Raw genomic sequence first — 505,514 nt, 5'->3', positions numbered from 1 at the left:
GGGAAGAGGAGGCAGAAGGCAGCAAGGAGGAGGAGGAGGAGGAGGAGGAGGAGGAGGGGTTTCTCTTGACAGTGCTTTTATTTGATTTTATTGATCAGACTTAGGCTGTCTGATACTCCTATTACACTCTTACCCTGGGGCTGATATCGGCATTAAAGAGAGATTAAAGCGCATTTAAAACATCCCACGAATGAAGCAGAAATGTACAATTTCTTGAACTTTCTTGGGGTGAGGGGTTATAAATTAGAAATATCCAAATCTGAACTGTGAAAACATAATCCAGGAATACGGTAGGTTTTGTAGTATTCATCAGAATAAACATTAGTTCTTCAATTCAAACATTATACCAAACCAAGATTAAAGAAGTTTAACTCTGGCTTGGTCTGATATCTGAATTGGCAGTTCACAATCAGCAAGCCAGAACTAACTATGGTTTGTACTAAAAGCATGGTTTTGTGTTATGTCTGAATTGATAAAATGTGGTTATGACATGTGGAAAGACATGAGCAGACAGAAAATTAAAGCAAATTAAATTATGGCTTGCCTGGCAGTTTATGGAAACCTAAACCACAGTGAGATCTAAGCATTTTTTGATGCCATTTCTGATTTAAGTCACTTTGTTACTGGTTGATTCTGTAATCTTTTAAGGCTTCAGGGTAAGACTACATGGTTGAAAAGGTAAGAGATGTCTTCCAGCTGTCCTAGAATCATACTTTTTTTTATCAAGTCATAAAAACAGAACAGAAAAAAGAACGGGCAGTCTGATCAGGCTAAGAGAGTTCCAAGAACACACACCCATGTTAACAGAGCAGTATAAGGAATGATATATAGATTTGACTGTGTTCTTTCACAAAACTATGAGCACCCCTTAAGAGCACCCCTTAAGTGTCCACACCTACGAGCATCCCTTAAGCAACCAACATCTTCTATTCATGCATTCATCTTCATGCTGTTTTGTAAAGGAAAGCAAAGGAGTAGACTGTTCATCTTGACCTTTTAGGGAGGGAAATAGTAGAACATGTGAGTCCAGTTATTAAATTGGGCTACAGAAAATTGATATACAAGGGGCAGAGACTTGCCAGAACTGTGGCAGTGTTTGGTTTTCTAAACATGTGATACATTACAGGGTCACTGCTCCACTGAATACCTTAAACTGCTGCCCTTAAAAAAACAGAACCCTAACACACAGTTGAATTATGCCAAGAATAATCAAATCTAGCTGTGGCCTGAGGGACTGTGACCTTAATTTAAAATCAATCAAAAAGCCTTCTGTCGATGGCAGCTGGTTGCCCTGTTCACATGTCTAACAGTGGTGTTCTCACAAGCCTGCCATGGTCAATTTCATTAAAAAGTTGGACTAGAAAACTTGTATGTCAATTTACTGTATCTCTCTGGGGTAAAGCAAGGTATGGTCTCAAGCTTTAGCTGTGTGGCAGAGGGACATATTACTGCTACAATGAGTACTGCTACTACTAAACCACTGGTACATACTAATTTATCAGCGCTTGGAAGCAGCATGTTGCAAATAATATTTCCTGTAATGCTGTTGTTTTTAAAGTAATGGCAGCCTTTGGTATCTTCGTGTTATTGTATTGTATTGTACAAGGATTCAAGAATACGATGTGTAGCTCAATGTGTGTGTTATTGTATTGCATTTTTGAAGTGTATTTATATTCCACGTTTTCCTCAAAGCTGGGACTCAAGGTGACTTGCAAAATACATTATCAGTAACATATCTTGATTTATTTCTATAGCGTGTAACATTTATTTGGTGTTTGTAAAAATAAAGGCAGCCTGGAGGATTTGAAGCTGTTTTTCTATGTTACCTTATATCTTCTATAATCTGTCCTTAGGTATTTATTATTTTACCTATGAATTTTAAATACTGAATTACAGTAATTGTAGATTTTACAAAGATTAAACAAACTGAACTATCTTACCACTAGTTCCACTCAATGTGATAAGAAAACATTATGCAACTCTAATAACCATATCCTTTTGTTGGGTATACAAATGTAAAGTTAGCCACATGTCTCTGAAAATAGCCCACTTCAGAAATAGTCAGTAATCCCATCTGTTCCTGACAGGGATTTCAGAGTTCTGTTTAAAAAGATCCCCATACCTAATTCTGTACATGCATATCTCTTACATTTGATGCATGTGGTTTGGATATAGACTAAGCCATACTTAAACTAGACCCAATAGGATCAGTGGTACTTGTTAATCATTACTAATTTAATTCCTGGTAATTTTTGTGGCTCTACTACAGTCTCTCCCAATTGGCAACCTACCCATGTTTGAACTACAGTTGCCACCATTCCACTCCATGATCAGTGGCCATGTGGTGTGGGACTGATGGTGCTCTCCAAAATGGGCTCTGGATCCTGTTGAAATGCTGTTTGAAGAGTCACTAGAATCTCTAGGCTTTCTGAGCTGATAAGATTTGGTCCTAAACAAGATCACATTTAGATATACCATTCCTGATGTGCCTATGAACTCCTCTTTCATCCTTTTTAGAGTGTTTTAATAATAGCATCAGGATCAAGGAAAGAGCATTTATAACCACAGTTCTCACAGGGTCCTGGTCTTCATAATTTCTCCATAGAGAGGAGAGGTGTTTTCAATATCAGCCCTGTTTTAATGGACACTCTGCTAAAATACATGTATCTGAGGAAGTAGACTTTAGTCTAAGAAAGCTCATGCTGCCAACTTCCTAATTTCCTTCCTTCCTTCCCTCCTTCCTTCCTTCTCAAAGATGCTACAAGATCTCTCTAAGTCTACCAGCTAGAATAAAGAAGAAGACCTATTAAAAGATCAGGGGATATATGTCCTTTCTTTCACTCATGAGATTGCACTTGGTTTATTGGATCATCTGCACAGAGTCCCGAAGCAACCGTATAGATCCATAATCTATGGTCTAGATACTTATGTATATCTCATGTATCACATAACTATGTCTTCCAAAATATCCCTCAAAATCCGCCTTGTAAACAGCCTCCCCTCCATAACATGGCCATTTTCATTAGCAGGAATATGCCAAGCTATTTTCCTGCAGCTGGACATGCTGTGGCAGTGATCCACAGGAACATCCAGGAAATAGCTGTAGCAAAATAGCTGGATGTGTGCCCACTAATCTTCCCTGCTCTCTGAGAGCATAGAAATGGTTATGGGGGGTGGGAATAGCTGTGCTGCTTATAGGATGGGTTGGGGAGATTTTCATTTTTGTATGGTTCAGATATAGGAAAGTATATAGGGAAAGTTCAGATACAGGGAAGATAATGGCTGGCATTTGGTTGGTTAATTATGATGGTATAAATCTGACTGAATAAATAAAGTCAAGGAAAAAATTGCAAAGGCAGGTTTACACCTGAACATTAAGAAACCAAAAATAAAGACCTTGGATGATTTATACAGTGTGCCCTTACTTTACTCAGGGCATCCATTCCGGACTCCCCTGCGTAAAGCAAATACCACCTATGCTTGAGACCCATTTAAATAAATGAGGCTCATGCATGTGGAGGCGCAGCAGGAAGCGTGCACCATGGGCGCGCACCCCATCCGTCCCTATGGGATGCGCCACCCCTTTTCCCTGCGCGGCTTTCAGCGTATGCTGAAAGCCGCGTATGACATGGGCGCACTGTATAGACACGTATGACACTGGCGCATTGTATAGGCAAAGTAGATGATGAAAACGCTGAAATTAGTTTAAGATTTTCCATACCATTGCCCAGTCATTAATCGGAATGGAGAGAGAAATCAAGAAAATAGAAGAATAAGGGGCTAAAAAGACCAGCATAAAACACCGGCATCGGGGTGGAGTGGGTGCATGGTGACCACACGCCACACATCCTGACTTTGCCCTGATGCTGGAGTCACTCTGCCTGCCAACCACATGGGTGGTGGTTTCACACTGTTTCTTTGGCATTTAGATGACGGCACTAAAGAAACCTGGAAAAGCTGCCACTGTGGCAGCAAGCACAGCTTTTTGCTGCTCTAAAAAGGAGTGGCATTTTGCTTGTCTTTTTAGAGATGGAAAAGCAGCAGATTGGGCCTGCAGCATGCGGTTACTGTGGGCCTAATCTGTTGCTAAAAGGGGCAGTGTCAAGAGTAAGAGTTGTATAGATACTGTAGACTGCTAAAAAGACAAATTAGAACAAATTATGCCTGAACTGTTGCTGGAATCCAAGATAACCATGGCAAAACAGACTGGCACAATACGCCAGCTTGAGGGCAGCTTGAGGGTGTGGGGTGTGGATGACACATACCCCGATGCTGCCCCAAAGCCGTCATCACGCTGCCCACCAGACCAGACAGCAGGCAGTGTTGCGGCACTTCAGTGCCGTGGTGTTTATACACTGCATGCAGTAGAAGCACCAAAAAGCCAGCACTGCAGTGGAAAAACTGCCCTTTTTTCACCCTAAAAAGGACCAGCATTTTGCCACTTCTTTTTGGGTCAGAAATACACTGGATTGGAGCTGTGGCCTGTGGCAAACTCAGCAATCAAAGGTCCGGCATCAAGCTACCCCATTAGGGCCATCTGTTCCGGCCCTAAACTGAGAGCCAGCATGGTGTAATGGGCTTTTTTACTTTTTAAAAAATTATTCTTAAAAAAAAGAAAAAAAATTAACAACAATAACAAAGTTCAGTCATATCCATGCAATATTATAATCATAATAACATCTGCTATCTAACCCTATACATATTCTTTTGTAATATTTTTATGTACATATTTAAACAACCATTTTGCAACTTTATTTTACTTAGGTATTGCTTTTGTTGTTACTTCTTATTTATTTCCCACAGATTATTGGATTATGACTCTGGAGATCAGGGTTTGATTCCCTGCTCAAGCATAAAAACTCACTGGGTGACCTTGGCAAGTTACACACTCTCAACATCAGAAGATGCCAGTGACAAAGCTCCTCTGAAGAAACTTGCCAAGGAAACCCTACGTTAGGTTCTCCTTAGTGTCACTATAAGTAAAAAAAAAATGACTTGAAGGCATACAATAGCAACAAGAACAAACTAAGAATGTTGTACTTTGGCCAGTCCATGGAAGACATGACTTCCTAGAAAAGGCAATAATCCTTGGTAAGGTAGGCGGGATACAGACCGCCCCTTTGGAATGGCCTGCAGCCGCTCCACTGAAGCACAGCGGCAGCCCAAAGGCCCCAATACGGTGCTTTTCGGGACCAGGGAGGAGCGGTCATGCTGCTCCTCCCTGGTCCTGAAAAGGGGTGTCCTTGGGGCTTCATGCCCCAGGACACCCCAGGAGCTGCCCGAGAGCCGCAGCCAGGAGGGAAAGGGGCTGCTCGGCCCCTTTCCCCTGACTTTGTTCCTGCAGCCGTTTGGTGGCTGCGTTTCGGAGCTCCTTCCGGTGCTGCAAATAGGGCGCCCTAAGAGCCCTGTAGCGGTGTGATGGCGTCATGCATGTGCTGGTCCATTTGGAAGTGACGCACACATGAAACCATCGTCACGTGTTTCGTATGGACGGCGCCATGCCAAGATGGCGTCATCCATACGTACTAGGGCTGGGGAGCGTGTGGTTGCTGCGTGCTCCCCAACCCTAGTTTCGGCCCCAACAGGGAACTTTTGCACCATCTATACTGGGCCGTAAAGGGCAGCAGGAAAAGAGGAAGACCACATTTCAGATGGAGTGACTCAATGGAAGCCATGGCCCTGAGTCTGCAAGTAGGGCTATTGATGGCAGGGTGATTTGGTGGTCTCTCATTCACAGGATTGCCATAAATGGAAGGTAGCTTGATGGCAGTTAACAAACAACAAAAGCTGATTTATGGCATCATTATTCAGCCAGACTTTTTCTTCTCTGCATCTGAACACTAAAGCATCTAATACAGTGGGCCCTTGGTATCTGCTGGGGTTTGGTTCCAGGACCTGCCCACTCCCATGGATACCAGAATCCATAAATGCCCAAATCTCATTCTATACAGCGCTATAGTAAAATGGTGTTCCTTATATAAAATGGCAAAATCAAGATGTGCTTTTTGGAATGTTTGCGTGTGTGAATATTTTTGAACTGTGAATGGTTGAATGTGTGGATACAGAAATATTACACTGTATGGGAGTTCACAAGGTGTTGAGGGGTTTGTGGCTTTTATTTATTTATTTATTTATTTATTTATTTTATAGTTTTGGTAAGGAAATAAAACATTTGGTGATGTTTGACAATTTGCAGTGAACAGGCTGGGAATTTCTTCAGGTTATGTTTTACATGCTGAGAACAACTGCAAAGCTATGAATATATTTTAAGCAACTATTCATGCAGATGTTCATGTGAATTAATAATATGCAGAGATGATAGTTAACACTTCAGAGCCTGATGATTTTCTCATGACCTTTTGTGTAAAGCAAGCTGTTTATATAAATCGTTCACACGTGATGTAACACTTCTGTTACATGTTTAGATCCTTAAATAAAGGACTATCTAGAATGTTATTAATATATAGTCACAGAGAATAAGACAGGGAAAGGAAGCTAAGGAAGCAGTCTTGGGGGAAGAAAAACATCAGAAATCTGGACAGCTCATACCAATATGCAGTCCGGAAGACAGACTAGCAGCTGATGGCTGTCAAATAGCCAGTAGAGAAGCCAGCTGTAGATTCAGTTATAATGAGTAGGTTCATCAGCTTAGATGCTTTATCTAATATTCATAGCACACACACACACACATTTTAGGAGGCTGTTGTGGGCAGTATTCAAGCAGCAGGCTACACAGAATGGAATCTTTCTTTGCCAGCAAAGAATATGGTCACTGGACCGGGATTTGGATTCCAATTTATGTGTCTTCTGACCTGCCTGCAGCAATAGCAGCCAAACCTGCATGGATGAGAGAATGTGTGCTCAGGTGTTCTTTGTGAACAGAGATGCTATAGCAGATTTGTGGTGTATTAAAGTGTTTACTGAAGTGAACAATAAAAAATAAAAAGCAATTCATTTACCTCTTGGGAGTGCAGCTTTATTTGTCAATGCAGTAACTCATGGAACCAAACCATTTAGCAGTGTGTGTGTGTGTGTGTGTGTTTTTAAAAGGCTAGAGAGTTGTGGGCTATTGTGGAAGAAAGAAATGTATGAACTATTCTACTATTCACATAGTACATGACTGCCATGTGGCTTAATATTATAATGTATATTGTGAAAAAGTGTTAAGTATCACAAACAAGGTCCCATTGCACACAAAACAATTAGACTACCACCACCAACAAAAAGCATTCTGGTCTTCTCATTCGAAGCTTTTTTAAAATTGCTTTATCTGTTTGCAATTGGCGTTTCTGCCTCTAACACCAATGTATAGGTTGACCAGGGCACTTGTATGTTTATAGCAAAACAGAATTCTCTGGGACACAGCATTCCTCTTCCCTATCTGATAAATTGTATTTACCAAAATGAAAGGTTTTTGTTGTTGCTGTTCACTTAAAGTCATTTCCAGCTTATGGAGACACTGAGGCAAAACTACATGGGATTTTCTGAGGCTGTGTTTGAGAGATTCACCAAGTGTCACACACTAGGTTTCCATGGGCAAACAAGAAATTGAACCCAAATCTCCAGAGTCATAGGAACAGACAAATGTGTCAGTTTTGCCTTCTCCCACATTCTTCTTCCAATTTGTTTTTCAAATTCTTCCATTTTGTTTTGTAAATGTTGGTAAATTCATATCACAAATGAGCTAAATGAAATTGTTCACCAGATAAGGCTATTCCTAGCACAGAGAAGACTATATTGTACCACTTCAGCTACCTTAGGCTACTAAAGATAAGGAAATGGGTGTGGCAGAAAAAGAAGCGGAGGGTACACAGAGATGCAAAGCAGGCTTGCAAGAGCTATAAAAATCCAAGCCAGAAGAGAATTTTTCAATTTTGCTTTTCCTCATATTCAAATTTTCTTAAATCCGAACTTTCATAAAATCTGAACACCGTAGAAGGTTTGTATCAAAGCATGAACTGAACAGAATTCTAACCTATTATAATTAAAAGTGCAAGAACTGTGAATTAGAAGCTTCCTAGTCTGCCCAATTATTAAGCTATGCAGAAAAGACCCCTTTGAGTATACTCCACATTTGCATAGGCCCAATGGTCAGACAGTCAAGAGGACTTTCTCCTGTATTAACTCCCAAACTATGGCATGGACTCCATTCAGAACAATGAAGTTGCCCCCCTTTCTTGCAAATCACAAATGCAGTTAAACAGACCCAGACGCTACCCATTCAACACACACACACACACTCAGCAATGTGAGTATATTGGACACAAATATATCTTGAGTGTAGTATTTTAGAATATATGTCTATAGAATATAGAATAAATCTCTAGAATATATATTCTTCACATTTACATTTAAGATAAATAATATCAAACATGCCAAAAATTGAAATCCAGTAAATTCCTCTGAGATTGGGTAATCCATATTCATGGTGTCTTGGCTGTGTAATCTTCTATAAAGAGCTTTCTTCTTGATCCAAATGTCTTACTGTTCAGCATTTTGGGTCTTTTCCTGAGCTTTCGGATAAATGTGATAGGAAGGTAACATGTATTAATAAAGGCACAGCTTTGTCACTGTATCTTCAGAAGAATTTTTTCAGCGATCACTTTTTGACTTGCAAAATCAAACAGCTACAAAAGAGATACAACTCATAATTCAATTTAAGTCAATGATGTAAACCAAAAGAGTTTAATGGAAATTCAGAAAGAAAGGACATAGAATATCACTGAACTCTGTGGATTGTATCCAGCTATGTTTGTCATAGCTAGAACTGTTTTGCTCAGGGAAGGTTTCACTGCATAGTATTAAGGAATCCAACCTCCTTCCACCACATCACTGAATTCCCCCTTCCTTCTTTATAGCATTTTCAAAGAGGTGAAGGATATATTGTGGGGAGGAGGGGCAGTGAAACCCTTTTTCATTAGCTAGTTGTGTGTCCCTAAATCTGGATCCAATTGAACAAGTATAATCCAGATTGTTAAATCCAGTGAGAGTTCTGCCATTGACATGTGGATGTGGATTGTGCCTATGTTAACTTCCAATATAAATTGCCTATTTAGTAGAGAGCAAACCTATTGAAGCAAGTGTGACTTACTTCTGATGAAAAATACACATTTTTTTGTTTTTTATTTATATACCGCTATTCCAAAGATCATAGCGGTGAACAGCAAGTAAGTTAATTAGCAAGTAAGCTAAGCACATGAGGAGACTCAGATCTGAAATTGCTGCTACTTTACATTTAGGACAGTTATTTCTTGGCAGTCATTTTCTTCTCTCATGCTACTGTTATACTTGGTTCTTTACAGAAAATGCTGGAATAAATGATTCAAATGTTCAAATTTTCCATGTAAATTAATGTGAGTTTCATTTCATGGTCTAGATTTGTATTAATCCATCAGTTTACTATTTTTCCATTCCTATGTGTAAAAAAATCCTTCTAAAGTAATGCTTGAAACCTTAGAGTGGGCTGGCACTAGTCCACATTTCTGACAGCTCCCACAATCAGTGCTGTCTGCAAATGAGTAATATTCTTTGCGCCTGGCAGCTAATGTCATGGTAATGGCACATGACATTATATTATGATGCAAATACAGAGTGATCCAAATAGCCTATAATATATCAAGCTCATAATGTATGTAAAAATCATCCCAGTAGTACATGATATAAATATATTTGCTATGACCAAAATGATATACAATTTAAATGTCATATTCATTCCTGAAAAATTGAGGCTCGGATTTTGTGTGAGGCCCTGATCATCCGTAGGCATTTTGTATATCAATGAATTTATTACTACATTGTGTTGTAATATATAGCCCTTCCCCCCAAAAAATGATGACCTTTTTTTAAAAAATAACATTATTTTTTTAAAAATACAGCAATATCAATATTTTATTGCACTGGCATTATAATGGCAACCCACCTGCAACTTATTCTGAAATACTATTCAATCCTGCATGATTACTTAGGCAAATCAATTTGTGGATTCCAATCTTTGTAATTATGAATGCCATCTACCAACATGATGAATTGTATCTAATGAAAGGAAACTTGGGCAACAGACAAACAAGAAAAAGGCTGAAAGCCAAATATTTATTTATAGTGTGTTCCACTTATATTGTACATGTTTACTACCGACATCTGTTTAGATAAGAAGACACAGTAGGAAGCGCAGGGGTACCACTAACAATAAAAACAAAGGCGTTTGGAAAATGATGTGATCGTGATGGGTGGTATAGTGATGTTAGTGTCACATCATTTATTGTGTCAGATGGAATGTTCCCTAGATAATCATAAAACCTATCAACTTCATCCATAGTGTAATCATTATTGCTGCAGTTTCCCCAGATACAAAAAGGCTAGTGAATCTTGGAGGGAAATGTATGTGTGTGGGGGCGAGGTGGGGTGGTGGTGGAGAATTAACCATGGAGACACCGTGTAAAATTTTTGTGATTATGAACATACTTTAAATTATGTAACACTGTCTTTTCAGGTCGGAGAAATGTTTGCATATCAGGCTGTTTGCTTAGCACTATGCAAACATTTCTCCAAGGAGACATAATGGTATGTTTTTCATTTCTCACTAAGCTGTGCAACATCAGCTTAACACAGTAAAGCACATTTGCTCATTAGTACTGTTATTGTGAAAGGAAACAATTGGAGTCACATAGTTCTAGCCACCTGTTGCTGATTGGACTGCAGCAGTTTGATACAGCTTCTGTGTAAGCGAAGAAGGCTCACTATGCAAACCAACAAGCAGTGGGACCAGACTTCCAAAGGAATGATTTCCCCCATAGCAGCACCATATACACACTTGCTTATCCTTGATTTTACCAGTTACTCAATAGATGCCTTATACTAGAACAACTTCCATTTTATATACTTTCCATTTCTTATCTATTGTTCTTGTTAACTGCCCTTGAGTCGGCCCCCACTCATGGCAACCCTATTGATAAGACATCCCCAAGACTCCCTATCCTGCACGCCTCTGCTTAGGGCCTGTAGACTCAGGCACATGATCATATGACTACCTCTCTTTCAGCTACCCTCTACCTTTTCCAGCATTATTGTCTTTTCTAATGAGTCGTGCCTTCTCACAATGTTGCCAAAGTACAACAGCCTCAGTTTTGTCATCTTGGTTTCCAGAGAATGTTCTGGCTTGATCTATTCAAGGACCCATATATTTGTCCTTTTGACTGTCCATGATATCCTCAGCACTCTTCCCAGTACCATATCTCAAATGAGTTGATTTTATTCTTATCCACTTTCTTCACTATCCAGCTCTCACATCCAGACATGATGATGGGGAAGACAATGGACTGACTGTTCTAACTTTAGTGCTAAATTGTATATCTTTGCTCTTTAGGATATTGTCTAGTTCTTTCATAGCTGTCCCTCCCATTCCTTGTCTTCTTATTTCTCAACTGCAATCTCTGTTCTGAGCAATGTTTGATCCAAGGTATTAGAAATCTTTTAACTATTTCAATTTCCTCATTACCTCCGTAGTCATTATTTTTGTTTTCTTTATGTTCAGGCTTTGCACTTTTTTCTTTATCTTTCCTTAGTAATTGTATATGTACAATGTTCAAGGAGACTGAATAGTTAAGGTGGTGAGTGTTAGCACCTTAGATTTCTTAGTGCTCTTAAATTATGGGTGGGCAAAACATAACCCATGGGTTGCAAGAAATCCCCTTCCCTCTGTATGGCCCTCAACACTCCCAAATTATCCCAACTCCTCTCCTCAAATCCACTAGGAAAAGATTTATCATCCCCCATGAAGGTGGGGGGTGATGAATCTCTGGGGGTATGATTTCTTATTTAAATTTGTCACCTCTGATGGTCCTATTTTTAAGACAGAAAAAATATTTTAAGGAAGTGTTTATTCAGTCATGTCCTGTTTTTAAAAATGCCTTTTCTAATCTAATGCAGGAATAGGGAGATTCTGGGGTTCAATTTGCTACTTGGGCTCTGTGTGTGTGTGGTCTGGAGGTTGGAGCAGAATGCAACTGGGCAAAGCTAAGGGAAGGAATGCCATTCAGATGCTCAGAGATTGCCCTTCTATGATAATGATCTTAGCTTTATTCCTCTCCCCTTTGGGTGCTGCACATGAGCTCCAGAATCATATGGTGCAGTATTTTTTACTCTTTACTGCAAATTCTATCCTGGGCTTTATTGCCCACTACTTTTACTAATCATTTTCATTTTTAAGGTGGTATTTTTATTTCATTGTACACAATCCTGAATTTTTGTTTTCGGACAGTCTAATAGCACAAGAAGTCCATCACGGTAATAGCAGCCATCTAGGTGTCTTTCTTTACAAAAGATGGCCTTCTGTGTGAAGTTTTCCTATATTTAAAAGACTGCTCAGTCCTAGTTAAGTTTTTTTTTTAAAGAATTGTAAGAAAGTAGATCAGGGGCTTAGTTTTCAAAGAATTGACTGTGAAATCATTTCCTGTCGATGGTTGCCCATTAACAATTAGCACTGAAAAAGTAGATGGATGGAGGAGTAGGCACACAGGTTTGGGGTATATTTTTTTGTAATTATGTTAATTTGTTCTAAATATATATGCATACATATTAGCACATTCACATTCCATGCAACTCTTTGCCTTCTTTTATCCTTTTCTGGAGTGATACATACCATGTTTTTTTTTTTTTTACATTGGCCATCATTCCCATTCCCAGCAACACCTCCTAGCAAGAGTATCTGTTCATGATCAGACTTGAAGTAACCTCTCTGAGCCTTTAAACCCTCTCTTCACATAATAGGCATCCTTACCCCATAGGACACAACAGACTGTAATGTCCACCAGATTGGGAATGTTAAAATAGCAGTTCTGCATACTTGGGAATAAACCTAGCTGAATACTATGAAATTTATGTCTGAGGAAACATGGAGAGGATTGTACTGCACATAGAGATAAAGTGGATATACATTCCCCAAGCCTTCCAAAGTAAGCTGTGACAGCTTTTGGGGAAGTAAATTAAATATTGTGGGTTGTGGTTTAGAGAATTTAGCTTTTGTCCAGTTGTTATTAATTAGAACTTTTTGGAAATGTGAAGAAGCCATTTCTTGTTATGTTTTTTTTCCTTGACCTCTTTGCTTCCACTGTGCCTCTAGGAAATCTAAGAGACATTTGGAGGATATTTTTAGACTGGTTCTCACCCTATATAGCTGAAAGGTATAGGGTAGCCTTGTCCATTTTTAGCTGCTTTCAGTCTTTGGATGTGGAGGCCTTTCAAAATGGACATGATACGCCTCATGCAGCACATGCTCTCTTTGTTCATCATTTACACCAGTCAGAAGCATCATCGTTAAAAGGGCATCATCACTACCAACAACAAATACTAGGAACTCAGATCCTTTGGAGACAAAATACTTAAATAGCCAAAGGAAACAGCACAGTTTTTGTTTGCTTTGCTGGTATGTTTAATCTGTTGTAAGTGGAGCATAAAGTAAGTGGAGCATATAGCCTTAAAATGAACAGTTCTCTATTGAGAAATAAATATATGAAGAAACACAACAAACAGTAAAGTACATTAGCTTTGTGTTGCCTTCTGAGAACTCACCAACAAGAAACATATACACAAAATAAATAACTATTAGCTTTAAACACAAAGTGTGCAAAATCTATGACCCTGGAGCGATTGTCATGTACCCTTTATGGATGCTGATTTAAAATCAAGTGATCGATTGAGTTGGATATTTTCTAACACAAAGGGGGTAACTCAATTAAATTAATTTTTTCAACTAAAGTAACTCACTTAAGTTGGCATTTCAGTATTAACATAATTCTGGTAGTAATTTATTAATGAGGGCCAGTGCTAAAGGGCTAAATCTTACACTTTAGACCTAAGTGCTTAAGGGAGTTCTGTAGGATGCCCAAAATGGCAGCAGTGAGGGTGGAAATATGTGTTCTTTTTTTACATAGGGAATGATCCATGTGTGAAGAGCCAGAGTGGTGCATGTTTGAGTTTTGGACTATGACTCTGGAGGCCAGAGTTTGAATCCACATCCAGAAACCCACTGGGTGACCTTGCACAAATCCCACTTTCTCAGTCTCAGAGGAAGACAAAGGCAAACTCCTGAACAAATGTTGCCAAGAAAAACCTGTGATAGGTCACCTTAGTGACTTGGTAAGTCAGAAATGACTTGAGGACACACAACAATAAAAACCATGTATTGTATAATAATGATTATTTGGCTCTCAGAATCAAATAAAAAGTAAAAGGAGAGTCCCTTATACTAATTCAGGCCTTTGGTGTATATCTATTCCAATATTACCTCTGCCAGCTTTCTCAAATGTGTTGGACTGCAAAACCCATTATCCCGAATCAGTTTTGGGCACCAGATGTGGAATATGCTGGATTGGAGAAGGTTGGCCTACCACACCAATTGGCATTGACTTTCCAGGCTGACAAGCAAAAAGGTTTCCCAGCCTTATCCTGGAGATGTCAGGGACTGAACTGGGAGCTTTCCTGGGCAAAGCCTATGTTTGGCCATGGAGCCACAGGCTCTCCCCATTGTGAAAAATGAAATTACCATGACATAATAAGGTGCTATAGCATGAGCATTAGGCAGTAATGACTTATTTTCAAGTGCATAAATCACTGTTAGATACTCATGAATATATTTAGTCACGATAAGCCCCTTGGTGTATACAAATGTTTGCCTTGCTAATTTGGTGAAATGACTCGACTGTCCTTAATTTGCTCAGTGAAATATGGCTGCATGTTCTTTTACATTTAAAGAGACAGGATAGATTTGAGTTTGTCCTTTCCTCCATAATAAGAAAGAATGCAGTATTACTCAGCAAACAGTATGCTTTATTGAGACTCACCTCCATATCCACACCTATCTTTATTCTGTCTTCTCCTTCACTTTCTTCTTCAATGTCATACCTCCAACATTTCACAGATGAAAACCAGGATACATGTGGCCAAGCAATATCAGAGTGTAGTCAAGGTGGCAAAAGGTATTAATGAGGAAGAAAGCACAAGTTAGGAGGGGATGCAGCAATCTGCTTATGCCAGAGCCTACTGGGAAGACCATGATTACATTATTTCTTCCCACCCCAAGTTAATTGAAGGCAAACTATTTTGCACTTTCAACTCTATTTGTAGCACTTGAAGGAAGTTGAGGACAAAGGGGTTAAGTGAGGAAAGGAGGGAGAAACTGGAAGGGACATTTGAAAAGCAAAAAGTGGGCTGAAAGAAGATGAACCAAGACTGTCCATGCCATATTACGAGAATTGCAAAGTATGCATTCTTCCCTCAGCTCCGACTCAATTCCCACATAGGAGAATTGTTTTTAAAACTTAAAGCAGTTTTCCACGCTGTAAACTGGCAAATGTTATCTTGCTTCCTAGACAAAATAGTAACAGAAACATAAGGTATTACATTCATAAGTACTATAGGAATTGATCTCATTCCTTAAAATCAAACTTAAAAGATGGCATTTTTTTCCTTTTTTTCGTAAACAGGAACAAGTATTGAAAAGAAGTTTGAACATTACCATACCACCCCCCTGCTCAGCACAGGATCTGCAGTACAAACTGCAACTGCAGCATCCCTAAGACAGAGTCATCCAACTTAAATACCTCCAGTAAAGATGACCTCACCAACTCATGAGGCTGTCTGTTTCACTGTTGTGTTAATTCAGCTTCTATCTGCTTCCATGCAATTTCCACTCACTTGTTCTATTCCTCTCTTCTAGAGTAGCAGAGAACAAATTCAATCCATATTCTATAGGGTGCTCCTCCAGATATCTGAAGGCTGCCATCTTGTTTCCCCTTAATCTTTTTCAGGCTTAACATGCTGCTTGAATTTCCAGATTCCAAACCCCTCACGAGTCTGGCCTCTCCCCCCCCCCCCTTTGGACATTGCTCAGTTTGCCAATGTCCTTTTGATAATGTAGTTCAATGCAGTGCAGTCATTTCCACAATGCAATACAATGCAGCTAGGCACAGTATTCCAGATTTGGTGTGACCTGCACAGAGCAGAGTGGAATTATTAATGCTTTTCTTAAAGCAGCCTGAGATTGCATTGCCTCCTTTTAGTAGCAGCATCACATCTCTGGCTCATGTTCTTCTACTTTCCATTAACAAAGACACTTAGATCCATTCCACATGTGTTGCTTCCAAGCCAAGTCTCCCTCATTCTGTATTTATACCACTTATATATTACCTAAACAGGATTTACATTCATCCCTGCTGAATCTCTTCTTGCTGGCTTCAGCCCAGTGTTGCAGCCTGTCATGATAATTTTGAAACTTTATTTTGCCTTTATTTTGCAATGTTAACTTTTTTCCCTAATGCTGTGTCATCTGCCTGTTTGGTATAAACATCCTATTTATATTTGAGTTAGAAAATTTTGATTCAAATAAAAATATGAATATGACTGTGTCAAAGTCAGAGTTATGTAGTACCCCATGTGAGACCACTCTACAGTTTGATGCAGAATTGTTAATATGCACACTTGCTGTTACTCAACCATATGGTCCAGCTCACATATTACATCTTGTGAACAAGACTATCTTGAAAGCTCAGCTGGATGCTTTCTTGAAACCAAGATACTTTATATCAACAACTGTCCAATGATCTATTAACTAATAATTATCAAAAAAAGAAGTATGGATCACCTGGCATTAAGTAATCTTGATCAACCCATAGTAGTTCCTATTGATAAATAGTTCCTTTCTAGATAACACATAAAATTATCCCCCCCCCCCCCCGATATAAAGTTTCTTGAGTTTGTGGGGTATTGTTTGTTCGTTCTATAACCATCAAGCAGCTTTCCACATTCTTTCTCCCATCTGCAGCATTCCCTTCTCGCCCACCATAAATACCAATATTACAATGATAACATATGCATAACGAATGTGACTACTTGTGCAAGTACCCATGTTTAATCTCTCACATAGAAATGTATGTTGTTGATATGTGCCTTTAAATCATTTCCAACTTATGGTGACCCTAAGGCAAATCTATCACAGGGTTTTCTGGAGCTGAGCGTGTGTGACTTGCCCAAGGTTATCCAGTGTATGTTGTTGTTGTTGTTGTTGTTGTGTGATTTTGAGTTGTTTTTGACTTACGGCCCAGAGGCAAACTTATCATGGGGTTTTCTTGGCAAGATTTGTTTAGAGGAAATTTGCCATTGTCTTTTCCTGAGGCTGAAGGCATATGACTTCCCAAGATCACCCAGTAGGTTTCATGGCTGAGGAGGGAATTGAACCCTGGTCTCCAGAGTCATAGTCCAACAATCAAAGCAATATTCTGCACTGGCTCTCCACCCATTTTATACACATATGTTATTAAACATTTATTTTATTAGTAATGTTTTTATATATTAGTGATGTGTTTTGGCCAAGGGGTAACAGAAAGGACAAAGGTTAGCGAGAGCTGATTTGAAATATTCACCATGGACAGGACGAGGAGATAGAAAGTATGAAAACATTTATGTCTTTGTATACACAGTATTGAAAATACGATATAATGCTAATTGTTTCCAAATGTATCAAATTACGATTCTCTTCAGCCTGAACCTAGATAGAGTTAGACAGAACCAACACCATTGATTTCATTTGACATCTGTAACTAATTCTGCATAGGATGTGGCTGTTTAAGCAATATGCAGAAATAATATTTCATTTTGCTAAATTTTATGAGGGTTTCTTGGGGAGGATACTTCATTATTATATTTTCCTGATTTTTTTTGTCTTGCCTTTATACTATAACTGAACTTAGATACTGATTCTAACAGTTTCTCAACTACTTGTTTTTATTCTTGGAAATTCTGAGACTTGGAAAAAATGTAAAAATCCCACTTACAAATACATTTTAAGAACTATTCCCAAAATCAACATTAGATGGTGCCTGCAGTTTCTCTATTCTTCTCTCCCTCTCTACACCCAAATGCACTACAGTTACTTGGCTGATTGGCTAAGTGAGCATTCCTTGGCTTCGATCCAAGCAGGCCCTCCCCACACATTCCTCTCCCTTTCCCTATGGATGCAATATCTCCCACATAAGAAAGACCATAGCATTACACAAAGAAGTGTGAATGTAACAGTGGGAGGTGAGCAGGGTGCCTGCTCTCTTCCAGCACAAAGCAGCGTGGTTCTTTTATTTAATTAAGTTGCACCTGCTGTCTGATTTCCGGGGACTGGGCCTACTTGTGCTACAGGCCAATAGGCAGGCAGCAAGGTCACATTACAATAGTGCATGCCGATCAAAGAAATACAGCAAAGCTTGCGTTGCCATAGGCATTGTTCAGTGCATGTGTCTATGTGTGCGCATATGCAAAAGAATCAAACTGAAAAGAAGTCAACCTGTGTTTCGGAGCTGAAATGCGGTTCTGGTAGTAAGGTGTTTTAAACACCTCACTAAAGCTAACTGAGCAGTTTAAAGATGTAGATATATATTTCAAAATAAATGTCTCATAATCCTTACCCACTTGTCTGGGAGTGAACCCCTGGATGACTTAAATTTTTAAATTTATATCTCACTCTTTCTCCAGTGAGCTCAAAGTGGCATATGTGGATCTCCTCCTCCCCGCTTGGTCTTCATGATAACAACCTGGTGAGGTAGGTCAAGCTGAAAGATCAATTGTCCAAGATCACCCGGTGAGTTGTAAGGCTCACTGAAGACATGGATCTACGCACTCTAATCACTACACAATGCTGGGTGCCTGTGTCTCTAAGTAGACATGCATAGGATTTCCCGCTGTAGTACCTTTTACTTTCTGTGCACTGCACAATAAAGAAGTTTGGTAGGTGTCCTGCTAGACACACTGAAAGAGGGCATGAGAGGGGCTGTGAGGCCACATTGGCCAGCCTACCTTTGTGACAAACAGAGTCCTCCTCCTCCTTTGGCAGACATGTTTTCCACTGCTAATGGATCCAGCTGCCACAAAAGCTGTTCTCTAGAATTCACATAATACCAATATACTCGCAAGTGGTCATCTGTCAGTGCATGATGGGTATCACATGAAGCACTACCAAAGTATGAACATTTATATGTAATAAAACCCCAGTTACCACTGCTCATCCCTTCTCATCAAAAGTTGCCTTGGTAACATAGTACAGCCAGCCCTTAGCATCCATGGGGGTTCTGTTTTGGACCCCCCCCACACACACACAGATGCAAAAAACGGTGGGATCTCAAGCCCCCTGGTTTTCAATGGTTTCACATGCACGTGTGGCCACTCTGCTGCAGCCGTGTACATGTGCAACCATTAGGGGGTCCATGGTTGCTTAAATCTACAGATGGCCAGCCCATGGAAGTGGCTAAGGAAAAGGAACATGTATCTAGAATCCAGAAAAGGAAGTCCCTATCTAGAAAGGAAGCCCATCTAGAACATGACACCACAACTAGAATGTATGGCTCTGCATTGTAATAGGCCGTTCCTTATACAGTTTCCTTTCATGCAGAACTTTCTTGAGGTATGAGTATCACACTTCTTCAGGCTTTTCTTTGAAGAATGAAGGGCTGTGCCCCAAAAGGAGACTGCAGCAACCACACACCATGACCTCTGGAGAGAACAAAAAGAACCCGCTTCTGAGTGGGTTCTTTTTGCATCCTGGAAGGGGTACCATAGGCACGCTTGCACAACATGATGATGCCCCTTGTGTGCAGCACCATTTGGGTGCTGTGCACAACAAGCATCATCATGGTGCATGCCATGTAAATGGGCATGCACCAAGATGGTGCCCGGGTGGTGCGGTGAGGGCTCGGAGTGTCCGGCTGTTCAGCCCTCACCACGCCTATAGGCCAAAACAAAGTGCCGGTTTGTAGAGCCCCTGAGTCTACAATAGCTTCTTGCCAACAGCTGCAGGTAGTATCCATGAGGGGAGGGGGGAATCTGCCCCAGATTTTAGTCCAGATATTAAAAGAAATGTCTTAGGTACTGAAACCTTTGTTTTTGTTGTTGACTGATGTGAAGTCAATTTTGATTTACAGCAACCCTATAAATGAGACCTCCAAGACACCCTGTCATCAACAGCCCTGTTTATGTCTTGTAGACTCAGGGCCATGACTTCCTTGATTGAATCTATCCAGTGAACTCTATCCCTGAAATATATTCATCACCTTGGACAGCTCCTTTAAAGTTTGTTTTATAACCCATTTTGGACTCAATATCTCACCAAAATGGAAGCCACCTGCTTTCACTGCTCTTTGCCTCTACCACTTTTTCAAGGTTACCTACCTCATCCTCAAAGGAACTGAGTATACCTAGTGCACATGCACTTTACTCTTTTCTTTTCTTTTTTCATTTGTTTTTTGTCACAAGGTAGCAATGTTTGTGGCACAATAGAAAAATTTGATAGCCAGACACTCCAGTGATTTCTAAATGTATCTCTTTGCTTGGAGATCTGCAATAAATAATATGATCTTTCTTCAGTTTAACAGGTCTATGAACTGTGACCTCTTCAGTATATATGAGCCCTTCCAAACTACACAATTACAGCAGTATGATTCCACTTTAATTGCCATGGCCACTTCATATGGAATCCTGGTGTTTGTAGTTTTGTGAGGCACTGAAGTTCTGTGGCTGAGAATCCTAAATGCCTTCCCTAGACCGCTAATTCCAAGTTTCCATAAGATGTTGCCATAGCCATTAAAGTGGAATCATTGTGCTATGACTGTGCAATGTAAAAGAGTTGGGTGTATGGGTAAGAGTCCAATGTTGTATTACAGTGTGCCCGCATCATATGTGGGCGCACCAGAAAGACTTCTCCCGTGCCCCAGAAGAAGCAATGGGGTGTGCCAGGCGCACACCGTGGGAACAAGCCCCATTAGTTCTAATGGGGCTTCTTTATGCATTTTTCCCCTTACGTGGCGGGGTCTGGAACGGATCCTCGTGTAAGGGAAGGGCCAACTGTAGTATGTTTATACAAGGCTCAAAAAGGATTTAGATTGCCAAAACTTGGCTTCCTGATTAAGATATGAGCCCTCCTTCAGTGATCACCTCAATATATTTTTCATTAAACATACATGCATAAATGCTAAGTCACTAGTATCATGTGGCAATATGGCTAATGTGAGGGGCCCTTCTTCCTCCCCATCTTCCTCTTCTTCTTCCTCCTTCTCTAATAGTGAGCAGTAATCAGCTGGAAAAAATCCTGATTTGAGAAAGTGAAATTATAGCCAAGCTACCTTGCAAATCAAATTTTCGGTGAATGTACATGGAGAAAATTAAATATGAGCAGATCTGTTCATGACAGTTAATGATATTACAAAAATTACAATAAATATCATTTGAAATCATGTCAAATGCAATATTTCAAATGCATTAAAGCAGCAGATGAATTCTGTGCCAAGGGGAAGAGAAGAAAGAGCCCCATGGATGTGTGATGCCATGAAATTATATTTGCATAATAGGATGTGAATGTTAGTTTTCAAAACTTAATAGTAAAATCTTCACACAGTTTGTCTTGGCAATTCTGCCTTCTGAACAGAATTTACAGTCCAACCCTGTGCATGTTTACTCAACAGCAAGTGCCACTGTGACCAACAGGACTTACTCTCCCCAATAAGCATGTCTGCCATTACAGCCTGGGTCAGTTTCTTTTACTGGGAAATTGTAACAGAAGAGAAACTTGGGCAGTTTGCAAACCGCCCCTTGGGGCGGCCTGTACCCGCCCCTTTCCCTGATGGATCAGGGCCCCAGCTGCCCCAGCGGCAGCCCTGAGGCCCCAATCCGCCGCTTTTCCAGGCCGTGAGAAGCAGCAAAAGGCCACTTCCCCGTGGCCTAGAAAGGGGTGTCCTTGGGGCTTCAAGCCCCAAGGACACCCCGACAGTGGCAGGGAAAAAGAGAAAGAGGCCGCTTGGCCCCTTTCTCTTTTGTGTTGCTGGCGCAGCCGTGTAAAGGCTGCGCTAGCGACACAAATGAAGGAAGGAGCTCCCGGAGCTCCTTCCGATGCCGCGAAAAGGGTGCCAGGACGTCACGTCCGCACTGCTCCGTTTGGAGGCAGCGCAGCCGTGACGTCCTAATAGCGGCGCCCATGTAGAATGGGTGCCACCATTTTGTACATACCCTGTACATACTTGGGGTGGGGGCGTCTGAAAGAGATGCCCACGGGCAACCCAAGTACGTACGGAGTACATACTAGGGTGCCCGTTTGGAAAGGGCCTAAGTCTATTAAACAATTGCCTTTATTTCTTTTAAAAAACACTCCTGCATAACCATAGAGAGAAGCAAACAATTTCCACCCCACTAGTATACATAGTGATTAGGTAGGGATTGAAATTGGGAGTCTCAGATACTTGAGTCTGGTTTGTTTTGATTTTTGATTGAGAATGGGTCTTTCTCTGAGAGTCTGAAGTGATCTGAAGTGCATCCTACAAGATTCTATAAGATTTCTTCGTCCCTTCCATTTCTTATGTCCAGGGACACCAGCTGCCATGTGAACAATAAGCATTATCTATGGTTTCTAGTATTCCTGGAAGAAGTTGGGCATTGGGCTGTCTTCCAAAAATCTCTGGGACCAGTTTGATGCCATACAGTAGCCATAACCTTTCATGCTGTCCTTCATCTTGTCAAATTTGAGATAGGGCAGATGGAGGATCACAGTATGGCATCTGCAAAGATGTTTTATAATACCGATTGCACCACCAGGACTATAAAAGTTGGTAGACACCTTATTCATAATTTGTCCAAAAGTAGATCTATTCAGAACATGCAATGAATATGAATTCCATTATATTCATATGAATAGACAGATAGATATATAACCATGGAAGTAGACAGTATAATATTTTTTGTGGTCTGTTTTTTATTGTATACATTGATTGCCTAGTATATCTTTTATCAGTTTAGAACACTGGATTGACACAATGACTACGCCAGTCTAAACCGCTTAAACATTAACCCATTATATATTTTCTTCATTCAAACCAAATTGTTAATTTTGTATTTGGAAAATGCAGGACTGTAGTTATCTATTGTAGCTACAGTTGTGGAGAGAGTGTTCCACACTCAGAATTCTGATGCAAGCTAGTTACATACATTTCAAATGAAATCCAGAAGCAGCGTTTTGCACTGAAGCCAAGATCTCAGACCAGTATATAGACAAGAAGTAGGAGATGGAATGTAAAATGGCAATAGAGGATAATTTGTCAGTTCCAGACATGAAAGAACATGTTCATGTCTTTGGTGAAATGGAGAGTAGTTCCTGAAAGCTTTTGACACAATAAATTTGTTTATTTTTAGGGGCCACAACCTTTGTTGCTTATGTCTATTTGTGTCCTGTTGTCAATAATTCAGTAAAGGGATACAGTGCTTTCAGTGATGCATTTATACAATGCCTATGTAGCTGGATAGGTAATACAGGCGGTCCTTGAGAAAAATGTCTGGTAGGTGACTTGTCCCTTCAGTTGGTAATATAGAAAATTTCCATAATCAGGCTTTCTTAAAGCAGGTAAATGTATGAGGAGGGGCATGCACCAACCCTGTGCCTTCCACTGCCATTTTAGACTGCCTTCATGTAGAGGGTAGCATGAAGGTTCTCTATATGGTTGGCAGTGCAATGTAGCTTTTTGCTAGGTGTAGTATTCCTCTCCCTTCTTCTTTTGTTCTGTAAATATAAATTGTCATATTTGGGCATTCATTTATTCCTTCTGTGTGTAAAAACACTATGTTCCATTAAAGTCTTAGTGGAAAAAACATTGATTTAGGGTTACATTTCCTATGTAACTTAGGAAAATACCTGCTGGAACCTTTGAAAAAGTACACTTAATTTTTAGATAATTAAATAGATATTGATTATAAGAAATTTAGTGCAGTTAATACTGATGCATTCTGAAATGGCAGAGAAAGATCACTTGATCCATTTCAACATGTGGTTATATTTGAAGTTGAACACCATGTAGAAATTGCATCTGGCTGTGCAGAACACTTCTACTTAACAAACAACAACAATAGCAAAATGGCCAAAGAATAATGCAAAATCCTGTATATATGTGTATGAGTGTATACACATTAGTACATTCTGAGGTACACACAGAATTCTTTTGCATGGAAGTTGCTTTGTTTATGGAAGCAGCAGATGAATGCAAGAAAAGGAATGCATAGATTGATCTTCCCCAAGTTAGAGTGGAAACTGTTATCATAAGTGGAGGAGAGATATAAATATTCAGAATTATTTCCCCAGTTTTAATGGCAACAGGTCATCATGAAACGGGAGATCTGCTTTACTGCTTTTCTTTTAAAAACCTGCTGAGGATTGTTCAGCCAGGTGGCTGTGCTCAATAAACTTGACATTTTTATTGACTGATTAACAAAGGGACACAAATAGATGTCAGCAGCTAAGAGTTGTGGCATCTTGAAAACTAGCAAATTTATTAAGGCACAACACTTGCATGAACTAGAGTACAATTCATCAAAGGTGTGAATAGTCTCACATCTGGATCTGAAAGTGGCATTTAAAAACAAGGTTTGTATGGGTCTTTTTACCTCCTCAGTTGTTTAGATCACACCCACTGCTGGAATGAAGTTATTAATTCTACGAATTCCCAATAATTCCAGGAATTCCCTGGCCATGTGCTTTCCTTTTGGCTCCTCTTTGTTATATTACCTTGGACTATATTCTGCTGGGTTTCCAGGAGAAGATCATTAACAAAAACATCAGGGACAAGATCCAATGTCAGCAAAAATGCAAAGAAAAAAGAGGATCCTCTTTTTCCACTCCTGCTGTCACCCTCTGTGGTAACCAAAACCATTCCAAGGCTGCATCTACGCTGCAGAATTAATGCAGTATGACACCACTTTAACTGCCATGGCTCAATACTATGGAATTCTGGGATTTGTAAGATATTTAGCCTTTCCTGTCAGAACTCTTGTGCCATGACCAACTACAAATCCCAAGGATTCCATAGGGTGGAGCCATGGCAGTTGAAGTAATGTCAAACTGCATTAATTCTTCGGCAGCAGTCCAAGATGGACTTTACATGTCCTGGAGTAGATTTTGAGAGTGCATGGAGTGTGGGTATTGAAGAACAATTTAATGAATGTACCAAACTGAATCTTTGCTTAATTTTGGAAGAAAGGTAAATTACAAATAAATATAACAATATATTTGTCAAAGCTTTTTAAATATGAACTGTTTTAAAATGAAAGAACTAGCTTTTTTCAGTTTCCTTGTTGATTCTGTTGTCCTGAAGGTCATTTGTTTTCTAGCTTCCTGATTCTGATAATAAGGATCTGTGAATCAATGTTTATTTGATGGTGCACAGATTTCCTCTTAGGCCACTTCCTGAGCATTATGCTTGTGCAATGAATCCTTATTGACATTTTTTGTTCCAATAAACGCCGATTTAAAGAGAAGCCAGTGAGTGCAGATCAGTGACAAGTGTTGGCATTTCATGTTTAGCCAGAACTCTGAGGTGAGTGTCTAAATGAACAAGAACCAATTTGTTTGTTTAAAGCTGTGTGCTGTATGACAAAGATGCAGTATTAAAACTAAAACAAAGAAACAGAGAAGCAATGCAGGTTTGATTTGCTGGGAGTGGCTGCTAGCAGTATGTTCAAAGCTGGAGTCTGACCTCACCTGAGAAATGATGTGAACTGTTCAGAGTTGTTGAGATGATACTGCTTGCTGCATAATCTCTAGGCAGGGACAATCCCAATTAATCATCTGTCATCTCACTTTTTCAGTTACTTTTAATATCTCACTTCTTTCTCTTCCTCCCACTTTCCTCCTTTGTCCTCAGCTCACTTCAATTGCTGCAGATTGATTTCAAAGTGCAAAAAGTCATAATTCTGGTCTTAGACCCCATTGGAAGAATTGAGAATTGTACTCAATTAACTCAGTGGTGGGGAGAAAAGGAGAAGTGGAATTTTGCCTTTTCCCATAGATTCAGGCAAGCGCAAACTGCTGCTGCCTCTCCTAGTGTGTCTCTTTTTCCTCTTTTAATAACCTTTGCCATCTTGACTACACTTTGATGTTGTTTGGCCACACTTCCTGGTTTTCATCTGTGAAATATTGGACGGTATGTTATTGCCAACAGCAAACTGGTGAAATATTTCCTTAAGACTGTTTGAAGATGTCAGTTTGAAAGAATTACATTACATTATTAAAACTCTTTGGCATAATATGTATAGGCAGGAGCTTCCTCCAACTGACTTTTTCTTACCTAACTGAGTATAGGTAGCATTTTTGGAAGCTTCATGCCAAAGACTTTTTGATCATTTACCCAACTGTTGTTCTTTAATTTCTTGCAGAACCAGATCTGCCGTTGTTCTTGTTGTTTAACAAATCTATTATTCTTCACATTGATTATAAGCTTCAGATTTCTATAGGAAATTATTTAAGATTCTGATTTAATGAAATCACTTGCACCATGTAAAATGCATGTGAAAGAATGAAACAAAAACTTCAATAGACAATACCTGTTTGGAGCCTGATGATGCCCTTTTTAAAATGGCTTCTGTTTTGTTTTTTCTGGTGCAGATCTCCTTTCCCATATAAACTAGAAATGTGGGACTTTATCACACAAGACTGGCAAAGAAGAATTTCAACAGGATATAAAAGTGTCTTTGGATGGTACTTATCACATGACATTGTGCCCTTCCTGCTGGCACTTTGCATTGACATTGTTGGTGGAGCACACCTTTTCATTGATGAGGAAAACCCATCAGTGACTCCCAATATCTCTGCTATTCCATTAGTCTCCCTGGTGTGATAGGTCCGTTCTGGTACAGGAATGATCTGATGGCAGTCACATGGCATGAGGAGGCATGGGTCTTCACCTCTCCCCCCTCTCTCTCCTTTCTCTTGCTCTTGCCAAACAAGCTGAGAATTTTTTTTTACTCTGTGCCTTTCAGGGTTTTTTATTTTTATTTTTGCTGCGATTGCATAATTACTGCTAAATGATAAAATAAAAATAATCTTTATCATTTCCCTGTAATTGTGGAATCAAGGCAAAAAATGAAAATAAACAAATCCAAAAGTGTACATACAATGAGTAGAGTATTCATAGGAAGGAATATGGGCTTAGAAAGTGCAGAAAGGATCATGGATGGCCAAAGCTGCACACTCACATGATTACAGGGAAATGTGATACTGAATGTTTTCAAACTGGTATGTTCTCATTTGCTTTGCTAATGCAACTGTTGTGAAAAACAGACTGATGTGATACAGTCCATAACTGGAATGTCTAACCATAATTTTTAGGCCACTGCAGCTTTTAGAAATGGTACCAATCATATGGCAACCAAGAAGATCAGAATATTAAACATAATTTTTGAGAATTACAACTGTGACTATTCTCTGAGGACTCATGTTTGCATTTAAGATACAAAAACAACCAAAAAAGGTACAAAAGGTACAAAATACTACTGATTTTAAATATAAATTAGGCTGTGTAGACTGAATAGCAAAAGATGATTGATGGCGTCTACTGAGCTAATGTATATGTCCATGAGTGAGCTCTTCAGGAAAAATAGAAAAAGAAAGAAAAAGACTCCCCTCAAAACAATAACAAAAAGTCCCAGTTGTGGAGTACTCCAGCATAGCTAAAATCAAAGGTCTAGTAAGGAAATGTTGAAAGAAATGCTTCAGAATGAGTTCCATTCTGTTTTATGGGTTTTCAGGATAAACATATATAGAATCAGGATTATCAGAATAAACATACATGTTCATCAGAATAAACATCTATAGAATCTGTTCCCCTTCACAGCTCTGACTGAACAAACAAATACAATTCCTTTTGTTCTCTTGCATGTGCCTGTATGGTTTTTATTTATATAATACTTAATATGCAAATATATATGCCTGTTATGACTTGAATGAATGATTAATTTTGACAGTCGAAGTAGTCTGTGTATTGCCACTTGTACAAATAACCCAGCCTTATCTTGATGTTGAGCCAAGGAGAATATGTGTTGCCTTCCAGTCTTGCGGCCCAGTTTTAACAGCTCCTGTTTTAATTAACAAATGTAATTCCAAATTATTATCCAATGCAGGAATAAGATAGAGGAGTGTGTGCCTTATATTACATATTATTGTTATCAGTGGCTCAGCAGGATGCCAGTTGGCATTAAAGATGAACAATGAGTAAGTTACAGGAGTCTTTTCAGAAATGCTTTAGCAAAAGGGAAAGGCCCTGTATCTGATCTAGAGATGGGAGGGGGGGCAGGGGGTGGGGCAGGGTTGAGATGGAAATCCTTTCCAACCTCTTCAAAGTGCAGTGAAATGTATGAAGTAAACTGTACTGATTACAAGGCTCAAAAAGGGCTAACATGCAATTTGTGTTCTTTTTATGTAGATTAAATGCGTTCACCATGGCTCCTAGAGCTTAGGTTCTCAGTGGGGATTCATGGGGTTGAGTATCAGTCAGTCACAGTCAGCCGTTGAACCACAGGGTGGCAAAATCTGCTATTGTGCATTAGAATTTAGAAACAGTCACTTAATCTATCTTAATGGGCAAGAAACCCATGGGACAACTGCACATTAAAACCAGCAAGTTAGTTAGAACATTTAAGGAAAGCTGTTTATATATATATTTGAAAGGTTATTAGTGAATCTGAAATCCTCACAAAGAGCTCTTTACAGTGTAGCTAGCTAGCAACAGAGACATCTCTGTCCCCTCTTATCATAGGGAAACCTGCCGGCATTAAAGCAGTCAGCATACGGTTGTGTATGATGAAATAAACAAGGCAGGAACAAGAGCAAATGGAGAGAAGCTGCAGTTGATCCAGCTTTTGTTCAGGAGAAAACATATACTGCTTTTATTTTTCTGCTGTTTATCATGGGAGTAGAAATAAAGGTATGCCTGTATTTGAATGTTGGCTTTATGGATATGATGGCTGCTTGACATTAATGGTGCACCTAGGTATATTAATCCTAGGTTGGAAAGGATTGGCTCAGTCCAGCAAGCCAGTATTTAAAATCGTCTGTACTAATGAGACAACTAGCTTTTTGGTAAGACCAGTCCTAGTAGTGGAGTGCTAAAAATGGCAGATCATGCAATATAGTAGGAATATAGAGCCTCATGCAATATTTTCTGTTCTACACAAGAAAAAGTACCAGCCTTAATGCACTCAGACTTAGGCAGATAGGTAGGAAAGATAAGAAAATGTCTTATAAGACAAGAAAGTGTCAAAAAACCTCAAAACAAAGCAAGAAGCAAAAACAGCAAAGAATATTATGGAAATGTATAGGTTAACAAATTGATTAGAGCATAGATTTTCATGAACCTATGGTATGAAATAGATCAGAGTCCACTTTACCAAATGCATGCAGTGTTGCTGTCATTTGGCAGGTATCTGTAAAACAAGGAAGAGGCACTAGGGGCCACATGACAAACATACGATGGTTAATGAAGCACACAAAGAAATCCCAGAAGAAAATCAGCCTGTGACAAAGCCTTTGAATGCATAGATCACAAAAAGCAATGGAACACTCTTAAAAACATCAGAGTGCCACTACATTTGAAGTCCTGATGAGAAATCTGTACTTAAAAAGAGGCTACTGTTAGAAAAGAGTATGGAGAAAAAGCATGGTTCCCAGTTGGCAAAGGGGTCAGGCAAGGCTGCATCCTATCAGCATGTTTATTGAACTGTATGCAAAAAATACCATACGTAGAGCAGATTTAGCTGTGTGGATGACACCATACTATAGCAGAAAGCATCATATTGGAACAATTACTAAGGAAGATTTAAAAAAGTGCAAAGGCAGGCTTGATGCTGAACAAAAACAAAAATAATGACCACAGAGATTCTACATAAATTCGACTTAGACAATGAAGAAATCAAATAGTTATGCTTCTGCATTTAAAATTATGGCTGGCATCCTATATCGCAGTGATGGATTGTGATCTAGAATTACAGATTCATAACTGCTCTGTATTCAGCTATGCTCTGTACTCATGATCTTAGTATAAGTGCAACAATTGCAACTGCCTTGGTCAAACCTACATTAAAAGCCTGTAGCCAGACTGAGTGATGCAGGTCTGTTCTGCTGGCAATTGGCATGCAGAACGATGATGTTTCCAGCCCATTCCCACCACCAAATTCCAGAATGACAAGCAGAACCAAGCCACTGTAGCAACTCTTCACTGCACTGCACTGCACTGCACTGCACTGCACTGCACATTGATAGTGGAAGGGGTTTTGAAATATCACCCTATTGTGCGTCAATTGCCAACAGAACAGACTTTTATCATTTGATGCTGCCAATTGTTAAGGTGGGTTTGGGAAGTCAGATCAGGAGCTGAGATGTAGTTATGCATTACGACTATATAATTATGTCTCTGATATAATTATCTCAATGGGTTATTGGAGGGGGAGAAATGTATATGATGCAACTACATCAATGCAGTGTACTATTTGGACCACTTGCATGTTTATTTATATGCATGGTATATTTAAAGGTACAGTTTAGTTGGAGAGGAAAGAGGAAGAACAAAGAAATGGCAGGGCCACTGCATAATGATGGTGAAATGCTAACAGGACACAGAGAAGACCAAAATATGATACCTTCTTTTGACTCATGATGTCAGCCACTCCCTCCCTCCATTGACATCTTTCCATGCCACACCATACAAAATCTGTAATAATGTTTTTTGTACTAATCATAATTCCCGTATATCACTAAATGTAATGGCAATAGTTGCAGCATCAACAAAAGCAAAATTAAAATTATACCTTTAAATTACAACATCATATGCACAGCCTAAATGTATTTACATGTACATTGTTACATGTGGTTAAAGTGAAAATTTGGTAAGATGTGATGCTTTTTAAAGAAAATTAAAAAGAATTTTAAAATTAAAAAATTAAACAAATTTTAAAAATGTAATTAATTTTTTTTATTACATTCAAATTAAAAATTTTAAACAATCTGGGGCATCTCCTTTCTCTTCTTGTTGAGTCTTGCTCAACTCACACAATATCATCAGCATTTTAAAGGGAAACAGGTGAACATTACAGCTCATTTCTGTAAAAATGCAGATGTTTGGGGAACAGAGTAGTTACCCACCATTAGAGTGTAACCTGATGTGGTCCACATAACCAGCATCCCCTACTGATGCACCTGCCTAAAACAAAAGCAGTTCTCTAACTGGTGAAAATAAAATAAATCATGCCATAAAAAGACTACAACCCAGAAAAGGTAAAGTGGTAATGAAGGAATACCTAGTTAAATAAATTCAGCTCTCTATGAACTGCATCCAAAAGTACTAAAGGAATGTGCAGAGGTAATAGTGGCCAATGTCAGTAACCTTTAGGAATTCTTAGGGGCCAGGAGAGGTGCCAGCAGATTAGAGGAGGACAAATGCTGTTCCCATCTTCAGAAAGAGCTAGACAGTGTTACAGTTAAATGGATCAGCAACTGTTTGACAAACAAAACTCAGAAATTATTGTACTTACGAATGTTTGCTCTTCATCCTAGACTAGAAACATGTGACTGACTAGTGGGGTTCTTCAGGGTTTTGTCCTGGACTCAGTGTTGTTTAAACAACTTTATAAATAAGTGAGGAGCTCAACAGACTGGTGTTATATGCCTGTGTGGGGATAGCGTGAAGGCGTGGTGTATGCATGCCAGCCACCCCAACTCCACCCCAGATCAGAGGGCAAAGAACCGGTGAAAAGCAACCACCACAGCTAGGTCACCCTTTTTGCAGTGCAAAAAGGAGCCATTTTTTGTGGTTTCTTTTTGCGCCACAGAAAGGCCAGATTGACCCCACAGGTCAAGAATGGAAATGCATTCAGAGAAAGGTAACCAAGATGATCAAAGATATGGAAAACAAGCCTTATGAAGAACTGGATAATGTCCAGCATGGAGAAGAGAGAGAGAGTTGATGGAGAAAGGGAAATTGTTGATTCTTTACTTATCCTCTTGCAAAGCAGAGATTTTGTGGCCAATTTCTTATGCTCAGAATTCCTGGCATTTGAGGAAGAAATGTGATTGTCTTCCTTCCCCCACATTTGCCTGAAGCAGAACAAATGAAAAAAGTTTTGAAGCAATAATGTACAGTGTCTTTTCCAATTCACTGAAGCGCTTGTGAATATAGCCCAGAGTCTTTTGACATTAACTGCTTCCTGATATATCCCCATTTTCTTGTAGAGCAAAGGAACTGCAGATGAAATCTGCAAGCCAGGCAGACACAGTTCTTACTGATAGTTAACTTATGATGCCTGAATGACTAAGTACAAAGGCTTTAACCCATTTATGTTTCTTTCAAGCCCTTTAAGATGCTGAACTTGATGACATCTCTGCTGTTTTTTTCCTTGATTGGTTCATTCCATTTTTGTTGCTGTGTCTTACATGGGGCACTCACAGGCTATCCCTTTGGAGACACTGACTGGACTGAATCCAGTTTAGCTTCAAGAACGGCTAGATTGAGTTTGGAAAATATATATTTTATGGACTGTAGCTTTCAGTTTACCATCAGTAGTAGGAAAATTCTGGTTGTTTAACTTAAAAAAAGTTTTCTGGAGCCGAATCATGAGTCTTCATGCTATTAACTAGGTTGTACAGCTTGGGTGGTGCTTGAAAATACAGAGTTTGATTGATTCACTCTCTTAAAGAAATAGTGCCACTGGAAAACACAATACATCAATACCTATAAAGCCCTAAATGGCTTGGGCCCAGGATACCTTGAGGACCGCCTCTCCCCATACAATCCGCCCCGCACTCTCAGAACATCTGGGCAGAAGCTATTGAGGGTTCCAGGGGCCAGACTAGCCTCCACATCTAGGAGGACTTTTACCATCACGGCCCCGACCCTCTGGAATTCTCTGCCCATTGAGCTCCGCTCGGCCACCTCCCTGGCCCAGTTTAAAAAGGGGCTGAAGACCTTCCTGTTCCAACTTGCATTCCCTGACACAGGCCCCAACTAGTTTCTCCCCCCCCCCCCCCATGTGTGTCTCAGCAGAGGCAAGCTGGCCAGAATTGTTTTTTAACTGTTTTTAATGTGTTTGTATTTGCTTTATGGTATTTTGTAATTGTGGTTTGTATTTATAATGTTGTACACCGCCCTGGTTTATAGAAGGGCGGTATATAAATAAAACTTTTATTTATTATTATTATTAATACATTAAAGGAAAAGAAGGTAGGGCAGATAGTTTTGTCACTCTTACAACTCTTATACATCATCATAACTGTCTTCAAAGCCCAACTGCCATCTTTTTGTGGGTAGGGAAGAGAAAGAACTGGATGTCATACAGATTCTGGTGAAGTGTTGATCATCATTTCCAATTTTCAGTTGCATCCCATCCCCAGTTTTCCAGTGTCTGACCTTGCTTCTTGGTTTTAACTGTTTTACTTTATTATGTAGTTTAATTAATGTTTTTTGGAATGTAATGTATGTTTTACAGTTTAAAAAAAATTAAACTGCTTTAACTTGTTTAAATTGACTTTTATTGTATACCATCCTGAAATTTCTAGATATAGGATGGAATATAAATAATGAATAAATAAGATAATTATGATGCACCCTTGGTATCCACTGGGGTTTGGTTCCAGGACTCCCCATGGATACCAAAATCTGTGGATGCTCAAGTCCCATTAAATACAATGGCATAGTAAAACGGGGTCCCTTATTTAAAATGGCAAAGTCGAGGTTTGATTTTTGGTATTTATATTTTTTTGGAATATTTTCAATCTTTGGATATGGAATACCAACCATAATCGATCTAGTTCACTGTTTTCTGTTTAAAGTTGTAGCAGCTCAGAACTATGGCTTTATTTTTGACATGAAGGAAGGAGGTCTATGTTACAGAGATGAGTCAGATCTTGATTGAGTCTGCGTGTCTGCTTCATTAGATAATGAATTACCTTTAGTGATTCCAAATTTTAGGACCTAGCTTCCAGTCTTCAGTTTTCATCTACAGCTGAGGATGAAGTTGCAAATTGTTGTTCTGCTGAGTTTGGCTCCAGGAAAGAAGAAAGGGCTGTGTGCAAATCTTCATCTTAAGTATTATAGCAGTAGTTTGCAGCAATTTGCAGGCTTTAAAAGGAGTCTATGTATTTAGTTAACTTCCTTCTTCTGTCCTAGTTGTTGTACACGGGCTTGCCCTTGGCTCTGCTCTACATCCACCTTCTCCCTGTGTATTAGATGCTCATTTCCCTGTGAAGACTTGAGAATCCTTTACACTTGTATGTATTCACGGAGACAACCTGGAGCAGACTGATTTCTCACTTGAAATTGGCTCACTTGCTTCTGGATTTATGCACTCCCAGGAGTGATCATATCCCACCCAGGTTGCTTGGGTAATATTTGGACTGGTGGGCCCTGATCTTAGTGTGTTTTTATTTATTTAACTATCTAAGGCTGATAGATCCAAGGCAGCAGTTTCATTTATCTGCATTGATTGCATAGCAGGTATTCCATCTGACTGTGATTTTGCAATTATTATCCCAATTTATTTTACAAGATAAAATATTGTGTCCTGACAATTATAGACCAATTCATCTTTTAAGCATTATCAATAAGTTGTGTGCTAGTCATATTTTAAAGGAATGATCAAGTTGGATGGAGGGGAAATCATTTGAGGAGGGGAAGAACTGCACACAGGTTTTAGGTCAGATCATTCCAAAACTGATCAGGGATTAGTATTAAAACACCTAAGAAAAAATATTCTTCCACTAATGAGGGGAAAGACACTTTGCACAACTTCCATGGCGTCAAGTCTGGATTTGAGCAGATCGCATGTGGCAAAAATATGAGAACACCAACACTGACAGACCCCTGCTGGTTCTTATTGACTGTTTTTGTAAGATACATTACCTGTGTCTGAGAGGTAATTGTGAAAGCCATTTGACTGGATCAATACCAGCACATAATAGAATCAAACTGTGTTGATTCAGATATACAGAGGATTGACATATTGCCCCCCACCTTGTTCAACATTCCTTGGTTAAGACATTTCCTGAAAAATTCTCATCCTCTTAAAATGGTTGGTAGATCAGTGTGGTGCAGTCGTTTCAGTGTTGGACTAAGACTCTGGAGACCAGGATTAAAATCCCAGCTCAGCCATAGAAACCCACTGAGTGATCTCGGCCAAGTCATATACTTTCAGCCCCAGAGGAAGGCAATGACAAACCCTCCCTAAATAAATCTCACCAAGAAAACCCCATGATAGGTACACCTTAGGGTTGCCATGAGTTGGGAACAATGTGAAGGCACAGAACAACAAGAGACCTATATCTATTACATTATACAGAAGATGCAGTGCTTCTGCCTTTATTGTGTCTTGAGCTGAGGCTTTGAATATTTACTGCAACATTAAACAGTTGGTGATTAATTATGCTAAATCCAGAGTTTTAGTTTTTACTTGAAAATGTTACCAATATTATTAATAGTGCAATTGATATCTGGATGAAGATGTTACATTTTAGAAATATTTGGGAGCAATTTTTCAAGCTTAAAGATTTTTGAGAGCCCAAATGTTGTTATTTCATAGTGAATGCACAAAGGAGTATTAAATGTCTTGTGTATATGTAGGTATGTGTACCTTCAAGTCACCTGTGGACTTTATGGTAACCCAATGAATTTCACGGGTTTTCGTAGGGAAGGAATGCTCAGAGGCATTTCTTAACTTCGTTTTAAGTTAATGAAGGTTAAAGGTTAGGTAAATGAGGTCAAAGACCATCCAGATCTTTAATGTTAAGTTGCATTTGCGATACTCAGTTGCAAAATCATCTAAATATATCTTGTATTAACCAATACTTTAGAGACAAAGGGTGGACTTTTCTTCCTGCAGTTTATTTGGCTACTTTCACAGTTCCAAAATATAGGCAAGCATTTGCTCTGGTCAAATTTAATGTGCTGACATCTGCAGTACTGACAGGAAGATCTAATAACATGCCATTTTGTGAACATGTGTGCCCTTGTGACACAGAGAAAGTGGAAACTGTGGTATACATTTTGTTCTACTGTTCTCACTATTATTACCAAAGTGCTTGTTGCTCCAGTCTTACAAAGTGTACGTGGCAGATTTGAATTTAATTTAATTTCATTTAATATTATCTTTTGACTGAGTAATTCCTCATATTATAGCAAAGATATCGAGTTTCTCCAATGGCATCACTAAGGGGTGAAGAGTGTAGTGTCACCTGGTGTGCTGATGGAAAGGGGCTGCCTGTGGGACTGGCTGGTCTTCTGGTTGGATGAGAAATTGACTCTCCTCCCTTTCCCGCCCAGCCAGCAGGTCTGCCAGACCCAGAAAGGCTGTAGGGCAACAGCAGTAGCTCACTCCCACCAGCTGCCACTGGTGGGAGGGACATCTTTGGCGTCTGGCCGATCTGCTGGCTGTGGGGGAGGGAAGTGAGTCCCTCTATTCCCACCCAGTCAGCAGCTCCACCAGCCCTAGAAAAGGCTGTTTATTAGAGGAAAGGGGTTACTAAAACTGATCCTCACTGGGTGTCAAATATGTTAAGTATGCCACTCTCTGTGGCAGTAATCACAAATCAGCATAGGATGCTGGCAAACTACTTGAAGCATTAGTGTTTTATACTATCTTATACAGTTGTATTATCAATATTTTTTATCTAATGCTGCATTTTTATTTTATTTTACATGGTCATTGATCAAAATAAAGATTTATTCATTTATTCATTCATTATCACTGCTAATATCATGTACTTTCATCCCACTTTCATAAACTGGTTTTCCAGGGATTTGTAATCCTTCAGAGAGTTCAGAATTTGTTTGTACAAACATGGCAGCAGGTCCACAGATATTAGGGTGTATATTAAAGGAAGGTAGAGAGCCAGTGTTATCTAGTGGTTTGAGTGTTGGACTAGGGCACTGGGGGATCAAGATTTGAATCTCTACTCAGCCATAGAAACCCATTGGGTGACCTAGAGCAAGTCATGCTCTTTCATTTTCAGAGGAAGGAAATGACAAACCTCTGAACAAATCTTGCCAAGAATATCTTGTGATAACATCACCTTAGACTCACCATTAGTCAGAAATGAGTTGGATGCAAGCTATGGCTGGCATTCTGTCTAGGAGTTACTAGTACATAAGCTGGATTTACGATTTCATACTTTTGCAGATTCACATTTATGGTCATTAATGACTGAACATGACCCAAAGAGTTTCTAAGGTGCTGCGGATGAGGTCACTGGGAAATGACATCTGCAGTGCTCTCCCAGTTGTGGGGGGCATTGAGAGAAGCAGTTGCAGCAGGACTGCAAGGGGTCTTTCCATGCCTGTACTCAATGTGCCCTGTGAATGGGAGAGTGTAGATGTCATTTGCTAGTGTCCCCCTCCCATGTGCCTTCAAGTGGCCTATGGTGATCCCATGAATGTTCTTGGATATTCTTAGGCAAGGAATACTCAGAAGTGATTTTGCCAGTTTCTTCATCTGAAATATTGCCAACAACACCTGGTATTTGTTGACAGTCTACCATCCAAGTATTAACCAGGGCTGCCCTGCTTAGCTTCCAAGATCAAATAGGATCTGGTGCCTTTAGGGTATTTAGGCTCTCTAGGACTTGGGAAATCCAGGTCCAGGTCTCTACTGAATCATGACATTCACTGGGTGATGAGCTATGGAACTCACTAGACAACCTTGGCCAATCACTGTGGACGTTATCAGACAAGGGAAACTGGAAGTATAATCCAATGGCAATCCAAACACAATCATGGGGTTTAATATTATTGCGTGATAGACTACCACACGCAATTTTGGGCATTGGGAAGTCAGTCTGATCATGGGGTTTCACGTTATTGCGTGAGAGGTGGCCACATGCAATTTTGGGCAATGGCAAGCTATTTTTGGGCAATGGGAAATCAGTTTGAACACAATTCGAATTCACGTAAATTCGCTGAATTAGCGAATTCACGTGAATGCATTCTGGCCCCACTTTCTTTCATTCAAAATTAAGAGAAATCCCTCCCTTGTGATAAACTCCTGTGTCTCAGTCTGACCTGATGGTCTTTTTTGTGAAAGTAAATTGGAAAGGAAGAGAGCAGTGCTACCTCCAGCTCTGTGAAGGAAAGAAAGCATATAGGTGTAATTGATAAATAAACTACACAGTGAGAAACAGGTGGCTCTGCCTACTTATATATCTTATGCCTCTGAAGGTTCACACAAGAATGTGGAGATGCAATGATGGTCTTTACAAAGACACTATGGCAACCTGCATTGTGTTATCATTCACAGTTCAACACACAGTAAAGTTCAAAGAATGGAATCATAAGGCAACACTCCACCAATTTGTGTTTGGATCCCAAGTGTATTATCTGCAATTTACAACCAATTTAAATGGCATTAACTGTCTTCCCCTGATGGGAATTTGCATTTGCATCCTATCACTGAATTAAACACCAATTGATTTTTTTCTATAGAGGATATAATGCTCTTTCAAGCCTGTTCTGAATAATCAAATGCCCATTCATTAATGTGAAGGCAATTTGAGCCCAAAATTTAATGAAACAAAAATATCATTTAAGGTGAGATTTCTTGTTTCTGTCTGTTTGATTATTAGTACATCCAGATTTCACCATCTGATGTTTAAAAAATTTCTCTCTTACAATGGAATCCAATCACTCGCAAGATTTCCTGAAAGTAGTCAGGAAAAACTCTTAAGACAGCCATTTTCCTATCTTTTAAAATAAAAGGAAGACAGCAATCTGGAAAAGACATTATATTATTATCCACTTGGAGTATATTCTTGAAGAACATATTGCTCCTTAGTAACCTATGTAAGTCAATGAAATCCAAAGCAGAACAGAAGTGGAGACAATTAAAACAAAGCAAATCTGGCAAAACTAATTGCATTAGTCTCTTTTTGTATCAATTGTATTGGATTAATAATTGATTCTCGAAATAAGATTAGTTCTAGTTATTACTTCCAGTGTAAAGAATTTTAATGATTGGAACTCTAGCTAGCCATATTTCATTCAGCTGCTCTTCTCTCATTATTATTATTTTTGATGTACAGTACATTAATTATACAGTTCAGGGACAGGGAGATTTCATGGAAAAATGAAACCAGGTTTCCTTAAATATTCATAAATCACTATATCCGTTTTAAAAAATTGCCTCCTTATCTCTAATTGTCCCTTAATTGTCTGCACAAACAATTCATGTTCTTGGATTTTATTATATTTTATGATATGCAGCAGAATCTTATATGACTTTTCAGTCAGTATAAATTTGCATATACTTAACTATGTAGCATAGGAGTTAAGAAACCTTGTTAGTGAATTGGCAAGATGAGTAATGGGAGCAAGGATGCTTGATGCACGTTGGTGCCCAATGTACTTTGGGACTGACACAATGTGAAATGTTCCTGTTGTGCATTGGTCCCATTGCACATCGGTCTCCTTGCCAGCAGCAGCAGTCCTCTACTGGATATGAACATTGCAATAGCAATAGCATTTACAGTCCTCCCTCTGTTTTCACGGTCTTCAAACTCATGTTCCTTGCTTATGTGTGAGGGACGAATGGAGGGGAATGAATGAGGCATGTACCCCTGCGCACCCGTGTCTATATTCAAGCCAATGGGGCTTGAATAAAAGCAAAACTCCATTTTTGCGAGGTGGTCCAGAACAGATCCCCTACAAAAAAAAGAGGGGTGACTGTACATTTCTACACCGCTTCATAGTGAACACAGCACTCTCTAAGCAGTTTACAAACTGTAAGCCAATTGCCCCCAACAAACTGGGTATTTATTTTACCAACCTACCAAGGATGGAAGTCTAAGGAGATTATCACATTTATTTTCCCCCCTGATCTGGGCACAGACTGGAATAGGGGGGGAAAGGGTGTTATCACACATGAAATTGCAGCTGCACTGCCAGCTGACTACCATCTGTCCCTGAACTGGCCAATTTCAAAAGACAGCAAGCTTCTGTACTACCAAAATCAGTGGGATAAGCACAGCTTGAGGACGAGTGGTGGCTGAGTGGCAGCTCAGCAGCAATTTGGTATGCAATAACACCCATTTCCCCCTGTTGCAGACTGATCCCTTCCTGTGCCTGGATCAGGCAAAAATGCATGTGTGATAATCTCCTAAATCAATCTTGGCACCCTGGGATCGAACTCACAACCTTGTGGCTGGAATACTGACATTTAACCACTGCGCCAGCAGGGCTCCTACTACATTATACATCTTTGCAGTTCTAATTTCTGCACACATATGTCTACTTACAAAGATGCAACTCTCATACAGGATTCTAGCCATGATTTATACAATGTTTATGGCCTTGTAGTTTGAGTGACTGACTCCAGGAGACCAGGTTTTGCATCTCTGCTCAGCCATTGGAACCCACTGGATGACTTTGGGCAGGTCGCATCTATCAGCCTAAGGGACGCCATGGCAAACCTCCTTGGAATAAATCATGCCAAGAGAATCCTGTGCTACACCCTAGGGTCAACTTGAAGGCGAGTAACAATAGCAACATCATGTTTATCCTGCTGTCCTGTACAAAACAGTCAGAAACAGTCTAAAGAGTCCGGTATCATTTAAAACATCAAATGTCTGGCCTTGATTATTATCATGTGCATAATTTTAATAATAGTCAAACATACTTTGGATATCAGAAGAAGCACTTCTTTGTATTGCTAATAAATTCAAATTTTATCTCCTGGAATTCAAATGCTTTTTTCCCAGTGCCACATGGCCAGGAGGATGTCTTATCTTCACTTAGGACTAAATCTCCCATAGGGCAATATGTCTGTCTTTGCAGCTGAGTGCATTTTCTGTATGCAAAGGTAACTGATCTACTGTTAATACGGAGCAAAGCTTGAAACAGTTACTCTTTTTGGACTGCAAGTTCCAGAATACCTTAGACAGCATAATCACTGGCCAGAGTGAGGCAGACCAAATGGCTTGAGACATTTATTGGGAATAGAGGGTTAGAAAAAGCCCTATTCAGGCTTTATGGAGCTAGGTACTGCAAATACACGAGAAGGTAGAGAGGGTCAGTATATTTTGTCATTTTCTTCTCATACTGAGTGGCTTTGTGTTGTGTGTAGAGACAGAAGTTGAGAGGTTATTCCAGGGGTAGGCAACCTGCGGCCCGCGGGCCGGATGCGGCCCGGCGAGGCCTTGGGACCGGCCCCAGCCCGCTCCTGTCGCCGATTGCCACTGGGGCCTTTGGGGGGCAATTGTCTATAGAAGCCTCAGAAACATGCATTTATATTAACATTTTTTTAAAAATCAGTAATCTTTTTTTGCGTGTCCTCCATTTTTTTTAAAAAAAAGTGTCTTCCATTTGAAATTTTTGTCCTACATTTGTCCTGGTTTATTTATATATTTAATTTTTTAAAAAATTATTTAATTATTTATTTTTTGGCTTCGGCCCCCCCAGTTGTCTGAGGGACAGCAACCCGGCCCCCGGCTCAAAAAGATTGCCTACCCCTGGGTTATTCAGACAGTAAAAATAATTCTGGTCGAATGTGGGTCGAATCTTTGCTGTTCACATGCATTTTCAATACACCACAGTAAGTTATTTGGGGGGCTGCCAAAAATTTCACTTAACTCCGGATAATCGATCTCAAGTTTCCCCCCCTGAGTTTTCCTAAAAGATTCACATTGGCCCCATTCAGACTCACCTATTTGTGCTGGATGGAACTGGGCAGAATCGGGTCCTCCCTCTCAAATCTCTCCAGAAGCGAGTGCTCACTAGAAGTTTACCTCAATCAGGGTAATTAAACCCTGAATGCCCTTGCAGCTCTTGTGGAGAGTTCACATTTGCGGAACCGGTTTAAAATGAAGGCTCCTTTGAGGGCCATTCAGAGTACCTTTTACCCCGAATCAGAACCAGGATTAACCACGGGAAGTTCATATTCACCCCGAATCTCTCACAAGCGAATCCGAGGCTTTCACACCAGCTGAGAGGAAATGCCCCTTAGCGTGGGTCATTTGGAAGTTGAGTAAAAGCTGTATCTTTTTTTTTTTTTGGGGGGGGGGGAACAGGGCCAGAGAATATGAACTTGTCCCCGATCATGATCGGGTCAGGTTCAGGGGAGGGATTTAGGTCAGAGGGATGGCAGTGGGTGGAACATGTCTCCCCTTCATCAGGGTGAAGGAGGAGGAGGAGGAAGAGGAGGATGCTGGGAGAAAGAAGGGGGCCATGAAGAGAAGAATTGGAAGGAGGAGAAGGAAGAAGCCGGGGGAAAGAAGGGTGCCTTGTAGGGTAACATCGGAAGGAGGAGGAGTAGGAGGAGTAGGATGAAGCTGGGGGAAAGAGGGTGCCATGGAGGGCAGCATCGGGTGACGGAGGAGGAGGAGGAAGGAGCCGGAGGAAGGGTCAATTCAGGGCAGGTCAGAGGGAGGGCAGGGAATGGAGCAAGCCTCCGCTCTCGCAGGCAGCTCTCTCTCTCTCTCTCTCTCTCTCTTATTTTTCACAGACTATGTGCATGCTTTTTGCTACAGGTAGATACATATATAGATAGAATGTGTGTCTGCTTGTGCTACTTTCCCTTTCATTTCCTTGCTCCCAGCACGGCACTTTGCAAAAGGCTTTTTTTCTAAATAATTTTTTTTATATGCGAATGCTACAATGCGAATGTTACAAATGTTTCTTTTTCAATTTGGCAAATTGATACAGAATGCTTCTGCTACTGTATGTGTCTGTAAGGAATTCTGGAGTGGTTGAGGGAAAGCAAAGGATGCAGAGATACCATTTGGGGTGAGGAATTAATTATTATTATTAATATTATTATTGTATGTGTATGAGGCATTCTGGGGTGGCAAGGAGGGAGGATGCAGAAATGGCATTAGACTGCATTTTGGGGTTGAAAATGGAGGCAGGGGAAGATCCATAATCTGTAGTGACCCAAATTAACACACAACACACACACACACCTGGAGGTTTTTAAATTTGACAGAATATGCACACACTCCTGCCTGTTTCTTTTTAAAGAGGGGGGGAACACACTTTCGATTGTCCAATAGCTGAAGGAAACGTCACCTTGACAAAAGCGGAACTGAAATCTCCCACAAGCGAATCTGAGGCTTTCACACCAGTTGAGAGGTAAATGCCCTTTAGTGCGGGTCATTTGGAAGCAGAGTAAAAGCTGTATCTGGCGAATATGAACTTGTCCCTGATCATGATTGGATCAAATTCAGGGGAGGGATTTAGGTCAGAGGGAGAGCAGAGGGCCTCCCCTTCATCGGGGTGATGGAAGAGGAGGAGGAGGAGGAGGATGAAGCCGGGGGAAAGAAGGGTGCCATGAAGGGCAACATCGGGAGGAGGAGGAGAAGGATGAAGCCGGGGGAAAGAAGGGTGCCATGGAGGACAGCATCAGAAGGAGGAGGAGGAGGCGAAATGCATGAGTGAGACTATTCACATAGTTGCACTTAAAAACAACATCTGAACATGCTGTAAAAGCAATGTATTGGATCACACTGAGAGCCTGGTCAGAGAGACTTCTCTCCTAAATCTGGCTTAGGAAATGAATGACAAATAATTGTTCATATTTTGTGGATATACATCCCATCTCTCCAACAAAGACTTTTCACACAGGCACCCATAAGTCACACATGCACCCGTATGTGCTGTAACAAAGAAAACATTAAATAGTAAGTAAATACTGTATGTAAACATTAAATATTAAATTGTTGAAATTAAAATTAATAAAAGAAATATGAGAGTGACTTGATGATGGACTCCAGATAAATGCCTTATTTTTGGGGCTTATAGAGTAACAACAAAACCCTGTACATGTGTGCTGAGAAATGTCCCATTTGATTCCATGGGGTTTGATCCCAAGCAACTGGGAATAAAATGGAAGCCTCAGAGATGTAAAAGGAGGGGTATGAACAAAAGTGAGGAAGCAGAGTAAAAAAATCTCTCTGTTACCATAGCAACAGCAGCATTGCTCTGAGACAGTGGTAGATTCCCCCCCCCCCCCCACACACACACACACACATACACCCAGTTATTACAAATAAGCAGCAAGTCAGGAAAGAGATTCAGGGCCTTTCTTCCGGTTAGATCACAAAAAATGGAAATTACTAAATGAAAATATAGTAGTCTCTGTAGTGACTCACTGCCACTTACATTGCATTTATTATCAATAGATGATTTTTATAGCATTAGTTCCTTGATTATAAAATGCAAAGGCAATAAATTGGCATAGCCTACATGCACAAGCAGTAAGTACAGGATATAGTTTACAGCTCCCTATCTAGATGTTAAAATATTAATTGAATAATAATGAAGCAGCACAGTTATCTAAATCTTCCAGGGATATGGGGTTTTTTTTTAGCACTGCATTAATAATGCAGACAAATTTTTGCCATTTGTATTATAATGTATTTAATACATTGCAGAATTATACTATTTTTTTAAAATCCATGTATGAATATAATTGTATTTATACCTATCTGTCTTTCTGCTGCTTGGCTGCCTGCCTGCCTGTTTATCTGCTGGTATATCTCTCTCAACTGATTGCTTTTTTCTGAGCATTTTTCATTTACATATATATTTTGTTTTTTTCTGAGCATTTTTCATATATATATATATATATATATATATATATATATGATATTCAGCATTTAGCAGAATAGTTCTGGAGATGCTATATACAATTCATATGTCAATTTTCATTGCACTGAATGAAAATGGTTGAAATGCAGAATACTATACTTTTTTAAGGGTTGTGAGAAATTAATGCTGAATATGGTTTGAAAAACAAACTACAATTGGCTCTCCATATTTGCAGCTTTGACTTTTGTGGCTTTGATTATTTGTGGTTTTGATTAATATTTTATCTCTAGGAATCTCTAGGTCCTCCAGCACAACTCAGCCAGATGTTGACCATAGAGTTGTGCTAGAGAAACTAGAAGTTCCTAGAGAAAACACTTCTCTAGGCAGTTGTAGGTCCTCCAGCATGATTCTGTGATCAGGTTCTAGCAGATGTTGACCACAGAGTTGTATTGGAGGACCTGGAGAGCCCTAGAGAGTTGTTCTTTTGGGTAAAACGAATCATGGTTTTTTAATTTGTGGGTTTTCTACATTGATTGGGGTCCTTCACCCCTAACACCAGTGAATACCTCATTTCTTCCCAGAGAACTACATTATTTTATTTTACATAAACTAAACTTCATTTACTTCCACCTCATTCTGCCAACCTTCCCCAACCCAATGACCTTTATTAGATAAGATGGACTACAACTCCCATCATTCCCAGCCAGACAAGCCAATTGCAATGTTGGCTGGGGGTAATGGAAGCTGTAGTCTAGCAGTTTCCAAAACTGAGCCCTCCTGGTGTTTTGAATTTAATCTCAGCCAGTCTGGCTAATGAACAGGGATTTGGGGAGCTGAAGTCCAAAGCATCTGGAAGACCAAAGATTAAGAATTACCACCAGAAAACCCATTTGGACCTGGGAACAAATAATATTCTTTCCATCCTTACTCCTGGAAGTGACTCCTCCGAAACATGATGGGTAACAACATGTTTTTGCACACTTCTTCAAGCCTACTAGCTCTCCCACATGAGCCCCCTAACAACCACAAAAATACCCCCCAAATAGAGAAGTTGGACTTTCTTTACCCCCACGAACCTCTCAGTATTCAGAACAAAACAAAAACTCAGCCCCAGTCAGATCATCTGAAAATAAAACTAAGGCAAAACAGGAGAGTGGTGCAGATGCCATTTCCCAGCACCACAGACACCGTTTAGGTTGCTCCTGGGCTGAAAAGGTGATTTTGAGGTGTGTGGGGTCACATTTGGTCATTATGCTCTCACAACTATTTAACAGGATACCAACCAGAATTTAGAATCAGTGATAACACATCCACACAGCCCCAAATTAAATGAAGACACCTCATTGAGATACTAGGCCATTATGATGCTCAGTGATCAGTAAAGGATGGAGTACAAAGTTTTAGGGTGAAATAACAATAATAGTTGTGTAAAGTTTGAGTATTGGACTATGACACTGGAGATCAGAGTTCAATTCCCCACTCCCCCATGGAAACCCACTGGGTGATCCTGGGCAAATCACATGCTGTCAGACCCATGGTAGGGTTGCTTTAGGTTGCCTTAAGTCGGAAACAATTTGAAGGCACACAACAACAAAGCATTTGCTATATCTCAGAGGAAGGAACTGGCAAAACCACCCCTGAGAATTCCATGGCTAATAAAACTCTATGAAATTCATGGGGTCACCATAAGTCGACAGGCAACTTGAAGGCGCAGATACACATAAACATTAGTAGGTGAATTGCTGGCAGTCTTAATGGTTATATAATCGGAATACATTGGATGTAAATGGGGTTAACACAGAAATGACATTACCCAGTAGGACATCTTCTGGGATAGCAGTCATTGTGCATACTAATTAAAGGCATAGTGAATACCAATTAATGACTGAGCGACCAATCTGGGGGTTTCCTCCCCGTTTTCTTGTCATATCAGACCCTAACAGCTTCACAGTAGAAGTCAACATGAAAATGTCACTGGAACAGCAATTCACAGTCACAGCCCAATTTTAGGGGAAAGCTTCTTGTGGATGTCTCACTACAATAAAATGATTCATTCACTGATATCATATGAATCAAAGTGAATCACACAAATACATTCTAATTCTGGTTTGTCTAATTCAAATATTACATGGGGGGGGGGGGGAATCCTTTCAAGGCATTCTTTCAAGGGGCTGGCTAAAGTTTAAGACCAAATGGACCTTAGTGGTTAATCTGCTGGAAGCACTTTTCAAAATTATTTTAAGCCCCAGGTTTCTTGTGTCATTATTGAGCACTTATCTCCTTGCTATATCTAAAGCTCAAGAATTGAGTATTTAAGAACCAGAGCCTAAATGTTGCAGAAGGGAGGGAAGAACTTTTGTTTTCATGGTTTCTTCTTTTATTATCCAGTTTCAAGAAGATACAGTCAACCCTTTGTATTCTCCATCCACAGATTCAGCCATCAATGGCTGGAAAATATTCATATATATATATATATATATATATATATATATATATATATATATATCCAAAAAAGCAAACCTTGATTTTGTTATTTCATATAACAGTGACCATTTTATTACACCATTGTATATAATGGGACTTGAACATTCACAGATTGTGTTATCCAGGGGGGTCCTGGAACCAAACCTTAGTGGATACTGAGGGCCCATTGTATAGAGAAGACATCACATAATTTGGTCAAATGATTTAGATAATGGGAACAGGTGCATTCCTGGTCAACACAGCAGCTGAAACAATTATGTTAAAATCAGTGTTGCCAATTCACAACTCTGCAGGTGTTCTGTTGCATTTATAGAGGACCCATGAAAGCAGACTCTCCTGTTCTGTTTATGTGCATGACAAATCTGCATTCACCAAGGGTTACAAGTACACACTGCATCAGCACATCTCCACAGACATGAGTAGGATAACCACTGTCTATAACCAGAGAGTAGCTGTTTGTACAAGGGTTAGGGTACATACAGCACTTGGAAATGTTACTTTGGATTTATGAATATTTGAATTACCCCAACCTCTGGCAACGCTAGTGGGAGAATTCTTGGAGTTGTAATCCAAAAACGGTTACGCATGAATTGTGCTATGTATCAAGCTATGCTGCCCTTGTCGAATCAAATTAAATCTTATTTGCACCAAGCTAATGGTAAATGCAATTTTAACAAGTAATGTATCTACCAACAACCATAACTAAGATACCAAAGCATATTAATATAGATATTAAAACAAACATATATAAAAATATTTCTCTTACTATTAGAACAGATATGTCTCCTTCTTTGTAGGTGGTCAGATGGCCATCTGTTGGGGGTGTGCGCTTTGATTGTGTATTCCTACATGTCAGGGGGGTTGGAATGGATGGCCCTTGAGGTCTCTTCCATGATTCTATTATCCTATAACCAAAGGGCCTTGGCTTGCAATAAAATCAATGAATTCATTTAAAAATAAGATTGTACAATTTAAAACTTGGGAAGTGATTGTAGCCGGTATTTTAATAGCAATTGGATGCATTTTAATAGCAGTGACTAAACATTTTGCAGTTTTTAGTGTGTCCATAGAATCACATTAAAGGACCTGGAATGAAATTCCATTCAGAGAAAATTCACATAAAATTGGCTGAGTACCTTGACTTGAGGCATCAGTAAAAGTGTATTAATTCTTCACGTGAGTCTCTGTTCAAGCAGCACAATAACAAACTGTGGATCACACTTTCAATATTTCCATCTGATTTTGAAGTGAAATTCTCCTGTATTGATCTTTGCTTCAAGTACTGCTGATGGGAATACATTCAAAGGTGCAGTTGAAAAAGCTTTCCAGTATTTTGGATCTGTTAAGTGCTGTACATAGAAGGGAGGGGAATCAGAAAAACTGGTGAGCTTTGCCCAGATCAAGGGCTGAGTTTTGTAATTATAGATAAACAGGACTACAGTTAACAAAGAATGTCTTGAATAAACTCTAAATGAAAATCTATGTGAGAAGATAAACATATATATAGTAACTAATATGAGAACCAGTGTGGTTTGAGCATTGGACAATTACTCTGGGTGACTTCGGGCATGTCACACTGTCTCAGCCCCAGAGGAAAGCAAAGGGAAACCCTCTCTAAACAAATCTTGCCAAGAAAACCCCATGATTGGTCCACCTTCGGGTCACCATAGGTCAGAAATGACTTGAAGGCACACAACAGCAAATAGTAACTAATATAAAATGTAAGAGTAATCCATATCATTAGCTGATCAACTTTATGACTTGCTCTGTTCAAAGTGTGGCCTTCATATCTTTTGTTATTGGTGATTAATACAAGTGTATTACTTCAGTTATTCTAAAAAATTGACCACGCAGTTGAACTCATTTCATTTGTTGCTTACTTTAGTTGCTTTTAAGATGATTGGTGGTCAGCTGGTTGGCTTGTTATTATAGACTATGTTGGTTGATCTGCATTTCATGTTAAGTTTCCTCACCCATATAAATAAGTTCATTTTCCTTCCCTTTTTTCTTCATATATGTAGTATTTTAATATACTGTTATTTTGATACTGTAACCCTTTTATGCAACTTAATATATGTATCCTTTATATTCTCCCATATGACTCATTTAGACTTTCAGAGCTTTCACATGCCATTTCTTCCAGGGCAAACTTTGTCCTTTAGACAGTGAAGGAGCAAATACATTATTACTGACAAAAGTTAGAGCTCTATCTGAAAAGTAGCAGCTGTATATTATTTTTCTGAAGCAATGAGAAGGTCTTTTAAGAATGAAATAATATCAGATATGGGAGAATGTGTGTGAGAGATGGATGTGTGTGAGAGAGACAGTTTACAAAAGGTTATAGGATTTTCTAATATGTGACACCACATGAGATGTGCAGATGTGCTGCACCAAAGTTCCTGTTTATGCTTCCTTAAGGGGAGCAATCTCAGCCAAAGAATAGTTTAGTGCAATTTCTACGTTAAGGAAATGCCCAGTAAGTCTACAAGTCTAGACTCAAAGCCTCAGTAATCTAAATGAACAAATTACTGTGAAGTGAAAATTGTCAAAACACAAATCAAATTAAGACAACTGGAATAATCTCTTTATCTGGCCATGATCTGGGGATTTGACACTATGTTCTGATGTTAATTCTGTGAGATTTCTTTCTTGAAAGACCCCACATTGCTTCAAAATGTCTATACAATCTTCCCAACCAACTCTGGATGGTCAGTGATCTGAAAAACAGCCCCTACTATAATCCAGAGAGTAGTATAATTAGTGTGGGCATCCAGTGGGGCTTCAGAGTGTATGTATCTAAATTGATACCATTCACTCCAATATTTCAAAGATGAAAACCAGGACATGTGTGTCCAAATAACATCAGAGTGTTGTTAAGATAGCCACAGTTATTGAGGAGGAACACACTGGGAGAGTCTGCAGCAGTTTCCTTTTGCCAGAGTCTACTGGAAAGGACAAGATTCTGCCTCCTCCTCTCCCCTCCACTCAGTTAACTGAGTGCTAACTATTTTTGTACTTTGAATTCAGTTTACAGAGGATAAGCAGAGAAAGCAGAGGTAGGAGAGACAAATTGGAGCATTTTAAAAGCAGCTGAAAAGTTGGACATCAGAGAATTAATTGGGACAAAATTAATTGCCAAAATGTGACAGTTAGAGGATATGTGATACCACTTTGATTGACATGCCTCCATCTTTTAGAATGGCCAGGATTTACAATCTGGTAGTACTTAGAATTCCCTGCTACAGAGATCTGATGCTACAATTCCATGAGTACATGCTCTCAGCTTCAGGGGAAGGCAACGGCAAATCTTCTTTGAACAAATTTTGCCACCTTAGGATCTCCATAAGTAAAAAAATTACTTGAAGGCAACCATAACAACCACAACAAACAGAAGAGTTCTCTAGCTGAGGTGGATATATTATTGGCCTCTATTTGTCCAGTTATGATGGAAACACCCAAGGATGTGGGAAGACTCCTTGGAGAGGTGAGGCCTGCCACATATGTACTGGAACATTGCTCTTTCTGGTTTACAGAACCATTCGCAGGAGACAGAGGGAGCTGGCTGACTTGATAAAAGTAACAATAGAACACCTTTTTATAGCAAAGTGTGATTCTATCTTTCATGAAAGTCATGTCTACAGTATTGGGATAATTTCCTGCCAATCTTCAATATTCTATTCCTGGGCAAGGTGCAAATTCAGCTCCATGGCTTTCTAATGGGATTTACAGCATGCTCAACTGTGTTATCTTTTCATCTTGTGCTTTCTTATCAGAGTACAGTATGAAGCAAGGTGTACATGTTAAGTCTTGAGAAGTGATATTGCAAATCATTGCAAAAATATATATAATCAAATAACAAATACAGTTTAACATATAAGATCCTGGAAGCATTGTGTGTATTTTTTGTCTTCCAAGGTGGTTACCCCATGAATTTCATAGGGTTTTCTTAGGCAAAGAATACTCAGAAATGGTTTTTCAGAGATCCTTCCTCTGAAATATATTTCTGGTATTCTTAGATGGTCTCCCACCCAAGTACTAACCAGAACTGATGCTTAGCTTCCAAGATCAGACAGGATCTGCTGCCTTTAGTAGTAGCTTTAGGTAGTGATTTAAAGAGTCCTGCTCCCAGCCCTTGTCTTTATTCAGGATCACTGAATAGGGAAAAAAATAATGGCCTTGCATTATGTTCTAACAGTTTCCTGCTGCAGGAACTACATTAGGATTCTTGCTGTGTTTTTGATTAATGACCTACCTGTGACTTTTGCAGATCTGGACTGATTTTTTTTCCTTTGCAGGCGAAAGAGACGGTGGGGGAAGGTAGAAGCACCTGGTGCCATAATCACATGGCTTGATTTCAGTTTTATAAGTGCCTTAAAATTGAAATTAATTGCAAGGTTGTTAAAGTATTAAAATATATTTCTTAGGCAGTCACTAATATACATTTCACCTGTAAACTGTTGTTGAACATTTGGTCCGTGTCATCTTTCTTTTCTTTTTTTTTCTAATCTTTTTAAAGAATCTATTTCTTACCAAAAAAGGCAGAAAACAAAAACAAGCTAAAAATACAAATCCTTAAAAACCAACTTCAAAGATTCCCTGTCATCTTTCTTAAATGGCAAAATAAACGTTTGCATGCACACACATGTATTTTGTACTCCTTTGCTCATCTGTGTAAAATATTGACATTATCTTACTATCATTTATTCATTTCCCCCACCATAATGGGACTATGTTGCCTAACCTTATTCCTGTCCTCTGCAAAAATTCATCTTTTTCTCTTTTCATTGCAAAAATCCTCATTCAGCTTTGAATCACCCTTTTGTTCTTATTATTACAATTCACCCATCCTCTCCCTGATCTTCTGGTTCCGTATCTCAGACATTCCCCATTTCTAGAATTCTGTGGCTCACTTTATTTATCTTATGATCAAATTTCTCTTTATATTGGTCTCTTTCATTTCTGTCTGATAAGAACAAAAGGAAAGCCCTGCTGATCAGATCAAAGACCTGTCTAGTCCAGCATCCTGTTTTCCTATAGTGGGCAGCTAGATGCTTCTTGAAAGCCCATGAGTGGGGTGTAATATAGTACCCTTTCCTTCCTGTGTCCCCTTTGCAGCCATTAATCAGTGGCATACTGTTTCTGAATGAGAGTTTGTTAAAGGTCCCTCTTTTAGATTAAAACTCCCCAAATCCCCTTGTCAACAAAGGCACTGAGCCTAACCTTTTCCAGTTCTCATCTGAACATGGTGGTGCCATTTAGCCATCATGGCTCTTTATCTGTATGGATAGCAGGGCAAAAACAACTGAAACACCTAACCACTCCTAATACAACATCAAGACAAAGAAAAGCAGAAGAAAAAACCAGAAGAATCAGCTAATCTTTATTAATGAAGAAGTACTGACCTGACACTGAAACAAATGCAATGTGGGTACCAGTCTCACATGGATGGGGAGAGAATCCCATAGTTAGGATGCTCTTTTTGATACATAGTATACTTACGGTGCATACAGAATTATCTTTTTTGGATTTGGAGGGAGATTCATCTGTAAATATACAATATACCCATCAACCAAGACTAATTTTCTTTGAACTGGTCTAATTGCTCTTTTAAATCCAGGTTATGTGATAAACACTGCTGAAACTTGTAGCTGTGACAGAGCTGATCCAAAATGCCCACCAACCTACCTTGGCATCCAATTTATAAAGTGCATGGGTGTGAGCATACTTCAGCAACTGGGTTGCATTGGTGGCACTGGGGCATCAGGGCCAGCCCGGCCATTCTTTTCCCTGAAATAAGGAACAACTTCCCTTCTTTGTAAAGAAAGAAACTGGGCTGGACGTTGAACCCTATTTCAACACTAGCAATGGGATTAGGGATCCTTTGCCATACTTGAAGGTAACAGGCTACTTTGAGAATGAAAGTTGTGAGTGTGTGTGTGTCTGTGAGTATATGTGGTACACAGAGCTCTGTCCTCCAAGGAAGGAGAAAGGCCAGAGGACTCAGAGGGAACAGCCAAGGGACTGCCATTACTACCCCCAGCATTTGCTGCTTGAGGCAGTTGCTTTGTTTTGACCATGCAGAATGAAATGAGTGCAAACTAGCCAGAGGTATCAATATATTACTTACTATTTTAAATCTGAGCACTTTATATGCACAGTCTTGTTCTCTGTTCCTCCCTGTTTCTGCACCCTGGCATGTTTGAAGGGGAGGATAAATTGCCAAATACACAATGGAACACACATTATTCTAATGTGCAGCTGGACCCATTTTGTGCAGGAGAAAAATAAACTGTGCAGCAGGAAATAGGCTTTTATGTAGTTTGAAATATGGGTTTTAATCAGGAACAAGTTTATTTCTTAAAACAAATAGATGTTGGAAAGATTAAAAAAACTGAGTTTAAAACAACTGTATATCAATAGGATATTATTGGGACCAACTACTTGACTGCTCCACCTGTGACCAAGGAGGATACATGATGCTTTAGGTTCAGCTGCGTTGCTGCAGATGTTGTCAACTTCATTCACCATACCTTTGGCACCACAGGGTTCACTGAAATCTGCTTTTAATCACTGATTTTGTAATGACTTACATCATTACATACGTTTGATCAATTTTGGTTTGGTTCACAGTGCCATCATAGCAGTGCTGAAGTATTTTTCAGTCTATGCCTGAGTGAAGTGGCTTCTGGTCATGCAAAATAACACATGGTGCCAGGCAGATCAGAAAGAAGGACTTTTTACTAGCCTGTTGGCTGCTTGTGCAGTAAGAAATCAACCTTGCAGAGAATACTGGGGAAATGTTGTCAATATATTTTCACTACAGAGGCTCCTCACCAGGAAACACACATTATAGAGTTAATTGTTTGTAGTTGTTGTGTGCCTTCAAGTCATTTTTGACTTGTGGTGACCCTGAACAGGGAGAAATGTAAGGTACTGCACTTAGGCAGAAAAGATGAAATACACTCGGCCCTTCTTATACACAGATTTTTTATATATGGATTCAAGCCTCCGCAATTTGTAAATGTCCAAAAAAAGTATAAATTTTAAATATCAAACCTTGATTTTCCATTTTTATAAGGGATACCATTTTGCTATGTCATTATATTTAATGGGACTTTAGTATCCACGGATTTTGTTATCCATGGGGAATCTTGGAACCAAACCGCAGCGTATGACAAGGGTCCACTGTACAGAGATATAGGCTTGGGGAAACCTGGCTTAACCAAGACAACAAGTGAAAGGGATCTAGGAGCCCTAGTAGAACACAGGTTGAACATGAGTCAACAGTGTGATGTGGCAGCTAAAAAAGCCAATGCAACTGGAGGCTGCATCAACAGAAGTATAGTGTCTAGATTGAGGGAAGTAATAGTGCCACTTTATTCTGCTTTGGTCAGGTCTCATCTGGAATACTGTGTCCAGATCTTGGCATCATAATTGGAAAGAAAGTTCAGAAGCTGGAGTATGTCTAGAAAAGAGCAACCAAAATGGTGAAGGGTCCGGAAATCAAGACTTATGAAGAGAGATTTAGGGAGCTGAGTGTGTTTAGCCTGAAGAAGAGACAGTTAAGAGGTGGTATGATAGCCCTGTATAAGTTTTTGAAGGGTTGTCCTATTGAGGATGGAGCAAGCTTGTTTTCTGCTGCTCCAGAGAATCGGACAGATAACAATGTATGCAAGTTACAGAAAAAGAGATTCCACCTCAACTTTAGGAGGAAGTTCCTGACAGTGAGAGCAGTTTGACAGTGGAATGCAAGGGCTCGATAGACGGGCAGTGAAACACCGCCCCGTTTGATCCGGATCATTGCTGCAGCAACCAACCAGTGCAGCAATCATCCGCTCTCTCCTGGGAGCAAAAAGAAACTGCTGAAAGCAGCTTCCTGGAAGGGGTGCGATTGGCACGCTGTGATCGCGACCCTTCCAGCTAGCACCATTTGGGCGCTGCACCATGCTCACATAATCATGGCACCCCTGATAAATAAAATGATGGTGGCATGCCAGCAGACTAGGGCTTCTGGGCATGTAAATGCCCACCCTCATCTAGCCCTAGTTCGCTTGCAGGATGGCGCAAATCGCTTGTCTGTACTGACCCACACTCCCTCAGAGTATGGTGGAGTCTCCTTCTTTGGAGGTCTTTAAACAGAGGCTGAATGTCCATCTGTTGGGAGTGCTTTGATCGTAAGTTCCTGCATGGCCGGGGGTTGGACTGGACGGTCCTTGTGGTCTCTTCTATGATTCTATGATAATATGACATGAGGGTTTTCATGACAAGATTTGTTCAGAGGTTTGCCATTGCCTTCCCCTGAGGCTGAGATCATGTGACCTGCCCAGCGTTACCCAGTTGGGTAAATACATCTAGCATATCTACAGGCTAGTCTACATATTTAAAAGACTCCTCATTCTAGTTTAATAGAATGTGATCCAACCACATATGATATGCACAAGTTTGTTGTTGTTGTTTTTGCCACCCCACCCCCCAAAAAAACCCTCCCTAAACTTAGCAGGAAAAAGTCTATGCGGTTTTTACAAGAGTATCCACTACAATTTTCAGAAATTGACATTAATCCATGTGTGATTGTCTGTCTGCTTCTCATGCATTTGAATGGCTGCACATTTTTGGCAGAGGGAGAGTGAATAGATATAAATAGATGCAAATTTGCACAGGACAATGAATACAATTAACTATCAATGCCAATGTTGAAAAATATGCACCGATTCACACAGTACACCTACATGTAGACTAGCCCCAAGTGAGCAAGCATGACAATGTACATTTCTTTTGCATTTCCTTCCAAAGTTAGGAAAATAATGGCTACTGGCATATCCCTGATCCTTGGCTTAAAGAACTAAACTAGACTTTATGTTAATTATGTGGCATGCAATCACACCTTGAATTTTTTTTAAAAAAAAAATAATTCCATGCATATGGAAAGTGCAGGTTTTTTAAAGATCACAATATGTGGTGGTGGTGGGGAGGGAATTTAACGTTTCCCTTCGCAGCCATCATCCAGAGAAAAATTCCCCATTTTCTACATTGGCCTTAGGAAGAAAGTTCACCATGGCACATAAAATTATGTTTGAAAGAAAAACTGTTAGAAAACAAATTAGTAAAAGAAACAAGTATGGAACAATTATTATTATTAACCTTTATTTATAAAGCACTGTAAATTTACACAGCGCTGTACTTATAATCTTTTAATTAGGCGGTTCCCTGCCCTCAGGCTTACGACACAAAAGGAGAAGGGAATGGTGGTGGGGAAGGGGATGAGGGCCAGCAGTTCTTCTCTACCTCCGAGGCCTGGACCAAGGCAGATGGACTGGAGGGAGGGCTTGGCTTCTTAATGGATGGGTAAACTTCTTCCAGGGAGGCCTGCTGGAGTTAGCCTGCCTCTCTAGTAGGATAATACATATAAAATACATAGCAATACAGGAAATGATTCAATAAAACAGGCAACAAAACAAGGTAGTGATTAGAAAGAAAAACAAAAAGAGACATAATTTGGAAAAAATTAAGAAATAAAACCAAAAGAAAAACAGAAGAAGAAGTAAAGAAAATCCAAAAAGAAGGAAAGGGGGCATAAAAAGACAAGATAATCACACAAAAGTAAGGGGGGGGGGGAGAGAATGGAAATCCAGTTCTGTGCAAAACTATATAGAGGTTATTATGTGTTGTTAAGTTATGAATAACAGGTTGCTGTGGCTACGTTTACTTAGTAAATAGGTTATGGCAATGCTGGAAAAAGATGAACTTAGAATGTAAATGTTGTTAATTTGAAAAAAATGAAAAAAATGTTTTTTAAAAAAGAAAAACTGTTATTGTAGCAGATCACACGTATCTTTTTTGGGATAAGAAGCCATTACTGTAATATCTGTAAAAGAGTAATTTTGGCCACCACAGGGATAATATTGTAAGTAAATAAATAAATAAAAGTGAGAAGGAAAAGATGATACACAAGATGGTTCTGGAACAGCTGCCTCACCAGGGCTGGTATCACTAGGGCTGGTACCCACATGCACGTGCACACACACCTGATGCCACACAACCCCCCGTCAATGCTCAGCGTCCCCACATGCAAGAGCATTCCCTGGGCCTCAGAAAAGCCCCTTGAAAAAAATTGCTGCCTCCCAATCAGTGTCACTCCATCTGGTGCATGTCACCTGGTGCGGTGTACATCTCCTGCACCCCCCTTAGATACATCACTGTTCTGGAAGAGGTACAGCTTCTGCTATTAAAATACTTTCAAATACTTTTGCCATTTTTGCCCCATTTATATTAAAATCTTACCTAAAAGTCAGCCCCTCTGCCACAATGACAAGCTTTCCAGAGTTAACACCTTCTTTATTGTAACCAAACTATAACATAAAAGACTGAAAAAAGGAAATAGAAAAACCTCAAAAAACAAAAACAAAAACCTGTGGGAATTTTAAAAGAAAGTATAGAGAAAAAAACAGTGGGAGGGGATTTGTTTAAATTGCCTCAAAGCATACAGCTTAACCCAGATTCTTTTTCTGCTTTTATGTGGAAGTAGGGGGAAGGCATATTATGAGGAAATAGGTTGTTTTTCTTGCATTATTTCTAAGGCACCATATTTTTCACTTTGGAGAAGTCCCAGGGGACTGCAATTGAATTGTTCTTTCTGAAATGAATTGGCCAGACACAATGAAAGTGAATATTAAATTCCATTCACAGCTGTTAACTTTTCACTTTCTTTAGGGGGAAAAGATTTGCTTTTTGTTTTCTCTCTCTCTATTTCTGCCCTTTCATATTATGTATAGTCAAACATGACATAGTTTGGTATTTCCAGTGTACCAGTGTCATATGCTAGGAAATAATTAACTGAATAAATGAAATGAAGTGAGTCAGGAAAAGAAACTTTGCATCTCTCTCATATATATATATATATATATTCATACACACACACACACACACAGAGTATATTGTTTTGTGTGTTCCTACATGGCAGGGGGTTTGGCTGGATTCCCTTCTGGTTTCTTCCAACTCTATGATACTATGATTTCTAATATTCATTTGTTTATTTTGATTCATTATTTCTCTGGGTGGGTGGAAAATGATGTTGTTGCATCATTGTTACCTCAAAGTAGTGCATTACGGATAACTAAATTACTTTTAATGTGGTGCTTTCCAATTTTGCTGATAGAACACTTGCATCCTGTTGCATGGATGTACTTAAAAGCAAACTAAAGGACTTTGAATTTTTAGGGCCATTCAGCTTTGAACTCTATGTTGTGAGAAGTAGTTATCCCATCACATTGTTGAACTCGAAGTGAATACCACAGATAAAGGCATTTCTACATCTTTATATAGTTGGCCTTCCATATCCTCAGATTTGCATCCACTGATTTGCATCCACGGTTCAAAAATATTGCGCGCGTGTGTGCGCGTGCACACACACACACAAAATAAGCCAAAAAGCAAAGCTTGGTTTTTCCATTTTATTTATTGGTCTTGAGCATCAATGAATTTTGGTATCCATGTGGGGTCCTGGTATCAAACCCCATTGGATACTGAGGGACCACTGCATGACATGAAGAGTATAACTGAATATCCTCACAATTATGAGGATCCCTAATGCTATTGCAGCAGCTAAAATTCTAATCATTAATAAACAATGGAGAACCGTAAGGCTGAAATAAAAAAAATCCTGGAGGAAATTGCTTTACCTTGTTGACCTCTCCATCAAGTTAGAAGCAGAAGAATATTTCTGATTGGAACCATTCTTAGATTAGCTTTGATAGGCTAATTCACACCAGACAATTTAATGAAGGTTCTGAATTCATTTTTATTGCTTGTAAAAGCTGCAAGAACATATCACAAATCCTTCAAATATTTATAATGAAAAGATTTTAAAATCATGTAGGCTCCCCCTCATCCCTTGTTTAAATATCATATTCACTCTCTATGCTTGTATTTCTTATTTAAAATATGTTGGCTGGTTCTGAATTGCTAAAGCATAGTCAGTTGTAGATCTGTTCCCTAGTTTCTTAAAAGCTACTCTTAGTGATCATCTTAATTTCAGTTTCTAAGACTTCTCAAATGTTAGCATTTCCCCCCAATGTTTATGTGAGAAAGAATCAACTGCACATGATACTGTAAAAGGTAAATATCAAAAGGCCAACGTAATTTTCCTCCCTTAGGACTGTTTATATGTGTGTGCACTATTTCCAAACTTCTACATACTAAAATAATAATAATGAAATTATCTATTACTTTTAGCAACCGCTAGTATTTATTGTCTGTTGGAGGAAGCATCATTGGCAGCTCAGTCCTATGAACCATTACACTGTCTATGTTGATGGCCCTTAATGAGCTGTGCAACCTCTGTCTGTCACAGATGTTATGCTTTTACACAGTACTTGGACAGAGAATCTTGCAAACGTAAACTTAGGCAGAGAGAAAAGAAGTCAGAAGTAATCCAAGGTCTGCCTCTGGTTGAAACTATGACAGCCATGAGTCTTCCAAAAGTATTATGTAACTGCTTTTCTATTTCCTTGTTTACCGGTTGTTTCCACTATGAATAGTCATTGTAATCAGTTGCAGTTAATAGCAGTAAGAGAGTATTGATCAAAAAGCATGGGAAAAAATTAAGGCCTAAATTCCAGTTGTCAGTTGCAGCTAGAGTGGACTCCTTTCATTTATGGAAGTTACATTGATCTACCAAGTTTCCATTGTTTTAATTATCTGTTCTAGTTGAGTCTAAAACTACAATCCCATGCACACTTACTAGGAGTAAGAGCTGTTGAATATAGACATGTATGGGATAGTACTGCTAGACCATTTGTAAATTAGTGGCAGGCCTTTAAGAGAGCTTCTCATGTTTCCATTAGGGTTGGAAAGCATATTTGAAAATATTTGAAAAATGTACAAAACACGCGATTCTTGAATGTCAGGAAACCCTTACAAAAGAAGCAAAACAGTTGAGAGTCTTTACAGTTTGGGACTGTGTGAAAAATTAATGTGATTTTTGTGTGTGCAGAAAACATCATTTTTCAGTGCAAAGCTAGCATTTTATGTGTCATCACCTTTGTGCAGAAAACAATATTTTTATGCAGGAAATGCTATTTTTTGTGTGCAGGAAAGTTGTTTTGTGCACAGAAAGTGCTGTGTATGGGGTGTGTGTGTGTGTGTGTGGCCACTGTAAGTCCCAGATTATTAATAGTCTTCCTAAACTATGCAGTTTTCAATCAGTTACTTGCAGTGATGGAGAAAATGCTAACATTAGTTGTTTTTGCTTGTGAGAACTAAATTTACAAAGACCTATTTGGGAGGAATCTTATAATGCGTCACAATTTTTGCCCACTGAATTGTTCAGACCAAGATGCTAGTGTTTTACAAGCTGTTGCCTCCATTGACACTGGCTGTGGACCTGCGGAAGGACAACTTGTGAGCTCAGATCCTAAATAATGTGGGCTAAATAATTAGAGAAAAGGGTATAACATATCTGGCATATACATAAAGTAACCAGATGCATAGCTAGCTCAGTGACAGGCAAAGAAAGGGGCCTGGGCTGCCTGCCAATCAGGGCCACAGATACCACTTGCCCCACCCCCAGTACCTGCCATCGAAGGAGAAAGAAGGGAGAATGAGGCGCGCCATGACAGCTCTGTTGTTGCTGTTGTTGTTGCTGCTGTTGCTGCTGTTGTGTGCCTTCAAGTCATTTCCGACTTATGGAGACCCTATCACAAGGTTCTCTTTGCAAGATTTGTACAGAGGAGGTTTGCCATTGCCATCCTCTTTTTTATTTATTAATTTAAAAAAGCAAACAAGCAAACAGTAATACAGCAAATATTACAAACAGCAATCAATCCCATTGCTAAACATAACATTTCCAATCTAAAAACCTTCTACTAACATACATGCATAATAACTAACCGATCCCAATAAATAAATAAATAAATAAATAAATAAATAAAAGCCCACCCAATTACTAGGAATCAGGGCAGGCAACAACAGTAAAAGTACATTATAATAAAATACTAAATGGGCCCTTCCCAACCCCCTCCCCAATATTAAAACTAGAATTAATAACAATAATAATGACAATAAACCCTTCCTCATCCCTCCCACTCTTAATTTATAACCCCCAGTCTTTTATGTTTTTAATTCTACTACACATAAATCACATCTAAATAAATCAAAATACACCCCTTCATAAAACATCCACACACCTCCCCCACTCCTTTCTTCCCTCTTTCGTCATACGTCTTCATACTTCCATTCACCTTACTTGCCTTTTCTTTTTCGATCCCTTCCGTAACCTTCCACTACACTTTCTTACCCTTCTTATTCTTTCTATTTCCTTCTCCATCCTTTATCTTTCAACCCTAAATCTCCATGCCTTCTATTTCTTCCTTATTCTTCACATTCTCCTTCTTATCATACCCCTCCTGATCCGTTCTCTCCTTCTGTCCTCCATACCTCCTTTCAAACCTCTTTCTTTCATGACACTTTTCTTACCCTTTTTCACCTACTCATACCCTCACTACAGTTGTGTGACTTGCCCATGGTCACCCAGTAGCTTTCCATGGCCCAACAGAGATTCGAACCCTGGTCTCCAGACTGTCTTAGTGCAACATTCAAGCCACTACACCTCACATGATAGCTCTAGCAGCTGTCATACGTTAAGAGAGAATTAATGCAGTCTGACGCTACTTTAATTGTCATGGCTCCATCCAATGACATCTGGGGATTTGCAGTTTGTTGTGGCATAGAGCTCTCTGACAGCAAAAGCTAATTATCTCACCAAACTATAACTCCTAGAATCCCACAGCAATGAGCCATGGCAGTTAAAGTGATGTCAAACTACATTATTTCCACAGTGCAGATACAGTAAAGGACTTCTTTCTCTCGTAACAATGAAGGTTATTGCACTGGGGTTAAAATGTTCCCCAGTGCATTCTAACATGCATGTGCGGGGGCGTGCACGGAGCATGATGAGAACCCGATGGGGCCCAGAACACTAGTTTACTGCACACAGGAACGCTGCTGCCATTCCCACCATATTCCCTTGATCTCCTTCCTTCCATGTCAGGGTAGGAGGTATACACACATGGACGTTTTATTGTGTGGGTGGTGTTAGCAATGAAGAGTGGTTGTAAATGGTTGCTCTTTCTAAAAACAGTAGGTTCTCCCAAGGTGGAGGCTATTTCTTTTACTTGCCCCTGGGTCATCATCTCCACTTTAACCACTAATAAAAGTGGGTAAAAAAGGACACAACAGGGCCACCAGAAAATGGTGCAGCCCTAGAAGAGCCTTTCACCAGTGTTCTTTGCCGAGTTGAAGCTGCCAACCTAATGTTTTGGGAGTGCTGTCAGAATTGATAATCCAACACAGCATTTATTCCTACCTTCAGAAGCTGCAGGGATGTTCAGAAGCTGAGGGATTAAATTATGCCCAGTAAGGGATTGTTTATCAGCCTTTAAATTGTGCTTTGAGTCAGGCAGGTCATAAAAAAGTATGTGCACTTTGATAGGCCTTCCAAGACACCTGAAAAGGATATTTGCAAAGTGACCTATTGATTTTTGACCTGTAGTTGCATGGTAAATCTGCCAACCTAACTATTGCCAGTTGCTTTTGAAGGATTGCCTGCATTATAAAGGCAGATGTGTAAAGCTACAGGACTGTAGATCACATCGGATCACATTCATAAAACAAACATTTATTTTCACTCTCTGCACTACTATGCAAATACACTTTCCCTACATAATAATTCTTCTTACTCTTGTCCCTTTGAAGCTGAAGCTACAGTTCTCTAAGGTCAAGGTTTTATCAACAGCAGTATCCAATATGAAACTGTCCTAAATTTATAGGAAACCTGCATTCCATAAAATCAGACTTCTCCTGACAGGCTGCAGGGGAGGACATTGGTTATTGATTATAAGTAGTTATCCAACAGAGGAATACAGAAATCTATGCCAGTTTTTAGTAATATGTGTAGCCTCGTTTTGTTCTTTCAGATATTCCTATAGGTTTATTACACACCAAGAAAAGTTCAGAAGTGGAGAATAACCAGACAAAACATACAACTGCATCATCTCTTTGTTAAAGGACTCTGCATATTCATTTTTAAAAAAAAACATTTATAATAATTTTATATACAATTAAGAGTCTTGCATGAAAAGAAAGTTCTGCTTGGTAACAAGTTTGGAATGTTTTGATAACATTTTCAAGCTGAATTTATGGATACAGAATCCATGGATAAGGAAGGTTGACTGTATAGTCCCAGTCAAAACAATACATCTGTATGTCATTGATCATGTTTCTGGTGCCTCAGAATAGTTTTGGGTGGTTAGCCTGGTTCTGGCCAAAATCTTCTGTGCTCTGCAGATGGACTGCTGCCATGTACCTTGGCCTTTGTGTAGTCCAAGAAAATAAACCATGTCTCCACAAAACTGTCATTCTTGTGTAGTCCATCTGTTATTTTTAGTTTACATGGAAGTTTTTCATATAAAGCAATGGTCCAGATGTGATTAAACCATGCTCTAATATTGTAATTTGCTAGTGTCTTCTAGCATTTGTCAGTTTCAAGCCTGGCTGCCATTAATAATATACAAATTAGTTTTTTTTGTCTGCCAGTGGCTTGTTTTTATTTAAGAACAGAGAAAGAATCAACAAAGGGACCTGCTGATTGGCAATGTTTTCTCTCTCCTTAAGTACTTCTGTCCAGAAGGAATCTACTTTAATGGACAGTCAAGCCAGAGATGCAATAGAGAGCCATGAGCCCCACACTTTCTCCAACAAGTTGGAGATACATTAGGATACATTTTGTGAAGTTTTAAAGGTGACCAGTGTCATCTATGGATAATTTTGACGTCTACTTTCTCAGTTTGGGCTCAGATTGATTTGAAAAGGAATCTGGACCATATTGTAGCCCATTCAGAGTCTGGAATTATAAATCCAAGGTTAGATTCCTATAGTAATTTGAGCTCTGCAGCTGGGGTATGCTTTACTTCAAGTAAGCATTTCTATATAGCCGATGTCTGTCCCTTTTTATCAGAAATTAGAAACATACATGGTATTTCAAAGGAAGTAAATTGCCTCAATGGACCTTTAGGTAAAAAATAGTATTTGTAATTTCTGGAGCCAGGATGAGTTGTCATTAGAGAGGATGCTAGACAAGCATTCAGGCATTATGGGGGACCCTTGTTGGAACAAGTCCTATGCATGATGGAGGCCTAGAGTCTTCCAATGTTTGTAACTACAGTATTACTAGCTCCTGGCATAGAGAACAGTGGGTGATATTGTTATTTAAGTAGATAGAAGGAGTTTGAAACATATATTAAAACCTAGGGAGAATATGTCAGTGACAGTAAAGGGACATTATGTAGTGAAAGTAATAGCAGTGCTTTTAGCGCTTGAGATACCACCAACACAGTATTGATCTTGAGTAATGGGTGGTTACTTTACTAAGCTAGTGAGTCTCCTGATTTCTAATCACATCAGGCTTGTATGGCTTAATGGTTTTTAAAACTCTCATGTGTTTTTAGGGCGAGGCTAAACCATTAACATGTAGTGATAGTATATGAAGGCTATTCCAGAGTAGCCTGGTAGAGAATGCTTTCATTGGGGCTACACATTTCTAATCTGCCTCCTTTAGAGATTTTGTGAGTGATGGGAGCCATTTTCAGGACCACAGCTTCCTGTGTGAGTGTCGTGATTGATTGTTGATATGGCACAAGGAAATCTTGCAGGCTTCAAGCTTTTTGTAGAAATGGGTGCTGTTTCGTGATCTAAAGCTGTTGCTGCTGTTTTGTTGGTATTATGTTGCCAGTTTAAGGATTTTAATTTGCTTTGGGTGAGTGGTGAAAGACAGAGCTACAGGGTTAGGTGGCTATATTGCTTTGCTACTGAAAGAATAAAAAAAATGCTATTTATAAGAGTGCTTGCTGGAACAATTTGGACCCACCAATCAAATTGTTATTAATTTAACACAATTGAAGGATGGTCAAGCTGCATTTGGAAAAATGGATGCTCATATACCATTAAATACAATGGCACAGTAAAATGGTGTCCCTTATATAAAATGGGAAAATCAAAGTTTGCTATTTGGAATTTATACTTTTTAAAAATATTTTCAAGCTATGGATGTTCGAATCTGTGGATAAAAAAACATGGAGAAGGAGGGCCGTCTGTATCAAGAAAGTAATTAATACGACTGAAAAGCAAAAAGGCGAGCCTAAAATAAAACCTGGGAAAGAGAATTGTGACACAAGACTCTCTCAGTGAAAAATTTCTTTTTAAAGGAGGACATTGAACTAGAAGAACATAAAGTGATTTGCATGGTCTTTTGCATAGTTCTATTTTTAACATGAAATAATTGTTTTAAGAAACAGCTGGAAAAAGGAGTGATCCATCAAAATGGGATGCAAGACAAGTGAGAGCATTTTCTTCTGAGAATGGTGAATGCTAGAGTTTATCATTAAACTAAGAGCTGAGGGAGGAATTATCAGGCAGGAAAGGGAAATAAAAGTGGTTGTTTCAGGTCATTCAGCTTGAAAACTACTTCTCCTGTACGTGGAAAGATTGCAGTATGGCAATGCACTCTTTTGTACCATAACTGTGTTTGCATTTCAATTGTGTTAGTTCCTAGAGGCGGATGGGGCCAGGTGAGAAAGAGTGAACTGGTTTCACTCGAGTTTGCCCATGGCAAATTAGCTCCATTCCCCAAGTGCTTTGCCAGTATTTGTGCTTTTCTTGTTTTGCCACCCTTCATCCCTTAAGAACACATGTTTTAAGATTATGTCTGTGTTCCTTTTTAGTAAGCCATGAATTATCAAAAATTTGGAGGTAAGATATGGGCTGTATCCAGTTTTTGGATGTTGTCTATGTTGAGGGGTCCACTTAAGGGACCTTGGAATGAATATGACCAGGCTCCAGCCCAGCTAAGGGCTATTGAGCCAGCCTCACTTCTAGATGGCTAGGAACCACCCAGTGGCTTACTGGCCAAGTGGATTCCACAGCTGTCACACCACAGCAGCCCCATGGTAAGCGGGCTAAGTGGGCTTGGTGCCCTTCAGAAAATAGTTGGATTCTCCAGTTCCTAGATCCATGCCATATGTCTGGCCAATGTTATAGCATGGTATTATTTATTTAATTTGATGTATATTCTGCCTTTCTACCAATTTAGGAGCAACTTACTATTAGTTATTAGCATTAATGTTGTGGTATTTTTTGTATCTAATCATATTTTGTATGTTTGTGTCTTTCCCATCTCATTTTTGCCACCACCTCTACTGGACTTACAAAAAGAAAAAAAAAGAGCTCAATATGATTGAAGCAGAACAACAGTAAGTACTTGGATGATGCTCAAGGAAGGAAGGAAGGAAGCAACAGCTTTCTCTCATACAAAGTATTTGTGGGATTCAAATTAAATTTAATGCTAAAACTTATGATGTTTTGGCTACCACAGAAACAGAAATACTAAATACTGGTGAAAATAAAAAATTTAAAGAAAATGAATGGAAAGTTCATTTTTCCAATTTTGACAATATATGGAGAAGGCCTTTTCACCCTCCAAGTCTTCCTTAATTACTCTACTGCTCAGTTTGAAAACTGTGTTTGAGCCTGATTTTATGGTTAATGTACAATAATTTAGCTATCTTATTTTAATGTTCATTGTGATGCATTTTGATCTGATTTCAATCCTCTTTTTATGCAAGGCCTCAAGATAGTAAGTAGTATATACATTTATAAAATAAATAAATCAGATTTTCTGGAATGAAATACGAATTTGTTCATGCCACTATGGAAGCAAAGATTAATACAAGAAAAGCATTCAGTCCTCACCAGGCAAATGAGCTGGGGGAGGTGTGTTTCATTTATTTAATTTCCCCCCTAGAAAATAACACAAAAAGCTTCATCTAAGACTCACTCCAGCAGCAGTGAAAGTGATATTGTGTGGGGACAGAATATTCAGAATTTATTTCCTCATTTTGATGAGTATGATTGCATTTTAATGCTATTATCCAACAATGAAGCTAGACCCTTTTCTTTAAAACCTTACAAATGTCCAGAGATTAAGTGGAGCTCACTCAGGTTGCTCTCACATGAATAAATTGGTAAGTGGTTACTATCTTAAGCACTTTATTTTCTTTGGAAATTTTTTTTTTAAACTTAAGGAGACATAGAACCTCAGGAGCTCTTTATGTCTCCTGGCCAAATAATGTGTTTGGAAATGTCACTTTTCTTTTAATTTATTCTCCCTTTCCCCTTTGTCTGGCAAGGAGAACAATCATTCATGAAGCTATATATTGATAAGGCACTGAATGTTTCCTCATTTTTGCTTTTGTAACAATATCTTGATAAATATCCTCATTTTTGCTTTTGTAACAATATCTTGATAAATATATACAAGGCATTTCCTTTCAATGTTATTTCTTTTTTAAAAAAATCAGTTGCATTGATTAATTTGCATCACGGATATGCTTGGCAAATTTTATAGGAATTGTGGGATTTTCTTTGTAGAAAGCAGGCAAGTGTTTACCTTTGCACATACATAGAAGGGGTGGCTTGAGTTTGACTGGGCAAGTTGCCTAGGGAGCATGGGTGGGATTTCCGCATTCAGTACAAGCTCCTGCTGTCGACGTTTAAAGCCCTCCATGGGCTGGCCCCTCCTTACTTATCAGACCTTATTTCTCCTCACCTTCCCACTCGGGCCCTCCATTCTGGTAGTCAAGGTCTGCTGTCCCAGCCCAGGATTTCCTCTGCCCCATCCCAGATTCGCCCCTTTTCACTCGCTGCCCCTCACTCCTGGAACCTTCTTCCCCCGCGAATAAGAGCCATCACTTCTTTAACCAGCTTCAAAATGGAGTTGAAGACCATCTTGTTCAGAGAAGCGTTCCCAGGCATTGCATAACTGTCACTTGCTATTTGATGTTCTTTTGTTGCCTGTTTTATTGAATCATTTCCTGTATTGCTATGTATTTTATATGTATTATCCTACTAGAGAGGCAGGCTAACTCCAACAGGCCTCCCTGGAAGAAGTTTACCTATCCATTAAGAAGCCAAGCCCTCCCTCCAGTCCATCTGCCTTGGTCCAGGCCTCGGAGGTAGAGAAGAACTGCTGGCCCTCATCCCCTTCCCCACCACCATTCCCTTCTCCTTTTGTGTTGTGTCTTTTTAGATTGTAAGCCTGAGGGCAGGTAGCCACCTAATTAAAAGATTGTATGTACAGCGCTGTGTAAATTTACAGCGCTTTATAAATAAAGGTTAATAATAATAATAATTTTGAATCAGAAATGGGTGTAGAGGAAAGGGCCTCCATATCATTTGTCCAGTCACACCTGTAGCTTTATGAGCCTTTTTCATTTTTAAAGAATATGTCATTTTATTTCTAGAGAAAGATGCACACAACCGAGGCTTTGTCCTTTAGCCACTTTTCTGATAGCAAGACACACTGAAGTTAATGAGGCTTAGTTCTGAACATCATGAATAAGACTACGTTGTGAGTATCATGCCCAATTTTTCCCTATGATGCCCTTACAATCAATATGAAAAGAAGAACAAATGGGTCCTTTCTGCAATGGCCATATGTCCTGGGACAGTCTAGAGCAGCGGTTCTCAAATGACCCTTTCACAGGGGTTGCCTAAGACCATCAGAAAACACATATTTCTGATGGTTGCAACAAACATAATTTTATGGTTGGGGGTCACCACAACATGAGGAACTGTATTAAAGGGTCGCGGCATTAGAAAGGTTAAGAACCACTGGTCTAGAGCATTATGCTGCATAACTGGGCCCGGATTGGCCACAATGGTGGCCACACGCACTGGGACGCACCCAGTGTGTGGCACAGTATTGTTCACACGGGCCAGCCAGGTCAACACAACATTGACATGCTGGTCTATCCTTTGTCCTTGGAGCCACTGTCGCCACTTCTGTACATGAAGGAGCTCCTGCAGGGATGGAAATGGTGGTGGCAGCTTTGAGGGCAGGCGAACCATTTTCTCTGTGCTGCTCAGGGAACACTGTTTGCACACCATAAAACCCATGCTCACCTTTGAGTTTCAGGGAAATGCCAGAGTTTCCCCCAACTTTGCTAACTTCAAGGCAAAGTTGGGTTAATGGGGAAAGCCTGCTCTGCCAGATTTCATTCTATATTGTGCAGAGAGGTAGCACTGGGTTCCAGGTGAGGACAGGGATTTTCATCCATGAAGACAACCCCACAGTTTTCTTCTGATACTGACTAGGAATAGGTTGACTGACATTTTACCTCAAGACATATAGTGAAGACTGTATCTATCTGCCATCATCTGGGCCTTCATGAGATAATTTTCATTCTGATTCATATGAGATTTCAGGAATAATTCTACCATTCCTCAAAATGAGGTGGATGTTTCAATGGACAGTTGGAGAATGCTACCAAATGTTAGTTATATAACTTTTTCAGAGTTTGAAAAAGTTACTTTTCAAACTACAATTCCCAGACAGAAAGTCCAAAAATATTTTTTCTAAGGTCTGATCCCCCCCCCGCCCCCCCCCCCACATTTAATTCCAGTGAACAGGGATGGGTCAAGGGCTTGTGAAAATTTCCTTCTCAAATGGTAAAATAACTTCTTGGGATACTGCTTTGTCTTATGTCCAAGTGAACTCATGTTCTGAAAGGCAATGGTTGCCTGTTGCATTAAGAAAGGAAAAAAAGGAAAGGAAAAAAGACTGAAAACAGACATGTGCTTTAGTCTTCCTTTTCTCTGCCCATTAATTTCAGACTGTGGACACCATTTACTAAATAGATGAGTAATTTACATCTCTGCTAAAGGTGGTGGTGCCTGTTTCTGTGCTCTCTCCCATAGGATTCTTGATGAAGTGTCTTGTTTCTGTGATACTAAATGTGCCTCTGGCAGGTTGCCATCTCAGGGTGCCTGCACATAGGAGCCATTTTTAATGTACCATATTGATCAGACTAAGGAATTATTGCCACTGACTCCCAGGTTGTGTAGAAAAACTGTAAATTAAGCTGGAGGAACAAGAGGAGGAGGAAGAGGAAGCAAAGTCGCTGAAATTAAGACATAAAAATGCTCACATGCTTCTGCTATGTGAATTCTTCATCTTTGTTTCTTTTTGTGAACAGTAGAAATCTACATCAGGCACATCAATATGAACTTCACTACTAAAAACTCCATTAGTATCCCAGTAATCCACAGGGAGTAATAAATGTGAGTCTACTCTACCAGACTGCTACTTTTTAAAACGTCCCTAAATCTAAACAGCTATTAAGCAAAGGAAGATTGGCTTCAGGCTGCAATCTGCTTAAGTGAAAAGAATCTTCTTGGGAATAGTGACCTGGTTTTCACTGCCCAAACAAGATTCATTCCAGTGCTTTTTTAAAAACTCTTGGTACAGAACTGCAATTTGTGGCTTGTGCTGTCATCACTGTCATGGAATGGAATGACCCTGATCAGGCAGTTTGCTTTTGCCTGAGCCTACTGAGAAGGAGAAGATTCCACCACCTCCTCTCCCCCCACTGAGCTAAAGAGTGAAAACTATTTTTGCACTTTGAAATCAGTTTACAACAACAGAAGTAAATTGAGGACAAAGGGGGAAGTAGAAAGTGGAGAGAGAAACTGGAACATTTTAAAAGTAGCTGAAAAGTAGGATGACAAAGGAATAACTGGGGCTGTCCCTGTCAAATTAGGGCAATTAGTAAACTTAGTCGTGGTACAGACAGCACAAAAGCTCGGTGCTCGCACTATGCTCATGCCATGCTAGGGTTAGGGGACCGCGCAGCAACTGCATGGTCCCTAACCCTAGCACGTACTGGTGGCAGTATAATAGTGGCGGCCCGTGTACATGGGCACCGCCATTATGATGTAATGGACACATAGCATCCACACATCACACCGTGCCAGTTACATCACAAGTGCGCCATTGGTGCACTCAGATGTAACTAGCATGGCAGAAAAAGAACCCACTTTTTGCAGGTACTTTTTTCTCCACAGGGAAGCTGTGTGGTTTGGCGGCTGTGGCTTTCCTGCAGAGGAAAAAACGCCACTCCAGACCTTCAAGCAGGTATGTACCGGGCCTTAGTGTAGATTTGTTTGAGATTTGGATTACTTGTTTTCATCCCCTAAACCACAGGTAGAGAATCCACCTAGAGTTTTCTGACTCACAACATTCTTCTGCTTTTGTCTCCAATCACTGATAAAAGATAAATGGATGCAAGATTTTAAAATTACAAATATTGCCAAGAAAATCCCACAATAGGATCACTTTAGAGTCGCCATAAGTTGGAAATGACTTGAAGGCACATAACAACATGCAGTGTACATGATGGTGTTCTTTTTTTCTAGTGTAAATTCAGAAACATCCAGATTAATTCCCTAGTTACAGTTTAGCTGATACATACCTGATGCATTTTTTAAAAAAAAGAACTGTGGCTCATTTTCTAACTTTTAATGAAAAACGAAAACAAAAAGGCTTAGAATATGATAGAGGGCCATAAATATTGCTAAAAGGGGATTTTTTTAAAAAAGCTTTTTCCATAACACATCATCTGCTGTTGTAGCCAGGGCTATTATCTCATTTTCTAAATTTATGGCTCAAATAACATCCACATTTTCTTTCTTTTAGAAGTTTCCATGCAGGTTCTGAAACAACTGGCTATCAATCTAAGTTATGCAAAGCTTTCATAGTCTAAGCCATATCAAGATATGGCACAAATAACAACCAAATATGTCTCCATATCCCCCTCCCTCCCAAAAAACGAGAAGCACATTTATGTACTGATGCAATTGCATGGATGTCTTCAGTACTGCTTTGGAAAGTTACAAAGGTTATTTCCTCACTTCTGTAATTGTGAACCTTTTGGAGAGAGAGAAATTGTTGGGGCTTCAAAAGCTGATTTCAGGAACCAGCTGCTTTACATTCAGAAATGCCATCTGTGCTTTGTTTTCTGTTTAGAGAGTTATTTTTTGCCAGCTACTACTGTACATATAATGGATACAAACAAGAGGAAACTGTTCAATGCAGAACAGCTTTATAGTAAAAGCGTAGCTTATCTCTTGTAGCAATTGGAATATAAGCAATTAGTATTCTTAACATGTTATATTCGATAGCCAAAGCAATTTGCATGGTTGTCCCAAGTTACTATACAAAATATACATGTTCTTATTCTGGTAAAGTAGCAAAGAAAAATAAAAGGATTTTTTCATTTCTTTTGCATCGTTCTTGTGATGGTGGGGAACATTTGTTGAAATGCCACAGAAAGCAAAGTTGCAGTTCAGACACAACTTCATTCAACATATATAAACTTAGAAAATTCATTATTACGAAGTAAAGTGATGCTACTATGAGTTTGTTTGCTTGTTTGTTTAAAGATTAGACATATTGAAATACCTCTATCATTAGCTACCAACTCAGGAGATGTAAAAATTAGCAGTACCTATGTTGAGAAGTAGTTTTGGAAGGTCAGTCCCTAGGACCCAGTGCGATTGGCCTCGTGTTGTGCTTGAAAGTTTCTTTTCTGAGAGGCATCTGACGGGATCAGATTCATTCCCTAATTAATTATCATCCCTATTTCTCCAACAGAAAAGACATAAAAACTCATTTGTGGTCTTTCACAATCAAGCCTCTTTGTACTTGTGCACTTTTTCAGCCAATGCAATTTATTTCTGCCCCCTCACTCAGTTAAATCACTCAGACTACATCTACAGTGCAAAATTAATGCAGTTTAACAGTAATTTAACTGTCATGACGCAATGCTAATTCTGGGATTTGTGAGATATTTGGCCTTCTCTGTCAGAGACCTCGGGTGCCACAAAAAAAATCAAATCCCAGGATTCCATAGGATGGAGCCATGACAGTTAAAGCAGCATCAAACTGCATTAATTCTGCAGTGTGTCAGCAGTCTCAGTTCTCAGGAGTAGCTACCCATCAATTTCCTTCCCCTGCAGTCAATCATATCCAAACACTTCTGTTTTCTAGGATCTTCCTTCAGGTATTAGAACAAAGGCTAAGCATTTGTAATTGATAGCTGCTGTTGAAAATGCAAACATCAAACAGTGCCCTGGTTACATACCTGCCTCCCCTGTGCCACCACATAGGCATCTGGACTGTGCTCAGCGCTCGCCTTTCCTGTTTTGTTTTCTTCAGTATCGGTAAAAGCTTTTTTATTTCAGCACCTTGTGCTTTAAAACATCGATCCTCTTTGCCTGATTTTGACAATTTGGTAATTTTAAAATATTGCAGTCTGCCCTATATGGTGCCTTTCCCTTGAAGTGTGGGGTATAAATGTCTTAGGTTAATAGATAACATAAATCATAGAGGAAAACAGCAAGTCCTTTCGGTCGGAATATAATGGCATTGAAACTGGCTGTAGCTCAGACTAAGGACTGGTGAGAATTTCATTTCATAGCATACAAATTCACCAAAATTTTTACATTTCTTCACATGAAGGATGAAAAGAATGAGAGGTTTTAAAATTCTGAATGTGGAACTAGAGAAATGGACCAGTTTACTAATCCAGGCCCAGGCCTTTGCATTCTTAAGCAAGGATCCTATTGGGCATCATGCTGGCACAGCTAGTCCCCCTCCTTTATTTATTGGGTTTCTGCTTGATAATATCATACAATTTATATAATAAATCATTATTAAATATTTCCATTTTTATACCACAAACATTTCAAATCCCCTCCCTCAGCCCCCTCCAATGGATATAACAAATATTTTTGTATCCAATACTTAATGTAGAATGGAGATGGGGATTATCATACTAAATTGCTGCCAAATCCCCAGCCGCCATCAGCCCGGGTCCAAGCTGTGCTCCGCCAGCAATTTTTAGAAGTCAGAAAGCTTTCCAACTTCTAAATTGTGCTGACGGAGCATGGCTTCAACCCAGCTGGGACCACGGCTGATGGTGGCCAGTGATTCAGCGGCAATTTAGTGTGTGATCATCCCCATCCCCATCTCGCGTCCTGGCTGCAGCCCGGGAGGCTGGAGCCGATTTAAAATGCCAAGCGATAAGCTCCAAAGTTGCCAAAATTTTCAAATCAAGTATTTGGGACAAAAGTAAGTTGGTTGAAAAAATTCAGATGTGGTAGAATGTGAAATTAGAATCATAGAATCATAGAGGTGAAGGGCCTGGAAACCATGCCTTATGAGGAAAGACTTAGGGATCTGAGTATATTTAGCCTGGAAAAGAGACAGTTAAAAGGTGATATGATGGCCTAGTTTAAGTATTTGAATGGGTGTCACATTGACGATGGAGCATGTTTGTTTTCTACTGCTCCAGAGACTAGAACAGAGAACAATGGATGCAAGCTACAGAAAAAGATTCCACCTCAACATTAGGAGGAACTTCCTGACAGTAAGGGCTGTTTGACAGTGGAACACACTCCCTTGGAGTGTAGTGGAGTCTCCTTCCCTGGAAGCCTTTACACAGAGGCTGGATGGCCATCTGTGGGGGATGCTTTGATTGAGAGTTCCTGCATGGCAGAGGGTTGGACTGGATGGCCCTTGATAAGTTTGCTCTCTATTCTTTCATCGAACTAACAGCTTTCCTTAGTCATAGTTGGTCACATGTAACAATTCTGTGTCCCAACAGTGATGGAAACTGAAGGAAAAAAATTACCCATTCTCTTCAGTTCTCCAGCGCTTAGACCTATTCACCATCCATCACCACTATGTTACTATAGAATGCTAATTTCTGCCTAATACACATAAGTATTTGTTATGTCCCAAAACCATGGATGAGGTTTCACCACATGCACACACCGTCTACGTCTTTCACACATGGTGAAAGTTCACTTTCCATAGACCTGTTCTACCATCACAGCCAGTCTGAGGAGGCAATTTTGGAAAATGTATCTTGTCATACAGATATAAAACAGATGGTATAACATTTGAAAGGTGCCACCATTTAGGTTACCCTGATTGCATAAGAACCTGCCCTTCTCAAAACACACATTCGTTATAGTGGCCACTAGTGGACTGAAGACTCTTTATGCAGCACATCTTTTGTCTAGCTTGAAAAATCAATTTGACAAAAGATCCACTTTTATTACTGTCTCCCTCAGGAAGTGAACTGAAGCACTGCAACATCATGTGGTACGGCATGGAGAAAGCAGCTATTGTCCTGCACCATTTATTTTCTCATGCGATAAAGCTCTGAGATTATCTATTTGAATATATTTCAGTTATGTGCCTTCAGACCCTTTTACCTGGGAGTATTTCTAATAGTTTCTAGAAACCAGCTATAAAACAACTTTCCTGTATGTACGTTTCTCTTTAGGATTACTAATGGAGATGACATGAAGCCTCCACCTCTACCTAACTCACCACATAATACAGTAACAGTATCTTTTGCATATCTCTTGCATTTCTCTATTTAGGTATCTTTAATGGGAAAATAAGTTGGGATAAATCACAAGGCAAAAGGTTATACACTTAACAATGCTTACACGTTAGGAGGTGGATATGTTGTTTTGGAAGTCATTTCTATAGGGATCATAACAGGTTATCAAACCTGAGCTTTCTCTTACAGAAGTTGAGTATTTATGGACATTCTGCAGCATCACAGCAGATCAGTAATAGGGAGATGATATGGAAGTGACACAAAGCCAGCTATAATATCACCATAATTACAGTCTGTATGCTGTGTACATTTAATCTGTTTTTATATTTTGACAGACTACAATGTAGATAATTTTGGAAATTGCTCTTTTTCCCTGTGGTATTTGACACAAAGCAAAAGGCATCATTTTCCTTCATTAAAAAGGAAGATGTGGAGGAAAGGTTATTAGAAATGGTCTTGATGAGTTTGGCATTCCCATCTCATGGGGAATTAATGACCAGCTGGAGTTAATGTCTCTTGGCTTTGCCTCAACTCTCCCAGTCAGACTTAATCCATAAGATAGACACTGGGCTTTATTACTTAATTAGAACACAAGCAACTAAGCAAATAGAGCTAAAGGTTTGATTTGCAACAGCAAACCAGAGGAATATAGAGGATTAAAAAAGAAATAAAGTGTCTGAAGCCATTATCTCTAACTCTGAGGACACATATTGCCAAATGCCTAGTGCTTAAAGGGTGGCAAGCCAAAGACAACCCCACCTTCCAAAATCTAAACTTGGGTGGCAGAAATGGCAAATTTGGCTTCTAATGAGCAGATGGCTTATAAAAAGTAGAGATACATTACAAACACTTGAAAAATCCTGTTTATAATGTTTTCAATAACCATTTGACCACTGGTATACCTGCTCAGTCATACGACTCAGTCTGTCCCTTTGATTAATGCATGTGTATGGATATGTCTTCCTCCTCACTCATCCCACACCTTTTAAAAAAGTATATCATTGATGCCAATTATACTTTGTTATGAGAAGAAAAGTAGCTCCAGGCTTGGTCTTATAAATACTTTACATCAGCATGATGCTTTGTGGAAATGGAGCAGTTCTCAAAAGATTATAATTCTTGTTTAGGTTAATGTATTTCCAAAGTGAATTAAGTAATTACGCTTGCAGTAAAAATGTGAGTGATCAGATTGTTTCCTCATTATGTCTTCAAGGCTAAAGTTTCCCAACATCCTCAAACAGGACAAAGCCCACAAATCATTGTCTGAAGAAAAAAATACAAATATGTGGAAATTAAAGTAAGTAGTTTAAAGAATTGTATGTTCTCCAGATTGATGTGCTTTGGATTCTATCACACAGCCTAAATACGAAGAGCTTACAGCATATTCAGAAAATGCTCTGGCATGTTAGAAGGTGGCTTGTTCCACAAAGATTGGGAACCAACAAGAACAATTCACTGTGTCTCATTATTATATTGAATTTTTTGCAAGGATGGCACAGTGAAGGGATCAACATCCTACCACCTATTTGCCTACAAGACAGCATTAGGAAGGAGATGCATTCAACAGTGCAATTCAATTTAGGTCTTCTTATAATTCAGTATCTCTGGGACTTATTCCCAGTAAGTACCCTGTTTCCCTGAAAATAAGACATGACCATAAAATATGCTGTAGCAGGATTTCTAAGCATTTGCGCAACATAAGCCATATCCCAAAAATAAGATATAATGATAGGCCTGGTGCGGAACAGAAGGGGGCAGGAAGAGAGCAGAAAGATTGGGGCCAATGATTCTAAAGGAAATGGAGTCACAAGACATTCAGGATGGAATTCTGGGTTTGGAGATTTGTGATGATGTTCCAGAAGAAGACGACTTAACTATATTTGAATAAATGTAGATTGTAGTACCATACTTAATAAAAATAAGACATAAAATAAGCCATAGTGTGTCTTCTTGAGGAAAAATAAATATAAGACAGTGTCTTATTTTCAGGGAAACATGGTATGTGTATGTGTGCGTGCAGCAATAATACTGAAGGAGTGAACAAAATGTTACCTGGAGCTCCATGCATGACAATGCCCCAGCTGTGGCATGGGGCATATGACAAGCCCCCCCCCCCCCCCCAGCTGCCCTTTTCTAGTTTTTAAAAATGGTAAATTGCCTCATTTACCTCTAAAGATTCACCCACATTGCACAATCATAACACTCTGATTCCATTTTAACAGCCATGGCTACATCCAATGAAATTATTAAGTTGTAGTTTTTCAGTGCACTAGTGGTCTCCCCATGGACTACAAATCCCAAGAGGGTGTAGGATGTTGCTATGTCAGTTAAACTGGAATTATTGTGTTATAATCATGTGATGTTAAAAAACCCACCCACACTCACACCCAGAAGCAGCCACAGCCCTCTTCTCTGCACTGTTTAACAATAAAGGACATATACATTTTTCAAAATCAATAGTGGACTTTCAACACTTTCTAATATTTTTTTCATTTTTTGCAACTCTTGGAAGATTCCTCTAGGCAGAAAATTAGCCCCCAGAGCCAGCAAAGGGGCAATGTAAATGGGCGGCTGGAAGTCACCCTTTCCTGCCCCGGGTTGGGGCTGCAGCAGCCACACCGACCCACTCCCTAAAAGAAGCTGCTCTGAGCAGCTTTCTGGAGGGGCTGTCACAGGTGCACCCACACACCATGATGACGCCCGTTCTGGCCAGCGCCATTTGTGCACTGCGTGCCATGGATGTCATCATAGTGTGTGTCATGTGGCGTGTGGGGTGGCGGAACTAGGGCTCAGAGCATGTGAATGCTTTACCTTATTTCAGTCCTAGTACGCGGTCAGGCTTGCACAATCTGTGCTATCTTATACAGGACTGTAGATTTGCCTTATTGAAGAGAAAAGTCACTCAGGGTTCTAAGTAAGTGCTTCTATTTATGGTTTTGTTTCTCACTGGTATTGAAAAAGCCATCTTAGCTCAATACAACCTTCTGGCAATTAGTTTTCCAATGATCAGCTAAACAGCTACTTTTTTTTTTCTTTTTTTTTTTGCTGAGGGTGATCAATAATTTCATTGCATTTGAGTACTAAGTATTGGCTAGCTGATGATCACTTCCAATGGGGAATTCAGATTCAAACTAAAACCACATGGACTAGCCCTCATACATTTCCAGAGTGAAAAAATGATTCCTTCAGCTTTCAAGAACTCAGGTTGGGAAGAACAGTATACAGGTGAAGAGAGTTGTCTTCACCTGGTATTTACACATCCAAAAGTATTTTGTGAAATAATTCAGTGAAGAAATGCACTCTTTTTTTTTGTGTGGGAATTAATGGAGTTTTGCTCAAAATAACCCTCACTATTTGTAGACAGCTGTGTGTATTTTTGTGTAAGACTACTCTTTTCTATACAAAACTCAGCAATCTTGTTCAACAAAAATTGTACACAAAAAAGTCTTGCACACAAAAACCAGCAATCTTACATACACAAAAATATGCTACCAACTTCTTTCTCTTAGAAGTTTATCGCACTGGGGTTAAAACGTTCCCCAGTGTGTTCTAACATGCCCGCGCACAGGTGCGCACAGAACATGACAGGAATGCGATGGGGCCAAGAACCCCATTTTACCGCACACTGGAAAGCCGCCTTTGCTGCCGGGTGTTCCAATCGCATTCCTGTTGCGTTCCAGGGGACGCCATTTTTGAGAATGCTTTGAAACAGTTCTCAGAAATGGCGTCCCCTGGAACACAATGGAAACACGATTGGAACGCCCGGCGGTAAAGGTGGCGTTCCAGTGTGCGGTAAAATGGGGTTCTTGGCCCCATTGCATTCCCATCATGTTCCGTGTGCGCACTGGAGAACGTTTTAACCCCAGTGTGATAAACTTCAAAGTCTTGCTAGTGAAGGGATGCCCATTGCCATTCTTGGCCATATGTGTAGTCAGGTATCCCATCACCATGTCAAGTATGGTGATGGGATCTGCTCACTATCAGAGACATGAAGAAAAGGAGTGTGTGGGTGTCTGAACATCCGTGTTTTGCCTCCGAGCTTCTGGAAAACTCAGTGGCAATCCTGAGGGAGGCTAAATTGACTCATTTTAAGGGCTGTTTACTCCAGGAATGGGACAGATCCATCATATCCATATGCGGTCTGATTTAGGCCTATGACTGTGCCATGTGGTGCTATTAACGTGATATGACTGTGCTATGTTGTAGAAGAGTTGCATTTTCTGTACAATCATATATTGTGCAATTAATCCCTCCAAAATGTGGGATCTTCACAACTGAAGATAATCTTATTGGCGGAGAAATTCTATCTGGGTCCTATGTCAGAAAAGACTAATGGCTGCTACATATTTACTGCATCAAAAATATTTTGTGGGAAGGCCTTTCAAATATCCAAGGGAGAAATTCTCCATAACTGTAAGGAGGGCTTTTAGATCCTTAGGCCAAAGACATTTATCATAATGATAAACATACCTAAAAAAACTATACATTAAGCTACAACTACAGGCCTACATGTTTACAACAGTTATTTTCCATGTTTTATATATATTATGTTCATTTTTATGCCACTTTGAGACCAACTTTTGGGAGGAAAGATAGGGCACTGAGTGAATGAATGAATGAACATTCCAGGCTCTTTTTAATTATAAGAAAAAAATGTAATTATTTTGTGAGTGACGATTCAGCGAGTGTATATAGTACAGAAATTAACACCAAACCAAACCAAAAACTCAAGCATTCTTATTATTTACTACTGCTATTGTATCAGGATGCACCTCCTCCAATACACACAAACCCCATTATTCCTAATCGACTCAAGGTTCAAGGCAAGAATCCCTGAACAGTCTTCTGAATTTCCCAAGATATAGCCTAGGAACAAACTACTTTCTATCTTATTCTGGCTAATGACACAAGTTCTAAGAGGTGACCAGGTGCAGCAGAGATTATTGTACATTATGTTCTGCAGACATGTACACTTCATGCTTTCAGATAAGTAAACACTCATGGGGCCATTGAGAATTAAAAATGAGCCTGCTCTTTGGAGGAGGACCAACTCTCTCTCTCTCTCTCTCTCTCTCTCTCTCTCTGTGTGTGTGTGTGTGTGTGTGTGTGTATCTTTACAAGCATTTCATGTTAGGACATTCATATTAGCACCCACATCACAACATTGGCATCATCCAAGCAAAATTAAATCTGGTTCATGATTTAGATTTTCAGATGCTGACTTGAATGAATAAATTTAGTCTTAAAGGTTAACTCACTGGCCCCATTTAGAAACTGTGGATGTTATCAGACAAGGGAAATTGGAAGTATAAATCCAATGGCAATCCGAACGCAATCATGGGGTTTAATGTTATTGCGTGATAGACTAACACATGCAAATTTCGGCAATGGCATGCTAATTTCAGGCAATGGGAAGCCAGTTGAAATGCAATTCACATTCACGTAAATTCGCTGAACTCACGAATTCATGTAAATGCATTCTGGGGAGAAAGAAATTCCTCACATGTGATAAAGTCCAATGGTAGGGCTACAACAGGGTGTGTGTGTGTAGGGCTTTGGACAAGATTACAACTTACAAACTGCATATTGTAAATGTTCTGTGATCATCTATAAAAAAGCCTTTTCAAGAGCTTAATAATTCACAGGGATGCTTATATTTGCTTATAATCTATCTAAGGTCTGTAGAGATATATAAGCTGGAGTGATACGGCTTGTTAATTGTGTAATTGATTGAGGCCTGCATGAAATTCTAATAAGATAGTTTTATGCATGACTTCTTGCCCATTACTACTTCCTTAGCAGGATTTTATTTTTATTTTTTTCCAGCTCATCCTGAGACAATTTAAAAAGAAGGAAGATTAATTTCTTTCATATTTTTAACCCATTTCTGTTTAAGTATGAATATTTTAGCTTGAATTAAATGCATAATTCTGTCTTTCTGTTTCAAAAACGACAAATCTTCTATTCTCTCTGTTAATTTATTGGCACTGACTGTAAGGTTTTTGGAAAATATTTCACATATGTTGCCACCTGGTGGCTGAAATAGCTTGTTATCTCTAACAAAGTCCCCTTCCTTCCTTCCTTCCTTCCTTCCTTCCTTCCTTCCTTCCTTCCTTCTCTTCCTCTGAAGATAAAGCTGAATAGAAAGTTTTTAATGTGAATACTATTCAGATTAAAATCCATGTCCTTGCTTCATTGGATTGAACTTGGGCAAGCCGCGGTGTTCCTCAGTTTCCTGGTCTCACAAGTGGAGCTGCAGGAGTTTGTTACTGTAAAGTGCTTTTGAATCAATAAACATATGAGCGAGGTTTTAATTAGTGATGTAAAAAGTACTGCTGAATAGTATCCACTGATTTCAACATCTTGATCTAATATAGTACTACCTGTCTACCAACACATTTATTTCCAAGTTTAATTTAAATTGAAGGATTTTTAGCTTCAGGTCATGATTTACAGTCTATCCCAATCACCTAGATTTAAAGCTAAATGGATTTGTTCCCAGAAAGGAATTACACAAGTCCTCTCATTCATTATGAAATTAAAATCCTAGTACTTACTGTTCATACCAGTTGTAGTGGACATGGCACCAACTGCATATTTCAACAATCACAAATACTAAAATTTTACCCCACCCATTTATCTGAGACTTTCCTTAAATCATTTAATTAACTAGATTGCTTCTATTAACTGTACTTTCTTTATTATTATTATTATTATTATTATTAAACTTTATTTCTAAAGCGCTGTAATTATACACAGCCCTGTACAAAGTCGGTAAACTTAAAGAGTATATAAAAGCCTGCCCAAGGCGTACACTCTAAGATAATAACAATTAAAAAGAGGAATAGATAAAATTACCATATAGAAAAGAAAAAACAAATTAAAAACATAAAATATAAAAACAAATCACATCACATCAAATATTATCAGACAGCCAGATGACAATCACACATTCCCTGAGAATGCTTCCCTAAACAATATGGTTTTCAGCTCAGCCTTAAAGCTGGTTAGGGAAGTGATAAGCCATGCATGCAGAGGAAGAAGGTTCCAGGAATGAGGGGCAGCAAGAGAGAAGGGGCGGATCCAGGATGGGGCAGAGAAGATCCTGGGTTGAGAGAGGAGACTTTGGCTACCAGAGCGGAGAGTGCGAGTAGGGATGTAGGGAGAGAGAAGATTGGTTAAATAAAGAGGGGCTAGCCCATGCAGGGCTTTAAAGGTGAGTAGCAGAAGTTTGTACCTGATGCGGAAAGGAAGAGGGAACCAGTGAAGGGAGGACAACAGAGGGGAGACATGATCATAACAGCGAGCGAGTGAAATAGTGTGTGCAGCTGAATGCTGAACAGAAATTAATGGATGGAGATGAAAGAGGGGAAGCCCTGCCAGGAGGAGGTTACAGTAGTCTAGTTGTGAGACCACTAGGGCATGGACCAGTGTTTTTGCGGTAGAAGCTGAGAGATATGGACGGATTTTGGCGATATTATAGAGAAAAAATCTACAGACTTTGGCTGTAGTCTGGATCTGAGGGATAAATGACAAAGAGGAGTCAAAGATGAAACCAAGACTGCGGGCTTCCTGGACTGGCTGGATAGAGACGTTATTGACAGAAATAGAAAAGGAATAGTGAAGGGTGGGCTTAGGAGGGAAAACAAGAAGCTCGGTCTTGGACATATTGAGCTTCAGACGCCGATGGTGCATCCAGTGGGAGACAGCTGTTAAACAGGATGACACTTGCTGCTCTAGCTCTGGTGAAAGATTAGGGGTGGAAAGGTACAGCTGGGTATCATCAGCGTAAAGATGGTAGGAGAAACCAAAAGAACTGATAAGTTTGCCAAGGGAGAGTGTGTATAAAGAGAACAGAAGGGGACCCAAAACAGAGCCCTGAGGAACTCCAACAGATAAGGGGACAGAAGACGAGGTCTGACCACCCGAGACCACTGAAAATGATCTATCTGACAAGTAAGATGTGAACCAATCGAGAACAAGGCCCAAGAAACCAAGGTCAGAGAGTACATCTATTAGGAGACAGTGGTCCACGGTGTCGAAGGCCGCAGACAGATTGAGAAGGACAAGGATAGAATAAAGGCCATTCGCCTTGGCCCGCAAAAGATCGTTCGAGATCTTAGTAAGGGCCGTCTCTGTGGAGTGCCGTGGGCAAAAACCAGACTGGAAGGGATCCAGAATGGAGTTGGTTTCAAGAAACTCAAGACAGCGTGAATAGACAACTCGTTCCAACACCTTAGAGAGAAAAGGAAGAAGAGAGATTGGACGATAGCTAGCCAAGGAAGAGGGGTCGAGAGAGGGTTTTTTCAGGATAGGGGAAACTAAGGCATGTTTGAAGACTGAGGGGAAGGAACCCGAGGAGAGAGAGAGATTAAAGATATAGAGGAGGGAGGGTAACAAAGAGGGGGCTATAGAGATTAGAAGATGAGAAGGAAGTGGGTCAAGAGAGCAGGTGGTGGGTTTTGATGAGTTCAGCAGCGAAGAGAGTTCTTCCAAAGAGTCCTTCCACCTATATTAACAAAATTGTTTTGAGGAAATACTTTTGACTTATGTTTTTCACTTATGAATTTTTATTTAGCTTTTAAAAATTGCATAACAGTGTGTTTAGTGGTTAGATATATTTTTGTCTCAGTCTAGCTTTAAAAAACACAACATGCGATGGGACAAATATTTATAATGATTTTGGCAGAATTAGTAGCTTTTCCAGAGAGCATATTTCTATGCAAGACCCACTCAACACAACATAATAAAATTTATTATTATGTAGAATGCCAGTCGTACAGGTTAAATTTCCCTAATCTAAAATGTTTGGGATCAGAAGTGTTTTGGATGTCAGATTTTTTTTCAGATTTTGAAATATTTGCATAGTACATATACATAGACATATATAGCACCCATATATATATATATATATATATATATATATATTGGAGGTAGCACCCTAGTCTAAACATGAAAAAATAAAAACATAGCTTGGATATATGTTTATAAATATTTTAATAATTTTGTTCAGGAAACAAGTTTGGGTATATTGAAGCATCAGAAAGCAAAGGTGTCACTAACTCAACCACCCAAGAAAACTGTTTTGGATTTTGAGGTATTTTGTATTTTGTATTTTTGGATAAGGAATACTCAAGCTGTATTTGGTTTTATCAGCTGTTGCTTCAGTTTTAAAAGATGTAATCAATTTACTTAAGAAGGCTAAATTTAGCAGCAATGTTAGGGTTACTGCATTTGGTCACATCTTCTTTCAGGAGAATGACTGCACTTTGGTGGGCCAAAAGATATGGGGCTATTATTCAGAAAATCTCATATGAAAATCCAGTGTTTCTTAAGGCAATATAGGACCAGGATAACATGGGAAATTTGTGCTGATACATATATTCCATTCTACCCCCCCACCCCCACCCCACCCCGGCTAGGTTGTAAGGAAGCACAATTAGAGATATTACACTACATCTTTATTCATCCTGGTGCACATCTATTGAAACACTGGTCTCAGCTTCCAGTTTTCTGGTTCTGTGGAGCCTGAGACGATGTGAGGTCACCTCAACCTGGTTCTTAAACTAGAAGTCTAAACATGAAAAGGGTTTTTTGGAGGGTGGGGGAGTTATTATCTTGCAATGTGTGAAAAGCAAATTGTATGCCCAGCAGGAGTAGCCCAGGGTGCAGTTACATTTAGGGCAGGAGCATAGTTCAAGAGTTATACCCTGTTCCATAGTGAAAGGCTGTGAGTCCAAATCTGATTTAAAGATTAAGAGTCATCCAAACAATACAAACTTAAATAATAATAATCCATTCATAACTCACATCTATACACTGGAATTCACATGCTGAAATGTGAGTGAGGCCTTTTTTTGATGGGAAGGGTGGTATCTTATGATCAACTTTTACCTGATGTTTTTTCCCCCCTGCCTGGATAGGACTACTGGTGCCTTGTAATCAAAGTCAGCTTCTGGCTGTCTACACTGGGGAAACGCTTTGAATAATCATTATACCTGTTCTTTCAGGACTTCTTGATGTGGAAAATGTACAGTCTTGTTTGGATCATGAATGTATAAAATTCAACTAAACCTGGGCTGGCATTCTGTATTGCAGTTACAGAGTTGTAGCCTAGAATTATGGATCTGTAACTGCTCTGTAGTAGGTAACACTATGAAGTCATGATCCTGGCATATTTCCACAAATATAAGTCCCTTCCTCTCAGTCCAACAGCTGCATTGTGGCAGATTAAACCGTCCAAAGTTTGACAATATATACTTATATATATTCCAAAAATCAAAGCATGATTTTGCCATTTTATATAAGAGATACCATTTTACTATCCCATTGTATTTAGTATGACTTGAACATCCATGGATTTTGATCTCCATAGGCAGTGGCATCACTCAGTGACCAGTGTTTCAATAGTTAGGGTTGGTGTCACCCGGTGTAGTAACTCAGGGTGTCATCCTCACGTTGACCTCTTCCTATACCACACCATACAGAATCATTATTAGTAATGTTTTTTGTACTAATGGTATTCATAAATTGTACTTTCCATATAGCTTACCATCAGGTAGCCCTTCCTAAGGTTTAGGTGAAATATCTTTTCCTATAGTTTGAATCCATGGCTCCATGTTTTCAGCTTGTTTTCTGCTGCTCCAGAGACTAGAACATGGAACAATGGATGCAAACTCAGGAAAAGAGATTCCACCTCAACATTAGGAGGAACTTCCTGACAGTCAGGGCTAGAACATGGAACACACTCTTTTCTCGGAGTGTAGTGGAGTCTCCTTCCTTAGAGGTCTTTAAACAGAGGCTGGATGGCCATCTGTCAGGGATGTTTTGATTTAGATTTCCTGAATGGCAGGGGGTTAGACTAGATGGCCTTTGTGGTCTCTTCCAACTCTATTGATTCTTTGATTATATGATTCATGCAAGAAATAACAATATTATATTATATTATATTATATTATATTTAATCATTATAGAATAACTGAGATTAAGATAACAAAAGATAATGGCTCAAATTAGCACCAGACGAAATTAGCTAAAATGAAGTAGAGATAACTGGGGGGGTGGGGGGGTGGAGTTTGAATATAAAGAAAAAATAAGGGAGTACTAGTGATGCATGAAGTATGTAATGAAACAAAATGCATGTAAAGAATAAGAAACTTTATACATCCTGTTGTGTAATATATAAGATACATTTTGTTGTGTAATATATTGTAGAATGCCATCACAGAAATAAAAATAATTTTAAAAATGATTCTATGATTCTATGAGATGAAATGTATTCCTCATATGCTACACCATACAGAATCCTCAGTAATATTTTTTGTACTAATGTTACTCATAAATTGTAATTCCCCTATATCACTGAATGTAATGGTAATAGTTGTATCATAAATAACACAATTAAAATTATAGTTTTAATTTACAATATCATACGCACAGCCTAAATATATTTACATATACATAGTTTTATGTGCTTAAAGTGAAAATCTGATAAAATGTGATGTGTTTCATGGAGTGCAGGAACACAGAGGAAGGGGGGAGATATTCCTTTCTAGATAGTGGTGTAACCTGACTTTCCCAGGAGCTAGTACAGCACACATTGGCCACTGGGATTGCTTCTCCTGACTTTGGAGTTGTCAGACCACCCCTGAAAAATCGGTCTTCAGCCACCTCCATCTTCACCAGATCAGGGCCACAGCAACCACACACTATGGCCCCAATCTAGCCTTTCCATGGCGCAAAAAGTGGCTCATTTTTGTGCCCTGGAAAGGGCACAATAGCCACCAGTGCTGTGGCTTTATGGTGCTCCTTGGTGCTGCATCATCTAGATGCAGTACCAGAGGAGCACCGTGATGCTGTATGCCATGTGGTGCAGGGCACGGTGTCACACCAGCCTGGGGGCAGAGTCGGGGCATGTGTCATGTAGATGCCACACCTCGACTCTGCCCCCAGGCCGACCAAAGATGCTGGTCTGCACAGTCCCTCAACCAGTTAGTTTGCTAGGCCCTGATCTGTGGAGTGGTGGTTCCCAAGCCTCTTTCACCTGCGTGGCAGGTAGCTATACTCACTGGTGTTCCCATCACTGATTTTTGAGCCATTTCAACCAGGTTGCCTCATATTGTTTTTAAAATGAAAGTAAAAAAAATACTTCAGTTCTTCCCTCCACTCCTCATTATGTAAATAGCAGCCCCTGGATTTTCATATCCCTTTACTCTCATGAAGGAAGCAGACACTCTAGGATCTGTACTGCTCAATGGCATTTTTGAAACCGATGTTGTGTCATCATTATGGGGTTTTAAAAGAATGCCAAGGACACAGTTCACCCTATCTCCATTTGACACTGCTTTGTTTCATATGCTCTCTTTCTTAAACATAATTTTATTTTCATGCATTTTTAAAGCCGCATTATGGACAGGTGGCTCTGAAAGGCAGGTTTTAACACAAATTTTCCCATTTAATTTGCATTACAGAGTTTCCTTTGAAAGCCCTGTCCTTCAAAATGAAAGGGACAAAAGGAGGGAACACTTAGTGTGTGAGTGGTGGATACCTTAAAATCTCCTCCTCCTTGTCCTTCTGCTCTCTCATTCAAATTCTCACAGATGAGAAGGGGGTGTGACACACAAAGGGACAACTCCCTTCTCCATGCAGAAATTCTGCCATCCATTGGAAGGGACCCCAAGAGTCATTAATCCAATCCCCTTCTACCATGCAGGAATATACAGAATCCATAATCCTACAGTTGAAAAGCATCCTGAAGGAACATCCAGGCAAACACTGTCTCCTCCATTGGGTAAGAGATGGGCCATGCTGTAAATTCCTCCTATTATCACTGCTTTGCAGTGCAAAAACAACAACAGCATAGATCTGCTGATGATGTTGTTTTCCAAAGCTCTCGGCCAGTATCTTGCCACTTATGGATACCATGAAACTCAGAAAGAGAAATCCTTATCTGAAAGTCAGAGATCAGACCACAATTTACGAGAATCAATAGTAAGGTCACTTCATATGATGCTTCATCAATGCTCTGGCTATAGCCTGCAGGAAAATGAAACATCTCATGAAATCATCCTTGGATGCTATTGGCACAATGCTGTCATTCATCGATCTGATCTGTGTTATCTATGAGGCAGTCTCATTTTCCTTATCCTCCATAGGAAATGTTAAAGTTTGAGACTTGTTTGCAAGGCTTCAGTGATTTTAAATATATACCAAAACAAGGTATATCCTGTTTATAGAAAGTTGAGCAACAATCAGTAAATGAAACATTTACTCTATTTATATTTGTCAATAGGTACATAAATAGGAAGATAATCAATTCATGTGGGGCTGGAGAAGAGTGCTGAAGATTCCATGGACAGTCAAAAAACAAACAAATGGGTCCTAGAGCAGATCAAGGCAGAAATTTCCACGGAAGCCAAGATGACAAAACTTAGGCTGTTGTACTTTGGCCGCATCATGAGAAGGCAGGACTCGCTGGAAAAAAAAATGCTAGGAAAGGTGGAGGGAAGTAGAAAGAGAGGAAGGCTGCATGCTAGATGGAGCATCATTATAGGAGTGTAGTGCAGTAATCTTGATAAAAGGAGGTCACGTTCATGAGTTTATAGGAACTATGCAGAGTAGTGGGTGACAGGGAGTCTTAGAGGTGTCTCATCCACAGGGTTGCCATGGGTCGAGATTGACTTGAGGGTGGTTAACAGCAATAACAAAGTGCTTGTCCCACACCCTGCCTCTTTGTTTATATTTTGCCTTTCTCTCAATGAGCTCCATTTTGCTTTTGGAGGAAGATCAGAATATTCGCTATAAACTAGTGAGCTACTTTTTCTTTATAGGGAACTGAACTCCTGCTTAGTGCTACATCCTTATTCATCCATTTTTATTTTTATGATTTAGCATGGTACATATGCAAGTTCAATTGTCTGGGAGCAGCCATCAAGAAGGCCCCACCCAGCAAGTTCCCACCCAACGAGCCTGAAAAGGTGGTGGGACAAAGAAACTGGCCTATCCAGAGGATTTTAAAGCTCTAATGGTGCTCAGAAAGGGATATGTGGTGCTTCAAGTACCCAGAACCCAAGCCAAAAGTTAACAAAGTATTGTTTGCAGATAAGCACCAGCCAGTTCTACCTCTTTGCTTTTCAGTGTAGTTTTAGATTCTCCCTTCTTTGGACCCAACTAGCATCTACAGAAATAAATATTTTTACTCAACTGCAGTCTAATCTGCATTGCAGAAATAATTCAGTTTGACACTGCTTTATCTGTTGTGGCTCAGTGCTATGGAATCCTGGAATTTGTCGTGTGTTGTGGCACCACAGCTCTGATAACAAAATCTAAATATGTCACAAAACTACAAATCCCAGAATTCAATAGTATTGAACCAAGGCAGTTAAAGTGGTGTCAAACTGCATTAATGTCTACTGTGCAGATTAGATCTGAGACTATTGTAATATTTCTTTAAGTCTAGAAAACTAACCCTCCATTTTTGGATAGACGTTTTGAAAACATTTGAAAACTTAAAGGCTTTTTCTAATTCCATATAAAGCACTCTAAAATTATCTTGCCATCGCAACATAACTTGCAGGAGATAAATATAGTTTAAGTTTCAAAAAGAAATTTAAAAACCCTCTGTCTGAGATGTGTGTTTTTTATAGAATGTCACAGTCATGTCTTCAGTTAAGCTTGTTTTATATTCCGGAATAAAAATCTTCACTAAAACTAAACACTTTGCAATCTCACAAAAAGGTGTTGGAAGAAATTTCCAGTGTTACCTCTTTGCATCCTTACTTGGCCCCTAATCTACAATCAGTTCCACCCTCCCATTTAACATCACCAGGAAGCAAGACAGAGATTATGGAGCAGGCTTGCTACAATTGTGGATCGATGCTACATAGGGAATTTGCCAGGTTTTTTTGCGGGGGGGGGGGGGGGGAATAATGACAGGGCATCCTCTCTTCTACTTGCTTCACTGTATCTCCCACATTTCATTACATAGGTGCTCATATGTGTCCATCTGTACAATTATTCAACTGTTTTCGGTGGTATCTCTAACTGCCACCTGGTGAAACTGGTGTGGTTCCCCACCCCTGTCTCTTTAGACTGAGGTGGTGAAGAGTCTACAGATCTGGTCAGACCATGGGATTTATCATGGAATGAAGTTTGTGTAGAAGTATCCCCTTATAATGGTACTAGCAGAAAATTTAAATAATCAAGGATGTCTAAATCAAACATTAATATGGTTTTCTGTCCTGGCCAGAAGGTGATAAAAGGAAATCTAGACAGATGGCAAAGGACCCTCAGACCCTTAGTCTAAAGAGAGAGGGGTTGGGAACTAGGCCTGTCTCATTGATCGTCATAGTCAAGGCTTAATAAAGCATGAATACATCCCCTTGGCCATATTTATGGTATGGTTGGGTGAAATGTGGCTTTACTCCCTATGCTGCCCATTCCAAATGTCTCAATTAATTTAGAAATGGTTCTTGGCTTTTGTGCCTTCAACATCATGAGATCAGCAATTCCTGGGACTGCCATCAGCACTTAATGGAATCTCTATTTTCAGAGACATTTGCTAGAATACTATATCATCTTTTACTTAACATAACTTTATGTTTACCTAGTTAAGTAGCAGAGGCACTATGAATTCCTTTAAATGAATACCACAAATTTAGAAAGCATCCCCCACAGCTGGTCTTTCCAGAAAGATCAGATTAGATGATGTTATTAAATAATAGGATATTAAATAATACAGACTTCCACTCTATCCCAGAGGTATACTCTTAATTCTCCTTTTTCAGTGTGTGGAGTTCCAGATTTCTGTAACAACTGAGAGCATGTTAAAACTATCAGTGTATAAAAAGTTTAGAAGAAGCCCAGATTGGATACGGGCTGCCTACTGCTGAGCTACAGGGATGTCTGATAAGATCTGCCTGTTACGGTTACAACCTGCATCTATTCAGGTGGGAATTAGCAGGGTGATCATCTCCATAGCCATGTTTGTCTGGAATATCAATATGCAGAGGGACCATGTACCACCTTTGAGACTATTGGTCTACATCTTCAGATGTATGGTGTTCACTACATGCTTCTGAGGAAGAAGACCAAGTTTATGAAAGCTTATGCTACAACCTCTTTCACACAGTTGATCTCAACGGTGCTACAAGATCCCTTTGCATACTGTTTTTATTGCTATCTCATAAAATATTTTAAAGGCCCATCTAGTCCCTCATTCTGTCTCCTTCTCCTATTCCCACCCTCAGGACATTACAGCACTACTGTATGGGCAGGAAGCAAAGACTAAGGCATTGAGGCAAACTACCATCTTTGCATCATTGTTAGTATTATATTATACTGTATTATAGACTTACAATATGCTTTATTATTTTTCATTTTTGAATATGGCTGTCTGACCACATTTCAGCTGGAAAACAATGCTTTCTCTTTCCAGTCTTTCCTTGGCATATGTTTGTTCACAAACAGAAAGCTGAAAGTTTTTGTCCAGGAAAACTAAGCTGCTTGAACCAGAACATTTAGCAGTATTATGCTAGCTAAGCATTAGGATATTTTATTGCTAGCATTCGTCTTGCCCATGCTTGATATATGTTGAATCTGCTGTCCTGAAAACTGTTGCTATATTTCTTGAGAGCAGCCATCTTAGGGCTAGTCTACAAATAAGTGTACCTATGTGAACTGGTGTGCACATTTGCACATTCACATTGATGTTAAATTGTCTTACTTTGCTATGCAAATTTTCATCTATTTGTATCTAGTCACCCTTCCTCTGCTGAAAATTTGTAGCCATCCAAATGCATGCCAAGCAAACAGACAGCCACATGCACGATAATGCATATTTCTGTGGAATTAAGTAGATACGCCATTAAAAACTGCTAAGCCTTTTTGTGTTGAGTTTAAGGAGTTTTGGGGGCCTCACAAAAAGCCCAAACTTCTGCAAATCATATGTGGCTGGATAACATTCTATTTGCATAGAATGAGGAGTATTTAAAACGTATAGACTGAGATGCGAAACAGACTAGCATAAAAAATCGGGGATATACAGACAACTCACAACCCCAAGACTCCCGGAAACCGGCTTCAAGCATGGCAGCTACCCACATGTGGGCCGACTTCTGGGTGCTCCGGCTGCATGGTGTTTATATGCCACATGCTGCTGGAGTGCCTTAAAGCCGGCTTCTCATCGTAGCAGAATAGAAAAGCTGGCTTTTTGCCAGTGCAAAAAGGAACAGCTGTTTGCTGATCCTTTTTTAGCTGGCAAAAAGGTGGATTGGGGCCATGGTGTGTCCCTTCTGTTTCACTCCTTAGCTAGCTGCGGGATAACAGAAACACACTGTCATAGAAGTAGAACAAACAGGCCTGGGAGGTGGTTTAAAAATATCTGAAGATACTGGATACTGACAAAAAAATTTACTCTGGAATTAACAAAATGTTTTATGAATCTGCTAAATAAAATTGGAACAGACAGGATCAGGGACTTTTTGGATTTTTCCATTAGTGCGGATGAGCCTACTTGCTTCTAGCTAGGAGGTGGATGCAGAGGAGAAGGTGAGTCCTGGTGCTACAAAACTGGGAAGAAAAGAGGAAACTATTTAAGTAAACACAAAGGACTTTAGCATGCTAGTAAAGAAGACAGGAACATAGTGGGATGCTCCTGCCAATATAGTGCAATAACGCTAGGATCATCACGACATCATGAAACATCGCGATTATTGTGTGATTATTTCAGGAATACAGAGGCATTCTAGCACCGCTTTTTATTCATGGGAAAATCCTGTGAATAAAAAGTGGCGCTAGAATGCCTCTTTATTCATGGGATAATTGTGCAAAAATTGTGATGCTGCATGATAATGATAGCGCTATTGCACAATATTGACAGGAGCATCTTGCTATGCACCCATCTTTTTTGCTAGTGTGATAAAGTCCAAAGACACCCTCAAGAGTTATTACAAATTGGAGCAACAAATCAGTTAAGTCTTGCAAATTGGAGAAGGCTGCTGTTTTACTAGGCAAGCCAGAGATTTGGAACAGTCCTTTCTTCTTGTCTGGAGTGAAGCCCCCCAAAACCAGAGAATTTGCACCCTTGTTTCCCACCAGGAAATGGTTCATGAAAACTGGAGACACAGGGCCAGTCCCTCACATCTGGCAACTGTAAATGCAGCAGTCTCTTGTAAATTTTTGTAACTATGTTTTGATGGGAACTTTGAACAAAGTATTTAATAACATTAAAAAGATATTAAGACTGGTAAGTCTTTCCCACTAAAACAGGATATTAGCTCAATAGCTTCCAGAATCTGAGTCCAACTCTCTCTTGGGGTACCATTTGAAATTCTCTATCAGCTTGCACACTAGAATACCAGCATTATGATCCAGGTAGTTTGAAATGACTCTACTGTATTGTAATTGTTAGAGATGGAAAAATCTGAGCTCAAATGCAGCTATGAAGAACATTATTCGGCTAACTCCGAGGGGAATTAGCAGTGAAATTGGCCATTTTCTGCTGTTAGAATAATTCAGAGGGGAATCTGCCATATTCTCTACTTTGGGGAAGCCTTTCTGCTTGCTAGCTTTATATTATCCTCCTAATGATGAGAATAAAGTCCCAGATCTTTGGCTGGGACCGAGGAATCCATATATTTTACCATTTTCCTTAGTTAAGCCTCTGTTAGTTTGTTTTGGGAGGTTTATTAACAATGGAGGTGAGGGAGAAGAGACCCACTGATTCTGGTCACCCCAACTCAAAAAATTAATGGCTGAACTAGAAGAGGTATAGAAAAAGTTGAATGAAATGATCAGGTGAATGGAGAAACTATATAGCACAGGGATGTAGTGTGTTTGTTATTAATATTGTCAAATAAGAATGCTCTTCAGAAATGTTTGTAGGGAGCTCTGTCAGATGGTATCTTGTTACCACCCACATTATTAAAAACAATAGCAAATTAAAATTTGCCTTTCACCCCCCCCTTTTTTTTTTTCTTTTTTTTCTTTTTCTCTAGACTAAATAGTTCCAGAGATTCTGGACTTGCATTGGCATGGGGGCTTAGGTCTCAGTTCACCTGATCATTTCATTTTCCTTCTTCTACACCTCTTCTAGTTCAACTATAAACTTTCTGACTAGAATTATATGCTACTGTAAACAATGGCCTGATGCCCAGTACCTTTTAAACCGGATCACAAATCAGTTTGAACCGGTTCAAATGACACTGGTTCCCACTTGAATCAATTCACTGAAGTGATTGGGGGGGGGGGGGCATGTGCTAGTCCCATTTAACACACATCTTTTTGATGCTGATTTTTTTCTGTGTCTTTTTGGATAAATCGATTCTGCACAAGTGTGAACCAGATATGGGTCAGAATCGATTTAAATTTGCCCTTTGGCCAGCTGGAGCGGGTCCATTTGGAATAAATTAATTCATCAATGTGAACCACAGGTGGGTTATTTTATTTTATTTTGCAGCAAGAAAATGTGATTCAGGGCAAATGTAGTGTGAACCACACTCTGATGTTGAATCGATCCATCGGTTCAGATTGCACACCAATTTATTTGTAAGTGGGGATGAGGCCAGTGTATGATGTTTCTTATTTATTTCCAGTATAGAATTTCCTTTTTTACAGCTGCTGCAGAGTGGGTCAACATTTCTATTGATCCATCCACCATGATCCCAGACCCTTTTCCAGTCAAACACTTCTAGCCCAGGATCCATCATAAGTTAGCCTCCTCCCCAGCATTCACCTCTGTACTTAGGACAAGAGGCTACTGCTGGAACTGAACACAGAACAACAGAATGGTTCTCAATTGGCAAGGGGGTCAGGCAATTTCACCACCCTATTTGTTCAACTTTACCACCATATTTCTTCAACTTGTATGCAGAAAATATTGTACAAAGAAGAAAAGGAGGAGTGAAGAAAGGAAGAAGGAACATTAACAAACTAAGATATGTGGATGATACTATACTACTAGCGGAAAACATCATAGACTTGGAAAAATTACTAAGGAAGATAAACGAAGAAAGTTCAAAAGCAGGCTTGCTGCTGAACATAAAGACCCCCCCCCCCCTTAAGGGAAAAAATGACCATGGAGAATGTGCATAAATTCAACTTAGATAATGAAAGTCCCAATGCCATCAGGCCTGAAGAGGAGGAACCCTCCCCTCCCTCCTTCCAACTGTCATCTTCTGGCCTGGGAGGGAGTGAAAGAACAGGCCCAACGCCATTGGGCCCAGCCTCGATTAAGAAACAGAGCCCTCCCTTCAGTCCATCTGCATTGGTCCAGGCCTCAGAGGGAGAGAAGAATGCTGGACCTGATCCCCTCCCCCCCACCATTCCCTTCTCCTTTTGTGTCGTGTCTTTTTAGATTGTAACCCTGAGGGCAGGGAACCGTCTATTATCCCCTCTGTTGTAAGCCGCCTGGATTCCCAGTGATTGGGCAGCATATAAATAAATCCTATTATTATTATTATTATTATTATTATTAATGAGGAAATTGAAATGGTTAAAGATTTCCCATATCTTGAATCAAACATTGCTCAGAACAGAGATTGCAGTCAAGAAATAAGAAGAAGATTAGGAATGGAAAGGGCAGCGATGAAAGAACTAGAAAAGATCCTAACTAAAGTTAGATTTGTCCAATGCACTGTATTTCCCATCACCATATACGGATGTGAGAGCTAGTCAGTGAAAAAAGTAGATAAAAAGAAAATCAACTCATTTGAGATGTGGTGCTGAAGAGTACTGTGACTACTCTGGACAGCCAAACAGATCAGACAACTATACAGATCAGACCTGAACTTTCCCTGGAAATCATGATAGTCAAACTGAAGGTGTTGTACTGTGACCACATCAAGAGAAGGCATGAATAATTAGAAAAGACAATAATACTGGGAAAGGTTGAAGGCAGTAGAAAGAGAGGAAGACCCCTTGTCAGATAGATAGACTCAATCAGGGAGGCCATGGGCCTGAATCTACAAGACCTAAGCAGAGCAGTGGAGGATAGGCGGGCTTGGAGATGTCTCATCCACAAGGTCGTCATTGTCAGGGTTGACTCAAAGGCAGTTAGAATAATAATTCACTTCTTCCCTATGGCCTTACAGTGTAGCTACAACTATGCAGTACACCCGCATAAGCTGAAAGCCGCATGCCAGAAGAGGCAATGATGCATGCGCCGCACGGCACTGCGGTATTTCCCTTATGTAGCGGGGTCCGGAACAGATCCCCTGCATAAGAGAAAGGCACACTGTATTTGCCTTTTAGAAAGATATTTTTTGGAGTTCTTCATAATCTCTTTATGGTTTTATCACCTTTTGTCAGGAAATTTGGCCATCTCACTGCTTGACCTTGAGATAATTTATGAAAATCCCTTCCCCTCTTTGTCCCTTTCGCTCTCATGCTTTTGGGGCAATATGTATCAGATTCTGATTCTGATATCAGAAACATGTGGACTAATGGGAAAGAATTGTTGCATACCGTGAATGTCTTCACCAAGGATGAGTGTGCCATTTTCCATTCCCAGGACACTCTGCTACAAATAGAAAGTGACTGGAATATTACATCCAGTTTAAAAAGCCAGTCCAACCCACAAACAAGTGTCATTTTTGTTGATTCCAGACAGTTCCAGGATTATGTTTTCTTCATACAGGAAATTCCTACTTGCCAAATGTGAACAGAGAAGCTGATCAGTGGATATAATACTTCTGTATCCTGCATCTATCAAGCAAAAAGAATGTACACACTTTCTGACATACACATATTTGTGAATCATAGCTCTGCTCTTATTCCTTTGAGAAGAAATGCAGCAGCTGTTACATTGTGGGGAGGCACTAGTTTAGCCTTCACTCAGGGCCCTCAGGTGTCTTAAAATGGACCTGAAGAGGTAGGTTTGTGCAGACATGTTTTACCTCCAGAGGGGTAAGACAGTGTCCTGCCACCATTGTGTTCTTTCCATAGAGTAAGCAAATCATAAGCCAGAACCATGTTGGGGCATTATGCTGGCATAAAACCTAGTCATTTGAGCAGTTGCAGTCTATTTAAGGCATTTAAGAGGGATCCAAGTAGTTCCTTAGCAGCATCCAACTAACTTCTCATTCACCTCGCTCAACTTGAGATTGACTTGAAAGTATCATGCAAGGACTTGATACTCAAAGGTAGTGACATGAGATTTGACTTGAGACTTGGAATAAAATACTTGAATATATCACTAACATAAAGCTCTACTGGTGTAGTGATGTGCACATCATTCAGCACAACAGGCCAGTTTAAACTCTAGTTGGTATGAGGACACAACTCTGCCCCACTACAACAGGAACAACCACTGATTGACCACAGCATGTGCTAGAAAGCTACCAGTCACATCTCCCTTGCCATCACTGCTGCCTGGGTGATGTCCATATCTGTACACCAGTATATCAGTGATGCTTTAAAGTCTTTTACTCCAAGTCTCAAGTCAAATCTCAAGTCTCTACCTTCTAGTATCAAGTCCTTGCAAGACACTTTCAAGTCAAATCTCAAATTGAGTCTCAAGCTGAGGAACCAACTTTAATAGGAATTAAAAAAGGAGAAAGAGGAGGAGGTGGTGACGGTGGTGGGGAGGTAGAGTTTCAAAATCTAGAAAATCAAGAAGATTTAAAAAATTATCATAAGCAATATCTCATCTTCATAAACTGATATTTTATTTTCTGATGTAGGGAATAAATCTGAATTGGCATTATTTGTTGAAGCTTGCAACTGTACAACCAAATAGGAGTTGGTGGCCAAACAAGCACAATGGCTTCTGTATGACAGAATGTTGCTCAAAATGGAAACTAATTATCTTACATTTTATTGGATGTTATTATCTTAGATCTCCTGCCAAGTCAATCGATAAATTCATCTGTAATAATCAAAATATCATTAACACCATCAGTTGTATGCATACCAAAATAGGGGCGACCTACTTTGCATCTTTGTTTCCTAGTAAGTGGCTGAATTTGAGACAGGTTCTGCTGTTCCAGATGCATTTAGCCAGTTTTTTTAAAAAAAGACTGTTTCAACAATGATCCATCTGGTTGTATATGTGAATTTTCTGGAGCAGTTGACCATCCTGGTATCAGTAACAGAGGAGTAATGTAATAAAATAGTCAGTGGCAAGATAGAGATCAGGAAATAATCCTCAATTGGTAAAGAAGCCATGCTTCCAAATAAAATAAAGAAATAAAATAGGGAGCTGAAGTACATATTTAGACATTAGCATTAGGATTCCAGGTAAATCGGACAGACAACATTGGTCTAGTAAATTTTTTAAAAAACATAATCTTAAAAGGAAAAGAGAAAGGGAATTTGCAGCCATATCTGAGAACAAATCACATCAGATTGCAAATGTTTCTTCACAAAATATTGTCCAAGAGTTAGATGCCAGCATAAATATAAAATATGGCAAATTTTGGACCTTGAACAAAGGCTTCAGGAAAGATTTCAACAGGCCCACGTGGAACAGACTGCTGCCTTTTATCCAAATTCTGGAAGCTAATCCTTTGACAACTGCTATTGTTGTGAACATGCTATTACATTTGCCAGTGGCAAAACAGTTAGGTAAAGATCAAACTACAGTGGGCACCTTGGGCACAAAGATGGAGGAGGTCAGATTCAGGTCTAATAAACCAAAATCACCAAATCTTTCTACCCTCACACTTAGAATAATAGAATCTTAGGAGTTGAAAGGGGCAACAGGGCTATTTAGCTCAGCATCCAGCCATGTGGGAATACACAATTAAAACACTTCTGAAAGATGCCTGTCTAACCCCTATTGAGAGACCTACAGAGCTGGAGAATCCACTGCCCTCTGACACAAACCATTCCAGTGGTAAACAGCTTTTACATGCAAAACGAGATCTATCTAATATGTATGTGGAATAGTTTTTTGTGGGTTTTTCGGGTTATGTGGCCATGTTCTAGAAGATTTTCTTCCTGACGTTTCGCCAGCATTCTCTGAAGATGCCAGCCACAGATGGCGCAGTGGTTAAATGCCTGTACTGCAGCCATTCACTCAAAACCACAAGGTTGCGAGTTCATGACCAGCAAAAGGGCCCAAGCTCGACTCAGGCTTGCATCCTTCCGAGGTCGCTAAAATGAGTACCCAGACTGTTGGGGCAAATTAGCTTACTTGCTAATTAGCTTACTTGGTGTTCACCGCTATGATCTTTGGAATAGCGGTATATAAAAAAAACAAAAAAAAAAAAACAAAAAAAAAACATAACCCAAAAACCCCACAAAAAACTATGGATGCCAGCCATGAAAGCCTTTGACTTCACATTGTATGTGGAATCTTTTTTCTTGTAATCTTAATCAATTGGTCCATGTTATGGTTTCTAGAGTAGCGGGGGGGGGGGGGGGGGAGCTTGCTCCACCTCCTGCATGACATCCCTTTAGATAATTAAAGATAGCTATTGTGGCACCTTCCACTCTTCGCCAAGCTGGAAGTACCCAGCTCTCAAAGTTGTTATTCACAAAGCTTGGTTTCCAGACCTTTGATTATGGTTGACTTTCTCTAGACACGACCAGCACCCTAACTCATATTTGAACAGCTCAATTCAGGATCCCCAAAATACTGAGCCTGTGATGAATGATTTTTTTTAAAATAATCACTCAAGTTGAGCTGACTAGATCTGGTTCTCATGCTCCCTCGTGCCTTTGGCCACCATAGACCTCTCTGATGTAACTCCCATAGCAGAGTCAGTAGTAGTATCATATGGTAGAAGGAGTTGGGACTTTGCTTGCTGGGCATGCATCTGGTGGTGCACGTGAGATGCAGAGAGATCATATTTGTTTCTCATTTCTCCACCTCATGCATGCTTTGATGTGCGCAGGGGAGGGAAGTTCCTGAAGGCAGCCAAATATACATGAGTGTGCATGAATACACATGCAAAAACATGCACATATACATGCATGCATGCATTCATGCATGCAATACACTCCCTCTCTCACAGACATCCAGAGTGTGACTCGTGCAACTGGTGGTTACACTAGCGAACCAGCCAGCCAGCCACTAGTCTGCCTCTTCTTGTCTCAATTTACTTCTGATTCTGTGCACACTGTTAGCTCCAAAGCCTGTCATTCTGTACAACATTTTTTTTGCTCCAGTGAAAGGAGGCAGGCAAATGCAAGGGAAGGACCCAGAGAGCAAACAAGCGAGGAAGGATGACCATCAGGCAGGGACGTAGCCAGGATTTTAGGAAGGGGGGGTCCAGACTAAGCGCCACCATTATAATGGGGCTTGGGTGCAGCAACGCAGCAGCACACACCATTCATTTTTCTAATGGAAGGGGGGGTTCGGACCCCAAGATCCGCCCCCCCTTGGCTACGTCCCTGCATCAGGGCTTCAGGGATTTGTCTGGCCAAGGCATCTTTGCCATGGTGGTATCTTATTGCCCTTTTCTTTCAGAGTTCCTGCAGGAACTGAAGAAGAAATGGTCAAGGCAATGAGAGCTGGGAAAGGATTCTTCAAATAATATAATTGATCACAAACCTATTAGGATTTTAAAGGTCAATACCAGAATTATGAATTTGATCTGGAAGTTTATAGGCAGGGAGTTTTCTGCACCCAGATATTGTATTTAGCTCAACGGTGCCTGCGTTATGAAATCACTGATCTTTCTTGTGTATTTTATTAACCCATTCCCACACTGCAGAAGAGATTACCGTTTTGGATCCAAAGAACTCATCTAAGGGTTGTGATAAACCAGATGAATCGTGCCTTTTTCCAACTCTGTAACATTGCATATAACTGCCTCCACAACCCCTAAGGTACCAGTATTGTGGCTGCCACTACAATCACTGCCACTTACTTTGGCTTTACTACTGCTGCCATTGCAGCTATGGAGACACTGCTCATGACCTTGAATTCCTACCCTCCGTGAAAGCCAGAGATTGTACTAGGTATTGGAAGATGCTTTGGCCACCATTCTCAAATGGCTCTATGCCTCTTTGTTGACCATACATATAAGAATCTTCCAGATGATTTCATTTATTACATTCTACCATTTTGACCAATCAGTCTTGAATATGACAACCCACACATCTTGCCAGTCTCTGCTTTCATTATATTTTTGGAGAAGTATTTTTTGCCCAAATGCCATTCCTCAGCAACACACATATAGGGGGCTATTTTGGAAACTGGAAGTGCAAATGGTGGTATTTGCAATGGTATTTTCTGTGTTAGAATTTTGCTTTCTCACCTCACCCACTTTCTAGGCCCCAAAATGTTTTATAAGAAAATAATGTTTTATAAGAAAATAATTACTGAAAGTGAGAAAGAAAGCAGTTCTATGCAACATTTTGTAAAAGTAACCCTGATTGAGTTCAGTGGGACTTACTTCTGGAGATATGTGTATAGAATTACAGCTTAAAATGATGTGAAGGTTTTAAAAGAGTCAAGAGCATCTGGCTGCATTCCTTTACTATTTATTTATTTATTTATTTATTTATTTATTTATTTCATGTATATGCTGCCTTTCTCCCAGAGTGGGATCCAAGGCAGCTTCCAAAGAGGATCAATTAAAAAATAATACTTTTAAAATTAAAACCTCCTACATTATACCTTGATTTAAATTGAATCCTTCTATATTCAGCAGGTCATCATCACTTAGTTTAAACCATTCTTCTAACCATTTAAGACAAGCTGCTAAAAAATATAACTTAAAGTTTGGCAAATTACATCCTCCCCTTAACTTCCCGTCTGATAGTAATTTCCATCTTATTCTAGCTTTTCTACCTTGCCATAAAAATTGTGTCATATCTTTTTGCCAAATATTAAAGTACTTGTCATTTGATACAATCGGGATGTTAGTAAATAAATATATCATCCTGGGTAAGATATTCATTTTGATTATTTCAATTCTCCCGAGGAAGGACAGATTATATTTAGTCCAATTTTTAGATCACTTTTAATTTCTGACCATGTTTTAATATAATTGTTTTGAAATAATTCAATATTTCTTTTGGTAAAATAGATACCCAGGTATTTGATCTTATTCTCTATACAAAACCCTGAAAGATCTTTGAGTTCTTTTTCTTCTGTTTTTTGAAGATTTTTATAAGTATCACCGTTTTTTCGGAATTGATTTTAAACCCTGCTAGTGAGCCAAATTCTTTTATACTTTGAATTAAATGTATGGTATTTTTGTTTGGGTCATCCAAAAAGAAAATTATATCATCTACAAAACATTTTAATTTGTATTCTGTACCTTTTATTTTAACTCCTTTGATTCTCTTGTCCCCTCTTATTTGATTATTCAGAACCTCCATTACTAAGATAAACAATAGTGGAGATAAGGGGCATCCTTTGCAGTATTTGTAGGTCCTCCAGGGTAACTCTATGGTCAGCATCTGACAATGTTGACTACAAAGTTGTGCTGGAGGACCTAGAGATTCCTAGAGAGGTATTCTTAGCCTTAGAATGTGTAAAAGGAACTTAGAAGAAAATGGCATAATAGATTTTTCTAAAATAAAGAATAAACCCTACTAGGGTCAGGTTCATAGCAAATAACTAGATACATATCTGATACTCTATATTGTCTTACACACACTCGTATATTTCCTAATTCAGCAGCACTATATTATCTGGCAAAGTATTAATTTCTCAACATATATCACTTTTAAATCATGTAAGCTGACTCCAGATGTTGCTCAGCTGTTCTAGCATATAGGAATTTTGACCTTTCTCTTTATCTTGGGTCTTGAAATATTTGTTGTAACACTTAGTAATGATGTAGTAAAAGCATTTAGTAATGCTGTGTTTTTCCTGTCTTCTGTCTTCCTCTATTGCTGGATGACAACAAAAAGTACAACTAGCAAATGCAAATGTTGCATCGCCAATGTATCAATATTCCTATTACTTTAGAAAAAACAAATGAAATATATACTGATGTATAATATAAGAAGCAGGCAATAAAATCAGAGACATGAATGGGATTTAACATGTGTGAGGTACTGAAGTAAAAAGAGGAGACCATGAAGACAGGTGGTCCTACTCTGCTAAGCGAGAACTGAACAATGTTGCTGTGCTGACGAATGGAGGGAAACTGAGGGGATGGTAGCTTGGCAGGCTAGGATATGTACAGTATGCAGGACGGGTGGAGTTTCTGTCAAGTTCTAGAAGGTTCCAAATGAGGTCTTTGCACAGGTGCGGAACCCATTTGCAAACTCACCCATTTATGTGAGGCACAGAGACCACAAAGAAGAAAATGAATTTCAAGAGGAATTAATGTAAAGAACTACATCTTGTTGTTTGTTTGTTAACTGCCCCCGAGTCAGCCTCGACTCATGGCAACTCTGTGGATGAGACAACTCCAAGCCCCCTTGTCCTCAATGGCTCTGCTTAGGTCCTGCAGGCTCAGACCCGTGGCCTCTCTGATTGAGTCTAACCATCGGTCATGCAGTCTTCCTCTCTTACTGTTTCCCTTTACCTTTCCTAGTATTATTATCTTTTCTAATGCATCATACCTTCTCATGCTGTGGCCAAAGTATGCAGCCTCAATGTCGTCATCTTTGCTTTCAGAGAGAGTTCAGGTATGATCTGTTCTAAGACCCATTTGTTTGTCTTTTTGGCTGTTTGAGGTCTCTTTCTTCGGAGATTTTGAAACAGAGGTTGGATGGACATCTCTCAGGGTTTCTTAATTGTGTATTCCTTCACGACAGGAGCTTTGCTCTGTGATTCCTAGACTCTCCTTCAGAGGCTAAGCATTTACTTAGCTACATGTTCATTGATCATGAGGGCTCCGAAGATCTGTCTACAAAGCCCTCTGCTGTGCAATATGATAGACTTGGGTTGATGGCCTCTAGTACCCACAGGAACAGAGAAAAGAGAACCTTGCTTTGTTGATTCTAGGTCAATTTCTCCCAGCTGCACACATCTCTCCACAACCCTAACTAGAAAATAGGTACTGTTTGAACTGCCTCTCAAACCAACAAGGAGATCCATATGTACGTACATCATCTGCTGCTGGAACATGAGATGTGAATATAAATCATATGCACATCAACATCTGTATCTGAATATGGGTACTGCCTACCTATTCTGCATTACTATCACTGAGGTGCATGTTTGAATGAGAACCATATTCTGGGGCACCAAGTTCTCATAAATGCCTTTTTATGAGCGATTTGGATCAGAGTCCAAAGGTTTTATTATATTTCTTTCCCTTATGTTCATATGTTTTGTTCTGTTGTGCTGTCGGGCAATACTGAGAGCCCCTTGAGACTAATTTCACACCTGTAAAATCTCCTGGATTAATATCAGGTTTCTTAAGCCTAGCAGTTCAGGCATATGGTTTATAATGGCTGCAGAGTGAATTCACATCCCAAAGGCTTTAGTTTATTGGAAAACCTTCCCCTTCTTTTTAGTGTTGTATTTTTCAAAGTTTCTATTTTACTTTTCATCTACAAGAACTAGAGATTCCTTTGACTGAGAAAGCACCCCTCACAGATGCTATTTACTGCAATACTATCAATATCATCCCATAACTTGATTATATATGGAATTCATCTTCTTGACTACTTTCGGAGTTTACCATATGGCCGAATTAAAGTTATTGGAGATAACGCAATAGAATAAAATTATCCATATTCTGGATTTTGCAATGACTTTCTCATATGTGTATCAGGCAGAGGTCTTTTAGTGGATTCTTTTTAAAAAATGCTTTTAAATCAGTGATGGAAAAATGGACTTGATTTAGTTTGATTATTAGAATTTATCATGGTTGTTCATAATACAAATTTCATTTTAAGGTTGGCTATCCTTAGAGATGCAATATATAATTGTGTTTTTTTCTAACTGCATTATTTTTATCTACCCCAAAGTTAGCATCTCTTGTATTACTGTGCTGTTTTTGGCTGCTACTGTAACCTATTTTTAACTAGAATTCAAAGACACAGCTGTGTTAGTCTGGAAAATCAGTATGCACTTTTGAGATTAACTGAAAGAAAAAAAACAGGCACCATGAACTTTTGTAGACTTGAGCCTATTGCACCCACCCGATGCATCTGAAGAAGTAGACTCAAGTGTACGAAAGCTCATGTTAACACCTTCTTTCTTTCAGTCTCAAAGGTACTACTAAATCCCTTTTCATACTATTTTTAACTTGATTTATGAGGAGTGTCATTTCAGTACAACTGGGAATGTTGCCTACTGGGCTGTGCTGCTTTCATATATTTTTTACTGTGAGAATGTTTGGGATTACAGTTGATAAAAATGTTTTGCATTCCAGCTGAGGCTTTTTACTATCATGTAAATTCTAAAGATTGTTGACTTTACTGCCCATAGCAGTAACACATGCTTTCCAGGAATATCTAATTCCTAAATATACACACTTTTAAAGTTTGGTAATCTTTTAGGTTTTTTCTTGAATATATAAATCCCACAAAACATGACAAATACACCCCAAGTTTAAACTCCACCTCGTAAATCACCATTTTCCCACTATCAACTCCCTTTTAGAAATATTTGGGTTCAGGGACATCACCAAGGGAAAGGTATGTGAGGGGCTGGGGAATACTATGTATTAGACAAGGCCAATTCAAGCTTTTTCTGCTGGGAAAAAACAACACAAACAAACATGTTTTCAGTGGCATCTTAATAGTACCAACAAGGTGCAAGATTATAATTTCTGAAATAATTTATCTCTAAAATGTTGCATTCAAGTGTTATCTCAGTTATCCTATATTTTAAAAGACCTTCATAGTGGTGCTTTTGACTTTCTGAAGGAGCATTTCTCGTGTACTGTCGAAGTCACATTGACTCACTGGGGGAGGGAGTGATCTCTGAAAATGTTGCTGATGCACTGCTTACCTAGTATTTCTGGTTGGATTCTCATCATCATGTATTCTGCACAGAGCAGTTAACTGTGAAAAAATCATCATTCTACTCATCATATGTTCAAGCAAAGGGTAAACAAGACCACTTTCTACAAGTACATTCAGATTGATTGAAGAGTCCCAGGTTTTCCTCCTCTGCTGATTTTATACTGAAATAAACCAAAGCAACTGGGGAACTGGTATAAAATGTCTGATTGTACTGGGAGCTTTATTCTGGGATAAACCAAACAAGTCAGAAAGAACAGGAACAATATCTGGGACTTTCTGGTCTTCTCAGTCTGGATGCCTCCTATATTTTACAACATGTGGCATTTGCTTTTTAAAACATTCATTCTGATTATGTTCCAAAGTGCATGAGTGCTAAAATTTAAAAAAAAAAAATACTAAAGAAGGGTTCAAAATCTTTGCCTGGGATTGCTATGGCTGGCACAATCTCACTCATCCCTTTACCATGGAAATCAGAGAGATGAAATATAGCACCCTGAACAAAATGACCTCAATTCCAATCTATACATAATGTAATTCTTGCAATCATGACACCTTTGCTTTCTGAAGGTTCTGTGTACACAAGCTTTGTTTCATGCACAAAATGATTTAAAATATTATGTATAAAAATTACCTTCATGCTGCATGTAAAAGGTGTATACAAAACATAAATAAATTTCATTTTTAGAACTGGGTCCCATGTCCAATATATGCATATGCAAATATTCCCAAATCAAAAAAAAAATCTAAAATCTAAAACACTTCCCATCCCTTATTTCAAATAAGGGAGATTCAAACTGTAATATAAACTGGTAATAAACTACAGAATGTAGAGATGAAGCTATGAGTTCTAAGTAATTATTAATAACATTTCAAAGCTATTAATAACATTTCAAAGCTAAGGATAAAATGTTCTTCAGCCAAAGTAAATTCACTTACTGGAATATTTAGAGTTTAGTCCATAATGGTGATATACCAGAAGCTAAACACATGAATAGAAAGTCTAAAATAGTTGCAAATCTTGATGAAATTAGTCAGCATTTACCATAGAACTAGAATAAAAATGTAGTCTGTTGCATTATACATCAGAATAAAACACTGCCAACAGAGAGTTTTGAGCAGATGATTTGTAAATCCTTTGTCAGTCTGCTTCAAACACACTCTTTACTCAGTAGTAGATGCTTGCTCTCTTCTCCATTCCCTCCAAATCTTTAATTTAAACAGACTCAGATTGATACAGTAAACATATAGGGTGGATTGAAATTTTGTTATGCTTAGAATTCATCCCCTGAAATTAAAGAAACAAGTTATTTCTGTCTAACTTGATCCCACTGATGTTCATCCAATCTATAATTTACAGTCACATCATTTCAAAAAGAGATGAGTAAAAATACTTTGCAATTCATTCTTAAAAGAATTACTTATTATCTACCTACCTACCTACCTGATTCAGGTTTGCCATAATTCTATCCCTGTTTATTTTAAACTGGGATTCTCTTTGTTATTAACATTTATATTCTGTTTTACTTTCCAAATAAGCATGGTTAACTAATTCTTAATACAAAGTTTTTTCTTGAATATAGTGCATGTGTAACCAACTCAGAGAGTGATTCTGGTCTGGATTTTAATTAGAATTTTAAAGGAGCTATTTAAGGTGCTAAATCTGCTCCACAAAAGGTTCAGCACATTGGATAACTCTTTTGAAGTTCTGACTACAACCCAGGGTAAACTCACTACTCAACTCATGTGGAAGCCACCAGATAACACTGTCAGACACACCATATTTTCTGTCAAAAAACCAATATTCAGCCTGCAAATCTGGACCCAAAGAAAGAGAGGAACCTTCTAGAAATGTGCCCATGTAAAAAAACGGTCCTGAAAATCTTGTTTAAGACCATATGTCTCACTTTTTGATGAGGGTATTTACTGTAACGTTTAAGAATCCCAGGAGAAAGAACCAGCCTCTTCAGAGATGTCAGATTCAAAAGACAGATAGCTATTTGCAACCTCTTCCCCTTGAAAAAAATGGCCTCACCAGAATTTAATGAATGGGCTGTAGCACTGCCTGGACTAACAAGTCCAAAATCTTAAATCAAAATTAGACAGAACTGGCAAGAATGCAAATGAAAGATTTAGAATAAATTGGATTTAGGCCATAGCCAGTACAGCGAACTAAAAAATTATGTTCTGGAAAAAAGTGAATAGTCATGTTTACTACTCTGTACAACATAAATTAAGGGAAATTAAGGGTCAAATTAATATCTAGGTTAAAAATAGGAAATTGCAACTTTGAAAATAATGACCAACTTCATATTGGACAAAAACAAGAAACTCATTCCCAGTTTAAGGACTTATCTGGGTGGATGTTAACTTGAACAAATAAGTCTGAAAGCATAGGGTTGTTTTTTTTTGGGGGGGGGGGATTATCTAAGCAGAAAAATCAAGCAAACCAGAAAGAAATATGTATACATAGACATAAAGAACCAAAATATATATCAAAAGATTCTACTTTCAAGAAAACGTGGTTTAGCAATACTTTTATTCCACAAGCAAGTTGCATTGTACCATGAAATGAGAAAATTTAATCATTTTTGGTAAAATGCAGAAGGATGTTATTAGATCTACTAGGATGTGCATCTCCTACCATTTGCCTCAAAGTTAAGGTGGTTTAGGGTGGCAGACCGAATACCAACCAAATAATTCACTTTATGAAACTGTAGACATTTTCTGACTGTATCATGTCAGCCTTCACAAATATTTGGAAACACAAATTAAAAATTATGAAACCATGTGAAAAGATTACTATTCAAGAAAAAACTATGTGGTGGTACAGATCCATAGCAAATGGAATGTTTGAACTGAATTGTAGAAAAATTGTGTTTTTTCGGAAAGTCAGGAATATGTCGATGTTGTGGTCGTCTATGTTCTTCTTGGGCTTCCATTATTCCTCTTTGAAATATGCACTCTCCATTAACAAACACAACCCTGGGGGAAATATTTTTTTAGGGGGGTGGGTATATCTAGAATGAGATTCTCAAACTATTCATCATCTATAACAAAAATATAATTGTCACAGGAAGATAAAACCCAAGTTCTTATTCAGCTCTGCTAAATTTTACATTGTTAAGAGTATTAAAATAGTTCCCCTGACAACATGTGAGAATGAACAGTTGCATCACATCTTGAAAAAAGTCTATTGAGGCTGTAGCAGAGTTCAAGCCAATGGCTAGACATATAACACAAGTTGGCCTGACAAATGAGAAGGCTTTTGTACGTTTATATTTCAGAAGGGCTTCACAGAAGGCTTTTTGAACTTTGTGACAGCAGTGGTGTTTCAGCCAATACGTTGTTTTGGATGCCAGCTAAAGCCCTTTTATGGTCAAATCTCAGGCTGCGGATTGTACTGTTTATAGCTGCAACACATGCTTTCCAGTCATATCCAGTTTCCTTCAGTTCAAAAGATGGGTAGTTTTCTTGTAGAAAGTCTAATAAAAAAGACAAGTTGCAAATTATTATTTGTTTATATTTGTTTATATCAACTTATAAAGTCCTCAGATATATACCGACTTGTGACTACTTCCTGAATCTCTTAATTGGTTACATACCTCTGAGAGCATTGATTTTGTTGCAGTCCAAGGGATATGTCCCACGGCCCAGGTTGCCATAAACATTGCTTTTAACCAGGACATCCTCTGTGAAGAGATGGTGAATCAGGTAGCGTGCTGAAAGCTCTGGCCGACTTTTCCCCTTGGCAACACAGATAACTGGAAAGGGCAGCTGAACATTCCGTGATGGATTCCCAAGGTATGCTGATGAGGAAGCAAGGAGGATTAGAAATCTATTAATTTCACTTTGAATAGGGAGATCTTGTGGTAAAACCTACCCATAAAACCTTTCCCCTAAAATTATTTACTTGAAATATAGGGAATACTGTCTTATTACAAGAAAACATTCTGTATATATCTTTATGTTTTTGAAAAAGGTGGTTCACTAACATAATGCACACAATGTAAAATTATTTCAAATACATTAATTTTCACAAAGAATGCATGCTTGGTATGCTCATTTTCTGGGTTCTTGGACATAAACCCAATTGTTAGACCTTTGAATCCACTGAATATAAATGCTGATTTGCTAAGTTTCCATTGATTCAAAGGGTGTACTTGTGGTGGGAATAATAAATGAATGTACATCTTGGAAAGCGTTTATAATCAGTAAAACACCAAGATGATGTTGATTTAAACCCTGGTTTCCTAGAATCCTAGTCTACTATTCATTCCACTACACCATGCTGGCTCTCTCCAGTAAACATAGCTTTCTTATATCCATAGCTTCATACCAAGAAAGATCTGCTTTCATGCTTGTAGTTTGAATTAAATCATGATAAGAGAAAATGTTTAAAAAGAGACTTAAAACCTTTCTCTTTAACCAAGCATTCCCCCATGTACACTGAAGTTATGTTCAATCCCCTTCTTCCTCTCACTTACATACACATATGAATTGGATTTTAATTGTATATTGTAATTAATGTAATGTGGTTTTAATTTTATGTTGTTTTAATAATTTTACTATGTACACCGCTTTGATCACTGCGGAAAAGCAGTATAGAAATAGATTTTTATTATTATTATTATTATTATTATTATTATTATTAAAATAATAGAATGTTGAAAAATCATTTGGTCCTCCTCCCTACAATTATTGCATTCTTAAACAGACCCCTCCCGTTCCCCCACCCCAAAATCAAGACATCTTTATGTAGACAATGGGCATCAAGACAACTCTGGTTTAATATGTTTTGGTTTGTGCAGTCTTGAAGATGACACAAAATAGCACTTTGGCAGCTTACCCATTGGTTCTAAAGATGACACTTTACTGGAAGAAGGCAGATCAAGAATTTCTGGCATGTTATTCCATTCTGAATTCTGAATTTGGTTTGATTTAGAGCTAGTTTGGGTACTGAATTCACTCTCATCCTCACTACCAACTAAGTCTACATATACCAATCTGCCTGGAGTGTCAGGAGGTTTCTCTTTTCCTTTAAGGATTTCCTAAATGAGGTAAAACAAAAAGCATGAATATTTCTGGAACTGAATGTAAAATACAGAAAAATACTTCTACAGTTCCCATGAAGAAGATATTTCCAAATGGATCAATCCCATAATACTGTCTACTATTGTGTTATCTCATACTACTTTTCACTGAATAATTTGGTAGTTTGAATATTATTGCTCTTTTTGACAGAAATTGAAGAGCCTCTAATGTCATACTACCAAAAGTGGTCATTCAAAGTGTTCACAAATTGCTTTTCTGTCAACTTAGGCCCAGTACAGACTGGTGTTTTGCTCTGGCCAGGGGCTGAAAGTAGGGCTCGAGAGAGTGGAGTGTCCGCACACTACCAAGCCCTACTATGTGCTGTGGGTGCCATCTTGGTGCGCTGCTATTTACACAGTGAGCACGATGATGACATGGCTTGTGCGCCATGTTCAAATGGCGTGGCTCACAAGAGACATCACAGCAACACTCCAGGGCGCTTATGGTGCCTCGGCAGCAGCCAAGAAGGCAACTGATGCGGCAACGATCCAGGGGAGAAAAGGGTGGTCTCTGTCTGCCCCTTTCTCCCAATCTGTATAGGCCCTTAGATACTCAGTTATGTAGAATTTTAAACAACAGTTATACAATGAAATCACAACAAATTAAAACACATTATTAAAAGCTAATGAAAACATCTTTTTAATATTTAATTAGAAATATTTAATTTGAAATATTCTGAGCAACATGCAACTTTGATAACCAAAGAGCTATAAATAATTTCAATGTGCTTAAATGAACCTGAAACTTTCTTAATGCTCTTTTAGATTATGCTGATAATTATTAATTTTTAATTTTAATCTTAATTGATATAATGGGTTGGGCAAAGTGAGGTCCACAAATAGCATAGAGTTCCAAAAAGCTATTTTTATGGCTCTTAACCATCCCAAAATTTTCTGACATTCCATACATTTTATAATGAAAAATGCACTTTCTTCTACAAAATGAAATGTGGCGTTTTAACAATGGGCAGGACCTTCAAACCTCAAAGGAACTAAAAGAAAACGACTCCAGAAGGGACCAGCCACTTCCTGTGTTAAGTAATTTTTCTGCATTTGCTGCCTTGAAGTGGCCAGCAAGAGTTCAAAGTTGCACATCTCTGTATAGTCAGATAGTAATGTATTTATAGAGGAATTGATATAAGGAAAAGACTTACTGAGTTCGTTTTGGTTTCATAGCGTAAGTAGCGGATCATTGTATTTACATTTGTAACACAGGTTTCCCAGTCTCTTCCATGCTCACTCAGATCATATGTTGGAAAATAAGTTGTAAGAAACTCTGGATTAAAAATAAAGGATTTTCATTAACTAATGAATACAATCATAAATATTCTTTCATTTTATACTGAATAATAAAATCTTTATCATTTGAGAACATCCAGGTGTAGCTGTGTTGGCCATATAGCAAATTCAGTAACATAAAAAATAATTTTGAGAGTAAATGTAAGCTGAAATTTTAATGAAAATGATGCATTCTAGCCAAATGACTACCCTTTCTGCCTTGTTTGATTATGGTCAGATTTAATCACAGTATTTCAGCAATAAAAGAAAGAAGGACTAAGCCTAATTTCTCTATGTGGTTGTTGGTAGGACGGGACAGGAGCTAAGGAGGGAATATTCCAGATATAAAAAGACTTGCAAACAGCAGGCTCTACTGGTTTAGCTAATAAGTACTACTGGGTGTACTTCCACAATTATACTGGAACTATGCATTCCATTGGCCTCCAAACATCCAGTATTTGTTGTAGATTTAAAGTGTCATTCTACTCAATGTCAAAAAATAAAGCAGGAGGCTAAGGATGTGAATTGCAACAAAATCACTTTCATTCTCTGTGTTAAAAATAAAACAAGAAAATACTGGATTATTGACCAACACTATTTAATTTCCAACAAAAAATCTCCCTTATAATTTTGTTATTAACTCACAGGCAGGGTGTGAAGTTCAAAAACTTAAGCTGCAATAACACTATTTTATACTCAATTTAGAATGGTATTTGATTATACAATTAGGAAATATCAGAAGGTAAATAAGAGTGGAGCAGATAAACCACAATCTTTGTATTGCAGTCAGTGTAATTAGAACACATAATACTGGAAGAGACATTAAAAATGGGAACACAAAAATGGACTGACATGTAATTCTTATAATGCTGTCATAAAATAAAGATGTAATTATGTACTATTATGTAAGCAAATGCTTTCCAGTTAAAGGTAATATTAGAGTAGAAGCTAATTAGATTAGAAGCTAAGAAAAAATTGAAGAACAGAAGGGGAGATGCTTAAACCATCTGGATTACATGTGGTAGTGAAAGAATCAGCACCCCTGTATCATCCACTGACTGTTTTTATTTGCTATCAGCTTTGACTTATGGTGACTCTCGCCCTGTGCAGGCCGGCCTTTAAGGCCAGCCTGGGGGTGGAGTTGGGGCATGGTGTCCACATGACGCACACTCCGACTCCACCCTAGGGAACCATGATGTTGCACGACGCTCCACATGGTGCACGGTGTCACTGCACTCCTCTGGTGTTGCCTCCACAAGACATTGCACCAAAGGAGTGCCTTAAAGCTGCGGTGCTTTTTGCGGCTTATTTTTGCACCCTGGAAAAGCCAGATTGGGGCCGTGGTGTGCAGTTGCTGCAGCCTCGATCCGGCGCAGCTGAAGTGGCTGCATGCTGCCCCTTAAAGGTAGTCTGCACAGCCCCTCTATGAACAAGAGATCCCCAGTGATCAACAGCTCTGCTTAGGTCTTGCAAAGTTAGGGCTGTAGATTTCTCGATTGAGTCAATACATCTAATAACAAGATTTTTCTACGTTGCTGAGTATAGTGCACCCGTGCCATACGTGGATGTATTTTACTCAGCTTCCAGCTTACTTGGAAGCCGCGCGGAGAGGAAAACAATGACCACATGCACACGCCCTATTATCTCCTATGGGCCTCGCGCATAGGCAGATTTTCCCTTACACAGGAGGATCAGGAACGGATCCCACGCGTAAGGAGAGGGCCCACTGTATTATTATATTTTCCAATGAGTTCTGTCATTGCACAAAGTGATTTCTCCGTCAAAATGATTCTTGTCTTAGGGCCGGAACAGATAGCCAGATTCAGATGGCTTCAAGCCAGCTTGGGGTGTGGGGCGTTTACATGCCCCACACTCCCAAGTCGCCTGGAAGACACGCCAGCAATTACACACAGGGCGGCTTTGGGGGGACTTGAGGGTATGGTGTTTAGATGCCACATGCCTCCAAGCCAGCTGAAGCAACAATGGGGCAGCTTCAATCCTGCCCAAATAGGGGCAGCTTTCTGCCGCTTCTATTTGGGCTGGATTCTGGCTGGATTGGGATCACAGCATGTGGTTGCCATGGCTCCAACCCGGCTCCCTCAGGGGTGGCATGTTTCACTCCTTAGTGTTATGAGAGAATGTTATAGAATATCCTTTGTCTATTAATGTGTAAATTGACCCAGAAAGACTATTGTTATGAGCCTTCTAGTCGTTTCCTACTTATAGTGACCCTAAGGTGACCCTTTTCTGGAGTTTTCTTGGCAAGATTTATTCAGAGATGGTTTTTCTTTGCCTCTTTCTGAGACTGAGAGAGTGTGACTTACTCAAGACCACCTGATGGGTTTCCATGGCTGAATAGGGATTCAAATCCTAGTCTCCAGAGTCATAGGCCCAAAACATATGGGGCACTTTGGGGGCATGGTGTGTAGCTGCTGACAAAAGGAGAGCAAAAAACAGGTCCTGCCACTGACTTGTTTTGGACTGCACCAGCAGCCCGCTCTGAGAGTGAGCTGTCCAGCTGCCACAGTCCCAGGCCTATTGTGGCCCAATCATGGCTGGATTGGCCAGAGGCTGCTCCTAGTGGCCGGTCTGCTTCGCCCTATAGTTCAACACTCAAACTACTACACCATGCTGGCTCTTTGAAGGGCTACTATGAAGAATAATTGAAGATAAAAAAAATAAGATCTTTTACACTAGTGTGACATACCTCTTATTGCAGCTACCTTATTATGATCTAGAGCCCTTCGTCCTCGTGTTTTCGCACCCATGACACTGTAGAGCAAAGTTTCTTTTGGGAACAAGAGACGGACTAAGTAGCGAGCAGCATACTTTGGTTTGGTCTTTAGTTTGGCTTTCATCAAATAGTTTCCAAGGATCTTCACATTCCGTTTTGGATCACCCACAAACTCTAGATGAAATAAAAATATCAAAGTAAATAGAATTACACTCTGACTGTGTCTTAGTACAGTTGGCCCTCTGTATCCAGGGGAGAATCCATTCCAGAACTCCCCCCATGGATACTAAAATCTGCTGATGCTCAAGTCCCATTGTCCCCAATCACTGCGCATACACATGGCTGCGCTGCCATTAGGGACAGCCCCCATTGTCCCAAGTGGTGGCACGTGCGTGCAGCCATGCCGCCATTACAGACAGTGGGACTCATTATGCCTAATGATGGTGTGGCCACTTGCACATACCACCACTGGAGGCTGTCCCTAATGGTGGGGTTGCCATGTGCACGTGCCACCTTTAGGGACAACATGGGCTTGTCGTCCATGGGTGGTTGACTCCGCGGATGGTAAGTCAGCAGAAACGAAGGACTGACTGTATGTTCTGGATGTTCTGCCATGAACATATATTTTTTTTAAATTCCAAAAAGAAAGCCTTGATTTTGGCATTTTATGTAAGGGACAACATTTTACTACATCAGCCTATATAATGGGACTTGAGCATCCACAAATTTTGGTATTTATGAAGGGTCCTGGAACCAAACCTCAGCAGATACCAAGGACCCAATATATACATATCAGTGTAACATAAATAAAAACAATATTTTTACATACTGGTATTTGCTGAGACTTACCAAAATTCAGATTCATAGAGGAAGAGGGCATCTCATTGCTCAGAGCTGTGCTTTCAGATGAAGTTCTGTAAGTTACCAACATGTTGTTTCTCCCCAAACTAGTTTCAGCTGCAGGGGCACGTGTTATTCTTGGAGAAGAGAAAACTGAAGATACCATATGAACAGGACTGTCAAGTGCTATAGTTGCAGGACTAGGTTGTGATGGAAGATGTGACATCCCATTGGCTGTGTTGACTTGTGGATACAGTGAACAACTGGAGGCTACTGCTGGATTGACAGAAGATGAAGATGAGGATGGAAGCTCAATGACAGTATTTATATTTCTGGGTGAAGAGTTGTAGGTTGCTGTGAAATTGTTTCTCTCCAAACTAGCTGGTGGTGGTGTAGGCATCACTGATGAAACCACATGGGAGGCTGTTGCCAAAGATGAAGCAGCAAGAGGGTTTTCATTGACTAGACCCATTTGTGAAGGAAAATCAGGCATCTCACTGGTCATGCTAAATGGGGAACACAATGACCGGGTGGAAACTATTGTAGGGAGGGGTGGACTCTGCCTTTGGGCAGGATGCTGTGATTCAGGCTGAAGACTGCAAGGAACCAGTTCAGCTGCAGAGCTGGTCAAAATCTCGGCTCTTTGTAGCTTAACCTTTGTTTGCTGGCTATGATTTCCATGGCCATGGAGTGAAATATGATCTAGCCTTCTTTCTGTGGATTTCTGAACTTGGATTTTTTCAACAGGGAGGCTACTAAAACTGTTGTATGTAAATCCAACTGGCTTCTGAAAATGAGTTTGAAGAAAAGTGTTAAAGAAAAACTGTTAAAGTCAACCAAACATACATTAACTTGCTTCTGAATAACCATGACTATCAACGTTGTTCTTTATTACAGCTGCAAATTTTGCAATTCAGCAATTTAAATAAATTTTAATCTATATGTGACATTCCTAGCTATTTTAATCATGGTCTTTTTGTAGGTGAGAAATTGGAAAGACCTCTTTTTTGCATGTGTTTTCACCAAATTTCTGCATTTTCTTGAATCTGTAAGATGTCCTCAACCACTATTAATCTATTCTTCTTAAAAGTTCAGTTTGTTTTATATAAATATTAGCTACATTTATATACAGTTCTTTCCCACTACTGAACAAAAAATATTGCAGTATTAGAAAAGGAAATGCAGTATTAGAAAAGTGTAGTTCCAAGAAGAATAATTTTAGCTTGCTCTAGGACAAGATGGAAAAGACCATGGGCCAAATGCAAACCTTGGTGTTCATTTTTGTGGACCCTGACCCAGCTCCAGCAAACTCCACAGAGCTCTATGGAGGGGGGGGGGGATGACCCTGAAATAGGCAACCCTGGTGACCTGAGCTGGTGCAAAAAGCAAAGAAAAACTGCTGATAACCAAAATTGGAAATAACATCCAGGTTTGGAGCCACTGCATGGCACAGCAGCCAACCTCAGAGCAGATGTGGCCCAAGGGATGCGTGTGGGGGAATAATGTGCCCTCAGTAGCCTTCATGGTTGCCTACTCCATTTTATGGCATTACCAGAATGTAACAAAACTGCCGTTTTTGAATTACAGTCACCCCTCTGTTTTCGCAGGGGACCCGTTCTGGACCTCCCTCTACGAAAATGGAAACGTACATGTATTCAAGCCTCATTGACCTGAATGGCTGCGTGCAGCCCTGCGCGCATGCCATTTTAGCCAATGGGACTCACCCCTCCGTGAACAATCAAGACCGCAGACTTTAAGTCTGTGAAAATGGAGGGGTAACTGTGTTATCAAAGGCAATGAGAACATCTGGAAAACACACAAAAAAGTCACAGCTACAGGGATTACCTGTTTTAAGAGTAAAGGCTTTCGACGTGTTTGATGAATTTCTGAGACTTTTTGATGAAGGCTATCAAACTTCTTGTCCAGTTTCTGAATGGCATCATACATGACCTGGAAGCATAAAAGTTCAAACAATTTATTTTGTTATTTTATATATTTTTACTTATTTCATTTTTATGCCGCCTTTCTCCTAGAAAGGAACCTAAAAAGGTGGCTCAAAAATAAAAACACTTTAAAAATACATTACAATAAAACATTTAAAAACAACAAATAAAAATAATATAAAATTACATGTTAAAAACTACAGTACTCACCCCATATAACAAACATCCCATATAAAAGCCATCCCAAGATTATATAGTAAAAGCCTGTTTTTGCTTGCAAGCAAAAGGCAAGTCAAAGAGGAAAGAAATTCAAAACCAGACAATACCAAAGTAAGAAGAAAGTTTGTGTTTTCCTGCCTCCACTTGCCTGTATGCTGGGTTGGTGGATGGAACTATTTGAAAATATCTTCACATATCAAATTCTTCACATATCAAATTACTATACAATTATATAAACATGACCTATGATGATCTACTTGGTAACCACCACATGTGGTAATCCCACCTCAAATCCTCACACTTCTCTCAAGGCATTTCTGTGATCAGAATCCCTAATCATTTGATTTTCATTGTTTTATGTACTGATTCCATTCTTTACTCTCCAGCACATAAATACTTAGAATTGCAGTGTTTCTTAATTTCAACAGATTACAGTCTACCCTTGGTATCTGTGGCCTTGTCATCCATAGATTTGGGTAGCCACGGATAGCAAGCCCGCATTGGCCCCAATGGCAGTGCGTGCATGAGGCTGTGCTGCCATTAGGGACAAAGGGATGGGTGGGTGGGCTGTGGGGATGTGTGTCAATGCAGGACTCCCACTGGGCTGACAGAAGGGCAGTAGCGAGCATGGGGAGGGGGCAGTCCTGACTTCTCTGCTATCCTCTGGACAATGGTGCGTCCTTGAAGCCACTTCCCTGGTCCTCCTCACTCTCCAGTGGTGGCAGCGATAACAACTTCCTGGGTCCCCCTCCTGGCACAGGACTCCTTGAAAGGGAGGAAGGAAGAAGAAAGAATGGCAGCACTCCCCGCCGTCACCCCCTCCTCTGCCTCCTGATGGTCTCTTCCACTAAGGCTGGCCTCCATGCTTTCCAACAGGTGGTGCAGAAGGGGGTTGCCAAGGGAGGCGGGGGTGGTGAAGGTGGTGGGCAAGGCTCCCATCCGTCCTTCTTCTTTCCTCCCTTCCAAGGGACAGGGGACCCAGGAGGTCACCGCTGCCACTGGAGAGCAAGGAGGAGCAAGCAAGTGGCTACTAAAGTGCACTGTCACCCGGAGGGGAACAGAGAGGTCAAGGCTTGCCACTCTCCTCCTGTCAGCCCGGTGAGAGTTATACATTGACACCCCTCCCACGCTGCAGCCCACCCACCCATCCCTTTGGCCCTAATGGCAAAACAGCCTCATTGGGGACAACAGACTTAAGCATCCATGGATTTTGTTATCTGAGGGGTCCAGAATGAATCCCCCTTGGATACCAATGGACAACTGTACTAACAAACTGTTCTTAATACAAGACACAATCTTACTTTACAGTCTTTCTCCATTCAGAACTTCGACCTCTGTGATAATCTGAACCTTAAATTGTGTACAGTGTTCCCTCTGTTTTCGCGGGGATCCATTCTGGACCCCCCCAATTTTTTTTTTTAAAAAATGAGCATATTCAAGCCTACGGGCATGTCCCCCATTTTAATTCCCACTGTTTGGCCCTCCCAGATATTCAAGGGCCGCAGATCTGAAGTCCATGAGAATGGAGGGAGCACTGTATAACATTCTGACCCTTATATCATCATTTCAACGGTACCTCTGATTATCACTCTCCCAATCAAGCACACGCAAATTAAATCCATCCCAAATTTACCCCTGTCGTTCAATCTTCATGCACATTCCTAACTATATTTTACATGTCATTTCTGTAATGCGCTCTACATGGGGCTACCCTTGTATCAAGTTCGGAAGCTTCAACTAGTGCAAAATGCAGCAGCCAGGTTGGTCACTAGCTCTTCAACACTTGATCATATAACACCTATCTTGAAAGATCTACACTGGCTCCCAATTAGCTTCCGGGCACAGTACAAGGTGTTGGTTATCACCTTTAAAGCCCTACATGGCTTGGGCCCAGGTTACTTACGGGAACGCATCTCCCTATACAATCCACCCCGCATTCTTAGAACAAGTGGGAAGAACTTGTTAGAGATATCAGCATCCAGACAAGTTTCCACTTCCCAAAGAGCATTCAGTATAGCTGCCCCTAGACTATGGAACGGACTTCCAGAGGAGATTCGCCTTGTCACATCTTTGGAAATTTTCAAGAAGGCAGTAAAGACAGAGCTCTTTGGCCACGCAAACCCTCCTGACCTCCTATGAAGACCATTGGAACGGAACGAGAGCATCTAACCCCACAATTGACTGATGGTGTCTGATGTCTTACAGTTGATGTTTTATGTTTTTAGCTGTGGTTTTAATTGCACGGTAACTAATGTTGGTATACTGTAACTGTTTTTAACTCTGTTGTGATCCACCTTGATCCATTGGGAGAGGCGGGAAGATATAAATAAAAACTATTATTATTATTATTATTATTATTATTATGTTACTTTACACTAAGGTACATCCTCTAGCCCACAAATCTTGGTCCTAGTTTCATATGCTGTACTTCTTTCGATCCCCCCAAATGTCCTCACCTCACAGGGTATTTGGGGCATCTAGGGCAAACAATGGGATTTTTGTGAGGGTGTATGGCTTTCCAACATTTCCTGGGGCCAAAGCACCTCTTAGTCCCCAAAAGTTGCCCAGCTTTGCTCAAGAAAGAGATTCATTCTGCTCCTTATAGCATAGTCACAAACAGGATCAGGCGCTTTCTAATTGGTCTTCAGTTGCTTATAGCTTTAAAGATCAATTTGTTGTTGTTGGTGTGTGCCCTCAAATTGTTTCCGGCTTATGGTAACCCTATCACAGGGTTTTCTGAGGCTGAGAGGCTGTTACTTGCCTGAGGTCACTCAATGAGCTCCCATAGATGAGTAGCAAATTGAATTCTGATCTCCAGAGTCATAGTCCAAAGCGCAAACCACTATACCATGCTGGCTTTCTCTTAAAGATCACTATTGGGACTTTAAATCAATCCCGGGGGAAAGAACAGGGAATCAAAGCAGATGGAAGATCAGTTATAAACAGCACAGGTGGGACATACCTAATAAACAGTGTAGCAACTCAGTAAACTTCATATGCACTGTAAGGTATATTAAAATTTCCCCATCGATCTCAGAACTATATGTTATTGTAGATGGATGGATGAGTGAATAAATGAATGGGAACTGTGGGGATACAAATCCAATAACTGTAGGGATACAAATCCAATAACTGTAGGGATACAAGAGATCTACTCACACAAGCAGATATTGATCTCTTGACTAAGGAACTAATGACCTGCATAAGAACTGCATAAACAGTGACAGATAGTACACTACCTGACAATAATTAAGAACTTCCATAAGAATTTTCTGATGATCGCCTGAGTATGAAACTCCAGATACAACACTTCCCTAAGGCAAAGAAAGAGAAAATATAAACAGTCATAGGACAAATTGGAGAGAATATATTTTTTTATAAAAATTATGAAATTTAAAAGAAACAAACATTTAAAAAGACACAGTAGCCTTCTTCCTACAAAGAAACTATTTTGGAAATATACGTACACATTCATCAGGATCATACTCATAGATAATACTTCCATCTTCATATTCAGATTCCTTGGCTTTCATCTAATAAAATAGTGAAATAATTATGTAATAATTAATAATTAATATGGCAGTCTTAAATCCCCCCTCCCACTTAGTTGGATCACTGAGAAAAATTCTATTAAACTATAAAAATGTAACTGATAAAAACAAGGTTCACTGGTGCCACACTGTGGATAAAAACACTGCAATATATTCTGCTTATTAGATTGCTGACAATTCATGGAATGATCATAAGGAGCACTTGTAAGTAGTATTTAAAAATCTATAGGGTTGTTTTCTGAGCCAATAACGAGATAAATTATATATTCAGGGGAAGGCTTATTTTAGTCTTCAGCAGTCTACTTTATAAATAATAATAATAATATCCCCTTCCTGTAATCCACAAAACTATTTTAAATTGATAAACCACAAGCCAAGAATGAATACGTAGAAGTTCTTAACAGTTAAGGCACAACTAGCATGTGTTACCTGATCCTGAGTATGTTCTCTTAGAACTCATCAAGCAGCCAGAATACTCAAGACTGCTGCTTCTTCAAGATGCACAAAACATACAAGCATCTTTCCTCAAGTATCATTTATCCAATAGTTATTTTGTTAACTTGCCACAGCACAATGTTTCAAAGCACAACTTCTTAGATTATTGTTGTTGTGGTTATATTTATGTATATCCTGCTTTCTCACCCAAATTAGGACTCAAAGTGACTTACAATTTAAAAGCACAGAATAATTTAAAACATACAAAAGTGACCATTAAAATAGAATAAAATAGAATACACTCACCCCTACTAAAGAGGGTGTAAATCGTTGTCTTTTATGTAAATAAACCAATTCTACTTGTTCTGGATTGTGACTGAGTCTCTTCCTTCCCGTTGAAAGATTATCCTGTGATGCAATTAGATTCTCTGTATCCAGCAAATCTTCATTGTCTAATAAAAATGTGTTATTTAAAAGTTAGTCAGGGCTTCATTACAAGGTAAGCATACCTAAAGCAAAATAAATCTGGCTACACACTTAGGGTTCCAAAGTGGATTTAAATGTAGTTACCATATGCAAGCTGAGTTACATGACAATCACCATAATTCAAGTGAGTGTTTTGTTCGACCAATCCATATCCTCGTGTTTCAGAACCACTGTTTTTATCTTCCATTACTGAATCATCAATTATTACAGCACTGTCATGTCTTCAGCACTCACTGAGATACTGCCTAAAATATGCAGCAAGTGGGAAAGATGAATTAGTTATTATGAATAGCCAAACACTTTATTTACTAGCAAGAGTCCTATACAATATACAATACCACTAGTAACAACTACACCACTCTCCACCCCAGACACAACTGGTCTCAGAGCTGGTGTTGGAGTCTCCCAGGCTTCTGGTCCTGGGGGACCTCAACATCCCCTTCGAGGCTGGCTTATCAAATCTGACAGGTGCAGCTCAGGAGTTCATGACTTCCATGACAGCCATGGGCCTGTCCCAATTAGTCTCGGGCCCTACACATCATGCGGGTAACACACTCGATGTGGTCTTTAGTATGGATTGGGAATATCCGTGGGCAGAGGTCTGTCTGCTCTGTCATGGACGGACCACTTTCTGTTCAAAGTGGGACTGAAAATCCCCCTCGGGGGTGGAGGGCCTATTAGAATGGTCCGCCTTCGAAAGCTGATGGAACCCAAAAGGTTCCAAGAGGCTCTAGAGGGTTATATGGTTGGGAATGACGGCGATTCAGTTGAAGCCCTGGTTGATACCTGGGATAACGATCTTACCAGGGCTATAGACTCTATCACTCCCAAGCGTCCTTTCCAGTCCGCTCCTAATAGGAAACCATGGTACACGCAAGGTCTTCGGAATATGAAGCGGACTGTGCAACAACTAGAGCGCTACTGGCGGAAGCACCAGTCATTACCTGACAAGACATGCCATAGTGCCTATTTGAAGGCCTATGGAGTGGCAATAGACACAGCAAAGAACTCGTTCTATGCTGTGCGTATTGCGTCTGCTCAGTCTCGCCCGGCAGAGCTGTTCAGGGTGGTGAGAGAATTGACTCAATTACCTCCCACCCAGAACCCTCTTTTAGAACCAACAAAAGCCTGCTGTGACGCTTTCAATGACTTCTTTGCAGACAAAATCTCTCAGATAAGGACTGATCTGGACGCAGGTATTGTAACAGAAACAATAAGAGAGGTATCCAGTGATTCCGCAGACTATATTATGATGATTTATCATCATCATATTAAACTGGATCAATTTGAGTTTGTAAATACCGATGAAGTGGACAAGCTTCTTGGCAGTGTAAATAAGACTACTTGCCCCCTTGACCCTTGCCTTTCATGGTTGACCGTTCAAGGAGGTGATGCAATAAAAATATTATTACAACATATAATTAATGCATCCTTCAGGGAGGGTAAATTTCCAGAAAAACTCAAACAAGCAGTGGTTAAACCACTTCTGAAAAAACCCTCCCTTGATCCCTTAATTCAAAATAACTACAGACCGGTCTCCCTTTTACCATTCTTGGGCAAAGTGATCGAGACGGCAGTTGCCTTGCAACTCCAAGCTGTCTTGGATGAAGCCGATTATCTAGACCCATTTCAAACTGGTTTTAGGGCGGGATACGGAGTCGAGACAGCCATGGTCACCTTGGTTGATGATCTCCGTCTGAGCACTGACAGGGGTAGTGTAGCTGGTGCTTTTGGACATCTCAGCGGCTTTCGATACCATCGACCACGGTATCCTTTTGGATCGCCTGAGGGAGTTAAGTACTGGAGTGCAGTGCCCCCGTTCCTACCTCTTGGGCAGGTCCCAGATGGTGGTGCTGGGGGACAGTAGCTCTTCAATAAGAGAGCTGACATCTGGCGTTCCTCAAGGCGCCATCCTGTCCCCCATGCTGTTTAATATCTACATGAAACCGCTGGGAGAGACCATCCGGAGACATGGGGCGCGGTGTTATCAATATGCAGATGACACTCAAATCCATTTCTCTATGTCTCCGACTGTTGCAGTAACGGAGGATGGTATCTCCCCTCTGAATGCCTGCCTTAAGTCAGTAATGGGCTGGATGAAGGAAAATAAACTCAGGCTGAATCCAGAGAAAACGGAGGTGCTAGCGATAGTTTTCCCTGGACCAGGAAGGGAAATTTGTCCACCTGTCCTGGATGGGGTCACACTCCCCCTAAAGGACAAAGCCCGCAGCTTGGGGGTACTCCTGGATTCGTCATTACAGCTGTCATCGCATATTGATGCGACAGCCAGGAGTGCCTGTTATCAACTTTGGTTGATACGCAAGCTGCATCCCTGTCTGGAACAGAGGGACCTTGAAGCAGTGGTACACGCACTGGTAACCTCTCGTCTTGATTTCTGTAATGCGCTCTACATGGGGCTACCCTTGTACCAAGTTCGGAAGCTTCAATTAGTTCAAAATATGGCAGCCAGATTGGTCACTAATACATCTAGATTTGACCACATTACACCGGTATTAAAATCACTTCACTGGCTACCAATTAGCTTCCGGGCACAGTACAAGGTGTTGGTTATTACCTTTAAAGCCCTACATGGCTTGGGCCTGAGTTACTTGCAGGAACGCCTCTTCCTACACAATCCGCCCTGCACTTTGAGTTTCAGGAAAAATCTTTCTGGAAATACAAGCCACCAGATTATGTATAACTTCTCAAAGATGTGGCATAGCCTGCCGGAAGAGATCCGTCTAACTACCGTCTTGGATACTTTCAGGAGGGCTGTCAAGACGGAGCTTTTCTGGCGGGCATACCCTCCTGATCCTGATTAAGACACCATGTTATCTCCCAGATTGATTCCCTGTAATTGACCATTGTAGCATGTTTTGAATTTTTACTATTCCTGGATTGTGATTGTATCTTAGTATTGTATTTTACTGTATTGTATCTTATGATTGTATTTATGGTTTTTTATCAGGTTGTAACCCCGCCTCGATCCAAAGGGAGTGGCGGGGCAATATAAATCTATTATTGTTGTTGTTGTTTGAAACACCTGGGTCCAGACTGGGAAATATTTGGTGCAGCAGCACTAGCCCTACTGAAGGAGACAGAGGTCCCAAACACGCGGCAGAAATAATCCAGTTTGAGACTGCTAGGGAATACCAGGAATTGTAGTTTATTGTGGCACCAGAGCTCTCTGACAGAGAAGGCTAAATGTCTCACAAAACTACAGTTCCCACAATCCCGTAGCATTGAGCCAGGGCAGTAAAACGGTCTTAAACTGGATTATTTCCGCAGTGTCTTTTGGGCCAGAGGGAGCAGTGAATCTTTGCTTCCAGCATTCTGCCATATAAGGTGTCTGCTTCACCTATCCTGATGGCCCATATATATACATATACATATATATATATATATATATATATATAGACAGTCGCCCCTCCATTTTTGTGGACTTGAAATCTGCGTTCCTTGTCCATTTGTGGGCGGTAAACTGAGGGGGACAAAATGGGGTGCATGCCGCCATTCAAGCGAATGGGGTTTGAATATAGGCGAATTCCCATTTTCCTGGGATCCCCATGGAAACGGAGGGGCGACTGTATACACACACACACACACACACACACACACACACAGAATATATTAGAATAGAAATGTACTTGTGCAGAAAGTCCATTAACCACTGTAAGAAAACTCTTGCATTTGTAGAAGCTAAAACACTTTACCTTTGTCACAATGCAACATAAAGACAAAGCCCTCCCTTCAGCCACCATCTTGGGGGAGAGAGAGGCAGGCTGGCTCCAACTGCCTGCCTGAAGAAGACAAGCCCTCCCTTCAGCCACCATCTTGAGGGGAGAGAGGCAGGCTGGCTCCAACTGCCTGCCTGAAGAAGACAAAGCCCTCCCTTCAGCCACCATCTTGAGGGGAGAGAGGCAGGCAAAGCTCCAACTGCCTGCCAGTAAGAAGAAAAGCCCTCCCTTCAGCCACCATCTTGGGGAGAGAGAGGCAGGCTGGCTCCAACTGCCTGCCTGAAGAAGACAAAGCCCTCCCTTCAGCCACCATCTTGGGGGGAGAGAGGCAGGCTGGCTCCAACTGCCTGCCTGAAGAAGACAAAGCCCTCCCTTCAGCCACCATCTTGGGGGGAGAGAGGCAGGCTGGCTCCAACTGCCTGCCTGAAGAAGACAAGCCCTCCCTTCAGCCACCATCTTGGGGGGAGAGAGGCAGGCTGGCTCCAACTGCCTGCCTGAAGAAGACAAAGCCCTCCCTTCAGCCACCATCTTGGGGGGAGAGAGGCAGGCTGGCTCCAACTGCCTGCCTGAAGAAGACAAAGCCCTCCCTTCAGCCACCATCTTGGGGGGAGAGAGGCAGGCTGGCTCCAACTGCCTGCCTGAAGAAGACAAAGCCCTCCCTTCAGCCACCATCTTGGGGGGAGAGAGGCAGGCTGGCTCCAACTGCCTGCCTGAAGAAGACAAGCCCTCCCTTCAGCCACCATCTTGGGGGGAGAGAGGCAGGCTGGCTCCAACTGCCTGCCTGAAGAAGACAAAGCCCTCCCTTCAGCCACCATCTTGGGGGGAGAGAGGCAGGCTGGCTCCAACTGCCTGCCTGAAGAAGACAAGCCCTCCCTTCAGCCACCATCTTGGGGGGAGAGAGGCAGGCTGGCTCCAACTGCCTGCCTGAAGAAGACAAAGCCCTCCCTTCAGCCACCATCTTGCGGGGAGAGAGGCAGGCAAGCTCCAACTGCCTGCCTGTAAGAAGAGAAGCCCTCCCTTCAGCCACCATCTTGGGGGGAGAGAGGCAGGCTGGCTCCAACTGCCTGCCTGAAGAAGACAAAGCCCTCCCTTCAGCCACCATCTTGCGGGGAGAGAGGCAGGCTGGCTCCAACTGCCTGCCTGAAGAAGACAAGCCCTCCCTTCAGCCACCATCTTGGGGGGAGAGAGGCAGGCTGGCCCAACTGCCTGCCTGAAGAAGACAAAGCCCTCCCTTCAGCCACCATCTTGGGGGGAGAGAGGCAGGCTGGCTCCAACTGCCTGCCTGAAGAAGACAAGCCCTCCCTTGTATTGTTTTTAAATTGTATGGGTGGGTTTTTGTATTGTTGCACTATGTATTGGTTTTGATGGTGTTTTTGTAAACCGCTGTGATCTACAAGGAATAGCGGTCTAGAAATAAAATTTCATTCATTCATTCAAAAGCATTTTTTGTTGGGCATTTTTTCCCCTTTAGTCCGCTAGCAACTGTAGGTTGACACAAGGCCTAGCTAGGGCACATAAGAACTGTTACACTACTGTTTGTAACTTCTGCTGATTTCGGAAAAAATAACCAACTGGTCTTTGAATGCAAGGTTTTTTCCCTTTCCTTTTAATCGCTGCAGTACCACCATCATGACTTTGTTGAACTTGTTTGGGGGAAATTGGTTTACAAATTGTAAATGGCTTAGAGAGTGCTTAGTTCACTATGAAGTGGTACAGGAATGTACATGCTATTGCTCCATCCTATGGAATCCTGGGATTTCTAGTATGCTGAGGCACCAGAGTTCTCTGACAGGGAAGGCTAAATGTCGCACAGAACTACAATTCCCAGAATTTCATAGCACTGAACCATGGCAGTTAAAGCAGCGTCAAAATGCATTAACTCTGCAGTGTAAATGCAGCCTACTGCAAACACTAAGAGCACGTGGGGTGAAAACAGGACGCTGCAGTCTGTGCCTCTTCTAGCTACTCTCCCCACACTCGGGTTGCATCCACACTGCAGAGTTAATCCGTTTTAACACCGCTTTAACTGCCATGGCTCAATGCTGTGGAATTCTGGGAACCATAGGGTTTTGCTGTGGCACCAAAACAAACTATAGTTCCTAGACATCCACAGCACTGATAAGAGCCCATCCACACTGCAGAAATAATCTGGTTTGAGACCACTTTGACTGCCATGGCTGTGCTATGAACTGCTGGGAATTGTAGTTCATTGTGGCACCAGAGCTCTCTCTGACAGAGAAGCCTAAACTTCTCACAAAACTACAGTTCCCAGAATTCCGTAGCATTGAGGCAGGGCAGTAAAAGCGGTCTTAAACTGGATTATTTCTGGACTGCGTTTGGGAGGGGACCGGAGCCAGGGTGGTTAAATTGGTGTCAGCCTGGATTATTCCTGCAATGCAGACTCGCGGCCTGAGGTAAAAATTTGTGTGACTTTGATTATATTTTATCATGCTACTTATGCTTTTAGGTCCTTTCATCCTGATCTATAAATTAATGGGTTATGATTTAAACATATATATATATATATATATATATGTATATATAGTGTGTGTGTGTTAATAATGGTTAATTATTTAATTATTGGATGTTGTTTTTTAATTGATAATTTAATTACATTTTATTATTACTGATAGTGTTATAATGTTATTATAGGACATTGCCACAACCAACTACAGTTCCCAGCATTCCATAGCACTGAGCCATGCCAGGGCCAGTCAAAGCGGACTCAAACCGGATTATTTCTCCAGTGTGGATGCAGCCAATTACACCCTACTCGCCACCCCTCACACCCGCAACCAGCGTCTTCCCACAGACACTAAGAGTTTTTTGACACTTTATTCAGAAAACTTTGTTTTATTAAGCTTTTTAAATATAAAGCACCCGACTCTGAAGAGAAATCCTGTCAGAACTTCCCCCACCTGACTTTTTAACGCCTCCCATCGAAGAGGCGAGTACAGCGCTGATGGGCAGCGGCGGCGACCAATAGCAGCGGCGCCAAGCGCCTTCTGGCCAATGGCTGAGCCGCAACGGTTGGAGGGGGCGGGGCGTGGGGCCGCCGCGACCGTTGGGCGTCGACGGAGTGGCTTTGGTGGAGACTTCGCGCATGCGCCCACGCGCAGCGAACGGAGAGCCCTCTGTGCCTCGCCGCAAAACGTGTCCCTCCTCCCTTGCCTTACCTTTGGCAGACATTGAGAGAAGCCGACGGGGGATCCTGCTGAATGAGGAATAGAGGGGTCGCGGCGTTGATTGAAACGGCGACTCTGGCGCTGAACTCCGAGCGGAGTTCCGTGAGGGGAGGAGGGAGAGGAGTTGGAACGCGGAAGCGGCCTGGGCGACGACGCCACAGTAGCTCTCTTTTGGGCCGCTCTGCGCCTGCGCGGTGGGCGCTCTCTCGAACGCGTGCCTCGGAGGCTCTGAGGGAAGGAGCGCGCGCCCTTTCGGCCGTTGGGTTCGAACGACGCTTGGGTTCCTTCCCTCGACGCCAAAGCGCCCTCAAACGGGGGAGAGGCGTGGAATATCAATTTGTTTTTAATCATGACTTTTTACATTTAATTGTTGTACAGTATAAATACCGTCTAGAGATGCAGCGTAATGTGTGTCTTTTATGGAATGGACACATTACATAAAGTACGCCTATTAGAGACTTGTGAGCCTTAGGGGTTGTACAGACAGCACCGAAAGGGGGGTCTCCAGCAGGCCTCCCTTTTACAGCCAGATGGAGGCTGTAGCAAGCGCACGCCAAGGCCCCGACCTGGCCTTTCCAGGGTGCAAAAAGGAGCTGCAAAAAGTGGGTGCTTTTTGCGTCCTGGAAAGGGCACAGTGGCTGCGGCTTTATGGAGTTCCTTTGGCACTGCATTGTGCAGACGCAGCACCAGAGGAGCACCATAGAATCCTAGAGTTGGAAGAGACCACAAGGGCCCTGATCCAGTCCAGCCCCATTCTGCCATGCAGGAACTCTCACTCAAAGCATCCCCATTGACAGATGGCCATCCAGCCTCTGTTTAAAGACCTCCAAGGAAGGAGACTCCAGTACTCTCCCAGGAAGGAGTCTCTTCCACTGTCGAACAGCCCTTACTCTCAGGAGGTTCTTCCTAACGTTGAGGTGGAATCTCTTTTCCTGTAGCTTGCATCCATTGTTCTGGGTTCTGTTCTCTGGAGCAGCAGAAAACAAGCTTGCTCCCTCCTCAATATGACATCCCTTCAAGTACTTAAACAGGGCTATCCCATCACCCCACTGTGCAGTGCAGTGTCACTCTGGGGGTGGAGCCAGGGCATGCGTCGTGTAGACGCTACACCCAACTCCGCCCCCAAACTGCCAGTCTGCACAGGGCCTTAGCAGACCTCAAGTTGAACATGTGTTATCAGTGTGATGCGGCAGCAATTCTAGGTTCTATCAACAGGAATATAGTATCTTGCTAGCAGGAATGTATTACCTGCATGGTAACAATGCCACTCTATTCCGCTTTGGTTACCTGGAATACTGTGCCTGGTTCTGGCCACCAAAATTCAAGAGGGATATTGGCAAGCTGGAATATATCCAGAAGTGACCAAAATGGTAAAAGGTCTGGAAACCATGCTCTGGGAGGGGCAGCTTAGGGAACGGGTTATGTTTAGCCTGGAAAGAAGAAGGTTAACTTAAGAGGTGACACAATAGCCATGTTTAAGTATTTGAAATGGTGTCATATGGAAGAAGGAGTAAGCTTGATTTCCACTGCTCTAGTCACTAGGAACACAGAGCAATGGACTCAAACTACAGGAAAAGAGATTCCATTTAAACATTAGGAAGAACATCCTGATGATAAGAGGGGTTTGATTGTGGAATATGCTGCCTCAGAAGGTGGTAGATTCTCCTCTGGAGGTTTTTAAATAGGCTGGATGACCATCTTTGGAGAGTCCTTTGATTACTCCTGCATGGTCCTTGAGGTGTCTTCCAGTTCTATGACAAATGTTCAGCACCCAACCATTAAAAGCACATCCATCAGTGCCAGTCCGTTGCCGTAAGTCCTGAATAAAATAGCCTTTATATGCCAGCAAGATAACACAGCCTGGCATCACTTGGAGGGGATTTCTCATGGAGCAGCCTACCAAAGGAAGAGTACAAAGTTCTTCCCATCTTTTCCTCTCCAGTATGAACTCCTCGCAACAACCTGATGAGGTAGAATTTCTTCAGAATTGGGGGAGGGGTATTTATATATTTTTTATAAGTATTGATTCCCCTCCCCACCCCTAAACAAATTGACCATATGAAGGAAAGGTAGAAAATGGTTTCAGGAAAACAAACATACCTACTCATATTGTAAACAAGCAGTTGGTTATCTCTTTCCACAGTTAAAGAATTTTTATGCACATACTTCTGCAAACACAACTGAAAAAGACTGGCCAAAGCTCACTCACTTCATAGCTGGATGGGATGTGAAACCAGGTTTCTTCAGCCTAGGACACCACTGAAACCACTATACTACACAGGTATTACGCTTATATGATATTGGGGAAAGAGAATTTGAACCGTGCATAATTAGTTTGATTTCTCTGGTGTAAGTTACATTGGCCTCTGAAAGGATGCCTGTAAAGGATAATGAGACACACACAGGGTAGTTCTGGGGTTGTCACTATTCTTCATGATGGTTGTAGGGAACAGCTGAAATACGTATTGCTGGAAAGCAACAGCAAGGCAAGGGTATAGCCCTTATGTCTCACCTATGGCTTCTCATGCAGTTGGTTTGACCCAGGATAACTCTTCCATGTGGACTGAAAACAAAGAGAATGGGGCCATTTAATTGCAGTCACGTTTATTTGCAGTTTCTATACACACTTCCTAGATAACCAAACTTTTCCGACACATTTTAGAAGGGGGTTCACAATGAAACTGTCACTGTTTTTACTAAAAAATAAATACAAGACTTAAAGTGTTGCACGGCTCTAAAATATACAAAGGCTTGGATTTGATGTAAACTTTGAAAACATTTTTACAAAAGAAACCATCTTTTGCAACAGTTTAAAAATTCATATTTACAAATATTACAAAAATACAAAATGGATGCAAGTCCACAAACCATTGTCTCTTCTGCCAGCATGAACTGGGGCTAGTACCAAAATAGTTACACTGTAACCTTCTTAATTGGTTTTTAAACTTTTATGTCATAACGTACAGTATTTCTCTAAATCTGCCACAATTGCAGCAAATGCACTCTTATCAGTGACCTTTGGCAAATGCAAACATATGCTTTATTTTCCTACAGCTAATCCATACTCTCTATGTTGCCACAAGATTAAAAAGAAAAAGAAATGTTATTCAAAGAAAACAAACAGCTACATAACTTCAAAACTCATTCTTGTAACATCAGTGCAAACAACAGAATTGCAAGTTGGAATGATGATTCACAAGTTAGTTCTGTTTTTTTAAATTTGTACCCTGTTTCAAGATGGGACACTTAGGTTCTGTTGAGGGCTCTGAAGGCATATGACTTGTGCATAACAACCCTATGCATTTTACTTATGAGTCTCACAGTATTCAGTGGAGCTCTTTATTCATGTAACTGTGCACTTTTACACGTGGAAAGAGCTCCTAGGCATGCAGGGTGTTCACATTAAGTTCAATGAAGGGACAACACTTAAGTGTGCAAAGTTAGCATCCCTTCCCCATTGTGAATGAGGACAATCTTTATGGGCAGTAGAATTCCATATGCCTATAGCAGATTGCTCTATCAGGGCTTATTTATGAATATCATTTTTTAAAAAGTGGATTTATAATCCATCTTCATTTGGGCTTTAATCTGATAAATAGAAAATAGAAACACTTTGTCATAGATTTTTTTTTGAGTAAACAAAATAAGTATTTATATGATAAGTTTTGTGAGCATTACATAGATATTATTTAGAAGGTGTTTCGCTGCCTTCTAATTCAAGTGGCATGTATTTTAATATATATATTTATATAGCTCTCTGTGGTATCAATATGAAATTAGTAATTGCGTTATCCACATTGTGTCATCAACAATGGAGAAATTGGCTTAAGTGGCCTCCGGATGGCACCTAAAACTCTTGGAGAAACCAATCCATGTTTTCTGTTACAGTTCTACTACCAAGTATGTGTAGCACTTTAAGGAAATCATTTTGGCACACTGATTTGAAATGAATGTGGTACTGTTTCAGTTTGTAACTCTAAACCTTTAGTGCCACTTCATTCTTAGCACCAAGAGATGCAGTTAGTCATAGAATAAAGTTGTCATAGTGCTACTGGCAGTATTTTGATGACAATGCTCTGAAATGGCACTTGTGCCTTCCATATCAAGTTTATAATTCTTGTCCACTCTTTTTTTAAAGCTACACGGACCTTGTTAACTCACTAATGCATTCCATTTCACTTGCTTCACAACCACTCTTTAGAGCTTGCCTATTTAGCTACAGTTGAAAAGGCTTGCTTCTAGTTAACCATTTTCCTTTACAGATCTCAGCAATATATTTAGGTTTTTGCTTTTTGGCATCCAAATCCTAAACATTTGCCCCAACAAATCTGCCTACTCTACCTGCATAACATTTCTGCATGATGCCAGAATATCCTCACAGTTGTGATGACATACTGGCTCAGCAGTTCAGATGCCCATTCTAAACACTCATTTGCCAGCATGGCAAATCTTAGTATTGGGCAAATAATCTTCTGATCTCACTATTCTTTCTATACACATGCTGACCAACCATCTCTTTCCACACTGGAAGGCTATGAGAAAGTAATTTTTTTTAAAAAAACATATATTATCATTAATTCCTGGTACCTAATTTTGTACTTGCTTTATTTACTCAATTACTTGAATTTCAGGTAAAACATACCTTTACAACTATCACTATGAGCAAACAAAACGTAATCCTTCCACTACTTTCCACTCCCCCAGGTTTATGTTAAAAAGTACATTTTTCTTGAAGCCAACTTACTCATAGAGCTGCTAATGAATACCAACTTCACCCATCCAATCTTATAATTCAGTACTGCACACCACTCATTCCTTCTCTAAATTTCTCTTTATACTAAACCTCCCTCCATTCATATTCAGCCATTAATTAATTCTGCAGTTGATTAATATCAGCAGACATCTTTTGGGAAAACATGGCCTGAATATCCATTTGATTTTGGAGTGTATTGCAACTGGAAAACACATCTCTCAGTGAAAATATACGGTTCTGAAAAACAGTGACATTATTTTGTGCACATGAGGGTGGGTTTTTTTAAACCCAATTTGATCCCACACCAACTTTTTGTTTTCTGACAATAAAGTTCAAGTAACTTCAAGTAATCCAGCTTTTTGTTTCCCTGCCTACATTTTATTCAAACTATTTGCTCTGGTTCCTTTTTCATTCTACTTGCTATAGATTCCCACCCAATTAAGCATGTCTCATAAAACTAGGATAGAAGGGAACTGACCTGTAATGGATCAGAGAGCGTCATTCCAATTTTAGTAAGCTATATAAAGAATGTATGCATACACCTATTTTTCAGCTATTTTTTCACAGTGTCATTTCTCTAAATATTCAGGTAGCATGAATGTTATCCACACAAAGCTTCACTGAAAGGTTGATATATAATTTTATTGATGAATCAATAGCATTTGTTGCATGCTTAATAGTTATTTAGTTAATTCATATGAAACTAATCCTGTTTTACATTTTTAGTTATTAGGTTATGACTAGGTCTCTTATCAGCCTAGCAGTGGTGGTGGTAATATTATGAATAATACTCGCCCCCTCTTTATAGTCATTGCCCAAATTAAGTGCTTAACAACATAGAAAAGCTTGTTACTTTAGAAGAGGGGTTTTCCCCCTATTAAAAGTGTGCTTTTCATCCCAGACAACAATTGTTATAGTTTCAGTGCACTACATATTTAAATCTGTTTGAAGTTCTGTTTAATGGATGTGACTTCCCCATGAAATCCTGAGAACTGTAGTTGTGTGTTAAGGCTGAAAACCTGTTGGTTCCGCAGTATAATTAACATTGTTTATATTTCAGCGCTCTTTAAGCATGGTTTCACTGTCCCAAGGCTTAAATACTTTCCTAGTTGAAGAGTGAGGTAGTTGGATTAATCTTAAACTCTGGATTACCAGCATAAGCCTCTAGCCTGAAGAGTAGAATGCAGAACCTACAGCTACTATTCTGACACATGATTTCTGATAAATGACCCTACTTTCCTAGCCTTTCAGTGTTTTTTTACCAATGGATGTAATAATAGCAGTGATTGAAATGGTTAATTGTCTGGAGGAGAAACTTCTTGATCCCCTTTAAAGCCATGGTTATGGTCTTCCTTGGTGCAGAGTTGGTTGCTGCCCCGAGAGGAAACAAGCCAGCAATCTAATATTTTAATTTCACTGTGATTGGGTAATTAATGTTTCTACCTGCTAATGCAAATGAAGTGTATCCTTATTATAACTATATTGCAGGGTCACCACTAGGGACTGGCAAAGGGCCTCCAGATGATGCCAGAGAGGTGTGCAATGGCACTGGTCCACTGTTGCCCATCATCTTTTGTCGCGTGCCTTCAGGTAGTTTCCGACTTATGGCAACCCTAAGCCGACCCTATCATGGGGTTTTCTTGGCAAGATTTGTTCAGAGGTTTGCTATTGCCTTCCCCTGAGACAGAGTGTGTGACCTGCCCAAGTTCACCCAGTGGGTTTACATAGCCAAGCTGGGAATCGAACCCTGGTCTCCAGAGTCATAGTCCAACATTCAAACTACTACACCACACTGGCTCTCTGACATTAGCCATGTATTCAAGAAAACAGTGGTTGTATCATTTAGCTGGCTGCCACTATCCCAGATAAGGAGAAATATTTCAGATTCCAAAGGTGTGTGGCTTCTGTCCTGCGCCACAATTGTTTCCTCCTTAGGTGGATGAATGGATGGGTCTTGACCATCCTCCTTTTTCACTCTGAAGGACCTTGTTCTACTGCTTTTCTTGTCCTCCCTCCTTCTCTCACACTTGGCACCCCTGGATGTTTTACTTGTAGCTGAAGCCTAAACATTGCCTAGGTAACATGTTCCTACCCCATTTCTGCCCAGGTGGTTGTTCTTTGTGTCCCTGGTGCTGTTGCTCACAATAAGGGGCTCTCCCAGTAAGTAGAGATTGCAATCCTTCCTTCCAATCCACTTAAAGAAGCTTTTGATTCACTTCACCCAACATCAGTAAATGATATGGTAGAACCCAATAGCTCCTCTCAGTACCTCAGGCCCTCAAATATCTTAAACCTAGTACAGGAATTCCCCTGTAAAGGTAGGAAATATTATTTCTTCTCCCTTGAAAGATTTCATTTTTGGCAGGAAATTAAATTCTTTTAGCCTCTTAAAGGTTTTAATGCACTTCAGAGGCTCCACTCTGATTTCCTGATATAGGAAAAGGATGACAGTGCACTTGAGGTAGAGAGAACTTGCTTTCTCCAGGCGCAAGGGACTGGTAAGTGTGCTTAAGACATTGCAGGGATTACCTACTCCCCCATTATTATTATTTTTTAAAAATTATTATGTTTTAATCCGTATTAATGGCGGTGTAAAAATGAGACAAAAGTGGACGTTACAGTTTACCAAACACAAAAGTAGACAAAAGGTGCATAAGCATGGATGCCAGATTAGCAGAGGAAAGCCCTGGGATATAGGATATAGAAAATCTCTTCCTTGCTAGGACAAATGTTAGGTTGGTTGTAGGCATGTTAAAGTTTGTATTCCTCTATAGAGACATTTATCTCAACCCAAATCCTTTAGTTTCTAAACTGGAAATTGCTCAGAACTTCTGCCTTAATTTGTGTTCTTGGCAAAATATAAATCCCATTCATAGATGTAAATGGATTTACTTGGAAGTATGACTCTGGATGCAGCCCATACTCCTGTTAACATATCTTCCCCATTCTGCTGGACTCCTTAAGGCTTGAGCAATCTTGGGTTCAAGGTTCAAATGTTCCTGCAGTGCCCAAAAAACTGAATAACTGAAGCCGAGTTCTACTGAGTGAAGGGTCAGCCTCTCCAAAAATTGATTCAAATTTCAGGTTCAAATCCTCAGGTTTAGGCTTGTAGCTTACCTTGGGCCTGCTATATTCTCTCAGTCTAACCTACCACCTCTTTGCATTGTTGAAAGGATAACAAAGTGGGGAAGGATAGTAAAGAACTATATCAAGAGATTCTAGGAGGAAAAAATGGGATATGAGAATGCTTTCAAAGACAAAACTTTCTAATTGTCTCCTGACTTAATAGTTCTTATGTCCATGTCATTAATTTTTCTGAATGCTACTTTGGACTGTTTCTCTAAAGATTGGCTTGTGGGAAGGGGTCAGGGAAGCTGCAAGGAAAGATGTGAGGATCTGTTTGATTTTTTTCAAGTGGATTACAGTGAGCAATGTTAACACTCCCTGGGCTGCTTTCTAAAATGTCCAGTACCAGAGACTGCATGGTACACCTTTTACTACCTGATTGCTCTTTTGGTTCCTTCAAAAGTTATTACAAGCATAGGTGGGGATGTTCTAGACCAATGTTTCTTTGGCTATCTAATGTGGGTCATCAATAGTTTCTTTCCCTAATATGACAGGGACTATCATATTTGGACTTGCTGACTGCAACTGTTTTCTTCTTTCTTTCTTTCCTGGAAGCTCTCTGTAGATTGGTGACAGATGGTTCATCCACTGGCACAGCTCCTGGGGCCGTCACTGTTCTAAACTGCAATTTCCACAAATTCCTTATTATCAGTTGATCAGGGCTTCGAGGAGTTAAATCTCAATTTTGTCTTTAAAGCAAACTGTAGGGGCTTGTCCTATACAAATCTATTCAGACACAGGTTCGTTTATTTCATTAATTAGCCACAGGGATTTGTGTATAGAATTAGTACTTCAGCTATAAATACATGTGGTGCAAATCTCTCTTCTTACTGAGAATAAAGAGCGTTTTGCTCATTAAACTCTATATGTTCATGATTTGAATAAGTACAGTATACTTAAATCTTCTTCATTTCAGTATCTAACATGACTTCTCTTGTTGCTTTTTTCCTTCTGATTAAAAGACATATTACATCCATTCCTCATAAAAATATTCCTGATGGAAGTGCCTTATATGCTGTAAGAGCAAAAGTGAGGAAGGGTGTGCATGTCATCTAGTATGACATGTCATCTAGTATGACAAAATATACTCTCTATATAGTCCTAGATAATTCTGCCCCAGATGCCAAATGAATAGCATTTTTAAAAACAAGACTTGCCAATAGTCCAGTGTTAAACTCATTTTGTGAAGGTTACCCGTTTTATCTTGCTTCATCTGCTCTGTTTATCTTTTCTGCTACAAATGGGCCATCATTTTCTTTTGAATCCTTTTCACTTATTTCCCCCCCTTTCATAATGAACCTAAGATTATTGACTCATAAATTGACTCTCTAGGTCTTTTGTGAAATCTCTACATATACACAGTCTTTCTTTGGTTGCTCTTTGCTCATTAATCTGCATTTCCCCCTTGTTCTGTGTTGTCATGTTTTTTTTCTCCTCTTATTGCTTCTTATTTGTGTTGCCAGTTAAATTCAGTACTTGGAAAAGTTACTTTTTGAACTATCACCCAATCCCAGGCAGTATGACAAGGGACCGTGTTGGCTGGACGATTGGGGAACTGTATTCTGGTATCTTTTTTACAAGTTCTGATTAGTACTTGGTTAATTTTATTCTTTTCCCTTGTTTGGAAACCTCTCTAGACTGATTTGTTTAAGCTGGCCTCTAGGTTTTTAATTGCTAGGGCACATTCCTCTGCCCCAGCTTTTTTCTTTGTTTTCTTCGGTTTATGAGGTCCCTACTTAGGCTTAAAATCTTATCTGTTCAGTGCAATTCTTGCCTTTAGGTACTTTATTATTGTTAAGCACCAATGTTCTCTGCAGCAAAATCTAAAAATAAAATCATCTGTGAATATGGGATCTAACTAGCCCATTGCTTCGCTAAAGAAAAGTTACATTACTGACACCTGCAGGTCCTCTTGGGATGTTTTTGGAAAGCAAACCTATGATCAGCTCTCCCATATGTAAACATGATGGGAAAGATAAAAGAGTGGTGTCTGACACTGAGGCAGTGATCATGAAAACAAAGAAATTTAGGATAGTTCAAAGGTAGCTCTTTTAAGAGACAAGGGAATTTGCTTGATTAATAAAATGACTGGCCTTCTTTGTCATCATTTTACTCACACTTTCACATGACTACATTTCTCAGGATCTTGAGAGGGGTGGAAGGAGAAGCCACAACAGAAAATCTGGTTTATAAACAGTTTGTATATATAGTGCCTGCCAATAAGCCTCTGTCACAAGCTGCACTTTGATATAAGCTTGTTTGGAACAGCATTTTTGGAAGAGAATTAATCAGATACTATTTAATATGATAGTATTGTATTTATATTGAGGATTTTCTTTAATTCAAGTGTTAAAATTATGTTAGAGGCTTAATTATTTAACTGCAAGTGGTTGTGGTAGATATGTAAATTATGTTTGATATCAAAATTGTATTCACAGAATACAGTCAATAACTTTATCCATTTTTTTTTCTTTCAACAAGGTTATCATTTGCCACCAACCACTTTTTTCTGACTCTTCAATAACTCTATTTACAGGTATTTATCAAAAATATGGATATATACATCTGTTTTGTTCATATCTTCTAAATTTTGTTTCACTTCGTTTTAATGTAAAAAAATACCAGTTCCTCAAGCAATTTTATGTTTTCCCACCTAGGGAAGCACAACAGTGAGGATAATGTTTTGTGTTTTGATGGCATCTTTGGAGGGGAAGAGGGGAATCTGCAAGTTGGATAATGTAAATCTACATCAATGGCAGGAAATATGAGAGAAATGAATGACAGTTAACCAAAGTTAACCCTTTCAGCATATGCTTCTACTTATAGAAAATGTGAAGTAATAAATAGCTACAGATCAACTTTTCTTTCTTCCAGTCTCTCAGCACTCCTTAGCATTTTCAAGCATCAGTATTGCCCTGCATGGTTTTTGGCTGCTACAGAATTGGCTTTTTATATTCACACAAGCCAAGCAAATGTGAAGTTCCCCCATTTAACAGTCAGAAGTGTGCTCTGGCCCTTACATAGCCTATGTAGAACTCTGGGAAGATCTATCATCATGAGGGCTCCCATCAGAATTTTCAGTCTCTCCTTCTGAAATGGCTTGCATTGGGGTGTTATACAGTCTGCAGCGGACACTGTATCGACTACTGCTGGCTGCAGGAGGTGCCCGTGACCGTCCTACACGTGATGATGCTGATGTAGGAAAGCTTTTGGAAGAAGTCCCCTCTGCAGTTAATCTTAGGGGGCAAGGAGAGAGAGGAGCTAATGCCTCAGCACTTGATGAGGTTTGGGAAGACTCATCAGCATTTTGTAGAGTATCCCCAATTAGTTCTCCAGGAGATTTGGGTGAAACTGGACTCTTCAGTATTTCGGTAGCTGACATCCTATAGCTAGAATCAGACCGGCTGCCCTTTTTCAGGAGCAGCAGTTTGAATTCTTCATTTGATGTATTGGACTTTTTGGCATTCCTGTAAATAAGTCCAGGAGATCGCTGGCTGCACAGTGGGCTTGCCACACCTGGAACTGGAGGAACATTAGCTGTAGAGGGTGTGCTGCTGGCAGAAGACACGTTGCTAGTACTAGACGAAGCTTTTGATCTGTTCTTTGAAGAAATATCTCCGGAATCTTTTCTTCCGAGTACTTTCCTTTTTGACCTGTTATGAAAAGATGGAAAAATATTCAATGTTAAAACCTAGCTTCAATTAACTGCTGAGCAAGATCACAAGATATTACCCATGAGTATATGTAACATTAAACATTTGGTGCAGACTATTACTACACGTTGAAATACAGATACACATGCACATATATACAGTGCGTCCTCGCCTTACGCGGGGGATCCGTTCCGGATCCCTCCGCGTAAGGCGAATTCCGCCTATGCTCGAGCCCCATTGGAAACAATGGGGCTCGTGCGCGGCGGCGCGAGTGCGCGCGGGGCGCAACGGGCGCACGCACCCATTCATTTGAATGGGACGCACCGCCCCTTCCGCCCCACGCGCGTGCAGCAGCTTGAGCGTGTATGCTCAAGGCCGCGTATGGCGCAGGCGCACTGTAAAATCATTCTATAATATTACCTTGTACATTGTCAAAAATTTTAAAGAATTCTACCTTTAAGAATTCCATCTGTCAGCCTTTGAAAGCACATAGTAGATAACTGCATAGAAAATGTTTGGGGGAAAAGTAAGTAGTATCTACTATAGTATCAGAAATTGCAGAGGGATCTAACCTGAACAATTTCTTGATCATCTTTCCATGTTCCCTCCTCCCCAGTGCATTACTCTAAAAAGCACAACTGTTGTGGCTCAAGAAGGATATGGAATAGGAAGACCCATCGACACTTGCAGAGTTCAGACTATCTCAGTGCCTTATTGGCCTTATTGCAACCTTATCTACTTTGCTTATCCAAACCTGAGGCAGGAGAATCATAAATGAGATCTGGCATAATGATTAAGGCAGTGGTGGCGAACCTATGGCACACGTGCCAGAGGTGGCACTCAGAGCCCTTTCTGTGGGCACACACCCCACCACAGAGTTCACCAGAGTTTGTTACTGGAAAGCAAGAGGAACGTGGCACTTTGTGATAAATAAGTGGGTTTTGGGTTACAGTTTGGGCACTCGGTCTGTAAAAGGCTCACCATCATTGGATTAAGGCATAAGTTGCATGTCAGTATATTAAACATCAGGGAAGTTCTGATGCCTACAAGTAAAAAATTCATTTATTCTAGTTGAAGCAAACACTTGGATTTAGGGCCACTGTATTAAAGCTACTACAGTCATCCCTCCATATCCACGGATTCTTTAGCCACAGATTCAACTGCCCACGACTTGAAAATATCCCCAAAATTCCAAAAAGCAAACCTTAAGTTTGCTATTTTATATAAGGAACACCATTTTACTATCCTATTGTATTTAACTGTACAAGAACATCCATAGATTTTGATATTCACCGGGATTCCTGGAACCAAACCCCAGCAGATACCAAGGGCCCACTGTATTTAACAATAAAATAGCAAAATAATGTTTATGTAAAGAATATGCTTTGTTCAATAGCAAAGTTTTAGGTTGAAAGAGAAACCTCTCCAGTTTTGGGTTCAAGAATGGAGACAGAGTGAACTGAAGACAGCAGTTTATTTAACAACACAGTGCCAGCCCAGCAGCCAAACTGGAAGATGCTGGAGATATATTAGCCAACCATGAAACAGCACTCATATATTAATGTTTTTCTAAATTCATGATGAATGTTCTAAATGGCACATTGCTTGCTGGCTCTCATAACAGAGAACTCTGCATTGGAGGTGAAACTGAAACCTCCATTATAAAATTTGTATTTATCTTTCAGGTTGTGGAGTGGGTGGAAGAAAGAGGTGCTTGGATGCTAAAGTGAATCTGCTAATCGGCAATTCATATTTATATACACACCTTTGTGGTGTAACTGACATTGAGAACTACAACAATGTAAATAGGGTACATTATGAAGCCCATTACTTTCTCAGATGTATCATCTATCTAACCCCTCTATGGACGTTATCAAATGTAGGTCCTATGTGCTCCCATCCCCAAAATGGTTAAAGTGGTGGCATTCCAGAAAAGCAAGCCCATTTGCTATTGGTTATCACCCACAAATCACAACATGGGGTTAAAAGCACATTAAAGTGGATCCAATGTGGATTTGGCTATCAAAAGGAGACAAACAAATCCCCATTGACAGTGTAGAAATACCTTTTCTGAGCATGCTCAAAACTGTCATTTCCACAAATGTCCCCCCACATGCCCCGGGGAGGGGAGAGGAGGGGATATGGGGGGGGGGGGAATCCTCTTTGCCACAGAAGCCTCAAAAGGTGTTTCCCTTTGCAAACTCCAAAACCACACACACACACATACACACAGGGTCCATAAGCCTGCCTGATTCCATGCCGTCCTTTTCCAGGCCTGCCTGATTCCATGCCATCCTTCATTGCTCCCTCCTGTCCAGGAGGACTCCCAAAATGCCCCCTCTCTCCTTTTGCAAAATCCAAAACCACACAAACACTCATAAGCCTGCCTGATTCCATGCCCTCCTTTTCCAGGGCATGTTCTCCATTGCTCCCTCCTGTCCAGGAGGACTTCCAAAAGGCCCTCTCTGCCGTCTCCTAGCAGCTCTTCCCCGGGGAGTCTAAAGAGGGGTGTGTGTGTCTGTGTATTCCTTTAAGAGATGAGAGGATTCTCCCTCTTTGGCACAGGAAGGCAAATGAAGGGAAGGGGAAACAAAGTCATCTGAGGCTTGATTTCCAGACAGCTGGCATGATGCGAAGGGAGTCAATTCGCAGGCAAAATGGACATGTAACTCCGGTAGTTTTGTGAATTTACTTATTTCCTAATTGACCTCACATTCACCTTGCAATCTCCTCTGATTGCATGCAGGGTCATGTGGAAAGCGAAGTTGTCCCTAAACCCTGGATGACCCTGTATTGGCACCACTTCAAAGTTCCATTTTTGCCCTGTGTAATAACATCCTATCACAGAAATTCATGTGTTGGTTGTCTACTGAAAAATCCAGTTTCTGAAATCTGTCACCACCAAATCATTTTTCACTAAATTATTTTAGGCATGCTTCAATGCCTGTAAAAAAAACCACAAAACCATTAACTTACCGATGAATGACTGCAAATAAATCCTCTGTTGTTCGAGGTTTATTTGGAGACACAAAAGCATCTTCTGGTTCAGCCTGGGAATCTTCACTTAAAGGTGAGAATATGGAATCATCACTTGGAGAAGAGTCTTCAGAACAAAAAGAAGAGCAGCTAAGAAATCATCAAACACTTTGATACAGTACAGCTGGTTAATGTAATCTCACTCAGTTAATGACATTGTGTAATGACAATCTAATCTCAGTATTGGATGATCTCTCAAATTAACGTTTGCATGTAACGGGCAAGTGCAACTAAAATGAATTTAATAGAAATGCAGATCAATGCCTTTGTTATTGTTGTGTGCCTACAAGTCATTTTCGACTTGTATGTTTTCTGTGACTGAGAGTCTATGACTTGCCCAAGGTCACCTACTGGGTTCCTATGGGAACTGAATCCTGATCTCTAGGGTCATAGAATCATAGAATAATAGAGTTGGAAGAGACCGCAAGGGCCATTCAGTCCAACCCCCTGCCATACAGGAAATCTAAATCAAAGCATCCCCGACAGATGGCCATCCAGCCTGTAGTCTAACAAACGGTTACACCATACTGGCTCTCAAAAACAGAAATGAACTGCCAGAGTGCAACTGAAATAAATGCACCTTTGCCCAATTCATCTAGCTATTGATTTAGTTTAGGGAGCTATCATGACTTTAGGCATCTAACGAGAACTAACCTTTTAAGATATCTTCTGGAATCCCTTGTGTCTCAGCTGCTCTCCTGTCATTGTCATCTGAGGCACTTTTGGCTGGAATACCTGACATAGTATAATTTTCTTGCTCAGTACATTTTTCACTGAGTGAATCTACAGTTGAAATCTCCGGTTCATAGCTGATATTCCCAGGCACTTTGTCATCACATTGGCTTAGACTGAGTGGATGCTTTAGCTGATAACTGATGTCTGTTACCCCAACTGAGGAGTCACACTGGGGTGCATTTCGATTAAGAGGTTCTAACTTTTGTTCACAGTGTGCAGGTAATTCTCGCTGAAGCTGCACAGGGTCAAGTCTCTTATCTTTTTGAAATCCACAAGTAGTTATCTTCCCTTCAGAATTTCTAGAAAGGCCTGCCATGCCTTGTGGAAACCGTTCAGGGCAACTGCTGCAGGTTTTTTTTAAAGTACTCTCTTGTAAAAACTCACGAACGAAGTGTGTTTGATCTGTTACATACTTAGCTGCTGGAACACCCATATCTACTGAGGTTAGGGTGTCTCGACAGGTATTCTTTTCACTGAAAGTCAAACTGCATTCTGCTTGCAGTTGTTCAGGGGTTATTTGTACTGGAGAAGGATTAATATAGGACACTATGGCATCTTCCATGGAATACTGGCGCAATATTTGTTTCTTACTTCCATGTGGTTTCATTACAGTTTTTGCTTGAATGTGGAGGAGGTCTGTGTTATCTTTTTGTTTTGTGTCTTCAGACTTATTGATTGATCTAAGATGTACAGACTTCAGGACAGAAGGTGTAATAGCAAGGGCTGGTGGAGAATTAGAGTTCAGTGCTTCTTCTACCACGTTAGGCTTGTTGTTATTAAAAGCATGTAGTTGGTGTCTGTGAGCGTAGGGTTTATTCAAGACATTATGAAGAGCACTTAGGTCAAGATGAGTAGGAGGTATAACTGGAAGTTCAAGGTCTTTATGTAGAGATATGTTGCCATCCTTAGAAGAAGTCTGTTGTAATGAGGACTTCCTTTCTGGTACTTTTGGCTTCCTTTTACTCCCCCCTGGGGATAAGGGTCCAGAAAAGAAAGCTGTAGGAAAGGATGATGTTGGTGTTTCAGACTGACTGGAATAACCACTTGAGGGAGATGCTAAACCAGCCAGCTTTTCTGGGGAAGCCAATTTAAATTCATTCTCAACAGAAGGAAGGGAAGGAGTGGTGGCTCGCGATCCAGACTGTGACGTTTGTGATTCTGAACTTTCCGGTGACTTTATGCATTCTATGACCGTAGTACCCGTAGCAGTGCTAGAATTGGATAAAGACCTATACGGATCATTAGATTTCAAGTCATTTAGAAGCCAGAGTTCTGCATAGTGAGATTGTTCAGCACCTTCATCTTTAAAGGATGGGATGTCCATGGCATCATATGGAAGGTTTTTTAATCCGCTTTCATCCAAATTATCCCAGGAGTGTTCCTGTTTGCTTGGTATATTAGAATTTTCTGCTCTTGAAGGTGTATTTGAAAACTCAAGGGGCAGCTTCATTTCCCTGGAAGTGTGAGGCATGTGCTGCTGCCCACTGCTTATCTTTGGTTCTTTCTTCTCAGGAAGATCTGTGCTGCTGTCAGATTTCCTTAAAGATGAACTGCGTTTTGGTGGGACTGGCTTTGCCTTTGGTTTTTTGAGAGAGATGCTCTGTTTTCCTTGTCTCTTGTGATTGACATAATCCTGCCAGGTGCAGTTAGTAAAACTGGAAACAACACTTGCATTCTGGCCACTGTCAGAGCCCAAAGCTGCATAGTTACAAATATAACTTTTAGTTCCCTTAAGACCGCAGTCAAAGTGCATGGAGGTATAGTAACCTTCAGTGTCAACAGAAAAGTGTGAGCTAGTGTCTGCTTTGTCAGATGGGGTCTTCTCTATAAAACTATCATAAGTGGCCATGCTTGTAAAACTTGGACATCCCAGGCTATCTGTCTTGGGACGTTCAGGACTGAAATCTTGACGGCAGGATGCATCATGGTGATGATGCAAGTAATTCCATTCACTGTCACTTGTGTTGCTGTTATTGGGGTCATCGAGTAGATCTGCTACAGTGGAAGTGAAAGAACTTGCCCTGTGGCCTCTAATCTTATCCATCTGATCAGTATAGTGGTCTGTTATGAAGACATTAGAGTCCTCATTAGCATTAGGGACAATGTTAAGTGATAATTCTGAATCACAGTGTGAAGAACCAGTCAGTGGGGGAGATGCAGCAGGAGGAATAGTTTCTGAAGTCTGGGAAGGACATGTTGAGCTGCTCCCACTCCAGTTCCCACTGGATGATTGATGGTCATCTTTCTGGTCCATGTGACTGCTGAGAAGAACCCCAGCAGTAGAGATGGAGTGAATGGGACTTCCAAAGGTGTCAGAATTTGATGAGATATCACAGCTTCCGGAATCTACCATCCTTGATAACCTTGATCTCCCCCTTTCATTTGAGTTATGATCTGGACTATGAAGATGTTGAGAACACTTTAAACTTATGGGATGGTGTTCTTGAGAACACAGGTTATTGATGGCATCTTTACTCTTTGTAGAGATTCTTTCTTGGCTTGTTAAAAAGTGTTCTGCCTCATACGCTGACATTTTGGCACCAGTGTCGTGGTGTTCCACTTCATTGGCTCTAGCACCTTCGCGAGGAAGACTCCTTGATCGTACACGGTTGCTTACTGATGTTGTAAACATGGCATCACCATTGTCTGCCAGCACCAATATGTTGCCAGCTGAATGAGAAAGGGAGGCTACTACACTTTGACCCCTCTGTGCTCGAATTCTTCTCCGGGATGGGGCAGCAATGAGGATTTCTTCTGTTTGGCACTCAGAATCCCTGGTACCTGTTCTCCTGTTCACGTTATTAGAGAAGTCTGGATTTGCATGCACAATCACATTCCGTTCTCTTGCTACTGGTGATTCGTCAGAATCTAGGACACATATAAAACTCTGTAAGGTACCATTTACACTGCCTGAAAAATTATGACCCTTATGCTGGCCTAATATAAACCACAAGGTAACAGGTTTCTTTCCCCTACCTTGCTGCATTTGTATTTTACTAAGGAACATGCAGAAAAAGTAATCACTAGGGCTATTTTCTTATGCTCCATCCCATTACAAATTGCCCTTGCCCAGCAGCCTAGCAGCATGTCCTCTGAAAAGTTCTAAATCTATACTTGCAAGAGAATAAATCAATCCCTTTTCATCTAAATTCTGGGTAGCTACTGTTTCTATGACAGTTCAGATCTTTGTTTCATAGGTTCTCCTTCAGTAGCAGATATTGTGGCCACTGTAGATATCTGAGACAAATTTTAGTGGATATTTTACTCTAGTTACTCTTGACTACTATCAGGACAGGAAAAGAGGTAAATCAATTTAATATACATTGTTTCAGCAAGTAAAGGAAAGAAGAGTAAAGATACTTGAAAAGGGGGGAAGGGTTGACAAAGTTTTCAAACAATTTAAATGTTGAGTCCTGTATGGAATAAAATGTTCAACTGGTATTCTGCATAAGTTAAGCAGTGAAAATTTATCATTACTTTGCCGGGTAACAAGCATTGCTTTTTTACCTTATGGGTCCCTTAGCTACAAGAAAAAACTTTCACTGAATCTAGTTACTTTTTATGTACATACTACGGGTATATAAACAAACAAAAAAGAAAAAAATACACCAGAAATCAAGTAACTCATTACATTTAAACAAGAAGGGCTGGACATATATATCTATATTACTTAGTAAGGCCCACAGCATATCAAGACTGAAGGCTGTAATAAGTAATATAGTTTGGCTGGCAGTATTAAAAAAATAAAATAAAGACAAAATGAAACAAAAATACCGAAACACAGTATATTTGAAACTCTAGAATCATAAAAGCTGGAGAGTTCCTTGGAAAGCTGTTTGGAAGGCAGGCTATTGCTGCAATTAAAGCAGTTAGAATGCTATCTAGTCAAGAGTTGCATTTATACTACACCTATTTCTTGTTGGACTCTTCTGGGGATGCCAGAGATGGTTTTCCTCCTTCTCAATTTCCGTCTCCGCTGTAGCACGGATTGTGAGTGAACAAGAGAGCAGCGTATACTAGCATCTCTGTCAAAACCAACTCCTGCAACCCATAAATAGGTCTCATTAGCTTTTAGAAATAGTAGACAAATTGTTATGACTGGAAGACAGTGGAGGTCATTTGAGCACTTTGGATTATGCCTACAAATAAATATAAGGCAGACCCTGTACAACTCGTGAAAGTTATTCACTGTGATCCACAGCCTTGCTTCTAAGCCTGTCCTCTTGGAACAGCCTGCTTTGCCAAAAGACACAAAAGGAGGAGAAAGTAAAGTAAAAAGGGGAGAGAGTAGGTTAAGCATTATTGTTAGCAAGGAACCCTTAATTGTAATGGTTTGCCCATTTATTACTGATATGCAGGCATCAGCATGTATGAAATGAACACTAGCATCCAGGAGGATCAGAAATTGTTTGGCTGCAAATTGCTTAAAAACTATTGGTCTGTGTTGGAGTGAGGTTGTGAGGAACAATGACACGTCCAATAGCATATTATATATATAACTTTGAGGCTGTACAGACTGGCACTCTGTGCATGTCTGCACACGAACTAGGGCTGTGGTAGGGCTGAGTGTTCACATGCTCCAAGCCTTACTTCTGCCGTCTGGCCGCCATTATGGTGGGCGCATGTCCACATGGCACACACCATGATGACACACACCAGGCACAGCGCCTAAACAGGGCTGGGCAGAAGGAGCATCAGGACACCCTGCCGCACCACGCCACTTATGACACCCCTTCCAGGTCACTGCCCAGAGCAGCTTCTTTTGGGGAGCAGATCGGTGCTGCAGTGTGCGGCTGCTGCAGCACCCATCTGGGGCAAGAAGAGGTGGCTGGATGCCGCCCATCTTTACACCCCCTTCTCTTACTGTATTATATGTATCTCATGCATTAACAGTGGATAAACATATGTTGAGACATATCCAGTGTTCAAACTGATTACATCATGCAGTCAGTGGAAATAATTATGGTCACTTGATTGATTTCCACCAGTGTTTACACTACATAATATTAAACTTACTTGGTCCTAATTCTTAAAATATTGCTGTTACTCTCATAGGCAAGTAGCCAACACCAAAGTGATGTTCTCAACCACTGGCTCTCTAGAAGTTTTGAACTTTACCCTCCTAGGATCCCTGGCCATTGTTCATGGTGGAACATATGTGAGGGACCAAAAGTTGACAATCACAGCTCTGAAGAATCTTCAAAGCACATGTTGGTTTTCAGCTTGTGGAATTGTCCTATTTTCCTATTAGCTTTTTACAGTTTTTAAATATTCCTTTCTTCCAACACCTACTGTTATCCACATGGGAAGAACAGGGTAAAGTGTTCCCAAATGCAAGAAATCGTTCATATAAGGGACCATAGAAAGATGTGAACTAAATATTAAATCCATTCTACAAAACAAACAAAAACCAGTCTTTTATTAGTCTTAACTCTCCACTATTTCTCATGCAAACAAGACCAATCTATTATGTAGATTACAGAACAAAGTACATCCCTGATTGATCTTTGAAGAGATGTAGAAAGCATAAAATAAGATAAAATAAAACCATGTACTACTATTTGAAATTATATGAATCTGTTTTATTCTGCACTGAACTGTTGGTCAACTTAGTCCCTTACTGTCTACCTTCATTAGTAGTAGCTTTCCAGCACCCTATGTACCCCTTACTTGGTACCTTTAATTGGATATATAAGAAACCGAAACTTGTGGCTTCTGCATTTAAAGTACATAATGTACTACTGAGCTGCAAGCTGACCTCTTATGGGATATCTTCCCTATCACTACTGATACTGAGAATAAATCTACACTTCCCAATTATAGCAATTTGACACCATGTTAAACATATGAGTTTATCACACTGGGGCTAATTTAGGCATTAAAGAGAAATTAAAGTGCATTTAAAGCATCCCACAAATAAAGCGAAAATGGTGAATAATTGTGCAAATGATTATCACACACAATTGCACAAATAAAATGATATTGGAAATGCATTGTCGCTGAAATCCTGAAAGTAAAAAGATGTGCATTAATGCTTCTTTGTGACTACTTTAATGGTGGGTTTTGTGTGACATCGTGTGAAATCATTGTGCGCAATTATGCGATTTTTCCAGGATGTTCATCTCCTTCATGTGATAAACTCCATAGACTTCATTCTGTAGAATTCTGGAGTTCTCTGCCAAACAGCTATACTCCACTTCCTTGAATTATAGTATAAGAATACTCTAGCACTCTAAGTTCTCCCCAAATTACAAACCTCAGGATTCGAAAGGACATGTAATACAGTTGGCCTTCCCAATCCATGGATTCTTTTCCCATGGATTCAACCATTCATGGCTTGAAAATATTAGTGTGTGTGTGTGTATAAAATCCAAAATGCAAACCTTGATTTTGCTGTTTTATATAATGGAAACCACTTTACTATGCCACTGTATTCAATGGGACTTGACTATCCACAGGACATTCTGGAACAAAACCTAAGCAGACACCAAGGGCCCACTGTAGTTAAAGTGGTATCAAATAGTTTTAACTGTAGATGTTGTGAATACTATAGAAGTATGGATACAGTCTGTGAGAGCCTGGTTCGCATTTATTCCATGCAGCTTAGTCCTTGGGCCATAGTAAATCACATTGATCCTGCAACAGAGATCTATGCCTGCAGATGGCACAATAGATTTGCCTGGTGCATATCTCTACCTTTCGACACAGTACTGTGCAAACCCATCACTAACAAAATCATTTCTAGAAGTAAAGAAAATTGTTTTAAAATGTGTTAGGTATCTAAATTACTAGTGGTTGTAATGTGTTACTGGAAAAGACACTAAAGAGAGGAAGGTAAAAAGAAAATTTGAAAAAAAATATATTCATCTGTATTAACAGACATTTAGGAATTGAACCATGTATGTGATTGTTTCTAATCTGATGTTTTTATACTAACCTTTCCTTCATTTAGGAGTTGTAACTTGGTAAGAATGGTCCTTTCTGAACTAATATGTCAGGGCAATATCTAAACACAATGTAATTTGAAACACAACTACAAGAATAAAACATGGGAAAGGGGAACCAAAACCAACCACCCCAATACATTCTTGATCAGAAAAAAAAACCCTCTATTATCAGTGCTGTATAATTATATTGACCATAATTATACATGGACATACATAATACATTACATACAAATGTGAAACACAAAAAAGTAACTTTTTGGTAAAAGTTCTTCTTGCAATCTATTGCAGGAGACCCCAGACAATAATCCTATATCAACCACCACTAATGTTGTAACAAGTGAACAGAGAAGTTTACTTCACAATGAACAAAAACACTACACATTCTACTGACCTTCATTCTTTTACAAGATTGTTTTTACCAGTAAGGGAAAGGCAGAGGAAGGGAGAAATCAGAACTTAAACACGGTTTCAAACTTCTCAAGTAATTGCAGCAATGTGTTAGTGATATCCGAGTGATATCTGTAGTTACTGAACTGAACCATCTATAGTAGCGGAGTTTTCAAAACTCACACAAATCTTGCTTTTTCACCCCAACATTGATGTAGAGTTCTTAGACTATATAATTATGAATATCCATTCATTATGAGCAGGGGGAATCCAACAATGTTTGTGCTAGTTTTCAAGAGTAAAATCTAAGCACACTGGCCAAGACCCAGTTAGCTTTATGAACCTAAGGATGATTTAGATATCTTTTTTTCTCACTAAGATACATGGAAAAACTGCTTGAAAAAGAGATGGAAGACAGGTTCAAGATCGGACTGTTCTAGAACATGGGGATTAGCAATTCAAAGAAGAATTTGACAAAATTTACTTGACAAATGCCCTTTCCCCCATTTTATACAGCTCTTTGGATCCCGATCACTAATCCATAAGCCAGCAAAGAGTGAACTCAAAATTATTGGTTTGAACTGAATTCTGTGCTAGATTGTTGCCACTAATTAGGAGTCACTCCTAATTGTCATTTGCCCCCACCTCCATATGTACCAATTATATTATTCCCAGGTGGAGCAGATGTTCCCACTAAAACGTAACACAGTATTTTAATGTATGCCAGTGGTTTTCAAACTGTTTTACCCTTGAGATGTCAAACACCTCCATTCAACATAGTATATGAATAAAAATACTTTATTTGTTTAGTGTGCTGTTTTCATATGCACATTCATGCATATTCATATGTGTAAATTTTACACATAAAAAAGTTTGGGAGTGGTAGTAGTAAAAGTAGTAGTGGTGGTGGTAGTAGTAGTGTTCCAAGTCTTGCACCTCCCTGGAGCAACTCTTGCACACACACCCAGGGGCCCTGCCCCTTCCCCCCAGTTTGAAAACCACTGGTGTATGCAGACTGTAAGCATAGTCTGAGGGCCAAATGTCCACCACCAAGGCTGAAAAAATAGAAATAGTTATGTTGTGTTATATACACACATATAAGAAAATATAGAGAAATATCAATACTGTAGAATATGCAGGACAGACATTCAAATACATTAGTATTTTTCTTCAATGAGTACCCACATGATAAAGAATGCTACCTTTTAAACCATATCAGAAAAAAAAAGCAAGCTTACTTTTTCCTGCTTATTCAATATTCTTATATTTTAGTCAATGTGCCTAAGTGTGATAGACGGTATGTCAGCTGACAGGACAGGGCTTAATTTAGACAAAACATAGGCAGATGGTCAGTAGGCAAACTGATCTGGCAGTGAAACCCCACTTGTTTCAGACTGAGTTTCACTCCCTCTGAAGAACCAGGTTTAGTGTCTTAAGTTGGCTGCTAGATGCACCATTGCTCTTGGTTATCCAGGTGGCAATTGTGGTGCTTTCACGGCTCTGGTTAGTTTACCAGTTGCTTCCTCTCCTGGTGAAGATGGATTTGACCACCGTTAAACATTCCTTAGTAACTGCATTAAGTAACTAGGATTAAACTATGTCACCAGTCTATGTGGTACTGTTTGTTGAAGAGTGTTTGGGAAATGCAGCAAGCTAAATTCTTTTCCATGCCTGCTTTTGGGATCATATTACATCAATCTTGTTTTATGTACACCAGGTCCAGTTCAAAGTGCTAGTTCAGTGAGGTTAATTGTACAACCCCCAGATGTTGTTAAAATGCTACAGCCAGCATTCTCATCACTACCTATGCTGGCTAGGGGTATGCTAATTGTAAGCTATGATGTTCCAAATGGCTCAGGATCTATGGTATGGTAGCTGGCACTAATAAAGATAAGGCTTTTTGGTGGCAGTTCAGCCAGAACTAACTGCTCCTTTTGTGATGGCTTTTAGGCAAACAGTCAATATGTCTTTATTTTGTGTGCTATGCGCCTTCAAGTTGCCTGTTGACTTATGGCGACTCCATAAATTCCATAGAGTTTTATTAGGGAAGGAATACTCAGAGGTGGTTTTCCCAATATTCCTTTGAAATATAACCTATAGCATCTAGTAGTTTTTGGTGATCTCCCATCCAAATACTAACTAAGGCTAACCCTTCTTATCTTTCAAGATCAGATGGGATCTGGTACCTTTATACTAGTACCTTTTATTGAATTTTAACTGCTAGCACTGCCAGTGTCTGCTTTTATTTTGATTGTGTTTACACTAGTGTTAATTTTTAAAAATTAGATCAGGATTGTGTTTTTGCTGTTGTAAATTATGGTGAATGAACAAATATATTTTTCTAAAAAGGCACATTTTTGATAGTGGAGTTTTCTGAGGGAGGACACAGTAATACTATGACCGTGGAGGGAGATGAAAATCCAAAAAGGTGATGGACTGGTTCCAACCAGTATGAGCTAGGGGCTCTGATGCCAGTGGAGTGATGAATCTGCTCCAGGTCTTTGTCTGAACATGAAAGGACTTATTCAAGATGTGTAGTGAATTTTGGGGATACATTTCAGCCCCTTCAAAGCTTCTTTAAAATGTGGACTAAAATCTGGAAGAGATTCATAACCACAATGACATCAGAGTTAGTAGATGCCACTCGTTAAAGTGTAATACCAAACAGGACTCATTATAAGAATGACCCTGCATGAGTGTTAGGATTGCAAAGTCTTATATTTTCATGTATGCAAAGAAGAAACCAAAACCTTCCATTTTTGCTTCAGAGCTAATCACAGTTCCCTGTCATGTCCAAACTTGGAGCAAAGCAAACCAATACATTCTAATTTGTAAACCAATATTAATTGAATGAATGGAATCAATAATCAATATTCATAGTTTTCTGAGTTGTGATATGGAGAACAGTGGTTAATGCTAAAATAAGAATATTTCAGTGTACAATACTTGCAGGCAGAAGGAACATACAAGCTTAGAAACCTATGCAGGATTTATTCATACCAAGAAACCATAATAGGTAAACAAGTCTTCCTGGAGAAAGTTCCATTAACTGAAGTGATCTACTCTAGCTGGGAATAAATTAGGTATAGCCCCATATATTTAAACTTTTATAAATCAATTATAATATCACTACCATATTTATTTATTTATGTATTTGCTTTGGAGCATTATACAAGATTTTGAAACAACTGTTAAAATCTGCTCGTAGAAAATACAGTAACCTCTCTGAATTTTAGGAATTCCATCAGTGTATCATATGTTGTCTTTTGGAATGGAAATCTTTATTCCAGTCCATGACAAGCCCGTGCAATTCAAAAGCAAAATAAAATAAAAATAATACCACCTTTCAAAAAAACAAACTCTCTAATCATACCATTTAATTCCAAATATAAGCACATGAATGGCAATGATTATTCATAAGAGAGTACTTCAGCACACTGGAAAGTGTTAACGCTTAGCTGAATTCTTGCCTCAGAAATCTTATATTTGTTGAACAAAACTCCCATGTTTAGGGGCATGCTCACCGTAATAAAATTTATGACTTGAACCACCTTTTTGTCAACAAAAAAAGAAGTACAAGAGATCTGTACCAGTGACATTGATGGGGATAACGCAAGAGGAAATCACTTGGGAATCTTGTTTCATTTTCTCCTCTGGAGTTGGGAGAGGTAGTGCTTTGCTCCAGTTGGTTTGCTTATCCAGTGTAGTAGGGATATTATGTATTGGATTTTTCGGCCTCTGCCCTAACATGACATCTGCGTCTTCTTCCTCTGGATGGTGGGACTGTAAATGAAGACAATCAGAATCAGTATCTACTCTTTCACAATGTGAGATTATCTTTAAAAAAATAACAGCATGTGAGAGTTGGAAGTAGACTGCAGGAAAGCAGGAAACGAAAGATCTGTCTACAGTTCATAACAACACCAATCTTTCAATGAACACATAGTAGATAGGAAATGTAATCCACCTAGCATACTGGAAACATTTAGGGACTGAAAATTAAAATAAATTTCCAAGAAATGGAAAGAACTTCCAATTCATGATTAGTTTCTGTAAGCATGTACCCTTTTACTCAAGGTTTACATAAATGATCCATTTGTGCATGCAATATTAACAAGTGTTTGGAAATTAGAGTTCATTTTGTTAGATATATACATGAACAAACATCCATTACAAATCGGTTGCATGCAACGGCCTATCACCATATACTTGACAAGTTACATAACAGGGTTTACACAACCCAGTCTGATTTTGAATCACATTACTTGGAAACATTTTGATAGAATTTCAGTCAGCTTCAAGTCAAAATTTGCTTAGAAGCTTGAATAAGTTCAGTGGAACTTATTCCTAAAGATAATCTTCATTTATGAGGCTGATCCTGTCCATGTTTACTTCAGAATACATTTCAGTGAAACAAATGGGACTGAATTCCAACTATACATGAAAAGGGTCAGTATACATGTTTAAAACAACACAACTAAGGAGATAAACTTAATAGTAACTGAATAATAAAAGAAAAATGAAACAGCAAATGTCAAGCCACTACTTTATAGTCTGCAGAATCTCTAGAAAGCATGCGAAAATAATCTTCAGAAGATAGTATCCAAACTACAAGGCACACAAGATAAAGAGGAACTAAGAGAGTAGAACTGCATGAAAAGGAAGTATCATTTTTGAGAAGAAAGCAGGACTATTATGCTTTGTAGTTTTACCAAGTGAGAGAAAAAGATTAAAAGCAGTTTGTTGAAACAGATACCTTTTGAAAAACTGAGCTGTTTGGACAATAGCTAGTTGAATGTAGAATACTTTTTTCAGACTTTTAAAGTTTTAATTTTTCATTTAATTGATTATTTTACCTATATGCAGCTCTGGAGGAAGCTTGCTAGTAGTTCTAGGTGTGCGTTTTCATACCTAGTGTGAATTTCTGTCTTCAGTGGCTAAACTTTGAATACTGTACTCTACATTTCTCTGCAATTTACCCTGGAACATTTTAGTTCTTTCAACTGCTTTTAAAGCTTCAAGATTTAATTGGCTGTTGTTTAACATTTTACTCATTTCTCAAATGATAGCCACTGTCAAACAAGTATAATTTGTCTCTCCTCCTAAATGTCTCCGGAGACATTATTTCCAAAGGCCTGCAACAAGCTCACAACTATTAACCCTCTACTTGAAGTAAGTAGATGGCCACACTTCATTGCTACTTATCGATGTAAAGCTGCATCAAATTGGTCGCTTACCTTATCAGAACTTTCTGCAAAACTTCCCACCGAAAGGACAAAAATAAAAGGGACGTGTCTTCCCCCAAAATATTTTTTGCCATTCCTGGGTTAGGAAAACATTGCAGCTTTCTTTATCTGGTCAGCTTTTGTGCTGTTCCCAGCAGACATGAATAGCTCATATAAACTACTAACACAAAGGACTTTGTTTCCTAGGTAACGTCTGGAAAAAAAAGTTGGTGTATGAAAAAAAAGAGCCCCACACAGCCTGTATTTTGTGGCTGATTCCTTCCCTGCATAACAATGGATTGCTGGACAAAGAAAGTGAAGTGACCTGACCACAATCTCTGACTGTCTGCCAAAGCTGCTCTTTAGCAAACAATGGCAATGATAACAGCCCATAGGAGAGATCCATGCTTTTGCTTTGGTATGTCCCCTTTGGATGCCTTCTTGTGGTTTTACAAAATCTCTTGACTGATATTTCCGCCCTCAGCAGCAAAGAGATACATTTGGTCCAGGCCTTGAAAACCAATCAGCAAAGGGGGAAACTCTCTTATAAGGTTCTAAACCTATTAAATGTACACCAAGCTGCGAGAGGGGTGGGGAGTTTAAAGGGAGCAGAAAAGTTGGCATTCCATGTTGATAAGAGTGCAACATAAAGACAACAAAGTTAGACAGCCAAAAAAGCAAGCAAGAGAAAGGATTAGGGACTGAAAAGCGAGAGAGTGAATGAGAGACTGTTATTTTAGTGCTCTTCCAATACCTTTCTACTCCATGGGGTCATGTGGCAACACTCAGTGGGGGAAGGCGAGCGGGTGCTGTGAAACTATAAACATGAAATGTAGGGGGAAAACGATTAAAAAATCAAAACACATAAAATGGTTCTGTGGTTTTGGTTAACATATATCAGGACTGCATGTTGTCGATTTAAAATGTGTCTTCAGGACGAGCCATTTCCCAGTGGAAAAAAACCCCTTGCCATTCTATAAAATGTAACTCATAACAAGGCCCTGTGTTGTCGTTCAGGATTAACTCTGCGTTTTTCCATCTGTTTAACTTTGAGACCTAGTGGTTAGTTACATGGAGGGAGGTTAATGAGCATAAAAGCAATCATATGCATGTTTCTATCTGGACGTTGATAGCTAACAATGCTTAAAGCAACAATGAGGGTGCCCCCTCACTGGACATGAGAGTAGGTCTCCCAGTCCCACTGATTTCTTGGGCTTCAGGACATACTAAGATGGGATTTTAGAGATTGTCTCATGAGTGCTCAGATCTATAAAATGGGTGCTAAAAGGATCAAATATGTAATTTGCCCCTATTTTCTATGTTGGGGAAAAAACGGTTCTTTTTCGGACTTGTTCTGACTAAATGAAAACATCTACAACAAGGGTGGGCAACTTCAGGGATGGATGTAAATTTCAAAATCTGGGATTGTAAATTTATTTTCCAATGTCCCGTAGAGGTGGGTGCATGGGTTGCAGAGCCCATTTCTGAATCAACATGATAATCTCTACCAGTTCACTGATCACTACAGAAAACATGGATTGCTTCCAGTGCAGTTACCTTAAATCAGTCAAGTTAAATATTATTACAAAAAGACTAAATGGATTACAGGATGGGATGAGATTATATTCACTGTTTCATACAAGTTACTTCTCTGTATTTACAAGAACAGGATTGCTTTGCTACTTAAATGGTAAAGGTAGTCCCTCGACATGAATGTCTAGTTGTAACTGCCTGTAGGGGGCAGTGCTAATCTCAGTTACTAAACTGAAGAGCAAGCATTGTCCAAGGACTGCTCTGGTGGTCATGTGGACAGCATGGCTGCACTGAATACTGTTACCTTCTCACCGAATTGGTACCTATCTGTCTACTTGCACTTGCATGCTTTCGAACTACTAGGTTGGCAGAAGCTGGGACTAGTGACAGGAGCTCATCCCATCATGCAGCATTTGGGCCTCGAGCTGCCAACCTTCCAATCTTCTGATCATCAGAATTGGCATCTTAAACACTAAGCCACCACGTTGGTACTTACCAATGGCCTAATGAAATGATAATGTGAAAAAGGTAATTGTTTAAGGAAATTGTTTAAGGAAATTGTTTCCTTTCCTCACCAACGCCAAGGCTCAAACTTAACGTTATATTTTGGGCCTTGCCTTCCCTCCCTGAAAGTCTCAAGGGGAAAAAAAAACAGTAAAAAATGCACAATTTCCTGCCCTCAATACAGAACTAGAAGTAGACATCTAGCTTCTTGCAGCCTCCTGCCCACTTTTCATTTTTGGCTCTGTTGTAGCCCATGTTACTTGTGTGCATATGGGGTGGGGTGGGGTCAAAATTGGCTCCCAGAAACTCCCCACTCTTGCTGTATATACATGTACTAACATTGTCATTCATACCAGCTACAGCACTGTCAAGGACCTGAATAATTGGACAATTATCCAAAATACATCTTCAACCAAAGCCCTATTCAGGGATTTGTCTGCTTATATGTAAGGCTAAAACTGGGGATGGAGATGTGGAGTCACAAACAAATCCAGATTCTAAACATTACTGTGCATCCAAAAGTGCATTAGACCTTTGTGTGTTGAGTGAAGGTGAGAAAACAGATTGGTGACTTGGGTGAACATGGTTACAGAGCTCTCTTTGGACCTTTCTACTACATGTGCTGACATATATCACATTTCCTTGTGCACAATGATGCTGAGGCAAGGCTTCCATGCATGTTTGCATTTCCCCAGTTTTTGTTCTCCATATGAATCAGTGAAAGCCTGCAATGGGCTCTTGTTCACTGTAAATCTGGAGTTACTCAGGAGCTGCAGCCAATTCCTACCATACAATATTTTATATAATAAATATGTCTCCTGATGGGTATTCACAGGTACATTTTAGTTCTTCATTAGCTTCAATCAAAGGCAATAATTGTTCCAAAGGAAATTTCACATTGTATATTCCCATCAGATGTCTCATTGACTTCTCCAATATACTGAATGTTTCTCCGTCAGTAAAGACTGGGTTTGGCAAACAGTCGTGGCAAAGAGAAGACCATGGCTTGCTGGAACTAAGTGTATTTATATAATAGTAGTCAGGAAAATGAAACATGGGTGTTTGGAGTGACAGCAGGGGGTAAAGTGTGTGAGACTAATCTCCCCATGTAAAATGTCTTAGTAAAGCTTTGGTGGCCCATTGAAAAAATATAGAATGGTACAATGGAGTTAAGGCTTTCCAGAGACAAGCTAAAAGAGAGTCAGGTTCAGATCTCAAGATGGAAGGGGCTTACCAAGGGAAAAGGAATACAGGGATTCTGAAAATGAGATGTCAGTGGCCTGGTTGTAAATGTGAGGTGATTAATGGGAAATCACAGCACTTGTAGAATTTGTAAGAATTTGTAGAACTAATGATTCATGAATTTTAAAAAATGCCACAATTTAAATTTAATGTCCACATCCATATTGGACATAATACCTAGAAATGCTACATTCAAAAGATTCTTTTCAAAAAATTTTGACAAGCCACAAAAATTACAAATTCACTCCTCAAATGAAATAGTCTAATGATAATATTGGGAATCTTTTAATTATTCTGTAATTAATGGCTATATCCATGCTATCCTATAGGATTAAAAGAAAGAAAATAATTAAATCCAAAAATTCTATAATGTCATTCTAAAGGGGATATACTATATCTAAGAGGATATCGAAATCCTCTTTACAAGAATCCCTTAAATGTTTTTAAATTTTCTTCAGAAAAGCAGTAGTGTGGAAGTAATACGTGAGTCTGATTTGTCTCTGTATGGTATAGCTCAGGTTTGTTCTTGCAGCCAATTTCAGCATTACATCCAAATGAGGTCTTAGATTTGTTATTACATTAATAAGTACTGAGCTTACATCCTCTCTTCTCCACTTTCTTCTTGCAAACATCAGTTGATAAGGAATGTCTTCCCAATTTTCAGCAAAACTATTGTTTGCTGCTACATCCAAACCATTAAACTATGATCTGCATTAGCTCTAAAAACCAGGGCCAGTGAAATCAAAACAGACTCTGCTATCATAGTTTGACTTTGTTTCCCATTGCACAAGGGAGTTTATCCATGTAATCCTTACTGCACAAACAGTTGTGCTAATGACCAGATTAACCAGCCTGATTTAAAAAAAAAAAAAAACAAACAGAATTAGTAAAAGGGCTGGTTATAGATGCCAGTAGGTGGTGGAAATAGGGCTGTTAAAATGTAATTTGCCAGTAAACACCAGTGGAAGAAGGTTTTCTTTATTTTTACTACAATTCCCACAATTCTCCAGGCAGAATTCCCCATATAAAATAAAAGAAATAAAAGTTCATATTGGCTCACCAAGACTGTCTCAACTGCATGGACTTAAACTATTATTATATATTTAAAGGGAAAACCTTAATGGCTTCTTTGTCCCAGCCTTTCTCTATAACATGAAACCTTAACATAGTTTGTAGATGTAACACTATTTGAAATTTGCAACACAGCACCTTCTGCTGGCATTCTTCTTCTTAAAGAAACAACACACACAAGTGTCTACAGAACTTAACAGCATTTACATTTTAATAGCTTTTAGATTCTTAAAGCTATAGTTTTGTAGACGACTTAAAAATATCCTGAGTAAAGGAGTCACCACATAGATATCACCACACATATTCAAGTGTTTAATTTTAGAAATTATAGTGAGATTAAGATGAAGAATATTGTAAACCTAGGAATCTATGGATGCAAAGGAATCTTGAAGCACCTGTGAGACTGTCTGAAAGAAGTTGGAGCATGAGCTTTCACAGATTCTGTTTCAGATGCATCTGAGAAAGTAGACCAGCAGCCTGTGCAGCCCCTAAGTGGTGGCCTGCAGCAGCCTTGATCTGGCTTTAGCACCATGGCTTTAAGTGCTCCTGTGGTGCTGTATCTTATGGACAATTGTGGCATTTTAAGGACATCTTGGTGCCTTTAACAGTAGTGTAGCTGAGGTTTGACAGTTGCCATTTCTGCGTCATGCTGCCATGGGGGTGGAGTTGGGGTGTGCGTTGTATGGACACCCTGACTCCACCCCCAGACAAACTTAATGGCTTGTCTGCATAGCTCCCAAGTCTACAAAAGCTCATGCTACAACTTCTTTCAAGTAGTCTCAAAGGTAGATATTCCAGACATAGGATTTTATCACAGGGGGAAATTTGGGAGTTTAAACACACACTTTCCAAGGACAGTCACATGATTGTGGCTAAGATTTTCACACGATGTCATGATTAGCTAGGACCTCTCCCAAGAATAACCAGAATGCTCCAGCAACAAATAATTCACGGGCAAATCCTGTGAATGATTTGTTGCTGGAGCATTCCTGGTTATTTGGGGATAAGTCCTCTCTAATTGTGGTGTGTGTAAAAATCACAGCTGCGATTGTACAATTGTCCCGGGAAAATGCCTGTTTAAACCCCTGATTTTCCCACATGTGATAAAGTCCTAACATGACTATATCTCTGAATTCTAAAGAATCTATGTAATAGTTAAATGTTATGCCAGGAAAATCAGAAAATAGCAATTGCCATTTATTCATGCATTTAACTGATACACCACTGTGGCATTTTAATGATTCCTTGGTGCCTTTAACAGTAGTGCCATTTCTCCTGGTATTACCTGGAAAAATTCTCCCTACCAGTGAGAATTAAAGCTAAAAATGTTGAATTTGGTTCAGGAAAGGGCAACCTTTGTCTCCAAAACAGACCAGAAAAATATGTAGGAGGAAAGAAAGAACATACTTTTAGCAAGTGACGGTCCTTTGTTTCTTTGTACTTCTGATTATAGCTCACAGGAAAAGAAGGAAATGGGGGAGCCACCACTGAGATTTGGCTCTGGGTTTTCTGGTCTCTGTTATCACCCCGGTTTCGTTGCTCTGTTTTGCAAAAACAAGACATAAGAAAACTCTCCAGATTGGAACACACACACACACACACACACACACACACACACACTCACACACACACACTATTAATCTTTTATAGAAAACTTAAACTTCAGTTTAAAATCAGTTCGTGGTAAGTATGTACATAGTTATAATATTGAGCATATCTTTAATACAGGATAGGCACTGTATATGGATTTATTGTTGTTGTTGTGTCTTCAAGTTGTTGCTGACTTATAGTGACCCTTATCATAGGGTTTTGTTGGCAAAATTTGTCAAGTTTCCTGATATCTTCCCCCTGAGGCTGAGAATGTGTGACTTGCCCAACGTCACCCAGTGGATTTAATGGCTGAGCAGGGATTTGAACCCTGATCTCTGGTGTCATAGTCCAACCACTACACCATGGAGTGTTCTCACCTGCTGGTATCCCGAACTTTATATTACCTTCACGAAGTAGGTCACAATTATTATATACAACTAGGAGATGGGATGAACCTTAGGGTTGCTTGCCTATGGCAAGGTGGGGAAACTTTGGTCCTCCAGAGGTTTTCAACTGTAATTCCTACAATCCTTTATCTGGCTGGGGCTTTGGGGAGCCAACATGCCAAACATTTGGAGTGTATGGGTACCCTGTGAATTCATCATGGATGTTCAGAAACCTAATTTGAAATTTAGAGCCCGAACTGACAGGCCAAAATAAAGCTGCTTTGGGTCACTTTGGAGGTATGCTGTTTAAATGATGGCTGGAAGCCACGCCAAAGCTGCGCTCCAGTCCTTAGGACATTGTGGACCAGCAGCTGATGGCTCATGGACTGGATCATCTCCAGTCCATCTCTTTACGTACAACTGACCTAAAAGATATTTAGTACACTTTCTAGCTATATGACAGATTTTAAATCCAGTTTTTAGTCTCAAGTAGAGCAGATTCACTGAATGAAAGGTAGTTACACAAGCATTGGCTTGCCAAGTTCCCACATATTTAGTGTATTTGCTCTAATAACAATTGGATTTAGGTCCAGTTTGAGTGTTGGACTACGACTCTGGAGTGCAGGGTTTCGGTTCCTAGCTCAGCCATGAAACCCATTGGGTGACCTTGGGCAAGTAACATGTTCTCAGCCTTAGAGGAAGGCAATGAAAAACCTCCTCTGAAAAAATCTTGCCAATGATAGTTTCACCTTAGGGTCGCCATAACTCAGAAATGACTTGAAGGCACACAACTTCTCCCAAAGAACTGATTTAGGCGGAAATGAGGACGAAATGGTGAACATGAAAGAACAAGAAAAAAATCTGTGCCCTCACCCCCAAATTTAATTTTCACCATGATACCCATTGTAATATTCCTACAAATAATAGTAAATGAAGACAATATGGTGTAACTTTGACTCATAGCAAATTGCTTTACTGATGGAAAAAAAACCCAAAACCAGAGGGTAATAATGAAGCCAACGGTTTTATTCTGACCCAAATTGTTCAGCGTAGCAGAACAGTAAAAATATAGTATCAAAGCTGACATCAAATATTTTAATTGGTAAGTATCCAGGAAGAGATTTCACCAGGTGGTGTCTTCATGATTTTGCTTTGTTTGCTCTTTGCTGAAGCACTTTTCTCCTGGCCAGAAGATGGCAGAAGAAGATTAAAACAAACTGTACTGTTGAGTATCCCTACACACATTCAAAAAGCTCTATTGTAATTTTAATGTGACTATGATCATATTTCTCTTTGCCTTTTTACAGTGCTGTTAAGACAGACACCAGCCACAATTTGCTGTTAAAATATGCCAAAAAATAGTTAGTATATTATTTTTTAACTTTTATCCAATTTAGCTGTTCTGATAGATATTACCTACTCTAAATTGTGAGGATATGAGCACAAAATTTAGGGGCCATTCCCACTGGGCATATAACGTGACGTATATCACTGCAATTCTGACTCGGATTTTTTTCCCGAGTTGTAATCGAATCTGACCCATCGTTCCCCAGGGTTTTTTACCCCTGTTTTCATTCCCATTGGTATTTTCCCCGTGGTAATTTGAAGCGGGTTATTTTTCTTCCCGTTCCCATTGCCCTTCCGGGACTTCTTTTTTTAAAAGCAGCTGTCAATCAAGCGCCTAAGCCAATCAGTCGCTTAGGCGCTTTTCCTCTCCGGGAAAGGGAACAGGGAGCCTCTATTCCCCTTAAATTCCTTTGCATCCCAGTCTTCTGTGTCTTCCCATAGTCCCTCTGTAAGAGAGAAGGAGCCTCTATTCACCCCAAATCCCTCTGCATCCCAGGCTCTTCTGTGTCTTCCCAAGTCCCTCTGGAAGAGAGAAGGAGCCTCTATTCACCCCAAATCCCTTTGCATCCTAGGCTCTTCAGTGTCTTCCCATAGTCCCTCTGGAAGAGAGAAGGAGCCTCTATTCACCCCAAATCCCTTTGCGTCCTAGGCTCTTCGGTGTCTTCCCTGCTTCCCACTCCACTGGGGGAAAGACTATATGAATGGGAGAAAATGGCATCGTAATGCAGGAACGAGAACAAGCGGGTGACACCCCAGGCCAGCCCCTTGAGCACTGCTTTTCCCATCCCTGAGTTCCTGAATCGGACACCATTGTCGTTCCCATTCGTATGCTGCAAATCAGATTCGGGAGGCACAGGAAAACTCGCTGAAAATGCGCTGTTAAATTAAACCAGTTTATCAACCACTGATTCAGGTTTTTTCAGGATAATTCAATCACATGGGAGTCAGATTCGAATTCCAATGGGAATGATATCGGAGCAGTGCGGATTGAATGCACGCTCAAATGGGAATGATGCACCCATGATCCGTGTCCTGATCCGTGTAATAAGCCAGTGGGAATGGGCCCTTAGATAAAACAATTATGTCAAGAGAAGCCTAACATTTGAAGAACAAAAATAGACTTTCCAAATTCTTTCTGGCAAATAAAATTGAACCCTAAGGCTATTTATACTGTACTGTCCCATGTTAGACAGAACATGGGAAACTTGAACTCCCAGAGTCCCTCAGCTAGAATAGGAGTTGCAGTAAAAAATAATGTTTCCAAAATCTTGCTATTTGGGTCTGTCTTCAGCTGAGTCTATCTGCATTTACTGCAGAATATGAAGATGATGTACTGGTTTTTTTCATCCTAACTTAATTGTTTACTGGAAGCAATTATGTTCCCATCCCCAGTCTGTCACTTAAAGCTCCTGGAAAACTGTTCGTTACTTTACAGACCTAACAAATAAAGAAATTTCAATGGACTTGGGTAGTTTTAAAAATTCCTATGCCAGCACAATGATACACTGACATGCACTGCTGCTTGTCCAGGTGTTCTTTTCAATACTGAAAGACATTTCTAATGCAAGAGACACCTTTACGGGGCAAAGAGCAGCTTGGGGGTGAATTTTACTAAAAAATGATATGAGAGGAAAATGTTATGAACCTCTCTGCCACCCTCCAAACTCTAATCCTTCGCTACAGCTTAGAGCCTGCTTTTTGTATAATAGACAAACAATCAAGTGAGAGACAGGTGTATGCGTACTTTGGCACCGTATCAGATGCATTACCCACAAAGCAAAGGAGAGCTGAGCAGAGGGAATAAGAGTCAAGTAAAGTGCCATTTTTGGAGAAACACAAGCTTCTTTAGGTCACTAGACTAGATCCAGTCTCTAGTTCCCACCAAGCTATGAATGGCACTGGGTAACCTTGGCCCAGTCAATCCCAGTTTGATGTACCTGTCAGGGCTGTTGAGAGGATAAAGTGGGGCAGATAGAAGCCATGTGTGCTGCCTTGAGCTTGTGGGAAGAAAGATTGTATAGGTTAAAAAAAAAAGATTTACCTCTTCTCAAGGCTCGCAAGTTCTGCTTTGCATGGTGATGCAGTTCCTCAACACAAGCTGGTCTGGTAGAAGGAAGGAAAACGTTTCTTTGCTGATGCCAAGGTGCACGAAAGTACACATTCAATTTACTTTCGGCATCCAGGTTTGAGACAGCTGTGGAGTCAAAGAAAAAAAGGTCATTTATTTATTCACATAAAGGACACAGTGCAGTCTTCAACAACTGGCAGGTCAAAGATCAATGTAAAGTTGCCACTTAACTATAAACATTCATTTGAATTTGAATCAGAGAAAATGATTTTTTGGCTGCCACTTAAATCCATATGCCTCTGAAAGACAAGTGTGTGGGAATCTATCCCATTTTCATAAAGGGTATGAACAATAGCTGTGACTAATATTTAGGTGTGGAGATTATATGAGTGAATGAAGTGGTAATCTGAATTAACTCACTTGATACATTTTGAGTAAACCATGAATAAAATGGATAAGAGAAACTAGAAACAGAATAGCATAAACTGCAAACTCTGAGCTATTTTTCTGTTTATCTAACAATATCACAATGAGTTTAGGCATCTGTCACTAATTTTTCCAAATTTAAAAAGCTATCAGAAACTGTAATAACATCCATACATTAACTGACAAATTATCAAATTTCATTTTCATTTCCATCAACTTGGTGACATTTATCACAGGATGGTTTGTAAACTGAAGTTTCCTTGCATATTTTCCTGACATTTACTAGTAAACTCAGTAAATTTGCGTTATGAGTGAACGACAAAATTTACAATAGCATTAGTACAAATGTGAAAAACAAGTTTTGTGACATGAATATGTCTGATATTTACTTGATCCCCATCCCAAGTCAGTCACTGATTTGATTACTTTACCCTTTGGGCTGATAAAGAGTCAGGCAAAGGTGTTAAAGCTCATACAGGAGGAAAAAAATTGACAATGTTAATTACAGGCTCGTATTTTGTAAAGATCTTGTTGGTATTGTTCTGGGCATAGAGGGCTATTTATGTAGGCAGGCCACTCCTCCTCCTATGTGTTACTGGGAAAGTATTTTAAAGTCTACTTTACAAAACTTTAATTCCATTAGTAACACAAAAAGATACTTCCTTTGATATAGGCATTTCGGTTGGCCCCATAAAAGTATCAAATATGAAGTAACTTAGAAAAAAATCCCTTTGATTATTGCTTCTTTTTCACATATTTTCCCTCTACACTACACATCTTATTTCTTTTGCCAGAATTACACATTTATCTCATAAGGATTACATACTTTAAAGTTATTCTTTGCACATCACAAGATTCAGAGCACTAGCAATAAATGGTAATGGCACAGTGGGCTATGCTATGGTATAAAAAAAAAACCATGACACTGGAGGGATGAAGAAACTATGGGAAGAATAATGCAATTAAGAAGATGTAGGACTCTAGGAAAAGGGTTCAGGAGGAATGGTGTTGAGGGAAGGTGGCCAATGTGCACCTGCAAAAATATAGGACAAATCAATTTTTTGAAAAGGTAGGCAAAATGGGGCACTTCAGATATTTTAGGAAACATCACCAACAGCTCACAACCACCTATTGCCTGAACAGCCTCTGTAATCTTCCTCCACCACCACTCTGCCCCCAAACTATTGGTCATCAATTCATGCCTTCAGCAATCCCATGGGCGGGTAATGTACAGCCTTCCAGATGTGGACTGCAACTCCCATCAAACCTAGGCTTTAGGCTTGGAAAAATTACTCTTCTGAACTATAACTGGCCATCCTGGCTCTCAGAATAGTAGTCCAGAATTAACTTTTCCAAGCTCTGCCATTTCCAGTATAACAAATGGTGAAAAAAGATGGGAGTTGTAGCTTGCTAGCCACTGTGGGGGCATTGGTTGTCCAACTTGATCTACTCTCCCCAATGTTGCAGTTGAAGCAGTTATATGCAGGCCAGGGCCAACTTTGATTGGCATCCTGTACATTTTTATAGTCATGTCCTATTTCTCTAAAACTCGCCAGCTTCTGCCAGTGGATAAACCTTGATACAGCAAGGCATAAGTGGTGGCAGGGAAATCAGCTGTTCTTTGAGCCCCAAAACTCAAAGATTTAGTGCTACTTCAGCTGCATTGATGCTCCCAGGTAGGGCTGTCCTTGCTTTGCTGCCATGATATGATCTGCTTCAGGGCAGCCCCATGAAGGTGTGGGGAGTGGTAGGGGAGTAATATAGATGAAGGGACATTTGATTAATTTAGCAAGACTTTTAAAGGCAGCACCATTTGGACTTCGCTTAAGACAAGAAAATGTCACTGGTAAGCACCACTCATTTGGTACAGTTTTCTCATGTGGCTTAATGCCTCCCTATCACTGAGTCCAGATCATTGGTTTGAGAATCGTTGATTTCTGTCAAAACCTAAGGTCCCTTTCACACTATGCGGTTACAGCACTATAATTCTGCTGTAACTGCCATGACAACATGCTATGGAATCCTAGGGTTTGCAGTTTGGGGAGGCCATAGAATTCCCTGGTAGTCAATTCTAAGCACTCCTTCTAAACTGCAAATTTCAGGATTCCACAGGATGGAATTGATGCAGTTAAAGTATATTCATAGTGTTGTATTTCTGTAGCATGAAAGGGCTTTAAGAACATTACCATACAAGCCATAACATACCAGTTGCACAGGTTTAAAAAAAATGGAAGCATATAGGTTTCAGAATAACCATAATCTCACGTCCTTGCAACTGTGCAACTGGGGCTGCTGGTGCCACAACACTCTCTTCCTGATTCTTGTTTTAGTCCTGCCTTCCTTCCACCATGTTTTTGCCCTACCCAGGATGCCTTTCTATTTTTTAATTTTTTAATTTTTATTTATTTATTTAAATTTATTTTTATTTTAACCTTTTCATGCAATTCTAACTCTGCTACTGTGAGTTAGTTTAAAAAATAGATTTTTTTTTTTTGTAAAGGGAATCAGGCTGCATGTGAATACTGAGGGGGATGGGGGAGAGGAGGAGACACTGTCACCACGTGACTGCCAGTATCACAATTGCCCTGGCAGTGACATTTCGCACCTGGGACTTGCGTGATTGCAAGCTCATTGACAGGCTTCCCATGTCACTGAAAAAAGGCCATCGCAACATACTTTGGAAACACAGCAGCTACAGGTCAGAGGTGTCACTGTGCGATAAGTATTGTCAAATCTGCTTTTTTTCCAGCTGTGAATGTGGTTTAAAAGCCACATGTAATAATCTGCTAAACTGGGCATGGAGAGCCTTTGGCCTTACAGTTGTGTTTTGGACTACTAACTCTTACTATCCCTTGCTGCTGGCCATGCTAGACGGTCCTGATGAGAGTTGTGGGTCAAAATATCTGGAGGGCCAAAGATTCCTTACCCATGCTTGGAGTGAAAAGCTCCCAGCAATGCTTCTGAAAACAATTCTAAAGTGCTGGTATAGAGAAAAAAGTAGCCAATCCTCACACTATCCCAGCACACAAGGTGCTTAGCTGTATGAAAACAGGCACCACGACAAGGAGCAATATGCAGCAGCACAAGTTGTATCTGTTTCATAAATGTTGGCCATTGTCCCTTGATTATTCAGCAGCTGACAATTATATGCAACTCATAACGATAAAGAATGAGATTTTTCTAGCTTTTCATTCCTGCTCACATATACCCATCATTCACAGACTTTTCTCTCAGCGTTCTTCTGCAAATAAATAAATAAATAAACAAATAAATATAACATACTGTAGCTGAGCTGTGTATAGATGCTTGAAGGTAGTATAGCTTAGCTCACTCAGGCGTAGTTTGTTCTAATAATAACAACACAAAGGCCAGCAAGAAAGATTTCTGCTCTATTTATTTTGATAGATCCAAGGGGTTTCCCCCCATGGCTCTGTCTGCTTTTCTAGACTTTTGTATATTTCCCACCCTCCCTTTTTTAGTTTCTTAACCTTTACTTACCAAATCAAGTAAATGATGTGTGTGTGTGTGTGTGTGTAAAATATCACTGGTATTTCACTGGTATTCCAAGTGAATAGATATTTTAATGTCTACAAGGAAGGGAATTTAAATGAAACATCAGGGGCTTTGTTTCTTTTTAAAAACGAGTGGCTGGAGAACATGGTAAACAAGCTATAATAGGGAGAATTGACACCTAAGAGGATGGCATGAGGAAAAGGCTCAATGGGGGTCTATGAAATGCACACATAAACTGGGTTCTGACTTAATGAGAAAGATTGTTTTCCATTATGGTGACCCTTGGAATCCCCTGTTCTTCTTTTACTTTCCCCCTTCAAGATATCTCTTCCATCTCCATCCAAATATTAAATCAACTTTGGGTTGCTCTTGCACCCTTTGGGTTGATGCAGAAAAAGTATTGCTTGACAAGTGAAACTTGCATCAGCCTTTACACACATCATGTTTAGTCCAAACCACAATTCACAAAAATTACTTGTGACAAGAAAGAGAATGGGTATACAAGAGGAAAGGGGAGGCACATGAAAACTTGTAGCTGCATCTGCATCCTAAACCATAGATTGGCAATCCTGAGTGCTGCATTTCTACTGGACTTTTCCCAATAACCAGACATAGCATTAACTAGGAACTGCAAACTAATTTTAAATTCCAGCTTCAAATTTCTGTTTAATAAGTGTTACTCTGTAATAGTAATATTGGCAGAATTTGGCAAACGTTACTGATTGAATGACAAGTCCCAGAATTCTGCACAGAAAATAGACATGCTGGCTGGAGGATATTGAGAGCTGTAATCCCAAAGGGTAAATTTCCACAATACTTGCACACCTTGGAGAACTGGTATAAAGGTGCGAACTTTAACCAATTCAAACAGTTAAGAAGCAAACTAATTTAATATTACATACAACATTACTATCAGTTAGTCAGTCACACTTTCACTGCTTATGGCCAAAGCAAAAATTCAAACATAATTGGAAGAACATGGTGTAATTCTAATAAATCAATCTAACTGTGATGACTAGGTCATCCTGTCATTTGGAAACTTCTCCTGACTCCAAAGGGTTAATCTAGGGGGAGGTACATGCTAATGAGAGCTGACATCACATGCTAATGAGCAGCTTCATCATCGCTGACGTAAGGCTCACCTGGCCAATCAGCAGTGCCAGAGCAGCAGTTTCAAGAAGGTTCCAGGGGAGGACTTTAAAATACCCTGTAGGACCATGCTTTCTTTGTCTCTCCCTCTCTCCTCTTGGGGGAAACCATGCTTTCTTTTGTTCTCCATCTTGGCTTTGGTTGGGGAAACCAGATGCTTTTCTTTGTCCTCTGAGCAGCTGGAGGACTGGCTCAGGAATGCAGGTAGAGTTGGCACAGAGCCAGTTCCCTGATTCCAAGAATTCCACAAGGACTACAAAGCCCATCACTGTGTGAGTAGCTCAGGAACAGTGACAGTTAGTACGTCTTAGGTTTTGTTATATTATCCAAATAGCTTGGCTGAAATGAACTCTTTGTAATTATGCTTCTATACCTGCAAAGCAAGGAGGCCTTGCATGAATGGTATCTTTCTATTCCATGCTATTTCTTTAAAATAAACTTCTTTCTTTTAAAAAGTACCTACTGTCTCTCTCTCTGCTCCCTGTACACGCGTCTTAGCTTGGTCTACTGGTGGTTGTGGGCTAGCAAGAAAGGAAACTAGATCTCTCTCCCTAGCAAGTCCCAGTGTGTGCTTGGGAAACATAGTTCATTGAATTCACTGGGTGGTGGCAGCAGAAGGAAAGTTCTTTTAAGGGATTCCCTGGGAGTAAGGGCCACGCACAGGGCATTGCTCCCAGGGAAGAGTCTGAGGGAAGTCCAGGAGCTGTTCTGGAGAACCAGGAGGACTTCCAAGTGACGCTTCACCCTGAGCAACAACCTACAGGTGAACCTGAAGCACAATGCTTTGAGTTCCAACAACTTGACTCAACCCTATCCAAGGAGAGGGGACAGTCAGCGATGGACAATGTCCATAGTCAGACAAAGGACACTGTTGCTGAACAGTGACGGGTGTCTGTCACACCAGAAGTTATGCCAAGAGAGATCACTGTTGCTCCCCAGCAGCAGGAATGTGATATACCAGAGGAGACCTTGACATTGACTTCAGTTGTGCCTACAACACTAACAACAGTTCAACACTCAGATGATGCTCCAGAGTCAGCACTGGACAAGGGAGCAGATGGTGGACAGATGTGTCCTAAAACTCTCACCAAAGAGGAACAACAACTTCAGGCACGAACAACGACTACGGTGTCTACATCTGAACTGCATGTGCCTTCCATCGGGAGGCAAAAAGAGCCTCTGACAAGCCTTTCACTCCAGGAACACCACCAGTTCAGGAAGGAGTTGAAGAGGGATCGGAGCCTGCGAGATGCATTGAAGACAGCAGGGGAAGATATTCGATGGACTGCAAAGACAGAGAGGTTTCCAGAAAAGAGACCATGGTCTTTGAGCTGCATGGACAAAATCTATGACCTACAAGCCCAGTTGCCTGAACTATGCAAGTTGGTTCGATTTGTGATAGATAGAGGTCACGGAGACTTCGGCACGTGGTTGAAATGCTTCTCTTCGCCAATGGACCACTCCACTAAGCTACTATGGACATTCTGGGGTACTTCATCAGGAATACCACCAGCTAGACCCCCTGGAATGCCTCAAGATCTCCCAGGGATCACCACACTAACAAATCTAAGAAATCAAGTTTAGCAAGGATACACTTTCTGTTGTTTGGTCCACACCTTGGATGCATTCTTTAAAGTCTGTAATAAAGCTCTGTGCTAGGGATCCAATTCTTCACTAATTTTGTTTTTGAAGGGAGCATACCTTGGATCAAACATACATCAGAACAGAAACTGAAATCAAAAAACCAGACCAAGACTAAGGTTGGGAAGAGCAGCTATGAAAGAACTGGACAAGATTCTAATGTGTAAAGATATAGCTCTGAACACTAAAGTGTGGATTGTCTAAGCCATTGCATTCCCTATCAGTATGTATGGCTGTGAGAGCTGGGCAGCGGAGAAAGCTGACAGGGAAAAAAAAAACCTCATGTGAGGTGTGGTGCTGGAGAAGAGTGGCGAGAATACTGTGGATGGTCAAGAACATAAACAAATGCTTTCTAGAACAGGTCATGCGCAATCTCTCCCTGGAAGCCAGAAGGAGATTGTCATATTTTGACCACTTCATGAGAAAGAAATAATGCTAGGAAACGTAGAAGAGTGCAGTAGAAAGAGAGGGAGACCAAAGGTCAGATGGATGGACTCAATCAGAGAGGCCACAGGGCTGAGCCTGCAGGACCTAAGCAGAGCAGTGGAGGACAGATAGTTTTAGAGATGGCTCATCCACAGGGTCGCCATGAGTGGAAGTCCACTTGAGGGTGGCTAACAATAACAACAACCACAAATAGTTTTAGTAATGTTATTTTCTGTGCAAAATATATTCTCATCAATCCAGGATATTTCTAGTCAGGATTTCTGGATAGTTGAGAAACTAATTTTCCAACCATTAAAAAATAAATAAATTGGAATTTTATTCCCATACCTATCCTGTGTGTATTCACTGCACTAATGACAAGGAATTCTCTGGTTCATTCTGCCCAGAGGAGATGCCTTTGTGGAACTGCTGAGAGCTCTTACACATTAGCTTTTATTTTGTCCAATATCTCATTTTAAGTTTGTAGATAAGGGTTTTTAGGGCTAACACGCAAAATCTATCCCAGGAAAATATATGGTATCTATTGTCAAATGATGAGTTGTATGTGTAAGACTTACAGGGCATCTCTTTTTGCACTGAGTACTGCAAGGTTCTATGCTATCGGAGATTTCCTGAATCTGTCATGGCGCTTCTCTGACCTAATTTTATTATTTTGTTGTTTTCCTTTATTTTTATGTTACTGCTTGTTCTGGCTTTTTTTTGAAACTATGGTGCGTTACAAACTGACCAAAACGGGCGGTCTGCCGCCGCCATCATTTGCAGCACGGAGGAGCCCCAGCGTACAAACCGCGTGGCTCCTCCGCGCTGCAAAAAGAAGCCACAAAATAGAGCTTCTCTTTGAGGCGTGGTCATGACGCCGCAAGGCGCCAATGGTGCACTCGTGGCGTCATTTGCGCCGCATGATGTTCGGACGCAACGCATCTGCTACGTCAAGATGGCGGCCCCCATGTGGACGGGCGCCGCCATTTTGGATGGACTCGGTCCATACTAGGGTTGAGGGGCGTCCGGAAGTGACGCCCCTTCTCAACCCTACTACACCCCTTCCTAACCCTAATATGCCCCTTCGGCGCATCTGTAACGCGCCTACATTTTATTTGCTGGATTTGATAGCCATTGTATTGTTGTTCTTTTTAACATGTAAGCTGCTTTGAGAGAAAAGTGGAACAATCCATCCATCTCAAACTGTTAATATAATAGCAAAAAGTGCAAATACAAAGTAAAAAGCCATTTCAAAAGAATTTCCAGAAGCTCTCAAAGACCTTCTGGGGTCTGTCCATGTCCCAAGTCAGAGACTCATAGGCCCGTTCCACACGGGCGTAAAGTATGTCCTGCGGACGTACTAGGCAAAGTGCGTGCCTTACGCACGCACCTAACCCTAGTACGTCCCCAGGATGTACAAAATGGCAGTGCCTTATGTACACGGTGCTGCCATTACGACTCACGAACACACCGCCTCCAAACGGGGCGGCGCGGATGTGACGTTGTCACGCCATGCGAGGGCACATAGAGTGCCCTTTCTGCGGCGTGAGAAGGAACTCCGAAACGGAGCTCCTTTTGTGGTTTGTGTCACTGGCGCAGACTTTAGACGGCTGTGCCAGTGATGCATGGGAGAAAGGGGCCGAGTGGCCCCCTTTTCCTCCTCCCTGCCACCATCGGGTGTCCTCGGGGCTTGAAGCCCCAAGGACACCCTTTTCCAGGCCGCGGGGAAGCAGCCTTTTGCCGCTTCCCCGCGGCCTGGAAAGTGGCGGATCGGGGCCTCGGAGGCTGCCATTGTGGCAGCTGAGGCCCCGATCCGGCGGGGAAAGGGCCAGTTACAGGCCACCCCAAACGGGCGGTCTGTAACACGCCATAGGTACTTTACTGAGTATTGTAAAGGAAACATAATGCAGCAGAAAAGAGCTGTTCATATCAGTTGTGTTTATGGTCCATTCTATTTAGCACCTGGAAACACTTGCTAAAAGGGTGCTTTATTTATGTTTGATGGCTGCATGTTTAATACCTTTCTTTGATAACTAAAGGCCAACATTAAGCAAATGTTTCATTTATCCTGTCAAAAGGTAGGATTTTCAGCAAACCTTAACACATAAGCTTGGAAGCCCTAGTCAGCTTGGCCAACAGTCAGGAAGTCCAAAACATGTGGAGGACCAAGGTTTGGTTACTACTGCACTAGCGAGTGTTAAAAGAGTGTTTCTTGGGGGGGAGGGATTCCTTGAAAAAATGGCCATAATTGACAAAGACAATTATGAATGAGTAACCTAAAGTACTCACTAATTTATGAAATATGAAAGGTTCCCAATCCTCGCTTACCAGGCAGGAGCCACTGCAAACAAGGATATGTTCTCTTATTTATTGAGAAGTAGCTCACTGATGTTTATAAACACACACACGTGCAAGTGATCTCCAGTGTGAGGAGAAATTGGGAATGGGACCTTGCTTTTGTCTTTTGCACTGGCAATTGCTCATGAAAGAGAATGGAAACATCCGTCAGCTGCCTGCTGATTGACAAGGGAACAGACCTTCATTGATTGCAGTGGCTGCTGCCCAATAAGCAGGGATTGTGGGAATTGTTGGAAGATCCTACACAGCTATGTAACTAAGGTGATTATGCATTTTTAAATTTAAGCCTATACTGTATTTTCTAAAAAGTGGAAGGGGGGCTGGAGGTCACAGAATGGCTTGGGTGCTATTTGTGGCACATAGGCTGCATTTCCTCCAAATGTGTTCTATTCTGACCAGACTTTGGAAAGGTAATTTGGGGGACTACAATTCCCAGACCCCACCTCAACCAGCAGAGCTATGTTAGTGGTGTGATTCTGTACTCTGAGATCTGACTAGCAGCATCTCTCCAAGGTCTCAGGTCATACCACCTGTTGCTAATTGATCATTTTTAATCAGAGGGACTGAACCTGGGACCTTCTGCATACAAAGCATGTGTTCTGCTGCTAAAAATATGTTGCCTCTCTAAAAAAAGGGTCCTTAGGTGGCATTCATCCTTCTGTACAATGCTGTTCCTGCCACTGATACTCCCATCTTCAGTTAGTCATCTCTAATATTAATCCCATTCTAAGATGAGTTGTCATGTTCCTAAATTTCACAGGCTTTGTTGACAAGCTAGCAAACACCTATCCTAGCCACAGGCAGGACTCATTCCTAGAAAGCTCCATGATAACTCATTTTTTTGCTTTGCTTTCCCCTTCTTGTCTTCCCCACTCTGTGCCCTAGATTACTTGAGAGAGAAAGGAAGGTTCAGGCTGGGGGAGTGGAGCACAGAAGCACTTTGCCAGTATAAGAAAGCAATTGCAAGGTGTTTCTCTAATGGGTTTGCCCTTCTAACCCAAAGTGAAAAATTCAGGATTATTTTTTTTAAAGGCCTTTCCGCTGCATGTGCATTGCAGCTGTGTCCAATAGATCTTTGTGTGCATCCATTCCCATGCCAGGCAGAACCTCCCATCTTAAAAAAAAAAAAAACAGACCATATTCTGCTAAGAACAAAACCTTCTGCAGCTCATCCAGTCTAACGCATTGTGACAGAACACGGTGAGAAGTACCGCAACATGCTTATCTATTAATATATGTCTGGAATAATCAATAATGCATGTGCTGCGATACTCTCTCCCTGAGCTGAGTCTGGATACACGCAGAAGCAAATCTGTCTAGGGAAGCAGCTTACTAAGCAAAATTGAAAGAGGAGAATTCCAGCATAATTCCCAGGACTGTTGAAAGCACATGATGTGCCAAACTGGGCTTTCTGGTTTGTATGCGTAAAACTGCAGCATTTCATTCCTCTCCATGGCCAGTGCAAAATGAACACCAGAGCGCATCTCTCGCTTCCAACCCTCTTCATATTCTTCAAGTAACTGGAGCAATCCCTTCCTATCATTCTTCCTTCATCGAGAAATTTGAAGCTGTCATTTTAAGTGGCAGGTTTTTGCTTTGTTATGTAACAAACCCAAGAAACCCCCACATAACTCTGCAAAGAGACTTTGATCACTCAGAGCAATTGAAAGCAGCTTCTTTCGGGTCCTGGTGTAATACTGACAACCAGTGAGAGATCAAATACAAATGTTGGCACAAACAAGGAGAGGGGAAACAAAACAGCCTTTCCCAAAACAGAGGCTGTGAAAGAATTTCAGCAAGGTCACAACAGTGTCAGGGCTCTCTTTGGTTTCACCGTACTACCAGTTGATAACAAGGCAACTGCCTACAGAGCAAATGTGTTGCTCTGCTTCTGCAGATAAACAGACTAGCTGGGAATTAACTGATTGACAGAACAGTTTTATGGTGGGTCCTCTGTATCCTCTGGGGTTTGGTTCCAGGACCCACCCATCCCCATGGATACCAAAATCTGTGGATGTTTAAGTCCCATTATTTACAGTGGTGTAGTAAAATGGTGTCCCTTATATAAAATGGCAAAATCAAGATTTGCTTTGGGAATTTATATATTTTTAAAAATATTTTCATGCCATGGATGGTTGAACCCATGGATAAAATAATCCATGGATATGGACAGCTGATTGTATAATATTTTAACATGCTGATTTTAAGTTGGTTTTTAGAACTTTTGTAAATATTTTTAATTTCTTGTGTTGGGAGCCACCTTGGGTTCTATCCTGTGAGAAAGAGAGAATGTAAATAAATAAATTTGCCTCCTATCTCAAATACATCCTAAGTTTGAACATTTAAGGGCAGGAGCTACAATGTGGGAAACCTTCAGCCAACATGGCCAAGAGTGTGGGTTTTGTGGTCCTATGAATTGACTTTTCCAAACTCCTGAGCACATTTTGCTCCTAAACAAACCATGCAATGGGGCCAGAAAAATTGGGAAAACAGAGGGAAACATGTGACTCTTCCTCCCCCCCCCCCCCCAAAATAAGGATACTTGCAACCAGAGTCAGGACAGGACGAGATGATCAAGTAGTGAATGGTTGTACTGTAGTCAATGAATGTAGTTGGTGGATGGTTGAAGTCAATTGCTCTAGATCGTGGATGGGAATTATATGGATGTTGAACAGCAAGTCCTAGCATCCCTCATCATTGACTGTGGTGACAAGAGCTGGTAGGACTTGCAGTCCAATAACATCTGGAAAGCCACCTAATTCCCATGCCTGCACTAGGTATTTGTATGATCACTGTTGGCATGTATGATTATTTTGACATATTTAGGCAACTACTCAAGAAGAGGTGGTCAAAGTGTGACTCTAGAGTAACATGGGGCCCGTCCCCTCCCACCCCGGCAAATTTCTCAGACTACTCTCTTTTTCTGGCAAAAAAAAAAGAAAAAGAAAAAAGGTGACTGCCTCTCCAGGACGTCTTGAGTACTTTCAGTTTCCTCACTATAGGTTTTAACATTAAAAAAAAAAAAAGAATCTTGTTTTTCATAACAAGAAATGGAATTATGCTACATCTAGTCTTCCCTCCTTTTTTCTTTCTTTTCTTTTAATTTTTGGGGAATGAGTAATTACAACAGTCCATGCAGCCATTAGAGTAGTGGTTCCCAAACAGTGGTCTTCCAGGTGTCTTGGTCTTCAACTCGCAGGTGTCCTAGCCAGTTTGGGCAGCAGTCAGGAATTCTGGGAGATTAAGTCCAAAACATTTGAAGAAACAAAGTTTGGGAACAATTGTCTTAGAGAGTCCTGACTTTTGGTTCTGGATGTACAAAACTTATTCGCTTTTATTTAAGAGCATATGATCATCTACTGGCCTGTACAGTCAGTTCTGTGTGAGATTTGCCTAGCATTCAGCCACATCAGGTCTAATGCTGAGACCATCAGAAGGAGCATGCAGTCCTCCACTGAGCCTGTATCTAGATCCATCAGAGATTACTCCTCTCCCTAGCTACAAATGGCCATTGCTGTGGCCACCAGAGGAAGCAGCAGCAGCAACCTTTCCACTGTGCTTAAAACTAGTTTTACAAACTGCTAGGCTTACCATCTATTGGATTTTCTAATCCACAATCTAATACCTGGCTTTGCTTTGCTTCCTCTTCCTTTTCTTTTCATGTTGTGTTTTTGTGTGTGTGTGTGTGTGTGTATTAAGCCTATGGGCAATGACTTTCTCATTTTTGGTTTTTGTAAGCTGCATTGGGATTCTTTTGAGGGGTAAAATGCAGTGCAAAATGAGAACAACCCAAGTGCAGGACAGCTATAAAGATTTGGCAGCAACATAAAGTTGAAATGAAATGTTAGCTGCCTAAAAAGGGTAGGAGTTATATAAGTTAATGAACTGCCCAAAGTATCTGACAATCATTAATTTATACAATTCTTTGAAACCATGCATGTTTCTGACTTTTATTCTGGTGAAATTGCCATCAAGAATGACATGACAATCTGTCCAGGGTTCATTGTGTTTTTTTAGCATTGCTTAGGCTGCCCAACAGTGTGGTGTAGTTGCTTTTTGCAGCTCCTTTTTGTGCTCTGGAAAGGATGGATTGGGGCAGTGGCGTGCGGTTGCTGTGGCCCCGATACGGCTAGGAAAGGGGTGGTGTTGTGTCACCCCTTCAGGGTGATCTGTCCAGCCCCTAAATCACCTAAATAATTTTTAACAGCTAAAAAGCCATTTGGATACATATATTTATCAGTTGAGCAGATCCTGAAGTGTGGTGTATTACAAAGATTGTGAAACTCTATTGAAAACAAGACACAAAGACCTATGAAATGATTATTGTGGCCATATTAAAGACCTGTAGCAAAAAGTTTAGGGTAATTAATAATGGGGAAAAATGATGATAGGCTCTCTACATCCTTTCCCAATCTCTCTTTAGCCTTTGGTAGGGTTCATTTCAACCCAAATGAACTTCCACCACATCACCAGCATTAATCTTCCATTATACATGAGTGACCTTGTCTTAGCAATTATGATTCTGTAACTATTCAGAGGCATAATGTCCTGCCAATGACTGTCTTCACAGTGATGGTATGTTAAACAATTGCAGGAAGTGGACACATTTTTAGATTCCTTGGAGGTTTTGTTGATTTTATAAAGAACTCGGCAATTAAAACAATGTCTGATCAACTATGATCACTACTGTAGGATGCTTAGGCCATCACATTGGTGAAGCATATATTTCCACCAGTATACTTAAAAGAAGTGGCAGAGCTGCTTCCTCTGGTGGACCCCTAGCTTAAACCTTCCTTTTCCTCCCTTAGTGCTAAAAATTAGCTGGAAAGAGCTTAGGTATCTTGCTGAACTAATCAGTGGCTAAGAAGCTGAAGCTCTTCCTGGTTGCCTCCCAAATGTTGTTGCACACCAAGGTGGGGACCTTGTGGAAAGAAGTACTGGATGTGTCTTTTCTCAAGGTCCAATAAAGTACAAAGCATGAGTTTAACCCTCAGTTACACCTAGATATGACACCAACAGGATGCAGCCTGGAGAAAAAAGAAAAGTGTCTTTTTCTCAAGGTTAAGTAATAGTGCCCCTGAAAAGGGCTCAGATTTCTATTAAGTATATCAGTTGATGTTTCCCTATTTTTCCTTGATGTTTAAACCTTGATGCAAAATTACATCTCTATTTTGGTGAATTTAGCCAAATTCTGCATCAGACAGCCATGCACTGCACCTAGTGAGACTATGCTTTTGGCAAATAATATGAGGTTTTTAAATTGCAGCAATCAAGAGTCAAATCAGAACCCTGCATTTTACCACGGCAAATTCATTGTGAGATGTACACATGTATAAAATAGCAGCTGCAGATAAACCATTGAGGTTTAATACCACTTCAAACACAACACCTTTCAGTGAAGGCAATTCACAACTTCACTTATCAAGTGATAGACATGCAGCCCTCAGTATTCTGACAAAGAAATATCTTGAAATGAATGGCATGCTTGTCTGTTTGCTTTAAGTAAATCTTGACTTTTCAGTAAAGTAGCCCATTTTTTCTTCATATTTCCAGCAATGAGGATTTCAACTTACTCAGTGAGAACAAAAGAAAAAAAAGGAGGGGGGGAGTTACATTTTTCAAGTTACATTTTTAAAATTGCAGTATATTGATTTATAATGATTTGTATCTAAAAAGAGCTGGCCAGTGGAGCTGTTTTGAGTGGTCAGATTTTTTTTTTTATTATATATACACAGGCCATTGCCACTGGACAAGCAGAGGCCAAAGTTACATCCAATGAACCTGTATCACTTGTAGCATCCAAGTCAGAGCAGATCTGAGTGATTTTATATACAGTTGGGTAAGTTGTTCTGCTCTGACTTGGATGCTACAATAGATACAGATCCAGTGGACATAACTTTGGCCCCTGCTTCTCTAGTGACAATGGATTTGTATCACATGTAAATATGGACAGGATTGTTGCAGAGGTGAGAGCTACTAAGTGTAAGTTTGGTGGGGTACAGACAGCAGAAAAGGGATGGTCCACAGCCGTCCCTTTTCTTGCCGGGTTGGAGGTAGGGCAGCTTCACCGGCAACCCTTGCAGCTCCAACCTGGCACTTTTCCAGGCCACAGGGAAGCGGCAAAAAACACCGCTTCCCTGTGGCCTGGAAAGGGCTGTCCATGGGGCCCCTTTCTCCCTGGCTTTGTTCCCGCACTGCAAATAGTGTGCCCTAAATGCCCCCCAGCAGCGGGATGACATCAGGAGCGCGCCGGGCCATTTGGACGTGGCGCGTGTGTGAAGGCATCACCATGCACTGTGTATGGACGGTGCCATGCCAAGATGGCGCCCTCCATATGTAGTAGGGCTGGGGAGCGTGTGGTTGCTGCATGCTCCCCAGCCCTACTTTTGACCCCAAGCATGGCGCTTTTGCGCCGTCTATACTGCGCCTTAGATCCTTGCTCTTCTGGCTTCTTTTAAAAGCTAGAGGAGACTGGCTCAGTTACTGCCTTGAAAGAGGCTGATATACAACCATCATTTAAAAAGACGTACACACCCCGGATCCTACAATTCCAGATTATTATCAGCCAGTCTCTAACGTTCCATTTTTCAGCAGTGTTCTGGAGCATGTGGTGGCCTCCCAGTTCCAGAGGTTACTGAATAAGGCAAATTATCTAGGATTCTAGATCCATTTCAATCTGGATCCAGGCCTGGTTATGGGATAGAGACAGCTTTGATCGGCTTGGTGCTGGGGGTGTGTGTCCCTGTTGGTTCTGCTGGGCTTATCAACACTTTTCCATAACATCTACCATGATATCCTTCTAGATCATCTTGCTGGGATTGGTTTTGGAGGCACTGTTTTACAGTGGCTCTGATCCTTCCTGGAGGGGTGTATCCAAAAAGTGGTGCTGAGAGACTCCTGCTTGACCTCTTGGCCACTGGTCTGTGGGGTCCCTTAATGTTCAGTTCCATTTCCCCATGCTATTTAACATACACATGAAACCATGGGAGAAGTTGTCTGGAGTTTGGAGGTTCGGTGTCATCAGAATGTAAATGACATCCAACTCAATTATTCCTTTTTACCACAAGCCAACAAAGCTCTTTTGGTCTTAGACTGGTGCCTGTCATCAGTAATGGACTGGATGAGCGCAAACAAACTGAAACTGAATCCAGACAATACAGAGATGCTCCTGGTCAGCTGAAAAGCACACCAAGGAGTAGGGATTTAGCCTGTGCTAGATAAGGTTACATCCCCACAGAAGATGCAGGTCTACAGCTTGTGTGTGCTTCTGGATTCAGCTCTGAGACTAGAAGTTCAGGTTTCATCAATGGCTAGGAGTACATTTGCACAGTTAAAGCTTGTGTGCCATCTCTGCACCTGTTCCTTGAGATGTTAGATTTTGCTGTGGTGATACATGCCTTAGATACATCCTGGCTGGAGTACCATAGCACACTCTACATGGGGCTGCCTTTAAAGATGTTCATAAACTTCAACTAAAGAGCTGTAGCTAGATTACTGGGGCTTGCTACAGGTAACAGACAACTCCTTTGTTACAATAGCTTCACAGGCTGTCGGTTTGTTTCCAGGCACAATTCAAGGTACTGGTTTTGATTTATAAAGTCCTATAAGGTTTAGGTCTGGGTTATTTGAAAGACCATATTTTCCCTTATGAACCATCCAATTGAGATCTGAAGAGGAGGCCCTTTTTTCTGTCCCATCATGCACTCAGGTACATCTTGTGGAATACAGGAAAAAGTATTTTCAGTGGCTGCCCCCAGGCTCTGGAACTGCATTCCCAGGGAAGTTAGATTGGCCTCCTCCCTACTTTCTTTTTGCAGACATGTAAAGACTTTTATGTTTAGACAGGTGTTTGATGACTGAATATATAAGGCCCATCCAACCAAAATAATGTGCTAGATCTTGCTAACTGTTGTGCTGGTGCATGTGTGTATGTTTAACAACATATGTTTTAATCTGGTTTTAATTTTTTAAAATCTATTAATCTTGCTTTAACTTTTGTATATTGTGGGTTTTTAACAATTTTTTTTTAATTTGTGTCCTAAACTGGGAGAAAGATGGGACTGAAATAAATATAACAACAACTAGTTGATATGCAAACCCTATACCAAAAACAGAGGTTGAAAATATGTATGTGTGGAGGGGAGGTTGGACTACAACTCTCAAAACCAGCCAATCAGTGGCCATGCTGTCTGGGAAATATGGGGAGTGGTCCTAAAAAGTAACTTTTCCAAGCCCTGATAACTGAATTGAACAGCATAATATGGCCAAAGTCCTCTTGATGGTTTATGATGTCATAACCCCTAGAACCAGCTTGATGTAATGGGTTGAGTGCTGGATTACGACTCTGGATATCAGGATTAAGTTCCCTGCTTGGTTATGGAAACCCACCAGGTGACCTTGGCAAGTCACACACTCTCAGTCCTAGAAAATCCTGTGAAAGGGTCACCTTAGAGTCACAAATGACTTGAAGGCACGGAACACATCAATCCCTAGTTACACTGAGTAGTGCAAGAGTTCTCAATTTTTCATCTTGCAAATGTGATACTTTTTCAATTCCCAGAATTCCTCACTATGGGCCATGCTGACTAGTGTTTTTTGGAACTGAAGTCCAAAGCAGTTGGAAGACCAATGAACGCTCTGCACGAATGGAAAACATTTGGGGGGGGGGGGGCACTATGCAAGGAGATACACAGCATACCCTGGTAGTGCAATGGTTAAATGCTGGTACTGCAGTCACAAGGTTGTGAGTTCGATCCCAGGGCTCCAAGGTTGACTTGGCATTCCACCCTTTCGTAAATTGGTAAAATGAGTACCCAGATTGTTGGGGGCAATTGGCTTACATATTATAAACTGTTTAGAGAGTGTTGAGTTCACTATGAAGCGCTATAGAAATGTACATGCTATTGGTAAAGCTATACTGCTTTTTCTTTGGCTGTGCAGCAGGAACTGGAGGGCACTCAGATGGAGAAACCTTCTCCTCTAGACCTGCAGTGTAAGCATGCAGATGGAGCTTTATACTCTGCCACCATCAAACAGGACATTGGCCTTTAAACCCAAGATTGAAAAACACGAACATACCAATGCAACCAACCCAGGGTGTGCTACAACCAGAACCGAGACTTACTGTGTTGTCACTGAATGTTCACTCAGAAGTGAATTCTGGCTAAGTTTTAGAGGTCTACTTTGCTTATAGCTCATCCTTACACATTTCTATTTACAGATAAATCTCAGGGTCCAATGGGATTTACCGCTAGGTTCGTCTGTGTAGGATTGCAAGCCAAAAAGTATTTTTTAATTACATTTTGTAACTAAACTCACAAAACTGGGTATAAATGACACAGTACCAAGCATACATGGTTTTTATTTAAATTGGTAAATGATTGCACACTTACTGCTTTCTTCTGTTTATAAATCAGGGATGGGGGACATGTGGCCCTTCAAATGCTGTTGCATTGCAATGCACATTAACCTTTACAATTGGCTATACTTGCCAGTGTTGATGTGAGTTACAATCCAAAAATGCTTAGACAGCTACACCTTCCTCCATATTGTCTTAAGTGACTTCGTGAACAATTTTCTCTAGGCTTCAATGTGTCTTAAAATTGATCTGATTAAAATAGTTTATTGGAGATAATGGCAAGGATTTCTCTTTCCCATTGCAGTCTAAAAAGATCTCCGCATGGATGCAATATGGCTGATGTTAACAAAATTCTCAATTACTTATTTTGTTTGGCAATTGTTGCCTCCTCCTGTAAGTCCAGCAATTCTGACCCTATTTCTCAAATAATAGATGTACCATAGATTGAACAAGTTTTATTTCTCCAGTTAAGGACTCTGGGATTTTAAAAAATATTTTTAAATGGTGGGAATGAGTGTTAGAAGTAAGAACCACATGGGTACCTATTTGAAAAGTATAATCAAAGATGGTAAATTTTGACGTGTAGGCAGTCAACTTCCACAGGCAACATTCCCTTCCACCGGCTTGGGTGTTGGACCCCCAAGTGAGCTTATCAGAAAGCCAGTTGTACCAATTTTCATCACCAAGAGCAGGTATTTTTATAAAGCTAATGTATCTTAATTGTCCATTCATGACCAAGCCATTCAAACATACTTGGCTTTATAATAAAGATAGCTCAAAAAATATACTGTTGCTTAGATAATTTGTTTTCTTTCCCACCACTGTGAGGATTGCAGCTAGATTCAGCTGAAACAAGGAAGCCTCAGGAGGATGGTTGACAACATCATAATCCCTGCAAATCAAAAGGTCCTGGCACCTCAGCCCTGCAAGCCCCAGCTCCACTAAACAACTGGACTTCATTCTCCCTTCTCCTTGCCTTTGGTGGGAACGCTAGGTCACCGCTGATCTTTCTCATTTATTTTTGCACACTGTCTTCAATGGAACTCCTGCCTGGTAAAGAATACATAGGACTGCAATCTTCATTATACAAGAAAGTTCCTCCTCCATTTGGACCCTTCTTAATGATTTATTTATTTAAATCAGGGTGTGGCTTATGGGCTGCATATGGCCTCCTAGGATGTTTTCTATGGCCCCAAAGGCCATCCAGTTTCAAAAAACAATATTTTTTTCTTTTGTCCCAAAATGATCTCTATTAGGTGCAGGGTGATTTCCACCATGTATGGAGCTCCTCAGCGATCAAAACAGTTATTTTTGTTTCAGAATGACCCAAAGTGCCCATTCAGGGTCCAGGAAGTTTTAAAAATATGGTGAGAATGCCACCATATTCCTTAGAGGCAGGGGCATCACCAGATGGTTATAGGGACCATGGGTTGCACTAGATGACACCCTAAGTGGGGGTGACACCACTGCTCCCCAAACAATTGCCTTTTGGCAGAAACAGGCTTTGCTGTTTGCTTATGTCCCTTTGAAACACCGAAGAGATGGTGTGAATGGGGCAAGACTCAATGGGAGGGGAAAGGAGAGGCCCCAGGTTTTAAAAAATTAAATTCTATTTTTTAAATAATAATAATAATTTTTTATTCTTTTAAAATTTTCAGGAAAAAAATCACATTTTATCAAATTTTCACTTTATTGCTATTACAGTGGACTCTTGGTATCCAGTAAGGTTTGATTCCAGCCCCCCCCCCCCCAATGGATACCAAAATCCATGGATGCTCAGCTCCCATTAAATCCAATGGCAATACAAATAGCAAATATCAAAATCGTGTCCCTTATCTAAAATGGAAAAAAAATCAATATTTTCAAGCCATGGATGGTTGAACCCGCAAATAAAGAATCCATGGATACAGAGTGTCGACTGTACATTCAGTGATATATAGGAATTACGATTTATGAGTAACATTAGTAAAAAACATTACTAAGGATTCTGTATGGTGTAGTATGGGAGAAGGACACCATGAGTCACCACATTGGGTGATGCCAGCCCTAGTGATGCACCTCTCTAGCCTTCCACAGTTGCTCATCCCTGGTATAAATGGTTCCATTTTTCTCTTTTTCTGAAAAGCTTCTGAGAAATCTTCAATATAATAAATACAAACAAGACAAATCCCTGTCCCACAGGGTTATAATTGTAAAAACAACAAAAGAGGAGAATGTGGTGGGGAGGTCAACAGTTCTTAAATAATAGTTCTCATAACAACCTCCTACCTCCTTCTGCTGCCATTTCAGATTTCAATTTTCATTACCATGCTTAATAGCCACAGACTATAAATTTGTTCTAGCCTGCCCCATTTGACAAATATTTGCATTCTTGTAGAGCAAGGGTGGGAGATGTGAGGCATTCAATTCTAGATGTTGTTAGGCTACAAATCCCAATAGCCAACACAGCCAATGGTGAAGGATACTGGGAGATGCAGTTGAACAATATGTGAAAAGCTGCCCAGTTTCCATCCCTGCAACCGAGTTTATGGTATATGAGGAAAAATGGTAAGTAGAGTGGCAGGCTGTCATATCAAGCCATGTAGGAAAATATGAAGAAGGAAAAAATTCCCCAGGTATTTTGCCACTGCAATCCTATTCCTTCTCATCTTTCCAGAAGGAAGCCTTGTGCCCTACCCTAGAAACCAACATTATATATCAAATCAAAGAAACAAAGGTTATTTTTGCAGCATCAGTTACATAGACATGATTAATACTTAGCTCTTCACTGCTCACTATATATAAAATTATTTGACATATCTGTATTTTTCATGTTGTATGTGTCACCATTTCATTCATAAAAGTAAGCTCATATCTTTAATCATTCAGCCACAATAACAGCAAAGAGACAAACACTTGATTGCCTGTCTTATCAGACACTGTTGGAAAAATCTAGATAAGGAGACTGGGCAATTCCATCCTATTAGTATTCCACATGCAAACATTTCCCTCGGTAACCAAAATGAGTGCCATTCCCTTCTGTGGTTTGCCTTCCGTCCTAAACACTTATGAATTTTTGTTCTGAATTCTGGTTATTGTGGGCTGCCGGTGCTCTGAGGACAAAGTCATGTCTCTCCAAATTAGCTGCACGTGGTTTTTATTAATACTTTTGCTATGGGCTTTTGGTTGGTCACTTGCTACAGGGGCTAGGAAGAAATATTACCAAGAATCCCAATTCACCTACTATCCCACTGCAGGAAGTATCTAGTCACATGGTTTATGGACCACAGGATAGCTACCTGTTATACAGTGTCCTACACCCTTCAACTCCTGCCTGCAAGGGACTCACATGTCAGTGGGACAATGCACCCACTTCAGAGTCTTGCCCAATTTTTAAACAAGCTATCCAAGGATGTCTTTAGAGTTCCTTCAGAATTCACGCAAATACCACCTAAAATGTTTTTCTTAAACGAAGACAATGAAATGAAGCCAAAGGTCCATGTCCAGTTTCCCAAAAATTCTTTTAGCTCAGAAATGTTGTAGAGTGGGGGCTTATTACACTTTGTTCAGAATACAGTGACAGTGACCTTTTAAACTGATTGACCTTATACGCTCTCAAGAGCAATGGTTCTCCTGGTCTTTTTCTTTTGCCATTTTTGTTTTGACATGGAGGACAGTGGGGAAGGCAGGAGGGAATTGGGCTATAAAGAAAGCCTTGAGGACCACATGCAGTGAACAGCCCACAGAATTCCCACCTGTTACATGTTATCAGACACATCTCAACCCCATTAACAAGTGTTTTCCAGGTCAGTAAAACAACCAATCCAATACAGCCCCCCCACACACTTTAAATGAACACTAGTTGTATTTTTTAATATGTAGTACAAATTTTCTGAGCATTATAATATGGGAATAAAGAGATGGGGTGGATGCTTTCCCCTTCCCACTGAATTACTGAAGTCTCCTATTCCCCTCCCACCCACTCTTTAAGGGCAATTTTGCACCTTAACAACAGTCCACAATCTTTTTTTTCTCTATAAACCCATCCCAAGCCGCCCCCTCAAAACAAATTTTGTTTTTTTCTCCACCCTTCTTCATAATTCCAGTATCCCAAAAATGATGCATTATTAATTTTTTCACTTATCAGCATAGGGAAGATGCCGACAAAGAGTAGTTCTAGGTGAAATGGGGCTACTGCAAAGTATGCTGTGGGACTGAGTAAGTCACAGTAGCAGGCAATTCTCTTCCTTCTTACCCTATTAATTAAGATAAGTTAATTAAGGCTGGGGATTGTTTGAGAATGTGAATGGGTGAAATTATGTCTGAGAGAAATTAGCAGGGGACTTCAGCAAATAAAAGGTTAATAACTGTTTGCTATCAAAAATATATTAAGGGGCAGCTTTGTTGGCTGTGCAGCCTATCAAGCAGAGCTTACAGTGATATCTGTTTAGTTTATAAAAGCTTCTGTTGCTGACAGAGGTCAGCTCATGCTGGCTCTATCATTAGGTAGATTGCAACAGCTGCCTCATGTGATTGGCCTCAGGCAAGGCCCTCCAAATAGTCTTCCTGAGCCTGCTGGTCTTTCCCATCTCTTGGAGCACAGAGCTGAGTGTACCACACAGTTTATAATGACGCCTCTATCTAGTCTGTTCTCAGCTGCGATGGAAGACCCTAACCCACTGCCAGTACTGTAGTGAGATGCAAGTGCCAGCACAGTCAGCTTCAGTGCACACTATAGAGAGGCATTTGTATTTTACCCCAGGCATCAAAATGCCTTGCTCTGCCCTTGCTCGCAAATAAGCATGTATTTTTGTATATTAAAGAGGCAACAATGGCAGATCAATGAAACATGTTTTTTTTCTTGTCATGGGGCAGAACAGGCAGGTAGGAGAGAGCAGCCAGAGGCCACTCTTGCCTGGAGCACTGCAAGACCATGGAGACCAAATGCCACAGTCCCGATGCCAGCCTGATCTGTTCCTTTTGGGGCCAGGTTTGGGCCACCTTACACAGCCCAGGAGCAATGCTGGTATGGCTTCCGCATGGGTTTGGGGCGTGTATCATCTAAACACCACACCCCCAAGCTGTGTGGAAGCTGACTTTTTATGCTCACCTGTTTTGGGCCGAAGACTACTGTTAAAAATTGGGTAAAACAGAGAATTTCCTTTTGGGCCTAGAATGCTCAAGAAGTCACGTCTTTTTATTCCTAGTAAAATAATTATTCTAGTAAGGAAATGTATTATTTCTTCCGTAGATGCAGCGAACAGCCTTTCTGAACCAGGTGACTTCTGGTTTTGTTGACTGGTGCCATGATGGTTAATAATTATGACAGCCATAGTCCAACAATAACTGTAGCTCACCTTGATCCTTCATAATTATTTGTGAGATCCTGATGCAGCAGTCTTAAGCTCCATTACCAGAAGAGACAAGTTGTGCATTGTAATAATGCTTACAGTTGTTGCTGTAGTATTTCCTTGTGTTACCAACTGCTATTGCTACTGTACTGAACTGTGTTTACTAAATCCAAAACATCATTTCCTATCAGCCCTCTGGGAAAACACTAAAGAAGATGAACAGAAGCAGATTTGGAACGGCTCTGTATCTTCACCATAATGACAACAAAACCAAAGAAAGTGCTGGTTTTCATTATGGCTATTCTACTAAACACTAAATACACTAATAAAAGTACCTACACAATTTGTTCTATTCATATCTACAGGCAAGAGAAAGTGAATTAACTGGTTAACAGTGATGCATCAAGAGATAGTAAATACACAGTGTCTTGAGCTATTTTCTAAATATCTCTTGTAACATCCCATTGCAAAGCCTTTGACCTGGAATGACTTTTCTTCCAAGGCACTGAGTTGCAGTTGCTCTTAGTGTAGCCAAGGGGCATGTTCTAGGACTTCCCATTTCTTTTTTCAGGTGCTGGTCTTTTGTCTTTTTCTATTTCTGTATTTCTTATATTTCCTATAAGTGCCACATTGCTGCTGCATTTGCTGCTGGAACAATAACCCATATCAGTTATACTCGACATACCCAAATGCCAACATGTGTATTTGTTTCCTTGAAGAGGATTATGAAAAAGAAAATCAGCAATATCTGTAATCTCAGTGCAGAGTTTAGAAACAATTTCTAGAGGACTGCAAAAAGGTATTAAAAGTAACTTTTCCCAGCTCTGCTTCAGTGCTAAAACTAATCTGGATAGCAAGGAATGCAACTGAACCTAACTGCAATAGAACAAATATTACATTTGTTTAGGTTACATGAACCAGGCTCATATCCTGTGGGATGGATGTTACACCTATCTAACCCACAAATTTTGCTTTCTGAGACAGAGCAACAAGTGGTTCCTCCCTCCTATTGTACCAGTCAGGGTGCATAGTACCATCCATCAATCCAAATTATCTTGGTACATGAGGTAGAAAATTTCAGATTTCCAGACATTTAAACTAAATTTGAAATAGTCAAAGAGTTCCTATGAAGACTGCAGACAAGAAATTAGAAGACAACTAGGACTGGGAAGAGTAGTGGTGAAAAAACTAGACAAAATCCTAGTGTAAAGATATAAATCTGAACATCAAAGGGAAGTTCATCCAAGCCATCACCATGTATGTATGTAAAAGCTAGATAGTGAAGAAAGCCGATAGAAAGAAAATAATTTAAGATGTGGTACTGGTTGAGGATACCATGGATAGACAAGAAGACAAACAAATGGTTTCCAGAACAGATCAAGCCCGAACTCTGGAAGCCAGAATGATTAACTGAGGCTGTTGTACTTTGGCCACACCAGGAGAAGGCATGAATCACTGGAAAAGAAAATGATTCTAGGAAAGGTAGGGGACAGTAGAAAGAGGAAGACCACATGCCAGATAGTTAGAATCAAGCGAAAAGGCCACAGGCATGAACCTGCAGGATCTGAGCATAGCAATGGAGGACAGGATGTCTTGGAGATGTCTCATCCATAGGGTTGCCATGAGTTGAAGCCAACTAAAGGTCAGCTGACAAAAACAAATGCTAAATATCTATTAACAGCAGGTGAAATAATTAACCATACCCCACCTTTTACCCCCCCCCCTCCAGCTACCTTAAGGGGATGTCTCACTCCACCTAATGGTGGGACTACATTTTAATGAAGCTGGAAGTGAACACCATTCTATGGTCAGCAGGGATTGTGTGGCTACAGAATTCAGAGAAACTCTCATGGCCCTATTGATTTTAAACCTGCTACCTAAACAGCCTAGAAAGTGCAGTTGGCAATCCTGAAGTGATTTATGGACAGAAGATATATTTCCATGAAAGGCCACAGCTCCACGGTGCTCTGCATTCAAATAAACCCCAGTTTAGAGCATGGCATCTCTTGCTTGGGCAAGGGAAGTTATCTGCCTAAAATCCTAGGGAGCTATTGCCAATCCATGGAGATAATACTGAACTAGTATGCCCAAGTGGGCTGATCTGATGTACAAGGTAGCTGTGTATCTCATATCCCAGTGGGGTTCCCTATGTGTAGCTATAAAGCATCACAATTATGGAAAATCACTATCTAGTGCAGAGCTTAGGTAAGTCACTCCTTTGGACTACAACTCTCTGAATCCCTTGGTCAACATGGCTGGGGCTGGCGGATTCAGGAAGATCTAGCCAAAGAAGCAGCTCTGATCTAGTGTCCATTATGTTATAATCTTCACAATACAGTTAGATTAATAATTTTATGTGCTCCATCCATATGCCATATCTTTATGCAATAAATGGCTTAATTTAGGAATGCTTTCTAGGAGATCCTTTATAAATCAGAAGTATCAGGATCACAAGGAAATCAGTCTCTGAAACTTAAAAAAAATAAACCAGCATATGCAAAAAGAAAGGAAAACCAGTCCAGCATGAAAGAAGTAGGAGTTTCCAGATGCCACTGAATCTTTTCCTCATTCTCATGCATGTCCTGCCCTCTGCCATTGAATGATCATACAACCACACTCCCCCCTGTCTTTTCTCATTGTTTCTGTTATAATCACCAACAATGACTAAGCATATATGCCTGGATATAAGAGCAATTTTAGCATCAAGAAAGCTACAAAGTGAAATAGTACCCCTAATGCTGTTTTATCCTCCAAGGGCAACTGAGGATATGAGAAGAGAAGGCTTAGGGGGCATCCACTCCCTGTCGTACAATGCACCATACTGCAGAAGGAAGAGTTTGCTATGGCATAAGACATTGACATGATCATACTCACTGCAAAGCCCATCCTCATGTAGCAGTATTTAATTTCATACCCTTTCCAATATTTTTGCATCCTGGATAGTATTTGTACATTTTTATCCTTGCCACTCCCCCCCCCCAATAGGTTTAGATTTATTTTATTGTATTGCATTGCATTGCATTGCATTGCATTCCTGGGAAGAGGAGAAACGAACCCACCTTTCCTAACTTCATACTTGCTGCTGCCCTGATGAATGCAATAGCATTTTATGTAACAGATACATCAGGAGTTCCTAGTAAGCAGAAGCAAAAATCCAGCTGTGTTCTATTAATCAGCTCTGTGTCTTTGGAAGCAAAGTAAAGGAAGCAAGGGGGGGGGGGTATTCACCTACAAGCTAAAGGAAGACGTAGCATACAGATACTAGTGTGCTATATATATATATATATATATATATATATATATACGAAGTTTACACAGGGATATTAGTAGCCCCTGCATCTACCTAAATAATTGAAAAACCCACAACACTCCTAATCAAAAATCACCAAAAGGGGCAGAAGTACTGACAAGAACCACTTACCAGCTGCCCACCATCTTGGCTCTATCAATCTATCCTGTATGGCATTTTACAATGAATAATAATAATAATAAAACATCAGTACTTTAATGTTGCATTTTAAATTTTGGATCTAAATATTCAGACATACCTGGTGTTTGAATAGCCAAAGGACAGTCTCACCTTTGATATCTTTTTTGAAATGGAGGCATGGGGGGTGGAAGGAAATAGGCTCAGAGAAAGGGGCTAGCTTAGATAGTATTAATATAAGCTTGATTAGAAGTGGACATTTCAGTTATTATAATTTTGAACACTACCCCAGAATTACATTTTTCTTTCTTACTGATGAAAGCTGATTCTCTTGCTTCCCCTTCCCCCACACAAGTATTTTCCCACTGATTTCAATCTTTAATGCCAGAACACTTACATTGCTATCTTCAGTCAGAAAAGTACAACCTTGTTTCCATGCCAGAGATATCTCAGTGCCTGGCAGCTTCTGCATCTCCATACTTTGCTAGTAAGCATAAATGCTGCATACTAAACTCTTCCAGGCAATGGCAGACATTCACACAGAAAATAGCAGCACACTCCTACTAGAGCTACTATATTACTACTTAAAATATAATATAGTATTTTTTAAAAGCTACACACAAGAGGCGCTAGTGTAGTCACATTAATATACATATGTTTAATGGCATTTGATTTAACTTAGAGTAAAGGGTTACAATGAATGGTCTATATAAAAAAGAAAATTTATTACCATTGGGGAAAGTCCCAGTCATTGAGATTCTCCAGCTAAGGCTTAGAGTCACCCAGATATTGCAGCTTTTCTTTTTAACTTCAACTTCACTCCCCAATTGTGCAAAATATTAGTTTAAAATGACATCACTGCTGATTACCTCCTTCCCTTTCTTAGTTTTTACCTTCATTCACTTGCCCAAAAAAGCAAGGAAGAAAGCTGAGGCTGCTACTCTTATCTTTCCCAAATTGGCCAATGAAACAGGACTTCTCCAAGTTCTGGATTCAGCATCTGATTATACCTGGCCATGTCAGTATATGATAAGAAATGCTTTTCTTTGATGTGTACTGCAGTATCTTTGCTTTGAAAAAAATGCACTGTCAAAAAGGCCCATCAGAGCCATAGATCCCTTAAGCAACCCTAATCCTTCTAACCTCATTACATACAAAACCTTACAGAGCCATGCCAGCAGCTTCAGTGTTTTAAAGAAACCAATCTCTTGTGGATACTGTCTGCAGTTTCCTAGGGAGGGGAGGTGTCTTTTTCTCCTAAAAGAAGAGGTCCCCCTCTATGTATGATTTTAAAGTTCTGCTACATCATGACTATAGTCTATCCTCCCCTCTCCCATCTTCCGTTTTCATCATCAGAATATGATTTCAACTCTACCGTAATAGTGGGATAAAAATAATTCTGAATGGGAGCTACCTGCAGTGAGGTCATCTACTGAAATGAAGCAATCCCAGAATCTGAATCACTGGCAGTTTTACACAAAGACTCTGTCCTGACATCACGTTGCTTGGATTTCACAACCCCTGCATTTGCTGGAGAGCAAGGTGTCAGATAAGGCTGCTGTTGAAACCAGATTTAATTGTTGTCATTTCTGCCATGACAAGCCTTGTGTTGGTCCCAGGTAAAAGCAAGGCATGGCTCCCTCCAGAACATTCCTCTGGAATATGCAGAGGGTATTCACCCTTCTGTAGCTGCATTTAACATTCCCTGCCTATGTGATCTGCTGAGAGGATGTTGCAGCAAAATCCTTTGGCCAGCAAAGATGCAGAAAAAGGAAGCAGCTTGCTGACATACATGCACACACCCCACACCGACATCCCTACATGCACATACACACTCCAGGAATAATAATAATAATAATAATAATAATAATAATAATAATAATAATAATCTTTTAAAATAATTCGCTGCAGAGCATTTAGTGCCACAGCATTCTCTCTGCAGCCACCAATTCAGCAGCAAAGCAGGGAGGGTAGCTAGCCAACCACAAAGCATGGCCTGCTGCATAGATAGCCGGTCTGTTTGTTGCTATGGGCACCCATTCTCTCCTCTCCCCCTCCTTTCCCTGCCTCTGCCATACCTGCATGTCTTCTCCTTGGGTAATGCTGGAGATCATCCTGAGAAGTGCCCATCCCTGATGTGGCCAGGAGGCAACGCTGAACATCCTCGACAAGTCTCAATGGCCTAATGGAGGGCAGCTCTCTAGATTCTGCCTCCTCTCTTACTCACTCTGATGCTCAGAGCAGCAGCAGCAGTAGTGACTCTGAAGCAGAAGCAGCTGCTGCTTCACTGTCAGGAAAGGGGAACCTCTGTATCTGAAAGGAAAACCTCAGCCTGTAGCAGATCTCTTTGATTAATATTCTCTCTCTCTCTCTCCCTCTCTCTCTCTCTTGCTCCCCCTATTCCATTCCTCTGCGGCTAAGGTGTGGGAACCTACAAATCCCACCATCCCTTATCACTAGTCATAGTGGCTGAGGCTGATGGGAACTGCAGTCCAGCAACCTCTGAAGGGTCACAGGTTCTTCCTCCCTGCTGTGGAGCAGAGATTGCCAACATTGCTCTGTGTAGGTGAAGACTGTTGATGGATTACTTTAGGAAATGCAAGAATTTTGAGAGATGCCTTTAATTTACTGAATAGTTCTACACCTCTATATCATGGTGATAAATATTCTGATTTTTAACTGTGCATGGCAATTAATAGCCCCCTCCCAAACACACACACTTCTGTTTCTTTGCCATTCTCTCTCTTTTCTACTTCATTGCTGCTACTTCTTTCATTTTGGAGAGGGGTACATCAAGCTCTCCAGTAGAAAAGTAAGAATAGAGACTATTTTTTCTTCTGGTTCCACTGTCCAACATCTCTTCAATATGGGAATTCCAAGTTAGGCAAACATGCAAACTCTAAGTTAATTATCAACAAAACTCAGGTTATATAAATGTGCCTGGACACATTTAGGAGAAACACAAAGATGGATTCTATGCCTTTGTTTCTTAAGGTTTCAATGCCTTCTGAATATCAGAGAAACTCTGGTAGAGATTCTCATGTCACTGGAATGCTGAAATTGCCTTTGGTCAAGGCTGGCCCTACAAATTTTGCTGCCTGATATGTCCCCTCTTCCCCACTCCCTTCTCTGCCTACATAAGTCTCTCTTGAACATTGGTAATAGGAGAGTGTCCTCCATTATACCTAAAAAGGATGGTTTAAGGAGCATGAAACAACTTGTGTGCCCAAGGGGAACAACTGTGATAACTAGGATGCTGCTTTAGATAAGCCTCAGTATCTGCCACCCTGAGGCCATCGCTGCACCCTGCCTAGGACTGGCAGTTGTTCTCAAGGTTTCCAGCATGTATCTTCTACAACCTGAGCTAGAGGTACCAGGGACTGAAGCCAGGACCTTCTGCATGTAGACCAGATGCTCTAGCATGGAGCTATGGCCCTTGTTTATGTCAAATTGTACAATAATGGTGTGTCTTCATTATCCCTTCACAGTCTAGTAGCTCTAAAGTCATCTCATCATAGCCAAAGACACTTTGGATTCTGGATTTCTACCCCATCTTTCTCCCAAAATGGGATTCAAAGTGGTTATAGTGATTTCTATATCACTTTTCTGTATCCACAGAAAACAAGGTTCACAACAAAGCATAGAAACAAACAAATACACACACACACACACACACACACACACAAATAAATATATACATTTGAAGAACACATTGCTGCCTAGTGAAGCCTAAATTTGGGATTAGGGCAGAACACTGTCATGATTGCTGCTCACAATTATTATTTTTTAACCCCTTTCCATATATACAGTCCTAATGTGCGGATCTGAGAATATACACCCTTGAATATACACCAAGGGGTGACCTCCACTATTTGCAATGGCGTGTGCGCCCTTGCCACTCCATTCAAGCAGGATGAAAATTAAAAGCCATGAAACACAGCACACCAACTTTGCCATAATGAGAGAAAATAGAAGGGGAAGAAAAATGCAAGTCTTTCTCACCGTTCTCAGGTCTTCAACTACAGCTCCCACCATCCCCCAGCCAGTTCTGGGATGAGAGAAATTGTAGTCCATTGCATACAGAGTAAGGAAGGCTGTTTTACTACTAACATTATGAACTTTACCTTCTATTCAGGTCAGGTGTAAGAGGCAGCTCATTTGAAATGCAGAGGCTACAGTCTCAGAGGCACAGGCATACTGTGATATAATTTCTTCCAGCCCTGAAACTCTAATGCTGCTCCCTCATGAAATATTGATTGCTCTTTTAAATCATTATTTTGTTAGCTTTTATGGGTCTTCAGGGAACAGCTCCTCACCCACATGAAAGAAGTCTTTTGCCAAGAGCTTTATGACCATATTTCTCCAAAAGACAGGTCTGGTTTTTGCCTCAGCATCCTCACCTCACCAGTGAACCATAAGGAAGAAAACTTAGATTCCATTTCCAGCGATTACTAACTTAACTCTACATGTGAAAAACAGAGCTACTATTGCAATCATATAAAAGCTCGTTGTCCCATTGCTGTGGTTCATGTTAGTTTTCCTGTCACAGTGATCTAATTCATCTTTATGTTTTGTATCATCCAGAGAGCAAAGGCATGGACATGCAAGGCAGCTATATACATGCAGGAATGGCTGGTGGCTTCGATGTTGGGTGATAGTGGTAAATCCACTATGGGGTTTAGTCCACACTGTAATGGAGTTGTCCAAGGTGCTGATCTCTACTCCCCAAACAGGCTTGGTGCTTTGGACAGATCCTTTAAAGTTTGCACTGAAAGGAAGAGTGGATTGACTGCCATACTGATATGGAAGACATCAGTCACCATTGTATATGTGATAAATACATGTTCACACAGTTCACCTATGAAGTGGAGTGTGTGTGTGTGTAAGAGTATGTTTTTCAATGTAAGGGGCACACTTCATGAAAACAGTCACAGATCTCCTTTCCTTTCTCCAGTGGCATAACTAGGGTTGCCGTCACCCAGTGTGATAACTCATGGTGTCACCTCCCCCCACTGACCTTCTTCCATACTACACAATACAGAATCCTTAGTAATGTTTTTTGTACTTATCGTATTTATAATTCCCATATATCTTTGAATGTAATGGTACCAGTTGTGACATAAATAACTAGCAAAATTTAAATTATACTTTTAAATTGCAATATCGTCTGCACAGCCTAAATGTATTTACATGTACATAGTTGCACATGGTTAAATTGAAAATTTGGTAAGATGTGATTTTTAAAGAAAATGTTTAAAAGAATATTTATTAAAAAAAATAAATACATTTTTAAAAGGCTTTTAAAATATTTAAATTTTAAAATTTATCTTTGAAAAAATGGGGCCTCTCTTTACATTGCACCCCACTCTACTTATACCATCTCCTCAGTGTTTTAAAGGGATGCAGGTGAACACCACAGCCTGTTCCTGTCACCCTCCCCAATATCTCACCTGGTGTGGCCTGGAGCTCCCACACCCCCCTATTGACAGCCCTGACTATCTCCTCACAGAAAAACAAGAATGGGCATGGAGAGGGGTCAGATGATGTCAGGGGATCAGGAGGGGTCTAAATGGGCAGAGCCCTATCTCCTGATACCATCTTGTTCTTGGGACAATCTCTGGTCCTGGATTAAAATAATTCTGTACACCAACTTGACATAAAGAGGACTGTGTTGAGAAGGCAGATAGAGGGGGAAAACATATTCACCCTATTCAATAGCTTTAATCAGTTTTCTTCCTATTTGGCTAACTTACAGCGTTCCGAAGGTGACACAGAGCACAGCCAAATAAGGTGAGGAAGATTAAGTTTCTGTCCCCTTGTTTTGAACTTTCTTTCTTAATATAAATAAATCCCATTCCACAGTCTTGTCTGAGAACTGGGCAAACATTTATTGAACATAATGGCCTGAATCCTGCTGTTACTCCTGACCAGAGGAGACCCACTGAATTAATGAGGCTTACCTATGTGTTGACTCAGTGGGTCAATTCTAGTGGGATTAACCAACAGGACTGCAGCCAATGTGTGTTTAGTTTGGCCCATGGATAAGAAGCATCAGTAAGTCAATATACCAGGTTACATGTGTAAATGAAACTTAAAAGTAGGACTATGAGCTGTGCTGCAGCATTTTGAGCACTTTTACTCCGAAGTCAGATCTGCCAAGTTCAGTGGAATCTAAGGTACACACCGCCAGGAAGTGGTGTCCTGGCAGTGATGTAGGGCTTGGGACTGCGCACCAACTACATGGTCCCGAGCCCTATTACGTGTGGGCGACAGCCTAATGGCAGTCTCCCATCCACACGGGGGCTGCCATCTTTACATAAGGGATGTACAGTGTCCACACGTTGCTGCACATCGCTTACTTCGCAGGTGCCCCAGTGGCGCACTCACGATGTAAGCCAGGTGCCGCAAAAAGAACCTGGAAGAACTGGGTTCTTTTTACTCTGGAGGGACGCCACATGGTTTGGCGGCTGCGGCATCCCTCTGGAGTTAAAATGGGCACCTGCAGACCATCATTTTTGGGCAGTCTGTACCACGCCTAAGGCTAGTTCTTAAGACTTTTTGTTCATCTCAGGATTGATAACACCACTCCTGTTTATTGTCTCCTCTTCCATCTGCAGAAGCCAATTGAACCAGTTACTGAATTTTACTTTATCACTGGCAATGGGATGGTATGTTGCCTACTGTGTACCTAAGGACAGAAATCTAGTTTAGAGAACCCTCAGCTGGTCATGTAATAGGTTTGTCCTCCCACACCACTACCTAAAGTAGCTATTTCACTCTATCTGTTGAAAGATGGAGCCTGAATTGCATCTCCAGTGGTTAATAGTTTGGATGAAATAAATATATACAATAAATAGATGTTTCTTATTGTTAGAGATATTTCTTATTTAAGGGATGGGAAACTCGTCCAATATATGCTTACTAAGTGTCCCTTGCTGTAAGGAATCTCCCTTATGTAAGGGCTGGAAAACTTATCTTGCATGAACATTAAAGGGGATGCCAAAAGTCTTGTCTGGGGTATTGGTTCCAACACACAGCTTTCCAATTATACAGCAAATACTGGCGTGGTGGTGTCTTAAGCATGGCTTTTATCTGTCTTTACCACACCAGGATCAGCAGTGTGCTAGGACTGGTAGAATTAAAATTTCTTCCCTCATAATGGCTCCTTGCTTGGCTTCAAAATATTTCCAGGTGTTTTCTCACAGAAGCTTATAACTCTTGGAAGGAGTCGTCTTCTTGCAAGACTTGAGGTGGCCCTGACTCATTTGCCCTGACCAGTTTTGTGATGGCTGGCAAAAAGATTGCAATATTAGCTTTTATCTGTGTTGGCCAGACACTGTAATACCAAGACCTGAGAAAGAACTCAGTATATGGGCTGGAAGTTTGAATCCAGTCTAAAACGTATTAACTCTATTCCCCACTTTTCTCCTGTTTTAAATTTGATTAATTACGTTTTGGTTTAAAGTTTTAGATTGGAAATCACCTTGGAGGGTCCATTTGGGGCCAAAAGGCATCTCAGCAATATTTTTATGAGTAAATACATATTTTAAAGTATATTCCCCCCACCAAAAAAACCTCAAGCCCTTCACCTATATGTCACCTATAGTGGAAGCAATAATTTTTAAGTGCTCTAGAAAGTCACCTTCTGTAGGGTACGGCTGAAGGACATGGAACCCTTTAGAGTTTCCTGGACTCTTACTCCCATCAGCCCCAGCCAGCCTTGTCAATGGTGATGCATAGTGAGGATTGTAGTTCAACAAAATGTGGAACGCAACAGATTCTCCACAACTGCTGTAGGGATTGCATGCATTTATTTTAGTTGCAGCTATTATCCCAATTAAACACACACACACACACACACACACACACACACACAGCTAGATAGAAATTTTAATTCTACCAGTCCTAGCACATTGCTGATCCTGGTGTGGTAAAGACAGATAAAAGCCATGTGCAATGACAACTACACAAAATGCAAGTCTTCTGCTAACATTAAAGAGGGCTCCCGCCAGATTCAACTGTTGCCTATTTATATGTTTCAATCATCCATTTGAATGTACAAATGAATTCATATCTACTAGAAGGCTCTTCAAGCTCTCTACAGCACAACTGTGGACTGTGTCACTGTAAAAGGACATGAAAAGGTCTTCACTTTTTGACTAAGTAATTCTAGTGTACTCGTGACCTCACTGACAGCTGAGTTTGCCTTCCTCTTCAAGCTTCACAATCTACAGGAGTTCAGCAGGCAAATTAGCTGGGGGTTAAGGGTGCCTGACTGCACTCTCTCTTGTATGTCAAAGCAGAAGGTGAACTGCAAGTGATACAAAAGCAAAGAATTTCAGAGCTACTTTTAATAGGCAACAAAATTATAGGGGTAAGGACACCATAAGAGGAGGAAATGAACTGATGCCCCCTCTCCAAAAGGAGGTGGGGAATAAAACCAGATTGAAGCAGTATCAAAAAGAGAAAGAAAAAAAGCAAGTGTCCTTTGAACAAACCAGAACAAAAAGAATATGCTCCATTATGGAGAAATGGTACCACCAACTACCTAGCATTTCCCCTGACTCCCTTCCTCTGTCACTGCCAGCCTGTGCTTTCTAACTCTCTTGCTTTCAATTATTATTATTATTATTATTATTATTATTATTATTATTGTTTATTTCTAAAGCGCTGTAAATGTACACAGCACTTTACATACAAATGATCAAATCAATAAAAATAAAACCTGCCAATAGCGTACAATCTAAAAAATGCATATAAAACAATAGGTAATAATATAAAATAGAATTAGTTAAAATAAGCAAGCAACAATTAAAAACATTTACTGCATGGGTGGGGAACATGGCCACCAGACATTTTGATTCTTCCTCCTTCTGGAGGAATTGGAGGCAAAATATCTTTTTCTGCTTCTGGATGTCTCTAGAAACAGTGGTTTTGCTTTTAAATGGCACATACATGTACATAAAACCCCAAACAAAATGGAAAGTTCTGATTTTGGGGGAGGGGGGCACTGGCGTTACTGGTGGTTGATCCTGAGAGTGGAAAATAGGACAATCCTTCCCCACCAAATACAGTATACAAGCCAGATTTGGCTCCCACCTGTTGCTGTGCATCCTGGAGTTCCCCCTGCCACCCCTGGATGGAGAGCCATTGAAATTCACTGGTAGAAAACCATTAAATTCACATGCCCCCTTAAAACGGGGCAGATGAGTCATATACCCTAAAGAAGAACTAGAATTTAACCAGTTCACCATGGTTGGGGTGACAGCTGCAGGCCCAACCAGTGTTGCCTGCCTCTGTATGCCTGGATCGGTTGTATTCACCACAGAAGACAGTTGGTGTTGTTAGAGAGCCATATTTGAGGAGTTGGGGATAACAGTATTTGGAGGCAGGCGAGTCAGATGTTTCCTTGAAAGGGACGGCAGGTCAGAAGATGGTGATGAAAGTTCCTGTTTTTTTGCATTGCCAAATACTGGCAGGTATACATACAAGCACCCATGCAGTAAATTGATCCTCCAGTTCCTCAGCCTTACCACAACACCTAATTGTTTCAGAAAGAGTTAAGATTGGTTGTTAAGAAAAGATTCCATCTTCGCCATTGGCAGCCCATGGCCCAAGCACTGGGGATACCTCATCCCAAAACAGGAGGGTAACCTCCTTCTGCCCTTCCTACACTAGACTAATCTACATATTCATTCATTCATTCATTCATTCATTCATTTGTTTGCCACCTTTCTCCCAGAAAGGGACCCAAGTCAGCTCACAGATCAAAACATTTTAAAAGTTGTACAATAATAATAAAAAAGTATTTTTGCAAGGTATGGTTAAAATTACACAGAAAAAGATGTTCCCAGTAGTAGTTGCAGTAGTAGTATAAAAATGGTATAGGTATACCACAGTTTACAAAGTAGATCTGTTCCTGGGCATTACTTCTTTAACAGAAAATTAAGTACCAGAAGCAGAAATAGCATGGGAAAAAAGAAAAATTCAACATGTTTCAGCAAACATTTTATGCAAAACTAACAATATGCATATGTGAAATGGAACAATCAGGCCAGGTAAGCCTTGCATAAGTAAACATTTTGAATTTTCTGAAATTCATCCAGGAACCAGCCTCCACTTTTCTGATGATTCCAATTTTTGTTGCCAAATGCATAGATCCCCCCCCCCTTTTTTTTTTTTAACATGGTGGAGTTAGCTGGAGAGGCAGGCTTATTTACTTCCTCTCCTTCTCTGGTTTGTTATTCATGAATGCTCAGTAAGGAATATTGGAGACAGCTTCTCTTTAATTTTCCCATTGCAGAGAGGCACACACAGTTACAGTAGGACCAGCAAGAATAGAATACCATTCTTTCCCAGCTCAAGATTTTATGCTTTGTTTACTGCAGGTATGTTGTTGTAACCTGTTACCAGAAGGCTGTGTTTCTCCTGCCCTCCATCACCATCTGCCCAATGTCAACGCTAAAACACTTTCAACTAGACAAAGTATGAAAAGGAAAAAGGGGGCTGGGTGGACATAAAATAGTGTAAAATGGAGCTTCTTTGTCAAAGCCTTTGTTAATCGAGGTATGTATGCAATTCCATTTTACACAGTATCAAAATTGTATGCACAGTGTTTGCATTTATTATAAGGCTTTCATTTTTGCATAGACTGAAAACTGTCAATAAAGGACTTTAAGGAACCCATCATCACAGTAGAGTGTCTCAACTCCTCTCCTATTTAAGCAGGAATTCCAAACCATGAGTCACAAAGCGTGCTCCAGTGAGCTATGAAAAAAGACACTCATGCATTTTACGCAGCCTTCCATCAAATACATGCTGTTCAAGATGGGTTGGCACTGAGAATTTTCAGTGATCCTCCCCTCTGCTTGACTGTGTGAGCAGTGATGCCATCTTAAGGGAGATATTAAAGATTATTGGGAATCCCCCAGGGAAACCCCCAAAGCACTAGCATTGTCCAAACAGTACAAACAGGGATGGAAAAAGGTAAGCATAACTAGATTATTCTGCAGCTGCCCAAAAGATTTCTGGCGAGAGTTTGGGAACCAACACAAGAAAATATGCATTTCTCAGGAATAAAATCCACTTTCCAACACAACAGAATGTTAAAAGGTTCTTTGGGTAGCTTATGGCCTCCCCCAGCCTGGAACCCTCCAGATGTGTTGGCCTTGGTGGCTAGAGATGATGTAAGATGTATTCCAATACATCCAGAGAATGGCAGACTGGGTGATACAAAGGTGGGTCTGGAGTGTGTAGATTTAGAGGGTCTCGTTACACACTTTTCATTCTATCAGTTATTGTTATAACAAACATGTCAAAATGCAAGTAATATTGATAATGGGATTGGTGGTTTGCTTGAGAAATCATGGCTTTCTTAAAGCCAGTTAATGAGCCCATGATTGGCATGATATCTGAATAGAGAAAAGGGGGTATAAACTGTAGTATACTTAGCTTGTGCACTTGAGAGCATAGTCTGTCTTCATGTAGCTAGGAGGCTGTATTATCACTTGTACTGCACTGCAATCTAATTATCATTCTGGCTATATTTTGTACGTGGAACAGTAGTGGTTTGCTTCCATCAGCAGAAACATATTGGCCCAGTTCTGAGGGTAGGGGTTTTGTGCTGCTGAGCATCCTTCTTACTAGAAGTACCAGAAGGCCATGGACCAAGCAAATAGTGTTCTGAATGTGAGAACCCCAAGGTCATCCATGAGCCTTGTGCATATTTCTTTTATTTGTTCTTTCTTTATTTGATGTATACCCCATTTGTCTCAAAAGAGTTCAGGTGGCTAACAGAAAGGCACATAGCTGAAACAATGAATACCAAATCACAAAACCACAAAATTACACATTGTTAAAATTAGAAATATTACAAAAGAACAGTGTTAATTGTGCACCTGCACTGTGGAAATAATGCAATTTGACACTAGCTTAAGTGCTGTAGCTTTATCCTATGGAATCCTTGGGTGTGTCTTTTTCTAAGGTCTTCAGCTTTCTCTGCCAAAGAGTACTGGTGCCTCACAAAATTACAAATGCCAGGATTCTGAGGATGGAGCCATGATAGTTGAAGTGGTATCAAACAGCATTATTTTTACAGTGTAGATGCACCCTGTCACATTAATCACTTGCATTGTTCCTTCAAACCTATATAAGCAAGTATGTCTTTAATTGGCATCTGAAAGGCAAAGGTATGGGGAATGTAGAGTTTCTAATAGGGGTTCCACAACTGGAGTGCTACCATCCAGAAAGACCTGCCCATGTGGTAGCCTTATGGAACAATTGTCAGTTTCCCTGAGAGATCTTAAATCCTGGGTGGTTCAGCATTAGACCAGCTAGTCCTTTAAGTACCCAGATCCTGAACCATTTAGGGTTTTGTATGTTAACGCTATCATATTGATTAAGCCTAGTGGCTCATTGTCAGCCAATGCAGCAATCTCAGAAGGGGTATTTATTCATTGCTGCTTCTATCAACACCTGAACAGCAGCATCCTCATCAGTTGCAACTTCTAGACTTCATCAAAGGGAGGCCCCCATGCAGAGTGCATTGCAACAGTCCATTCAGCAAGCTACCAGAACATAGTCTACTGTGGCAGATTAATCCCCATCTAAGAATGGTCATATCATAGTCTCTGATAATGATCCTGATGATAGATAGGGAAGTACTGTAATACGGTGCCTCCTCATTGATCTACACATAACTCACTGATTTGCTCTAAGAAGTATGTTTTCTTGCTGTAACAAACATCATTGTTTGCAACTGAAATTCTGGCCAGTATGCTAATAATGCAAACAAACACACCCCGATAAATGGGATCAGTATTACAGTCAACCTTATAGTCAATTTCATATTCAATTTAACCCCTTTTAGTGCAATATCAGTTGAAAACATGCCATATTATTTAAAGTCAATTTATGTATACTGAAGATGAAATCAACAGTGAGTGGGGAATTTTATTTGTTTAAAATATTTTTTGTGGGTTTTTTGTGGCTATGCGGCCATATTCTAGAAGAGTTTATTTCTGACATTTCACCAGCAGCTGTGGCGGGCATCTTCAGAGAATGCTGGCATGGTAGAGCATGTTGGTTGAGAGGAAGCAATTTACATATTAATCTATGTATTGTTCTGTTGTGGAATGGAAAGGCCTCAGGGTGTCTATTTATTTAATGATCCATTGTCTGCTGGGAAACCCCCCTCACCCCCTTAATCCTTTTATTAAGATGAACTAGAAGCAACTAGTTTGTATTGATCTGGTGCAATGGTCCTGATCAAAGTTATTACTACTATTTTATCTTTCCTGCAGTACCTAGACTAGGGCCACTAGATGGCAATAGATAAATGATATGTTGTGCATTAAAGACAAAAGCATTGGTCATGAAAGAGTGTAAAGATGGGTGAAATTTCATTTCAGATTTTTTTTTTCTTTTAATGGGGATTTTCCAAAATTCAAATGTTGAGGAAAGTGCAGCTGACAGAATTGTTCATCTCTACATGGAAGAGGATTTTGCTTCTCATACTTTCTGATTATGATTTACCAAAATCTGCAAACAGTGAATATGAATAAAAACTTGTCAGTCCCTAAAAGAGACTAATGTCGTCACAAAAGGCCCAGATTTCTTGATGGTTGTGCTGCACTCTGATCCTCATCAGTCTCACTAAATGTAAGTACTGGGCTTGCAGATGATGGAGACTGTAATCCAACATATTCAAAGAGCATTGGGTTGGGACATATGGATCCTTGGTGAAAGTCTTTTCATGCTTAGCACCAGTATTCTGCCATACACTCATTCTTTCATTTGCACTCTCAATTCCATCCCTCAAATTGTTAAGGCAGCCTTGCCCAAGTTGATGCCTTCCAAATGTGTCTGAGGATTATGGGAACTGTAGCCCAATGCATTTGGAGGGCAACAGCATGAGGAACATTGTGCATAATGCAATATCATGTCTATATTAGTTTCCTAGCCCTCTACCCCAAGAGTGGGAAAGGATGGTATCCATCTAATTTAAAATTAGTTCCCAGAGAGGTTTAACAATGGCAATTCTGCTATCCATGACCAAGGTGTTACAGTTATGTGTCCTTCTCTTTGCTTTGCTTCCAGGAGCTGTCAAACCCTGAGGAGGGAGGCAATTGATAAAACAAGCTGGATCTGTCAAAATCCTCCCTTCTCCTGCTTACCATGAGAACTGGCATCTTTAGCTCTCACTTTATTGCTATAAAGTTGAGAGAACAAATGGAAAACAAGGGAAGGACCCAGGCTTGTTATCTCCAAACAGAATAATTGTCAAAATAAATGAAGACTGGACTATGGTAGGGAAATCAGAAAAGACATATGAATTACTGCTCTCATTTTGTTGTTGTGCACCTATAACAGACTTATAGTGACCTATCACAGGGTTTTCTTGGTAAGGTTTGTTTAAAGGTTTGGTTTTTTTTGTCATTGCCTTCATCTGAAGCTGACAGAGTGTGACCTGTCTAAAGTAACCTATTGGGCTTCTATGGCCAAGCAAGGATCCAAACCCTGGAATCAAGAGTAATAGTCCAGCACTCAAACCACTATACCACACTGGTCCTCACTTTTATATCAGTCCTTACTTATTTAACTATTTTCTGTTTAGAGTCAGAAAATGCAGGTAGCATTCTGTGGAGTTTATCAAACGGGAGGAATTTCTCTTAAATTCGAATGAAAAGAAAGTGGGGCCAAAACGCATTCACTTAAAGTGGCTAGTTTCGCTCAATTACATGAATACGAATTGCATTCGAACTGGCTCCCCATTGCCCGAAAATAGCATGCCATTGCCCGAATTTGTGTGTAGCAGTCTATCATGCAATAACGTGAAACCACATGACTGTGTTCAGACTGACTTCCCATTGCCCAAATTTGCGTGTAGTGGGTTATCACGCAATAACGTTAAACCCCATGATTGCGTTCAGATTGCCATCGGATTATACTTCCAATTCCCCTTGTCTGATAAACTCCTGTGTGTGTATGTGTAATATATAAGAAAAGGAGATATGGTGTGTGTGTGTGCGTGTGTGTGCACGCGCGCACAAGTGTATAAAGTTAAAGCAAAATCAACTTTCCCTTCCTTGCCAACTCAGTCATCTGTTGAAAAGAGTATTAACATGAAAGCCCATTTCAGCTGAGTTTGTCCAGGTGTAGATTCCCAGGCGTATTCTTATTTCAGAATTAATTGTCCACCTCTAAAATACCAGAGAGGCTATCAAAAGTTTAGTGATTGCAGCTAATAGCTAGAGCCCATTCATGGTTAGTCTTAGACAGAGGCAGGGTGTTGACTGTAAGAGTAATTACTGTGCAAAGAAAAATGTAAATTACAATTTCCTGTCAACCATTCATAGATGCAATCAAGCAAAAGGAGGGCAAATTGTTTCCATGAAGGCCTTGATGCCCCTCCCCCTATTCGCCAAGGCATTGGTTCCTTTCCTCTTCCTTAGATCCACAGAGAAATTGCTGCTTGGAATGGAAATAAGGTCATGGTCACCCAACTAATCTGCTTCCCTTATTGCAGTGAAGGCTGGACTAAGGCACTGGCAAAGAAGAACCGAAGGAGCCATAATCACAGCATCTGATGCCAGTCTTAATCCAAATCCATGATGCCAAATTCAATGAAACCAAAGCAAACATCTTTTCAGCCACTTCCTATCTTTCACACCAAGTAAAAGAGAATAAATTAAGTTTGAGTCACACTACCTGATTTCTATCCCATAATGTCTGAGAGATTGGCTCCGAAGACTGCCCCGACTCTGAGGAAAGCAGCATGCCAGCACTTCCTTGCCTCTCATTCCCCACTACAAGCCCCCACATCCAAAAGAAAATAGACAGCTCTGGATAGCATATGATCACATTTCTCTGAGGACACCAGCCACAGATGCTGGTGAAACGTCAAGAAGAAACTCTTCTAGAACATGGCCACATAGCCTGAAAACCCCACAAAAAAATATGGATGCCGGCCATGAAAACCTTCGACTTCACATATAATCACATTATTTCCAGTTGATGAGCTTGGCAAAGCCAGGATTCAAATTCAGCTGTGTGCCAACTCCAATTACAGGTGGGAATGTTGCACCAGCTGAATATAAAAGAGCTTCAACTTCTTTTGTGGATGTTGGTTTTGCCTTTTCCCTTGCCTTATCCTCAACTATATCCATGGGGATATAGTCTTAAGAACTTTTCCTGGAGTGATCCCTCATGTTCGGAACAGGGTGGGTGAGCAAATAAATATAGACCAAAGGCACACACCACCACCACCATCATCAACAACAACAATACTAAACACAAAATCCTAGTGACACCCATCTCTTTGTAGTTCTCAAAGGCTTCCAAAATTTTGAAATGTTAGCAGAAATAACAAAATGGCACATAAAATTGTGTTTGCCCCACATGCAGAGGGTAAAATACAAGAAATGGAATTGGGGGGAAAAACCCACTTCGGCCTCCTTCCTATACAAATGCAGCATATAAATCCATTTTATACATCAAACTATTTGGGACATTGAGGGCTCAGTCCCACTTGCATTTAATCAGGTTTGCGAGTCGCATTGACTGAATCGATTCAGGCTGATGCATAGTTCCCACTATGGAAGTGAATTATTTCATTATTCCATGCATTTATGTCTTTTTTGGCACGATTGATGTTCCCACTATGATTTGCGCCGCTACAAAATACATGCTCAATATTATTGTATTCTATCCATCCCAGTCTTTTTTTTTTTTAATGTCAATCATATGATACGAATTCACACATCATTGGTGATGCAACCACTCGTAGGTGTGGCCCTACGCATCTGCTGTCATTATTTCCTTCCAGAGTGGCCAGGTGTCCTCATGGCCAAGGAAGACAAGGCACTGCAAAATGGAAGACCTGACCAAATGGAAGCCCCAAACCATCATGGGAATATAAATCTCTGCTTCTTTGTCCTCATCAAAATGAAGGGCATTTTTCTAGAAATGCCTCCTCAGGGGAAGAAGTCAATGGTGGCAAAGCTCCCTCTGAAGAAAGCTTGTCAACACACACTCCAGGATAGCTTTGCCTTTAGGGTCGTCCTATGTCTTCTGTCCCACTACTCCTGCAAGGGGGCCCACTTTGCCTCCAGAGGAGTCAGGGCCAGATCCTCCAAAGGCATCCACCAAAGGAATCCCCTGAAACCTCTTCAGCCCTTTTTGCTCTGGATTGTACTTCAGATCTGGTCCCTTTGCCTGCACCCCATCATCCATGGTTGAGAGATTCCATCCTTCCCATTCATGCAGAGACACCTCTCCTCCTTGCCCAGCCCTGATTCAGAGCCACTGACTAACTCAATCTGGCACAAATGGCCTTGAGCTCTGTGCTCTCTGGCCCAAGGGGGTTGAGGGGTCTGGGAGGGTCCAACCTGGCCAGGGACCACCACAGAGGATGATGAAGAAGAAGACAAGGACAAGAAAGAGGAGGAGGATGGGCACTACCTGTCCGGGGAGGCTCGGGGGGCTCAAGAGAGGGGCTCAAGGGTCCAAACCTGACCAAAGGACCACCAAAGAGGAGGAGGAATAGAAAGAGGAAGAGTTTTTCTTTAATGTTAAGCACACACTTTTTAATCACGCAAGCCACCCTGAGGAATTTCAGTTTTGGGGAAAAGAGCGAGAGACAGAAATAACTATAATAAATCAATAAATAAAAATAAGAGGAAGAGGAGGAGGATGTATAGGAAGAAGAGGAGAAGGAAGAGGAGGAAGGAGAGGAAGAGGAAGATGAGCAAGAGGAAGAAGAGGAGGGGGGAAAGAAGGAAGATTGTAAGATTTTCCTCTTCCCAGGCAGAGGGGTTGAAATGGAGCTCTGGAAAAGAAGGACATGTCTGTCCACTCCCCCTTCTTCATCATCATCTTAAAATCTGCCTAGATTTACTTCTCACACATGTCTGTGTGGGTGATGTTTGCCTTCAAGTCGTTTCCCACTTATGGCCACTCTATCCGGGGGGTTTCTTGGCAAGTTTTCTTCAGAGAGTCGTTGTCAGAGACTGAGAGAATGTTATTTGCCAAGGGTCACCCAGTGGGTTTTCCACAGCTGACCCGGAATTTGAATTCTGATTTCCAGAGTCCTAGTCCTATGCTCATAAAATGATTTACATAATTACCAACTTACTTCCTGGGGGATATTTAGATCCAGACTCACAAACACAGTGGCGTCTTGGGTCTGAGGCAGGGTGGCCAGATATCCTCACCACTAAATCCCCCCTCCCCAAGGAAAGCACTCCCAAAGTTGCCCAAAGTTGTCCTACCTCTGGAAAATATTACAGCACAACAGTGAAAAACTGTAAAAGCAACTGATTCAGGACCGGTGGGATTTACAGGGACCACTTGGCACAGTTTAAAACTGAAAATCAAAAGCTCCCACGGTAGTCAAAAGACAGCACTGAGGCAGTGCTGAGAGGGGGGAAATGGCAGATTTGCCCCAAACCAGGGTGGGATGGGTTACATCCCTCTGCCAACCCTCTGCCATAGTCCCTCCCCTCCAGTGGGATATGATTGAAATTCAAACGGTATTTCCATTTGTTGAACATGCTTGAACACGTTTGCAAATAAATTATTTTCAGAATGATCCATCTTCATAAATAGCTATTCTTTTGCATTTGCTTCATTTTCCCTTGATTCTCCATGATTCCAACTGATCACAGTCACGTCTGAAATCATTTCCAGTGTGAACGAGGCACATATAAAGTGATCATCAAATCGTTTTAAATCATGGTGCGAACAAGCCCTGAATGAATCTTTTCCCTTCTTCCTTTATTTACAAAAATTTCCAGTGTCCACTGTGAGGTGCTGCAGATCCTATTTGGTGGATCAGCTCTAGCACAGAACACTGTAATATCTGGTGAGTGAAAGCTAGCATAAAGTGAATGAAAGCTGGAGTGAGCAAAAGAGTTACTTAAAAAGCTTTTTAAACTTCTTTTTTTTTGCGGGGGGGGGGGAGGAATCATTAGTTTGTTCTAGTAGTTTGTCAAAGGTTTCAGAATACCTAGCAAGTCAGCAAATAAACATGAATTTAGTTTCTTGTTTTGCTAAATATATATTATGCATTAGTGACAGGGGTACCAACCTGGTATCAAGCATAGCTTAATACTCCTCCTTAGATAGTACAATAAAAAAAACCAATAATGCTGCTTACTTTATGATTAGCCGCAAGAGGGATTGACACTTATGGTTTCAACTAGCAATTCATAATCTTAGCATCACAAGATTCAGAAAGATTAAAATACATGCATGTGAAAAGATGGAGAAGTTACCTTTTAGCCAAAAGCTCCTAGAGTGCTCGAGCCACCATGGCCACCATGCTGATTGTTGGATTCTGGGAAATATTGTCTAAAAAGTAATGTTACCAAGCTCTGTCTTCTGCTCTTCAAGGCAGATTGATTGGTAGTAGTTTTGGGGCTTGACAGATGGGGAGAAAGGGGCAGCGAGATGTTGCCCCTTTGTGCCCCTGATGGAGGCCATAGCAACCAAACGGTGTGCCCTCTGCGAGGCATAAAAAGGACCTGCTTCCAGAGGGTTCTTTCTGGGACGTGCCCGGGGTGCCACTGGAGCCCTCTCATGCACTGATGATGTACACACGTTGCAGCGCATACGTCATCATGGTGCCTGCGACTAGGCAGCAAAGTAGGGCTCGGAAGCTCTCCCGAGCGCTAAAGTTGGCCCCAGGCCGGCTCATAGCGCTAGTCTGTACTGGGACTTTGTCTGTACTTAATTTCCTTTCCTATTGCATGGGTTCTGATAAAGTCAACCAAACATGAGTGGTACAATCTGTAAACAATCTTCCAGGGCTGTATTACAGTTAGGAGGCAATGGATAGTTGTTATTTAAACTAATCAGGATTAACAGTGCCAATAGATACCTGAAGGGAGGAAGAGGAGTTTTATACCCATCCACAGCTGGCTAAATATAGTTTAGTAAGCCAGGAATCCAAACCATTATAATTCAAAACTCTCATGGAACAGCCATTATAGCTTTTACAATTACATGGTTGAAAGGCTGAGAGAAAATTACATCTGCTAAATATCTTCCTTTGACAAAGTAATTAAAAAATAATGAAACATTTGCCTAGCTGTACATTAGCAATCCCGTACAAGGTGGATGAAAAGAGCAGAACTAGATAAAATTTTTGAACCTGTTGTACCACTACCCAACAGGGCTTGCATTTTAAAAAGATAACTCACATACCAAAATCTGGAAAAACTAAACTGCACTTTAAGAAAAAGTGTGGGGAAACAGGTAGCTTTCTCTGGTGCTGGAAGGTAAATATTTCTTCCATAATCTGTTTGTTTTTTTTGTTGTAAAAATAAATAAATAAATCTATTTGACTATTAGGTGGGAACTGATTCATTTACTTCAAAGGTTTTTTTTTTAAATAATAAGACAAATACCTATTTTGTACAGGCTATTCTCATTACTGGAATTTTTCATTATCCTTTAAACCATGGGTTCCCAAAAACTTTGGTCCTTCAAGAGTTTTGGAATCCCTGAGGACCAAGCCAATTTGGGAGATGAAATCCAAATTAACCTGGAGAACTAAAGTTTGGGAACTGCTGCTTTAAATGAAAAATACAAATTGTGAAGCAACTGGACATCACGTAAAGAGGATGTCAAAGGTTCTGTTGGTTGCCCCACTGGTTGCCACCTTTGAAAATAAAAGACTCGCTCTTGTGGCCTTAATAACAATTAGATCAGTAAACAGCAGCAGGTGAAAATGCTTAGTCCAATATCCTAATCCTTTCCACTATGAATTTCTGCATAAGAAGATACAGTTAAAGACCAGGTATATGCCAGGCTTGTTTTTCTTGTTGGTTTGCTACTTTAAACAATAACAGCCATTACTGTTTGTTGACTTTCAAGGGGAGGCCTAGAATGATGGCTTTAATCTTGGGTGGGGGGGGGGGTGTATTTGAATGGTTATGGTTTGAAAAATGACAATATGGACATGGTTCAGAAGGCTAATTCTGAAGAAATATTCAGTCAGGTGAGTTGTCACCTGCAATCTGATGTGGTAAACAGCAGGCACAAGTTTGATCTATTGTCTGTGAGAAATTAGCCATCAAAATAATCAACCCCCAAATTGTTGCAGAGCAATCAATTTTAACAATAGCAAACGAAGCATTCCTCAGCTTCCCTCTGTATCCATTTCCATAAACGTTTCCTTGAGAAATAATTGTTATAGTGCTTTAGAAAAATGAGTCTCATATCTAATGCAAAAAATTTGCCTCTCATGCATATTTTGTTTGGACAGTTGTACATTTCTCCACTGTTTATTTTGGCACACATATTTCTGCCTAATCTGTATTTGTTATTATGGTTCCAGAGAAACACTGAGTCCTGGGAAATTCTTATTTCCAGCTTCCTCCCCACACTTTCTAGCTCTGTGACTAAATCCTCTCCCCCTCAACATAAGATCTGTCTTGCTCTCCTTCTCATGTCTTTGGGGCAAAAACACTCATTTGCTTCTGATGAATTTTATCTGCTCTGGGTACAATTCTAAAGAAGGAACTTTTTACCTAACTCATGCTTCAAGGCAATGATGCTCCAAGCAAGTGGATAAAGCAAATTGGAGGCCAGGATCTATGAATCTACTCCTCTCCAATCTCTGAAGGCTCCAAAAGCTATAACTATAGAAGGCAATAAAGCCTTTCAGTGCAGAAACATTTGCTTAGCTCTGGGCATCATCTTCTACATGCCCTATCCTTCCACTTGACTTTTATATTGAAAACAAAACTAAAGGCATCCACATCTGGACATGTACAATAAAGAAATGTCTACCACTTTCTGATTGCCTGTGTGTCTCCTTGGAAATAAAACTGGCAAAGTAGGAATATATAGTGGGTCTTGTCTTTACTGGTGTCCCTAAACCCTTGCCCAAAGAGATTCAGTAAGCCCACCTCCATATTTCTGGTTCAGCAAGGGATAAAGCTATCTTTATTTTGCAAAGAGTTTCTTAATTAATAGTGTTGCTGCCATTTTAAATAGATTTTACTTTTTAAGGTAATATAAATAAATATTTTAATAACAATCCTTTTAGTTTGCCTTTTTGGCAAATCACTCTATGCATTTCTTTAAATAAAAATTTCCAAAGCTAAGCCCATACCTGTCACTTCCTTTCCGCAAATCAATCAGAAACAGATTGCTGTGTATCAACAATAACTGATCAGTCACTGACAACCTGCTGTTAGGCTTATTGCTGAGCTGCAGATTGCTACAAGCTAGCTATAAGGAGCGCTGGTCCTCAAAACACTATGCATCTATAGGGCAACAATGCACAAGTGGCCCAGAACAAAACTTCAGGCAACCTTGCTTTATATTATTTTAAGTCTGGGACAGAGTTTGGCAATTTTATTTTTTAGACCACAACTCCCTGTCTAGGGGGTTCTGAGAGCTGAAATCCCAAACAGCAGATTGCTCCAAGCTCTGATTCAGAGTACCTGTTGAGTGAAACTCTACACGTTATTTAGTAAAATGAAAACATGAGTAGCAGAGGCATATTTGTCTGTTCTTGGACAGCAAAGCTCCCCAAACTATGTTTAGCCATTCCCATCTGTGGCTTTGCCTGACGTAAGTTACACCTCCTTTGACCTTAAAAACACCAGCAACAAACAACCTTTTCCTATGAGGAAGCAAGTTTTACTTGAGCAAGAGAGCAGGTGGAAGACACTGTCTTCCTATCTGTTAACTACAACAGAAACCTTGTTGACAAGGAAAGAAACAACATATAAACAGATATACCTGAATTCCTCAGCAGGCAACACCCCAGGACCATGTTGGATCACTTTGATAGGCTTCTTAAGAAAAATTTTCAATGACAACTGGCTTCACTTCTCCTGCATACTATTCTCTAGTTCTCAGAGTCCTGGTCATATGTGTTAGCTGACCTGCTGAATTGAGGGGGAGACCAGAGGCTGGAGGGGAAATCCCTTCAGGAAACACGTATGGCACAGATTTTGCATGAACATCTGCACACCCTCCAGATTCCCCCTTTGAGACATGCACATGGTTTAGCCCAAGTGCTGGGCCTTTCTAATCTCTTCACCATCCAGCAGAATGGTAAATCAGAGGAGTGAACAGTAATCCTACTGCTCTCACTCTCCATCACATGGAGGTGGAAGGAGGAGGGGACATTTAACTCTTTTCTGGCAGGAAAGAATCTCTGGAATCTGTTCTGTGTTCCCACTGCACTGCTCCCTCCTTGGATAGTGTCAGTCTGGAAATAATTCTGCCAGGTTCCTAAAGGAGTAAGAAAATGAAAAAAAGAGAAAAACTGCTATAAAGAATAGGCACGTTGGTTATTACTTATATTCTCTCTCTCCACTTATGTACGTTTAAGGCACCTTGCAACAGGAAAAAATTATAAACACCAGAGCAGTGAAATGGTATACTACAATAGCAATAACAGCAAAGAGTAAAAATACATGGATATCAGCAGAATAAACCCCAAAACCATAATAGATGCTAAACCAAGCAAACCTCCTTGGAATATGGAGGGGGGGCATTTCAGAAATAGGACACCACTGTTTAAAGATGTCCTCTCAAGTATCACTCTGCTTATCTTTTGAGCTTGAAGGCACCCTTGGAGGGCTCTCTGACTCTGATCTCCATAATTGCAGGCAGGAAGACAGCCCTTCAAGTAACTCAGTTCCAAGTGCTTTAGTTTCCAAAACTTTACTCATAAATCAGCCAGCAGGGGAGAAGGGATGGGAAGACTATGGTATTGCAGTCTCTATGCTTCTCATGGCCATCCCATGGGCAAAAGGTTGGCCACTGTGTGAAAGGATGCTGGAATAGAGATAGTGGCATCACTAGGGGGTGCAGGGGGTGTGGACCACACTAGGTGACACCCTAAGAGGGGGTGACACCACTGCTCCTCAAACACCTACCTTTTGGCAGAAATGGGCTGTGGCATTCATCTGCTTCCATTTAAAATGCATTAAGAGATGGTGGGAGTGGGGTGAGGCTCAGTGGAAGAAGAAAGGAGAGGCCCCAGGATTTTTAATATTAAAATTTCAAATTTCAATTTTTTTAAAAAACAAATTAAAAGATATAAAATGTTTTATTCTGTTAATTTTTTTTTAAAAAACCCATCACATTTTAACCAAATCTTCACTATGTATATATAGATACATTTAGGTTGTGCATATGATATTCTAATTTGAAGATATAATTGCTAATTGTTTATGTCACAACTATTCGTATTACATTCAGTGATATATGGGAAGTACAATTTATGAGTAACATTAGTGCAACATTAGTGCAAAAAAGCATTACTAAAGATTCTGTAGAGTGTGAAATGGGAGGAGGAGGGGGGGGTTTAACACTATGAGTTACCTCACTGGGTGGCACCAACCCTAGTGACGCCACTGGACAGAGAGGCCATGGTAGAATTGTTAGGGTCTCAGGACACTAACTGAAGTCTAAGGGAATTGCTGTCCTTTTCTAGTTCTTGCATTTACAGACAAATCTCAAGGCAAGTGGCAGAAGAAGAGAATATTTGACTTTTATGTGTGATAAACACCTCAACACATTTTCCAGCCATCACTAGATCATTCTGGCTCAGCGCAAAGGTGTTTCTATGGATGCTGCATTTGCAAAGGAGAGAAGGGGACTGAGGCAGGAGCTCTTTGGCATATGCATTTAGGTTTTATTAAACTCAAATTTTGCAACCATTTATCAATCTTGTTACCATGTCTGTTTCACAGCTAGATCATCCAGATGTAATTCTAATCCCCCCCATCCCAAACCTCTTACCTATCCCACCATTGTAATATCATAAGGACCCACTGCCTGTGTAGTACACAGAAAGCTTGAAATATAAGAGAACAGGATTCTGTTTATCTGGCAAATCCTGGTTCTACATGGTTCTGCTTATATTGTCTATCTTGACTTCCATTTTGTCAGTACAGTGGGTCCTTGTTATTCGCTGGGGTATGGTTCCTGGAACCCCCATGGATAACAAAATCCATGAATACTCAAGTTTCATTAAATACAATGGCATAGCAAAATGGTGTACCTTATACAAAATGGAAAATCAAGGTTTACTATTGGGAAAAATTAAAGGGTTGTATCCCAATGTCTTTCCCCCAGCACAGATAACCCACCTGAGTGACCAAATTATTATTATTTTCTTTCTTTATTATCAAACCAGGATCTATCACCAGATTAAAATATATCCAAGTTATCACTCCCATCCAATAATGTCTGGTACAAGAGACATTATTGGATGCAGAGATAGGTTCAAAAAAGTCAGTAAGTGTTATAATCTGCAGAGACTGGCAAGTGTGTTACTTTATGAATGGATTCATGACCATTTTTTCCATGCAACAAAGACTATTGCCTTTTTAAAAAGAGGCACGAGCAAGCTACTAGATGAAGGCAATGAGCTCCCTACTGCTTAGGTATTACTAATGACAAGCATTGTTAAGTCTCCATCCAGAGTGGACACATATCCCACTTAAAGAGAACAGTCCATTATCTATGTTCGACCTGAGATAGTCCTCTAGTTGATGCCTTCTATTTGAAAAAGACTATTTTTGATTTTATGTTATCCTCTATTTGGAGGATTACTCAGGACTCAGACTGGTTTAAAGGTCAACCTCTCTTATAGGGAAAACAGGGGCCAGGAAGTTGTCCATCATGGCTCCTGCCCAGAATGAGCGGGGACTAGGGATAAAAAGAATATATGAAAATATTCAAAAAATGTTTCCTGAATTTTGGGAAACATGAAAAAAAACACCCATATTTCTCAAGCACTGGGAGAATTCATACTTATTTCTACAGAAAACATTTTCTCTGGAGAAAAGAATATTTCAGATTTCTTCCTGAAATATAAATAGTCTTCAAAAATTGCACAATTTGAAGACTGTAGAAAATCACTAAAATTATTTGTTACCTTTTTTCAAGAATGAAATTAGAAAAGAATTACAGGTGGAATCCAGTTGGGCAGCTACAAATATGTAACTTACAGTTATGCATTCATAAGTGCGATGTATTCACCAATCCCTTTGTAGCCCCTAGTTAGGGGTTATGTACAAATCACGAAAGTCTTCCAAATCTCACTGGTAAATAGCCAATGGGATTGACAGGGGTCAATCGAGAAATGGCTCCCTGATTTTTCCACCCCGTCCTTGTGCAAGTAATCTCCGGTGTGCGTGGGACCTTTGACAAGGAGTCCTTTATCTGCCTGTCACACCAGAGATTGCTCACGGAAGGTGGTGAGAACATTGTGCAGCTGCTTCTCCATCAACAGGGAAAGAGGTTGATTCCAGAGGTTGTTTACCAGTAAGTGGGGTTGAGGGAGGTCTGACCAGAATCCACTATGATGTAGTATGCAATGTTCATACAAGATTCTGCTGTATATCTCTAACACAGCCTATGTAGAGAACGACAGCTGTAGGATTACTGTTCACTCCTCTGATTCACCAATCTGTGGGATGTTGAAGATATTTCCCCACCCCCAACCTAAGGAATACTGAAGTAGTAATGCTCTTAAGACCATAGCTGGAGAGGAAATGGTTGCACTCTTTTGACTCTGATCCTATTCACTATCCACCCTGCCTCTTATTCCCATTGAAAATTGCTTTAAAAAAAAAAAACAATCTGCAAATACATGTAAGGTCAGGTGTAACTTGGCTTTATGTGATTACACCAAAGGCTATACATTCACAGGTGGCTCTGCATCCAGCTCCAGCAGTATTTAATTATAATCTGTATGTCAATTTATCTACATGGAGTGGAAGATCTCATTTTCAGAGACAACCCATATGTATAAATGTGGATACTAGATCTGCTTTTTGTACTACTGTACTACCAAAGCTTATTCTTATCTGCATGTGAGAAAGGGTCCTCTTAAGCCAAGTGCCAGAGTAGGGCATAGTTCCAAGAGATTAACTACCACGCAATCAAAGTTCATGAAAGTTATGATTACAATATCTAAGGGAAACCAAATTCATACATAAGCTGGTGAGAAGCCTTCTCATCTGACCATTGATTAGAATTATGTTGCATCAATATAAACAACACCCCCACAGTTTAGGTGTTTACATTTTTTCACCCCACTTGCACATTTTCAATGAAACTCAGTGTAATTCCTTAAAAGAGTTTCCTTCTAAAAATATCAGTGGGTTCTTATGATTCATCTCACACCTTTTATGTCCGTAACTAGATTATGATATCAAGAAACGGGGGAGCTGTGAAAGCAGTGAGTCAGATGAAATTACTAAATATATAAAGAGAAACACAAATACAGTTGGCCCTCCTTATACACAGATTTTTTATACATGGATTCAAGCATCCATGGCTTGAAAATATTCAAAAAAAGGGGGGGGGGGGAATTCAAGTATCAAACCTTGATTTTCCCACTTTATATAAAGGGCAACATTTTGCTATGCCATTGTATTTAATGGGACTTGAGCATACACAGATTTTATTATTCATGGGGGTTCCAGGAACCAAACCCCAGCCCTTTGCATGAGGAGAATTGTGATTCTCCTTTGTGGAGAAATAGCATGTAACAAAAAACTGTGGGGCTGTCTAAGAAAAAGCTGCAAGGACACCTTGAATTTGTAACAGCAACTGAAGCATAACAGAGGTTCTCCAATGCGTTAGGACAGCCCAAGTCAACAGCAGGCTTGGTTGCAAAGGAAGCAGAACGTGACCTACATAGGAGTCTCTGCTATCCAAACATCAGTAAGACAGATCAGCAGCTTTCATGGCCATGGACATTTCCTAAAGGGCTTGCAGTAACTTCAGCTTGAACAGAATTCTCTCTTCCATCTCCCTGTGATGTGCCAAAGCTTTAACAGACATCAAGTGTGGGAGTGGGGAGCAGGTCCATCCAAGACATGTTGCTATCCGAGCCAGAGCAGCAAATGGTGACACACTCCAATCACCCAAATCAAGCGACTTGACACAGAAGGGAGAGAATCCTAGAAGCACCTTTTTTCATCCCTGGCACTATAGAATATAATAGCAAATTAAATGGCTAACAATATGACGTCCATCCATGATATTTCAAATCAAAATGCCTCTTCCTGCCTAATAGTAGGACCAGGCCTACAGAGAGAGGGCAAGGGAGGAAAGTGGTGCTGAACCTTTCCCAGCACACTTTATTTAAGCATTTTAGGACATCTAGAACACCCACAGACACCACACCACACAGCTGTTAAGTTCCACTAAATACTAGTCAAGCACTACCTGACATTTGCTTCAAAATGAGCCATTTCCCCTTATTAAAAACAAACCACTAGAAGAAAAAGATACTTGATGTATTTTTCTTTAGGAAATCATAACAATTTTTTTAAAAGGGTTGAAATACTGCTTTCTTCTCAGAGTGACCTCACATGCCAAAGGAAACATATTTTCTCTTGGTGCCTGAGAGAACCACAGCAAATTAAGTTTGTGTTGCTAATGGCAAGGTTGCCATTTATCTGCTGACAATCACTAGAAGAACTGAACAGCTTGGTGGACTGGCCCCTCACCTCGATGAGGGAGAGCTGGAGGGGGGGAGGGCATGCTGCCTGCAGGACAGAGAAGAACAGAAATTCTAGCTGGGATCAAAAGTAGAAAAGAAGTTAAATATTCTCTCTCTGCCCCAGAGCTTAGGGAGAGTAGCTATTTGGACTACAACTCCTACAGCTCTCCTGTGACCATGCTGGCTAGGGAATTCTAGGAGCCATGACCCAAAAAATTGGCTTTGCCCAGTTTAGTGTATGTTTGCAGACATCCCAAAATAAACCAGCGATTTGTACAGGAGTGCATAAACAGATGTTGAAACTGTCAGAGGAAAGAAAACATTTTATGCCTTTTTAAGTTCAAGGGGAAAAAATAAAGTAAAAGGAACTGCACTTCTTCACACTTTTTCCAGTGCCTTTGCCAACATTCATGTAATCAGCTATGGAGTCACAATCTGACATGTGCACCTTAACAGTAAAGTTTGGATTTACAGGTTCTCTTTTCTACAGTGAACTTACAATGATAGGATTCTTTGAATAAATCCATCATAAAAATGAATGTGTGGGAAGTGGGGTAGAGACATGTCTACCAAGTCTGACATTTTATTCCGTTACACTTCCATATATGCACCTTAAAGCAATTGATCAGCAGAGTAGTTGGCCCTCCCCCCCAGTGAAAATGGAGGCTCGCGCATAGTCAAGTCCTATAGGCTTGAATGAGGCATGTACTCATGCATGTACCTGTGTGCGCGTGGGGGTGTGCCCCATTAAAAATAGCAAGAGGTCGCCTCTCCACAGATTTCCAAGGTCATGGATCTGAGATTCGCAAGTTAGGAGGGGTGACTGTAATATGAACCTATGCAAACTCTAACAGCTACAGGGTAAGGCTTTCTCTCAGTCCTACCACTATCAGAAGCTCGCTTGGTGAGGACACAAAAGACAGCCTTCTCAGTGGCTGGTCCCACCCTCTGGAACTCCCTTCTGCAGGAGGTTAGGCTGGCCCCCCTCCTGCTCTCCTTTCAATGGCAGGTAAAAACTTTTATTTTCAAGCAGGCTTTTAATATGTAATTATGCCCTGGGGGGTTTCTTACTGGGGTGTTTGCTTTGGTGTGTTTTAATTGTTTTATATTTTAACTAAGTATTTTTAAGGATTTCACATGTTTAGCTTGCTATATTAATGTGCTGTTTTAATTGTGTTTTGGAATTGTACTATGTTGTTGTTGTTGTTGTTGTTTTTAAGCATCTTTTGTGACCTGCCTTGGGTCCAATTTGGGAGGAAGAGGGCATATCAAATAAATAAATAAATAAATAAATAAATAAATAAATAAATAAATGATCAAACATAAAAATGTTGTGAAATAATAAGTACATTGCGGCAGACTGCTATCTCATTTTTCTGAACTGCTGAAAGTGTCTGATAAAGACCACCAATAATAAAGAATGCAAAACACAAAGATCTTCCTATATCACTTGACAAGGTACAGTAGATACAGTTACAGTTCAAGAAGCTTTGTAATTTCTATATGATTTCCCCTGAAATTCACTTAATACTTATTCAAATATGCTGCAAACCAATACTCATCACTTGTCTGTCTATGAAATGCTTCAGTGTGGTATCGTTCTCCACTACAGGAGTTTGCACAACACCAAAGATATGGACGAGGCCAACCACATGGATGTTTCCAATGAGATGTGTGCCTTCTATCCTTCCAGCATGGAATCATGCAATACAGCGCTTGAACAAGTTACCTTTGTGGACAATGAGTGGCATACTGTTATTGACAGAAGTGTGCCCAAATGAGGCTTGTGCACACATGTGCCCCTTTTTGGATAGGGTGCAAGGGAATGCTCTCTAGTCCTTGCAAACCATCCAAAACCTTCCCCTCTATGCAGGTGTCAAGCTCAAGGAGGAGCTGTTTATGCTGCTGGTTCCAAGTGCAGGGCGGGGGGGGGGGGGGGGGAAGGGAGAAACAATTCTTCAGATGATAAAGATTTGGCTGTTCTGGTTTCCCAGAAGAAAGGAAAGGCACACCAACTGTGAGCACATTCTTCATTTTTACTGCTTCTTCACAATCTGAATTTCTTCTCCCTTCTTGCCCCCCACCCAATTTGCAAGCAGTAGAAGAGGTCCTTTCCGGGGTTTGACATCTGCTAGAGTGGGACTAGACACATGGAATTATATGGGCATATCTTTATGTTCTACCTGGTCAATGTGGGATCTTGGCCAATATCTCCCAGAATCCCCAATCCAGCATTGCCATGATACCTGGGAATTGTAGTGCAAAGTATTATGAGAACTATTCTAACACTTTTGCCTCTGATATTAGATCTATAGTAGACATATCATAGAGTTGAAAGAGACCACAAGGACCATCCAGTCCAACCCCATGTCATGCAGAAATACACAATAATTTCCACTGAAAACAAGGAGGTCAGATATTTGCTTCATTTCAACAGATCATATTGTGAGATACTCAGACAGACATGTTAATCTGTTTTAGCATATAAAAGACACAAAGGCATCATTGAAACTAGGAAGAAGAATCATCTAGCATATGCTTCTGTACACACTGTCTACTCCATCAGTTATTGCATCATATTGTGTGATGTTCAGCAACAAAAGAGGGTCTTGGCAAATCCACGCCACATAAATCTAGCACCAGGGAAAGAAATATACACATAATAACATCAAATGGAAGATCTGCATCAAAGCCATTTTTCAATTGATAACTCAATGGTACAAAGGCTGGTTTACACAAAAATGTGTCAGCATTGTAGACACTGCTATTCATGAGAAACAGGATGAACACATTTTCCTCATTAAAAGTACATTTTGCCCTCCTTTTTTGCCTTTATTTTTTGCAACAAGTTTGCAATGCTTTTTTGGGAGATATTAACCCCCCAGGCCATTAATAAACAAATGTTTTACATATCAGAGTGCTAACGTGGCAATCTATATATAAAATAAATACAGTAACAGTTTGTTTCACAGAGTGTACTCTCTCTGTGTGTATGTGTGTGTGTACAAGAAAAAACTGTTGACTTATGAAATCAGGTTGAGTTTGCAATCCATGCACAGTACTCTTTGCTCTCTAGAGAAATCAGGAAGTGAAGAAGCAAAGCTTTCTTCATTTTTTGTTGATTCCTAAGTAGGCCAAATCACTTTGGAGGAAAGCCAGGAGTTCATTTAATATTCATCTCTGACCTGTTTTATTCCTTCAAGGTTTTGGTACAAAGTTGGCTGAAAGCTTCCCCCCTCTGTTTGCCTGAAAGTGCACTACCATCAATGCTATTCCCCCAAAGCAGGGTCTGCAGTGCACACATAAATAATGCATTCCAAATGACTTCTACTTTCTTGTTCCATCAGCAGATTACTGCAAAACCTGGATAGCTGTTCCTTAGCTAATAATTAATCTGCATATGTTAACATTATGGGGAGAAAAAGAAAGAAGGGTGTGAGACCTGCTTTTACTTTCACTTTCCTGTTCAATATATTATCAAATTTGTCATTGATGTGTGCCTTGAAGTCATTTTCGACTTATAGCAAGGTGGTTTTCCTTAGGGTTTTCTTGACAAAATTTGTTTAGAGGGGATTTGCCATTGTCTTCCTCTGAGGCTGAGAGAATATGACTTGCCCAAGATGATCAAATGGGTTTCTATGGAGCAAGGAGTCAAACCCTCATCTCCAGAGTCATAGTCTTATACTCAAACCACTACACCACGTCGGCTCATATTATCAAGTACATGATCACAAAGCTAAAACACAGAGGAAAATATCTCTCAATTTTTCTTAAGATGGTTCTTCACACATGTTCTCTGCACTCAACAGTGGAGTGCCTAGCTGGCAGCGTGATAATAATAAATAATAAATAATAATAATAATTTGTTTTATTTATATACCGCTATTCCAAAGATCATAGCGGTGACCAGCAAGTAAGCTAATTAGCAAGTAAGCTAATTTGCCCCCAACAGTCTGGGCTCCTGGTTCAGCTGCCAGGATGCTATTATGCTAACAGTTCTCACCATATGTAAATGCAGCAATTTTGTGTCTGGATCGTCACCTAAAGTGAAAACTCTTCCCTCACAACACTTAAACAAAAAGAAATGCAAGCATGTGAACTGTGATCTGGACAGTGGAAATGAAGGAAGGAGTGAGATTTTGGACCCGAGATAAAGCATTACTGACAGGTCTTATTTCAAATGCATGAAAGTTTGGGGTTTTTTACCATTTTTGTTCCTGTTGCTACAAATGAAATTAATAGTATCATGTGAATTAGTATAGACAGAAAACTTACAGCTTTGATTTGGATTTCCTGCATGGCAGGGGGTTGGACTGGATGGTTCTTGCGGTCTCTTACAACACTATTATTCTATGATTTTATGATTCTACACCTAGACATTTTACTTCTGGAATCTTTCCTCTGCTTTATGGAAAAAGAATGCTATACATCAAGCATTCACCTAAGGACTAAGCACCAATTCATGTAGACTGCTAAGGTGGCACAAAATGGGGCACAGGCATGGGTTGGCCACTGTGGTGCTGACACTGGGCTATTTATGTGAAACTCTGTGAAAAATGTTTGTGCACACTGAACCATTAAAAAGCATGGTGTCACTATCTCAGCCACTCATTTTAAAAAAGTTTTGATTTTTGAGATTCCAGAATTCTGAATTCTGATTATGGAATTCTGGTACAGGAGACTCAACCTGTGTCATGTTTTTTGCACACACAAAAAACACACATCCTGGCCCCAATGAATTTTCCTGGAAAATGTACCCAAATGCAAAGAAACTTGTAGCTGTCCCCCATTTACTCAATGGAGACATCCTTTTTTTCATTGAGGATATCTAAATTAATGAAATTCTTTGCATTCCTGTGGGTTGTTCTTCTCCCAACAAGCTAGAACCATATTTACATGTTCGCTCTTGGCTTATAAATATGGCCTATTGGGACAGCAACAAGCCAGAGATCCTGTTTGGACACAACACTAACCCAACTACAATGGTAAGCCAATAGTAGATGAATCACAAACCTTATTATTGAGCTGCTTCCTCTGGCAGCAAAAGTGAAGCAACAGCAGTCAAGCAATCTGTTTTAGCACCCATGTTCACTGGTAAAACCGCAGCTGTGGTTTTTGAACCAGACATTTAAACCAGGGATAATAGGCAAATCACCATGTTATATACACCTTGAAATTATTAGTCTATTCATATATTACAAGTTCCCTGATTAAAGAACCAAAAACTAAGGAATTACAACTTTTACAATTATGTGAAATTCACAAATGCAATGGAAAATTTGCATTTTAAGTACTTTCTGATCAAAATTATTCTCCTCATAAATTCTTATATTATTGGCCATATGCCCTTACCATCAACGAAAGGTATATTTCATTGATGTAAATCAAGAGCTTTTAAAACATTTCCACTATGAATAAAGAAGTTTGACTAAAATTGTACTTATCGATTAGAAAAGAAAAGCACACTGTGAATGTGGCTGAAGTCTACTTCTTCCATCAAAGATACACAGCTATGGAAAAAGAGATCATCTGTCATCCCATCACATAATATCTGCACTACTAAAAGAACATGTTTCTATGTCCAAGGTTCATTAATTTTAGTTCCAAAGCCATGTTCTATTGGGAGTTCTTATAACAAGAATGCGATTAATCTACACTGTTGTATGTTTGTATTCAGTCCTCAAAATAAGTGAAAACACTTATAGCAGACTTTCTCATCCTGGTGCCCTCCAGCTGGTTGGAGGATTATGAGAGTTGTAATCCAATGCATCTGGAGGGGACCAGGTTAGGGAAGACCAACTTACAACAGTAGCTGTGACAAATAACATCCAGTGAAATTCTTAAGCATGTGAATTAACAGTGATAGATGTTTTCAATATGTTTTTGGTGGGGGGACAATTTATGGACTAGCAAATGCAAGGGAGAAATCATCTGTGGTATCCAAAAGCCACATTTGTTACTTGTATTTTTTTTAAAAAAATCCTAACTATGTAGCCAAGAATTTAACAAAGGGCTTGTAATTCTCTGTCCTGAAAGGCCACTGCAGAGCTGAACCAAAGTAAGCCAACACAGCTGGTCGGATCCATCAGCTGTAGACAAGCTGTTCCAGTGTGTGAAGCAAAGTGCTGCTTATCTGCCAATAAAATACTGTTGGGTTTGTTCTTAAGCAAGAGCTTGGATTTACAACCCAACCTGTTGAGCCTGGAGCTCAATAGCCACCGCACCAAGAGAGGTGTAAAAAATTATTCCTCCATTCAGAATGGTGTTAACATCCAATCTGCAGGAAGCAGAAGGGAACAAGACAACCTTCTGCATTCACAGAGAGAAGGCTGTGGAACAGATTTGGCTGAGCACTCTTTTTTTATTTTTCTCTGATTGAATGGGAATTCCCACTTGACTTGGAGCCAAACCTTCTTGGCCTGAGACCATCTGCAGCCCATGTAAGCCAGACCAAACCTGGAAACCACCTGGAATGGGGTGTTAGGACTTGAATAAATGGCACACTTCCCAGTGAAATCAGCACTACTGAACCATTGTGTCAGAGTCATCCAAAGCATATTTTCTTGACTACACATGTTAATATTTCAGTGGACCACAAATTTCAAGGTTCGGCTCAAGAAGTATTCACCAAAATAACACTACCACCCTCACCTCCTGCCAATAGTTCCACAGAAGTACTATTGTTGTAGATTTATACAAAGTATTTGAAGGCATTCAAATAGTACAATACACTTTTTAAAAAAAGGAAAAAGGGAAATTTAAAACAACCCAAGTCAACAACATAATAAAAATAGAAACAGCATGCAAACACAATGCGGTATATGAATTTTTAACCAGAGAAAGATATTTATATCTCAAGAGGTGTCTTTATTTAGTGGGCTCTAAGAATAAGACTGGGAACAAAGGCCTGAAAAAGCCACTTGAATCATCCTCATTTTTGAATTCCTAGTGCTGATGGCTTAATATGGATTCAATCATAACACCCCCAAATAGTCAAACTCCACATTTTGCTTTTATTTATCTACCAGCCTCCCCCCCCCCCCATCACAGAAGTAGAGTTTGGGAGTAACAAGTTACAAGTAACTCAGTTATCTGTAAATAGTTACTTTTTTACTGACTACAGTAAATACCCTAAAGGCACCTCAGATCTTGTCTGGTTTTTGAAACTAAGCAGGGATAGACCTGGTTAGTACTTAGATGGGAAACCACCAATGAATACCAGGTGCTGTAGGCTATATTTCAAAGGAAAGAATTGGCTAACCACCCCTGAGAATTTCTTGACTAAGAAAAACCTATGGAATTAATGGGGTTACCATGAAGGCACATGCACACACAATCAGTAAAGGTACAACAGACCACTTCACCTTTCAGTCTGGCAACCCTAGTGATTTTCAGGATTTCCACCCCACCCCTCAGCTTTCCATGTCCTTCTAGCATTCCAGTCACCCAACATTCTGTGTTCAGTCCTCACTGGGCTGCTTTTAGGTTTTTTCCTGCCCTCGTGAAACTCCAACCCCCATTTTTTCTACTTTTGCAATCCCTGGGGCTCCCTCAAACCATTGATTTTGCCCCCCCCCTTAGGTGTGGTCACAAGGAAGATTTTGCCCCCCCCCCTTAGGTGTGGTCACAAGGAAGAGCTCAGAAAATGTTGCTTAAGTTTTTACTTGCACTGTGTTAGCCAAACTTGTTAAACTTAAACCATGGCCTGTTACAGACTGCCAAAATAAAGCTGCTTCGGGTCTCTTTGGAGGTATGCTGTTTAAATGATGCATGCACCCTAAGAATCCGGAAGCTACACCAAAGCTGCACTCCAGTGCTTAGGAATGGAGTGTGGCTTTGGCGCAACCTCTGGACTCTTAGGACCCATGCATCATTTAAATAGCATACCTCCAAAGAGACCCGAAGCAGCTTTATTGTGGCCGTCTGTAACAGGCCCATGATTTATTTGAAACTAGTCAACTTCAAGACATGAGTTGCAATAATAGTTTGCGGGATACAGACTGCCCAAAAAGGGCGGTCTCCTGCCGCCCTGGTTTGCTGTGCGAGGGAGCCTCAGCAGACAAACTGTGCGGCTCCCTTGCACAGCAAAAAGAACCCGCAAAAAGCGGGTTCTTTCTGCAGCGCGGTTGTGACACTGCAAGGTGCCAATGGCGCACTTGCGGCATAATAAGGGTGCCAAGACGTGCAGACGCTAGGCGTCCATCACATCAAAATGGTGGCGCCCATATATACAGGGCGCCGTCATTTTGACGCCCTCATCACATGCGAGGGGCATCTGAAAGTGCCGCCCCTCGCACGTCATGATGGTGCCCCATAGGTCTAGCCAGCGCCATAGTTAAGAAAAAGAATAGGTTAGGGTTCTGACAAAGCAAGATGAGATTAATGGAAAATTGAAGCAAAGGCTTTCAAATTTTTTGCAGCTGTGCCAATGGCAAGCATGCACAAGGTTTGCTTCAGATTGCCCTCATTATGTGAATTAATGGTTTATCAGTTCCATCAGTGGAATCAAAAGTTGAGCCCTAAAGCTCATAAAGATGCCAGCCACAGATGCAGGTGAAACGTCAGGAATAAACTCTTCTAGAACATGGCCAAATAGCCTGAAATATTCACAAAAAACGTTGGCTTGAGCTTGTCACCTATCAAGTGGTTCCACTGATGGAACTACTTCCATTAGTTGAAGTGGGAAGTGGAATGCTGCTGAAAGCAGTTTAGAAGGACTGATCAATAGGTTTGGGTGGCACATAGGGCTGTGGCCAGAAAGAGATGACAGAAATTTCTATTCTGCCAGTTCACTAGATTTTAAAATTCTTTTATGCTTTACTGACAGTGGTGGCTGGTAGCTCCCATGTCGCTTGAGTGATGAATCCACTCCAAGTTTTAATCCGAGCTATAAAAATAGGTTCAGCACCATAGGTAGCTTCTTTACAGCTAGCCAAAATGTGGAATGGATTTACCACTCCAGCAACATTGGAAGCACCACCTGCCACTGCTTTCAGGTTAATATGAACATCACAATAATAAAGGTAAAGGTGACTTGCATATGACCACAACACTTCTCATCTTTCAAATTCAGAGACACAGAATGATGGATTTGCCACAGACATAGAATAGTCAACATCTGAAGTTTCTTACAACATTCATATATTTTTCTCGATTGCCTCAGCATTGGGTGCTATGATACCAACTTGTGATGAGAAAGTATGACTTTATAAAAACTGTCAATTAGATGTTGATATATTTTAAGTAGTTATGGAAAGATGAGAAGCTGCAACTTTTGTTAAATGTAGACTATTTTTCAAAGTGCTTTAACAATATAAAGCAGCTTTATCATTGGCCATACATTGAATAAACAAAGGAAAAGTAAAGTCACAGTAATGTTAAAACAGCAAACACTAGACTTCTTGTAAAAGAGAAGAAGTGAAATGAAAAGGTTTGGACAAGGAATCAAAGAAGGGGTGGGGACAGAGTACATACAAATTAACTACAAATCTCCTTATAGAGATTAATTTACATTAATTCAAAAGTAGTTTTCCACACAAAGTTTTAAATAATATAATTGCAGGAAAAACTAAACACAATAACATTTTAAAGCTCACAAGTCCTTTGTACAGTATTATGTAGTTTATGGGATGTTATAAATATTTTTCAGAGAGCTGGTCAATGTGGTAAGTACTGCAATGGAACCTCCTGATCAGGCCTCAGAAAAAGATTGTGCTGATTGGAAAACTAAGTCAAATGAATTAACCCATGTTGGATTTGGCATAAGCTAGCAAATCCTCCAAATATGATTACAAGCCTCCCACCCCCCATTTCAAATCCAAGATAGGTTTTTCAGTACAGTCACAGAAGACTGTATAGCCTCAAACATTATATTGATTTTGGGGCCAATAGTTCTTTTAGAAAAAAGTTATCTCATACCCAGAATTCCTTATGAAAAAGAGAAATGTTCTAGCTCCTAAAGTCTAGGAAGAAATTACTCCCAATCCCATGTTAGCCTTAGGTCAAGAGTGAAGAACCAGTTTCCCAGAGCCCCATGTGAACTTCCATTCAACTTATTACATTCTTCATACTTATCTCAAAAGTCCTGTACAAAGAATAATAAAATAAAATAATAATAAAAGAATCAGAACCTTGAAAGAGTGATATGTCTCTTCCCAGCCTGACCATGGGACTGAGAGAGGGAAATAAGTAGAGAAAGAAGGGAGTGATAGAGAATGACTAGCGAAAAGAAGAAAGAAAAGAGGTGGACAACATGCACTTTGAGCTCTTGTCTGACCATCATTGGCTTCATTACTGCTCACCACAATCAAAAGTCCACTCTCTGGCCTTGTCTACATGGGTGATCTATCCTGAGTTCCCCTGGACTCATTGTGTTCTGCTTACATGTCACAGGGCTAGAACTCCAAATTGGGTCTGGACTGTTTCTACAATGCCTACACCCGGTTTGGAGCTTCTTCAACCAATCCACATTTAAATAACTCACACTTTGTTGTGGGTTTTTGGTGGGTTTTCAGTGACAACAGTCCCTGTGAGTTGCCAAGTGCTGGCACTGTGCGCTCAAGTCACTCTGAGATCAGAACAAGGTGTCCAGTTTTCAGAGTTGTGCCAGGCAATGAATGCAAACTGTGTGGGAAAGCGGCTACCCATTGCCACTAGGGAAGAGAGTCAAAAACTCACAAGGTAAGGGGTGAATTTGGGGAATGTTTGGGGCCAAAATACCCCAGAAGCACCTTGGAGTATTCTGGCAAGTGTAGACAAACCCTCTGATGTAATATGACCTTCTATAGAAAAGAGATTTCTTCATCTCTATTTCCTCCCTACCTCTTTCAAGTTAAATCTCATACCGCCTTCAGCACAACTGTGTGAGATATGGGTTTAAACAGATAAATCTGCAACCACTACAAATCATTTGTGAACTTTGTTGAGAGAGGAAATCCAGTGCTCAAACCTACAAATTACTTGGTCGGTCAAATTCAAGACCATATTTCTGTGTGTAGTTCTTCACTAGATACTCATACATCAAGAGGCCACAATCAAACAAGTTAATAAAAGGTTGCTTATAAATGTACAAGCTACAATGGTCATAAGGTTTGCTTCAGATTTTTTTGGCACAGGATTCTTTGTCTTGAACAGCTGTTTAACTGGAAGAAATGAATCAAATTAAGTTTTTATGCATCACTGTGATTCACTTTGCAGTGATAAGAAAGTTCTGTCTTGTTGAGTTTCTTATTTTCTTCTTGATGATGAAGGCATAAGGTCTGCTTGGGGGAACATGAGGGGGTTAAGTCCATAGTACCAACACATGCTTACACCTCAAATCTACTTATAGATGCTGTACATACTTTGCAAACAAAAACAGAGTGTGCTATGAAAATATCTATTCTAGACCTTCACTAGGCCAGTAGGTTGCTAACCTACTAAGAGAATGAAAAGACAGAGCAAATTTCTGACTATGCTGTCAGTTAAACACCAAAATCCGTGAACACTCGCTATTCATTGGGGTAGCTGAGAGGCTCTTTAGGCAGGGAGCCTAGGACACATTTTTCACATTATGGAGCAGATGGAAGCTGTAATCTTCTCTACAACAGAGCTGTGCATCCCCCAACCCCAACAGCAGCAGATGACAGCCTCATTTTCAGAGAATGTTTTATTTTCTGCTTCTATCCCATAGACCAAAGATGTTCAGATGGAAAGGAGGTGGAATACTCAAACTTCAGACACAGCATAAAGAAAATAAGCAATCAGACCAGTTCAGATTCCCAGTTTGGCTCTTGCTGTCAAGCTAGGGACAGACTGGTGCTGATCAAAATGATTTATGCTGTTGTAGAGAAAGAACCAAGGTTTGCAAACAACACTAAACTAGAATTTTGAAAGTGCCAAATCAAAGTTAAGGTCTCTGCATGTTTACTGGCCAAACAATGAGTATTTTAAAGGGGGAAACACAAATATTCTAAATATAGTGGATACAATCTGAACACAGATTGTCTGCCCTGAAAACAGATGTCACAGAATACAGCAAATGAGTATTCAAATCAAGCTCACCACACTCACAATATTAAGTCAGTCTTCATCCTAATATAACCTTGTTAGCCAGTTGGATAACCTTATTTAGAGTTTGATTTGTAGCAGCAGCTGTTGCAAGATCACCCAAGCACCAAGTATCAGGAAAGCCCTGTATATCCCCATGGTAGAACAGATTTAGTCACATCTGTACAGGACCACGGTGCAACTCCATTCAGGTTTCCACAACTGTCATGTGATTAGATAAATAAGGTTTGACTTTGCAAGCAGTATTCGAGGATAAGCAAACAAACACACAATGCCTTTTCCAAAAGTGTATTCCACATATATTATCTCACCATTTTGGTCTTTGATGCTTCTGCAAGAGAACCCTTCATATTGCACTGCCAATGAAGGCTTACCCTCAGAGTTGGACCTATTTAGCACAGGGAGGTCTCAGGCCAAGATCTTACTGGACAACTGATAAAGCCTAAAGCTCTGCCAGCATACTTATACAAGTAGTCTAAGAAAAGAAAGTCTCCTCCTTCTTGCTCAGCTACATAGACAGATGATACTCCAGAGCACCTCGGTTGTTCATCACTGACTGATTGCTAGGAGGAGCCAGAGGACTGTCTGGCTTTCAATATCCAGCAAGAAAGGAACAAACAAAGCTACTCCTTCTTTCCTGTGCAATGGTAGCCAGACCACACATTTATGTAGCCACCTGGCAAATCATTGGCTGCGAGGTAGACTTGTACGAAGCAGCCATCCTGCTGGTGTTATACAGCTGGGGCAAATGTATTGCACAAACAGGTACTAAATACCTCCTTGCCCAATGCCGTCAAAAGTTTTTGCTAGCCCAGTAGGAGAACCAGGGATTATAACAATACATCATTCAAAGGAAGCAGCAGATTCCGGGGAACAGAAGCACGCTATTGGAAACAAGAGCTGTTTGTGCCATATAGCCTGCCAAGCATACCATGACCAGCCCTACCATGAAATCATACAAAATGTTGGGTATCAGGGAAACAACAGTAGTGGCAAACCCCTAGACAGTATCATGCCCTGGTGGCGCAGTGGTTAAATGCCTGTTCTGCAGCCACTCACTCAAAACCATAAGGTTGTGAGTTCAATACCAGCAAAAGGGCTCAAGCTTTACTCAGGCTTGCATCCTTCCGAGGTCACTAAAATGAGTACCCTGATTGTTGGGGGCAATTAGCTTACAGTTGTAAACCGCTTAGACATTGTTAGTTCAGTATGAAGCAGTATATAAATGAAGCTTTTTGTTTGTGTTGGAGAGGAATGATAAATATTCCAGACAATCTGCCCTGCTCTCTCCAAAGTTAGTTTGCTGCTTTCAGGGGCAATGGAATAAATAATTAAAATAAATGTACAAGGAGGATTTCCATAACCCAGATTTTATACAATCCATTTAGGTCTACCTTTAAGGAAATATATTTTCATTCAACAATTTGGAATAGTTCAGATTAGTAATTTCTACAATTCCACAATATAAACTGTAATGCAATATATACAGAGAAAATGTTTCAAAATCAGGTTAATCTATGCAGAATTGTTTTTGTGTGATTTTAAATGTTCAAAGGTAAAAAGAAAAGCAGACATCATTTTAAATGGGTATAATTGGTACAAGGAAACATACTATCCAACTATTGTCTTACTGAAGAAAGATGCCCTCTGTTGGTCAAAAATATATCTCAGTTACACCAGCAACCTCTAAGAAATAAGGATTATTTTTATTTCCAAAAGAAATAAAGAATTGAAGTAAGAACTGAAATTATATCAGAAATATTAAATGAGGGACAGCCTGTGACCCTCCATATATATATATATATGTGTGTGTGTGTGTGTATCACACACACACACACACACACACACACACACACACACATTGCACTTCAACTTTCATCAGCCCAAGCCAGCATGGTCAATGATGTGGGATTGTGGCATCCTTGATTCAAACATGTGGAGAGTGACAAGTAGTCTATCCCTGATCTATCATGTTTGATTTTCCTTCATGGCTATGCTTTGTCTACAAATGTATTATGTTTACTCTAATATTTGCTCTTCAGGGGTCTTTTCTTGTACTTCTATATTCTGAATAAATGCATCCCAGGCAGTTTTATGTTTTGCTCCATGTGAAGAGGGAGAGCAGGGGAGGGTTGGATGGGCAGAGGAGGAGGAAAGTGGGAGAAGGAAGGACCCAGGGGAAGAGGCAGGATGGATGGAGCCTTAGCTGAGCCCTGGGAGGAAAGAGTTGCAGCTGGCGCCGGGAAGGCGGCTGGGGGAGGAGCCCCAGGGGGAAGCCCATATAGAGGCAAGGGAGGAAGAAGGAGAAGAGAGAGGGACACGCAGAAGAGGAGCTTGAGGAGGCATGAGGGGACGGAGAGAGGGAAGCAGGGGCCCACCGCCAGAGCTGCCGAGAGCCTATCTTAGCTCTCCCACAAGGGATGGGGAAGATAAGGGCCGGACCCTGCCATGTGTCCGTGCCCGTTAGCCCCAGACGCAGGGGTTCAGAGAGGGGTGAGCCTTTTAACCCTGAAGCTGGGCGTAGTGAGGAGGCCGGAGGGAGGTTAGAACCCACTTGGTGGGAGTGGAGGAGTCGGAACAACCCCGGAGGGACTTTAACTCCGGCACAAGGACCGGGGGAAGAACAGACGCCAGCGGGGCAGGCATACCGCCCGGCCCGCTCCAGAGGACCCGGAAGGGAGTGAGTGTACAAGGAGTCCCTCGGAAGGAGAGAGAGCTGTGCTGTTAACAGCTGCCTTGCACCGTAGTGAAGCAACTGGGGTATAAAATTGGGGGACTTGTTAAGAGGTGGAGGCTGTACTGGTTGTTGGAAATAAAGTTGAACCCTGGTTGCCTGATACTCCGGACTGAGTGGTGACTCATTGGGAAGACTGCTTCTCGGCTGCCATGGATCCTCAGAGGATATTGCCACCTATGGGACCCCCGGCCCCGCCCACACTCCAGTGTTCAGTCTCCCCTTGGATTTATATTATCCTGAAATCATTTGGTATCACTATCAAACTTGGCCATTTCATGCAACCCAACTCCAGATATGCAAGTTTAAACTCAAAAGCATCATTTCCAACACTGAACTTCAGAGCAGTGGTACTCAGAGTGATGGTACATGAGACTGGCATCAGATCCCAATTCATTGGTTGCTGGCCCCAGGAAAGAAAATAACAACTGGACAAACATAGGACAAAAATATGGTACCAGTCCTTCGCACATTGTGAGGAAAGTTTCTGGTCCCCCACAACAGCTACTGTGATATACACTGCTTTAGAGGACCCAACCCTCCACTGTGAAAATGGTCCATTTATTCCTACTTTCTGTTCTTTAATCAGTTACTGATCCATAAGAGGACCTATCCTTTCAACCCATGACTACAAATGAACCCTTTGACAAAGACTACAGCAGGAATGGGAACCATGACTCTAGATGTTTGATTCTTTCTTTTTTTAATGTTTACACCCTTTCCCAGTAAGACCTCGGAGTAGCATACAATAAAATAAATTTAAACAATTCTTAAAACATTTAAAGAAAAAGAAACAATTTAAACATATTAAAAAGATATGAAATGATGTAGTAAGTCAAAACAAATTCAAAGAATTTAAAACTATGTAGGGATGGCTGGAAACTTCCAAGGCAGTGGGATGGTGAATTTCACTCTGGGCTTTAGATGTGATTTTAAAGAAGTCAGACAATGTGCTGAGCCTGCTCTGGGGACAGAGTTTAGCACCTTGGATATCTCCTTTAAAGGTCTGAATAAAACCCAGGCATGGTTTGCTACATCCCACACATAGGCACTCCAAAATTATGTGCCTATACAGATGTTATCAGATTGCAACTATCAATGTGCCTTACCAATGATGCTAGCTAGCTAGCGCTTCTGTGACTTGTAATCCAACATCTGGAAGCTTACATAGTGCAAAAAAAAAAAAAAAAAAGTTTTGTGTGAGAAACATATTTGCTACCTGAAGCCCACTTTATGTGTAGAAAAAACTACGTGGATTTTTGAATAAATGATCTGTCCTGAATAAAGTTCTGAAGTACAACTACAAATCAACAACTGTTCAGAAAGATTCATATTTGTGCAGTGTAGATGTTTTGTATTACACTGGTTCATTGGTGTTTGGTTGCAGAAGCCTCCATGGATACCAAAATCAGTGGATGTTCAAGCCCCATTATATACAATAGTAAAATGGCATAGTAAAATGGCATCCCTTATATAAAACAGAAGAAACAAGGTTAGATTTTGGGATTCTTTTTGTGTGTGTAAATCATTTTAAACCATGGTTAAATCTATGAATGCAGAATCTGTGACTATGGAAGGCTGACTCTATAACTACCACCTGCAAGTCAAAATCCTACATAAAGAATGATGTGAGTTAAGAGCCAAAACATGTGGAAGGTACCAGGCTGTGGCAAAATGCTTTTCACAGAACTGTTATCATCTCAGGTGTGTATCTATGTGAGCCACTATGGTATAGCGGTTTGGATACTGGACTAAGACTCTGGGAGATGATGGCTGAAATCTTTCCTCAGCCACTGAAAACCACTGGATGACCTAGAGCAAGTCATACCCTTTCAACCTCAAAGGAAGGCAATGGTAAACCCCCTCTGAATAAATCTTGCCAAGAACCCCCTATGATAGGTTTGGCCACTAAGCTGAGACTGTCACATTTTGGACATTATCATGGAAAGACATTATTCACTAAAAAAAAAAAAAAAAGACAACAGTGCTTGGTAAAGCAGAAGGCAATAGGAAAAAAATAGACAGATTGATGTCAACTGTCCCTAGAAGCCAAGATGACTGAACTGAGGCTGTTGTACTTTGGCTATCATGAGAAAACAAGATTTACTAGAAAAGATGATAAAGCTTGTAAGGTGGAGGGCAGCAGGAAAAGTGGAAGACCACATTGTAGGTGAATAGAGTTCAATCTAAGAAGCCACAGGCCTGAGTCTGAAAGAACTATGCAGAGTTGTTGATAATAACGTGACTTGGAGGTCTTTCATTCATATGGTCATAACAAATCAGTCAACTTTATGGCAGTCAACAACAACGCCATAGGTCAGAAATGACTTGAAGGCACACAACAACAAATGTATGGTGGAGTGCACACTTGAATGCTCCCTATGCTAAAAACATCTCTCTCCAGGAACAGAGATCACATTTTAGAGCAGTACTGTAATGTTTAGAAAGACTCTCTGATAGGGTAACATTCAAAAATAAGATCACCCACAAATATGTCTGAGGTAGTATCATGCCTGCAGAAATGAACCATATAGGTTGCTATAGTCCATTATGTACTTAGTCTGTAGACACAACAAATCGGTCAGAATTGGATCCCGTTCAAGTCTGCACTGTATGTCAAATGACTCTTGTGTCTATATGTCTGACATGATATAACCCTGTGGTCACACCTTTTCGGTGACTGATTAGGCAGTGAACTGCATCCTGAAATGTGAGGCTGGGAGAGATTCCTATGGTTTATCAGCATCTCACACACCTGCCTACAGAACACAGAAGTACTGTATCATCCAAGAGTAACACAATGCACTTAAATGCACTTTTGCTATATTAATTTAGAACCATGTAATCTTCCTAAGAGAGTAAGACTAAAAGCAAGTTATGAAACAACAGAGCACTTAGTCAATTCTGAAGTATATTTTATCAAACAAGTTTGTGTGAATGGCTGTCCTTAACTGTGCAATCTTCTACTTCTGAAAAGGTATGAAGGAATGCAGAATCCAGTCACACTATAGAATTATAGCATTAGTATTCCACTTTAACTGACATGGTTTCAGCCCATGGAATCCTGGGACTGGTGAGGTCCTGTCCCAGGATTTCATAGGATGGAATAGTAGTTAAAGTGGAATGACAGCGCCATAATTTTGTAGTGTGACTGGGTTTCCAGTGGCACCTTTGAGACTAACTAGGAGAAAGCAATTTCTAACATAAGCTTTTGTGCACAATAGTGCGCTACAGTCTGATGAACTGGACTATATGCTGAAAATTTCTTTTTCCCACTTAATCTCAAAGGTGCTGCTGGATTTCCTTTGGGTCTGTTCATGCCATAACAGTAACATGGCTATCACATTAAATATTTTTTTTTTTACTTCTGGCTTTACTCTGTAAATTTCCACCTTTATATCAAGATATACTAAAACCTTAGAAAGCCAAACACAAACATTTCATGTTGACAAAACTGTCAAAACAAATAAAGGCAAACAAGAAAACAACATGCTTTAGAACAGACTTATTTAGGGTGAGAACAGATTTATATTTTAAAATAAAAGTGTGCTGGGGTGGTTGAAAAAACTGAAATCCAAAGACAGAAATCCCCCCTACAACAATTGTTAAAATATAAATTAAATACCAGATGTTTCTACTTTCTTGAAAAAAGAGACTGTTCTCAATCATAATAATTCTAACAAAAGGCAGGAACACTAGTTTCATCTTTCAAAAGGCTCCACTATTTCAGCCTATAACAGCAACATCATTTCCTGTTCCACCTACATATTTGAATGCAGCATCCTTCCCAAAAGAGTCACTAGCAACACAATCCTTTTTACATCTTGATTCACACTGTGTTCTAAGAGATTTACCCCCAGCAAAGTGTGCACAGGACTGCAGCCTTAGCCAAAGTATCTCTTTAGTATACTCATCCATTTAGTCCAGATATGTCCATCTTACGGTATAAAATGAACGTAGCAAATCTAAGTGCACTCTGTTTGAAATACCCTCACAGTTAATGATGTCGAAATTCTTAATAAGATATCTACTTGTACAAAAGCATGGATATCAGCAGCAGATCATTAGAAGAAATACCCTGGGAGCAGATGAGGGCTTAACAAAAAGTAGTTTTGAAAAAGGCATGGAAGCAGAGCAGGTGTCTCCAGCTGTACAGTGAGAAGTAATTTTAAGATCAGTTTTGGCCTACAGGCTCTTTTTATGGTTATAGCCATAAAATATTTCAGTAGTCTGTAGTTACTGTATGAACACACAAAGGGGTCTTTCATTAGCTGCTCTCTCTTTGGGATGCCAGGTCAATTGAGTAAGTGATATCTTAATGTTTCTTTTTCAAAGCTGGAATGACTTGAAAATGAAACTGCTTGAGGGATAGTCTTGTGCATTCCCCCACCCCTGCCTATTGTATTTTTGTGTGTGCACGCACTTGCTTTCAAGTCACCTGTTGATATATGGCAACCCGATGAATTTCATAGGGTTTTCTTATGCAAGGAATACTCAGAGGTGGTTTTGCCGGTTTCCTATTCTGAAATAAGGCCTACAGCGTCTCTTCTCCGAGTACCAACCAGGATTGCCTTTACTTACCCTTCCAAAATAAGACAGGATCTGGTGCCTTTAGGGTGTTTAGTCACTGGTCTAAATACTTAAATTCTAGTTTACAAATGACAAATATTCAGCTAACTAGAAACAGATTGGGGGCAATCAAGACTGAGACTTTTTGGTGAAACACTAGAAGCACAAACAATTTTGTTTTAAACAACACTAAAATGTTGTAATGTTTGCACAGTGCAAAACCTTCATCTTTGAATGCACTGATTCCATTAAATCAGTAGAATGTGAGGTCCCTTTGTAATAGCAAGCTTTGAAGTGGAATGCATGTGTATGCTTCTTATTTTTCTCACTGAATTTATAATTTCTCAGACTGTCAACTGGTTAAAGAAATAAAATCCCATTAATTGTATGAGGTTTAATCAAGCAATCTCCTCAACTCCAGGAGATAAACACAGTGTATCTCACTGGACGTCAGAAGGCTGCCCCCCCCCCTTTTTTTTAACGTTAGTAAAATATTTTAAAATGCTATCCACAAGTACTAAGAAGTGACTGGAGTCTCAAAAAAAACATGGCAACATTGCCCTTTCATGCAGTCAAACCCTCACTCCATGAGGTAAAATAAAGAGTGAGTCTGTAGGCTATTGGGGCTGCAGAAACAGCCTTGGCAGAAAAATGTAAATTGTAGTTGACAATTCTTCTACCCCTGCTCTATGAGTCCATGACTGAACAAAGACAAGAGCAAAAGGAGGCCAAGAGGAGAGAAAAAATGGTTTCTGATTTAGTGTGTTCTTATCCTGGCCCACTACAGATTAAGACCTAAAGAACAATGAAGAAAGGAGAGAGTTTGGAAAAATTAATTTTTGGCCTACTGGCCAGAAGATACTACGATCTATAGTCCAAAAAAGTGTCATCTCCAGCTTCAACAGAGGTCTGCTGGCTTCAAGCAAGGGCAGAACTAGTCTGGCAGACTTCTGTTCCTGCTCTGTTTTCTGAGCTTCTAATGAGTTATATTGCACCAATGCTTTCACTTTCTGATTTGCGTAGTTGTGTATTCCTTCATGGCAGGGGATTGGACTGGCTAGCTCTTGTGATCCCTTTCAGCTCTATGCTTCTGTGAAAGGAAGGGGTGATATAAATGTAATACAGAAAATGCAAAAAGAATTAAAATCTGTGTTATGTTAGAAGAAAGTTACAGTTTGAAAAATGTACTCTGACTTGGATCAAAACCCAGGCATAGTTTTACAGTACATACAGTCAGTACCCATTAGCTATGTGTGCTCATTGTAACAAGCAATATTTGGACAAATGGATGAGATCATTGCCATTTTGATAAAGTATAGGCAGTAATTTCCATCAGTGCAAATTAACTGTTGACATGTCTGGTACTGACTTGTATGATTACATAAGTCAGAAGCTTGAAGAGTTACTTGAAGCAATTTTAGATTTTAAAAATGGAAGCAGGAAGAGTCTACATTTCTCTTCCCATAGTAAAAGTGATTGGGCACATAGAGAGAGGATATGGATACAGCAAGGAATTTGTAAGTGAAGGGATGCTTGGGTGAAAGAAGAAATCTGGCAAAGAAAGGGGTTTTTCCATCCTTCTTATTGTTGTCTTCACCCCACTCCTTATTCACCCTAGTACTTGTACATATAGCTTTCTCTTTCTTTATCGATACATAGGATAATAGTCAGATACATTAGCTTTTTTGACTACCTGCCTTCTGTATCTTCCTCAGCAGGCTACTTATAAATCTCTGAAAAAGAAGAAATGCGTTGGCTAAAAAAAGAAGAAGGTAAAAAGCACTAATTCTCCTCTTTTGACTGTGATAGTATCTAACTTTGCTCAGGAAGGCTATGACCAGATGAACTGTATGCCTGTTCTGTCTATTTTCTGAGTAAGAAACAGCACAGAAATTGTTTCCTGTGAAAAAACAGTACAGTGGGCCCTTGGTATACGCGGGGGATCCGTTCCGCCCCCCCCGCGTATGCCAAAATCCACGTATGTTCAAGTCCCATTGTCCCAAATGGCAGCGCGCGTGCACACACACCGCCATTGGGGATAAAATCCCCCTCCTCCCCTCTTTCCTTCCTTCCTTCCCTCCCTCCCTCCCTCCCTCCCACCTACGTATCTATATACCTACCTACCCTCCCTCCCTCCCCCTTCCCCTCCCTGCCTACCTGCTCCGTCGCCGTGCGCCTCCTCCTCCGCCACCGCGGGAAAGGCCGGGTGCTGCTCATGGAGGCCAAGCGGCCTGCAGGCTGCACCCGGCTCTTTCGCGGTGGCGGTGGAGAGGAGGACGAGGCCTGGCTTCATCCTCGCCACCACCGCCACCACGAAAGAGCCGGGTGCAGCCCGCAGGCCTCTTGGCCTCCACGAGCAGCACCTGGCCTTTCCCGCGGTGGCGGAGGAGGAGGCACACGGCAACGGAGCAGGTAAGCAGGGAGGGGAAGGGGGAGGGAGGGAGGGTAGGTAGGTAGATAGATAGATAGATAGATAGATAGATAGATAGATAGATAGATGGGAGGGAGGGAGGGAGGGAGGGAGGGAGGGAGGGAGGGAAGAGGGGAGGAGGGGGATTTTGTCCCCAATGGTAGTGCGCATGCACGCGTGCCGCCATTGGGGACAAAATCCCCGGATTTGCCATGCGCGTATGCTCAAATCCGAGCATGGCAAATCCGCGTATAAGGAGGGCCGACTGTAAGTAAAATTTTTCACAGAATTGAGTCCTGAACTGTGAAAAGTATTTTAAACTTGAAATGGGAAGAAAATTGCTAAGTCTAGTTGTTGGTTTCTTCCAAAACAGAGTTAGTGAAAAATTGTATTACTACACCCGAGTTAACAATATAAAATAGAAACATTTTTGTGGTTTTTTTCAGGCTATGTGGCCATGTTCTAGAAGAGTTTGTTCCTGATGTCTTCTAGAATATGGCCACATAGCCCGAAAAACCCACAAAAAACTATGGATGCTGCCCATGGTAGCCTTCGACTTCATAAAGTAGAAAAGGCTTCACAAATGGGTTTGAGGGGTTCTAAAAATGCCACAGTTCTTTTAAACATATTGTATCTTTATCATATATGTAACACAACAGTACCACAACAATCAGTTATGGATAAAGTAGTGGATTAAGTGTTGGATTACAATGCGTTTTTTAAAATTAATCTTTATTAGACTTTCCATAAAATGCAACAAATAAAATTGACATTTAGCAAATAACAAGCTTGTTTCCTTGTCTTCTTAAGGTCCTTGTTTTGTCTTCCTTTGAGCTTCTTGTTCCAAATATTACATTGTATTTTATATATTAACAACATGTAGGCATGCCAACAAACCAGCATGGTTTAGTGGTTTGACTGCTGGACTATGATTCTGGAGACCAGGGTTCAAATCCCCACTAAGCTAAGGTGACCCTGGGTAAATCACACACTCTCAGCCTCGAAGGAAGACAAAAGTAAACCCCCTCTGAACAAATCTTGCCAAGAAAACCCTGTGATAAGGTCCCCTTAGTGTCACCATAAGTTGGAAATGACTGGAAGGCAGACAACAACAAATATAACAGTGCCACAACAATCAGTAACTTGATAATCAGTAACAACTACAGATCTCACAATCAAAGCAGCCTATGCACAAGATGTAGACACAGGCCTTTATCACATAGGGCTCCTGGGACGCGATGAGAACAGTCCCAAAGGAGCCAGGAAGGGAACGGAACAAGTGGGTGATGCATTTTATCGCACACAGAGTCCCTCACTCATTCCGTTCCCTGCCCTTCCATTCCCAGTCCGTTCCAGAGAGGAGGAGATTTTTGAGAACTGTTTTGAACAGTTCTTCCTCTGGAACGGATGGGGAATGGAACAGAAGGAGTGAGGCACTTGTGTGTGTGATAAAATGCATCCCCCACTTGTCCCTCACTCATTCCAGGCCCCTTCTGTTCTGTTCTGAGAGCGGTCCCTGGGAGCCCTGTGCGATAAAGGTCGCAATGAAAACATTGGCTTACATTTTGTGTGGTCACTTCGATCCCTAGCACCCTGTTGTGCTGTTTTTCAGTTTCCTGAATCATCCCAATAGTGTTTGAACTGATTCCCACAAGCCACAAAACTAAAAATATTACATTCGTACAACATTAAGGGGGCAGGTTGAAAACACCCAAAGGCAATTCATATCTGAAATTGGATTAGATGAATTGACACAAATGTTTTATGACATTTTTTCAGCATTGTCACAGAGTATTTGGCCACAGTTGTTCACAGATTGTTCTAAAAACAAGAACTTAAAATCTACCTTACATACTTTTTATAACATTCTTCAAAGCAGGCAGCTCTGAATCCTTTCTTTTCTTATCTTGCTTTCTTTTCTTTCCTCACAAGTCTTCTCAAAGGATTTATTCAAACAAATCTGACCTCTATGTCATTTTAACAGTCTCCAACAAAGTGTATATCTTGCAGATTGTGACAATGTAAAGCAAAACAAAGCCATCAAGAAATACCTGGATAATCTTATATGTACATCAGAATAATTGAGACTGTGTATTAGAATATGTGAGCTAGTGTGGTGTAGTGGTTTGAGTGCTGGACTATGATTCTGGAGACCAGGATCGGAATCCCAGCTTGATCATGGAAACACTTTCTTGGGCTCAGAGGATGGCAATGACAAATCCCCTCTGGAGAATCTTGCCAAGAAACCCCTGTGATTTGCCTTAGGGCCATAAATCTGAAACTACTTGAAGGCACACAGCAACAACAACAACAACAACAACAACATATGTGTATATGTGTTTGTGTTTATTTATTTATTTATTTATTAGGTATGATAGGTATACCTGTATAAAATGTATAAAAATGATAATAACTGTGCATAAATTTAAAAGCAAGCAAGCAAGCAAAGAGAAGAATTTAGCATTCATACTTTCCCAGCTGGGTTTTTAGAAGTGTTTCAGACTAGTTATTTTTTAATTGTCTGGGGATGAAGCTCTTTAAACATGCCACAAGGCAGAATGACCCCAGAAAAGTGTGAGGAGTGTTTTACAGTAACACAGAGAAAAAGAGATTTCACCTCAACATTAGGAAGAACTTCCTGAAAGTAAAAGCTATTCAACAGTGGAACATAGTCGCTTGGAGTGTGGTGGAATCTTCTTCTTTGGAGGTTTTAAAATAGAGGCTGGATGGCCATCTTGGCGGGGGGGGGGGGGCTTTGTTTGTGTATTCATGCATGGCAGGGAGTTGGACTGGATGGCCCTTGCAGTCTTTTCCAACTCTATGATTCTACAGCCCCTCCCCCCATACTTGGGTAAGTCCATTAGCAAAAGGCAGAAAAACAAAATAGAAAAGCATCATCATTGATATTAACACAGTAATGTAAATATACATATTTATACCGTACTGTATAGAGCTAACACAAAGCATACTTGTAAATTCAAAAGCCATGTTAGGAAAAGACATCACATTACATATAGTGCTGTTCTTATTTTCTTTGAAGACTTTTTTTCCCCATCAGATAAAGCTTCAGTAGAAGGTTTTTGACTGAATAAAAATCTTTCAAGGAATAGGAAAAGTTGCTTCTCAACCATTTGCCAATTCCAAATCCCACCAAGCAAACTGATTATATTATTTCTCAGGGAGAAGGCTGCTGGGAAGAGAAGGACTAAGTAACCCCATATGTTTCTACTTTCAGGTGATGGAAGAAAAGCAGGAAAAACTTTTGGTAGTTGAATGAAGAACCAAGAGTAGAAAAGAGACAGAAGAATGGGGAAGTAAAAAGATGAGATTCTTCAAAAACCTTCTTTAAAGAACAGCAGGGAATAAATACAATGAATACTGGTGAAACAGTACAAGGCAGCAAGAGCACAAACAGCTGAGCAAAGGTTTGCATAAACATATTTGAGGGCACACATAAAGCACTCATTCCTATAAAAAGAACTGGAAAAAAGAGACCAAGATCAGGAATTGCAATAATATGAAATTATACACAGACTTACCTAGAAGTCTTTCTCTTACATAGTTTTTAGAAATAACTAAGAAATGAAGAAATTTTATGACTACATATATGAACACCTTGCCTTAAACATATTACTTATCACTGTAAAAATATTTATAATAAACTTCACAATTTTTCTATTTTTTTTAAAAAAAGGGTTTAAAAATGGGGGGGGGGGGGCTGAATACATACAGTTCCAAATTTGGTATAATATAAATGCATGTTTTAATTGAATGAAACTATATGGAAGGCAGGGGTTCCAAACTGTATCAGTGAAGCAGTGCAAGGAAGGTCACGGAATTTAACCCTTTCCACCATACTTTCCCTGACAAAAATCTTCTCCCTCAAGCTACCATTTGCTTCGCCAGAGATGATACAGGAGTAGGGCAATTTCTATCAGGAAGAGCATGACAAAAGGTTAAGTACTTCATTCTTACATTGCTTCTCTCATCAAGTTAGCAGCTCCTTCCCCACGACTACATTTAATTTTAAAAAAGAACAGTCAGGGATATCATGGCTTAAAATGTAGTTTGGCTCTAAAATAAATATTTTGGTAACATGCATAATATGTGTAGTCCTTAAGCTTATGTGGTAGTTTCACTAAAGGAAAATCTACTTCTCTTCTTTGCTTTCTTACCCAAAGGAGACCCTCAAGATTTTAGAGTTTCAGTAATATTTAACTTATTTCTTGATTATATCGGACATTCATGAAAGAACCAGCTGTAAAACTGCTGCCTTTGATCTCTAAGCCTTGTAGCTTGGAGACAGCTGTTTTTAACCATAACATTTAGCCCTACCTGGTCAATTAGCTCTACATTTATAGGAGGTGACCTTTCACTTTTGGCCTTCGCTCATGTTTCAAGTTTCAGATTGGCTTCCTGTTTGCTGATTAAAGGATGATTGTTTATGGGAAAGCATTGGAGCTACCATCGGAACTACCATATTAATTTCTGCATAATTTCTTGCCTTTTAATGAATGTCTTTGTGCACACATGGATATTTTCACAGTGTGTTATTGGTTTTTTTGAATGTCAAAAGTATAACTTTTTTTTAAAATGAGAAGTATCTTGTAAATCATTGTGGATGTTTGCAGTGTCAATGAACTGAATGGTTTTTCATTCACAGGAAACATCCATACTCTTGAATAACAATCAAGAGGTGTTTCAGCTATGCTGATCACAAAATAGATCATAGAAATGTTACTGAAAAAATAACTCAGGTTAAAAGTGAATTTGGCTCAAATTTGGCCGTGATTATCATACACAGCTCAGAGACAGCCACTCATTATCTTAACTTTGTGATCTCACTTAGATTAAGCCACAGTAAGATCTGTAATAAAACATTTCCCTCCTGGTTAAAATGCAGAGCTCAAAATTCATTTCTGCATGGCAGCTCCCAGAATCCTGTACACAGGGGGTTCTTGGACTTGCAGCCCAAAACTACCAGCAGATGGTGGATTCCACTGCAATGTGATGGTGAATCCACTATGGCTTTTAGTCTACACTTTAAATGAGTTGTCTATGAGAATCAATGCTATCCAAGGTTCAGCATCCTGGATAGCTCCTTTCAAATTTGGTTTAGAACCTAGAGTGGCCCACTAGTATGAAAGCTAACAGACATTACTATTTGGAAGGCCAAGTGTCCCTGACGTGTAGCCTATTATAGATATAGTATTCAAAACACAGTCGTCTTGCATTTTGACCAAGTCATGAGTGTATGCTCAGTGGAGGCTCTCTTTCGGCAATACTAAGCTCTACAGGGATCTTCTCTTATGTATGATGTTTATAATGGGAAAAAAGAGCTCCAGGTATACAAAAGGATGGTTCATGTAAATAGTCAGTAAAGTCATTGCCTGAAAGATATATCCCACTGAGGTCCTGTCTAGACATACCAGAATACTCCAGGCTGCCCCAGAATATTCTGGCCTCTGTATTCACCTCAAAATTTGCCCCCCTTACCTGCTGAAGTTAATGGGTGGCTGTGGTCCCTGAGACCAGGCCAGTGCTGCCCATGCCAATGCAAGTTGCTCTGAGGTCAGAACGAGGTGCCCAGCTTCATTCTGACCTCTGAGCAACTCGCATTCACAGAGTGACTTGGTAGGGATACTGAGGGACCAGCAGCCATCTGTTGCTGCCCATCATCACCACATTTCGCTCTGAGATTTCTGGACAAGCCTAACAAAAGGTAAGTACCTTTAATGCGGGATATGGGGTGGAAACCCCAAATTGGGTCCAGGCTTTGTGTAAACAGCCTGGACCTGATTCAGGATTTTGGAGCTGTGTGGTATAAAATCCATGCAGCCAACCCAGGGGGGATTTGGAGTGTAGAGCTATTGTAGAGAAGCCATGAAAAAAAGCCCAAATGGCTAGTACCCTCTTAATGACACCTGCAGGCTTAAGTCCATCTTATGTTCCACATCCTATGTGTGTTGCTGTTGTAAAGGAGGTTAGAATTCTCCACCTCCTCATTTAATGAACAAAATCCCTTGATTTTTTTTTTCCATGCTGCCTCCTCCTGCCCAATATAGCCTGCGGAGAGAGCATGAGATAGCTAAGAAATGTCTGGTTCTTGACAACAGCTGGATGCACAAGCATGATGGCATCATCTGGGATCTCTCAGGACTCATCTGGACATTTTAGAAAATTGTGTTGTCATTGATGTGTCTGGATATAGTCACAGAGCTGGTTACTTCTCAGCCATGCCTGCTCTCCACCAGCCACAAGATTGCTGTGTGAGGTGGGCATACAGAAAAGGAATATGAATCCTGTGGGAGTGGGGAGGGGAAATGAATTATAGTTCATCAGTGGGGCCTTATGGTATATCTACTGAGCCAGGATCTCAACCATTGTTTTAATTATACTATTTCAATAGGATCACTAATTCTGTACTAGGTAAACAAATTAATGCAATGTAAGTAACCAGGGGAAGCCAGTGTGGTGTAGTGGTTTGAGCATTAAACCATGACTCTGGAGAATAGGGTTTGAATCCACATTCAGTCATGAAACCCACTGAGAGATCCTGGGCAAGTAACACTCTCTCACCCTCAGAAGATGGCAATGCCAAACCTCCTCTGAAGAAACTTGCCAGGAAAGCCCCATGTCAGATTTTCTTTAGGGTCACCATAACTCAGAAATGACGTGAAGGCATAGAACAGCAAAAGGGACCAAGCAGAGAGAAGGGAGAAAAATCTATCTGCAGAAATTGTAGTCACACAAAGACACACACACACACACACACACCAAACAGGTTCTTGGGCATCTAGTTCCTGACCTTATTCTGCTGGAAATCCTAACTTCATTGTGCTGCAACAGACAGAGCAGCTAATCCCACTCCATCCGATTATGCCTGCCTCCTTCTTAGCTTTCAGTTTCTAGCTGCCCAACAACAAGAGGTGACACTTTAACTCTGTAATCTTTAAAGCAATACTTAGCCAGAGAGCATCAAACCACAAACAAGGCAAACAATATTAACCTCCAGTTAAGAAAATCCTTCTTGCTATTTTATTTTCTTCTTTCATTTTTTATTCTTTGGCTTTTTTTAAGGACCTCATCTGGAATATTGGATTCAGTTCTGGGCACTACAATTCATGAGGGATGGTGACAAGCTGGAGTGTGTCCAGAGGAGATGAACAAAATGGTGAAAGGTCTGGAAACTATGCCTTAAGAGGAACAATTTAGGGAGCTGAGTATATTTAGCCTGGGGAAGAGAAGATTCAAGGAGTAACATTATAGCATGTTTAAATATTTGAAGAGATGTCCCAAGCAAACTTGTTTTCTGCTGCTCCAGAGACTAGGGCACAGAGCAATGGATGCAAACTCCAGGAAAGAGATTCCATCTCAGTATTAGGAAGAACTTCCTGAAGGTAGCAGCTGTTTGACTATGGAGTGTAGTGGAGTCTCCTTCTTTGGAGGTTTTTAAACGTAGGCTGGATGGCCATCCATCAGGAATGCTTTGATTGTGTCTTCCTGCATGGCAGGGGGTTGGAATGGATGGCCCTTGTGGTCTCTTTCAACTCTATGATTCTGTGCCTCTTCCCTTTCTTTTGCTCCCACTTCTTTCCCATGTTGGTGACTCCTGATGTACAATATCATGAGGAAAGTCCAGTACAAGCTGCTGTTGTTAACACATTCCCTATGACCTGGAATTAAGGCAGCATACTAGAAAAAGGCAGAAATCTACAAAACCATCTCTTTCTTTCATACTCTCTGAGAACTGCTTTCAGTCAAAGTATGTGTATGGAAAACAAACATGAAAGAGAGAAACCTCTCTCACACAGCAATCAGTTGTCAGAAAAAGTGGGAGGCTGGGAGTCTTCACAATTCCCTTAGCTCATTTCAAAAGTGCAAATGTGCTCTCTCACTCTCGTTCTCTGAGGCATTCATTATATCTCATGCTCATGCCATGCCCAGCCCTTCTACACACAGGTAGATATGCAAGAAGAATCTAGGGAAGGGTATCTTCTTTTCCTCCTCCACCCCCCTCTTAGATTCCTAGTGGAACTCTATTGTGACTGTACAAGGGTAAAGCTTTCTTTCTTCAAGTGAAAAATCAACTCCCAACTCTTTTCTTTTGAGGAATAGAAATTCTTGACTGAAGATGCAGTTTGACTTGGGGATGACTTCTTGTGATCTTTTGTGACCAATAATTCCATGAGAAACTTTGCTTTGCGATTCCGTCAAATCTCCAGACATCTACAATGCATGTCTATATGGAAATGGGCCTCATGTGTTCAGTGGGTTTCATCCCATCTAAGCCTGCATCTACATGCAGAAACAGTGTAGTTTGACACTAATTTAATTGCCATGGCTCAAAGCTGTGGAATTCTGGGATCTGTAGTTTTGTGAGTCTTCTCTGTCAGAAAGCTCTGGTTTCATGACAAACTACAGATACCAAAATTCCACAGAATGGAGCCATGACAGTTAAAGTGGTGGCAAACTGCATTAATTCTGCAGCCCAAGTGAGGATATGACTATACCCTCAAGTAGCTATGAAATCCTATATATCTATCAGTTTCAAGTATGTGCATCTACTGTCAAATATCTAGAATGGCCATGTTTTGGTTTACAAAGGATAGCCCTCTGTTTGACAGGATCTTAGAAAGCATTCCTCTATTTGAAGGGCTATCCAATCCTTGTTTAAAGATGACAATGATGATGATGATTATTATTTTAAAAGAAGATCAAGGAGTTTTGATTTCCAACCAAATTATTAGCATCTGGAAAGCAAACTAAACAGGTATATAAGCTGTCTGGTCACAGCCCTTGCCAAGTATGGTGAGGTCTACCATTTTTTTCTGGTTAAATGGCACGTAATTATTTTCAGCGTGGTACACATCTAAATTAGCAAATTTAGACCAGTTTTATGCAGACCTGTCTCCTCTTAGGCATCACACTTTCTGAGACTTCAGCCCAGGGAACTACAATCCAATACTAATGGTACATTGACTACAGGACACGGCATTTTCAATCCAAGGCTGTTTTTTTATTACAGACCTCTTATTAAAGTCTCATATTTTAAAGATCAAGAAATATCAGCTGAGGCTCTGGGATGTCAAACAGAGCACCTCATGAACAATAAACCTGAATCCCTTCATAACTCTTGCATAACTTTTCCATAAATCCCCAGGTTTGGGTATTTTGCAGTGATGGACAAAAAAACCAGAACTTTCTTTTAAATGCAACAGTACAGATATGGAAAATAACACTTTTACCATCCTGACAGCCCCCCTGAAACTGTGGTTCGCAGTTTATAGCTTTTTGTCTCTCACTTCATTCACACTGCTTGGAAGGAGAGGAAAAGCACTCTAAGTATTACTATGCAGAGCTTTTCAGAAAGTAAAAATAAAAATCATCGCCTGCCCACACACATAAACAGCATAAAAAAGCAAGTTTTCCAAACCTGAAAAGACATTAACAATTAACACTTACGTGTGTATAGTATCACCACTGAAACTGAGTACCATAAAGATTCTGACCATTTCCAAAAATAATATAGTAATGTATTTCATGAGACATTTCAAAAATAGATTTTTTTTTATACTAGGCCTCCAAACGGTGCACTACAAAACTATCAATGTGGTGTTTAATTTGAGTTGGGGCTAAGCAGTGCTGGAAGCTATTGGTAGTAATACTTTTTTATATATTTGGATCATTCTGGATCAAGCCAATCCCAAGTAATGAATAAAATGCAAGTATAAAAATTAAAAAATAATAAAGTAATTTCATAATAGAAAAATAAAAAATTGAAAAATACAAAGAAACACGCAGCCACATCAAGAAACATATTAAAACATAATTCAGATAGTGTTCTAAACATTTTCCAGGGTCACAGGATGAAAGCAGCATGACTAGTTAGAGATGTCAGTTAAAAGACTTCAAAAAGAGGATATGGTTCCTGTCACATTATACAAATATAGCACTATATCCCACTTTAATTGCTATGGCAACATCTTGTAGAATGTAGTTTAGTGAGGCACTGGAGCTCTCTGGCTGAGAATTCTAAGTACCTTGTCCTAGACTGCAAATCTCAAAATCCAACAGGATGGTGCCATAACAATTACAGTGAAGCATAATGCTATTGCTCTACTGTATGAAAGAGCCTGGGGTTTCAAAACTATTTGAAGTGCTGTAATGAAAGGAACCAACTATGAACCTCAATGGAGGGCTTTGTATAAGGAAGGGGGCAACAACAGAGAAGTTCCTGGCCCAGTCCTGTCAATTTAGCCAGTTCTAAAATTAGACCAACAAATAGGCCTTCCACTGTTGCTGATAGTAGAAGACAGGAAAGCTGATCTGGACCAAGTTTTTCCTTCAAATAATATGGCCCCAAACTGTTTAAGGCAGTGATGGGCAACTTTGGTCCACCAAATTTTCTGCCTATGGGAACCTCCATAGATTTCCTCAGCAGAGAGCTTGGCCTGGAAAGAGCAGGTACTCCTCCTTGAATGGTCTTCCATGCCAATGTAGAACTAAATACCCAGTTATATCACTGTACTACATTCACTGAATGTATACTGTGGTACTGTGAGAGTGGGCTCTCTCACATGGAATAAAGGCACATTTTAAAAATAATAACATTAAGAACTTTAACTTTAGATAAAATTATGCTTTGGATGTTGTATCGCTTGGTCCGACTGCTGGACTATAAATTAGAGCTACCTCCCCAGCCAGACTGAACATTTGCATCAGTGGAGAGATGCTGTGGTTAGTCAATTAATGTGGTTAATGTACAGTCACAATGCTCAAGTGCAAGAGGAAATTCTGCCAGAGGCTGAACATGGCTGCCTTAGGCTGTTTACTAAGCCCTCAAAACATTCAGCATAGTAACAATGCAGATGTATTTCCTGTGATTCTGTTTTTGCTTTTTGCAAGATCATATATTGTAATAGCCATAACAACAATAGGAAATACTGAAAAGCAGTAGAGTTGCCAGACTGATAACTGAAGAGGACTGTTTCACTTTAACTGATTTTGTGTGTGTGTGCGCGCGTGTACCTTCAAGTCACCTGTCAATTTATGGCAACCACATGAATTTCATAGCTTTTCCTAGTATCCAAGGTGGTTTTTCCAGTTCCCTCTTCTGAAATACAGCCTGCAGTATTAGGCATTTTTAGTGGTCTCTCATCCAAGTACTAACTAGGGGTGATCCCACTTAGCATCCAAGATCAAACAGGATCTGGTGCCTTTAGGGTATTTAAGCCAGATACTGATTGTGTAAATGAGGGGATTTCAGCAGATGTTGCTTGTGAGGCAATCAAATAACATGCAACACATGCTGAAATTTCCTCTTCAACACAACTATTCAAGGCAGAGGAGCCCTCTCCAGTTTTCACTCTGGCAACCCCATGCACTTGTAACCTAACACTTAAGATCAAGTGCTAGAGACTGATAAAACATCTTCTGAGTCATGAGCATGAAAGGCCATTTTTAGAAAGTTACTAATTCCCATTTAGCAAAATGTGTGGAATTGGTTGGGCAATCCTGTAGTGCTGATTCACAAATTTATGAGATAAGGTATGAAAAGTGCTTTCAATACTTATGAAAAGTAATATGTAAGTACTTCGCATGGTGATATAAAATCAAGATGTGGTTGTTGTTGTGTGCCTTCAAGTCATTTCTGACGTGTGGCAGCCCTAAGGTGAACCTATAATGAGGTTTTGTGGGTCTGAGAGCATGTAATTCACCCAAGATCACCCAGTAGCTTACCATGGTTGAGCAGGGAATTGACCCCTAGTCTCCAGAGTGGTAGACCATATCCAACATCAAATTTATTTAGGGTACAGCTGAAGTGAAGAGTTTTCAATGGTAACATTTTAGTTTAATTGCTACATATACTTAAACAAGACTATTCCAAAGATCTAGCATGGTTTGGTGGTTTGAGTATTGGATTAAGTATAGGAGATTAGGATCTGAGTATCTTCTCAGCCATAGAAACCCACTGATGACCTTGGTCAATTCACATACTCTCAGCCTAAGAGAAAGGCAAACATTCCCTGAATAAATCTTGCCAAGGAAACCATATGACAGAGCCACCATAGGTCAGAGTAGGCTTGAAGCACATTGGAACTCCAAAGAAATTCTTTAGGGGCTGCAAGTCACTTTAAAAGTTGGCTAATGGTAACAACTGTGTCAGAAATACTGAGCGTGCAAGTCTATGCAAGTTTTCTCAGATCTATGGTCCATTTTGTTCAATGAGAGTTGAGTGTAAAAAAGATTCCAGCCTGTTTTATTCTAGCTATCCAGCAAATGTATCCATAACAGACTAATAAACCAATATATCTTTATACTAAAACTGGGGCGGGATACAAACGGGCAGGGGAAGACGTCTTGGAGGTGTATTCTGCTGAATACGGAGCCTCCAGACCGCCCGCCCCGGGGGCGTGGCTAAGGTGGATGGGGCTTCCACATGGGGGGTAGTGAAGACGCCTCACCTGGGGCCGTTTCTGACCCGCAGTTTCCAAACCGCCGCCTTGGAGGACGCTGCAAAGAGAGAGGCAGCTTCCTCACGGGCGGCCAAAAACGGGGCTTTTTTTTTTTCTTTGCCGGCTGGCGGATGCGCAGCTGCAGCGCTAAGCAGCGGCGGCAGAAAGCCTATGGGCACATTTAAAGTGCCCAAGCCCCTTTAAAACTTTTTCCCCCGCTCTGCCCAAGAACAATGGTGGTCTCCTGCCAGCTGGTGATCAGCTGGTGTTGGCATCCTTGCCCGCTTGCACTTTGCCAGTGTCACCAGCATCATGGATGCCTCCTCTCCTTTGGTCCCCGCGCTCCTGCTGAATCTGCAATGCACAGCCACAGCTGTCGCCGCTGCCACCGCTGTCCCCCTGCCATCCCCCATCACCTCCCTTGTACATATGTAAATATTTACAGTTTTAGCGGTTTTTATTGTTAGGTGAAAATGGCACAGGAATGTGTGTAGGGGCTCACTTTAAAGTCCAAACTTTCCAAGCAGCGCATGCGTACATGTTGCTCTAGGGTTAGGGTTAGGGTTAGGGTTAGGGTTAGGGTTACGAGTCTTAAAATGCGCTGCAGCTGTGCTGCAGCTTCCACACCTGCATGGCAGCTGACGCTGCAATTAAAGCCTGACTGCAAACTGCGCATGTTCCAGGACCCCGACTCATTATGCGACGCAGCTGACTCTGAGCTTTTAAATGGGCAACTTAAATTAGCGGCGTAGCAATTCTGACATACTGGTGCAGCAGCTTACAGACAGAGCTGCGCAGCTGCGCATCAAACGGAAAAGAAGCGGAGAAAAGCAGCACCTTTTTAATGCCGCCTCTTCCCGCTTCGGGCGTGCGGGGGGCGTGTTCATGGCGGCATTCAGGTAAGGCCCGTCTGAAGGCTCTACCTTCATGACGTCATGAATACACCCCTTTTTGCCCGTCTGTATCCCGCCATAGTATACTAAATTGAATATCACCGCAAGAATAAGAAGAAATTCTTTTTTTGCTCTTTCTTCTTGCCTCCATTTTTATCTTCATTTAAAAATAATATTTTCAGGCAAATAAATAAATAAATCTTATAATGCCTGCTTAAAAACAACTTTTAGAAAATTGCTAATATTTTACCTGTGACCCCTTTTACTTTTTTCCATTTAAGTAAAGACCCTGTATTTGAAAGTAATTTTTGTTCAGCAGTTTTAAAATAAGGCAAAGCTAAATGGCTGATACACAAGAAACACACATCATGAATGAAGTGATAATTATATGTTTTGAATAAAAATACCTAAACCTCAAATAAAAATGCTTAAACTTTGTGCTACCACACTTAAAAGGATTCTTTGAAAACCTCAAAGAAACATTTGTAGATGTAGGGATAACTGAGGGCCTGAACAGATAGGCCAAAATAAAGCTGCTTTGGGCCACTTTGGAAGTGTGCTGTTTAAATGACGCATGCATCCAAAGAGGCCAGAAGCTATGCCAAAGCCATGCTCCATTCCTAAGGACTGGAGCACAGCTTTGGCACAGCTTCTGGTCTTTTAACATGTGTGTGTCATTTAAACAGCATACCTTCAAAGTGACCTGAAGCAGCTTTATTTTGGCCTGTCTGTTCGGGCCCTGAGGAGCTGTTCCACATGAACCTCTTCAATTTATACAGGATTGTGGCCAAAGACTAGTTTTATTACAATAAGGTAACCAATTTCCAGCCCCACCCCACCCGATTGGTCTGATGTTTTGAAAGAAAAGTTATTCTCTGTTTCTTGGCAGGGATATAGTGTAAAGCCCATTTAAGGCAACAGACCAAGAAAGTAAGGGTGTCACTAGGGGGGGTGCAGAGGTAGGTGTGTGTGACATCAAATGAAACCCTAAGGGAGGGTGGTACCACTGCTCCCTAAACATCTGCCTTTGGTGTTCACCTGCATTGCTATAAAAAGCTGAAGAGATGGTGTGAGTGGGGTGAGGCTCAGTGGTAGGAGAAAGGAGAGGACCCAGGTAGTTTAAATTTTTAATATATATATATATATATATATATATATATATATTTTTAAACATTTAATTTTCTTTAAAAAACATCAAATCTTACCAAATTTTCACTTTAACCACAAGAAACTATGTAGCTGTAAATACATTTAGGCTGTGCATGTAACATTTTAATTTAAAGGTATAATTTTAATTTTGATAGTTGTTTATATCACAGCTATAACCACAATTATTCAGTGATATATGGGAATTAAAATTTAAGAGTAACACTAGTACAAAAAAACATTACTAAGGATTCTGTATGGTGTGGTATAGGAGGAGGTGAAGGGGGGATGACACCATGAGTTACCTCTCCAAGTGACACCAACACTAGTGATGCCACTGCTAGAAAGGAATCTGATACACATTCTCATTATATATTTGAAAAGCAGAACTGCATTCTTGGACAGCATGCCTATCTATACTTGAAAGACCTGCAGCAGTGCTGAAATAATATGCATCTCATCTCATAAGGTTTATCTGAAAAATGGAAGAGTAGTCCAAAGTTTTCATTTTTTGCCAAAGATGAATGTGTTTGCTATAACTCCACTATGTTGTTTCCACAGATTTTCAGGTGTTGTCATTCCTTTTAGTTGTTGAGTGCCTTCAAGTCATATCATGAACCTAAGGCAAACCTACCATGGGGTTTTCTTGGCAAAATTTGTTCAGAGGTAATTTGCCTTTGCCTTTCTCTGAGGCTGAGAATGTGACTTGCCCAAGATCACAGTGGTTTACCATGGCAGGCAAGAGATAAAATAAAACAAATTATTATTATACAAACCTTGGTCTCCAGAGTCTTAGTCCAATGCTCAAACCATTACACCACACTGACTCATTGCCATGCCTATGTGTTGTTAATATATAAAACACACTATAAGAAGGAACCAGAAGTGGCTAATTAATTCTATCAAGCTTTGTAGCTTGAGCTGGCATCCGACTATGGTTCTCCAGAATTTGCTTGGCATGGCTGCATATTTTTCAGAAGTAACATGAGAAAATGCCAAAGTTCTAACGAAGAAAAATAATCCTAATTGCAACCAGGATTTTGAAAAGGATTCAAGTGACAAAACTGGTTTTCTCCGATAGGTGGCACCAGAGAGCTACTATGTCACTTTCTTCAAAGTGCATCAGATTTAGAAATTACCTTCCATGGAAGGCAACTGCAACAAGAAAAACTGTCAGAGCTGAAAGTTCACTAGAGTGGTCATTACATGGATACTCTCGGTCACTAATTTCCTTAAAAAAAAACCCATTATATTGCAGTTTCCTTTTTAAAAGCATACCTTAACATGGAACAAGGTCAGCATGGCTAGCCGTGGGATACTTATTTCTCTTCCACAGATTTCCTTCTTATAAAGCCATCTTCTAGCAATCACCACTAGCAAATACAAGGGCTAAGCAAGTTTGAGGAGCTCTACTGTTACCTTATTATTTAAAGTGAAGCTTCTGCTTATATGTGCCTGCTTATGCACTTAATACTTTGACATTTTGCAATATTTGTTATATTTTGGGATTCTCCCCAAGAGAAACTGGGTGTATTATCTGAGGCTGCATCTGCACTGCAGAAATAATCCAGTCTGACACCACTTTAACTGTGCTGGCTCAATGCTATGGAATTCTGGGAACTGTAGTTTTGTGAGACATCTCAGAGAGCTCTGGCGCCACAATAAACTACAATACCCAGAATTCCATAGGATGGAGCCAAGGAAGTTAAAGCAGTGCCAAACTGGATTCTTTCTGCAGTGCAGATGCACCCCAAGGCACACTAACAGATTTGTTATAACTTTTGTGTCCTTGTAGTGTTTGAGCTACAACAAATATGCCTCTCCACCCCATCTCTAATTTTCCCACACTGAGCAAGAAAATGTTGGCTGAACATGCGGACAGTCCTACCTATTGCTAGGAACACTCTGTGACAGAGTAGTTCAGAGGAGTGAACTAGGGCTTTCCAGCACAAAATTCTAACTACTTCACCAAAGTACAAAGCTCAGTATCCCCTAGCATGCAGCTGTGGGAATTAAAATAGTGCCAAACTGATGTAACAGTGTATTTTAACTGAACTGTGCTTTTAAAACAACGTACTTCACTTTGGATGTCATGTTGGGAGAAAGGCAGAATATAAATGAAATTAATAAATAAACAAATAATGAAGATACCTCTTAGAATTAAATTTAAAAAGTGCCTCTGAAGACATTCTTGAATCTCATGATTTGTTTTAAGCCAGAAGTAATGAGAGTTCATAATGCTTTTTCACACATATGCTCAAGTTGGTCTTTTCCCCCTAAATCTTTGTCATTTCAGCAGCATGTAGTTCTTCCCACTGTTGTTACAAATTGGGAGACAAACACCCTTACGAACCTACTTTAAAACACCAAGTGATTCATTTGTAGATTCCTCCTGATCTACTTTCTGACCACACTTGGTTAAGGTCTAATCTGGACTGCAGAAATAATGCAGTTTGACACCACATTACCTGCTATGGCTCAATGCGATGGAATTCTGGGATTTGTAGTTCTGTGAGATATTTAGCCTTCTCTGTCAGAGAGTGCTGGTACCACAACATACTACAAATCCCAGGATTCCACAGCACTGAGCCATGGCCATTAAAGTGGTGTCAAATTGCATTATTTCTGCAGTACAGATTAAATTTAAGAGACTGGAACTACCTACTGCTGGTTGCACAAGCAGTAAAGCAATGGCTGGATTTGTCACGTCCATTATTTGTGCTCATCCAAGATAGAATGGAAGTGACCAATACAAGATCTGTATCTCCTCTAGTAACAGCCTATGTCTTCCTCACTCTGTGGCTGACTGTTATATTAGTGTAGTTTAGGTTTAGATCTTGATAAGGTTTTTTATTTATTCTTCTATACTGACAGATGGCTAGATGACTGCCAGGCCATCCTTATGCTCCAGAGATATCTGCAGAATTCCATGGCACCATACTGTCTTTTTGCACTCCTGTGAGCGACATGTGATCCTAATCTGTTACAGTAAAATTTGTATTTTTAGTAGCATAAGAAAAGATACTAACAAAAACTGAGACACAGAGGCCCATGAGAAACATTGTATGAATTCTTTCAACACATCTGCTTGTCTTTTGATGCTTTATTTTACACCACAAACCCTCCTCCCTGGTAGCTTGACTGACTCTATCTTCATCTTCTTGAATGCTTGGTTAAGAATATATTAGACCAAGGCTTTGTTTTCAAGTGTACCTTTTCAACAGAGAAAAAGTAATTATTTCCAAGATCAAAAGCCTCCCTGTGTGTTAAAAAAAGATCCTTAGTGCTTGGAGTTGGTACTTGAACTAGAAACATTTTTTGTTAACTCCTGCAAAACCAATGAACCAACCCAAGACTCTAGGAAAAATCTCTTTTTGGGTGAAATCTTTCATTTTTCTATCTTCTAGATTTTATCATACCTAATGATTTGGCTTTAAATTTAGTGAAGGAAAGTATTACTATATATACGTCAACCTTGTTTACAGTATATTGAGGCCAAAATTATAGCTTTTGATAAGACCTGTGCATAAGTCAAGGGTAAAAACTTAGAGTTTGCTCTCATTTTCTCACCCAGATATTCATAAAGGCCTTTTACCAATCTATCCAGAGAAGGAGGTTGCTTCCTTTTTGATTAAAGTTAAGGTACAGTATTAACTCTTATCAAAAAGGAACTGCCCCTTCTCTGAGTAGACTGGGGGAAAATGAGAGCTTGATACATTCTAGAACCTTAAAAAGGCATCAATCTTTTCTACTCTCTCTGAGGTGGGATTGCATCTGGATTTATTGAATGCCTGGGTAGGGAAATGGTGGTGACACCAGCTCTTTGTTGCTTTGCTTCAAAGGTGCACTCAGAGAAGATGGTGGTTCCTTTTTTCATAAGAGTTAAGGTATAGTACTTACAATGACCAGTGGATAAGTCAACCCAGGGTTTGTTTGTTTTTTACTGATTTTCTGACTAAAACATCTAACCTTATACACGAGTGTATGCAGTAATTCAGTTTGAATTGCAATACCTGTATTTATGTGCACCTATTTATGTTTCCTTACAATGTGGTATTTTCTAAAAGTCCTAAATGCTGGACAATGGGCCAAAACCATTTGAAATCACAGACCCCAACATTTTACAAATGGAAACTGAGACATATAGGGCCAACAGCATCAGGATGTGGTCAAGAATTATTACTCTAATAAGGAAGAGCACACATGCTAGGAGCGGCTGCAGATGTTTGGTTTGCCTGAGCTTACTGAGAAAGGCAACACTCTGACCCACCTCTCTTCTCACCCTCGCATCAGCCACTTTTTCAACTGATTTTAAAATGTCCCAGTTTTTCTGTCCTCTTCTGGAAAAAGCTCAAGTGAATTAAATTGAGAGTGAAGAGGGAAAGTACGAGAAGGAGAGAGAAACTGGGATGTTTTAAAAGCAGCTGAAAAAGTGGAATGACAGAGGACTGCCTTTGCCAAACCAGGGCAGTTGGAAGGTACCATATTTTCCGGCATATAAGATGACCGGGCATATAAGACGACTCCCAACTTTTTAAATGAAAATATAGAGTTTAGCATATACTCACCATATAAGGTTACCCTCCTCCTGAGTAGCGCAGCAGCCGGCCGTGCACCCGCGCACGGGCTTCAAGGGGCCTCCTGAGGCCCCTTAGAAGCCGGCGTGCATGCTCTCAGGGCTGCAGCTTTCTGGGCCTCCGGAGGCTTGAGAAGCCAGTGGCCCCAGAGCGCGTGCGCCAGCTTCTAAGGGGCCTCGAAGACCCCTTAGAAACTGGCATGAGGCTGCCGCTTTCCCAGGCCTCCAGAGGCCTGAGAAGCTGGCAGCCCCAGAGCGCACGCACTGGCTTCTAAGGAGCCTCTGAAGGCTCCTTAGAAGCCAGTGCGAGGCTGCCAGCTTCCCAGGCCTCCGGAGGCCTGAGAAGCTGGTGGCCGCAAGAGTGTGCGCCCCCAGCTGCATGGCTTCCGGGCTTAACCCGGCGTACAAGATGACCCCTGACCTTTGACCCAATTTTATTGGGTCAAAATGTCATCTTATACGCCGGAAAATACAGTATGTGTAAAAGACCCTAGATTCCATAATCTTTGAATCTTTACCGTTCTCTTCAATAGTGTAATGAGAATGGAGCAACAGGACTATCTTACCCTTGACACCGCCTGGTATGAGCCACAGTGCAAAATGGAAAAAAAATCATGTAAATGATAATTTCTATAAAGAATAAAGCAGTACATCTTTTGATAGCTATCTAAGAAATGGACAGTTATCAAAGCTTTAAACTGTTTTTCAATCAAATTCCTAGGGCATTTAAATAGGGAGCCCACACTAGAAAAGTACTAGTATAGGACTTCAATAAATCGTTATTGCTTTTGGCCAATGGCCATTGCAAAAACCAAAATAATAAAACAATACACATAAAATTTCCATAAAACCAATATATAGTGAATTGTATCAATTGTACAGGACTTATTCTTTTTAATTTAGCAGCAGCACCTATCTGCTTTTTTTTTTTTAAAGCTTAATGTAGCTTCTTATGTGGAGCAATACAGTGGCTATCTGGCCAACAAAAATGGAATTCTAGCATTGGAAAAGGGAGATTACTGCCATAAATATATGAACTTGTCCAGAAGGTGGGCACTGTTTTTGTTAGGGGAAGGCACACACACACACACACACACACACACACACACGTGTGTGTGTGTGTGTGTGTGAGAGAGAGAGAGAGAGAGAGAGAGAATTTAAAATACACCATTGTTGAAACATATGTTTATACCCAACCTTTCATTCAATGAACTGAAGGTAGTGTATGATACTCTCCTCCTTGCCATGTGACCCTCAGAACAACCATGTAAGCTAGACCAGGTTAGGGGGAAATGTCTAGTCCATAGAGCTCAGGGTTGGCTTGAATGTGGGCCCCAAGTCAACACTCCATCCACCCCACTAACGTTGTATGGTTAGGTTTGTCATTAAAATATTCCTTGGAGGTTCTTGAATAAAGGCAAAGATTTACACAACTAAATGGACCCTTTGATGGATCTAATGTTTGCAGACCTTCAGAAGCTTATGGAATGCCCTTAGTGAAGGTTTCAAAATCCATAGGCTAACAACTATAGTATAATAATCTGATCTGCACCTCAGAGAAGAAGCAAGCAATACTATAACAAAAATAGATTTCAATTTCAAGCTGCCATCTGCTCATTCTAAATCACAAGCAAATGTATTTTAAAAACGATTGTTTCACAGTGAGTATATCTTTCTCATTCCACTTTGCTCCATGGATATGAAATATGCCACACATTTCAGGCATGTGACACTGCTTTACATTTACAGTCTCATACAGCTGACTAGCTAGAAATGGCACTGTCTAGGCAGCCCATTTATTTAGTAACTCGGGGCTAATTCACATATTAATATGCAATGGAGTTCTTAGATGTATATAATATTTTTAGTCACACATTATTAGTTTACCTCAGCAAAACTAAATTGGTACCGGCACTTCTCATTATTGGAAATATGATTTCATCCAAATTCCATCTTGTTTGCTCACATACAAAATTCTCAAAATTTCTAGACACCCTGCAAACTATTTCAGAGGAGAATACAGACAAGACACAGTCCAAGGTATGAGAAATGATGTGTCCTAACTAATGGACTGAATTTGTCTGAACTTCAACAGAGCTTCCATAAATTAGTGAATACAAGAAAGCCAAATAGGTTTCACCCGCCATGATCTAGCTTTTTGTACTCATAGATTCATAGAGTTGTAAGAGACCTCAAGGGCCATCCAGTCCATCCCCTATCATGCAGGAACTCACAATCAAAGCATCCTTAACAGATGGCCATCCAGCTTCTGATAAAAAACCTCCAAAGATGGAAGCTCCATCACTCTGAGGCAGCATATTTCTCTGTCAAACAGCTCTTACTGTCAGGAAGTTCTCCCTAATGTTGAGGTGGAATCTCTTTTCCTGCTCTAGGTCCTATTCTCTGGAGCAGCAGGAAACAAGCTTGCTCCATCTTCAGTATGACATTCTTTCAAATATTTAAACAGGTCTCTCATATCACCTCTTAACCTACTCTCCAAGCTAAACATACCCAGCTGCTTAAGCTGCCCCTCATAGGGCATGGTTTCCAGACCTTTCACCATTTTAGTTGCCCTCCTCTGCATATGCTCCAGCTTGTTAACATCCTTTTTGAATTGTGGTGCCCTGAACTGGAGGCAGTATTCCAGGTGAGGTCTGACCAAAGCAGAATAGAGTGGTACTATTACTTACCTTAATCTAAAAACTATAATTCCACTGATGCAGCCTAGAATCAAACCTAGATCCCTTTCACACTCATCACATTGTTAAATGCATTGCACCTAAGTTTGTGACTATTTATTTCATAATCAAATATGGTGCCTGTGATCAGAACATTTTTGTACACCTTAAACTTTCCCCACACCAACGAGAAAGGGTAAAGCACAAATAAACTGGAAGTGCCTATACAAATTCTTCTATGGAGCTATTCCAAATGGGTGTCCCAAATTCACACTGCTTTCAGTTCATGTCTCAACAATACTGGTGGAAAATGACCCACAAATGATTGAAACAAAGGGAAGAAGGTTGACAAAGATAGAAGAAACTGGTTTCCTTGTATACATATATAGTTTCATAATTAACACCATAAGCTGCACTTTTCAATACACTAAGCATATATTTACATATGGAAATGCACGATGTCCAATCAGGTGGTAAGACAAATTATAAATACAAGCTAAATAATATTTACACATAGTCAAGACAATAATCCTCCATCAACAGAAAGATCTTCTCCTGCTACTGCAGTAGCAAAGCTCTAAACACATTAAACCATAAAACCTCACATTAACTCTTGGACTCTGCTTATCCCTTGGGCATTAATTCTAGTGCTAGGGAAGTGCATATTTATTTCAAGATTCTTTCACACGGCAAGCAAAAACTAAAATCCTTCCCTTCCTTGAACTGAAAGGCTCACATTGGACAGTATCTAAAGCAGTTCACACAGATGCTGCTCAGGTCCTTTTCTAAGAGGACCTCCAATCAGTTTTTAAGGTGGCTGGGGGTGGGCTCAAGGCTGGCTGATGAGTCATTATGAATTTTGGGCATTTGCATGGATTAAAAACATACAAACAAGTCCCAAAATTCCTAACATTAAAAACATAGAATACAGTGAATAATAATAACAGCATCTGCAGCAGCAACAACAATAACAATTAAAGCAAAGTACAACATCCCAAACCCAAAACAATACCTTTATTGGATCAGCCAAAATGCACAAAAGACATGTTGCAAGTTTTTGAAGCTCCACTGGCTTCTTCATCAGGCAAAGGTGTTTAAAAATCATACAGGAGAATAAAATGATGACACTGTTAGTCATAAGCCTGCATTTTGTCAAGCTGTAGCTGTTCCCAGTTCAGGTGGTGTGGAGGCAGGCAGGCCCTTCCTTCTGGCCATGTGGGTACTCCTTATCAATGACCTGGATGACAGAATTGGGAGCATACTTATCAGATTTGCAGATGACACTAAATTAGGAGGAATAGCTAATACCCCAGAGGACAGGATCAAAATTCAAAATGACCTGAATAGACTAGAAAGCTGGGCCAAAGCTAACAAAATGAAATTCAACATGGAGAAATGTAAGGTACTGCACTTAGGGCAGAAAATAAAATGCACAGATATAGGATGGAGGACACCTGGCTGAATGAGACTACATGTGAAAGAGATCTAGGAGTCCAAGTAGACCACAAGTTGAACATGAGTGAACAGTGCAATGCAGCAGCTAAAAAGGCCAATGCAATTTTAGGCTGCATCAATAAATGTATAGTGTCTAGATCAAGAGAAATAATAGTGCCACTGTATTCTGCTCTGGTCAGGCCCCACCTGGAATATTGTGTCCAGTTCTGTGCACCACAATTCAAAAAGGACATTGAGAAACTGGAACATGTCCAAAGGAGGGCGACTAAAATGGTGAAGGGTCTGGAAACCATTCCCTATGAGGAACGACTTAGGGAGCTGGTGATGTTTAGCTTGGAGAAAAGAAGATTAAGAGGTGATATGATAGCCCTGTTTAAATATTTGAAGGGATGTCATATTGAGGAGGGAGCAAGCTTGTTTTCTGCTGCTCCAGAGACTAGGACACGGAGCAACGGATGCAAGCTGCAGGAAAAGAGATTCCAGCTCAACATTAGATGGACTTCCTGACAATAAGGGCTGTTTGATAGTGGAACAAACTCCTTCGGAGTGTAGTGGAGTCTCCTTCCTTAGTGGTCTTTAAGCAGAGGCTGGATGGCCATTTGTCGGGGATGCTTTGATATGGATTTCCTGCATGGCAGGGGGTTGGACTGATGGCCCCTGTGGTCTCTTCCAACTCTACGATTCTATGATTCTATGATCCAGGAAATAAAATTTTAAGTTTTGTTAGTAAGGCACAAAGAGATGCTCCTCTTGAGATCCAAGTTCCTTCGTCCTTTGTGAAGCTACAAGCTCCTTTGTTAGGCAGAGAATACTGAAGTAAAGCACTAAATACTGTAACTGCCATGAAAGCAGTGGTGTACCCAGCCCTGGTGCGGGGGGGGGGGGGGGGCTGTAACCAAAAGGTTGCACTCATCCCTCTCATTCACCAGAGCCGCAAAGGCTCATGAGGAGGCCTCCATCACCACAGTAAATGCAGGAAGCATCAAGAGAAGGGCCCCACTGGGTGTCACTCCTCTTCTTGGGTGTCATCAGGTGTGGGCCACATCCTCCACACACCCGTAAGCACACCACTGCATGAAGGCAATGAAAAAAAAAATAAATGAAATATTATATTGTTAAAAATTGTTTAAAGTATATATCGGAAGAGAAAGAAAATATATGAGAACCTACTAAGCAAATGCAAAGATGACTATAGACTGGAACACCTGATTGGCACTTCTTCAGAGGGCCTCAGCTTCACATGAGTCTTTTTGCTCCTGACCCTTGATGCTTGCTCAAGATCCCTGTCCCTGCCCCTTGTTCCTGAGTCCTCACTTACCTCACAGATACTCCCCCAAGTTTAGAACTCCTCAGGACAGCACAGGGGGCTACTGGCAGCAGGAAATGTTTTCTTTCCCCTCTACAGTTGCCAGGGTACGGTATGGTTACCAGGCTGTAGCAGGTTCTGGGCCTATCCAGGCAGATTCTTCTCATACTCATTTCCAAAAGCAAATCTGCTCCCTTGCCCACTCCCCAATACCTTGCCTTTTTCACATCCGAAGAGCCCATCCCCTGGTCTCAGGTTTGGTCACTGAAATCTCAGGGAATGGGATGCTACTGACCTTGCAACTCTTATTACTTCCCTCACCACATGGGACAATCTTTTGATCGCATTCAGAAGAACTGGATCACAGTCAATAAATCCCATTCTATTGCAGTCCAATATTATAGCAATAGCAAGTACATTTCTATATCACTTATAAGTGCATATAAGCACTCCCTAAGCAATTTACAATGTGTAAACTATTTGCCCCCACAAGCTGGGTACTCAAACTCACAACCTTGTGGTGGCCTGGAATGGCTGCAGTTCATGCATTTAACCAATGCACCACCAGGGTTCCCTATTCTGAGGTTGATTTTAATGGTACAGCATTAGAAAAGTACTTGTTTTTCTTACTGACATCAACTGAAATTTACAAATTCTTCACTTGGCTTGGATCAAGTCCACTATTACTGGGGTGGAATGAGTGTGGTCTTCTGGATGTTAGCTAGGGCTGTTGTGAGTTGCAGTCCAGCAACCTCTGGAGGCCGACATTATGCCCATCAAGATGTTGTTGGATGTTGCCTGTGCACACATACATGGAATTTAAGTGGGCAACAGACATAAAAGGGAAGTGCTGAGATCCCAGTTTACTATGAGGTTTCACTGTTACCCTGGCAATTTGGTGCTATATATTTTATTAGCAGATAGAGAATTTCTCTCTCTCTCAAAAAAAGAGCAACTCTATATCTCATCTGTTAAAAAAAACTCTTACGCCTTTAAGAAATGCAGTTTAATTATCTGGTTGCAATTAAGTTAATTTCCCTCTTCCTTCCTTTCTAAGAATATCAAGCCATGTTATGTAAAGTAATTTAGCTGAACTATTCCTTCAAAAAGTGGGCAGACAAAATGAATACATTTGAAGTTCATTACCATTGCAGTCAGTGCATCTCCTTCTCTATGCTCCAAGGGAAGCAGTGGTTTTAAAGGCTAGATTAGAACTAAATTATGAAACACATACACAATTTAAAAATTAATGAATGTTCCATTTTAAGAAGTTGTCAAATTCACCGGCTGTTACCCCTCTCTTACCCAAGGAAGCAGCTCCTCCCTACATAGCAAAGATAATAGGAACAATTTCAAGACAACACCATATGGTTTATGAATGAAGGACTGCAGTTCAGCAATGAAAACAAAACCACCCTACAATATGTTTTGGTGGGACAAGGAGTGTTTTTTGTACTGCACCTTGTCAGTGTGTATGTACCATCCAGGCTATTCCATCCTGTTTTCTTCTCATCACAGATGCATAAAGAACTGTGAGGAGTTCAAGAAAGGTCTCCCTCAGTTGTATGTTTCTCCTCCAAAGAAAATAAAGTATTTAACAAAAACACTATCACTACCTACCACTGCTCTCACAGTTCATGCGGTTATCACAATAAAATTCTTAAAGTTTCTGCTGTATTTATTTCATACATTAGGACAGATCTTGAAAAAGATTCTAATTTGGGACAGAAACACGAAATTTTCCTTGCACCAAAAGGTAATTTCTTGAAGCTTTGCATTTACACCTCACCTTTCCTCCAAGGAGTTCAAAGTCCTCTTCCTCATTTTATTCTCATAAGACCTCTGAGAAGCAGACTAGTTATCCTCATAATACAGATTATTGTGGGGAGGAAATGAACCATGTATACTGCCTTCAACCCCCTAGAGAAAAGGTAGGATATAAATGTAAATAGTTAAAATTAAATCGCCACAGTTCACTCAGCGACATCAAAATGGTCTGTCTCTATTTTTGTCCCTGGGCAGCTCCTAATCTGCCAGCTCTAGTGAATGTTGCTAACTGCCTCATTTCCAGGTTGATCCAGGTCTCAATGCCTCTTTGCTCATATTTAGGTTCTTTGATTTCAAGCCTGAGGGCTGAATTTCAACCACAGTCATCACTGCAATCTGCATACAAATCCCGAATCATAATTTGTTAAGCATGTCCTGGCCATGGAAACCCTATTTTAAATTCTTATTCCTTGTCCAGATTATGTCAAGACTGACCACACATGATTGCAAAGGAAGAATACCTGTATCTGCAAATCTGCCATGCAGAGAAAAGTATAAGGCTATAGGTAAACAGATAAGCAGACAGACTTCCTCTGTAAAGTTAAACATGTAATAATAATAATAATAATAATAATAATAATAAAGCTTTTATTCATATACCGCTTTTCCTCCAGATCAAAGCGGTGTACATACGATAAAACTCTGTGACACATGTCAAATGCAATATTAAAAACAGTTATAAACAATTCAGTTTTTAAAAACAGTGCAGTTAAAAATAGTCGGGATATCAGTTATGGGTAGTCGTCTTAATCTAGTTGGGGAATACTTTCTCTAAAGAGAATCGGGAGGATATGCTAACTGGAAGAGATAGGTTTTCAAAGCCTTCTTGAACTTGTACACTTGTCCCTCCACATTTATGGCTTTGACTTTTGTGGATTTGATTATTCACGGATTTTATTTATATGTTCCTTCTAGGAATATCTAGGACCTCCAGTGCAATTCTATAGACAACTTTAACCAAAAGTCACACTGAAGGACCTAGAGATTCCAAGGGAGAATACTCCACTAGGCATTTGTAGCTCCTCCAGCAGAATTCTATGGTTAATGTCTGGCAGATGTTGACCGCAGAATTGCACTGGAAGACCTAGAGAGGTGTTATCTCAGGTAAAAACAATGTTTTTGTTATTTGCAGTTTTTCCACATTCACAGGGTTCCTGTGCCCCTAATGCCAGCAAATGTGGAGGGACAAGTGTATTTAAGTAAAATCCAAGCAAATGGTATACAAAGATGAAGTCTTAAATAACAAAGCACTTTGAAAAGTGGACATTATAACTATTTGTTGTTGCTGCTGGTTGCCTTCAAGTCCATTCCAACTTATTGTGATCCCAATCATGGGAGTTTCCATGCAAGATTTGTTCAGAGGGAGTTTGTCTATATATTAAAAGAATATGAAAAGATGCATGGTGCAGTAGTTTGAGTCTTGGACTACAATTCTGGAGATCAGGGTTCGATTCCCAGCTTGGCCATGAAACCCACTGCTCACTACCACCTTGGGCATGTCACACTCTCTCAGCCTCAGGAGAAGGCAATGGCAATCCTCCTCTGAACAACTCTTGATAAGAAAACCCTATGATAGGCTTGCCTTAGAGTCACTGTAAGTAGGGAATGACTTGAAGGCACACAACAACAACAACAACAACAACAACAACAACAACAAGCAAAAAACAGGCATTTCGATTACTTAGGCCCGAAGTGGATGGGCCACATAAAGTGCCTTCCAGGAACTTTGGGGGCATGCCATTCAAATAACGCACACCCCCAAACTGCCCAGAAGCTGTTATAGGACTGGCTAACATGGGTCAAAGCCAGGCCGAAAAGGAGTGGCAAAAAGCTGCTCCTGCCGGCAGCCCATTTGGGACCATGGCAGCAGCCTATTTTGGCACCATGGCATCCAATCACTGCAGTCCCAGAGCGATCATGACTTCTGCGATCATAACCATTTGGCCTTTCTGCTTCACCCCACACTTTCATTTCCCAGTAACTAAAGTATAACCCACATTATATTATGAACATCACTTAACAAATTGAACATCATTTTTTTGGCAATGTAACTATTTAATTATATGTATGTGCAGTTTTCAGGGTGTTGTCTCATGAAAGGTGCATCTGCACTGCAGAAATAATACAGTGTGACACCCATTTAATTGCCATACTTGGATTTGTAGTTTATCATAGCACTAGAACCTTCTGTCAGAGAAGGCTAAATAGCTCACAAAACTACAAATCTCAGAATTCCATAGCCTTGAGCCATGCCATTTAAAGTGGTGTCAAACTGTATTATTTCTGCAGTGCAGATGCACCCTAAATGCATAAGGAAAAATACCTTGGGCTGGGCCTTCTGCTTCAGCCTCATGCTCTGTCGATGGTGCTGAAGTGACAATGAGATGGATGATGATGATGATGATGATTTTATTTTGTTATATCCTGCCTTTCTCCCAATATAATGACTCAAGGCGGCGATCAGAAGAGTGTGTATTTTGTTGACCAGTGGCTTAAGCATTCAGTTTGATTTTAAAAGTAACTTAAGTAATTGCTTATAGGAAATGGAATGTAAACATTTACTTCCCAGTATCTATAATTAAAATGGTAACAAACTATTTTGGGCCCTTGGAACCTTTACAGCAGTGTTCCAAGCCCAGAGCAAAAAACAAAGTCCAAAATCCAATAGTTAATTGCAACTAGAATACACACTTTGGGAAAATGGAACCTGTTAAGTCATCATGTCTGTAAGTTCCATTGATTCAATGTACCTTGAACAGATTTTTATAATACATAAAGATCACACTGAGGACCACATATTGTGTCAAATATTGATCTTAACACATTCAATGGTGTTCCTCCTGGTCTATACCACCTTGGCCCAAACATTCCAGAACTTAATTTGCAGTACAGTGCAAACTCCTATCATTCTTTGCAGTAGCTTAAGCAAATGTACTTCTAGATTGTTCTGTATGTGTACATCGAAATGGAAAATGGGCTAAATTATGGACAAAGGTTAGAAAATGACACCAGTACAAAAGGAATGGAAGATTTGCAGCTAGCACAGGTCACAGGCCAGCCTCTTCAAAGAACTGTCCACCACAACAAAATTGGATCAGCTTCAAGGGAAACTTGTATCTGATTTGTCCCTTGCCAGGAAATGTTAAATGATCACTGGGACAAAGGACTGCAGGCCAATCTTTTTGTTTTTGTATTGTTTTTGGATAGCAGTCAGTTTAATTTATTGGTACCAGCCTAGAGCTTATCATACACTAACTATGCTAGAATGTCTGTCAACACAGTACTATGTACGTATTTCACTTTTTCCCTATAAAGAGCAGAAGGTTCCTCATTATAATACCTGACTATGTCACTATTGTTAAATTGATTCTGGATCACAAGCTTCCAAATCTTATAGAGGCATAACAACATAAAAAATTAAACCTCCCATTGTAGCTTTGAAATGGAGGGGGGGGTGTCTTCAATGAACACTACTGTGAAGGCCAGTGCATTACTTTTCCAGGTTCAAAAACAGATTTACCCCAAAGCCAAGCTTACTTAGAGAGTAGCCAAAAGCTCAACCATATTATTTTACCATTTCATAATTTTAAAATGTCCTGGATTACTATGGGCTTTCTGTTCCTCTAACTAAATTAGGTGCCTATTTTCTGAACTGCCATTTACCTTCCAAGGGAGCACCCAAATGTTGGCAAGAATCCTGTTGGCACACTAGCAGCTGTACCTTTTCTAGGGTCCTGTAGTGGTGAGAGAATAAGGCAAACAAATCCTGCCAGCTCCAAGCAGCCTATTTCTCCAAGACTTTCCTTTCCTTGTGGTTGCAGTACCTGCTGTTACATAATTATGGCCACTATATGTGGAAGAGTGGATCAAGTGTTTTGAAGTCTAAAAGGAACAAGGAGTGTATCCACACTGCAGAAATAAAGCAGTGTGACTTCACTTTAAATGCCAGGGCTCCATCTGTGGAATCTTGGCATTTGTAGTTTGATGAGGCACCAGGCTTTGCTGATGGACCAAGCTGAATATTTCACCAAACTACAAATCCCAAGATTCCACAGGATGGAGCCATGATAGTTAAAGTGGTGTCAAACTGATTTATTTCTGCAGTGAGGCTATAGCCAAGGTTGCAGTATTCGCTAGCATAGGGAATTAAATGATTCTATCACATCTAGGTATCTGGCTGAGTTGGAGCTCTTTCTGTGCATTCCATTCTAGAACAAACATTTCACACCTTCAGCTCCTTGAAAGAAAAAACAAGAATAAGAATACAGGTTGAGTCTCCCTTATATGGAATTCCAAAATTCAAAATGCTCTAAAATCCAAAACTGTCCACATGGGTGGCTGAGATTGTGACATCTTTTCTTTCTTGTGGTTCAATGTACTCAAATTTTGTTTCATGTTTGTTGTTGTTGCTGTTGTGAGCCTCCAAGTCATTTTCGACTTATGGTGACCCTAATGTGAACCTATCATGAGGTTTTCTTGGTAAGATTGCTTCAGAGGACATTTGCTGCACAAAATCATTAAAAATATAGTGTACAAAATTATATCCAGGTATGTGTATAAGGTGTATACAAAATACCAATGAATTTCATATTTAGACTTGAGTCCCAAAGTCTGAAAAAAATCAGAAATCCCAAATACTTCTGGTGCCATGTGTTTTGCATAAGCAAGACTTACCTGTATAGCAAACAAATGAACAAACGTAGCATAATGCATATACTCCTGCATTTTATATGATTATTGTCCCATTAACATTTTTCACATGGCCAGTATTCTCTGTTCTGTGATAAAGATGCTAAATTCTACCCAATAGCAATCTGCTGACCTTAGGCACTTCAGTATATCCTATAATTGCTGGTAGCAGCTTCCCATTCTTTTACATAAGTTAAAATAAATGCTTGGCATTAGTGCTCTTATGAACTGGAATAGGCTATCTTTAAAAAATATACTTCACAATAAATAAAGATGCCAAAGTTTTGGAGAGGTGAGGTTATTTGCAATTAAGAACTGAGCTGTACTTAGGAAATTTACCTCCTGACCATGTTTTTCTACAGTGTTTTTGTGAAATTCTGCAGATTACAGTTAATGTGGCAGTCTGTTTTCACAATAAATAATAATAATGAGCTGGAAAGATGGACAGACGTTTTATATTTTCATCTACGTTTCTGCATGATGATCATTCTAACCCTAATTTAGAACTATCTATGGAACCCAACATTTGCTTTACTCCCAGCATTCATATTGCCTAGGGTTATAAATAATTTTGATTATAACTCCTATTGGGAGAAATAAATAACAATAAAGCCAAATATAAGTTCTTGCACCATTTTGGATAGCTCTTTCATTCAGACTCATGTTCTGATGGATGTAAATGCACTTCAGACATTTTGTCTGCTAGCTGATAACACAGTTAAGCTCTGCAGTGTTTGCCTGTTTAAAATGCAAGAGGCAAAGTGATCCTCCAAATTATGGGATACCAGTGCTTTGGAATCAGGTCTAGAAATGCGCCTTTTGAAAGAATCTATTTTTAATCTGCCTTTATCAATTAATTAAATACATGGAGAAAGGATCTTTGGAAATCATTTCTATTTCTCACAACAACTCAGGTTGTTTTGGAGCTGCTTTTACATTTATACTACATAAGCCTTCTTGACATATTACAGCACAAGCGACTTCATCACTGCAGTGCACTGCCTCTGCTCATCAAGAAATGACTGTCTCTGCCATTTAGGTCACAACACAAGATGTAACATGGAGCAGAAATGAAATCCTTTGGTGAGCATGAACATTTCTCTCATGCTTTGTTACAAGTCTTTCTTACCCGTTTATACAAAATAAAATCAGTCTGCTATACATATTTCAGTTTCAAATGCCATAAAATTTAGGTCATTGGATGAATATTTTGCATTATGATGAGATGTGTCATCAATCTTTGGCACAGTCGATAGAATATGGCATCTAGGGCCCTGTCCTGCCATGCAGCAAATAGAGAAGGGGTGTGCACCAGGTTTACCAAGGGAGGGGGAGTGGACAAAAACAAGGTCTTGAAATATCACTGACCACATCTGTCAATAACTAATTTGGATGGAGGTAAGAATAGAGGATGACAATGATGGTGATGATGACGACAACGGGAAACAGATGACAACAGTCACCACAAAGCTTTAATCACAGGCAGATCTAGAAAAGACCAGAGGCTCCATTGTGCTATCTCAGGCCAAAGACAAGTGCTCCATGTCATATACATAAGCGAGTTGGATGAGATATGGTCTTTCACCACATTTGAAGCCTGTAGACCAGTCTGAAGGTAATGCAGGACAGGCTGTGTAGCACCTACAGTACTGTTCTTCAAGAGAGAAGAATGACCATGGGACAGGATGCTAATGCTGTCACCTAACATTTGCCAATTAAAGCACTTTCCTCACAGTACCTAATGTTTGTGTCAGTTCTATGAAGGATTATCTTCATTCCTCCACCAAGAGCTACCTGCTTCTCAGTAGGTAAGGACAGATAAAGAAAATAAGACTGCCTTCATTTCAGGAACAAAGGTTTACAGAAGTCCGTCAGGAGGACTGTCACCACAGAAGGTGATCTGAAGGATGGCAGATAAACATTTAGCTGGGTACTACTCACTTGCTTTGAACGGAGAGGGCAAATGCAGAGGAAGTGGAAGCTAAGGAAGCCCTCATGTACTGACAAGCTATAGTAGATGTTCTGCATTCTACTTTGGTTTGAACAAAGAAGAGTGCCTTTGACTTGCCCCATCCTCAACAGCATAGGAGAGATCAAATTGGACATACCCTCTCACCTCCTAAGAATGAGCCCATTCTAAAGGTATCTTCCTTGGCAGATTCCCTTCCTCCTTAAGGGGGGATAAACCTTGAATTTTATGTGAGCAGCTCTACATGTGAGGCTTTTGTGGTTAAGATATAGCATTGCTAAAGAAATCTTCTATCCAGAATTTAATAGGATTTCAGCCACATCAAAGTGTTTCATTTTTAACAGCTTTAATCCCTTTCAGCCTCTGGCTGTCTCCCAACAAAAGTCAAGTCAATTAGTTAAGAAGTCATTAGAAAAGCACTCACATGTAAAAAGTTATGCTTCTAAGTCCAGCCTCTCTCAGAACTCCCCAAAGAGACCTTAAAGGTGCCTCTGAACCAAACTCAGACCTACCTGGTGCACCTGGCTGGCATCCGAAAAGTTCTGCACATGAGATGTAAAACAAACAGAAACATAACAAAGCTCATTTATCAGTCTTTTTCAGAATTACAACATGCAAAGCTGAATTATGGAAAAACTCTAGGAAACCAGATGTACTGCTAGGCTAGCGCTGCATTGCATCAAAACAATAGCAAATATTTTTAGTACTGTACAGTCTTTAAAATGTACAGCCTTCTTTAAACCTTCATTGTGCTTGTGCTCAATGAAAGCTAGGGATGGAAATAATATTTACCATTATTCTTTTTCTTGCTAAAACTGATCTCCCAACACTCAGAAAACACTTAGTTGAGGATACTAATATAGTGGCCAAATTTTTGTGCAAATTTCAACCGGTATTTACATATCCCAAAATGTTTCAGTAAATTATTCTGCATATCAGTACACATTTTTGGCACACAAAAACACTGCTTCCAGGAAGCCACGTATGATGTTTTGTGTGCAAGATTCCTATTTCTAATCTAAAAAAACCCACAAAAAACCAGAACTCTTGTACAATAAAACTCTTACACAAAAAATCTTAGATATAAACAAAATCTTGTGTAGAAACCAGCACTCATGAACAACAAAATCATGTACAGTTTTCGTCCAAGATATTGTCTTGTTTACTTGCTTATTTATGGCACAGAAAACAGCATTTTTGCACAATAAAAATCTTACAAAAATATTTCACAAAAAACATCAATCTTGCACAAAAAATAGCCAGATGGAAAAACCACACAATTTTCAAGCAAAAAAAGACAGTTTATTTCTGCACAGAGTATTTCCCCCCAGACATTTTGGGATGTGAATACTGAGTGAGAACTGTGCAGAAATATTTATTTTCTCAGTAGTGGGGAGAAAAATGTAAAATTATTTGCCCTTGCTTGAGAGGATGAAATAGTCAAATATTAACATTCCTAGAGACAGATGATTATTATTTCTACTTTTATGCATAAAAACAGAACCCAAGAGTTACTGAATATCCTCACTACTGCCAAGTATTATTTCAGGCAGAGATTCAAATTCTTTTATGCTCAAGAGAGTCATTGTTATCCTCATAGCTTTGGCACTAGGATGTACCTTTAGAAGGCCATCGTTTCTCCCTATATTTCCTTCCCAATCAGAAGACTGAGCACTTACAGACTGCTCTATTTAAATAAATAAATAATTTATTGCTAATTTCTCCATTGTTTCAGTGCAAGGGCGCCGTTTGATCTTCTGTCTATGAACTCCTTCTTTACGGACAATTTGTCCAGGCCTAGTGTATGGGATTGAATGAGCAAAAAACAGGCACGCTCACTTCTTTTTCCCTCCTTTTCTTCCTCCCTCTCTTTCGCTCCTCCCACTCCACTTTTCCTCCATATACAGAAGGCAACTGGGAAAGCTGTTGACTGTTTGTATGAAGGGCTAAAATTAATCACAAACGAAGGATCTTTTTCAGATAAAGTCACCAGCCACTAGTTACTCACCCCCAGTTTAATGATGCTTCCCTTCACCCTTCTGTGCTAGTAGCTCTTTTCCATCAGTGGTGTGATAACTCTGCTCCGGCTGTTTTAAGTCTAAATTTTAAAGGTACTACAAAGGAACCCATACTTCATATTCATTTAAAGTCTGAAATCTCCTCTGTGTCCCATCAGTCAGGACGATATTTTGTGGGAGGACATGGGAGAGGACCTCTTCTGACGTGGAACCCCAGTTATGGAATATCCTCCTCTTAGAGGCCTGACTGTCACCAAATGCTGTCATTCCAATGCCAGGTAAAAATATGGTTGTTTATTCAGCTTTGGGGGACTGGTAGATTTTGCAAATGGGAATAGTTTTAGTGTTACATTATTTAAACTTTGATTTTTTTAAAAAAATGTTTGTTATTGTTTTAAACAATTTAAAGTAATTTTATGGAATCCTGCCATGAGATCCTGAGATAAGGGACAAGATATAAATGTTATAAATAAATAAATAAAGTTTAGAAGAAACGTGGAATGGCTCAATTGGTCCACTGACAGCCACGGCCCCTGTTTTTCCTACATACAGGGGCACAAGAATGGCAGTCACATTTAATGGAGGGCTCTCTCTAACTGGGCAAAAGACCTGCTCCTTTGTCTCCCTCAATACTTTTTAAATGCTGCTATTTTGGCAGCAAATACCATCCCCAAACTCCCCCACATCCACTCCTTATCATTTATCCTGCTGAAAACACAGCTGCTATGCAAAGAAAACTTTCTGAGGGAATGTTAACCAACAGTCTCTAATGAGTGCGTACTGTTGCATTGTTGTCCAAAGTTCAGGAGATTTTATGACTTGTTAGTTTATAACTCCCCCTCTGCAAAATTAGATGGTGTGGCAAGAAGAAGAAAAATTCCCAACCCCTCACCAGATTTATTGTGTTGGGTTGTTTAAGAACGAGCACTTTTTGAAGCTTCCACTATGTAAGCTTCACACATCACATAACATAATGGAGATGCAGCCAAAGACACTAATATTAATGTCAGCTCTGTTGAAAACCTGACATTGCATGTGGTGAAATATTACTGCTTGGCAACAGAGCTAATAATATTTTTTTTCAAAAAAATCTCTGCTAATGAGAAGAGAAAATGGACTTGCTCCAGTTTTTGCTACTCTGAAAAGAAGAGACAGCCAGACAATAAAGATAATTCAGAGACAGAGCAAGAAAAATATTTTCTTTGTAGGGGGGAATGTAGGTGACACGGCTGAAGAATAGGAGGAGGAAACAAATGTCTGAGGAAAAGTCAGGGCTGTGAGTAGGACAGAGGAACTGAGGATAACCATTTTCTGGGTGGTCTTCTTATAAATTGTTAGTCAACCAATTCCATCTTTTTAGTTTTGTCAAAAGCTTAACATTCAAGGAGCTACCAACAGTTTATTTAGGACATGACAGTGCTTTGAAAAACCAGAAAATTCTATGTGTTTGTGCTCCGCATTCACTTCATGCTTCACATCCAAAGATGCTTGAATTCCTGAAAAGCTCAGAGGACTTGGCTTTACATCTCTCGTGATTATCTATGACTTACAAGCAATCTTGGGGAAGAAAGTTTGAGAAGCTGAAAGAAGAATGTCCTGGTTTGTGGGAAGGGGCTACAGTTTATTATCATCTTGGACTAAAAGAGTGGGCTGATGGGTCATGATGAACCTGGAAGAAGCCTATCAATGGGCATCAAACTTGTACTTAGAATGGTTCTGTGATATTCCAAATACATAGGCCTAAATGTAAGTGCTGGGTTGAGTAAAGTCACTGAATAATGGAAAATTGGGAAGGTAACAGATTTTCTATTGGGGCTAACAATGGGATACAGGCCAATAGTTATTCCTACCCTTACAGAAGAGAATCTCAAGCCCTTACTAGTGTGCCAAACCTGGCCCTGTGTTTATTATCAATAGTAAGGCTGTTTCACATTGCTGTTACCATTTTGGAATTACAAATTCTATCTGGAATGCTGGAAGACTTATCAGAATTTTCAAGATCTGAGCAGAGCTGTTGATGATCAGAGCTCAAGGAGATCCCCATTCACAGGGACAGCATAAGTCAACTTGGCATCCAATAACAACAAACAGCTATTACTATATTGTGATCTCATGTATCCTTCAAAATCTTACTCCAGGCTGGCCCTGTCATCACACAGAGTGATGACAGCAGATTTGGATATTCATGAGAATATCTTGGGTCAGCTCTAACACTGATTATGGTTATTGAGAAACATATGTCACAGAATTAAAAACATTTTAAAAGAGATTGGGGGGGGGGGGAGGAACTCTGCTGGATCAAATCAAGGACACATCTTGTCCAGCATCCCCTTCCCACAGTGGTTGATCAGACACCTTGAGAAAACTCAAAGCAGAACTGCTTCTGAATCATATTACCTCTGAACATGATGGTTTCTCATAGCCATCATAACCAAAAGCCATTTACCTAGTGATCTGCCATGAATTTGCTACTTCTCTTTAAAGGCTAGTGGCCATAACCACTAACTATTTGTGGGAGCAAATGTCATAAATTAATCATGGATTGTTCAAATCTAGTTGATAGCACAGGTACACAGGATTAACAGCCTTAGGTTTTGAGGATGCTTCGGGTGTCTAAGTAACGAACATGCATAATAAAACAAACATCTAGGATAGGGAAAGGACAAGTTTATTGCAAGACTGCTTCCCTGCCTTCTGGGAATCCTCTTTGTGCACAAAAAGCACAGATGAAGAGACAGTTCTTGAAGAAAATAGCTCAAGGATACCATTGTTCCTAATCTTCTCAAAACTGGCATGACACAGTGTGTAGGTGGGTTGCAACGGGAAGAGGGAGGGGAATCACGTCATTTTACTTCCTGTCTATTTTATTAATCAACATTTTTGTTCCTCCAACACAGCAATTGTAACCATTCTGCCAGAAATTATCAGTGGCAGAACAGCCCACACAGTCTCAGCCTTTTCTGTATGGCTTTCCACAGGCCAAGTCTTGAGTTGAATCAAATTGACAGATGAGAAGAATAGGAAGATTCCAGGAGTCACCTTTCAGCTTGCTGACCTAGCCTGTCACATGACAACAACCAACTCTGGAGAAAACAGACACTGGCACCTCAGGGAATGAATGGGAAAAACAAACAAACAAACAAACAAACAAAACAACTCCACAAGATTGTTCTGGAAATGGGACACGATCGGGGACAGAATATAGAAGCTTGAAAAATTCATATTCTAAAAGTGATAAACTATCAAAGGGATTGCTTGTCCTATCCTTTTAACTGGAATATTAAAACAGGGGTATTATTCTGATTGTATTATCTACTTTATTTATTTATTTATTTATTTATTTATTGGAATACAGATCAAGGTATGTGCTATACCCCAAGACCCACTGTCTTGTCATTCTGACCAGTGGTGACTGGTTGTTGCCATGTTAGTAAGGTTTTAGTCTAAATTTTAAAGAAGCTATGCTATGCCGAAGTGAATTCATCACCTTGGATGGCTCCTTTGAATGAAGAGAGTCCCACTGGCAATGAAGCCACCAGTGACTACTGAATAAGACAGCATAATAGAAATAAATGATGGCCATCATTCCTTTAGGAGAGTCAGAGAAAACAAGAGGACTTACACAAACTAACAAATTGGCTCCAGGGTGTTGAAAAGCTGCAAATCAAATCTGTCACGTCTTGCTGCATCTAGCAGATATTCAGACACAGAAAAATTAGTAGCTTGGGGGAGGGGGGGTATAATTCTCAGAATTGCTCAGTGAGCATTTGAGAAACCTGTACTCCCAAAAAGTAACTTTTCCTAGTTATGATTCAGTAAACAGAACAAACATAGGTGTGAGTGTGTGTGGCAGATCTCTGATTCCCTTATAACAGTGATGGCTATCATATACAGAGGAATTCACTTCATAACGATGATGGCTATCATATATAGTGGAATTCACAATAGAATAAAGCTGCCTTAGGCCAACAAACTTGAACTGGACACATTTGAAGCCAGTTTTCACAGTATATTAAAGGATACTAGGGAAGTACTGTACTCTAAGGACTGGAAAACTGAGCTTGGACCTGTCAGATGATAACATGAACACAGTCTCCTGAGTATTGGACTCCATGATTACTTAGAACGTGGATTCCAATAGCTACATGTCTTGTATTGAAATCTTTCCTTTACTTCTCTGTACAAGGATACCTATGAAGACAAACTTGAAAGAGAGAAGAATAGGTTGCTACTTTTTCTCTCACAAGAACTTTGCCTGAATATATCCAATTCCAATCATACCAATTAGCCCTGAGTTTGCATGCATTGCATTAAATATGGTTACTACTACTACTACTACTACTACAAGCATCATTGTAATCATTTCATTTTGATTGTATTCAGTTATATGGTGCCAGAACTAACCATCAAAGCAGTTTACAAAAGCTAAAGCACTAACGCATAACTCAAGGAACTGTTTGTCTAAATCAAGAAAATGTTGCTGCAAATCCTTACTCTGGTTGATAGGCTTTACAAAGTCTGCAGGAATGATTTTTGGAGCAATTAGGCTAAGTACATATCATACAAATATTGAACCACCTCTAATATATCTGGGGTTTTATTTAGGAATGCCTCATCACCAGTGTAAAATGGGCCTTATTTTCAAGCCAGTGTTTTTGACACTAAATGAAATCTACCCAGACTTAAGCCACAAGTATGCATTTGCAGACATAATGTTGCCTTTTGCTATACTTAAGGACTATTATCTGCTGCTTTTCCCATTGATGGAAGGCTCTTCAAAAGAAAAAGCCTTTGGAGACTCTCCAATAATTAAGATGTTGTGTACGAAGGAACGTAATAATAGGGTAAAAGAAATCCCATAACTTGTCAGCTGAGTAGACATATAAACAAACTTCAAAAAGCAGTCTGGCTGTGGGGGAAGGCATGCTTTCCACATATACATTATAAAGATCCTGGATGGTTGAGTGCACCCTTATTTTGGAGGTTTAAATCAAAGGCTTTCTCTAGAGTTGTTTCTCAGTCCCAAATATGTAGATGTCCAGGCACCATTTCATCAAAGAGTTCTGTTTCTTTAAAAAATAAAAGAATATTTTCTTAATAATTTGAATGAACTTGTTGATTTAGCTGTAATTGTAGAAATTCTTTTACACTGTGCAGTCTGATGTGCATGAACTCTAACTCTCTCTCTCTCTCTCTCTCTCTCTGTGTGTGTGTGTATGTGTGTGTGTGTGTATCTTGTCAAGTTTACATAAAATGTCCATGCCTTTTGTTTCAGGTGATGGGCAGCACTGGCAAATGTCCATCTGTTTTGGAGAAGCAATTAGTAAAAATCAAACCAACTCTTCCATATGTGTGTGTATGTGTATGTGTCCTCAAGTCTCCTTTCTTGGGAGTTCCAGGGGGTGGGGGTGGGCAAGGAATACCCAGAGGCAGTTCTGCCACTTCCTTCTTCTGAAATATAGTCTACAGCACCTGATCTTCACTGGTGACTTTCCAGCTTTCTCATTTCAAGGAGATGGATGGTTCATCCTTCCTAGATTAATGCTAGTAGCATTATATTTTATGGATTTCAGCTTTATTTAGGGAAACACCTAGTTGGGTAGCATAATAAATATAATAATTAAACAACAAAGAATAAGTAAGATGAGCTATTTAGTAGATAAGGGAAAACAGTAAGTGAAACTATTTGGAGTCACCTTTAGAGCTATATTTAAGAAATAAATAACAATTTGATTTTCAAAAATACAATCAAAACATTTAAAGCATAAATTTTCAGTAAGAATTGTTTTTAAATATAGCATACCACTTCACACACACACACACTACTACTACTACTACTACTACTACTACTACATAATTAAACCTCAAAGGCTTGCATGAATAAAAATGTGTTCATTTTTATGAAATGAAAGAGAGCAGGGAGAGGGCCAATGGGTCCTCCTGTGGGAGGGAGTTCCAAAGCCTGGGAACAGCCACAGAAAAGGACCTCTCCTGAGTCCTCACCCAACACACCTGTGAAGTTGGGGGCACTCAGAGAAAGCTCTTTTCTGCTGATCTTAAAACTCAAGCTACCCCTTCCATAGAAGTGAATGGGCAAATCCTTGTGACTTATGGAATTTTTGCACACATCACTGTCCTTGGACCTAAAGGGACTTATAAGATTGGATGTGTGAGATAAATCATAATGAAGGGCACAATATGTGCTTCTAGATACATTGGGGTAGGAAACTGAGAAGAAGGTAGGGAGCAACTCCTTCTCATGACTCCCTGCAAGCTGCAATGTTCCTCCTGGCATAACTAGAAGTGATGTAACAGCACTCCCAACTTTAGATTTTAACCTCAGAAAGGCTGTTTTAGTTTGCTAGTTTGAATAAGGAGTTTGTCCCTAGAGCAACACCTTGAACAAGGAGTTTGTCCTGGGGTGGGGGATGGGTGGAGAAGGGTAATTTAAAAGGGGGGGGCACAATTTATTCACAGTAAAACCTACTGCACTGCAAGGGCATTAGCTTCTGCACATTTACAGGAGAGTAAGATCCACCACACAAACTGAGACGAAGGGGCGGAACAGACCGCCACAAAGGGAAAGAAAACCAGATTAGAGCCAAGGCAACTGCACACCATGGCACCAATATGCCATTTTGCTGGCCCAAAAAGAAGCGTAAAGGAGCTGGTCCTTTTTGTATTGGCAAAAAGCTGGCTTTTTCACACCACTGCGGCTTTAAGGTATTCTAGTAGCATGCAGCATCTATATGCTGTGGTGGCAGAGCATCCAAAAGCTGGCCACTATGCAGGCAGCTGGGTGGTATGAAGCTGGCTTTCAGACATTACGGGTGCATGTGTCATGCGTACGTCATGCCTCCAAGCCGGCTGGAAGCCAGCTTTTCATGCCAGTCTGTACCGGCCTTTACCCTGAATAGAATCTGCAGGATTGCATATCCACAGCTTTCTGCCTCTGGAATACTCCCCCCACACACACACACACACCTTAATTAATGTGATATTGTGGGACTGGGAAAAAGTCTCATGTTATTATTTCTGTGTTTATTTATTTTTGATGAACCATGTTGGAAAAGCAGGATTGACATGCTCTGGTTGTCAGCAGGTTGGCCCCATTAAAAATTCACATATATTTTTTTTTCCATTGAGGTGACTCTGAAATTCACACTGGAACAGGGATATTCTAACTCTCACTCGAACACTCAACCTTTTGGAATCCCACAATCCACCCAGTGCCAATGTTGTATTTAATTCTCATAGGCATACCTTCAAGTTGTCTGTCAGCTTATGGGGTTTTCTTAGGCAAGGAATACTTAGAGATGGTTTTGGTAGTTCCTTCCTCTGAAATATAGCCCTCAGCACCTGATGCATATGGGTGATGAAGTGATTGGGTATTATATAGAAGGCAATTTTAAATTTAAAAACACATATGTACAGTCAGACCATGGATTCTGCGTTTGCGGATTCTATCATCTATGGCTTGAAAGGTGTGTGTGTGTGTGTGTGTGTTCCAAAAAGCAAAGCTTGATTTTTCCATTTTATATAAGAGGCACCATTTTACTATCTATTGTATATATTGGGACTTGAGTGTCCACAGATTCTGGATTACACGGGGTATCCTGGAACCAAACTCTAGCACATACCAAAGGCCCACTGTAATATGAGATATATAGCCTGCCTGAAGCATTGCATCTAGGGATGAAAGAGAAAAAATGGTTAGTGTTCAAATTTTGAATGCTAGAGCAGCATTTGATTTATAGGTAAGCATATGTGCCATGAGAAACATGGAGCACGAAGGAAGAAAACAGTCATATTGCTTTAGGGATTTAAACCTTTCATTCTAGTCGTTCTTCCTTTCTGCAAGAGCCCCAAATCATCAGGATCTATATGCTGAATGTGGAGTTTGCAGTCAAGCTGACTGGGTAACTGTGGAGGAAGGGAGCCTATGGGAGGAGCCCTGAAATAATGGACTGTTTTAAATGCTTATAATCCACAGCACTTAGTCTGATTCCTGTTGCATTTGGCAATTGAGAGGTAACAACAACATTGTGCAACTCAGAAATGTTTCCTGTATGGGTTGGGTAGGATCTTTATAATGATTATGGGAGGAACAAAAAGAAAGAAATGAAAAGTGTGTGAGTAAGTTGAAAGAGTTAATCTTTTATGACATTGCTCTTAATTCAAAGCACATTCAAACCCCATGTTGCTACACTGTGAGAGCTGGTTATGACAATCCAGTACCAGCTGAATCAATACATGACAGAGTTGGGGTAGTCCACACTGTAGTTATAAGGTTGAAGGAGGAAAGTTAAAATAAACATTTGTAATCACTCTGGGTGGGGGGGGGGGTTAACACCTTTTAAGACACAGAAGTACTAGCTAAAACTGTAACTCTTAAGAATAGTGTTTTGGAATCATGATTTAGAAGTATAAATACTCAACCATTTGTTTGAAAGGCCAATTATTACAAGCAACCTCAGCAGGTCCAAGTCACACATGGATGTGGTTGTATGTAAATATATGGCATGTGCATAATTCTGAACCCATCAGTTTTGTACATAATAATAATAATAATAATAATAATAATAATAATAATTTGTATACCGCCCTCTGGCAAACCAATCCGGGCGGTTAACAACAGTAAAATATAAAATATGACAATTAAAAACCCTTTATCCCTCCCCCCCTTAAGACAGTATTAAATAGTATAACATATTAAAAACACAATATCTAGCATAAAAACAGCAATTAAAACTAAAAACCCTGATATCCCTCTGTTGATCCTCAACCATCACTAAGATGGGGCCACGGGAGGAATGAGGGAATCAGGGAACCTGGGCCGGGATGGTTAATCTGGAAAGGCCTGCCGGAAGAGATCCGTCTTGACCGCTTTTTTAAAGCTGTCTAAATGATGTTATCTGACGGATCTCATCTGGCAGGTCGTTCCAGAGTTTGGGGGCGACAGCAGAGAATGCCCTCTGGGAGGTCGCTGCAAGCCTAGATTTTAGAGGCTGCAGTAAGTTCCTCCCAGAGGACCGGAGAGCGCGGGGAGGATTGTACGGGAGGAGGCGGTCCCTAAGATAGCTTGGACCCAAGCCATTTAGGGCTTTAAAGGTGATAACCAACACCTTGTACTGGGCCCGGAAGCTGATAGGCAGCCAGTGGAGGGACCTCAAAACCGGAGTAATGTGGTCCCTCCTAGATGTGCCTGACACAAGCCTGGCTGCCATGTTTTGAACCAGCTGTAATTTCCGAGTCAAGCACAGGGGTAGCCCCATGTAGAGTGCATTACAGAAGTCAAGGCGTGAGGTTACCAGTGCGTGCACAACCATCTCGAGATCCCTTACTTCCAGAAAAGGGCGCAGCTGGCGTATCAGCCGAAGCTGATAACAGGCACTCCTGACCGTCGCATTTAACTGATTTGTCATCAGGAGCGACGAGTCAAGGAGCACCCCCAGACTGTGAACACAGTCGCTGGAGGAGAGTGTGACCCCATCCAGGACTGGAGGTTGCAACCCAATTCTTGGTTTCGGGGCCGCTACCATGAGCACCTCCGTCTTGTCTGGATTCAGTTTCAATCTGTTTTTCCTCATCCAGCCCATTACCGCCTGAAGACATTCATTGAGAGAAGAGATGCCATCAGAATTCGAGGCCGACGAACGAGATACGGAGAAATAGATTTGGGTGTCATCAGCGTACTGATAACACCCAGCACCATAACTCCGTATTATCTCACCCAGCGGCTTCATATAGATGTTAAATAACATCGGGGACAAAATAGCCCCCTGAGGAACCCCACAAGTGAGGTACCTCTTACTGGAGCTACAGTCCCCGAGTAGCACCCTCTGAGACCTGCCCGAGAGGAAGGACCGGAACCACTGCAAAGCAGTGCCCCTGATACCTAACCCCTTCAGGCGGTCCAATACATGGTGCTGTAAGCATTAGAAAAGCGGAGCAGCATGCATTAAAATCAATGTACAATATTCCTGCAGATGCTATATAGACTGCTCCAGATGTGTCACCAGTGGCTAGAAGCCAGTAAGAATGTCACATACAACAAGGTCATGAGAATAGAGTTGGAACAATCCTGAGACCTAGAAAATAAGGCACTGCAGAAAGTGCCGCTGTGGAAAGAAGACAAAAACATGTAAGGCATGACCCAAGTTTGGAAAATTATTTCTTAAAGGGAATCTTTACTATAACTTACTACAAGTAAAACAAAAGGTGACCTGCTGTATTTTCAGTTGGCCCTCTATACCCATGTATTCTTTATCTATGGATTCAACCACCCACTGCTTGAAAATAGCTTACAAAAAAATATACATTCTAAAAATCAAATCTTGATTTTGTCATTTTATATAAGGGACACCATGATAAATGGGGTACCACTGTATATAATGGAACTTGAGCATTCGTGGATTTTGGTATCCACGGGGGGCCCTGGAATCAAATCCGAGTTGATACCAAGGGGACATTGTACTCGTTGAACCATTGTACTCATTGAACTCATTATGTTTTTCACTGCTCTTCATTACTTTTTAGTTTCTGTTTGTGTGGTGTGTGTATGTGGGGAAATGAATCTAAAATAATAAGAATATTGATTAACGTTTTTATAAAATTTCCTCAACATGGCTACAAAAGTATTTGCACTGAGACAGGTTTGTAATTTAAAACATGCTGAATAAGCAAAAGGTATCAAACCTTTCGCAATGCAGCCTTTCCCAAACCACAATCCTTCCAATGAATTGGATTGCAACTCCAGAATTCCAAACGGCCTGGCCTTTCAACTGAATCTGCACTGCAGAAATGATGTAGTTTGATACCACTTTAATTGCCCTGGCTCAAGGCTATGGAATTCAGGGATTTATAGTTCTGTGAGATACTTAGCCTACTCCGCACCATCACCTCCCTTGAGGGATTTAAGAGGATGCTAAAAACTTTCCTCTTCCGCCAAGCTTTCCCCCAATGAGCTTGAGTTGTATTATTCTGTTGTTTTATTGATTTGGTATTTTGTGGGAATTGATGTTTTTATATGGTCTTAGATGTTGATATTGATGTTTTTATCCTTATTCTTTTTGTTTTAATGTTGTTTTTAATTGTACACCGCTATGATCTTGTATAAGGAATAGCGGTATATAAGAATAAACTATTATTATTATTATTATTACTCTGTCAGAGAACACTGGTGCCACAACAAAGTACAAATTACAGTGTCAAAATGTATTATTTCTGCAGTGCAGATTTAGTTTTAGTCAATCTGGCCAGAGATAATCCACTAGTCCCCAAATAGACCAAGGATGGTGAGATTTCTAGTCTGAAACATCTGGAGTCTGCCAGGTTGTGGGAGGCCATATCATGAGTGCTTGGACATTATTAGAAGTGCATTGCATCTTGACAACTGGCAATTATGCCAACTGATTGCTGTTTCTCTAAAGAAGACAAGTGAGAAAACAACTGTCCATGAAGGCAAAAATAGCTAGACTGTTAATAGTTTCAAATACTTTACCTAAATTCATGTGGAATCCTGAAATGGCAGCTGCACTGTGTGAAAATAGGGGAGATGGTATGAATGGCTAAATAGCAAATGTCTTTAGAAAGATGCTTAGCTTTCAGTGTCTAATAGAACATATTAGAGAGGCAGGCTTTACACCATTTTATCATCCATGATCACTTGTCTGACATGCTTTGACATGAACGAAAGCCATTTCCTTAAAGCATGAACCTGCTGTATCAGAGTCCTCTTACCATTTAAAAAAGAGTTATCAACATTTCTGGAATAGATGTTTAACTGGCTTTCTTGTTGATCAAAAATGGATATACAAGAATATGCAAATGATCCAGCCAATAAGCCTGTCCTTTTTTTCAAATGGAGGGAGGTGTTTCTCAGCTTTGTTTTGGTGAATTTTCACAAACTGAAATAAATTCATTCCTTCATTTGCACTGGCAATTCAATAGGGAGAGCTATTCCCAGCTGACTATGCTGTACTTTCTTACTGTTAAGGAGAATAAAAAGGTGGCTATTGTAATTCATCACTAACATGGAAGAATACACAGGGATTTGTTTCCAGAGTTTTAGCAATTAAGCCCTTAAAGTGATGGCGGGTGGATGAAAACGTCTGGCTATTTCCTTCTCCGACATTCACTTTTTAAAAGTTCTAATTCTTTCCCACATATACACTTTTCTGGGGGATAAATTCTTATTTAAGAAACTGAAACAAAATTTGGAGGTATCCCTATTTCAAAAGGACATCTTGGGCTAGCGAACCATTTAAAAAATGAAATGTAGGGCCTGTACACACTGGCAGCAAAACGCCAACCCACTTTGTTGTGCAGTGTTGCCGCAGCAACCAAACCACGGGGCAATGATGTGCCGCAAAAAAGAAGCCACCTAGAGCAGCTTCTTTTTTGTGGCGTCGCAAGCAGGAAGGGGCGCCACCATGACGCCACTTCCTGCCAGCAATGTCTGGTCACTGTATGGCAGCATCGTCATCATGGTGGCCCCTGTGTGGACGGGAGGCCACCGTGATGCCGGCGTCCATACAGACTAGGGTTCCGGAGTATGCAGTTGCTGCATGCTCTGGAACACTAGAATCGGCGGCACTACACCGCTTCCTGCCCGTGTTAACTGGGCTGTAGTTAGCAGATTTAGAGGCTTACCCATAAATAGTCAGCAGTTAGAAGGTTCTGGAAAAAGGAATTATAGCAACATAACTAAAAATATCATCAAATTCCGCCAGAAATCCCCTTCCATGTGCTCCAGGGGATAAGCATTTTCAGAACTTGGAAATATTACTTTTTTATTTACAATTCCCAGAAGCCCACAGCCAACATGGCCATTCAAGCCCATTACACAAAACAAAGAAAGGAAGATCCATACTACATTGCAGCTGATGTTGGCACAGTGATGCTCCTATATAACAGTGCTACTCAAAATAGTGGTTTCTGGACTACTGCCAGACCATGAGAAGTTTCCAGGAAAGAAAGAAAGAATTATTCCCAATGGACACAAATATAGTGCCAGTCCCTGGCACACTGAGAGAGACTGAAAATATAATAATTGCAGTCCCCTACATCACATAGCCTGAGGAGCACAGCTACATAATACACATTCAGCATGATTTCCAAGACACATTGTTGACAAGTATAAAGGCTCAATAACAATTAAAAATAGACAACTACATTTATTTTTTTTAATGCAGCTCTTCAGGCTTCATTGGATGCTAGCCCTGTATGGGCTCATCATTCCTGCCAGCAATGAGTTTTCAGATCTCTGTAGTACTAGTTGCCAGCTAGACGTGCAGTGACAAATAGCCTAGCTAAGGACAAGAGTGTGCTAGTATCCAGGGGAAATATTCAAGCAAGACAAAGAAAAGTATCACAGTTCAAATATCACAGTTTAACTTTCTGTCATCCTTATTATATCACACGTAGCAATAAATCAGAGTTAAAGCAAGATTTTACTATATTTGGCCAGTTCTTATCACATAATGCCATGCCTATTCTGTTGCTGCTTTGCATTTCCTTTGTTCTTGTAGTGCACCCTTTCATTGCTTGGGGAAAACCTGCCAATTGGCTCCTAATATTGCTGCTATTGCATTAGTCGCCCTAGTGCAATAGGTGGTCCCTTCCATGGCATTAATGATCAAAAGCAATCATGTGGCATGGGGGGCATGATTCTTCTCCTCTCCCCACTTCCTCTCACTATTCCCAAGAAGATCAAGGTTGTTTTTACTCCATGCCTTTCAGGAATTTATTTTTATTTTTATTTTTTTGCTGTGATTACCAAATTACAGCAAATTTTTTTTTAAAAAAACCTGAAAGGAATGGAGAAAAACCTCAGCAAAGGCCCACATGCACTGAAGAGCACTGAGGGTGGGGTTAGGGAGTTGGTATGGAAGGGACCATGAATTGCCAAAGCAGCGCATTCATGCAATTGAAGAGAAGTGTGATATTGAACTTTTTCAAACCAGTATCTTTCCATTAGCTTCACTAACACAATTTTTGCCAGAAAAAAGGCTGGTGTGATAAAGTCCTTTATCTGTCTCAGGAGGTATAATACTAATGTTATACAGTAATAGGATGATTATCGTAGGGATTTGTATGGGTGGGTCTACAAATATTGCTGAACTACAACCCCCATCAGACTTGGAGAACATAGCCAATTGTGACAGATGAGAGGAGTTGCAATCAAACATCAACACAGCTGCATGCTTCCACATCTGTACTATTGCAAGACCCTTAAAAGGACATTGGCAGATAACATGGCACAAGAGGAAGGCATTTGCCACCCACCATTTCACTCCAGTGGACACTTGTAACTCTACAGGGAACAAAGAAAGTGGCAGACTACACAGCTGGCACGTAACAGGGAACAGGATTAATCTACCTAATGGCAGGCAGTGGCTTTTATGTCAGTAGGATAATGAATTCACTTTGAAGAAATGTAGCTTCCTCAAATTTAAGACTAAACCCCAGAGTGGATTCAACACCCAACTGACATGTGAGCTACCACTGTTTCTATCTCTGCCAAGTAGTCCTATTGGCCAAGAACCAATGCTTTCCATATCACTGATATCTGGACAGGCTGAGTGTGTATTTATCCCTATTTCTATACAAACTCTTATAGATTAATAATTGTAGAATCCTTCTCTTTTCTGGTCTAACCACGAATTTGTCTAAATTAATATAATTAACCAGGAAAAACACCTATTTAATGTTGAAAATTAACCTGATTTTAAATCCAGCCAGTTTTAATTCAACCTGGAATCCTTCTTGCCATAACATCACACCTGAAATCCCAAATAGGAAAAATAGGAATTGCAGTATATCCCACATCACATCACGAATACACACATACACACAATCATGTATATACATAGGCTTCTTTCCACATGCCCTGTTGTGCTTTGGTCTTCAGTCCACCAATCTGAGGAGCAAGCCGTGGCACAACACTAGAGAAGCAGGTAAGAGTCAAGATCTCTCTGTATGCCTTAACGTGGGAGGCTTGTTCAATTCCTGATAATTCTGCCATCAAAACAATATGAGGGTATCCTGCTCCTCCATCATTAATTCATATTCTCACACACACACACACACACACACACACACACACAGAACACTTGCAGTTTATTCTACCTCTTTTTCTCTCCCTCTCTCTTCATGGCCAGGAAGTTCTCCCACTGGCCTTCCAACGACTGCCATCCCATTCTCCTTTCTCACAATAATGTGCTAGGGGCAGCTTTACTTTTGTTTTCCTGGCTGATCCCTCCATCTGTTCAGTGACTGCATCAATTCACCAGCCATGTTCCTGTCTCCTGCTGCTCTCCACCTCAGCACCCCACCAATCATTGTCTCTAATAAATCAGTCAATCCCCCTAAACAAAACCCCCCAAAGCTGGGTAAATCCTTCTGACATCAGCCAGACACTGAAAGGAGCTGAACTTGGCCTTTTTCTTTTTCTTTCTTTCTCTTTCTCCTTTTAAAAAAATATCCAGTGGTACAGCTTTGCTGACCACTATCAGGGATGGGGGAGTGTTCAGAAAATCCCCAGATTTGATATTCCCTTCCCTCCCACTTCTCTCATTTAGTTTTGTAGTGAGTTTTCATTCATAAAAAATGTGCCAGAATCCAGATTAAGATGTATTTGTGTGATAGAAACTTTGGCAGTAAGCGATACAGAGCTCCCCAGTCCAAATTAGCCTGCCACCTAGTCACTGAACATTCTGCCTACCACTTTTAGGGATTTTATCCTAGTGACATTGATATAACTGTTCTTGAATGCAATTCTGAGCACATTTGTCAGACACGTGTGATGTATCTTGGCAGCCAAAAGCCTTCCTTAGATTCTTACTGTTGCTCATTACAGTAGAACTGTCTGCAGGTTTCAGCATCTTTACCACATAGAGTGGTGTTATACTAATTACTAATCCACCAGGAAGGGCTGTGGCTCCATCACATTCTTGTACTATATTGTATTAAAAGCTGGAGACAAGTCAACAATGTATGGCTATTAATACCTAATTTTAAGATCAAAACATAGACATGGGTATATCTTATAATCATGTAAAGTAGGGCTGGGGATGATGTGATCCTCCAGACATTTAGAAAATTCAGTCCAACCTTCATATCTGTGGGGGATGCATTGCAGACCTCCCATGGATAAAAGAACCCCCGTGGGACCTCAAGTAGAAAAGGATGTGACCCTCTAGATATTTAAAGAATACAGTCCACCTTTCATATCTGCGGGGGATCCATTCCGGACCCCCCACACACGCATGGATTAAAAAACCCCATGGAACCGCAAGTCCCATTGTGCTTTATGGTGGGTGCGACATGCACGCAATGAATTCAACCAGGCTTGCCGTCTACCAGTGTTTAAATCTGCGGATGGCAAGTTTGAGGATATCAAGAGTCCACTGTACAATCACCCCTCCCCATTAGATATGGTGACTAGGGATGGTGAGAGTTGTAGTCCAGCAACATCTGGAATGCTGCACATTCTAATCCTTTGGGCATATAAGGCCATATTGGAGCAGGCACAGAGATCAAGAGGAGCACTTTCTGGTGTTCAGAAACATCCCTAGACTGGGCTTGGTGGTGACACTCTTTCTCCTTGTCTCTTCCTTTTTCTGTAGGGGTCTGATATGCCTCAGTCATTGGTCCACTACTTTTCTCTCCACTCACAGCATCTGCATTAGATCATTTCTGCAGCCGTAACTGTTCTGATGGTTCCTGAATATATTATTCTCCCAGTCTCCTTCCCATCTGACTATTCCATGTCTTCCTCCTGGATGTCCTAACAGCTCCTCAAAGTTACCATGGCAAAGATAAAGTTCTTCTTATATCTGCAGACTTCCCTTTATTTCTAGGCTTGCCATATCCTGCCTGGGGGCGGGACTTTCCCGGTTTGGGGCGGGTCCGCACGGTCCCGCCCCGGTTTGGCCCCGCCCCCGGGATTGCCCCTACCCCCGGGCGAGATATGGCAAGCTAAGGGAGGCTTTCCCTCGCAGCTTGGGCCAAGGCCTGCAGGGAAAGCCTCCCTGAAGGGGAGGAGTCCCTCCCTGTTTGGGCTCCGCCCCCACCAAGGGCAGGGCCCAGGCCTGCAGGGAAAGCCAGCAAACTTGACTGCTGAATCTCTGGAGGGGCCATAGACTCTGCTCCAGCAGAACTAGGGCCAGCCTCTGGCTCCTCCATTACAGGTTCAAGCCCCAGGGGCTCTGGCTCCTCCATTACAGGTTCAAGCCCCAGGGGCTTTGGCTCCTCCATTACAGGTTCAGGTCCCAGGGGCTCTAGCTCATCCTCTGAGTCCTCCAAGCCGTCCTCCAGGCTGGGCATGACAGGAGGAGTCCCTCCCCGTTTGGGCCCCGCCCCCGCCAAGGGCGGTGCCCAGGCCCAGAGGGAAAGCCTCCCTGAAGGGGAGGAGTCCCTCCCCGCTTGGGCTCCGCCCCTGCCGAGGGCGGGGTCCAGGCCCAGAGGGAAAGCCTCGGAGGCTCCTATTCAAATGTAGGACACAAAAAAAATGTGTCCTACATTTGAAAATTTTGTCCTACATTTGTCCCGGTTTGGAGGTCCTGATGAATGGCAACCCTATTTATTTCCCATATTTTCTTCATATATCATACCAGAACATGTGGGATTACTCCCATTTCTCCTTGTTTTGCAGTTAAGCTGATGCAAGCTTCTGTCTGCTTCAGGGTTTTCAATGGCCTGTATTTCCTTCTGGGCATGTGCTTAGCTGACTCTACAGATATTTTCCTTTCATTGGTCTTTTCCTTTTGATATTTCTCATCTTTAAGACAAAATACTTGAATAAAATAATCTTTCTCTTCTCTGGCAATGATTGTGACACCCTCCCTCTTCTGCACTGGCTCTTTTTCATTTTCTCCACTAACTTCACATCTCTGCTCCTTAATGTACTTTCTTCGATTTTTATTTAATAATACATCCTCTATGTTGATCACTTTGTTTTGTCCTCTACAGAAATTCATTGGAATGTTAGCCCTACTATTAGACAGTGTAAGTCAGGCATATCAGGGGACAGACACTAGTGGGTTGGGAAAAGTAGCAAGATGTTGGGCGGAGAGAGCCATGTGTGCCACACAACATGCCCTGAAACTAGCACATTGCCTCAGAAACAGCAGAAAAAGATGCTTATCCCATTGCCTGTGCTGAAGGAACATTAAGTTGCTAGTCTTGTCAAGTTTCTGCATGCAGTATAGAAGGACATGCCCTCTGCCTCAGGCAGCAAAGTATCTTAGGCGGGGTACAAACCGCCGCTTTGCGGCGGTCTGCCGCCGCCGCCGGTAGATCCGTGGGGGAGCCGGAGCCTTCAGACGGCGCAGCTCCCGCGCGGACCGAAAAAGAAGCTCCAAAATGGAGCTTCTTTTTCAGTCGCGTTTGTGACGTAGCGAGGCGCCAGCGGCGCACTCGCTACGTCATAAAGGCTGCGACACGTACGGACGCTCAGCGTCCGATATATAAAGATGGCGGCGCCCATGTGGAAGGGGCGCCGCCATCTTGTACGTATAGGATACGTAGTAGGGTTAGGGGGGTGCGGAAGCACCGCCCCTTCCTAACCCTAGTACGTGTCCTATACGTACTAAATGGCGGTATGTATCCCGCCTTAGGCCCTTTCTGCTGTAGAGGATTTTTGGGGGTTTTTTGCACGTGGGTGGGTGTTTTCTCTTTCATCTAAGAAAAGCCTCCCATTCTTTCATGTTTTGCACGTGGGTGGGTGTTTTCTTTTTCATCTAGGAAATGCATTATGCTCTTTCCCCCTTCTTTCACATAACTTCCCCCAAACCCACATGTTTACAAAACCATTAAAAGCTTTTCCTGTATCCTCATGACATCCCTTCTCTAGAGCTTTCTGCTGTTGCTCAGCTTGCTTGCATGCTCTCTCTCTCTCGCTTGCTCTCTTGCCCTCCTTTTATCAGGCTCTTTCTTCATATCCTGACACTATTTAGACCACCTAATACAGAATGTAAGTCTTGTGGATATGGGCAATGTAACATGTATGACAATATCACATTATGTTCTTTGCAGCACTTAGCACACTAGTGGTGCTGAAAAATATTAATAGTTCAATCCCCTTACTGATAAGCCAATCCTCTTGTTTTCAGTAGATCATACTCCAAGGTGACTGTGCACAGCAATGTGGTATACATATTTATGTAGGAATAAATCCCATTGATCAGAATGTTGCCTACCTCTGAGGAGACACTTAAGGGGACTGCACATTTAGTATACCATATTAGGATTTGGAGAGTGAGGTGAACTTAACATTCCCTGACAGTAAATAATGCTTCCTGAAGGACATGATCTGTAATATATAAAGCTATCTTCTTGGGTAGTTTTCTGAAAACAATCCACAACAAATAAGAAAACACAAGGCAAAATTAATTATATGTTTACCCCTGTTTTGAGTAGTGATAACAGAGAACAGATGCTGGTTGACTAACCAATTCAGTCAATTTGTAATTCACTAATTACACAGGAAACTATTTTGTCCTGGCCAAAAACCTGTCCTCTGCAATTAATGTGATTTATGCTACATAGAACTAAAATATGGAGTTTTCTGATCACCTTAAAGCATACCTGCTTTACAAATGAAACATTTTAAAGAAGCAATTTCAAAAAGAAATCACACAGATACGAGGCTCTAACACTCAACACCCAAAGAAAGCCTTCCCTTCTAATGCCACACTTGATGACAAAGCTGATTTCATTGCTTTGTGATCCATGAAATGGTTCTGGATTTCACTGAAGTCAACAACAATATCATACAAGGCAGAAAATGTTGCAAATGTAAACATTTTTTCTTGAAATAGGTATAGCTGATGTGTGTCAGGTAACAGGCAACTTACTCATGCTAAAGTAGAACTCTGAGTATCTGGAACTATCCCAACAGATTCCATTTCTTCACTAGAAACCAAAAAAAGGTGTTTTCTAGCCAGAAAGTAAACCTTAGTACCATGATTTTGCGCATTTCTACTGGATGACTTATACTGCATCATATCAGGTAAGCCTATTCAATTTAGTCTACTGGACAACTTTACTGTGACTTGGGGCCACCAGTCAGTGCTTTGTGTTTCTGTCTGATCACTCAACAGCCACCTCATAGTCATGGTCTTCCAGTCCTGACTTTCAATAGGAGTCACAATTGTCCAAGCAAGCCAGATGAGACTCAGATCACGACTAAAGTAAATGAGTAAAGAAAGAAAGCAGGCAGATTGACTGACTGTTGCTATGGCATGAATATGTTAATGCTAATGACTCCTGAGCATGGAAAAGATTTGGACTTCAGCTCCTAGAATCCAGCCAGTATCCCCACCAACTGAATGATTCAATCACTTTCATGTTACATTATGCCTATTTTATCTTTTTATGAGGACACATAAATCAAAATTGCTTTAGGTCTGCTACATTAAGGGTCAACATGAAGAAGTATTTCTTTGCCCCCACCCCCACACACTGACTCCCCATTTAAAAAAGACACAGTGGGAAATCTATTTTCTTTTACATTTTCACAATACTAAAAATATCCTCTCTTTTGTTTCCAGGAACTACCCCCAGACTCCTTGAATAACTAAAAACAACAACAACAACAACAACAACAACAACAACAAAAAACCAGCATTAATAAGAAGGAAGCCAAATTGCCTGTGGGTGAAGAATCACTCGGAATAATACTCTTCAAGTTTTTCTTACTCTTATTGGCTTTGCCAGAAGTATATTTTTCCACAGATTTTTTTTTTTAACATTAAAATAGAACTTCTGGTTCTGTCCGTGTTTGGATGCAACTATTTTTGCTAGAAATGCCCTAGCTTTTTTCACTATCAGTGTTAAGCCTTTTAAAAAGTAGCAGTGTATTCTGGAGGATATTAGTGAGCACATCTTTAATGTTTCATGAATTAGTGATGCACTTGGGTTACCTTCTTTCTAAACCATGATTTCTGCACTTAAGCCCAAACTATATGCTATCTCAACAATGCATTTCAATACAAAAGTAAGTCTCGCTGAATTTAATGGGCATTAGTTGCAGGTATGTAGATATAGGATGTTATTTATTTATTTGATAGTCTGCCTTTCAGTCAACCACTCAAGCTAATAATAATATTCAAACAAAAACAAAGACAACCTATGCATAAGAACAAATTTAACCCCCCTCCCCACATTCAATAATAACCAGCTAAAATGCAAAAAGCCTGCCTGAAGAAATAAATCTTGGACTGCAAGACAAAGGACAAGAGAGAGCTGGATAGCTTTGCCTCTCTTCACAGAGAGTTGTAGAACCTAGGAACAGCCACTGAGAAAGTCAGTATAGGATTTCTTCATGAAAGGATGGATTTTCCCCAGAACAACAACAGGGAAGAAAACACTTAAAGAACTTAGAATTGTAGAGTTGGAAGAGACCACAAGGGCCATCCAGTCCAACCCCATTCTGCCATGCAGGAACTCTCAATCAAAGCATCCCTGACAGATGGCTCTGCTTAAAGACCTCCAAGAGGGAGACTCCACCGCTCTCAGAGGGAATGTGTTGTACTGTCAAACAGCCCTTACTGTCAGGAGGTCCCTCCTAATGTTGAGGTGGAATCACTTTTCCTGTAGCTTGCATCCATTGCTCCAGGTCGTTTTCTGGGGCAGCAGAAAACAAGCTTGCTCCCCCTTCAATATGACATTCCTTCAAATATTTAAACAGGGCTATCATATCACCTCTTAATCTTCTCTTCTCCAGGCTAAACATCCCCAGCTCCCAAAGTCGTTCCTCATAGGGCATGGTTTCCAGACCCTTCACCATTTTAGTCACCCTCCTTTGGACATGTTCCAGTTTCTCAACATCCTTTATGTGTATGCATAACTTATATGTGTATGCATGGGTGCACACACACACACATACTTATGGTGATCCTAATAGTTATGACATGCACACACCAATTGAGGGGATCTACATTCTGTTGACTTGCTGGGATTGCTTGGTAGTGGAACAAATGAACTTTTCACATACTCAGAATTGTTGCTGTATTGTTGATTTAGCCAATGTTCTGAAAACAAGACCCCACATGATTAAGCTCATGCTGAACTGAAGAACTGACTGCTGAGTTTTCTAGGAGATTTGAGATTCACTTACAAATACATAATGAGACAAGAGGAGAGTGAAAGGAAGCAGAACAAAAGAGTTCATGGTATACTGTTGTAAAAGGCAAAAATGACAAGAGAGACGGAGGACTCATTCTAGAAAGCAAAGGGACAATCCAAATTTGTAATTCTGTTTATCTTGTGACCTCTTCCAGTTGTCTGCAATGTTAATTCTGCTTATATTTTTAAAATCCTTTCTTCCCATCAGTCTCTCTCTCACTCACTCACTCTCTATGTGTATTCTCTCAGTTCCAGCCCATGAACAGGGCAAGATGGATGGAGAATGATCCAGATTTAATAAAGAACTGCTGTCTTGCTCTCAAGACTACAAATAGTTTCCATTTTGTTTTGTAACACTTCTTAGTCCCTTTACCATTTATTTATTTATATATTTAGGTATTTATATCCCGCCCTTCAGCCCTAATGGCTCTCAGGGCTGCTTACAATTATTACTTTTAATCAGACAGTTCCCTGCCCTCAGGCTTACAATCTAAAAGACACGACACAAAAGGAGAAGGGAATGGTGGAGGGAAAGGGGATGAGGTCCAGTGGTTCTTCTCTCCCTCTGAGGCCTGGATCAAGGCAGATGGATTGGAGGGAGGGCTCCTCCTTCTTCCAGGCTAGTCCTGATGGAGCTGGACCTGCCTGGTGGAACTCCCTCTCAGGACGGTGGATGGCAGTTATGGAGGGCGGAGTCTCCTTGCTCTCAATTGCCACTGCCATGCCCCTATGTATCTTGCCACTTGCACTCCTCTCTATTTCACACCATTAAACTCCAGTAGTTCCCTGTTTCTTTTTATCATTAGCCAAGCTCCCGTTTATTCTTCCTACTGGAGTCACAGCTGCTATCTATTGTTACCTTCCTGCTCTGAGATTGTCTGGCTTGTGTGCATTCTTGAGCCTTTTTTGGACAGTCTATGCTTCAACAGACTTGTGCTCAGTGCCAGAGACCTTGACATACACAACTCCATGAAGAATACACTACAAAATATTGCTTCTCAGGGTGGACATACTTGTTATTAGAAATGCAATAAGAAATTTTCTGTGTGCTGATAATACAAAGTTTTTCTCTCTGTGCCTGTTTTCATAGCACTTACTGCTACTGAAATTAAATGCACACCATCATGGTGTTTTATTAAGGTAAAGATCCCTTTAAATACAATCTAACTTGCCATCTTCATCTGCTGCCAATGCACAAGAAAAAAAATTGCTGCAAACCTCTGTAACAAGACCTGCCAAGGATGTAAACATATCCTTGTTCAATATATTTTATTCATTACCAATACTGTGTAATGCTCCAACCAATACTCAAGGTTCCACATGAGTACTGGGATGCTATCTATGTTATACAGCATGCCCACACCATATGCGGGCTTACTGTATGCGGACTTGAACTTATGCATAAGGCAAGCCCATGGAGACAAAATGGTGTGTGCACCACCAGCACGCCATAGAAACCAATGGCATTTCAGTGTAGCCATTTTTCTGATAAGCGGTAGGGTTGTGGTGGTCCGGAACAGATTCCCCCATGTATAGGAAAGGTCCACTATACTACACAAAGGGAGAACTTGAAACATTGCCTCTGTTCTTGGTTGCAAGCTCTGTGCAATTTATATATTTGCTCTCACCTTCTATTTCTCAGGCAGGGATAGGCTTTTGTAAATTTCATCTTCCACATTCTTGTGGTACAAGTGACGACCAAAGAGATAAATCATAGACAAAATGGATTGAAATACTCATATCCACACCTTGGAACAACTTCTAGAGATATAAACAATTGTGAAAGGAGAAATTAGTAGCCAGCTTGCTAAAGCACTGTGGAAGTTAAGTGGAAATGGCCTCTGGTCCACATGCTTTCATTTATTTTTCTTCATGGGAGAGCATTTCTAGGACTGGTGCAGTTCACAGTCAGTCCTGGGCATAAAAATCTGGCCCCTAAACCCACCAAAACCTCATACTCCTATTCTACACAGTAACAAAAATGCCATCCAGAAACACAAAGCTACAGCTTATACTTGCATTGTTTTGCTTATTATCCAGTCACAGTGCCAGAAAGTTCAAAATGATCTTGTCACCTAGATAAACCTCCTACTCATTGAAGGATCACTAGAAGGAGGGCCTAGCCACAGTCCACATGGCAGATGGCATTTGTTGTTGTTGTGCTCCCTGAAGTGGTTTCCAACTACAGCAACTCTAAGGTGACACTATCACGGGGTTTTCTGAGGGTAAGAGAGTCTGACTTATCCAAGGTTACCAAGTGCATTTCCATGGGTGAATGAAGATCTGAATCCTGTCCCCAGTCATAATCCAATGCTCAAGCAACTACACCACAGTGGCTCTGCGTGTCACCATATTCTGCTTAAATGCCATCAGTGAAGAAGAAAAAAATCACCATCTCCTGAGGTAGTGTGTTTTACAGCTCTTTCAGCTGGGGAAATGAGATGAGATTACTAAAGTCTTGGCATTTAAAGGTTCTCTACATTTGATGCTGTAGTGATGGGACAGGAGGTGTTCATCAGAAAAGGAGATAAGTGGAAGTCCTCACATCTTCTGACATCACAGTTTTGATTTTGAAAAACAGTGGAATTTTCCCTGTGGAAAGTTAAACTTTAAAGGATCTCTCTCATACACACACACACACACACACACACACACATGAAAGCTAGCTCTGCCTTTAAACTGTCAATGGCCTGCCTTTATGAGAGTGGAAAATGATAATTAAATAATAAAGGAGAAGAATCTATTTGTATGAGCAGAAAAACCCTTAACAGAGATCAGCTCATATTTTTAAAAACACATAAAAATTAGCAGAGGTTTTTTTCCTTTGAAAAACAACCGGGCAGTTGTCCTTTTATGGCATTAGTTGCAATGAAGAGACTAGTGCGTCACAGCCAAATATGTATCAAGGCTTCACAAGATGAGGCCCTTGCTTTCCACTGGATCTGAGCCACTAATTCCATACTTCTTTGCAATTTGCTTGTTTCTGCTAGGAAAGCAGCCTGTAATAAAGGCAATCATTTCTCACCAACAGCCCCATACATTTGGTCAACAGTGCATCCTGTCGAAAGCACAAAACCCTTGCTCCTAATTAAACCACCATATTTGCAATGAGAATAATTATGCAAAAAATAATAATAATACTGTTCCAATTTTTATAGCACTATCCTTGACAAGAAGCCCAAAGTATCTGACAGGATGCAGAGCAGGATTCTGTGCTTGAGTAATTCTGCTGTGGACAATAAAATAAAAATAAAGCTGCTCTCTGGTAGATTTGAAATGAAGGTTTGATATTCCCTTGCCTGCCCCCTTCTCCAAGATACATTATGGATAGCCCATTCATCTACCTGTGGATCTGACTGACTGCCAAGCTTGTTTTCTGAATGGTGTCTCATAGGTATCATTTACTTCTAAAGAAATCGGTGTGCCACAGCATTTGATAGTCGTGATGCCTAATCTGTATTTTCAGTACAAGAGACCACTGTTAGGACAGAATATGGAAAAATGGAATGGTTTCCAATTGAAAAGGGAGTCAGGGCAGGCTATATTCTATAACCCTATCTGTTTAATTTGTATGCCATAACATCATACAAAAAGCAGTATTGTATTGTCGTATTTTGGAGGGGAGGGAAGGTTGAAGGGATGAGTTGTTTGGGGAATGTTTTTATTATTGTTTTTGTAATTTGTCATTTGAATTGCTGTTACCCGCCTCGGTCCTCAAAAAGAGAGAGGCGGGATACAAATAAATATTTTATTATTTTATTATTAGGATTGGATTCAAAGGAGGGAGGCATGAAAATTGAAGAAAGGAACATCAACTATCTAAGAAATGCAGATGACACCATAACACTAGCCGAAAATATCAGAGACATGGAAAGACTATTGAAGAAGGTCAAAGCAGAAAGTGTAAAGGCTGATTTATAGCTGAAAATCAAAAATACAAAAATTATGACCACAGATGATCTACATAATTTGAAAATAATTGATAAAGAAATAGTTCAAGATTTTCCATACTTGGGCTTTTTTATCAATCAGAGCTGGGACTACAGTCAAGAAATCAGAAGACCAGGACTTGGAAGGGTAGCTATGAAGGAACTAGACAAGATCCTGAAGTGTAAAGACATATCATTCAATACCAAAGTTAGGGTGGTCCATGCCACTGTATTTCCCATTTCTATGTATGGTTGAGAAAGCTGGACAGTGAAGAAAGCTGATAGAAAAAAAAATCATTTGAGATGTGGTGCTGGAGGAGAGTCCTGGGAATACCATGGACCACTAAAAAAACCTATGGATGGTTCTTAGGACAGATCAAATCCGAATTCTTCCTGGAAGCAAAGATGACTAAACTGAGGTTGCCATATTCGTGAAAAGAAACAATTTACTAGAAGAGACTATGGAGATTTCCCATGCTTGAAAAGCTGCAGGATAAGCCCGAGTTGCGATGGGCTACAGATGGGTGAATGTGGTAAGACCCACCTTTAAAGTTAAAAGCATGTTTATCCTGTGGGAAAGTGATGGGATAGAAGCCTGTGTGATAATCTCCCAAAATGCGTGGCAAAGTGAATGGCAGTAGGAAAAGAGGGAGACCACATTCCATATGGACAGACTCAGTTAGAGAAGATATAGCATGAGTCTTCAGGAGCTAAGCAGGGCAGCTGGGAATAGGGTGACTTGAAGCTCTCTCATACATCGGGTCACCATGGTCAAAGTTGACTCAAAGGCAATTAACAACACCTCCTCATAGGAAGCTATTTAGTAAACCATTAGAACGACATATGCATAGACTTGTTGCCAAAAGCCACGTGGTGAATAATTTCAGGAATCACAGCCTGTGATAGATATATTTAAAGTGCCTATGCTAACTGAACAATTCTGGGAATTGTATGTTTTGTTTTTTAAAAAAAAGCCCTTCCAGGTTCCAGAGACACAAGGAAGGGCTAAAAAAAGAAGGCTGAATGGAAGACCAATGTCTTGATGCCTGGCCATGACACAGTGATTCCTACAGCAACTTAAAGGATACATCTTCCAACACAACATCCGGGAGGCATGGTAGATGACCCAAGAACACCAGAAGATACATATAAAATAAAAAGTTAAATGGAAGTATACAATGAAAGCTTAGATTCAGCAGTCTTAAGATGGTGGTGGGAAGAGATGTTGCTGTTGTTGCTTGTGGTGGTGGTAGTGATTAAGGTGGTGGAATAAATAATCTGTATGTCACTGCAATTCTTCTCTGTTTCCTTAGTCAACATAGTTCAATGCTACATATCAAATTGACAGACTCACTTGCAAACCTTACCAAATGTCCCTAGGCACCTTGCACTTTATATGTGATTGGACACAAACTGAACCATTGGAAAAACAACTATTGAAATGGATAGATGCACAGTTGGAAAAGAAATAGAGAAAACATTAAGACATGTTGCATATTGGAGACAAGGCACTGAAAGAGAAATAATGACACCATAGACATAGTGGCAGAATGAGCATTCAAAACCCCTTGCAGATGTGTCTTAGTGGATCACAGAATGAATACAGTGGGCTCTTGGAATCTGCTGGGGTTTGGTTCCAGCCCCCCCCCCCCCCCCCAGGATACTAATATCTGTGAATGCTCAAGTCCCATTATATACAATGGCACAGTAAAATGGCATCCCTTATAAATGGCAAAATCAAGAGAATTTTGGAATTTTTTTTTAAAAAACATTTCAAGATGTAAATGGTTGAATCTGTGGATATAGAATCCATACATATGGAAAGCCAACTGTGCAAATGTCAGTTTGAAAGGTACCACTTCTGGTGCCACACATTTGATAAAGAACAGGAATAGATAATATGTTTATGTTAATGAACTAAGGCAGACATATAAATGAATTGTCATTATATACTAGGCAAGAGCTACTGAGTAGAAACCAATTACTCATATCTACATGATTTGTGTCCAGCTTTCCTTTACATGTGATGAGTCAAATGGAGCATTTATGAAGCTGATAAAATGTACTTTGAAAAAAACCTGACGTGGTAGATATGTATGGCCCTTTATAGTGATACAAAGTACACAAGAGATCAGCTCTGTAATTCCTGCTGTTACTGAAACATGCAAAGTCCTATCAGCTCCATTCAGTGTTTCAGTCTGATCCCTATCATAGCAAATGAAGCGAACCCTTTCCCCCACCCCACCCACAGAATAATGCTCCAAAAGGAAAACAAAAAACAAGCAAAACCCCTTGAACAAAGCCTTGCTATTAAGTGCTGACAGCTGATCTGGTCAAAGACACCAAATTATAGAGGGGAAGTGAATAATTGAGATAACTGACCTAGGTACCTGAAAGAAGAAAGCACTCCCAAGAAAGACATTTCAGAGATTCATTATGGCTAGAGGGACAAAAGGCATTTGCTTTTTACAAACCAGGTGCAGGAGTGGCAAAAGAGAGCGCAGAAACAGAGATTAAGGGAGAGATAGCAGTCAAAGGAAAACCAGAACAAACAACCTGCAAGGGCTTTTAATGGGATCTATTTCAAATTATTTTGCAGAACTCTTTTCAGGGTGGTTAGATGCGGAAGTGCCAGAAGGTGTGGAGGTTATTTCACATTCAATGTCCCATTCATTCCACATAAGGTAATTAGAAGGGAAGGCCAAGAGATAAGATCAATGAGAAAAGAAACAGTGCTGCTGGTCAGGAACAAGGAATCTAGGAAACTGCACACACTAAAACACACACACACACACACTTTGTACAAAGTTTTCGTATAACAATATTCATTTATGTACTTCTAACAACAATCTAAGGTATACAGATGACACCATACTACTAGCAGAATATAGCACACACTTGGAACAATTATTAAGGAAGATCCACAAAGAAAGTGCAAAAACAGTCTCACTGCTGAACATAAAGAAAACAAAAATAGTGACCACAGGTCTATATGCATTCAACCTAGACAATGAGGAAATTGAAATAGTTAAAGAGTTTTCATATCTAGGATAAAACATTGATCATAATGGAGACTGCAGCCAAGAAATCAAAAGAAGACTAGGAATGGTAAGGGCAGTTATGAAAGCACTAGACAAGATCCTAATGAGTAAGATATACAACTCCGCATGAAAGGTAGAAACATCCAAGCCATTATATTCTCCCATTACCATATGGATGTGAGAGCTGGCCATTGTAAGATAAGAAGAAAATAAACTCATTTGTGGTGCTAGAGAAGAGTACTGAGGATACTGTCCACAACCAAAAAGACAAACAAATGGGTCTTAGAACGTATCAAATCTGGTAGCCAAGATGACTAAATTGGGCCTGTCATACTTTGGCCACATCATGGGAAGGCATGGGAAGACTCATTGGTAAAGATGATAATTCTGGGAAAGGTAAAAGGTAATAGAAAGAGAGGGCGACCACACACCAGATGGATGGCCTCAATCAGGGAAATTAGCCTGAGTTTTTGGGACCGAAGCAGACCAGTGAAGGACAGGGGGTCCTGGAGATGTGTAATCCACAGGGTTGCCATGGGTTGGGGTTGACTTGAGTGCAGTTAACAAAAACAAAAGGTTTGGTGCAATTTAGAATACTAAAGAGATTCACCTCTGCAGTGGGGCTATATCCACACTGCACAATTATAACATTTTGATACCACTTGAAAAACTATGGCTCCATCCTAGGGAAACCTAGGATTTATAGTTTTGTAACTAGAACTTTCTGATATTCTACTCATACTGTAGTTCTAAATAAAGTAACAAAGAATTACAAGAACCTCAGCAAACATCAGATCACAGGATTATGTAGCATGGAGCCCTGACAGATACATGGTATCAAAATGCTGTAATTGTGCAGTGTGGACACACTTGTGCTTTGTGAAATAGGGCATTACTACCAAATTATTCCTTAGTCCAGGGGCTTGTAATCTGTTTCCACCGAGGCCTTAAGTATACACACTGCATCCTGCGATTCACCTACCAGTGATTTTGTAGTGAGAAAACAAGTATAGCAATCAGAATGACTGATGAAGGGGAATAGAGAGAAGGTTCATCTCTCCCTTCCATTGAGGAAAGAGGACCACTGTCATGTGCACATGTCTATAGGTGTCCATGCACATGTGTGTTACCTGATCTCACATGCAGCCCTCAAAATGAAGCTTATACATAACTGCCTTAGCATTTAGATAATGCTACTTTCCCCAAAACCACTCAGTTCCTAAATGGTAAGATAAGGTTCAAGCTAGCACTATTAGTCCTGCTGCTCCCCTCTGTAATGCTTTCCAGTGATTGTTTCACCATTCTCCTCTCATTCATGCATCCTTGCAATATGGACTAGGACTATGTCATAGTTTGCCCAGTGGGAACCACGTTAAGTCATGGTTAAACTATCCTACTGATTTCAATAGGAAGCAAGAATGATATTCATATATCATACTAAGCAATCTTAAGTGGAAGTTGGCCGTTTGTCCATCTCCAAAGTCCTGCCAGTAGTGGGGTGGGGTGATGAGGAAACAGTTCATCATTCCCCCCCTCTTCTTTGTTGGAAGTTGGAAACAATCTTGCCCCCCCCCCCGTTGAAACTAATTGGGGGGGGGGGTAGTGAGAGTCCTGACCTGGGTTCCACTGAATGCAGATTATATTTTTAGTTCAATTCCTATAGGTTTCTTTTTCTAATTACAATTGGGGATGGGATGAACTCATCCTTAATACTGATGTGAGAAATCAAAAACAACTTTGTTTCACCCATCTGTGATACTTATTCATGTAACAAAATTAAAACCACACATCTCTCAGAGGTACACTGGGATGTTTTTTGTGTGTTGAATGCACTGATTCTGTGTTTGCTTGTAAGTCCATTTTTCATTTTATAAACTCAAATCTCCATACAAAGCAAAGGGAAAATAATATATTGCTGACATTCTTTTTATTAAGTATCTGGCTTTCAAAACCTGTATTCCACTTGCACTTTTTGCCATTAAGGCATAACCACATTCACATAAGAGTTCAACAGCAGCAGTTTTTATTTGGGTTTTAATTACAAACACACACACACATACACATACAGGAAACCACTTGTGGCTTCCTTTCTTGTTCTTGTAATCCCAAGATGCCAGATCCCACATTTAAAAAACAAAACAAAACAGCAAAAACACACTGCCAAACTAACAAGCAACTAGTATTTATTAAAAAAGAACTCCTATATAAAACAGAAAAGAGTGTGCCTGATGATTGGCTTCCTATTGAAACAGTTTCACATAAGGTTGTTTCCAGATCAAAGATTTTAAGTCAAAGGGACACTGAAGAATGGATGTGTTTCACTTTATGTTTAGGGATGTGACTCACTGCACATTGGATTCAGGAAGATTTTTCCTCCCTGGGCAAGCTTGGAAATTTTGTCTTACCAGTTAAGCAGATGACAGCAAACTTGCTTGAAACAGACAGAAATAATAATAAATAATAATAGGATTTATTATTACTAGTAGAAAATGTTCTACTAGTCCACATGAGCAAGATGTAGGAGGATTTCCCCAAAAGATTTAGGTCCTCAGATCTGGGAGTCGATTAGGGGGACACTTACAGTAATAAAAACATGATTCCTGCTTCCCTGATTTCTCCCAGTTTTAGTCTTTTAAGTTTTAGCATTTGCTACAAGCCTTTTAAAACAAAAGGAGGCTAATACAGCTCAAATAAGGCCTGTCTTTCTCCATCACTCTGCAACTGACTAGATAGGAACTAACTATATATACTGTACACACAGATACTTGGATGCAGATTAGAGCTAGATAGTTTCAACTGGCAACTGGGAGCGAAAGACAAAAGTTAATAGATAGCAAGCAAGAGGGAAAGCTGGAACTGCCAGATTCATAAACATCCTTCCCTTGAGCATACATGAAGGTATCATCCAAGACTGAGTGTACAAGCAGTCCATTTGGTTAAAAAAAAAAGAAAGAAGAAGAAGCAAGCTTGGAGATCCAGGTTCTAGTCTCTGCTTTGCTTTAATCTCACTGGGTGGCCTTGGTCACCGAATCCTGACTCCTCAGATTACTAAACAGCCTCAGAAGGGTTTTAAATGGCTCCAGTGGTATCTGTTCCTGAGATTTTAAAAACACAAATAAATAAAGCAAATAACATTAACATTTCTTATTCCTGACTTTTGTTTGACCATACACTTTGAGAGGCCAGTGCAATTTTTTCCACTTACAGTGGCAAAACAAAATGCAAAACAAATCAAAACTATTGTTGCCATCAATCATTTTGTGAATATCAAAACAAATACTCAGAATATGTCAATATATTACATAATGCAGATCTTCCTAGATCTATTCTTCATATTTCTGCATATGTTGTCAGGGGAAATATTGTTATTAGTGCCCAGCTAAATTAATATAAGATTCATGTGTCCCACTTTCAAACCAGTATGTTGTTGTTTGCAATGTTTTTCAATATATCATTTTGACATCCAACCTACTCTTTGTTTTTAAAAGGCTGTGACAAAATGCATGCAACACTACACTGAAATTATTATCATACTCAGATTTCTGCATTGAGAAAAGTGTGGGTGGATGTGGACACACACTCATATGTATCTGTACTAGAGTTACATTATGACCAAAGGTACAAAAAAATTGCAGTCATGTTATTTAAATAATATACTTGACTGGTAAAATATACAAATCTTTGTCACAGGAAGAAAGATTGACACCCCAGATCTGTTACAATTCTCTTGCCCTTTTCAAGTAATGCAATCCGGTCCTGATTTTCCAGAGAACCACAATAAAATATTTAGAGGAGCTCCTGCCAGTCCTAGTATTCAGCAATCTGCTCTGAAGCAGCTCCAGAAACAGTAATACAAATAAGACTTTTGTCTCATCTCTCTCTCTCATAGGACACCTGGGCAAACATTTTACAGACATACATCAGGGGAACACAACAAATGATAGGGATCTATCATGATAGATAGGGTGCTGTAATTTCCACAAGAAAGACAAGAAAGGACCAGAGAATTCAATTCTCTACCAACAAAAGGCCACCAGCATGCCTTATACGAAACCTTGTTCCTTTACTATAATTATACCACTAGTGGGACAGCACTGGCTACTTACTTGCTATACGGTATGTATGAACAGCAATTCATGATCACTGCAAAAAGAAAGACTGTAACTACAGTAGCACTTTCAGGTAATGGCAAAGAATAATAGAATCAGAGAGTTGGAAAAGACCACAAGGACCATCCAGTCCAACCCTCTGCCATGCAGGAATACTCAAAGCATTCTCCACAGATGGTCATCCAGCCTCTGCTTAAAAACCTCCAACTCAAGGCAGCATATCCAACTGTCTAACAGATCATCTTCCTAACATTTAGGTGGAATCTCTTTTCCTGTAGTTTGAATCCATTGCTCCATGTCCTAGTCTCTGAAGCAGCAGAAAACAAGCTTGCTCCAACTTCAACATTACATCCTTTCAAATATTTAAACATGCCTATCATGTCACCCCTTAACTTTCTTTTCTCCTGATTATACATACATACACAGCTCCCTAAGCCTCTATTCATAGGGCATAGTTTCCAGATCTTTTACAATTTTCGTTGCCCTCCATTTTGGTACATCAGAGGTTGAAATCCACTTGCCTGTCATACAAAGCATATTCTCCTCCTGCCCACGTTGCCTTCACCTTAGCACTCACAACAAAGCATGAAGCAACCAACAAGGCACAGCACGAGACAGAGTTTGAACCATGTGGTATTTCCCTTCACCATTTAGTGAGGCCTGATTCCCCCCTCCCCCCCCAGTAACTAGGAAGATTGCTAAAAGCTTAGCTACCCTGTAATTGCCATGAAATTGTCTATTAAGTCACAGTCATGATGTCATCTATCTAGTCTATTGTCGTCATGGAAAGGGATAAATTACAAAATACTTGTTATTTGTACCTAATTACTTCCAAGCTTGGATGTGTGGGAACTGTCAAACAGAGAGTTGCTCATATATTGCTGGGGCAATACACACAGTTACCAAGAAGTGTTGTGGAATGTGATCAAATTTGCCATGGAAACACAATTGTTTGTATGATTAATATACGTAATTTTCACTTGAGGACTATGTATACTGGGTAACATGTGAAATCATTTCAGGATTACATAGATGGGGCAATGTGTGAAATCCATTAAATGAATTCACATTCTTTAACATCATTTCTGTGTATTGATTTCCCATGTGCAAAAGTTCTTGCTGATTATATCCTTTTATGTACTTTCTTCATGCCTTCATTCCTTGTTCAAGTCGCCCAAGCAACAATATGCACACAGAACAATACTACGATTAGGAAACGTAGTGGAACAAAGGAAAGTTGTACCACTGGTAGTAAAGAAATTTGACTTGTTATGAATTCTGCCAGGCCCAGGCCTAATGCTGAGATCCTGGGAAAAGAAAAGGAGCAGAGGGATTTCCCACACACGGACTGAGAGAAACTCAAAGTAAACTGCTGCTCCTGCAGAGCCGTTACACCTTGACATTTCAGTTACAGGACCAGAGAGCTCCACACTTGAGATCCTTGGCCAAAATTCATAACATCTCCCTTTTCATCATCCTCAGGACCACTGGAGGACAATGGTGAGTTCTAGGAGTAAATGTAAGACAACGTGGGAGTAGGAGAAATTCATGTAGCCCGAATCAGAACCTGCCTGAGTGCCAGGACTGAGCAAAGCCCACTATCTTCTATGTCTGTCAGTCTGAGCTAGATCATTATTGATGCAGAATTTCCATTGAGGCTCCCTGGAAAGCTTCTGCTTGCACTCTGTCAACCGCCAGGGCCATACCCACAAGCCCCTCAGAACTAGGAAATGCTACCCCTCTGTGACAGGTGGTGGCTTACATGTCAGTAGGATGCCATTCCGGCTTTACCTTCAGCTTTAAAGGAACTGTCCAAGTAGTTGATTCCTACCCTCCAAATTTAAACTTCAGGGTAAAGTCAAAGTAGATTCAACAGCCTACAGATATGCTGCTGATTTTTTTAGGCATAAATGTCTATAAGAGAGACAATGGCCCCACCCCTAGGCATCCTGTTATTAGTGCAAATTGATGATACATCTGACCCAAAACCTTATAAAAGTCTTTTGGGATCAAAACTCCCAGAATTCCTCAACCAGCTTGGTCAATGGGAGTTGTAGTCCAAAAGCAGCAACTTTTCCCAAGCTCTGATCTGATCATAAAAAGGATGTCATACTGAGGAGGGAGCAAGCTTGTTTTCTGCTGCTCCAGAGAACAGGACCCGGAACAATGGATGCAAGCTACAGGAAAAGAGATTCCACCTGAACATTAGGAGGAACTTCCTGACAGTAAGGGCTGTTCGACAGTGGAATGCACTTCCTCGGAAGGTGATAGAGTCTCCTTCCTTGGAGGTCTTTAAACAGAGGCTGGATGGCCATCTGTCAGGGATGCTTTGATTTGGATTTCCTGCATGGCAGGGGGTTGGACTGGATGGCCCTAGCGGTCTCTTCCAACTCTACGATTCTATGATTCTATGATTCTATAGAGAACATACATACAGTGAATGTTATTTCCTCACCTCTATGCATTTGACCAGAAAGGTTCCTGACAAGTGAAACCTTCTCTTTTTTTTTGTCCCTTGTAATCAGTGATGACTCTGCATATGACAACAAACTATAACTTACCAGACATAATTTTTAAATTTTCTACTTATAAATTGCCTAAAGAAAAGCAGAAAGTGGATGGAGAACATAAATCTATTTTAGCAGCAATTTTCCCTTCACACATTCAGATATGTAGGAGGTTATGAAAACCTTCTGAATAAAGTGCCCCATTTGAGGATTATGGATTATGTTTACAGCTTGTTAATGATATAATGGGCTCTTTTCTGCCAGGTTTACCTCTATGAACACAAACTCTGCTGATGATGACTTTAAAGCTCAGCTGAACAATAGATAATTTTTGAACAGAAATATGCAATCAGATCTTGTAGCAGCACAACATTACACCTTGGCATATCTAGCTGAGTTGATTCTTTAATGCAATCCAACTAGCATTTAAGGCTGAATAAAATTCACATCCTGAACTTTTATCCACATGAGCTGAAGTCACTTGCTTCCATTTATTCTCAGAAGGTATGGAGGCAGGCCTAGTGGCTACTAGAAAGAGGCAATTTCAGTTGTGGTACTCTGTCTGTGAAATGCCATCCCTCTATCTAAGAGACTCAGCTGTTGCTGCTGTTGTGTGCCTTCAAGTCATTCTTGACTTATGATAAACCCTAAGGTGAACCTATCATAGGATTTTCTTGGCAAGATTCTTCAGAAAGGATTTACTGTTGCCTTCCTCTGAGGCTGAGAGAGTGTGACTTGCCCAAGCTCATTCAGTGGGTTTCCATGGCTGACTGAGGATTCAAACCCTGATCTCCAGAGTTGTAGGCCAACACTCAAATCACTACACCATGTTAGCTCTCTCCTGAGAGGCTCACCTGACACCTATGTTATAGTTTCTTCTCTTAGGCATTGTAAGAACAAGTGGTTTTACCTATTTACATTTGTTATCCTGACACTGATTTTTTTAATAAAATAAATTTTATTCAATGCTTAATTAAAACACATATAAACATAAACATTATACATATCCAAACCCAAGAAAACAAACAAAAAAGACTACGAAAAACTAAGAGAGAGACAAAGAAAAAAGGGGGGAAAAGAAAAGAAAAAAATAGAGAAAAATCCTCTTTATCCTCTCTCTGTTCCCTATTCCCATTCACTAGCCCCACACACACTAACGGGGGAAAAGAGGAGGAAAAAAAGAGAAAAGAAAAAAAAAAGAAATTTCCCACATACTCTCTGGGGACCCTATTGCATGGGGTTAAAACAGCAGCTTACTTTTCCCGAATTCAGTGCTAAGTCGAGAGGCAGCCGGGTCCTATCACATAGAAATCATCACCAGAGTGCCACCTGGGTCTGTCCTGGAGGCAGCCCAGGTCATCTAAGCCACGTCTGCAGTCCCTTTTGAAAAGAGAAGCTTCCGACTTCTTAAAATCACTGTGGAAGTGGCTTACAGGACCCAGGATACATCCAGGACAGAGCCAGGCAGTGATTCAGCTACAATTTCTGTGTGATCGGACCTGTCTGCCTCCTGAATTAGCACTGAATTTGGGAAAGGTAAGCTGCTGTTTTAACCCATGTTTTAGAAACTATAGGGTCCTAGCTGTATTCTTATTAAATAATCCTATTCCCCTTTCTTAACTATGTATATCCTTATATTATTATTATTATTATTATTATTATTATTATTATTATTACCCATTTATCATATTTAGTTAATACAATTCTGGTCTCATACTCAATTCCTTACCTAAATTTTTCCCTATTTATTTATTAATCCTGTACCAAAATTTCCTTGCTTTCCTAGACTTCCACCATGAATGGAAAAACATTCCTCTTTGTTCTTTACATCTCCGACATACATCTGGTCCATTTTTATATATCTTGGCTAATTTATCTGGGGTTAAGTACCATTTGTTCATCATTTAAAAATATATATAAATTTCAATCCCTTCGTTCAATTGTCTTCCCATTGATACAAATTAATATTGTGACCTATATATCTTTTGCCCAGCTTATCATACAGTGTTTTATTTGTTCCTCCTCAGTGGCGAATTTAAGTAATAATTTATACATTTTACTAATTATATGATCATTGGAGCATAGCAACTTTTCGAAGTCTGACATTGTGTCTTCATATTGTATTTTTTAAAATTCTTCATTAACCCTCCCTCATAGCTGATAATAATGTAACCATTGTTTCTTTGCACCCAAACCCTCTAAATCTTGCATTTCTTTCAGTTTCCATTCTCCTGATTTTACAATATGTCCCTATACATTAATCAATACTCGTCTCTTAATTCTCGTTTACAAAAGGCTTCTTGTGGGGAAACCCATCCTAGAGTTTGGGGATTTAGCCTGACTTTGTATTTCTGTCAGGTTTTAAATAGTGATCTCCTTATAATATGGTTAAAATCTGTGTGAATTTTTGGCTTTTTCATACCATAGATATTCATGCCAACCCATCTTAAATCATGCCCTTCCAATTCTAATTCCCTTTTATTATTTAATATTATCCACAGTTTAAACCAAGTTTAATTTACAGCTTCGAAATACAATTTTTGGTCTGGCATCCCTAATCCCCCCCTCCAAGACGTAGACAGCAAGGCAGTTGTTTTACTTAAAAACTGGGTCTTTATGCACCGTTGGGAAGGTAGGTTCTAGATGAAACCAGTTCACATATTTTGACTATAGTATAACTGTTTTTGAAACGCTGGTTAAATTTTGTTTGTCTGTCTGTTTGTACATCAATAAAAAGGCCCTTAGAAAGAACTAAGGAAGAAAGAAAGGAAACAAAGGGGAAAAAATATACCAAGCATATAGAGCAGTACTAGCATGTGAGAATGTAAGAGGACCCCTGCTGGATTAATCTGAAAACCTGTCCCATAATGGCCAAATAAATGCCTAGAGGTCGCCCACAAGAAGAAAGTAAATGCACCAGCATCCTCTTAATTGTGTTTCTTGGCAACTGGCATACAGAGGCATACAGACACTGACAGTGGAGATAATACACAACCATCACTGAGACTTCTGACACATTGTTGTTATCATTAACAATATCTAGAAGCCACAATGCAAGACCTGTGTCTAAAAGTATAAAAGGAGGTCAAATGATATCACGTGGCAATTTTAAATCAGAAGATTGCTACTTGTGGTAAAATATTAAGCCTTTTGCTGTTGTCAGCTATCTAAGTTCATAGGACCTAAGGAAATGAAGTTGTGCTCACTAGACAGACAGTTTAAAGAAAAGCAATGAAAACTGTGCTTGCATTAATTCCTATTTCATGGTCTCAAGAAGATAAAAGGCCGCAAAAGAATGCTATTGGGAAAGAATCTTTTCCATATGTAGGCATATACACTCCCTCCCCCTCCCTCAGCACCCAAAAATGAAAGCCACTTGGCTTTGATTTTCACCAGTAATCAAGTGAGTCACATTTAGCCATAAATTAACATGATTAATACTGAAAAGCAAGCCACTATTTTAAATTTGCCCAATGGCAGTCACACACGCACATGTACACACACAGTTATTTTAGTGCCTTTTATATAATTTTCTAAGAATTGAAATAGCCTCCTTCCTCTTGACATCAAAGATGCTAACAAGAAGAGGCTTGAGCCAAAAGTGTGAGATATTCCAAGCGTAATTCCATTATTCATTTTGCGAACAAAGAAAGGTGAAATCCCAACCAAGGAATAGAATTACAGTGGGCCCTTCATATTCTCTGGGGTTAGGGGTCAGGACCCCCATGAAAGTTGAAAAGCTGCCAATAAGAAACCACTATTTTGTTTTACCTGAGAGAACATCTCCCTAAATATCTCTATGGTCAGCATCTGCCAGATGTTGACCATAGAATTGTGCTAGAAAATCTATGAATGCCTAGAAAGTTATTCTGTCTAGGAATCTCTAGGTCCTCCAGCATGACTTCTGGTGGATGTTGACCATAGAGTCAGGCTAGAGGATCTAGAGATTCCTAGTGAAAACTTACTAATAAAATCTGTGAATATTAAAATCAGCAAATGTCAAAGGCACGACTGTGAAAGGCTGACTGTAATAGGCAAACTTGGATAGGGATATTATATTCATTTGACTGATGACGCATTAATGGAATAGAAAAAGGCACTCTATTTTCCATAGTACTGGCCTGGAAACATGTCTGGTCACAGAGCTGGAATGGAGAGGAAAAAGAAGGCCACCAAGTCTAACCTTCTTCCACTAAAACAGGACAAGATTTTCATGCCAACTCAGATCAGCCTATGCAGTCCACCCAAAACAATATCCCACCATAATAAAACTGCAGTTTGCCTTCGAGCTCTAATCTCTCAGACCAAAGAAGATGCCATGTTCAAATAGCTTCAGAATTTCTGATTTGAGGCATTTCTTTCTTTCTTTCTTTCTTTCTTTCTTTCTTTCTTTCTGTGTTTCAGACAAAGTAGCTGGAAAGCAGGGCAACTCTGAAAAGGATTTGTGCAGCTCTGAGACCCACTCTGGATCCAGGGCTCGCCCCAACATTAGGCAGAATAAAACTATGATCTCAGGCTCCAGAACCTTCCTCCCATCCAGTCTCTCTAAGGCCCTTTGCCACTCCCCTCTTTTGGAGGATAGTGCACTATCCATTGGCCTATCATCTAGCCCTTAAAGTAGCCTGAAGAAGAGAACACTGTCTTATCTCCAGTGATGAGATAACAGTCCAGTGCCAGTCCAGTTCACGTCTCTACACAGACTGGTGGATTAAAAGAGTGGTGCCATCTTGCCCTTTACCTCAGACAGAAAAAATGTCTTGGGCTGGTCTATCCTTGGAAAGAACTTAGATGGAACTAGTTCCAATGAGACTGTAAAACTTCTGCTCCATGAAGAAACCCAGTTTTTCCATATGTTCCAACACAGTGTTGCAGCAGCAAAACCACTTCCACACCTTCTGCAGTTTACAGGTTCCTTGCCATAATAACAGTGGAGTAGAGAATCCCAAGTAGCAGAATCCAGATTAGGAGATCCACTTGAAACTCTTGCATTCAGAATCACAGAGACACTACATCTTGATAATAAACCTCAGTGGGACTCATGTTTCACTAAACATGGATAAATACTTTGTCATAATTTCTATACAAAAATCTCAGTTTTAAAATCTTTTCTGTAATATTCTGACCTACACTGAACAAAAGATGGTTATTTTGATAATTATTTGCTTTGGTCCCACCCAACATGGAACACAAAATACTCACATCATGATTTAAAATGTTGTATATAGCAATAGCAATAGCTAGTAAACTTCTATACTGCTTATCAGTTCACTAAAGCACTCCCTAAGTGGTTTACAATGTGTAAACTAATTGCCCCTAACAAGCTGGGTACTCATTTCAGCGATCTACAGAAGGATGCAAGGCTGAGTGGACCTTGCAGTCCCTGGGATTGAACTCACAACCTGGTGGCTGTGATTGGCTGCAGTACCAGCATTTAACTGCTGCACCGCCAGGGCTCCCCTAAATTTAAAACAGCTAATGATAAGAAAAGTTAAAAAACAGTTAAATGAACCACCATATTAAAACACCAGCACTAGCAACACATCAGATCTTGGAACCTAAGCAAGATCAGCCCTGCTTAGTTGAATGGGAGACCACCAAAGAATACCAGGTACTATAGGCTATATTTCAGAGTCAGGGACTGACAAAAGCATCTCTGAATATTCCTTGCCTAGGAAAACCCAATGAAATTCATGAGGTCACCATAAATCAACAGGCAACATAAAGGCCCATGTAAGTACACACACACACACACACACACACACACACACACACACTGTAAAACAAAACAAAATCATTTAAAAACAACATAGTAACAGTAAACATACAATTCAGAGACCCCACTAAAACAGATTACTGCATGGAGAGTTAGTTAAACAAATACCTATAAAAATAAAAAAGGTCTTTCCCTGTTGCAGGAGGAGAGTAGGGAGGGAGCTGTCCTAGTCTCTTGTGGGAGAAAAGTCCACAGCCTGGGAGCAACCACCAAAAAAGCTCTCTTCCATATCCTTACCAATCATACCTATGAGGGTGATAGGACTGAGAGAAAGCCCTCCCATGAAGATCTTAAAACTTGGGCAGGCTCATGTTATCCAGAGATAGATATATTCTTCAATACAGACATCTCAAAATAATTGGGTTTGGCTTTCATTTGTTTGTTTGTTTGTCTGCTGTGCAGTCGATTTGCTAAAGAACAACAAACCGTTAAAGAATATGAAGCACTAAGGACTATCAAAACAACTATCAGTCACCAGCTGGAAGAGCTAAACAACTGATCCCCTAAACAGAATTTCTTGAGCTTCTTTCTAACTGAAACGAGGACTGAAAAACATCTGTGAAAACCTAAAATCAGGATCTTTACCTTCTAAAGTCTCCACTGTCATAAAGGCCATTGTAAAATATTAAAATGTAACTGCTTTGTCTGACCATAAACCACTACTTTCACTGGAAAAGGCCCAGATTCTAGGACCGAAGGAATGGGAACATCAGTAATTCCAAGCCTATGAAAGGCCAGATCAAAGCATAGGTTAACTAGGCTTCAGCCCAAGGCTTACTCTGTTGCAGGTGTCTTACTTTCCAAAATGTCATGCATCTGGCAATTCTTAAAACATGACATTTTGTTTCTGCCATGTTTTATTATGTACTCTCCTCTTTCCTTTCTCCACATTTACCGCTCACAGGCACAGAAAATATGTGTTTATATTTATGTGCGTGTGTGAGAGAGAGGGAGACATACCATTTGGACTTTCCGGGGATAGGAACGGTGAATTCCCTATCTTTTTAACATTTTATATGGCTTTACTTTATATATTAAAAAGCAGGGACAGCGACATGCAGAGGACTAGCTTCCTCTATGCAGATGTCTGTTTTCAATGTGTCAATATCAGTAGTTTTTAGTGGGTTTTTTGGGCTATGTGCCCATGTTCTAGAAAAATTTATTCCTGATGTTTTGCCTGCAAAAACCCACTAAAAATATTGGATGCTGGCCATGAAAGCCTTCAACTTCACATTGTCAATATCAGGTTTGGGACCAGAGAACCAGGTGATACCAGAACATTAGGAAGAAGCAGTGGGATAGGCCAAAGATTTTGTGTCCTTCAAGTGACCTGTTCATGAAATGATTAATACACGAAAGAAGCTTCTAAATCTGTTGTCTCCAAGATTATGCTTCTTTAAATTATCTAATCTTCCTTGCTGGAATAGTCTGTACAATGATGAAAAACACACTAAATATACTGAGAAAACTGGAAATGTTAAGACACATCAGAGAAAAGAGCTCAGTAACAGAATAAAGGTTCTCTTACCAATTTATTCTAAAATTCTAGGTGGCACTGTAAATGTTGGAGCTGGTGAGCTAGAGGAACAGCTTTGTGGCTGTCAAAATATACATGGGAATTTAAAGTTGCACCATCAAAATATTCTATCATGTTGGATTTAAAAATGGCTTATAATTTGTAGTTTAGAAACTTGGGCTTTATGTAATGTTTGATTTGTAAAAAGGTACAAGGTAATTCCTATCTGTTGTCAACTAACATTCTACAAATATTGTTGTAGCCCTTGTAATGCTAAAAGAAATACCATCAATGGCCCCTATTCTTGGGGGAATACTCAATAGTAGCTTTCTTCCCTTGCAGCAGCTTGTGCAAACTACAGGTCCCCCAGTTTAGGAAGGACCACCCCTGAAAACTTCACCCTCAGTGTTTTTCCACTAGAGTGGGGAACTTTCAGAAAAGCAATGATCCAATTGGCCTCTTACTCATAACCTTATCCATCACTAGCATCCGTGACAAATATCAACCACATGCCAGATGGTGGTGGTGCTAAACCAACATAGTGGCTTGGGGTGTAAACACGGAGATGGAGAGAAGGATGCAGTGGGGGGAGAGGGGAGGAGAGAGAAATGAATTCAAGTTATAAGGTTATGCTAAAAGCAAGCAAGCAAGCTCTGGTCTGTCAGCTCCAGTTAGATAAAACAAGACTAAATAGAAGAAAGTGACAGTACACATGGCCCCATCCTAAAAAATGAAAATTCCTGCCGTGGGACCTAAAAATGAAAACTCTTTAGGTCATTGACAGACACCATTGGAAAAGAAAGAAAAGCCAACATCTTGTGTTTGTTTGCTTTTTAAAATGCCCCCAATTCTTTGTGTTCACTGTCAAATACTTATGTGGGCCCCTCACAGAAATAAAACCACATGAAAGCAGCATTAAGTTGATTTCCAGAGCTTGAAAAGTTACCCTTTTTTTGGCCTTTCCCTTTCCTTGGAATCACATGATAGCTAGTGGCCAATTTAGACAGTCTGAAGCAGGTGGCCTTGGAGCTATAGTAGGAAAAAGTAACTCTTCTAAGCAAGGAACACAACAAATAGGAAACATTTTTATACAGTGTATTTGCCACCACTGCTACAGAGAGAAAAAACAAGCTGAAGATGCATATATTAGAGAAAAGGTTATCCAGACAATTTTGCACCTCAAATACTCTTCCCCACTTATGTTGCACTTGTGTTGTCCTCATGCAAGTTCCTCAAAGTGCCAGATGCAGCTCCCACCAGATATGGTGTCCAGAATGCCTTTCTTGGAGCAATGCCCATTTACTTTCTCTGTCATGGGAATGCAAATATTAATTTGGTAAGGCTCAACTTCCAACATGCCCACCTTTTGCTGTTTTGTTTTGTTTCTATGGGCTCTTTCATACAACACAGTTACAGTGCCATGATTTCACTTCAACTGCCCTGGCTATATTGTACAGTATTCTGGGACTCATAGGCCCGTTCCTCACGGGAAAAAAGTACGTATTAGGTACGTACTAGGGTTACGAAAGGGCATCCCTTCTGAACACCCTAACCCTAGTACATACCTAGTACGTACAAAATGGCAGCGCCCTATACACATGGGCGCCGCCATTTTGATGTCGCGGATGCTTGGTATCTGCACGTCGCGGCTCACTTATGATGCCGCAAGTGTGCCATTGGCGCCTTGTGGCATCATAAGCACACCGCCAAAAGAAGCCTCTTTTTCGGCTGTCAGGAAGCCTCGCCATTTGGAGGCTCAGGTTTCCCGGTGGAGGAAACGGAGGCGCTGGCAGACCGCCCTTTTTGGGTGGTCTGTAAAGCGCCATAGTTTGTGGAAGCACTAGTATTCTCTGACTGAGAATTCTAAATGCCCCTCCCTAGACTGTAAATTCCAGTTTGCAGGTGCAAAATAGTGGCTCAAGGAAACAAACAGAATTTCAAAGAAAGGTTCCTCTGAGCACAGACACAGATCTGAAAGTGAAGTTTTCACACATTTATACTCCTCCACAACTTCTGTTTCAGAAGGAAAAGGTTTCATGCTGCTGCTACTGTGAAACAACTGGTAGTTAGAAACTAAATAATCACATGCCAAGCTTCCAGTAGATCCCATTCTACCTTCTTCCCAGTCCTGCCTGAGAGTATCTAATGGCTCATTTCCCATGAACCAGTGAAAAAATACCACTGCTACTGAGAACTGTTGTGGAGTCAACAGTGAGTGAATTCCATTCAACAGACAATGAGAACAGATTGGATATGGTGTCATGAAAAGATCACATATTTATTGGTTACTGCTGAAGAAATTTAGGCCCGCCATGGGTTCAAATGTAAGCATTCATTGATATGCTGCTGGCAAACAACTTGATCAGCCCTACCTGCTTGGAATATCCAAAATGACAGATATGGGACTCCACATGGGCAGAAGGTACCACATGGTTCCCCAGCCACCTGGGAAGAGAGTGGAGCAACATGTCCCTGAAGTGACACCATTAAACCCCATAAAAGGACCCCCAACTGGGTCTGATGGGCACACTGGATTCAGAAGCCCCATGCTAAAATCATCCAAAGTTGTGGCAGAATTACAGCTTTCCACAGAGAACAATACCAGTTTTAAAGATCTGAAGAGTGAGGGGAGGTTGGGATGAAGCTCCCAAACAAGCAAGGAGGAGAGGGTAGTGCCTGGCTTATATGGTCAAGGAGCAGACTGGAGTGAAGATTTCCTGCACCCTGCTCAATTAAGCCAACCCTGATTGGTTGGACTTCCTGCCTTTCCCTGAGCTTATGAAAACCACATGGGCTACTGGGAAGTGAACAAAGATCTATGGTGCCACAGAAGATGGCGCTCACCACACTCTGCCTATCAGTACAAAGCAGCATTCCTGGTAAATCATGAACACTATTCTGCATAGCAAGACTAACAGCAGTGTGTATGCTGACACACTAAACCCACTCTTAAGATGTCAGCATCCTTTGTGAAGGCAAGTTTGTACATCAGCTTCAGTGGTTATTACTTCCATGAGGAGAAAGAAGTACACATGATAAAGCACCATCATCATAGTCTTCGCACACAGATTTTTTAAATGAAAGGGCTGAGGTTTTGTGTGCTATTTCTGGATGCTGCTGATCACTACCCAGTTACATATCAGAGATTTGAGGTTATCTGTATTTTATAGCTAAAGTTTGAAAAAGAGGAGTAATGGGGAAGGCAATCTCTGGAAGGACCTTGCATGTGTGAATAAAACTGTGTGGTGGTGGTGTGGTTGTTTTCAAATTAGGGCCTGAAAGACTATTTGGATAATTTGATTATACTAGAATGTTAAATGTAAATTACTACAGGGTTAGGCTATTGGGTGGACAGAATACAGGTGAAAAGGTCAGAAACACATTATTTATTTCATTCTTGTACAAAAGAGGAATTTATTCCATGTTAACAATAACCACATGTTGCTTGAGTATCTTGAATATTATTTTCAAACCATATTAAATGATAACACCTGTTGTACACCAAAACGTACACACACACTTTCTAACTCTAAAAAGAATATATAGTTAATTAAACAGATGTGCGAAATATGGGTTTAAAAAACCCAGATGACCGTTAAACTGTCATGCCACAATCATTATTGCCAAGTTCTTATGGGACATTGTCCTCATGTACTATCCTTCTGGTGAGTACCTCATTTGCACAGACTATCATGTGGGAGGGTGTTTAATGGAGCAATGTTGTATGCTTATATGAGGAGAGGGGAGAGAATACCACCCCTGGGCTCAGTCAGAGGCCCGCCCACCACTGACTCTGGCTCATGCCCATAGGCATGTGTCCAATACATAACCATCCTCAATTTGCCTGTGGCTCTTATAGTCCAAAGGTTCATTCGTCTCTTTCCTATATCTACAGCACTCTTCCAACATTTAAAAGTTAAAATACACCCACATACGCACCCACATACAAGCTTACTCACTTAGGGGTAAATCCCACTGAGTTCAATGGTCATGACTTTCAGGTATGGTTCACCCATGTTCCCCTGTTAGATCATGGGCCACCAGTTCTTTGAGGTACATTTATACAGAATTGTAGCCTGAGTACCTCAAATACTCTGCTGCTATTACTTGTGTGCTTTTTATGGTTATAACTTTATTTCTCTCAGACATTTTTGTTCTGTAAGTCACCTTGAGTGTACTTGTCATAGAAAGCAGTATAGGGTAAAGATGCAAGAACAAATCAATCAAGCTGAATGGGACATTTCTGTATGGTTGGCTGGCAGGCCCTCCTGAAAGATTTTTTAAGCATCTTTAACACAACACAGCCATCTGAGAGCACACATTTCCATGTGTAGTATGCCTTTCTTTATTGTCCACATAAGGGTCACCCTTAGAATTGCAAGTTAGTAAACATGACAGGTCTGAAACAAAGGAATATTGTGACCACCAGCACCAATGAAATAGGTAGAGGCAGGAAATAAATTCCAGTACTAGACATAGGTACGGAATGTATCATTGGTATACAGTATACCAGACTTCTCCACCATAATAACCAATCGGATTGATGGATTTGTAACTCATCACACCTGAAACACATCAAGGTTTGGGTTAGGGTTACAGTTGAGAAAGGAGGCTGTATAGAAATATGCCAGTTACATAGGCATGGTAAGAACAGATTAGACATACTGGGATTTGTAATCTTCTGTGTGGGATTTTTTTCCCCATTGAAAAAAGTTGAAATGCCTCTCCTAGGGATCACTTCCTGGCAGTTAAAATATGCTGTTATTTTGTTTAAGTTAAAATATGTTTTGGTTCCTTCCTTTTGCCTTTGGACATGACTATGTTCCAAGACAAGGACCTTGAGAACATCTCTAAACTGGATTTTGTCCCTGGGATGAATATGACTGCCTTCCTTTTATTCTCATGTTCCTTATGCTCTTCTAGGGGGTGTTCCAATTATGGGATGCCCTCCTGATTTCATGAGATACGAGTCTGTATGGTCAGGCAATCACCAAGGTCCCATGGGTTAAACAGAATTTATCCCTCTTCAAAAGTGCTCACATGCATGCCCTTTAATGATAACATGAGAGCACTCCAGCAGAGAATTCAAAGTACTTCACCAAACTACAAATCCCAGAATTCCATAGGATGGAGCTAGGACAGTTCAAGTGGTATCAAACTGATATAAGTGTGTAGTGTAGATGCATTTTGGAGACGCATGAGAGATCCTTGAGACTTCAGCCAGCATACTTAGTAGTTCCCTCTTTGCTTTATTTCGCCAACTGTTGCCATGATTCAGTAATGGTCATGGCATCAGAACCCAGTTTGTGAGACTCATCTATGATTGTTGGGAAGGGGAATTTAGCACACCATCTTGCTGTTGTTGTTATTTGTATCCCACTCTTTTCCCAGAACTGGGACTCAGAATGGCTTCACAATACTAAAAGTTAAACTTGGGTGCTGACTCAACTTTATTCATGGTTAGGGAAGGACAGTATATAAAGAGATAATGATCAGACTGAGCTTGGCCCTTATTCAATTCAGATGATGACCCTGGATTACAAGCAGAGCAGCACTATCTGCTTGCCAAATTAACAGGCCACCAATGCATTCATTTTATTTAGGATATAAAAATGGAGATAAATGTCTGTTATAAACAAATAATTGATTTGGACAGCAACAGCAGAGCTGGACATTTTGTCTGTGTTTTCTTGCTCATGTTTCTTTTTCCAATACATGCCTCTCTGTATTGTTTATAGCCATTATTTTTAAAAATAAAACTCGTCTGACCAGTTAAATGTTCTTCCTTTTACTGAACAAAGGAAACATAAATAGAAATGCAACCAAATCCCGTTCTTAGCATGCTAAGCAGAATGTCAACCATGCCTTCTTCATTGGAAACTTTCTTTAAAAAGAAGTGTATTTCTGATTGGCATGCAGCCAATGATAAAGAAGAAGAGGAGGTGGATCACCATCGTCATCATTAAGCTTAGTTTTCTACTATATACTTTAATTGTAGATACTCACTTTTAAATGAATGTCCTACTGGTTTATAAAAAAACAATAATTTCTTCCCACTCTGTTATGCTACCCTAACATTGATCTATAGAGAGAAAGAGAGAGTGGGGGGCATGTGGTTGTGCAAACTGAAGAAACAGGCATTGTCCATGCCAAAGGTGGGTCTGCCAATCAGTTCCTATGGAATGAAACAAATATGAAGCACAGAACATAATAAAACTGTGATAAAACCAACAGCAGAAAATAAAAACATAGCAGCATGTACAACCAAAGTAAACACAAGAAAATAGAAGAGTGCTAAAATCTAAACACACACACACACACACTCCACCTTTAAATATTCAGGATAATAAAATAAGTCTTCACCTAGCACCCAAAAGGCACTGTAGTGGGCCCTTGATATCCACTGGGGTTTGGTTTCAGGACATCCCCCCCCCCCCCGGTGGCTACCAAAATCCGTGGATGCTCAAGTCCCATTAAATACAATGGCCTAGGAAAATGGTGACCCTTATATAAAACTGCAAAATCAAGGTTTGCTTTTTAGAATTTATATTCTATATATTTTTGGATTTTTTTCAATCTGTGCATGCTTGAATCTGTGGATAAAAAATCCATGGATATGGAGGGCCAACTCTGGAGAGGGCATTTCTCAGATGGGGTTTCCTAGCTGCCTACCTTGCCTGAATTGGCAGGTACACCTGCAAATGTTCCTCAGATGACAACTTTAGAGAAAACACCCAGAGAGACTAGAAACACCACCACCACCAATCGGAGACTGTATTAAGATGGCATGCCCAGATGAAAAGACCCAATAAATTCACAATGACAGTGACATGATTCCAGCAACACACTACATTGACACTGCTCAGATAACAAATCCATGCATCCCGAAGGACAAAGCATCTTAATTTACATTAAGAATTGTGAGCTCCTTTTTTCAGTTTTAAACTCCTCTTGCAGTTTTCTCCCCCTCAGTTATCTAGAGAGTGCTGGAAAGTGACATGTGCAAGTCTCCCCTATGCCATTAATGCACTTGATGGCTGGTGGCAACCTCCTCTCACCAAGCCTCACTGTCGTCCTTTTTCCTTCATTATGGGAATAATAAAAAGACCTGTGGTGGTGAATCTGCTCTGAGTTTTAATGTGAACTTTAAATGAACTATCCAAGGAACTGAATGAAGTTAGGTATAGGTTATCTTCTGTAATGTTCAGAGTAAAACATGGACCAGATTCACAATCTCACAGACATGGAAGCCACCAGTTGCCACTGAATAAGACCTTATATTACTATTTTAAGTGTCAGTGTGATCTGGCATGTGAAAGCTCAAAATGATGTATAAAATACTCAAAGTACTCCTTACTGTCATTTCTTAATTATATAGTTTCTTCAGTGGGGGCATTTTTCAGTTTTAACATGATGGCTTTTTTAATCCAAGAAAAAAACACTGCTCCTAGATTAGAAGTTACACCTGCCCTTTAAAATAAATAAAGCACATATGAGAAAACATAAATGGTGCACAGACTTCACTTCTCTTCCAATTTTTTTCTTACAGAGGGTGAAATACAAAATCATAAAGACCTGATAACACTATACACGTTTTATTCTTTGTCTGAATCCAGCTATTAAGAAGATCATTCTCACATGGTGACTAGTCTGTTTGAATAAAGGATAGTCTAGCCGCTTTGCTTTGGAACACAGAAATACACCAGATGGTATGCTGAATTAACTGTGCGTGCCTCTCCCTTCTTTCATTATATTACAAACTAAAACTGCCTTTTCATTGTTCAGTAAGCTGACTCAGCCCTTAATGAGAATCCTCAATTGCTAGTTAGTTCCTTTCTGCGTCTTTCTGTTCCCAAGTGATTGCATGTAGTACAACAGATGCCAGCCTCTGGGGATGAGACAGGACAACCCATGACCTCATGCCTCTTTGGCCTAGTTCTTCTCACTGGGGTGGCAAACTTGCATTCACAGATGAACCACTTCAGAGAATTGAGAAGGACTCACAGGATGGATAGCTTCCCCATACCAAAAAGAAGAACCTCTGCATATTAAAACCTTCATACTGCTAGGCTTCTTTATGTAAAGAATTAGTGGGTTGGTGGGGGTGATATTTATATAAAAGAACAACAAATTTGTAAACTTCCATCACTAGCTGCTCCTCCATCCTAATGAAGATATAGCCTACACAAAGCTTTCTCATGTTAGAGGCCAACAGACCTCTGGGAAAAGACAGAAAGCTGGGAATTTTAGGCTGTGTCTGTTTGCACAAGACATTTGTGAGTTTATTTAAAATATTTGCATTCTCCTATAAAACATACAGTATGGATGGCCAGTTTAAGCTAATCTGCAGTCTCCATAAAATCTAGCATATATTTGCCTTTCATTTTCCAGGAAAATGCAGAAAAATCTGTATGGACAGAGGGTAAATTTAGCATGTGCCTGTACTTGACGGGGAAGGCCTGTTTTGGTCGAGATCACTATGCGTGGTCATGCAGAAGCAGATGCCACCATTGTTGTTTATAATTTAACAGTAAATGGTAAAGGCAGCTCTCCCAATGCTTCTGTAAGATCCTGGCTGGGAGCTTTTAAAATGTTTACATGTGCATACATGTCTAACAGCGTGTGTGAGAGAGTGATTGACAAGCAGTTAGCAAACTGTTTCAGCTCCTGACGGCTTTCGTTATTCAAAATAAAAGTGAGCTGCATCCATGGTGGTAATTATTATATATGACACACACACACACACACACACACACGAATAACTGCATGCTTCTGCATGTGTATGTGCAGATACAGAGACACACAAAAACAGCACTAATTGTATTATTAAACCAATGACCCAAAACATGTAGAAACAACATTAAGAAGAAAGACCCAGAGAGTACAGGTAACAGAGATGAGGAGGAGTATGAAGATAATTTTTGTCTCTGAATCATCACCGTACACAAATACTTTGAAGTAGGGATGTGGTAGTTTAATGGTTAAGATGCCAGTTCTGATGATCGGAAGATCAGAAGAGTGGCAGTTCGAGGCCCAAGTGCTGCATGATGGGGTAAGCTCCTACCACTAGTCCGAGCTTCCACCAACCTAGCAGTTCGAAAGCATGCAATTGCAAGTAGATAGATAGGTACCACTTCTCAGTGGGAAGGTAACAGCATTCAGTGCAGTCATGACCACCAGAGCAGTCCTTCGAAAACACTGGCTCGTTGGCTTAGAAACGGAGATGAGCACTGCCCCCTACAGTTGATTTCGACTAGACATTCCTGTCAAGGGACTACCTTTACCTTTAACTAGAGATATCTATTGAATTTGACCTTCACAAATTCCATCAAATATTGACCTCCTCCCTACCTCCCAGATTATTGCGTGAATCAAAGGGTATCCACTGACTCTTATAGTTTCCAAATGTTCTTATGCATTTCTTGGCTGAAAACATGTACAGTGGCCCTTGGTATCCACTGTGGTTTGGCTCTGGGGCACACACACAAACACCCCATAATACCAAATCCATGGATGCTCAGGTCCTATTATATAGAATGATATAGTAAAATATGCCATTTATATAAAATAGAAAACATGACATTTGGTTTTTAGAATTTTTAAAAATATTTTAAAACATTTTTAAATTAAATGGAAGGTTTAGTCCATGATGCAGAATCCATGGATGTGCTAAATGTATCAAGATGGGTTTTAAAACATGCATTCTAAGAGAAAATATACTTAAACATATTCATTTTAGCAGACACTTGAATGCACCTTTATTGTAGTTTTTTTTAAAATAAAAGTAGATTAAAGTAGAAACATAGTAGTACTAACTTCTGGTTGGAGGCAATAGAGACTGACATAGATTGATGCTCTTCCTATGACCATAAAGGCTGGAGTGTGTATGTATACACACACACACACACACACACACACACTATACACACACACACACACACACACACACACACACACTGTATATACAGTTGTATTCCTAGGATTCTGATATAGTATTTAACTCTGAAGTTAACAAACCTTGTAAAAGTATTCACACATACATCCTTTAACATTTTGTTGTGTCACAAATGGGTTACCAGTTGATGTATATAGGATGCTCGATACTGTAAAGGTAAAAATATTTCTATTGTAGCACAAAAGTTAGGCACATAAAAGCTAACTGGAACTTGTGAGTTGCCTAAATATTCTCCCCTGTTTAGTAGGTCTGTATTAGCTTTGTGCATCCGAAAGATAGATAGATAGATAGATAGATAGATAGATAGATAGATAGATAGATAGAATTACTATTTATTGCGGTCACAGACCAGCATAAGTTTTGTGCATTTGGATCCTGCAAGTTTTCCTTTCCAATTCTGTTTGTTCCAGCTCTGTCAAGTTTGTTCAACACTGCAACATTGCCAGAGCTGAAGCCAGATTCAACTGACCAGATCTGATCACCTTCAGCACAAGGAAGGAGAGCTGTCTTTTTGTCCTTTGTTCTGGCATCAAAATGTCATGTCTTACTTGGCTGTTTCATCTGCCTTTTATTGTTCATCTGCTTTGTTTTAAGCTAACATCACATGTTATCAATCATCAGGGTCATCAAAGATAACCAAATGGTGACTGGGTCTATTAATATTGGTTGCACAATACCCAAATGAAGGTCCTGGCCATGAAGATACAGTGAGGAGGAAGTCTATGTAGAATGGGTTGCCTAGAAGTTCTGCTTTTACAGCGAACTCAACAGAAGAAGCTGCATTACAACACATACAACTATTTGTCCATCTAGCCAGCCACTGTCTAGTCCATGTGTGGGAAAAGTATGTCCTTCCAGATGCTCTCTCTCTCTCTCTCTCTCTCTCTATATATATATATATATATATATGCACTTTGAGAACCCTTTTCAAATATCTGTTTAAAAAGGGAATGGGATATATTTAATAGAACTCCTTTCCAGGGAAAATCAGGCTAGCTCCAGTCAAAACGTGTATTATTTCATTCGGCCTTTGGTTTTTAATGTTTTGCAAAAAAATATTTTAACATATTTTAGTAAATATAACTCTGTGGGGCTCCAGTGTGCAGAAAAGCAGTTAATAATAAATAATTCTCAGTGGGAAATTCTACCAAAAGCTATTAGCCATGTTTATTAAATGTAACCTCATATGTTTAGAGGCTTTATCCAATGAATGACAGTTCTCAGTGGTGGGGAAAAACAGCAGGGGAGAGTCTTCATGCCTCACTTGTGGTTTTCTAAACTCACCTGCCTGGCTGCGGTGGGAAACAGTACATTGAACTAGACTAATAAATGACTCTTGATCTCAGCCAGCATGTCTCTGTTTATGGGTCTACATCAGAGATGTTATCCAGACTAGTCTGCTTAGTGCAAGGAAGTGGGACTACATATCTCCAGGTGTTAAGGGATTGCAACTCCCATCAGTCCCAGCCTAAACAAGGCTGGTGGGACCTGGAGCCCAACATCAAATAGGGAGGGCAACTCCAGTTTAGAATATACTGACTACATCCTCCCCTTCTATCTTCAAGGACATCTATCTGCATTTATTCTTAGTAACTGGAGCAAAATATACTTTTGGTAACATCAGTTAACAGCTTTGGATGTAAATACCCTAAAGATACCAAATACCATCTGTTCTTGGAAACAAAGGGTCAGCTCTGATTAATGATTGGATGGGAGACCATCAATGAATACCAGGTGTTAGAGGCTATATTTCAGAGGAAGGAACTGGCAAAACCACTTCTGAGTATTCCTTGCCTAAGAAAGCCCAATGAAATTCCTTGGTGCCATAAGTCAACAGGAGACTTGAAGGCACACAGGCACAAAATAAATTAATATTATAACCACTTTTACACATGGATGCAAAGGAAAAGGATGTGTCAGAAGAGATACTTGACTTTTGAAAGGTTGACATTGAAGGAAAAATTAGGGCAATGTGAAAAGGAAGTATTTCCTCCTGATATTACTAAAAAATGCAGACTTGCGTGGAAGCCTGTCATGGAGCAAGGACTTGAACTGAAAGGATTTGCTCACACAGAATTTAGAAGGTGTTGATAAGAAGGCAGTTGTTGACAATGTCCTGACAGCATTTACAGAGTGGGAATGAATAATGATTGTACATTTAGTGGGAAAGGGATTTCAGTTCTCCAGTGTAATTTATCACTAGAGCTATTAAAGACTGGGAGGGGAAACACAAGGACGGGGTGCATTTTTAAGAAATCAATAGCCCAAGAAACAGTGTTACAAAAACTCTTTAAAAATAATAATTAGCAGTTCAGAATTCTTTCCTCCTTCTTAAACTCTTGTAATATTATAAGAACACTGGAATTGCAACCACCAGTATAGAACTGTAACATTGGGAGACCACAAGGTTGGGTGCTCCACTACCAGACCAGTAAACATTGATGTGTGTCTTCGGATCATTCCCAGTTTATGGGAATCTTAAAGAAAACCTATCATGGGGTTTCTTGGCACTTTTTTGCCCAGCTGGGTTTGGTATTACCTTCCTTTGTGGCTGAGAGAGTATAACTTGCTCAAGGTCACACATTGGGCAGGGCTTCAAATACTGGTCTTCAGAGATATAGTATAACACTCATACCACTACACCATGCTGGCTCTCAATATGCTTGTAAAAAGAAAGCTAAAAAGCTTAAGCTTCCACCGCAGAAAAAGAACAGCACTGCTGCTTAATATAGAGGTGAACTGCTTCACTTTCAAATACTTGCAACATATATGACAGCATGGCAGGATGATCCAATGTTAAACCATGATGGAAGTACAATATTGCAGTGTTTTAAAAAAATCTGTATTGAAATATTTATGTATTTAAATCATAATCCTCTACACCAGTGGTTCTCAAACTATGGGGCAGGACCTCTGGGGGGGGGGGGTGGAGAGTGCAAGAGTTGTTCAAGCTCTACTACACCATAGTGTTCCTTCAAATGCACCTCCTTCTCATTCTACGCATTATGACACAGACACCTCTTCAAAACATGTTAAAAAGAAATACTACCTCTCTGTACCCCATTCCTGGAGGAGGAAGAGGAGAACGAGGAGAACTATTTCCATATAAAATGTTAAAATACAAATATACACAAATGTGTGTATGGATATATGCACACCAAACAAACAAAATTATTCATCTACTACGTCAAACGGGGGACACAACATCTGCATGTATATGTAAAAGGGGATACAAGGATAAAACATGTGAGAATCACTGCTCTACACACTTAAGAGACAGTCCCACTGAACACAATGGGAATTACTTCTGAAGACAGGTATAGATTTGCATTGCTCTTTAAAAAATCATTCTATACTGTCTTTCAAGCAACGGGATCTCAAGGAGGCATACTATACAAAGTTAAAACAAAACAAAAACACCTTTTCAAACAGCAGCAAAATATATAGGAATCAGTAACAAATATTGAACAAAACAAGTATCTTTACTGCTTGCTTGAAGATGGTGTCAGTGAAAAAGCCCTTGCTCATATTTCCATCCATAGCTCTACTGGAAATCTGTTCATGCATCTGAGGAAGTAGACTCAAATCTACAAAAGTTCATGCTACCAGCTTATCCTTGTATTTTTTCCTAATGGGGAAGAGGCCAGGTGCATGTGGGATCTTCTACTTTCATGTTCTTCTTTCATTTAAAAAAAAATGGTTGCCTCTGAGTGCTATGCATGTTAACCGGGTGAGTGACACTGGCTGCTTTGCCTCGGGCAACAAAATTTCTCAGGCTGTCTTTGATGGCACATGATTTTTAAATAGGCTTAAATTGGTTTAAATCTCTAATTTAAGTAAACTCTGCATAAAGAGGAAAGAAGTTCAGGTATGGATGTGCCACAAATGGTGTATTATTAAAACTGTGCAGACTGCTATACCAGAGAGTCCTTCAGGAGCTGAAGCACTGGTATGCAAACATTAATTTTCTTCACTGTATCCCAAGGAGCCAGTATGTGAACAGACTCCAAGTTTTACCATTAGAATGTCCAATGGAGCAGCTATACTCCAGAGAGCTTTTCAGCTGCATGTCGTCAAGCTGTCAGTTTGCAGCACATCATTCCTGCCCTCTGAAAGGACAGCCAAGCAGAGAAGACTCACTACAACCTGCCCAAGAACACATTCTGTGGACCGGAAAATCTAAGCAGTTTGGTCCCTCCCGCCCTCTTGCAACAACAGCTGACAAGGAAAGCTTACTCCAGAAATACTTCAAGCCTCATGTGACTTGCCACAACAGCCTTCACCAACCTGGTGCTGCCCTTGTCTTGGACTCTAGCAAACTTGGTAAATGGTCAGACATGCCAGAACCTGCAGCCCAAGATGTCTGGAAAGCACCAAGCTGTGGAAGGCTGTCTGTCTCCAAAAGGCTTTCTGCATCCTGCTATTGTTGTGGTTGTTGTTGTAGTTCTGTGTCTAAAAGTCATTTCCGTTTAATGGAGTTTATGGGGGTTTCTTGGCAAGAGTTGTTAAGAGGAGGTTTGGCATTGTCTTCCCCTGAGGCTGAAAGAGTGTGACTTGCCCAAAATCACCCAGTGGATTTGTACAGCTGAGCTGAGAATCGAACCCTGTTCCTCAGAGTCCAACACTCAAACAATTACATGGTTTAAACTGGCTTTGCCAGTTCTGACATATGGTGTGTTCATCTGTTTGTCTCATGTGAGAAGCCCATAACAGGCTATGGTGCCTTATAGGGAGGAGGACATTTTAGCACATGTGCAGCTGAATAGATTTGGATCAGATACTAAAAACATCTTCACAATAACCAAGCATAATTTACAGTGCACATCCACAATACCTTCTTTATAGACTAATAATTCTTAATTAAATTGCAACATCTTGAGAACTGGCTGAAAAATTAGTCATTTATTGTTATCTCCTTCCACTAAAATTTTAATAGATGGAAGGCAGAAAAAGGCATCCTGCAAAAGTCTGCTTTCCAGCATGAGAAGAACTATCTTAGGGTGAAAAGAGATACAGCATCAAATGCTGTCAAAACTAGAAATCTGACCACCCAATTCCCTACAATGCTTTGAACCTTATATGCACTCAGTAACACCAAGATGTCCTGAATTTCTTGTTCCATCTGCATTTTATTGACTCCCATTGAAGTATGGGGAACAGCATAATAGTATAGTGTCATACATCTCAGGAATTAAATGTTACTGGAAAGAAGTGGGAATGAGGAGGTTGACATCACCCCTAGTTCTATACACTGTACTATGTTGTTCTTTGCTAATTCTGCTTATGCTGTAAATATAGTGGCCAAAGACACTCAGAGAGTGGCATAAGCAGTTTAAATCAGTGTGTGAAAACAGCTCACATGTTTGTCTTGCAAACCCAAATATTCTATGCTAAGCAGGAATTCTGTAGATTCAATTGAGCAGGAAAATGCATTTAAATATCCCCAAAATTACTATATGTTCATTTCCAATGGGCATTTACAAAAAAAATCAAGCAAACAAACTATTAGGTCTACCACTATCTATTTTACTTTGTAGGGTTTTGTTTTGTTTTGTTTTGAAACACCAATTCTCTGTTTGAATGTTCCTTGTTGGCGAAGTATTGAAGTGAAGATGTAAAGCACTTTCTCTGTGTGCTTTTGTGCAATCCTCCTTTTGTGAAAAGGAATTCTCCTGAATTGTTTTCAGAAGGGTAAATGAGGGCACATACAGGGTGTGCTGATGAGAACAGTGAAAGTAGGAGAAAGAGGAAGAACAAAAGATGACTGAAGTTCTAGATGACACTACTTAGTAGATCACACTACTTGGTACACCCCAAGTTATATGTGGAAGGAATGGCTTGGTGTTGTTGCTTTTAAAAACCATTCAATGAAATGCTTTATCTAGAAGTGAAACTGCATGAGCCAAAAATATGGAAGCAGTTTCTACATACACAGGAGATTCCTAAGGTGCAACAAGTGAGAACACCATCCCAATTTTTTTCTGGCCACAGAATTGCAGTGGCAAAGGCCTCAAGTAATCAGGCTCTATGATATAAACTGAGCTCTTCGGGTGGAGTGTGAACTTTTCAATATACACTGGATGCATGGATTTGCTGTTGCTTTCGAAGTGGGTGGGAGCACTATGCAACACCAATTTCCCCATTGTTTCCTATATGCACCTCTCTTTTCCGTCCTATGGTTGAGAAAGCTTTATCAGACCGGGGTGATGTGGGGAGGTCAGCACAAATGAACTCCCCCACAATCTTCATTCCCTTAGTTCCTGACATTTCCTTGTTTAGCCCAGAGTTTGAAGGCAGCTTCTACACAACTGACTTGACTGAAAGCAAAAGCCACCGGATGATCAGGAGCTCTGTATCAATGCAAGAAGGACTTGAGTGAATCTATCTATTTTTCCAAGGGTGGGAAAATTTGATGGTGCCAGGGCCTAATTTTTTGCTGGGTTTGAGGCCTATGGAACCCATATGGGTCAGCAAAAAGCAGGTCCTGGGGAGTCTGGGAGTTGTTTGTGGCCCTAGGGACAGACTTTGTCCAACCATGGTTTAGTCCACAGTTGAAGGAGTAGAATGACTGTGTTAGTATCTTACATCTGCATAATCTTTTGGTCCTATGTTGAATACCTGCATTCAGTTCAGGGTTCTGAAAGCAAAGTTGTGCATGTGATGCCACTGTGTATGCAGGTAGCCATTTGCATGCATATATACATATACACATAGATGCATATGGACATACATGCCCATTTTGAAAATGATATGCAAATCTCGACCTTCTTTTTTCCTTTTTTTCACTGTTATACCGCCTCTACTTTAATTTATTTTGTTTTCCCTTCTCAACCTCCCCACACACACATACACCTCTCACCTTCCTGTTTGAGAGACCTGAACAGGACAACAAGGCTTGTGTTCCAGGATGCAGGATATAGGGGTATGAACAGGCAGTTTTCATGGAGTAATTCTATCAGGAAATACATCTAAAGCTGGCTGGGTGGTTGGGAGGACAAATCAAGGCAACACCTTGGGTTAAAAACAAAGGCGCAGAACAAACCACTGCTTTGCAGCCGCCTGAAAAGCCCGGACCAAAATTAGGTTTCGGGAGAATGGAGCAACCGCACGCTCCCAAACCTTAGCGCACGGTGGCAGCACCATCATGGTTCAGATCCTTAGCTATGAACTTTTAGTGGGTTCTTTTTGGTGCGGAGGGACACTGCATGGTTTGGCTGCTGTGGCGTCCCTCAGGGGCAAAATCAGGCACCTCCAGCCTGCCCTTTCGGGGTGGTCTGTTGAGCATCAAAGTGAATTTGCATCAAGCAGACTAACCACATTACTGCACTACACTCTTGTAGTGCGGCTATTCCACTTTTACAGTTCTGGCTGCCTCCTGTTGTATTTTGGGGTTTATATTTCAGTGAAGCCTAAGAGCTCTCTGGCTGACAATTCTAAATGCCCCTCCTTAAACTGCAAATCCCAGAATGCTACAGGAGGCAACCAGAGCAGTTAAAGTGGATTAGCAGCACTATAAAAGTGTAGTGCAGTAATCTAGAAAAGCAAAGTTGCCCTGAAACAAAATTTAGAATCATTTCTTGCCTGTATCAGTGGTACATGGTGACTTTGATGTCAGGGTAGCAGTGAATTTACTCTGGTTTTTGGAACTATCCAAGTTGTTGATCCCTATTTCTGAATAGATCCAGCATTTTAAATAGTTACTTTTAAGTTAATCAAATTGTGGAATGGAATGGATTCTCTGCCTCACCAACACGGCAGCCACCAGACATAGAATGCAACACACACATCACAAAGATTGCAGGTGATGCCATAGGAAATCCAATTGTACCTCTATGTAACCATATTTTCTTTCTTTCTTTGGGGTTGCTCTGTTGTGCTGATTAGTTTAATAATACAGGTTGAGTCTCCCTTATCCGAAATGTTTGGGACCAGAAGTGTTATGGATTTTGGAATTTTAAAAAATTTTATTTTGGAATATTTGCATATACAGTACATAATTAGATACCTTGGAGATGGAATCTAAACATGAAATTCATTTGTGTTTCATATATAACTTATATTCATATTCTGAAAGTATTTTCTGCATAAAACAAAGTTTTGCGTACACTAAACCATCAGAAGGCAAAGGTGTCACTATCTCAGCCACCCATGTGGACAATTTTGGATTCTGGAGCATTTCAGATTTCAGAATTCTGAATAAAGGAGACTCAATCTGTAGCAGAAATTTGGCTATGCTACCAGAAGCAAACTAATTTTCTCAACATTTTTTTTTTTGGGGGGGGGGGGAAGGGTGTTCTTTACAATCTGATGAAGCTGGTAATTCAATCATACTCTGATTTATGAAGGTAACAACAACAACAGCATTAAAAACCACCTTAAATCTTTTGAGTTGTGTATAAACATTAACTGGTTTCCAGTGTTGCTCTATGATTTAAGTCAAGTCGTATTAGTATAATCATGTTACTTAGAAGTTAACCTAGTTTTCAAATCCACTTTAGCCACATTGTAATCTACATGGACCAGCTGTAGCCTGAAGGATCAAAAATCAGACAAATAAGCAGAACTCAACATTTTTCTAATCTTGTAATTTGGGAGGCGGACAGCAGCTCTGGAACTTTATGATTTTTAAGATTTCACTTGGCAGGCTTGCTAATCTGTTTTCTAATAAAAGGAAGGGTTTTCAAATGAAGTCTTGGATTCATTGTGAGATGCAAGCTGAGAAATTCAAGAAAAAGTGTGAACCAGTGACAGAGCAAGATACAGAAGGAAAACCTTGGGTATGGGAGAAAGGGGTCATCATGACAGATATAGCCACGAGCTATCTAGGAAAGGTTTAAAGGGTGGATGCAGCCTACAGCAGTTTCCCCCATCTTCTCAGACGGTTCTTCACTCCCCCAACTCCCAACTGCTGCTTTGAATTCTTCGTGTAGTGTCAGCGGAGCTGGCAACTTATATAGCATGTGGTTGAGCAAAAGAGAACACAAAAAGCTAAATTGGAAATAAAATGAGATTACTCTCGAACATGCAGCATGAAATGAGAAGCAAATAACATTGTAAAGCAAGCATGGGGTGGGTTAAAGCATTTCGATTCCAACTTTGTTTAATATGGTTCTTGGGAAATGGGACTTCGCAAGGCATGGAGGTCACTCCAAGTTTCAGGCTGGAAGTGACTCACTTTCCGTCCAAATACAAGACCTCCCTATGACCGGCGGTGGGTGGGGGTGTCAGGCATTAAAGATTACAATGTGACTAAAGTGGATTTTTAAACAGGGTTATCTTCTAAATAGCATGGTTACATCAACACTATTTTCAGTCAAAACAAAGCAAGTCCTGCAGGAAACGACACAATTCATGTATTTTGAGCACCGCAAAGATGTGAGGTCTTGAACCTATGGAAGTTTACTCTGAAACAAATCTTTCTTTCTTCCTTAGGTACAGAGGAATACAGCACCAAGGGGTTCATTACTGTTTTGTCAATCCTATCACCACTGCTATTGAGAATGACTGTTCACTTTTAAAACAAACCAATCTACTACCAAGTCTATCTAGGTTATTTTAAGAAAAAAATCCTCCAGTTTGTTGTTGCTCTTGTGTAACACTAAGGCAAACCTATCATAAGGTTTACTTGGCAAGTTTTTTTCAGTAGTATCATATAATTTTAAAGCCTTCCCGAGCAAAATCAGTGGGACTGCCACACGTGTAATTGCATTAGCCTTTCCATACTGGTTGGAAGAAATATGCATTACCAGTTATTCTTTCTACCTCCCTTCCCCTCATCCCCATTGCTTCAGTGTGCTAGAATTTACTAACATTTCCAGATTGACAACTTTAATTTTCAAGTCATTTCGGTCAGCCTTTATCAGCCACACCATTAGTGATGCTTCAATACAGACACGTTGTTGTTGTGTTGTTGTTTTGTTCTAGTTGTTGTGTGCCTTCGAGTAATTTCTGACTTATGGAGACCCTAAGACAACCTTATCACTGGGTTTTCTGAAGCTGCGAGTGTGTGACTTGTTCAAGACACAGCAGAAGCAAAAGGAGAATTAGGTCAAATGTGCTCAAGCCTAAGGTGGTTTGCTTACAGAGACAAGGGGAGAAATGCGCGCATGTGCTGCAGAGATTAAGACAGATTTATCAAGTTCCTGTGACATCTGGAGGAACTCTTCTTATTACAGCTCATTAATCATAAAGCAGTGTTGAGGTCTTCTCCTTCTAATGAATAACACATCCCTGTGATAAAGGAGGGTAATCCATTCAGTCAACATGGTGAGTGGAGCCTCAAAGCAGTCTTTTTAACATGTCAGCAAATCAGCCAAAGGTCTTAAAAATCTGAGGATGATTTTCTGATGATCAGTAAAGACAGAATAAGCACAAAAGCATAAGCTGGCAGAGCTCATCCCAATTTGAAGAGTAAATCTGGCCACACTGTTATAATCAGAATGCTTCCTTAAGTGTATGTTTAGTAAAAACATAGTATGCAAGCCATTTTATCATCTATCAAAGGCCATTTTGCCAGGCAGCGAGAGAGGAACTTTTCAGTTGGGGAAGAAGAGCTCCACTGGTGGGGTATCATGTTCACCGCAAAGGCCACTGAAGGTACTTATGTGTCCACAACTATAGAATTGCCATCAGAAAAGCAAGCCAAATGTTTCCTGGCCAGAGTAAACCTGCCCTCCTACCCCCTCCCTGTCCAAAAGCAAGTTTAACCATTTTGATTCATTGACAGCATAGCAACCAAAGCTTTTTGGGAATACTTGAAAAGATATATTTAGCCTGTTCCTTTGTGCCCTTTTGAAAGTGGGTGAAAATCATTTTATCCCTTTAACAGTTGAACATTCTGCAATGAAATCCTTCCAATTTTTTTGTTACTGCTGAAGTATTTTATTTAACCATAAATGCTTCTTCAGTTTGTTTCTAGTTATATGAATTTTATTTGGTAAAACATCATAGATTTGTTGTTTGTTGTTGCTGAGGGTGATCTAGACAATATGGGGAAACAAATATTGATTTTAAAAGCATTTTCCATCTACCTTTCAATGTCATCTATATAGCGATGTGCAACCAGAGACAAAGAGATAGAACACTGCAAGATTTACCTGCCAGGGTCAGGCATTCTGACCTGTTTTGGGTCAGAATGGTGTAGTGGTTTGAGCACTGGACTATGACTCTAGAGACCAAGGTTCAAATCCCTGCTCAAGCATAAAAACCCACTGGGTGACCTTGGGCGTGTCATGCTCTCTCAGCCTCAGAGGATGACAATGGCAAACCCCCTCTAAAGAGACTTGGCAAGAAAGCCCTATCAGAGGTTGGCCTTAGGGTCACCATAAGTCAAAAATATCTTGGAGGCACACAGCAGCATATTCAGGGCCTTTATTTCTCAGTTCAAACTCTAAGTCCAGTTCTCAGTTCTACGTCCAGCAATCTATATACTAGATTTCTATGAATTTGAGATTTGTTTGCACATTATTCAGAAATAGTGACAGAATGCATGGAAGCCCCTCTCTTCCCATGCTTCCGAATCTCTTGTGAAGCACATGCTACAAATTCCAACTGAATTCGTGTGTTCCAAAATAGGCTCTCCATTCTAATTCAGCAGCGGTAGAAAGATATCATTTCACTTTGTGACTCAAGGATTGTGTTTGGTGGAGAAAGGGCAGGTTGGAATGCTGGCGACATCCAATCAGAGTGAGCCTGGCAATGGGAACTTAGCTAAGAAAAAGTGGGGGCTACTCCCAGGAGCAAGTATAAATAGGAAGAGAGGAGCATAGGGACTAGATAGGGACAGGGCTCTAAGTTAGAGTCCGAGGTTTATTAGACCCTGAGGAATTTTAACAGCCAAGGTGGCTGAGATATAGGGCTGAAAGGGGCAGTCGGAAGGGGTTTTGAGTACCCAAGTTGGCCTTACAAGAGGTCAAGTGTGGAAACTGAATTGGTGTGGCTGGTAAAGTCATAAAGTAGCAACATTTTAAAGCTCAGAGTCAAGTCAAAAGTCTTACGTGAAACTGTAACCTAGAGACCACATATAGAATACTGTAAATCTTTGTAATTGTTGAAGCAAATAAACACCGTATCTATTCTCTGTACCAACCATAAGAAAGATATTGTAACCAACTATCTTGTAAATAAAGTTTTCTCTTTTTTGACTCAATGTGTGGTCGCTTGAGGTATTTTAAGAAACTATAAATCAAACGCTACCGGGGATTAAGGGGATTACCCCAGATTGTTGGGGGCAGTTAGCTTCAGTATGAAGCGATATATAAATGAAGCTGTTTTTTAATGATACAGTCCTCCCTCCATTCTTGCAGTCTTCGGACTCACTTATGCGCAAGGGATGAACAGGAGGAAGAATGAGTGGGGCATGCACCTGTGGCATGCCCCTGCACACCCCTGTGCACCTGCACCTTTACTCAACCCAATGGGGCTTGAATATAGGTGAACCTCTGTTTTTGTGAGGGTGCCTACTTGTGTGTCTATAAAGTGAAGCCAGCAGAGAAGAGGGAGGTGAAATGCTGACCTGTGAATGTGTGCAGTGAAGCTGGTAGAGAAGGGGGAGGTGAAATTTGTTGCTGTTGTGTGCCTTCAAGTCATTTTCAACTAATAACAACCTTAAGGAGAAACAGGTTTTCTTGGGAAGATTTGTTCAGAGGAGGTTTGCCATTGCCTTCTCCTGAGGCTGAGAGCATGTGACTTGCCCAAGGTCACCCAGTGGGTTCCGCGGCCAAGTTGGGAATTGAGCCCTTGTCTCCAGAATTGCAGTCTAACACTCAAACCATCACACTGTCTCTGGGAGGTGAAATGCTGACATGTAAATATGTGCATACAAATAGCACCTTTCCAGACACACACACACACACACACACACACACAAGGCAAACCATCTTTTCTAGATGCTGATACAAACAAGGGAGCTACCTTTCCATGGCAGAAACAATCAGGTGACCACTTCAGCTACTAACCTGGTCCCCCTCCCCACACCCCCGATTCCACTGTGATCACAATTTGGGGGTAAAACTACATATTTTACAAACCCAGTTCTTCTTCAAAACAATGGAGTGAACTGGAAGTGTTTTTTTAATTGCCTTAAAGTCCTCAGGGATCAAAAAGAAATGTTTTCACATCAGAAGGAGAGGAACATTATGTGTTCCACCAGGACTGGGATCAAGGTATGTAGGTACATTATGTACCCTGTGTAGATTCAGCCAAACTCCTGAGGGGCAATAATTTACAGAGTAATGATGAGGCACAAAACACATGATTGGTGCACTGCATAAATTAGAAGTGCCAGAGGTCAGAGGAAGGGCTAATGGCATTGGCAACCAGCATACCTCCCTGAACACACCTCATCTCATCTGAACTGGGAATCTAAGCAGGGTCAGGCCTCATTACCACTTCAACAGAGATTACCTAAAAATACCAGGGATCTTGAAGTAGGGATAGGAAAGGGATTCTGCCTGAAGCCCTGAGGAGCTGCTGTCAGTGTTGGCGGTGCTGTACTAGATGAACCCAGTGGTCAGTATCACAGTTTCCTGGGTTTCTAAAAGACATGGTCCAATAATTGAGCCCTTTCTTCCCAGAGAACATTTGGCATGGAAAGGAAAAAAGAAAGAAAGCAGTAGGAAGACATGAGGGTTATAAGTGGGAGACAGCATACTCCCCATAGTTTTTTGTGGGTTTTTCGGGCTATGTGGCCATGTTCTGCAAGAGTTTCTTCCTGACGTTTCGCCAGCATCTGTGGCTGGCATCTTCAGAGAATGCATTAGCCTCCCAGCCTGAGGCCTGCCATCAGCACAGAACAATACACATGCAAATCACTCCTGCATTCCCAGGCTCACATAGTGTATATATATGTATATATATATATACCCATTTTTTCCAGGCAAGCATTCTCTGAAGATGCCAGCCACAGATGCTGGCGAAACGTCAGGAAGAAACTCTTCAAGAACATGGCCACATAGCCCGAAAAACCCACAAAAAAGTATGGATGCTGGCCATGAAAGCCTTCGACTTCACATAGTCCCCATAGTTTCCCATAAATTTCATCACTGCAGCAGGACAATTGCACAATAAAATCATAATCTGGAAGCACCCTATGTAAACACCAGAACATTTCCCAGAACCCTCCTCCATAATATCTAGGAAGTCCATAGAAGATGTGCAGAGGTTTCCCTACAGAAAACAAAACAAAGCAGAGTTATCAAACATCCTGGGAATTCACTAATGATCTGCCCACTAAAAATTAATCCACCTTCTAGAGAAGAGATGGGGAAGATGCAGTAGAAGGGATGGAGAAGATGCAGTTCACCAACAGTATATGGATGGAAAGTCTTTAGAATTAGGTCCAGAAGTATTTGCTTATTTGCATTTGTATGAATGCTGCTTCACTCTCATGACCTTGAGATCAATGGTAGGCAATGGTGGCCCTTCAAATGTTTTTGGACTTCAGTTACTGGAATTCCTTGCCACTAGCTAGTCTAGCTAGAATAGATGGGACTTATTGGCTCTGTGTGTGTGTGTGGGGGGGGGGGGGGGTCAGCTATCCATACCTGCAGTAGACATAGAGTTCATAGTGCAGGCCAGAAATACTGTTTCTAACTATTACTTGTATCTGACAAGATGATCCATTCTAATAACTTGCAAATCTGCTTTGCATCAGGTCCTTATTAATGCTGAGGGCAAAAATCTACACCTCCTTCAAGACCATTACATACAATTACACTGTATCCAAATCTACTTTTCCTTGAAACATTCAACCAAAAATAGTGGTTCTTCTGATCTGTTTCATCTGTTTCTCAGCTATTTCCACATTTATAATAATATTCCACTATTGATATCTTACAGTAAATTAGGTGTATCTGAAATTGGCAAGAGCAGGGGAGGAAGCTTTGTTTTGTCTAAATATTCAGTATATACAGAGACATAGGGCAGGAAGAGCACAAAGGTAGGTTTCTTTTCTGTTTTCTGTTTGTCCTAAGTTTAAAAGTGTGTGTGTGTGTGTGTGTGTGTGTGTGTGTGTGCGCGCGCACAGAGAGATAAATAATGCAATGATAGTCTTTTTCCAAAACATTTAATCTAATTCTCAACCAGGACTAAGCCCCCTGAACTGAATAATCTAGTCATAAATGCTACCTGTACAAACAAAAATACTCCTGAATCTGTAAAAAAAATAAAATAAACACTCACTCAAACATTTTACCAGGTTTTTGTAAGATTCCATTGAAATGTTGTTATGTTGTCATTTCATGCTTTTCATGGGTAGACAAGGGGCACAAGGGCACAGAGTAGCTTGTCCAAACACCTTTGAATAACAGTGTCACAGAGTAAGAAGGAACCTAAAAAAACATATCTATTCCAGTGGTTGTCAAATCCTGCTCCTCCAGGTGTTTTGGACTCCAAGCCCCAGAAGCCCCAGCTGGATTGAAGAATCCAAAATGTGAGAACCACTGATCAAGGCCAGTCCTGTGACAATTCAGGAGACTCTCTTCTACAGGATTCCTGTGCTTAAAAGCTTCCAACAAAGGACTGTACATTTCCTCCCAAGGCAGCCTTCTCCATTGTCAAACAGCTCACGCCATCAGGAAGCTCTTCCTAATGCTTAGTTTAAATATTGTTTCTTATAATTTGAACCCTAAGTTTAAGGATCTGGAGCAACCAAAAACAGGTTTTCTTTATTATCTAGTTGACAGCCCTTCAAATGTTTGAAGATGTTTCTTATATTGCACCTTAATTTTCTTCAGCCTTGCCTGTACTTGCATACAGATCCTTCACTAGACAGAGGCTCTAAGGTTGTCACCCTCCTTTGGGCATGCTGAAGTTGTCAACATCCTTTTTAAAATCAGATGCTGAAAACTGGACTGTAGACCAGGGGAGATATGGCCAAAGCACCTCCAGCATTGTTCATCAACAACAAGTGCAGCAAAATTAGAAGTCTAGATAGAGGTTCCAAGGTTACACCAGCTTTCAATACAGTTGTCCCTTCTGATTCATGGAGGATCTGTTCCGGACCCCCCTCCTCTCCACAAATCAGGAAAATTGCCAACATTGGCACCCCATTGTAATTAATGAGGTTGTGCTCCTGCGCATAGCGTGGTGCACAAGCCATTATGTCCCTCCCAGCTTGCCATCCACGAAAGACCAAGGGACATGAACAGCAAGACTATGAATCAAAAGGGATGACTGTACTTTATGATGCAACTTTTCAGGCCCTGATGATATAAATTCATTTAGAATGGCTAAGTGCCCTGTTACCATCTTTTAGGAATGTAGTGCCTTCCTATTTCATATATTTTCCTATTTCATGTATTTCATATATTTTTGCCCCGATCCTAGTTAGCTTAGCATAGTTACATCCTTTAATATAACATTTCAAACCGGCTTCAGGACAGGCTTTGGGGTTGAGACTGCCATGGTTGCCTTGACTGACGATCTGCGTCTCAGCATCGACAGGGGTAGTGTGACCCAGTTGGTGCTCTTAGACCTCTCAGCGGCTTTTGATACAATAGATCACGGCATCCTCCTGGACCGCTTGGGGGGATTAGGTATCGGAGGCACTGCATTGCAGTGGTTCCGGTCCTTCCTCTCGGGCAGGTCCCAGAGGGTGCTGCTCGGGGCCAGTAGCTCCAGAAAGAGGGAGCTCCTTTGTGGGGTCCCTCAGGGAGCTATTTTGTCCCCAATGTTGTTTAACATCTCTATGAAGCCGCTGGGTGAGATCATACGGAGTTATGGTGCTGGGTGCTATCAGTACGCTGATGACACCCAAATCTATTTCTCCATGTCTCGTTCGTCGGCCTCGAATTCTAATGGCATCTCTTCTATCAATGAATGTCTTCGGGCGGTAATGGGCTGGATGAGGAAAAACAGATTGAAGCTGAATCCGAACAAGACGGAGGTGTTCACGGTAGCGGCCCCAAAACCAAGAAGTGGGTTGCAACCACCAGTCCTGGATGGGATCACACTCTCCTCCAGTGACTGTGTTCGCAGTCTGGGGGTGCTCCTTGACTCGTTGCTCCTGATGATAAATCAGGTGAATACGACGGTCAGGAGCGCCTGTTATCAGCTTCGGCTGATACGCCAGCTGCGCCCTTTTCTGGAAGTAATGGATCTCGAGACTGTTGTGCACGCGCTGGTAACCTCACGCCTTGACTTCTGTAATGTGCTCTACATGGGGCTACCCTTGTGCCTGGTTCGAAAACTACAGCTGGTTCAAAACATGGCAGCCAGACTTGTGTCAGGAATATCTAGAAGGGACCACATCACTCCGGTTCTGAGGTCCCTCCACTGGCTGCCTATTGGTTTCCGGGCCCAGTACAAGGTGTTGGTTATTACCTTTAAAGCCCTAAATGGCTTGGGTCCAAGCTATCTCAGAGATTGCCTCTTCCCATACAATCCTCCCCGTGCCCTCTGGTCCTCTGGGAGGAACTTGTTGCAGCCTCAAAAATCGAGGCTTGTGGCGACCTCCCGGAGGGCTTTTTCTGCTGTCACCCCCAGGCTCTGGAACAACCTGCTGGACAAGATCTGCCAATTAACATCTTTGGACAGCTTCAAAAAGGCTGTCAAGTCTGATCTCTTCAGGCAGGCCTTCCCAGACTAAAATATCCCGGCCTCAGGATCTCAGGATCTCCCCCCTCCTCAGTAATGTCTCCAATGCCCCCTTTTCTTTTCTTTAGAACTGAAGTTGCAGTGGTTTATCGGTTGGTATTATTTTGTTTAATTTATTGTTGTTTTAACTAGTTATTGTGGTTTTAAATTAGATATGCAGTTTAATAACTTTTTAAGGGGGGAAGGAAATATATTGTTTTTATGCTGTATGTTATTTTAATGTTGTAAACCGCCCGGATTGGTTTGCCACAGGGCGGTATATAAATAAAAATTATTATTATTATTATTATTAGTATTATTATTATACTTAAGTTATTTCCAAAAAGTAGTGACCTCTATCACTTAGCTTCTGCATCACATTCAAGAAATGAACTAGTTCTCATAGTCAGTGCCAATAACAATATGCAATCAGTGATGGCTGTATTATATCACCTTCAGTTCAAAAACCAAATACCTTTGCCAAATTAAAAGTGCTATGAGCACTGTTGAAGTAGCCAGTTCCCAAATTCAGCTTGGCATGTAGAGCCAATTCATCATTCAATTGTGCTGATTTTGGACACCAAAGACAGATTGGCACACCAGTGTCTTAGTCACTGAATGTAATGAAAGTGTTCTTTGCATACAGGTTATTGCTTTTAAGGCAAAAATCTCTAGGCAACCCCTTGAAAACTGGAAAGTGCTTCCAGGCAAATAAACCTTCATATCAATCAAGGGAGACAATCCATGAGGCATTTTTTCTTAGGTATTCTTTCCCAATGACAGTTTAACATTAGTAAAATAAACCAGATCAATTAAAATCATTTGATTAAATGGGTTCTTCCCAAGTAGATAAACATTTTTTTTAAAAAAAATAGTTTTATTCAAAGTATTTAGAAAATTCACCAATGGCTAACTTTTCTTTAAAGGAAACATCCTCCCTAGTGTGGTAGAGAAGACTTTGAATATGGTATTTCCTTGTTCTGTAATGTGCAGGTATTTTCACATACCAAAAAGAAATTCCATCATGCCTTTCAAATTATTGTTCAAAAGTCTTATACAAATATACATAGCTTCAGTTTAATCATAAGCTTAACACTCATGAAGCAGGAGAAGGAACCATGTGGCCCTCCAGATGTTGGACTACAACTCCCATCTATCTCAACCAGAATGCCCAATGCTGAGGAATACTGGGAGTTACAGTCCAATAATATCGGAAAGTGTACTCGAACAACATCTGCCATACAGTTCAGCCTGTGCCTACAGTGGTCTATTTAAAAGCAACTTCTATTTAGTTCAACAGCATTTACCTCCTAGTAGACAACACCATATTACTAGTAGAAAACCCCACAGACCTGGAACAACTACTAAGAAAGATCAAGTAAGAAGGTGCAGAGGCAAGCTTACTGTTGACTGTAAAGAAAACAAAAATAATAACCATGCAGAATCTAGACAAATTCAACCTAGATAATGAGGAAATAGAAATAAAAGATTTCTCATACCTGGAATCAAACATTGATAGGAATGGGGACTGGAGCCAGGAGACTAGAAGAAGATTAATAATGAGGAGGGCAGCTATGAAAGAACTAGAAAAGATTCTAAAATGCAGATCTACAACTCAGCACAAATGTTAGAATCATGCAAGTCATTGTATTCCCTGTTAGCATGTATGGATATGAGAGCTGAACTCTAGCATATGAGAAAGACCTTTCCCTGTGCACATCCTTCAGACCATTTTATAAACCTTTATCATGTCATCTCTTGCTCCCCTGTCTTCTAAACTAAAGAGCCCCATATGTTGTGATCTTTCCTTACAGGAGTTAACTTTTAAATTGCCCCATATCATAGCCTTAGAGCAAAGGTTTGTCTCCCCCTTCACCCACCCCAAGGCCCAACCATATGGGCCCAATAATCTTTTAAGTTTGTAGATGGAATGATCTAAGTAGACAGTATGCTTATTATTACATATCATTCTGGCATGAAGGAAAACATGTGGAATGCCCCCCAACAGGGGTTTAAATCACCAGAGAGTGAAGGAATTGCCTGTTATTTAAAAAAAAAATCCACAAAACAAAAAATCATTACACAGGAAGCAGATGGTATGCCAGGAAAGGGGGAATAATCGAATTTAGTCTTCTCCTTGGTTCAATAGTTTTCTATACACAGGAAGATTTTAAGATGGTGGATACTTTAGGCAATCCCCAGGGCTGAGGGAAAGAAGACCCCTTGAGAAGCCAAGTGGAAAGGCCACTGAATTTTACTTCAGCAATGATAACTGGGCAACATCCCTCACCACACCTAAAGGCAGCAGTCTTGTTTTGGGGTAAAGCTGGGTCATATCCCACATACAGGTCTCCTCCAAGAGCAGGAAACGGCCCGGAAAGAGCCATGGAGTCAATAGACGTGGGGTCTGCGTCTATTCCCTCCCCCAAGCATCTCCCCAGACTGGGTGGTATTTCCCCCCTGGGGGGCAGTGGAAAGATCTGGGGGGCAGTGAGGGGAAAAGGGAGCAGCAGGGGGGACTTCAGCCAAAGTATTGGTGTGCAAGAAAGACAAGGGGAACCAATGGTCTTTAGGATCATAGTGGGGATGAGAGTCGCATGAAACATTTTTTCAAGGTCTCTTAAAATCTCTGCACAGCCTTGCTGTTCGCTTTATGTGGTGATGTCTCCTGCTGTTTGCCTGCCCATACAAGCTCAGTCCCTTAGCCATGTCTTTCACTAGTCATGGTGGTGGTGTTGTGAAGTTCTTATTGGGCACAGGGCATCCCTTCTGTGGCTCATAGCAGCACCATTTTGAGACACACTGAATGACTGGAACAAGGAGCTACAGCATGTACAGCGGGGGAGAAAAGGAGGTTTCACATTTGGGACCCTACTTAAGCTTTGTAAGCTTTGCTGGGACTTGGCTGGCAGGTTGGAGCTGCACTGCTGCCCTTGCATGATTTCATCAGACAGGCTGAGAGAAGAGCGGTAGCAGAAGAAACAATGTTCTGGGGAGATGACTTGAAGCTGTGTAAGGAAGTCCCCTTGCTCCCCCCCCCCTTTTTTTTTTCCTTTTTTTTTACAGATTATCATCTGTAATAATCATCTCTGGAGAAGGAGGAGGAGGAGTATCCAGGATTGATTCTTAGAAAGAATCCTTCATCTTGGAGCAGCTCCTGTAGTTAAATTCTCTTCCTTTCCCCATCCATGCGAGTCTCCAGTCCACAGCATGTGGCCTTGGTAAATCCCTTACACGCATACACACGCACGCATCTGCCCCAGAGAAGAAATACTAAGAGTCCTTTATTGCTGGGATGAAGCTTTTCCCTTGCACCTGGTCATATTGGGAACAGCAAACAAGAGGCCTCCTATCTGCATTGGCCCTTGCTGCAAGGCAAGACCAGCATGGACAAGAGGTTTCTCAGTTGCTGTTCAGCCAGCTGCTTTGTTGCTGCTGCCAAGGTGACTGGGTGTAAAGGGAGCAGTGGGCAAGATTGGTTGTTCTGAATTTGCAGTAGAACAGTAGACCTAAAACCAAGAAATTTAAATCAAGAAATATACATGGAGGGAGGGATGCTAGAGTTGTCAAGAAAAATAGGGACAACAACTTGAAAAAAAATGGGGACCACTGTTTTCATTCTACATTTATGTGTTTTAATATGTGTTTAATGGTAAGTTATATATTATATTTTAATTTTTGTTGTACCCTGCCTCGGGTTTTGGAGAAATAAAAAAATGATGATTGATGATGATCTGCATTCTAAGGTTGTTGCCTCACTTTTCCTAATAGCAGTATCTAACCCCAAGTGTAGTTCTTTCACCAGTTCTTTGTTTTATAGCTTGCTTTCCCCTTCTCCCAGCCACTCTGCTCATTCAAATAGATAATGGCAGAACTTGTTTCTTAGCATGCAGCTATGGCCCAAATCCAGATTCAGACTGGCAGGATCAATGTAGGACTTGCACTGCCCCATTCAGCTTGACACAACCCTACTTGTCATCCTTTTGGAAAGCAGTGACTCGGATGTAACTTCATTTCAGGCTGGCAGCTGGCAGAACTGGCTGGGTAAAGCTCATGAGGAGTTAAAGCGACAACAACAACATGAACCCAGACACAGGCCAAAAACAAGGAGCTGTTGATTTTTTTAAACAAAACAAAACAAAACCCCACCATTCATATAATTAACCTAAAGCTGGCAGCAAAGGATGTCTGATTTGGCTTCGTGTTGTATGTACTGGCACAGTTCTCAGAATCATTTACTAATTAAGAATGTCAGAATACAACAAGTTGTGAACTGCACTGGGCATCCCCTGGCTTTCATATCCCGTCCTCTCTGTGTGCTTACCCAAAAGCAAGCACAGAGTCGCTTTTCTCATTAATACCACCAAACACTAAAGCTGATCCCTCCATTTTGTGCAGATCTGCTAAATATCCCCATCACAACGTCTGTCTGTTTCTGCCTGTTCATATGCTCTTTTTAGTTATCAATCTAGTCTGGTGAGGGCTGTCCCTGACACACACACACACACACATTCTACTGTTAGAGCTGGAGGAAAATACGACATTTCTACAAAATTGGGTTTGTAGCTGTTCTAATGCCTTTCCAAATATATTTTCTATTCCCCCAAATCTAACAGATATTTTCCATAGATATTTTGTATTCCCCACAAACCAAAGAGTTGAGTTGTTCCCCCCACCCAACTATGAAATCTGTGAGGATATTTTAAGAAAAATACCAGCCGATAACACTAGCCACAGGCACGATTTCTCACAGCGTGCTCACATATTTCTGTGAGGTTATTATCTCCCTGTTCTTTGGTCTCCAGCTAGAACCTGTCTTGACATTCCCAAACTTCTGCCCTTCCACCTCAAAGCAAGTTCCAAAAAAGAACTTCCTTTCTTTGTTCTGTCTCCCTAGCTCCTATGCCCTGCCCCAACTTCATGGTGACTGTGGGGCTGGGGGACCCAATCATTCCCACTCTTCTCTACTTTTTGCTTTGGGTGCTTCTGCTGAAGCAGAAGAGCTTCCCTGCCTCCTGCTGCAGCTGTTTTCCTAAGCAACAGCATACTTAAAATTGACCTAATTTCTGACAGTCGCACTGCTGCCTAGAGGGGTCTGAGTCGCACCAGTGAAAACAGACAACATGAGCAGGGGTCTATCCAACACTTTAAAATACATATATTAAAAGGCTGACTTTCATTTCACATTCTAAGGCTTAAAAGAAGGGAAAAAAACTTAGCAAGGTATAAGTTAATCTCTCTGCCTTCTGAGTACAATGTTTGATTCTGAAGAAACTACTTCAGAGTGTGCACATGATTTTCAACCGTTATCCAGTCTTTTCTTTTAACCAAATCATACTTGATGCCAATAGATAGCCCAGTTCCATGTGAAAAACCTTCCCGTCTCACTTCACACACATTCTTCACCACCCCAAAGTGCATGATACTGTGCTTTGTAATAGAAAGTTTCAGCTGAACTTTGGATAGAGTACAAAGCAAACTGAACCTTGTTGGATTTGCAAAATGATATCTGAATAAAACATAACTTGGCTAACCATTTACCTTAAACTTTTGCCAAAGTGCTTATAGTAACATGCCAATGTCAGTCTATGATTGAGGAAGAGCCAGGATTTCACAAACATACTATAGATTTACACTTTCAATAGATAGTGCAGATGTAAACATGGTCAAGAATTCCCTAAGCGTCCTGAGTCTGGTCAGCTATCATGGTTGTTTGTTTCTCCAACAGATTCTACCACAACTAATCACCACGGTGGGAGGGAAAAATCTACCTACAGAAAGGCATACTGTTCATAGCAAAATGTACAAACAAAACAAATTTTAAAATCCTGTCCAAACAACTAGCGGTGTTGATTTCTTTTGTGAATATTCCTATATAAATGTTAAAATGGACACCCGCAAGGCAGGTGTCTATCATTGATTTAAATGTCTGCTACCCTGCCCTCCTGCTGCACTTAAATAATTCCTGTGCATCCTATCTCTACCTCACTTTCTGTATGACAACAACAATGTTGTATCATATGAATTCACATGAAGTCAGTGCATTCATATGAACCATGTGAATACAATGTGAAGAGAAACTGACACTTTTAGCTTAACAGTAGATTTCAGAATATTCAGTAGAGTAATCAATAACTATGGAAACATTATAAAGTCAAGAGATGCACAGAAAACTGGCAAAACGAAACACACAACTTACCAAGAGGAGTGGGGGAGCAGTCACTGAATCTGTGCATTTAAATGTTTTAGCTTTAAAATGTATTCATCCAAAATATGTTCTTAAAACACTGGAACTCTGCACCAAGAAAATATGGCATCTGAAACTATTACAACTTATGCAGATTTAGAAGAAAGCAATTCATATATACGTTTAGTTTGCATCCCTTATTCAAATGGTTGCTGCTATTAGGCAAAAAAATTGTGAGCATTTCAGGTGTTAGATGTTGAGGGTACATGGAAATGTGAGAAAGGAGAGCAAGGAGGCTGCAATTCTCCCTAGGCTAACCTGGAGCCCATTCACACAGCAAAATTATAGTATTATTATTTAACTGCCATGGTTTTGGTCCTATGGAATCCTGGGATTTGCAGTTTAGGATGGGACATTCGGAATTCTCAGCCACAGCTCTCTAGTGGCTCACCAGACTGCAAACTCTATGATTCCATTGGTTGGACCCATGGCAGTTACAGCACTATCACTCTGTAATGTTTGGTGTAATGGTATAGTGGTTTGAGCATTGGTTCGAATCCTCTCTCTCTCACAGAAACCCACTGGGTGACCTTCAGCAAGTCATACTCCCTCAGCCTCAGAGAAAGACAAAGGCAAACCTCTTCTGAACAAATCTTGCCAAGAAAAACCCATGCCTCCATAAGTTGGAAACTATTCTAAGGAACACAACAACAACAACTGGGTAGTGTGAATGAGGCATACACTGGAGGATACTGTCTCACAAAAGATTCAACTAAAAATATGGACTACTTGCATACATAGAGCGATCCCTATCTTGTCTTTCCCCTTAGACACTAAAGCATGTCTTGAGCCTGTTTTTGCTTATTTGCTTCTCTTAGCAAAAGGACTGAAGACCTAGCACTCTGACCTATGAAAATCTTACTGCAGCCCTTCTAGTTATTTCCCACTCTAGCATCCTTTAAATGTTCCCTTTGTATTAAGAAGAGGCTTTTGGGGTTTTTTCAAAAAGAATCTTTTTAGCTGTTTTCAGCAGAAAAGAAAAACTAAAATTAAGGGAAACAATGATAACAAAATCAAACTTAGATTCAGAAGCTCAATAATCATTCTGTTTCATCAAGTAGATTTTATTCACAGAACAGGAGCCCTGGTTGCGCAGTAGTTAAATGCCTGTACTGCAGCAACTCACTCAAAACTATAAGTTTGCGAGTTCAATACCAGCAAAAGGACTCAAGCTCGACTCAGGCTTGCATCCTTCCGAGGTTGCTAAAATGAGTACCCAGATTGTTAGGGGCAATTAGCTTACACTTTGTAAACCGCTTAAGTGCACTGATAAGTGGTATAGAAATATACTTGCTATTGCTATTAAACTTAAATAATAATAATAAATAATAAATTGTTTATTTATAAATCGCTTTTCCCAGGATCAAAGCGGTGTACAGTATAGAGGTAAATACAATATAAAACAAATGACATATTAAAAATACACATCAATGCCCATTAATTCCACAAATATTGGCTAAAACATTCCACATTATTAAAATCGCAATTATAACTACCTACATCATTAAACAGTAAGGGGAGGGAATTATCAACCAGGGTTTCGACAGCGTCACCATCAATCCCAAACATAATACCCTCTAGGGCGTCTTGGAACCTTTTGGGTTCCATCAGCCTTCGAGGGCGGACCATTGTAATGGGTCCTCCACCCCCGAGGGGTTTATAGGTAGTGGCCTTCAGTCCTATCTTGACCAGGAAATGGTCCGTCCATGACAGGGGAGAGATAGCATTTATCTCCACCCACGGACAATCTCGGACCGTGCTGAAGACTACATCGAGCGTATTACCAGCACAATGTGTTGGTCCTGAAACCAATTGGGACAGGCCCATGGCTGTTATGGATTCCATGAACAACCGAGCTGCACCTGTTAGATCTATTGAGCCGGCCTCGAAGGGGATGTTGAGGTCCCCCAAGACAAGAAGCCTGGGGGACTCCAACACCAGCTCCGAGACCAGCTGTGTCAGCTCGGCCAGGGAGTCTGTTAGGTTACGGGGTGGACGATAAACCAACAGAATCCCCAGGCTGTCCTTGGCTTTCAGAGTCAGGTAGATACACTCGATGTGTCTCAGTTTCGGTACCGAGTTCCTAGTCAAGGTGATGTAACTTTTATTGACCACTGCCACTCCTCCCCCTTGCCCACTTTCCCTAACCTGCTCTTTCAACGCATGCCCGGCTGGGAGGGCCTTGGCCCAAGTTACAGAGTTGTCCTCCCCCAGCCAGGTTTCCGTAATACATGCCAGGTCGGGAGCTTGCTCATCTAACAGATCGTATATAATATGAGATTTATTCCTCACCGACCTGGCGTAAAGACCAGAGGTAGTGAAGAAACACTTTTTAAAAAGGATTGTGTGTATTTTCAGTCAAAGACCTAATAAGAACCACCACAAGAAAATAAACTTTTGAGTATTTCAGAACTTTCACCCTCCCAGATGTGGGAATTCATGTGTATATACTCATCTCTGGGCATCAGATATTTATTACTAATGGATGGAAAAATGTTCTGTCTCCAGTTGAGTTCATATGAACAAAACCAGCACCAGTGGACTCAAGCCAGGGGATTTGGCAGTAGAGCGCAGGACACAGGACACTTAGGGTCAAACAACATATTATGTTAGTTGCAGAGCATACAGTGCCACACTTGTGTGTGTGCCTTTTATATACAAACAAAGCATGCAGGATCCTGACCTGGATGAGGTACTGCACACAAGGAGGGAAGCTTAATTTTTTTCCTACCATGGCAAGTTTTTAAAAATGGCTAAAATTGAGTTTAAAAAAACCCACACACACACACACAGAAAGGAGAGGAGTTTCAGTGCACAGAAGACAAACAGAGAAGAATTACATCTCCGCACCTTGCATTTGGTAGTCCCAAATGTCCACCTGCAGAGTAACACACACTTATTTCAAATAAAATAAAGCAGTAACATAATTGACATAATATGTCAACTGACCATTTCTCCCTGTGGCACTGGAGTGAATCTCAGGTTGATGTCTGCCCAGCCAGACCAGGGCTGCATTCACACTGTAGAAATAATCCAAGTTAACACCACTTTAACTACCATGGCTCAATGCTATGGAATTCTTGGAATTGTATTTTGTTGTGGCACTATAGTTCCACAAAATTCCATAGCACTGAGCCTTAGCAGGTAAAGTGGTGTCTACCTGGATTATTTCTGCAGTGTGGGTGCAGCTAACGTCACCTGAGGAATCTATACCAGCCCATCTAGCATTATTTAAATATTCATCTGGGGGGTTTGATTCCTTGGCATGACCAATACACCCTTTGTTGAAACTGCAGAATACCCTCATGGCATCACCCTATTTGGCCTACCTTAGAAAACACCATTTCATAGAATCATAGAATCGTAGAGTTGGAAGAGACCACAAGGGCCATCCAGTCCAACACCCTGCCATGCAGGAAATCCCAATCAAAGCATACCCGACAGATGGCCATCCAGCCTCTGCTTAAAGACCTCCAAAGAAGGAGACTCCACTACACTCCGAGGAAGTGTGTTCCACTGTTGAACAGCCCTTACTGTCAGGAAGTTCCTCCTAATGTTGAGGTGGAATCCCCACTGGACTTGACCTCATTGGACTTGACAGGGTTATTCAGAAATGTTGCCTTGATATGTTTTATGAAGAGAAATACATTTCTCACCTCTGTCTCCTCTACAAGATGATTGCATAACATTCAAAATCAGAGAATCCTCTCTGCCTTTATTTTATTATGAATCTTAGAAAGGAAGACATTCAATGGCCTAGGACTGATAGACAATTGAGAAACAATTAATTAAATACATGTTCTTCATTAAAGAGGAGTCTCTTTAATGAATTCATGTCAAGACTCTAGCCTCTTAGGAGATTACTACACACAGCTTTTAAAACATGATTAGACCAGAAAAAAGCAGCTTTGGAGATACTTCTTGCCCAACGCCATCTCTGACCTTTCACTGCTTTATCCCCAATCCATAGGTGCTGTGTCCCTTTTCACTGACAGGAAACTTGTCAATGACCTCACAATTGTGCAAGTCTCCAAGTGCAAAATGTTGCCGCTGGGGTAATGGCAATATTGGCAGTCACATGGTGCCAGTGTCTCCTCCTCGTCCTCTTTTCCTGCTCCTCCATGCTACTCCCATGCAGGTTGGTTGCTTTTTTTCTTTTTTAACAAACCTACTTCTTCTTCTTTTTAAAATTTAAACCACAGTAGCAGAGATCCAGAATTGCATGAAAAAAGTGAAAATAAAAATTAATTAGTTAAAATAAAATAACTGAAAGACATGATGGGTAGGGCATAGGGCAGGGAGACAGGGTTAAGGGAGAATCGGGAAGAGAGTGCAATGGGAGTACCGTCCCCAGTTGCATAACTGAGAAGATGTGCAGTGATGATTACTCTGAAAGTGGTATATTTCCATTTTTAAAAAACTGATGCAATTGGGGCAAGAGTGGGGCCTTTGCAGTAATGTCCTAGTTACAAAGATCTGAATGACTGACAATATTAGATTCAGAAATCACTTTTGTTCCACTATTTATATTAATCCTCCCATGTTGAAGATGAATTTAGATATTTGCAAACTACAAAATGCTAATGTCATGTCAAGTCATGTCATGTTATGTCATTCAACAAACAGAACTGGGGTTTCTGTTCTCCCTGTTTGTGTAGCTCCTTGCATAGCTGGAAAATCTGTTTCATAGGTCTGGGAACTCTTAGAGTAGTGCAGAGGGTTTTAGGGTCTGGAAGGAGAAGAAGCACAAGCAGCCCAGCCAGGCCTCGCAGGAGTACTGAGTGGATGGAGAAGAGGACTGACCCCTTGCCAGAAACAGGACTGCCTCATGGCCACAGCCTTTGCCCCCAAGCCATTGGACTTCCACTAACATTAGACTTAACCAGATGGACTATTTAAGGCATAATCAGATATAACCAGGTTACTGGATACATATAGTGTTGATTGACACAGACAGACACTTTTCCAGACAAATATAACTGAAGTATGATATTACAGTGGGCCCTTGGTATCTGCTAGAGATGGGTTCGAGGATCATCCCCTGTGGATACCAAAATCCATGGATACTCAAGTCCCATTAAACACAATGGCATGGTAAAATGTTGTCCATTATATAAAATGGCAAAACCAAGATTTGGTTTTTTAGAATATATAATATATTTCTAAGCCCTGAATCCTTAAATAATGTATCCATCCGTGGATACAGAGTACCAACTGTATTCTTCAAAATCACAAGCTGTAAAAAACAAAAAACAAAACCAGTTCCGGTTATGAAAGGACAATGGCTCGAGCCAAAGTAATTTAGTAGGAAATGCCTAGCAATATCATCCTTTGCCTCATTTAGAATGCCTCGCCCATCCTGGATGTTTGTTTTTACACTCAAACTTTCTCTAGTTATGAAGTCCCAGTACTTGCTTGGAACAGACTTCAAAAACAATTTTAAAAAAGAAAGTCCATATGTGATGGATAGACTTACAGTACATTGTGTTTTTACTTCTGCTAAGTGTTTCTTCATGCATGACTCCAAATATCATAAGAGCCAAGTGCCAAGTGCCAAAACAAGATGGGAGCGGGCTGATGAAAACAATGGCTCTCTCTTGGCCTCTCTCTTTCTCTCTTTCATCATAATCCCTTTTAGCAATTTATGCAAGTGTCTCCAAACTGAGAGTCTTTAACCATGCTATTTAAGGGTGATGGGAATTAGAATCCAATACAGATGAAGGGTTCTGAGTTGGTGGAGGCCAATCATGAAGTGGCTAAGAAGACATATAGTATAGTTATATCTGTTCAGTCCAGAAGTGGGTAACTGCACAATGAGTGAGAATTACTTCCCATCACCACCCTTGGTGGGCTGTGTTATGTATACATATACTAAAGTAATTTGTGCAGGTATATAAAGTAAGAAGCTGTCAGGAGGGTGCCACAGCCGCAGTGGATGCAGCACCAGAGGGGCATCATCATGGCACGTTCTGTGTGGATCAGCACATGTCAAAATGGTGCCCTGGGGGCAGGGTTATGGCATCCAGCTTGTGAACATTGCACCATAGCTCTGCCCACAGGTCAGCCTTTTCGGCCACTCTGAACAGACTCTAGGTTGCTTTTATCTTCCAGCCCCAGAAAGTCCCCTGTCACTAACATTTGTCCTGCTTTTACCCCTTTAACACTATCCTTAAGTGTATACAGGCTAGGATCCCAAATGTCTCCATAAACCAGTTTCAATATTTTAGGTAGTGTGTATGTTCTTCTTTACAATTTAGTAATCACTCCAATCAGAGTGATTGGCCAGGGCCAGTTTGTTGCCACTGAGACCTGCAGGGGCTATACAGACTGCCAAAAATGCCCCCCCCCAACCAAAAACAAGGCAAAAAAAAAAAACACACACACACACACAAGCAAACAAACAGAGGAGGCCAGATCAGTCCACTCTTTTAAAACTAGCATATTTTGATGTTAAACAGTGTTAGAATGGAAGGTAATTATGCAACTTACTTTAAAACCTCACTATCGTGCCTGGAGGATTGTGGAAAGCCAGAAAAACCATCATGGGGAGTGTGTAGAGTTCAAGGGTCTCAAAAATAGTCTGAGGGTGCATACAGGTCCAAGATTGCACTTTGCCTACCCCTAGTTATATAGCCAAGGATTCAGAAGCTTTCAGGAGGGCAACACTGAGGCAGAGAAGACTAGTAATCCAGAGTATTACTTTGAGAGAACCTCTTGCTGACAATGTTAGACTGTTCTCTCCAGAAATAATGTTGATGTTGTTGTTGTTGTTGTTGTTGTTGTTGTTGTTGTTGTTGTTTTGCAATATGGATAAGAAAGAGTCTGCCTCCCAAATTGTTTAGGGGCTGTTGACTTTCTTCAGTCTCCAGTTCACCTATCATGCATATAAATAATTCACATGTTCACTTTAGAGACAGGATTGTCATCCCTGGCTAAACACTGAGAGTTTTCCTACTCATTACAGTGAAAGTTGAATCATATTCTTAATGATGGAATTGGCCAAGCCCCACCATAAATCTGAGTTAAACTGGCTCTCAGCCCAAGGTCAAAGGCATTATCAAGTTAAGAAACAACTAATCCTAAAATTAACAGGAAGCATCCTGATAAGTTTCATGACACAGAGCTCCTTTGTAACTCTAAAAATCTCTCTAAGCCTCACATTACTCCTTTCCATGCACCGGGGGAGGGGGAGGGGGAGAGGCCATTATGGTAATTTAGAATTAAAAGCAATAGTGCAATGTAAGAATATCCTGTGGCAGCATACATAAACAAACCACTATTCAGAAAGTATGTCGGACGGTTCTCTAGACTAGGATGGGTGAAAGACAAATTGGGCTCTACAGTTAGCTCTCTCGGTGATATGCAATAGATCAGCAAGAATGTCTCAATTCAACCATCTCACAATAGCTGCAACTAAATTATACCCCATCCCCCTGTAGGCTAGAATCCACTTGGGGGATGAAGTCTTCCTAAGTAGACCAGATCTGCAGGAAATGGAGTTGAGCAGTTTCACAACATCCAGATTCATCAAGGGGATGCTGTGACATTACTATGTGAGGGAGCCAGCAAAGTGACAATGTGCATTGCTCCTGGTGCACATCAGGTACCAATTGGGGACTGTTGCTGGTGTCCAGATACACATCTTCACAAATCACTAACAGGTTTTTTTAGTACTTCTGCTACAAAGCTATAAATAAATAAAGTTATACACTGTAGAATGTCATACAGAAACGTGGTCATAATTATCTACTGAAATGAATGCAGCTCAAGTAGACTACCAGAAGTAGACTTCTGCATGGAAGAGCTATAACCTGAGCTCTGCATTCTGCTACCACAAAATTAATTCCTGGGTTCAGGATTCTTTACATCTGTGACTTTTTAACTAGACTGTGATCAGAACATATCAAATCCACATGAAAAGAAAAAACTGAACCCACAAGCCTGGATTTTGCCTATGGCCTGTTACAGACAGCCAAAATAAAGCTGCTTCGAGTCACAGTGGAGGTATGGTGTTTCAATGATGCATGCGTCCTAAGAGTCCAGAAGTTGCACCAAAGCCACGCTCCAGCCCTAAGGACTGGAGCGTGGCTTTGGTGTGGCTTCTAGACTCTTAGGACGCATGCATCATTGAAACACTATACCTCCACTGTGACTCGAAGCAGCTTTATTTTGGCTGTCTGTAACAGGCCCATGCCTCCTCAAGACACTCAACTGTGATGTTGATCCCACCTGCAATGCCAGAGTGACCTCCCTGATGAAATTCTAAACCTGATATGCAACCAAATCTGGGGAGGATAATGTGCTTTCTGAGAACAAGGGAACTAGACTGGAAGCCATAAAAAAGTATCCCTTTGTTCTCCTGCCTTCACCAGCTTGGTGTCCTCCAGATGTCCTGGACTACAACAGTGATTATCCCCAGCTAACATGGTGGCATGAAAAATTCCATAGCTACTGAGTAAAAATCTGTTCCCAACAACAAGTAGATTAAAATGCATTTTTGCACAAGCAGCAGCGAATACAACTGAGAGCCTGTTTCTTGTCATTTCTAGGGCACTTAAACACAGGACCTTATGATTTGTATGTGTGCATATATACTGATCCCAGGGAAATACCTGGAGGGAACTCATGTAAGAGTAGGATGAATGTGTTTCTAATTTTGTACACAGTAATCAAAGTCAGTGATTAGTATTAGCCAAATTCATTCATATAACATGTATGAGAAAGTGAAGATATACCTCAACTTGATCTGCTGCACAAGAATGAGGAAATGACAGTAAGAGTCTTTTCACACTACACAATTGTAGCATTTTGGTTCCACTTTAACTGGCTAAGGAGTTACTAGAACACTCTGAAAGAAAATACTGTACTAAATACCTCATGAAACTACAAACACTAAAATGGAACAATGAACAGTTAAAGTGGAGTGAAACTGCCATAACTGTGTAGTGCGGAAGGGCCCTGAATCTTGAGAAGTGATAACTAGAACCATGCACTACACAGGTGTAACTGTGCTGGTGGTGGCAGTGGTTGCAGGAAGAAAAAACTGTGGGTGCAACCATCAGAGGCATCGGTGTTACACGCTGCTTGGGGGTGATAAATTTTGTCTTCCCTCTCTATCTATGCAGATTCAGGAAATGCCACAAAATGTTCCACATAGACAGATACTGTGCTCAAATATTTTAAAATAAACCATCCATGTGCTTATATAACTTCTCTATCAGCAGCAACCACATGGTCTTATTCAAAAGGAACAGACACTCTAAAGACGCTTAGTGTAATCAATAACCCATATGGGAAAACAGTAGAAAGGCACATAATATCAGAAGTAGCTGGCAGATATGCAAGGAAGCAAATTTGATAAAAGCCAAAAACTCTAAACACATCAGATATCTGTCCAGGATTCAGAGTCCGGTAACCCTCTACTGGTTGAGTCTCCCCCATCAGAAATGCTTGGAATCAGGGGTGGTTTGGATTTCAGATTTTGAGGGGATTTTGAAATACCTGTATTTGCATACATGTACATAATGAGATATCTTGTAGATGGAATGTAAACACGAAATTCATTTATGTTTCATATACACCTTATACATGTAACCTGAAGGTAATTTTGTACAGTATTTTTAATATTTTTTTACCTGAAGCAAAGTTCATGTAAACTGAGTCATCAGAATGCAAAGGTGCCGCTATCTCAGCCACCAATTTTGGTTTTTAGAATATTTCAGATTCAGAATTACAAATGAGTGGGACTCAATGTATACCATTAAAAGCTTACAAATCTTTACTCAGAAGTCAATTCATTGATTTTGCTTTCGGTATATACTGATATCATTAAAATCATACTTTTAATCTGAGGAATCCAATGACAAGTTAATAAAGTCCCCTTACAGTCTTGTTGGTTTCAGCCAGATTCAACTCTGTTTAGCTTCAGCAGGTTTGCAACACAATGCACCTTGAAAACCTGTCCAGCCTCTTCTCTAAGGCTGCTGGAGTTGAGATCACAAGCAAACATCATTTCTATCTTTCCTCAGTGGAAGAATGATGCAGCTTCATCATAGCCACCTTTGCAAAGAGAGATGAGAAGCTGAATCCAAATGGGCACACAGCATAGAGATGAGCATAGTGTAGAGTTCCCAGCTCAATTATTGCACAATATGCCAGGGAGAGATGTTTCATCTGTGTGCAATTCTTGCTAATTGCAGAACCACAACACTTTATGATGGAGCTGTAATAGCAATAAAATGGATAGGATGTGGTTTCAGATTGCGTTATTATAATGAACTGTTTAAAACAGTGTCAGATTCATTTTGTAAATGATTTCCTCCAAGTTATTTGGATAGGTTTTCCAAGTTTGCAGTGCCATGAAGTTGAAGCCTAATAAGTTACATATTACTGGCCATTGGGGAGGCTGGGGAAAGCTTGCTTGAATACTGTAGGTGGAATAAGTAAAAGAATGTGCCGGATTTCTGCACCGTGCCACTGAACTTTGTCCCTTGCTACAGGCAAGATGGGTTTTGGTTTCCAGTAAACCTTCAAATGCCCGTAACCAGCTGTGAGTCCAAATGCAGCTTCCTACTTCAGAAAAGCTTCCTTTACTTAAAATGCCTATTGGATGTAATGACCCTTCTTAATGTCTGGGACTTTCCTACAATCTAATGAGTCACCATAAAGTGAAAAGGACTTCAAGAGTCAAGAATCCTTTTCAAAACCACAGAGCTATTTTTCCAGGAAATGTTTACAGTCTGAAAGAGAAGAATTTTTAAAAACTTTTATTGCATTGTTCCTCTCCTTTATAAATTGCATACTGAAACAAGCAAATTGTTCAACATGTGAAGTGGTCTATACTTATTGGTCAGTTTGGACATCAAAACATAGTCATCATTTGCCTTCCCATCCATCTCAATCTAAACAGATTAACACATCTCAGGGGATAAAATGGCAAAGGACAGTGGGAATATTGCTCCCATGAAAGTAGGGGAAATGTGCTTTTTGACATGGTAGCTGGTAGCTCTGATGTTAGTAGCCCAGAGAATTCAGTTTGGGTTTCAGTCTGAGCTAGACTGAAGCTGTTCAAGTTGATGAATTTATTTTGAGTACAGGACTCAATACCCTGGATAGCTCCTTCAAAATAAAAATGAATGTAGGAGAGAGCAGCCATGGCTACTTTTCATTAAAGTCTCGCAAGGAATGGCCAGGCTGAAGTCAGTAAAGCTTTGCTGTCTGCAACTGAAATCTGGCAGGAGACCCGTCTTGGTCTGCACATTCAAAAAGCAAGCTTTCTTTGGATTCACCCCTCACACACAGGTAGACAGGAAGAGGATAAGATAGGATGTCACTAAGGAATATTACTTTTGGATCTTTCCTGATCAACAGAGCTATATTCATAAACTTTCTTGCAAGTTTATACCCCCACACTTTGTGCTCTGGCTTCTTCTCTTCTTCTCTTGTCTAACTTAATTGTTCCAATATTCTGTGACCTGCCTATTCAAGTAAGACTCTTGACTGTCTCCTTGGCTGTGATCTGGCTTTTGGCTTCCTAGTTTGGCTGTGCTCCTTCCAAGGTGACACTGGTCTTAGTTTCCTCAACCTGGCTCTACCTTTGTCCCTGCAAAGTACCTGTCCCATTAGGCCTGGTTCCATTAAAAAGAAGAAGGAGATGATCCAGCCCAGTAGTACTTTTGCATGAATCAGTTGTAGGAAGCCAAATGAAAAGAAAAAACCAGACAGCAGGGCAGATGTTCCTCACTTTTTGGAGTCTGGGAAGTTGTTTTTGAGATGAATGCATATAATATGGAAGCCACCCAACACTCGGTGTTCCAGAGCATTATGCTACTTTATTACTTTTTATGAAATACCTGGATGCTACTCGTTGTTGACTTGTGGAACAAAAATATTTTTCTTTCATGCATATCACTGGCACATCGACATCCACAGCAGAACCTAAGTCAGCAACATAAGGCACACAGCAAACCGGGTTTGAACCATGTATTTAGCCTCAACCTAGTCACATCCCCATAACTATAGAAGTAGCTGAACACTACACTTATACCACATTGGGAATTCTGCTTTTTCTCATTAAGTTACAAATGTAATGTAAGTTAATTATTATTTTTCCTACTGGGGAACTAATTACAGATAACTAGTGATTTGTAAATACTTATTTCTAAATTCCATGCAATTCCTAGTCTTATGAAACGATTTATAAAATTTTAACTCAAAACGTAGAATACATACTTTGACTGGAAAGCTGTTTCAGCATTGTAATTGCATGCACTTTAAAACACATTAGGAAATAAAACAATAATAGGCCTATTTTATATGGCACCTCACTTTCTCCACAAAAACAGCTTCCCCTTCCAACATAACCTTTAACAAGTCTCTCCTACATCACATTTTTTACACTGTCACTGCCATCTAGCTCTATTTTTCGTCTGCCTATCACAAGACATAATTTAGAACACTATGATTCCACTTTAACTTCCATGATTGCACCCTGTGAATCCTGGGGATTTACCGTTTGGTCAGAGGCACTATTCCTCTCTAGCTGAGAATTCTAAAGGCCTCCTCCCTAAATTGCAAATTCCAGGATCCCATTGGATGTTGCCATGGCACTTCTATTACACAGACAGAGCTCACTGGCACTCCCTTTGGAACTAAAGCACATCTCTGCGCACATCAGTAGGAAATGGCAGGAGGGAATAAAGAAATGCTCTACACGCTCCCTGGCATGTAATTTAGAGCAAGATGCTTTCATAATGCATCCAAAACAGCCAACAAAGTAGGGAAAAGAAATACCATGAGCGAATGTAGGGATCCAACATCAAAAAACTATATGCATAGTCTCTGAAAATATTTCTCTAATTAAAATGCTAAAAAAGAAAGAGTCCACTCCAAGTGAAGAGAAGAAAGGAAGGATGAAGCAAAAAGACTGAACTATGCTTTTGAAGGAAGATAGAATAGGATAATGCTGAACTCATCTATTAATTCATTACTTCTCTGTTTCTCAGTCTTGCTCTCTTTCTCAACACACATTTTTATATTTCTTCCTCATTTTCAATAAAAAAATCCAAGGTATAGATGATTTTTTTTCAAATTGCATGTTACAAAGTTAAAGTCTTTCAAATGTAAATAGTGCAGTATTCCACAGAATGCCTCAGCGACTGAGGGGTGTGTGTGTGTGAAAATGAGTCCCTGAAGTTTAGTGGTTTAGACTCATTTTGAAATGCTAACCTGTTTGACAAGACATTTGTCAAAAGCCATGCCAGAATGTACAACTAATAGGACCCATATGTAACCACTTAATGGTATACACACACCCATAATCCTGTGTAGCTAAATGGTATAACAAAGGAATTAGCTGGTGACATCCACATAGGAAATATGAGCCAATCTATATTATGATTTCTTTCTAACTGCTGAACTGATTTTGATACATATAAAAATGTGGTTTCAATCACAGAAAATGGCAAAAGCTGTCATAAAAAGAAAGTCACAGTTGGTTTTTGACAGAGAAAGGCGGGTGATGGGCATTCAGAGACTTTATCACCACCAGCAACATCACTTATCTTTCATCAAAGATTATGCTTTTTGGACTAATAACAAAGTATATCAAGTAAGGACAAAGAAAATATGCAGCTCTTTCACAGCTTTCAATCTTCTCTCATAAGTGGTGACCATTAACAATTATTTCCACAACCAAAGCAATCAGAATATACTTCATTTACTGAACCTGCTATTCATAGTTCTCATAAAGATTTTTTTAAAAGGCATAGGAAATGACACTACAATTGGCCCTTCAGGTTTGCGGCTTTGGCTTTTGAGGATCTGCTTATTTGCAGTTTTAATTAATATGTTCTCTCTAGATATTCCAAGAGAGGTGTTCTATTGGGTTAAAACAAATAGTGTTTTTATTTGCATTTTTTCTAGTTTCATGGGAATCCTGCGCACCTATCCCTACCGATTTTGGAGGGCCCTCTGCACTTTATTTCACTAACAGTGAGATCTCACTGTTTAAACTTTTGAAAATATGTTTGTGGCAGGGTGTATGTGGAGAAATTAAAATAATAGATCAGCTTCATTTCTCATTCCTTCATCAAGAATATCATAGTACATTAATCCAGGAATGGAAACACAAAATCCAAAATGGCAATCTGAAAAATGTAGACTATAAATCCTGTGGCACTTACAAGGTCTTATTTCTGAGTGAACATGAGCTTTAAATTGCACTAAAATCAACACTGTTGATGTGGACACCGTTGGTATAGCTTTCAACTACATATTGGGCAGGCACTATGTCATTTGTATTACTTGGAAATTAGCCTTCACGGTCCTCTAGTTATGTACCACCCTTTAGAAATGCTGACAGTTCTATCTGAAGAACAGTAAGGGAGTGGATTTTTTCAAGGGGGGCAGGTACAGTCAACAATGTGTGACATAATTATGTGTGCAAATATACCTTCTAAATACAAAGGTGTGCTTTCTGGTTGTAGAGGGATGCATATTTTTCTGGATGATATTTCACACCCTCTTCAGTGGAGTGTGTTACTGACCCCATGGAAATGATCGCTCATTTGCTTTCATCAGCACTGGAATGCAAACTCCTTCTTTCAAGATAAAACAAATGTAGCTATTTTTCTTAGTTGTCAGACAGTAGGCTTTAGGTAACATAATTTATTCTTTTGACCCAGAATGATGATGGAAGGATAGCAGCCACTATATGTTCCAAGAGGTTTTTTACTGTAGTATAAGGAAACATAGTCTTAAACAAAGACAGACAGAGTCTCTCTGATCAGAGCATAATATGCTGAATATCTCCCTTTGACAGTCAGTTCTGAGGCCTGTATGAAGAAAGGAAGGCAGATGCTGATCACTGTAGAGAAGAAAACAGAGTCCTTGCCAAAGAATAAAATCTGCTGTAGGATTTCATAATTAAATGTACCAGAACAGTCACAAGATGTGTGCCACTATGTTTCTTCAACATGCTAGGGCTTGCTTAAATTCCTTATGGCATTGTGAGATCACGAGAAAATCTGACAGAGGTTAAACCCAAGATGATGTGGGTCTTAACCTGCCCCAGGGGCTCCTTGGAAAAAAATCAGGCTAAAGCAATAGTATTTACCTTCTGGCCAGTCTGGACAAACACAAGTCAGCCATGGCATTTGAAGAGCAAAGCAACAAGGTACAGCAAGAGCTGTAGGTAAATGCCACTGATATAGAGTTTTATTTTACTTTATTTTAAATGTTTGAGTCCAGTCCTTCCATTCAGAAGGATCTGCTAGGCAGCAGAACATCAATATCAAAACAAAATAAATGGAAACAATATAAAACATAGCACCAGCAGCAAAAAAACCAACAGAGCCAAATAAGAGTATGAACACAACAAAGAGTTGTGTGCTATCCCAAAATTACCTATGAAATAATAACAGGGTCAACCTGCCATCCTAACCTCCTCACTGAAGGAGCCAGGAAGCTGCTCATATAAGATACCATAATCTATGGCCTACCATTGTGATGGCATTGACTTACACAATTAACCACTGTACACTAATCCTATAAACTAGAAATACAGAATAGACCACCAAAGATTATCAGAGTAGGTTGTCTGGCCATGCATCAGTGCTCATTTTGCACTCCGAGAAATGCCCTCAAAAACGCTTTCTAAATTGTAAGCCGCCCTGAGAGCCTTTGTGGATGAAGAATACTCTAAATAAATAAATAATATACACTTTTGTTACACAGTATCCAAAAAGCTTCAGCACAGCTCCCTCCTGGACTGGATATAGCACCTTACATTCAACAGACATTTTATCCCCAATCAAGTGTATTTTATGTCATTTTTATATATATTTTAGTGTAGAAGAGCTGACGTGCAACAAGAGTTCTCACGTAAAAAGGAATGTATTGTCTAGCACATCAGAAAAATGCCACCATCAATGCCTAGAGATTGACCTCGTCATTTCTTTTTATAGGATTAGATCATATAGAACAAGTACAGACCTTTCAACAATTGTGACTGCTATGAGACATTATTTCACACCTATTTTTACATTTGATGAGAGGACGTCAGGCTGGCTAGCTGGCTAGCTTCTTGCTCCTTCCTTCCTTCTTTATATGACCAAACAAACACTATGGAGTAAGCTAAATTTTACTTGGTCAAAAGCAAATGTACAAAAGATAGCTACTAGCTATTAGGTTCTGTGTATGTTCTGCGTCCAACCTTTCCAAATTTTGTAAGCCACATATCCTCCAAGCAGATGATGTTTTTGGGAGGCACTGTGGGTGTTTTATGTCTCACGTCCTTCCAGAAAAGCATCAATAACCAAGAACCGTAAATCAGAGCCTGTGAAATGCTTATGAGTGTATTGCTAATGGAGCATCTCAGCTCAGTTATAAAATTCCTTGGGTTAACTTTAAGCAGGACTTTCTCCTTGACTCTTTCATCTGTAAAATGGGGGCAGTAGTAGCTTGGTGGTGCATGCCTTCAAGTCATTTCCAACATATGGAGACGCAAAGGCAGATCTATCATGGGTTTTTTTTTGCCAAGATTTGTTCAGAGGATGTTTGCCACTGCCTTCCCCTGACACTGAGAGCACATACCTTGCCCAAGGTGAACTGGGAATTGAACCCTGGTCTCCAGAATTGTTGTCCAACACTCAAACCACTATGTCTAAGGTTATTATAAGAACTACTGCAAAATGCATAACGCAAATGAAGAGCTTCAATGATTCAGGAAAGATTATCCATAGACAGGCTGCTACCCCAAGAGAGACAACATGGAGAGAGAGCAGAAGAGGAGGGAACAACAGACAGAGAAGCAAAAACAGACAAGAAAAAGCATTTGCCATCTGCCCTCCCCTTCCTGACCACCTCACCACCTCCTCGTCCCAAGCTGGCTGGCACACACCCGCCACCCTTTCTGGCAACCAAGGTGATTCTGCTGTCCGCCTACTACAGCCACTGGTGGGAATGGGCCGCTGATGTTACCTTGAAGCCCCTTCTGGATCTGGCAGGGCTGCTGGCTGGATGGGGAAGGGAGACAGGAAGACATCTGTGGTCATCCCTGCTGCTATCACCTCCCTTTCTCACCTGGCCAGCAGCCCTGTCAGACCCAGAAGGGGCTGTCAGGTGACAACGGCTCCCCACCCCTGCCATTTGGGAAAATGAGAAAAATAAAATTTGAAATATGTTCTTATAGAATCATGAATAAAATGTTTAAGACAAAGCCTTCCTATTTTTAGTGGCCCAAAATAATGTCTAAAAACTATGTATGATGAATAACTATATGTAAAACTATTTATAGTATCAGATCATTACAACTTCAAACTATAGGTGTGTATGTGCCTTCAAGTCATCTGTTGAGTTATGCAACCCCATTAATGTTATAGGGTTTTCTTAGGCAAGGAAAACTCGGGAGATGATTTTGCCAGTTCCTTCCTCTGAAATATAGTCTATGGCGGGTTACACACGACCATATTAGTACGCAACGAGCGCGTACTAGGGTTAGGAAGGGGCGGTACTTCCGCACCCCCCTAAACCTAGTACACACTCTGCGTGCACAAAATGGTGGCGGCCGTTCCACACAGCCGCCGCCATGATGGCATCACAAATGTGCCGCCTCCAAACGAGGTGTCATGAACGCGCCACCATCGCTCCGCGCGAGGGCGCTTAATGCGCCCTTTGCACAGAGCAGGAAGGAGCTCCGTTTCGGAGCTCCTTCCTGGTTTGCGTCACTGGGCGCAGCCTTCAGACGGCTGCGCCAGCGACGCAGAGGAGAAAGGGGCCAAGCGGCCCCTTTCTTCTCCTCCCCACCACTGCGGGGTGTCCTTGGGGCTTGAAGCCCCAAGGACACCCCTTTCCAGGCTGCGGGGAAGCGGCCTTTTGCCGCTTCCCCACGGCCCGGAAAGCGGCAGATCGGGGCCTCAGCGGCTGCCGTTCTGGCCACTGAGGCCCTGATACACTGGAGAAAGGGGCAGGTACAGGCCGCCGCTTTTCGTCAGTCTGTAACCCACCTATAGCACCTGATATTCATTCATGGTCTCCTATGCAAGTACTAATCCAAAAGGAAAAAAAGGTGGAGAGGAAAAGGAAAACAAGAAATTCAAGCACTAACTAAAATCAAATAAATGTTGCCTTAATCATTAGCTGGGATGGTGTTGTGGCGACAGTTCATGTATTGCTAACTGTACTGTCACTGAATAATTGCATACTTTGAGTGGTACAACGGTAGCCTATGGCACAGCTGACCAGCTGGAGGTTGAGCAATGCATTTCACTAACTAATTCCATGCCCTGCTATTATCTCTCACTTAAACAACCTCCCCGGCCTCTTGTTGTGTATCATTGTAACACAGTTTAATTGGGATACTGGGATTTCCATCTTGTTATATTATTTTGAGACACACTAGCTTTCTAATCTCTTTCAACTCTTATTATTCTATAATTCTGAAATCCCCAGTGGATCCTTTACACTTTGGAGAGTGAAATATTTCTTCAAGCACAATGACAGCACATGACAAAGCAAACCATCCATCACTAAACTGTAAGTTTTTATACAGAAGTTGGAAACATCCCTTTTTTGGACTGCATCTTCCAAAATTCCCAGGCTGAGAGATTCTGGAAGGCAAAGAAGAGAAAAGGAACTATCCTAAGCTTTAATTTTAACCTCTTTTGTCAGCCATCATTCACCCAAAGGTCTTGTTTAAGACTTGAACCAAAAAGGATGCTTATTCTGTACATTCATCTTTCTTGTGTGAACTGACTAAAGTTAGGTTGAAGTACTTGCTTCATAAATGATGACAATTATGATTACTAGCATCTTACTTGCAGGACTCCTGTGTCTAACAGGAATGGAAGGGATTCAGAAAACTAAGTTCCTCCCACCCTGCCCCAGCATTCTCAGATCTACCTCACTCCACTCCAATGTTTTCAAAAGGCCACAGATGGTCTTACAGATGGTCTTCCAAGCTGAGGCAGTTATTTCAACAAGCACCAATAATTATTTATGATGGGAACTGGAAACCTACTGTCAAAATGTTTATAATTGCAAGGTGAAAAGAACCAGCTGTCCAAGAAAGGGATGTGTCAGAAGTGTTGGCCAACAAGACAGTCACTGTGTCCCTTTGTTCCTCTAAGTAAAATATTATTTACTCAGCCATGAGAAATTGTTTCCCTTTTGTAACATTCCAGATGAGACTGGAAAGACTAGGGCATGATAACTAAGTTACATGATAACTGTAATCCAGGGATGATTTCACTCCTTTTGCAGTGTATGCTTTTGTTACTTTATAGTTATAGGGTGTGTGTGGGGGGGAAGCTCTGCACTTAGGTGTGTTATTTTTTATTTTATTTATAAAAAAATAATAGTGAGAAAGGAAAGATGTACTTTTAAAAACCTGTAACAGCAGTGGCTTAAATATCTTAAGGTATTTGGAAGCTAAGCAGGGTCATCTCTGGATAGTGCTTGGTTGGGAGACCGCTAACAAATATCAGGTGCTGTAGGCTATATTTCAGTGGAATGAACTGGCAAAACTGCCTAATGAAATTCAAAGGGCCACCAATATCAACAGGCAAACTGAAGGCACATTGACACACAATGATAATATGAATATATGTACCTTACAGGCTGTTGAAAGAGTTATAGAGATAATAAGTGTAGCACTTTCACTCACTGAAGTACAGCGTAGTTTCTGCAATATTTATAATTGCTATATACTGTATAATGCATTCATACATACATTTAAAATCAATCTGTTTTTTAAGCATGTAAAGAACAATTTAGTGAGCTATGATTATTCTTTGTACACTCTTATGTTTTGGAATTTAGCCAGTAGAAAGATTATGGGGGCAAAATCAATGTAAATATATAAATCATATGACTCTGGCTTTGGTTTGAGTTCAGAATCCAGATTCTTGGGCCTATGGCACAAAACACACCTAAGTGCAGAAACACACACACACACACACACACACACTTTAACTATAAAGTAACAAAAGCATATTTGCTGTTACACTGCAAAAGGAGTGAAATCATCTCTTGATTACAGTTATCATGTAACTTAGTTATCATGCCTAGTTATTATAAAACATAATTAATTGTGAGTATTACAACTAGTTACTTCTCTTTACCCAGCTTTAATAAACACAGAATATTAGAGGCAAATTTGACAACATAGTGTAATACATTTAGTGTATATGTACAAACATAGAATTAAACCTGTCTTCCCTACACATTTTATTGGTGAATGATCCAAACAGAAATATCCTTTTTGAATGATGCAGTCCAACACACACTTATCTTACAGCAGGCTTTCCCAACCTGGCACCTTCTAAAACTACAACTCCCACTAGGCTGAACTAGTGTGACTTTACTGGCTGGGACAATGCAGGTGTAGTTCAATGTTTCTGAATGTGGCTGCTTGGGAAAAACCACACTGAATTCAATGGGTCTTAATGTTTAATGTAGACATGCATTGAATCATGAGGCAGTTTCATTGTATGTCACGAGATGCTTAAAGAACAAGCTTCACCTTCTCACAATATAATCAGATGGGCTTTGCTGGAATTCCCTTCTGTGTTTCTTGCTGTGAGCTCGATGCAATGTTCTTATTCGACTTCCAAATTCAATAAAGCACATTCATAATTGAAAGGACACCCCTGAAATACCTGATGGACTTGCCTGTTAATTTCATGTCTCCCCACCACACCTGAATATTGACTAAAAGACAGACTTTAAGATAAAAACAAAACTAATTAAAGAGGGGAAAGAAACTTCCATTTTGAAAAATAAAATAAAAAGAGCTGCAGAGAGAGAAAAACCAAAGCTGGTTATTTAAGAACAGACAGTCACTAATTGCAGCAGCCAGATGGTTTGTGTTTAGCTCAGATAAAGGGTTGACAGACCACCAACACTATTAGAGAGTCAAATTTCGATACACCCACTTTAAGAAAACAAGTCTGGCCAGCACCCCATTCATCAAAGTGCTGGAAGCCAATGTCAAAGGATGAAGAGATGAGGAGCCCAGAAACAATGCAGTTTGTTTGTTTGTTTGTTTTTAGCAAAAACATGTCATTATGGACCCAGAAATGATCAAGAGTTTAAAGTTTCTGTTCCAAAAGGAATCGTATGAGGTTCAGTCATCATGTAATTGCTGAACACATATGAGGAATTTTTGTATTCTACTCTGTGATAGGTAATGCTTCCTTGTCAGTGGAGTGGTTGGGGGGTGGTATTACATCCTCTAGGACTCTGAATTTTAAAGAAACTATCCACACTGCTGAACTCTATTCCCAAAATAAATTTTACACCTTGGAGAACATCTCTAAAACTCAGTGGATTCACTGCCCCAATGTCATAGGTGCTGCCATTGTTTTTACTCACAGTGTACATGTGTGTGTGTGTGTGTGTGAGAGAGAGAGAGACAAGGGAGAGTGGAGGAGGGAAATGAAGTCCCAAATATTTGGGGCACTAAAAGCTCCCTATCCCTTGGTCCACCAGAGTCACAGTTCATAGTCTGGATAAGCATCTACTAATGGAAAGATGATTTTATGATCCACTCCTATTCACTCCTCAAATGCTGACTTCTACTAAGATCAACTCACCTGGTAAAATACAGATGTATTATCTCCTATTGCTTGCTGCATGGACTTTGGAGGTTCAATTTCCCCTTTAGTTTTGCTTTTTATGTGTTTGTTTTCATGTTTACTGTTGTTAATGCACAGTTTTGCAAACTGATATTCATGCCATGGCATAATTCCTGACATGTACTTTTTTGTTGTTCTGTCTCTTCATGCAGTTTCTGACTTATGGCAACCTAAGGCGAACCTATGATGATCCAACTTATCATTGGATTATTTTAATTGTTTTTAAAGTGCTGTATCTATCTATCTATCTATCTATCTATCTTGTAAGCCACCTTGGGTCCCAACTTTGGAAAAAGGTGGTGGTGTGTGTGTGTGTGTGTGTGTGTGTGTGTACACACACACACACACACACACACACCTTTTCCCAAACCTCCTCTGAACAAATCTCTCTCTCTCTCTCTCTCTCTCTCTCTCTATATATATATATATATATAGAGAGAGAGAGAGAGAGAGAGAGCAAGATTTGTTCAGAGGAGGTTTGATATTGCCTTCCCCTGAGACTGAGAGCATGGGATTTGCCCAAGGTCACCCAGTGGGTTTCCATAGCTGAGCTAAGAATCAGATCCTGGGCTCCAGAGAATAGTCCAACACTCAAACTACTATACCATGCTGGTTCTGCAAGATCCATTTAACAGTAGGTTGCCAGGGGATGAACCAGGAACTTTCTATATCTACATGCAAACCCCAGATTCTACCACTGAATTATGTCCCTTGCTTCCCCTGTCCATTTCTGCATTTGTTTTATGGTGCTGCCATCTACTTCTTTGAGGGCATACTCTCTTACATATTACTTTGGTGGTTTTTGTTTTTAACAGTTTAAACACCAGCAATTATTGTGATTGCATACTCAAACTGGCTAATTGCTCTTGCAGATTACCATACTCTCCTATTTGCACATATAGTTATTCAATCTGCATGTATAATCATGTTAATTGTGCAGGCAGCTTGTTGAAAAGTCAGGCCGATAAGTGAATTATAGTAATTCTGTGAATCCTTATCTTATAAATTCCATCTTTAACACTGTTCTGTAATTTTCTGCGCTAGGGCAACATGTGGCAGGATGATTTCTTGTCTTTTCCCCCCTCATCTCCACCCTTGTACTCTTTGAAAACTTGAGAAGTGTGGGAATTTAGAAAATAGGCTGAATCGTGATGTAACTCCCTCCTATGGTTTTCCTAGTGCAGGTTCTATTAATACCTATGAATAAGGAAAGATTGAGGGTCATTATTTTCTGCTATTATAATTTTGCCAGACACTGTGAAAGCAATTGCAAGATTTTTACCACTGTAAGTGTGGCATAATGGTTACATTGCTGGACTATGACTCTGTAGACCAAGCTTTACAAACCCCTTCAGTCATGAAAATCCACTGGGTGACCTTGGACAAGTCACATTCTCAGCCTTAGAAGAATGTAATAGCAAATCCACTCTGAAAGAATCTTACCCAAAAAGGCCCATGATAGGTTTGCCTTAAAACCTAAGTCAGAAAATAACTTGAAGGTGCTCAACAATAAAGTATGCAATAATTTATTTAAATTTCAAAAGTGGAGGTAGAGATGAGGCTTTCATGTTCTCCTGAAAATCATCCCAAATATGTTGTTCTCCCTAACCTAGTGTGGGCAACTTGTAGCCTTCCAAAAAATTTTTTGACTGCAGCTTCCATGATCATCCATCACTTTTGGCTATTCTGGCTATGGTTGATGAAAGTTGTGAGCCCTGGTGGTGCAGTAGTTAAATGCCTGTACTGCAGCCACTCACTCACAAACCATAAGGTGGTGAGTTCAATACCAACCAGGGCTCAGGCTCGACTCAGGCTTGCATCCTTCTGAAGTCGCTAAAACGAGCTTGTTGGGAGCAATTAGCTTACAATTATAAACTGCTTAGAGACTTCTTAGGTGGTATGGAGCGGTATATAAATGAAGTTGCTATTGCTATTGGTCTGGAGAGCCACACATTGCCCACTTTTGTCTTAGTCTCCAAAAGTCCTACCATGGTATTTTGCTTGTATGTGGTCCATCGTTTAGATTGATAAAGCTGGAAAAAGGGAGACCTGGGTTTCAGTCCCTGCACATCCATGAAACTCACTGGGTTATTATAGGCCAGTAATTTTCTCTCATTTTGATCTACCACCCAGAACTGTGGCAAGGCAGGGGCAGCTAGTGTGTTTGCCATTGCAGAAATGGTGAATTCATTCTTGATGTTACCACCATTCCTCCTGCAAATGCTCCTCATTGTACAGGAGCTCTGTGGTTATCAAACATCTTAAGAGATCTGGAGCGTCCATTCAACTTGGGGCAACAGCAAAAGCAAGGTATGTTTCCCTTTTTCATCTCTTTGGCCATAGTCTTAGCAACTCATACTTCCAAGCACAGATAGTCTCAGTTTAGTTTCAGACTATTCAACCAGTATACACTCTCTCACACACACAAAGGGTTGTGTGTCCTATATAGTCACTGGATGGGATGGGATCTGGGTGTTAGCATCTCCAAAGACAGTCAGCATCTCTGAGATATGGATTTTTTAAGTTCACAATCTACAATTGAGTGAGGGAAAAATCATCACTGCTTTTCAATTTGTCTTCTTAATACTTGGAAGCCAATGTTGCTTACTGAAAGTTAACAAAAGGACAAACAGGTTAGCCTTTACAGTGCCACAACACCTCAGCAATATGGCCCTGGTTAAAAGATAGCTATTTTTCTGGAATTTTCTGGAATTTTCTGTGAAAAAATTATATGTTCCATCTATAGAACAGCATTTCATTGTAACAAGGCTTGGTCAAATCACTCCTGAATAGTACAACACGAATGGGATGTCCACAGCATACCAAAGAGACAAATAATACATTTTAAGAGAAAAATAGCTTTCTGTATTCTCTTAATTTCATCTGGAGCTGACAATGCACATCTTGTATGTCCTAAATAAATGAGTGACTTGTTACTGGTGACCCAGCTGACAAGAATCAAAGTAATCAATCCAAGGGATGTCCATAGTCTTCAATGGGGCTTTGTTCAGGCAAATGGTCATTGTTGTCATACAATTTAGAGTGCAGGTCAAGAAGTCAATACTCTGACACAAATCATGGTGCTCCTTACAACCAACTGTGCCGCCATGGAAATGCCACTTATGCTGTTTACTCATCTGCAATAGACATGCCAAAATAATTATCTCCCCCATCGGCATGCTATGAAGTTTTATTTCACAGGACTCTACCACATTCTTGATGTTCCATAAATAAAATGAGCCTTTCAAGACTTTTAATAAAAAAGCAGTAATTGTAAGGCTTGTTGACTAAAGCACTTGTCAGCCAAGTCGTAACTGGCTAATGAATATTCAAAATATCTTTTCATAAATCAACTATGGGTCTATCTCAGTTAACTAAGGAGATGTCTTCCTGCACATTACTTCTTTAGCAGAAAATGTAGTACGAGAGATAGAAATAATATGGAAAGGATAGGTTCCTGCACCACAAAAAAGAACAGTTCAACATGTTCCTGCAAACCCTTTGTTCAAAAGTGACAATATGTGCATGTGAAAAAAACTACCAGGTCACTTATGCCTAGCATAAGCAACTTCTTTTTAATTATTAAATCTTCTCAAACTACCTGAAGGCTTCTTCCAAAATGTATCTAGGATTATTTTTTTTACTAGCTTCCACTTTTCTTACTATTACAGTAGTGGTGGTCAAACATATAGGCCTATGATGTTTTAACATTGCTGTTTTAACATGCTGGGGTATTCCTGAGGCAAACGGATCTCCCTTTTTCTTTCTGTTTTGCTGTTCACACATGCTCAGTAAGGGGTTCTGGTGGCAGCTGCTGTTTACCTTGCCTGACTGCTGGAAGGCAGGGCATATAAAGCTACAGTAGGGATGGCTAGAGAAGAATCCTGTTCTGCTTAATCTACTGATTACTGTAGACACACTTCTGCACCCTGAGACTGAATGCCTGCTTGTTTAAACCTCCTTCACCAGCCTCTCAATCTGAAGCGGCTAAAAAAAACCTTCCAGTTAGATGGAGAGCAAGGATATAAAGTGGGCCTGGGCTGGTGTAAAAAGATTTTGTAAAAAGGAGCTTCTTTGTCAGAATTGTGTTAATGGGGGTGTGCCAGTATTTATAAGTCAGTGTTGCTAAGTCCTCTGTTTTCTTCAAGATGCCTTTGTAAATGAAATGTCCAAAGAACAAAGAGTGAAATCTTGGCTAGAACACAAGAGAATAGGAAAACAGACATGGTTCCACTGAGGATAAAAATTCATCATGAACATTCAAATCACTAAATTACAGTCAGTTCTTCTTTCAAATATAGAATGGACTACATATGAGACATACTAAATAGTACTGGCTCTAAGAAATAAATGGTGGGAAACCATGTTTTCATATGGTGGAAATCCCTAATACAAAAATACCTTAGCCTTTCTGAAAAGTTCATGAGGAAGATGCTCACCAAGACTCACAGCCAAATTTCCAGAATCCGCCAGTGGTCATGCTGGCTCAGGTATTCTGGGTGTTTTAGCTCCCCCAAAATAACCTTTTCATGATTTGGATAGTTTAATCTTTCTCACTAGTGGCCAGGTAGATGGCTCTAGAAATAAAGGTCACCAACTGTAAATGGTGGCGAGATTACTCTCTAATCTCTCCCCTTGTGCACCTCTAATAATATAAAAGATATTTCATTAGACACGGAGACACAAATGTGTTCCATAAATGTATCAAATACCACAGCTAACAGCCATTAACAGATATACAGTAGCCCTTTTTAATGTCATGCAAGGTACTATCTACCCATCTTGGAGAAATTAATTATATATTCTGTCACTACATACTTTAAGCTATGTGTCCTAGCTGAGTATTTTGAGGGATATGTTACTGATTTTCAACCCCATTAAAATAAATCTTTGATCTTTCAGTAAAACATAACTGGGGAAGATGCTATATTGATGACTGAAATGCCCTATTCTTTGTTTTAGCTGACCAGTATATAAACAAGCCATCCCATCAACTGAAAGAGGATTGTTCAAAGACAGATGTGCTTTTGATTTTAATTTGTATGTTTTAATTATGTTTTAAATGTATTTTAAAGCTGCTTTTAACTTTTAATAGAATTTAAAAATAAACATCAATTTTAGCTAAACTTTTATTTAAAATTTTGTAAGCCATCTTGGATTCCTTGGAAGGAGAATAGTGAACTATAAACTGAAGGAAGGAAGGAAGGAAGGAAGGAAGGAAGGAAGGAAGGAAGGAAGACAATGGTATTATGATACTTGCTGTTTTATTTCCAAGCCTTGTCATAAAAACTAAAGTTACTTTAAAAAATAAATCTATAACATATTGAATTGCAAATTCAGGAGCTTTCAGTCACAGAGCACTGGACCTCCCCTCTCTTCCAAGTATTCATGCATATCAACTACTTATTACACTTTTAATACTTTTTTCAAAAATGCTACCACCACAATAGGCCCTGACCTCTGTAATTACATAATTTTAAAATGCCAATTTTCAGGTTTACGCAAGTTCATAATGGTAAAGGAGATGCTTGTATAGTACTTCAAATCAGACACCATCATATTCTTCAACACCATCATTACTAGCTCACAACTTATCTTTTTGTTAGTGAATAAGAATCTTTAGTAACACATAAGAAATATATACAACTTCTCAAGGACTTTTCACATTACACAGTTTTAGCACTATGAATTCCAGTGTAACTTCCATGGCTACCTCCTGTGGAATCCAGGGATCTGAGGTTAATGGAGATTTAGAATTCTTAGTCAGAGAGATGCATTTAGAATTCCTCTAATGCCTCACCAGACTACAAATCCCAGGGTTCCACAAGATGTTGCCATGGCAGTTAAAGTGGAATCATAGTGCAGCAATTGTGTAGCATGAAAGGGCCCTCAGTTTCAGCCATATGTTTAATAGAGGGGTGTCGAGCTGGTAAGGGAACCTTGGTGGGCCACAACCTTCCCTTGCTGTAGCCTTACCCTCATTTTTCTCCTATTTTTTTGCAGGAGATCTTTTGGAGGATGTGGCTGTGGGCTGAAAAATGGCCTCGAGGGTCCCATGCAATGTGAAGTCTGAATCTTCCCCATTCCTGGTTTGAAGGAACCTCAACAACGAAACTGGTACAATCTCTTCAGAGGTGCCCCATGATTTCACTGGGGCAATCTCTCTAGTAAGTATCCATTGGAGTTCAGCCTAAATCAGAATGACCTTCACATTAAGTTAATCAGAGAGCTTCTTTTCAAATATTCACTTTCCTGGAGTGTTATTCTTATTCTACTATGCTTATCATCTCTTCAGTTGATTTCTTTCTTCCTATACAAAAAATTACACATCTCCCTGTTCCACCAGCTTTACCATGACAGTCTAACACATGTGCAATAGATGAAAATCAAGTTGTACTGGGGGGGGGGGGTCTATTCTGTGGATGTATTTTTAAAATTAAAAATGTATTAAACTGCAAGAGTGAAATAAAAACCAATACATTACCTATTGCTCTTTTGCCTGCAGGTCTTTCTAATGTTATATTCACAGCAGGGCTTCTTAGATGCCTTGGATTTGCCTCCAGAAGCACTTGCTGCTTCTGTAGGACCAAATCAAAGTGAATTAAACATTAAAGCTCTGTGATAACATTGAAGGTCTGAAGTAGCTTGATGTATAAAAACAAGGATAAAATGGAAGGAAAATCCATAGCACAGTGAACTGATGTCCCCCTCCATCATTCCATTCCTGTAATTGTTCCATGTTCTAATTTGAAAAGGAATTGTCACTTTAAATCTACAATCCAAACAAATGATCTTTGATGTAAATACCATTGAATTCAATATTGCTAATGTCTAGAATAGACGTTAGGATAGAAATGTGCAAGATTATAGTATAAATTATGTTACCGTAACACCGATTGTATGTATATATAGTGCCATCCTGTTCATGGTCATTCAGAAACAAATCCCACTATGGAGTTTATCACACTAGCGAGATTCCATGGGAAAACGCAAGTTAAATGTGATATAACGTGCAGATAACCCAGAAATGCCCAAATTTTATCACACGACATCACAGTTAACATGAAATAACGTGAAGTTAATCTGCAGTTAAAGTGGAGGAAATCAGCAGCTTTTTAAATTTGGAACAAACCGAATTAAAAAAGCTGCTGGTTTCCTGCACTTTAACTGTGGATTAACTCCACGTTATTTCATTTTAGCAGCAATTAGTGTGATGAAATTTCCAAATTTGCAAGTTCTGTTTAAATTTGAATTTAACTTAACTCTTGTTTAACTCCTGTTTTTTCATGGGATCTCACTAGTGTGATAAAGCTCTATGTTCAGTGAGTTTTATTCACTGGGTTATGTATTTAGTAGTACAAATGTACTAAATATACATTCCTATATACACTTATTCAGAAGGAAGCCTCATGAAATTCAATGGAATTTACTTCTATATACAGGCTTACACCTTGAATCAAAGAACATGTGTCATATTGAACTTTATCACATGGGAGACAAGCATCCTCCTCTCATCATTAAATCATCATTAAAACCTGTTAATTGTACAATCGGTGGGGGGGGTGATTATCACACCCCGTGCGCTTCTCCCATTCTTGTCCTGTCTGTAAAGAGTAATCGAGGTATCATTTGGTATTAACGGAAACTCCTGTTAATACCAAATGAAGCCTCCTTTATTCTTTACAGATGGGACAAGAATGGGAGAAACATGAGGGGGTGTGATAAGCTTCCACGGTTAATAGTATTTAATGATGATTTAATGATGGGAGGAGGACACTTGCCTCCTCCGTATGATAATCCCCACAGAGAGATACCCCTGATTTTCACATTGCTCTTGCTGTTCTACTTCAAATATTTCTCCATTTTAAGGGAATCTATTACAGAATGTGGTAAACCATTCATTTATTTTTTTACTTGTTTCATACATTTATACCCCATCTTTCCTCCAAGGAATTCTTGGCTCTCCTTCTCCCAGTTGTCTCCACAGAACAATCATGTGAATGAGGTGAGGCTAGTGTATGACTAGCCCAAGTAGTGGGTACTACATACTATTATATACACAATTATAGTTCTATGATTCCACCTTAACTGCCATTGCAATTGCCTTCATAATCCTGGGATCTGCAGTTCAAGTATTTAGAATACTCTGCCAGAGAGTTCTAGTGCTTCACCAAAATCCAAATGCCAGGATGCCACAAGAAGCAGTCATGGGAGTTAGAGAATCAAAGTGCTATAATTATGTAGTGTGAAGGGATTCATAGACTCCCAATCCAAGACTCTAAGCACTATACCATACTGTCTCTCAGCCTCATCATGCTTAATGTTGGATAGATGGTTTCATTGTATTCATCATTTGTCAAAAGAAACTTGCCAAGCTCTGCTTCCATGCTTTTCTGAAACAGTCAGTTTGGAGTTTTTTATTTTGTTTTTAAACACATGAAATTCTACTATTACTTCTCCTATTGCGTTCTGTAAAAAAGGAAAAAAGGAGGGGGGATCCTTTTTCTCAAAGGGTTATCTCATGCACAGGTAAGACCCTGGAACAGAGCACACAGGTTCAATCTCTTTTTATCTCACTTGACAAGCTAGCGGCAAAAATGACAGGAGACAGCCAACCATTTTCTCTGCTTCAGCTCTTTCCTTTTTCTTTGTTTGCACACTCTCACCCTCTTATGTTTTTTCCTCTCTTTGGGCCCAACCTGGATGATTATCAAATGGGAGCAGAGCCAAGTAGAGTTCAGCAGGCAGTAGGTACCCATTTTCAAAGAGATGGGAAGTTAAGCTTGGCTTTGAAACAAAATGGGGAACCCCTAACTTGCCATTTCTGAGTAACAGAGTTACAGAATATGTGAAGGCACTATGGAACCAGCAAAGAGAAAAACAGTTTAGATCTCTGAAAAATCAAGCACATATCTCTTTCTCCTCTTACTGTCTAGCCAAAGCTGATAGGCTTCAACATTTTACATCTGGAAGAGACTTAGATCACCTCAAAAACAAACAGTTCAGCATCTTCTTTTGTGGAGAAGAAAAAGTGTGTAGTTGGACTGAACATGCACATTATAATCCTCCTGAGTTCTAAATCCAGGAATCTCTAGACTCCCTGGTTGGCCATGTTCAGACACAATGGGGAGTCTGCTGTTTGCCAAAAATGACAATTTAAAGTGTCTTATCTCCTCTCTCATGCACAAAGGAGAGGGAGCACACAAGTACAAACCTTACACCTGTTCATGCTCATAACAACAAACAACATTTTCTTGTTGCATCATGATTGGGAGAATATTTTAAATAACTTTGTGGGATATGATATATTAAGTGATCAGGCACTGCTTCATCACAGACACACAAAAAATGTTCAGGCAGTTTTTGTCAGGGATGATGGGAGTTGTAGCTCTTCACCTCTGGCTCTAACTCACCACCTTGTTATGCAGCAGAGCTGACCAGCTTTGATCAGTGGTTAGTGCTTTTCTCCAAAGCAGCAGAGTTTCAGAGAATAGGCTGAAGACCCTGACAAACTCTCCAAGCCTTCTCACTCTTCTTCCTCAGAAGTCTTCAAACTTCTCCAGGATCCTGCTGGCTCTTGTATCTTCACTCAAGACACCAGACAACTCAGTAGTCTTATATAAAAGATCTACTTTATTCTACTATATACAAAAACTATATGCCCTACAAATCACAATCTCTACAATCTCCAATACTCCAAACTATATCTCCAAACTACCCAAAAACTACCCACAAAATACATTGGCAAACATAGCAATTATTATAGCTATTGTCAAACACCACCCACTAGTCAGTTTCCACCCAGTGGGCGTGTACATCCATTTTGATTGGTTCTCATAGTTCAACCCATACTTGAGAATTTCATCATTTCACCTTGTACACTTAATGAATCTCAGGTGTTTTCAATTGATCATTCTATAATTCTGTCCTTGGCTTTCAGGACTTCTAAACTGCATTAGCTTTTTCACTTGTGTGGCTTCTTAATTGCTTTTGCTTAGTCACTGTGACTTTCACATACATGTTTTATTTCTTCTACTGTATGTCCCATGTTGCATTTTCCTTAACAGTTTTTACTAAATGGTAATATTTAAAATGCTAAAATCAAAGTCAGCAAATCTGTCACCCACATCAGATTCGACCAGACTCACTCCTTTTCTCCTTTATTCCCAGGTCCTTCCTTTGCATCCAACTACTATTTTGTCTTCCCTTCAACCCACATGCATTTGTTGAGTGTCTTAAATACCCCAAAGGCACCAGATCCCATCTCATCTTGGAAGCTAAGGGTCAGCTCTGGTTAGTACTTGGATGGAAGATTTTCAATGAACACCAGGTGCTGTAGAATATATATGAGAGGAAGGAACTGGCAAAGCCACCTCTGAACATTCCTTGCCTAAGAAAACGCTGTAAAATTAATGGGTTCACCAAAAATCAACAGGCAACTTGAAAGCACATACATGTGCATAAGGAATGGCAGAACTCCAGTCACAGTTAGAGGAAAGGAATTTGTCCTTGCCCTTCTCTGGTCAGCAGCGGGTACTAGTGATCCTTAAGAAATATCAGTTTCCTCAGGAACTACAGGTGGAACAGCAAACATTTGGAGAACTGCATTTCCCAATTAGGAGAGTAACCACCAGGACCTAGGCAGTAGCTGGTCGGTGAGCTAGGAAGGTATTTGGAGAATCAGGGCACAGGAAACATACATACATACATACATAAAAATATTATCCAGCTTGCATTTTAATTTGAGATGGGAAAGAATGCATGGATGTCATCAAGCTTGCCTTTTCTCAGAAGCTTGTACAGTGGGCCCTTGTTATCCACTGGAGTTTGGTTCCAGGACCAACAAAATCCATGGATGCTCAAGTCCCATTAAATACAATGGCACAGCAAAATGGTGCCCCTTATATAAAATGGCAAAATCAAGGTTTGCTATTTAGAATGTATACTTTTTGTGAATATTTTCAATCCGTGGATGCTCGAATCCTTGGATAATAAAATCTGTGTATAAGGAGGGCTGACTATGTCATTGGGACACCAATCACATACCTTTCAAGGGCCCTTTCCACTGTGCGTCAGATATGTAAAATATAGACAATGCATGGTATTAGGTTGAAATCTAATTTAAATGAGGGGAGGAATGAGAACTAGAAGTTATAAATTATGAAAAACATGTATTGCAAAGCTTCCAAGCTTTTCAAATATTCCTGGTTTTCTGATATCGAAACCTTTTTAAAATATTCAAAACATTATTAGATCAAGCATTTCCATACAAAACACAATGGAGGAAATATGGCATTTCAGCTGACAGACTAGACATGATAACAGAATGAAGCCTAAGGGAAAGGAAAGACTTCAAGCTTCACTGGCATATCCTCCATAAAAGAGATGCTCAGCAGACTTTTTGGGTCACCAGTAATCATCAAGAAAATTAAGGCCCAGCCAGATAGGAGAGGTTGGAAGGAAACCTTTCATATTCCAGTAAAAGGAGGCAATCACGCTATTTTGGGGGAATAATCAGATAGTCTTTCCGGACACAAGCAATGCTAAAGCAATGAATGGTGTTACCCAAGCCTGTCACATAAGAAAGGCTCACTGGCTCCAGACTGTAGGCATGCAGCTGTCCTAAACAATCACCAATCCCTCTAATAACAAACTCAACTGGTGAGTGGAGATGGGACTGTAGCCAAAATGGAGCCACTGAAGAAACTAGAGGGAGGTATTAACGCACTTGGAAAACCCCAAGGTTTGCAAAGTAATCTTTTAACAATCTTTATGGGGGAGTGGAGAACCAAAAAGGACCACATAACAACTATCAATAAGAATCCATTTAGAACTGAGAATACCCAGCATCCAGAGAGAAATAGGATGCTAGAGGTTGAATGGAACTGAAGGGAACAGCCTGGTAGAGCTCATGGATAAGTGGCCAGGAACAGAGGCATCCCATGCTGCAACATATTGTTGTTAATTATTTGGAATTAGTTAATGTAAAGCTCTGCCAAATCTTCACCTTGAGCCCTATTATAATCTGAGGACCTACTTTTTACAAGGTGGTTGCAATATGCAGAGTATTTCAAACAGTACAAAGTACTGCATCATAAGTTGCAAGTATTGCCTTATTGTGCTCTTACAGATATGTTTGTCATCTTATTACATTTAGTTTAATCAAAGCTGTAGGTCTCGGCATACTCACCAGGGACCCAACCTATATTCAGCTCAAAAATGTCTTACTTCAGGGTAAACACATTTAAGACTGCATTGGATATTACCCTACAAATTATAGAAAGGTTAAATAATTGAAGTTAAAATTCTTTATTCCAACTGAATAGTAGAAGGTCTGAATTCAGTATAAGAGAAGAATGCAGGGGCCACATTCCAGTGGTGGGTGGAGAGGAAGGTAAAGGATAGAACCCAAAACGCCATTACATTTTCAAATGGGGAAAAAACTGACAAAAGCTGTGAAATAACAAAAGGTTGGTGTTAAAAGGATGAGAATATGGCCTTCTGGAGATCCCCAAATAGAGGGCCAGCTGTAATCCAAGGGTTTGCTGTTCCCCCATCTCTTTCCACAGACTATAAAGTAAGAAAAAATTGTGTTACTTTTTCTAGACTGCAGCTACACTGTAGAAATAATGCAGTTTGAAACCATTTTAAGTGCTGTAGCTTCATTCTATGGAATCCTGGGTTTTGTAATTTCACAAGTTCTTTAGCCTTCTCTGCCAAAGAGTGCTATTGCCCCTTAAAACTACAAATCTCAGGATACTGTAGGATGGAACCATGACAGTTAGTGATGTCTAACAGCATTGTATATACACTGTAGATCAGTGGCTCCCAAACTTCAATCCTCCAGGTGTTTTGGGCTTCAACTCTCAGGAGCCTCAGCCACCTTGGCTAATAGTCAGGAATTCTGGAGCAAAACATCTGGAGGACTAAAGTTTGGGAGTCACTGATGTAGATGCACTGCCAGTTAATTCTAGCTGGTAGGATCTGTAGGAGTTTCCTTGGAGGACTTTCACTGATATTCACCATTTTAAAAGCAAAGCTTTCTTTTGAGTCATAGGCTAACCCTAACTTCATATGGTCACATGTGATATGGTCGCATTTATAGTAAGAGGTTGTTAGTTGGCCCGGTGGCAGATCACTGTAAAGTCACTGAGGCCATGACTGTCAAAATCAGCATGGAAATGTGACTCTTTCCCAAATCCTTAAAAATGCAACACCTTGCATGCAAAGTTAGAGATAGCAATAGAACAGCAAGAAAAAAGGGTGAGAAAAAAGAGTTCAAATTGGAAAATTAGTAGGCACATGAAAGAACAAAAAAAGGGCCCACTGACACCACCATTACAAAAATGTGAGACCCCCATGTTTGCTTGATGTTGGATCACATCAGATACACCAGATCCCAGTCTACTACCTTAGTTTGTATACCGTATTTGACTTCAAACATGCTTGAAGAGATGAGAGACTTTGAGACCCCTTTAATTGCCCTGGCTCAGTGCTAGGGAATCCTGGAAACTGTAATTTATTGTGGCACCAGAGCTCTCTGACAGAGGCAGCTAAATGTCTTACAAAACTACAGTTGCCAGAATACCCTAGCATTGAGTCAGGGCAGTTAAAGCAGTCTCAAACTGGATTATTTATTTAATATGTTTTGGAACTAAGGTAACAGAATTCTAGACTGTAACATATAAGACTGTATGTGGGTTTGGAAATATTCATATTTATGTAGCCAAACATTTACCATTAATTTGGAAAGGTGTGTCCATTGTAAAGGAAGATCTATCTGCTGGCATTTATGATATCAAAAAATGGATGGCACAAAACACATCCCTCAGACATTTCAACAACATGAAGTCTTACAGGCTGAATTAATTTTTATAGATTATACATCAGCCAAACACTTACAATGTAGTTTCAAGATTTTCCCACCTTTCTCCTTTACCAACATTCTTGACATTAACTGTCAATTTTGTTGTTGTTGTTGTTCTAATTACAATGGAAAATCATCTGGAAGCTAGCATCTGTTACATTAACATGACATATTATTACATATTGTGTCAGAATCACTGTATAATGGATATCAACAGTCCTTTCACTATGGATTATACAATTTTAGTAAACCAGAGCTTAATTACATGCTCAGCTTCAAACTGTAAACAGAGACACCAGAGACAGTGGAATGCTGAATTCCTAATCACTGCAACAGCTGATGGCTGGAAGAAGCAGCCTTTCTCACCTGTACACTACTGTGACAAGACAAATAACACTTTCGGAAACTCCTAAGTAAAGTATGTTCTCTCAAGTCACTTGTTGATATATGGTGACTTTCAAAGGGTTTTCTTAGGTAAGGAACATTTAGAAGTGCTTTGCCATTGCCTTCTCTGAATACAGACTACAGACACCTGGTATTCCTTGAGGGTCTCCCTTCCAAGTACCAACCAGGCTTGAACCTGCTTAGCTTCTGAGGTCACAAGAAATATGTTGCTTTCCTACATAGCTATAAAAAAAACAGCAAATGGCTTATTTTCTCATTTATTGGTTGGTCTTCAAAGGTGGAAAACCCATGGCTCTCTAGATGTGGTTGGAGTACAACTCCCATAATCCCTCATCATTGGCTACTGCTGGGAGGTGTACTTATCTGGAAGACCTCACACTGCCTAGTCCAGATCTAGATGAATCTTGGAACAGTTTGATAATGGCATATTAGCAAACTTGTATCTATCATGATGTTCAGAGATTCGACTGTTTTTAATTATTTTCCAGATTCCCACACAACTGTTTAATGTTGTTGCAATGGTTAGCAAAAGCATCCTAAAGAGAGATACTTGTAATGTTTGCAAACAAGAGAACACTCCCAGCCAGAATTAGGAAATAGCATTTTAGGGAAGAATTATCTATGTGGAACATTAAAGCAACAATGTTGCATCAACTCCCTATGGAGCCACCCTTTTAAGTTAACAGGAGCTATTAGTGAGTCCAGCAAGACAGGAGTTTTTGAGTCCATAACCCCCCGTGTGATAGAACACAGCTGCTGGAAAGTGAGTAAAGCAGCGAGCATGGGAGATTATAATGGAAATGTTCCTAATCACAACATCATTCTAAAAATGTCTCTTCATCTAACACTGAAATACCAGTGTTGAGCCCCTGGCAACCAAAGAATGTCAACTATGATGGGCCGTTTGCCAGTGCATCAGCTGTAGGCAGATAGAGGCAAGCAGCTAAATTAAGCACCCTTTAATTGCCACATGAAAATGTGGCAACATATTTTACTTGCCATTTGTCGAGTGACAACCTGGAAAGCACTTCAGGCGAGCCAATCTTATAAGAAGTCTCATTTCCTTTTCCACTGAAAGACGACTTGCTAAATCGAACATTAATATGGAAAGTTCCCCTGTCAGTACCTGGTAGATTTTAAATGTCATCAGTGTCAAACAAAAAGAAATACTGTACACTCAACCTCCATATTTGCTGGGTTTAGGGGCACAGGACCCCCGTGAAAGGGGAAAAATCACAAATAACAAAAACATGATGTTTTTACCTGAGAGAACACCTCTCTAGGAATCTCTAGGTTCTCAAGTGCAACTCTGAGGTCAACATCAGCCAGACATTGTCCACAGAATTGCACCGGAAAAGATACAAATGCTTAGCAGAGTGTTCTCTCTGGGAATCTCTAGATCCTTCAGTGTAACCTTTTGTTTAAAGCTGACCATAGAGTTGTGCTGGAGAACCTAGATATTCCTAGAGAGAACATAGTCAGCCCTTCTTATACACGGATTTTTTATACACGGATTTAAGCATACACGGTTTGAAAATGTTCCAAAAAAGTATACATTTACCTTGATGTTCCATTTTTTATTAGGGACACCATTTTGGTATGTCATTATACTTAATGGGACTTGAGCATACACGGATTTTGTTATACACGGGGGATCTTGGAACCAAACCCCAGCGTATAACAAGGATCCACTGTATTAATAAAATTTGTGAATAATCAAATCCACAAGTCAAAGCCGCAAATGTGGAGGGATGAGTGTAAATACTAATTCATCTAGAAGCAATTTCTTCTTTGTTTATTTTACCTTCCCATTTTACATTAGAGTTTTCAGACTGTGTTGTGATGAAGAAACACATTGCAAGTCAAGGGAAATCAATATCTAAACTGCTTTAAATTTCATTGAGCAGCAGATCTGACCCACACCTGGCTGCTATAGACTGGTCAATTCATTTCAGTGGGGTTTGTTTGGTGTTACTGCAGACGGTGTTGTCCCCAAGGATATAAGATGCATAGCAACAAAGCTTTGCGGATTTCTCCCTGTGAGTTCAAATCTACCTCCTACCCAGTGAGCTAATATTTTGACTTCTAGTTGACTTCCTAGACAATTGCAAACCAAAAAAATTGTAAGACTTTCCAGAACAACAAAATAAAGCCAAATCAACATGATCCTGAAGGTGGTTGCAAAAGTAGAGATAGAAGTACTTTGTCAAGCTGTCAGGTATTTCGGCAGGTTAAACCATGGACTGTAGTTTGGATTAAACACACCAGAAGCCTTAATTAAATATGGAGAGAATATAGTGAACAGTAATCAGTACTTGGCATTGTTTTGACACTCATAATAAAATTCAAGAAAAGAGCAGGCAGAGAAGTCTTATAAGATTGGGAGGAGAGAGCAAAAGTAATGTTGCTAATGCTAGCCAAAAGAAAGACAAAATAGGTGTTACTGTGTTTTGTTATTGTCAAAAACTATGAAAAATGCTGCTTTGGGTTTTTATGTGTGTGTTTTTTTTAAAAAAAAACAGGTTTCAAGATTTCTGATTCTTTTTAGGGATCAAAAGGAAAGGATTTAAATGTTAAATTCAACAACTGGTGGGAAAGAGAGGAATACGGAGTGAGGGGGGCCCTTTCACACTACACAGTTATAGCACTACATTCCACTTTAACTGCCCAGACAATATCCCATGGAATTCTGGGGTTTGTAGAACTTCGTGACTGACAATTCAAAATACCCCTCACAAAATTACAAATTCCAGTATTCCACAGGGTGTTACCATAGTAGTTAAAAGGAGACCTGGTGCTATAATTGTGTAGTGTGAATGGGCCTTGTATGCCATCTCTGTGTGTGTGCATATGTGAGTATGAGAGAGACAGAGAGAGAGTACTTTCTACATTTAATTTCCCCCTGAGCTCGCTGTCTACAATACTACTCTTGAACATTTGTGTATTATGCCTGATCTGAAATTCTGGATAGAACTTCAGACATCGATGAATTGGGGATACAGCCTAACAAATAGCACATTCCTGTTCTGCAATGAATTTCTTAGTCTTTCAGATGCCACAGAACTCAATGGCAGCATTGCTTATTATCATTCCTCTTCTATAATCTAGACCTCTTCAAGTTCTATAATTAGTGCCCTGTATTGTATGCCCAGAATCAGCTCCAGTGGCAGAATTCTTGAAAGAAATTTCTCAACATACCCAGATTTTTATATAAAGGAGCCCACTGTTTTGCTGTTATTATTCTTCTCTAAGGGTTCTGTAGGTGGTCAATTGAAGAGCAAAGGAAGTTCAAGAGTTCATAACAGATTTCTGCTGCTTAATACATAAGCATTTACATTTTTGAAAAAAAGATATGTATTAGGCCCCCTGCTTTGTAATTATGTCTAGATTTGGGACTAGCCCTCTTTTTCTCCCCCTCCCTTCCCCCCCCCCCTTATTAAAGATGGGACTGTTTGGCTGGGGAGAAATCAGGTCACACAAGCAAGAGGAGCCAGTTGCCACAATGTTTTGCTCTGGGGACTACCCAAGGCTCTATTTTTACTTTTTTGTTCACTGTTTTTTAACTGTATACTTGGAAGAGTCTCAAGTGCTTCCCATTAAGGAAGGAACTCACACAACAGTATTACCAAGTTATCAGCTGCTCTATTAGAAAAGAAACCTTACATTGCCAGGGTAGACATAAAGTTGAAAGGCTGTCTGAGTGATTATTTCCAGTGTACGACAGATACATTAACAATGAAGTGTCCTCAATTGGATAGCTAAATCTCTCTTAAGAATACGGTATTTGCCCTTTGAATATTTCTTGAAGAATGCTCCCTCATGAGCCATATACTCATCATAGGTATAAATGTGCAATGGATTATGTATCCAATGTCCATCTTTCAGATGGACACAGACGGATACATAGCTGGGGACAGAGGCTTTTCAGCAGAACGTTTCCAGTGGTAGCTTCCTCCAAACTTTATTGGGATACTTTGGCAACACAAGTATTGGCCCATCTAGTCCAATGCTATCAACTCTGACTGGCAGCAGCTACTTGAGTAATATTCTTGCTAAGCCCCAGCTGCAGAGTTTAGGAAAAATAACCATGCCACCACAAAAAATGCTTTTTTTCCCTATTGCTGAAGCTTCTCTTTACATGCTCAAAAACATTAAGAGTTTTTTCAAGGATTCTGGAGGAAGACTGTAAAAACCCAAAGGTCTTTGCTACAGTCCTTCCTTCTCCCCTAACAATATTCCTCTTTACTGACAAGAATACTCTACTGTTTCAAAGAAGGGGGAGGAGATGTTCAGTGCCAAGCAGGACTCACAGTCAGGCACCTGTCTGGCTCAATGCTGAAAACAATACACCAGAATACAAGTGTCATTTCCTGCAGGGCTATGAATCCCAGGATGGCAGAAGGAAAGGATATCCCTGGGAATGCTCAGGAGGGTCCTTTGCATAGAGGCACCGCTTTGTAACTTGTCTCTCTCCCTGCCCCCAGCTTTTGCAAAGGTCAGTCACTCTCACTGGCACACTGGTAGGAGAAGGCAAATTGTGGCAAGGATGGCTGGTAGGATTCCCTTCTGAGTGCTCAGGCTGAAGGGACTGACTTGAACATGGGACATGTGCTTTGAAGAGGGAAGAGTTTGAAATTTCAAACCCTGTCCACTTGAAGTTTGCCAGTATCACTGGAAGGCAACACTCCCTTCCTCATTCATACATTCTGTACCCATTGACTGGTACAGGAACCTCACAGGAAATTGCTGGAGGATGACATGCATGAGAATAAAAGGACAGGCACCCATATTCATGTTTGTGTGTGCACGCATGTGCATGCAGACCAACACACTGGATGGGATTCCTGGACTAAGAAGAAGAAAAAAGCTTTTTACCCCCAGTTTTAGATTAAAGAGAAAATCAACATGAGTCTTGAATAGGTAAAACATTTGTTTAAAAAAATTATGGCACCAGGGTATGACTTGGAATGCCTCCAGATGTAGACATACAGCAGAGCCTGGTGCCAAAGATATCTAAGCATAACAGTGATCTATCAAGGAATACTCCAGAGTTTTGCAGTTGTTCCTTCAGAGAGAGTGAGGGAACAGGTTGCTTACCCTGTTCCTGGATTCAAAAACCACCAGTTCACTCTTGGGGCTCTCCATCTTACTGGGCATTCAGCTTCAGTTTACTGGCCCCCATCCAGCTCATTACATCATTTAAGCACTGGGCCAGGGGCTAGACAGCCCCAGATGATTCTGATGACAAGGAGAAGTAGAGTGGGGAGTCATTAGCATAACAATGACCCCAAACTCAACATTCAAGATGATCTCACCCTCAGCTTCGTGTAGATATTCATATACAGTGGGCATGCTGCATTAAGTGGCTAGCTATCTGCAGATCAGAGAGTTCTTGGCTAACTACCCTCAATAATATTCAACGGCGGTGCATGCACATGGGCATACTGACACAGACACATCACTACCCATTGCATAATAGGAAGCATGACCGTCTGCATTTTCCCCCATTTGCGGGGAGCCCCAGAACTGAACCCCCACAGATGAAAAGGGTCCACTGTAAATATATTTTATAGAAGTGCTTCATTTCTGAAAGGACATGCCAGAGTTCAAGCATGCATCAAAGCTTCTGACTGCATTTTTTTCTCCCAACTGAAGATACCTTGTACTCAAATGTGCTGTGGTTGCCTGTATTGATAGATGCCAGCAGCCAACCCTGTTCTGGAGATTCCCCAGCCTTTTGGAGAGATTTAAGGGGACACAAGAGAATTAGGTAAAAAAGTCAATTTCTCTTCTGCCAGTAGGGGAGTCCCATGGTCAGAATGCCATTCACAAGGTAGCAAGTACACATATGCAAAAGATTTTCTTTGCCTATCTTCTGATAGCAAAGTTTGGCTTGTTGTATGGCAAAATTGTTATTTCTTCCCTCATTCTTTTATCTCTTTTTTTGGCATGGTACACACACTGTTCTGATAATCACTGGCAGAGTATTTTAGCTTCCAGTCCAACATACACCTTAGGTTCAGTACCTCTCTCAAGTATTTGTTCAATAAAATATTTATTTTATTTTAGAGGAAATTCAGCCAGACACCCAAACAAACAAACTTCCATTGTACCACAGCCATACAAACAATCAGAAATCCCCAGTGTCTGCATAGTCATCTGTAAAAAATACATCTCGCTTATTTGTACAGTCAACTGCCACTACAAAATTTGCATTCCTACCTCTTGAACTCTAATACTACATTTCTATAGCAGACCAAATAAGGCAAATAAACTCTGCATGCGTAGCCCTTCCTCAGTACTTTATGTGTCGGTTCAACTTTGATTTTGAGAATGTAGAAGATATTATTAGCAAGTTCTAGCAAGCAAAATCATTTATGAGAATTGTCTACAGTCTAATATTAACAAAAATATTGCAAAGAACACACAGACACACTTTTTCATATAAAATAACAGAGACACATGAGTTCATAGAAGTGATTCTCCTTTGGTATATTTATTTCCATTTTATGATACCCACCCAAATAGAGCTTTTTGCTTTGACCCTCTTATCTGCTTCACAAGGTATAGTAAAAGCCCATGTAAAGTAAAGGCAAAAGCAGCAATCCTGTGAATGCTTAGCTGCAAGTCAATTCCACTGAACTCAACAGGGCTTCAATGGCCTACAGACTTCATCACACCATCATGCTGTCTCACCATAATCATACTAGTGTAAGAATAGAAGCATACCAATTTGGCATCATTTCTTATCACACTTTCTCCCACAATAGTGCTTTGGTGTAATCTGTTTTCAACATTGCCAGAAGAGTAGGAATGAATGATCACAGTTGCCAACTTCCTCCCAAAGCTGACTGCTGTGTGAATGTGCACACAGCAGCTAGCTTCAGGAAAGTGCTCTGCTGCCTTCCTGAAGTATGGGGCTGCTCAGTGCACATTCACACAGCAGTCCTGCACAAGTGATTGTGGCTGTCAACCACCTCCCAAAACCAGCTGTTATGTGAATGTCCACACAGTAGCCAGCTTTGGGAAGCTGTTGGTGGCAGTGATCGCTGCAAGGGGGAGGGAGTTTAGGAGCAGAACCATGCCCACTCACACCAAGTGACTGCCTGAGGTGCTAAACTGCAGCAGATGGGACCTATCACTGGAAGGGGTAATGGATTAGCAGCGACACTGGGAGCCTATTGGCAGTTTTGCACATCAATGAAAAGCCACATAACAATAATTAATGGTATGCAAAGCAGCATCAGGATGGACACAAAGTCATGTAATAAGTGCCAGCCAAAGACACTTTTATCCTGATAAAATTTCACTTTTATCATCTATGTGATAAAGTCCTAAGATTCAACTACATAGTCATTCCTCCATATCCATAGATTCTTTATGCACAAATTCAACCATCCACAGATTGAAAGTATTCCAAAAAAAGTATAAATTCCAAAAAAGAAGACCTTGAATTTGCTATATAATATAATAATATAATATAATATAATATTGCTATGTAAGGAACACTGTTTCATTGTGTCATTGAATTCAACAGGACTTAAGCATTCATAGATTTTGTTATGTAGAGTGTGTGTGTGTGTGTGCGCGCGCATTCTGAAGTGAAACCCCAGAAGATACCAAGGGCCCACTGTACCAAGAATTTGCACCTTTCCCAATCTGAGACTCTCCTGGTACACTGGAATGCAAAGCCCATGCAGTCTAGAGAAGGAACTGTACTCCAACATCTCTGGAGGGTACCATTTTGAGGGCTGCTGTACAAAGCCTAACATCGTATATACTATTCACTTTAAGCACTGTGGCTTTCTAAAATAAAATGCTTAGGGTAGAATCTAGTGTTGTACGAGCAGACTTCTACATGTGCAAGTCCACTTTTTTTGTCTTCTTCTCCCTACTGCAACCCTCAACCTCCTCTCCAAATCCATTCCATCTTCAGGGCAGATTTTGAGAATGAAGTAGGTGCAGTGGTATCTACTCTCCCCAACCAATTCCACTAACTGAATCAATTTTTTATAAACAGAAGAACTAAACTGGATTCCATCCTAAATGGATTTAGTTTAGTTTAAGAAAACTAGGACAGATTATAATGTCTGTCCTATTGTCAAACACTGAACCAAACAGTAATAATCCCATGGGGTGGGGGTTCCCTGACAATTTTGTGTACATACCTAGGCTAAAGATCAAAATAACACCTGATCCCATTTAAGTTATTCTAAGCATAAAATTAAATGTATTACAAGAGCAAGGCTGTACAAGTGTGCTCTCGCATTTATTTCTTAAACAACAAGCATTTTATTGTACTAATGGCTGTTTTTCCCCCTTTCATTGTACACTGTTTTTGGATTACATAAGGAATCAAAGCAAAGCCCACCTTCAGAGTTCAAAGGATGTCCTTCCAGATGGGACCAGTGAATGATGCCATCTATCTAATCCTGTACATTCTCCTGTTACAAAGGATACTGATCCCACAAGAATTTATTATCAGATCTCCTGTCTCTGGTGAGGTTCCTCCTTTTTCAGTGCAAATTCTGCAGGTATTACATGAACAGGATTATTCTTTCATATATTTTTATTTTTTTCCAGCATTCTTATCCTCTTTTGGAATTTGTCTATCAGTTTTATCTTTTTTACTCTGGACAACTAATAAAAACTGATAGGCTCCCTGAGGAAAAACAGGTGAGGAGATAAGGCAAACTGGGTTATGTCATGCCAATAAATCTTTCCAAAATAAACAATACCTCACTTTCTCCTTAAATGCTTTTTAAAGATTGGGTGTTCTGTTGTTTCACTAAACATTCTTTCAGACTTGGTGGTAATTTGACAACATGAAGCCATTAGTACTCCTGCTTAGTTTGCTTGGTGGGTTACTATCCAAAGAAACCTACAGCAAACATTTACTGTGGTAAAACTGTTAAGATGTTGAGCTACAGAATCATAACCAATTACAGGAAGAGTTCTTGGGTAGAAGCCAGTAAGAGCCAGTGTTAAAGTTAAGGCTGTAATCAGATATGCACTTCTCTGGGAGTGAACCTCATTAAACTCATTGGAGAGTTACTCTTGAGTAGACATGCATATAATCATGTTATAAATCAGGAGCAGGACTGATAACAGGGTAAGTAAAAACTTAAGTGAGTCTCTGTTTCAGGTTAGAGTCCTACAGCCCAAGTATAGGGAGGGGATACATTTTTGGATTGTAACGCCAATAATCCCACTGACATTATGCTGGCTGCAGGAGACGTACAATATTTGCACACTTCAGTCATAGCCATAAACATCCTCTGCTCCAGAACTCCAGGTGTGCTCTGATGTCCCTGTGTACCAATGCACCTCCCAGTTTGCTGCAAGAGAGTGAACACTTCAGCAGCTGTAACCTTTCATGGGCACAGTGCTTTAAGCTCCATTAAAATGAATCTGCCTAATGGAAGGCCTGTAACTAAGTGGTAAAGCACATGTTCAGGCCTGGCTCCAAGTTTACCTACAGCATATAGTCCCAAAGACCTACCATTTGAAAAATAAGGTAGAGAAACTACAGCAACCAGCACATCCCTTGGGCCACTTACTTTGTTTGTACTGTCTGGCTCCACCCTGTAAATTGTGCTGGACCTGCTCCTGTTGTAGATTTATACTGGAGAAGGGGCTCCCTCTCATCCTTAAAAAGGGCAGCACTAGCTATGATTTAATGTTAGTGCCAGGAACATACATACTTTGCATGTACAAGGTTACAGGTTCAATTCCTAGCTTCTCCAGGTATGAGGTGGAAACTCTGAAGAGCCATCACTCACTAAAACAGATAGTACTGAGCTGGATGGATCAGAGGGATGAATCAGAGAAGGCACCTTGTACCAAACATGTTGGAGCTTCAGCATCTACAAGGATCAGTGGGATTAGGTAAATGTTATTTCTTAAGAAATTAGACAGATCACTTTCTATGGTCCTTTTGTTATCATTGAATAGGCTGTATTAGACTGAGGAAGACAACCTTAGCAACCTGTGGAACAGCTTACCCATTCCCTATTACATGAAACTTATCACTGCACAAGTGAGGTTGGGGTGTCTGTTGTGGGGGTTGACAGTTATCACTGAAAACCACAAGTCTGCAGAGACTGAGTCTACTGGATAAGGAAACAGCATTCAAGTTGGGGTGCTAAAAATTGTTGGCATCCCATTAGTGATTTACTGACATCCTGTTGTAAGCCTGCTTTACAACCTCACAAGTCATTAGCTAGGCTGGAATTCTAGTAATGAATGATCAAAAGCCTCCCCAAACCCCACCTTGTAAGCCAAGCAGCTTCGTCCAAACATGGCCATTTCCAAGAGAGGGGATTCAGCAGCAATGTGCCCAGCTACTTTCCTGTTGTTGGACACATTGCAAACACGTCATCTGTAGGGATAACCTAGAGACCCCCTGAGGTCCCTGTTGGTGCCTGTCATGATGTATCCATCTAAAGTATAATACCTACACATATTACCATTGATCTTCGTGCTCTCTGAAAACCCAGAAATGACCCTGTTTGATGTGGAGGCTGCATAGCTTGCAAGGTGGGTGGGTGGGTGGGGGGGGCGTAGCAATGGAAAACTATGGGTGCATCCACACTGTAGATATAATGCAGTTTGACACCACATTAAGTGCTGTAGCTCCATCCTGTGAAATCCTGGGATTTGTAGTTTGTTGTGACACCAGAGTTCTCTGACAGAGAAAGCTAAATAGCTCAAAAAACTACAAATCCCAGAATCCCATTGCATGGAGCCATGGCAGTTAACGCTGTGTCAAACAGCACTAATTCTGCAAATATACATGAGACAGATATATCTCCCAATGCAGGATTTCAACCAATGCTTAAAAAGTATGAATAGATTGAAGTGAAAACAGGATAATAGTAATGCCACATATTTTGGTCAAACAATTAACCAAGGAATGATGATCCCAATTCAAGGAGGATTGGGCACACATCTCTGTTGCTGTCAACAAGACAAGCTATTTTAATTTCAGTATGAGCTGAAGGGAATGGGTTGGGATTAATAAGCATAAAGAAACTTGGCAGCATGTAGCTACTTTTACACTAAATATAATCAGTAAGAGATGTTGACTTCTGTTAAAAGCAATGTTAAGCCAAGTGGAATTAAGGTATCACTTTACCCATACAATTTATTATTGAAGTTAAGAAAGCAGCAGAATTAAATGTATATTTGTAGACAATGAATACGCAGGCACACCTCAATTAACAAAGCCTCTGATAGTGAATCACTAGAAAAAACAATGATGCTAGGAAAAGTAGAGAGCAGTAGAAAGAGAGGAAGACCACATGCTAGATGGTTAGACTCAATCTAAGGGGCCACAGGCCTGAGCCTCCTGAATCTAAGCAGAGCAGTGGAGGACAGGAGTCCTGGAGACATCTCATCCATATGGTCGCCATGTCCTGGGCACCATAATTCGAAATGTCCAGAGGAGGGTGACCAAAATGGTGAAAGGGCTGGAAACCATGCACTATGAGGAGCGACTTAGGGAGCTGGGTATGTTTGAATTATTATTATTATTATTATTATTATTATTATTATTATTATTATTTTATTTCTATTTTCCTGTCTCTCCTGGGGGTATCAAGGTGGGATTACAACCTAGTATAAAATTACAAATACAGGCAGAACAATAAAATGCATAAAAATAACAATAAAAATAGCGACTATGAAGTGAAATATTCCAATCCTGTTCAAAGGAGGTGGATCTGTGTGTCTTATACAAGATCGGGTGGGTATGGTCACCGGAAGGGATCCGTCTTAACTGCCGTCTTAAAGGTCTCCACGGAGGTAGTAAGACGGATCTCTTCCAGGAGACTATTCCACAATCTTGGAGCGGCTGTGGTAAAAGCTCTTTGGGAAGTTGAGGCTAGTCTAGTTGATTTTAATTCCAGCAAATTCTTCCCCATTGTTCTGAGAGTGCAGGGAGGATTATGTAGGGAGATGTGTTCCTGTAAGTAATTTGGGCCCAAGCCATGTAGGGCTTTAAAGGTAATAGCCTGGAGAAGAGAAAGTTAAGAGATGACATGATATGCCTGTTTAAATATCTGAAAGGATATCATACTGAAGATGGAGCAAGTTTCTTTGCTGCAGCTCCCAAGAATAGGAGCTGGGACAATGGATTCAAAAGAGAGGGAAAGAGATTCCACCTCAACATTAGGAAGAACTTCCTGATGGTAAGAGCTGTTCGACAGTGGAACACACTCCCTTGGAGAGTGGTGCAGTCTCCTTCTTTGGGGGGTTTTAAACAGAGGCTGGATGGGCATCTGTCAGGAGTGGTTTGATTGTCTTCCTGCATGGCAGGGAGTTGGACAGGATAGCCCTTGGGGTCTCTTCCAACTCTGTGATTCTTTGAGTCAAGGTCAACTAGAGGGCAGTTAACAACAGCAACTGATAGTGAAGCTTCTTGAACAAAGTCTTATACGTACCAAACCTTTGCCTTTTTCCCCTCAGCTAGAAGTGTTTTTTTTTTTAAATTGGGCAAATGGTGAAGGAAAGTGGAAGGAAAACAGGTATCACACAGATCTATACATTTAGAAATCATAAGAAAAGCAGAGACTAATGAAAGAAAGAAAAACATATCACTGGATGCATTTTGGAAGAAGTCTTCAAGTGGTTTCTAGATTATTCAAAATGTTTTTATTTACTTATGCAAGGCTTACCTGACCTGGTGGTTTCATTATACGTGTGTATATTGTTATACATAAATAAAAACGTTTGCTGAAACATGTTGAACTATTCTTAATTTTGGGGGGACCTATCTTTATTCTTTCCATGTTTTTTCTGCCTCTGTACCAAATTTTCTGTTAAAGAAGTAATGCCCAGGAACACATCTACTTTGTATATCTGTATCTGAAGGAGAATCTAACAAAATAAATTGATGTAAACCTACAAGCTTCATTAGCTATATTTAATCTAAATGTGAGAATTCTAGGAATATATTTTTCATTTAACATCTCACAATTTTCCTGTTTTCCCTTTGTCCTAAAATCACCAGAGGAATGATTACTTCCTTTTTCTTGGCAATAGAACAGATCCAGCCCTGGATATTATTACTAAAGGGAGTGTATTGCAGTGGAGCACAACAAACAATTACAATTTCTGTTTTAATTTCTGTAGTCGTTTCAAATCTATGCCACTGAACATTTATTTTCTCCTCTTAAACACAACTGGCTTTAGAGATTCATATTTTTTATTTGTTTTTATTGTACAAGAACCCTTACAATTTTTCTTAGATACATGGAAGAATGGGAACTATGTCAATGTAGCTCTTTTTAACAAAAACAACAACAGAGGTTAAACAGTACCATTATAAACACATCAAGACAGACATACACAGTTTTTAAAAGAGCAGTACAGTGGCCCATACTGTCTGCCACACTTGAAGCAACTTCATTTTATGACCTTTTAGAGGGGCTGATAATGATATTTCTAATGCAATTTACCAATAGCCATAACCCCTATTAGTAACTAATAAGAACAGGGGGAGTCACTCTGACTATTTTACACCATTGAACAAATAAAGAAGTGTACTGAAGTGTATTGATATCTATAAAACCTCATGCTAAAATAAACCAGTGAGTGAGGGGCTCAACAGGCAGGTGGCGAAATGCCGCTCCTATTTGCCACAGATCGTTGCCATGGCCACCACATGGCGCAGCAACAATCTGCTCCCACTCGGGAACAAAAATAAGCTGTGCCATGATGACGCCCCATCTGGCCAGCACCGTTTGAGTGCTCTGACGCCTGTGTGTCATCATGGCATGCCCTGTGTGGACGGGCATGTGCCATAATGGAGCACGAGCGGCAAACGTAGGGCTGAGCGCATGTGGACACCCAGCCCTATCTAGCCCTACTTTCAGCCCCAGGGTCAAAAAGATGCTCCTGCATTTCTATGTCTTCTTCCTTCACCCTCTTTCTATTTTTTGCTGAAACATACCAACACAGCTATCTCCGACAGCTGAACTGATAGACCATCCCTCAAGTGCTTTAATCCTTCCAACAGCTCAAGGAAGTTTTTAAAGGGTGGGAGGAATCCAATAGTTACTACAACACTACATTTAATTCACTGGCAACCATGTTTATAAGTCAGTTCAACCGAAGCACTTGAATTTAAGTAAGTGCACAGGCTTATATCCAAGTTACCCAGCTGTTAAATGTTTTGATCCTGGCTATTCAAGCCAAATCACTGACTCAGAAATAAGTCCCATTATGTTCAGTATGGTATGGAGTTTAATCCCAGGAACAGTTGTATTGTGGGTTTTTTTGGTAAAGGTAGTAGATGATTATACAATACCTGCATGCCCAAAGATCTTCACACACTCAGTAGACTTCAAAAGCCTTTGAAGTGAAGCCCACATACAAAATAAGCACATCACAAACTCATTTTAAAAATATACCAAACTATTTTGTTTTGTATCTCAGAATGGGAGGGAAAGAAGAGCGTGGAAAATAAAATCTCGTAGTAGCAGGTACATTAAGTTCATCTCCAGGTTGTGGCTTTGGTCTGTATCATAATGGTATGAAAAGCAGAGACATAATCTTAACCCATTTTTGCCTCAAACTATAATATTTTGTAGGGAGCAAAGCTGAGAATGAATGGGAGAGGTAAATTGTCATGAGATCACTCTTTTTACAAGCTACCTGCAGGCAATAATGTATACCCTGCTCAAGTTTCCTTGAGAAAGAACTTTTTTAAAAAAACGCATACACTGAATAAACTTGTCTTTCTAAGGATTCTTCCTGGTAGATAATATTCTGCATTCAAGGTAGAGTTGAGCTATATTTCAAAATGTGCTCAAAATCAACACTGCACTCTATAATTCAATGCTGATGCAGCTAATAAAAGTAAAAGCATGTATTTTATTCATCATAAATGGGCCAAGACCACAATCAGTGTTGGGGAGTGTAAGACACCCCGACCCCCACACAAACAGCTCACAATCCCAACCCAAGTAAAGTAATATTACATTTTATACAGCAACGTCCAATGAAATTGGAGAAAGTGTAATCTATAAAGACTTATGGATTTTTAGCAGAAGGAGAAACTTTTTATATTTTGGGCAGATAGAACAACTTTTCCACCCACACTGGATTAACTGGCTTGCATTTATTCAAATTAAAAACTTGGTAGAGCAGATACAAATAAAAGAGATAGCTATTAAAAATTGATTTTGATCAGTTTGGCTTTGGATATGGTTACCAATTCCAAGGGAATAGTATCCAAATTGTATGATTTTCTCAATAAAAGAACTAACACAGATGAACTTTAAATGAGCTGGAAGTCTTACAGGAAACCATGCCAGAAAGAAGCTGGGCCAAACTTTGGTCCCCAAAATCATTTTAATCCGTTTCAACCCATATTCAAGAAACTTCATTGAATAGCACACAAATGGTATAGAACACCAGCCCAGACCTCCAGAATTAAAGGTGCAAGATCATGACTTTATTGGAGGGGCTGTGGTTCTACAGGCACCCACTGGCACATGTGGTGGGATTGGCCAACTGTTTTTGGGATTTTATTAATCAATAACTTTCCTTTATACTAAAGATGTCAGTTGTGAAGTAATCTAAACTTATGTCTACTAGGGATTTTTTTTTTTAAGGCGGTAATAACAGTCTTTTATATAAAGACCTTGTAATATTTTGCACTGTGGCAGCTTGACTGGTAATAACTCCAGAACAGAAAGATGGTCACAATTATTTACTGTCTGTATGATATAAAAATATATAGTTTATCGTTATTACGGGAAAATTGTCCCATAATATTTTAGTGAGTAAAGGAAAAATTAAACCAGATGCATTTTATTTAAATTGGTACTCATTTATCCAATATGTTAATAATGAAAACAAAGATAAATGAAGAGTAGAATGACAAAAAATAAGTGCAGTTTGAAATAGTTATTACTCATCTGGATAATCTGGACTGGACTGTTCTATCTTATTACAGACTCTACTACTATAATTTTATATTTTATTTGCCTAGTTAGAGGTCTGGATACTTTTGCATCATTCTTTTCTTTCACTTTTTGGTATTGTAGGATTAATGTCTATGGGGATGAGGGATAATAAGGGAAGACACAGTTGTTAATTTTGTTTGATGTTATACTTTACAATTTAATAAAGTATTAATAATAAAAAAGAAATGTACAATAAAATTATAAATTGGAAATTAAATAAGCCTGCAAACTGTGGCATGTTGTTTTTCTTGTGCACCTTTCTGACTTATGGTGACCCTAAGACAAACCTATCATGGGGTTTTACTGGCAAGATTTATTCAGAGGTGTTCCCATTGCCTCCCTTTTAGGCTGACACAGTGTGCCTTGTCCAACGTCAAACAGGGGGTTTCTATTGTCCAGCAGGAATTTGAACCCTTGTTTCCCACAGCCATAGTCCAACACTCAAACCACTATACCACACTGGCTCTCCAACATCAGCAAAAGTTAGTTCCATTAGAAATTAGTTCCATTAAAATCAATAAAGCCATTAAGATGAGCATTTCTTTTATATCTCTAACAAAGAAATAAAACAAAAATGCAGCACTTACCCCATACCCATACCCAACTCAGAAAGCCATAGTGCTCTTTCTGTGCCCACCATTCTGCCACTGTCCAAGTCACTTTTAAATGACAGCAGGAGGAAGCTAATAAACAGTGAAACAGACCTCTATCTAGAGTGAGGAAGCCACCTCAAGCAGAGATGTTGGATGGTGGGTAGTACCAATGAGATGCTGGGAAGACTAAAACCCATCTTATCTTGCTTTCTTTAAGGCAGCTATTGCCCTCAGCTCACCACTGAAAATGCAAAATTCAATGGCCAATATAACTTCTCTACATAGAGGCAGTGGTACACAAGAACCAATGTTTGCAGGGTCAAACACCCAGGACCTATTAGCAGGAACTATGCCATCATCTGCTGCTCCCCTCATTGGATTCCTAATTTCCAAACAATGATACATCATTATGGGTTATCCCTGTTGTAATTCAAAGTACCTGGGGTGAGACTTTATAAAAGTTATGTTCCTGGACAAAATGAAAACTGCTAAAAAATTGATTTAGAGGAATGCAACCACCCTTACTTTTGGGCTCTCCATGAAAATGTTTCTATAGAAACTGTACTGGTCAGGGCCTACATTTCAAATTTCACCACTGAAATGGGGTGGCGTAGGGTGGAATGCCATCTTGTCCTTCACCTTAGACAGTAAAATGTCTTATGCCAACCCTGGCCATGTAAAAAGGCATATTTGACAACAAACTCCATCCTGAAGGTTGAATTTTTCTATTTAGTGTACCATTTGATAGATGTGAATCAAAACAGCTTGTGGTTCTTTAACCTGCCTGTTTTGAGTTCATTACCCAATCTGAGATGGCTGTGATACGGTAAGATGAAAATTTAAATGAAAGCAAACAAACACAAACTTAGGGTTGCTGTTCTCTAGTCTATCTGTCAGAATGTGAAGGTCGTTTCTTACACAAGTAAGATCATTCAAATTTCCTTCAAACAGCAACTCTAGCACTTGACAACCACATAGGCATACATCAGATCTTTATTAAACTTTTCATCACTTTTTTTAAATTAAGCCAACTCCCATGGCATCACCTCATTTTGACACGACTGTAATTAATTCAGCACACATGGTCTGTAGCACTTGAGAGAGCAAGTGGAAGGGGGGTGCTTCAATTCTCTTTCTAAGTCTTCCTAATGAAGTGGTTAGAAGACTTTTGTTCCACTACTGCAAAAACCTTTTGTTTCTCCCCCTTGAGAGACAGGATCCAATTGTTATCAACTTCTTACTGGTTTGTGGAAGAAATTAAAATTACCACAACCCTCTGTTCCAATGGTGCCCTCAAAATGTTTAGGACAACGTAATAATTGGAAACATATGGATTTTTAAAATTATTTAAATATTACCTTACATTACAGACCAACAAACAAATATGCCTAAACATAGGAAAGAAAACAAATGGAAAAAGAGGACCAAAATAATTACCACCCAGTCAGTCTGACAGTACCAGGAAAGATTCTAGAACAGATCATTAAATAGACAGTTTGTAAGTGCTTAGAAAGAAAAGCCATGATTACTTAAAGTCAGCATGGATTTCTCAAAAACAGGTCATGCCAATCTAATCTTATCTCTTTATTTTATAGTGTCACAAGCCTGGTAGATGAAAGGAATGTTGTGGATGTAGAATATCTTGATTTCCGTAAAGCCTCTGAAAATGTCCCCTATGATATCCTTGTAAAAAAGCTAGTAAAACGTGGGTAGACAGTGCAACAATTAGGTGGATTTGTAATTGGTTGACTGACCAAACCCAAAGACTATTCAACAATAGTTCCTTCTCAGCCTGGAGAGATGTGACTAGTGGGGTGCCACTTCTGTCCTGGGCTCAATGCTATTCAACATTTTTATCAATGACTTGGATGACGGAATAGAGGGCATGCTCATCAAACTTGCAGATGACACTAAATTAGGTGGAGTAGCTAATTGCACATCAGGGAGAAATGTAAGATACTACACTTGGGCAATAAAAATGAAATGCACAGCTATAGAATGGGTAGCACATGGCTTGTAGGCAGTACATGCAGAAGGGGTCTAGGAGTCTTAGTGGACCACGGGCTGAACATGAGTCAGGAATGTGATGTGGCAGATAAGAAAGCCAAAGCAATTTAGGCTGCATCAATAGGGATATTGTGTCTAGATTGAGGGAAGTAGCAGTATCATTCTATAATATCCTAGAACCATACAGGTGGAAGAAACTACAAGAGCCCTCCAGTCCAATCCCCTGCCATGCAGAAACTCACAATCAAAGCAGCCCCGACAGATGTCCATCCAGCCTCTGTTGGAAGACCTCCAAAGAAGAAGACTCCACCACTCTTCAAGGAAGTGTATTCCACTGTTGAACAGCTGTTAGTGTCAGGAAGTTCCTCCTAATGTTAAGGTGGAATCTCTTTTCTGTAGCTTGCATCCATTTTTCTGTATTCTGGAGCAGCAGAAAACAAGTTTGCTCCATCCTCAATGTGGCACCCCTTCAAATATTTATTTATTTACTGTATTTATACTTCACTCTTCAGCTCTAAAGGCTCTCACAGAGTGACTTACAGATAGTTATTCAGGCTTACATTCTAAAACGACCTGACACAAAAGAAGAAGGGGATGATGGTGGGGAAGGGGATCAAGTCCACTGGTACTTCTCTCCCTCTGAGGCCTGGATCATGGCAGAGATACTGGAGGGAGGACCCTTCTTCTTGCTCTGGCTAGCCCTGATGGAGTAGGGCCTGCCTTTTCACTCCCTTCCAGGCCAGATGATGTCAGATGGCATGGAGCGAGTCTCTTCTTCTTCAGGCTATGCCTGATGGAGTAGGGCCTGCCTTTTCACTCTGTCCCAGGCCGGATGATGCCAGATGGACTGGAAGGAGGGCTCTTCTTCTTCAGGGCTATCATATCAACTCTTAATGTCTTAAACAGGGTTATCATATCACCTCTTAACTATATAGTATAGTATAGCATAGTATGATATGATATGATATGATATCGTACCACTCTATTCTGCTTGGTGAGACCTCACCTGGAATATTATATCCAGTTCTGGGCATCACAATTCAAGAAGGATGTTGACAAGCTAGAGTGTCTCTAGAGGAGGGTGACTAAAATGGTGAAAGGTCTGGAAATCATGCTCTATGAGGAGCAGCTTAGTGATCTGAGTATATTTAGCCTGGAGAAGAATAGGTTAAGGGGTGACATGATAGCCATGTTTAAATATTTGAAGAGATGTCATAATGAGGATGAGGCAAGCTTGTTTTCTGCTGCTACAGAGACAAGGTCATGGAGCAATGGATGTAAAGTACAGGAAATGAGATTCCACCTAAACATTACAAAGAACATCAATATGATAAGAGCTATTTGACAGTGGAGAATGCTGCTATGGAGAGTGGTGGAGTCTCCTTCTTTCAAGGTTTTTAAAAAGAGGCTAGATGGCCATCTGTTGGAAGTACTTTGATTGTGTATTCCTGCATGGCATGATTAAAATGGATGGCCCTTGTGGTCTTTTCCAAATCTATGACTGTATATTCTGATTGATGTTTGCAGATGCTCTCTGATTCTCTTTTAAGGTTCATCTTCATGAAAAATATCATACAGCTCCAATTCAATGATACAGAATTGGATCCAGAACCATTCCCAGGGTGTAAAGATTATATGGCATCTTTAATTCCAATAGATTCTAGTGTAAACTAAATTAGAAATTTGCAGTGAAAATTAGGGATGGATGTAAGCTCACTAGTAAATCCATCCTGTATCATTTCTAAGCATCTGTGTACTGTAATCTGCACAAGACACTAAATATGCATTTTAAAATGTATTTGATGTGGAAACATGCCTTTTTAAATGTAGTTTGATACCTTTTTTTGAGATGAAAATAATAGAAGCACATTTATAAAAGCTAGTGTATAGCAAAAGCTGTCATTTATCCATTCATACAGGAGACATGGATCAGGTGTGTACATATATCCGGATTCACAAGAATGAACTAACAAGCATCACTGAGAAGCACTCTTAACTAAACCAGGCTTAATTTTGCACTACCCATCCTCTTTTTGCTTCCTAACTATTGTCTATTTCTAAAATTTTACACTCTCATATCTTGAAATTAAACAATATACATAACAGTGCAAAATATTTTTTCTTATGTCATGTACCACACAATCTTATGCACTACTTAGTTTTGCACTTATTCTACAAGCAATATTAATAGTACTGAAGAGAATCAGACATTACAAAAACTGTTTTTAATTCACTCTCAGACTGCAACTACATTGTAGAACTCGTGCACTTCAACACCACTTTTTTCTGCCATGGTTCCATCCTTCAGAATCCTGGGAGGTACCAGTACTCTTTGGTAGGGAAGACCTTGTAAAATTTCAAATCGCAGGTTTCCACAGGATGGAGCTATAGCACTTAAAGGGATGTCAAACTGCATTATTTCTACAGTGTAGATGCATCCAAAGAATCAATTGGAAAAGTGAATTTTTTTCCATGTCTGCTTTGTAAGCTAAAGTAAAGTAAGTAAGTCTATTTCGTTTGTTCATTTGTTACTGCATTTATATGGGCATCTCTAAATATATCTTCTCCAGGGAGCTTGGAAAACGAAGATTAAAAAAATATATAGGTGTGTTCCCTACTATCTTCATCATTTTATTCGGAACCATTTATCTATTCTGCTCCTCCTTGCAGATATTTGTTTAAAAAAAGCCTACCACGCTTTATTTCAATAAGTCATTTATTAAAAGACATTTTGGGTGATATGTTTAACAGTGACTAATCTAAACAGATGTTCTCTTTTGTTTAGTGTAACCTAGCACACCTTAAATATATAAAACCTGAAGCAATAAGTATAACTATTTTGACTCAGCTCACATAATCTCTACCAAGAGAAGCTGTTGAATGTCACTAACAATTCTACATATCTAGGCCAGACTTGATTGTATCTATAGGAAACACTAGGGAGGAAAATGAACCAATTCTTTACTTACTTAACAGTAAGCAAAAGACATGATGGAAAACTTAATGCTGAAAATATCCCCAAGAATGTATTGTGTGTGTTATAATCTGCTTTTGCCCTGGATTCTCAGATAAAAATACAAACACAACAGTAAACTTCTTTCTAGGTAACATAGGACACCTCTCCAAAGGAATTTCATCTGTGCAGAAAAGAAATTTTCTTGACAGCAATACAAACTCTCTCTTCAGTTTTGGAAAGAGTGAGAGGGGTTTTAAAAATCTGTCCTCTCCATGGTCCCTCATTTCTTTCTTTCCATAGCAGCTGGAATATTTACATTTGACATCCTAATAATTTTCTTTTTTGAAAAAACCAACCTTCTGTTTATCAGGTTGCCTGGGACACATGGAAATGATAAAACTTTAATATTATGTTGAAAAATTTCACGACATGACTTCAGCCTAATTTTTAATACAACAACTCATTTTTATTGCAGACTCCCACATTTTTATTATCAGCAAAGTTCAGCTTTCTACAGGTACATGCTGTTGCTACTAACAAATGAAGTGTGACAGCATTAGAAGTCAAAAATAATCTACTTTTAAAAGAGATTGTAATACAAGTCTCTATTCAGATCAAAACTTAGTCTGATGTTAATTCATCTCTCTTCTATGGGCATGTTTCAGCAGTCCTATTCTGTGTTCGAATTATCACTTTGAACCAATGCTACAATTTAACCATAAACTTTTACCTGGCAAGCAGCACTGGTTCACCAAAAGAAGAAGAAAAGATCTGCTGTGATCGGGAAGCATGGGAAGAGAAAAAGAGAGACTGAAAAAAAGCAGAAGTATTCCTGTCTCAAATGTCACCAACAGGATGCTGATCAGTGAATGGTAGTCATGATGGCTGCATATAATCTCTCATATCAGGAGCCCCATACCTCTCAAGTCTGGGACCATGAATGCAAAAATGCTATTATGCTTGTGCCCGGCTTTTCAGCTTCCCAAAGCTATTTAGATGGCCATTCTGAGAAGAAAATGCAGGACTAGATAGGTCTTTGGCTTGATCCAGCAGGACTCTCATGTTCAGAAACTGGAAATGTCCCTTTTTTCATTAAGCCTTTCAGAATCCCCTAGCCACATGTGATTCCCAAAGGTGATGTTTCCAAGCTTTGATTACATTGTGGAGCATTGAAGAAGAATGTCTATAAAAACCTGATTACACATTAACTAGAAATCCCTGGGCCTAAAAAATACCCAAAAGGCACCAAATTCTGTCTGAATTTGGAGGCTAAGCAGAGTCAGCCCCAATTAATATTGGGATGGGAGGCCACCAAGGAATACCTGGTGCTGTGAGCTACATTTCATAGGAAGGGACTAGCAAAACTACCTCTGAGTATTCCTTGCCTAATAAAGCCCTATAAGGTGACTTGAAAGCACATACACACACACTTACTTGCCCAGGACAAAATACTTACTTTTCAGCACGAGACAAAAGACTTTAGATTCCCACAGTATGTCAAACTTAATATATGTTTATCAGTTGTACAAGTATTATATTGTTAATCTTCTTGGCTGTTTTTAGATCTTTAGTAGGTGTTGCCTTTAATATTTATGCTCTGTTTTGTAAATTGTGTCATGCTGATTTAACTGTATATTATTGACTTCTTTGCATTTTAGTTTTCATTTTTGGTATCTTCAACAGTTTTAAAAGCTTCAGCTATAGAGTGATTCTGTATTGATTCACTGTAATAAAAAGCATTCAGCGAGAGCCTTCACTAGGCTTTTGGAGGATGTGGGAGAGAGTTACACTGAATGAGAGAGAACTGCTTCATAGCACACAAATGGAAAGAAGCATGAACAGCCCAGTTTTCTAAAAATAGGAAAAAACTGCAGTTAGGATTACTGTTAATTGTTAAATTTTCCTGTAAACTTGCAACAGAATTATATTCCTGGGATAGTTGCACGTATAAAGTGCTGAGTAGCGCTGGAAGTATTTCAGATGGATTGAAGATCTCCTGTTTAACTTTGTTGAACTGACAAAGTAGTACAGCACATGCCCAATGTAACAACTGCAAGAATGCACAGTGATAAGGCACAAAATGAAGAAGAATGTCAGTGATCACTGAACTTTTTTGTGGGCCTTCTAATGATTGTGATTATCCAGCATAATGTATCCCCACTGTTCTACTGCTGAAGTACACAAGAAGAATATGGTAGGCAATAGGTGTTCTGACATTTGTAACACAGTAAGACAAAAATGAATGCCTTTTTCATTGACCATGGGTCCCAGCCACCATTTCACAACTGATACAGCACAACCATAGGCTGCCTGAATCTGAATCACCTCCTTGCATCACAAGCTAAAACAGATGAAGAGGATCTGGTTGACTGTCTCCCCCAGTAAGCACAACACTTGGAAGTAAATATTCCCCTATGCCAATTACTTCTGCATGAAAAGCATATACCCCACCAGTTAACTCCTAGTCCCATCCCCAACAGCACCTCCCAGTCCATTCAATTTATTTGTCATTTTGTATATTTTACAAATCCTTTTTAAGCACTTTCTAAGCACATTTGCAGACAAGTCAACCAGGTTGATGAATGGTACTCCTGACTAGCAAGCTTGCCTAAGCCGCAAGCACAAGCAATCATTACTTGGAAGGAAGTTCTGCTGAAATCAACCAGCTCTATTTTCAGCTGAGTATGGTTACAGGTACAAATCTAAGCCTCTGTGTTTCTGTATGTGTGCATTTAAAATGCAAGGATAGTTTATTACCTCTGATTTTAACTGACTTTGGCCCAGTACAGACTGCCCCAAAGGGGTGGCCTGCACCCATCCCTTTTTACACTGGATTGGGACCAGGTCAACCTCACCGCAACCCTGCGGTTCCAATCTGGCGTTTTCATGGCCATGGAGAAATAGCAAAATGCCACTTCTCCTTGGCCCAGAAAAGGAGTGTCCTTGGGGCTTCATGCTCCCGGACACCCCGGCCCTACACAGGATCGTTTCCGTGGCCATGCAGTTGCCACGGGAATTATCTGCTCTAAGAAGGAGCTCTGTCACAGCCCTTATGATGTCGCTTCTTGTCACGGATGCCATCATGGTGGCCCCTGTGTGGACGGGAGGTTGCTATGATGACGGCATCCACGTGTTCTAGGGTTCCAGACCTTACGGTTGCCGTGCAATCCAGAACCCTAGAATCAGCGGTGGTACACTGCTTTGTGCCCATCTGTATCGGGCCAAATTCTTTTTCTCCAATAATTTAGAAAAATATGAAAAATTACCAATTTCAATAGAGTTCAAAGATATAGCCATGTTAGTATGTAGAATCAGTATGTAGAGAGATCTTGTACCACCTTTGAGACTAACTAAAAGAAAGGAGTTGGCAGCATGAGCTTTCGTAGTCTTCAGCCTACTTCCTACTTTCTGAGGAAGTAGACTGAAGTCTACAAAAGCTCATGTTTCCAACTTCTTTCTTTCAGTCAGTCTCAAAGGTGCTACAAGAACTCTCTACATACGACTGAGAGATAATATTGGATGGAAGAATAATTGTTAAATGATAATAAATATGTGCTGCTTGCAGGAAGTCCTAAATTCAGTCCTTGGGTTCTTCACATAAATTGAGTCAACAGCTGGTGATGTGAGAGAAATGCTTCTGAAATCCTACAGTGGAAGTGGCAATCACACAGCCTTTCAGTTGTTGTTGAACTGCAACTCGCAATATTCTTCACATTCTTCACTCTTGTCTATATTGGATGGGGCTATTGGGAGTTGTAGTCCAACAACACCTGGAGGACTCTAGCCTTGGCCTAGAGAAATGCTGCCAGTAAGAGTAATAATACTGTGACAAATGATCAAATAGTTTAACAAAAAAAAAGATGACTTGCAATATAACAGGATGTTGTTGTGTGCTTTCAGATAGTTTCTGACTTACAATGACCCTAGGGGGGGCCCTATCATGGGGTTTTCTTGTCAAGATTTGTTCAGATGGGGTTTGTTGTTGCCTTCTTCTGTGGCTGAGAGATTCTTACTTGTCTGAGATTACCCAGTGGGTTTCCATGGCTGAGCAGGGATTCAAATCCTGGTTTCCAGAGTAATAGTTCAACACTCAAACCACTACACTACATGAAACAGGTAGCTAAACATACCTGACCAACACAATAGTGTTAAAGTCTTAAGTTTAGATATTCACTGTATGTACCTACCTTAATAACTACTCTCAGGAGAAACTAGTAGAAATATTTGATGCATAGGAAATAACTATAATTATACTGCTATTTTCGTCATGAAAAAAATACCGATTGCATGTTGTCCTTTCTTCATATTATACTCTAAAGCCTTGGGGCTTTTCATTTTATATCACATTTTTCTTACACTGTAACTCCTCTGCCCTTGAATATGTCAGCATTTATATATAAATTCCAAATCTCAAGGTAATTAGAAGGACTGCTAATCTCACTTCATACTAATTAACATCAAAGGGATCAAAAACTGCATCATGCACAACCTACATATAACCAACAGAGCCAAGAAAGATCATCTTCTCAATTTAATAGTGAAACAGATCTAATGGAGAGTTTTATAGAAAATTCTGATCAGACAATATAAAACACAGCTTTTTTGGATGGGTAGGAGGAAGCTCACCTCTTTCATTAAAAAAACAACAACAAGTATTACCTAACACATTTAACAATATTCAGTGGATTGCATTTTCTCTTCTTTAGACATCAAAAGATTGCCAAGATGAATGTACACCTGGAAGCGCTAATCCTTTTTATTAGACAGTAGTCAGATTTAATCACTGGAGAGGTCTGGAGTCAGGCCATAAATAGTGAGGTGGTGCAAGGAAATCATGATGATCACAGTTGAGTCTCATTCCAACCTCTGGAGCAGTCAGGAATGTGTCTGAAATATCATGAATAGTCAGGACCTAAAGAACCATGCCACATATTCTCTGTGAACAAGACCCACATCGCTCCAACTTCAGCCTCCCCTCAAGAAGCAAAGCAACTGGCTTTCAAAACAGATTTTCAAAAAACTGGGTCGACTTATGCACAGGTCAAAAAAGGAACCACTCTCTTTCTCTGTCGAGAGCTTAGACGATTCCAAAAGCACCTAAAAGAATTACCAAGCCCTTCTGCTCTGTCCATCATAGCTTCACATCTGAACTTTTTGAATGCCTGGATTGGAAAAGCTCAAACAGTTATGCCTGCCAGAATTTTGTAAGTTCTTTGGTATCATTTTCCTTAGCTTCATTCTTTATATTCTTCGTTACATGCTCCTAAGTTTTACCCTCGACTTATCCATGAGTCAGATCAAAATCCATAATTTTATTCCCAAAAACTGTCCTCGATTTATACATAAGGTCAATTTATAGTCGAGTATAGATGGTAGTTCTTTACATCCAGGTTTTGTTTTGGAAAATGCCTCCATTCTGTTTAAAACTCAGCCCCTCTTTCCATTCTCTTCCATATCCAAAGTGATTTGTTATGCCCTTTCCTCCCACCCTTTGCATACCTATGTTAAAGCCAGACATAATCTGATCCTTGGTCTATAAATTACAAGACAGACAACTATATGCAAGAAATGTCAACAAAATCTGATTTGCTCCAACCAAAGCAGAGTTTGACTGACAGAGCTATATTTTATATTCACAATTTCATCCAAAATAGTTCATTCCTTCAGCCCCAGGTCATACTAAACAAGAGTTTTTGAAAATATTCCAGATGCTCTTCCTTTCCAACGTCTCCAGAAAAGTCAAACTAAAGTACTTTATATTTAGAAACAGGCATCCCATTGGTTCCAGCAGCTGCTTCATACACCACACTTCCCTATGTCAAGATCATCTCTGTGTAGGTAGCATGAATGAGTACCCCATTTTGCACAAGTTATGCCTTAAGTGTGAAAAATCATCCAAGTGCCCACGCTGCTCTAATTATTAGCATTTCTCATACCACATATTTGGAAAACACAGCAAAAGAGCCACATGACAATTTGCACTGTATTTCCCACACAAGTCATATATCTCACGTATCTCTCAACATGAACATTCCTGAAAATGAATCACACCAGGGGAAAAGGAAAGTAAATAAAAACCAGTGTGAAAATCATTTATTATAGACCTGTATTCACATTTTTACAATAGCCGTAAATACTTACACTGCCCACACCAGGTCACTCAGTAGATCCCAAGGAATATTTGTGGGTTCTAGCAGAAAGTTCAACAATCACTGTAATGTTTTCCCACAAGTTACCATAGCTATAAAAAGAACTGAAACGTTGTGGCACTATTTAGGGAAAAACACTGGGTCACAAATATTCACTTCAATGAGAGGTGATTTTTTTTCTTGGGGGGGGTGGATACAGCAGTATTAGTCTGTTACAGAAAAAAACACAGAGTTTTGCAGCACCTTCTCTTCCCTCCACAATTACCAGAGCTCCTCCTCCGGACTCATGGTTTTGCTGGTTCCCTGAACAGCTACTCCACTAGTGGACAGTGCTGGGGCAATCCCATAGCAAGTGTGTTCCCATAGCCAGATGCAGACTGAGGACATCATCTACTGAGGCCTCTAGAGGATCCAGCAGATCTTGGCAGAAGATGTCCTCTATCTGACTAACATTGATAGAGAGCAGCAAGGGATCAGTAGTGTATCTGGCCATGTATGGGAACATGGCCAGATGCACTACCAATCCCTCACGGCTCTCTATCAATGTTAGAATGGTTAGGGGTGGGCTACTGTAGTAAAGCAGGGAGTCCTGAGGATGGTGATAGGTGAACCCGTAGTCAAATTCCACATGTGAAACTCTTATCCTACCCTCTACAGTAAATGATCTCAGCCATAATATGCTCCTGGAGAAAACTGGCTTATTCTACATAATGACAGAGCCTGCTCTGCTTGCCTTCAATATGTGCAAAATGCAAAGCTTCATTTTAAAACAATTACACTACAAACATGTGACTGGACAGAAAGCCTTGCAAACATAAAACCCTGATTTCCGGAGTCCACATGGGGCTGGAATAATTTTGCTCCTGGCCCCAATCAATAGCCTCTCTCCATGTCTTTCAGGTTTAATCCTCTAGCTCAGAAGAGTCCAGCAGATCCTCCAAATTCTAATATAAAAGAATAAAGATACTGCAGCAGTACAAGAGAAAAGTTCAGGTTTCAATGGAAAAATAAACAAACAAGCAAACCCTATTATGGGCTTTTTATGAGGTCTGGTCTGCTACAGGAAAGACAAAGCTGAAAAGAAAATAGTAGGATAACTAAACATTGCTGTTATAAGAAGCTTTATCTTGTCAGTTTTAAAAAATAATTAAAGCCAACCCTGAACGCTCTTTGTTGTGGCTTCCTTTATGTTCATGACTTCAATATTTTGTAAGTAATCCTCAAGTTACTTTCACAGTCATGAAATCAGCCCCAGGCTACTCTAACACAGGGGTGAGCCAACATAAATTTGGAGTCAGAAGAATTCTGCAATTGCATAGCAAAATCAAAATAAGAAGTGATCCATTGTGTAAAAACATTTTACAGAGTCCAAATTTTCCACTTGTTCACTCTTTAATTTATGAGATTATATTATCTGCATTCTGTAAATAACTGACAAACACAGCTGAGACTAGGGCTGCATCCACACTGCAGAAATAATCGATTTTGACACCACTTTAACTATAGTTTTGTGAGGTATTTAGACTTCTCTGTCAGAGAGCTCTGGAGCCACAGCCAGCTACAGTTCCCAGAATTCTACAGCATTTGAGCCATTATAATTAAAGTGGTGACAAACTGGATTTTTTCTGCAGTGTCAATGTAGCTTATGTTACTGAAGTTCATCTCACTACAAGACATGGGGCTGCATCCAGTATCCAGTGTATGGCCTTCAAGAGCAGAGCTTTCCCATCTTCTTCTTCCCGTTCCTATAGCCCTCCAGCACAGATTTGGAGCAGTGGGAAAGGTGGTGGAGAAGGGGGAATACTCCCCTGGCCGATGCCACATCACAGCCAACAGACACAACTGGATTGCACCCATACTCTTCAGTGTATCACTGACAACATCCTTATCATCTCATATGCACAAACAATTTTAGGATGATGCCTCTCATCTGACTTCAATTCAGCCAACCTGGATCACAACACAAAATACAGTACTCGACAGACAGGAGAGGCCATAAACATGTGCCTTGAGTGACTGTGCCAGTGTTTCTCCCACCTCACCCAGAAATGACCTAGTCAGGTGGGCCCCATTCCACTGAAAGGAGGTTACATAATGCAAGGAGTCATGAATGTTTATAACCAAGTATTCCAAGCTGCACTGTATCTTGAATTGACTAGACTCACAGAACAATGTCTTTCCTTTAATCTTTGTTGTTGTACTCTTTAATCTTCACCATGTGACCAGGAGAGTCATAACACACTACAGCAAAACACAGAAAGTAATCGCAGATCTGCCCAACCAGCAGAAACACATTATACACTTGCTGCTAGACTATAACATCCAAACTTCAAAATGGTTTGAATGTTGGAGTTGATTTTAATGTTCTCCCAACAAAATAAATATATCTTCCTTCACTGAAAAATCTGGTATGCAAATACCAATTTAGTGACCTCCTTTTCTTCTTATCAAGGAGTCCAGTGCAATGTTGAGGATATAGATACACTTTCTATAGGAGATTAAAACATACATGTCATTAGACTGCAGTAGTATGAGCTGTCCTTTGAGTGGATCCTTTACTCTGTTGGCATATGGTGTAATAATTAAGTTGTACCAGGAGACACAACTTAACTGTGTGTCAAAAAAGGGATCAACATGCTCTAGCTTTGTGCTTATTTTTGTGTCAATCCCAATAGGCAGGGATTGGAGGCAGCCAAGTGGGGTGCGTCACTGCAAAGGGCACAGGAAACCAATTATGCCCCTCCAACTACCATGGGCCACATCTACCACAAAAATTGGCTGCAATGCTCCTCTGTACATGAATAAACCAAAACCAGAAGTGGCTGTCAGTTTGGGGGAATATTCTTCCATGGCTTGGGGAAGTTTCTTCTGTTTACAGCCTGACATGGTGATTTGCTGTTTTGGGGAATGTTTTGAGGAAATCTCAAAAGGATGCAAAATACACTCCAAAGCTTGTAGTTTACTCACCTTTGGTCTAAAGGAAAGACAGCACCAATTCCTTGAATGTTATGCAAATTAGGTCCAACCTATTCTTTACCATCTCCTGTGACAATATAAACATGAGCAGATTCATGTTCAGTGTTTTCTCTTATCTAGAAAGATCTAGCTGTATCTAATTAAATCATTCTATGCATACAGTATATTCCATGTGAAAAGACCAGATTTAGCCCTAGTCAGCTTTATGTGCAACCTTCCCGCTTATTTTTACTTTTTTAAAAGAAATACTTTCAAATCCTAAAGTGGCCCACTAGCCATTGCCCCACACTAACTTTAAATAAGCCTCATGTGGAAGATAAACAAGCACTAATGCTAGGTCCAGTTAAAACTAAGTGTAACTACTGTATTTTAATAGGGCAAGAACCAATCACACTATGTGCCTCCTAATCATCTTGATATCAAGAATCATACAAATCACAGTAAACCAAGACCTCAGTGCCATTCAAACAGAAGTGACACAGACAAGTAAGCATCAGTAAGAGGAAATAGTAATGTTGGGTCAAAACCATTCTTTATTTTGGAAATATTTGTCTTCAAATGTTACTTCTCTCTTGCTGAAGGGAGTTAATTGCTTCCAATTATATTTCTCCAGGATGAGAGGCAAATGGCCCAGATAGAGCACTGCTCAGATTAGCAAGCATCCTCGCTGGACTGCAATTAGGAGTTCACAGAACCAATTGTCTTTTCCACAGCAAGAAAACTAATGGCTTTATAAATAACACCCTTATAATATATCTGTATATAGATATACATTAAAAAAACCAGAAAGAAGCCTGTATGTACATGATTTGCAGCATTAATTAAAAAACATTACTTCTCGATGTCTTGGGAAATATAACTAAACAACTTTACACTACAAAAGCTCAGTGAGAAATGTGTTTACAAGGATATGAAGTGATACATGAGTCTACAATGGGTTTGCTTAAAGAAAGGATAAGGGAACATATCCCTTCTGAACTATGGTGCTAAGCTTAAATCCAATCACAAATCCCAGCTAGAGTAGACCCAAATAATTAGTTATGGAATGGTTAATCTGCTGTTGTGTGCCTTCAAGTCACTTCTGACTTCTGGCCACCCTTACACAGACCTATCATGGGATTTTTTGGGCACGATTTGTTCAGAGGGAGTTTGCCGGTGCCTTCCCCTGAGAGAATGTGACTTGCTCAAGGTCACCCACTTAATTTCCATGGCTAAATGGGGATTTGAGCTCTGGTTTCCAGAGTCATATTTCAATGCTCAAACTAATACACCATGCTCTCTGTCTGAATGGTTAATACTTATATAAATCCCACTGATTTTGTTGCCCTACTCAAGTTGGGACCAGCAGTTGTATTTAGCGACTAGTGACAGATGAGTCACAGCTGGCTTCACATCTTCCAGTCCTATCATTCTAACTTGAATCATGATACATATTAGCTGAAGATACATCAAAAAGCAGCAGGGGTGATCAAGTGAGGCTTTCCAGATATTTTCTGCCTACAGCTACCATCATCCCTAGCAAGTTCTGAGATATTATGGGAGCCATAGTCTAAAAACATCTAGTGACCATAGCTGCCCACTGGTCCTTAACAGCATATCTTAATTGTCTTCTAACATGTTCCAAAACAGACACTGGAGTTTATCACATGGGACGGATCCCATGTGGAAACTGGATTTAAACAAAAACAAAAAAAGCACTGGCCAGGACAGAGTTCCAAGAAGTTACTTCAGTTCCCAGAATCCCCCAGCCAGCTCAGAGCCCATTTCTCTGCTCAATATTGTCAGTGATGTCCAGACATGCCCTGGTGCTCTACGCTTTCAGACAGTGGTGCTCCTAGCTATAGGCACTCAACTTTTTAAAGCAAAGGAGGTGCTCTACCTCTCAGCTATAAACCAATCCATTCCCTCTGCCCTTCTACTGTGGGTCAGTGGAGGGGACAAGGCAGCTTCAACAAAGAACAGTCAGCCTGTTTACTGATCTACAATTGTCAAGTTCCTTGTGGGAAATCAAAGCAGGTAAACTGTTATCAGAACAATTTACTGGCAGATACACATTCCCAATATATCCAAAGAGTGCCGAAGCAAATGTTTTGAAGTGCCAATGCAAACCTCTAAAGCAAGAATGGGCAAAGTACAGTCCATGAATGGCCATCAAACCCAACTCTTGGAGCCCACCAAGTCCACTGAACCTCTGACTTTAATTGGGGGAATTTGGAGGCAAAACCATCAGTTTGCTTTCCCTTTATCTATGATATATCTTGTGAGGAAGATCTAGATACTAGTGCAGCCCATGGAGTGGGGACACAAAGGGCTAAATTGTTTCTCTCTGCACAGTTGTCCATTATACTCTGAAGATAAAGCTACTCTAGTTACCATTTGGAATGGTGCTTCTGAGTGCAACGCAAGAGGACAACTCCAAGCTCTCTAAATCCTGTGCCTCCTCCCAAATTTGGTGCTTTTCTTGGTCATAATGGCTGACAATGATGGGATTTGTAGTCCTAATATATCTGAATGGCACCACAAGTTAGACTTTTTACCTGCCTTCCATAAACACATCCTCATCCTCTTCTGATTAGCAGCCCAGTCAGAACCTGGGCTTCTTCAGCTCAAGCCAGCTGATCCTCTCAGGCATTGGCAGCTGGTAGTCTCCATGACAGTGGAGCAGAGAACCCACTCTGGGTTTTAGTCTAAGTATCAAAATAGCTATCCATGTTGCTGAACTCTTTCCTCAGAATAGGTTCAGCACCTGGGACAGCTTCTTTAGGCTTGAAGCTAATATTTGGAGTAGATTCACCAGCCCACTGACATAGGAAGATGCCCCAGTGCTCTTCTGTCTCCATTGGCTTCCCTTTCCACCTAATGGACACAGACTGCCTCTGACTGGGGGGGCAAGAAGTGCCAGGCTACCAAGGAGTAAAGCAGCAGCCACACACAAAGATCCGCACAAAACCCACATTCCACACAATAATATATTCTACATCTTCCAACATGGGAGTCCCCTGCCACCATGAAATATTTTTCAGAACTCAGGCTCTTTGGACATTTACAACAGTAATCAGCATCAGATCCACTCTTCTCATCTGGATGGCCAGTTTTTTTCTTGACATACAGAGAAGAAAAGATTCCCTGCTATTCACAAACCCCAAACTGTGCATTTTAGACAGACAGACAGACACACAGAGAGAGAGAGAGAGAGAGAGAGAGAGAGAGATTAGGTTGCAATTGCTGGAAAAGGCAGGTTTAAAATGCCAGGGTAAAACCATTTTGTTAGCCAGCCTGAGCAACTGCTGTCCTCTCTGCTTTTCTGGGGAAAGGGCTGGACCGACACAAGGTGATCTCTGCATAAGGAAACACAACCCCCCTCCCTTGAAAAACAGAAGAAGGCTGTTCTTCCAGCAAGACCACCAAAATCTAGTGGATCTGGGTGGAGGAGGGTTTCAGGGGAGAAAGGGGGCATTTGAAAGAGAGGCAGTCATGATAATGATGATGATGATGGGGACTGGCCAGTTGCAATAGGATCGGTGACCATGGCGGGGAGGGGGTTAGGCTGCAGAAATGCCAACCCTAGCCAGAGGGATCCCCTCCAAGGCTTCCCCCTCCCTCCCTCATCATCCCAATAGATAGAGAAAGATGGTATAGATATAAATATAGATATAGATATAGATATCTTTGGCCTTCTGGACTTTTCAACTGACCTGGCAGGCAACCTGCCTGGTACAGAAAACCCTACAGAGATGCAGCAATTTGCCTCCAGCATGCAAAACCAAGGGGGAATCTTTGATGCCAACCCCTAAGGAACGGGCAGCGAGCAGAAGAGGAGGAGGAAGAGGGGAGGAGAGGAAGCCCTCCCAAATGGGGACTCCCCCTCCTTCCCTCCCTCCCCAGGCTGAGCTTCCCTCCCCCTCCCCAACCATCCCTGGCATCAGCAGGAAAAGTGGGTCAGGCAGATCTCTGAAGGAGGGAGGAGGAGGAGGAGGAGGAGAAGTCTCCATCTGGGGTGGGGAAAACATGCTTCTCCCCCTTCCTTTGGAAAAGAACAAGCCCCCTGCCTAGGGCCGGGTCTCCTCCACGCCTCCTTCCCCACACCCACAAAGCGAGGGTCCCTTGGGCATCAGCCCTTCAGCATCAGGGGTCTGGCTAACGGTCTCTACAGAAACGGTAGACGGGGACTCTGGGTGCAGGTTGGAGGAGGAGGGATGGAGAAGCTTGGAAGGCCATCCCCCCCCCCCAATCAAAATATGTGGGTTTGGGGAAGGGGGCTTATCCCACTTGGCTGCCTCAGGCTTCTCTTCTCCAGCCCACCTTGGACCAAGCAATGGCTTCTGAAACCCAAACAGCCGCTTTGGACATTTAAAAAAAGCCACCAAAATCAAAGGCACCCAGCCCAACTTTAGGCAGAGTTTAATCCTTATAGCCCCCCCCCCCCCCAACAGATCTTGGCACCTCTGTGGTGGAAAAAGTGACCCTCCTCCCCAGCTTTATCCCTGGCGACTGGGGGGGGGTATGTCAGGGCAAGTGCTGAGGAAAAGGGGGCTGAAAAGGACAGGTCTCCTCAATAAAAAGCCAGGATGGCCATGGCAGCATCCTTTTTCCCTTCCCTGCCACGCCTCCCAAAGCAAGGGCTCCAGAGGCAGCCAAGGCAAGGCTTTCCTGCCTGGTTCCCAATGCTTTCGTCCCCGGAGGGTGCTCTGGCTCCCTCCCAAGCCCCCTCCAGAGGGTCCTTCTTCCCTCCCTCCGAGGGCGATGGAGGAGGACATGGAGGACCTGCCAGGGAAATTGGGGGGGGGGGTTTCTCAACGAAGAGCCCAAAGATAGAGCCACACGCCTCTTGATCCTGCTCAGAATGGAGGACATTTGGGGATTCCTTCCTTCCTTACGGGAGGCTGGAACGTAAGACATGGATGGGGGCCACCTCTGCTCTGCCTGAATGGAGGAGCCCTGCAAGACAGAAGGGAGCATGGCATGGCCAAAGGACAACCCACAAGACCCTCCTCTCCCGAGGGGAGGACTTCCCGGGTTCCCTCTGGACAGAAGGCAGAAATATAAGGCATGTCCTGGGAAAAGGAGGGAGCCCACCACCTCTGGCCCCTTGAATGGAGGAGCTCCAGGGGGAAAGTGTAGGGCATGACTAAATCAAAGCTAACAAGAGACTCCTGTCGATAAAGAGCCCTGGCTCTTGGCTCCTGCTCAGAATGGACCATGGAGAAAGGCCCCCGTGAATAGAGGACTGACTCTTCAAGGCATGTCTACCTAGCCCCCCCTGGCTCTGGCTCTGGCTCTGGCTCCTGCTCAGAAGGGCCCTGTCATGGAGAAAGCTCCAAGCAAGAAAGTAGGGCATACCCCCCAAGAGCCCTCCCTGGGAGGAGGCAAGAAGGCGGACTTACGGACGGGCTCCTGCTTGGGGTCCATCCCTCGGAGGGCGCCCTGGAGGCCTCCCACCCGCCCCTGAAGGGCCCGGAGGCGCCGGTGGGTGCCGTGGAGCTCAGCCTCCAGCTCCTGGAAGAGGGCGCCGGCATGGCGGGCCACGTCCGAGAGCTGCCGCAGGACCCGCGAGAGCGCCGCGTTGCTCCCCCAGGACAGCTCCCGACAGCCCGGGGCAGCGCAGCAGGGGGACTGGCCCTGGCTCTCCGGACCCCAGGCTCCTGATGCTGCTGCTGCCTCCGGCTCCTCCTCGTCGTCCTCGTCCTCGTCCCGGTCCTGCTCCTGCAGCCGGCCTGCCTTCTCTGCTGGGGGCCCCTCTCCCTGCTGAGGGGGGGGCCCTGGGGGGGCCCTGGGGGGGCTCTGGGGGCCCTCGTCCAGCAGGGAGGCCAGGGGCTGGGGCCGGCAGAGCCACTGGGGCTCCACGATCCTCTTGGCGAAAGGCATGGCCAAGCGAGGAGGAGGAGGAGGAGGAGGAGGAGGAGGAGGAGAAGGGCCCCAAAGAAGCAGAGCAGCCGCCCCACGCCTCTCTCCTTCTCCTCCTTCTTCTTCTTCTTCCTCCTCTCCTCCTCTTGACTCAAGGCAAAGGCTGGGCAGCGGGGCTCACTTGCCAGCCTTCATGGCCCCTCAGCATCACCCGCCCAGCCTTCCTCTTGCTGCCCCCTTCTTCCCGCGCTCTTCTGCCAGCCACTCCAGCCTCCTTCTCTCATCAGCGCCACAGAAGAGGGAAGGATGGGGGGCTACTTCGAGGGCATTGCTGGGGCTGCTGCTGCTGCTGCTGCTGCTTCCGAAACCGAAGGGGACGCCTTGAAAACCCGGAGCAAGGAACCAGGGAAGCAGGCGGGGCAGAGAGAGAGAGAGAGAGAGAGAGAGAGAGAGAGAGACTCCGCAGCCCCACCTGCTGGCCGCGAGGGACACTGCAGGCTCCCCCAGAAACATTTGGAGCATCACTAAGCAGCATGGGCTTCATAGTAAGTGGGGGTTGTAAAGGTTTTTTTTAGTCATGTCCTCCATTTTTCTGAAGGCCCTACATTCAGGGTGACCGGCCGTCCTCCTTTTCCCTCCAGGAGGGGTTCCAAAAGGTCCCCCATTTGGAACATGAAGACTGAATTTATATTAAATGTTTTGAGCTTTTATTTGGCCATGCTCTACTCTTTTCTTGGATACCCTCAATTCAGGGTGACTCGAGGTCCTCCTTTTTCAGGGCATGTCCTTATATTTGGGACTTCTGTCCAGGAGGGATTCCAAAAGTTCCTCCATTTTGAGCATGAGGAAGAATGCCCTACATTTTTCTTGAATGTCCTACATTCAGGGTGAGCAGATGTCCTCCTTTTCCAGGAGGAAATTTCAACCTACTGCCCAGGAGTAATTCCAAAAAGTCCCCCATTTTGAGCATCACTAAGAAGCAGGCATTTACATTTATGAGTGTCTTTAGCTCTTTATTGTCTCATGTCCTACTTTTTCTTGAAGGTTCTATATTTTGCAGTGCCTTGTCCTCCTTTGCAGATGTCCTAACCTCAAAGGAGGACAAGGGACTGCAAAATGTAGGACATTGGAGAAAAATGTGGGACATGACACAATAAAAACTAAAAAACACTAATATAAATTGTAAATTCCTGCTTCTTAGTCGCCTAGCTCTCTCACCCCATCAGTCCCTGGCTTCTTTTACAAAGGAAAAGGAAGGACTTCTTTTGTGTGGCTCATGGAATTTCACTGTGTCCTTGTATTTAATGAGACTTGAGCATCTACAGATTTTGATATCCACAGAGGGCCCTGGAACCAATATCCAGTGCGTACCAAGGACCTAGTCTAATAATAAGCTTTGCCGGCCCATGGAAAGAGACCAAGGAGAGAGCCATTCTAGCCTCTCTAGGGAGGAAGTTCCAAAGTCCAGGGGCAGATACCAAGATGGCTCTATCTTGTGTTCCCACCAACCACACCTGCAAAGGTCATGACATGAACAAAAGGCCTCTCCTGCAGATCTCAGGGGCAGACAGGCTCACAAATTGACATTTAATTTAATGAATGTGTATGAAAACTTAAATCCTGCATTTCCTGTTCATTTTATCCCATTTAAAGTGACTAACAGCATTTTCTTCTTTCAAAAAAAATACTTATAAGTGTTGCAATCAAATTACAGTAAATATGGATTAATAATACAACTGCTAATAAAACTCACAAAGCAAATGCCTGCCTGAACAGGAAGGTCATACCGTGAAACAGTCAAAGAGGATGTCAGCCCAGCCTTTCCTGTCAAAGATGGTGCCGCCACTACACATTTTTCAAGTCTGGACATCAAACCAGAAATGTGTTGTAAAGCTAATAAGTTAATTTTTTATTATAAGTAGCTAAACTACATGAAGGATGCTGGGGGAGAGTTAATACAACATACTACTAGTGTCAGCTGTAGCCCATTTCAGATGACATGTTCAACTGACACTGAGTCACAATTCACAAGTTCAGCTTGGCAGCTACTTCAGCCCAGCATCCAGGGCAAGATCTCGGTTTGCTTATTCCATGGGTTGTCTTGGGAGCACTGACAGTCAGAGTAAAATATCATTGTTCACAAAGACTTGAAAAGAGATTGAGAGGTTGTGTACATGTGTTATGTGTGTGTGTGTTTTATTTTCATTAAAAGTGTGTGTGTGTGTACACTAAAAAGCATATAAAGTACAAAGAACCTTTAAATAGTGGTCATTGTGGATTCAGCTGCACAATCTAATACAGAATTACTTGGAAGGTCCAGTGGAGTTGAAGATTTGCATTGTTTGTATCTAACACACTTCAGGCTTGAATTACCAACAAGAAAAAGAAGTGGAGACTATTCAGGTCCATCACTGACAATGAAGTCAAGTTCTAGGCAAACTACCTTCAAATTAAAGGGGGTGGACACAATAAAATGTATGTTCCTGCCCCTGTGTCAAAATCAGCCACAGGAAGCCTTCACCTTATACATGACCTGACTCTGTAAGGAAGCTTTGGCCTTGAGTATTGAAGAGCTGAGTAGGGCTGCTGGTGGTGTCTCATTCATAGGGTCACTATAAGTCAAAGCTAACTTGACAGTACATACTTGACAGGCCATAATAATAACAACAAGAAGGGAAGACTACAAAAGTAGCCTTCTATTAGAAGTGGCATTCTCTTCAATATAATTTGGGCTGCATTCGCACTGCAGAAATACTCTAGTTTCATACCACTTTAACTGCCATGTCTCAATGCTAGGGAATTCTGGGAACTATAGTATGTTGTGGCACCAGAATTCCATAGCATTGAACCATGGCAGTTAAAGTGGAGTATTTCTGCAGTGCAGATGTCACCTAGGACTCCCAAGTAAAGAGCTTTTTATTCTCAACAGCCTTTAAAAGCCAGTTTTATTGGTTTTCTTTTCAGGTTGGGTACTCTATATTACTCATAAGGCACCAAGCTTTGTCTGATCTTGGAAGCTAAGCAGGATCGACCCTGGTTAGTACTTGGATGGGAGACCACCAATTAACACCAGTTGCTGTAGGCTATAGTTCAGATATAGCTGAACCACCTCTGAGGATTCCTTGCCAAAGAAAAACCTATGACGTTCATGAGATTGCCAAAGTCGACTGGCAACTTGAAGGCACACATACACACATGCTCTGTAGTTGTGGGTAATATCTTCCCATGTTGCTGCAGCTGTTATGTGGCTTCAAGTTGACTCTGACTTACGGTGACCCTATTGAGAGGGGGTTTGCCATTGCCTTCCCATTAGACTGAGGCTGCATCCACACTGCAGAAATGATCCAGGTTGACCCCACTTTAACTGTCATGGTGCAATAACTGTAATTTTGCAAGGCATTTAGCCTTCTCTGTCAGAGATCTCTGGTGCCACAATAAACTACAGTTCCCAGTATTCCATAGAATTGAGCCATGGTATTTAAAGTGGGGTCCAACTGTATTATTTATGAAGTGTGGATGCAGCCTGAGATAGAGTGGCTTCCACAGGGTCACTCAAGAGTTTATCAGACAAGGAAAATTGGAAGTATAATCCAATGGCAATCCGAACACAATCATGGGGTTTAACATTATTGCGTGATAGACTAACACATGCAATTTCAGGCAATATTTTGGGCAATGGGAAATCAGTTCAAATGCAATTCAAATTCACTTAAATTTGCTCAACTAGCGAATTCACGTGAAATGCGTTCTGGCCCTGCTTTCTTTTCATTCGAAATTAAGTGAAACTCCTCCCATGTGATAAACTCCTCAGTGGGTTTCCATGGCTGAACAGGGATTCAAATCCTGGTCTCCCTGAGTCTTTGTTCAACACTCAAATCGCTACACCCTGCTAGCCCTGTGTTACTGCATGCATCTGTCTTAATCTGTAAGTCACTCTTGGCATTCTGATGCATTCAAATAAAAACATATATCAAGGGAGACCAATGTTTGTGAAGCACTTTGTAGATTGCTAGTGCAATATTGATGAGCAACAGTAAATGGATGCCAAGAATTACCTTGGAAAGCTCTTTGCCACTGAACCCTCTGGAATCTGTTGCCCATAAAGAAACAGTAGTTTATACCCAATTACAAGTCTCCATCTGAAGAAGACCCATGGAATCAATGAGACTTATGTAAGTATTGACTTACATTCAGCAACTGCTTCATCGGGTGTACTCTAGTTGGGGCTAGCAATTGGACTGAGGCCAACATTTGAGAGCTACAACTCAAAATGAATAATTTAGTAGATTTAGCACAGTGTAAGAATTATAAATGGTGTCTTTTGACATAAGATATCAGGCATGCAGAAGATGAAATACTTATCGAAGCCCCTCCTGTTGATGTTTTCCAGCAAAGTTTACATAGTTTGCAGGCATGGCATATCTTTGTAATGTACAAGGTGCTCAATGACACTGTTTCTTGCTTGTCTTTTAGTTACAGTTCATAGATCAGTTAAGCCAGAGGAATAGCAACACTGATGACTAACTAGTCTAACTATAAACCAGAAAAAGTCCTTTAGATATAGCTGAACTGCAACTCCCATCAGTCTGAACTACTACAGCTGGTGCAGAAGTATAATGGTAGTTACAGTTCAAAACATCTAGCAGAATAACTTTCCTATCCCTAGGCTGCATGAAAGGAGGGCAAGAATGAAAAAGAAATATCCCATTTCTGCAATATTTTTTGTCACCTCTGTCCATTGCAACTTGCTAACCAAAACAGTAGCCTCCTTAGGGAAAACATGCATTCCTCAAATCTAAATACAATCATTCAGACAAGCACCTGGAAAAACATATAATGCTTGTTTGGCTTACACTGCAGCATTTTCCCTAAAAAACTTTATCATCCCAATTATATGTACTTTGTTTCATATTTGTATCATTTAGGTGACATGCGAGCCACTTAGGAACTGACAAAATAAATAGTTTGCTTCCTTGCACATGTTCATTGCCTTTTCTTGGAAGGTCAGCAAGTGAAAGAGATACAAACCATTTGGACTCTTAGGACTGGAAAAAAATTGGAAAGAATATTTAAAGTAAGAATGTTCCAAAATGTAATGGCTTTGTAAATGTTTGTTTCTTTCCTAGCATTCATTTCTGTAGTGAACCATTTAGTGAACAACAGCTATTTCATTTGGTAGCTACCTATTGCTCTCTTTTCTTCTAAGGCCCAATACAGACGGGCACAAAGTGCTGGCTTGTTGGCAGAATCATGGCAGAGCGTCTCCCCCCCCCCCGCGCCATGACACTGCACACCGTTCTAGATGGGGCGCAGCATCATAGTGCGACCCTGGTGCTGCGTCTAGGTGATGCAGCGCCAAAAGGGCATCACAAAGCCGCACCACCATGGCTGTGGCGCCTTTTAGTGGGCCCAAAAAGGAGCTGCATTTTTTGGTTCCTTTTTCGTCCTCCAGAGGCCGGATCAGGGCTGCAGTAAAGGGCCGGCTGCATACCGCCCCTTAGTCTCCAAACTAGACCTCCTCTAGACATTCTGGAGAACAGCTCCAATACTTTCTGACTACTGGTCATTGTAACTGGGGCTAGTGGAAGTTGTAGTTCTAAACATTTGGGGGGAAGTGCTTCTAACTCATCCCTTAGGCTTTGCATTTGCATGCAAGTTGTCCATCTCTAACTTTAGCTACTTTTCACATTTAATTTAGCCACTCTAATTTAGAAGGTAGTTCATTGTGCCTCCATTTGCCTCTATATCTTACTACCTGAAGTAAGATACTATATCTCTATCAAGTTTAGCTTATCCAGATATGAACTCAGATTTCCCAACAGATTGGTTCCAGCTCCAAAGGTAAACTAAACACATCAAATATTATAAATATACATAAGAAGTTCCAGTCACTAAATGTGGAGCCATTCTACTGCCACTTATCTTTATGTGACTGGTTTGGTCCCCTTCTTCCACACACAGCATATTGACTGAGCGCCTAGTACATCTTACTGGTTAATCTCAAAATGAATAAATTTACTGAATCCATTGTTGAATGGAGAGTCAACACTTCTGTAAATTCCACAGAAACAATGGGTCTACTCTAGCTGAGACTGACAGAGTGTAGGCCCATACGAATGAACTTTGCTATCTATGTCACTGACTGATTGGAAACTTGCATCCCTTTGAAGTTATTGGACTACAACTCCTAGCACACCTCAACACTGGCTATGTTGGCTAGAGATGCTGGGAGTTGTAGTCCAACAACATATGGAAGGCCACACATCCCCTCCATCTGTAAACAGTCACATTGGTCATCTTTTTCACCCTGCCTCTTATTCTATTTTATACTTATGTCTCCATTGATTGCCTTCCACTTCTTTGGTACAGTATCTTGTTTCTACTGCACCTAACTCTCATTTCTTTAATGCAGCCTGCCCCTGGGCAAAGTTTGCAGCTCTTTTATCCTTTCATTCCCTTTGGCTCTTTTTCTGGTCAAAATAGCAGTTTGCTTTTTCTGGAAGCTTCTTGGAGCAGCAACTCACTGTTTAATTGAACTGTTCTTTTTTAAACAAACAAACAAACAAAACCTGAATATCATAACTGGTAACTTGAGGAATTTTGAGGTTGTGTGGGGTTTTTTGGTGTGAGTTCTTTGTATTTATTAGTGTGGTGTGTTATTGTTTTTTGTTTTAATTTTGAAGGGGGCTGCCAACCAGACAGTTGGCCCCTGGACCTTTACCAGTTGCCCACCTCTGTCTCAAAAGTGCATAAGGGAGAAATTTGAACAGGTGGAGCTGCTCCTATCACAGGGAGAAGTTGGATTTAACAAAAATGGCTTCCTTTAGTGTAATGAGTAAAAACATCAGAGCTTAAATTATTTTCTTCATCCAAAGCTAAAACAGTGAGACTCAATCCAAGAATAGGTAATATAAAAAGGCTGCAAAACATGTACTGTTTGTTGAGAAAACTACGCAGGCTTTTATAATCCTTATCTTCAAGAGAATCCTTTGAAAGTAGGTCATTATTATTTCCATTTTTCAGACACAGAATTAAAACTGGGAGGCTTGCACAAGGCCAGCGCTTTTCCAGCTGAGCAGCAACTTGAAACAAGCCTCCCCTCAAGGCCACAGCCAGGCCCCAAAGCCACCTCAGTTTTCCAAACTGATGGAGGTGAAGTATCCTTTTTTTTAATTATTTTCTTTCTTTCCTTTCCAGTGCAGTTTTCAATATAGTACAAGTAACATTCAGAAATACAGAAGTAACATTGCTGAAAGAATTCATTGCTTTAAGGCACATCCTCGCATCTCTATTTTTCTACTTCAGTCTTCCTCAGGAGAATCCTTGCGTGCAGAATAGATGATGAAATTGTTTATTGGAAGTGTCAAGCCAGGGCTGCTATTTCACAGGTGATTAGAATCTGTATGCTCAGAATTGCACTTTCACACAGATTTCCTATATTTTAGTATGCATCAGCCACATCCTGCAAACCTGGCTGTTAATTCCTATACAGCCCGAATATGCAAATACCTGCAGGTTTCCTTTTTGTGTGTTTTAATCTAGCTCTTCCTTTATTTGCATTCCCTCCCCCATGATCACCAAACAGGAAGCAGTAGCTGATCACCAAACGGCTGCCTGTGATTTCTTCCCTTGGCATGCATTGCAGTTTTGGTCTTCTGGAATTATGCATAGCTTCTATCAGGTTTCCAAAATGCTTCTAAATACAATAGTTTATTTACCTAAAACATGCTGTTCTACCAAAAAATAAAATAAAATACAAGTCTAAAAGTTAACTACTGCTCTCAAGCTTATAGTCTAAAACGACATGGTATAAAAGGGAAAAGAGGTGGGGAGGGCAAAGCAAAATAAGAAAATTGAAACATCTAGAGGATTCTGACAATGACTGTCCATGGGAATTGCTGCTTTGTTTCTCACGATCAGCTGGAATGGAAATAGTTTAAGGCAGGAGAAGCCCCAAACTTATAGTCTCTCAGTTGAGCCCATGGAGTGGACCTGCTTCCTGTTGCTACCCATTCTTCATCCTGGTGGAATGGCTGCTAGATGATTGTTTTGGAGAGCTAATGCCTGATGGAGGTTTCATGGTGGCCCTGTTTTTCTTCTTGGCCCTTGCCATAACTGTATAGAATGGCTATTGTATGACAAATACATATGATGACAATTACAGGCCCTTACATCTGTCTGCAGAACCATCATATGAGAAGATTATAACCATCTTCATCATCATCATTTGGGGCTCTTCACACTGTGAGCCAGCAAAGTTTAGTGATTCGAGTGCTGACCTAGGACTTTAGGAGACCAGGCTTCAGGACCTCACTCAGTCATGGAAATCCACTGGATGGCCTTGGGTATGTCACACTCTTTCATCACCAGATGAAGGCAATGGCAAACCCTTTCTGAACAAATCTTGTCAAGTGAACCTTGTGATAGTTTTGCCTTAGGTTCGCTATAAGTCAGCAATAACTGGAAGACAAGCAACAACCCTTCACACTGTACTAAAAACCCCCAAAACCTTCTCAAAGCCCATGATTTTTAAAAATGGTAAACGAGGCTAATCTTCCCTGTTCTTCTACCCCGTGAATGTGATAACACTTTGCACTGCCCTTCTAAGCAGAGCAGGTTGATACAGATTGTAAGGTAGTATGCTATTTCCAAAGCTTTTCTGGCACACTCTAGCCAGGCAGGGAAGTGTCAAGGTAGAGTTGATTTATCTACTGCTGCAGCTTATTCTTTAATTCTCCCATTGTGTCTAGGGGGGTATTGAGTGGCAGTGGCACATGAATCTGGAGACTCTGTTATCACCAAGATCTAGACTTTAGATGTAACAGACTGAAGAGTAGCTTAACTTTATTCTTTCACTGTCCTTGGAATTTCCAATTTTGAATCTTCTACTGCTTGCCATAATTGTTAGATTTTTATGTATACTGAGTTTTCTATAGGTATAACAGGGATAACCGGTGAAGGAGGACCTCTGCCTCATCTTAGCCATTTTGTATAGCTATCCAAGGAGGTTAAGATTGCTCTGATAGTTTGTGAGGATGTTAATGTTGTAGGAGCTGTGAATATCCTCTGTGGAAAAGAGTGTATACTATCCCATAAGCCACCTTAAATATAGGTTTCCCAGCATGGCCATGAAACCTACTCGGTGACACATTCTCAGCCTCAGGGGAAGGCAATGGCAAACCTTCTCTGAACAAATATATTGCCTAGAAAAACCCATGGTGGGATTGCCGTAAATTGGAAATTACTTGAAGATACAACAACAAAAGAAAGGTGGCCAATATATTTAAAGAGTCAAGGAGTAGTGTTGTTTGACTGCAGCTCTTGTCTTCCCTTTCCAGTGCCCATGGTAGTTAGGGGATTCTGGAAGCTGTAATCCAGAAAAGAAACTTTTCCAATATCAGGGTCTAGCAAAGTCTCAAGGCCACAAATTGCCCACCCTTGAAATTAAAAGGTATCCACCATGTTTCACAGGGTCAGGAAAACCTAATGTGAAGGACAGGTAATGTGAATAATCCATGCTTTGTTTGACCCTTTAAAATGACTGCTATAGAGTCTTAATAAATAGTGGCAACTCATGGGATAAGAAGAGAGCTCCCTAAAACACCTTTGTTAACAGAAATATTCTTCAGTTTTAACTGAATGTCAATGTCAAATGAAAAACAACAACAACTTTCTCAGATACGAGGGCAAGCATAAATAGTTACGAATACCATTAGTGTTTTCAAAATGCTTTACGTGCAAGCAATCTGATAATGTGATTATCATTTCAAAGGCAAACCTGATTTATAGGAGCATAATTAGTCATTGGCTGACAAAGAACGTAGATGATGAGAATGTAAACTTCAATTATACCTTGAGGTTTGTGTAAGAATGTTGCAGAAAGATGTTTAGCCTTGGTATGTTACTATTCTTGTTACCTTTTCCTTATGGCTATATTTTAGTCAGTTTTACTAAGCTACGGCCTAATGAGATCTGGTGGTTGTATTTATACCAAGCAGGCAAAACGTATCCTGTTTATGGTTAAGGCAATACAGTATATTAAATTCAGAGTTATGACTTCAGATCTCAAGCGGTGACTCTGTCTACTGGCAAGAGAAAAACCCTCTCATGTTATGTAATTATGGCTTAAAGCTGCAGTAATGAAGAAGCTACACAGGCTGGAGCCTGTTTGCTGTTGTCTGGAGGCTTTCACAGAAAGCTTGTGGTTGTGGTCACATGAAGTTTGAAAGAATTGGCTCACCAGTCAAAACAGCAGGCCAGATTGTATATACCATTCACTCTGTTCCAAGTGGGGAGAGCCGCGTTGTTGGGCAAATATTCAGACAGGAGATTATAGTGATGGCTTGGGATTTAGAGTGTGATCAATAAGGGTATTTCCTTCCTTCTTTGTTGCTCCACTGTATTTGAAAGCCTTTTACTTTGCTGCCAGATATCTGTGTTAGGAAGATATCTGTGCCTGGTTTGGCTGTATGCTGCCTTCTCATGGGACCACCATGTTGAGATTCATAGAACATCATGGCTTAGGTCAGCAGAAAATTTCTTGCTGCCTAAAATGGATTCAGAGACTAATATGAATGGAATTTAGTATTTCATCAGCACTTGTGGTGGGTTAATATATTTTATCACAACTGAAAATTGTAGGGTAGCATACAGGGCACAGAACAGGCTGTGTAACCATTGCCCCATCAACATCTGCCACATGAAGCATCTAATGGTGAGGCCAGCCTTGACTGTAGCTGCCTAGAAGAAAGTACAGTACCTTGTTCATCCTTGGAGGGACACCAGATGAGGGTATTGTCATGCTCTGATGGTCTCCGTACATGAGATATTGTATTGTTTTCTGGCAATACATACATTACTTTCCTCAATTTGTTCATCTTCATTTCCCAACAGCAAATGTTATTTTTTCATGCCACAATAAACACAACAATTTCATGGAATCATAGAGTTAGAATAGACCACAAGGGCCAACCCCCTGCCATGCAGGAATAAACAATCAATGCACTCCTGAAAATGGCCATCCAACCTCTGCTTAAAAACCTCCAAAGGAGACATGGATACATTCTGAGGCAGTGTATTCCACTGTCAAACAGCTCTTACCATCAGGAAGTTTTTCCTAATGTTCAGGTGGAATCTCTTTTCTTGTAGCTTGAATCCATTGCTCTGTGTCCCTAGTCTGTGGAGCAGCAGAAAACAAACTTGCTCCTTCTTCAAATGACATCCTTTCAAATATTTAAACATGGCTTGGCTATGATATCACCTCTTAGCCTTCTCTTTTTTAGGCTAAATACACCTAGCTCCCTAAGCTGCTCTTCATAGGGCACAGTTGGCAGACCATTTTATTTCAAATAAAATGATTTGTAGTGCTGTTCTTTGGTGTGCTTTCTCCACTGCACACATGAAGTGAGGGCAACATGTATGATGCTGTGTGCCATAACAAGGTGAAGAAGGGTGTTTCCCTCCTTCACCAGGCTTTCCTCCTATTCAGCATTATATTTCTGGTGATGGCTGATGGCTCCCATGTCAGGGGGTGGTGAATCCTCTCTAGGTTTTGATGTAGCCTTTAAAGGAGCTCTCCAAGGTTTTGAACTCTATTTCTGAAATAGGTTCAATATCATGGATAATTCCTGTAAAGCCAATAAAATCCTGGAATGGATTCACCAAGGGTCATCACTTGAGGGGGGGGGGGGGTTGGAAGAGCTGTGGACCACATCAGGTGACATTCTAAGGGGGGGGGGGGGTAACATCATTGCTCTCCAAACATCTGCCTTTGGGAAGAAATAGGCTGTGGTGTTCACCTGCATCCCTTTAACATGCTGAAGAGATGGAACGAGTGGGATGAGACTCAGTGGGAAGATAAAGAAGAGGCCTCAGGTTTATTTTTTATTTTAAAATTTATTTTTTTAAAAAAAAACTTTAATTTTTGAAATATGTTTCAATTTTTTCTTTAAATTGTAGCTAACCAAATTTTCACTTTAACCACACAAAACTATGTATTTGTAAATACATTTAGGCTGTACATATGATACTGCAATTTAAAGTATAATTTTAATTTTGCTGTTTGTTTAAGTCACAACTATTGCCATTATATTCAGTGATATATGGGAATTATGATTTCAGAGTAACATTTGTTCTGTACGGTGTGGTATGGGAGGAGGTCAGTGGGGGGTGACACCATGAGTTACTTCACCGGGTGATGCCAACCCTAGTGATGTCACTGGATACACTGCCCCAATGACATAAGAGCCACCAACTACCATTGTAATGGCCCAAGAGAAACAATCTACTCCAATGTACTTAAGTGAGGCAATGGTAGGATGACATGTATTTAGTTTACTGCTACAGCTGCCATTCCACCATGATATTGTCCTTCTTGAGTAGACTGGAGTAAGATGAATTTAATAAAGAGTGAAAGAGAGAGAAATTGTAATCCTTTGTGATGGGGGGAGATAATGTGAGGAATCTTAAATACAGATGTATGATGTAAATAAAAATATCTAATTTAACTATGTACAGCTGTTTATATACACCTATAATATGTACAAAGGTCATGATATGATAACCATGGTGGTCCAGTCACACATTTTGGCTGCTAAGTGATGAATGTTTGTGTGTGACCAGCCCCCAGGCATTCCAATGGCGCTAGGTTGCATGCCAATATAAAGACTTCAAAATGGCACAGAAAGAATTTTAAACACTCTTAGTGCTGCCATTAATAGTCAATGAAACTCAGACAGAAAAGTTATACTCCAGAAAAGTACAGAAGTTTGATAGTTTTTGAAAAAATGATGGTGAAGCATGAGAAATTCACCAGGCTACTGGTATCAGGACTACCATGTGTTGTAATTCTAAGTTTGGAAAAATTATGAAGATAATTTTTGAATGTGTCCCTTGTGGTTTATTCTGCAAAAAAATGAAAACCCACATACTCCACAGAGTACTTAAATACTCTAAGGAGTACTAAATGCCCTAAAGGCACCAGGTCCCATCTAATCTCAGAAGCTAAGCAGGGTCAGCCCTGGTTATTACTTGGATGGAGACCACCAAAGAATATCAGCTGCCATAGGCTATATTTAAGAGGGAGAACTGGCAAATCATCTTTGAATATTCCTTTCCTAATAAAATCCTATGAAATTAATGGGGTCACCATACGTTGACAGGTGACTTAAAGGTGCACATGTATGCATGCATTCAAGTATGATTTTAAATAGAGTCATTTAACAAAAGTTAAGTGCATTAATATCTATAGCTACCTAAAGTCAGACCTGGCCTGTAAAGTAAGCCGAGGGAGCTGCATAGGCTTGTCAGGCCCTCCAGAGAAGAACATTGAACTCATCTCCCAGCCAGATTTTCAGCAAGATGAATCAATTCAGTTCTGTCATAATGCTAATTTTTCTGCCTCGGAGACAGCAATTTAAATACCCTGCTGCAACTGGATGACTCATGACAAGAACATTAATATAAATACACAAACAAAATTAAATTTTGTTGAAAACTCAGTGATATTGTTCATGTATGACTACACTAAGCTTGACAGCATTGTGTAGTAGTTTTGAGTGTTGGGTCTCTGGGACTCTGAGAGGCCAAGGTTTGAATCCCCGCTCAACCTTGAGTAAATCACACTCTCTCATCCTCAGAGGAAGGCAATGACAAACAAATCTTGTCAAGACAATGCCGAGATAGGTTCACTTTAGGGACATCATAAGCCATAAATGACCTGAAGGCATACAACCACAAATTTTATTAGCACACTTTTAGCACAGTGCTGGGCTTTAACCCTAGTCTTCTCTGGTTGCCTCTCTATGTTTCAACAGTTTCCATTACCTTCTTTTAGCATGGCTGACGAGAAATGGTAGTTTGTTTTCCACTGGTTTTTGCAGTTGTACTCCTTTCAAAGCCTCTGGCTATATTCTTTCTTTCAGCAAGTTATCATTTCTCCTTTTCCTCCTATCCCTGAAGAAATGTTTCCCTCCCAAGGCTTGCTAACTGAACTACTGCCACCCATTCACCTGTAGGCTACATATTCCAGTTACGAGACAACTGAGCAAGTCCATGCCTGTCATATCCCATCCTGTTCAGTTAAGAGGAAGTCAAATATTGCTTTCGCTTGCTGCACCTTAAATCCCAGTTGTCTCACACTGACAGTCTCCCACCAAGATTTCCTTTTAAACCTTGAGATACCCAAAACTGTATCCTGCTGTTTCCTTGGAAACCAACTGCTGGAAGTCAGCTAAGTAGAAGGAGATGCTTCCAAAGGTTTGAAACACAGAAGGGAAGTTCTTTGAACTTCAGTGAGCAGGAGGAAGAAAGAAAATTGCAATTTTTGCAACAGAAAGTAAAACTGATCTATGATGCACTGTTCTACTTTCAGGTTTGGTGCCAAAGGTCAGTCTTACTAAAATTTGTAATTTTTATGATACTTTTAAATTTTAAAAATCTATTGTCTATATATATCTGCATGAGCTGAATCCTGTTAGAAATTGGGCTGATGACCCCGTTCTTTTGTTACAAAGGTACAAACTTATCTTTAAACTCAGGACGGCCGGGGCGGGGGGGGGGGATCTGTATTACAGATGGACCTCCATCATGGATTCTTAACCCACAGATTCATGCATCTATGGCTTTCTCAGCCTTTTAAAGCAGAACCAACCAAAAGTATTCATTGTTTATTAGGGCTGAGTTCATCACTCTAAAACAAATACTCCCCATCTCTCCTACACACACATTTTAAGATAATGATTTTCCCATATATAAATTTATACAGATAAAGGAATAAATTAACAATTCAATCAACTTGGTTTTATACCATGATTAACTAAGATGTATTTACTTGCTTGGCAGTTGTGATGCACAACTAATTCATTCTTTACAGATTGGCATCAGTTGATAATGAATGAAGGCTTGTAGCAGATTTAAGCAGGAGAGCGAAGGTGAAGCGATAGCATCTTGCTGCAGTGTTCTGTCTTCTGGTTGAAAAGAGTGACATTGGTCTCTGTTGTCTTTCCTTGCTTTAAAGGGCACTGAGGAAACCAAGGAAAGGAAATGAGAGTAAATGATGGTCAGGATTCGGGTGGTTATCATGCATATGCCTTCTACTGTCTATTTGGAAAATTGTTATTGATTTTACTTTGCTCTTATTATTGTATACATTTTTCCTCAAATAAATATAAACAAGTGAAATGGGGATTTTTTAAAACAGAGGACAGATTTAGGATGACTTTCTTCTTTGCGATTGACAAAATTGCAAAAAGAAGCTATACTTCTTAATCTTAAATAATTGCCAGAAAAGCAGCTTTTGCTGCATATGAGCTGCATTGTAACAAATAAACTGGTTTAGGAACTAGTAGCTGTACAAAAAGACTTAAATGGAACGGTGTCAGTGTTTATATTTGGTTCTGGCACATGCAATATGGTATCCTTTAGCACATATGTACGAAGTTTAGTACACTGCTAGCTAAAATGGTTTCTTTACTGTCATATGCTGATATGAGAGATCCATGAAATCCTTGTTAGAGTTAGTAACCTATGGATGCTTATATTTACTAATTCCTAGTTTATATGTTTGCTGACCCTGTATTTTTGGTTTTCCACATCCACTCACTTCAAGAATAATTCTAATCTGCAGCCAGAAAAAATTACTATAAATGTTTTGAAAGAACATTAAGGTTACTTATTTCTCTGTTAGTCCTTGTGTGTGTTTGATCGGTATGGGACTGGCTGTTGCTTGGCTTCTGCCTTGCCAATTTGGTCACTATGCTTGAGAGATCCACAGTTATCTCACATATTTCTTAATAATCCTTGCCACCATTTTTACCAGACATTCCTGTAAGAAGCAGAAACTTTTAGTTTGAGAATTTGTTTGCTTTGCTTTGAAACTGACAAAGCTAGGATTTTGTTTTTGTTTTTATTGTATTAATGTTAGCTACCCTGACCACCATTCTGCCTGAGAGGTGGATATGAATTTAGTAAGAAATAAATTAGATACAAAGGAAGTGATAGAATATATCATTATTACTTCAGACTGCAAGTGGGGTGGATCATCACAGGTGATATGTCCCATGTTTGATGCTCCTGTGTAAACAATATAATTAAATCACTGCAAAACAAGCCTATGATAGAGCAGGCTGACCTTTGTCTCTATATGGCAGAGTTGCTGTTTTTATATAGGTGTGTATTCAGTAATGATATTCATGCTGAGGCCTGAAATAGCACATGCTTAGATCATGTGGAAACTATTAAAGCCCTGAATAACAATTGTGAAACACACAGAAGAGATCATTTGAACACTTAGTGAGGGCAAACAACACTCTAAATTTTGTATATTAAATGAATTTATTTATTAACAATGTACATATTTTGGCTTGGGAAAATATACTGTCTTATATTGGCTAGAATTCTACATCATCTACTTAGTTACATAAAATTCTCCTGGCTCAATCCCCACAAACCTACTACATCAGGAAACCTTCGAACTGGGTGAAGGAATTTGTTCAGTTGGCAATGACAGTGTGAGGAGGAGTATGTAGAGAGATCCTGAAGTAGCAAGTCCAGTTTTAATGATGGTTGATTGTGGACAAAGACATAGCCATTGGATATCCAAATGAGATGGCACGACCAGTTTGGCCTTGGAAACTAGCCTACAGATGGGGAGAATATATCCCCCCCTCCCGGATTGGATCAGATGGTGTTGAAATGTATGTAGTGAGCCAGGAAGTCATTGTCCCTGTTCAGTCCATTGCTGAGGGACTGTAGTTTATGGATGAATTCCAATTCTGCTGTTTCTTTTTCCAATCTACCTTTGTAGTTTTTTTGTTTTTGTTTTTTTTCAGGGATCATTCTTCTAAGGTCTGACATGGAATGCCCAGGGAGACTGAAATGTTATGCCACCAGTTTTTGTGTATTCCCATTCCTAATGTCCGATTTATATCCATTTATACTCTGGTGCAGAGACTGGCATGTTTGCCTGATGCAGAGTGCTGGTGGGTATTGATGATATAGTATGGCATAATCACATTGGAGAATGAGCACATGAAGGTCAAGGTCCCCCTAATATTGTGGGTGATGCCATTAGGATTTGTGATGACATTTCCTGAGAGAATGTGTACGCAGAGTTGGCATCTTGGTTTGTGGCAAGGCTTATGTCCCCATCTGTGTTATGTGTCTTTCTGTGGGTGAGTACCTGTTTGAGATTTGGAGGCTGTCTGTAGGCGCATTATTGTCCAGAATGGGTTGTAGTTCATTGACGATGCACCTGAGTGGTCCCAGTGTGAGGAGGGGTTTTCTACCACCATCCTCCCAGCAGCTAGTGAGATTGCAATGAGGTTGCTATAGAGGTTCTGTTTCTGATTGTGAAACCCTTGCTGACTAGTGAGAGGTGTCAGAAATGTCATCTTCCTGCACCCTGATTACCAACTGGATGGACCTTGTTTACCTGATCTGGCAACTCCCTGGCAAAGTAAGTTTGGGGAGGCATTTTTAGTCATGCCAATAGTCTCATGATTGTATCCTTAGTTTTCACAAACATGGATGTGTTACAGATCCACAGCTTGAGGTTATGCATTCATAACTGCTATATTGAATTCCAGCTGCTGTTTTTTTAACTTTATATACTGGTACTATATACATATTGTCAAAATTGAGATTAAGAACCAGTATGGTATAGTGGTTAGAAAATGGGACTTGTACCTGACAGATTCAGATTTTAGTCCACACTGGGTAACCATTTTCTCTCTGAGTGACCTACCTCACAGGTCTGCTGTGAAAACCAAGTGGTTAGAACAGACTTATATATTGCCTTGAACTCATTAGGGGAAAAACAGGACATGAAGATAACTACTAATAGACAAATATTTTGATTGCTAGTAAGTATTACAGTATTGGAGTTACCCGGGACAGTAATTTGCACTTTGAATCTTTATAAAGGTGCTCCTACACAGAGATTATCTAATATCATCATGTTAATTGATCAAAACATGGCAAAAACTATTTGACTTTTTCTTACAATAATATAGACTTAATTAATGAATGAAAATAAAATTATATTTGAATAACAAGTATACCACCCTCTCCCCCAGAAATGTAATACGGAATACATTAGTGCATTAAGCAAAAACAGGAGAAGGCTTGACATTGTGCACTGGGTAAGTCTGCACATAATTAAACCTATCCAGTAGCTTGAACACTTTATGGTTAATAACTAGTTGATTTTGTAGCAGGAATAATGGACTGGGAAAGAATACAGACCCTTTAAAACTTTATTCCTTTCCTACAGGAAAACTCCCAAATAGTAAAAAGACATGAAAGTCATACATAGAAAGTACCATAACAGATTATTTTCTAAGATTGCAATCCTAGATCCTTATGCCTGGGAGTAAGCCACACTGTACTCAATTGTGCCTTTTTCTGAACAGACATGTACTAGATTACACTGGATAGGCAAACTAACATGGGCATATATATTTTCCAGTGCAGTAGGATTTACTTTTGGTATTTTACACAGGTATCTTTCTGACATTATGTATGTTTTTCATGGAAATGTTTTTTGACTGATAAAAAAAGCTAGTCTATGTACCCATTTAACAGCTGTTTTTAATGCTCAAATTAAAATTCATGTGTGATGCATAGAATTCTTTTTTGCTCATTTGTTGTGGTTAATGCAGTACTAAATGTTATACTCTGGACACTGTGTTGCCACTGAGATCAGTGTTTCCTTGTCAAGATCTCCTCTTGAAACATGTTACTCAAAGCCATGACATCACAGTGTTGAACACTGCCCTTCATGCCCACCCCCCATTTCCATGTTATTCATTTCCGTTATAAGGGGAAGGAGGGAGAGCAAATCACAATCAGATGTCACAATATAAGACTAGTGATCATAAGACTTTGTTGTATGGGCTCCAGTGAAAATATGGAAGCTGTCAGAAGATGCTAACCTAACACTGAAGAGTTGTAGATTGGAAGGAAACAAAATGAGAGCATTACCCTTCAATAGGAATTCTGCCCCACAAATGAAAATTTCCTTCAGTCCCCAAATTTCCAGTACTGTAAAGAGTGAGATATTGAAGACCAACCTGGAATTCTTATATTTAATAATAATAATAATAATAATAATAATAATAATAAATTTTATTTATATACCACTTTTCCAAAAGATCAAAGCGGTTTACATAGAGTTTAAAACGAATTACAAAACACATCATAAAATAGATAAAACCAAGAGCACTAAATATAATATACAAATCTAAAAACAATCATTCAATCAATCAATAGGGTGAGGTAGAGAGTCAATGGGATCAGAGTATAAAGTATTTGCTGTGTTCACATTTGCTTGATAACTTTGTCTGCTCCTTTTCTCTGGATACCTAGACTTTATTTCTAAATGGTTAAATTATGTTTTATGTTACTACAGTGCTGAAAATATGGGGAATGAAGGGGGGGGAAATATTTGAGGTGGCCGAATTTTTATTTGAGGGCTATGCTCTTGTCCCCCACTTCCCTGTAGCTCTGAACTAAGCCACTGTTAAGGGAGAACTAAGGGGTTTGACAGACTGCCCATCAGGAGCGCCCTGCAACCACCCCTTTTAGTGTTGGATTGGGGCCACGGCAGCTACATGCCGTGGCCCCAATGTGGCCTTTCCACGGCACAAAAAGGAGCTGCAAAAAGCTTTTATGTGCTCCTTTGGTGCTGCATCATCTGGAAGCAGCGCCAGAGAAGCATTGTTATGCCACCCACCTTGTGGTGGGGCAAGTGGCATCACGCCAGCATGGGGGCAGATTTGGGGCATGCATCTTGTGAATGCCACACCCCCACCCCCATGCCAGCCTTAATGGCCAGTCTGTTGAGGCTGTAAGAGCACAAAGTGAAAGAGTAAGAGAATGGAAAGAGAAGAGGTGAAAAGATCCCCAAGAGTGTCAGTTTAGATCTCAGAGAGATTGTGATATATGGAGAGGAAAAAGAGGACATCTTGGGTCTTTGTTTAACCCTATCATTGCTGCTTTTGCTAAGACATTTTTAATCTTTAAGTACTGGATGTTGCTGCATTTCCAGTAAGTTACATCCTGAGGAAATAATCTCTTTAGCACTGGTTTAACATTTTTAATGGAGAAGGTAAGGAAGAAAAAACAGACTTGAGAAGAAGGACATAACATAGCTCAATGATTCCTAAAACAGAACAAAAAAGACACCATTCAAATATATAACTGAAGCTGAAGAGGAAACAAATATGACAGAATTCATTTTGAGGGCAATGTTGTTTTTCTTGTTGTTTTAAAACTGACCTTAGCATTCCAAATTTTCAGTTTGTTTCAGGTGAAACCATTTTGGATTTGAAATCCTTGCTATCCTCTGTTAAAGCAAAGAGAAGCTATTCTGATGGGTGGAGAGAAAACATACTCTTATCTCACAGTTGCATCATGTTTAAAACCTAGTGGAAGCAACACATTCCACTGTGGATTAATAGGCTGCAAAACAATCTAGGAAAAGATGCTTCAGCATCTGGGATGCTTTATATTAACATTTTAAATCACTTCTGTTGTCAGCCTGTACTGTTACACTGGCATAAATCCGATATAATTCTGGGCATTTAAATAGATTTGCAGTCTGATCTGATGAGCTGGCACACCAGCCATAAAGCATGATTAGTTGGGTGGAAAGACAGAATGAAAAGAGCATAGGATTCCCCACCTTATGTTTTCCTCTAATGCGCAAGGCAGAGCTGGGAGCAGGAACCTGCAATATAGGACTGGATAAAGCAAGTATTTAACCCTTTCCTTTTCTGCATTTCAAAAAACCTATATATGTTTGTAATCAGTGTGAATTGCCTTGGGACCCAGAATTGGGGGAAATCCAGGTTGAAAGTAAAATAAATAAATGGGGCAGGAGAGTAGATGCAATAGAGATTATTGGGGAAAAACAGAGATTACAAAAAAAAAAACAAACCATAGGGTATTAAATATTCATTACTGTTTTATGTGGAAAACATATCTGGGGTAATCAGGTTGGCCATATAGCAAATTACAATAACATCCAAATTCCACAAAACAGTGATACCTTTATTAGGGCAACCAAAGATGCACAAAATGCATGGTGCAAGCTTTTCAAGATCCACTGACTTCTTCATCATACAGGAGAAAAATCATAAAGGAAAAAGAAAGAGGTTAGTCACAGGCCTACATTTTGTCAAGATGTTGTTGTTGTTCTCAGTTAAGATGGTATTGGGGGTTATCCATGCAGGCCAGCCACTCCTTCTTCTGGCCATGTGAGTTCTAGAAGACAATGAGTTGTAAAGTCCAGAAAATAAATTAATAACACAAAAAACACACTTCCTTTGAGAGGAAGTGTTGCTAACAGAACATACATTTTATTTCCTGGATATTACAGCTCTTTGTCTTTCTGTACCAACATCCCTGAACTACACCACAGTGTTTTTGTTCCTGAGTGTAGCATAAACGTGAGCAACTTTTGTGGTTCTGCCTGTGAGGGACTTCTGGGGACCACACAGATTGCTAAGAATGAAAACAAAACAAAACAAAAACTGTGTGACAAGGAGTTTTCGTCTGGTTTTGAAAATTGTACAATTTTGGGTGTAAGCATGCATACATACACACATGCCGCAACCTATTTAAAATTAGAATCATACCTCCTGGAGACTTCCTTACAAGGGTGCAGTTCACCCCATTTTCCCTGGAAAAAGGAGAAGCCTGGAGCAGTCAGGTGTGCGGAACAGCCTTGTGGGTCATATGTGGCCCCTGACCTACAGTTTCCCCATACATGATGTAGGGTGATATGCTACACCATGTGCTCATACATGATGTAGGATGATGGTCTACAACATGGAATAGCTGCCATTGCAACATTGCATAAACTCATAATACAGTTGTGGAAAGAACTGGATGAGTGCTGGGATGAGTGCTGGATTCTGCACAATATCTTGAAGGCATTTGGACCATGATTGAAGTACCTCCGACACTGACACTGCAAAATATTAGGCAGTTTTATAACATTGAACAGGGTTGTAGCCATTAAGGGTGGATCTATCCTACCTACCTATCATTGTGTCATTACCATCTGAAGAGTAAAACAAACTTCATAACCCCCTTCCTTTTTGGCACTTTTAGAGGCATTCATTCTGGTCTACAATTTATTCAAATTCTACAGCAGATTGAATGTGATTCCTTTGGCTCTAAATTATAGAATCACATCTCTCTCCAAACATCCATTGGTTTGAATTCAGCTAATGCTGGTCCTCATGAAGGAGCTTATTGCTTGGCTATTAAAACCAGCTTATCTCTATTAGGTTTAAAGCAGCATCCTGATCTTATCAGAAGGTTTTTGCCACCAAATTTACCACCCGAATACAGCCTGGGTCCATCCCCGCTACCAGGAGCACTTCATGCAGATCTGGAAGTTTTCTGACTTAAGAAAATGGCTGGCAGAAAGCTCCTGGATGCAGGGACGAACCCGGTCTGTATTCGGGCAGCAAACTTAGCAGCAAAAACCTTCTGATAAGATCAGGATGCTGCTCGAATTAAGCTTTAAACCAGATAGAGGTATGCCAGTTTTAATATCCAAGTGATAACCTCCTAAGGCTGTACCAGCACTGCAGAAACAATGCAGTTTGAAACCACTTTAACTGCCATGGCTCCATACTACGGAATCCTGTGATTTGTGTCAGGAACATCCAGAAGGGACCATATCACTCCAGTTTTGAGGTCCCTCCACTGGCTGCCTATTAGTTTCCGGGCCCAGTACAAGGTGTTGGTTATTACCTTTAAAGCCCTAAATGGCTTGGGTCCAAGCTATCTCAGAGACCGCCTCTTCCCATACAATCCTCCCCGCGCTCTCCGGTCCTCTGGGAGGAACTTGTTGCAGCCTCAAAAATCGAGGCTTGCGGCGACCTCCCGGAGGGCTTTCTCTGTTGTCGCCCCTAGGCTCTGGAACGGCCTGCCGGATGAGATCCGTCAATTAACATCTTTGGACAGCTTCAAAAAGGCTGTCAAGACGGATCTCTTCAGGCAGGCCTTCCCAGACTGAAATATCCTGGCCTCAGGATCTCAGGATTTCCCCCTCCTCAGTAATGTCTCCAAAGCCCCCTTTTCTTTAGAACTGAAGTTGCAGTGGTTTATTGGTTGGTATTATTTTGTTTACTTTATTGTTATTTTAACTAGTTATTGTGGTTTTAAATTAGATATGTTGTTTAATAACTTTTTAAGGGGGAAGGGAAATATATTGTTTTTATGCTATATGTTATTTTAATGTTGTAAACCGCCCGGATTGGTTCGCCACAGGGCGGTATATAAATAAAAATTTATTATTATTATTATTATAGTTTGTTGTGGCACCATAGCTCTCTCAGAGAGAAGGCTAAATGTATCACAAAACTATCAGTCCCAGAATTCCATAATATGGAGCCATGGCAGTTAAAACTGTGTTCAACTGCATTATTTCTATGGTGTGGATGCAGCCTAAGTTCTCTTGAAACCAATATAATAAATAAATAAATAAATAAATAAATAAATAAATAAATAAAACTTTTTTTTCTATCCAGCTTTTTGTCAAGACAATCAAAGCAGCATACAAAGATTAAAATACCTCCATATATACATAATATCTTCCCCCTCTTAAAAAAGGATTAAACAGTATAAGGGTAAAATTCAACAATTAAAAACCAATACCAATAACCAATACCAATAACCGATAACCATGGGCCGAGTCATCACATGTGCGGGGGACTCTTGTGTGGCCACATAGCCCGAAAAACCCACAAAAATCTATGGATGCCAGCCATGAAAGCCGTTAACTTCATACTTACATCGATCCATGAATAAGTTGACCCAGGTTTTTGGGATCAATTTTTTAACTAAAATTTTTAGACGTATACATGAGTATATGCACTAAGTGAATTTGCAGAGCCACACCTCTTTCCCCCCTCAAACATCCCTAAAATCCTTTAGGAGATGTGGGGTGCATTTTTGCCATGGGGGAAAAGTTCTGGAAGAGGACTTTTCCCTAAAATATTAAGCAACTGGAAGTCACTTCTGCTTTTTAGGGAAAAAAGTCTTTGCTAGGTTTATATTGGACTAGAAATTGAGCAAAAATGTTGCCATGACTCCCCCAACAGCATTTGGGGGGGGGGAAAATAATTTTTGACCCCTTGAGTGCCTACAGAGGCCACAAAACAGCTCTGGGGGGCTGCATGCATGCCACATGCTATACCTTGCCCACCAGGGGCATAGACCTTCTCTCTACCACAGGGGTGGGCAACCTTTTTGAGCCAGGGGCTGGGTTGCTGTCCCTCAGGCAACTGGGGGGCCGAAGCCGGGGTGGAGCTTCAACCCTCCGGGGCGGGCCGCGTGCCAGGGGTGGAGCTTCCACCCTCCGGGGCGGGGCCGCGTGCCGGGGGTGGAGCTTCCACCCTCCAGGGGCGGGGCCGCATGCCGGGGGCGGAGCTTCCACCCTCCAGGGGCCAGGCCTCCCCATCTTTGCTGGCCCCTTACGGGGCCCCAGACCCCATCAGAGACCGGCAAAAAGCTGGTGGGGGACGCCAGCGCTGGAGGCCCTCCTGGAGGGCCCCAGCGATGGCACCGGGCCTCCCAGAGGCCCCCTGCCGCCGCCGGAGCCCTCCTGGAGGGCCGCAGCGACGGCAAAGGGCCACCTAGAGGCCCCCTGCCTTTGCCGGAGCCCTCCTGGAGGGCCCCAGCGACGGCAGCGGGCCTCCTAGAGGCCCGCCGCCACTGCCGCCGCGGCCGCCCATCGCAGCTTTTCGCCGCTCTGGGCACCACCATTTTGGGCGGCAAAATGGTGGCGCCCATAGCCCCAGAGGCCGCTATGGGCACCGCCATTTTTTCGCCCAAAATGGCAGCGAAGTCTCGCGCGACCTCGGGGAAGGTCACGTGAGACTTCACCGCCATTTTGCCGCCCAAAATGGCAGCGCCCAGAGCAGCGAAAAGCTGTGACGGGCGGCTGCCGCAGCGGCGGCACCAACAGCAGCCAGGGGCCAGTCGGCAGGCCTCCGCAGGCCGCATCCGGCCCGCGGGCCAGAGGTTGCCGACTCCTGCTCTACCAGCTCAAGGAAGGAACATGCAGATTGTAGTTTTCACCTCAGATTGGCCTTTAGAGGATGCAAAAAGGAGAGGCAAAACACATCTCCTTCTTGCACCTTCTAAAGGGCACCATATCTGCTGCAGCAAAGTGTTATGATGCCTTTTTGGTGCTGCATCGTGTAAATGTGCCAAAATCGCACCATAGGGGTGGGATCACAGCATCAAGAGTGTGTACACTCCACCGTGACTCTGCCCACAGGCCGGCCTTTCGGTCTGTAGAGGCTCTGTGATTCTAACATTGTTGATTGTTCAGTAACCAGTTTGAGTTTGAATGTCTCATTCTGTTTCATTGTAAGAATATTGGGCATCATGTGGTTGTGTTTCTCCATTGGGGATTCCCAAGGAAATCTCCAGTAGAGAGGCCTCAAGCTACCACTAGTGCTTGGGTAGGAAGGACAAAGCTTCTCAAGACAATATGCACTCCCTCGGAGGGTGATAGAGTCTCCTTCCTTGGAGGTCTTTAAAGAGAGGCTGGATGGCCATCTGTCAGGGGTGCTTTGATTTGGAATTCCTGCATGGCAGGGGGTTGGACTGGATGGCCCTAGTGGTCTCTTCCAACTCTATGATTCTATGATTGTATGATTCTATGATTCTAATAGCTGTGTTTCCTGAATAGACTAGAAACCTGGGCCAAAGCTAACAAAATGAAATTCAACAGGGAGAAATGTAAAGTACTGCACTTAGGGCGGAAAAATGAAATGCACGGATATAGGATGGGGGACACCTGGCTGAATGAGACTACATGTGAAAGGGATCTAGGAGTCCAAGTAGACCACAAGTTGAGTATGAGTCAACAGTGTGATGCGGCAACTAAAAAGGCCAGTGCAATTTTAGGCTGCATCAATAAAGGTATAGTGTCTAGATCAAGAGAAGTAATAGTGCCAGTGTATTCTGCTTTGGTCAGACCCCACCTGGAATACTGAGTCCAGTTATGAGCGCCACAATTCAAAAAGGATGTTCAGAAACTGGAGAGTGTCCAAAGGAGGGTGACTAAAATGGTGAAGGGTCTGGAAACCATGTCCTATGAGGAACGACTTAGGGAGCTAGAAATGATTAGCCTGGAGAAGAGAAGGTTAAGAGGTGATATGATAGCCCTGTTTAAATACTTGAAGGGATGTCATATTGAGGAGGTAGCTAGCTTGTTTTATGCTGCTCCAGAGACTAGGACCTGGAACAATGGATGCAAGATTCAGGAAAAGAGATTCCACCTCAACATTAGGAGGAACTTCCTGACAGTAAGGGCTGTTTGACAGTGGAACAAACTCCCTCAGAGTGTAGTGGAGTCTCCTTCTTTGGAGGTCATTAAGCAGAGGCTGGATGGCCATCTGTCAGGGATGCTTTGATTGAGAGTTCCTGCATGGCAGGGCATTGGACTGGATGGCCCTAGTGGTCTCTTCCAACTCTACAGTTCTATGATTCCTGATCTGTTTAGTATACTGTATGAGCTATGCTCTTGGAACCCCTTTTATAATTTATACAGAGAGAGAGAGAGAGAGAGAGACATACACTTATCCTTCCACATTCACTGGGGTTAGGGGTACAGGACCCCTGTGAATGTGGAAAACCCACAAATAACAAAAGCACTATGGCGCGTTATAGATGGGCCTTTAATACGCCCCCATCACGTGCTAGGGGTTGGCCGAGGACCTAGCATCCATACTGGCCTCACCCCTAGCATGTGACGGGGGCATAAAGATGGCGGCGCCCTATACACACGGGCGCCGCCATCTTTACATGCTGGACACGTTGCGTCCGCACGTGTCGCCCCGGAAATGATGCCGCAAATGCGCCCCTTGCGCTTTGCGGCGCCTCTTCCAGGGCCTGAGAAGGAGCATGATTTCTGCGCTCCTTCTCGGCAGCGTCCGGGAGCTGCGCCGTTTAAAGGCTGCAGCTCCCGGACGATGGAAGCGGCGGCAGCAGCAGACCGCCGCAATCCAGCAGTCTGTAACGCGCCTATGTTTTTACTTGAGAGAACACCTCTCTAGGAATCTCTAGGTCCTCCAGTGCAGCTCTGTGTTCAACATCTGCCAGACATTGACCATAGAATTGCACTGTAAAAGCTACAAATGCCTAATGGAGTGTTCTCTCTAAGAATCTCTAGGTCTTTCAGTGTGACTTTTGTTTAAAGCTGATCATAGGGTTGTGTTGGAGGACTTAGATTTTCCTAGAGATAACATGTTAATAAAATCCGTGAATAATCAAATCTGCAAAAGTCGAAGCCGCAGATGTGGAGGGATGAGTGCATATATTATTTATATATAAAAATAAGCTATGTTAACCTTTGGAAATCACTATTCAAATGCCTTTACTACATGGGGGTATTTTCCAAACATTTTGCCTGTGGTTTCCTGCAGTACCACATGCCATAGTGTTACCATCACAGTGATATATGTATATATATAATTTTTAGTTTTTTTAAGGCAATAGTATAATAGTATAATAATAGTACTGTGATATTGTGCCATGATTGTGTATAGCTTAATTTTCTTTTTCTTTTTTTATATTAAGTTATGATACAAGATATGGGGCAAACAGTGTGGTGCAAACAGTATTGTTGATACTGAGGGACTTATAGTGGAAGCTAAACTATGAAGGAGCAAATGTGATGAGGGAGCAATGAACAGCATCAGTATTCAGCTATCTTTGTGAATAAAGGTAAAACAGATTTCAAACAAGACCACCTGAAACCACTAACACATGCGATAATCACCATAGTCTTATCAAAGTGTATGTTACTCTGGTGTCTAGGTCCTTTGATGTTTGTGTGTGTGTGTGTGTGTCTGTGTGGTAAGAGAGAGTGAATTTATTTAGTTTATTAAGTAATTGCATAATTTATTACATATATCTGAGATGTGTGACACCATTATGGTACCAAAACTCTGCAAACAGAGAACCTTAATGCAATAAATGGCTACCTAACAAAGGAGAATGTAGTTTTCTAACAATCTAACAAAGGAAAACACTGAAAGTCAAATCATTTTCCTACCAAGTCAGTGACTCAAAGCATTCAAAATCCAAATGTAAAGCACCTTATAGTGTAACAGAATCTAGTTTTTCTTTTTTCAAATGTGTTAACCTCATCTCATAGCTGAAAATTAAATCCATACAGAGGATGTCAATATATTAAGAGCCACTTATGGGAATTGTCACAAACTGCAAAATGAGTTGATTTGACAATGGGTGCTTAGTAGGCTATTAACACTTGCTCTTCCTAACAAATACAAGGCAAAGATAACAGAAGGACAAACAGCAGTTTGAAGTCACAGATTCAGGTTATTATTCAATTTACAGGTTAAACGTATGCATTCCCCCAAATACACGAAAACATTTGTAACTGTTCATACATGTTTTATGAATAACAGGACATAAATCAGGTTTCTGTTCCTCCTTCCACAGTTTGGAAATATTAAGTTTTTAGAAGATTTTGGAAGTTGTAGTGAAAAAAAATGGATTTCCCCCCAAATGTCTGGTTTTGCTCCTGATGAATCGCTTTTACTGAAGTTAAATAGCAGTTTTGGAGCAGGGAGGAGTGATTTTAATCAGAAAATGAGTATGGTGTGGGTTTCTCAGATCACTGAAAACCTACAGAAGAACCCGTTTGCAGATTTCCTGTGCTGTGCTGATTCCAGATATTGGGAGGCTCTCCAGATAACAGCCTTTAGTGGACCTTTGACATCCTGACATTTATTAGTTTCCCTCCACCTCTGGATTAGGAATGTGCTAGGTTCTCGGTTTGAGCCAAATTCTATATTGCCTGCTTAGTTACATATGTATATCAAAGTAGTGTCTCCTGACCTGATCTCTCCCCCTAAACCTACTGTACCAGGCAGCCACCATATAGAGCAAAGGAGGTCTGCTTAGCTTGTGATCAGGGTACAAGAAGGAGGCTTTTCCACCTCTGCCTCCAACCAGCAAGGCTGCGATAAGGAGTTGCAATGGGGTCCTGCTTCTGATTTTCACAACCTCATTTGCTGGCTGGAGGGAGGTGAAAATATCATTTTCCTTGTGCTTCGATCTCCAACTGAATGGACCTCCTTTTACCCAAACTGGTGGCTGCCTGATACAGTAAGTGTGGGAGGGCATTCACGATCATGGCAGTAGTGCCACAGAACACTATGTAGTGTTCATGAATACAAATCAGTTACAGATCCATAACTCAAGGTTGCCGTTGTAACTAAAATCCAACTTTAAAGGACCTATCAAAAATAACCCCAAAAGGTCCAGCAGAATGGAAAGAAAAATTAAGGGTTCAGATTGAAATCCAAAGTGCATTGACAGCTCCATTGACACTGGAGCCACTGCTGCATGTGGACCTGAGACCCATTCCTGCTCAGAGAGAAAAAAAACCTCCTGCTCACTCCCATTGCTTTCTGTGCCAGAGACCCCTGATGATCTGTGATGCTGAGCACATGCCTTAATGCCAGCCCCATTTTTACTTATTTGGCCCTGAAAGCTAGGCAAGGGGAAGAAGACTGTTTCTGTTAAAGCAAAAGAAGGGCAACATAGCCCAAGGTGGGGTGTGCCCTTTCTTACTGCTCTTGTCTTCAAAGTACAAGAGCAAGCCTAATAAAAGTGGTGTATCAGCTAAGAGTGGAGGGTTGGAGCTGAATGTCACATATTGATCTGGAATAATTGGTCAGGTTTTTTGTTGTTGTTGTTGTTGTTTGTTTTTTTGCAGCTGTTTGAGTTAATAGCACATTATCTAACACTGATCCTCTGAGGAGTAATTCTTCAAATCAGTTTAAGAGGACTAGCTAGTTTTATAGCTGGGGCTTTCTCACCAGATCCTATAGTTTTAACTGCCTCAGAAACATTCTGTTCTTGTGTTTTTAAAGTAGAATGTTGATGTAATTGTGTTTTACTTTTTGTAAACAAATAAATAAATAATAATAAAAAAGAAACATTCTGTGGAATCCTGGGATTTGTGGCTTGGTGAGACACTAGAGCTCTGGCTGAGATCATTCCCTCAACTGCAAATCCTAGAACTTCATAGAATGTCACTATGGCAATTAAAGTATAGTGCTATAATTGTGTGATGTAAAGAGGATGTGAGTGTGCAGAGCAACTAGACTCTTACACAGTTCCCATCAATTCTTCTACAGTCAATGCAGAAATCATCATTGGCTTTGGGGACCATTAAAAGCAAGCTATTGGGTTAAACTAGATGTATATGATGCCTCTGTGAGTTGCCTTGGATCACAATTTGGGAGAAAGAAAGCATGCATAAATAAATTATTCTCTCACTCACTCTCTCTCTCTCTGTGTGTGTGTGTGTGTGTGTGTGTGCACGCGCACACTTTAAAAATGTGAGTGGGTATTTCTGAAAACATCCTTGGGAGGGTTAGATTGAATTAGATTGAAACAGAGATTTGAAATTGAGAGCATGTTTAACACTAACCTCAACATTATTCCTTCCTCCACCTTAGCCTCTTTTTTTCCTATAGAAAACCATTTGTTGTGGTAACCTTGCTTTGGCCCCATACTTCTGCTTCAGTACATGAATTATTTTGATTGTTGTGACCCCTTTTCACCTCTAATAACTTATATAATTAACAGGCTGAAGCCCATTGTGTTTCCCATCCAAAAGAAACACATGTGCACTCTCAAAAACATTGGCTGGAATTTTGTATGATCTTTACATATGTACAACCACTGCAGTTATGGTACTACACATTCTAAATTTGCAGCATGACCCTCCCCAGTCCCCATTTACTGGACAGCAGCCATTGCAAATGATGGGGGTCTGCTACCTTGTGGCTCGAGAAGCAGCTGGCTGCCGTTTCCTTCTCCTCTCATGTGTGATCCCCATTGTGATGGGCAGAAACAGAGTCCTAGTCACAATTCCCCCTCATGTCAGAGATCACTGGTGCATAGGGCAATTGATTCCAGCCATGATATACTTTATCCTCAGGGACAAGATCTGTATGATGTAATTTGTTTGTCAGGCATTTATAGCTACAAACTTTATTAATACCCATCATCATAGAATGCTTCATCTAAGAAACCTCCAGATAATACTAAGTAATCTATGTGTGGTTCATATCTTGCAATCTACATATCAAGACTAAGAAGTGAAATAAGTCTGACAGCATTTTATTAGACAGTAATCCAATGTGTCTCTGGTACAAACTGTCATTGCTTTCCTTCTCCACTAAGGATCTGGAAAAAGTTATTAGTTGTGAAAAGTTGTGAAATGGGTTCAGGAGGAATAAATGGAACTGGAATTATCACCATCAACGTACTTCAGCACCATGCAGAAACTTCACTGCAAGAGCTTCCCAGATTTAATTTTTTTTAATGAAAAGCTCATCATCTTCAAGAGTAGTTTGTTCCACTTTTGAATTGCTCATACAGTTAGTTTCTGTATGTTCCTCTTAATGTTCAGTAGAAATTATGTTTCTATCCATCAGTAGATACAGCACAGTCTAATGGAGGATGTAGTAGTAATGCAATGTGACACCACTTTAAATGTCATGGCTCAGTGGTATGGTATTCTGGGATTTATAGTTTTGTGAGGCACCAGAGAAGGCTAAAGACCTTGTAAAACTACAAATCCCATAGGCTGGAGCTACGGGGTTTAAAGTGTGCCAGGCTGCATTACAGTGTAGAATGTGTAGATGCACCCCAAATCAGAGGTGTCCTCTAATTTCAGTATACTGGCTGCTGTGAACACCCACACAACCTCCCACCCCTCACCCCTCACACTAGCAGGCAGTGCATCTACTCTGGATTTTAGTCCAAAATAAAAAAAACCTATCTACAAAGTGTATTTTGGGCCTGGGGTTCAACATCCTGGACAGTTCAGGCTGCAAGTTAGTGTGGTATCAACACCCTTCTGACACAGAAGCCAACACACATAGCATACTTAGCTCTTTCCCAGTGAAATCTGTTGGCTTGAAACAGCTTGCTTTGGGCAATAATAAATATAATTGTGATTTATCATTTGGATGGTGTGCTTTCACTGTGGTGCAAGCAAGCATATCAGATGAGTGGGGAGATTGTCACTTCCTTATTAGGTCCTGTTCCTATAGGAGATCTAAAGGACCCAGTGCCAATTGCACACAAGACCTCTTCTGTAGAAGGTCAGACAAAAGATGGTATGGAATTGCAAGAGTTTTGGTCCTGTGCCAAAGAGAAATTTGAACTTAGATATCCATAAAGGAGCTTTATTTTAAATCCAGCTAATCCTCAAATGATGATTGGTGCATGGCACAGAGGTGAGCTGCATAGGCTTAGAGCCTGGCCAAAAAGAATGTATAGCAATTGTTCATAATTGGGGTCATAAGAGTACCTCTTTTTCATTACCAGTACCTTAAGGCTACCTGCTCTCAGAGAAATAGAAGGAGATAAGGAAGAGGCTTACATGCTTTCACCAAGGCATACTATAATGTTCTACAGATTCATGTGAAGTAATGGAGGGGAGAGTGCTAGGACTGGTAATTCATCATCTACCTCATTGATAAGCGATCTAGGGTACTGTTACAAGTGCAGATTTCTAGTTCTGCCATGTCAAGAACTTGGAGATATTATAACAGCCAGAAGAAATGAACAGGCCCAATTCAGCGAGTCATCTCCCAATAATGGAGCATTTGGGGTTGATTTATAATAATGATTCTGAGATAGCAAAGCTATTCTTTGTTTTGGTCCCAGGACAATTTAGCACTCTTCTTTTTTTGACTGGCATATTATTGCACTTTAATTATAGTAACCTGCTCTGAAATTTTAAAAGTTGGATTTAGTTGAAGAGAGGGTAAAACAAGAAAACAGTGAAGAAGCAGAACTGAGGCATTTTAGTGCAAGGAATAAAGAAAATGAATGAGGGAGTACAGAAGAAGGAGAACTGGGACAAGTATTGTTTTAGTTCCCTGTCTTCATCTAAGTATTGTTGGCAAATCTGCAAAGCAGAGTCTTCTATTTTCAAGTATACTTCCCATGTATATACCAACAAGGTTCAGGATTAAACCTCAAACCAACAATTGTTACTTAAAAATAACAGAATCTGTTGAGCATGTACAATGTGAGTGGGTACAAATTTAAATTAAGACATATGAAAAAATATTTACACCCAGGCCACCCAGTGAGTGAATAAAGGTAGGACCTAAAACCTCAGCTCAGTGAACCAATTGGATGATGGTTTGTTTTCAACAGAGGTGGTCGAAATACTGGGTTGCATTTTTTGTTGCCATCCAACTATGTGTGAATTATGGATGTCTTGGATTTCTTATCACCTAATGTCCTGACTTTATTGGACTTGCACTTCTGAGAGTTACTATAAAGCCTATTATTTAACTCAGACCCCAAAGATCTCAGTATTTTTAAGGATAAGGTTTCCAGCAAGTTCTCTCTTCATTGTGGTTTACAGTAGAGCTTTATTTCACAGCTGTTTTTAATTCAGCTTTTGTATGTGTGCAAGGCCACTTGGAATCATTATTTGAGTTATAAGAGGAAGCAAACAGAACAGCCAGATCAAATGAATGATGCCTCCTGTATTTAATCCTAATTTATTATTAGACAACTATATAATTGTAGAAGAATGGAGGTTAGGTGTTTCAGGGGACCATAGCTATGGTCACTACAAAGAAGCCAGAGCTATAGTGTATGGATCTTTCCTTTAAAAATAAAATTAAAAGGTAAAACTCTTTCCTTTTATGTATGGGAAATATAAGAGAATATATGTGCAGTTTTCCATCCAGTTGCTCTCAATTCCAAGTGTTCTTCTGAGCAGTGAGGGTCAAGCAACTAGGAAGACTGATAGATGTGCAACTAATGCAGTTTCATTTTATTAATCCTGGTCCATGCCAACAACTATCAGGTCAAAATGCACAGGGAAGCCATTGAAATCCATAAACATCTGGATAATTTCAACCGAAAAGAAAAAAAAAACCCAAAGTAAACAAAATTTGGCTACCACCCCTGAATAATATGAGGACTCAGCAAATGCAGATAGGAAATCACCCAGGATCAGGGGCTTTCCCAGCAGATAATGATCACCAATTAGCAGACACTAATCCTCTTTTGCATTAGCCTCCCAGCCTGAGGCCCTGCCATCAACAACACAACAATACACAGATTAGCATGCAATCATTCCTGCCAACCCAGGGTCACATAGTCAATGTACATCCAGCTCTCTTCTATGTCAACATTCTCTGAAGATGCCAGCCACGGATGATGGCGAAACGTTAGGAAAAACTCTTCTAGAACATGGTCACATAACCTGAAAAACCCACAAAAAACTATGAATACATTAGCTTCAGTGTTTTTATTATTTGTAATAGTTATAATGGCATATACTTTGCCAGCTATAAAATTTCTGCTAATTGACCTAATGCTTTTGTTTTGTTTGATTCCATTTTTCAAGAAGGTTTAGCTTTTTTCCCCCTTGTCAAAGCATGCAATACCTTTCTTTCTTCTGTAAGGGGACCAAGATACTAAAACACTAAAATACAAATTTACAGTACTTAGTTTGGTGTGGGATCCAAAATGTAAAAGTTTTAAAAAGTAATTATTACTATTTTTAAAAAGCAATTATATGCCAAAGGCTAAAGTTAGATTCAGTTTTAAAAGCAACTCTTTATTTCTTCATTTATCAAAAATACTGAATACTTTACTGTATGGTTACTTTTTAAAGAAAAATGCTCTTTTTTAAAACCCGCTATTTTTAAAAAAAGAAAAAAAAAGAAAAACAGTAGTAAGCTACTGCTATGTATTACATAATGCATTCTCCTCTCATCCACCTCATCTTCACCTCAGTACCACAGGAGAACATGGGACAGTAGCACAAGGCACAGCACCAGGCAGCATGTAAACTGTGTGATATTCCTCCTCCACTATTTAGTGAAACCACAATTGTACAAATCATTAAACACTGCAGTTACACCAGGAATGGAAAGAAATTATCTGATGCTAAGTTACACCCTTACTGTAACATAGTTATGTCTTACTGTAAAAAGGAATCAATTACAACAACTACTTATTTGTCAGTAGTTATTTCCAAGCTCTGATCGGATTTTACCCTTTGTGTTCTTTTAGAAAGAAGAAACCACTTTGAATTGGTTCTGATGAATGAAAAGATTATTTTTGGCTGACTGATGTCTACCTTGTTTATTAGCTAGAAACTTTTTGGCCTCAAGATCAGTGTTTATTATGCAAGGACAGGCCACAAAGGGTGCTTCTGCTTTTTAGGAAGGTAGTTTGGTATAAACATCAGATGAGGGAGTATTGAGGAGGGGGGCTAAAAACCTTCCTCAAATGCGGTAAGGGTACCATTGTTCCAAATGAAAATTAAGGCAATCTGACAGCCTCATTCAAGATCACAGCCTTGGGACTTCTGGTAGCTACGCCAAATGAAAATTAAGCAGTTGTCAAAGTATTGGGAAGCAATTAAGTGCAGTGAGATTGCCATTTTTCTCATCTCTGAAGAGGCCAGATGGGAGGCAATAAATCTGGTTTCCAATGAAATCCACAAACTGCTCATTCTGGAGCAGTCATGCTGTAGTCCCAAGACTTCAAAGGAATTTTTTCATGAGGCTCCTTACAAGTAAGCATTTCATAGATTACAGACTCTGTCTGGAATTGGATTTGAAACAAGAGCCAGTTCTCATGACCTTCCTTTGCATGTTGTGATGTGGGTTGACTTCAGGCCAACTGGTGTTCCTTGATCAAACTAGATGTGGCAAATACAATGGCTAAAAGGACAGGAGTAGCAGTACAACCTCTGCTGTCATCCATAATAATGCCTAGTATGGCCCTGTGTTTGTAGCAATAGACATATTTGGGGAGAACCTGGGTCCAAATAATCTTTTACCTATAAAACAAATTGCATAGTCCTCAAAAGATCACTGTCTGCTTGCCAGACATCATTGGATTTTTATAACGATTTAAAATATTGCGTTTGGAGGAAGGAAAAGATTGCAGATGCAACCAACGATAAAAGTCACTGCCAAGCTGGTAAAATGGACTTGAACACCTCCTCAGAAATGCAGATCAAATTGTATGTGAAGCTCACAATTAAGCAATTATGAGACTGTTTAAGCTGTTCTGTGTTCACATTCCAGGATACTAAAAGGAAGGATCTTGTGCCCTGTCCCATATGGCAGAAGCATGTATTAACCATATAATTTGCATTGTTTAGAAAATATATAAATACTTTTTTAAAAATGCAACAATTATTTTCAGGTATTTGAATTCATTAAATATATTTTTTCTCTTTTTTGTTTCAGGCTCCTTGTGCCAGAAATCCTCTTGCACTCTGAGCACATCATTTCACTCCCACCATTCCTATCCCTATTCCAAAAGTCTTCTTCTGCAGCAAGTCATGGATGTAATACATGCTGGGGTGGGTGCGGATGAAGGCCACAATCTTGTCACTTTGCAATCCAGGGGTTTAATCAGCCATTGTGTTTTTTTAGCGTGACTATCCAAATAAACTCACTAATGCATTCCAATTTTGTTGTTCACACTATTTTTAAAAGTGGAACTGCATCTGTGAGCATCTCTGCATGTTCTGTTACTCACACGTCAGCACTGCGAATAAAGATGGAATCAATGAAGCCGATGTATTCAAAGCATGTTCAAGATATGCAGAGTTTTATCCCAGGTCTATCTGCATTTGTTATTCACACAGCCAACAATGCAAATCTTTTAGGAAAACTTGGCAGGGAGGAAATGAGATCAATTATCCTGGGTAAAGTGGGGGGTTTGTCAGCCCCCCCCCCCAAAAAAAAATCAACTTGCGCAAGTGCCTTCAAAATGCATGTGAACAACAAAGATTCAACCCACATTCTACTGGGATTATTTTCACTGTTTGGATAACATAACAATGCCAGTATTGGTGGTGGCAGCAGTGACACAGGCAGTGGTGGCAAAAATAAAATGGTTGAGTAGAATGTGATGAATGGGGAAATGGCACTGAAAGCCATCTCTGTCAGGAGAGAATAATTTCTTTGGCCTTGACCATAGTACAATCAAACCAATCAAACTCCCCCCTTCTTCCCGATATACTGACATGATAGTTTGTTACTGAAGCATATGACACTAAAGGGAGTCTGGCCAATATTTTGCAAACATGGATGCAGCCTAGAATATCCTGGCCCCAGAGCTGCACTGACCTCTGCCTGTTATTTGCAGCCATTGTTACCTGCAGCTCTCTCTTCTGATGCCAGGCGGCTGTTCACATGCAAATCCCACTGTGCCACCTGGTGCACTGGCAGCATTGGTATGGTTCTTCACTAAGTCAGAACAAGACACACAGTCTCAATCACATGTTGGGTACCTCATTCCGACCTCAGAACAAGTTATGTGTGGTAGAGGCGGCCATGCTGGGCATCACAGCAGCATGCATTTCAAACAGCCACTTGGAAGATATGGAGTGACTAATGATGTTTTAAAATGTGTTTTAAGAGGGGTATAATTCAGGTTTGATGCTGAACAGTCTGGACATTGTCTATATTATGGAATTCTGGGATCTGTAGTTTTCTGAAATATTTTGCCTTCTCGGTTAGAGCGCTCTGGTGCCACAACAAACTAAAAACCTCAGGGTTCCATTACAGTTAAAGTGGTATCAAACTACATGAATTCTGCAGTATGACAGCAGCCTTTGCTTCAGGACACTCCATAGTCTGAGAATCACTGCCTGGGGAGATGTTCCAGTCCAGCGTTCTAGTGGCTTAAATAAGGTAGTCTGCATACCATGTTAGGAGATAGGAAGATCCAGTTCTCTTTTAGAATGGTGAATAAAATGTTTAAGATAAGGTGTTCAGATACTTACTGCCCTCCCAAATAATTTCTAAAAACTATGTTAGAGCAAAACTTTTATATAAAATAATGTACAATATCAGAACACCAAAGTTCCTGGTCTTAGTTTCTTTTTTCATTTCTTTATATGGGAATGAGTATGTTATGTCTTCTTGACACTATGGAAAACTAGTGGAGACAAAATATTTTTCTCAGTTATATTAATGTTGATGGTCTCTTCTGTTTTAGGGGGTGAGGGAGCTGACAAAAGCAAAGAGGTTCCTTACAGTTTAGGTGTTAGGTGGCTCCATTTGTAACAAAGTTTTTTTAAATGCAATTTGTAATTATATTCTGAATAAACTGTACTTTTAATGGATTAAACATTATAATTTCATTCCAAACCAAGATATATGCAATGTATTTTATTTTCCTGAAATAGCAAATGAAGCTGGCATGCCGTTACTGAATTATGCTGGTGTACATCATTCTTGTGCCATTGCAATGCATTTTTATGTTTGTTGTGTAGATTGCAACTCAGTTCTGACCATGCAATGGCCAGTATCCCCTACCCAACTGTAAGCAGTGAGCCTCTGCAACACGGCCATTTCCATGTTGTCAGAGAGCAGAAGGATGAGCAGACAAGTCCAACCATTTACTTGTAAGTGGATGTGCTGCAAGGACATCATTTGCAGAACACTCACAAGGATCCCAGAGGTCCCTACAGATGTCTCTTACAGCACATCTACAAGAAAACATTTGGACACATCCCTACTCTTATATAGATTGTATATATTGCTTTTTTAAAAAAGTTATCTCCCCCCTCCAAAAAAGAACACTTTTTCCCATGTGGCTTAAACATTCTACATATTTTACATTTTCAACCATGCTGAGATTTCCTGGGTCCCTGTACTAGTGTCTCCCCAAGTCTCCCTCCTGACAAATATAGTGGTCCCTCCACATTTGCTGGGGTTAGGGATGAAGGACCCCTGTGAATGTGGCAAAACCACATATTAAAAAACATGATTCTTTTTACCTAAAAGAACACCTCTCCAGGAATATCCAGTCCTCCAGTGCAACACAATGTTCAATATCTGCCAGCAGTTGATCACAGAATCATGCCAGAGGAACTACATATGCCTAGAGAAGTGCTTTCTCTAGGAACATCTAAGTTCTCCAGCACAATTCTATGGTCAACTTCCAGCAGAATTGCACTGGAAGACTTAGAGTTTCCTATAGAAAACATATTAAAACCAAAAATAATCAAATCTGCAAAAACCAAATTTGCAAATGTGGAGGGCCAACTGTAGATGTAATATCAAAGATATGTGTAGACTAGTCAGGACTATGTGCAAACAACCCAAGCACCATTCCTTAAGATGACCACCTACTCATAATCATATACCTGGTGGATATCTCTTATTTCCCCTGTGTTTTTTTGTTCCCCTTCAGCAGACATTAAACAGCAAAGCCCTATCAGTAATGATCTGCCTATTTCTTTAGCCTGTAGAACCATGGATGGTGTCAATAATCAAGCATGGTATTATTGAGAAGTTAGGCACTTCTGAAATCAGAGAATAAACCATAGGATCAAGGGAAAGCAGCAAAGGGAAAGGATAAATACTTTGTAATGCTGCCAGCCAGGCTCTTTCCTCACAAACTTCTCTATGAACTGCTGCTTCAGTTTAAATTAAATATGAATGGGAAGAATTATTTGAGAAACTCAAATCCTAAGAAGACTTTTCTTATTTGGGGGGTTATGGTTGAACTGCTTTAATAAAAAAAGATGAATGTGCATAGGAATAGGCATATATGGGAACCGGTTAAAGTAAATTTAAGTCAATAAGAGATTTGAAATAAAACTCCTAAAAATTCCCATGTGAGAGCCTGAGACTTATTCAATGAAAGCCAATTGCATAATCTACCATAAGCTTCAGATTTTCCTGTTTGCTTCAAGCCACTAAGGTATATTTCTCACATTAATTCTGGCCATGATAAAGCTACCATGCGGCTTTTACACAGTGAGATATTGGGACTGTTTCTTAGCTTGTGTTTTATACTTGGCCATGGCTATACGACAGGCTTGCCATTTTACAGTCTAGACACTGAAGGCATGCTCATATGCATCATTCAGGAGACAGGGTAGGTGAAACTCAGGCTGCTGCCACACTGCAGAAGTAAAGCAGTTTAAAACCACTTTTAACTGCCAGGGAATTCTGGGATTTGTAGTTTTATGAGATATTTAGCCTTCTCTGTCAGAGAGTTCTGGTGCTCCCACCAAATTACAAATCCCAGAATTCACTAATGAAGCCATGGAACTTAAAATGATGTTAAACTGATTTATTTCTGCAGTGTGGCCACAGCCTCAGACCCCTGCAGATTCGTTTCTGAGTCTCTTCATCTGCATCTCTATGTCATCTTCTGTAAGGAAGATGACTCTTACAGCGTACCCCCTGATAAATCATATTTTATTTCTTATGTCTATGTTTGGCAGAAATCGGGAATTCCATTGGGTCACAACATTATGAACCCAGTAAGCCAGTTATGTTTGGCTTTCTTTTGCATGCACTTACACAGACTCCAAGCAACAGTTAGTACAATTGTCCTTTCCCTTACATGGGGGATCCATTCCAGACACCATTACCACCCACCCACCCCACCCTGCATAAAGGAAAAGCGGATCCTCAAGCCCCATTCAAGTGTATGGGGATTATGTCCACAGTGTGCAGAGCGTGTGCATCACAAGCGCATGTGCCATTGCCGTTTCCAGCATGTGGCGCTGCTCCTACTAGGGCAGCTTCTAGCATATGCTGGAAGCTGTGTAAGGCACGCCCGCATATGACATGGGCGCACTGTAATCTTCTTTATGGGTTCTGGTGCAAACATGCCAAAGGTACATTTAAGAATGGAAGCACATCCTGTGGTTAAATTTCCACTCTGTCTTTTGAAGATCAGGGCCAAACTAAGTGTGAGGGAGAAAATTCATGAGTGGAATTAAAATCTCTCAGGGTTGGTTCCCATGTCAGTGGGATAGAGGTCCCATTCTGGGGCTTTGTCTAAGGTTTAAAGGAGGTCTCCAAGAAACTGAACTTTAACCCCCCCATCAGTTCAGCACTTTGGATAGCTCTTCTAAAATTTAGAATAAAATCCAGAGCAGATTTGCCACCCTACTCACATGGAAGCTACCAGCAGCTACTACTTTAACCATGAGCACATTATACCTGCATACAAAGTGACTGCACTTATGTCATTTGTGAATAATACCCTCTGTTTTTGTGTGCCTTCAAGTTGTTTCTGGCAAAATTTGTTGAGAGCTGGCTTGCCATTGCCTTCTTCTGAGGTTGAGAGAAGGTGACTTACCTAAGTCACCCAGTGTATTTCCAAGGCTGAGCAGGGATTGGGACCCTAGTTTCCTAGAGTTCTAGTTCAGCACTCAAACCACTACACCACTCTGGCTCACTAGCTACACAGGAAGAAGTCAGGCTCCCTAAATCTGAGTATTTGTCTAGAAGAATGGCTGCTTTCAATGCATGCTGTCTGTATATGAATCAGGTGAAATGGATTCCAAGCTTGTGCATTTTTATGTGTATGATGGTAGTAGATTATGAGACAGAACGTGAGAATTGGCTCCTGATATGATGATGAGTTTCAGGATGTGATAAATGTCACATTGTAATACACTTGATAATTCAGAAGGCAGAAAGGGTGTGTCATTGCCATGCAAAAACTACAGGAAAAGGTTCCTCCATTATGTCTTTCCCACAGCAAAATGTAATGTGAGAGGTTTGCTAATGTCGAGAATCCCTGAGTGCTTGGATGCAAGGCTATATGTGTGTATATGGGTAGGTGAGAGGGAAAATCTCACTCGCTATACCCTTTAGATATTGCAGTGATATTTGGGCAGATCATTCTTGGCTTAGCCAAACATCCTCTGCATAACCTTTGAAAACTTCATTTCATCTTTGTTCTTACGTCAACCCAGCTGGAAAGCTGGGTAAGAAATAAATAAAGAGCAAAAACTGGCTGAAGACCAGATGCTGAATATGTGCTAAGCACTTCCAGGTAAATACTTTTATTTTTAAATAATAAAAGAGGTTACAGTGACCACATGCTATTTTGCACATAGCCTGCTGAGCTAAGGCCCATTTACCCCAAGGTGATGAATATATATTAACGCCAGAGGGGGGAGGGGGGAGGAATATGGTGATATACCAAGAGGAAGCCATAACAAGCCCTTGTCGGGAATATTAGATACCTGCCAAAGTCAGCAGAGGGGAGTTTTATGTTCAGCAGATCCTCCCAGCCTCTGTGGGCCAGAGTCTAATATCTAGCCAAGAAGAACACAAGAGGGATACAGCTTACCTTGGGAATTTGATTCTGCAGAGCTTTGTGAGGGATTGTGGAAGAAGCAGGAAGCATGGTCCTTGCCAAGAGAGACCACCCGCCTTAGTCACTATGGCAAACTGAATCCTCGATCTTGTGTTTGTAATTTCCCTTCCCTGCGGCGAAATGGCTTGTGCCTGTGGTTGTGTTGCCAAAAGACAGGCAAGCTCAGCTGTAGTCCAAACTAACTGCCCAGACTTGATTACATTCCTGATGCACCACAAACTTCATTTTATGAAATAATACTTTGGAGGGAAAAGTTGAAAGTGCATTCCCAGAGGTGGAATAAAGTCTCCGAGTCTTTTTGTTCTGTTGATTTACCCTCTAGCTAAACTATTTTACCATTTGTATTCATTTAAAGGCCCTTGGCAGGCTCTATATGTGCATGAGGGAAAGAAAAGGAAAGAAGGATATTCATACAGAATTGTAAAGAAAAAAATGTTGGCCAGAGAGTCTTATAATGCCAAGTTTGTTTTATTGTAAAATTCTGAGCACCATGTAATTTAACACTTTAAAAAAACTCTGGGACCCATTAGCCATTATCCAAATCTTGTTAGAGCCCAAAAGTGTGTCACATAAAGTTTGGGGATCTAAATCATGCTAAATTCACATTATATGCAGATTAGGGATGTACATCTTCACTAATGCAAGCATGAATGAAGACAAGAGTTTTGTCCTTGCTGCATAAGCTCATGATGGTTTCTATACAATTTTCAATGATGACTTACACTTTGGGACCTTTTCTTTTAAAAAAAATCAGTTTTCAGGATGGGTGTATGTTTTTGCACAGAAAATAAGTATATGTTTAAAAAAAAGTCCATTTTCTATGCAAAAATCAGCATGTATTAATGCAAATTAGTTAGTGTGATCTAGTAGCTTGACTGTTGGACTTTGCAATGCCAGGAGTCAAATCCTCATTTGGCCATGGAAGTCCATTCGGTGACCTTAGCAAGTCACACTCCCTCAGTCTCAGAGGAAGGCAATGGCAAACCCCTATAAACAAATTTTGCTAAGAAAACTCTGTGATAGATTTGCCTTAGTGTCACCATAAGTCAGAAGCAACTTGAAGGTACACAACAACAAATTAATGTTAAAATTAACAACAAAATACAAATGAATTTTCCAGCACAGCATCACAGCCAACAGGAGAACAGGGTCCCCAAACAAATTCTACCCTGACTTATCCCTTGCCAAGTAATCAAATTCAAACCCCATTGCTGGAGATATCAGGAGCCTGAAATGCATCCTCATGAAACCATCATGAGCTTATGCAGCAAGGACAAAACTCTTTTAAAGCCTTGCATGGGCTGGCCCCTCCTTATTTATCAGACCTTCTTTCTCCTCACCTTCTCACTCATGCCCTCCATTCTGATAGTCAAGGTCTGCTGTCTCAGCCTAGGATTTTCACTGCCCCATCCCAGATTCGTCCCTTTTCACTTGCTGCCCCTCTCTCCTGGAACCTCCTTCCCCCATGAGCATGCCTCATCACTTCTTTGACCAGTTTCAAAACTGAGCTGAAGACCATCCTGTTCAGAGAAGCGTTCCCAGGCATTGCATGACTATTATTTGTTATTTTATGTTTTTAATTTGTTGCCTGCTTTACTTTATTGAACTTTTTCCTGTATTGTTATGTATTGTTTATATGTATTATGCTATTATTTCTTAGATGGTGCACCATGGGCAGGTTTATTTTTATCTATTTTATTGTTTGTATGTACAGCGCTGTACATATCTACAACACTATATAAATTAAGCATAATAATAATAATAATAATAATAATAATAATAATAATAATAATGGTGAGGCCAATGGAAGATCTATTTCCAAGGGTTAGATACTACAGAAGCAAACAAAGAAAATCAAAGTGCACAAGTGTGACCCTTCTTCCCCAAATTGCTATGAAGACTGTACAGTACAAGCAACTTAGCAACAGAGAGGGGGAAAAATCAGTTCCCCAGTTGATTATTTGCATGCATCTATACTGTAGAAATAATGCAGTTTGACACCACTTTAAGTACTGTAGCTCCATCCTATAGAATCCTGGGATTTGTAGTTTTACAAGGTCTTTAGCCTTCTCTGCCAAAGAGTGCTGGTACCAGGCAAAACTATAAATCCCAGAATCCCAGAAGAGCTATGTGGAGTCAAACTGCATTATTTCTACAATATAGATGTACCTTTTGTCTTCATATCTTTTACTAGCTTCAAAATGTAAAGCAAAGGGGGAAATCATCCATAAGTTCATACAAGTTTAACTCTTTAATACAAGTTAATACAATTAATTAATCAACACATTAATAATATATTAAGGTATTAATAAATAAATGTACTAATACATTAATAGAAATTAACTCTTTCATGCCAGGCCACGATGATAACAAGACTGCAAAACACATCTGCCTGGTGGCAGAAGCCCAGCTCACTACAGATCTGAAAACCAAGTCTTATGAGGAATAGTTGAGGGAACTGGGTATGTTTAGTCTGAGGAAGAGAAAACTGAGAAGTGATATGATAGCTGTCTTCAAATGTCTGAAAAGCTAAGCAGATTGTTTTCAGATGCTCTTGAGGGCAGGACCTGAACCAATCAATTAAAATTGCTACAAAGGAGATATTGTAAAAAACATTAGAGGAACAATGATAAAAGCTATTTGACTATGCAGGAGGTGATGGACTCCATTTTATGGAGGTTTTTAAACAACGGTTTGATGGCTATCTGTTGGGTTTCCTTCAGCTGTGGATTTCCTGCAATGGTAGGGTGTGGACTAGTTGCCCTTGGTGATGACCTTCCAATCCTATATTTCTTTTATTTTATCAATTTAGCCAGTGCAGATTGCTAAAAATTCCACACAGATTGTTTCTGAAAATAGCTTTCCAAATTTTGCAGATTTCTTCATACATTTACATGGGAAGAAAGTACAAATTTCAATGTGGGGCAAAGCAAAACTGACAAGATTTATCCATCCCTGTGATGCAAGTTCAAGATACCCAAATGAGCTCAACATAATTTCATCAGGTTAAAGGGTGATCCTGTGCATTCACCATTATTCTGAGTCTCAAACCTCCTCTTCCTTACCTCTGGTGGATGTTGTATTCAGTGTTTATTTTTCAATAGCTTGTTAATGTGACACTCCTTACTGCAATTGTTATTTGTTTGAAAAGAGCCAAATGTACTGTTCTGAACTCCTTTTTCATCGCTATATTTGTGCACATTATGTCAGAAAATCAAATTAAGTCATATGCTCAGAAAATCCTAAAACAGTTTTTTTATTCTAGCTTTCTCCCTCTTCTTAATGGCACATTTTTGGATGTAGTCCAAATACAGAGAAAATCAACAATAATCACATTTTTAAAAGCCTTGTAAGATCTTCCATGGAACAGATTTGCAGTAGAGAAATGACAGTTCCTAAATGGTCGTCTTCTTTCCTTTCAATTTCTAAGGATTTTTTTAAAAATAAACATCAAAATGTTTACAGCTATATTCAAAACAATAGCCAGGGGCCAGTATGCTTTTTTTCCCTAAAAAAGAAATTGTATTATGTTGTACTTAGGTAACAGATGAGTGTTCCACATTTTGTTCATAGAAGCATCATACAAATTGCATGATTTTGAAATATTTCAGCCTGGATTTTAAATTACACCTGGAAGTTCTCAGTCCATAAAACTTTTGCATACTTCAAATTTTATTTAGTAACACAGTATGGTTGAGAGGAAGTGTGGTGCATTGGTTTGAAATTTGGACTCCAGGAAACCAAGATTTGAACCCTTGCTCAGCCGTGGTCACACTCTCTCAGCCTCAGAGAATAGCAGATGCAAACCTGCTCTGAACAAATCTTGCAACCATCCCTCTGTCACCGGTGGTGGACATGTGAAAAAGCTAAAAAAAAATTGAAGATTAATACATGTAGAGATTGAAAAAATATTGAATGTAAATTTAAAAATGACCCTGGAACTGTATTTATTAACCATAATAGAAGATGATATAAATAAATCAAAGAAAAGGCTTCTATTTTATATGATAATTGCTGCCAGGTTAGAATATGTCAAAATGTGGAAAAATCCCTCTTTACCAACACTGCAAGATTGGATAATAAAATTATTAGAATTGGCTAATTTGGACAAACTGATGTCTTGTTAAAGATAATACAATGGATATATTACGAGATACATTAGCAAAGAATATGGGGAAATAATGAGTTGTGGCTTTAAAATTTGATTGAATAATTATGTATAAGATGAATAAGTTAGTAATATACAGGAGGAATTTATTGAAATTTTATATGATTAATGATAGATTTAAGATGGGATTGACAATTATATCAGTTTAATTACTGGCTTAATCGTAACATTAATTAGTAAGCATGAAGATATTCTAGGACTCTTTTGGATTAAGACTTTTATATGGGTTTTTTTCCTTCCTTTTTTCCTTCTTTTCTCTTCTCTTTTTTCATTCCTTCTTGCTTTTTTCTTTCTCTCTTTTTCTTTTTCTCTTTCTTTCTTTCTTTCTTTCTTTCTGTTTTTCTTCTGGCTCTTCTATCTCTTTCTCCTTCTTTTTTCTGTTTTTGATAGTATATATTTGTTTGTATTTTAAAAAAATTAAAAATTTTGAACAAATCTTGCAATGAAATTGTCATAATAGGGTTGCCATAAGTCAAATTTCTAGCACTACAGTAATGTAAAACTTCAGTTGAGCATTTAGAAATATAGTTTAGGGGTCCAAAGAAAAGGAGCAGGAAAGGTTACCAAGGAAAGGTGAACATGGTGAATATATGAATTCTAGGTGTGAACAATGTTCAGTGGAGATTATCAGACTGCGGACAGGTGCAAGCGTCATCCTTATCCCATCTGTGACAGAGATCACATGAAAGACATTCACACATGTTGTGCTGATTCTGTCATAAACCTGTCAGTGAAGTGAAATTGCATTAATGGGTTCTTCCGTTATTGCAAAATAAAGGACAATTCTACTTCACTGGTGGGTCAATGACAGGATCAGCGTGGCATTGTCTGAAAGACTTTCCTGCAATTGCATGGGAGGGATGGGAGCAAGGATGGGAAAAGGATGGGAGAAGGCTGCCCCATCACCCATCTGATAATCTCCAGTGTCTCACTCTCTGCAATGCTAAAAATTTGGAGACCTAGAAAATTTAATGGGGGGGATTCTTCTTTGTGGGAGCAATGGCCTCATTCTGCCCCTGCATAGCACAGAGGCACTACTACAAATGGGATTAACTGTCTAACTAGACCCAAAAAATAGAAATTAGACATTGTTCTGTTAAATGCATAGTCTCAATGGCGGTGGCTGAGCCATGTGACAACAACAATAGGAAGGGTGAAGCGACTGAGATTTGCTGAAAGAAGATCTTGAGAAGGGACTAGAAAGAAAAATCAACAGCAACTTAACAAGAGAGGCAGTTCAATGAAGAACCAGTTCCAGATACTCATGGCTTCTTTTGCATGAAGAAAGCCCAGGCAGAATTGTGTGGAACTGAAGTTCAGTTGAGTGAGCCATTCTAAAAGATATAGATAATATCTTCTTGCTTTAAATTTTGTATTTTGATATAGATATTGAAGTAATAAAAGTCAGTGTGGTTTAATGGTTTGAGTGTTGGACCATGACTCTGGAGATCAGGGCTTGAAATGCACTAGGTGATCTTGAGCAAGTCACATACTCTTGGCGTCAAAGGAAGGCAAAGGCAAACAAATCACGCCTCCCCTTGCCACCGGACTCCTGCTGCGAGCTGAGTTGCTGCCGGGCGGTTTCTCCCCGGGTTGTTAGAGGTGCGCATCTGCGCACCGGCCCGGGGGGGCCGCCCACGGACTGAATACCGGACTTTCCATCTCCTCAGCGTTTTCCAGTGGCAGCCTTGGTGAGCGGAATTTGGGACACCTGGGGGGAAGGCGGAGAGAGGGGCGTGTCGGGGCAGCGGCACGTACAAAGCCGGGCTGCCTGGTCCCCTCCTTCGTCACGCCTCCCCTTGCCACCGGACTCCTGCTGCGAGCTGAGTTGCTGCCGGGTGGTTTCTCCCCGGGTTGTTAGAGGTGCGCATCTGCGCACTGGCCCGGGGGGGCCGCCCACGGACTGAATACCGGACTTTCACACCTCCGCAGCTCCGCAGCTGCGCTTTGTTGCTGCTGCGCATGGGCAAGAGGGTCGTTTCCGTGCCAGCATTCAGACAGAGAATGACTGCAGTGTCTTATCTCTGTCCTCACTGCTGTTCGGCAGGGGGAGGGGGAGGATATGGATGCGGGGAATGCTTTGGCTGGGGAGGTAGAGGGTAATTCTTGCATGAGCGGAGCTCCTATTGCGGTAGTGTGGGGCAGGGGGAGGTATGGTGGTAGGAGTGTGGACTTGCGTTACAGAGGAAGGCGAGATCGATGCTTAATATCTATCCCTCCTTCCTGTCCTCCTCCTAACCAAAAGGACCTGAGGGTCACTCCAACCGTGCCACAAACCCTGTCTCTGCTCCTGTGCAATGCCAGGTCCATTAACAACAAGTCCCACATTATTCATGACCTGCTTGAAGATAACAACTGTGACCTGGCTTGCATTACTGAGACCTGGCTTGGGCCTGAAGGGGAAGCTGTGTGGGCTCAGGCTCTCCCTGCCGGGTTCTCAGTGAAGGACCAGTCCAGGTTAGGTGGGCGGGGGGGGAGGTGTTGCCTTGGTTTATAAGAACACCTTGTCTCTTATCAGGAACCATGTCCATCAAACTTCCTTTATCGAGTATATTTACTTGACCCTGAAGGCCAAAGACAGTCTAAGGATTCTGCTGGTGTATCGGCCACCCCGTGCGCTAACAAACTCCCTTAACAAGCTGACACAGTTGGTCTCAGAGCTGATGCTGGAAACACCCAGGCTACTTGTCCTGGGTGATTTCAACATCCCCTTCGCGGCCAACTATGTTCCATCCGGTGCGGCTCGTGAATTCATGGATACCATGACAGCCATGGGCCTGTCTCAATTGGTCTCGGGTCCGACGCATTCTGCGGGTAATACACTCGATTTGGTCTTTTGTACGGATATGGAAAATCCGTGGGCGGAAATAACTAATATTTCTGCCCTGTCATGGACAGATAATTTCCTGGTGGAGGCAAAAATCAAGGCTTCTACCCAGATCCCTCCCGGGGGTGGTGGACCTATTAGAATGGTCCACCCTCAAAGGCTGATGGAACCCAAAAGGTTCCAGGAAGCCCTAGAGGGGTACATGGTTGGAAATGACGGCAATTCTGTTGATGCCCTGACTAACATCTGGGACACTGATCTCTCCAGGGCTATACACAGTATCGCTCCCAAGTGCCCTCTCAGGCCTGCTTCCAAAAGGAAGCCCTGGTATACGGAAGATCTCCGGGCAAGGAAGCGGGTGCTGCGATGGCTAGAGCACGTCTGGCGGAAACACCAGCGCTTAGCCGACAAGGCTCTCCTAGACCGTCTTTTGGAGGACTATGGAGAGGCCATACGAGCAGCTAAGAATTTGTTCTATGGTGCTCGTGTCACGTCCGCAGAGTCCCGTCCAGCAGAGTTGTTCAGGGTTGTGAGGGAGCTAACTCAGCTCCCTCCTGCCCTGAACCAGATCCTTGAACCTTCTAAGGCCTGCTGTGACCAATTTAATAACTTCTTCGCGGATAAAAACCTCTCGGATAAGCGAAGGTCTTAATGCCAGTATTAAAGCAGAGCCTAGAGAAGAGGTATCCAGAGCCTCCGTGGACTCTATTAAACTGGATCAGTTTGAGTCTGTTAGTACCGATGATGTGGACAGGATCCTTAGAAGTGTTAGGAAGACAACTTGCTCTCTCGATCCCTGTCCCTCATGGCTAGCGGCTCAGGGGGGACCGGTGGTAACTTCATTGTTACACCGGATCATTAATACATCTTTGAGGGATGGGCAATTTCCATCAAGCTTAAAATTGGCCACGGCAAAACCTTTGCTTAAAAAGCCCTCCCTCGACCCCCTGATGCATAATAATTATCGGCCAGTTTCACTACTGCCATTTTTGGGGAAGGTGATTGAGAGGGCAGTTGCAATCCAGCTTCAATCGATCTTGGATGAAACGGATTATCTAGACCCATTTCAAACCGGCTTTCGGGCAGGCTACGGGGTTGAGACTGCTATGGTCGCCTTGGTCGATGATCTCCGTCTGGGCATGGACAGGGGTAGCGTGTCCCTGTTAGTGCTCTTGGACATCTCAGCGGCTTTCGATACCATAGACCATGGTATCCTTCTGGAGCGCCTGGCAGAGGTGGAAATCAGGGGCACTGCGCTCCAGTGGTTCCGGTCCTACCTCTCTGGGAGGTTCCAGATGGTGCAGCTGGGAGACGTGTGCTCCGATAAGAGAGCCCTTACATCTGGGGTCCCTCAAGGAGCCATTCTGTCTCCCATGCTCTTTAACATTTACATGAAACCGCTGGGAGAGATCATCCGGAGACATGGGGCGTGGGGTTATCAGTACGCTGATGACACCCAAATAGTCTTCTCTATGTCTCCGACTGATGCAGTGACTGGGGATGGCATCTCTCCTCTCGTGGCCTGTCTGGAGTCGGTAATGGGCTGGATGAGGGAAAACAGACTCAGCCTAAATCCAGAGAAAACGGAGGTGCTCGTGATAGGTTCTCCTGGCCCGGGGATGGCGGTGGTTCCACCTGTCCTGAACGGAATCACGCTTCCTGTGAAGGACTCAGTATGCAGTCTGGGGGTGCTCCTTGATTCGTCGCTCCACCTCACATCTCAGGTGGATGCGACGGTCAGGAGCACCTGTTATCAACTTCAGCTGATACGCCAGCTGCGTCCCTACCTGGGCCAGAGGGACCTTGAAACTGTAGTACACGCTCTGGTAACCTCTCGCTTGGATTTCTGCAACACGTTCTACATGGGGCAACCCTTGTACCATACCCAGAAGCTGCAATTAGTGCAGAATATGGCAGCCCAACTGGTCACTGGCACGTCCAGGGCCAGTCATATAACACCAGTGCTTAAAGATCTGCACTGGCTGCCTATTCGCTTCCGTGCGCAATACAAGGGGTTGGTTATTACCTATAAAGCCCTAAATGGCTTGGGCCCAGGGTACCTAGAGGACCGCCTCTCTCTGTACAATCCGCCCCGCACACTCAGAACATCTGGGCAGCAATTGTTAAGGGTTCCAGAGGTCAGATTAGTTTCCACCTCTAGGAGGGCCTTTACCACCTCGGCCCCCAACCTCTGGAACTCCCTGCCCATTGAGCTCCGCTCGGCCACCTCCCTGGCCCAGTTTAAAAAGGGGTTGAAGACCTTTTTATTCAAGCAGGCCTACCTTTGATGTGCTTCCCGAACACTTCCCCCCTCTTCTTTTCGTCAGCAATGGCAAGCTGGCTGGAGCTGTTTTATTGTTGTTTTAATTGAATGTGTTTTTATTCTATTGTTTGTATTATTGTATTGTTAAAATGTTGTACACCGCCCTGATTTTTAGAAGGGCAGTATAGAAATAAAGCTTTTATTATTATTTATTAAATCCCCTCTGAATAATCTTGCCAAGAAAACCTTGTGATAGGGTTGCCTTAGGGTTGGAATAATTTGGAAATGACTTAAAGGCATACAACACCACAATGCGAAGTAATAGACTGAGATGCATAATGCATTAAGGAAGCATCAGAGTATGCAGGCACCTGGCGAAGACTGATAGAGAGCTCCCCATGTATTTGTAAATACACAGTGATACTATTTAGAAATCCATGCATGCTTTTCCACCTCATTGGGTATACACATATACAAAACTTAGCAGGACAAGCCTTTCAAAAATAAGCCATGGGAAGGAAAAGACAAGGTGGAATGACAGAAGACAAAAGCTCAGCTGAAATCAGGGGGAAAATATAGTGGAAGAGGTGGGAGTGAGATATAGCTGGAAGGAACAGATATGTGAGGAACAGGACAATAGCATATTGATATCATGAAGCATACTAGAGAGCCACAGAAATTAAAAGGTGCAATTATACACTCACTGCCATAGGAGAAAAAGAATTTGTTGTTGGTTTCTCCACCAAAACATTTACCTTGGAACGTAAGAATGCAGGCAGGGAAACTAGATAATGACAGTCCTTAGGGGTTGCACAACTTTAGTAAGGTTATGAGATAATTGGAACAAAAAATATATATATGTTAGAATCTGCCTGTTCAAATATATACTATCAAGTTCCTCCTCCTTCATTTTGGCCAAAAAGAGTTCTGAAGTAGAGATCTGCCTGGCACATGAAACTCAATGAAAATTCATTCAGCATCCTGAAATATCTGCCAAAAGCCAAACTACCCTTTCCTGCTTGATTTCACCCTAGTTTCCACTCTTTGTCACTGAGGCACTTCATATAGGAACAAGCAATTACAGCTATCTGTGATACAACTGACTACTTCTTAAGCCAACGTAGCACATTATTTCATTTGTAATGGGCTAAGCAGAATTTGGAGGCTCTTGATCATGAGCCAGAATAATGTCATTTTAGTGTTCACCTACTTTGGAGGGGGGAGTCAGGATCTGAGACAAAATCCTGAAAAATGCTATATGCTAATTATTCCTCTGGAGAACAGGCTGTCTAGGCAGTCAAGCAGGTTAGAACAAGGTATGATGGAGGAGGCAAAAATTCAAAATATAACCATAGCAACAATAAAATAGTAAGTGATGCAAGCAAATTATGTCTATGCTAATTCTACAGTAAGGCTTGACAAAACAATTTTTAAAAAAAAGGGGGGGGGGTTGAGCAATCAACCTCCCTCAAATATATACTCAACATTTCTCAAATGAAAGCAAATAATGTTGAGTGGAATGCACATGCCAGAGGGTTTTGAAGAAGGAATCAATGTATAATTTTCTATACTATTTCTAAAACCTGAATGAGGTAGACCTAAAATATGAACCTGCTCTTTTTCTGTTCTTAACGTTTGTGAATATTTACCAAACATGCATTGTTGAATGGGTTGAGGACAAGCCTGAAAGGAAAACAAATCATGAGATGTCACATCATTGTGCCATAAGTCTTCTGGCTCCTGCTTTACTTCATTGACTATCACTTGAAGAAAAGGGAAATTATGATGTGTCATGCATCATGCCATTCTATACAATCATGGTACTTGACAGAAAGTAAACTTTGAGAGGACACATACATAGCTGAGGTTTTCTAGAAGACCCATACTCTTTCTTATGCTACCCAGAAACCTATACACGGAGGCATATTGTCTCTGTTAGTGGAAGAGATATATACCAATCATGCCTACTAGATACCTAATACTGGAATGCTAAATTTTTAGCCCCTTTCATACCATAAACCTATAACTCTATGATTCCAGCTTAACTACCATGGCTGCACCCTATGGAATCCTGGGCTTTGTAATTTGGCACTAGTTTACACTAAAGCTCTCCAGGTGAGAATGCTATCTGCCTTCCCTAAAGTACAAATTTCAGAATTCCCTGTGGCCATGGCAGTTAAAGCGAAATCATAGTGCTATAAATGTGCAGTGTAAAAGGCATCCATGGCCTCAATTGCTTGGAAGGCATCTATTGCTTGACTGTGATGGCTAGAGAGACTTGAGGCAATTCTGCAATATAGGTAATTTTAACAATAACGTAGCCAAATATTTCACAAGACTCAGTCTAATGAAAAGATGCTTATGGATTCAGTTCCTACAGTGATTTGGCAGAGCATAAAGCTGTACTTCCACTGCTTACACCCATGTACACAAAGTCTACCTGTCAGGTGCTAGTGTTCACCTCCCATGGCCACTTGGTGACCAAGGAAGGCTGGTGTGCCTAAGCAGCATCCAGCTGTGCTGTATAGTTGGGCCCACCAAAAAGGTGACATCCTCTCAGAGGTTCTCTGGAGGTCTGAGAAGATGGTGTTTCATTGAGTGAAAAGGGTCTTGGATACTTCCTTCTGAACTTAAAACAGCACACATAGGCATAATAGACATATGCCTGCATATGTCACCAACAGCATTCCAGTTTATAGTATCTCTCTGGTACATGTTATTTTATAAACTGACAGAGTAGGCAAGCTGGTACTCTCCATATATTTTGGACTGCAGTTACCAGCAGCACCAGTACATATGGTCCATGGTTGTGGTGTTTGGAATTGTAGTATAAGACAGGGAAGACCTTTGCTTCCAATCTTCATTTTTATGGCAAAATGTAACAGAGGCAACAAATAGAAAGTCATATACATTAGGCAAAAGAAAAGTAGCCCTGGTGGCACAGTGGTTAAATGCTGGTAAGTTCGATCCTAGAGGAGGGCTTGGAAGGATGCAAGGCTGAATCAACCCTGAGCTCCTGGCTGGGATTGAACTCACAGCTTTGTGGTTTGTGAGTGAGTGGCTGCACTCACCACTGTGCCACCAGGGCTCTACCTCTCACATACCTGGGAATAAACCCCATTTAACTCAGTGCAGCTTACTTTTGAGTAGGCTTACCTAGAAGTGTATATTTGGCTTTGTTTCTCTTGGGGTTTAGGACTACCAATTTGCCTCAGACAAAGAAGTGACTTTTTAAATAGCAACGATGGTAAATGGAGAGAATCATCCATTCCAATACAGCAATAAACCAACATTCCAGTTATGGAATATTTTATTTAGTTATTGCATTTTTGTTGAACATTAAGTAGCTGAAGCAGGTTATAATAGTACAAAAAGAACAAACCTAAAGCCCAAGTGCCAGCTATAATGATCTGTACAGCACTCCACAGTAATTACATCACAGCATGTCCGCTACATGCTGAGGCCAACCTGGTTTCTTAGGCACAGGACAGACTGTCCAAAAAGGATGGTCTCCTGGCGCCTAGTTTTGGTTTGTGGGAAGCTGCAGCCTCCAGACTGCAAGACTTCCCTGAGGACCAAAAAGAACCTGCAAAAAGCGGGTTCTTCTTGTGATGCCATTATGACATTGCAGTGCACGAATGGCGCACTTGAAACGTCGTAATGGTGCTGCGATGTGTGGACACTATGTGTCCAGCACGTCATAATGGCAGTGCCTGTCTGTACAAGGCACCACCATTTTGACGCCGTCATGTGTGAGGGGCAAGGGGTCTCTAGAAGCATCGCCCCTCGCACGTGACGAGGGCGTCCTTTCCCGTCCGTCTGGACCAGGCCTTACTTTTAAGAATTTTGCCTCAAACCATGTTTCATAACTCCCAAAGAATGTAGTTATCTGTCTACATTGTGTAATTATTGCATTGTTCAATAAGGGACCTTAGTATATTCTTCAGATCAGTTTATAGGACAAGTGAGTTCCATATAGCTCATCTTCTGTCACCCAAGGCATCACATGCATACGATGCAACTTACCAATTTTCTGTGATATGCCTGCATATTTCTCCCTTCTTCTAACCCAGAATAGGAATTATGTAAATGTTATTGGAGTGCAATTCCCAGCAGTCCCAGGCAACCTGTAGTAGTTTAACAGCATCTGGAAGTCTACACAATTTCCGCCTCTGCTCTAACCTAATAAATATTGTGTTCCATATTTCTTCTTTCTCTTATAGTCAACACATTTGTCATTTATCAAACAGTCAGTATTCAGTCAAGATTTGATGTGGTCAAGAAGATTTAATGCAGTTGAGAATGTGGGTTTTCTGAAACCACTTTGTTGCCTCTGGGTTTTTACATGCAGTTCACTGGGAACTCCCTTAAATAATGAAGCAAATCATATAATCATCAGGGGTGGGCAACTTAGGGGCTCTATAGACTGTCCCTAAGGGGCAGCTGGAGGCCACCCCTTTCCTGGCCAGATTGGGGCTACGGCAACCTCACACTGCTACCCTGATCTGGCCTTTGGAGGGCGCAAAAAGGAGCCACAAAAAGCAGCTTCTTTTTGCGCCCTTCAAAGGGTTCCAGAGCCGTGGTGGTGCACCTGTATGGTGCCCTTTCAGCGCTGCATCATCTGGATGCATCACCAGAGGCACACCATGATGCTGTGCATCGTCTGGAGCAGCGTGCAGCATCATGGCATCCTGGGGGTGGAGTCAGGGCATGCACCATCAGGATGCTGCGCCCTGACTCCACCCACAGGCCAGCCTTTTGGGCTGGTCTGTATAGGGCCTTAGTGGTGACAAGGGCTGGGGGTGTGGGTGTGCTTGCTCCCCAAACCTTGCAGGGAGTTAACACCAGGCTGGGAAATGATTGAAAGAAAAGAAAAGAAAAAACAGAGAGAGATTGGAAGTGACCAGATATCCACTTCTGATTTTGATTTTTGGAGTTAGAGGAGGCTGGTCTTTGACATGCCTTGAAGTTCTACAGTGCAAGACCTGAAGAACCAGGAGCAAAAACACCTTCTTTAAAAATTCTGAGGAGCATAGGGGACAGCTACAAAAATGCCCTGGAGGCCAGGAAGAGCAGCTGATGTACTTTCACTTGTGTTTTTCCTACATGTATCGGGTTTGTATTTTGTAATGGTGTGGTCAATCTTGCCTTCAATGTCATACAGTCCAACTGTTCTGATTTGGCTGGGACAGACCCAGTTAATTCCCTGTCATCCTCCTTTTTCAGTTGCTTTCAAAATGTCCTAATTTCTCTCTCTTCCTTTCACTTTCCCCTTTGTCTTCAGTTTACTTCAATTGTGGCAAAGTGAGTTCAACATACAAAACTAGTTTGCACTCAGTTAACTCAGCAGAGGGTAGAAGAGAGGAAATGGCAGAATCAAGTGCTTCCCTTCTGGGTCAGGAAAAAGCAAATAGTTGCAGCCTCTCTTAGCTTGTGAGCTCTTCCTCATTAATAACACTTGCCATTTGATGTTGCTTGGCTACACATGTCCATTTTTGATCTGTGAAATATTGGAGGGTATGCAGTGTTGATGGATTGCCCTAGTCCTTCAATATAGGGTCAATGAAGGACAGAAGCATGACAGGAAAATGGTAATCTGATGTCACACTGTATTTTACTAATCATTCTTCAAAGGTGTATGAGACTAATTTATCCATTCAGTGTTGGAGGTCACATGTGATAAAATGTATTTTTGAAAAGATGGTAGAAAGAATCCTTCAAAATTAAGGTTTCCTCGTGAGCAGAGAGATTCCCCCCAAGGAATGTTTTCAGAAAGGGTCTGCAGGTAAATCCTGGGTGGGGCTCTGACTGGGAGCTCAGTTGTATAGGCTACACTTCTGAGCAAGAACTCTTACAGAGAATAATGTTTACTCCATATCCACAGATTTTTTTTTGATCCATGGATTCAAGCATTCACAGCTTGAAAATATTCCAAAAATATATAAATTCCAATAAGCAAGCCTTGATTTTCCCATTTTATATAAGAGACACCAGTTAACTGTGCCATTGTATTTAATGGGACGTGAGTATCCACAGACATTGGTATCCACAGGGGTCTTGGAACCAAACCCCAGCAGATATCAAGGGCCCACTGTACTAGTCATTCTAACCTTATCAGCCCCCTGGCAATGCTGAACTGATGCTCTGCCCCTTGTGCTTGAATTTGGTCTCACTTTGGATTGCTCTTACCTGTTATCTATCTGGCCTCTGTTGGCTTTTACTGCCTTCAGAACCTCTTTTGGTGTTTCCTCTTTCTGAATTGTTTGTATTTTTGTTGGACCCTGCCAGCTAACACTTTAGACTGCCTGTCTCTTAGCTTCAGGACAGGAAGTGCTTCTATGTTTTGACCCTAGTCCAAAGAAAAATACATAGGAATAGCAAGTACATTTCTATACTGCTTATCAGTGAACTAGCACTCCCTAAGTGGTTTACAATGTGTAAGCCAATTGCCCCCAACAAGCTGGGTGCTCATTTTATCAACCTATGAAAGGATGGACGGCTCAGTGGACCTTGGAGCCCTGCCTGGGATTGAACCACTGTGACACTAGGGCTCCTCTCTCATTCCCAAATATTAGCAACCAATGCCTAGGAACTACTATTTGATGTTAAGCTGGATTTCAAAAGTAGATTTTGATAGGGTCTAGGGACAGCGGAGAGGTTTAGTGCACCTGTCAAAGACAAATATCAGCACTGGGCTGGTGTATGTAAACCTGTGTTCAGCCTGGTGTAGAACATTAAATGCATTACAGACTTGGGCAATCAGGAACTGCATGTAGCAGAGTAAACATGTTGGCAGTGGTGCTCTAGTCATGAAAATCACGTGCACTCTAGCAGACATCTGGGAGCTATAGTCCAAAAAAGTAACTTTTCCAAACACTCGGCAGGAAGCCTCATGTTTTATCCCAGGAGAACAGTGTTATCTTGAAAAGTTTTGACTACCAAAAAAAAAAAAAAAATGGAATGGAATGCTAGAGAGGAAGCAAAGATGTTCCTGGTTGGCTAAAATTTCTGTAATTAGGATCATACCCAGGCCTTCGGGAAAGAAGGAGATTGCCTGAAACTTGAGCATCCCCCTCTGAAACCATGACGTCATGGAAATGAGTCTTTGCCATGCGGTTCCACAACCACAGTTATGATAATTAAATGTGTAGACTCTTGGGCGTGGTTAAATAAGCTGTGGGTTCATGAGAACAAGAACATCTTTGGGGAATTTTTCTTCTTCATTCAGTTTCAAATATATATTACCCTGACTACATTTTCCTTGACTAATCTTTCATTCTCCAGCATATGAGTCTGGAAAGCTTAATGGCAAGTAACCACAGTGCAAAGAGCAATTTGATCTGGGCTGTCATCACTGCTGGTGGGTCGGTGGGAGGGTGGTGATAGAGGCCTGAACCTGGTTTTAGAAGGATTTAGAAATATTGCTCTGTTTGTTATTGTTTTATGTAACTCCTTCCTCAAGGAGATTCTGCTGTGGAAGCAAAATGGTTACATTACAGATTGCAGGAAACAACCCAAGCTAATTAGTATTTGGCATCTATATTGGAAGGAACCCAAGAAAGCAAAGTGATCCTTTTGTTTTGTTTTTAAAACTCACTCAAACTGGATTTACTTCCAAATCTGTAAAAAAACACAAATTTTCACAATGGATACAGCTTGCTAGTTTCTGGTGTCATTTTCTTTTTTCTTTTTAAAAAATCTCTCACACTTTTAAAAACAAACATCCATCAAAACCTTCTGCTCGTTGGACAGAAAAATAGTTAATGGCAACACCCTCCCTTCCCATGAGCAATTTTGCCTTTCAAAACAGGAGCATGAGCTGACAATTTTGGATTTTAAGAGGTCTAGTTTTAATATTAGAAGTTTTACTTGTTCATGTTAACTGATCTCTCTTGAAGAAAATTAAATTTGTATTCTAGAAAATGAAACAGACTGTTAAATTATTCAAGCAAAAGGCAGAAACCAATTCCATATGAGTTGCTTATCCAGAGCACAAATTTACTGTCATCATCAGTATTTCCAAACTCTGATCACTATCCTTCTGCTTGCTATGGAACAATTCCAATTTCTCCAGCAGACTGAACTAGAGTCTGGGTATGTTTGTTGTTGTTAACTGCCCTTGAGTTGGCCAGACTCATGGTGACCTTATGGATGAGATATCTCCAAGACCCCCTATCCTCCACTGCTCTGCTTAGATCCTGCAGATTCAGGCCCATGGCCTCCCTGATTGAATCCAGCCATCTGCCATACAGTCTTCCTCTCTTTCTACTATCTTCTATCTTTCCTAGCATTATTGTCTTTCCTAATGAGTCATGCCTTCTCATGATGTGGCCAGAGTTTTGACAGCTTCAGTTTCATCATCTTTGCTTGCAGGGAGAGTTCAACCTGTGTATGTGCTTTCAAGTTGCCTGTTGACTTATGACAACCCCATGGATTTTATATGGTGTTTTAGTCAAGGAATACTCATAGGTGGTTTTGCCACTTTCTTCTTCTGAAATATAACCTATAGCACCTGGTATTCATGGACAGTCTTTCTTCCGAGTAGTAACCAGGGCTGACCAAGCTTAAATTTCAATATCAGAAGCAATCTGGTGCCTTTACGGTGTTTAGGCAAGTGAAGCAGAGTTTATCTAGTGGAAACAGAATACAACAACAGTGCAGGAAAAGAGGCTGCCAAACTCTTTTCCATCTCAGAAGCTGATGTAAGACAGGAGACTAACAATTGCACCATGAAGCTGAACATCAACCAGCTGTTGATCACATAAATTGTTGAGTTCTATGTGTTTAAAGAATTAAAAACAAAAGCAAATCACAAAACAAACACATAAAATAAAGGCTTAAGCTGCAAAGGCATCTATACTTTAAAAAAAAACAACCAGAAAAACAATGAAACAGTAGTGTTAGGGGTTTGTTAGAACAGGATGTCTGGTAGCTAGGCAGCACTGGACAGTACTCACACAAACCATGAGATGAATGGCTCCCTGTGAAAATTATTTGGATAAATCATTTGCAGGCTTCTTGGGGGGGGGGATGTGCACATTTAATCAGCCATATCATTATATCCGAGTCAGGTGAGTTCTCAGGTGAACACTGTGATCTATCCGTGCATGCCTGATGGGTTTTGCTGAAAGGAAGCATCAGCCACAATTTAAAGGAGATAAACCTTTAGTGTGGTTTCCACAATTTTTTCAGTACAAAGAGAGGTTTCAGTCAAGTAAGACTGCAAAATCAACTCCCCCCCTTCCCTTTTAAAAAGGCTAGAAGTACATCATATGCATTTTAGTGGGGGAAGGAAAGGTAGCACCATGCACTCTTCAGGTCTCTGCATGCTTGCTCCCCATCTGAACTTCCCCCTTGCTTGATTTCCATGGAATTGTTTCCAACTCAATTTATGCAAAGATTCTAATAAACCAAAGCTAGTCTGTCATTTTCACCTTTGATTAAGCCTTTGCTCATATGAATAACCCAGTGTCTGAAGCTACTTGTGTTAACTCGGGATAAAATATGACAGCAGTATAAGCCATCCTATTGCCTGGATATGTTTTTTTAAAAAATTATTTTTACATTTTTAACACTGTCCCTTTTAAGATAATGAGGATTTTCAGTTATTAGGTAAAATCTAGAGCGCTCTCTCTCTCTCTCTCTCTCTCTCTCTCTCACACACACACACACACACACACACTTCATAGTCCTTGTTTGAAACTCTCACTGGTATATCTATTTTCTTAAACTGTATCAACTGCATCAGAGAGTTTGGTCTTACCAGAGATTCCCAGCCATCCTTATGTTTCCCACATGATCATCATACATACTCTTAATGTGGCTGTGTGAGGCAATGTGAATTCCAAAAATAACATCACTCACCTAAGGGAAAAATGGAGCCAGAGTTCTCAAGTATTATCGTATTAAGCTGAAATTGGTTGTTACTGTACTGTTTCGGTAACCACAGATTAGGAATGTGAAGAAAAGAATGCTGTGGGTGTTAGGTATATAATTTCAAATGTTTGATATATGGCTGCCAGCTTTTCTTGACGTTGGTTCAGGGCCTCTGGGAAACCTATTAACTTTCTGTCATAGAGGATAAAAGGTGGCAAACTAACTTTAACAATTTCCTCTAAAATAGATTTCTTAGAGGAAATCTAACAATTTCCCCAGGCTCTGGAACTCCCTTCCCAGAGATGTTAGACTGGCACCCTCCCTATTTTCCACAGACAGGAAGGGAAACAAACCCTTCTCTTGTGATAGACCTTTATGAGACTCATCCCACCAAAACAATGGGCCCGAACAGACAGGCCAAAATAAAGCTGCTTCGGGTCACTTTGGAGGTATGCTGTTTTAATGCTGCATGTGTCCTAAAGACCAGAGCACAGCTTTGGCACAGCTTCTGGCCTCTTAAGATGCACGTGTCATTTAAACAACATACCTCCAAAGTGACCTGAAGCAGCTTTATTTTGGCCTGTCTGTTCAGGCCCAATGAGTTGAATTCGCTATTTATTTTTGTTGTGCTGGGTCTTTTTTTAATGGTTTATGTTTTTAACTGGTTTTAACTCGTTTGATAGTTTAATCACTTTTAAACTTCTGTATTTTGTGAATTTTAAACTATAATGTATTTTGTAAGATACCTTACAACCTAAATAGCCAATGCACCAGATACTGTGTGATCTTGGAAGCTAAGCAGGATCATTCCTGATTAATACTTGGATAGGAGACAGCCAGTCTGCTATATATCAGACTATAGAAATATAGGCTATAGGCAGAGGAAGGAACTGGCAAAAACCACCTCTGAGTATTCCTTGCCTTAGAAAACTCTATGAAATTCATGGGGGTCACCATAGGTCGACAGGCAATGTGAAGGCGCGCGTGCACGCGCGCACACACACACACACACACCTTAGCTCCTGGTCTCGGCCTAAAGTGAGATGCGGGGTTGGTTCTGGTATCCAATGGATGGGGAAAAAATATGGGAGCTCATGTCCATATTAGTTAATGGGCAGTGACATACGTGCTCCCATGTCAGTGTGGCCATGGATGTTCACCACAATAGGTTAATATGGGGCAGGACAATCCATAAGTCCTTGACTTATTCATGAGGTTGGATAGTTGAGCCTATGTGGTAAGTGTTATAAATGGTGGAAAATTTTATCTTCTAAGTTCCTCTACTATGAGTTTTCTGTACTAGTCAGGGCAACATGGTTAAAATGAACAAAAGCCAGACATATCTAAGATCAGGGACATAGCCAAGGGGGGGGGGGTTCTTGGGGTCCGGACCCCCCCCCCCTTCCGTTAGAAAAATGAATGGTGTGTGCTGCTGCGCCGCCGCACCCAAGCCCCATTATAATGGTGGCACTTAGTCTGGACCCCCCCCTTCCTAAAATGCTGGCTACGTCCCTGCTAAGATAAGCAAACAGATCTTGCCTTAACTTGAACTATACTGGTTTACGCTTCAAAATATGATTTTAAAAAACTACCATGATTTTGAAATGCAAAGCAAGGGGGCTTAAAGTTCTCATCAAAAAATTGCCTAGGTCACAACATTTGGAACACAGTTCTAATTTTCCCAGAGTCTGGATGCTGTTCAGTTCTGGGGTTTTGGTTTTGAGTTGGCCCTTCTTTTATAAACTGAGACTCACTACAAAGTTTGGAATTTGACCATAACATTCCCAAAAGAGTCACAGACTTGGGCCAAACCTCTTCCAATTTATGTGCTGGCTTCAAATAATGCATGTTAAATTCTTTGTGCTATATTTATTCATCACTTCATAAAGTGGGTGGTCTAATTTCTTTCCCCATACTTTGAACTGAAGACACTTGGGACATTTCTCAGATTAATATTAATCCTAATAATAGCCTTCTTCCTGCATTGTTCCCATTGTTAAAGAAAACATGGGAAAACTTATATCAACTACCCACCACTATCCTTTAAAATGACCTCTAGTGTTCAAAGCAGAATATCACAAAGATTTCTTCACTTGAAAGGAAATGGTTTTGTTCCATTTGGGAGAAAGGAAGATTGTGAATCAATCTGGGATTCTTTCTCTAACACACATTAACACCTGATAAGTGCACTAGAACTTGGCATAATTTTTAATAATTGTGGTTCATGAAAAGACAAGAGTAATGAACGGGGCTGTGAAATGTCATCCAACACAAGTTCTGTTATGTATTCCTATCAGTTCCAGAGTTGGCCTGCATTGCAACTCATATATGCAACACTCTCATTCCTTCTCTATGTGGTGTGGAAATTGCTGTTGTAAAGAAAGGATCATTACTCACAATGTATCTAGAATGTCTGTGAACCATCATGGATAAACATGGCTGTTTACTTGGAAACAATTATCGCTAAGTTCATCAGACTTATGTCCACGTAAGTGTGCATAGGATAGTATACTTTATCTGGCTATACCTTCAGGAAGCCTAGATCTTGTGTTTACACAGTAACTTTCCTCCTCTTTTGGGAACTCTTGTTATTTGATACTCACATGGAGGTTCTATTCGTAGCTATCATTCTCATGATCACAGCTTGGAAGGAATGTTTTTTTAATTAAAAAAAAGGTAGTATAAATATCCATCTGCAGAGATACAGTGCACCATCACTATCCCCTGAAAAATAGCAACACTGTGCAATATATGTTGATGACTGGGTGCTGTTGTGCAATTTGCAATGTGTAATGCACACTTGTGAGGTGCAATGTACAACCACACTGCACAACTATAATGCACAATATGCAATCACAAATGCACTATCACAATGTGTTTGTGATTGCATTATCACAATGTGTGTTTATGGTCAGATAACAGACATACACAAAGTATGCCATGTCTTTGGAGCCAACATGGTGTAATGCTTTGAGCACTGGACTAGGACTCCAGGAGACCTGGGGTCAAATATGAACTCAGACGTGGAAGCCCACTGGCTGACCTTAGGCTAGTCAGACTTTCATAGTCTAAGAGCAAACAAAGGCAAATCTCCTCCAAATATATATTTACCAAGAAAATCCTGATCAGGTCACCAATAGCTCACTTGAAGCCCATAACAACAATGCCGTATGCTGTCATGGCCTATGAGAAGCAAAGCAGCTTGCAGGAGGAAAGGGAGAATGCTCACTCTAGGTAAGAAAACCAGATTTAAAGTATGAAAATGCTGTTACAGGAAGCAGTGTCCTTTGTAGCTATCTAAACTGAACAGAGTGTTTGGGGTCAAGACAAGTGTAAGTTGAACAGCAAGGTGAAGGAGAGTACACCATGTTCTAGAAGCTGACAGTTTCCTGGAAGGCACAGCCCTAAAAATATCCAGATTCTTCTTAAAGGGCATTTTTATTATTGTTATTTTTAAAAAAATAAATTGCCATGCAAGCTGGGTAGGGTTATGGATGAAGGGAGATCTTTCTTTTTACAAACGGCTTTTAATTTTGTTTTTTATTTTTGGCCAAATGCAGGATATAAATTCAATAAATAAATAAAAAGCTGGAGCAAATTGCCACCAAACTGTGACTACAAAGTGATTCTTGCATACAATCAAAAACTGTGTTAAAATAGCCTACCCACTGGATAGAGGAAACACTATGCATAGTTAGCATAGGAAGGAATAACTGATGATTGTATTTACAAGGCAGGCTTTAGAGAAAAATATATTTAATTCATTTTTTTACAGACGTCAAGGCTTTACAACCCAGCCATATAATTGCTAATGATACACACATCAGTTTCTTTTGTTTGGCTATTATCTCTGGGGAAACAGGTTTTGTGGGGTTTTAAAATATTACATAAAAACCAGTGTCAAACTTGTTTAACCAGAGATAATGATGGGACAGGGAAAGTGTGTATTCTATGAGCAATAATAACAATGAAACCACCTTAGTTTCTCAGAGGTGGGTGGGAGCAATGATAGTTTGTTCACCCTCATGAAAAGATTCTTAAAGAAGGGAATTAACCTGCCTATGCATCTCCTTTATTTGCCAAGACAAAAAGACTATTGTTGTGTATTGTTTCCTCTTTCTGCCTCCATTGTCTGCAGAAATAGCAGGGCACTGCAGTACTCTCTCTCAATTTCCTTTTGTGTCAGCAGAGCTCCTGAAGACTGGGCCTAGGGCTGCTTCCATATTGTGTAATTAATGCAGGTTGACAACATTTTAACTATCATAGTTCCATCCTATAGAATCTTGGAATTTGGAATTTGTTGTGGCACCAGAGCTCTCTGCAAAGAAACCTAAATATCTCACAAAACTACAAATCTCAGAATTCCATAGCATTGAGCCATGGCAGTTAAAGTAGTGTCAAACTGCATTAATTCTGCAGTGTGGATGCAGCCTGGGGTTGTGCCAGGTCAGGAACATCCAAATTCCAGTATTTTATAGCCAAAACCTGAGACCTAGGAACAGTGCCTGGTGATGTCACAGCGGAAAGTATGTGCACAGAAAGCCAATTTTACAAGATTTGAACACTGCATACAAATACATGGAAATAATTTTTCATACACACCCATAATTCCAGCTTTTAAAAACATGCCTTAATAGTTTCCTCATGGTGATGAACTTGCTTTGATACCAAACTAATACACTCTTGCATTTGAATTGGCTCTTTCCTGTTCCTCACAACTTCCCCCTGATCCAACCTAAATCACATGCATTCAGCCTCAGGCAAAGGCAATGGCAAACCTCCTCTCAGCAAATTTTGACAAGAAACCCTATGATAGGTTTGCCTTAGGGTCACCATCAGTTGGAAGTGACTTGAAGGCACACAACACACATACACGCCTTAGATTATAGATAGCATTGCCTAGGATATCCAGAACCTGGAAACATTACTGGTTGGGTCTACAACTCCCATAATCCCCTGGTCAGGAAATTATAATTACTGACCAGGGGAATTTACCCAAATTCTGATAATAACATGGCACTCCATAATAGCATGGCATGGATGATCACTGAGCCAAATGTCAGGTACACATCACATTGAGTCTGTGTTTGTAGCAATGTGGACAAAACCCAGTCTTTCCAATCTGGAACTGAGTACTATATGCTTTTCATACCTGTGGTAGTTCAGCTTCCTCATATATCCAGCAATGATTCACTCAAGCACTCAGTATCCTTGCAATTAAGTTGAGCTTACCCTTTTGTTGAAAGAACAGAATTATTAAAAGGAAAGAAAAACATGCTTGGGCCACCCAGTGCTGATTTCTGCCCCCAATTCCATAATGCATTTAGCAGCTTTGCACTCTTAGGAAGGAGATTGCCCTCAAGGAACAACATAGATACTTATCTGATGTGGCACAGAGGACCGTTTTCTGATGCTGTAGCTGCGGGTTTAATTTAAGGACAGTGCTCCACATACTGCAAGACCTTATCAGTTCACCTGCTGTACCAAGCTGTTACTGTGTGCTTTTATTCTGTGGGAAAGGCAATGCAGAATTAATCTCACTGATTTTCTATACTAGCCAGGTTTCAACTAAGATTGTATACTAGGGTTGGTAATCTTGAGGCCTTCCAAATGTCACTGGACTGCAGCTCCCAGCATTCCTCACCACTGGATATGATATATAAATACTGTGCTGGCTAGAGCTGCTGGGACTTGCACTCTAACAACATTTGGAAAGCCACATGAATCCCATCCCAGTTGTAAATGTATTCATCCCCAAAATCATTTGTTGTTGTTGGGTGCATTCAAGTCGTTTCCAATTTACGGCGACCCTAAGGCAAAGCTATCATGGGGTTTTCTTGGTAAGATTTGTTCAGAGAAGATTTGCCATTGTCTTTCTCTGACACTGAGAACATGTGAGTTGCCCAGGGTCACCCAGTGGGTTTCATGCCTGAGTCAGGAATCGAACCCAGGTCTCCAGAGTCATAGTCCAACACTCAAACCACAGTGCCATGCTGGCTCTCCAAGTATGCAAGCCTCAGGTTCTCACCTCATAATTGTATTACAAGTCACTGGTTTAGTTTGGGCCGAGGGGGGTCCATAAAGTAGTAAAACAATAATAAAGCAGTTAAATGTATAGTCAAAGTATGTTTTTTAAAAAAATAAAGTACATACCATTAAAAATCCTTCTGCCCTACAAACCACTTAAAAGCTGAAGCCATATTTAAATTAAAAGGTGTTTACCTGCAAGTAAAAAGAAAGCAGTGAGAGGGCCAACCAAGCTTCCCTTGGGAGGAAGTTCTGTAATATAGGAACAGCATTTCACTATGCCAAGACAATATTTAATCATGTATCACACTTAGTTTCAGTTTGTAATTCATAAGTCCCTTACAAATATTTGTGTCCATTCAGCCATACAAAACTGTGCCAAACCTTTTTGAAATTTGATCTCTGATACTTGGAAGAAATGATATAATACAATGTGTGTGTGTGTGTGTGTGTGTGTGTGTGTGTGTGTCATAAAATATAAAACTGTTGAATGGTATAAATGTATATCTGTTAGTATAAATGTTAAATTCAAAGTGAACATCATGAAAAGATTGATTATCTTCTATAATTATAGATCATTAATTGTGTTTAGTCCTTTGCAGAAGTGGGCCCCAAAAGTAATTACATGCAGTTCAGAGGCTTTAAATGAACCAGTGGAGGCAATGGAAAGAAGTCTAAAGTCAGTGCCAGATGTCAGCCAAAGTCAGCCAAACAGCAAATGAAAAGCAAGTTAGCATAGAGAGTGAGCCATCTGGAGAATCTGGCCAGTTGTGGTAATAAATCTAAGGGGTAAGGCAAAATTGCTGTTAGGGAGCAAAGCCTGGGTCAGGTTTGGACTGTGAAGCAAGAAGTAGAGAGCCAGAAGCCAAAACAGCTTTGGCAAGCAGGGAAAGATTGCAGGAAAAGCACACTTGAAGACTAGAGAAGAAGGTAGGGCTTGGGTAAAGGGTAGAGCTGGGCAAAGTTACCTTGTAGGCACTACAACTCCCAGAACTCTGCTGTACACAGGTTCAATGATCATGCTAGCTGGGGGATTCTGACAGTTGTAGGCCAAGTAAATAGAGAGGCCAAGCCAAAGCTGCAGACCAAGCTCACTGGGGGATTCTGGGAGTCCAAACAAGTGCTCCCAAGGTGTTTTTGGACTCAGGCCTAGCTACAGTAACCTATGGTAAGGAATGCTGAGTGCAGCAGTTCAGCTGCATCTGGATGCATGATCAGCAAGCTTGCAAATCCTAAGCACACAGAAGTGAAGAAAGCGAGGGAGTAAAACAGGCACACCTCACTCCTCCCACAAACATGTTGACCAATTCATTCCAGCCAGAGAACAATGTTTTAATAAAGTGGGATCAAATTTTCATTGTGCATAATGTTTTAAGAACAATTCTCTATCTCCGTATCTCTATAAGGATTACAGTAAAGTGGTTTTTTTCCCCTCCCTGGTGGAACTACTATAGGTTTAATGGGGTGTGGTGAGAAGAAAGTCAACAGGATAATCTTTTCCTGATATTCTAATGGGAAATTTCTCATACTGATACAATGCTCCCAGTCTAACTGGTGCCTTAGGCAATCCAGAGAAGACCTCTTTCCCATGGAGTTTACAGTCTAACTCTGTATTGGATGGTGTGGGAATGATAGGCCATGAGATTGGTGGGCATCTGCAGTACACAATTATTGCAGTCTGAGACCATTCTGAGTGTCATGGCTCCATCTTATGGAATTCTGTGATTTGAAGTTTGGTGGTATACTTAGAACTTTCTGCTAGAGAGTTGTAATTTAGTACTGAACTACAATACTACAGCTTTCTAGAAGAGAATTCTAGGTACCTCACCATGCTATAAACCCCATGATTCCTTAGGGTAGAACTGTGACATCTGAAATGGCTAGAAAGGGGAAAGGAAGGAAGAATGTAGACATATACTCACGGCTTGGTTACAGTGGAGAAGGAGAATAAAGATGATAAGCCAAAGTGTGTGCAGAAAACAAAGAAGGATTTTGAAAAAGAAGTGGTGGCGGCAGTGCCTACATCTGGGAGTCATGAAGCTGTTTAGAAGTTGAACTGAAACTTGCAGACTTTGGACATTATCACATGAGCCTCATTCTTGCCTCATCACATTAATAAAAGGAAATGGATATATATCAGTTTGTGTGCTTTCCTTATCTCACATCCCTTCATGTTAGTAAACATGAAGGGCTGTTTCTGTGATTGACGGTCCCTTGTGTTCTCTTCCACATTCAGCCTTATCCATGCCTTCCTACCCTATGCCTTACCCAGCATGCCATTATTATTATTATTATTATTATTATTATTATTATTATTATTATTATCACAATTTAGCAATTATAGCAAATATGATTTAGTAAAACAAAGATGAAAGGAAATAAAAGAAAGTGGAAAAAAGCCAGCCTGCTTGGGAATAGCAAGGGGGAAGAAGGAGTAGGGGAGAGGAGGAGATAGACACCACATGACTGCTCAATGTCTGAACTGCCATGGGAGGAACTTATTGCTCCTTTAGGACTAATAGCACAGCAGTGTAATTGGGACCTTATTGATGGGCTTTCCCAGGCAATGGAAAGGCATGCTCTAACCACACTTTGGAGATGCAGCAGCAATGTGTTAGAAGCCATGTCATGTGATACATATTGCCAAAGATGCTATTTTCCAAGTTCAGTGGCTATTTAAAAGATGCATGTGATATTCTCCTGTGTCACCATTGGTTATGCTAGCTAGGGCTTCTGGGAGTTGCAGTTCACCCCCCTGTAACGGACAACCTTTCTATCGCGGCAGGTGCTTGGGACTTTTGTTATCCCACCGCTGCCACCAAATTATGTAACGATTCCCCACCACCTCACAAGTCTTTCCTTCTTTGTGACCCAACACCCCTGTGGGTTTTTAAAGGTCAGTAGCGTGGATGGATGTTAAATCACAGGCCAAGTGGATAGTTAAACAATAATAAAAGTTTATTTTAACACAGAATAGGCAAAGGTAACTTTTACATGAAGTTGTTACTATGTCTTCTTTTGTTATATATATACAAGTCTGGTTTTAACTTTCTAATAATCACTCAGCTACATGTGCTATACTATCACTCAAGAAATTATGTAACCCAAACCCCTCTTTCTGAGTCTGGCTACACTGAGTCTCTCCTCTCTAGACTCTCCAGAACTGATACTGTCCCTCTCTGGACCTAACAGACCCTTCCTTGGTCTATTATCAAAATACTGTTCCCTCAGTCTCTAATCCTAACTATCTCCCCCACTGAACTGACTCAACCCAACTGCCAAGCAGAATCTTTAAACTCCTCAGCCAGCACCTGATTGGCTTAGGGTCTCTGGCTTCTGATTGGCTGGTTTGTAAGTCAGTTCATCACACCCACCCACCCCCACCCCAAAAAAATCTGGAGGTCTGTGTCATTCCCACCTACAGATATACATGTTCATAAAGGAATTTCTACATACAAGACTCAGTTTAACTATGTGCATTGGAAAGTAGTAAATCCCATGATTTGTCCTGCATAGATAGAAATGTGCCTTGCACTACATCAGATGTAATAGTGCAAGGCACATCAAATGTGCCTTGCACTCTTGTCTTGCACTGAATCAGGCCCAGTATTGTCAACTCTGGCAGTGGTTTTCCAGAGTTTCAGGCAGGATGAACCATGGACATGCACTGTAGAAGGCATGAGCTGTGGCATATTTCCCCTTGAACATGGTAGGGCAGTGATCTTAGAAGTAAAACACCTTTGCCAACTTTAGGTTAAATCTTTCATTTTTTGTGGGATGACATGCAATCTATTTCTTGCCTGGCCTTTTAAGTCCACTGTTCCCAAGTTAAAATGATGCAAAGCTTTTGTGGTTTGTGTCCATTTGAATGTCTTTTCACTGGGCTGGGGCCTTTCATCTGGAGTAGTCATTATTCACCAGTCATTACTACCAGTGTCAAAACCTGGGCCAGCATTTGTTCCAGAGGCCAGTCCCTTGTCTCCTGCCCCTGCTGTTTACTTTTAAAATGTCGGTCATGCTACATTCTCAGTATTCAGAGTGGGGGCAGCTAGGCAGACAGAGTCACATTCTTCTGATGCAGTGAAAATGCTTTTCTGTGAAGTTGTTGCATTGGAGGGGCTATTACTGACTATTGGAAAGTGAGGTTTTGTTGACTGTGGAGAGCCAGGGAGGGGACCCTGGACAACATGTTGCATTTGGACACTGGTCAGTTGAGTTCAAATGAAGCTCAGCAGCCATGAAACTCACAGACCAAACTTTCCTGGCAAAGGATGCCCCTCACTGTGGCTGAGCCTAACCTGCCTTATAGACTTGCTGTGAGGATTAAACGAGAGACTGAAAACCCATCATTGCAGCTACCAACCAGGCATAAAATGCCTGTATGATGCAGAAGAGGGGAGCGTCTTCTCTGAGAAGGCCCAGTGACCCATTTGGAGGGGGGGACAATCTGTTGGGGACAGGAGCTACTGGCAGCAGAGATCGTTCCAGACATGGGTGTCCTCTCTGTCTCTCTGCATGTCAGTGTGAGTGTGCACGTGCATGTGCTTTCCCTGTTTCAGTCTCCCATCCCAACTCTCCCCATTCCTTCCCTCTTTTTTCTATGAAATTTATAGATCAGAAAATGTTTCCTTTTAGTAAGAGCCAACATGGTGTAGTGGTTTTAGTGTTGGACTACAATTTTGGAGACCAGGGTTCAATTCCCAGCTCAGCCACAAAATCCACTGGGTGACCATGGGCAAGACACATGCTCTCAGCCTCAGGGGAAGGCTATGGCAAACCTTCTCTGAACAAATCTTGCCAAGAAAACCCCATGATTATTTCACCTTAGGGCTTCTGTAAGTTGGAAACGATTTGAAGGAACATAACAACAAAATTATTTTAGCTCCCCCTGCCACAATGGGATAGCTCAGAAAATGCAGCCCTCCTGCTCTCCACAACACTGCATCTTGGGAGAAGGTGAATGTCTCCATCTTCTTTCCATGCAGAATGTCTCCTCCGTGTCCTATTTCTGCTTACGGACAGCAGCAGCCAAGTTAGAAGAGTCTCTTCAGACAGAGATATAGAGCCCTCTGGCTCTGCGTTAGCCCAAATTCTATGAACAATGTTTTGAATTCCAGTTTCATATAATACTTTCCCTATTTGGATGTTGTACAGGTTGTACCTCTTGGGTCTATAAGCATGACTTGTTTTCCACAGTCAAGTATAAGGGGAAAAGCCGCAGTCTCTGCCAACTTGCTTAAAGTTTGTTTGATCTATGCCTGGATGTAACTGTTTTTCTAAGAGATTCTTGGCCCTGTTGAAGAAACTACAACAGGTGCAGATAGGAATTCTAGAGCCTCTCACTGAAAGAATGTAAAAGTTCAAAAACATGGGGGAAATGTGGGAAATAGATCAGTGAAACCAAAATGGGAGGGCAAAAGGGTGCAGTCTTTATGACAAGATTCAGAAACCGAGATGAGGATGGCAAAGAAATTCATTTATTATGCAACCAGCCTGGACTTAATTATTAGCTAGACTGAAAATTGTTCTCTAACGCTGTATTTGTAGTTTTCCTGTCCACCCCATCTAGCTACAAAGCCAAGCAGTATAATGCTAGCAGATCCAATGGAAGGGTAACTGTGTCTGATTTTGGATAGTAGAGTGATTTAAAGAAAAAGACCATGATCAACAGCTTGAAAGTAATAAACCACATCATTCTAGTGATGAAATGCAAATACTTGACATCACAAAAAGAGTTATCAGAAGGAACTCTTTTGGAAAAAGACACATGCCAGTTTCTCCACTTGCAGATGCCTTGTGACTATGTTGTTTGAAAAGCAGTTAACTACTATCAAATAGTTCAAGCAATATGAAGTTTGTAAATACAATGGTTAGTACAAAAGAGTAACAATCTCTGTTATAACCAGCTGGGGAATCTTTATTTGGATTCAGTGCATCTAATCACCAGCCTCTGGAAAACTGTGTAGATCCTCTTTCCTCATTAAGAAGATTCAGGCAAGGATACTACATAACTGAGCGATTTGGAGGAAGGAGATTTTTACAGCCAGGAAAAAAAAAGTGATGGAGACATTTCATATTCTGAATATCTATTTGTCATCTAATTGTTAAAGAGCTAGGAAACGAACAGTAGTAACTCTCACACTGAGAAATTATGGAGGGTCAATGTGGATGTCACATTCCACAGCAGGGAAGGTACTTTAAACCACTGAGCAAAATTGTGTTATTCAGGCTTACCATAGAAATGGCAGTGGAAGATGTTCCGTGGACATAATGAAGATATGCCTGTCATGACAACCAAGAAATCCGAACCAACCCCAGGAGGTACACTTTCCCAAAGGTCCCCACTTGCTCTCCTGACAGATACTATGTCTGAAGGCTTTGTGCTTTCCCCCAAAAGCTTTGCTCAGTTGCATTTGCTACCCATCTTAAACCCAGCTATTTTTTCATGCTGATGAGTAAGTTCCAATCATTTCTCTGTACCACTAGGATAATCTGCATACTTTAAAGAGTGACAGAATGGGATCAGCATATAAGTAATTAGTTTTACAATTTGCTTCCAGTATCGGTATAGGAATGTCACTTGGAACAGCTGTGAGTCTCATGATCCCTGCAGAACATTTGGCCTGTTAAGTTTTACATTGCAGCACCTTGGGCTTTTTATCTTGATAATCCTAGGGGGGAGGGGAAGGGGGGAAGGACATTTCCATATCCAAAGAAGCCAGTATATCAGAGATGTATGAAACAAAAAGGGAAGATTAAGACATAGATTAAAATCGAGTGGAAATAATGGCTACCTGCCAAATACAATTTGATGCCAGAGCAACCATTTGTACTCTCTTCCAAGCCCCTGTCAAGGTACATGGTACCCAAATCCAGCCAAGGCATTTTGGCATGTGTAGCAGAAAAATCCCACAAGCACCCCTTCCTACTCTTGACACTAAAAATACAATAATATCAAAGAAAAATATGTAGCTATTTGCTATTTTTCTGTGGCGCCCAACCCCACTGCTCAACTGCCAAGAAAACTATATTGCATTCTTTTGCTGAATAGCAAAATCTTGGCTCTTGCTGATGCATGGATGGAAGACTCTTTATTGGGAGCCCCAAGTATGGGCCTGAACAGACAGGCTAAAATAAAGCTGCTTAAGGTCACTTTGAAGGTATGTCGTTTAAATGCTGCATATGTCCTAAGAGGCCAGAAGCCGCACCAAAGCCATGTTCCAGTCCTAAGGACTGGAGTGCAGCTTTGGCACAACTTCTGGCTTCTTAAGATGCATGTCACCTTAAGGAGGAGACAGGTGGGATGTTTGTTGTTGTGTGCCTTCAAGTCTTTGACTTATAGAGATCCTAAGGCAAACCTATTCATGGGGTTTTCTTCGCAAGTTTTTTTCAGAGAGGGCTTACCATTGCAATCTTCTAAGGATGAAAAAGTGTGTGGCCTGGCCAATGTCATCCAGTGGATTTGCATGGCCGAGCTGGGACTTGAACCCTGGTCCCTCAGGATCCTAGTCCAATACTCAAACCACTATACCATGCTGGCCCTCAGGTGGGATGTACATGAAGTAAATTAAATTGGAGCATTTACCACATGATGTTGTTCTACCATTATAGCAGTGGCTTGATCTTGCCTTTGCCTCTGCCTTATCACACAACATCTTGGCTTTCCTACTCCTGTGATAGGAATTCAATTTTTTTCATGCTGGAAATAATCCATTAAGAACCCCCTTTCTTCCTATGGGTCAGTAACCAGTTTGAGTGTGAATGCATCATTCTGCTTCATCGTGAGACTGATTGAATAGTGGGCAGAGGTGGGGGGTACAACCTGGTTGTCCCTCCCTTGAGGATTCCAGCAGGAAGCTGTGATTGAGTCAGGAGGACAAGACTTCCCAAGAAAACACCTTTGTTTCCTGGTCTGTTTTCTATACTCTATACTCTTGAAACCCTTTTAAAAATGTTTAGCAATGTTTTAAATACATAAAGAGCTTGCTATTAAAGTGAAATAATGGTGCAATCCTAACCTGCTGATCATTGGAAGTCACTATTCAGATGCATTTCTGCACAGGGAAGTTTTCCAAATAATTCTGCTCTGTTTTCCTGCAGTAATATATGTCACAGTACTCTCTCTCTCTGTGTATGTGCCTTCACATCACTTGTTGACTTATGGCAACCATGTGTATTTCCTAGTATTTTATCAGGCAAGGAATACTTAAAGGTGATTTTGCTAGTTTTTTCCATTTAACTATGTAGCCCACAGCACCTGGTATCCCATCCAAGTAGTGGCCAGGGCTGACCCTGCTTAGCTTCCAAGATCAGACAGGATCTGATATGTCTTTATGGTAGTTTGTTAGTTTTTAATGTGTGTGTGTGTGCGTGCGTGCGTGCGTATAATTTTTTTACTTTTTTATATTAAAGGCAGTCATATAATATTGGTACAGTATTATGTCATGCTGTAATAACAATATTTAAAGAAAATTAAAAGGAAGCTAATTATGATGCAGGAGGTGAACAAACAGGGCATTGTCAGTACTGAGGAACTGAAGTGCACTTAGAGTGCAGAAAAGAAAACAGTGGAAGGTTATGCTATTAAATCACAAACATGGTGAAAATGCAGTATACAACTTCACCATTCAGCTGTCTTTGTGAGGATGGGTGAAGTGGTTTTCAAAAGGGACATCCCAGAACAACTAACTAGTTTGATAAATGCTTATGTTAGAATGGGGCTGAGAGTCAGCAAGATTTGAGTAATTTATAGTAGTAGTAGTAGTAGTAGTAGTAATGTAATAAGTCGTGGTTTGAGTAATAGACTCCGGGAGACCAAGGTTTAAATCCTCACTCAGCCATGGAAATCCGATAGGTGATTTTGGACTTGTTACATCTTCTTAATCTCAGGGAAAGACGATGGCAAACCCTCTCTGAACAAAGCTTGCCAAGAAACCC

General features: G+C 40.5%; 2 protein-coding genes and 1 long non-coding RNA gene across 7 annotated transcripts; 1 reads left to right on the top strand and 2 right to left on the bottom strand.

Annotated features, from left to right (window-relative positions):
- Positions 1 to 108,534: 108,534 nt before the first annotated feature.
- BEND2 (BEN domain containing 2) lies at positions 108,535 to 129,606 on the bottom strand. Of its 4 annotated transcripts, none has more exons than XM_089511689.1 (12): positions 129,499 to 129,606; positions 122,670 to 122,830; positions 122,406 to 122,551; positions 121,581 to 121,646; positions 121,353 to 121,427; positions 117,797 to 117,901; positions 115,961 to 116,738; positions 115,085 to 115,285; positions 112,254 to 112,375; positions 110,856 to 111,057; positions 109,612 to 109,815; positions 108,535 to 109,491 (listed from the first exon to the last, which is right to left on the bottom strand). In XM_089511689.1, the coding sequence occupies exons 2-12, from the start codon at positions 122,770 to 122,772 to the stop codon at positions 109,301 to 109,303; spliced, it is 2,193 nt and encodes a 730-aa protein (XP_089367815.1). In that variant the 5' UTR covers positions 122,773 to 122,830; positions 129,499 to 129,606; the 3' UTR covers positions 108,535 to 109,300. The 4 variants fall into 4 exon arrangements, with proteins under 4 accessions (XP_089367815.1, XP_089367816.1, XP_089367817.1 ...); XM_089511690.1 differs by lacking the exon at positions 129,499 to 129,606 and adding an exon at positions 129,203 to 129,236; XM_089511691.1 differs by lacking the exon at positions 122,670 to 122,830.
- A 6,156-nt stretch (positions 129,607 to 135,762) lies between these two features.
- Positions 135,763 to 143,151, top strand: LOC149319426 (uncharacterized). Its single transcript, XR_016280180.1, has 3 exons — positions 135,763 to 135,850; positions 139,868 to 139,922; positions 142,725 to 143,151. It is a non-coding gene; the product is annotated as an uncharacterized LOC149319426 (long non-coding RNA).
- NHS (NHS actin remodeling regulator) lies at positions 135,801 to 428,930 on the bottom strand. Of its 2 annotated transcripts, XM_089511687.1 has the most exons (9): positions 428,738 to 428,930; positions 167,084 to 167,236; positions 163,127 to 163,260; positions 158,124 to 158,186; positions 155,735 to 155,927; positions 148,720 to 148,851; positions 144,730 to 147,678; positions 144,016 to 144,142; positions 135,801 to 141,039 (listed from the first exon to the last, which is right to left on the bottom strand). In XM_089511687.1, the coding sequence occupies exons 1-9, from the start codon at positions 428,760 to 428,762 to the stop codon at positions 140,412 to 140,414; spliced, it is 4,404 nt and encodes a 1,467-aa protein (XP_089367813.1). In that variant the 5' UTR covers positions 428,763 to 428,930; the 3' UTR covers positions 135,801 to 140,411. The 2 variants fall into 2 exon arrangements, with proteins under 2 accessions (XP_089367813.1, XP_089367814.1); XM_089511688.1 differs by lacking the exon at positions 158,124 to 158,186.
- Between the last annotated feature and the right edge of the window lie 76,584 nt (positions 428,931 to 505,514).

Source organism: Sceloporus occidentalis, unplaced genomic scaffold, assembly GCF_023333645.1.
Source record: "Sceloporus occidentalis isolate IW3139 unplaced genomic scaffold, rSceOcc1.0.p SCAF_2, whole genome shotgun sequence".
NCBI classification, from domain to species: domain Eukaryota; kingdom Metazoa; phylum Chordata; class Lepidosauria; order Squamata; family Phrynosomatidae; genus Sceloporus; species Sceloporus occidentalis.
This window is presented reverse-complemented; position numbering and strand designations above follow the sequence as displayed.

What these genes read in the sequence shown, in the direction of transcription:
- NHS (XM_089511687.1), bottom strand. Translation starts at nt 428,762, where the DNA reads ATGGACCCCAAGCAGGAGCCCGTCC. An exon ending in CTTGCGAGCCTTGAGAAGAG is followed by an intron (nt 163,261 to 167,083) that starts GTAAATCTTTTT and finishes TTTGCAAAACAG; the next exon opens with AGCAACGAAACCGGGGTGAT. An exon ending in TTATTTGCAGTCATTCATCG is followed by an intron (nt 141,040 to 144,015) that starts GTAAGTTAATGG and finishes TTTTCATAACAG; the next exon opens with GTCAAAAAGGAAAGTACTCG.
- BEND2 (XM_089511689.1), bottom strand. Translation starts at nt 122,772, where the DNA reads ATGGAAGATAAAAACAGTGGTTCTGAAACACGAGGATATGGATTGGTC. An exon ending in AGTATGATCCTGATGAATGT is followed by an intron (nt 121,428 to 121,580) that starts GTACGTATATTT and finishes TCTTTGCCTTAG; the next exon opens with GGAAGTGTTGTATCTGGAGT. An exon ending in CTCTATGAATCTGAATTTTG is followed by an intron (nt 115,286 to 115,960) that starts GTAAGTCTCAGC and finishes TATTTCATCTAG; the next exon opens with AGTTTGTGGGTGATCCAAAA.